This window comes from Nasonia vitripennis, chromosome 5 (assembly GCF_009193385.2).
Source record: "Nasonia vitripennis strain AsymCx chromosome 5, Nvit_psr_1.1, whole genome shotgun sequence".
Lineage (NCBI taxonomy): Eukaryota > Metazoa > Arthropoda > Insecta > Hymenoptera > Pteromalidae > Nasonia > Nasonia vitripennis.
In genome coordinates, this window is record NC_045761.1 from 20192737 (window position 1) to 20746295 (window position 553559).

Sequence of the window (553559 nt, forward strand, 5' to 3'; positions counted from 1 at the left end):
AAAATATTTTACAATTCCAGTACATAGTGTAAAAGGGGCTTTATCGTTTTATTACATTTATACTGTTGTTTAAATATTCTAATAATGTCTACATCATTTATACTGTTGTTTAAACATTCTAATGATGTCTACATAATTCATACTTTTCATATAGTTTATTATTCAACTGTTTTCAACTGCCTGTAATGCCGATATTAAAATTTTTACGATTTCAATAATGCGATTCGGGTAAAAGTACGTAAAATGTTCAATGAATGTTTATAACTGTTATTAAAGTTAAAAAATTATTTTTTTACAGTAACTAATATTCTTTTAGTAACTAATTAGTTGCCCGATATTCAAATAGTATATTAGGATACGTGTGACTTAAATGGTTCTTTTTTACACGGCGTAGTTAGTACGCGAGCGTAGCGAGGGCGCTAAGTGCCGTGTAAAACTGAACCATTTAAGTCAAGAGTATCGTATAAAATTTTATACCACAGACTGCTAAAATCCGCAAGTCTCGCCAATTCGTGACTAAAGTAGTCCTTATTTGCACCGTGAGGTTAGCCCACGAGCGTAGCGAGTGTGATAAACACGGTGCAAAAAAGGACTACTTTAGTCACAGATAGGCGTCACTTAACAGCGGATTTTAGCCACACTGTGCTATAAATTTAATTACAACAATTTTTAAACTATTCAAGTTTACCGCTTTCTATTCTGCCACTTTTGGGAACGCTGTGTGACTTCCTGTCTTAGACGCATGCGCACTGCATGAGCCAATCACATAACGTCAAATGAACTTGATGTGCGAGGTGAAGGGGGGAAGGAGAGGGGATGCTTCAGTAGGTATCACAAGTTGGCAGAGAGCTGCGTTAGTTCAGCCGAGTTCTTCGTCCTGATCAGTACCTTGCAAACCATACGAAGATGGACCATCCAGGTTACATGCTTTTCCAGAGCATTGGGGGCTCGACAGATTTTGTCCGTCCCGCGCACTCGGACCCATACGAGGATTCACGCGTCAGAGCCAATGACCAGAAGTTATACCGAGTACTTCGCAGGATCTTCCGTTCTCGCACAAGCATCCAGGTGAAAGAACTTCTTTGCGCCTCCGTCAAGCGGACCGACAAGAAGTCTATTTTCAAGAAAATTCTGAGGGAGGAACCTGCCTTGGGCCAGCTCTTCGAAAAAAGTAAAAAGCTCTCGCTTCTATGGTTCACTGTTTTAAATTATTGGCAAGAATCAGCCGAGTTGCTTGTCCGCTCTGGAGCGGACGTAAACGAGATCTGCGGAGTGGACCAAGAGGACGTGCTTACTAAGAGATCGTCAATTCTGCAAGCACTGCTCCGCATGTACCCAAACTCGTGGAGCGAGAGGTTCTTCCAACTGATTCTGGACCACGGAGCCAACTTGCGAGCATGAGAACCCGACAGGAGCACCATTATGCAAGCGGCAGTACGTTCAGGTAGACTCAAGGAGACCGAAATGCTTCTCAAAAAAGGAGCGAGTCCCTATTCCACCAATGGCCCGAGCAGAGTTATACACGAGGTGGGCCTCTCTGCACAAGTGAACGAAATGGTGCCATTATTAATGAAGTACGGTGTAGATTGCCAAACTAGGGACGCATTTGGCTGGAACCTAATGTTTTACTTGGCAGTGAACTCCGGGACCGAGGACGTGGCCATCGACCTGGCCAAAGAATTGATCGAGAAAGGCGTCTCGCCTTGCGAAATAAGAAACGATGTTTCTCAGCCAATACACATGTGTATATGGAACAACAAACCTCGATTGGTAAGTAAAAGTACACTAATTACTATAATTTGCCAGATTTCGATTAAAATCTCGAAATGATGTTCGAATATCCGATATGTTGTTCATTTTCCAGCTCAGTCTCTACTTAGACCATGGAGCCGACGTCAACGCACGCGAAGGTTTTAATGTATTCCCATTGTACACCGCGGTAAACCATTGTGATGACCCGGCACTGATGCTAACTCTGCTCAAACGGGGCGCCAACATTGATCTCAAAACTGATGGTGGCCTTACAGCGTTGCACGGTCTCATCGTGAACCGATCCATTGGCGAGTTGAGTGAAGAAAACTCACTTAAAAAATTAAAAATACTTCTGACCCTGGGCGCGGACATGTTCGCCGTATCCAACAGTGGCTTAACGCCTTTCGAGTCCATCCGAAGCCGAGATATGGACAATCCAAGCATCAAACTGATACTTAAAACGCTGGCGCTGAAAAGGGCTCGCCTCGAGCCGTCGAAGACGTTGGAAGAAGAAAAGTTCTTCATCGAGTACCCAGAGCTCTCGACTTACTACAATAACTGCGTCGAGGAGATAAACAAGATGAAATCAACCAAGTTCATCTGTATTGGTACACTTTACGAAATCTTGACGAAGTGTCCGTGTCAGATGTTAGGGTCGATGCGATACTGCATATTCAGGAGCAGATTCAGTACTTATGGTATCAGCGAATTTCCCCTGTTCGCGGAAGACTTGAGGGAGTCTTTTAATAAAGCAACAAATCATTATAATTCTGTGCTGGATCAGGAAGATTTGTTGAATGAGGTTTATTATTATCGTTTATCTCACTTGATTGTAAGAAAACTTGCCGTTTATAATTTAGACTGCGAAATATGTGAAATTAAAAAAAATTGTGAACGAGGCTAGACGAGCAAAGGAAAAGACGACTGCACTGTGAATAGTTTTAAATGTTAAATACTCATTAAGTATTAATTAAATACCGATATGTTATTTAATTTTGTACACTTGTAAGACATAATTACAATTGTAAAAAATAAAATCTTGTACATTGACATAAATAATATGTTTTTTAACCTTTATTATTTATACCCAACAACGAACGGTTTTCATTTTTTATGTGTTGCCAAATCACTTTGTTCGAGTCTCTGCAGAATCATACGTGTATGGATATTATTTTTATTTAGGCATATAATACAATACGACGTTGAAAATATTTACATTTAATACGATGATCAATATGATAGTTACTTTAACGTTAATACATAATTATTTGGTCTTCAGAACATAATATAATGGTTTTATTTACAGCATTTATTTATTATTATTATTTACAGCTTTTTATTTTCGATGCACCATTTTTACATTGTACGATGACGTGTAGCTAAGCATTTGGCTGCTTTTAAACTGTAAACAAGTATAATTAATGCATTGTGACGTGATCTTGATTAAATTGAATTATTATTTGCTTGCATTTAAAGTAACTTACGTAGAAAACTCTTTCAACAATCTCAGACTACAGTCGGACCAAAAAATTTCGCTGCCATTCGTCGGAGATGACATAACCGTCGTTTTCAAAGAACCAAAAAGATAAGAGATTCCGTTGCATTCGTCAGCGAAATCGTGTGAAAGGTTTAATCTAAAATCAAAAATATCTGATTATTTCATTCGAGAAAAGGTTTAGGCATCTACTGTATATATTTTTGATACTGAACTACTTACAAATGTCCTAATTCGTGTATCGCTATTAAAGTGTTGCGATATGCGCCGCTATCCGTTACAATAGCAACGTTGTATTGTCGGCTGCATATTCCCCCCAATTTAGCAGCTAATCCGGAAATCTCAAAGAAGCCTTTAAATAATGGATAATTTATTAACAAAAAACATAGCGATGCTAGATATTCTCGCTTGATTTCATTAAGTAATCTCAGTTACAATTCAGCTTACCTTCAATTAGGTTCATTTTGAGCCTGAAAAATACAACATTTATTTTCATAATTAATCATTTTTATCTAGTTTGTATATTTATAAGTTTGCTTATGTAAACGGATATATACCCAGTCATAAGAATCGCAGCATCATAATTTTTAAAGCTGGTATCGTTAACAAAGTCTTGAGAAAAATACAAACGACTGTATTCCATTAGCTGATCGATATCAGCTTTTTCAGTCTCATTACGGCTGCGATAAATAAAATTCAAAGCCTTTTCGTCCTATAAAAAATGTGTAAATCGTTAATTTGAATTTCAAACATGTAATAGGATCGTATAACACTTGATTAGACGACGCGTACTTCGACGATGACTATACCCGTTACTATAACTTGCACTTTCGGAGTTTCAAGCCTCTCATATTTTTGATCCACTATATTCCAAAATGTAGCAACATATCTGACAGTGCGCGTAACGTCCTTTCCTAAAAGCCTAATTTTGTTTTATACGAATGTACACTTACAAAAATAGTAATACTTTTTGCACACAGATAATTAAGGTGACTAACTTGAAGAGATGATAATCTACGACAACCAAAAGTTTGGGATACAAAGTATCAAGAGGAACGTCCAGTTTGTCCAATAAAACTCCGTTGCGCTCTATAACTATCTGCTGTGTGTCAAACACAGAATCGGCAAGTTCGTCGACTTCGAGCAAGGCATAAACTATGTGATTATAATTCAGATCATTAGCGCGTTTTGATCGAACCTTGGAGTTTTCAGAAAGCGAGTGTATAATACGTCTTGCACTTCCTTCGCCGAAAACGCCATCCTGTTTACGAGTATAATGTAATTAAGAAACTTGTGAATCTATTTTTAGACTACTCATTTTTTTTCAAAACACTAGGTATACTCACATACAGCATCGTGTTCTTCTCATGATCGTAACGGACTAAAATGACAGCTTTATTTTTATTATCTACGTAAAAGTCGCCGTCTAATATATCTTTTCTCTGAAATAATAGAATAAAACGTATGATAAATTGACATTGATAATGAAGATTATAATAAATAAATAAGGTAATGTCAATAGTTACATTTTTTAACAACTCGTAGGTATAATTCGGCGTGTGTCCTTGATGAGATCTTACAAGCCAAATCGGAGCACTCGGAGAAAAGACTTTTCGTTTAGAGAGAACCAGATTCAGCTTAGCTTTTTCTCCGTTAATGTCAAACTCAACAGGGCGTAAATTGCGCCTGTATCTATTTTCTTGCGAAGTTTTGACTTCGGTAACTATAAATCATACTTATAGTTAAACAAATTTTGTTTAGCATTATCATTACAAAAGTTCTGAACATTGCATACCTGCCCCTTCATCTTGATAAAGCGTGCTTTCGATTTCATTTGTTTTAAGTAAGGCAGTACTGGCGGAAAAAAAGCACAGTGACAGAAAAGCTACTCTGTAAGGCATCATCTGAAAAATGAAAAACTTTTTTTTTTAAGGAAATTATGAGAGACTTGGAAGAAAACTATGAAATAAATATAGGCGCCGGTCTATTTTAAACTGCTATCGATCCATTGAGAATAGCTGTGAAAAGAAAGAAACTTTTCCTCAGTTACTCATTTTTGCACTAAGAAAAATATTTGACTAAAACTATCATTCATTAATAAACGAGCTGCTTAAAATTCATAATCATTCATGCGTCTGGCATAATTTTGCGCGCAGGCTTTGTCGTGAAAGAATCGGTAATTATGAATCTTTTGTAGATAACTCGGCATACGCCTGTCAGTGACACTTGTGCAAACTGTGCAATTTCAAAGAATAAAACAAAATTCTTCTTCATTGTTGCTACCGATTACGTGTTCGGAGTACATTATCTATTTACTTATAATGTAACATTTCAGTTTCATAAGATCAGTACGTGATCTAGGTAGAACAAAAGAACGCATTTTAAAATTGCAATGACAAATTATGGATTGATTTACTGTATGTAATAAAGCAGCTATAACGACGAAAAATTTTTGATTACACAATACTTACAATTTATATAATTTTGTACTATTTTTCTTTTACGCAACTTCAATTAATTTACGACATTATTTCGCTGTAATAAACAGCGCCATCGGCTCTGTACAAATTTGGCAACACTTTCATACATGCACTGTTGGCAGAATCCGAATCTATGACACTCATCGTTCTCTAAAAACGTTCCACCTATTTTACACTAGGTATCATACACAAAGGGTACGAGTAAATAAACAATTAAAATTTCGCATACGATAGCTTTGACCTTCTATCTCACTCGCTCGTTGCTCTGTATACTGATAGGAGACCGAGAAAAATACGGCCCTGCGTGAGTGACGTGTAAATTCGCGCGTGCGTACTGCGCGGGAAGACGAGCGGATATATCCGCTGCGGCAGAAACGGAAGCTGAGCCAGTGAGGGACATGCGAAAAGCGACCGAGAGCCGTTTGATAAAGTCATACGCTCGATAAGCGAAAGCGAGAGATCAGTAAGTTCGCGAAAACGAAAGGAAAAAGGAGCGTTAAGCATGTATGTGTTACGGTCGTCGCTCTACATTCGAAAAGCGTTTTCTTCGAAAGCGGATTTTTTAATTGCGCTGCACTTGTAACTGTTTCTTTTCAATAGAAAGTCCTGTTAAAAAATAAATATATCATATATAAAAATTCATCGCATTTGCATTATTTACAACGAATCCATCATTCGAAACATAACATAGAGAGAAGTGCATTAAAGAAATTTTGGTTGCAAACTCGAGACATCTCGACCCAAGCTTCCGATGGGCGTCGAGACGAAGTTTATTGTAGAGGCGGAGCCGAGCGCGTTGAAGAGATGGACACTATAGATAGCTTAGATCTGACCATACGAGACATCTCGACCCAAGCTTTTGTCAGACGTCAAGACTTAGCTTACTATAGAGGCAGAGCCGAGCGCGTCAGAAAGCTTAAATCCGACCTGCGTAAAAGTAAGTCGTTAATGACATATAGCGTCACCAAGTCGGAGCGGGGAATCCCTGCGGCTTTATACCTGCGTTCGACTGCTAATTTAGGCGCGCAAATTTACATTCGATTTATTTTCTGACTTGGTATCCTTCCGATTTAGTCTGCACTTCTAACGGTTGTACGGACTATTTAGGCGGTGAGCTACACGCGCACACGGCCGGCAATAGGACTCGTGCGTTTATTGCGAAAAAATTTCGTACGGCTGGAACGGAAGATATAGTATAGTGCTTTTCGAGCAATTTCTCCGATCGCATCAAGGGGGACGGCAGCGTCCCGATGGCAAGTATACAAAGGACTTATAGAACGTCTTCGGGTCGGCAGCCAGCCCCGCCCTTATTTATATATATATATATATATATATATATATATATATATATATATATATATATATATATACTTTAAAACTTTATAGTACGCACAGAATGTGTACGTGTAGCGGCGTACTGCCTATGCCAAAACTGGGTCTAAATTTCCTAGTATACCGCGAAATTGATGAATGATTCACATTTTTCATGGATATTGTAAGATATTCAAGAGTTATTTCGTAAAAGATGAATTTTCAAGTCATTTGAATATTTCAATTAAAATCCAAGGTATACTCGCGAATGAAAATACCACAACAGTGATTCAGCAAGGTCTTGGAAAAGGAACTTAAAAAATAGTAAACAGTTGGATTATGAAAATAAGATTAATGTTCATGGGTTTTCACGTGGAAATAAGGAAAACTTTTTGATCGCTTAACAAGTCGAATACGTTCAAGGTATTATATTTACGAATTATCAAATTTACTCGTACTAATTATTTTTACATACTACTTAATGTGTAATATATAAACAAACATATTGTTATAAATATTCTTAATAATAACAGTACATAATTTGTTATTTTCTATTAGAATAAACTTTGTATGGCTTTTTTTCGAGTTTTAAGCTAAAGAAATTTACGTGTAAATTTTAATTCTGCCCATGAAAAAAATCTTTAACGGATTTCCCATGCGCGTAAGTCGTAATAGCAAATCCACGAAAAGCAAATCAAAACATCTTCCCAATTGGATTCGGAAGTAAAGTGCGCACGAGATTAAATGACCCGGCGGTTAGGACAGCCTCACGTAGAAGACGGTTTTAGACGCACTGACGTCATATCGGGCCCCCAAGGCTCATCGCGCGTATTATAATTACGCGTGCCCGAAAGCGAAATCAAACGAGAAAAAGGTGCCTGATTATTGCTGTTATTTCTATTCTACGCGGGCTATACATTTTTTGCACTAAAGATTACATTTAATTTATGGTTTTTGTTATTTACAACGAATTGCAAAATTGTATTTTATTAAATCAGTCAATTAATTAGTTTGATAACATTATGTATATTTTTGGAATCGCCTTATTGGTTCTTTGAAATTCATATAGTCCGGATCCATAGAAAAAGTAGTCCAGAATACACAAAATTAACTATTCGAGTTATATGTAGAAAAAACTTTGAAAGCCTACTTCAGAGCTAAGATTTAAATATTTGCCTAGGCCCAAATATACCTTTAAAACAAAGAACGTTGTCAGCTCTTCTGCGTCATGCTCTTTAATTATGAATTATTTAAAATAAATAATCAAAATACATAGCACTAACTATTTCTTATTACAAATTGTATAAAAGTATATTACCCATAAGAAATATATAAGGTTGTAAATGCGAGAAGGAAAGATTTGTTTTAAGATTACATCAACAAAATAAAATATTTCTATTATTTACTGTCTAAATCATCAAAACGCGTATTCTCCGCTAAAAATTAGTACACGATCGTCGATCTCAGTCGAAAATCCCGTTAAGCAACGACGATAATACACTTGCCCCTCGAAAAAAAAACAAATCCACAAAACCGGGCGTCCGGCTATCAAACTTCTATATCCATCAGGTAAAGTCCCGCCAACTCGTATACATATATAAATATCGCCTGTTTTCACGGCATAATCGTATAAATGTGCGTGAACTGCCGTGAACTGACGCTAATGGTCTTTTTACAAGAAGCCGAAGTGAGCAGCTCTTTCCTTTTTACGATTTAACACGCTCGGATCTGCGCGCGAAGACGCGATCGTCCCGAGGGGATTCCCAAACTCCGATGACCGCTTGCCGAGGTTTTTCTCCGTTGACACGCGCAGCTTCTGTACCCACAAGGTGTACCTGGAAATTGATTGTAAAAATTAGTAAATTACGGGAAACCGGAGGCAAACAAGACGGTCATCAGTTACGACGATTCATACGAGGATGCTGATGCGAGTGAGCTGAAATATGAAGATTGAACGTTTATTCTACGTGCGCGGTAAAAACTGCGATGAGTTGTAGTTGATTGACGCGCTTTGAAATGCGAAAATATGAGGATTTTCATGCAAACGAATAAAGTTATGATCGAAAATAAATAAAAATAGAGCGGTGAATCGCGTTTGAAAATATCCTCTTATGCAACTGCTCTCAGCCGACGATTAAAATGCTCTTATAACAAAATAGAGGATATTTTGAAAATAAGTCTTATTTTTAGGTGACAGGTTTCGCGTGTGGGACCGCACGCAGAAGGATATAGTTCCCACGTGTCTTATAGGAAGTTTACCGAAATCTTGCACAAGCATGCGCGCGAATCGGTAGAACGCTGACTAATAAGCTACGTACGTTTGAATCAATTTATCAAAAAAACATATTATCTATGATTAAACATCCTTTGTCATCGTACACACACATTGTTAAATTAAATAACTTTGTAAGTCTTTCTTTTATTGTATGCACGCATGCAGAGAACAAAGTTCGCCGGTTGGTTTACATAAACTTACCGGTCTCTCGTTGACATTGCAAAAATTAACGGTCTTTCATATTAACAAACACCTTTGTTTCTCGCTCGCGACAATAGCTTTGTATGTATATTTACTATGCTATATAAAAACGCCTGCGAAAATGGCATAAATTAGCGAAGATCAAAAAAACACTCGGATCCTCGTTTCCTTCTTTTGCTCATCTTCGGCCATCAATTAGCATAAGTGGCTTTAATGTAACGCGGAAACACGGCTAAGGGAATTCCACGGTCATCCTGTGGTTGAAGGAAGGAGAGGAAACCGAGCACAGGCGACGACCAATGGCAGCAAAAGCAGACGGATCCTAGTCGCGTCACACTCGGCCGGCCCATAGCGCTAATCTGGCCGCGAGTATATAAAACCGGCCTCGTCACTTCCTCGACATCAGTTCTTCGCTCTCGCTATTCCGAGGAAGTCGAGGAGCATTGTCTAATAGTTGAAGTTTTTAGTGAAACATGGCCAAGTACACGGTTGCCCTTCTGCTCGCCCTCGTTGGCGCAGCTGTCGCTTTTCCTACCGTTGACGAAGGTGAGTTTTGTTTACTGCAATTGTGCAACGTTGTTTGAACAATAGTTAGAGTTTGCTTGACCTTCGAGTTCGTGTACGAGAAATTTTAGTGCAAATTCGCCACCTATATAAAAAATAAACGTTTCTTCTGATTTTGCTTCACGATCGTGGAATTTTTCAAACGCAGTGCAAGCGTCCGTTCAAAACAAAGTTTTTTTTTTGTATAACAGCGCGATTAGCATTCTGACGGACAGTCGAATCGAATCGTTCAATTTTTTATCCAAACGGAAGATTCCCTTTCCTCGTTCTTCTATAAGCAAACATTTAAAAAAAAAACTGACGACTTATATAACAAAATATTTTTGTTCTTCACAGAATACATCCGAGTAGCCCGTGAGGCATCCGCAGACCCACACCACCACCATCACCACGGTAGCTTCGATGGCGGCTACGGAGGCTACGGTGGTCACCACGGCGGCGGTGGATTCGGTGGACACCACGGCGGCGGAGGTTTCGGTGGACACCACGGCGGCGGTGGTTACTACCCCGGTGGTCAACAAGGCGGTGGTTACTACCCCGGTGGTGGCTTCGGTAACCAAGGAGGATTCGGAGGAAGCAACGCTCAGGCCCAGGCGTCAGCTGGTTCCCTCGGCGGCGGTTTCGGCGGTGGCGGCTCCTTCGCCCAGGCCCAGGCCCAGGCTAGCTCTGGGTAAGATATCTTTTTGGATCTATGTAAATTATTTTTATGCTGTTTGGCAATTGAAAATCGTAAAAATCATATTTACATAATAACATCAGTGTATGACGTAATTGGATTCTGGTAAACAGATGTATTTACTTTTGAACCGTATGCTAATTTATTCAAATGTTTGGTTTCTTTCATCCAAAGGTTTTTTATTCAGGATTGTATGTAATGGAATAATTTATAAGCGCAATGACATAGGTATAGAACTGTAATTTCGATGACTAACGATTTATTTTTTTTTCTGTTACAGTGGCTTCGGCAAAAAATAAAGGAGAGCAATAAACTGGACTGACTCGTGAACGATTTTCTTGGATTCGATTCTCGAATTCAGAAATGATTCATCGTTCTAATTACGCTTACAATATAAATATATACTTAGTTTTTTAATTATTGAATAAAGTTAATGATAAGTAAAAACAACACTATACTGTTTATTATTACTGTACTTGAATATCCTATCGATCCCTATTGAATAAAGAATATATATTTGTATATTTATTGTAATTTTAGAGTTTTTTCAATTTTATTTATAATGGAGCTATCTCAAATTTTTTATAAAACATACAGTTTTACCTCATGTTTCATTACAAACAAATAAAATTCCGTTGATAACTAAATACTTTTCTAAATTCTTTCATATGAGCGATATACATGCTGGGTACGGATGAGCTGGTTTACGATTTGTCAAAAGAATAGCTCTCATAGTACATTACGATACGTGTGATCTAAGTGGCATTTTATTACACGGCACGTAGTTAGCGCCCGAGCGTATAGCGAAAAATAAAAATTATTTTAGAGTTTTTTCAATTTTATTTATAATGGAGCTATCTCAAATTTTTTATAAAATATACAGTTTTACCTCATGTTTCATTACAAACAAATAAAATTCCGTTGATAAGTAAATACTTTTCTAAATTCTTTCATATGAGCGATATACATGCTGGGTACGGATGAGCTGGTTTACGATTTGTCAAAAGAATAGCTCTCATAGTACATTACGATACGTGTGACCTAAGTGGCACTTTATTACACGGCACGTAGTTAGCGCCCGAGCGTATAGCGAAAAATAAAAATTATTTTTTGCTATAGAAGAAAAAAACCGAACGAGAACCGCCAAGTGTGCAGCATTGTATCTTTATAGTTTATAGTAGCACTAATCTTTTTCAGCAAATATTTTTATATGTGTTTTACATATATAATGGCATGCCTATCCGTGGCATAAGCCGTCCTTTTTTTGCACCGTGCGGTTAGCGCCCGAGCATAGCGAGTAGTTCTTCATGGCACGCACTTGCTACGCTTGCTATACACGCCGTGCCGTAAAGTACGAGTTCTGCCACTAGTATCGTAATGTACTAGTGTGCAATTTTCCAGAAATGAATATAATTTGTTCAGATTGTAACTCTAATGTGATAAACGTGTATCGTGTAATTTTTCAAGCATACCTTATAGATGAAATTTTAAAATAATAAAAACCATGTACAGCAACCTAATAACTGCGTTTATTTATTTTTACATTCGATTTATTTTCTGACTTGGCATCCTTCCGATTTAGCTTTTTCGAGCGATTTCTCCGATCGCATCAAGGGTCGCGGCAGGGTCACGATGGCAAATATATAAGGGACTTATAGAATGTCTTCGGGTCGGCAGCCAGCTCCGCCCTTATTTATGAGTCATTCTATGAAACGTCGGACCCTGTGCGGTCGAAAAATCGAGCTCTTGCAATATTGAAAGTACCTGACTTTTCGTAGGATGACTCATATACTTCGAAATTTTATAGTACCCGCAGAATGTGTACGCGTAGCGGTCTGTACCCCCTATGCCAAAACTGGGTCTGAATCTCCTAGTACACCGTATTATGGATATTGTAAGACGTTCAAAAGGTATCCGGATTAGTCTTCACTTCTAACGGTTGTACAGACTATTTGGGCGGTGAGCTACCTGCGCACACGGCCGGTATTAGGACAAATGCGTTTATTGCTCGAAAATTTCGTACGGCTGTACGAAGGATAAGGGATTTATACAACGTCTTTGGGTCGACAGCCAGCCCCGCCCTTATTTAAATATACTTTAAAACTTTATAGTACGCAGAGAATGTGTACGCGTAGCGTCGTACTGCCTACGCCAAAACTGGGTCTAAATTTCCTAGTATACCGCAAAATTGAGGAATGATTCACATTTTTCATGGATATTGTAAGATATTCAAGAGATATTTTGTAAAAGATAAATTTTCAAGTCATTTAAATATTTCAATTAAAATACCACAACAGTGATTCAGCAAGGTCTTGGAAAAAGAACTTAGAAAATAGTAACTAGTCTAGCGTGCGTGAAATGAGCGACGATATAATCATCGAACAAACAGAATTATCTATATTGATAAAACGTGGAAAATTATTTACTTGTTTCCACAGACTCATAAAAATCCTGAATTTCCCTGTATAATATAGAAACACTTAAGGTGCATTGTAGCCTCAGGACGTGATAACACTAATAGCTTCTTGTCACTATAAAAATGCAGATCGGCTAGTAACTTGTCATCAGTTTCCGTTGAAAATCCAACACAAGACGTAGCCTGCTTTTTCTGATTTTTTCTTCAAGATTGAAAATGACGAAAATCGCTCTTTGCATTTTACTCGCTATCGTAGGCGTTGCGATGGGTTATCCAAGCGGTAAGCATACAACTATATCTAAATTTAGATCATCTCTTTTTTAAACTGCAGATGTCTAAATTTTTTTTCTTCTAAAATAATGATTCAATTTTAAGGCTTTGCACCAGGATATTATCCAACTTATAACACCGGCTTGAACAACCTGTACAATCAATACCCGAATCAATATAACAATCCTCACTACAACAATTATCCTTACGCACAACAGTACCCTGGATATAGACAGCCGACTTTCAACAAAGCATCGGCAAATGCTCAAGCCTCCTCCAGCACTGGGCTTTTTGGTGGACAAAGCTCAGCTCAAGCCTCCGCCCATGCAGGGTACGTACTTTTTTTATAAATCATTCTAATTTTTGTAATCTACTTAACTTTTAATTGATGCATTATTATTAATATATATTTCATTGTATAATTAGAATATGTTGTATAATAAGTTTTGTTTCGCTTCGTTTGTTGCAGATCGTCATTTGGGCTGTTTTAAATCAGTTTGACATGATGCAAAGACATTCTCAACGTCAAGGAAGCTACTCTGCTGGTTTACGATTCTTTGATTTTTGAAAATAGCTTATACATTTTACAATTAATAAAGGGCTACTTTTCAAATTATTTTCTCTTAATTTATTTTCTTCTTTTACCTTCCGTACCTTATGAAAGCGATGATTTTTAAATTTCTTATAAGAATTTTAAAATCACCTGATATTCTGAAATCGGCTGAATAAATCATGTTTTACTATTTTAGTAGATTTATCTTGCTCTCTAACGCTAATTATCAACAACACAACGATTGTAATTTATATCAATAATAACGTTATTTTTAATAATTTTAGTAAATATAACGAAAGTCAGTATTTGAATCATGCCACGTATGATTATATGGATTACAGTCACAAGATGACCGTTTTAAAAATTAATCAATCAAATCTTGCTGCAAACATTATACAAACTACTTTGCAAATGCACTACTACAAAATAATGTGCTTGCAAAAAATAATTTTTGAATTTGTTTTTTGTATACATATCACGGCGCGTATACACATAAAAATATTATAGAAGTTCAAAAAAGTTTGTAGGAGAAGCGTAAACGATAACCATAACAGTATATCTAAATATTTTTTACGCTCGTATTAGTAAACATTTAAAATGCAAAAGTAAATTCAAGTGAATAAAGCTATGATAGCTGCAACTCTGTTTCAAAAAGTTAGCCGCTGGATGCATTTTCTGCACATCCGAGTTCTGGGCGCCGATGCTGTCTACAGGTCACAGACGGCGTTACGATCGAGGAAAGATCAGTTCAACCACAAATCATAGATGTAGGTATGGGATCGAGAGGGCGGACCCTCCCCCCCTCTGGCCTCGGGGGTTGCTTACCCCTCCTCCCCTTAAATAGAGCGTTCCTGCAGCAGACAGTCAGTCAGTTTGCAAAAGTGCATCGCATCGCACCGTTGCAAGGTTTGCAAAAGCATCAGCTACTCTTCAGCATATTCTCCAAGTTTTCGTCCCCAGAGACACACAAGTTCGTGCATTTTACGTTGAAGAAAAAAATCAAAGTGGTGCAATGTCTACTGTTCCAAAATTCAAGATCAAGAAGAGTCTTAACTTCAAGCGCAGGAGTTACCGCACGCAGCTGGTGTTCCGAGCCATCAAACAAGGCGACCTAACTATGGTGAAACAGCTAGTCAAGGAAGGCGGTTTACGGATCAACGCACGCACAGAAAATCGAACATTACTTCATTTCGTCGTTGACAGTGATTTTTCGACCGTCGCTGTCGTCCGGCACCTGGTTCAAGCCGGCTGTCGCATCAATTCCGTGAACACTAGAGGCAACACCGCCTTGCACATCGCTTTACAGTATCACAAATTAGGTATCGCTCGATACCTGATAAAAGCCGGCGCCAATGTCCGCGCCAAAAATGTTGAGCGTGAAACTCCTCTGCAGTTGGCTGTGGCCAACAAGAGCCACGTTGACCTAGTAACAGAGATGCTGCCGAACGGAGACCTGCACGCGAAGTGTAAATTCTATGGCTTGATGTCGCTCCAGCTAGCGATCGTCGGAGTGAGATATCGTCATTGGATTCGAAAACTCGTCGAGAGTTATGGTGGCAAATCTATATACGGGTCGGAACTCCGTAAAGTCGTGAAGATGCTGCTTGATGCTGGCGCGGACGTGAATGCCAGGGACATCAGCAACTCGTCGCCACTTCACTGCGCGGTCTACACGGGCGATGTCGAGTTGGTGAAGATTCTCATCGATGCCGGTGCAGACCTTAACCACCTGACTGAGACCGGATTCGCCGTCTTACACGATGCCGTTTTGTGCGGTAATGAAGCAATGGTTCGATTGCTTCTAAGTCGCGGGTCCAGAGTTGACATACAGGTCGAAGATATAGGCGACACGGCGCTGCACTGGGCCATACGCCTCAACACCGAAGGCAGCCATGAGAAAATTATAAAACACCTTATGAAGTTTGGAAGCAACATGTACAAATTAAACTTGAATGCCGAGTCGCCGTTCAATTACGTCCTCCAATATGGCGACCCCAAGCTACTGAACTTCTTCATCGACGAGTACAAGGCGGACATCAAGATGGTGAACGTGCCAGGCGGAAAACACCCATTAATGTTCGCCGCGCAAAACAAACACCAAGAAGTCATGGACCGGGTGCTGGATTGCGGATTCGACGTAAACACCTGGTGCAAAAAATTCAATGCTTCGGCATTGCACCTTGCATGCTCCTTGTGTTTGCCGAAGAACGTTCGCCGACTGATATCCAAGGGTGCGAACGTCAATGTCAAGAATGGCATACAGAGAACGCCCATCTTCAACGCCATATTCGATATCTACGGGTCCGAGGAAGATACGGTACCGGCTCTCTTATTCCGCCAGGACTTCGCGGAGGAGAGAAAAGAAGTTATGCGAATACTGCTCCATAACGGAGCAGATATTAACTATCCTATCAAAGTGGAATCGTTAAACACCGATAAAACCATTCTCGAGATCGCCTATGACTTTAAAGACATTGCGGCATGTAAAGTGATCATCCAGTACGCGGCCATGGTCGAGGTGAAAACGCGCGTGCCGCTGCTCAGTGAATATAATATACGGTTTATCGAAAAATATGTTGAGATGAATATGTATTACCAAAGGTGCCTAGCCGAAGCGACGCACATGGGAGCCACAAAAATAGCCGAGGGTAGCTGTGTGACGTTTTTGTCAGTGCTGATGGAGAAGCTGGACAAGGTAGCTCGTTACACCAAAAATGACGCAATATTTGCTAATTGGTTTGACGCAGTCGAACACGATGTTTATCCCATTTATGGGGACCAGCTGGACGAAAGACTTGTACATGCTGTCGATAGGCAGTACCGTTTTGAAGATATTTACGGGACATTATGCACGATGCAGCGATTCAAAGATCTGGACGACGTGCCTTTGGAAATAATTTCCAAGTACCTAATCGACGAAGACGTTAAATTCATTCCAAGTTGAACTGCACAGCGAAAAAGTATGCTTTTTTTGTATTGTATGATCGCGCGCATGTACAGGTATATCGTTAAGCTATACCTCCTAACGTATTAAATGTTATAGCTTATTGCAAAATATAATATGTATCCGTTTAATAATAATGAATGTATATAAACAAGACACTATGTTTGCGAATTCAGTGATAAAATAAAAATCGAAATAGAAAATAAATATGTTATTTTAATTTCATTTTATTCTTATATATAGTCAACACAAAATCCTCCATCCTCACTTCGAATCCTACGCTATACAGAATCTTTATTTGCATGTATGATGGTTTCAATTTGATGAAAACGATGAATTATAATTTTATACAATAATTTTATTCAAATCAGATATATTCTTAAATACATTTTTCATAATGTTCGTTTAAATTAATTATTTAAATAATGATGACATTCAATTATAAATAGACTATTTATAATACTTCATATTCATCATTCGCGCAACGATTCTCCGAAACTATATACTCTAAAATTTTTAAATACTTCAAGTAAAACGCTAAGTGATTTTAACGTAATGTATCTTGATTGATGTATGCAATGCATGGTTTCCTATGATTCACTGAAGTCTCTGTTTAGTGGGCTGGCGACTGGGACGGGCGCCTTGGCTTCTTCCTGAAAATGAAAAAAACGCATGAGATCCATAATCTTATAATATTTCTAACATAAAAGTGTCGAGAATTTTACCAGTCGCGGAAAAGCCATAACAGTTATTGCCGTTAGTTAAAACAGTACACGTCAGAGAAAAATCGCGAGAAAGAGCTGAGAGAAAGAAATTCAGTGTGTCACATACGTAGACGAGCCACCATAAGCAGTGGCTACGGAACTGGCAATGCCACCTTTTCCAGTCGAGAAGCTGTTGGCGATGGCAGTGATCATCCCGGGAATGGAGTCGACGGAGCCGCTCGAGGAGCCACGTCGTCCACCGGTACCTCTCGGGAAGCTGAAGACCATAGGGAAGAAATTGTTGAGGCTCGGGTACTGCTTGTTGGGCTTGCCTTTGCCAGGTCTGAAGGGCGACACCGGCTCGTCGTCCTCGTCGGCGTCGTACTCGTCGCTCTCGTCTTCGGAAGGGGTTGGAATTTGCTTGCCTTTCTTGGATTTCGACGGCTGCTTCTGGACTGGCTTCTGAGGCTTGGAAGAGTCGTGAAAGATCGGGTTCTCGGCCTCGGTGTCCGGATTTTCCTGAAATTCATCGTTTTGCTAAAAATTTGAAACTTAATTCGTTCAATCGTTTCGAAACGTCGAGTCACCTGCGGTTGCTGTTCGCCGCTCTCGTGTTCCTGCGCCTGTGGCTCCTCTTGCCCGTCGTCCTCCGGCGCAGCAGGTGAAGCCTCGGCGTCGGCGCTGGCGATTTCAGGCTCATCGGCAGGTTGTGGTCCGTCGTGCTGGTTCAAATACTGGGGCTGTTTGCCAAAATAGGCGCCGCCGCCGACGGAACCGCCTTGAGCGTAAACTCCGCTGGCTTGATCATCCTCGGAGTGACGAGTGGGCCGGTAGAAACCGGTGAACATCATCGTACGCTGCGGGTAGGTCCGGTAGGCTGATGCCCGCTTGTCACGGGCGAAGAGGAGAGGAGAGCCAAAGACGTCCACCACCATTGGCATTGGTTCTGTATTTTTGCGTAAAATTTTTTTAAGTGTATAATTATTTTAGTGTCGCAAGGAAAATATTTCATACCTAAGAATTTTTCAATTTTACGTACTTGATAAAATTTTGAAAATTAATAAAGAAAAGTATTTAAAAATTATAGGCTAACTTCGCAGCGCCAGACAGTTCAATGTCAAAAACTCACCAGCAGCCGGAACCGGGACAGCTCTAGCCTCGGTCTCCAGCACAGCCAGAGTCGCCACCGCCAAAGCGATTATCGCAAACTTGGAAACCATCTTCAAAAGCTGCAACAAAGCCTCGAAACGAAAAACACGAACAATAATCACACTCCTATAGCGTTCACCCCGTACGAGAGTCGCGATGAGACTTGTTCTGCCGGTCGGATCGGCAATTGCTTTTATACGCTAAGGACGGCGAAAAATCGGATGCACAGAGAGCCGTGTGTACACACATCCCTTCCTCGAGCGTCCATCAGACGCGGCGTGCGCGCGTATAACGCACGAGCGCACGTGAGTCGAATGGACGATCGGTATACGGCTGAATTCAATGAATCTCATTTTCGAGACTATGCAGTCGTATACCTGCACGAGGATTCGGCTCCTGAGTCGGCGGCTGCACTGACGATCTGATAAGTGTGCAACACTGTAGTCTGGCTTCGAAGGCTGAGAGAGGGCTTTATGAGTGCTAAAATTGGAATTATAACGTGACGGGAGTGTGCGATGCTTGCGGGAGGAGCGTGACGTTATCGTATCGAGACTCGATCTTGTGATAATGGCGAATTGCTTTATGGAGACGTTGGGAGGTTCTGAATTTGATGCGGTTGTCTTTTTAATTAACTTATCTCTTTACTGATCCAAAATCGATACGAAAATTTGTTGCATTATTTTATAAAAAAAAAAAAAAACGTAATCGTAAGCAATTGTAAATCAGGAGAGTATTTTTCAAAACTATTCTGTCATCCAATGTAGCCTCCGAAAGGATTGTGCTTGATACCCTCTGATATATTTTCAGGATCAGGTGGCACCTCAGCTATGGGCTTCATTTTTATGTAGTCGTTTTTATCAGTAGGTGGAAAGCATACATCCATTTTCTGAAATATAAGTATTTGAAAATTTTAATTTCTGCGATAAAGGGATCTTACATTATTTTATTATATTAAAAATTATAATTTTTTAAGTCATACCTCACATTTCTTTGCATTACTCTCCGACGAACACCAGTAGTTTTCTCCCAGAGTGCAATCGTCTATCACGTGACTGCATACTTGCTATAATTTAAAAAATAGAAGTTTTCTCTATTACAAAATCAATTTATTAGAAAGTGAAAAAAAGATGTATTTTTGTTAAATCGACACAAAACTATATTATTTACACAATATAAATTCACTCAAATATAAGCAATTCAAGCACAGTTTATAATTTTACCTCGAAATAATTCAATAAAATAACACCAAACACGCACAACAATAACGTTCTCATGTCTCTACTTATATGAGCCTGACTTTCGTGTATGCCGGACGTTGCGAATAAAGTGCGAGCTACTGTTTCTGCTTTTATTCGGCCAATTGCGAATTAAAATTGCTGCACGCGTCATTGATAATTCCAGCGTGCGCTAAGCCAAATTTATGCATATCGACGTGCTCTCTTCGACGTGTTCATGTACACATTTAGTTTTAAAGAGGCATCTCACTCCTCGCTATACTTATACCAGATGACTCAATATAAATTAAATATTATATTTATACAAGTAAGCATTGTGGATATAAATATTCTTGAGTGTCCACCGACACGTGCCTGTAGCATAAAAATTCCAGCAGTATAATTTTCGTAATCTATATACAGCTAAAAATAATATACACTACAATGAAGCTCTAAAAATATTCCTCATTGAAAATTCGAGACGTTTTCAGTAGTTTCCATGAATGAAAAAGAAGCAACCGATCTTACGCAAGAAATTCCGCCTTCGTCGTCGTCGTCTCGATCGCGCGCGATTTTCCTCGTTCGTAATTACTTCCTCCCCCGTCACTGCAGCGTATGTCAGTGCCCTTATACCCGTCGAACAACGACGAAAACCCAAAGAAAAAAAGCCGACAACTCCGTGCGCGAAATTTAAAAAGCTCGCGCGCGGCTCTGTGGAATTTCATTGAGTCTGGAAAAGGTGCGCGACTCGCTCGTGGGAATGAGTGAATGAATGCGTATATGGCGAGAAAGCTTACAGGAGGTGTCAAGCGCGCAGAGACCAACAGGAAGCGAGCGATCGATCGTAAATCGATTGATCAATTCGACGCGACGTACGAAAGAATGCGAATTATCCGGCTGATTTTCCTCCTCTTTTCGTGCAGCTTTTCGTTTTGTTGAGACTTGGTATCTCGGACGTGCCTCTCGAGCTAATGACATATCTCGTGAAAAATAATTGATTATACGAGAGTTGTAATTAATATTGCACGAATAGCATGCGGGTATCGGAGTAATTTCCAAATGAGTCACTAAAGAAATATGCCTCTAATTTATTGTAACTAATGTTAATATAAAAAAATTACTTCTCAGTATTTTTATGTGCAATTTTACCCATCAGATACGTAACCGGTGACTCACCGCCACTTTGTTCTCGACTCATCTCATTTTCACCCTCGTTGATTAAATTAGCATCGCAAAACTGTACTCGATTTTTTTCCTATCAGTAGCAGCCGCAAGAGCGAAAAATCCTCAATCAAGCTGAGAGACGTTGAAGGAAGGGGCTCACTGACGTTAAACAAGGAGGACCTCTTAAAATTCAAAATGCACGTCCGCAGTCGCTGCTGGACTCGCTGACGGACTCGCTGATCGTGCGCCGAAGAATTATTATCGTCGCGCGTTGAATCGCGCCGGTTCATATAGCTGTTGCGCTCGCGGCTGACATAATATTTAATACCGAGATTGTTGCGTCAGAAGGACGTGTTTACGGAAGCTGAGGCTATTTCACGGGGAGGATTGACGAATTGCTGCGTTTTCCATGAGGTTTCTATATATTTGCATGAACCAAGCATTTTTTTTTCATTTCAGTAATCGGGAAGTCGACGGTCTGCGGTCCGATCGACGACTGACGAGCAATTATACGAAACGGTGAGACCACGCGTGTACTTGAGGTGTCCGAATTGTCGTGGAGGTAAGTTTTGGTTATACTTATTCGCGGATAGGAAGCGTGACTCACGAATCCGAACGAGAAATTACGATAAAGTCAGATTTCTCGACTCCTATTGCTTCCGTCAAGGTTCCGAACGTTGGAAATATCGAGAGCCTTATCAGAACGAACCCGATATCGGCTCGTAAACATCGTTCTAACCGTGCTATGTTCGCTCGAAAAAAATCGCATATTTTCTTTGGCTCTTTGACCCAATAACGCTCTCCCCGAGCGCATAAAACGTGAGCTGTCCACCTGCGGTCAATGTCTTGACTCCGAACACGTGTCTGGATCTGAGACAGAAAAACTTCTCTTCCGCGATCAACTATTTCCCTCACAGCCGTTTTCTTCTTTTCGAGGAAGATTAATGGCTTGGGTAATGCACATAAGCTCGTGCTGCACCGGGAAATCGGATTTTCGCTGTTCGCCTGAGTGAGAGGCTTATCAAGGCGAGTCAGCCAACTTTAACTAGGAGTTTGCACGAAAAAGAACCGTTTTATAGAAACAGTTCTTGAATTTTCATATCAGACAGTAAATATATTTCCGATTTAAACACAACGCGTTTCCCCGAAAGGTCTTAACTGCTCGCGCTCCACACGCGTGACTTAACAACTTTCCTCGTACACTCGCTCACTGCGCGAGCACCGCACCGCTACACACACTCTTTATTTATATTTATAAGCTAATATTTTTTTCTCCCTCGGTATAGTTCCAGCGATCGTGGCTGTGTTGCACTTGAAATTCAATAGATACCCGCGACGCTGAATGTCAAAGAAGCGCGCGCCGTTACGGACACCACCCAAGCGCACTTGGTAGTCCGGCGAAAGCATCGCAGTGGCCGATGTTTTCCCGAGAAGAGGCGAAAAGCCTGTATTTGCGCATGTCCTTTGCATATGGCTGTACAGCCGACGACGCCGGATGTTAACTAAGAGCCGTCGTTCGGTGGAAGTGCGATTATGTGGAGCTTTCGATTCCGAGACTGCGAGTGACGCGTATAGGTACATGCTTTTTATTTTTTGACTTTTGGTGAAAATTGTGTCAGATCTGTTGCCGTAATTAGCTGACGTAATCGTATAAGCGCGTTGCTATTTTAAGAAGAGATGATTCTCAGGAGGTGGATTATGCGCGCTTCTTCGTTTCTCCCTTGTTACGAATTCAGAATGACAATGATGAAGGGGAGTAAAGAGTGTCCCATCGAGATTACCAGCTTTGACTCATACTTTCCTAGGACGGGTGATGAGTCTTGAAAATTAACTGGAATATGAGGGTGATGAACTGTAAAATAAGACACAAAACTTTATTCTTTTATAGTTTGTGAATTAGGGAAGAATCATGACACTTTGTACAATGTTTCCAAAAAAGTTCAGACGAATATGTGAAGAAGACATACCCAGACAGTGCAGCTTGTGCCCTGAGAACAAAACCTATAAAATAGTGCTTATAACAAGTAACGACGATGTAAAGCCACTTTTATAGCTGCAACAATGCAAGAATCGAAGTTGGTGTTCTTGTCTCGTTTCATCTTGTCGGAAGAAAATCGCTTCGAAGTCAGCTCTTTTACGAGATATTCAGAGGATTGCTATTTTGCCTCGTTTTGCATTAAACCTCGGTGACCTGCGTAAGGGGAGGAATAACAAATTGACGAATCTCTATTTCACTGACGTAGTCGATATTTCAAACGGACTTGATGACGCGATCATTGGCTTGGTCAGTCATTGTACAAGAAGGATTAAAGCTAGAAGTGAAATTTGACTATGCTCCAAGGTCAAAGTAATTAACTTTCAATATTTATAACCACCTGTTCTTTTTTTATACTTTTGCTCTAATTTATGATCGCTATATTTGACGTGGCAAGACTGTACGCGTCAAATCCGAACATCAATTACGTCAATTGAACTCTTAATAATTCTTCCAACTTCCTTTTCAATGGTAATGAGGCATTCTAAAGTAATAATTAAAATTATAATAATTTACATTTGCATTTGATAGAGACTATACCTTCATACAAGTAGCCTAAGCTGTTATAAAAATAGTCTCGTTTGAATATCTGTAAAATTTTCCGAATTAATTTATCATTTCCACGTGGGCTATTAATAAGTTACCGGTTTTTCTGACTAATCATTAGCATTAGTATTTTATACTGTAAAGAAAAATAATAACTGTACGAGTCAGTAAAAATAGGTGAAATACGATGACAACAGATGTGGCCGCTTTTTTCAAGTATAACAGTTTACCGCTTTAAGTCGTGCAGTTTATTCTGCTTCTTCTATATACATATACTTGCGAAACCAAACGCAGAGTGCCTGGCAAGTGGCGGTCGACTTAAAGGTGCACATAAAAACATCGAGTATGCGTGGACTGATTATATATAAATATATTTTTTCTAAAATACCAAGTAATTTACCTGGATTCTAATGACAAATTTATTCAGTATAAAATGCATAACAATAAACTAATTACTATTCATAATCAGCAAATATAATAATTACACTAAATATCACAGATAATCTCATGGAAATATGTAGGCTTATCTTCGAATAACAGTACAGATAGGTTTTTACTATTTTATTTAATTAAGTTGACGTATTCTGTAGTAGATTGTAAACGGCATAAGAAGTTTTTACTATCTGAAAAATTAATAATTATTATGAAATATTTATATGTATAAAAAATTTAACAGCATCACAATTCAGCACAATCAAACACTATACCCAAACGTATGTTTTAATTGAAAGACTGCATTGTCCATGAAAAGAAATCGTAAATCCATTTTGACTCATAAACATACTGAAGATATAATCTTTTCTCTTACAAGGCGTTAGATCGGGCCAATTACTTTCATAAATTGCATCAGATATTGTTTTACTCTGTCAAACATATTGAAACGTTAATGGCTTTTTAGTGATGTCTCTTAATACCATTATTGAGCTTATACCTTCAATTGAAGTTGATTTCCAAACCAACAATACACATATACTTGAAATAATATACCAACTAGGTACACAAACAAAGTAAAGAATTCAAGGGTCATAATATTTTTCTGTAACAAAGAATACGTCTCTTCAAATTGTCAATCAAGATTTTAATGACGTGAAAAACTTTGATCACAAAAAACACAATATATATATATAATAAAATAATAGTATGATACCGCTAACCTGAGGTATTTGAAATAAACTTGTACATAAAACAATCAAATTAAAAATGAATAGAAGTACGATGATCACGATGAAAAAAGATTGCACTCTGTTGACAGCATGTCCGATAAGAACGTGATGTACTACATGGTCGTTTGTCGATGTATCCTTTTTATTAAGACTAATTCTGTAACAGCATAAGTCTAATTGACAACATGCTAAAATTATAAATCCACACACCAACATATCCATAGAAACGTTTATAAAAATGCCAAAAAAGATGCTCAATATTTGATGAAAATACGTAATCAAATAAAGAGTTGAATCTTGAGTATTGTACGGTTGATAAGACTTTGCAGGAAACTGAGTCTCATTGCTCGCGGAGCTTATGATAGGTATAAGACTTAAGCATATACCGGACAACAATGCCATAATTAAGTACACCATAAAAAACTTCGATATTAGATTCTGATACTGCGTTGTCATCTGCTTCTCCTCTGTTGTTTTCGGTTGAAAAACATCTGCTCGATAGGCATTCAATATCCGGTTTAAACCCTCTTGTCGGCACAGGAAATTGATCATTTTGAAACAACAAGTTAAAAAGGTTAACGACAAAAATAGACACTCTGTCAAATCATGCACATTGTTCCTGTTTAGCACAAGCTCGGTGAGCTCCGACAGCGTGAAGCAGAAAAGCATGACAACTATTAACGTTTTGTACACCATTTTGACTAGCCATAAGTTCTCCGGATATTCGTACCAGATGCCGCAGTATTGCAGGACTCTAAAATTCAGATGTAAAACGTCCATTGTTTCTCTCTGACAATGAGGTATTCTGACTGCTTAGGAAATATCAGTAGAACTACTGTCGTATCAATGAGAGAAACTATGTACGCCCATAGCAATCACGCAATTATTGTCAAAACGATGGGTGTACGGAGAAACGAATGAGTTTCCGTATCTGTGATATTAGCGGTAGTTTGCATATTTTAAATGTAAATGGCACTGATGCTCTGCTTCTACGTACTACTGTCGTATAATGTTGTTACGTATCGCATGAAGAGAATTTCTAGATATTGCATATCGAGTAACTAGTATACATTGATTTTGTCATTGCATTCCATTTCATTGGAAACGTCAGAAGGATACTTTATTACTTTTATATTCTCTTTACATCAATAAAAGTACGTTGTTAAAAAAATACGAATGATCAAATGTTTTCAAATTGGAGTTTTAATAATTTTCTGACAGATGCAAACACGAAAAGGTAATCTGTGCACAATGTTTGTAGCTTTTTAGAATTTATAGATATCCTTTTTCAATTATTCGTTTTTATATTTTCTTACATATTTATAAAACAAATTAAAGTATACTAAAAGTTTTTTACTATCCTCCAAGTTTGGTTAAATTAATATTTAATTTATTTTGTGCGCATACTTTTTGTACTTGTGAAGAAAGTTTGATCACGAAAATTCGTATAGTGTTTGGTGCTCTGCATATACGCTGACGAGACTTGGACAGAAAATGTGTTGATAGTGCTAATGACATTAAATTTGTGCTTCAAACTATTTTATTCTTTCAGTGCTTTATTATTCTTAATACATAGCCTTAAATATATTTTGTGATACGGTAGAAAGCTAGCTGTACTTCTGTTATTTTGGCTACGACATTTACTTAAATTAAGCTGAAGTCTTTTGCAGTAGATTATAAGCTCCGTAAGAAGTTTTTACGATCTGAAAAAAGTAATCATCATGGATTATTACATATTGCTAATTAAAACCATCAATTTTCTATGCTCTAGACCTTAACCCAGATAGCATACCCAAACGTATGTTTGAATTGAAATGCTGCATTGTCCATGAAAAGAAATGGTAAATCCATTTTGGCTCATAAACATACTGAAGAGGTAATCTTTTCTTTTGTGAGGCGTTAGATCAGCCCAGTTACTGTCATATATTGCATCAGATATTGATTTACTCTGAAAAGAAATATCGATACGTTTCGTTTAGATACTTACAAAAAATTTCCAATTTATTATGTGACACATTTACCTTCAATTGAAGTTGATTTCCAAACCAACAGTATACAAATATTTGATATAAAACGCTCATTAGGTACATGAACAAAGTAAAAAATTCAAGGGTCATAATATTTTGCTATAAAAAATAATAGGCCTATTTAATCAGTAAATTACAACTTTTCCAATTATTTAAAAACGCGTTAATTATAAAGAACCGAAATACACTAACCTGAGGCATTTGAAATAAACTAGTACACAAAATAATCAGACTACAAGAAAATAGGAGTACTACAACAACGATGAAAAAAGATTGCACTTTTTTAACTACATCTCCAATTAATATATGATGCGTTATATGATCTTTGGCAGGTATATCCATTTGATTCTGGCCGATTCTGTGACCACATAAATCCAATTGACAACACGCTAGAATTACAAATCCGCAAACCAACATGTCCATACAAACGTTTATTAAGATGCCAAAAAGAAAGCTTAAGATTTGATGAAAATACGTAATCGAATAAAGCATTAAATCTTGAGTATTATACGGTTGATAAGTCTTTATGGGAAGCTCAGTGTCATTGCTCGTCGAGCTTATGATAGGCACGAGAATCATACATGTACCTGCCATCAAAGCCATAGTCAAATATATCACAAAGAATGTTGATATTACGTTCTGATAATTCACGATTATCTGCTTCTCCTCCGCTGTTTTCGGTCGAAAAATATCCACCCGGTAGGCGTCCAAGATCTCCTTCAAACTATCTTGTCGGCACATGAAATTGATAATTTTGAAGCAAATAGTTAAAAAAGTCAACGATAAAAAAAGACACTCCGTCGATTCATGGACATTATTACTAATCAGTCCAAGCTCAATGAGTTCCGACAACGTGAGAGAGAACAGCACAACTACAACGAACGTCTTGTAGACCGTTTTTACCATCCACAAGTGCTCTGGATATTCGTACCAAATGCCACAGTATTGCAAGATTCTGAAATTCAGTGGTAATACGTCCATTGTTTCTACGTATCAAGGGGTATGTTGGCGTCTTCGGAACGTCAGTAGAACTGTTTATACCAGCAAGAGAAATTACGTATGTGCGCAGCAATCACGCGCAATTATTTGGAAATCATCGGTACTGAGAAACGGAAGAGTTTCTGTCTCCGCGATATCAGTGGTGGTTTGCATATTTTAAATATCAATTGCGTCGATGCTATACTGCTACATTACTACTGTCTTTTAATATCATTGCATTGTATGAAGAGAGTGTGCAGATCGCATATCGAGTGACGTACATTGATTTTGTCATTGTATTCTGTTACGTGCAAATGTCAAAAGAGAACTCTTATACTATACTTTTTCTATCAAAATTTCCAACTGGTATAAACAACAAAGGCAATCGAAAGTTGTAGTAGATCCATAGAGTTTTCCATAAATCATAATTTAAATTTAAAGTATTTAGGTATAATGCAGGTATGACCATTCAGCACATACACAAATTAATTTAAACGATTACATTTGATATAAAGATGAGCAATCAAGCAAATAATAAATATGAGTTTACTCGTTGAAATCTGTATGAACTGATTTTCAATTATTTATTTCTATATTTTCTCGAAAACGTTGAATGTGTCGTTATAAAAATATATTATTTAAAAAAAAAAAATAGATTTCACATAAATATAGGAAAATATCTTGTTATATGAATCTTATGATTCGAATATATAAGTTACTATAAATTATATCTTTCAGATATTCGATGTCTTTTGCAGCAAATTGAAAACACCATACGAAGTTTTCAGTATCTGAAACAAATGACAATAAAATAAATGCAATAATGAATAAATTGGAAATGAAAAAAGAAGAATCATACTGAAACATATGTATTTATGGAAAGGCTGCATTGTCCGTGAAACGATATCGTCAATCCATTTTGACTTATAAACATAGTGAATAGAAGATGTCTCCTCAGCTTTGGCGTTAAATCCGTCCAGTCGCTTTGGTAAACTGCGTCGACTATTGTTTTACTCTGAAATAAACAAATCTATACTGTATTTTCTTATCATTATAATTCTAGTAATTGAGGACAGAAGATTATGAAATACCTTCAGTTGCAATTCATTTCCAAACCAGCAATATATAAAAATTTGAAACAACATGCACGATAAGTACATGAACAATGAGAAGAATTCGAGACTCAAAACTTCTTTCTGTAAAATGTGTAAGTTATTTAAAACTTTGTATCAATGTGTATACGTGGATATGCTATGCATGGTTGAACAAGTTACCTCAGGCATTTGAAATAAACTAGTGCAAAGCGTTATTAAACTAAAAATAAAAAGAGGCACGATGACGACTATAAAAAACGACTTCACTCTTCTGACAACTTCTGCTATTACTGCATGATGTCTTACATTATTATCGTGAAACATTTTTGTTTTTGTGCAAAGTATTCTATAACAACAAAGATCCAATTGACCACAAATCAAAATAATAAAACCACAGACCATTAAATCCAAACTGACATTTATGATAATACCAATCCACGTACTAAATACTTGATAAAAATACGTTATGTTTAATAAAATTGTATCTTCAACATCGTACGGTTGATACGCTTTCATTGGAAGTGTGCTAATCCTACTGTTTTCCATACTTACAAGCGGTACGATTAGAAGCGAAGAACCGGACATTAGTCCTAAACTCATATAAAATATAAAAACTTTTTTTAGTATATTCTGATACTTGGCGAGGATACCTTTTTCTTCCAACGTCTTCGGCTGACAAATTTCATCTCGAAAAGTATTCAGAAGCGCTTTCAAACTCTCTTGTCGACACATGAAATTGATCATTTTAAAACACAGCGCCAAAAAGGTCAGGGCCAAGAAGAGACACTCTGTTAAGTTTTGCAAGTCGTCGTAAGTCAGAGCCAGTTCTATGAGTTCCGAGAGAGTAAAGGAAAAAATCACAACAACGATGAACGTCCTATAAACTGTCTTGATGAGCCATAAGTGCTCCGGAAATTCATACCAGATGCCGCAGTACTGTAGACTTCGAAAATTCAACGGTAATACGTCCATTATTATCTAAGTTTAGCATATGCGTATAGGGGAATCGAGGGACACGTGGACGTTTGCTGTTCTCGGGAAGTACGCGAAGACTTGCCATAAATGCGGCAACTGCAGCGAGCCCTGCTATTACGCAAATTGGTCGAAATGCGGCGTACGACAAGTTCCGATACATTTTCCGTCTATGCGACATCGTCGACGATTTGCATACTTTAGAATGCAATTATATTTCACTGCGATGCGTATTCCTGTCTTCTAATAACGCTGCATTGTATGGGACAAATTATTCTATATCGCATATGCATTGATTTTGCTACTCGGTAATGACGCGTTGTAAGATAAGTGCCTCACATGCGCCAAGCGTTAGATTTTTCAGGAAAGTTGTGAAATTTTATTTTACATTCATAGGAAAATAGTTTAAAATCATGAAAATTTGTATTATTGCAGTGCGTACTTTAGATAATAAGCAAAGACAAACAGTGAAAATAAGTTTTAATAATTACTTACTAGTGAACTAACAATATTATAAAAAAAAGGATATCAAGGTAACGTATAGATGATGGAACTTTATAAATATCAAATTACATTATCAACCAAAATTATGCAAGAATAATTTATATATTTATAATCTGTGATCAAGGGGGCGCGATAGCGCCGCTTTGACAAGAAAAAGTACGAAGTACGATTTGTCGACGGCGCGACCCTATATACTTTGAAATTAGGTTTTCCTAACCTTAAAAAAAATCTCGATTGCATTTAAATCATTATTATTGCGCGTATGCGCAATCTGTTGGTATCGACTTAAATATATTATCCTAATTTTTCATGTATAAAAGGTTCATTCAAGAATATTAAGTCATTAACTTATTAGATCAAGATTTAATGAAGTGCAATAGCAAGAAGAATATGCTTTGTAAAAGATGTAAAATCTCTCTCAAAAAAAAACTTTTTTCAAAAGAAAAAGGCTAATAAATGTAGTGAAATCTCTAAATATAAAAATGTCAAGTAAATGTTTTTTTGCTATACGCGTTAAGATATAAAATTAAAGTAAAATTATGTTTTCCCAAAAAATGATATTTTAATGCGTAAAGCAAAAAAACATTTACTTGACATTTTTATATTTAGAGATTTCACTACATTTATTAGCCTTGTACATGCCAAGATTTTCACTTTTGAAAAAAGCTTTTTTTTGAGAGTACAATTTACGAGCAAAAAAATAGTCTATTTATCCGAAGCACGTTGCAATAAATTGAATGCTGTATACGACGTTTTCATTATCTGCGAAAAAGTACATGTATATATATATATATATATATATATATATATATATATATATATACGTATCTATGATTACTGTTATAAATTATCGTAAAAATAAACGCTTCTTACCCACACGAAAGTTTCCAAAGACAGAGTACATTGTCCTCGCCAAGATATATCGCAGGGTCTCTGAGCGGACAACATTAGCAGGTACAGAGTCTTCTTTTCTGTATATTCCAACACGGTCCAGTCACTTCCAAAAACTTCATTGACAAGATCTGCACTCTAAAATTCAAAATACAAAATTAAGTAATAGTTTATCATTAGAATTATTGTTTCCTTAAACACCTTCAGCTTGAGTTCGTTTCCATACCAACAGTAGAGAAAAACTTGACAGAGCATGCACGAGAGATACATGGCAAAACCCAAAAATTCAAGACTTATTATATCGTTCTGCAAAGTACACAAATTTAATCGATAGTTAGTTTAAATGAATGCGTTAACGAGTGCCGTTATCTTTGAGAGATTTAAAAGAATATGCTTTTTGACAGATTGCACAAACTCTAGTGCGCTCGGCGGAAGTCGAAAATTGAAGAATGTGCAGTGTGCAGGCATTAATTGCATAAAAAATGATATTAAGTATGATAAACCTGGGACATTTGAAAAATGCTGGCACACAAAGTAAGCAAGCTGAAGAAGAAGAGCGGAGCAATCACAGTCATAAAAAGGTTTGTCGTCTTTTTTACTAAATTATTCATACAATTATGATGCATAATACACTGTTTCAGTAACGCTCTGTCATTTTCTTTCGAAGACTTATTTATCCTGTAGCTTATCAATTCGAACTGACCAGTGGATAATATGATAAAACCGTATATCATCGTGTCCATGGACACATTGATGAAAATGCCGAATATTAGTGCTATGAACTGAATAACACAGGTTATGGTAAAACCCATAGCAGTCGTATCGTCGTAAAATTGGTAAGTTTTATAAGGTATCTCGTAATCAGCTGGTTCCAGAGTTATGAACGGTAGGACGCAGAAAAAGATACCGGTTGCCTGCGATAGTACCAAAATATTTTGAAATATATTCAAAATTTTCGTGGTATACTTGTTCAAAATATTTTCCTCTTCCGGTGATCTAGCTTTGCATACATCCATGCGAAAATCCGTGAGCAAGTTCAATAAGCCCTTGTGGCGAAAATTGAAGTTGAGGATCTTCAAGCACAGCATAGCGAAAGTCACAGTCAAAAACATCACGTCCACGAGTTCCTCGATATTGTTCCGCAACAAGTACAGCTCTATTACTTCCGTTAGAGTGAAATAAAATATCGTATTTGACAAGAACAATCCGCACAATCTCCGCAAAAATACGAAACTAGAACCTTCTTCTATCCAAATTCCAAGGTACGCGAGGACACGAAAAGACGGCAACATATCCATCGTGGATTTCACTGATTGTTTTGAAATTCATTCGCATGACGACAAAGGCTGTGTCGCGAGCTGAATTTAGTTTTCTGTAAAAGCGACATTTAACGTCCCGCTCCACAATAATGACGTGTAATTGTTCGGAATGAGAAATTCACAGTAGTTTGCATATCTAAGGGATAATTGTTCAGATCCAATGTAATAGACGCTTTATGTTGCAAGGGTTAGAGCAAAGCATTTCGACTACTACACGTTGGAGCTATAGCTTATGAGTATAAGAGTTTCATATTGTACGTATACTAATTTAAATGCAAGTATAGTTGCAAGACTAAAATATTTTATACATAATAACTGATTGAAATAAATTAAAAATCTAAAATGAAACTACAAATGTATGTTATAATAAAAAAAATAAGCATGTCTTAACTCAGAGAATTCTATTTACTTGTAAAAATAATCAAGTTTACTATACTTGTCATTGATATATTGATGTGATTTAGAAGAGGTATTTTTAACGTTTTTGATACACAGCATTTCAGAAGCCAAATTATTGTTCGAGGTTGTCATTATGATTTTTAGGAATTTAGATAGTCCAGGAAACTTTGTAGGTAGATGTGTTCAGATTTATATAGCATTAAATAGCATTATTATAGCACCTGAGTATTAAAATAGGTAACAATGGATGATAAAGTTATGTGAATGTTCGCATTTTCAATACCCTGTAGTCTCCAATTGCGACGAATAAAAGAGAGACAGTATCATAATTTTCAGAACAGAATAGGTTCTTTTTCGATGACCTTCAAATCCAAGGTTCAATAGCCTACAATAGATACGCTTCAGTACATTGTAATCGAGGATACGATTTTTACTACGAAAAGTTAATTATGCAATCTATTTCCTTGAATTTATTTCTAATGAATATTTATCGATTCACGTGAATATTCACGTGAATGTTCAAACACTATAATCGCTATACACCTAAGGTATTTGAAGTCTTTCTCAATAAATTGAAGGCCGCATAAGAAGTTTTCAGTATCTAAAATAAATAGAAAAAAAGAGATATTCCATGTATGCAACAATTAATAAGTTAAAAATTCGAGAATAAATCAAGCATACCGAAACATATGTATTTATGGAAAGACTACATTGACCATGAAACGAAATCATCAGTCCATTCTGACTTATGAACATAGTGAAAAGAAGATTTCTCCTTAGCTTGGGTGTCAAACGAGTCCAATTGCTGTGGTAAACTGCATCGGATATAGTTTTGCTCTAATATAATAAAAAAGTAAAATACGTATGAGTAAAATAGTATCAAATATGATGACGAATATGTTAAAAATTTGGACATTTTGTCACAGACCATTGTAAACTTTATTTCTTGACATGACAAAACTCGATTTCATCATGTCAGTTATTACGTGCTATAGCAAATTTCCGTACCTTCAATTGCAATTCATTTCCAAACCAGCAGTATAAAAATATTTGAGTTAACATGCACGTGAGATATATAAACAATGTGATGAATTCGAAGCTCATGATTTCTTTCTGCAAACACGTGAGTGATTTTCAAACTTTGAATAAGTAAGTACATATGAAATTTTACAATAATTGAAATAATATAATTGTATTACCTCTGGCATTAAAAATAAGCTAGTGCAGAGCGTTATCAAACTAAAAATGAAAAGAGGCACAACAACGACTATAGAAAAGGATTGCATTTTTTTGACAATATCTTTTGTTACTGCATGATGCCTTATATTATTATTCATGGTATACATATTACTAGAAACTATTCTATAATAACAAAGATCCAATTGCCCACATGTCAGAAATATAAATCCACATACTAGCATATCCAAAGAAACGTTAATCAAAACACCTAAATACATACTCAAAATCTGATGGAAATATGTTAGCGAAAACAGCACGAAATCTTCGACATCGTACGGCTGATACGTTTTTATAGGAAGCTCAATCTTGCTGCTTTTGAAACTTGCAAAAGGTACGAAGACAAGCGTCGAACCTGATAATATTCCTAAACTGAAATATGATATACAGAACAATCTCAACATACTCCTATTTTTTTCGATGATGTCTTTTTCTTCCAACGTCTTCGGCTGACAAATTTCATCTCGAAAAGTATTCAGAAGCGCTTTCAAACTCTCTTGTCGACACATGAAATTGATCATTTTAAAACACAGCGCCAAAAAGGTCAGCGTCAAGAAAAGACATTCCGTTAAGTTTTGCAAGTCGTCGTAAGTCAGAGCCAGTTCTATGAGTTCCGAGAGAGTAAAGGAAAAAATCACAACAACAACGAATATCTTGTAAACTATCTTGACGAGCCATAAGTGCTCCGGCAATTCATACCAAATGCCACAGTATCGTAGAATTCGAAAATTCAACGGAAGTATGTCCATTGTTACATCTAACTTTAGCACATACAAAGGGGAACCAAGAGATATGCATGTACGTTTCCTTCTTAAGAAATATGCGTCGATTCGTCATAAATGCGGAAACTGCATCAGCGAACCCTGCAATTATCTACAGCAACCAGATGGATTTCCGTCTCTGCGGCATCGGTGACAGTTTGCATACTTTAGAATGTGATTAAATTTTACTTTGACGTACACTCGGTGTTTAATTACACCGCGCTCTATGGCGAGAATACATAAGTTTCGTCTATAGGGTACTTTGATTCCGCTGCGTGACAATGCAGTATTGTAAAATAAGTGTCTGGTGAACGACAAATTCTTGTGAAATTGCAAATTCATAAAGATTTTTTATTTTCGATTTGCGTATTATACAGGATAATTTTACATGAATCACAATCGCTCAATGTGGCAATCTTTTAAATTTTTATATAGTGCAGATATTATAATAAGCAAGAGAACAGGTACACAGGAGTAAAGAAACAATATTATTATTTCTATTCACTTAGATTAAAAATAGTAACTAATCCCTTGTACTTTATTTAAAAATAAGATGAAACAAGAGAAATGCTAAAACGCGTAATACTCACGATTTCATTTATTTTAAATTGCCTAATTTTGAACAATACAAACAACTTTTTATGCTTCATATACTTAATACGCTGTATCGTCATTATTAAAAATACAAATATATAATATTAGTAATAATAACGCAGAAGTATACTCGTGCCCGACTACCTATTCATGAATTCACTTGTTGCAGGACGCTTACATTGCATACGACGTCTTCACAATCTGAATGTATAAAATCAAAAGTAAAATTAGAAAATGATTAAGGAAATATAAAATCATATGAAAGAAATATTCCTTTCATTGTATTTACCCATACAAAGGTATCTAAAGTAAGAGAGCACTGTCCGCTATAAGATACAGTACGACCATTTTGATTGCAAAGCATTATGATGTACAAACTTCTCCGTGTTTTAGGATCCAGCGTTATCCAATCACAATTGTAAGCCGCCGATAATATCGCTGTACTCTTGAAACATAAAAATAAATTTTGGTACGTATATTCTGCTGACAGCTCGCTTCGATTTGTAAAGAATAGCATACAAATTTTACCTTAATTTTCATTTTGTTGCCAAACCAGCAGTACAGAAAAACTTGTAATAATACGCACGTGGCAAACGTTATGAGCCCCAAGAATTTAAAACTGAATATACTGTGCTGTACAAAATACGAAACTTTGCTACGTACATAAAACAAAAACTAAATTGAAGATATACTCTTATTTAATTAATTATTTCCCAACCTGTGAAACTTGAAAGGTGGTGGAACAAATACTGATAAGACTAAACAAGAAAAATGGAATTACCGCTCTGATGAAGAAGGATTGTATTTTTGTCACAATCCCGTTGATCAGTCGATTATGGGCTATATACTGGTTCAATAAGTGAATATTATTCTGATCTAGTTGCGCCAGCCTGTAAGCGTTTAATTTGAACTGTCCAGCAGTAAACATGAGAACTCCTGCTGTGTCATTGTATCGTAAGACATGTTTATACTCAGCTAATAGCACATCGTTCCAATTTGGATGAAGTTCGTTATAAAAAAAACGTATTTATTCGAAATATTGTTCAGCACTTTGATTATGTTTACAACGACGAAAAATAGCGTATCTATTATTGCCATCGACATCATGACTTTGTATATTTTCTTCGCCTTTTTTGAGTATACGTCTAAAATATCAGCTTCATCGGATTTAAGAGGTTTACACCGTTCATTACGAAAGTCTCTTAGAAACGAGTTAATTTCGGAACGGCCATAAATCATGTTAATTATTTTAAAGCACAAAGTTACAAAAGTTAAAGTAAGAAAAAGGGCATCAGTGAATTCGTTCACGTCGAGTTGCGCCTCGAATATAACGGCTCCTTGGATAAAAGTAAAATAGAATATTGTTAGAGTTACAAAATACTGATACAGCAGCTTTGGAAAAGTCATGACTTCGTCTTTTTCGTGCCAAATGCCGCAGTAATATAACGTTCGAAAGCTTAATGGAACTATGTCCATGATATCTAGTAAAAAATTTTTCACCGTATACTTTATCAAATGTAAAATACAAATTTAATTTGACTGAGTAAAGCTGCAGCCTTGAAAGCAGTTCGTCTACTTGCTACCATTTACAAACACATGACAAAGGGTTGAAACTGAAACTAAAGTCGTCGCGATGCATAGCTGTCTATACCCACAAGGAATTTTAAAAATTTACTCTACACCTTTGCATTCGCAATGCTGTTGACAATTATACAAGAGCCACGTTGCTCTGCAAATACACCTGCACAGACATCGTGCATCCGGGCATCATTTGCATACTCAAAAAGGACAATTAAACTCAAAATTGAATGCGAACAACTCTGCGTTGCCATGACTCTGGAATTCAAGTTACAATAACAAACATGCGCGAATTCATCTGAAGAGAAACTTCAGCTGCGAGCACAGAGTGTTTTACTATGTGGGCAAGTCTGTTGTGTTGGAGCACAGATTATTACAGTGAATAAAAAGGAAAAAAGGCTTTTTGACTTTTCAAATGACACTCAAACTACTAAGTATTGTAAAATATAACGAATAAGGGTTACAAACTTAAATTTTTAATGCATGCAAAGCCATCAAGAATGTATGCATTGACGTAGTATGGCACTGTGCAAAAATCACTTTTCGTATTTTAATATGTAAACAATTTACTATTCATTCATAATTTTATATTCGTCAAACTCATACAATTTAATTCAAACTCTCGTTACTCACCAAAATAATTTGATGAAGAAACTTCTTCTTACGCGCTCACTCGATTTAGCAAACTTATTGTTGCATATGAAGTCTTCAGTATCTAAAATGTCAAAGTGCTTTCCGTTATATTATTTATCAAAGTTAATTATCGATCTATCTGTATTAACATATCCTTACCCAAACGAAAGTTTCCAGTGTAAGGGAGCATTGACCGCCAAAAGACACAGTTCGCCCATCTTTGTTGCATATCATCATAACTTGCAAGCTTTTCCTGTTCTGAGGACTCAACATGGTCCAATCACTTCTGTAAATTGCATCCGTTACAGCTTCACTCTGAATCGATTTCACAAAATATTTTTAGCTTTCTGTTTATGAAAATTTGTCATACGTATTTTACCTTCAGCATCAGTTCATTACCGAACCAACAATAGACGAGAACTTGGAGCAATATGCATATTGCGAATGAAAAAAGCCCTAAAAATTCCAAACTAAACACGCTGTACTGTAACAAATAAAATAATGTATTATAGCCTGCTAATAATACTTTATAGTACTGCTAACTGCTCACCTCCGACAATTGAAAAACGCTAGCACATATACTGAGAAGACTGAAAAACAAAAATGGTATGACGACTGTCTTAATAAACGACTCTATTTTGTCCACAGTTCCATTGATCAGCACATTATGAGCGATGTAACCGTTCATCGAATCGACGTTATGCTCTCCCAACTTCGACAATCTATGCGCGTTCAATTCCAGCTGTCCAGTGGTCAAGATAAGCAATCCAGCAGTCATCGTATCGAATGAAATATTGATGGAAACCGAATACAGTACAGAAGTCGCTTGAAGAGCCGCGGTTGAAAAGAGTATCGCTTTGCTTGACATGTTGTAAAACTGGTAAGTATGATAAGGCAGTTCCATGATGTTTTTACTCACTTTGAACGCGAACGTAGACCAAAAGTACGCTACATCTGACATGACAAAAGCCATTAGATAGATGTACATCTTCCTGGCCTGCTTCGAATATCCTTTTAAAATCTCACTTTCTTCCGAATGCTCAGCTTTGCAGTAAGGATGTCTGAAATCGTGAAGTATCTCGATCATCTCCGCTCGTCTGAACGCGAAGTTGACGATCTTTAGGCAGAGGGTGATGTAGGTTACAGCCAGAAAAATCGCTTCCGTCAGTTCACTGACGTTGGAGTTCTCCACGAAAACCACAGCCGAAAGAGTGAACGTGAAGTAAAACATCAGACAAATGACCAAAAACCTGTAGGCGATCCTCGGCACTGTAAGCTTTTCATTCTCCTCGTGCCAGATGCCGCAGAGCCAAAGGGTACGGAAGTTCAACGGCAACACATCCATTTCGCCTGTTTCACTTTGGAACACGTCAGTTTTGCAGATTGAAACATAGGCTGACAGAAGAGGTAATGTTTAATTATAGCGCACGCTTCTCGACTATGCACCGCGATTTTGAAGTTTTCCAGGAAACGATGCATTCTTCATGCGGTTGCATAGACGTCGAGCTTTGTTTGAGACCACTATACTGCGAGGGACAAGGCGTATATGGCGTATTCATGTGTGGATATAGGCGACAATTTGAATAGTCGAGAAGTGACAATTAAATCTAAGTTTGACGCTTACGTAAAACGTTGCCATGGTTGTGTGGCATGCTTCCGTTCGGCAAACAAATGGTGAGATTAATTGTTCAAGATGTTCGCAGAGTATGTGTTTTGCGATTTTAGTGATCGGAGTTGAGTTGGAGCTTTAAAGCTACCTAAATTTAATAACTATTTGAGATCTAAATTAACGTTAATTTTGACAGCAGTCTTCTTTTAACACGATTTTCGTTAACACGATCGGTTTCTTTTTTTAATAAAAATCATGAAGTATGAACATAAAAAATACTACGTAACAAAAATCATTTCGTGTAGTCTACAATAAAAATATATTATTCGATTTCATAGACCAAGACATCTTTTTCTGAACATACAATAATTCACTTATCTGACGAGGCTTGTTGTAATAGATTTAAAGAAGCATAGGACGTTTTCACAATCTATTATAGATTAAAATTTGATTATTTGTTTTTAATTCGAAAGATTCAGCGCAACATCTAAAAGAGACTATGATCGATTTACCCATGCGAATGTGCTTATTGATAAGCTGCACTGCCCGTGATAAGAAATTTTTGAACCACTTTTTGCAGATAGCATGATAAACGATATGTTCCTCTTTTCTCGTCTGGTGAAATCTGTCCATGCACTGCAGTAAATGGCATTTGCGACAGCATTGCTCTGAAAATGTCATTTAATTATGAGTTTATTTTCATTTAGCTTCATTAAAAAGTTATATGCTTTATATAGTTACCTTCAATTCCAATTCATTTCCGAACCAGCAATAAAGAAATACTTGGCACAGCATGCAAGCAAGATACATGGTAAGAGACAGAAATTCAAAACTAGCAACCTGTTTCTGTTAATTAACATGAATAATTACTATCATTATAGAAATATAAATTTTGAAATCGTATAGAACAAAATTTAAAAAATTACCTGGGACATTTGGAAGATGCTAGTGCACAGCGTCACAAGACTGAAAAGGAAAAGCGGTACTACGACATAAATGAAGAAATGTTGAATTTTGTAGACGATGTCTTGTATCAACACATGATGTTCAATGCAGTCCCTCATCGAACACGTGGAATTCTCAAGTCTGTAACAATTGATTTCAAACTGACCAGTGGCCATAATGATGAATCCGTAAACCAGCGTATCCATGGACACATTCAACAAAACTCCATAAATGGCCGCAAAAATTTGCAGAGCATAGGTGATCCAAAAATTAGTTGCACTGCTTATTTCGTAGGGCTGATAGGACTTGAAAGGTAAAGGAATTTCTCTAGTTTCAGAAGTCAAAAATGGTATGACGAGGAGCACGAGGCCGGTTGACTGCGACAGACTCATGATGGACAAGAAAATCTTCTTGGTGGTTTTCGAACACTTTTGAATTATGTCCTTCTCCTCGGGTGACTTGGCTAAGCAAATAGGTGTCCGAAAGTCGTCGAGCATGTCGACCATTTCGTTGCGTCAAGTCGTGAAATTCAGGACTTTCAAACAAAGAGCGACGAAGGTGAGCGTCAGGAAGAGCACCTCCGTGAAATCGTCCACACTGCCGTGCATCGTTAGCAATTCGATGATTTGACTCAGTGTGAATTGAAAGATGATTAGGAATACCAGAAGTCGATAGATCATTTTTGGTAGGTAGTAGCTGTTGCTTTCGAACCACATACCGCACATTCGGCAAGTTTGAAAATTCAAGGGTAATATATCCATTGTTTTATGTATCAAATTTGCTTATCTGAACAACTGATAAATCTCACTTTATACTCAATATTCATATTTATACAATGAAAATAAACACTTATCAAAATTAATAATTTTAAATCATAAATATTTTTACAAATATCTTCGTTGATGTAATAAAGTTAATATTGCTAGCATTAAGTCTAACTATTCACGTACATTAAAAATCAAAAAATGTATTAGAAAGATAGGAGTGATTCCGAGTCTGCGAAACTTATTGAGAAGTCGATAGCAGTATACTGTGTCTTATTGTATATATCTCCTGAATAATGCAAAGTCATATCCATCTCGTCGCTGTATTATACATGCGTAATTGCTTCAAATGACGAGACGATTCACGACAGATACGTTTAGCTATGTATTCACGAGCAACAAGGTACAATTTTCCCTCATAGGGTTCATTGTCGAAAGCGACTCTTTATGGCGGGGGCTGTTTCGCTTCGCTAACTGCGCCGGGACAGTCGCTACATCTGTTAGTAAGCCTTTGCAAATTATGTATCATTACAATATATTGAGAAAATTAATATAGAGAGAGAGAGAGACAATGTATCAGAGTAAGTTGGTGAGCAGTAGTATCTTTGCAGTTGAGCCAGTTCTATGCGGCCGATGAGAAGGATTATGCATTTAGGTGCATTTGAAAACTACTTGGATTAATGAAAATGTAAGTTCTAAGCTAAGGAACTCGCATTATCTCTGCATTATATATTTTATAATGTCTTTATTTTATAATTCTTGCGTGCATTAGTATAACATAAGAATCAAATACTACACTATAGCTGGCTTTAATATTAATTAATTAATTATTCGTATCACATCAGTTCTATATTATTCACAAAAATACATTTACATAGAATATGATTTCTTATACAGATTTAATATGAACAATTTAAACTCTTCTATCATTTTGAAAGTTCTATGGCCTAAGTAATGGCCCTGAGACGATCGAGTAGAAAGGGTTGGCCTGTCATGTTTTGATATAGTCTTTTGATATAACACTTCTGTTTCCATCCAATAGTATTGTTCTTTGCTTGACCACTGAATCTTTTCGCAATATCCAATAGATTTTCACAATAGCCAATAGATGTAGATAGTGAATACGACCACTTTGACATTGACTATATTATAAATTTTATAAGGCATTTAGCAAAAAGTACATAATTAAATCAAAATGTAATGTTATATAAAAACTATTAAAGAACGTATAGTACATGCTAAGTGTCTTCCACGTAATAATCCTTCCACTTTTGATTTATTCTTAACGAAATTTTTATTAGTGTTTTATGAGTAGTTTTTAATGTGCAAGCTTGCTGTTTTATTATTGATATTAATTTTGGTATTATTGAGCGATTGAAATACATGCTGCAGAAGTGCATTCCAAGGTTTTACATTTTTTTTAACTCCAATAAATGGCATATCATTCCTAATTCCTAGAGACAATGGCTTACTGTTATATTTATCAAAATCATTTTTAAGAGCATCTACTATGTCGGTAACATTTACTTTGTCTCTATTTTTATTACTAGGTTTACGTATTGATTGTATTGTATTTTTAGATGAATACATTTTTCTATGAGCGAAATTTTTCTTCTTATAAGCACTGGTTTTTACATTATAAAGCCTGAAATTTGTTTCAGTCGTAGACGTTTCCAACATCAAATCTTTTTCTTTACGCGTAGTATGCATATTGTCAATTTTCGAGCTTGGATGCCGACGAGGACTGAACATGCTTTTCATTATTTCGCCGAGATTATACATGTTGTTTGCATCATCATTATGAATTTCAGATCGATTAATCGTTTTGTACTGGTTACCTTCAGACTTCAGCGACGCAACTTTTTTAGATGAACTAACAGGTAACTTAGATGGTTGTAGAATACGTAACTTTTTGTCTGTCTGTAATGTATTATTTAAAAACTTTTTCTTAGACAAGTTTTTAGGAATTGGTGTTGTAAATGTACTACTTGGCACAGAATTAGATTTATTTAAATTTTTGTTTATGCTAGATTGTACTATTTTTGAAATACTGTCGTTGAGAAGTATTTGCAATTGCTTATCAATTTTATCATATGATTCCATATCAATATTTTCTAATGAATTTTGTATGGACTCATTTCCTTCAGTATTTGACAATAGAATATTTGATAAATTTTTATTTTCACCTACGTTTTTTGCCATAAGCTCAATTATGTCTTTGAACCCAAGAATCGATATGGTAGTAGTTTCTCGATTAATATTGGCGTGATTTGATTGTTTTCTTTTGATGAAATCATCTAGTAAAAATCTGGCAGATATACTCAAATCATTTTCAGTATAATTATCTGATAAAGTGCTATTCTCAATATCTAATTCATGCTTAAAATTTTGTTCTGTCACAGTACTGAAATTTGTTGATGTAAGAAAATCGTAAACTGTTTTATTTGTAGGGTTATTGTTTAAAAGATTATCGGTCTTTGACTTCACATTTTCAGGTTGTATATTTGAATTATCTGAAAAGGATAATTGATGATATAAATTTTAAATTTAATATTATTTAAACTGTGCTACACTCACCTTTCAAATTCAACAAAAATTTTTCATTCGGATTTTCAGTACTTCCATACGAAGAGTTAAAGACATTCTTGGTCTTAATTTGATTGCAACTAACCGTACCTAAAAAATATCCAAAATGTATTCAATTTAATATTCTAAAACTGCATTAAGAAGATAATTACAACTTACTTTTTTGACAAATATATGTTTGTTCGATGTTACAGTCAAGGCCATAAACAATAGGGACATCAAAATTTTCTCTGTCCATGTTCAAGCAATCGGTATTATTCTCTCGAAGTCGAGGGTCTTCATACCACGGTATGAAACTTTCCTTTAAATTTGGAATTCTTACTCCAGAACTATTCCAATACCATATGCCATCGCTGACTCTATCTTCTGTGACTTCGTATCGTCTCCTTCCATCGATCCAAATATGTTGCAGGTCTGTTATTATAATCTGCATTTATCAATCGGAACTTTTTAGCAACTATTAAAAATTAAATATCAAGAACAGGTAAAATAAGTTATGTACTTCCTCTATTATCGATCATTATATTGGTGATGTGATTCAGCGTTGTTAACGAATCTATAACTGCAAGCGTTGCATTGAGCTTTGTGCAAGATTGGCTTGCGTCAAGCCATTTTTGTGGTTTGAAGCTGATCCAATATTGGCACATGTCGACAAAAACTGCTACTGGTTCAAATCGCACTAGTTTTTCTACAGCTGAAATCAGATAAATTACTACTATTGAAAAATCGTAATAGTCTTGATTTGAAATAATATATCGAGTTGTTTACGTGTTTGGCACAAAAAATTCCGCTTTCGATTGCACTTAGTGCTCACGTACATTGGAAATTTGCAAACGTGCCTATCCAATAACAAACATTCACCAGAAATCATATTTTCATCATACCACATTTGATTGCGGGCTATATCACTCCCGGTTGGTAACCATTTCCAAAGCCGATCTTTCACGTAACCGCCGATCCAAGCATTTTCGATTGATCCTGTTGAATACATAAAATTTCGCTTATGTAATGATATACTTATACTTTTCATCATTCATAATACTAATGGTATCATGACAATTACTTGGTCTAGCTTTAATCATTTTGATCGCCAGTAGCTGGGCTTCGGCTGTGGATGAAACTTCTGCTATCTGAAGTCCTCGCTGCCGACACTGTACGACAGATTCCAGCCACGTAAGTTTTGCCGAAAAGAGCGTAAAATCTTTATTCTCTATTTTTACGGTGAATAAATCTTCGATCTGTGATTCGAACGGAAGTTCATCTACGCTTATATTGAATTGTAAGACAATTTGTTTCATTTCAGGCAATACTTAAGAAGAAATGTTTAAAACACATCAAAAGCTACATGCCTCGTTGACAGATGAAAGGTCGTTGTTCCCGACAACGCAGTGGACTAAACAATGGAATACTATGATTTCTGCGGAATATTGTAAGACAGCGAAAGTCAGATTCTGAAGATGTATTTGTATAACTAGGTGACATAATTATTTGTCGGAAAAATTCATTAGGCATCAGCTTCTTATTGTTTGAAATCCAAATCCAAAAACCCTTCGAATGCATTTTTGAACCTATCCAAAATTCTTCATCAGCTATAAAATAAAACTCTTTTTAATAAACCTATTGTCATTATTCTAAGAAAGTATGAAAGTATTTATATGTCCAGTTTACCTAAGCTACTCTCTGACGTTTGCTTTGTAATAGAAAGTGCTTGCTCTACAGTATCTAGAGTTGCAAGTTGGGATTCATATCCTGAGCAGATTAGCCTAGCTTCTTCCCATGTAACTTCATAGTTGTAAAACAAATACTGTATCTTATTCAATGTGATGACTTCCGTAGGACTTTGATTAAACGTTTTATCTAACTTTGTGTGTGAACATGCAAACTTAAGTACAAAAAAGTAAACTAATGTATGCAAATGTGGCATTTATTTGAAAGATAAAAAATATATTATAATATAGTAATGATACAGCAAAGTAACTGAACTTCACATGAGTAATTTATTTTTTTACTTGCTTCTGTTATAACGTATGCCAAAAATATTTTATTCGAAATAAAAAACATAAATGCTACGATCATAATTACGAAAGTAAAATTTTAATTTCTGCATTGTTTGCAGCTAACCGCACCGTAGTTACACAAATCACTCACTGAATCTACGACTACGAACTTATCGCTGGCTGAACACGTAAGACCATTTAGAGTTTCGCATTCCTGAAGTTTTGCTATAAAAAGAATCTGTGCGAAATCATTTCAGTATTTCGAATATTTCCAAACTTTAAAAAATCAAACAATTATATAAAATAATTCACTACACGATTGTACCAATTAAACTAAATGAAATCTGTCTTATATCTATGATATTATATCATTATTGTCAAAGAATTAAACACAAGCAACTGAAACAAAATAATGGTGAGAAAGAGGATCTTCATGTACTCGTTAATGCTTTGTTTTACAGATAATGATGCGATTAAGTGAAAGAGAGTGAGGTGCACGACCACCAGCACTATTAACAATCTATAGAGCGACTTTATAAATCGGCAGTTATATGGATGTTTGTACCAGAAGCCGAAGAACTAGAGAGTGCGAAATTGTATCAGGAACACGTCCATTTCGGAGTGTTAGATGACTTTGAAAGAGGAGGGACTGAATAGGTAAGGAATAAATTACGTAATCGGATGTTATCCAATTTCACCCAGACCAAGATATTGGGCGGTATTTTATTAAGCGTGCATACAATTAAACTAATTTGAACATCAAAATCTAATTTGCACAGATAGACGATTTCAATATATAGTTGAGGTATTTCGGTATAGTCGAAATTATGTTTACTATCTCTACGGACACAAAAAGTTTTTAGTGCCTTCGTGTATACAACCAACTATACTGATGGATGTTAAGAACCAAGTAATCATCTATATCTTCACTAAATTACTCTGATGTATCTGTTATAAATTAGCTGTTGTACCCATTGTTACAAAAACAATAATGCGTTGCCCAGCACAACCTTTTTTAATTATAAGCTTCACTTATAAGACGAAAAATTTACGAAGCTATATCTTTAGAAACATCAATCTCAACATTGCGGTGCATTACGATAAGATCACTTTTGAAGTTAGCGCAAGAAGCTCTGAAAAATAGCTGTCCGATGCTCCACAAATTAAGATTTAAGACACATTTAAGTCATACACTTATTTATTATATATGTTTCTATTATCAGTTTCCATTAGCACATCCGCCTATATCATATTTTACAATATCAAGTCTTTATATAAATTATATAGATCTCGCTGGATGGATATATCTATAAATAATATCGTTAACATATCACATACTTTCACAAAATATTATGAAATTGAAAACTCGCGTGATTGATGCGTTCAAACTCTGGCGAGCTGTTATTCTGAATCCGAAACTTGCTTCAACAAATTAAAAGCGCCATATGATGTTTTTATCATCTGTAATAAATGTAAAAATCGATGTAAATGATGTAAAATAAGTCGTTTTTAATTCAATTAATAGTAGTTATGAATACCCAAATGAATGTTTGCAAAGTCAAAGCGCATTGTCCATGAAAAGATATCACCAATTTATTTCTACCCATAAACATAATGTACCAAAAAATTTTTCTCGTGCTCGGTTTTATTGTAGTCCAGTCAGTTTGACATATGGCATCGGACACTAGTTCACCCTTTTAGACAGATCATTCAGATATAAATCGATGAATTGATGTTTATATTTTTATTATAGTCCTACCTTCAATTGCACTTCATTTCCGTACCAGCAAAAACAATAAATTTGAAATAGTAAGCAGCATAGATATATTGTGATAAAGCAGTATTCTACAACGCTATGATTTTTCGGAAAAGTTCCGAAACATGATAACGATGCTTTTGTGAGTAATTATTCCATTCACAATTAATAGGCTTCTATAACGGTATATTATATTAATAATTTCTTAAGTATTTAAAAGATACTGGTGCAAAGGGTCAGCAAAGCCGAACAGAAAATTGGCAAAACGATCGGTATAAAAGCAGACTGTATTCTCTGGACTATCTTCTGTATCGTAATGTGATGTCTCGCATATTCTTTGAAACAATTTTCATCTTTATCCTTTCTGATAAACACCTCAGCAATATCAGAATCGGCATCGACAGCCTTATTCGAATTATCACACCTTATCCTGTGACAACAAATTTCAAGCTGTGCACAAGTCAAGATCATACAGGTGCAAGTCGTTGAGTCTAAACAAACGTCAGTGACTACAGCCGCGACTACCGCGAGTGTCTGCAGAACGTAGGCCAAAGTGAACTGTAGCGAATCGGAAATGTTGAAAAAGTACGTGCCGAAGGGTAGCTCGCCTATCTCTCCGGTAGAAAGTCCTATCAAGATCGGTAAGACACAACGTATTGAACCACACAACAGAGTGAGAATCATCCTGGCTCCGTAGATCCAGTTAGCCCTCCGCACATATTTGGCCAAGATATTTTCCTCCTCCGGACCTCGCGTTCGACAGATATCCGAGCGAAACTCGTCCAGCATCTCTTTGACGCTACGATTCTTAGCCAAGAAGACGAGCATCTTGTAGATGTGGACGAAAAAAGTCATGGCAAAGAAGAGAGTGTTGGTGTACTCGTCGACGCTGCGCTTCACAGAGAACAACGCGATCATCTGAAAGAGACTGAAGTGGATGATCAGCAGTACCACCAGAGATCTGTGGACTAGCTTGGCGGGTCGGTAGGTTCGCGGGTCATCGTACCACAAGCCGAACAACTGAAAAGTGTACAGGTAGCAAATCCATTTCTGAATTTAGAATCGCGAGGGTGAAAGACAGCCGAGGAGCAAAACGCGCGCGGTTGGCTATTCTGAGATTACAGTACGCAGAGCGGATGCGTCGCAGTGATCATAAAATGCCAAATTGCATAAATGCGTGGCTTAGCAGAATTATTGCTGTAATGGAAATTCGTCAAAAGTCTTGATCTCAGATTAAATAAAACTCTACCGCTACGTAATGTGTTGATAATATGGATGGTTTCAAATATTTTTATATACGAAAAATCCATGCACTGAACAAAGGTGTATTTTTATGTAAAAGAGGTACTCATTTTATAATTTACTTGTAAAGTAAGATTTGAATTACTAGATATTTAAATTATTATTATTTTTTGTTTTTATTTGTGTGTGAGTGTTTGGGTGTATTTTAGACGAAGAAATGTTTTCACCAGTAAATATTTTTAAAACTAGTTACATTCTAAGAGCACCGTACGAAGATAGACCAAAATATTATAATGTGTATACGTAACAATACAGATCAATATTTTATAGTTAGCTAATTAGTCAAGGATGTACGACATCCTGACAGACATGTACGAGATTATTTCAATCTGTAACACGTTTGTACGTTAAGTTAGAGCGAGCCGTTAACAATTTGGATGGTTTAATTGGTATCCATATAATTAAAATACTTTTTGGAAAAATTTTTACTATTAAAAACTGTTATCGATTTAATAAAAAACAATTTGATTTAAATTATTAGAATCAATTGTATTTCTTATGATTCAAGTACATTTAATTATCTACGCGTGAAATGATAAAATAAAGGCTCGTATATATTATATATTAAACTATTACGTACTTATTATTATTATATTAAATAAATAAAATAAATAAATAAAATAAATAAATATAGCGTAACGGTAAGTTGTACCGTTTGTTTCTGCATATAAAATTCACTGCAAGACCATTGCGATCCAAGTTTGCATTACGGTAACATTTTTTAATGGCTATAAAAGGCTTCTTGTTGAAAGGAAGTCTATAATTATTACGTATCTGCAACTTGCGTCAATAAATTAAAAGCACCATAAGAAGTCTTTATCATCTGAAATCATAAAACAAGTAAGTTAGCATGTGAATACGACTCACTTTGTACAAAATAAGATTAATTACATCAAAACAAGTTAGTATGAAAAACAAATACCCAGATAAATGTTTGCAATGTTAAAGTACATTGGCCATGAAAAGATATGATGAATTTATTTTGACCCATGAACATCAAATACCAGTAATCTCTTTTTGTACATGGTTTCATCACTGTCCAGTCAGTTTCGTATATTGCATTAGATACTATTTCGCCCTTTCAAAAAGTATATTATTATAATAATAAACTTAGAGTTCATAAAAACTAAATATCCATATAGTTTTCGATATTGATACCTTCAATTGTAATTCATTTCCAAACCAACAGAGGCAGAAAATTTGAACTAGTAAACAACAAAGATATGACATGATGAAGCAATATTCGCCTGTTGTGTGATAATTCTGAAAATGTTCAAATCATTCTGATTAATCCACTTTCTACATTCCAAGGATGGAATAAAATATACAAATAAATCCATTATAAATCAAACATTTAAAATTTAAAAACAAAATAATAGTATGCACAAAATTATATGCAAAGCGAAAGAAAACACTTACAAATAAGAATACAATTACCTGAGCTAGTTCAAATATACTGGTGCAAAGCGTCAATAAAGCTGAGCAGAAAATTGGCAAAATGATCGATATAAAAACGGATTGTATTTGATAAACTACCTCCCTTATCAAAACGTAATGTTTCACGTATTCTTTTAATGCCATTTCCTCCTTATATCCTTTTCTAGGCACATCTTTACCAATCTCGTGTGAGGCCATATTATCATGCTTTATCCTGTGACGACAAATTTCCAGCTGTGCACAGGCCAGTATCATAAAGGCACAGGGAGTCGAGTCCAAGCAGACATCGGTCACGACAACAGTAATTACCGTAAGTGATTGAAGAACGTACGCCAAAGTCCACTGTTTCAGATCGTTGACGTTAAAAAAGTACGTGTCCAGAGGAAGCAGTTCCAGCTTACCCGTAAATATCCCAACCAGAATCGGCACGACGATACTTATCGAACCGCAGAACAGAGTGAGAATCATCCTTGCACTGTAGGTCCAGTTGGCTTTGTGCAGATACTTCGCCAAGATTTGCTCCTCTTCTCGACCTCGTGCTCGACAGATGTCCAAGCGGAACTTGTCCAGCATCTCGTTGATGCTCTGGTTCTTAACCATGAAGACGACCGTCTTGTAGATATTGGCGAAATGAGTCAAGCCGATGAAGAGGCTGTTGGTGTACTCTTCGACGCTGTGCTTCACGGAGAACAGCGCGATTATCTGTAAAAGGCAGACGTGCACTATCAGGAGCAATTCTAACGATCTGTGGACCAGCTTGAAGAATCGGTAGCTCCGCCAGTCGCTGTACCACAAGCCGAAGAATTGAAAGGTGCGGAAGTGCATGGGTAGCAAGTCCATTTCTGAATTTAGAACTGCCGCGAGGGTGAGCGAGCCGAGCAGAAGGCAGGGCACCTGCGGTCGGATATGCCGAGATTACAGGTATCGGAGCTCTGATAGTCTTTCATTACGGCTGTGCATATAGTTGAACAAAATTGTCCGGGACTTTGAGGCTATTTACATAATAAATTACTATGGCTTGTACCTACCACGCCCTTCTACGGCGCTCGATAGCGGAGCTATTCTCGGTTAAATTTTTGTTGTGCAGCCTATGTCGCCAGGGGAAATCTGCCAGTTAGTATAGGTGCGTACGTTGAAAAGTTGTAAGATTACAAGATGCATCGATGCACGTCTGATACTCAAAATTGTTCGAGTATGGTTTGTGGAGATAAAGGTTGTTTTATTTTCATGGAAGATGTAATGCTATCATTATGTGCTTTCATATTCATTCATTGAGTGTATTGTATCTAATGTAACACATTATTCGTTAAACTACACCATGCTTAAGTCGTATACTTTAATATATAGCATTACGCTCTGTAATATTGTAAATTTGATGTAAATAAACAAAAAGAGTGCGCATGGCTCAAAATTTTGGAACGAAATACTGTCACTTTAAAATAAAACATGAATCACGCGACTATTTTATTTGGGATGGGCTACTTTAGCTAAAGAGTAGAGACGAAATTTAAATTAGAAAAATATATTAATTTATATGCGGTGCAACATTGAATACAGATAAATTTACACAGATATACCGTCATTATAAAGTTGCATTTAAAATAAGTTGATAATTAAAACTTTATTAATCGTTCTTTTTTGCTTGAGTTTAATTATACTTCTTTAATTATTTTTAAATAAAAACCCTTCGATGAATAAAAGACTGAGACCTTATCAACGTTTATCAGTGAGTATAATATGGCACAATTCACCGCATCGAAGTAAGCTGAAATCTTTGCATAAAGATACTCACACGCATGTATACTTATATACACAATAATACACGCTTAGGCATATTTCCACAGACTTTTTACAAAAAGTTGTAATTTTGAAATCTAAACACCTACACGAAATACATTTTCAATTTTGATTGTTCAAAAACGTATGTTTATACTATTGATGGAGGGAAGTATTTATCGATTACTGTTAGTATTTAGTATCTGCCACTTGATTCAATAAATTAAAAGCACCATACGAAGCTTTTATCATCTGAAATTAGCAAATAAAAGAAGTTTTCTACAAAACAATTGCTTACTTGAATTAGAATCATAAATCAAATTATATTATTATGAAATACACATACCCAAATAAATGTTTGCAATGTTAGAGTACATTGACCATGAAAAGATATGATAAATTTATTTTGACCCATGAACATTAAATACCAATAACTTTTTTTTATACGTGGCTTCATTACTGTCCAGTCAGTTTCGTATACAGCATTAGACACTATTTCGCCCTGCTTTCAAAAAGATTATCAGGATTGACTAATGATGTACAATTTACTAAAAATAAGGTTAGTTACATAATATAACTTACGATTTTCGTACCTTGAACTGTAATTCATTTCCAAACCAACATAGGCAAAAAATTTGAACTAGTAAACAACAAAGATACGTTATAATGAAACAATATTCACCAGTCGTTTGATTTTTCTGAAAAATTTGTAATTATTTTCATCAATATGATTCGTAAGGGGGTGTTAACAATAATGTGCATTATTATATTATGTAAAAGAAGTATCGATAGTATCGAATCACAGATATAAAACTTTCTTTTGTAAAAAAAGAAATGTATAAGTAAAACGTAAAAACAAAAAAAAAGGAAAAAAGCAAGTGATGAAGAGATAATGCGTCACCTATTTTTATAATATCAGAATCCCAAATAATACAAAAAACATTAATATGCTGTATATACTGAAAAAAATCGTGCGCAAGCAAATTAAAATAAAAAAGGTATACAAACATGAAAGATTCACCTGAGCAAGTTGAAACGTACTAAAGCAAAGCGTCAACAAAGCTGAACAGAAAATCGGCAAAACGATCGATATAAAAACTGACTGTATCCTATCAACAATCTCTCTCATCAAAACGTAATGTTTAACATATTTCTTCAAGGCCATTTTCTCTCTCAGTTCTTTTCCAGGCTTGCATTCACTATTCATCTCGCCGTCACCCGTTACCTCGTTCGCAATCACGTTGTTATCGTGCTTTATCCTGTAGCGACAAATTTCCAGCTGTGCACATGCTAGTATCATACAGGCGCAGGGCGTCGAGTCCAGAGTAACGTCGGTTATGACAACCGTGACTATCGCGACTGCTTGAAGCGCGTACACCAGAGCATACTGCGCCAGATCTTCGACGTTGAAAAAGAAGGTATCGAACGGCAGCAGCCCCACCTTCCCGGTAAAATATCCGATGAGGAACGGCACAACGATCTGTATCACACCGGTGCACAGAGTCAGAATCATTCTCGCACTGTAGGTCCAGTTGGCCGTGTGAAGATACTGGGCCAAGATTCTCTCCTCCTCCGCATCTCGCGTTCGACATACATCCAAGCGAAATTTGTCCAGCATCTCGTTGACGCTTCGATTCTTGGCCATAAAAGCGAGGATTTTGTAGATGTTGACGAAGTAAGTCAGGGCGATGAAGAGGGTGTTGGTGTACTCGTCGACGCTGTGCTTCACGGAGAACAGTGCTATCATCTGGAAGAGGCTCATGTGAACGATCAGTATCACCACCAGCGATCTGTGGACTAGCTTGGCGAGTCCGTAGCTTCGAGGGTCATCGTACCAGAGGCCGAAGAATCGAAACGTGCGGAAGTGCATAGGTAACAAGTCCATATTTCTGAATTTAGAACTATGGGAGGGTGAACGATCGCCGTGAGAGCGGGAGAGCAAGAGACCACCCGCACGCGATCAGCTATTCCGAAATTACAGGTCGCGAAGCTTCGGCGCGGTCTCTCATTAGATGCGTATTATGCGACATGTAACTGTACTAAATTGTCATTGCCGAGAGTTCGAGCGCAATTTACATAGTAAACGTTTCGTACGGCGCTGTTCTATTGCATTGGGCGGCTGGTGTTTGCTACGTAGTTTCTATGTTGTGCTGCTGTAATGTCGCCAGGGAAGATCTAATCGTTCGAATACAGTTGCATTGCAATTTTTTTTTATAATGCTGAATCAATTAATGTAAGCACCTGCGTTTTATACACTGATGCACTATCTGTTATGTATTCAAAATCAATGTACACTATCCACGATGATATAGCAACAGCGGATTCAATGACCATGTGATGGTCAATAGCTACAATTAGACTACGATTTTATTACCGTTATTTTTTAATAATTTTTTTTAATATTTCATACAAACGGTATCGGGTAAAAAATGTTAAAACGCATTCATTGTAAATAAAAGTACATCAATACACGAACATGCACATACAACATATACATCCGATTGCGCGCACACATTTTGTAAAAAATATTCTAAACACGTAAAAAATCTAACATGGTTTTACAAGAATTTTGTTCAGAAGTACAAAGTTTTCTGCTTGAAGAATGTAATTATAAATTATTGCCACTACGTATCTGCAACTTGCTTCAATAGATTAAAAGCACCATACGAAGTTTTTATCATCTGAAATTAAGTATCAGAAAAAAAAAAGTTTTTATAAAGCCGACTTGTATACTTAAAGATTTAAAATTAAATTATATTGATTCAACAAATACATACCCAAATAAACGTTTGCAAAGTTAAAGTACATTGACCATGAAAAGATATAATAAATTTATTTTGGCCCATGAACATTAAATACCGATAACTCTTTTTTAAACATGGTTTCAATACTGTCCAGTCAGTTTCGTATACTGCACTAGTCACGATTTCGCCCTTGCAGAAAGATTATCGCATGGCTCAGTAAATCATTATAGAATTGATAAATATATAAATTTTAATTTCCATACCTTCGATTGTAATTCATTTCCAAACCAACAAAGAGAAAAAGTTTGAACCAGTAAACAACAAAGATATAATATGATGAAACAATATTCGCCAGTCGTATGATTTTTCTGAAAAAGTTCAATCTTTGTTATTTATATAAAAAGAATCAAAATGTGACAAACAACAAATATAAAGTAAATATTTTTTCTATGCACTAAACGATTCTTCTCTAAGCTGTCATATTGCTCAGGACGAGGATCAGCATTGAAACATTTATTAATTGTAAAAATAAATGTAAATTACAAATGATCCATAGTAACACGTTATAATAGTAGTTAAACACAATAAAAAGTGAATTACCTGAGCAAGTTGAAATATACTAGTGCAAAGCGTCAACAAAGCTGAGGAGAAAATCGGCAAAACGATCGCTATAAAAACCGACTGTATTCGATGAACAGCCTCCTGTATCAAAACATAATGTTTCACGTATTCTTTCAATGCCATTTCCTCATTAAATCCTCTTCCAGGCCCATCTTCGCTATTCTCGTACAGAACCATATTATCATGCTTAATTCTGTGACGACAAATTTCCAGCTGTGCGCAGGCCAGTATCATGCAGGCGCAGGGCGTCGAGTCCAGGCAAACGTCGGTGACGATAACCGTGATTATCGCGAGGGTCTGCAGAACGTACACCAGAGCATACTGCACCAAATGTTTGACGTTGAAAAAGTACGTGTCGAACGGCAGCAGCTCGAGCTTTCCCGTGGAAAATCCGATCAAGATGGGCAAAACGACGCGTATCGATCCAGCGAACAGAGTCAAAATCATTCTTCCACTATACGCCCAGTTGGCTCTCTGTACATGTTTGGCTAAAATATGTTCTTCCTCTGGTCCTCGCGTTCGACAAATATCCGAGCGAAACTCATCCAGCATCTCGTTGACGCTCCGGTTCTTGGCCATGAAGACGAGCGTCTTGTAGATGTGAACGAAGTAAGTGAGGGCGAGAAAAAGGGTGTTGGTGTACTCGTCGACGTTGCGCTTCGCGGAGAACAACGCGATCATCTGAAAGAGACTGAGGTGGACTATCAGCAGCACAATCAGTGATCTGTGGACTAGCTTGATGAGACGGTAGCTACACGGGTCATTGTACCAGAGGCCGAAGAACTGAAACGTGCGGAAGTGTACAGGTAATAAGTCCATTTCTGAATTTAGAACTACGGGAGGGCGATGAACGAGCCGAGAGCGGAGAGAACAAGACGCGCCGCTCTGATCAGCCATTCCGAAATTATAGGTAGCGCAGCTTTGGCTGTCTTTCATTACGCGTGTAATTTGTAGTAATTAAATCGCAACTAGCGAGACTTCGAGAACGCAATTTGCATAGTAAATCGTGACGGTTTCGTCCCGGGCTGTTCGATGCATTAAGTGGCCGAGCTATGAGCGTGTAGTTTCTGTGTTGTGCTGCTAATGTCGACAGGGGGAATTTGCTTGCTCGAAAACTGTAGTATTGAAAATTTTTCGTGTACTATACTTAAAATTTATGTATACATTTCATGCATACTTTTAATCTACGTGATCGTAAAAACTACTTCAATCAGTAAATTCAGTGACCACAAAATGATAAATTAAAAAGAAATGCAAACTCACTTGAAAAAAATTATTCCGTCTATTTTCATTTTTAATTGTACAATGAAAAACTGTTTATAATTTTTAAACACATTTGGAAAGAAATACCAAAATGTCTTGGTGTACTATAAAAACCAAAGCGGTTTTTTTTATAAAACAAATGATCAACAGAAAATTTAACTTATTTACAACATAGAAATGCATCGCTTACTGTTTGAGCACAACATTTAATTGATGTTTTCGTCGTTATTAGACGCAATTATTATTTTTGGTCACCTGTCCTTTAGCATGATACTAAGAGTTATGCGTGAGAATGAAGATCACACAGTCCTTTTAATTACTGGATGAAGTATATAAAACAATCTCACTTCACTTAAATAGAAAGCATACTTATATTTTAAAACATATGTGTGCATATCAACTGTAAAATACAGATTAACACATCTTACAAACTAAACGAAAATGAAAAATCAATGTTAGCCGCACTTATTTACACAACTCGCCTCTGATCTTCTGTTTTTCCGAAAGTGAATTTGAGTGACCGACGTATCGAGAATCAAAAATAAATAAACGAAATTTAGATAAAAAATTTCGCACATTCTTTGCTCTACAAACCGAGCGTTTTCAACTTCACTCATTCTCACTCCAAGACCCTCAGAGTAGTCAGCCTATACTTATTTCAACGCGTTTTCGCTTAAAACTATCGCACATATAAAAATTCCATCCGTTACAATCGACGTCGATGACATAAGTACGAGCCTTATAGAATCATATCTCCAACTTTACAAGTTTTCGTCGCAATAAAGAATCGTACTCCGGTGCGTCATTTGCTACAGCATACAAATTCACAAAGCTCTGCGCGACCGTAAATCAAACCATTTTACTTCTTGTTAGGCTTACGGAAGATACCGGCGAAGAGAACAGTGCGCGAGGGTCTGTCGTAGATGAAGTAAGCGAACGGATGATTAGCAGTGAAGAAAGCCGGTTCGGTGGGTCTGCTGGATCTGAAGCTGAACAGAGCAGTGGCAGCGGCTGCGGTGGTTCCCTCCTCGGTGACCTCGATCTTGGCCCGGTGGACGGCGTCGCCGAGATGGATACCCTTTTCTCCATCAGCGACGAAGCCAGTGAAGTCCGAGCTGGTGTCGAAGACGACTCCGGCGTCCATGGCGACGAGCAGATCCTTCACGGGCAGCTCTCGTTCGAGACTGAACTTGGGGATGGCGAGCTCGACATCGCGCGCAGGCATCCCGTTGTCCAGGATGTCCCGAAGCTCTTTGGCGCTGTCGCTGTTGTCGGAGAGACGCTGGAGGAGTTGACGGACACCGTCGGACTTGGGCTGGCTGGCGGAACGCTGGGCGACCTGCTGGGTGGACACGAAGGGAGGCAGGAGGATGTACATCGAGACGTCGTCGCCCTTGTAGGGGAGCTGGAGAATGTGCACGCCGAGCTCTTCGGAGACCACTGGAACGAAGATGGTGAGTTGTTGGTTAGAATAGCACACAGATGTTCGATGATAAAATAAATAGGCGTTACTCACTGTGATTGAACGATCCCTTCTGCTTCATGAACTGAGCGATGGTCATGTTGTCCTGGCCCAAGTAGAAGACGTCCCTCTTGGTGTTCTCGGGCAGGAACTTGCTCTGCCAGAGTCCCTTGAAGTAGACGGCGTTGGCGAGGACAGCGTCGGTGCTCTCGTCAACGGCACTCGCTGGCAGAAGATCACGGATGTTTCCACGAGTCTGGTCGCTAACCCAGTCGTTGATCTGCTTGCGCACCGCCTCGGGGTTGGACTTGAAGTCGACGCGCTGAAGCTCCTGACCGAAGAAATCCAGCATGCATTCGCGAAGCTTCTTCGCGCCGCTGAGCCACAGCCTGTTGGCTACTCTGTAGTCGTAGTTCGCCGATGAGTTTGCCTGGAAGATGGAGATTGTTATTTTATACTATTTTATTTTTCTGTTTTCACAGGAAGTTGCAACACGATCGTCTCCAGCTGTTATACAAGAATGCCAGGTCGTTGCAAAAATTTACGAAACTTCAATTCTGTATAGATCAACCGTCCCCATCAACTTCATGAATATTCGCACGTCAAACCTCGTAATCATCGTCAAACTTGACCCCCAAACTCTCACCTTTCTCGCAGCCTCGAACGACTTCTCGAACGCGTAGAACCTCTGCACGTCGACCTTGGAGAAGTCCTGTGGCACGTGAAGAGCCTTCCTCAGGGCAGCTTCGGTCGTGCCTCTGGCACCGAAGTAAGCGAGTCCCAGAGCCTCGTGTAAGCTGTGCGGACTGAAGAAGATGTTGTCCTGGGTCTCGATTTCTGCGATCTTTTTCAGAGACTCGAGGGCAAAGTCGAAGCGCGCGTCGCTCAGAAGCTGAGCGGCGTCTTGGCGCATCGTCGAAGGATTGTCGTTGCCGGTGAGACATTGGGAATGGGTCTGGGAGACGAGGCTGACTATGAGCAGCAGCGCTGCTGACATCGTCGATATCTGCAAGTTAATGGAATGAAATTATTATTCGATAATTATTAAAATAATGAATAAATATGGTATTCGCAGATCTCAACAACACAAAAACGACGATTCTTTGGATATTACGCAAAACTGTAACGACAATGTGTACATACGAAAGTCCGCGTACTTTCCCTTAACGACGTTTACGCGTTATTACAACACGCGCGCGTAATATCGCGTAATTTACGTGGACGGCATTCGCGACAGTTAGCATTACATCCCGGTGTTGCCAAACGCACTGATGACACTCGGGTCCTTCATTTCCACCGTCGCAATCGCGTCTGGTTCGAATAATCCTTCGACTTTCATTCGAAGAGCCATACGTCGCTTTGTCCGTCGGGTCTAATATAAAATTATGGTGTTTCCTCGACGATACTCGACTGTACTGTATAATGACCTGGATAAAATTCGTGTCAAGTTGACGATTACTAATAAAGCTTGTAACTGTTGTAATTCAAACGGTATATGTGTTTACTGAAAGCAACGCGATAACGTGTGCGTCAACGTTTCCATTAACGATGATTTGTAAATATTGTCGGCGCGCAGTTGACATGTGGGCTTGAAACCCGGAAAAGCTGTAACAACGGTGTATTATACTCGAAATGGGTTTTGCATCCGTGTCTATCTGTTGTCGCCGAACGGCTACTCTTTTATGGACGACGCGCATAAGATGTTTATTTATCAGTGGTTTGCGAGCAAGAAAAATAAAGCATGAACGACTGCTTGAGATATGCAAAGCGGGGAGAAGGTACCGTAACCTTCGGACGCTATGCGCAAACAATGCACAATGTCGGCTCTATATGCTCAGTGCATAGCAATGTAGCTTTATCGAAATTCAATTTCACGGACGCTAAATTTCATTTCGCGCTATCGGGTCGTAAATCGAAATAAGAAAAGCATGTTTATAGCTTGTCAACTCTTAGAATATTATGCTACGCATTATAGAATCGCTATACGCAGTAGGGTCCTGCAGTTAGATAACGGGAAACTAAAATAATAGCTGCACACTCGCGAAAGTCCTTAATCTATCACCCGACGTCGCTTGATAATCGCGCACGGAAACCTGCGTATGTATACCGATTACTTCCTCGCAAAATTAATTGTACACTTAAAAAGTAATGGAAGAACCACAAGAGGAAGAAATCAAATTTATTTTTCCTCAAAATCAAACACAAAAACTAGGCTCCTTTCCTGCACAAACTCAGCGATGCTACACTTATCGCTTTAAAAGCACTTTCTCGTCGTCTCTCGGGGAGAAAGCGAGAACGTCGCGTTTTGGCCGGTCGCCAGAGTCTGAAGCTACACACACACACACACACACACATACACACACATACATATAGCTTCACACTCCCCCGACGTCACGTACACATCCTTTTTCCAAGAACGAGTACAAGAGCGATCGAGAGAAAAAGTCCGCGGGAAAAACTGCCGTAACGAGCTTTGAGAAACACCGTTAAAAGCGCACGAGGTTTTTAGGTCGACTCCTCTCGGTGCAAGGCCGTGTACCAGATACATCTTCGATCGTCGTTTGCACTTTTTACTGCGGAATAAACGCTCCACGCGCGAGAGTCTTTAAAATCTCTAAAATTAGATTCTAAATTTTATCGTTTGAAATCAAAAGTATGCGCGCTTGTATGTGGATACATCGCTAGCGCCGCTAACGTAGCAGCGTTTGCTTCATACACGTTCCAGGAAATAATGCTAATATTTTTCCAGTCGCTTACGCAGTGCGTATTAGTAGTTACAAAAGGATGCGGACGTTGAATTTTTTTCACATATTAGCCCGACGAGCGCCGATGTCGCGCTCGCGCGCGTTCGAAGAACAGTGAAAGCGGCACGGCCTGCACGAGGCGGTACGTGACGTCACCCGATGGCTCCGGCTTTCCTGTGTGCCAGTCTCAAAACCGAGATACAGCTGCGAACCGCGACCTGACTTTTTTTGGCTTTTTAAAGTTTCGAGATGTTTCGAAGGAAATAGCAATTTTTTAATGAAAATCCGCTTCTATGTGATAATTAAGGCACTGAATAATGTTCATAAATGATTATATTACAATGACAGTTGATCCCTTGTATGATTCAACTTTGTAAACTATACGGGTAAAGAATACTCGTGTTAATTCATTCTACACTAACATAAAGGCGCGAAAAGTTGCATTGATTAACGGCCCTCATGCGTATCAGCGAGCGTGCATACTATTAAAAAGCAAAGTCTGAAACGAATGCTAAAAAAACACAGCGTCGGATACAATCGTGACTCGAAACTGAATATGAGCTGATCTGACGTGAGGGAATCTTGTCAGAGTATACAATAAAGATCGTTCGTTTTTTTTTTCAATCTCAAATCGTTGACGCGACATTGTGCAGTAGTAAAAAAAAAATTTTTTTCAAAGTTAGATTGAATCGCACGTAGACGATGTGACGGTAAACTGACTCGGAGTCACCGCTTGTCAATATTGAATAATGCAGATATCGGTTCCGCGTGTAAATCCTGAAAGAACATCGTGGAACGAGAAGTGATTCACACGGACTGTTTGAATAAAAGCTACATGATCGACATTATAATAAACTTTTTTCATATTCGCCAACGCACTATTGCATAATAATATAATACATCGCGAAGCAAACAAAACGTATAATCAAAGCCGACAAAAAAAAATAATAGAAACTATACGAGAAGGAATTTAACGACGTCCCATAACGCAAGGCTGCGTCTGTTGTTATCTGTGAGCGAGATCGGCAAAAAAAGCCTTGAAATTAGTCGGGAAAACGATGACGTAAACGGAATTCCGGAAACGAATAGCTTAATTGTCAGATGCGACTCGATGGTCCCGAAGAAAGTGAAATTGCGAGAGAGACGAAGATTATCAGCGTATAATGAAGTGGTTTTGCTTTTTCGATACAGCTTATCGGATGTATAGTCGAGGTTGTGTGCAGACTGACGGCAAAGGTCGTAGCTTCCGCCCGATAGGCGTTGCGGATTGAATTTAATTCTTCCGTTTTTTTATCGGTTTAAACGTCGCTGTTTTTACTCGCTAGAGACTCTTTAAATTCTAAAAGGATTGATGATACCAACGACGTTTGTAACACACAAGTTCGACGTTAAAATTATGAAATATTGTGATCAGTCCGAGTGTATTTATTTCTCTGCATGAAAAAACTTATCTTCCCCTGATAAACCGGTTTCGTTGAACAAACTCACACGAATCAAAAACCTCTTTCGGGGAACTCGGATAAAAAAGAGCTATCACTTCTCTAGCACTGCGGATGAAATTAAACAATTGCTACACACCCGCGCTGTATTTATTGAAATTATATTGTTTTTCGCGAGTTACCCAATGCGAGCCATTGCGCCGAGCGCGTATAATCGGTCGTAAACTTTATACATTTTCCCTTGTAACATAAAAACAAGAAAGTATACAAGTTGCCATTGCCCGATGGTAAATTGACACGATTTTAGAATCCATTATATTCTCTTCATTTTACTACATAGTGAAGTGAACCAACTGCATAAATAGTGCGCAGCTGTCTCGAGCGACATTTTTCTCGTGAATTTATGTCAATTAAACAAGACCGAGTTGACATTCTTCATGTAGGATTTCGTTTGATCTTGTAACCCAAGAATATTATGTATGATTTGATTTATAATATATGTCATATTCGTTTTCGGTAAATTTTCATAAGATGTATAAACTAGAAAGTGCCTCATGTCTATTTTAAGATTCGACGCGTAAACAGAATCATCTGCTATGGACATGTGGCTCGCTCGATTTTTTGTCCTCGAGTTATTAGTCATAGAATTCCGCTTAATTAACGCCCCCCTTATTTTCATCCAAGTAAATAAATCGTGTAGTGTATCTTCAGACGTCACAACAATCGTAAGAGAAATCATTCCAGTTGGAAAACTTACGTACATCAAGTATACACAACATGAGGATAACTTTCATTTTTCGTGCAGTACCTTTTCCAACCGATTTCCTCAACGTTCGGTAGTAATGAGCCACTGAAAATCCCACGACTCACATATCCATCTTCGATCAAGCTAAACCCTCCCAAGTCAAAACCATCCGATCGACAACTCATCCCTGATAATAACACGACGTATCAGTCGCATAACAATTTCCTGGGCTATAATACCGATATTCCCGTAACACACACGAACTTTCACCGAAGCAACAAAGCCACGCATATACCCACGAATACATACGCACGGAAAGGTACATGTACTTCAAAACCAACACTCACCGAACTGGCCATAACGAATCGCTCGTTATATACTCTCCACTCGAGAAAATGCCTCTTCCAGCAGGCGGAGAAAGAAGAAAGAAAGTTGAAGCGGCCGTAAGTAGACGGTGAAATGCGACGCGTCTGACGCGCGTCCCGGCGAAAACTGATTCAAGAAAGCAGCCGAGCCTTCCTTTTATGCCTCTCCCCACTATATTCGCTTCTGTATACGTATACCGGCGACCGGCGGCATATAGCGCTTTCCAGTGTATAAACGATGCTGTGATGCAGTATATAGGAGTATGAGCGCAGATGGACTTTTTTTCGCGGTTTTACGAGCAGGTTTAAGTGCCGCGTGCTCTCGGCAAGATTCTTGTTTGCCAGCGAGGATGCGATGGATGCTGGGTGTTGTAATGGACAAAGGAAGCCCTTCGGTCGGCTGTGTTATTATTGTTGGGCTTTTTGCGCGACCCTGTGTTGTGGACACCAGTGTGAAATTTTTCTTTAGGATATAATAGAGATGCGTTCATAAGTAGATAATGTCGAGACTAATGAGCAGGTCTGACTTTGTTCGGTACTGGTTTACTTGTTTATAATGTTAAGTATTTTCTCCAAACTTAGTTGAATTTTATTTTCAGCTCCAAAATCGCTTTACGTTTAATTCGTTTATTTGTTATTACAAATTAGTACGTGTAACACGAAAATAGATTAGTCATATCGTATAGCTTCTTCTAGACGTTTGAATTATAAATCTTTTATCATTGAAAACTTACGTCAGTCCTTTCAGAGAATTTTCAGTTTTTATTTCTGTGTACCTCGTAAAAAACTACTTTACCTAGTTCGTTCGCACATCTTCGACATTAATAAAAAATACCGATAATTTACGTTGGGTTTACTGTACACACGCTTATATATGGAAACATCAAAGATGAATATTACCAGTTATCGATATTCAATTTCTAAATAAACTTCACCATAGGTTTAACGCATAGCATAAAAAACTACATAATCTTCGCTACATAAACTACATAATATGTTCGCCAAATAAATCAATTCCGCGAAATCACCTCTCAATCCCGATTCATTCACAATATAACCATTCACACGTAAATGAAGACCGATTTGCCGCTCTTCAACAAGTTTTCTCGGTTTTTCCCACTTCGCGCACTATACCTCATTCACTTTTTTTCTCTCTCGAGTGCAGCTCTACCTACGTCATCGGCATCGACCGGCCGCTCCCGAGTCATTCAGAAAGGGAACAACTCGCCGCGCGAGTTCACTCGAGTACGTCCGAAAACATCGAAAGCCACTTCGCCGAAAGGGTCCAAGGCTTCGGGAATTCCGCGAGTGCATGTGCGCGCGCTCGCGGTTTTTGAGAATGTGTGCAAGGATGTGGGCGAATGCTCGGGATGTGGAGCTACACAGTTAGCTCGGGGTTATATGCGTTGACGTAATTGAGAGGATGGTCAAGGTGGATGTGGAACGATGTTTGAAGAAAACGAAATGATAGTATAGGGTCTCTGGCAATAGCTTATATAGAGCATAAAAACTATTGCGGCGAATACAGAGAAAGTTTAAATGAAATTTTAGATAGTATTATAGAAAAATTCCAAATTAAATTATAAGTAAATGCAAGATGAGTTTGGTTTAACTGCATCATTATTGTGCATCATTCTATATATTTAGCTTTGTTTTTCGGTAAAGTTCCAGAATGCGTATATAATACGATATGCTTCTCATCTTACAACTTTTATCGTACACGATTTCAAGTAATGAGCAAATACATGTCTAAAGCATTTGTGTACTATATGTTTGCTTCTGTGACGTGTTTTAATAATCTCTTACACAATGGGTGTGATGCTTTTAATGACTAAGGCACATGATTGTGGTTTTAAATCACATTTAATCGCCTTCTAACCAGTTTTAGTCTAATCTAAAATTAAATAATAAAGGTCACTGCGAATATTGTGTTTCATCAATGTAACATGGAGTTGTACACTAATTCATCTAACGAAAATTTTAACAGAACAGTCATGCGGTATAAATAATATAAGCTATAGAGTTAATATTTTTACTCTTTTGCAAAACTTTCAAATATTCTTACATTTGCTAAAAAATACTAAAAGTCACAATTTCATTTCCTGATATATTATTAGAAAACAAAAGAATTTCAACAACAGCTTTGTAACTATGCGTCAAGCCTCTTAAAAAATATTTCACTTTAAATCACCACATGTTTATTTAACCTTAGTCACCAATCTCAAGTACATCAGTATATTTTTCCAAACGAAAAAAAATCTGCAACATTATAGTTTTAGCTTAAGAAATATTCCTTGTAGATTTTTTTACGTATCGAAACAAATAACTATTCTCATTCAAAATACATGACTAATTTGAGAAGCTAGAGAAATGAAAATTCTCGTACAAACCAAAATATTATAAAAAGCTAGATAATCCTAGGCCATAATTACAGACTCTTTGGCTGCATTATCCACATTCAATGACCTTCCACTTCCTTTCCGGAAACAAACTATTTTTAAAATGGTTTTTCCAAACGATTGCATAAAAGAGTCGCTTCGGCAGTGTAATGCGTGTGATCACGAGCGTCACTCTTTACATCAAGATTCAATAAATTCAAAATCAATTAACCACATAACTGTAAACGCAGTAAACATCGTATATTACATACATATTTCGTAATACAGTAGATTCTCGTAAAGATACTCGAGTACAATAAAAATATTGTACAGCCAATTCGAACACCAAAAATAATCGCAGCATCGAACAATGATGAAAAACAACATCAAAGAGTTTTCCCGATCCATTAGCAAACAATGCGCGAAGATGAATTAGAAGCAGGAAAACCCAACTCCAAACAAGACTCGCTTCGCTAATAGTACAAGCCTCGCATCTGGAATTCCCCAGATAGCTCCTATTAATTCAGGTACGAACACAAGCATACGTACGACATGGGTCATGTTTATGGCCTTCGCAAAGATTGTCTGTACTTTTTTGTGTAGCAGTTATGGAAGTTTGAGTTATCATCTCGGAGATTTAGATCTTCAAAGTCTATGATACAATACGCAGATAATTAGATACAGGCACAGAAGCAGACTCGCTTATTCATAGAGTTTATAAATAGAGACGGAGATACGAATTGGACGCCTTTGTAAAGTTTTGATAAAGGACAGGAGACAATACACAAGTAAAACGCGTCGAACTATCTTTAGATGGTTATCGATTCTATAATCCAATTTATATGCGGAAAAGAAGTTTAAATATAATTTTAATTTAGATATAATTATTACGAACGATTTTTACAGAACAAATTAAAAAAAAATCAACCAGAAAAAATTGATCCATAAGATACAGCAGCTACTATTGTCTCCCTGGAATTTTTTTTGTAATTTATCTACTGCAATCCTGTTTATAAAAATGTAACTTGATAAAAATTGTAACTTATCCCGCGATACAACCGACTGATCACTTACATCTTAAAACCACTTGTCATTGCAAACCAGCACAATATAAAAATAAAACACGCAAAAAATTCAAACTTTCCAATGGCTCGCCAAATCGCAATACAGCTACTCAAGTAAATAAGGATTCGAGATCTTCAGATTCTTGAAACTAGGCATATTCACAAGAGAAGCAATATTGTTCCTTATGAAATTCTTGGCGCAGTTCTTTAATCCTGAATCTGATAAAGATCCGCAAGTGTGAATGACTCCACCGCGTTGTCCACATTGATACCCTCCTTCATTGGTTGGACATACATATCCATTAGACCGTCTAACATGTACTTGCGGGCGACGGCCATAAGCGGTGTCCTTATCTCTTTGAGATTCTCCACTTTACCAGAATAGATGTACCTCAGAGTCTCGGCCAAAACAGTTCCATCAGCGTCCTCTATTCGGACGATTCTGTCTCGCTTTTCGCGCAGGTCAAGCCTGAGTATTATTGCTTTGAAAACCACACTTCCGGCTGCTAGTATTGCCGGGTGGATTCGAAATTCACGGTCGTCGTTGGATATGAGAGTCGCGTCGCAGAATTCGTCTGTGCCCAGGAGATTGGCGAAGTCTTCCGACGCGAATTTTTTGGAGTCGGTTGAGGCTGGTTCCGAGGCTGCTGCACCCATGTTTTCAGTTGTTCTATGCTGAAAATTGTAAAATAAAATGAAAAAGACTTAATTTTTTTTAGATGAATTTCAACGGTAAGATACGCGTGATTCAAAGTCCTGGTATTTTCGTGGAAGGTATTAAGTACGCGTTTGCATTCCATCCCCGTGATACTTTTAAATTACATCGAAAGCAGAAACCGTAAGCGAGTGATATGATCGTAAACTATAAGAAATCGAGTGGAACATTTTGAGATTCGATTTCCGCTTCAATTTTATAGATAAAAATCGTACTTTCAATAATTTGGTTATGTTACAGTATACGAATCGTCCACTTACTCGAATCTACGAACTACTTATTTAAACTTGAAGAAATTTTTTTAATTAGGCAATGAAAATATGGCTGTAAATATTATTTCTTTGGTGTCTCAATCAAGAGCATATTATACGATAATTTTATCTCTGAACAACTGAGCTGTGTATTGTGTATATGAACACAGAATACGTAATACACAAGATAACTTATACTTCTGAATACAAGAATAATAATAATAATGTCTTTCGCATACCGACAAGTTAAATGATTGGCGGATTCAAAACTTCGATATTTTAACATTTTATTTTTCAAACAGTTTTTATACATCCCATAAAATAGTTTATCACAATATAACCATGTATAATATATACGCCTTTTTTAAATTATAGTTGTTTTGTGGCCTTTTTGTTCTAAACATGTATATCACATCTATAAAACAAGTAACAAATATACAATCTTTTTCTCTACTATAACTAATATAATTCTAATATCAGGAACAGTCAATTCGTCTATCACGTAATATTTCAACCTTTAACGTTTAAAACAGTTCACAAAAGTAATGTACGAATAAAGATGACTTTTACGGATCTTATAAATTTCGATCAAGTTTAGAATTATAAAATTCAAATTGAATATTAACTAGCTAAAATATGGCACTTAATAATTATAAACTCTAAAGGCCATTATATTATTGTTACATGGAAAACATCTTTGTACCTTTTATTTAAATTTGACAATTCTAAACTTGAGTTTTCAACAACAATCCTGAAAATCCCTGAATTATTATTTATGGAAGTATGATTTATTTATAAATTGTGCAACAATTTATAGACACTCATACATATAAACCGGCAACTAACGACCTCAAAAATAAAAATCGTAAAGTATAAAAAAATATAAAATCTGATGATTTTTTTTATTTTTGTGGTCGCTGTAAAAAAAACTATAAAAAAATCAAAATATTCTGTTCGAACGTTAGCAGGTCGAGACAAACATATAATGTTCTCCTAACATTCACGTTACATTATTAGCACAATACAACAACGCATATATTCCTCTACGACATCCAACGATGCTAGCGCTTTGCTGCGTTTCCTTTGAGACAATGTAGTGCTTCAGTCAGAGTCATTGACTTTATCTTGAGACTCAGAATTGGAATCACCATTTTTCAACCATATTTTCAATGGTTTTCCATTCTTACAGTAGTAGATGAGTGTAAAAGCATTCATTATCATAAAAACAATGCCCAGCACTATAAAATACCCACCATAAACCAGGTACTGAAATATAAAAAACAAAATTCACTTATTACTTACGAAATCTTATAAAATTGAAAACGATATATTTATGTTGAATATTTTACCTGATTTCTTATATCTAAATTAAGTGTATTTTTGTCTATAACAATGAATGTCAGTAAAGACTGTAACAACAATGCTAAAAATGTGTTTACTCCAAATATGAGGCCATAACTGTCTTCTGATAAATGTTTAGCAACTTCAAAACTGTCAAAATTAAAATGTAATTAAAAAGTTTTTTAATTTAAAAATTTAGTAGTTAAATAATATTAATGCATACCTAGCTATTGTGATGATTGAATGGTAAATGACTCCAAAGGCCATATAGGCAACATACAAAACCCATATGTTATAACTGATGTATGATAAAAGTAATAAAAAACCTTCAAAAATTGAAAATATGGACAATATGGCTTCGCCAACTAACGGCCAATTAAAATGCAAATTGCCAACAAAAAATACAACTATGGCACCTAGAAAAATAATTTTTGTTAAAAAGGTCGAATGCTAAGTATTTTAAATTTTAATATTCAACACTTACTTATTATTGTATATGCAGCTTCAACAGCACCGTTATAAATTGTATAACTATATTCATCACTTCCATCTTTTCTTCCAGATTTTGAGGCATCTTCCCACAACAATTGTATGTAACTTATAACTTGCAAATAACCACAAGTCGCAAATGCCCACCAAAGAGACCATTTAACAACATGTTTGTTGGTGTATGCTTTTTTAAAATCTTCCCAAAGAAGATAGTACGCATGTCTCACTTTGACAAAAAAACCAATTGTTCCTGCATTGGATAGTTTGCGCGATGAGGTAGATAATGTATTATTGCTTCCTTGACTTTCTAGTGAAGTGGAGATATCAGTAGTGATAGGTTCCAATCGATTAAAGTATATTGACTGTTTGACTGGTGGCAAAAAACATGCCCAAATAGCAGCTATTCCAAGTGCTACAATAACAAATATTTCATTAAAGACAAACATTTCAAATCGCAGTTGCAAAAAATAGTCTTACATGCAATTGTTAAGTAATTCAACTGCTCGTAGTCCAGAACATTAAAAGATGTTGTAAGTTGGGCTACTAAGCCGGCGCTGAATCGACCGAGAAGAAATGCCCCCCTAGTGTGACTTGTTACCTTTTGATAATGCTGCTTATCAACTTTGGCATAGATATAGGTGTAATATGCCACTTCAGTGGATAGCAGCAGCCCATAAAGAAATTCAACAATTTGCATGTGAGCGATCGTTGTTCCGAACCTTATTGTTAAAAATGTGGCTGCTCCTGATAGGCCACATAGTATTATGGCAGGTTTATAACGAATAAAATCTGTTACCAAAAATACTATTATCAATGCTGAAAAATAGGAATATGTACCAACAGGATAAATTTCTTGGTTTACCTGAAACAAAATTAAGTTTATATTATCATCAATGGTGAAATATTTTAATAGATGTATAAAATTTATTCCTAAGTCAAAGTAAAGATCTTTGAGATCAGTTAAAGAAGGTCATCAATGATAAAACCTATTTCAAGCACACAATTTAAATTTAACATAGCTTAAAAATTTACCAGGACTAAGATACACGTGCAGATAAGGTAAATCATTAAAATTTTAAATGAAATGAAAAGTTCACAAACTATTTTTTGTTTTTATCAATATAACAATCACACTTTTCATACAATATTTAATATTTTTATAAATAATAATAAAAACTAAGTATAATAATGCCCTTACTTCAGCTTCTGTGAAATTTTTCCATGGTCCTCTCAAATAGTTTGTAACAAATGGCTCATTAGGTCTGAATTCCTTCAAAAACCCAAAAATGCAAAGGATCAGTGAAATAGTTGACCATTTCATAATTGCTCTCCTTTGGTAACGACTGTCTGCTGTCAACTATGTCTTGATAACAGTCGAAGCAAATGATGATGGAGACCTTTTATACTGAGAACAATAATCACTTCGAGCACCATTTACGTAATTGATTTACAAAATCACCTGTGTGAGCATTTTATCAAGGTATTAAAACGACTGCCTGCCAGGATTTCATGGAAAAGAAGACGTCGTTCTAAACCCAATCTCAGCTGCAGAAGCGACGATCAGGAAATTTAGCAATCGCGATATAATCAATAACTTCCAATCTTCTATCGATTCATTCATGAACGATAAAACGGCCAAATTAATCGTGGATTCATCATCAGAAGTATAAGTAGTTCAGGCACGTTGAGAAGCACTGACAAGACTGATTTCAACAAACGACGTCTCGTGTTGCATCTTCACATACTGATGCAGTCATAGCAATCCTCGTGTTTTTCGATCTCGTCGGTGTATATGCCGCGCGTCGATTGAAGGATTCTTAGTAAGAATTTCTTACGCAATGGATGGCACATGCGCAATTTTGCGTATTATATATTGAGGACAAGCGCACGGGGTTAACTCACTTTTTTCTGCAGATGATCTTCAACTTTTATAAGCTATAATAATGTTATATCTTACCTCTCCGTTAATAAATTGTGGTAATAAATTCGGTTTATCTTTGCGAAACCAACGATTGGTATTTACTTAGTTTGATTAAATATTGTCTTCGTATAGATGAGCATTACTCTTATTTTTATATTTCCATTATTATTTTATTTTTATGTTATAAATGTCAAGGGGTATATCGCTTTGTTTATCATAACCTTCTGATCTTGATGGACCGTTCCATTTTGAGATCAAATTAAATAGGTATACCTAACCTACTTTATTCACATGTATATATGGGTATATACGTAATTTATGGCAACAGTAGTTCATTTTTAATTTACCGAAGCGATTGGCGATAATAATAATTGTAACGAATTTATTAGTATATAAAATCACAAGTGATATCAATAAATTAATTTTTTTATTTATTGATAAACAAAATATCGTTTCTACGCATCCCGCTACAAAAATAAAGTTTATGCAAGTGTCTAAATTCCAATAATTAATTTCTTATATTTTACCTCAATATTAAAGAATTCAAATTTTTATCTTATTTCTGCCATATCTTCAATACTTGGCGCATGCGCATATCAATTCGTTGTATTTTGCACGTGATGTTCTCATTTCTCTAGAATATCTATAGGTACACAATCATTGGATAATACTGTTCTTCGACAACCAATACGATCAACGAATTTTGGCACACATTTCTCCCGCGCTTTGGAATTTGGAGCGCATAGGCAATCGTCATAATAGAGGCATGGGACTATAGAGGTGACCTTACATACGCAACTATAACAAAAGAAATTCAGAGATATTGTTTACGCTAAGGAAAAATGTGAATTACGCTTCGAAAAATTTAATCTGCCGTTTTCAACATGAGACGAGCGTCAGAACTTGTTTAAACAAAAGTAAGAGCCTGTGTGTTCAGCGCAAGAACCATCAGGTCTTAACCTCTGCCGCTTGGAATAGACGCTCTCGTATACACAAGTTATTTTTTTTTAGTTTTAAAAAATAATCGCAAAATGTCAAAAGATATAAGATCCTTTTTCATTACTTCCAAGGGGAGCTCGCAAACGAAGAGTGTCAAAGAAGATAAGTCGCGAAAGAAGCATGTCATATCTTCCGACGAAGACGAGGAAAAAAATTCTAGTCCATCAAAAAGTAGAAAAACGAAAACTGCAGGTAATAAAAATGCGGATGTCAATGGTAAAAAAGGGCATTCAAAAAAGCGTACTATTGTATCTTCCGATGAGGAAGACAATGTTGACTCCCATGTTAAAACCAAGAAAGCAAAAGTTTTGAATGGTAGTAAAATTGAAACCGTTGAGAAGAAATTAGAAGTTGTTGAAGATGTAGGATCGATGTTTAGTAAAAAGCCCGCAAAAAGGATAAATGCTCCTAAAATTACTAAAAAGAATAATGTCGAAAAACCAGTGAAATCCGATAATAAGGTAATATCAAGTTTTATTGAGGATGATGATTTTGATGCAACTTTAAATCAGCTGGATACGTCTCATATTGAGGATGAATATTTGGCAACTGTTACCACTGAAACATCATCTCCATTTTTTAAGAACAAAAAGGAGAACGATACTGAGTTAAGGAATTCAAAGAAAGAAGAAAAGAATGATTGTAAGGCTGAAGGAAGTGTCAAAGAAGAGAAAAGCAAAGATAAGGATGCATCTAATAAGAACAAACATAGTACAGATAGAAAGACTTCTCCAGGAGACAAAAATAAAACTAAAGAAAAGAATAATTCTGAGACCAAGCATAACAAAGAAAAGTCAAGCAACAGCGATTCTGAGACCAAACATAAGAATGATAAAGATAAATCAAGTAAGAGTGATTCTGAAAACAAGCATAAAAATGAAAAAGATAAATCTGAAGAAGTTAATTACAATGATATTATTGAAGAAAAAATAGAGAAAAAGAAACAGCATGTCATGCTGTACCAGAATTATCTCAATCGAGGTGGAGCCAGAAATCCAGGTTCAAAGGAAATCCCAGAAGGAGCTGAACAATGCCTAGCCAATTTAAGCTTTTTGATAACAGGTGTTCTGGATTCATTGGAACGTGGTGAAGCTGAAGAACTCATAACAAAATATGGTGGAAGGATGCTTCATTCTGTGTCTAAGAAACTTAATTACATTATCATTGGAGAAGAAGCAGGCCCTTCAAAATTAGCCAAAGCAGAGAGCTTAAATATTAAAAAAATAAGTGAAGATGGCCTGCTAGAGCTGATTCGTACTAGACCAGCAGGAGCAAGTGCAAGCAAGAAACCAGTAAATGATGCTGATGGATCTCACAAACGCAAAAGGGATGACTCATCAAATCGTGAGGCCAATGAAAACTCTGACAAAGCTAAAAAGAATAAACATGAATCCCCACCAAAAGATAATCACCGGAATCCAGAAGAGGCAAATAAAAACAAGGATCATCCCTCACCTAAAGAAGAACACAAGAGTCTTGAAAAAACAGAGAAGAAGAAAGATTCGTCATCACCAAAGAAAGACCGTAATAGTCCTGAAAAAAGTATTGAGAAAAATTTACCACCTAAAGTTGAAAAAGTTGAATCTAAAAGTGACATTCCACAGGCAAAAAATTCTAAGTCTGATTTAAAGAAGATAGATATTACTGGAGATGCTTTGGTAGAAAAGTACAGGCCTAAAGAATTGAAACAGATCATTGGCCAAACTGGAGACAAAAGTAATGCAAAAAAGTTACACTTTTGGCTTACCAATTGGCACAAAAATCATGGCAAAGATGCCAAAGGTGCCAAACCCAAATTTTCTTACAAAGATGACACAGGTACTATTTACAAGGCAGCCCTTCTGTCCGGACCACCTGGTATTGGCAAAACAACAACAGCCTACGTTGTCTGTGCTCAGTTGGGATATGAAGTTCTGGAATTCAATGCATCTGATACAAGAAGTAAAAAGCTTTTACAAGAAGAAATTGCAGGTATTTTATCAAACAAGACGGTGAAGTCATTTTTAACAAATGGACAAGAGAAGAAGAAAAATCCACCAAAGCATGTATTACTTATGGATGAAGTTGATGGAATGGCAGGAAATGAAGATCGTGGAGGGATGCAAGAACTGATTGCTTTTATTAAATCTACAGAAGTTCCTATAATTTGTATTTGTAATGATCGAATGAGCCAAAAAATTAAAACTTTGGCAAACTACACATTTGATTTAAGGTTCCAAAAACCAAGGTTAGAACAGATAAGAGCAGCAATGATGAGTATGTGTTACAAAGAAGGCATAACAGTCACTGCACCAGAATTAACAGCGATAATTCAATCTACAAATCAAGACATTAGACAAGTGATAAATCATGTAGCTATGCTATCAGCAAAGTCCCAAACTGAAAAAGAAAGCCATGAAAAAACCAAGTACAAAAATTTGAAACTCGGTCCTTGGGATGTAGTTCGTAAAGTATTCAGCGCTGATGAACACAAAAATATGAGCATACATGATAAAAGTGATTTGTTCTTCCACGATTACAACATAGCAGGTCTTTTTGTTGAAGAAAATTATCTCAGTGTTACGCCATCAGGCCCAAGAAATGAATTGTTTGATAAATTGGCTAAATGCAGTGACAGCTTGGCTATTGGCGATACAATCGAAAATGCTATTCGAGGAAAACAAGCTTGGGGACTTCTCCCTGTTCAAGCATGTTTCTCATCTGTCATACCAGGATCAGTAATGTCAGGTTTCATAAACTCACAAATAAACTTTCCCAGCTGGCTTGGAAGAAATTCAAAGAGGAGCAAATGTGACAGGCTTCTGCAGGACATTACTGTTCATGCTCGTATAACAACAGGGGCAAGTAAAGAAGCAATAAACCTTGATTATCTGAAAATGTTGGTTGATTCTATTGTCAGGCCTCTAGCTGTTGAAGGAACAGAAGGTGTTGAAAAAGCTGTTGAAATTATGAATAAATACCATTTATCAAGAGAAGATTTGGATTCCCTGATAGAACTTACGAAGTGGCCACACACAAGAGACCCAATGCAGTCGGTTGATAGTAAAACAAAGGCTGCTTTTACAAAAGCATACAACAAGAGTGCTTCATTCCATAGTGCAACGACGATGAAAAAGAAATCTTCTCAGGCTGCAGAGGATGACGAATTTATGGGAAGTGACGAAGAACCACCATCAGATGCCGATGCAGACAATGATAAAATTGAAAATGATAAGCTTATCAAGGCTAAAACATCGAAAGCAAAAACCTCCAAACCTGCACCATCAGATAGTAAAGGCAAAGGCAAGGCTAAAGGAGCTGCTAAAAGTAGTTCCACTCGTGGTAAAAAGAAATGATTGTATTAAGTGAATTGTAAATTATTATGTACTGAATGTTATGTGTATGTGCCGAACGTTCTCAAGATTTTTTTGCACTATTTTAAAGTGTTGTGTATAATAGCATATTTTTTTATTTAGTATGTCTCTACATTAAACACCATATTTTATACAATAATCAATAGTCATTAGTGTCTCCCTTCCCAAAACCTATTTCAAAGCAATGCCTTCTTCATTGAAGTTCTTTATTAAAAATTATTACATACATATGTACTTATAGCTTTTAAACCGTTTTAGTTTTGCATTACAGAATTTTTAAATAATGAGCGCGAAGCTTTTCTACGGGCATGCGCACTTTGACCGAAAAAAAAGTTGAAAAAACCCTCGAAGTTGCTGTTCCTGACCAACTCAATAAATATTTATTTCGATATAATCAATGACGATTTGCTATAAAATACGAAATCACGTAATGAAATTCAAATGTCTTGATCAACAATGAGAAATTTAACAATTAAAAAGTTCATATTCGATTAAATACTACAAAAAAAAGAGAGAACAGTCACCGTCTTCTGACGTCAAATTCCCGCATCGCTGACCAGTATTACCAACGAATATAGACTTCATATAGAAGAACGGTTCGTATAGCGGCGAGGGGACGGAAAGCGATAGTTCGGTACGCTCCGCGAGATGGCGGCAGCCATCAATTTCTATCGTGCTGTCTCTCTCACTCTCACGGCGCCATTCAAATTTTAAGCTTGCAGTCGTCAAGTCAGCCGAATGTCAATCTCCTTGCTACATGAATGTTATAAAATTAAATAATAGCAGCGTAGATGTAAATAATAAATAAATATTATATGTGACGCACTATGAAAATTGTAATAGTGTATAATAGTTTAATTATTACGTGATACTTAAAATTTAATTTTCGCTACAGTGTGCGTAAAAACAATAAATCGGGATACTTGCTCTTAGTTAATATTAGTTTGTTTATAATTAAAAACAGCCATCAAAATAAAAACAATCAAACTAATATTATTCGATGGAAACCAATCGGGAAGGTGGCTAAGTTTTCTTCCATCAGGAAAAGGATAGGATAAAAGGAAAGCATAGGTGTAGGAATGGCGATGATGATACACATAAATTATTTACATTTCATGCAACTATCGATCAACACTCATGCAACTGCTGTTAATGAAGGTATTTACAAATATTTAATTAATTAAAGAAAAGAAAAGAATATGAAAAATCAAAACAAACTATGATTTAATTAATGAGTTAAAATATTTATTATGCGCATGCAATTAAATACAAATGATTTTATATTGATGAGTGATTAAAAGTTGTAAACAAAAATAATTTTAAATAAAAAGCAGTGCTTATTCTATTTAAAAAAATTAATACCGTTTATCGACAATTTATAAGAATTCCTCTGTGAACAAAATAAAATATAAAGTATGAAGTAATAATTGGCTGAGACGACACAATAAGCAAATAAGCACTTTGATTATCTTCGAGACATAAAATGGGAAACTGACAGGAGCTGCGTTTTCGCGGTTTTTTCCTAGTCAGAAAAATATGGTTGTCGCAACCAATACTTTTGTAAAACCTCCTTACACACTCATTATTCATTTTCTTGTCATTTATTTACTTTCATTATTGTTAAAAAGTATATTTTACATAATATACTGCATGAATGATGAATCGTCTGCTTGTGCGTGCTCATATGCGCGCCAAGCTGTAGGAAACTCATAGGTGGCGCCGCCGAGCGGTTGGGTAACAGAACTAACGGCCTGTTACCCAAGCTTTCGTCCCCCCATTTTAACCCAGAACCGTTCTTCTATAGGAAGTCTATATTCGTTGGTATTACCGAACGCCCCGAAATTTTTTAATTCCTCATCGAACACGTCAGAGGCCACTCCGGCGAATAATCGCAGAATAGCATTATCGGTGCGTGGTATGCGTCGCGGCGCCGCCAGACTCCAGAGTAGTTCGTTCATTGCTTGCAGGTAGCTCGGCTTTTCCGCCCCGACTTCTTTCGCGTATAGATTTTTGTTTATAAAAAATTAGACGAGAATGATTAGAAGCGGAAAATGCAGCTGGCTGCTAATGGCCGGGCTCCTCGTCGCCGTCGGCGCCGAGTGGAATACCAACGACTACATGAAACGAGAACATTCGCTAATCCGACCATATCAAGGTACGCCAAGAATCGTTTAGCTTATTTTGGATTTTTTTATGTTTTTCGGGGGTGGATTTTGTAAAAATTGTAGTCTGGGAAGCTGTGGATCGATTGCAAGAAAGGTGGAATGTTGATTTCTTTTCAAAAGATTAGATTATCCGTTCAAGGTTATGCGAGTAATTGGGAGAATTGCGATAACTATTTTGACGCGTCATCATTTTTGAATAACATGACTTACAAATTAATTATTCGCGACATGTTGGGGTTTGATGTGACTTTTACGAGTCAATGGTTTGTTTAGTCACCGATGGGCTTGTGCAAAGATGCATTCCATTGGCTCAAGTTAGGTTTTTTTAATATTTTTACTTTTAATTGTTCATTGGTGATGTTGCAGGATCCGGAATGACAATACCCTACTGGGATTTCATGGGAAGTACAATGGTTACTAATAATTACATAAGATTAACGCCTGATGCTCAGAGTCAACAGGGTGCTATTTGGAATACAGTGGTGAGTACTTTTTTTCTCAATATAATGTTTTTATTATTATCCTTATGCAATTTTGAATATATTGCAAAGTATCTTATAACAGTATTTTAATTATGCATTTTATGAACATGTTCCTATTGATAAACTTATATGTACTACCTGTGTATGTACCCCAAAATTTTGTCTTAACTCAACCTCTTTTCATGTTGAGAAATATCCCACTATCACAAAATTCAATCGATAACAACCTGATAAGCTGTTTCAAAATAATTTGACTTGCCTGTTGTATGCTTTTTTTTATTTAATTTAGAATTTCTTGAATAACATGAGAAGTAACAAAAAAATTTACCTCAAGGTAAAATAAATTCGATGATCATAAATGACTCATAAATTTTAATGGTCACAAGTTTCAAAGTACAGTTATTGCTGTGCTCAGAATACTAAAAACTTCCTGCACATTTACAAGAAGTTGCACGTTATACAGTATATTAATATATTTTTATAAGAAAATTAAAAAAAAATAAATTATCCTCAGCCATGCAATGTAAGGAATTGGGAATTACAAGTACATTTCAAAGTCCACGGCAAAGGCAGAGACTTATTTGGTGATGGTCTAGCTATTTGGTACTCTAAAGAAAGAATGCAGCCAGGTCCTGTATTTGGAAGCAAAGATTACTTTAATGGTTTGGCTGTGATACTTGACACTTACAGTAATCACAATGGACCCCATAATGTAAGTGCATTTAACTAAGAAAGTTTCAATACATTTCGAAAATTAATTTTGATATCTTATGGGATTATTTATTGTTAGCATCAACATCCGTACATCTCAGCTATGATAAACAATGGTTCTCTTCATTACGATCATGACCGTGATGGCACTCATACCCAACTTGCAGGCTGTGAAGCTAAATTCAGAAATTTGGAACATGATACACACATTACAATAAGATACGAAAGGGACACATTGACAGGTACTGATCTCGCAAATTTAAATCCAATTTGTATCAACAAAATAATAAATTATTTAAAATAGTGTTGATATAAAGTTATCTTTTATCGAATCTCAACTTTACTGTTTATAGCACATATTATGGATTCCTAATTGATATTCTATTAAAACAAATTTTATTCTATTTTAGTCTCTACTAATATTGCAAACAAAGGTGCTTGGAAAGAATGCTTCTCTGTAAAAGAAATCAAACTGCCAACTGGATACTACTTTGGTATAACTGCCACAACAGGAGATCTGTCTGATAATCATGAAATCTTATCTGTAAGATTGTTTGAATTGGATCTACCAGATGATGTAAGTATAGGATTTGACAAGCATGCATTACGGAACTATGAGTGGTAATTAATTAATTAATTTTTTTATAGCCCAAAGATCAAGAAGACAGATCAAAGATTATTCCATCCGCGGCATACTTTGAATCTCCAAGAGGTACGTTATCATTTTTTATTAGAATAATTTTTTACCCATGTTATACAAGATTATTAGCAATTTTTCTCCCCATAGATCATGTTGAGGATCCAAAACCATCATCCCTGAGTGGTGTGAAAATTTTCCTACTGATGCTTGTCGGTGCTTTAGCGCTCATTGCTTGTGTTGTGATTGGAATAATGTTCTATCAAAAACACCAGGAAAATAGCAGAAAGCGGTTCTACTAAAGTTACTTGTGCCTCAGTGAGTTTTTTAAATACTGAGAGACATTCCTTATACTTGGAAATAGATGCATTATAAAAATACCAATTTTATATTGGTCTCTGGAAGAAAGGCGCCGACAAGTTGTGAACTAGTTTTTGAAGTAAATAAGTTAATCTGTGTGCCAGTGCATGTAAAGAAATGTTTGTGGTTTTAGTGATTTAAAATTTTAGCCCTAAGTTAATCTATACAAGTTTTGCAATTACGTCTTTTAATTTATATCGCAAGGGATAATGCGCGAATGATAATTATCAACGTAATATTTACGTTTTTATATATACTTTTAATCGGGAATCCATTACTTGATTGGACATTCGTTTTTTAATCTGTAAGCAATTTTTGTTTTAACAATTGTGCATTGAAACGTAAATGGACTTGAAATCAGCAATACTCAAGTAGAGATGCTCATTTGCTCAGCATATACAATTGTAAATGCAACAGATGCTTTCCTACTTTCAATTGCTTGGAACGTCAATGGGAAATGAAAAAGACTAACAAACTAGATTATATATTTGTATATAAATAAACGATACAATAATGTCTATAGCAAGTAATCTTAAGATAACTTCCTGCTGTGACATTACTGATTTTATACGGAAAGCATGAATGTTCAATAAAACAAATAGTCATATGTAATAAAGAATCACTGTTTTGAGATAAAATTACGACGTTATTGCTATCTTTTCAAATTGTTGCCAAATGAAATAAATATATACCAACAAGTGAATACAATATTTTTATTTATTTATATTTAAAAAGAATTAAATAGAAGATAAAAGACATTAATAAACCACTTGATAAATAGTATGGAAACATAATTATTGATACATAATATCAATATTTTTTCACCTTAATACAATTGCGCAACTAAATTGCTCCATTAAGCTAAAAAAAACCTGTACAGAAATTTTAATATCGGTGGCCTACTTAAAAGAAGCAATGATTTTTGTTATTAAAAAAAATTTCAAGTATTTTCATAACAGTTCAATAAAGTACAAGGCACATCCATTTTTATAATCCAACAAATTGTATACAATTAATTTTGGGCAACGTATCATTTTATATTTTTATACCATAAACTACACAACTTTATTTTAAACAATTCGACATCAATAAAGATGAAGATTAATACATTATAGTTTGTACGTAATACTAAATTTTAGGCACAATTAAAATGATATAATTTGATATATTCTTGAAAAAGAAGAAGCAACTGCTTTCTTTACTTGCTACTCATACATTTTGTTAAATGCCTAAGAGGATTTTAAGTTTTGACACAAGTAATAATCACTACTTATAGACCCCTAGAGTGAACAAGAATAATTATTATTTATAGGATGGAAGTAACGATTTATAGATTAACGATTAGTAAATGAAGTCTTCATAATATAAATCACTATTACTTACATTTATTATTTAACGTAATAAAAAAATATTTTAATCCTTTATCTTTACATTTTTATGGCTGTAAAGCCTCTAGAGGATATATTTATATATGCGATTATTAAAATTTAAGGATGGCTCCTAGAAAATACATTTATACCATGCTTTGAACGAAGTCTCAACTTATCTACAGACTCAAGATATGATGTACGATTCATTCAACTAAACAGATGCATTCTTTCATATACTTAAAAATACAGCTGCAAGTGTTTTCGTAAATACCTGAGTCGAAGGTAACGCAAAATAGGTGATCATTTGTATTCTAAACACCATTTAGTAGATTTTATCAAGCTAACTTACATATTCTCTAGTTAGTTGAACCTTACTCATCAATACTATTTTTCACTGGTGACACTGGTAATACATTAAAATCAAGAATCATTAACAATAAAATTATCAATGCCTCTTAATATTTAAAAAAGATAAAAAAAGAATTGAATAATTTCATGTGAAAATACTGAATACTTATACAACTGAAGCATTAACAAATACACAAAATTATTAATTTCATTTTGGTGAAGGCGTTGATTGAAAAGAACACTAACATAAAAAAGTTTTAAAAATCAATTTCTTATCGTCATGTTCTTTCTAAAGGTAGTAAAAAAATCCATTTCGCAAAATATATCATTAGCAAATGATCATACTTTACATTGGCAACGCTTGTGACCTCTGAAGATTAACTAAATTACTTTAGAAAAATGTGATCATACCATCCTTTAAAGAGTTGTAAAGCTCTACTTAAAAATTACGATGGGATTAAGAAGGAAATTCAGGACAGTCTTGCCACCTAGATAAACAGCTTTGGCGACATCGTGCAAACCTATTCCAAGCCTCTGTCTCTTGTACGACTTGAGGTCTATTGTATGGCAAACGTGACAACCTACCTCATCGAGTATGACATGGGGCAAAGTGCCTCCCAAAAGTGATTCACTCTCGAATCCTACATTGGACAACGTTCCACTGAACCAGATTTTGTCTCCTGGATAGATACTTAAACTGAAGTTGGAAAAAGACCTGTCACCCATTAAGACAACTTGAGCTGCGCTACCCCAAATACCGTTTTTCATCTTCACGGCTATCTCGAATTCGTACCAGTTCCAAGCCGACAGGTGACACTTGCTTTTCTTCCTGCGCACATTCAGGTAAGCCTTGCAATTGAGCTTGCGAAGCTCGTTGGTATGTCTGAAAAATTAAATAAGTTATTGTTTAATATAAGAATCTTTTAATAATCAATTTAGATTATGACAGAAAAGTATGACTCACTTGTCACAATCATCTACATGAGGTTCACCAAATGCACAACGCAGAGGATTAGCGATTAAATCGGGCAAGTAATCCAAAGCAAGCGCCAGATTATTTTTCACAGATTTGACGCGAGTGTTGGTGACGTATCCTTCCCAGGAGATAGAGACACCTTCGAGTTGAGCACACTGCACCTGAATCTGAGCCTTGGATGAAGACTCTTCCCAGGCAGGCTGATGACAGTAGTTTTGATACTGTTCCCAACTGAGTTCGGACGGCATCTCGAAAGGACTGGATTCAATACCCGATGAATGGTCTTTATAGCCGGTTATCATTGGCCAGGTGAGAAATGCGCCAGCAGTAAATCCAAGGATTAGCTATAATGGGAACAATATTGAGTAAATTTTGGTTTCAAAATCCAAATCTTTTATTGAGAAATTTATACCGTTTTGATATTAAACTTACTTGAACACATGTAATAAGCCAGTTGAGTCTTCTAGTAGCCCTGGTTTTCCTTAGATACCATGAAGCCAGGAACGGCATACCACCAAGAACGGTCGTAATGCCGATCCTCATGAACAAATCGCTCTCAGACATATACTTTGCAGTAGCAACAATCGGCAATACGATTGAAGCCAATCCAACGATGGGCAAAAACAACACCATGCCAACAAGTGCTAAAGCTCCTCTGATCAGTCCGTACCACGTAGCGCTTTGCGAGCTCAATACAGCAAGTTGCCACCAGCTGAGAGTGACGCAGTGTGGGATCAAAGTCTTGTAGGTACCTCGCCAGTTGTCCCTAGCAGCCATCTTCAGGAAGACTGCAGGAATTAGTAGATAGAAAACCAAGCGAAAGTTCAAGCAGAACTCGATGCCATTTCCCACGACGTATGAAGCAAAGGTTGGCACTTTGATGTCAAGGAAACGCCAAGTTTGTGCAACCACGACGTCCATCTCGTAGGGGTACTTGGCCAGGACATTCACGCTGAAGCTGAACAACGCCAGGAAATCCGGGTAGCGCGACGTCGTTTCGCTCCAAACGAAATTCAGTAGAGTGACCAATGTCAGTGCAAATGCTATGACAGTAAACTCCGATTGAGGCGTCCATTGAGTCGCCACTATAGGAAAGAGCATAAGGTTAAGCAGCAAAGCCAAAAAGAAGTGAGCGTAGGGCTTGAGGTTGTTGCGGCAAAACTGGTATTCAGCCTCTTCCGGATTCAAGCTTCCACCCGAATAGCTAAGGAATAAGCGCGACCAAACCCTAAGGTTACTTAGCTCACGCTTCCTCTGCAGAATTTGAAAAGTGGCGATGGTCATCACAACGAAAGACAAGTAATAGAGAGCCAGAGGTACAAACAATACAACACTTTCAGCTCCCAAAAGAGCGTGAAGGAGTATAAGGATCACAGCGTGCAGATGGGTAGTAAAGAAAAATTTGCGGAGGGGTAGACCTCGACGGCCTAGACTTTCGACAAGCCAGATGTAGAGGCGCTTGAGAGAGGCCAGTGGATGGACAAAAGGTCGTTGAAGTAGAGGTACAGCATCCAAGTCCATTTGCGTTGGTTCAACGAGGCACACGACGCGCGAGACAACTGGTAGACAGCCTCGGGCGTAAGATGCCGCGGCAGAAACCAACGCTGCTTCTGTTATTTTTTCTCCTTGTGGTGCTGACCAGTCCGCTGTAAGAAGAAATACTATTATTACATACACTTTTTTCAGTTGTAAAAACGTTTATTGTATTATTATTAGAGTATTACCTTGAGAGACATCTTGAATCCTGTCTTTATCTTTTGATGATTGATCTGGACTTGAATCATCATCCGAAGATAATTCCTGATCACCACTGTCTCCAGTCAAAGATTTTTGCAGATGGTTTGTTCCATTTACATAACGAGTTCTACTTAATTTGTCACTGGTAGAAGGAAACACCAAGTCTCTCATGCACCTTTGTAGCTGCTCAGTTGTTATAAACTCTTCTCCATTGGACAGACTATTAACAAAATGTTGATTACAAAAATGGTTTACAACTGATTGCATTGCATTCTTTAAGTAAAAGCTTTGCATACCTTGTAAACATTTCTCTAGCAGCACGCCTAGCAAGCTTCTCATCTTGAGACATGTCAAGGCAGCTCTTCACATCATAGTAATTGTGTTCAGTAATTCCTCTTCCACTTGCCAAGCACTTATGTAAAATATCTGTAGCTTCCAAATTACCCTGTTCCGATGCTTTGGTCAACCAATATACACCCAGTTTAGCATTCTCCTCTTTATCAACATCCAGTTCTGAAAAGAAGATTTAATTTTCAGTCGAACAGGGTCATTTTATGCATTTTTGTTTATTAATAAATCTTACCACAGCATTCGTCCAAGAGTTGTTTAGCCAAAACAACTTGGGATTCCGGACAACCATCTTCTGCCAGCTGAGAGCGCAGTCTTCTGAGAGAGCCTTTTGGTCCATCTACTCAAAGATTATAAGTTTTTTAATTTCACAAACATATAATCAACCCATGCAGTAACAACTTGTATATTTTATGAGGCATTACTCTACTGATAAGTTCTTATCAGAATAAGTTGATTATTTCTAGTTGCAAACAGTTTTTAAGTACATGGCTCTTTTTTTAGAATAAATAATAATAGGACAACTATAAAAGTAACTAATTACTGAAGAATAAGTAACAACAATTTAAGTCAATAACGTTCAATTCTCTATAACAATGAAAAATTGGCTAAAATAAAAGTGACCAAAAGAACCTGATCAGTATGTCTAAAGAAGCAATGTGTCTTGGTAGCCAAAACAATGACTTAAAGTATTAATACTTGGCATTAGAAGCAGAGTGTGCAATTAGAAACCAGCCAGGCCAATGCCTATATCATTTAGATGCTATTGCAGCAATTATAATACAACCAATACATCCACACAGCTGCTGTGGAGCTATTGGCATTGAAAATAAAAAATAAAACATCCACATTGCAATGTAAATGATAAATAAAAAACACCAATCAAAGTCAAAGAGAGTAAAAAATTATTTGTGCACAACAGATTAAAATCTAACATTTAAAATATAAATATCATGATATATTACAGCAACTTTGCTTTAGCATGACTGATTCCATTCGCATAAAACAAATTTTAAAAAATAAATAAATCGCATCGACATCGATCCGAAGCCCGCACCGAATAAACAAACCCCCGCAACCATGCATCCGCAAAAAACAGCAGCAGCAGCGAATCGATCACACTCGCACCTCCCTCACACATCGACAGTCTCGTCAAAACAAAACTCCCCGGCAAAAAAGAGCCTACATCATTCGATAGTATACACACGCATCAGAACGCGTCGCGCTAAGACAACTCTCAGGAAGAAGAAGAAGAGCCGACTCACCGTGAAGCGTCCACTGTCTCCTGCCGGACTTCCCGGAGCTGAGCGGCACAACGCCGGCCATGTCCTCCGCTGCACGTGCCGGCGATCTTCCTCGTCGGTAAGAGTATTACAGTATTATATCAGAGGCAACTCGGCCGTGAAAAATCTCCCCGCGATCTATATACTCTTGATCTGCCGCGTGCGAGTGTGACGCTATACTCTACCTGCACCGAAGCGTCAAGATTGCGTGGGAAGACGAACCGTTCACTCTTAGCTCTTTCTCTATCCCTCTCTTTCCTTCCTCTTATTCTCGCTTTCGCTGTTGCTCGTCCTATATAACGCGATCACTCGCCGTCTTTGGGTTTGTAGGTTAGCGGGTAGTGCGCATGCGCCGGATGAAAAGCGCGCGCAACGAAAGTGCGAGTTTTTTTTTAGAGCGAATTATTAGCTCCGAGAGTTGGCGTCGGGTGTTTTTTCTTTTTGAGATGCGGCGTAGGCGGTTCTGAGAGTGAGACTGAACTGCGGATGTTTTGTAACGGCTTCGGAGAGTCGAGAGGGACGAGTATGCGGAGATATTATGTATAGTGGACGAGCGTGGGGGATTTGAAAGTTGATTTTTGCGGGAAATCGCAATTGCAGTCGGCGTTGCTATGTTGGGATGTGTGCTTTATGTGAGTTTTATCAAACTAATGTGTGTATGATATTTTTAGTTCCTCGCGTGATTTGAATTATAATTAACATGATAAAATTTGACCGCAGGTATTCTTGGAAAATAGAAGCGCGAAGTTTATCTCATCTAGCATTATCACTAGATATCCTTTTAATCTTATCACGCTAATTTTGGTAAATGATTTTGGTGAAATTTTCCACATGCATTACACATAACGTCTACATACAAGAGGATTTTGCAAGTAAGCATATAGGTACCATGAAAAGAATTTAAACTCGAAAATTTTTATAAACTGCAGTATATTTCATCAAAGTATAATTGTCATCATGTACATTATTGACAAATATATTTCAATAATATAATTTAATAAATTAAGTGTTTTAATAAATACAATGCAGACCTCAACGTAATAATATAATATTTTCCCTATACAATAGCTATAATAATTATAACAAAAACTCTGCGACAAACGGAACAATTTTACCGCTTATATTATTATCTCTACAAATCTACACCTTTTTATAAATATGATATAACGCCCACGTTTGTGCATATCACAACATATTATAGTCTACTACACAATCGATTATTTATAACTCGTCGCATACAACGATATCATAATATGAAAATCGACCTTTTACAATTGTACGTAACATACAAAATTCCACTCAAAGTGACACCTACAGCTTATACAATATAATAATGGCCTTGTGCGAAGAAGCATTTATTGTTCGGTTGAGCGTTTCGTGGTACAATATAAGTCTACGTATTGTTTTTTCGGAGCCAGTCTCAATATCCAAAGATGATACTTAAACGTCGTTTTGCAAGTCTAATAATCCGATAGCGATCGAGGCAGTAAGATGCGAAAACCATATAACGGCGAACGCAAAATATAGTCTTCGTTATTAGAACTCGTTAACGTCGATGCTTTCTTCCCCGAAGCCTATACCTCAGGGAATAATCACCTCGACGATCTTCAGCAAAACCACGTCTGAGCCGGCTCCTCGTTTAGTCAAAAATCGGCTCGCATACCTGTCCCACCGCTGCAAATGATGAAAAAAAATTTTAACGATTTTTAAGGAATAATTCAAGCTCCTCTTTTTCAAATTCTAATCTTCGAAGTAGAAACCCAGTCAGAGCTTGGAAAAGAAGCGTATCAACGGAAGCATTGACACGGAACTGACGATCGATATGCGCATGTATACGTTTTTTATCAGCTGGCTTTCCGTCCGGGCAGTTCCACAATAGAAACCTACAGCAGCGATCTTTATTTCCGTGTCAACGCTTGCATGATGCATCGTGTTCCTTTACACGGGATACTTACAAGTTATTGGGGCTGATGTAGGGCGGCGGATTCGGTCGGACGTAAGAGTTGCTGCTGTGGTCTTTGGCGACTCTGGAAAAAGAATTTGGTTTTAGTGGAATGTTTTTTATTGTACTTCCCCGAGCTGTCTCTTATTGAATTATTTAGTGTGTATAATGTCCGTTTATTCAAGCGGAACTGAAAGTTCACTTTATTTCTGAAAAAGCCGATTTCCAATCTAGTCCTTGCGGTACAGTAAGACGTGCGACTATTACTCTTAGATAACTTCGTGTACAGCTATTATATACTCTGTATGAGATGCCGCTATACGTAACGATTACAACTTGAGAAACTAGTTAGAAATTTGCCATTATTTTCTCGTTGGTTGTTCATTACGCAACATAACATTGTTGAATATCTATAATATTATCCTAATAAATTCATCAACGAAAATTAAAAAAAAAATGTATACTTAGGACTGCGATTGATCGATTGCGAGTCGCTGAGGGTAGGGCTACAGGAGGGTTGAGTCTGCGAGAGCGATCGAAGTGTTCCTCTGCTGCTGGAGGTGGCCGCGTACTGGATCATCTGTACGCCGTTGGTTCCGCCGTTGTCCATCAGTAAGGGGGTGCCCCTCTTTCCGCTCGATATCCTGGAACAGATGAGAATTTCCGAAGCTTATATGGCTGCACCGCGATAGGAGAGTTTATTTAGCGGAATATCTATATATTGCCCTCCGAGGGTAGACTGAAGAATGTGAAGAAATTTCCAAAAAATTTGAAGCATTTGAAATCAACATCATCGGAAATTATAATTAAAATACATTTGCATGCAATTTAATGCTATTCCATTCGCGCAGGTTCACGTAATCTGCACGCAAAATTTCATTTACATCGGCCTGGAATAATAATTCAAAATTATATAACAAGCTATAATATTGATTTGCACGCGAAATGGGATTCAAGCCGCTGATAGAACAAAAAACGGTTTTAATAATTATTCCGCTATTGTTATAATATCAACTCGAATATAATAATCGAAATTTGACAACAACGTTACATGAGCACACAATACCAGACCACATCAGCAGTATCGCGATCAAATCGAGACAAATTCGAGTAATGCGTCACAAAAGGTATTGCAATATAACGCGACAGCGGCGGCGTCGGCGCAGGAAATCGGATTAAACGATCCGGCCGCCGCCGTTCCGCGGAATGTTCAGCTCCGAGCGATCTATTCACTTAGTTTCCCAACACGTACACCCACATATAAACGTACACGTATAGGTATATACCACGGCAAAGGCCCCGAAGAGATGCAGCGATGCATCAGGTCATCATCAGATTGTCGTTAGAGCCGACTAAACTAACTGCCGCGTTTTCAGAATCAAAGTCCCCTTCAACTGCGTTTTCCGGCAGCCCGAGCAATTAGTCTATGTACAGAGAGAGAGAGAGAGAGAGAGAGAGAGAGAGAGAGAGAGAGAGAGAGAGAGAGAGAGAGAGAGCGACAAGTTCGGAGCTGCTCGTTAACGTCCCGTCTGTTTCGGATTAACCTTTTCGTCTCCGTGTTTTTCGGCAAAAGTGCGTCGCATCCGCCTTTCATTTGTCAGTGCGAAATCGCTTAAAGCTTTTTTCAACAACAGTATAATATTCGTGTACGCGCACTCGAAAAACAGTTAATGCCAGAGAGAGTCTTTGCACAATCGGCAAAACGTCATGTATACATATGCGCGTAGCAAAGCTCCCGAGTACGCGAATTGCATTTCAAAGTCGGCGGCGGCGCGTTATGTGTATACATAATACACTCGATCCTCTTATCGCTCGCGATAATCGCACCGCTCGCGACCGGGCATAAATGCAACAGATGACGCTTACATGCCTCTGCGTGACGGTTACAGCGAACTTTCCTTTTCGTCTCTGACGTTTTTTATTTAATTTGAATTTTTAAGCTTACGAAAGGGCTTTATATTATTCTCTGTGTAAAACGGTTATTTAAGTTGATTTGACGTATACTCTTCGGTTTCGTTAAAAATGTCTAATCTGGGTGTAAGTTTGGACAAGGGAAACTGAAAAGTGACTAGAAACAATGGAAAAGTTGAAGATTTGGGAAAAAGGCCAGTGCGTTTAACGCTGGTACTATTGGCATATAAGAGTAATTCCGTAAGATCACGTATACTATTCAATTTTATTCGAAGGATGTCTTTCTAAAATCCGACAAATTCGTGCGATTCCGATCAACCAAATCGATTTAAAAACATAAATATATTCCTCTTGCATAACACCAAGACGTACTTTCCTCGATCCGCTCTTCCTTCCCAACCTCCAGAATACGTCGTTTCTTTTTTCGTTCTCTCTCTCTCTCTCTCTCTCTCTCTCTCTCTCTATATATATATATATATATATATATATATATATATATATATATATATATATACACAACGCCGATTATAATACGATCGCAAATTAAGAATAATTAAATATTAATGACGTCGCGTGCGCGATCGTTCACTTCTCCTCCGACTGAATCTTTGCGGCTCGAAAAAAAAGTCAACTTGTTTACGATCGCAAGCATCACATGGGCGCGCGCGTGCACACGTGGTGCTTCTTTTTTGCCGCTTCCCAACAAGCGGAATCCGCGATAATTTAATTTCACGTTAGTATAAGACACTGCGCGTGACGTCATCGTCCTCGTGCGTCATGTGAGCTATGCGGCGGCGTCAAAAAAGAAGGCTGATTTAACTGCGTTTGGCGAAAATCGGAGCGGGAAAGATATAGAGCTTGTTGGGTGTGTGGATGGATGATTGAACGTGACGGACGCGATAGTTTGGTGCAGCGTTTCGATCATTTGATATAATAGAACTGACGCGAGCGTTAGAGCCTTTTTTGCTTTATTAATAGCGAATTGCGTTCTTACACTTGCGGTGTATGCGCGCGAAATTCTTTTCACGAGTCGAGGTGTGTATGGTAATTTTCTATTGTTCGGTGCGTTTTTTCGAAAACAATGTCGGCTATTGCAGATCCTTCGCGAAGATCGTAGTAATGACGCCTGAATTCATTCATACTCGCAGCCGATGAGTAATTTACACGAGGCTCTCGAAATAGACTGATACATTATGTGACGTTCTTTTTTCACGTCGTTTATTAGATTACATACCAACTGTATGAATAAAATTTATTTGTTACCAAACAGGCGGGAAATCGAAAAGACGAACAAGGTATTGCGGATTTCTCTCGAATCGCCTCATCAATATTGCATTATACCCACCGCCGAGAGAGAGAGAGAGAGAGAGAGAGAGAGAGAGAGAGAGAGAGAGAGAGAGAGAGAGAGAGAGAGCCCCGTGGAAGGTACACACAAGAAAAAAAAGAGTGTGTATAAAGAATCAGTTCGAGTCGAAACCCCATTACCATATAAGCGGAATCAGAGTATAGTCCGCTCGCGGCTTTGTATAAAACTTGCAAATACACTTATCGCAACGACTTAATCGAGACAAGTTCGTCTTTACTAGCGCCCGAACCATAAATCCTCTCGCCCAGCGATACGTACAGGCCTCATCTGTGCGCGTATCTCCGCTTGAAAAAAAAATCCGAAAAAAATAAAGGATAGAGAGAAAAGCGAGTATACGGTACGGCATTAGAATTCTCGAAAAAGCGGCGTGTCGTAAGGCGAGATACTGGCTTTTATAGCCAAATTCGGACTCGCTGCTCGCGTAAGAACCTCGAGAGCACGTGTATGCTCGCCCATAAATTACGTGGACGTGTGTAAGTACGTAAAAGCGTCTATGTGTGTGTGTGTGTGTGTACGATTGAATTTAACACTATAGTTTACAATCGCATGAAATAAATAATTAAATTCATTGTTGATGTCACCATCAGAAGCTAGAAAATTATCAAGTGCTTATACTCCACTTTCCAAGTGCGCGGGGATGTCCGCTGAGTAGATACGCACGAGCGTCGTACACATTACATTGCGTCAGCGCGTATAAGTACACCGCGTGTGTCATGTGGCCGCTGAACCGTTCTCTGCACTGTGTGTACTCGCGATCTTAATTATACGAGCCGCCGCTGCTAAGTCCCTCGTCGCGCGCTCGCGGGTAAGTGACCGCCGCGCGACTCGCTTATCTTCTCTCCTATATATAGTTAAGTGGCTTTTATGCGCTTGTTTTGTCACTCTTTGATCGCTATAGTGAATTTTTCGATCGAACTTTCGTCGCGAGAAATATGACTTGAATAGCGGATGTGTACACTGCGGCAGCTGCGATGTACCGTAGCTTCGGTGTGTTTCGAGCAATGTTGCAGTAGGGTGTGCTTTGAATTGTTAAAGTTCGCGAGCTTTTTGCCCGGGTTTATTTGTATACGCGCAGGAATACAAGACGCCGGGGAAATAGAGCGCGAGATTTGAATGTTTATTGGGGTGAGTATATACTGGTAACCATATTAATTCTTATATGTAGCACAAGCTGGACTCTCACACCAAGTCTCCAGCCAGCCAATGTATAGATGGCGCCTAGGCGCTTTCCCACTTCCCGCATCAGAATCTGCGCAGCGAGTGCATATAATACACAGCGTTATGTCGCCTACTGTCAAAACTACCTTTTTTGTCTCTATACTTGGGCCGCTCATGCTGTAACTGCTCAAGATATGTGGAATATCTTTCAATGGTTGGCAAATTGTTGGAAGGCACAGACGCACACGTCTGCAACGCCAGCAGCAAAGACGTCCATTACAGTATACATATACATAATTGCTTACACATAACGATCTATACCGAGTAGCAGTATAGCGCAGTAGTAATGTGCGGTATACAGTCATCGCTATAAAAGTTATCACAGAGAAGGATACGAACGCACGAGTATATAGCACCGCGTCGAATCAAACACCCCGCGGCGTTAAAATTGAATCGTCGCGGGCGTCATCTCCGGGCGATTACTATGTACCGATGATGCTCCTTTGATAAAGAGGCTTCTAAGAATAGGCTGATATGTAGGTCGCGCTTTTTATAGGCGACGCGTTTATTGGGTATACTCCATTTTTTTAATCGTTTTACTCCAGCTTCGAACCGACCACTATTTATCAAAAGCCTAGAATAAAGTTATAACGGAGAAACGTATCATGCATTATCTCAAGGTGTGCACAGTTCGCTTGCATAAATACACGCGTTATAAGCTACAGGCCCGGGAGAGAGAGAGAGAGAGAGAGAGAGAGAGAGAGAGAGAGAGAGAGAGACTACCGTATACGCGTTACGCAACTGCGACATGCACGACACGTTCATCGCGCGCCGTATAGATATAGGTCAGTCCTGCAGCGCGACGGTGCAGCCTTATCGGCGCATAGCATTTCCATCGGCGGCTCGACGTCATAATACACTCTGTGCTCAAGTGTATACTGCACAGCCTTATTGCGCTCGCTCTTTGCGGTCGGCAGATCTTTGATACGGTCGTGTCGATATGGGCTGTCGGTGATGGGTATATGCTAGGGCTGATTTTCAAGGATGAGCTGCTCAGATGCTCAGAGTTGGTTCGTTGAGAACGCTATTCTTTCGTAATGTGCATACACGACCGCGTACGCGAAGTAGCGGCTATAGTGCACTTGCGCAAATGTAAATATAGACTCGCGACAGAGACGGGGACCGTTATCTCGACAGGCGCGGCGCGACGTCAAAATTTCGCGTATTGGGCTCGTATCTTACGATTATTATAATAATAACGCATGTACTGAGAAAACGCCGTGTTTACCTTACAGCGAATGCGTAATATTTTATAATATAACCGGCTGTAAATTCACGCGTTAAATACTCGTCGGCGTGGCACGTGTTCTGGCCGCGTATACGACCGGTCGTGTACATGCATACATATGCAGGAGATTAACTCGATGCTTGCGATGGGCTCTTGGGTTTACGGTTTACGCTTATGCGGAGTGACTGGCTGATTGCGCGTAGACACACGACTGTAGTACGCCTACAGCTAATTGCATTGCACACACTCGAATCGATTGCTCTCGAGGATTTTTCTCCTTACGATATAAGACACTCGCGATATTATCAGACGCTTCCACTCGAGATGAAGCTCTCGATATCGATGGCAAAAAATACTCACAGATCCTCGGCGTGGTGGAGGCAAAGCGCGGCGCTTAAAAAACCGACGAGCAGAAGCAGCAGAAGGGCGGGTACGAAGACGCTGGTGAAGATCTCCTTGCGGTAACTGCGCGTGGGAAGGGCTGCTTTTCGCGGTTGGGACCAGCGCCACTCGGAGCGTTCCGGGACCGGACCAGCGCCGGATATTATGCTCGCACTCATGTCGCGCCTCGCGCTTTCTTGCTGCAGGCCGTAGCTCTCTTCGATCTGAAAATCGTCGTCCGTTTAGAATTTTCGGGGATTTTGAGTAACAATTCGAACTCACCAGTCTGAAGTAGCACCAATCGAACTGGAATCCGGGGAAGAACCGATCGAAAGAGGCCTGCTTGAAAGGACAGGTCGTGTACTTCTTCATCACCGGCTCCAATTCCTTCTCCAGTCCCTGCAGGTCGTTGGAGAAGGGCGTGGAACTGCCCAGTCTCAGAATCGAGCTGAAAAAAGGCGAATGGTTTTTATATTTCATCTATATATATATATATATATATATACATATATATATATACATGCATACACACACACACACACACACACGCACGCGCCTATCTATTCTCTGAGAATAGACAAGTGCAGCAGAATCGTACGATAAGACTGTACGCGCGCGCGAGTGCGCATACGTCAAATGTTTACATTATTCGCGTACGTAAATGCGCATAGGAAGCGCTTGCGGCTGATTAGAAAACTATCACTCCAGGTTTGCTCGCGAGGCGATAGCGCAGTGACAAGTATTTTCACAACAAACGAGCGCGCGCGAGCTTTATCTTCCTACGTGGAGGATGTTTTTTCGCTGTGTGGAAACTAACGCGATTCTGACGACCGAAATAGAGTCGATTCATCGTATACTATTTTTTTTTAATTTGAAAATATTCGAGATAATCGATTTCTGATCGGCTGCTCGTTTTCGAGGCCGATATCTGCGATAAGGCATTAGTCCAAAACAAAGCAGCTTTGGACTAGCCTATATCAGCCATCGCTTGAACTTTCTAACGTACTATAATTACAGCGAGTTGCAACATAAGTGGCGCGTAAACGCATTTCTGTTTCCCTCATCAGAATTCGCGCTTCGAGTCTATATAGATACATCCATGTGTCACCTATATAACAAAACTGCGTAATAGGACTTTAATTAGAAAATGAATGTTTGCGTAGAAAACAATTATTAAACTCGTATATAATAACACGAACTATAGCTGCATAGCCGTGACCGGTGATGGCCGCCGCTCGTGTTCTTATGTTCTCACGCTATACTACACGAGAAAAGGAACATCAGCAGAGAGCAACATCGCGCCGACGATGACGTCGGGAGAGAATCCGACGCCTGGCGGCCGGACCTCTTTCTCGGCCGCTTGTGCGTCATAGGCCCAAGGAGAGGAGCGAAACGAGATCGCGAATCGCGTAGCGGTACATCGCGAGAGATGCACGCGCGTAAGTATGTGTGTGTACTCGGGGGGCAACGATGGGAGGAATGCGTTTTATACACTTAGGAAAGAAGCTTTTAAGGAAGCAATTTGGGCGGTTTCAAGGCTCGGAAATTACCGGTGTGTATAATTAGGTGGGCGGATACGTCGAGATGATTGTCTTATTCGACCGCTCGACTGTGTTTTAAAAATCAGCGTCAATATAACGCGAGTGGTTATAATTTTATTCGGCGTTTATTATCTCGAGCCTTGCGTCAGCTGAGACTGCGCATACAAATTCAGCCGGCGAATAGCTGATACGCGCGAGAAGAAGAAAAATCGCGCGGAATAACAATCTCCGTGGACTAATAAAGCCGTATCTATTTATCCGCGCCTTCGCGCGGCTCTATATATCCATGTGAGAAGGCATTTCCGCGCTTCCCGAGATCACGGGCGAAGCGACGCTTCACCTCCCCCGCACAGCCGAAGTGCGTCACGGGGAAAACCAAAGCCCCTAGTCCCATCGGAGCGTTCCGAAGCCCTTCGAGCGAGCAGCGGTGGCAGTTTCAGGGGTGCAGAGAGGAAGGAACGCCGTCGGCCGAGAGCGTGAGCCTGTAAAATGACTACGAATGTAAGCTTCAGTGTAAACCCTAGACAACTAAGCATTCTTTTAATATACGAACTACAAACTACTGAGTGTTTCGATTCTCTATGGAAAACCTGTCCAAGCAATCCTTCATTTCCACATCTATATGCACTTTTGCATCGTCACATGCGGACGTAAGTGCGGCGCTGGCCATTCACGCGCGGAAGTGATAATAGCGTATGGATTGTTGCAAGCGCTGATTTGGTCAAATTGAAATTATTTACGTTTGGGATAAAAAAAGAAGGCTAGCGACGCTAGGTGGCGCACAGGCGCTTGTCTATTTCCCTCGTCACAACTTGCGCGTGAGATCTACGCATAGCGGTGTAGCATCTACACCAAAACTACCTTGCTGAGAGCCTGCTGCTTAGGTCTTTCCTGCTATAACTGCTGTGCTTAAATACATTTATACAAAATTCATGCAGATTTTGTATGAGAATGGTGCACTGCTTCGGCTAAAAAGTGAAACTAGACTACAGGCTCCATTATCGCACGCCCTCCGCTCTTATCGCCAACTCCACTGTTTCAAAAGCTCGGCGATCTACATCCAATAGAAGAAAAAGTGCATCGTCGTATATACAACAAAAAAATTAAGCAAACTTATACACTTAGCCTCTCGCGCCTGTAAACTCGCTCCCGCTCGTCATCGCGCGCGTATAACACATACACTCTCGCGACTCTCCCGCGGCCCGAACGAACGACCAGAAGCGAGACAGACAGATAAAAAAAGTCCAGCACGGCAGAAGTCACACACACACAAACTCAGAGCGATGGTGGGGAAGAGCCGGTGCGTGGATATAGCAGTATACTCGCCGGAGCCGCTGCGCCGGCCAGTCAGTTGGCACTTAGCCGCCGGCGCGTCGCGTACCAGCGTGTATTATGCCTATCTATATGCACACATGCCTCGCGTTTAAATGATTACACCGTGTGGAGTGCTTTCGACCGAGATCACCCGCGAGTGCTTATCATCGGTACCATGAGTGCGATGGAGTTGTAGGAGTGAGATTTGTTGCTCGTATTGTATCTTCGTGTAGAATAACGACGAGAAAGGCGAGTGCGAGGTTTATAATATATACAGTTCTACTTTTTGGGGAGAACAAGTGTGTAGAAGCGCAGCTCTCGGATGTGCCCGGAGAACTGGATGGACGGGACTACGGCGCGCAGCCTGGGTATGTAAGAAGAACTCTCTCTCTCTCTCTCTCTCTCTCTCTCTCTCTCTCTCTCTCTCTCTCTCTCTCTCTCTCTCTCTCTCTTTCTGGCGAGATAATACGTGACTCGACTGGGCAATGAGCCTCTTTCTCCCGCGGCGATTGATTTTTTCTTTCGCGCCGCCACGAGCGCGCACTTGTTGCGCTCCTCGCGATTTCATTTTTATGTATTATACATACGTACACAGCGGACTTGAGGAGCTATAGGATTGCCTTTCTATAGTAAGTCTAGTAGCTGTCTTAGTTCAGGCGTGCGAAAATATAGCTCTTTTGATGTAGACCCAAACTTCAGTTCTTCGAGGAACCTGCCACTATACTCGCTCTCGGCGTAACGAACCGCTAACCGCGAATTTTATTCATAATGCTCGAGAGATGTCCCCGCGGGTTGGGAGCGAGAGGAGACATTTTTATTGAGGAGATTTTCATTTTAAGTAGCTCCGTGATTTACGACTCTGCGGCGCGAAAAGAGCGAGCGGCTGAAAATTGCCTCCGCGCCGTGCGAGAGCGCAGCTTTTGATCAGCTGATGCCAGTGCAGTAGTGGCTTATTATAAATAACGTACTTTACACCTGCGCCGAGCTCGTTACGTCTGTGTCGCGCGCACGAGCGATTATTGTACGCTCGTTTATAACTGTACAATATATATATAGTTATAAGTATACGCGAACGAGCTCTTACGGCACACGCTCGATTCTACTCGTGAGAGAATTGTGTATACGCTTTTCTATTTTTTATCCTACGTACACGCGTACTTTTTTCTCCATACTCATATAAAGCGCAAAAAGTTTGTTAATAATTCTTCCACAAATCACTCGTTCCGCACTGCGCACTCAATCAACTCGCGATTCGCGTCATTCGTCCAAGAGAATCGTCGTTGTGTAAATCGAAGATTAAATAAAATATTGCTAACCGGCCCCTCGCAAAAAACAACAGCAACAACAACGAGAGTATAAGATGTGTTATTGAAAAATCCTGGCAGGAAAATTATAAAAGCCGCTCGGGGCTATAGTATTAGAGACTCGGCGATAAGAAAGCTCACGTGCGTACGCGTGAAAGCATCAGCGGCATGTGTGTGTGTATACATACAAGTGTGCGGCTAGCTTGGAATGCAATTAATAGCGCAAACGCGCGTCATGGCGTTTTTTTCCGCTAGTCGGACGATCGCGCCTCGTTCGTCACACGCACTGATAGCGGAAGGACGCGTCGAGCGTGCGTCCGACTCTTTTATATATACATATACAAGTATACAGGCCTATTATGCGCCGAGGACGCGATGCCTCTCGTGGGACGGATCGAACGTCTAATATGTACTGTTATGTTGTTATAGGAGGTTATAGAGTTTAGAGTGGGAATGAGATTTGTAAAAGTCCAGTGTGCGATGGAAGTGTGAGTGTATGGGTTCTTTGTTCTTTGGCTTTGGGATGTTGCGAGATATAAGTCGGAGAAATGCTGGATTGTTAGTTTTTAATGGGCGTGTAATGGATACCTATTACGCGCGCGATAGAGATCTTTTACTTTTCGTAATTAAATCTTTGGAAACCCCCGATTTTTTAAATGCTAAATTATGTAATCGAGACGTTAATCGTGCAAAGTACATTGTATTATCCGAAAGTGCATTGTACTTAACAAATTCATCTATCGAAGCCATCTATAATAATTCAATTGACCAGCCTAACAATTCCAACGTTAAAATTCATAGAAGCTGCATTCGATGCAAGCCCGCGAATAAAATCCAAAATTAACCGCGGCCAAAATTTATTTTGGCAAATAAATGGCACATTTCCACACACCACCTACTGACCTCCTTCCCCTAATCCTCTCGAGTATATCACTCGCTCCTAAATCATCTCTAACTCAAAGCCAATCCCACCTACACGCGAAGCGAAACCAAACGACTCATAAACAATCGTTTGTTTTGTTCTTACGTATTTTTACAATGACCGTGTGTACACACGGCCGATGAATTTGCAAACAAAAAAGACTCGCCGTGATTCACGCAGTGGAGATCGAGAGCATCGTTCTGAACGACTGCATCGCGACAATGTGCTCTTTCGGAGTCACTTCGGATAAAAGAGTTCGCGCAGAAAAGGAAGAAGACAAAATGTGTACAAGTCAGAAGTGCTTACCCTACTTCCTCGCCGGGTTTCAAAGGATATCTCGCGCCCAATTCCACGGCTGGTGCCAGAAAAGTCAGCTGGAGATCTGTTGCGTTCTTCCAGATTTGTTTTCTGAAACGGAGGGAATAAAGAAGTTGGTTTATCGGCGACGCGTAAGCACGCGAGGTTGCGCTTGATTTGGGCCAAGAGCTCGTTTGGCGACGCCACGACGACGGTGTATTGTGAATATTTTGAGCTTTTTTTCTCTCTCAAAATTATGCATGACTTTTGGTGCCGAATATACCGAACAAGAGTTATCGTATAATCGATTTCAGCAGCTGAATGGATTTAATGAGTGTAGTTGAACCAAGCAACACATGTTCGATAACAAATTTTTCCGAGAAGCAAATATAACCCCTAGTGATTTCCGAGAAATTTCAATTTACAATAGTAAGCAGAAAATTCCGTCAATCAGAAGGCTCAAACTCTACAGCCGAAAGAACACTTGTCCAAACAAGACAATCGCGCGAAGGGTCCGTTTTATTATGTAATTAGCATTTCCGCTGTTTATCGCTACATGCGTCAAAGGATTGAATGAACTGTATTGTAATTCATTGAATGTCATGATTTACGTAATTGAAACGAACGTCGAATCGACTTGACACACGAGGTAATTAGCCCCGAGTTTTCTCAAATCAACACCAACCTGAATATTTCGTCGAGTGTCTCCGTCCTATTGTGATCGAACATGTCTTCGACATTCCAATTGACTTTCAGCTGAACTTGGTATTTCGAAATGCTCTCGTTCTCCGAGACGACGACCTCTAGAACTTTCGTCCTTGTTTCGTAGGTTTTCTTATTCAGTGCGACGATTTCCAGCTGGAAAAAACAGCAAGGAAAACTTTCAAATCCAGAACTCTCCTATATACTTTCAAATTCAAATAAAAGCCTCGAACCGTGAAGTTTTTTTGATCTTTCGGAGCTACTCCATAGAGATACCCTCGATGAGTCCGTTTGCTGTAAGTGTAGTGAATCCACGGCGGCAGATCCGGCGAGTTTACCAAGGACGCCTCGTAGTCGTAATCGTTTCTTCCTTCTGTGGACGATTCGAAAAAGTGTTTGAACAAATATCAATCCCGAGAATAATCCTCTCGATCCAACTCACCATCGGAAGTCCAGTTGAAGTACTTGGGAACGACCGATATCGCGAAGAGTTGCAACGAGTTGATGGGTATGTCGTTGGCGGTACCAACTGCCGCGAGGCAGAGAACCGATAGCGCAGCGATCGGAATCATCCTTCACGTGTGGCCGAATATCAACCTGAAACTAATTCGCAGAATCGTAAACCTTCGATCCAGCCATCAGCGGAATCTTCCCGATCCATAAAAAATGACATCACCCCACAAACTTCGTCTCTCGCACCGAATCGTACAATAATGCAAAAGCAACATTGTATAAATCTCTCGGCCATGCGCTAATCTGGCAATTAAAAACTCCTTCCTCTCTCCGAAAACAAAAGTTCCATCAGTACCCCGTATACATTTTTCAGCCGTGATGGCGTCTCGTAAAAGAAGAAATCTTTCGGTATCCGAAGAAAAATATAACGAGGCCGCGTTTGTGTTTTCGGGACAATCGAGCGCAGCGATTCGAGGATAATAATAATATATAAAGAAAAGAAACGAGGGCAGAGCCGCGCGTGGATCTCTTTATGTTATACACACTGGTGCATCGAGCTCACACGCGGAGACGTATATGGAAAAGGAGAAGATTTTCGCGGCGTAAGCTGACAGATGAGACGGCGCGATCGCGGAAACGGTACACTCGCGGCCGGTGCACGCGTTTCTATCGATTGCAAATTTTCATCTGAACCACTTAAATTACGAGTAGATACCTTATTGGTTATGATAAAAAGCGAGTGTGAGGAAAAAATGCCGACGTTCCCGACGAGAAAAAGAGCGTTTTACGTCCCCTTTTTTGCAATAGTCGTTAGAGAGCGCTATATCGTCTTACGATAATATCTCACTAAACTTACGCGACGAGCAATCAAAATCAACTTTCTATGCACGCCGAAAGCTCTCCGTGCACACATACGCGCGGCGACGATAAATTTCAACAATGCGATTAATGAATTTTTACTCTCGCGTGACGCGCGTGCAATCACCGAGAAATGTTCATCTATATCGCCGCTGTGTATATAAATTTGTTTTTATTAAACACGCAATGTACGACATTTGCCTCTACGCGACGAGTGACATAAGCGCGGATTACGTTATCTGCGCCGAGTTTATTCAATATTTAGAAGATGTACATAATTTTTTTTTATCCGCGGCCTTGAAGTACGTGTTTGTGTGTAATTCGAAAAGGAGATAATTGCAATTTATGGCGCCGTCGTGAGCTTCTTTCACGCGGTAAAAGCCGTGCATCAGGATTAATCCGTATTTAAACATTCGAGGCGAAAAAAATTGTATTACTCCTATACGTAGTCACGTGCGCGCGCGCACGAAGAATTGTCCGTGTGGAGCAAATTTATGTGGGTTTACTTGCGTCATTACCGAGCAATGAACCAATTTACTCGCGGCCTACGATTTGAGAGGCGAGTTTAGTTTTTTGATCGTTCTTCGCACCAAAGTGTTTCCTCCATTATGTCGCCTCTCCACTGAGAAAAGCTCCAGTTTATCAGAGACGATTATACCACGCTTTTACGGAGCACTTTCCAACCCCTTTTCTCGTCATCTAGACGCTGCACGAGGCTAAACTGTACCTATCCGATAAATCGATTCCGCCATCCATCCACATTAAACAATTCTCTCCTGCACATGAGCTTCTATGCAAAATTACAGTCGCGCGCCAGTATATCAATTCCTTGTACAGACCGGAGCTCTCGCGGCCTATAAATAGTCACAAATCGAGCGCAGAACCGTAACACACACACGCACAACATCATTTCCTGCCGCATGAGAAACGAGCGCGTCACACACACTACGACGTCGCATTCATCGTAACGCGTTATTTTTTCTCGCAGGAGAATTCCAGGTCGTTTCCTTTGTCACCCCGACGGTTTGCACTTTCTTTGCATCGCGATTTCGGAGAAAAAAGCCGACGACAGTCGCGCTGCGCGCAGAGAAAGAAACTAAGCGCTTTTACGCGTTCGCCTGTCACGGTTTGATTGGTTTTTTTTTTGAGATGCAGTTGAGGGCTTCTTTGAATTCTGTTCAGGAACTTTTGTCTCTTGAAGACATTAATTCGAGTGTGTACGAGCTGTCTGGTTGATTTTTAACGTTGTTCGTGATGAAGCTTTAGGCTTGATTATAAGATCATCCTTTTTTCTCCCTTGCTATATACACTGGCGTCTTTGTATTGCATTGTACATGCCGCGGTGTATCGCTTTTTTTTATTTATAAACGTGGAAACGTGCGGATGCCATAGCGTGACCGACTTTCAGATCACGATAACGCGAGTTGATAACTTCGTTAGTTGTAATGCGTCGAGCTTATACCTGTTTATCGGAAAACAAACTTTTTCTGTTCAGGGCGTTGTTTTGCTTTTTTAATTAAATTTTTCCCTTATCTGTTCTTTTCGTATATGGCGTTATTTTTTCAAGTTTAAAAATAGAATATTAATACATTCAATTATAGCGAAAATAGTAACGGTATCTATATTGAACTATCTCAGTAAAGTATATAAGGCATAATATGTTTAATTTGTTATCTTTATAAGTGTAGTGAGAAAGAACGTCAGTAGGAAAAAAATTTGCCTCGTTAAAGAAAAACTTTGTCAATTAAAAGGGCAAGAGTCACCCCCACTGATATCAGCGTCATTATCGCCTTACCCGCATTTACCTTTAATTATAACTTTCAAACATTTACTGCATAGATTAGAAAATATTGCGTACGTAATTAAACAACCTTTTTTACATATTTACACATTTACTTATTACAGTATTAAAAATTTACTCACCCCACTAAATAAAGGCTTCTGTGTAATTGCAGTGAAAAGGCTCTCGGAGAGGATAACGGCCCTAATAATGTAGCTTTGGTAAATGAACAGCTAGAATTCTGAAGTAGCAAACTTACATCTCTACACATGGAACTCGGAATGAAAATGTAACTTGTAACTCTACGTGGCATTGTTTTAATGAACAATTTTCGAACTTGCATTAGAGCGTATAATTCAAAAGTTTAAACAGAGTGCAGTTCTAAAAGCTCTTACCACATGCCCAGTCTCCCATATATTCGACAACCTTACACATGTACACATGCACACAGTAACCACTAAGCAGGGCGCTGATGCTCAACAGGAGAAAAAACGAGAGAGAGAGAGAGAGAGAGAGAGAGAGAGAGAGAGAGAGAGAGCACAGCTCCGACCCCCAGGCATCTCACCCAGAATCCCTCGAGCTTGAGCTTGCGCATGACACCCCAACCCTTTCTCAAAGCGCTCTATACTCTTTTAACAACACGAAAAAACGACTCACCTCTCAAAAAAGCTCCGTCGCAACCATCACCGAAAAAGCTTCCTCCCGAAAACGCCCTCGACACCGCAAACTCTTCCTCGACCACGACGACGACGCTGCTTTCTCTCGTCGTCCTGCGTCCGCGCGCGCAGCCGCGCCGACGTACTAGCAAGCCCTCTCTCTCTATCAGCGGCGGCACAACCGGCGGGCGTTCAGCGCCCCGGCGACGCGCGCCTCCTCAGTTCCGACGGAGTCGTCGCTCCGGATGCACCACGCGCGCGATCCCCAACGTCGTGGGCGTGTTTCGTATCTGCGCCAAGTTTAGAGTTTGTTGTCGCCGCGATGTGTGAGTCCAGCTTAGCGAGAATCGCCCTGACGAAGGCGAGAGGACAGCGACTGTGAAGGGCTGGGAGCTTCCACGGGAAGACAGTTGCAGAGAGCTTGCGGTAGGTTGTCATTGTGTTTGACGGAGCTTTTTCGGAGCTTTTTTGTTTGGACTGCGAGAGTCGAGAGGGGGACTGGTGTAGAAGGTCTCGAGACTTCGGAGCTTTTGTTATGGTGAGAGCTTTTGCGTTCAAGCTTGCAGTGCGCTGGGTATTTTTGAGGTTAGACGTGGGAAATAGTTGTCGTACTTTATTTGTAAATACACTTGCGCTCTTGCGGGTGAGGAAACTTTATTTTTACTTTACGAGTACGAGGAAACGTGTGTATTTTGTCAAGTGTGAGCTTGCGGTAAACAAAAACACTCGGGTAGATCCGACTCTGTGTTGATGCACTTTGTTAATAAAAAATGAGCGTATAAATAATTAGCAACTGTTGCTCGCGCTCGAGGTATAGATATACGCAAAAATAGTTGGAATAGTTGGAATTCTCGGGCGAATAGCTGGAAAACTATAGCGGTTTTATAGAAAACTTTTGAAGGTTAGCTACGAGCTTAGGCGAGAAAAGTTTGCGTAGCCTAAATTGATAAGCGCATAGACTACTTGGACTGAAACTCGATCGCGCCATACGCATTTTTCGAGCAAAAATATAAGGAGAACAGGAAAATCGAAATTTCAACTGTCGAAATACATTTTTCATTGAGAAATTCACGTAGAGCTTTCGAGCAACGGTATATTCCTGTACCTCAGCGTTAATATTTAACAAGCGACGCTATATACCATTACTGGAAGTATACACATCGTATCTCGTTGAAGGAATCAGCCACGCAATCAAGATAAAACCCGAAAATAGTAAAAAAAAAGAAGAAGCTTTACAAGCCCGTGTATACACGCATCGCGCATATCGCTCGAAAAACTCTCGGCTCGCGCTGATAAACCAGATCCGCGATAACGTACATACCTATACAGAGCAACTTTTTCCATTAAAAGCTTGGTGTGACGAATCCACCATGACGCGACTCTTTGATTTATAATTGATAAAAAATCACTCATTCCGCGAAGGTGCAGAGATATCGCGCCGTGTAGATTCGTATCCGAGAGTCTCTTCTCTTTATCGAAGAAAAAATTACACGAATCTCTTATTGTACCGACACCTACTCAAGGACTGGGTATATTTAGCCGATACACCACTGCGTTATAGGGTAAACGCCGCTGCAGCCACGACGATTTATGATACAATTCGCAGCGGCGCTCAGTCGTGCGGAGAATTGCCGTGAGTGTGTGAGTGTGTGTGTGTGTGTGTGTGTGTGTGTGTGTGTGTGTGTGTGTGAGTAACAATGCGAGAAACTCTTCTCGGCTGTAATTGGAATTCTTTCACCGTCGATTAGCGAAACATTGTGCGCGCGATCGGGGCGAGAATTATTCGTTGGCGATCGCGTGGATTCGGAGAAATCTTTGTGTGTTTTAGTTTTGTACGTCTGCGAGAGGTGTGCGCTGGGATTAGCTCGTGGGACAATTTTATTGATTGTCGAAGCGAATGTAGTGCGTTGTTCTCAGTACTGGTACTTCGAAGTAATATTGATCGATAGAGCTCAGGTTTGTAGGTGTACGTGTGCGTCAGACTTTATATATTTATATTATAGGATTTTCATTCACAGAAAAATGTAAAATTTCATCGGGTATGATCGATATAGCCGAGCTGATTGTATCGGCTTTAGAGTAAACATTATGCGTTTTCTCATATTTTAATGCATAATGGAATACGATAGAATATTCACGAGCTGCATTATATCGTACCTCGTCGACACATTCAAATTTCAGGCTCGCACTGCGATACTCGCGCGCTATCGCTCGGTGAGATAACCGAACGCTGTTATAAAAATTTGACAAAGTATAGAGTATAGATACGAAAATTTTAGAACTCTCGGGACAGATAATTAAGTGTCAATTTTATAATTGCCGGATGCGCGCGCACGCGCGCGTATAATCTGTTTTAGGATAGAGTTTCTAGTCGAACGGCTCCTGCTCTCGGTATACATAGCGGGTGTCTAACTTTAATTAAACTTGTTGCTGCAAAAAAAAAAGTAAGCGAGCGGGCGGCTACGGTAAAAATTTTAATTTGCCTGTCCGATAAAAACGCACGATTCGCCTGCGTCTGTGGAGGATGAATTAAAACTCGCTCTAGCTCTCTCGGGTAAATTCATTTCGGCCTTGTTTTTTTTTCTGGCAACGATGAATTTTTTAAACACAAAATGGTCGTGGAAAATCATTCTCGACCCTCTTGGTATTTTACGACTTTCGGAAAAATAGAGGCCAATCTGTCGAATGTGAATTGAACATAACACGGAGATATTGATCTGTCTCGCTACTTGATATACACAGCGAGTGTACGTCTCGGTGTTTTTAATTAGATTAGTCGACGTCGCTTTTGTACTTTTTTTTTATTTCAAGGTATATAGATTATACATTGTTTTTTTAATACACAGCAGCTGCAGCTATATGCAGAGACTGCAGGCAAAAAGTGGTACAAGCTGTATGTTTGTCTTTATGGAGGATAAAAAAATATTGATTGTAAAAGCACATGCAAATTGGATTTTCTTATCTCTCACTCTGAAGATATTTGATTTAAAAACTGTTTGCTTTATGCAAATTGAATACGCGGAATCATAGAAATCCCTTATATATCTATACATGGCCCACATAAAACTTTCGTCGCGTCGTATTTTCCCCTAACTTTTCCGAGTAGAGAAATGCAAACGAATTCCGTCAAGACATGTTTGCAAAAAAAAAAATGCTTCACCTCGCTCTAGAAAAAAAAAATCAAGACACACAAACGCGTAGTGACTCTTCCAACATCAGTTTCGCGCTGTCAAAGCATCAATTGCGCTCCAGGCAATACACTTTACACTGCTGCAGCGGCTCAAGAAAAAAGTCCCTTTTTAGCCGACGATTGTCATGCAGCAGCTGGCCGACTAAGTCTCTCGCGCCAATGTCAATTGAATGAAAATAAAATGTAAATCCAGCCAAGGACGAGCGAGATACCCTTTCTTGCGTTTGTGTATATAAATACAGCTATACATACACAGACATATGAGCGCGAAGTAATCAGGCGGTCAATCTTATCGCAGTGTGTAAATAGTAGCTTCCTGTGTCAGCTTCCGAAAATTCGATATACGTGAAGCGAGTCACGCGAGTTTCTCGTTTAAAATAGAAAATTAAGTGGTCATCGTCACGATTGCGACCTCTCTCTGTAGCTCTCTCGAATAATAAGCCCAACGCGACGATATCCCGCATATCTAATGATATTTACCTTCGATCGGATCCGCGTGCGCGAACGCACGAGGTTTCGCTTGGACAAATAAATTCGACGGTCTAAAAATAAATCTCGAGAGAGAGAGAGAGAGAGAGAGAGAGAGATCCGTGTGCTACAACTCCATAAAATAGTTGGTACTCTTATGGAGCTTTCTTTCGTTGCGCGTCGAGATTTTATTTTTTTTAAATGACGTTTGTGAAATCGCGCTGTTCTGGAGCCAATTCTTATGATTTTGTGTAGGTGCACACGAATAGTGACGACAATGGAGAACGTTGTATATAATAATAATAATAATAATAATAATAATAATAATAATAATAATACACGCGACTATCAGGTCGAAACAGCTTTTGCTGACATCACAGACATAATGGCTACAATAGACCATCAAGCACAATTCACACACAGCTCGCGTTCACGTGTGTGTATATATATATATATATATATATATATATATATATATATATATATATATATATATAACACACACAACACTGGTCTTTTATAAGCGCGAGAGTTTCATTTAAAATATTTTTGCGCGCTATTTCCACGCGAAGGTGCAGTACAAGATCGATATTTCATTTTTCGAAAAATGTGTCTGTCGAGTTTCGATCAAGAAATATCGAAGATGCCGAAGCACGTCGTATTTGCTTTCTCATTGATTTTCGATATTATAGCGGCAGCGACACACGCAGTCAAACCTGGCGGCTGATTAATAGCTCGAGATTTGCGTAATTCGCTGTATGTACTGTGTACATTTTATCTATAGAACATTGTGATTCATACGCGCGAAAACACGAATTATCGGACGTGCGCACGTGCTGGTTTTTTTTTTACTCGGCCAAAAAACACCGATGCAGTAGTATTATGTATAGTTTGCATCACGTTTTGTCAGCTGAGATTTAATCGAGGTTTCTCTCGAAATGTGGATATAATCGTCGCGCGGTATTTCGAAAGCAGGTATATATCTGTTTGATTAAATTCTGACGTCGATGACACCAATGCCACGCTATGTATTATTTTAATTGATATGTAGAATCCTAATGACTTTCGTTCGCGTCAGATAGACCCAGATTCACTTATACGAGCTTATATATTCCTCAGTCTAGTAAAGCCTCAAGGTAACACCAAAATTTACGCCGTCTATCTCTGTTTCCCAACGAGTGTCGCGCATCATCGCTCAAACGCGTTGTAATTAAAATCGAGAACCCGGTATTACGTCAGGCGTATACATAAGCTTCCACGCGAACAAGGTTCGTTACAGCAAAGCTCGTCGCACCTACGCATTAGCGAAAAATCGAGCTCCCGTTTTCGATATTACGCGATCATTACAATAAAACGCTAGAGAGGCAATTACACGCTATCCTCGGGTAAAATTCTCTCCCATAATCGTCTTCTCTCTCGTGAAAAGCTCCCGCAAGCTCGAATTTGAAACAAAATTGATTCCTCCGGTAATCCACCGAAGAGGAGCAATACATGGGGTATACATGTACAACAACAGAGAACTCGTGCACGTGGCACCTCCGGCACTGGTCTACAGCACTGCCTATTGACGTCCGCTGTAGGCGTGGCCACTACTCACTCACTCGCTCGACGCCGATATACACACAGAGTAGACGCAGAGAGAGAGAAAGAGAGAGAGAGAGAGAGAGAAAGAGAGAGAGAGAGAGAGAGAGAGAAAGAGCGCGCGCAGGGATATATTTACACCGCGCACGCAAGCGGAGCACTCGGATCGCGCCGGAAAGTCTCTCTCTCTCTCTCTCTCTCTCTCTCTCTCTCTCTCTCTCTCTCTCTCTCTCTCTCTCTCTTTCTCTCTCTCTCTCTCTCTCTCTCTGATCGGTATACACATACACATATACATCGGATGTGTGCGTGTGCGTGTAATTCGATTCGGAGCTTGCTGTGCGGAAGTCGCGCGAGCTTATTAATTTTTCGGAGTGATCGCAAGTCACTCGACACTTGGATTTATTTTTTTGAAAAAGAAGAAGAAGAGGAAGTTTTTAAATTCTGAAATCGCGACGGTGCCGTAGCAGACGGCGCGTTAATATTATATTAATAAGCGTCGGCTCTTCGGAGGGAATGAGAGATAAGATCCTCCTCTCTCTCTCTCTCTCTCTCTCTCTCTCTCTCTCTCTCTCTCTCTCTCTCTCTCTCTCTCTCTCTCTCTCTCTCTCTCTCTCTCTCTCTCTCTCTCTCTCTCTCTCTCTCTCTCTCTCTCTCTCTGGCTCTCGGTGTGTATACATGTGCGCCACGCGATGCGCGCGCGCAGCCGCGTGCGTGCATGCGCACACGTCGTCGGCTGCAGCTGCTGCTGCTGTTGCTACTTCTGCTTTATTCATGTAACGAAGAGCAGTTGTACTCGGATGTAAGAGGAGCGGCGGCTTCTTCTCTGGAAAGAAGCTTTTCGGGAGAGGCCGAGATTGCGTGGGTGTGAATACGGAGCAGTCTTCCCGTGGAGGTGATTTTTTGATTCTGCTTTTTTCTTTCCTTCGAGCAAGTGAGCTACGGATGTAAGTGAGTGATGATGATGGTTATTTTTAAATTTTCGTGATGGGCCGTGGGCCAGTGGTTATAGCGTGTTTGGAAGATTGTCAGAGGTATTGACAGAGTGCGAGGCTGTGAATCATTTTTGGGGAGGGGATTAGGCTGTTATCGTCCGAGTGTACGAGTGAGACTGTTTTGGGAAGGATTTTCTGAATCACTGTTTCGACGATAGTATAGTGACGTTGAACAATTGTTTTTGATAATGTTGTAAACATCGGATTTCGTGTGATAAAGAGAGTCGATTGTTCAGGGATGTGGGACTAGGTTGTTTTTAAAATAAAAATAGAGTGAATAAATCAATATTCAAACATTGTTCCGAGGCTGCGTTACACACGCTTCATAAGCATTCTGGGGTTAAGAACGATTTTCCGCTCTCGTTGAGTGCATTAGTTCTATTTTTTGCTCCTTTGCAGGACTTGGATTAGTTTTGCGAATTAATTTTGCGACAGAAACAACGCAATTGAGTTTGATCACTTTTCGGTACAAGGCTGTACCGATGAAGGGATATAAAACCGAAAGAAAAGCCGATTACCTCGTCTATCGAAAGCTCGAAAATCTTTTATTTCCTCGTATAACTGTTACGGACGAGAATCGTCGTCATGAAAATTTCACGAAAATTTTCAGATTGTGCTTACGTTTTCCAATTATACTATATTAAGACATTCGGTTTATCGACACCTGATTAAAATATTTTCGCTTCAAACTTGGCAGCCGATAACATTGTTTTTTTTCCTCGTACGAAAATGAGTAAAATTTCATCAAAATAATTGCGCTTAAAGTGGAAATTAATCGTTCGCATTATTTTAACAGTCGTGTAACGATCTTTTGCCAGTGTAATCACAATTTTCCCTCTGCATAAAAAATATACACAAATGCTCATTCAAGCTCGTGTTTTCTAATCTGAAAATTTGACAAAAACACGACGTGCGAGAGCTTGCAGCTTCGAGAGCATTAGAACGCCTCCCACACGATAATCCAATTCGCCACCACAACAAATCCCTGCAAACGCTGTGCACACGCTGGAATACGTATGTACATAATATATTTTCCAAACAGTCGCTCGCAAAAAAGAACCGGCGAAAAGTGCATGCACCTTTTAAATGTTGCAATCATTATCTCCGGCTCTTCATCCGCGAGCTGGGAGCTCCTCCACACTCCAGAGGGCATCGTGTATATGTGTCTGTGTGTATACGCTACTCGAGGTCCGGAGCTTTTAGCCTGTCAGTTTTAAAGAGCCGCACTGTTTCTCTTTTTTTTCCTCCGGCGAGCTTTAAGGGCTGCTGCCAAGGTTTTCTGCTTTATTGAGGCTCGTTGTTTGTTGGTTGCACGTGTTCCTCGAAAATTTAGTGGATTACGCCTCGAGGCTGCATTATCGAGGATGTCGAATTTTTTTCCTCTCGAGAAACTTTTTTCTCGAGTTTAATAATGCGTATGCATAACCTCGGAACTTTCGCGTATAATACAGTGTACGTAATTTTACACCGATATTGCATTCCTATAGCGATAAACATGCATTACTGGCTCGGGCTTTCATATTTTATTCCTTCTCTCGAGGATGTCTGATACACCGAAATAGCTTTTCTCTCTCTTTGACCAGTGGCCGGGAAGTTTTCTCCGAGTCCGGATGGAGAAGACTCGAGTAAGTTGCAAAAAGTTCCTGTAGCGTCAGAGATGCCAGGAGGAGCATGTCGGACGGAATGACGTGTACATCGAGTATCTGCTGTTTTTTCTCTGACTTTTATGCACGGGTGCAATGATCGAGATTGATGGATGCAATTTCGAAGTTTTTGGGCCACGATATCGACTGGTTCACTATACGTATATGGGTGGAAAAAGAGGGCATGTCTGACTGAAAACTGGTGTAGCACTACTGCTTTTTATTTGTAATATGTTCTTTTTATACTTTTACACGTTTGTAATTAGAGCTTTATAGAGAAAAGGAATTTTACTCTAATAAGCTTCAATTTTGAATGAATTATATTTTATAATTTATACCGGTCGACGAGCATCGATCAGCTTGAATTTTAAGCCCAACATATTTATTAATTTATGCACCGCTCGCTTCAATTACGAGATATATATATTATCTTAATTTGTTCAAAGCGACTTTTATCTGTTATAAAGGTTTTTGAATATAATGCAGTTCAGTTATAAAAATCACAACACACGAGTTTCCCGCGAGTATCATTGAGTAACTATTTGTTGTGACGGTTCTTTTTTAGCTTCGACGCAGCTCTTTCGTATTTCGTTACATTTAAAACGCCGTCAATCATTCGGCTGTTATTATTTTTTCCATCGTTCGTTTAAAATATCAATCAGTACATCGAATGGTTCGTTATAATAATTTGCTTCAAAAATATATTTCCTTCCAACCCTCTCATAACAATACATATACAATATTATTACTATTCCCCCTAAATCGTAATCGAATAATATACACAAACAATAATCAAATACACACGATGCATCAAAAATCACACCAGCAACTTTTTTTTTAATTTCAGACCGGTTGCGTTTGGCTACGTGAGCGGAAACGCGCCTGCAAAGGAGCGTCGCCGCGAAAATGTCATCAGATGGCGTTCCCTTTCTGCTCATCACCGCCAACGTCGGCAGCATCTTCGAGGAGGTGAGTTTTCGCCTTGATTGCCTCTTATTCCTACCTTTTTGGTCAGCCGCGTTGAAAATGCCCTTTTAACGCGCCCTATACGCGAGCTTTACGCCGGGGAACGTTTTACACGAATTCTCCGGAGAGAAATGAGATTTTCAACGGTGAAAAAGTCGGGGATATAAAATTTGATGTGAATAACTTTCGTGACTGCCGTCGTAAAAAAGCAGAGGAAGGAGCTTCGCTATAGGTTTGAGTTACACTGTATTTTTTTCCTGTCGTGAAAACTGAGCTGTGGAGAAAATCGGAGATTTTAGTTTTTGAAGCGAGCCGAAACTGCCTGATTGCGGAATCGGCTGCTGAATAGATTTACAATTTTGCGCATATGCGGTGAACCGCGAACCTGCAGTGGATTGCGGTTTATCGATGAATCGGTTAATATTGAGTTTGTACGAGCTTTCAATTGTCTTCGGGTTGGTTTCGAAATTATTTCTGGATCTGTCGGATGAAATAATATTTAAACATGTGATTAAACGGAAAGCTGCAGAGATAAAAGTGCTGCCGTAACAATACACATTTAAGGAAGTGCGTTAGAGCGTAGAACATAAAAGGTTTCTTCGCGAATTGTTTTTCGCAAAGTGAAGAGCTTTTCTGCAACTTTACAGCCCGTGAAAGGAGTATGTAAAAACGTGGATCGTTATAGGCTTGCAAGTCACTTCTTTTTATCATTTTCTTCGTATTTTTTAAAATTAATGACTATACTTTTCCCCGTTTAGCTGGATTTCGATTTTTTACGTAAAAACAATTTTATAATCTATTTTTTGAAAGCGTAAAATTAGAATCACTTTATTCATCACGACTTATTTTTACAGAGCTAATGGAAAAAGCGCATAATCCTTTTCCGGCCTTCAAATCTCATGACTGTGAGCTCTAAAAGCAATTTTACTGAAAAAGCTGCATGATATTGCGGACAAATTTCACTTTATTCAAATTACACTAACATTTTCGCATTACGTACTTCGTTCGTAATGCGATTATTTTATGAAACTGTTACGCTAACTTTTACACTCGAAGACAACCGTTTGCTCGTATATAGAAGACGGAATAGCCGCGCCCGTAAAAGTAGATCGAATTGCTCGTAAATCGGGAGTTTAATTTAAAACTAAACTTTACGACCTGAATTCTCGAGAGATTCCCATTAAATATTAGACAAATCGCGTATTGAGTAGTCCGACGTAAAACAGTCATTGAGACTTCAGAGCATTTTACCTCTGATAATAATTAACGCATAAATATTTTACGGCTCAAATCGCAGAGCTCACAATTAAACGCTTTCAAATCTTTTTCGTTTCAGCCGAGTGTCATGCTGAAAATATGGACGGAAGAGTTCTTATCGGTGGGTAGTGATATTATTACAGATACACAACAGAAGACTGTCCATCAAGTGTGATTAGTTCTCTCTAATTAATTATTAACTTTTATCGGCGTTATTTCCCAGACCATATCGCGCCTCGATCCGAAGTTCATCGCCCTACATTGCCAGGAGGTAGGAGGAAAAAATTATGCCGAGAGTATGAGGCACGTCGAGGACTTCGTGAGGTACGTTGAGGCACTTTTTTCAAAGTAGAAATTCTGATGAACTGCAGTCAAAATCGAGCGAAAATAAAATACTGTTCTTGTATGGATTTCGTGATCAAAACAAGAAAATTGTTTTTCAAATCTGCTATTATCCTCGTACAACGTTACTTACAAATTTTACGTCAAAACACATTAAACATTGACGTCAATGCAATTTAATTTTACGAGTTTGTCGTGAAGAATAGCCATAAACGTCGTCATTTCGAAATCCATATCTACAACCAATCTTCGTGTCAAAACCTCTCAATCCTCCCAAAGCGGCCGTTACAGCTACAAAGATACCTATCTGTACTAACTATCCCAAACGAGCCAAAGCTGCAGCTCACTTCGCGCAAAGTTAAAGAATACTCGTGCAGTCGCGCGTCCTTTAATTAACAAATTTCCGCGACTGCGCCTTATTTTCCTTGAACTAATTCAATTAGACACGCTCGGGCCGGGGCGTAGAAACAAAAGCAAATATAACTTTCTCTATATGTATACGATGATAACAGCGCATTGCGCTGTCGCAGCGATTACGTGAATACGCGCCTTCGGGGTGTCCAAATTGATTTAACAGCCGCCGTCACTGTCACACACCGTAGATTAGGCCGTCGTGGTTGTCCGTCAAACTGACGTTTTCTTATCGCTTATCTTGTTGCTCAGAGATTGCGTCTGCGTGCGTGTGTAGGTAAATTTTCAAGGATATTTAAATTTTTCAAACGTTTACGCGCTTAATCACTTTTTTTCCCTTTCCACAGCAGAAAAAACGTAATTTTCTCCGGGACCCACTCGTCGTTCATTTTCGAGCTACGCAAATACGCTCGGCGTAATAAAGAGCTGCGCGTCGCCTGGAATTTTTCCTCGCCGCGCGTAATAATGTATACGGAGCAGCTCACTCGCATTGTTCCACGCGCCCTTTGTATAGCTCTCTCTCTCAGTATTTCTGAAAAGGTTTTCCGTATATAACAGTGTGTTGGCTGTGGCAAAAATGTACCGAACTTCAAAGTCCTTTGCGATGTGTAGGAAAAACAATTAAAAAAGAAGCTAAGAGGGAAAGAGTAACTCGAGAGTGGGTATGTATAGGGATCCTGCTTGTTCCTTTTTTTTTGAAAAATTTTTTAATACTTTGAGTCCAAAGAGATGCGCCTCTGCGAACTAATTCGTTGTGTTGACCGTCGGATTCAAGAAACATCCTACTCGCGCGTCTGACTCGAGCTATATTTCCGACTTGCGGAAACTTGCAATTATCGTCCTTTGAGGAGCTTTAGAGCTGAGAAAGAAATATGCAACTACAGAAGCTAGCTTGTGTATTTTTAATCGTAAGCGTGAACTTTCAGAGTGAGATTCATGCCCGATTGATCCTAGCGGGCAAATATGTTCTTGGGCTGTATCTCGAGAGAGCTCACTCGTGGCGAATTGATTTGTGGCCGAGTTTTTATTTCAGCTCCGAATAAACTGGCTCACCGCGGCGTGTATCGACGTATTACCGGCAAATTATTTATTTATTGAAAACCGATCGGCTGAAAAATGGGACTTTGCTCTTATGACGCGGTAATTAATTAATCGCCTTAATTTCAACGTATATAAAAACACCGACGAGGAATATTTCAACGATTCGACTCGAGGCTCCCCCATTGTGATCATCCTATACATCCGAGAATAGCTCACCTCACGCACAAAACGGCATCTAATTTTATTCCGCGAGAAATTCCAAGCGTATAGCTCTCGAGACGAGTTCATAATCGAAACCGCGTATCAATTATAATCAAAAAAACGAATCGATTCATCTCTCCCAACACGCATCACACGCACACGCCGGTTTTAATAAAGTACACACACAAACGCGGTGAGAAAATAGTCGAGGGGCTCTCGCGATTAAAAATAGATATATAACATCGCACGCGTGCAGCGCAGTATCAGCCGCCGTGTATTACTTCGGCCTCGCGCAAAGAGCCGTTGTATATACCTATATATAGGATAAAAAGTAGGCGCGGGAATATACATAATCCGCTCGAGGTCGCGAATATATGCATCAAGGGTTGCAAGCGCGCGCGAGGATTAACGAGGCGCGGCTGGATATGGACGTCGGCTTTTGTTCATCGGGACGAGAGCTATGATGTACTTCCTTCGAGAGGTGCGGCTGCGATGACATTGAGGATTAAGGGCGGATCGTGTACGTTGGGGATGATGATGATGATGTTTGGGTTTTTGGTTTGGAGATAATTTCGCCTCTTTTCAGACTGCTGATGTCCTCGGAGGAACTGCGGCTTTTCGACAAGGTCAGAGTCTTCCTGGACGAGGATTTCTCCTCGGCGGAACATTTCACGGTGAGGAGATAAGGCTTTTCAGATTTTTCGACATTCATATATTTGCACGTTTCAGTCGGCTGAATTACGTTTCGGCGTTGTATGAATCAATACGGTGTAAAACATATCGAGTAATACATACTATTAGCATTAACAGATACATGCTGATTACATTAACGCGTTGTATTCGCTCGCGAACGATGTTATAAGAGCTCGCGCATGCATAATGAACTAAGTAAAATTGTAATTTCGACGCGCGCGCGTGTTCATGATTTAATAATATAGCGTGACGTATAATTAAATTGCATACTTTTTATCTTTCAGGCACTTGGGAATTTGTATTTCGCTCACGAAACTTTAAAGGATGTGCTGCTCTGGGATTTTAAAGGTACGTCCCATTCGTGATTCGCTTTCGTAATTCGAACTGTGATTTGGCGAAAATAATGATATTGTTTATCATAAAGTGGACTACTTGTATACAAAGCAGTGTCTGATTTAAAAAGTAAGCTAAAAGCTCGCAATACAAAAGAAAACCGATGATTGTTGCAGAAGGAAATTTCGTGCCGGTGAACGGTCGCGAGGTCCACTCGGGCAACATCGAGGCCGTAACGACCAAAGAGAAGGCCAAATTCCCCCAGGACTTCTTCCCCGAGTGCAAGTGGTCGAGGAAAGGATTCCTCAGGACTAGGTGGAGCGTAGGCGGCACAGTATTTGATCTCATTAACATACACTTATTCCACGATGCCAGTAATTTCGTTGCCATGGAAACGGTGAGCACCTAATTTGAAAAATCTAAAAGCGACTGTAGAGCTTTCGCAGTTTTAAGCGTGTTATTGATTGTTAATTTTTGAACGCATAATTAATATCGCGCCAAAACGAAATTTCATTAAATTAGACTGAAAATAGGTGCAAAAGTAATTTAAAGTAGCCTTTCTGGCTTTTCAACGCTTGAGAGAAGACCGTTGGAACCGAGAGGAGTTAATCTTCTTAAAGTGAATTCTCTTCTGCTAGAAAAATGAGAAACGTGTCAGTCTTTCAAATGACTCCTGAATCTCATGTTCTTAAAACGCTGAATTTTTTATGTATACCGTCCTCGTGATGAAGCTCGTTATTGTTTCCCGCATAATAACGCAAAACAATATCGAGTATGCGTAACGAGGAGCTTAAAAAAAGACTTTGCGCGTCGCAGTTCAGCCTAATTCAGAGACCATTATCGCAAATTTCACGTATAGGGTAACGACGGGCCATTCAAAATTAAAGCTCTATTTTCGCTCTCAACTATACGTGGTTGTATAACTCCGTAGGTCTACTGCTCATTCGCATGAGAATTCACGCGTACAGCCGTAGACGTAGTGCTAGTTCACTATAGCGAACGGCAACTCCATGAGATTTTGAAAATAAATACAAGTTTAAGTGAATCACCGCAGAAGCTACTAAATGTGCAATTGCCGCCGTTGCGTAATAACATCAGAAGCTGTTAACTTTGTCCGCGAATACTCGGCGAAATTAAAATTCGTATTTTCAAAACTAACTTTTACCATTCCTGAAAGTTCCGTTATCGCAAGCTATTATTTTAAAATTATTAGCAGCTTTAACTTCTAAGTAATCGCGGTACAGAAGTAGAGTAAGAAAATATCCAATTAAGATCAACGACGAAATCTCGACTCTCTGTTTCAGTTCCCATCGGTGTACAGTAAAACGCGCCGGAGAGCACTGGAGCACACTTTAGACAGGTTTCACAACGACCATTACCCGAACGCGCCCTACTTCCTTTTCGGGGACTTTAACTTCAGGACGGACACGGCCGGTGTCATTAAGGTGAGTCTTGCGCAAACGATCGATTATCCCCCTTAAGGGGCTTCCTGCCGTTATCTTTGAAACTGCTTTACCGACCGTTTTCATTTACGAGTCATGGCTTGAGTGTTCATATTCTGAATATATAATTGCTCGTCATCGGTTTCTTGGTCGGTAACGGTTCGAATATCAGACTGACCTCCAAGACCCCCTTAACCTAAACGAAATCCGACATGATTGTAATCCGACAGAAACTAACGGCGGACACGACCGAGAGCAAGCAGTCGAACAAGGGAAGCCTCTCGAAGCTTCAGTTCCGGAACGAGAGCGACGATCTCATTCTGACCCTCGGCAAGAAGGAGTTTTCTCACCACGAGCACCAGCAGGTCTTCGTCGAGAACAGCGGCCAGTGGGTAAGCTCAAGTTCAGCTTTTCATTCGAAATACAATTACACGGGCTATTTTCATTTCTCGGATAAAAACTCTACTGACTTTGCGGGGATTCCATCCGCGCTCTATACGTGGAATTTCAATGTCTCTGGCTATAATTTCCCTCGAGTGTCGCGCGCGGCGGTATAGCCTCTGGAGATACTCTCCGCACAATGGCGTGAAAACGAGAGTTAATTGCGAGGAGATTCTTTTTTGTAAAATAAATTCAAAGGACTGCAGCCTTCGCTTTAAAAATAAAGTTATCTTACTTAACGGCGCCGATCGATAACAGCACTTTGTAACGCAGGCGAGTATCCCGAGAAGAGATAATGCGCGCGCGGCTCTCTGATATGCGTATAGCGATGTTTACAATACGTGATATGACCGATAATGCACCGAGGCGTAAATACGCGAGGTGCTGCTATCGACAGCTACACAACATCGGCTGAAACATTTACGCGCTTGATGCGCGCACGGAATCGTTTATACCTATCGAATTACAATTAAAGTATCGTCGATTAATTAACGAAGCTTAATTCGCCGCGAGTGAAAACATCCGCGTGCAGTCAGACGAAGTTAAATAGAACTTTTCATAACTGATCGACACTCGGCAACTTTACGCCGACTCCCGCTCGCGTCGGTGCATTATCGCGAGACTCCCACAGGCGTAAAAGTAACGAGCTTTTGCGTTGGGAGTAATTGCCCCGGAGCTTTAAGAGCGTAAAAGACGTTTACGACTATTTACCGAGACCGCCGCGACTTTAGCGCACCTGTCGTTAAAAATAATGAAACTTCCCTTCGAAGAATAACTACATCACAGCTCCTCTTTTCTCTTCTTTACCACCAACAGCTGCGGGAGTACGACAAGGAGATGGGTGACTTCGAGGGTCGACTGTTCGAGTTCCCGATCGGGTTCGTGCCGAGCTATCCCTTCGAGGAGGACGTCAAGGAGGGAACGAACTACATGCAGACTCGAGTGCCCGCATGGTGCGATCGGGTCTTGCTGAGTCCCACCGCAAAGTCGCTAGTCGAAGACGTGAGTCCGCTGCTGCAGCATCGATTTTTTTTCTCTCTACCCCCAGAGCATAATCGCCCTGTGACCTACATTTCTGTATTATACTCTCGACTGTATAATGTCGCATATTTTTTTCTGTGTGAAAATGAATTTCATATTTACGAACGGGAGCTTTGCGTGAAAAAAGCTCGCCGAACTTTTCGAACGTCGTCAAACTGCGATAATGAAGATGTTTATGAGTATTATTGCATAATTGGAGAAAAAATAACGTAAGACGCGTGACGTGCGATTCTGTGATATATGTAACGCTGTTAGCTAATGTTTATCTGCAAATAATGAAAGTGCATGTTCTCGCCGTGAGAAACACAACATTTATTTAAATTATAGTTTAGAGACCTGTCTTATCGGGCTTGACTAATGGTTATAAGGGTATTAGCTTATCGTTGCTATTATTATAGTGTGCCTTATCGATTCGCCTTATATTCTATCTGGCAGAACAAAGTGATTAATAACTTATTGTGCTTGTATACTTATTTTCTGCGCGCGCTTTTTATTTTTCGAATTGCAAGCTCGGTTGTTTTAGGGTTTCTCCCTCGAAGCGTTATACTTTCGCTGCACGCTACGAATTGATAGCCGTATTCAGGGCAAATTGAAACTGGCACTTTGGTCCCAATTAATATCACATAAAGCCGCACCGCCGCGGCGCTGGAAAAGATCAATAAACGGCTCTCGTTATAACAATCTCGAACACGGTGTGTACGGAATTGGAGGAGACAAAAGAGCTTTCGCTCATTTTCTGCGTCATACCAATTAATTTAATACACATTTGTATACGCGTATAATATTTTTTTTAAAAACACCGCGTTGCGCTTTCTCTGTGCAGATATCATCGCCCGAAGCCATAGAGTACGGTATCATCGGACCGACTACCTGCATGGGTGATCACAAGGTACGTAATTGAACTTGCACAGACGAAGCCTCTGTAGAGTAACTAAAACCGCGAGAGAGAAAAAAGAATTACTAACGTGATACAAATTAGCGAAAATAATGTAGACCTACATATAAGACGAAAAAAAATAGTACACGCAAAATAGACCTTCGAAATTCCTATTATTCTGATGGTGACAATTTTCATGATTGTACATGGGTGCAGCCTGTTTTTCTGCAGTTTCGAATGAATATCTAAAGCGCCGTTAAGGTATCTATCTATCTCCATCTCTCTCTCTCTCTCTCTCTCTCTCTCTCTCTCTCTCTCTCTCTCTCTCTCTCTCTCTCTCTCTCTCTCTCTCTCTCTCTCTCTCTATCTCTATCTATCTCTTTTTTTTAACTGTACCTGTTATATACGATACTCTTAGTTGAATTTTTCGTTATTCTGTTTGTATACTATTTTATCTTGGATATACCTTTACAATCCACCCCCCCCCCTGTATACCCCCTCGATTTTACGTATTTTTATATTTAACATACATGTACCGCCAAAAGTGTACTATACAACCCTTTCTTATTATAAATACTTTCCCCCTCACCCCCTATGACAGTTTCGCTCATTGTTTTATATACTATGTTTTCTCGCTGTACACCACCTCATAATGTACCAGTCCTTCTCTGATCTATATATCTATACACATGCATCCGTACGTGTATAAACTTGAAAGCTCTCGCCTTTCTCGTCGATTTTATCGACCCACTATCCTGTCGTCGTCCTTTCGCCCCTTTCCACCCGATCGTCGTGCATTCTCTCGTTCATTCCAGGAATGCCTGCCTCGTTCGCTCCCCCGCGTCGTTATCGTGAAACTCTCGGGACTAGCTGTGTATATGTGGCTGTATACCCAGTGGTTCGAGCTTTACTTTTTATTGCGGGCACGTCTTCGCCTTTGTGCGAGGCGAATTTGAATTTCTATTTGGATTCGAATTCGATAGCGCGCAGCTCTGAATTGCTATGCTTTTATTTTATTTTTCCTTTCGCTTGGAAATGGAGACGCTGCACTGGATCGCGACGACTGTATTTTAACGTGTGTGTATAACGATTTTCCGATATTTTTCGAGTTTTTAATATAACGCGCGCGTGCAAGTCGGACGTCGATATCGATGTAGACGCGTATTCGAGGAATGTAGGTCGCAGCTGCTGTACGAGGAAATTATTCAGTTAATTTTCTTTGATGCATTTCATAAAAATTCGCTGCACCGGATTAAATCCTCGATTACGAGCCCGATTCGCGGTGCTGTTCTCGAGAGAGCTCAGAATTAATAGAATCGCGTTAATCGTATAGCTACACAATCACGATAACGATGGGGATGCACATAATATGCATACATAATTCCCAGACAAATCGATTCATTCAGCCACGTATCGTAAGGACGACGTTCAATTATATAGCCGTGTATATACCATCGCTAGAGCTGTTGCTGTGTCGAATTATACAATATAGTTCAGACTCGCTTTTGTCCATATCATCACCTTATTCAGTAGTTTGCATTTGTTATTATTATATCGCGCAATCATGTACCAGCTCCAGTATAGATAATTATACGTTATTAAGCAATCAATCGTATAAAAAAACTCAAGTACATACTATAGTTTCGCTCACACACGCGCGCGCACACATAATGACTATCCGAATCTCGATTCCCGAAACACAAGTCTCCAAGCAGACATTCAGACACGTACCGATCGACATGAATTCAAGCAGACAGCCTCGCCATTGAAAAGTCCTCCATCAGAGCTTGCACAGCTGGCGCTTTGTTCCATCTCTCCAACGTATAAGCACATGACGCAGAGCTGATAGCGGACTTTCGATAAGTAGGTGTCGATAATTTAGTCATTCCCCTTCGTATCTCATTTTCGCGCTCACACACACACGCGCGCGCGCGAGATGAGGGACGAGCGATTGATTAATCGCTCTCTCGACGTCATCATCATTATCATCATCACATCAGAAAAGCAAAGATAGACAAGTCGCATCAGCCATATATCCTTCTTTTCCAGCCGGTCTACCTGAGGCTTAATCTCGCCCGTGACGCAGGTATGATAAACTGCTGCAGCAGCGCAAGCCCGGAGCAGCTCTGCTTCCGCGTCCCGGAGAGCTACTCTCCAGCGCCTCCGTCCTCGCTCCTGCTCCTGCCCGACTGTCGTAGCTGCGCACGTCTCATTTTGCCTTCCTCAAACCTCCTGCACGCAGTTCCCCTCAAGCATGATCCTTACACCCCGGACAGCATGGACAGTCCGAGTCCCAACGCGATAGCCAGCGCCCCGGAGACGAGCGTCGACGTGCCGCTACCCGCGAGATCGGCCCTACCGCATCAGGAGGCCGGCAACAACAACAAGCTGCCCGAGCGAGCCGTCTCCCCGGCGCTGCTCAAGTCCAGGCTCGAGCTCATCGCGAAGAACCGACGCAAGGACGGCTCCGCCTCGAACTCCAACTCCGACGTCGAGGAGGACGCCGAGGAGCAGTGGGCCGGCAGGAAGAGCAGGAGCAACAGCGACGTCTCCTGGCAGCGATCGCACCTGCTCACGCGCGCCTGGCTCCAGGGCAAGGGCCAGCAGGCCTACCACTCGTTCTCCAGCAGTCTGCACAGGACCGAGGCCAAGCAGCCCGGGTTGGCTTCTATAATCTACCAGCAGCAGCAGCAGCAGCAGCAGGGCATCAACAACGAGCTGGTCATCCCGAGGATAGCCATCATCAACGCCAGCAACTTCGAGAGCAACGCCAGCTCGGTGCACCTCTACGGCGAGGAGGCGAAGAAGGAGCAGTACCTGGACACCTGGTACACCAGCACCAGGACCAGGAGCCTCAGCGAGGCCGGCTCCAGTCAGGGCAGGTCGGCCACCGTCGAGGAGGAGAAGGAGGAGGAGCAAGCCGAGAAAGAGGTCGCGAGCGAGGAGAAGGTCGCCGACTCCAAGAACACCACCAGGAGCAACTCCATCCAGAGCCAGGAGGCGAACGTCAGCCTGAAACTCAAGGCCTACAACAAGGTCACCGAGAGGTGCAAGAAGAACATCGTCGGCAAGAAGAGCCGCTGCGAGAAGTGCTGCGTTATCTCTTGATATACGCGCGTGTGAGAGTTATACACTTAGGAGAGACGATTTTTCTACTTCTTCGACGACCGCTACGTAAGTATGCGACGAAACGTTTCAATGCAAATTAAGCCTCGTTTGCCCTGTACGTCGATCTTGATTATTCAATATAATGGACAAATTGACGGATCGGAAAAACGAACGAACGACGTATACGTATTAAGTCGAAGTGTCGATGCTTGCTTGATAACAGATCGATTATTATATACCGTACGCGGGACATTTATTGCAAAAATATTAAAAAAAAACATCGTTATCACGGCAACGACACACACACACACACGCGCGCAGATGCTGCGCGATTTTAGGTTCCTGTACGAGTGGGACACAACTGTTCCTCTGTTCAAGTATTACATATTAGGGCATTTGTTGTAGCAATATATTTTTCGAATGAATGCGTCGAATCAAACTTTTGTAGCTGAGATTTAAGGAGTAAATTTGTATAAGTTGAAAGGACGACTCGAAGAAGGCTGTAGAGATATTTTTCGAAAAGAATTGAGATGAAATTTTATTAATACACTCGTTAGTCCTTCGGTTTAATTTTAAAACCTCACGATCAAGCTCGACGCGTGAAAGGACGACGAAAATTAATAATATAACATAAATAGCCTTTGTAAGCGTACGCGCTATATACTGGTTGATTTTTTATATAGAGAAAAAAAATTATTTTAGATTCATGAATTTGCCAAGTGCCTGATGTACAGCAAAGTATTTTTACGGAGCAAGTTACGCGAGAACAATTTCACGAAACGATGATAGACGCACGTAAAGATTGTCTGTGTTAATTGGACCAAACTGCCAAAGTTTTAATCTTTAGAGAGTGCAATGCAGTGTTGAATGCGTTTAATATATTCTCTTTTTATAAAAGTGTTTGTACAAATATATTATATATTCGTTATAGATTATATTAATCATAGGTTTTTAAGACGTGAGAGCATAAGTAAATATATTCATGTTGTTTGTGTAAAAGTTGAAGAAGATAGAAGGCTTATGTCAAATTTTATCGTGTAGATCTTAGTAGTATGCGACGTGTGAAATAAATTTTATAATTGAGTTCACTATCTACCTCTTGAATAATTGTGTCATTGAATATCGATCGATGAATAATTCGTTTTTATATGTTATAGACTACACAATAATGCAATATTGTTCGATTTAAATTTACAGATTGTAGCCACACGGTATAGTGTTTCAGCGTGATTGACTTATTATAAATATATTAAATCATCAAAGCCCATGTCGCTTAATGAGACCAGGGTTATTTTTGTAGGTGTAAAGCTGCAATTTTCGCGTATTATATGTTAATATTATTATTAATTTTACTGTCTTTACATGTACGACTGATCAAGTATCTGTGAAAAAAGCCAATATGCTTCCTTGTCGAGAGTTAATCATATACGAATGTAAGAAAGCAAGTTTAATTCCACAAGTGTTGAAAAATTTATGCTCGACGAACTATTTTAATTGAAAAATCGAATATAAGTATATACTCGACACTGGGCGCATTTTCCTTGCTTTCCAGCATCGACAAGCCAACGATTCAATAATAAGTCTCGATAAAAATAAGACGAATGAACTTTCTAGCTTTAAGAGCATAAAAACGTCGAATAAGGGTCCCCATGCACACACCCGCAAACTTGTAACACACTCGTCCACGTAATCCTCCCAGTCGAATATTCTCAGGCTGTACACATTTTTATGCGTAGTAGTCACGAATGTAATATTGCGAAGCTGTAAATAAACCATATAAGCCACACACATATCATACCAATAGAGAGAAACACACGCGAAGTTATTATATTGTGCTGCATGGGACACGCGTGCATTGCCACGATTGTTGTATATATGCATCGAACTACCTTATACCGAATTTATAATATACATATACGTAATGCAATCCTTAAATGTTTACAAATATAACCGCATATTTTTTCATAAAACTTTATGATTTACTCTTTTATTTCGTTATTACTATCTTTCTTTGCCTCCTTATATACTCGTATATATTCTTGCCATGGCCTTTTTTTATTTTACTATGTTTATCATATTTTCAATCATTTGGTTTTTTATTATTATAGACTAATCAGATTTATACAGTGTTTTTCGTTTCACGATTTGATTTATTAGCCAAAAATGATTTTGCACACTTTTTTTCTGCTATATATATATATACATACATATAGTTTTATTTGAGCCGTGTGTTTAATATGTATAATCCGTTTGACGTTTGTGTATCCATGTATTAATTGTTGCCTGGTATCCTCGTAGCCAAACATTGTTGTTTGAAGTAAACGTTGACGTTTTTGCTTTGAAGAGCAGCTCGGCATGCTTCTCCTGTGAATTATTACATAAATACAATATAAGTAATGTAGCAGATTAAAGTATCGCAATCACTATACAAACTGTCAAAAAAGATCCAAACAAAGCACAAAAATATATAAAATCAATAAATCACGACATACTTTAATCTGCACGACTGCAAGCTCCACCACCGTCTCAAAGAAAAGAAATCTCGATGAAAAAGAAGCTTATTTCCGGTGTATAGCAATAGCAACGACATCGTCTTCGGCAATGATCGACCCGTGGGAGTCAGTGGAGGCACACGAGGAGAGCCAAAGGATGTTGGAATTCGCGGAGCAGCTGTCCAAGACGGAGATCTGCGAGGACGGCGTCGAGGCCGAGAACGGCAGCATCACCCGCTACATCCACATCAAACACGCCGACTCCACCGTCAAGATCTTCCGCGAGACGACTGTCTGAAGAATTGTACGTCTCACATTCACACACAAACACAATTGTTCTTATACACAGTTCGTTCGTATATGTATATGTACTTAAAAAAAGTAGGTATGTAATTGTGATGATCGTCGTTTAGAGATGAGAGATGATGACGCTGATGATGAAAGAGGGAGTTTCGTCAACATTCCGCGGTATACTTATATTGTGTGTGACGGTCGCACTGGTCTTGCCATTTTCCCGTGTGGTGAGTTAATTCTCGATTTCTCTGATGACATACATTGTTTCGCTCTTTCATCGGCAAGCGTTGATAAAGTCGCGAATCGCCGATAAGATTGAGACATTGAAGCGATGGCTTTATGTTTTGTTTTTCAAGGTCTTATAAGTTGCCTCGATGTATCACATCGTCGTGATTTAGCGACGTTTACTAGAAAATTTTACGATGAATGAAGAGCTGACGATTGTTAAAGTTCTTCGACGTGCTTCAATTGTCTTCTCTTATCTTTTGAAGCGGTCGCGAGATAACTTGAAATTTTGTTGAGTTGTAGTTACGTGGAAAAGGTAAGTGCAATCCAGTCGAACAATAGCTAGAAGTACCTATAGATAAGTACTGAATGTTATTCAACGTCCGTACGTGAATTAGTGAAAGAGTTTTTAGTTGGACTGCGTTGATGAGAACGTCTTGAAATATTCCATTTAACTGTAAATGTTGAAATGAGTTTTAGAATTTAACTCGGGTGCGCAGTTTGTTCCGCGATAGTTAATATTGAAGAAAAATCAATTGACGAGCTTTTATTCCTTTTTATCTATTGTTTCACAACTGCGAGATGGTTATTAGGGTATTTTTTTACAAAGTGACACTGCCTCGAAAAGCTCAACGTACATACATACATACTTCGCTCTTATTGCGTAAAAAAATCCGTTCAAATAAAGCTTTGGTATAATTGAAGTAATGTACACTTTTTGACGAACAAACTGTACATATACAAGTCTCACTTGAAACATACCCTTTATGTTTTTATTATTATAATGAGATGAACTATATTCATTTTTCTATATTTTATTTGGCGGGACTTTAAAAGAGTTGCGCGTTGCCGAGAAACACAAAACGCAATAAATTAAACGTTTAATCCAATTAAACTTTGGCTGTTGAAAAAATTGCTGTATACTTGTGCCTCAAATTATTCTAAACTACATTTTTCATCAAGTTTACTACGAATCACGATTAAATTCATTACGCCATCATTGTCTCAGTTTTTACTGTTGGAGTTTTTTAAATGGTCATTGTTAAGATTATACAGCGTTAGTCCAGAGAAATATCATATTAAATAACAGCCTATAAAGTACAAACAAAGCATTGTTATTATTTCTATAAATTTACACGCTAAGTCTATACTGTCCAGTTAATACATGTTTTCAATTGAAAGAACGAACTTTTGCAATAAGCAAACGTTTCTTTTGAGTGAAAAATGCCAATTTTTGCAGGGTGATATTTTAATATGATATTTTTATGGATAAAATATGCGAATTCAACTCTGCTTATTACATATAGTTGAAAACGTCGAATGAAACAAAGATTTCAAAGTGTCTCGTTCTGGCACTTAATCAATTTCATTTTAAACAACTCGTTTCAAATTCCCCGTCCAAAAACAAAATACTGATGTTTTAAATTTATTCAACTAAAGATCTAAGAAATCAATATAGAATCATATAGATATAAATGTATCAAATATACCTGAAGAATAGAATATTCGTACCTACGCATTAATACATGTATACATCTTATATAAAAATGACCGCAACTGTACGATTATCAAATTTAAATTAACCGCAGTTGAAAAAATCAATGAGGATGTTCATGTAGCATAGAGACATGATTTTCGTAGCGCTAAAAAGTGTTGAAATTGTGTGTAGCGCAAAACACGTAGTCTTCATTCACAATAAATGAAAATATACACTCGCTAAAATAATTAAATCTTATGAAATACATATTTGAAAGATTATGGAAAGTGTTACTGTGTTGATTAGTAATTTACATAAATGTTTTATGACGAATCTCTATACAACACAATTTTATTTGATCTCGACTAAATTAAATATGGTATTCTTTCAAATCGTAATTTCTAGTTATATCTTAAGTAACTCAAAGATAAACATTGCTAAATTAATTAAATTATTCTTAAGTATACAAACGCAAAGACACATCCAAAAAGATATTGTTTGGGTGTATAAAATTGATCACTGAAACAATTTAAGCTTATTATTTAATGAAGCTTTTAATATAAACGTATATTATTAATTTATTTATTCTAGTTTTGAAACGATCTAATTATAGAGTGCACGATTAAAGTTGAAAAACAAACTTGCCAGCAAAGGTGAACAATCTCTTCCGTAAAGACACATAATGGAAAGAATTATGAGAAAAGAGTCTTGAATATTATTTTTATTAACTTTAATAGTTTTAGTACAAAAGTAAACCTCGATACAATTACAATAAGCAAAAGATTTGTTTGATTATTTTCTAGTAATAATTTTCTTTTTGTATATTTTGTAGATTAAACAGCTATTGGTAATTATTGGTAATAGATTGTAAAACAACTGTTCTTTCCATACACTAAGAATTGAATTCTTTGAAAACCGTCTTTTTACTGTCAGTTGAAGTGACTGTAAAAGTAAATTTATATATTTTATAAAACAAAAAAAATGATAATACTCTGCGGTTAATCACAGAATGAAATCTTCCGTTATGAATATAAAGATATATAAAGCGTAAGTAAAAATTCACGAAAAACACATCTCTGATTTTTTACAGGTGTGTAATCGGTATCAAAATGACAATATACCAATCAACATGCATACGATTATACTTCATTTTAACTTATAAAATATTTTTAGCGTGTTCATGTGGTATTTTGTTGATAAAGTCATTCCTTGTCATAATATTATTACAAAGTATAAGTGCACTTTACAGATACGTTTAACAAAAGTTTACAATAGTCTATAGTTCTATAGCTATTGTTGTCTAAATTTCATCGAATTTCTATTTACAATACGTATGTACGCAGTCGGTCGTGAAAAAAGAATGTAGAATAATTACCTGTTTTATAGTGAATTGAACCTTATAATTTAATTATTTATTTATTTATGAAAATATCAAACACGTTAGCAAATTCTGTAGTTAATTTAAAAATAAAAGAAAATAATGAAATAAATACGCAATATTATAGGCGCGAATATGTCCCATATTGTTGTCTTACATATATAAAAATGCGTGTTAGAAAAATATATTAAATATTAACAAAGAAAGAGATTATATATGTATCAATAAAATAAATAATGAAAATCTGAATAACGAGCGATCTGTTAAACGTGCTGTTATGTAGCTACACGCATCGTTGGATGCTCTTTCTTACAAAATCGCAGTCGAGCATCCCCACAGTCTATCAATAAAATACAAGTATGTATAACGAGCTAAAATGGTTGATATAAAAATGTTGTTTGAGAACAATTTCTCTGTTTATAGATTTCGATGTTATTATACATGTACTTTTGTATGCGTTTTAACGTACTTAAAGACGACGTATTTTGTAATTCAAGTACCTTTGAAACAACATTGAGTTGTAAAATCGTCGATAACCGAAGAAATTCCTCGAATTTTAAAAGGATGCAAAAATTGTGATGTATACTTATTATATACATGTACTAGTCGATAGGATGATAGATATGAAATAAATTTATTACCCCGCACCATTATAATTCATTATTTACTTTCCTCTGATGATCCAATGCGATATTTTTATTTCTTTATTATTAAAAAAAAAGAGAGAAGATAAGATTAATAGTTAAGTATTAAGGAAAATCCGTTTATTTGTCAATTTATACATTCGCAGATATACATAGTGCTTTAACATTTTATTTGCATTATATTATTTATACAAAAAAATAATACCCTTCTTTACATTTTCTTCGGTGTAACATTTGGTTCTTCATATATATTTTTGCAATCTTTATATTCATGCAGTTTGAAAATACTTAACATCAAGCAGTAAGTATCGCTTACTTTATAAACTAAGGTAACAAAATTACAAAGCTACAGTATCATATCGTTAAACGATTTTATTTTTCTTTAAAGATAATTTGCGCTTTGTATAATAAATCAGGCTTTTTTTAAATTTACTATCTAACGTGTTGAAACATGAGATTCATTCATTCAACTTCTTACTTTATAATATGAAAACGATTTATAATAATATATCTCTAATTTGTTTCTATCTTCTTATAATAATACGTTGTTTTTTATAATTATTGTTTAATTTATGCTATTTACGATGACAACTCTTATTATAATAGTACATTACGATACGTGTGACTTAAATGGTTCTTTTTTACACGTCGCAGTTAGCACCCAAGCGTAGCGAGGGCGCTAGGCGCCGTGTAAAAATGAACCATTTGTCAAGAGTATCGTATAAAATTTTATATCGCAGATTGCTAAAGTTCGCAAATCTTGCCTATTCGTAATTAAAGTAGTCCTTATTTGCACCGTGAGGTTAGCGCACGAGCGTAGCGAGTGTGATAAAAACGGTGCAAAAAAGGACTCCTTTAGTCACAGATAGGCGTGACTTAATAGCGGATTTTAGCCACACTGTGCTATAAAACTAATATTTTCATGCCATAAATATTTTTCAATGGATGAATAAATTATTTGTCATAAAAAACTGACTTACTTTCTAATTTTGTCAATACATGAAACTTAAACTGATGACAAATTGTCTAGCATACATCACATAGAATTAAACTATTAAATAACCATTATGAAAGTAAATTGAGTAAAAATCAATTATAATTCACGTAACCTACTTCATTCGCTTTTATAAGGTTGTCTAAATCAGCATTACTTAGGTATTTAAATATGCTTTCACTACAAGAATCAGGCAATGGTATTTTTGGGATAAGCTCAGCTAAAGCTTCCTTAGCAAAATTTAAATAATTTCTTCTCTTAATCCCTGAGCGATACTGAACTTTCAGTAAAAATCCATAAATAGGAAAATCCGTGTCAATTGCACTCGAAAGTATTTTTTTGAAAATAGTATTTTTTACTCGATTTGCCATCTCATCGGTGTTTTTTAGCAAAAGATCATACAAAGTGCAGGACTTATCTATTCGGATGCTCTTTAACTTCTTGATCTCAGCGCGACAATCATTTGTGTGATTTTTATTTTTAATTTCCACTAATGACACCCCGTTAATAAATATATTTGTCCCGTTTATCCAATCATCTAGAAAAAAAAACATTTTTATGTATATTTAAATCATACTTTCGCGTTAAAAAGAAGTATTATTATGAAAACTACTTACTAATTTTCTGAAAAGCCTTCGTTGTTGCTTCATTAAAACGAAAGTCAATTGCTTTTAAAGTCATTGCAAACTCAGTTAACTCGAAGGAAATAGGGTAAGCACTAAGAAGAGGAGGAAATAGTGTATCATTGCTATACCAATTTGCAAACAGAGTAATAGGAGTATCACTGTTTAAATCCATAGCATTAATATTTGCACCTCGTCTCAAAAGCTTTCGGACAACGTTAATCGATGGCTGTTTTTGATTCAAGGCGATGTGCAGAGCAGTCTTGCCAGCATATTCTACATCAAGAACATTTGGCAATCAGTAAAATTTTAACGCAATATGTATCTATTGAAGTTTTACAAAAATAATAATAAATAGAGAAATCTGACCAGAGCTTTTCCTGACAGCGTGATTTACGTCTGCCTCGGCTTTCAATAGCTTGGAGATCGTTTCTTCGTCGTTGTGCAAGCAGGCTATGTGTAGAGGCGTAAGACCGCGGGCGTCCTCCACGTTCGGATCCGCATCGCAGAGCAGCAAACTGTCGATGACCTTGTGCCTCCGGAAGATAGCAGCGAGATGTAGGGGTGTACAGCCAGGCCAGATCGGCGAGTCGTCATCTATAGTTGCTTCGATATTTTCCATGTCGTCCAAATCTTCATCGTCTACTTTGCCGTCTTTCTGCATGCAAGTAACATGCAACATGGTCATACCCCGATTTTTATTGGGAAATTCGCAGTCCGCGATATCTTTGTACAGAGTGTCCAGCAGCTCTTCCAATATATACTCTTTCCTCTGGTTATCTAGTTATAAATACATATAAATTTACTTTTTACGTCGAACTCTGAGAAAAAAAAATAAAATGTTCATTACCAATAAGCTGATCGGCCAAATGAATAGGAGTCATCCCCTTGGCATTGACAGCCCTCACATCTGCCTTATACTCCAACAGCACCTTCACAACATCAAGCTTTCCGTTCTCAACGGCAAAATGCAGTGCGGTGTACCCTGGCCAAACGGGAGAATCTTCGCTCACCTTATCGTTAATCCCATCTTTGACTCTGGCATTCTTCTGTAGGTAGCCCAAAACTTTGTCCTTTCCCAGGCACATACAGACAATATGAAAGTGCGAAAGTCCTCGACTATCCACCGGGTTTGCATCAAACAAATCGGTGGCCGACAACAGAAGCTCAAAGACATAGCTCGTTTGGGGTGTCACTTGTGACTCGTTCATGACTTCATCGTGCATAAACATAAACGGCAAATCCAAGAGCGTGCTATGCATAGTCTTACGCTCCCTTTCGTACTTCCAGGAGGCGGCGATAAGCAGCGGAGTCAAGCCATCCCTCTGCTGTGCGCTTACTTTTGCACCTCGCTTCACCAGCGTTCGGATTATGCCTAACTGCTTGTTCAGCGTCGCCAAGTGCAGAGGTGTTGTATTATTTTCATGCTCAACACAGTTGACTTCCACCCCGTAACTCAACAGTTCATTGACCACGTCGATTGCGTTTTCTTTTAAGGCTATATGGAGAGGCGTTAAGCCGGTTTTGCTCTTTGTGTCGGCATTGGGTTTATAACGCATAAGCAGGTTGAAAATCGACATCCAGTTAAGATCAATGGCAAAGTGAAGAAGGGAGTAGCCGGGATACTCCTCGGTATCAACATCGATTTGGGCATTTATATCAAGGTTGATGTTGGAACTGTGTCTCAGCAACATTTTTACATACTTGAGGACGCCGTATTTAACAGCTAGATGAAGAGGAGTCACGCCGTTCTTGGCTTTCACGCTGATGCTGGCTTTGTGGCTTAGAAGCAGCTGAATCGCGTCCAAATTGTAAAACTCAATGGCACAGTGAAGAGCAGTATAGCCTGGTAGTTCCGGTGAGTCAAAATTGATACAATGATTGATTTCGCAGTGATTTTGCAGTAATCGTTCTATAAGAGTCAAATTGTCTCTCATGCAAGCGATATGCAAATACGTAAGGCCACTTGAGTCCACGTAATTCATGTCTGTTGTGTTGCTTAATGACGTCAACAGGAGATCTGTAAAGACGTTGTTCCTCATTTTTGCTGATAGATGCAGAGGGGTTTCTCCTTCAGAGTTCCTTGCTTCGATCGAGGCTCCTTTTCTCAATAGTAGTTCAACGATTTCAATGCTGCCAAACTTGATAGCATGATGAAGAGGTGTATCCGCTGGCAGTGCAAAATCTCTGTTATTTACTCTGCATCCTCTTTCAATGAGCATCATAGCAGCTTCCTTTTGACCCTTGGCTAGGGCATAGTTTAGTAGATCGTAGTCTTTCCATTTGTCATTTATGGGTAATCCTTCCGCATCTATGAGCTCCTGTAATTTCTCTGTGCTGCCAGTCTCTATTACTTCCACAAAACCCATTATGAAATCTGTGAAAAAAAGCAAGTTTACTTCAATCGTTTTAGTTACGTCACTATACTTCAAAAAGTGTGAATTAAAAAATGTTATTGATTCTTGTCGTTATTATTACTATGATTGCGTAAGCATTTTCCATACATGTATTATAGTTATGTATGTATGTATGTACATACCTTCACTGTTGACATAGGTCAATTGTCGTAATGAAAACAAAAAAAGAACGCGACTTATATCTCACGTTTTTCTTATTACATTAAGTCGAAAATCTATTCGCTTTGTGCACCATAATATTTCTGATGATCATTTAATCGATAGAAAACTTGGTTAGCGCAATGATCATCCATAAAGTTCAGTATATACAAGGATTATTCTAGTCGATACTCGATTCACCTATATAGTCTGTATATACAAAGAATGACTTGTTGACTTTTCTGAAAGCCGGCATTGGCAGTTATGCGAGTGCAGCGCAAAGCTTTTCTGATAAAAAATTTGAAGAGGAGCTCTGTTTTACCATCCGAAATGCGCATCTGCCGCCACACCGTGCGTTGATGCATTTTATTATGTATCGTTTCGAAGAAAAAGAGTGTCCAACGCTTTCCGCTGTTTTGTTTTGAAAATATAACTGTTGCCTCGTATTATGTACTGAAATTTTGTGAAAAAAATTAAAAAAGAATAGATTGCTTAGTTCCTAAAATTGAGAATTTATTCTATATTAGTTTTTCAATTCTTACAAGTCTTGCGTATACGAAAATATAAGACAGCTGATAATAGTGATAATATAGTATACAACTTTTATTCTTTTGTCAGCGACCTTCTGTGCAAGTTTTAATATCACATTTTTAACCTATTTACAGAGTTTCGCAAGGATGAGTAAAAGACCTCTTCCTTCCACATCAGGGACAAAGAAGGCGAAATTGTCGTAAGCTGTTTAAATATCATAACTATGAATTTTATTGTCACTTCTGCGTTCACTCAATTATTTTTAAAAAATTAATAATTTTCATCTTTAACCTTAAAATTAGTACACACTGACATGCATTATCATTACATTAATCTGAATTACTTTAGAAACGATGACGATGAACCTTCAGCATTCGAGTCAGATCTGGCTGCAATGGAAGAGGAGTTTTCACATGAATATAACAGTGAAGAATCCCAAGTATTTGGAGATGTACGTATACAAAATACACAGAAATGGAGTAATAAAATAATGCTTGAATTACTGGAATTCTTAACAGGGACCTGAGCAAGAAAATACATCCATCAAATGGAGCAGGCCTCCACCACCTGCACTGGATCCATCAAAAGATTCGCTATTCTTTCAACAAATTGAAGTTGATCACTATACAGGTTTAGTTGAAAGCTTACACTATCTTACTAAAGTATTGCTGCATGTGACGAATCATTTTTATTTTTGTCTTTATATTTAGATAAGCCAATACCAGGTATGCCAGGAAATAGAGTTGGATCAGTACCAGTAATAAGAATGTACGGCGTAACAGAGCAAGGAAATTCAGTTTGCTGTCATGTTCATGGCTTCAGTCCTTATTTCTTTGTTTCTGCACCTTCAAATTTTACTGATGCACATTGTAGACCATTTAAGGTATGAATTTATACATAAAAATTATTAGTAAAAAGAAAAAAATAAGTAATAGATAATTGTGAATTTTTAGACAGCTTTAAACAATGCAGTAAAGAATGATATTAAATCAAATTCTGAAAATATTCAAGAATTCATTTTAGCTGTAGATATAGTTAAACGACAAACAGTCTATGGCTATACAGGAGATAAGAAGTCTCTTTTTCTCAAAATAACAGTTGCTCTACCAAGATTAATTGCACCATCTAAAAGGCTGCTAGAGACTAACGTTATTTATGATGTGCTTCCACACACTTATACTGCTTTTGAAAGTAATATTGATTTTGACATTAGGTTGGTGTAAAATCATTGTCTAAAATTGTTGAAAATATCTTATCTTTGATACAATTATTAACAATTACATTTCCACATAGGTTCATGGCTGACACACACATGGTTGGATGTTCTTGGATAGAATTAAAACCAAATCACTGGAAGCTAAGAGGAAAATACAATCACAATTTACCACTCATTTCAAGATGTCAATTAGAAGTAGACGTAGCTTGGGATGAATTCATTGCACATGCTCCAGAAGGAGAATGGTCTAAAGTAGCTCCTTTCCGAATTCTCAGCTTTGATATAGAATGTGCTGGGCGCAAAGGTTTGTTTTGTTGCCAAGAAAATAATTTTGGTTCTTGTAATATTTTTACTAACGTTTAACATCTTGATAGGCATTTTTCCTGAACCAAACAAGGATCCTGTTATTCAAATAGCTAACATGGTTATTTTACAAGGTGAAAGTGAACCTTTTTTACGAAATATTTTCACCTTAGATACTTGTGCTCCAATTGTTGGATGTCAAGTACTCAGTCATAACAAGGAGAGTACTATGTTAGAGGTAATTAGAAAACTTTCTTGATTTGTATAACTTTTTTGATAATATTGATCTAAAAGTATATATTTTTAATTTAAAGAAATGGGCAGACTTTATTCGTCAGTTGGATCCTGACATATTCACAGGTTACAACATAAACAATTTCGATTTTCCATATCTGATAAATCGAGCTCAACACCTCAACGTCCGGGATTTCAGTTATTTGGGCAGGATAAAGAATATAAAATCAGTTATTAAAAATACAGTATTACAAAGCAAGCAAATGGGTCGGAGAGAGAATAAGTCCGTTAATTTCGAAGGGCGAGTGCCTTTTGATTTATTGCTGGTGATGAAAAATTTCTTTAAGTATGAAAATAAAATATCTAGATTATAAATTCAATAACTTATTATTTATGTATAGGTGCTGGTTAGAGATTACAAATTGCGATCATATACTCTGAATGCTGTCAGTTATCATTTTCTACAAGAACAGAAAGAGGATGTCCATCATAGTATTATTACTGATTTACAAAATGGGGATTCTCAAACTAGAAGGCGTTTAGCTGTGTATTGCTTGAAAGATGCTTATTTACCTTTGAGATTATTGGACAAGCTTATGTGCATTATTATATACATGGAGATGGCAAGAGTTACAGGAGTATCTCTCTCTAGTTTGCTAACAAGAGGTCAACAAATAAAAGTTGTATCACAACTTTTACGAAAGGTAATATATAGATGATGTAACAATCAAGATATTGAACCCCTTATACAATTTATTTAGAATTCTTCTTTTTGCTCAGACTATAGAAAGGGGGTATTTGATACCTGTACATCAAGGACAAGGCTCAGATGAACAATTTGAAGGTGCTACTGTTATTGAACCAAAGCGTGGTTACTACAATGATCCAATAGCTACTTTGGATTTTAGTTCATTGTACCCAAGTATAATTATGGCACACAATATTTGCTATACAACACTTTTAAGTCCTGCTGCACAAAAAGCATATGAAGTGCCAGAAAATGATGTAACGAAAACACCTGTTAATTCTAACTTTGTCAAAAGCAATGTAAGAAAAGGAATATTACCAGAAATTTTGGAAAGTTTACTATCAGCTAGAAAAGTTGCAAAAGCTGAGTTAAAAAAAGAAACAGATCCTTTGAAACAGAAAGTACTTGATGGTCGTCAATATGCTTTGAAAGTTTCAGCTAATTCTGTATATGGTTTTACTGGGGCTCAGCAAGGAAAGTTACCTTGTTTAGAAATATCAGGAGTACGTAAAATCGATTACGTCAACTAATAAAAAAAGCCTTTTTTTATAATTCTTTACTATTTTTCCAGAGTGTTACTGCTTATGGACGTACTATGATAGACAAAACAAAACACGAGGTTGAACAACAATATCGTAAGGAAAATGGCTATGAACATGACGCTGAAGTTATTTATGGAGATACTGATTCAGTAATGGTAAAATTTGGTGTTAAATCTATTGAAGATGCAATGAAACTCGGTAAAGAAGCCGCCGAATATGTTACCTCGAAATTCATAAAGCCTATAAAATTAGAATTTGAAAAAGTTTATTTTCCCTACTTGCTTATTAACAAAAAACGTTATGCTGGTCTATATTTTACCAGACCAGATAAGTATGATAAAATGGACTGTAAAGGTTTAGAAACTGTAAGAAGAGATAACTGTCCATTAGTTGCTAATATGATGAACACATGTCTTCAAAAATTATTAATAGACAGGTATTTATTTTTTATTTGGATTCAAATAATTAATAATTCATGTAAATTAATTTATTAAATAATTAACAATATTTACAGAAATCCTGAAGATGCAATTGACTATGCTAAACAAGTTATTAGTGATCTTCTATGTAATCGCATTGATATTTCACAATTAGTCATTACCAAAGAACTGACAAAAACTGATTATACTGCTAAACAAGCACATGTAGAATTAGCTGCTAAGATGAAGAAACGGGATGCTGGTACAGCTCCGAAATTGGGTGATAGAATACCATACGTATTTATAAGTGGACCAAAAGGAACACCGGCCTACCAAAAGGCCGAAGATCCTATTTACGTTTTAGAAAATAATATACCTATTGATACGAACTATTATCTTGAGAACCAGTTGTCAAAGCCTTTAGTTCGTATTTTTGAGCCTATACTTGGTGACAAAGCTGAATCTTTATTATTGAAAGGTGAACACACAAGAACAAAATCTGTAGCAACATCAAAAGTTGGTGCTCTGGTAGCTTTTACACGTAAAAAAGAAGCGTGTTTGGGTTGTAAAGCTGTACTGCCAAATGGTCAAGAAGAAAAAGCGCTTTGCCAATATTGTGAAAAAAAAGAAGATGAAATCATACAAACTGAAATATACAATGGAAGAAAGTTAGAAGAAAAGTTCTGCAGATTGTGGGCAGAGTGTCAAAGATGTCAAGGTAGTCTTCATCAGGAAGTAATTTGCACTAGGTAAAAGATTTAAAAACAATTGTTGATAAAGTGCCTCTCAAATAGAAATTTATATATTGAATATTTTATGTTACAGTCGCGATTGTCCAATCTTTTATATGAGAAAGAAGGTTCAAATAGATTTGGACACACAAGCAAAGAGAATAGAGAAGTTTGGACTGCCACAGTGGTAGTAAAAAAACTTGCAAAGCCGAGTTATGAAAATTTTTATCCGTCATGACTTTTGTATGCCATTAAAAACACAAGTACAAATGTGATATCTAATATATATATATATATATATATATATATATAAACTTAGCAGGAGGTATTATGAACAGAAATAACAGTTATATTTATATTTTACATAATGTGTTATGTATATGTCTACAATCATAAATATAATCAAGTGCTCAAAAACAAAATTGGCAAATCTTCATATTTGAATATAGAAAGCATTACATTACCTTCATTAAACATGGTTGGTTAACTTACAGTATAAAATAACTGGTTTACAGGACAATACTTGCAGCAAGTTTTTATTTGCCAAATCCTCGTTTATTTCATTCTTCCAAATCTTTCTGAATAATTTTTACTTTTTCATCAAGACAAAATACTGTGTGTAAAATATTAACTTACATTAGAAAATCTTTGGTGAAGTCAAATTCAATCAGCTGTTAGATACAATTGAAATATATGTTAGCTGCCAAAAATACATTTTCGTCTGACGTCTCCAACACTTGACCGTATTATTACTTCAATCTGGTAGCATGACCATTAGCTTTGAACATCTGAACTTCAAATTTATTATGAAAACTCTAAAATCATTATTCATCGTTTATCAACTAGCCTTAGAAAACATTGTTTGAACTTATTTCATTATAGGGTAGACCAATAGGCATTTATTGTTACTATCTTTACAAAACTCTAATGCTAGACTGATTGAATTGTTATAATAAACGTTTCTGATTTTCATACTCGCGCTGCATGTAGAGCCAACTATTGAACACAAAACGTATGAATCAAATTTACCGACTGAGAATATGAGGAACACACCTAATTTTAACCGGCGTCGAGTTTTGCCACTTGCGCGTCACTTCCACGTTTTTCCTATAAAAAGAAGTTTTCTTTATAATATTAAAATTAACCAACTCCAAAGATGAGTAAAGCACATCCTCCTGAGTTAAAAAAGTAAGTCATATCACTTTATTACACGTAAATGAGTTGAAAAGACCCATGATTTGTTTGGGTATAAGTTAGAGGTTATATTTGAATGACAATATTAATAAATTTTTGTTTGTTTACAGGTTCATGGACAAAAAACTATCATGTATGTATTAACATTCCTATAAATTGTTTAGATTTAAACAAATAAATATTCTAAAAGTTTACTATTATTACAGTGAAACTCAATGGTGGTCGTCATGTTATTGGCATCCTACGAGGATTCGATCCTTTCATGAACATGGTTATTGATGAAAGCATAGAAGAATGTAAAGATGGTACCAAAAACAATATTGGCATGGTGGTAAGTTTATTGAATCCAAATTAAATTGAAAATAAAAAATGATTCTTATAGATCTAAGTAAAATTTTTTTTCTAGGTGATTCGAGGCAACAGTGTCATAATGTTAGAAGCACTGGATCGAATTTGATTAATATTAAATTTAGTAAGTAAGGTATTTTTAAGGCAATGCATCATCTTTGGATAACAACAAATTAAATTCCACATTTCCCGTTACCAGTTGTAATAAGTAATAAAAAAACCTTTTTGGAAAAACATCCTTGTTCTGAATTTATTTTTTGTATACTTAGTTACATTTATTAATTTAGAAAAATTCCACCTATTTTGTGCCTATTTTATTGTATATAAAGTGATGCAATAATAATCACCATCCAAGTTATTTACAAAAATCACGTGAAAAATTGTTAAGGTTGTACATAAATAGATATGTTTACCTAGATATCACGTTTTTTGGTTTTTCAATCATTCACATGGAAAAAATAACAATGAAACTTTAAACATACATAGTTATTCGAGGCAATTTGAAGATTGTGCAAATGTTAGTAAGAAAGATGTAATAATGCATGCCTGTTTGCAAAGCGAAAAATTAACGTTTACATTAACGAGGAACGTTATAATTTACAAGGCACTCCATTAGTTATCAGGATATCTGATAAAAGGAAAAACTGTTCAAGTTAAAAACGGACTTTTTTTAATAGATTACCAATTGATACAATTAAAATATATTTCTTCTTGATAATTCTTATTTATGTTAATAATGAGCACATGCCATGTATTAAAATAATGTTACAGTAGAAAAGAATCTTCGTTTTTTGCAGAATCTTCATTGCTGTTATATATTTATGTATTAAATATATGTTCTATAAATTAAAGAGTATAAAACGATCTATTCCGCTTTTAACTTAAATATTTGCTTCACAATAAAAAAAAATACAAATTAAATGAACGTTTTAACATTACCAGCGAATGTCTGACTCTATCACAGAGAATATATCATTTTCACGTCGTGCAATCGAGTTCACATAGATTCACATAAGAGATGTAATATGTTTCTAATAAAACTTTAAAAATAAAATTTGCACACTTTATCTCACTTTTAAAAAACATGCACAGTGTCGTATGCATTGTTAAAAAAAAAAAACATAATATTAAATAAAGATACTGTTTAAAATAATTGCATTGCAAAAAATTAAAAGCTAACGTTTATACACATCATTGTACTGCTTGATAATTGTGATCTTGATGGATGCTTGACACAGCCATCGAATTGTCAAATTCTGCGAATCCATTAGAATTTGTTTGCAACGACTCACTTGAGCTCAACAGTAAATCTTCTTTATCATCACAATCAATAACATCATAGACTTCATTCTTTTGACTATTACTATCTACTTCTATAATTTTTAATTTATCCAAACAATCATTAGAATTTGGTTTTAAACCATTCGTAATTTTATCTTCAACAGCAGTCTTCAAGATGCGTTTGACTTGAATTTTCTGTACAATTACTTTATTCGATTTAATTTTTATACAATTAATAGAATCTAATTTTTCGTTTCGTTTTTGGTCAATACTGTTCCTAGATTTATTATCATTGTCGCTCTTCAAGTTGATTTCTTCATTTGCAGCACTTGACTTTCTTCCTTTAGGAGTTGTATTAACTAAAATACGTATCATTAATAAAATTATTTGTCGTTAATAGAAATTATTTATTTTTCAGCAACTCACCTGGTACTAAAGTATTCCGAGGGCAAGTTTTACTATGCTCTGTATAGTCAGTTTTTTTATGAAATTTTCTACCGCAATTCGGACAGAGCGTGAATTTCATCGGGTTAGTAGCTAAATGTATACTGTACTGCCTTTCATACTCGAAACGTCGTTCACATACAGTACATACGAAAAATTCTTTAGAACTTCTTCTTCTGACTGACCGATTTTTAGCTATGCAGTCCATCTCGGCCTTATTTTCGTTAACGGGCTCGGTCTTTGAGACACTTTTTGCCACGACTGTGGATTCGCTAATTAAATTTACTTCACGGACGTCTTCATTCCCGTCAGGAGGACAGCTTAGTTTTTGGATCGAATTTTCTAACCGATTTTTCGAAATACTGTGCTCCAGCATCAAGTGCCGTTTGAATTTGCTCTCAGCGACCTGACGCTTGCACAATCCGCAAATAACGAAACCATGCTCCTTTTTTATGTGAAAATCTAAGCTACTACACGTATCAAAAGATTTCGGACAATCGGAGCACTTACGGTTAACTTTGGACTCTGGAGACTTCATGTGTTTGAGGAGCTCCTGCAGAGATGGTAAGACCTCATCGCACATCTCGCATCGCACTTGTCCGGGCTTGTGGTCGCCGACTATGTGTTTATTCATAATAAGTTTCGATGGAAAGCCCTTGTCGCATATTTTACAGAAAAAGGATAGTTGAAGATCACTATTACTGTGACTTTTCTCATGCTGTTCGCAGTATTTTGACGAGCTAAATTTCTTCGAGCAAACTGAGCAACTGAACTTGCCTTTCTTTGAATTTTTCTTGCGTCGTCGTCGTTTTTGAGCCTTGTTTAACAATGGGTCGGTCAGTTTCTCTTCTACGTTGCGCACGTTACCAGCCAAAGCTGGCTGCAGCGGACGGAATTTGCCGGAGTTCAGAATCGGAGCTTGTTCCGATATGACCTTTGGTGCTGTCTTCGGTAACTTTGGCGCCAGTTTTGATTCCGATTTTTTCATCTGCTGTGGTACTAGTCGTGCTGTCGATTTCGGCGGGGTATCACTATCCGGTACGACACAGAACTTTGGCAACCCTTGGGTATGGTGAAGCATCGATGGTTCAGACTTTAATTCCGCGATGGGCACGACTTTGTAGGGCGTCGCGAATGACTGACTGGACATTACCCAATTGTTAACGCTTAACTGCTTCAAAGATTCGACGCCTACGGTTTTGTCAGGCTCTGTTTCTGCAAAAAAATATATTTTTAATTCATCATTACAGTTTTTTGTAGATAGAATTTCAATAAAAATCACTTTATTCGTACCTGGGACATTGGCTACTGGTTCTTGTTCTGTTGCATTAAGATTATTGATTATCAAATCTGTATTGACGATTTGCGGTTTTTGCTGCTGATTTTTCATTAAAACAGAATCAACACTACTTGTTGACATTTCAGTCAATTTAATGCATGGCTGATTTGGTATATTTGGGGTATCTCTAATGTTAACAGTAGCTCCATTTAAGTGATCAGCTAATTTAATTTGCTTTAGTGGTGTTGAACCAAGCTTTTCATTTTGTTTTTGGGAATCAATTGTTTTTTTACATGTTAAAATAATTTCAGATATCTTTTCAGAAGTTAATTTCATATCAATTTCTTCAACATGCTTTCTCTTATTTCCAAGAACTTCTTTAATGCTATTATTATTGTTGTTAATATTACTGTTATTATTGTTTGCAGGGATGAAATTTAGCAATGAAGTTTTAGGAGGTAAGATAGGTGTGATTATAAGTTCATCATTTCCTTTGAGGATTGACAATTGATTTATGCAAGTGGGCGTAATTTTCATCATACTACGTCTTTTTAATTCTAGTTCTTTTGACATTTGTAATTCCCGTTCGCGCATTCGAATCTTTTTTACATCGTTAGGATTGACATTAATATGCTGGTAATCTACAACTCTTTTCCTTCTGCATTTTTTATGATTCAAGCGAGCTTTACAAGTTTTAAACGTAATTTCACACGTATCACATATCATAAATTTATCACAATGGTGTAATCGAATTGAAGCTCTACGACATCGGTCATGATCTATACTAAGGGCATCACATTTTTTATTCTGACAGTGTCTTGTGACTTTAGCATCTATCTCATCTTCAGTAATATTAATGGAGATAAGCGGAGTGATAACTAAGCTCTCACAGGGCTCAAAATGACCACATGCTTTTCTTTTCCTAACTATAGGAACTAATAAAATCTCAGACTTTCCATTGTTTTTAGATGGTAAGAGGTACTCTTCCTCATCATCTTTTTCGTTGCTCGGATTAATTACTTGAATGGATACACCAGGTTTGTCTGGTAATTGATACTCTCCATTAATCTCACTTTTGTTGTGTGGATAAGAGCTTGAGCTGACCATTTTAAAAGCTGTGGGTGAATTGTTACGAGGAATAGCGTGGATGACAATATTTGGCTGATTGAAGAGTCTGCGAACTGAGCCTGTTAACAGGACCTGCAATGAAGAATTTTAATATCAGAATATATTTTTGAGATTGCCTTCTCTTATGAATTCAATAGATATACTCAAACATTGATATATGGGTGAAAAAATGGTCACTAATATATCATTAACTTTCAAAAATAGCTACTTTACTTTAGATTTGCGTTTGTAACTTCTTTGTATCATTGAGGCAGTATAAATGATTTCAAATATAATACACATACACCATGATAGCAAGTGATTCCAGATTCAGATATATAAAATAGTGTTACGAAACACCATTGGCCAAAATAAAAATCTAGCAAGAGTTTCTAACTGCAGTTTTATCAATGCAGTTGTTTATGTAACAATGTAATATAAGTAAATTAAATGTCCATTACAAGAGATTATTGATATCTTTATTTTCTTGGATCATATTTTATATTACATAAAAAGCTGCAAGTTTATGTCAAGTTTAATTTGTAAACAATAATCACACATTATGCACTAGGAGTAAGATAACAAAAAACAAATTCTGATAATGTTTGAACCACTTGAGCTCAGAGAGAACTAGAAATAACCAATCTGAGCATTGGAGAGAGACTTAATTATGTAAATAGACCCTTCACTTTAGTGTGTGCTATATACAAGAACCAAAATTCTGGTGAAAGGAGATGAATCTGAACAACTGCACAGTAGTTTAAAAATCTGATCATCATAGACGCATCAGCGCCGGTTTTTCAATTTGCCTCATCGCGAAAAAAACGAACTCCAAAAATCGAAAATTTAAAATAATAAATTCACGTGGTGCGCGGATCGATCGAAGTTTGCAACTAAATTGCAAAAGTTAAAATACTCATATAGAAAACCAACGGTATAAACAAAAAACGCCGCCGTACATTCGAAGCGAATCGACAACAATATAAGTAGGTACATGCGTTAACCCGTCTCACCTGTCAGCAAAGCGCGCACAAATCAAATGATCCCGATACCAGTAATATCGCCCCAATAAATACACAAAAATGTATACCAGCGCGTGACCTCTCTTCGCCGGAGCACATAATAAACAAACCGCGAGATAGACAGAAGAAATGTATTTTTCTCACCTTGCTGATACCCGCGCTGCTGGGCACAGCTTTGGTGCTTTGCAGTGGCACGCTGCTCATGGTCGCGGAGGCCATAATAACACCTTCGACCATTTAAATGCCTGTCGTCTAAGTCGGCTGCAGCGGAGAACAAATAGCGAAGCCAGCCATGCAGCTGATGCGAAAGCACGAAGCTGTTCCTGTGATATCAGCACTGCAACACTTTCGGAACCGCGGATAGGTGATCCTATCGGACGGGAATTGTTTATAAAATTGATGATAAACAGTCGAGATAGAAAGAGAGAGACGGAGAAAGAGATAGAGGTTAGGTCATGGCTGGTGGTGCAGCAGCAGCAGCTACAGCACCGGAGAAGAGGAAGCTCCGCCCTGGGCGCAGCTGCGAGTACTCGTAGTCCCGGTCGATGCTGCCACTCGAGCCCTCGCCCAGCAGCTCGCAACTACCATTCTGCCCTCACTCGGCCCTTTTACACATCCCTTCCTTACAAGTATATATGTATACATATACACTCTACTGTGTATATTCTTTACCTCCCCTCGCGCGCCTCTTCTCTTTTTTCGCTCTCCTTCGTCCCTTTTCGACTATATCTATTATATATACACGGCTATACGCCGTACTGGTGCACACGCACTGCGCTACTTGCGACACACACCTGTCACACGACGAAAATACACGCGCCAGCTTCGTCCGGGCAAACGCGACGAAAGTGAAAGAAACGTCGGAGGAAGGAGTAGGGAGAGCAGTGTGTGCTATAATGTGTACTCCTATCTCGCTCTTTCTCTCGCGGGTTTTTAGCTACGAATTTTCATTCTCCTCTCTCCCTCCCCCCTCTCCGCGCTCTCTAACACTATGACTGCTGCAGTAATATTACTATATTACAGCGAAGGGTTCGCTCCGCGCGCGCGGCGGCGCCGCGGCCGCGCGTGATATTCTACGTGCGCGCGAGAGCTCCGCTTTTCGAGTTGCACCGCGCAGATGTTTCTTTATGCATATATATATATATATATATATATATATATATATATATATATATATATATATATATATATATAATACATATATATATTGTATTACAGTGTGCTATATACAGTTCTGTTGGCAGGCGACGAAACCGAGCGGCTTTTGAAATATCGCAGCGAGTCGCGCGCGATAACGGGAACTTACTGCTGTACTTATCTTGCGCTGCATGTGTGATATACATGCACAAAATGTGTGCTTACCGCGATAGCCTGCGCAAGTTGAGAAATAAAAGAGTATTGTAATTTTTGGCGGTTCATCTGGTTTTCTCTCGTTGGCTTGATCGATAGTATATACTTTTTATTTATACGTTTAAATATAACGGTTAGTAAGAGCTTGAATTCTTGAGCGGTTCGAAATCGATTTTGCGCTATTTTTGAGAGTGAACTATCGAACGCTTCGTTCAAGAAATTTTGCCTTTGATTGGCTCCAAGCTTACTGCGCAACGAAAAATCTTTTTATATCCACGGGAAAAAATCTGTCAAATACTTGCCTTAATTTATCTTTTATAAGAGATAAGAAATTGTTGCCATGGATGCTACAAAGTAGTTAGTTGCTGAGAAATTTTATTTCTTGAAATAATGCCTCGTTTTTTTTCGCGAAAGTTAATGTTAATTAACTTCTGGATAAAAACAATGTTAATAAACGTAGATCTTGGAGAACAAAATGCAGAAATAATTTTGCCTTTATTAATTGAAAAAGACATCCAAGTTTTTAAAGCGCGATAATGCCTTCAAGAATACTCCGCTTTCAAACTTCATGACAGTTTTTCCTAAAGTAATTTATTGATCTACTCACGTTTCGAAGAGAAAGGCCTCATTCTATTATAAGATGATGGAGTAATCTTGGAAAATTATTATCTCATTCATTACGAACACTAATACATTAAGAATAAATTATTATTTATGAATAAGGATAAGACAGTAGGAATTTATCATAAGAAATTTTTTAGTAATCAGTAATTGAATTTGCAATATTTACTTAAAAATCTTTATTTTGTAATTTTTACAACAGCTGCATATAGCACTCGGTTTGCTAATTTAATTCCTTTATAGTACATACATGAATGAAAGCTTTTTTCAATTAGCGTGAATTTTTTGATTGTCTCGATGAATAATATTGTATGCTAGTAAAAAAACTTAAGCAACTTACAATTAACATTATGCCTAATACATACATAAGTAAAGTTTGAACAAAAAAGTTTTGTCAGATGCACATTTTGATACAGAATTCGGTAGGAACTTGGACGTATTAAAAGTCAATCGATAAAACGTCAATGTCTGCTTTTCGGGTCGCAGCAGTTAATTCAAACATAAATGCTCAAACACTCACAAATAACAATGACAAAACTTTTTTTCCACATATGCAACAAGAAATTGTTATGTTAATTTCGTTTAATAAAAAGTCATACTAAAAACGTTAAGAACGCGAGATAAAAACCTAAAGTATATTACCTATGTACATTTACATACATCAGTCAAATAAATATATCGAGTTTTACCTTAAACTAAGTAGCGATGTAACTTGCGACTCAAAAACTCGCGGAAAAAAGTACGCGCATCTAACGGTACACGACAATTTTTTCCTAGGCAGTCAATCAGCAATGTCAAATAACCATATAATATAATAAATCAGATCTACAATTGATCAGCTGCACTTACAAGTCTCTCCCTTTTACACATACATAATATTTATATCACAGAATGTTTAGTTTTCTCGTTACGTAGCATAAAAATATTTCATCTTATCGAATAACTATATTTTTTTTTCTCGTTACAAAAAGCCTTGCTAGTTTGTAATTGTTTTTTGTTGTCCCTAGAACTTGCTGTTTTCGCATCATGACGAACATGATGATAATTCATCGGTTTCACGGAAATACTGCGTTTACTGCTATGTACATGCACCATTTCTGTTATCTTGTATTGTATTTACACAGTATCTTTGTCTATATCGAACAACACGGAAATCGTGTTGGGCCATCAGTCGATTGAGCACCGAACGATCGAACGCTGCATTTGGTATTTGTAATTTCTGCTTTGAAAATAATTTCTTAAGCATTCACTTAGATTTGCCAAAGACTAGAATTTTCTTACATTAATTCGTGAAAGTGGTCCTATCTCGTTAAAACTGTACATTCGGGCGGGTGAAAACAATATCACGGTATCGCGTACAAAATTAATTTTCTCTTGGTTCTCGTGTTTCGCGTTTCGCCGGGGGTCTAAGCTTCAAATCTGATTCCTTCCTTAAAAAAGATTGTTTCTTTGTACAAAGCACTTATCATAGAAAAATACAAACCTTTTTAATGACAAAATACGAAGTATTTCGCCGATTTTCCGCGTAGACGAACGAAAAGCTCTCGAAGCAACGCTGCGCGGATCCGTCGCACAAAAATATTGTATCGCAAAAATAGTCGTATGTCCTTCAAAAAAATTACGCGTCTGTTTTATTCGTCAAAAAATATATTAGCCTCTTTTATCATCCAAAAACTGTTCCCTAAGATTTCGCAAAACGGATCCACGAGCAGCAGCATCCAAGAACTTTTCCACCACGATCGAAACCACTTACCGAGAACTAAAGCTAGTCACTTCTAGTCTCTTGGAAAAGTGCTCGCCTCTAACATCTCTAAAGCTGCTTAAATAAATAAAAAAAATACGTATACACTACAATCTACGTATAATCGCACACAAACGTCACCAGAACGTCGGACATGGTCACGTTAAAAATTACGTTTAACTATCCCTCGAAGTAGTCGTCGTCGTCGTCGCCGCAGTTTTAGCCGCTCCGGGTTTCTTCCTCGTGAGCGTATTCGTCGCGCCCTTCTCGCTCTGCTCAAATTTTTGCTGCAGTGAGGCAACATTAGATTTACTTCCCGCGGCCTTCTGCAACCCGCTGCCTGGAGTCTTAGTCTCCGCCTTGCTCGGGCTTGTCGGCGATTTTGTTGTCTTAGCCGCAGCTGTCGTCTTGCTCTTATCGGAGAAGTTTGCAGCCTTGGTCAGTAGGTTCGAGGGCTTGGGTGGCATGGAAACGTTCTTCTGCCTGGTCTGCGCCACGCTCTTGGCTGCTGCAGGCTTGGCCTTGTTGGCGTTGTCCCTGCCAAGGACATCGGGGGACTTGTTGGCGTTAGCGCTGCAGCTGGACACGAGGTCTGGACTGTTATCGCTCTTTGCTCCCTTTAGACTCGAGTCCGAGTTCTGTCTGCTCGCCGGTTTATTGGAACTAGCATCCGAGCCCTGTCGCGCGGGCTTCTGGAGCTTCGTCAACCCTGGCGGCGTCTTGGTTCTGTTGAAACCTGGCTTCGTCGCAGGCTTCGTTTCCTTGGGCTCCTCCTTCTTCTTCGAATCCAGTGTCTTGGCCGTCACCGAACTCGGCTTGGAAGGCACTGGGCTACTGGCAGTGCTGCTGATTTTGGCTGGCTCCTCGGGCTTGGGCACGTTGAGCGCGGACGGATGCAGGTAGCCCGAACTCGTCGTCGAGTTCGAGTACAGGCTGCTCGGCGACTTGTAATGGGAGGCATTGACGTAGGTCTCCGGCGTCTTGGGATGCTCCGGGCTGAGGGTCTTGGTCGAGTAGATCGAGTCGAAGTTGCGGCTCGAGATCTCGGACACGATCTCCGACAGCAGGCCCATCGAGTCGGTTTTGTCCTGACCAGCGGCCAGATCCACGCTCTTGGGCGTCTTGTACTCGCTGTCCACGAGGGTCACAGGTGGAGCGGGTCGCTTGGGTTTGAGCTTCTCGGGCAGAGACTCCTCGATGACGGCGTAGATGTTGTCGCTGGAGGGCGACTCTTCGACGATCTTACCAAGGTTGGCGTCGGACACGAGGTTCATGCAGTCGTCGTAGGCGTTGTCGGTGGGTTGAACGGCTTTAAGCACTGCGGGGCTTTGATAGCCGGGCAGTCCGGGAATCTTCTTGGCGTCTGCTGGCGCTTCGGCGGGTTTGACTGGAGGGCCGGGTGGCGGCGAGGTGGGCCTGACGCTTGCGGGGATACTGGTGGGCCTCTTGTTCGGGTTGGACTGGCGCATGGAGCCGAAGGTGTGTATGGTAGGTCGAGGCGTGACCTTACTGTCCCTCATGGACTGGGCACGCATGACAACGTTGCGCTGCTTCTCCGAGTCGGTGGGGCTACTGGCGTCCGGTTTCACTGGTATCGTGGCGGTGGGTATCTCGATCTCCTTCTGAGGTATGGGCGCTGAAATCTCGAGGCTGCGCAGAATCTCTTTGTCGAGGACTTTGGAGGCTTTGTGATGCTGACTACGTGGCAGCGAATTGGTGTGGTAGCGCTGAGGAACCGGGGCGTCGTTGGATTTACCGCCCATCGGATAGAGCATGGAGGCGATTCTCGTGAGAGTGCTGCTGCTGCCGATGGACTTCTCGGCGGAACCGCGACGCTTCTCCTCCCTGGGCTCGAGGTCGAGGGAGGTGCTGGGTGGTCTGCTGGGCTGCTTCTCAGGCTCTGGCTGCTGGGCCTTGACGGGGATGCTAGGCGCAGGTCTGGTGGGCATCTTGGGCCCTACCAGCTCGACGGAGGTGCAGGTGGTGGCGGCGAGGACGGGGCTGCTGATGAGCGGCCTTGCGGTGCTGCCGGCGTTCGGAGGTGGCAGAGCTGGTGGCACGACGGGTTTCGACAAGAGCTCGGCACTGGGAGCTTCGATGCTGGGCGTCTGCCTGAGCGTACTGCTGCGCTGTATGGGCTTGAGGTTGGTTTTGATGGGCACAGTGGTGGCCACGCTATTGACGTTCCAGCCGGCGGCTGGCGGAGGTGCTGAAACTTGAGCCGGTGGTGGTGGTGCGCTGGCTTCGTTAGTGTTTTTCAAGGGGCTGATGCTAAAGCCCTTGAACTGTCCAAAGAAGTTGTTGTTAAAACGCTCGTCGGGGTCGGTCTTGGGCAGAAGGCTGGCGCAGGCTGGATCCTGGGGCACACCGCCGTCGATGCTGTCGATGCCCAGAGGTCCGGAACGCTCGATGATCTTGATGCCGCCGTTGCTGACGATTGAACGCGCCTGGCTGCCAGAGTGAGGGGGTTGGTGGTGGTGATGGTGGTGGTCGAAGCCGAAGCCCCGCGTCAGCCTGGAAGTAGAGAGAAGAGGTTCGTGGGTTATTTGAAAGCGATTCGGGAGGCGGGATCGGGTGCAAGCTATACACATTCACACACGCACACGTTTCGAGTATTTACATACAATATATGTTTGATTCGCTGAGATGAAATTCTTAAAATTATACGTTTATGATTTTGGGTGTGAATGTTCGCAGGTGTACCCTAACTGTTCAAGACATGCAACGATTGTTTATGATGGTCTTATCGAAAATTTCGAAAGCGTTGTTAGCAATGGATTTTTTTTTCTGTCTTAATAGAATGAGCCGAGTATGATCAGACAATGTAATGATTGATAAACAAATACACTACGCCATTATGTTTTGTATTATTAATCGCCTTATAAATACTAAACTACAAAGTACCATGCACCAAAACAACAACACACTACCCCACTCAGCATGCAAGACAAGCATCAACTAGCATTTCAGAAGTGCGCATTGTTAGCCAGTTGTCGAAAGGTTAGTAGCAAGCCATATGGAAAGAGGAAAGTGTATATATATACTTGCATATGTACAGCAATATTTACAAGAGGTTTGTTTTTCATAGGATAGAACGAGACTAGACGCAAATCCATTATTTTTATGAATTTGTTTTTATTGCATATCATGGATAAAAAAAGATATGTTACAATGAGACATTCAGCGTGTATATATGCCAAGATGCGCGAGTGCTTGTAATACGCAACAATTTCTTATTTCGCGCGTTCGTAGCTTGGCCGACGTTTCTCTTCAGGCGACTGACTCTGCGCCCGATTCAAACGTCATTTTTAAGTATACTCGTCATGCATATAACGACTCCAAAACAACAAACGTATTCCTGGCAAGTGTATTATTTGTAAAATAAAAGAGGAAAAAAACAATCACGGCAAGAGTTGACGCTAGAGATTAATAGAGAAGAACAACATAAACAGTTATGGTAATACTACTGGAGGAATCGATCATGCAAAGTAGAATTTGCATTTCGATTCGTTTTGACAGTACACAAATTATCTACTCATGCACTTAGGTCTAATAAATAATCATGCTAGCACACTCTTATCGACTAATGTTTAGTTTATCGCTCCGTTGTACCGATTCTATCGAATAACCAACGAGATTGTATACTGAATTTTAACGCAAAGACGATCGAGGGGTTTGAATTATCTACTTTATCAGTTTGATCAATTCGATAATTGCAAGCGTTTTGATAATTGTATTGTTAAATATTAGTAAAGGTGTAGGTAGTTATCTGGATAAGTTAGTCTTTAAAAAGTTAAAATTTTAAGGTTGATAAAATAGATTATTGATTTCCCTCTTATTCCGCAGTTTGTTTTTCCGTAAAAAAATAACTTAGAGCTAAGTGTCACAATGATGACTTATGCTTTGTATTCTTTTTTGAGTTGAAAGTACGTACAAGTACTTTTATTAACATGAGTTAAAACTTGACTATTAAGTAATTTGGATCACAGGTTGTGAGCACATTTGGCAATGTCAAGACATGGTTTACCATATAAGTACATTATTGATACTGTATTATAAAACTAATTTTCATATATTATGCTTATTCAGAGTATCTTTAATTGTTCTAAAAATTTATGGTAAAGAAAATGAAGGCAGTGTTTTTTCCAAATTAAATCACTAAAATCAAAACCTTAAAACTCGAGGTTTTTGTATAAAATGTTTGTTAAACTTAGTCAGAATTTAGTTCTCTAATGATGCTATTATCAATACATTATTCAATAATAATAATGTAATTTAGAAAAATAAAATAATTTAAAATACCTTCTTTCTGATAATAATTACACATCTTTCACAATTGAATAAACTAATTATTCTTTGTTTTTTGAGTAATTTTCGGATCAAGTAACATTTTTAAGAGGAATATGAACTATTTTAAGAGGAAATATCGTAATGCTAAGTATTCCAAAAAACATTTCGCTATCTATAAATATTTACATAATTATAACATAATAATATCAGTAATATTGCATAGTTAAATAAATTAATCAGTAATAACATTTTTGTCTTTTGTGTGCTGGTGACAAAATAACGCATGAATGCATTACGTTTAATTTCTGTCAATAAATATCACTAGTATTGAATCAATACATTTAAAAATCAGAGTCCCGTATCAAATCAATACGAAGAAGTCTATATTTACAACAATTATATATTAAAATTAATATTAAGATCTGTTGATTAATCGTTTACTTTTTTAACAAGGTAACAAAACACAATATTTCCTCTTTACTCGATGAAAAGAGCACGAAATTATGATACTTTGATGTCAATACTTTCGTACTCTCTTCACTTTCTGAACAACGAGATTGACTGTTCTCCTTTCGTTTCGCGGTTCCTAAAACTTCGGTTTCGCACTTTGCGGTGGCGCGGGTGGCTTTTTGTCGTAGAAGGCAACAGGCGGTGGTGGCGGTTTTTTGTCGTAAAACGCGGGCGCTTTGCTCGGCACCGCAACCAGCTGCTGTTGCCGGGACAACAGAGCCTCGCTACTCCCGGCCGCGATTTGCGGCGTGACGTTGGACGAGCTGTTCGGACTCTCGCGCAGTTGCTCGAACTTGAGATCCGTCTTGAGCGTCAGCCCCTTGAAGTTCTTGGGCTGCATGTGGCCTCGTTGCAGCTGTTGTATGTGCTCGGCCAGTTTGATGCCCAGCTCAGTCTTCAAGGGGCTCGCGCGCTTTGCCGGATCTCGCGAATCTCGAGCGTCGTTCGTTACCGCCAGCACTGCCGGTAAACTAGCCGTTGCAGCTGCCGTTGCCTCCTCGTCTGCAACAGCTATGGATCGCCGGTACTCGATCTCGCTGCTGCAGCTTATAGCCTCGGGATTCGTCGTGGAGACGAGATCGCGCTTGACTATGCGGATTTTATCCCTTGGCAGTGTGCCGATCCGCTCACTTATAGTTAAAACTTTGCCGCTGTTCGGCTCTACGCTGGCTGATTTCGCCTTGTCCGCAAAGACGCGCTCGACCAAGCTCTTTTTAGGCATTTTCGGGATCGACGAGGCTTTAGAGCGTCGCGACTTGAAGCAATCTACGCTGCATACGTACGTTGACATTGCGCCCGACGAGCTCGCCTTCTTCCACTGCTTGACGGCGCCGCCATTGTTGCGCGTGTACCATATGCCAAAGGATATCAGACCGATAGTCGGTACGATGCCCAAGAAGATTATGTACAGGCTCATTATGTATTCGCTTCTCGCTGCAAAATGGAAAAATATATTATAGTACCAATTCTTCAAGAGTCAATGGAATAAAAAATGAAAAGTATCGTACCGTTCGGATCTTCGGCTGGTCCACTGTCCTGGGAGCCACCAACTCCAGGGATCGTGCAATCGGGCGGCTGGAAGCCCCGATTACAGTGACAGTGTCCTAAGCTATTGCACACTCCATTACCGCTACAATTGTTCGGACAGGCTTTACCGCCGGGAAACGATGCCCGCAGATCAGCAACCGCCATACACTTCTGGTTTACGCACATCTGAAAAATAATTTTCGTCATTTCGTCATTTCGTTAGTTGCGGAAATTGAAAATTTTTTATGTTTTTAGAAATTGAGGAATAAGGAATTTACCTTTCCAGAGGCACACTTAGCACCATCGGGAGCAAGTCCAGGATCAACCTGGTTCAGTCCCAAATCCACAATAGCCGATCGGCAAGCTATAATGTTGCCTTCGCTATTGATAAACGAATGACTTAGCGTTGCCACCGACTCCATACCAAATTCCAGTCTTTCATTCAAATGCTTGCAGTGGAGCATACCGCAGAGTATATTCCTTTAAAAATGAAATTATTAATACACAGCCTATTATTTGGTTAAATCGAATATCGCAAAAATTAAACTCACTGTTCGTGGCACTTAATGTAATTATTCCCTGTTCGATTGTAGCCGCAATTGCCGTTCTTTGTGCCCTTATTATTCATCTCGTAACACAGCGTGTCCGAAGACGAACCGGTAGGTCCCCACAGCAGTTTGCACTGATCGTTGTGGGTCCTGCAGCTGCCTTGATAGCAGTATGCCTTACCCATACTGCACGTCTCTCCGTCTATCTTAAAAACGTCCGAGGGACAGTACTCGCTCTGTCCGGTGCAGTATTCAGGTAAATCGCACTCTTGATCAGCGCTACGACACTCGGTGCCGGCCTGTTTGGGTTTGCAGGTCTGTAGGTCGCAACACTTTCCGGTGGCGCAGCTAGCGTTCGCGTGGAGCATACACGTCAGGGCGTCACAGCAGGGGTTGTCGCAGTTCATGGTGAGGCCGCAGTCGCACTGCTCGCCTGGTTCGACGAAACCGTTGCCGCAGATCGGACTGTCGAAAAGCTGCTTCGGTTTGTTGCGCAGACAGTAGTCCATGCCGTGCTCGAAAGCGAGGGCCAGGTACTCCAGAGAACAGGACGACCAGTGCGTAGGGCCAGAGGAGCCGCTCGATGGCGCCATTATACATCTGTGGGTGGAAGCAGAATGGGTTGGATTTGATTTTGTTATCGCAAACGCGATGATAATAAATATTCAATCAAACTGGATGGAGTGATCAAAGTGAACAATTCCATTAGAACTAATCCAGGTTCGTCAATCCTCTCTAAAAGCAAACACAGTGTTCATCAAGACTAAAATAACATCGACAACCCGCAATAGCAGCACTCATTAGCAAGCTCGAATATCCAATCTCTCGCATGTCCAAATCAAACCGAATTACATATCGAATGGATTTAGCAAAATCTAATCGAGCTCACATAAACGCCGAGCAAACGAAACGAAGCGGTGGGTAATCAGATACACTGTGATATTGATTAGAGAGCGAACGAAGGGGGATGTACACACAGAGATATGATTATACCTCTCCTCTGGGCAGATACAGTCGCTGGAGTCGTGTTCCATTCCGAAATTGTGGCCCATCTCGTGAGCCACCGTCGCGGCCACCAGTCCAACGACGTTCGAGTGGTCGACCGATACACCGCCCGAGAACTCGTACGTGCAGATCGGACCCTTCAGAGCCTTGCCTACTACTCCTTCGTCGAATTGCATCTTCCTGCGGATAAACCGTATAAAAATCAATCGATGCACGAATCGTTCCATCTCGACGTGCTTTCTTCGGAAACTATATAACTTACGTGAGAAGCTGTGCGTTGTCGTTGGGAATCGTCTTGACGAGTCTCTCCCGTCGGTAGGTTAGAAAGTTGTTCAGCGTCGTGTCCCCGTTGCTCTGCAGGTGAATCTCGTCGGCGTCCGTCCAGACCTCGACTCCTATCAGCGCGATGAATATGTTCAGCGGCGTGTACAGCTGAAACGCGATCCAGAAGTAAACGATAAGTAACGATTCCACGTAAACGCGCGTAGAGAGCAAAAAGCAGTCTTGCCCATAAACGCAAAACTCACCGCATTGATGATATTGACGATATCCTTGCAGTGATGGTGAACTCTGGTAAGATTTTCCCCTAAGGCTGTGTACTCGTGCTTGTCTATCACGAGGACCAGCTCGACGTAGCGCGACTGTCGATTCGCGTTGTAGGGACCTCGCACCTCACTGGCCGCTCGCTTGTGCTGTGAAAATCAACGGGAATGGCAAGGTTATCGCTTGGGAATTTCGAGCTATGAAAATTTTACCCAACGAGTAGACGATAAATGCAAATACACGCCGAGAGTCTTAAAGTTCGCAGGAACGCCTCTCTCGTGGATTATTTAAACTCACCCTCGAAGTTCTGCCGCTGCTGGCTTTATGCGCCGCCGCGAACTCCTCGGCGATGTGGTGCGGGGTACCCTTGTAACCTGTAATAATAAAATGAAAATTTTCAATAAAACGCTCAGCTACGAGAGTATTACCGTAAATTGCCGGCTCGTTAAGTTTTATCGCAAGCGCGGCGAATGTGAATATTCGAAGAAATCTTCGCGAAGAATTACGCGAGTTTCGAGTTAGCTCGACGTGGTCGGGTTTCCTTAAAAGGACGACGCAGCGGCGGGATCATCTTTCATAACGCGAATCGAATGTACTGCCGAATGACAGCGCAAAAACGTTCTTACGCAATTTAAATCAGGTCAATCATTCACTTACACAGCCTCGAAGTTTGAAGGGGGAAAAAGCTCGCAAGCTCTCCTGCGTAAAATAAAGCTCAATTAGAAACTTTCGCCTCTGCTATATAAGAACCGCTATAAGTTTCCCTCGCGGCTCGTCGAGAAGCAAAATTTTCTCCCCCAAGCGATGTATATAGTCACATCTCGAGAGAAGAGAAGAGCATCGGCGAAGGCACGCGACGAGCCATTAAGGCGCGGAGGACCGGTCTCATACCAGAAGGCCTTGCTCTTTTAAAAGGCGAACGCAACGGACGTACCGGCGCAGTCGTCGCGGCCACAAGTTCAGGATCGGCTTCGCGGAATACTTTGACGTTCTTGTGAGAGTCGTGGCTCGCTTGAGTTTGTGTGAGTGTCTTTTTGTGGTGTTATGGCACTTTACGTCGATATTATTTTTCTTTTGCAAAAAGTCGCGCGAATATTCTCGCAAAAAGTAACGTGAGTCTTCTTTAAATAGACGTATACCCACGTAATCATCGCAATCAATCGAAGCTCACATCTTGGTATGGGCGTACAAAGAGGAGCTTCTCTGAATCGCGAGCGTCGCGCATGAATTTCCCGTCGGCAAAGTTTAATCGAAAAGACTCGTCGCTCGCCAGGGAGTAATTAAACATAAATATTGCATCAGCGGAGCACCGAGACGGAAGAACAGAGTAAAGAGAATGTCTGACCCGATAACTCGCGTGTACTTTTCTGCTTACATTATATCATTCTCCCGTTTATAAAGTCTCATCCTTCGGCTTTGTTGAAAAGCTCGATATCGCAAAAGTTGTGCAACAACAACATCGTACTGCGGTACACGTCAACGGGGCGCATAATCGATCGTGTGTAGAGACTGTGTGCGCTACTCACCACATGTATTATTAGCCACGAGATCCGAGTGCTTGTAGAGGTAGTGAGCCGACTGGAGTGTCTCCTCCTCGGGCTGTATGTGGTGGAGGGATTCCCCGTCGAAGATCACACCCTTGAGACCTCGACAGGTCGAAACTGCCGCCCACGAGCCTGGCATGTCCCTTATGCTGCCCTGGTAGTGACATAGTTCCTGAAACATACACAGTGTTGGATGAGAATGTTCAATTCAAAATGATCGAATGTTTTTTTATCTCTATAGTCGATAACGCGAGGTGTAATTCGCCCGGCGCGCGTTGAATAATTGATGAATTGCGTCGACGCGATAAGCCTTTGGCGAATTATCGAATATAAAACTCGCGGATTTAATTTTCCTTTTGTTTGCAGTGACTGAGAGCCGTATCTATAATGAGCTACACGGCAATATTTTTCATTTCATTACGATTTTAGTGCTCGATTATAAGCCTGTATCCGAGCATATTTTAAACGCTTCGCTGAAAGGAGACGGCCTCAGTTGCTTGTTCGACGCTCGCATCAACATGACGACGGCAGTTAAATTGTCCGGCGTTTTGGTGAGTACATCGCAATGGTACGAAGACAATATTATGATTTTTATATTGTAAATTTGAAATGCAGGTGTTATTGCTGGCGGTGCAATGCCAGAGTCAAAAACGCCTGTCACTGAAGGAGTACCTGCCGACTCAGCTTCGGCTACTGGAGACCATAGCCGAGCGTTTGGACAGCATCGACACGGCACTGCAGAAGGTCCAAGCCGCGGTGGAAGTGAGCGAGAACGAGGTGAGCGTGTAGCCCTTTAAATTTAGAATAATATCATAATCACGTGACACGAAGTCGATTAATCTGGAACAGACACCCGAAGAACCGTCTGTCGAGTCGAGAAGAGACCTGGACAGTGAGAATATTCAGTCCAGAAAGGGACTTCCACCTGTTTGGATGCCGTCGGTTACAGACGTTCCATCTGCTGGAGACAGCGTGGAGAAACAACCGAGTCATGATATTAGCAGTCCTTCGAGGAGGGGACAGAACACGATCGATAACAATATACTGAACTGGGCTCAGAGGAAGCGTCAGCTCGATTACGACCAGCCATGGCTCAACGGGACTAACCCAGAGGACGATCAAGGTATTACATAAGATGAGTTTGTCGTGACCTAATTACCAGGTATTATTATTGAACCGTTTATGTTTCACTTCGATTGCAGTCACGACCGATTAAAGCTCAACCCGTCAGCGAGAGGTCGCATCGATACACCAATTTCCACAGCAGAATAACCAATACACATCAAATATTCAATGCTCTGTCGCGGGCAGGTCGAAATGATAATACACAGAAAAATCCTCTCATTCGAGTAGCGATTTTCATGCAAATTAATTCTTCCCCCATACTCCATCGAGTTTCCCAACCAAAAATCAACGACAATACACAGCAGCAACAGCGTCCACCTCTCTCGTGTACTACGTATACATTATAATGACTGGCGCACGATGCTTTCGAAATTTCCGGGCTGCCGGCTTGCAATTACACGGGCAAGTAGTCGCGCGCGTATACGTGATCCAATTGACCATCAGGCGCACACCGCACAGGAAGAAAAAGAGTAGCCGCCAAGAGACAGAGTGTAACGACCTCGTCGTCGTCTCTGTCGCGCGATATCGTTTTTCCTTTCTTTTATCAAACGCGAATAATACGACGTGAGAAAAAAATCCGGCGTTTCAAAGCGTGCAGTTCATTGTTCGGGACTTTAGAGTAACTGGGCGGGCGCCAAAACAAAAAGAGTTTCTTGCTTTGTTCTCGGCGCGGTGCAGTTTTGACGTTTGAATTACCCGCGCGCGTGCGTGTGTGGTTGAAATTTAATTATGTATGCCTACACGCGCAACAGCACAGGTTTATTTTTCGGGAGGTATATTTCCGGCCCTTTGAGAGTGAAGGAGGAGTTTGAGAGGTTGGGTTCGACGTTGAGTGACGCGTGGTCGATACGTTAGAGTCAAGTCAATCAAGAGTCGAGTCTGATGGAAATTCCACGAGAATAATCCCGCATATAGGTGCACATTGTGGTGTATTTTCCCGAAAGAAAGAGAGTCGAGAGTTGTGGCCCTTTTCTATAGAAGCCGTAAAACTCACCACTTTCGAGGGTAGGTTGGTTTTGTAGGAGCCTTGATGCTGGTATCGTTCCTTGTAACCGGCTGGTATGAGATCCGTGTTGAGTCTCAAGTCGAGGATGCGACTCTCGCCGTTGAGCTCGAGGCCAACGCTCAGCACGTCCGTGTGATCGGTGTCCTGCAATCAAAAAGAGAGAAGGAAACGTTTTATTTATTTTTTATTACTACGCCGCTGCAGTCGTATCGGGGTAATTGGAGGCTTGTCAGGGTACATCGAGATGTGTTCTGTTCCGCTTGATTGTATACGCCCTATGATTTAATTGATTTATGAATATTATACGCAAGAGCTCGAATTATTCGAACCGTTGAGGGGCTATACACTGGATAAAAAGCCTCACACCCACTTGTGTGTAAAGAAAAAGGTTAAACGTCATGGCGTCGTAATTACGTACCTCACCCCCATAAATCACATCCCAACCGCGAGACAATGTCCTCGTCGTAATCAGATTAGACCTATGAGCGCACGTCAGAGAGTACGGCCGATCCCCTTCATTAATCATCCCTCGTATATACCGTAGACACACACACACACACAGAGAGACGGAGAAGAAAAAAGAAATCAGCGCAAACTAAAACACGTACACGCGGGGCGCGCTGATATAACAGCCGCGTAAACTAGCGCTCCGAGAGCGAGTAAAAGACAATTAACAAGCATCGCCCTCGTAAATCAGCGCTGCAAACTCCACGTGCACGCATACATAGGTATATGTATAATACACGCGAAGCGTATAGAGACTCACGGAAGTATTAAGGCACTGCAGCGACGACAACTTATGAATTTCGCCGTTTACGGCTGCGCAGCGAGCGCTGTAGCTCTGATACATAATGCATGACGACGTATAGTCTATAGCCTGGAGGCTCCTTACTTTTCGGGGAACGGCGGGTGCATGCGAATTGCCGGATTCGTGCGTCTACACACACACACACACATATATACACACACGCACAGGCTCGTGAGTGTTTTGCGGGTATGTGGGGGTGTAGTATGTTTTCCGGGGCTGAGCGGATGCGAGAGGAAGGATGAAGCCGGGCTTAGGCTTGTTGCAGAAGAGCTGCTGTACTGTTTGAGTTTGGGAGTTTGTGTGTGGCTTATTTGCGAGTTCTCTTTTATGTTTAATTGCAGGATCGAGGAGTGCGTAATCGGTGCATTTCACACAAACGAGCTTATTGTGATTTACGGAGACGAATTAATTCGAAGATTAAAGCAGAGCCGAGGGTAAATCTCCGTTCTACGCCCGTGACTTTCAGGCGCAAGAATAATAGATGTGAAATATGAATGCATTAATTCACCTCGGCACACGCACAACAACACAGAAAGAGAGAGAGAGAGAGAGAGAGAGAGAGAGAGAGAGAGAGAGAGAGAGAGGGAGAGAGAGAGAACTCTCTCCGCGAATGCAATAAAACTAGTATTAGACCGGTACATAACTTACGCCCCCTCTGAGCTTAACCTAATTACACTTGCACTACTGCAATTTCCTCCAAAATCCAGTGTAATTAATTCAGAAGCTCGTAACACCAGCAGCAGCCACGCTGTGTATATATACAACTATAAACGTGTCTCAAGATTCTCCTCCGATGCAGCGCTACAGCGAAATCGGCAAGAGACAAATGGAAACACAATAGTAGAGAGAAACAGGAAGTACGAGGAAGAACAAGGATATCGAAGCTGCTACGCGGAGTATGAAAACAAATGGTATTCGCGAAAATCATCAAGGGAGCTGTTCGCGAGCGCCCTGCGGGAATTGCAGCGCGTTGCAGGGAGTAGGCGGCCGTAATAGGATTTTGGATGTGCTGCGGGCGTGCGGGGAATCCTGCGCCGAAGAAGATGAAGTTGGTAAGTTAAGGAGGTCTGTCGCGGCTGATGCGAAATTTATATAATCGAGATAAAAGAATCGAATGGAATTTTTTTGTTTATTTATACATCGGAATAACGAAAAAATGTATACTCTAATTCCGAAAAGCGGAAGAGTGCACGCATATTCGATTTCAGCCGAATGCACTCTCGCGCATAACAATTTACTCTCCGGCGGTGCGGCGACTCGTTCAAGGCCGGCGAAAGGAGAGTAGACTGCAGCTCGCAATTTGAATTTCGGATCTCGGTCGTCGTCGTCGTCGTCGTCGTCGAGCGCGTGGCTCTGTGTGTGACCGTAAAATACGAGGAAAGGAATTTTTTATTTTACGGAGGGTCAACCCGCATGGGCTCTCGCGTGAGAATTCAATTGCCAGAGCTTTTTACGGACGAAAATGCGCGCGAGTTTCAAATTTGTTTTGTTTTACGGCCGAAACGTATACTGTGAGTATGTGGATATAGAGAGAGGAATTTAATTGATGGAAATTTAATGTCGAGGAGAGTTTATAAATAGGTGCGTCGGGGTGACTGAAATTTATTGTGAATTTCGGCGGAAATATAAAGGGGATGAAAGGAGGCGCAGCGCGTCATATACTGATGAGCGATGGATCCAGTGGGCGGCTTTTTGCTATTTTAATGCAGTATTGATGAATACTGCCATATATACCACCACACCGTCGAGTATAAATTCACAGTCTCTCTCTCCAAATAAAGCACCACAGGTGGCCCAATCCATCACACCCTTCCAAAAAAAAAAAAAAAATCGCACGCAAACCTCCACTCCTTTTTCTCGCTGACCTCTGCCTTATTCCTGGTAATTTCCGCAGAGGAAGAAGCCTCCGAAAGGGTACATCCTATATACACCCATACACGCGCGACTGGCGTTCGATTTCCCGTCGCTCTCTCATCCCCGCCGCCGCCGGCGATTGATAAATTCCGCGCGCGGCGCTGCGAGTGCACTTTCGTGTATCTCGCGATTCCGGATTCCGAGACGGATAGCTAACGTGTTGCGTACAGGCGACATCGGCGCCACAGACGGGCTTTGTCGTCGGGCCAATCGGCTGCGATAGGTATGTGAGTGTGTGAGTATGTGTGTGTGTGTGTGTGCGAGGACGAGAGATTGATGAAGTCGCGACGACTGAAAGGGACTCCGCAGGGAGTTGGAAGAGTTCTTTTATTGCCGGTGATCGATGCGTCGAATTATCGGCGGATGTGTGATGGTTCGCGGATAATTTAACGGTGCTTTACAGTATTTTAGCGTTTGAGATTCGAGAAAATAAAGATGCCTTTTCTCTCTATTATTCGCGAGTGAAATTCGCAGGCATTCCTTTTCCGCGCGGTGCCAGAGAAATCAATAAGGAATTTCCCGCCGGCGAACGAAGTGTATAAGACCGAGTTCTCAGCCCCTTCTAGCCGCAAAACTTTAAAGGAGAGTGTATAAATCATACGCCTGGTCCTCCGAGAGGAAAACACAAGAAGAGCATCGTAGCTCTATATACTGGAAGCCAATCAACGATAAAATCCACACAGCGAGAAAAATAAGCCGTAAGGTTAAGTGAAACCTCGAGCTTTCGAACACCAGTAGCCGTGATCTCTCTCTCTCTCTCTCTCTCTCTCTCTCTCTCTCTCTCTCTCTCTCTCTCTCTCTCTCTCTCTCTCTCTCTCTCTCTCTCTCTCTCTCGTGAAAAACGCTGACCACGAGAGAGAAAAATCGACGCCTTGAGCGATTTATCTATACACTTTGCTCTCAGCAGTAGCAGTGCGTACACAGAGCCTGGAGGCACAGCTTCGCGGGAAAACAATTGATACGCCACGCACACAACCGGTTGTGCGCGTGCGATAATGCCAAGGTTACCACGGCTGCGACCGGTTGGTGCATCGCGTTTCCTTTTTCGACGCGAGTCGAGCTGCGGCTTTTGATTAACGAGCTCTCCCGACGTCTTTTGTGAAAGTCGATCGCATTGACGTCACATCGAGTTTTCGATGATTTTCATCGTGTCAATTTGGATTGTTTTAATTACGGCGTTAAAGCGAAAAGCTTTGAGAGCTTTTCATAGAGAGAGAGAAAATTACGGCTCCGAAGGATTGCTCGAACAGCCGCTGCGAGAGAGCGGAATTGAAGTTTTCAAGCGCGGCTGCTATGGCTACTCCAAATAGCAATAAAGCCTTATTATACCCACTTCGTTTAACCGGGGGCAGTGCTCTCGTTTCTGAAATAACGCGCGATTCGCTCTGCACTATAATATGGCTGCGCCGCGCAGAAACTAGCGCTGCTCACTCTCTCTCTCTCTCTCTCTCTCTCTCTCTCTCTCTCTCTCTCTCTCTCTCTCTCTCTCTCTATGTGATTAGTCCAATGAATCCGTTAAAGGAGCTTGTTACGCTAAATATAGCTCCGCAAGCGCACGTACTCGAGAGGAATCTCATGTTACTTTTCGTCTGATTTTCTCGCTTGGTATATATCGTTGTGTTTATGGGTAAACGTTAACTGGAAGATGAATACAAACATGACTTATTCCGAGAACAGTAGTAGCTGCAGTAGCGTCTCTTTGAAATTATTGTATAATCGTGTGCGCGATTACTTAATCAGCCGTCTCTATACGGCTGAAGCCGACTCGATGAAAGTTGGCGATTGTAGTAATGTCCGAACGTATACGCAAGAGTAATACATAATAATTTGCTTGTTTACAGCTAGCGTCTCGTCCTCTTTTTTTGCACAGTGTTATTGTCGTTTTTAATTTCCGCTATTCAACACTGGGCTCGCTTCACTGTAAACATCTCGTAAACAATCGTTAAAGCGTACTTCGCAATAATCTACATTTCAGCGCTACGGCTCGGCGATAAATTCAAAAATGTTACATAAAGTGTCACACTTTGTTTGCGGCCTCGGCTTATATTGGCTGTCAAACTTTTCGGCATAAACGTCGCGGCGAACTTCGAAACTACAGTAGTTCGGCCTTTTATCGTCGCCTTATTCCGAAACGAAGAAGAGCTCGCTCTCTACTTTGAAAGTATAATTTATCACAGGTGCTGTTTGTAACGTCTGCATTAACGAGAGACCCTAAATTGCCTCTTCGAACCTCGTTTATATTCACATCCGAATAAAGAGATAGACCACTTCTCCCAGACAAAAAAATAACACAGTCCTTCCAGAATTCCCTCAGAGCCTATATCAAAAAGAGAGAAAATACGAAGAGACAGCGCGTGCCGTCTCGAGAGTTGCCTTTGTGCTGCAGCAGCAGCAGCAGCAACGGAACGCAAAACGCACGCGCGTGTTATACATACATATATATGTGTGCCATACCGCCCTCACAATAGCCGAAAAATCGACAAAAGCCAGCTGGCGCACGCGCCCTATTGTCGCGGAGGGGCCGTTTCGAGCTGCACAAAAGGACAGCAGAGAGAGAACGCAGAGCTATGCACGCGATGGCGGGGGCGGGATATGATGATTATTCGGGAGAGAGAGAGAGAGAGAGAGAGAGAGAGAGAGAGAGAGAGAGAGAGAGAAAGAGAGCGAGGGAGGACGACTTGTTTGGGAGGAGAGAAAGAGAAAGACTGGTCGTGTTTTGGTCTGATTTTGCTGGGGCGAATTTCTGCGAATTTTATATCGTTGTTGCTATTGTTTTGAGAGGCGAGCTTTCGCGTGAAATGAAGCTTTGTGTAGAGAACGGAATCACATCGGAAAATTCATCGAATGTATTTGTAATTGAAATTTCGCTTTTGCAAAGTTTATTTTGCATGAAACTGTATTACTACGTAAAATTACCGAAAAATTCTTCGAACGCATTTGAAATTATTTCAGAAATTCGCAATGAAAACGAATTCTACGTGCTTTTACAAACTCGATTAAACGATTCATCGTCGGCCTTCCGATGCAGATCGAATAAAACTCACGTAAGAATCGCACTCGAGTCGCAGCAGGCCGTCTTTGTGCACGTGTCAATCGGGTAACTAGGTATACGCAGCATAAAGAACCGCCAGCGGCTGCAGCAACGTATACACTCGTTGCCGATAAGCCACAACAGTACACACGTATACCTACAGCAGCCGACGCGTCTACTAGGGGAAGGTGGGCACAGCAAGCTTGGCGGGTGAAACGGGCACTCGTTTTTCTATAAATTAAAACAGTAAAAAATAAAAAATCCTTTTAATAATAGTTCATATATATGTCTAGATTTTCCCCCTTATAATATCCCTTATAATTATCCAAAAAAGTTGTTTTAAAAATTATGCTGCAAGTGGAAAAAAGTTAGGAAATCGTAGGTTTTTTCATTTTTCAATAAGCGAGTACATTGCGAAAAAGAGTGTTTAATGAGATTTAAATAATCCTAGTACATATTTTAAAGCTTATTCTACAACCCTGTATTTTTATTTTTGTTTAAAGCAGCCTTAAATATTAATTTTAAAAAAATTATAAATATGGGGCACGGAGAGCACCATAGCGGGGCACGCAGGGCACACGGAAGCACTGCTCAGCTCCGATCTGCGGAATCAGCTGACTGATTCCTAACCTCTATACTCAATCGGAGTTCGACGAGCTGAGTACGGAGCAGCTCGATGCTTGTAGTTTTTTTAGTTAATTGCTTGTAGTTATAAGATTTTTAGTGTAGTGATGGTGCGGCATTACGTCAAGAAAACTAATGAGTCGTGGAATGATGGGCAGATGCATTTAGCTATTAGTGCAGTTCTCGACGGTCCAACATACAAAGCTGCTGCTCAAAAGTTTGGCATTCCAAGAACCACTTTACAAAAAAAAATTATAAGTGCTCGTAATAATGACAACATTATCCAATACGAGAGATCTCACAGTGGCTTCAAGTGCATTTCTTCAGACGAGCAAGAAGAAGCTTTCGTTAGACAGATCTATCTCATGGAGAACTGTCTCATGCTGATGTGAGAAAACTAGCCCTAGATTTTGCTAAGAAGTTGAATATTCCTCATCATTTCAACGAAGCCACTGGTCTAGCTGGTAAAGACTGGCTCAGAAATTTTATGAATCGCCACAAGTTTTCTCTTAGAAAAGCAGAGCATACATCCGCTGCAAGAGCATATGGCTTCAACGAGAAATCAGTAAATGATTTTTTTACATTGTTGCAGTCTCTGATGGATAAATTCAACTTCAAAGCTGAAAATATTTACAATGTTGATGAGACTGGCATATCCATAGTACTAAATCATGCTCTAGAGTAGTGGCACGTACAGGACGCAAACAAGTTAGGGGCAAAACTGCTGCTGAAAGAGGTGAAACCGTCACTGCAGAAATTTGCATGTCAGCCGCAGGAGCTTCCATGCCACCTATGTTGATTTTTCCTAGAATGAAAGAAAATAAAGAACTACTAAAGGAAGGACCGCCAGCTGGAGCATGGGCTGAATTTCACAAAAGTGGATGGATACAAGTTGACATTTTTACAAGATGGTTTAGAAGATTCATTAATTATTATCATGCTTCAAAAGACAACCCAGTACTTCTGATATTAGATGGGCATGTCAGTCATGTAAAGAACCTAAAAGTAATTAAGTTGGCGATGGAGCATGGAGTTGAAATCATCTCACTGTTTTCCACCTCATTGCACGCATATAATGCAACCACTTGATGTCGGCTTCATGAAACCTCTAAGTCATTATTATACAGAAGAAGTAAATGCATTTCAATGAACAGGTGAACGAGTCACTTTAAAAAATTTGTTTCTGTTGTTTGGAAAGGCATTCATGAAAGCTGGAAAAATAGATATAGCTGTCAACGCATTTAAAAAGTGTGGAATTTTTCCACTCAATCCAAAAGTATTTTCTAAATCAGATTTTGCGTGCTCCAATACTGATGCATCAACTTTAAGTCAATCTACTCCAAGGACTCCAGGTAAACATAACTTTCTTAAAAATCTTTTATGTAGAAAAATGTAATTTAATATTTCTAAAGCTAAAAATAATATATTTTTCAATTTTATATTTCAGAACTTGAAGCCGAAGTGAAAAACTACAGTGAAATGATTGATGAGTCATGAAATCATGAGTCCGATCCAACCAAAACCAAAAAATAAGAGTGAAATGTCAGTTACTGACTCATCAAATCAACCATTCCTCAATGTGATATTTACGGCTGAGCCTGAAGTAAGGATTCCATTATCATACATAGTTAACGCTAAGCCATTGATATATTTACTTGTGAGCTATATTTTTATATTTATCTAACAAATATTTAAAAACTTGTTTGTATTACCACTAATTTTACTGTTCATTTTCACATTAGCATCAGTTCCAACGTCTCCATCACTTCAGGATAGTGTTTCCGTATCACTAGGGACATGTTCGACAATAGCATCCACTGCATCGTCAACTACTTTCCAGACATTGGACACCAATGATTCGATTGGTTCAATGTTTACTACAACAACGCAACAATACACTGGCCCACCACTAACACCAACTGCAGAGACACATAAAGAGGTTCTTTTAAATACAAGTAAGAACGCTGGCAAAGCATCTATTATCACAGACGTTGCCTACAAAGAGAACTTCTAACAGGGCAGCAAAGAAACGTAAAGCACTTGCAATCTTCCTATAAACAATAGTAATTGTAGTGTCAGTGAGAATTTAAGTGCAAATTTTGCGAACAATGAAATTAAAGTAATTCAATTAAGTGAAATTGATGCAGTTCAATTAGAAAACTGTGAGTTTGTTTATATTTAATATTCCACCCACCTTCCCCTACTTTATTCGGAGCTACTTTGTAAGTTTACCGATCTGCGCACCGTCGACGCATTGTGTTTAGTGATGTATGGGCTCGTGCGATGTGTAGGAGCTTTTTTAAAACTCGATAATTTTCATGTTACGTATACGCATATAGCCGCGCAGCAGCGGCAATAATAGTACACCCGCTAAATCAGCGCATCGGCAGCGGTGAGAGAGAGAGAGAGAGAGAGAGAGAGCTCGGTCGCGCTTTCGTGCGTGTTTACGCAGAGGGTCACTGACTCGCTGGGTCAATGTTTTGGCATCGGTCGCTCGATTACATTAGCTCCGGCTTTCGACAAACAAAGCGCGCTCGCATTGACGACGGCTCCCGCGGCGATCGCTTTATGCAATCAATCCGTCCCTCTCTCTCTCTCTCTCTCTCTCTCTCTCTCTCTCTCTCTCTCTCTCACTCCCGGAAGTGCACCAGCTATATAATCGATCTTTTTTTACTCTGCATATGATCGTTATTACTTCTGTCAGCGCGTCGTCGCGTTTCTTCTAATACCCGCGATAGAAAGCTCTCTCGAGGCCAATTTTATTTTCCAAGGCGACGTTTTATTTCAAGGATGAGATAAAAGCAAGCCTCCGCGTATAAATCATAGCGCACTCGCGCGGACGTCCCCTCTCAAGCGCGCCAAATCAGGAAAAATAATTTTTCACGCTCCTCGAGCGTAAATCAAGCGAGCGCCGCATTAACCTCTCCCCTCGCCGCACCGAAAAAGTTGGCCGACTTTAAGAAAAGCGCATCCTTCCGTTTTTCCCTCTCTCCATTCGAGTGTCATCGCCTCGATTCAAATGTGCATTTTACCACTGTGCGCGGCCCTTAGCCCCCGAGCGCGCGCACACTTCGTATGCAATCGAGGCGCGGAATTTGCATTGAAATTGTTGCGCCGTTGAGCAAACGAGAAAAAAGTGCATCTTCGCGCAAAGGCTGCCGACTATATACGACGTAATACCCCGGGGTTAGCTGTGGGAGTCGAGCTATAGTTATATAGAGTCGCTCTACCCTCGAGGCTCTCTGCACTTTAACTTTTTATTTGCCAGTTGCGCGGCGATGATGATATGCTTGAGGAACAGAGCTTTTTGAAATTTTGAATAAGGACGGTTTTATATCGGGAGATGTACGGCGGCTTGACGCGCTGAATGGATGCGTGTGCGTGGACACGGTGATGAGTGTGCGAAGTTCTGAATGGTTTAGTTTTTGAAGGAAAAAGTTGGAAGCTTTGAATTTACCGCAAGCGCGAGTTAGGGGAAAGTTGATTTTGGAAAATGAAGACGTGAAATATGACGACGGCTGCGTGTACGCGTGATTTGTGTGTTTCTTTTAGCCGTGCAAAATGGTTAAATGGAAAATTACGCTCTTTCTCCCTATTGTAAAAAATATACTCCTGCATACAAATACCATATAATAAAGACTGTCCATATACTCACGCTTTCTCTGGTCGACGTGATCTCGCGTTTGCTCCTGCCGTGATAGACACGCGGTCGCACGATCCTGTGAGCGCTGAAGTCCGCTGATGGACCTGTAATCAGAGAGGAAAAATGCCTTCAGTTTTATCCATCTGCCGCTGCTGCGAAGCTCTACAGTAAGTATAACGTCACGGGAATAAAGTAGGGGTTTCGCTAAAAGCTCGGCGCGTTATTTCATCCTGCGACGATGCAACCCCAGCTTTGAGCTTTTTGTTCGCGGAATAAGAGCTTTCATACGGATAGATTTCAGTTAATTACCGGTGTGTACATCAGCTCTTATTATACTTTTCTCCTTTTATTATAAAGAAAATGCCCAGCATGGGAACGACTGTATATCATACCCGCGTATATAAAAAGTGTGGAAAAGTAATTACGGACACGAGAGTAAAACATTATGCGATGGGCTGGTTGATTAGCCCGAGAAAGTCTGCGAAGATTATAGGAGCTCTAAATGTTCGCTTTGTTGCGAGTTTCCACGGCGTATCGCGAGGAAGTAACGTCAGCGTTTCAGAGCCGCAGCTGTGTGTACATACAATTTTTCTGTAAAAACATCGCGCGCGGCGGATTGAGATACACGCGAACATGCGATATATAGGACGTGAACGACGGCCCGTATGTAAATATTAAAAGCGAAAGAATCGCGAAAATATCCGCTGCTGAAATAGCAAGCCGTTGATTGATAGTGAATATTATGATTGATGGCCGCTGTCAGATACGGCGCCTCGCTGGATATTTGAAAAATCAATATAGGTCGCGCCTGTAGATATTTTATACTCTCCGCAGTATAACCTCTCACGCCGCTGCACTTCGTGTAAAAATATAGCTAAGCATTTCGGTATTTTAATTTCGATTTTATGCGGATTTGGCAATAAAAGCTTTTACGCTTATACGCTGACATAAAAGCCGAATCGTTTCGATATATAACGTATAGCGCATAGAAACTCGCACGTACATTTTACCTTTCAAATTAAATTTCACGCATCGCTGGTAATCGCTGGTAATAATCTTTAAAAAACAACAACAAAGTTTGCAAGCTCGAGGCAAGCTCGCGCGGTGCCAACTTCATTATGAAGCCCTCGTCACGAGACACCGCGTAAAACTGCTCGCGGCCCTCAAAAACACCCGCATAATCAAGAGGGCGTTTCTTTGTGTGCGCGGAAAAAGCTGTATGCGGCAAAGTCGTAGAAAAAAGCGCCCCCGCGAGATAGCGATAATTAAGCTTTCGAGCGTCTTTAAATTATGCGGGACTAGGAGGCGTGGGAAAGACCGCGCTTGAATTTAATTTGAATTTCAAAGAGGCTTTTCCTTGGACGAATAGTGTCTCTTTTCAATTTTCCGATTTTTATACTTTTGTGCTGTACCTATATACATACGGTGGATCCTTGTATAATATACAGACACTCGACTACGTTTTTTTTTTTGGAAGATGGCTCGCTCGTTTTTATCGATAGCACATAATTGAAGGGGAATTCCAGCGTCTCATGAATAAATATCTACTCTCTTCGGTGCGCGTGTGACGTCGATTTTTTCGGCGCATTTTACATTAAATATTTGTGCGACAACGACGAGCTGCTGGTGGTGAATCATTTCGCCATCGATTATTCATATAGAAAGCTTTCTATAAAAGCGCGTCGCATTAATAACGTATTAAAAACGTCATCCGCACAGAGAGATAGCGTATAATATCGCATTTCATACAAATTGAAAGTTACCCAACGCGAAAATCCCGAATACGAGATTAACCGCAGCGGCAGCAGTATATATAGTAGTCGGTCGGGGCGAAATTGAACAATTCGTTCTCATTACCGCATAATCGCTGCAGCCGCGGCCGCTGAAACTTATACCATCTCGCGCACGACACAGCAGCAGCGGGGAGAAATTATACCGCGACAAAAAGCTCGATTTACATAGATTACCGACGCGAATATAATGCAAATTTAGTAGCAGCGTACATCCTCTGCCTGTGCAGTGTATATGTATACGGATCGTGTCGTCGTTGCCCCAACGCGAAGAAGAAATGTACAAAGAAGAGCCGCTGATATTAGTGTTTTAGGTGTGCGAGGGAGAATCTTTCGACTGCTCGGCTTCGTGAATATTGATGAGTCGAGCCGGGAGAGAGAGAGAGAGAGAGAGAGAGAGAGAGAGAGAGAGAGAGAAGCTCGAAATGCTGATGGTTCGAGTTTCTCGCTCGAGGAGATTAAAGCTGCGTTGAGTGTTTGAGTGGATCTTTGTTTTACCTTCGTTGATTGGAGTTGGGAAAGAGGGGACGTTGGACCAGTTGATATTTTTTTGTATTAAAAACTTTTAGTAGTAATTGTAATTGTTGATGGGATGTTATTCGCAAAATAGTATATGATATTCCAGTGAGTAAGTGAGTAATGAATTTTTCAGTAAACACTCCACGGGGTAATAAAAAGCCGATTTTATTGAACCAACAGAAAATATATCCGGCTTCGATATCTCGACTATTATGCACTCTATCTATATCCCAACGCAAATCATCATCGAAAGCTGCGCGAATATACTCTTCCATCTCTGGGTATGGAAAAAACGCTGACATTATTCCTCTCTTCCTCGAAGAAAAATAAAATGCATCGCTTCTCTCCATCTCCCTGTAAAAGTGGATTTTCGGGAGAGAGAGAGAGCCGTAGTAGCAGCTCCGAGCCACGAATCGATAATCCCACCACGCGCGCGGATGAATCATCCGACGTATAGTGAACTACTGCGTCTGCTCGTAACGCTGGTCACCGTCGCGACGACGACGACGAAAAAGAAGGAGTACACGCGCGTATCGACTATGGCTTAGTCATCCTGGGGCTGATTAAGCCTAATACGAGTGACAGGATTCATTTTTTTTTTACACATACGTGCTTGACGTCGAATTACTTATGTAAGTTTGGCAGAAATCGCGAATGCAACCGGTCTCTCTCCGCGCTGCATTAATTTGATTATGGCGTGTTGCGAGATTGTATTTCGCTGGCTTTTAGTGCGGTCGTTACCACACCGACCTGGACTCGAATTCCTTAAGGAGAACGTGAATTCAGCACAGGCTGTAATGTGACTGGTATAGTGTCGCGTGAATTTTAGCTGTAAACGAGAATGAATCACTGCACCTGTAAGCGTGTACAACCGCGATGGGATTTTTCGTCGATGTTTCTGAGTAACGACCCTCTCGCATATCGTACAGAGAGAAAAGGGCGATCAAACAGAAGTTCCACGGGATTGCAGAGTAGTGATATCGAACTGTTTAAACTTCCGAGTGTGCTAACAAGCCCAGCTCTCGCAAATCAAATCAACGGAGTTTTAATTCCGAAACTTGCGCATAAAGAGACGGGTATTACACGGCACATAATCACTCAGAAATTCCTGAATAAAGCATCATGCGCACCAGCGAGAGAGAGAGAGAGAGAGAGAGAGAGAGAGAGAGAGAGAGAGAGAGAGAGGCGGGCAGTAAACGGTTAAAAGGTCCTGCAAATACCATTATCATTAATTACTCCACGACTTTCCACCTTAATATTTGCATTCCACCGAGTATGCCATATACCTGTACACGAGAGAAGCTGCTGATGCCGTTGGAGGATGAATTTATGCGCGCAGGGACTTTGCGGTGGATATCTCTCTGGCCGGATTCTGAATTCCCATAGGCGACGACGAGGGACCCGGAACTACTGGTCGAGAGGAGAGAGAGAGAGAGTCCGTTAACGATGTTATAACGTGAGTCGGAAATGACGCGCGGAAAAACAACCGGTGTGAGATAGATAGGCGATCAGTTTGGACGGTAATGAGTTTGCTCGGGAGCATAGTTCATTTTGGGGGATAAGGTGGCGGATTTAATTGGTCGACAGCTGAAGAGTTTTTCTTTTTGATTACGGAGTCAGTATTTTTGCTGTATCGATGATGCAAACGGTGACACCGTCGTCACCCAGTAGTTCTTTTGTCAGTTTTTTTTACAAATCCATTGTTTGAGTGCTAATGTAAACCGAGGAAGTTACGTTATAAATGGTTGTTACATTCGTCAAGTACCGCTAAAAAAACAATTGAATTATCACAATTTTTTTCTCTGCTAAAATAGCACGTAGACTCCTGATTTATCTTTTTTTAATAAAACGCTAATTCCACCACAGTTCCGTTCATTCGATCGCAAAATCGAATAAAGCTCGCAAGCTGTTAAAATAAAACTGAAAGCATTCGAAGCATTCGAAACGTTTATTTCCCTTTGTTCGTGCCAAATACAACATCCTGGAACCGAGAAAACACACGCGCACACACTAGCTGCGAGTGACGTCCCTGCTGCTGCATGGCTGTACATTCGCCTGCCATTTTTTGCGCTCGTACTCAACTTTTTATCCGAGCTGAAGATATACACGAAACGGCAATTAATAGCCCTTCATGCCGTACAGGAACATTCGACCGGAAACGGAATTTCTTGTCGCTTCTGATGGCGTAAATGGCCTCGAATGACGATGGACGATTAAGAAAAATGCTCTGAAGAGCTGTTGAGTTTTTTGCGAGATTTGTAATGTCGAGAGTTTGAAAAATAGTACGATATGATTATTTAAAGCAATATTTTTTAATATTATTTTATAATTATGATAAAATTTGCATTGACTGGAAATAAACTAATGAAATAAAGTTGTAATTCGGATGACAAACATGCATAAGAATGAATTCACGCTACTGTTAGTCATTCGACTTATGACATAACAGATTCCTTGTCACTTCCTCGTGCCTTCATAGTAAAAAATTTAACGAAGAAAATTAGCTTTAAGTGCTCCCATGAAAGCTCGGATTTAATAATTTCAAGAGCCTCACTTTTTCTGACTCACAAGCTTCTGCTTTGTGACTCTTTGTAAGAACAATGTCTATTTAGAATAACATTTTCTGCTAGCAAATAATCGTAATCGTTAAGTCAATGCGCGATAGATAGAGTCAACATAGAGTGAAGTATAGCAAATGCTGATGATCATTTTATATTCAAACCCAAACATCGCGTTTCCTTAATACATCATCATCATGTTAATTGCCTTTGATAATTTTTTGTGAGCATCGTGATATCGAGCGTGATTCATGTAATGTTTTTTCTTACTAGCAAAAAATTACGAAACTGGACAAGATGTTTATATGAGTTTACAGCAAGCAAAATGTAGAACATTTGTTATATTTTAAACTAACTTTTACTAAATAACTAATAAATAACGTTGATGAGTTTCAGTATTGAATGCAATAACCATAGAGTAAAAGTGACCTCGTATAAATTTAATTCCATTTCTGGAATCTCCAGAACTATTTTCGGTATAGACGGGAGAGGTTATATCTACGTGTATACCTATATATATACGTGTATATAAATGGCTCCCCTCCGCTACAGCTGCGAATTCTCGTCGATAATTTCACCGTCTGCGCCGCAAGAGCAGAGTGGCGCAGTGGAAGCGTGCTGGGCCCATAACCCAGAGGTCCGTGGATCGAAACCACGCTCTGCTAAGTGGACAATTTTTTTTTGTTTTTATTTTCTTATAAAGTCATCAGGTCGGCGATTTACTACAATTTTATTCATGATTTCGATATTTTTTCTGCTTTTTTAAAAAGTTTTCGAAGACAAAATATGCACATACAATCCCTAATACTTTTATGATGCATTTTTTATTTATAAAAAAAATAGAAGCTTCCAGTATTATTTTTTTTAACTTTATATCTTAATTTGACAACAACAATTAAAGAATAGGCTGTGATCAATCTCGCTCAGAGTGCCCACACCCCTATGGAAAAAGTCATTGCTTGATCCATCATTCCCACACGAGGAATCAGCCAACCCCAGCATCATCAAATCTGACAATCTCTTACATAATGCCTGCAAGTCCAATTAATTCAGCACGACAATAACGATGGCCGTTGCAAACGGCAACATCTCTCCCGTGCGTTACGACAGTCAATGACGAGCAAGCGAATTTCATTAGGGTCGCTAATTCAGGGCATAATTAACGGCGAAGAGGAAGGGAGGTCGGTGAAAATAAGTGCAGTAGATAGAGAGCCAAAGAGGAGACAAGGGCTGATGCTAACAAGTTGCTGGTGCTGTTCGATCTACTAATTTCGGAAGTGGCGTCGCGTACAGAGAGAGAGAGAGAGAGAGAGAGAGAGAGAGAGAGAGAGAGAGAGAGCCGACAGACGACGAAGATAACGCGGCGTGGAGGGAAGCTTTGAGGATAGTCAGGAAACAGGGCCGAGACACTAATGACGGATAAACAAAGGACGCTGTTGAACCAGGAAAAGTTTGGCGGAATGTTGACTATTTGCTGGAGTGATAAAGTGGAAAGTGGAAAGTGTACGTTATATTTGGTATTTTTGCGTGAAGAAACAAAATAAACAGTATTATATGGATAGGGACTTATTATGCAAACGATATGCGAAACTGAATCAAATCGTAAAAATCGCATGATTTATCACCAATTCATTTCCACGCACTACCTTAATCCATCACTGAAGCAGATACCCGTATATAAGTGAAAGATTCAACCACGACTATCGCACTAATCTCTTGTGGCAGGTCACAAATTGCAGGACAGAAAACCGAAATTAATAACTTTGTTATGATATTAAAATTAGAACCAGCAGCGAGCCACAGGTCAAAGCAGCTCAGAAGAAGACGAAGAAGAAGCGGGCAGAGAGCGAGTTAATAGGAGGCCGAGACGAGAAGGTAAAAGGATATGGAGAGGAGAACTGCTGCTGAGGGGACCGGGGAGTAAAACAAGCAGGGGCAAATTGCCGGGCACTGAATAGACGAATCAAGGGACGCGAGACTCCTACGAGGCTTTCGCGTTGGCTTTTGTCAAAGGCTCTTCCAAGCTCGTTAGCCAATTAAGCTCGATCATCATCGCCGCAAAGTTTCTCCGATGCGATCAGGCTCTCTCCCCTCTCTCTCTCTCTCTCACTCTCTCTCTCTCTCTCTCTCTATCTCTCTCTCTCTCTCTCTCTCTCTCTCTCTCTCTCTCTCTCTCTCTTTCTCTCTCTCTCTCTCTCTCTCTCTCTCTCTCTCTCTCTCAGCGGGAGGTGAAGAACGGAATAAAATGTACTGCAAGCAAGTAAATTAATTTTCACGGCTCGAATCACGACTGCGGACTCGGCTTTGATGTAGAGGGAGAGAGTGAGAGAATCGATTTTCGCTTAATCGCGTCAGGCCTCTTTGATCGGCTTAATTAGTTGGTGAATCGAAGTGGCTCACGAGGTGTCTGATGGCACTAATAATTGTTCAGTTACACAATTTATCGATGCCGATTCTGAAAAGGATATTTTAATAACAAATTCTAAATACGTCCGGCCAGAAATATCCTCTCTTGGAGCACGAAAGAGAAAAAAGTCTACGGGGAAAAGAGAGGAAGATGAAGGGGTCGAGGGAAGCGAGAGCGTTTAAAAGCAGATCGCTGACGTGAATCACTCGGCTGCTGCGAGCTTCTCGTACTGTGTGCCTTTTTTTATTTCTCTCTCTCTCTCTCTCTATTCGGCTCCTTGGCGAAACGGGAAAGACGAGCGTTTCTCATACGCGCGCGGTTACTCACGCAGGCGAGTGCGTAGTGACGCCTCGGCCTGCGCATATATAAGAACGTCATTGTCGATGGCGCTGCGCTGTGATATTGATGACACATGTGATGTCTCTCGGCGCCGCCGGCTCCTGGGAAAAACTGCTTTTATTTATTGTATCTGCGCGCAGAGTCTGGCTATCTTTCACACCGGATGTGAACGTCGTATTTTATATCGACGATTGTTCAGCATAGACGTGTTTGTTACAAGTGGTATATATGTGTTATAAAAGCAGTAGTCGTGCATTGAAGGTGGCTATAGCTTAACTAGCTCACACTATACTAATTGAGTCATTTAATTATTCAAGACACGAGGATGAGTGTTTCATTGTCGCCGCGCGGGCGGTTTTAAAATTCATAAGCTGGAACTGTGCATCAGCAGGGCGAAATTGAATTACTCTTTTTCCGTACACGCGCAATTAGACTCTGGCGTATACATCACAAAGTATAATTTCAACCTGTTCGTCGTGTAGATCTCTTCAGTGTGTATACGAAACAATAACGATATACGGTTGAAAGAAATGTTTAACTTCGGCTTAATGAATGCACAGGAGAGTGGCACTGAAGCACACGTGCACTCGACTTACATATAGCTTTTATTTAAATCCAAGCAGGCCTTGCTTGACATCAAGAAGCTTTTCGTTTCAATACAAGCAGACTTTAGCTAACCAATTTCGCATATTGTGCAGCTCCAATTTTTAATCAGCTCGAGTGTACTCATAAATTATCGTTTAAACGTCGCAGCGACGTGCGCAAAAAAACAACATTTAATCTCATTAGGTTAACCAGTCGCGTGCGCGACACACTTGGCGGACATTCCAAAATGAAAAATATCGCTCTCCAATACCGCGCGCGTCCGGCTCACGCAGCGTTATTTTTAATTAACAACCGGGAGCGAAAGAGCACGAACCGCAATTTTCAACAGCGCAAAATTAAACCCCCACGCGGAAAGAACGTCGTCGCGCAAAGCAGAACTAATTGCATCCCAGTGTAAAAACGAAAGGACAGATGTACAGTACTATATGGTATACCGTATCGTCGAACTAATAAGCCGTAATGCGCTGAATTATAAGCACAAAATCGATAATACGAGCCAGCTGGTGGTGCACAGTCGGTAATCCGGCTGTGCGGCACGTCTGAAAATTTAATCGTCAAACACGATCAATAACGGAGTCACGTTATCACTAGAGTCTCGTCGGCTGCCGACGCGCGGTGTGTACTGCGTATATAGCGATATGCATCTATATAGGATTCGCGACCTCGCATATACAGCAGCTTTTTGCCATTCATCGATCGACCTGCTACTAAACTTCCTTCGTGACTACGGACGGCCCACGCGAGCTTCGACTTATCCTCGCGTTATAATCTTTGACTAACGCCTACTGTATAGTCCGAGTGTGAGGCACCACTTGAGGTGCATGTCTAGCGATGATTTTTAAGCGACAGCGACTTGACTATTATCGACCTAACAAGATAAGGGTGACTGGCTTCCAATGACGTTTGGCTACGCTGAAATCTAATATTTCCTGGTAATTTTATTAAAAATTCTTCCCTCATATTAAATTTCTCAAATTATAATTAAATAACATTAAGACGCCGTAAATAACGAGAGAGAGATAAAGAGAGAGAGAGAGAGAGAGAGAGAGAGAGAGAGAGAGAGAGAGAGAGAGAGAGATGGAAGGAACAAGAGTTTATCCGAATTGCTTCGGATAAAACGTTAAGTGATGCACGCGGCGGCGGCGCATCAGTGTGTCAGGCGGCTTTAAATTTTGTGCTCGCAGCTCACGAAGAGGCGCCTCGACTCTTGCGCCTCTAATACATTCCGAAGAAGAAGCTCGAGCGCGGCGGCGTCCTTATGATTATTTTCACGGCTCGCGTGTTCCGACGCTAGAACAGCGGAAATCGGCCTCGCGCCTTTTTCAAATTAGACGGCGGCGCTGTGGATGGATTGCTAATGGGAACGACTATAAGCATAGCTTCTTTAATTTTCACGAGGTTTATTGAAACGTTTGTTGTTTCCGACGTGGAAAAACTCGTTTCCTGCGTTCAACCATCTATTTGCGCATTTTTCAGTCGTCGTTGCTATTCACGTTTCTTACCTCTCCCTCTGTACGCACGAGCTTTTTGCTCCACTGCATAACAAGTTTTCAAGCACATTAAATAATTGATTTCAGTTTCGCATGTAAACGAGCGGATCAAAGCAAACGCAGAACGGGAATTTAATTAGTACTTCGCTCGCGGCCCTTTTGCTTGCGGCGTAAGAAAAACTCCTCATACTCCCCGCGCACGCGCGTTATTCCAATTTAAAGGGGGACGTAATTTTATTTCCGAGAATTACGTAAAAATAATATCGGCGAAAGTTTACTTCGAGAGCGGAAAGTACATCGACGCGTTTTCGAGTCAGTCCGAGAAAATACTCGGCTGATTGCTACTTCGCTTGATTGTTTTTATACTTTGCAACAACTGCGAACTCGCGCGCGCAACAACTTGCATTACCGCTTGTGATAGCAGCTCGAGCGCGATAATGATTGGAAAACTTGCGGCCGCGAAGTATACGTGCGCTTTTTCTTCTTCTTCGGCGTTTCATTTTGTTTTTTAGGCGAGAGGTAAAAGGAAAACGTGATACGTCGTTTATTAGTTCCTGCCACGTGTTAGTCACGGGAATAATCCCGTAATTTCGTTACTGGTGTTATTTCTGCGCTCAAATGGCGCTGCAAGTGTTATTGTAGCTTTTGCGACGATATCGTGACTTACATGCGAGATATGCAGGTTTATTATCATTGAGTCAATGATACGAGCTGAAGGTGCTGCGAATGACGAATTATAATTTCCTCGTGTTAGCTTGTACAAGGATTCAAAGTTATACATTATTACAAGACGGAGTAACGCAATCGAGCGTAAAATCTAGGGTGAGCAACTAACGGTCCAGTGATTCCGACTCGCATTACAACATGACGTTGCAGAATTTCCGGTTAATTACACATCCTAATTATCCGAGTCTACATCGAACCTTCAAACTTATTCTCCAACACTTTAAAAACAAATATAATCTCATCCTATACCAAGTTCGAAGCTTCGATCTTCGAGTGAACCTGTCTCTCTCGGTTTCCCAAGAGCCCATCAACGTCCTCGTCTCTTTCCTCAAATTGAATCATCCAAACCCGCAGCAGACATGGTCTCACCGCGAGTCTCTCTTCCCGAGCAGCTTATAATCAAGATAGATCCCGAAACGTCGCTAAATAACCCAACCACCAAACAGCGACATCGAGACACCGAGAAGATCCTAACGAAGGTTGAAACTCATCTCGGAAACTTTTGACTCTCTCTCACCTACGTCGGGATCAAGAGTCATCAGCTGATGTTGATGATGACGAAGTGAGTCACATACTGCGCGTGACGTCGAAACGGATTTTCTTCCGCGTCGCGCTGCGACGATGACAATTAGATCGGGTTAATCTCATTAGAGGTGAGCTGCTGCTGATGACGCGTTTTGTCGGTCATTGGTTAGCTCGATTGTTTGGACTAATGGGCCGTTGAGATGATGCAAATATAAGGCTTGTTTATTTTTTTTAGACCCGTGGTTTGGGCAACTGTTGCTTGAACGTTTCTAGGTAGATGATGAGGCGTTTATTGGGAAATTAGAGTTGAATTGTTTTTTTAATTTTAAACAGAAAGGGGAAGTCAATGTCGTTTCGTAAGACACCTGTTACCCAACCGACACAAAAGTGTTGCGTTTATAGGAAATACTGAAAGTAGAATTCGTGTCACTTGCAATTTAAATTTTCTGCGCTATTATAAATTTTTATGACGATAATTTCTCCCAACGCTCCTTAATGGCTCGTGAAAGTATTATTTTACTGCACAAACTGTCAAATGACTTTCTCGCGCCATATTTCAGCGTAATCCGCAACAACGACTCGAACTTTTATATTTTCTCTAATGCGACCCTCTTTCTCCTCCCTCTCTTTCAATTAAATAAAAAGCTACCTATACGAGCTTCTGCGCTTCAATTTTTTTTACGCCTCCGCACGTATAGAACGTCGCCGTAAAAATTATAAAGACTTACACAGAGCAATGAAAACTAAAGCAATTACTTTCGAGAGAAGTGCAGTACACTTTGTGAAAAACTAAAGTAATTTCGCCGTAAAGAAGCGAATCCGTGTTTCTAATTAAAACAGGACGTTTTTAATTAATTTTTTGTCCCCCGCACCAGGCGCCGTAAAGCGTTATACTTCTATGCGGCGAGAGCGAAAAAATTCCGGCCGTATAACAAAGGAACTCGTTAAGATCTAAATCCTTTAATATCCGCCAACAGGCGCAAGAAATATTAACTCCCGTCTTTCTGAAAATTCACGCTGATAAGCGCATCTCGAGCAAACAGACATCCCGCCGGATTATCCCCCCGACATCATCCCTAAACAAACAAAGCACTCGTCATTAGCGGAGACGAAGCTGCAGAGAGAAAGAGAGAGGGAAAAAAGAGGAGCGCCTGTCATCCAGAAAAATTAAATGGCACACCGCGCTGTGGGCTTCGCCGAGCGTAAATTTCAGCCTTCTTTTTTCGAGCGGGACAAATCTTCGGTTCGACCCTCCAAATCACGCATGCGTATACAGCGACGACTCGTGCGCATATAGGTATGCACGCGGGAAAGGTTTATAATTAAAAAAACAGCAAAGGGGAGTTTTCCAAACGCCCGACGAGAGCCGGTAGTTCAAGGAAATCGACGATTGTTTTCGATGCGTTGCTTTCGTTTACTCAACTCGGCTCCAAGTTAAGCAAACGAAGCGGTGTATCTATGTTTGAACGAGAACGTAAAGCGATTAATGGATTCGGACAATTTTCTATTGTTTCAACCGAGAATCAATCCTATTGTGTTTGCTGGTATACGAGAGAATTCGGACACTGTTTGTGGAAAAGAGAAGCATTTTTTATTTCTCGCCTCTTTGAAGCACCGAAACGCTCGCGATCGAGTTCAAGTTCGAGCTCCGCTCGACCCGCGGTAATTGCCCTAACAGACGTTAAGTGGTGCAACTTTCGCGGTTGAGCGAGATGGAACGTCATCGCGTCGCTCGGAGCGACATGTGAACCACGTGCGAGCGCGACGTTTTTTGTAGGTCGTGTTCTGTACCGAGCGCCAGAGAGATTTTCGAGAATACTCCTCGCGAACTGTTTTTTTTTTTAGTGCTTCCACTTACTAATTTCCTGTTGTTTATGAAGCTCAGACTTTTTATCGAGAGCTGGGTACGTACCTGAAACAGAAACGATGCAAATGAATTAGTTTTATAAGAACAATTAATTCATAGTCAATTTATATAACATAATCAACCGTGACATTCTAGAGTCATTGCGAGAAACGCGGAGCTCTGCGAGCTAAATCGTTAACAGCTCGCGGAAAAATACAGCCCTCATTAACGCGCGAGAAAGAAAAAACCAATAAGAAAACACGAGGAAAGCCGCGCGCTCGTAAAAGAAGTCTGTGCATTCAGTCGCGGAGCTTTGAATGACTCGCTATACAGCCGCATTTTCTCAGGTATCAAGGATATAGTCGCTCGTTTTCGCATCGCGAAGCAATTAAAAGTCGTTTTATTGTCCCACGGATATAGTCAACACTTCTTCATTCATATACTTTTACGAAGAAAGTCCAACATCGGGATTCCTTCACGTTTGCAGTATATAAATCACTACAGCAAAACTTTTTCAATCAACTTTTTCATTTCATAACAATAATAATAATAATAATAACGATCCCTAAAAGCGTCTGCATAATTTTCTCAAAATCCCCGGTGCGATTAACTCTCGACTCTTATACACGTCGTGTGTATGAACGTGTGCGTCGTCGTAGCCGCCCCTAAAGGACGCGCTTGTATAAAACTTTCCTGGCAGCGAGTAGAAAAGACGAGGCGAGGCTGCTACTTGTCGACTCGTCCTCTGTGTGCGGCGGAGCCGTTTACCTCTTATATGACTCGCGTAATCCCATAGAGGGATAACGAAGCGGACGAGGCGGAGGGCGAAGCCCTCGAGAGTCGAGAGAGTAAAAGAGAGAATCGCTGTTAAAGCAGAGGAGAGGAGAGAGGGGGGAGATGGATGGCGGAGAGAGGGGAAATTGCGAGGAAGTAATGAGGGGGACTTTTTTTGTTTTCTAGTTTTAGGGGGAAACGCCGGCGGATCGCTTTGTGGAAATGATTTTTGCGGTGAAATTTACTTTTAATTGTATTTAGCGGAAATGGAAAGGTTGGCTTGGGAAATGATTGTTGGTATGAATAAAAAATAATACTATCCTGAGATCACTTCAAAACCCGAATCGGTGCAGATGTGTCCGATAAAAATACGCGAAACTACACGTGCACGACTCAAACTAGATTCCATATACCCATAATACTTGCAAGTTATATTCGCTAAGCTCGCTTTTATTTACGCAATATCGAAAAAGTTAAATGACTGTTGCGAGATTTCAATTCCAGTCCAGCCACTGGCAGCCCAGAGCGTCATGAAAGCTCCGAACGAAAGCAGGAGAAAAAAAATAAGGAAACAGCGCGGCGGAGAAAGTTAGTGGGCGAAGGAAGCGAAATGGAAAAAGATTCGAGTAAACTCGCGAGAATAGAAAACAGCGGAAGGAATAAAGGAGCCAAGGCAGGACCGGCAAACAAGAAACTAAGAGGTATACACACGGGGGATAGGGAGAGAGAGAAAATGGGACAGAAGTAGCCGAGTGAAAGAAACGGGAGCACCGAGAGGACAACGGTTATTTGTTATCCCTCGCGTCGGCTCTCCTCGATTGTCTCGTCTCGTTTTTCCTCCCCGGCGTCGTACCTCTCGCGAGATCAAATTTATGCAGCAGCGCATACTGCGCATGCACCAGCAGGAGACGCAATAATTAAATCAAACGTGGCCGCCGTCGTCGTCGTCCTATATCGATTTTGCTCTTCTCTCCCCCTCTGCAGTGCGAGAAGAAGCAGAGGAAACTTTTTCCGATCGACGGCGAATGCATCACAGTGTAGTAATTCAACTGTGATTGAAAATCCCTTTCGACGCGGTCCCCTCTTTTTTCCAATTATTCCACAGGCCGCCTTCGAATTGTTTTCTCAGATCGGCTTACTCTACTCTCTACTGTAAATTTTTTCGCAGAAGTCGCACAGCATTTAGCGCCTTTTGCTCTTTTCTCGTGCGCAGCTCGATCGGTATACCCTATAGAGTGAGCTTCGGTTGCTTCATTTCTTTAATCAAAAAATTCGAAGCACGAATTTTGCCGCGAATCACGTATAAAATGGAAATGTGAATTTTTCGCGCGGCGTATACTTTTAATTGCGCAATTGTCGCGGAATCCGCGGGAGAGTTAAATTTAAAATCGCGAGAGATATAAACTTCGCGGGGTTGCTCTCCAGTTTTCCGCGAGCGAGAGGCGACTTTAATTGAGCGCTTAAAAAAGATCGTTGATATAAATTAAACTTTTGTCGGTTATTCGCGCCCCGGGAATTTCTGTATATCGAGGCTTTATGGATAATGCGGATCGAGGGAGATTTACAAATATCGGTCGGTCGCGATGATGCATGAATATCTTCGCGGGTATTTTCGCATTTTAGATGCAGCCGCCGCCTGTGCTTCATCATTTTGATGGCTTATGTATATTCCATGCTTGAAAAATTCTCCAGAGAAATGCGAGGGCTTCGAGCTTGTTTATCCGCGCTTTTGTCAAGCTGTCGCGTTGTAATAACTTAAACAATCCGTCCTCGAAACCTGCGCGTATCTTTGCCACCTTGTAGCTCTAATCAACAATCGATAAAAAAAAACATACACAACCACTTCAAGCTACACGCTGCAACTCCTGAATAGCCAGCAAAGTATATGTATACTGCAGTATATACGCGCACATCTCGCCATAGGCTTCTTCCTGGCAAAGATCCGGTGCGTTAGCCTTATCTTCGCGCAGCTTGCCTCCAAGTTGGAGATAACGTATCTTAGTCCTCTCTCCTCCACCTCCTCCTGCTGTGCGGAGAGTCGACTTCCTTCATACGACCCTCAACGACGTGCGAGACGACGCACAAAGCGCTTTTTCGTGCTGCTGCTTATTTTCACCATCACCGTAGCGGCGCCTTTTCCTCGGCGAGGAAATTAAACTCGATAGGATAAAGCTTAATTCGGTCAGAGATGCGCCGGAGAGCAGCTTCGGAATCATAATGAACGATCGCTAATTTTCTCTTTGCTCCCGGATTAATTCGATTACGGGTGTTCGCCTTTTACGTGTATTATATACATGCAAGGAAGCTCAATACTTGCGGGTTTAATTATACACCGCTGATTACACGCCTCATTAGACAGCGCGACGACTTTTCCGCTTATACAGCTCGAAATAGACGAATTAAATTTCCGAGCTCTCAGCTCCTCGGGGCGAGTATATCTATAGAATATCACGTGCGCATTTTGCAAAGCGTTTCTCGGCCATGCATCTCTCGGTGTAACCCGTTAGCTCACACCACAGCGTAATTGCCCCCCAACATCGATCGGCCGGAGCAGCTCTAAGCGCCGCTGAAACAATGCGGCCGACGCCTAACCTCAGAGCGCGAGCGAGAGATATAATGCTGAACTGCTGTGTGTTGGAAAGAAATTTCAGAGGAGTCGCCGATAAAAATACCATAAATCGTTTGGAAATTCCCCGAGCGTATATCGGTCAGTTTTGCCTGCGATTGATTGTTGTATATATAGCTATACGTGAGTAAGCCGAGTCACGTTGGCTCGATTCTCACGATTCGCACACGCAAATATGTGAGCGACTGTGAATCTCTGGCGCTTTTTTCCGTGGAGTTAGGTGTAATTTGATTTCCTGACGTAATTTTGAAGAGCGCAGTTTTACTCCTCGCGCGCGCGCGAAAGCTTGAATTTCTCATAGGATGTGCTAGAAGGTTCGCTCTTTTTACTCAGCGAGAGAGAATTTACGATATGGAACGGGATATACGGCGTAAGAAGAGACTCGCTTCTTCCTGAAGGTATATACGGAGCTATGTGCGTCTGTTAATTAACGCCTGAGGAATTTCGTCGTTCGTCGGTATAAGCTTTATACTTTTCATTTTACACCGGACGCTTTTAAAAAAGCTTCTCCGGTTGTATAATAATTTCAGCGAATGATTTGTTTTCATACACACCTCTGTTTAAACGATGGTATTTTGTTTAGCCGGTGTATATCGGATAAACATTTTGGCTGTGCGAGTCGATACCGCGTTGATTCGATTTTTTCGCAATTTACTTTTCTCTCATTTTTCGCGGTTTATTTTCCCCGTGTAAAGTACACCGAGCGTGAACCGCGCATTGTTGTTTAAACAGACGAAAATTTTATGGATATTTTCTTTCAGCCTGTACTTTTCCTGTAGACCGTAAAATACAGAAATAACCGAAGGCACTTCTCGGCAATGTTTACACACACACAAAAGGATAACATCGAACGATGATTAAACTCAAACAAGATCTTTTATGTCCCGCGGACTATATTTATATCTTGTTTGCGTTTGTCACCTGCTCCGCGTGTTCTCTCCCGCTGAAATAATAACCACAAAAAAAAGTTCATTAAATACACGCTGTATATTAAAAGTCGAATTAAAGTCATCCGCAAAATTCAACCTCGTGTTTATAAATTTCAAAGGCCGCAATGCAACTCCAGCCCCTCCAATCGATGACCCCCCAATAATAATTCCCCGTGAAAAGAAAGTCAAGGGGGCAACGCCTGCAGCGTATGGCATACACAGTCGGCTCTCCTCCTCGCGTGTATTTATAGTAGCAGAGGTTCGAGTGCAGCAGCAGCAGTAGTCGTCAGTCAGTTCCTCGATAAAGCCCACACGTTCTCTCTCTCTCTCTCTCTCTCTCTCTCTCTCGCCCTTTGCCGTGTCATCGGCCGGAGCTACTACGCATTCCGCAGACATGCGAGCAGCTGCTTTCGAGCTTTCATAACAAGACGTTTGCACACATGCGAGAGAGTCCACGGGCGTAGACTTAAACAATAAAGGAAGGAACAAAAGGCTCGCGAGTCGTTGAGCTGCAATAAACGCTGGAATTGATTTTCCATGCGCTCGTTTGGCTCTGAGTCGAGAGAGAGAAAGAGGGACGAAGACTTTAACGATGCAAAAGTTTGGATGATGGCTGTGCGCGGTTTATTACACGCGGACATTTTTACAGGATGTGTCAGGCGGTCGGAGTGGCAAGTTATGGGCGCTTTGTTGGACAAAGAAGCTGCTTACCATTACTATATTTTTGAGGAAGACAAAAAGCGCGTAGCTTATACTATATTATACAGTTACGACTTGCGTCCCATGATCTAAAGACTGTCATGCTTCCGTCGTCACGTTCTAAATACCACACGCGGACGACTCTGTGCGCGCAGCGGAAGGAAAAAAAAGCCAGCTTACTTGCGCAATGTGTCAAGATAAACAGATCGTAGAAGGTCCACTTTTTCGCGTCCTACTTATACATCTGTATAACTGTCACCCATGAGAAAAATCAAACCTACAAGCGCAGCATTGCCCCTCGCATCATCAGGTGACACTCGCTCGCGAGAGAAACATATCCCGAGTGTACACGTATACACATTTCCGTGCAGTCGAAGAGACGCCTTCTCCGTGTACATGCGCGCTTGCGCCCACGCGAGCACACAGCTCTCTGTACAGCAGCGCATGATTCACCGACGAGAGAGAGCGAGCGATTAAATTATTTATACGCGCGCCGCTTTCGGAGAGCATTGTACGAATTTATCGGGGGCCGAGCGTTGTGTGCTTGTGTTTAATGAATTTTTAACGGATGACGACAAATGTGGAAAACCCCGTTAATATGCAGAGACAGCGACGAGGGAAATATAAAAGTGACTGTGCACCACCTGTCGAGTGATTATTCTACTCGTATTCTTTTATCTGAGTGCATAATAAATGCGTCTCTGAATATCACGCTAACCCTTGAAAAAAATGCGAAACACGCGAGCAGGGCGTAGCCAGCTATATATAAAAGCCCCTTCGCGCGCAACACTCCTCCGACCCAAAAAGCGCGCAAAGTAAGACACCGTATACACCACTCGCCACATCACGAGCAAAGAGACTACTCCGACGTCGGACACGGCTGTTTTATTTGCGAAAAGGAGGAGGAGAGGGACTTGGAAAATCCACTCGAGGTTCTATTTAAACGCTAGCCAGGGAAAACAATCATGCGGGTCGGGGCATAACAGCGAAGGAGGTGTGTGAGCGAAAAGTGCCAGACGACGGCTGCGCGAAAAAGTGATCGACGCGTGGGTGTAACGCGCTTTTAGGCATAGCTGTTGGTCTTGCGAAGCGGGTCTCGGTTACGCTGACGTTTATTCCGATGATCCGTGTATTTTTAGCAGGAATAAGCTGTTATATGGATTGGTGTATGGGTGTCTTCAATAGAGAGATCGCTTTGCGCGATATTTTCCGGCGATGTCTATTCATCGTCGCCGGGGCACGACTGATGTATATCGCGCAAGGGACCTCGAGTGTCGTACGGGACATAACTTCGCCCCGAAGTGGGCTTATTTTTATCGCTCGTTGAGATCGCGATCGCGCGTGATTGGCTTGAAAAGGCTTTTGACTTTATGAAAGGGACTTCTGATTTTCCAGCTCTGCAGCCTGGAAAAATGTGCTGCGCAATATTGGAGGTTTATTAGCTGGTATAAATCATCATACGTCACGTACACTTTGTCCCATTGTTCCAAGTCCGGTGTAAAAAAAGCTCTCCTGGTTTGAATTTGTCTTCCCGAAGCAAAGGCTTTATTGTGTAACAAAAATGTACAGATCAACGAGTGTGATGCAAGTGATTATCTATATAATCAATTGAGATAGTTGGTCTGACGACCATTCCGACCCTGACCCCGTCTCTGTTTCTGAAGGTAGCGTCGTTTGGGTTGTTCCTCTTCCTCGTAGTCCTCGTCGTCCTCTGGTTCGGTAGGGGGGTTGGACGATTTCTTCAGCTTCCGGCTCATGATTCCAGTCTTCTGATTCTGCGTCAGTACGTCGTCGGTCTCTTGGGACACGACGCCTCTCTCTTTAACCTGTTCCTCCACCTTTTGTTGCTGCGGAAGTTCCCTATCTTCAACCGCAACGATAGACACCTGGTCATCCTGAGGTGGAATGTTGTCTTGTGGATTGACCTTGGACTTTTTACCAGGTCTGGGCAACGCTCGGGAAAAGTCCCAGGTGGGATGTTCCTTCATCCAATTGGGATCAGAAGTGGGCAAGTCTCTAGGCTGCGGCTGTGGCTCCGGCTGTGGTACCTTTTCCGGTACAGTCATTTGACGTCTCTGATTGTCATCGCTGGCACTTGGCTGATAAAGTTGGAATTCGGACGTTTAGAGAAATTTGGAAGACACATTCGGTTTGGGTTCGATTAGAATATTTTTAAAATTTTACAAACCAAGGCTCCTCTCAAATAGGGAACGATTTCCAGAGGTGAGTTCAGCCTCTTTTCAACCTTTTGCAACGTTTGCAGAATGTTACGCAGCAACTGGGGTATCGATTTCGCTTTGGAATCTTGACATTGCACCAGCACAACTAAGCTCTTGAAAAGCAAGAGTTATTAGTGGTAATTAGAATGATTGATCGTGCTCTTATTAATGGATACGATTTATCTTGTTTCATTTAACTTGACAATAAAAAATTGCATGATTGTGCGAATAAGAAAACAAAATATTGAGAGGATACAATAGAAATTGCAAGTTGTTATATGTGTCTTTACTCACGAGAGCTAGGTAAACTTTAGCAAATTTTCCGAAGCTCGACATGTTTACCACGAAAACAGTGCTGACAGACTGAATTCTCAGAGCCTGCAAAGACTTCATATACTCGGCTGGCTTTATTGCTAGGCATTAAAATTTAATGAAAACACGGATCGAACATACCACTTTTCCGATACGCAAGATTATTAAATTGGTCAATCGTAAAAGGAAAATTAAATAGGTCTCTCCATTTATTTTCGGCTTAAGCGCTTAATCTTATCACGGCGCATTTCTTTGACGTTCGACATAATTATTTCCATTTTTATTCCTACTTTTTACGGGCGATTAATTATTCCTATCGCTTTTATATTTACTTACACATGTAATGCGCAATTCATTACATCTCCCGTTATTTATTGCCATGATATTTATTATTGAGCATCATCAAATGGCGATAATTAATATTGGAAATGTTCCAGATGCGCGAATGGGAGAGTAAATAATTAAATTTTATATTAACTGAAATGTCAGTATTTGTTTAAATAACGAATACCACTTGTATATTTTACATCCAACAATGATTTTTATTTTGTATCACAGTTAATATAATTAAAGGGGTATATAATAGGCGTTGGCGAGCACAGAATAAAAGGAGCAGTCGACGCAGGAAAACGGAAATTGACGCAGATGGAGATCAAATCTGTTCGGTGGCGCGTAGCAGTAACCGAGAAAAAGACGCGTGGAATATTAATGAGACGACGAGGAGAGAGAGAGAGAGAGAGAGAGAGATTTGATCCTGAGCCGCCAGAAGACTCGCAACAAAAATTTTTCGGGGGCAGATAATTTGGAGCTGTGCCTCGAATTAGATCTAAAATTCGTAATTACGCGCCCCATAATTAGTGCCTAGACCCCAAGGTAAGTTTTGATGATGCGCAAATTGATTTTTCGAAATTATTAAGTTACACCGCGTCGCGCGCGGCCTATACGCAATGTGTAATTTTCCATCGTAAACATCGCTATACGCGCTGAGAATATTACCCGTTGTTTACAAAATACGAAGCCTCTTACTTACCCTCTCAAAACAACTTGTATAAATAAGAGCGTATACGGCATATTTGAGATATGCGGAGACAAAAGTTGACTTTGTTCGAGCTTAAAAGTATTCCCTCTGTGCATTCGGGAGTACACGCCAGTGGATGCCTCCGGGGAGATAGGAAAAAAGAAGATAAAAAAAATTCAAAACGGAGTCATCCTAAAAAAGAGCTTTCCCGCTTGTGAGAACAAGTGTTCATAAAAGACTCCGTAGCACGAAAGCCCTTGACGAGATGACACGTGTATTGGACTTGCCTTCGTACAACGTCGAGTGCAGCAGCATAGCAGTCGAAGCGGCTCACGTTTTTCCCCGTTGCGCTAGTTCGAAACGCTTTGAATTTTTCAAAGCCAAACTCTTCGGTAAAAAAACATAACAACACAGAAGAAGCCCCGAAGGTATCGATCGCCGCTTGGCTCTTAATTAAACCATCGCAAAAATGAGAACCCGCACAGCGCATAAATCAGCACTTCGCGGGCGGCAATTGTTAACCCGATTAAGCTCGGCCCCCAGCGTGTAACAGACGTCCCTTGTCACTTTTCCTTTCGGCCGTGCCTGACTCTCGAGGAGATCGATATAACGCGCCGTGTATACCCCACGTCTGTCAGATTGGTATCTGGAGCTAGAGGCTCCCTCGTATACGTAACACACGAAAGTGTGCGCTTGTGGAAGGTACACACACGCGCGCGGCAGCGGAGGGTTGGCAACAACGAAACTAATTCCGACGCCATTATCGAAACGAGGAGATCCAGTCCGTTGGCTTGTCATAAATATTTGATTCGGCTGACTCATCGAGGTTTATACGTACGTTTGTCCCGCTGGAAGAGTCTATGAGGCTGAGGTGGTGATGTAAGAAGGGTTTGAAGAGAGAGAATATTACTTATATCCCTCGATTGTGCAATATGCATACGTTGCGTCATGTGCAGGAAATTAACGTGGAATGTACTGAACAATTGCACTAGCGCAAAAGTTATAATTGAACGGAGGAGAAGAGTGTGTGTGTATGTTAAATGGGCTGCTATTAGCATGGCGAAGTTGGCAGTTTGAATTAAAACTTCATTAAAGTAATTGCATTGAACTGAATATGTAAGACGAGGGACTAATTAGAAGGCATTATCTCAGCTTCGCGCAACAACAAAAAAAAAAGAGAAGAAGAAAAGCGCGCGTGACCCGAGATCGATCCAATTATCTCGCTTCGATCTACCGGTGTTTAATGTCATCCAGGTAGGTCAAACGTATTTACATGCTCGCATCACTTTTTATTTATAAAACTAATGTTATACAAACCGACTTTCTTCCATCGAATATTTTTATCTCTCCAAATGGATTCTATAACCTAATCCCGCTTTTCTCGAAACATTCATATAATCCAAGTTACGAAGCGTACCGTAACGCCACGTTCCAACTAAGAGCCCAAAAAGAAGAGTCGCATACGTATATGAGAAAAAAGCCGCCTCCTCGGTGATAAATAAAGACGCAGCAGCAGCAACGCACAAAGGCTCGGCTAATTTTTGGACGGTCCCGAACAAGAAAAATAGAAAAGAAGAGAAAGAGAGAGTCTCTCCTCGAGGCGTGTGCCACCCCTCTCCATAACTCATTTGGATAAACACACCCTCGCCTCATCGAGACTCGCGCTTGGCGCAGTGGTTCTCAACCTGGGGAGACTACAAACTCGAAGTTAAAGTCTGCAGTTGATTAGAGGACCAGAGGCTGACGCTGATGCGGCGCTTTGTTATTAGAGGACGGGACTGATTTTCAATGGGAGTATTTGGAATTTTATAGGAGGGAGACTCGAGCTTCGATGACGTGACAAATCACTGCGGCTGATGGGTTTGATTTTTCAATCGGTGTGAACGAACGCGCGTTTAAAATTTAGACTTACGTAACAACGAAGGAAACCGCAGCTGAATTGCATTGCTTTGACTCACCTGGAACAAAAAGGAAAGTTTCAATTAGATAAGCGAAATCCTCCCTAGTACATGTGTATAGAATATGAATGCAAAGCTCTATCGATTCCCGATCTAACCTTCCATATATATATATTAGCCAGAAGAGCAGAACGTGAAAGCATTGTGTATACGACAGTGAGAGGCACATAACCTTCTGGTTCGTACTCTTGCGGTGTCCCGTTCGCCTGTCCTTGAGGCTAACCGCAGATTCGCGATAGAAACACACGTACAAACTGCTCCGAACAAGTTACGTACATGCATTTTTAACGAAACTAAAACAGGTGCAGCAGCAAACTGCTTACACGCGAAACTTTTCCTCCGACCTCATCAGCATTGAATACAATGTCGCTCGTATCATTGACCTTATACGAGATCTGCTGCACTATAAACGCCTCTTTCACACACGGAGATCGAGCACAATACTTTTCCTTGTCACGGGTCTTATCGCTCTGCACCACACGCCTCTCTGCTCTATTATGCATTATCCTATACATATTTTCTTCCGCCAGAGGACGGCTGCAAGTTTGCAAATATGCCGCTAATCTGCTTGCGATTTCCGGAACAAGGAAGCCCATTGAGTCTGTGTGTCTATTGTCGTAGCGCTGGCTGCTACTCCAGTTTACGACATGCGGATTATACGGTATACACATACGCTTGCAGCAGCGGATGTGTGCTCGCGTTGGCTTCCCTAAAATTATTACACGAGAGCTGCGCGGACTTCTTTCTCCTCGGCTGCGTTGGCCTAGAAACCATTGAGGCTGACACCGAAATTAACTTTTTTTTTCTCTCTTCTTTATGACGAGAGGTGAGTCACACCGCGTACTATGTGCTCTGTTTCACGCGGTGTGTTTGGTGGGTTCGTAATTGTGGGAAGGGTATTGACAGTGGGATAACGCGTTGTACTTTCGTTTTTCCAATGTATATCGTAGTAATTGATCCGACGATGAATCGAAATTCGCGCTTTTTCAGGTCGTTCAAATATTGGCTCGTGATCCCGTCGTTTACGGAACAACGAGTATAATTCAAAAGCGTTATTTACTCGCGCGCATAAATCCATATCTCTCCGCCGCGTGTGATCTCTCTGACTTTTAATTCTGTGCTCAGAGAGAGAGAGAGAGAGAGAGAGAGAGAGAGAGAGAGAGAGCGAGAGAGAGAGAGAGAGAGAGAGAGAGAGAGAGAGAGAGAGAGCATAATTTATATCAGTTCGTATTTATAACGCTGCGCTAATAATCGCCCCGTCGAAAAAAGCTCCGACTCTCGGGCAAACGTATCGCGAAACATTATTAAACTCACTGACCTGGAGAATCATATTTCCCCGGCACTTGGCAGGTCATTTTTAAAATCGAGCACGACAGCAGCGGCTGCGGCTTTTGAATAAATACCGCGCGCTTTCTTATCAGAGCTGACCTAAAATCAGTAGCAGACACACATATACATCCGACTCTGCTGCAACGGTTTTCATTTTTCATCCTGAATATTCTAATGAGTTTTGTAACTATATACGAAAGCATCTCGTGTTTTTCTTTTTCCCTCTCAAGGTCGCTCTCTCTCTCTCTCTCTCTCTCTCTCTCTCTCTCTCTCTCTCTCTCTCTCTCTCTCTCTCTCTCTATTGGCGAAATTTTCACACGTACGAAACTTATCGATCCCCTTCATCCTCGCTCCAGTTACCGCACTTACTCACTTCCAGAGAGACCGGCTATATTAAAAGCTCTCGTGGATGCAGTACTGTGTATTGTGCCGCTGCAGACGATTCGTGACGTAACACCGTCCGGTTCCAGTTCGCTCTCGTGTATATTTTTAGAAATCTACGAGCGCGATCTGCGCGGAATGAGCGAAATTCAAGCTTTCATTCGGGCTAATTGCTGCACGTGTTCCCTTCAATGAATTCGGTGATTCGAGCTGCGAGAATTGTTTTTCAGGAATAACCTCCGGCTGGGATTAATTCGATCGAGGGAAGATTTTTTTTTTTCGGCGTTATTGTTTCGAGAGTGGGCGAGCTTTGTTAAACCGGATTGACGGAATTGTTTTAAATTATATTACTTCGTTTGAAAGCATTGAGGTGAATTCATTTTATTTTTGCAGTCAGTAACTTCCAGCCATCGTGATCCGACACATATTTCATTTTTGTACGAATTCGCGTTATTTTCGAGGATTCGAATCCCGAGTGAACTCCGATATAAATTCATACTTCGATGAATCGCGTTGGCGCACACGGGCATCACTCTTTCGACATGCATAACCTCTCTCTGACACTTTTATGAAATCCGGAATGAACTCGCGCTGGCATTTTTCATTTATTGTGAATCGTCCTAACGTTAAAAATCGCAATAAATTATACTCCGTCGCGCAGATCGAATCCTGATTTAATTCACCGAATTTGTAATATATTCAAGCTTTTTCCGATACCCTCGCGAGAGAGGGAAAACCGGGCTATAAATAACCCCGTAAAAAATACACCACCGGTAACTTTTCAGCCTTGAAAAAGAAAATTCGGGGTAGGTATACTAGACACATGCAGCACTCGAAAATTCGTAAGTCGAGAGGGAAAGGGAGTACATAAATTTTCCGAAGGCAGCGGCAAGCGCCGTCGTGTCCGTGTAACGCATATACACTCGTGCGCGCGCGTCTCGGTCGTCGACGTCGTCGCGCGCAGGCGGCGAGTCGAGTTAAAACTGTGGGCCATTGTTGGTGCTCGCGCGCCCGGGAATAGATTTGGATCTCTGGCTGCGACGCGCGCGGCTTCACTCGCAGCGGTTCTCATAATTCGTAGGGCTCGTTATGCTGCATGAACCTCGGGGAGAAAAGAGGCCCAAGAGAGAGCCGCTTTGGTTACTATTTTAGGAGGAGAGCGAGTATGGAGGCTGTGAGTTTTTATTTAGAACGCCCGCGCGCGCAGTGGATTACGAGTCGTTAGAGAGCGAAATTGTTGTGATTAATCTTGGACTTTTTTACGGGGATAATTGCGCGGCAGAGATGAGTTTTTCGGATGATTTAAGTGCGGTGCGGGGTGAGTGGAAGATAAATAAAAGCTTGAGAGTTGATGAAAATATGAGAGAATAGAGTAGAATTTTATGATGAGTTTAATTATTATCAAGCGCGAGTTATACCACTCGAGGTACCTATCACCGGAAATTCTTTATCTTTGCTCCATATACCAAATTTTATTTTTTGGGTTAGTTTTAATATCGCACCTTCGGTTGAAACTGGGTGAGATTCAGTCTAATAAAAGAATATACTTTGATGCTGGCATACTAATTTTGTAATTGCCAGCTTCTGTTCAAGCTCTGGTTAGTTCCCCATAATTACACAAAAGAACTCTTTATCAGAAGCGTTGTGAAAGCGATTAGCCAACGCGTCATTAAAATATCTCCACAAAAACTAATAATCCATTCCGAGAACAAATATTGCGCACTATCGCATCTTCCACGATGATAAACCTTCATGTCTTCATAAATCTCATGTCTTGCATACAACGTACAAATACTTCGTTGGGCATTTTTCCACTATATTTTCGTTAGTCCACATCGAGAAGTAGTAATATACTTTCAAAACACAAACCAAACGCACGATTTAGAAGAGACATACGGCAAAAGCACGTTCACTGACAAAATAAACCTTAAATATATAGTTCAAGTCGTCGGCGCGCGCGGCCAAGCACCGGACGTAATTCAACCGTAATTCGCCGATTTACATAATTGACGTAGATTGTCGATCTGTGCAGTTTCCTTCTCGCGAATCGTCAACTATGGTCTGCAGTCGAACGCTGCACACGCGCTCGAACAATTCTCGTTTCGACTTTCCGTCACGCCCATAATCCGTTATGTAAAAATATTTCAGCCGACATTCCGCTCAGAAATGTTGAATCGAGGCTCGTGGTTTTTAGCGCGAGCTGCGAAGAAGATAAAAGCTCTGGATTTTCAGGAAGCGAGGAAAAGCGTAAATTAGCAAAATGCAAGATCCCTTTCATGTACACGAGGAAAAAACCGCACGTGAGAAAAAACTTGGACTTGAAAGGGGACTAGAGAGAGTATGAAAGGTTTTTCATCGGATTACCGAGTGCAAAGTTCAAAGCTTCGTTTAATTGAACTACTAGAATTTTCTTTCCCGGTGTATACTATTACTGCACTTCAACTTTCAATGCTTCGCGAGATTGATGGAAAATTTTAGCTCGTTTCTTTCGAGGTTCACGTCCCATTAACCATCGTCAAACATTATGAGCCTCTAGTTCAGATCGAACAAGTGTACCTAATACACTTCGCTCTGTAAATCGTAAACTCCGCAACTACTCCAACGTCGACCTTATTTACCTCTTCTCTCTCTCTCTCTCTCTCTCTCTCTCTCTCTCTCTCTCTCTCTCTCTCTCTCTCTCTCTCTCTCTCTCTCGCTCGACTACTACGGGGTCGTCGTGTGCTGTACCAGCAAGTAGCAGCGCACTTCAATCTAACTTGGGTCCTTAACCCCTGTAAATTTTTTTTCGATAAAGTATATACTCCCCGGGCTCTTATCGGCCTCTCGTTCCTCTCCTTTCGACGATAAATTAACTTCGATCGATAATCGACGCTGTGTGCATCCGCCGGCTGCATCATCATCATCATCGGCCACGACCCTTTTCTAAGCGACCAGATCACCCCTACGTACGAGCGATTTCGAATACAGGCCATATGGCGATCGGAAAGCCTTTATAGCTATATATAGGAAAAGAGAGTGTGAACGATGAGGAAACGAAGAGCGAAGAAGCCGTTCGGCCGTTTTTGCCTCGATGACGATTATTACGCCTCTAATGATGATGGCTTCCCTGACAGATCGTTGGTCAGCTGCGCGCGTGAGTTTTTCTTTCTAAATTCGGCCGACGACGCACGCGGAGAAAGTCAATTAGGTTTTTTACCGTTACGCGCGCGGAGGATGGATTCCTTCGTTGTGATAGAAAACTCGACGACATAATAGAATCGTAAACGCACAAGCTACGTTACACAAAGCCGCACACGCATCGTCAAACGGAAGTTCTCTTCTTATTGTCTCAGTGTACTGCTCTCTCTCTCTCTCTCTCTCTCTCTCTCTCTCTCTCTCTCTCTCTCTCTCTCTCTCTCGCACAAAAAGCTATCCCCGAAGCAATGTACATCCTTGCTTACAATAATCCCCCTTTCTGTGGAAGCAATAAAATCGAAATCGCTCAAAAAACTTCCGCGCGTTTTCCCACTCTCTGCGTACGCGTACAACAGGTATACGCATCGGGAGAGGCCAAAAAAGGCTTGGCTTTTAACCGCATTAATGAGCGCTTTCGCAATAATGGATCAAATATCCCGTTCTCTGTGTTTGACTTTGCCGACGCCGCCTATTGTTCGGCTATTACGGGCCGATGCAGCAGCAGCCGGAACTGCGAGAGTGAGTGGGATTTCTGAGGAGGGGACTTTTTTGTGTGCACCACCGCTATTGCTGCTGCGGGTCCTTTTCTCGGATTGTATTGTAATTTGAAAGCCGCGTGTGTATAATGATACACGCGTGTGTTTGGGCACGGGACTGTTGGCAAATTTCTGGGGTCGACGCGTGCGCGACGATTTTTTTTTTCTCGTGTCGGGATGAAATATGGACGTCGGCGGTACACCGGTGGGCTGAGTAATGGCACCGTTGTTTCGCGCGTCGATCTTTTGATCGACATGGTTCGCCTGTTATTGCTCCCGCTACAGTTCAAAAATTGAAAGGAAAGTATATTTCATTCGGAATCGATATACGATAACGCACATATCAAAGAAAGAAGAACAATACACGAAGCGTAAGCTCAGGCTTACACAGGATTTTCCGCGAACACGTTCTCTTCTCTCTCGGCACACAGGAGCCGCTCAGAGAATCACCGCGCGCGGCGGCATAATGATCTGCGCTTTCGGAAAAGTACAAAAGGTATTCGTACACATACACACACGCACGAGCGCATAGCAGTCGGACCCTAATATTTCAGGCTAAATCACCGTGCAACAGGATCCTCGTGCCATTGTATTCGCGCGACGACGACGATGGAGCGAGCGGAATTTATTTCTATCGAAGCGGCATAGCCGCGCGCGCAATTTCCCAACTTTACGCTTGGACGAAGCTGCCGATATTCCATTGTTCAAAATATGCGCCTGCCATTTTTTCACCGAGGAAAATGCGTGCGTGAATTTTCTGATCTGGTGTGGTATATATTATGCGGAGTTATATAAATATACGTTAGACGCTGTGTGTATGAATCCCGTAGGGAGAATACATCGATTTAACGATCGACACTGTGAAAGTTTTATCGCATTCATCGCGGAAATAAACAACGGAACAGTTAACCCCTCGTTGAATCGAGCCGCTTCACTATATTCGGTAAATTTTCCACAATTAGCCCTGCAACTTCACCAAAGTGTGTGCATATAATCACCGAACAAACGGGCCGCAGCTTTTTTGCAAAAGCTCGAAACTTTTAATCACGCCGCAGCTCGCGTTCGCGAATTTTCAAGCACGCCTCGCGTCGGAAAGTTTTGCATACGATGTGATATGCAAAGAGCTCGGCGAAAGTCTCGTGCGAGGAGTGAAAAGTCGCGGAGGATTTATCGGACGAGAATTAATGGCTCGTAACCAAATGCCCTCGAATGTGTATACAGGAAGGCCTCGTTTATTAAAGTACACCAGACGCGCGAGCGCCAAAAGGAGCCGATGCGCAGACAGTCGACCTTTTTACGCTCGATTGTGAATGGATACGTTTTATATTGGAATATAGTATGATTGTAATGAAATAGTATAAATATAATGCTTAACGGGTGTTGTTCGGATTGAATTTTAACGGCGAACAGGAGAGCTGAAAATCTAAACTTTGCTCGCTCGGTTAAATTAATGCAACGTTACACGTTTTCTCTGTGATAAAGTAGAGGAAATAATTAGCCGACAAAGTTTCTGTGTACATATAATTTCGTAACTCCTGACTCATATTCTCTTTCTCTCGCGCGAATTCCTTATTCGCAGATTTTACGCTAAAACTAGAGCCGAGTTTACGCAATTCTCACAACCATTATACTGCACTGAATGAATTGCACAATTGCAATAAGCTCGTTTAATAATATATATCTGCGCGCTCTTTGGTCCAAAAAGCGATACACGTATCCAGAAAGGGCTAGAGAAAGAATCGCGTAATGAGCCGAGAGGGGAGAAGGATATTTTTGAAGGCGAAGGCCGTCGTGTCAACAGCCGGCTCTACACTGCATCTGTTGCTGCTGATGTCGAGCTGTTCTTGATGCCATAGCGGAGAGGAAAAACCGTCGAGGGGTTATGCTCTCGCCGGCTGCTCTGTCTCTCTCTCTCTCTCTCTCTCTCTCTCTCTCTCTCTCTCTCTCTCTCTCTCTCTCTCTCTCTCTCTCTCTCTCTCTCTCTCTCTCTCTCTCTCTCTGTGTATACGATAATTCATCGCGAGCACAGTCGTGTTTTCTTTAGGCAGAAGCTTCTCCGCTCCGTAGTATGAATCATGTCCGCTGATATATTCAATTTGTGATTTTCATCTGCGCAAATATATATATATATCTTATTTCGTTTCTATAATAACATCGCAGCGATTCGACTAATTTGACTTCTACCCGTGTGTAACGGTCACTCGCGCGCGAATACAAACAAACAGAAAGCGAAACTCGCGCCGAGTTGGCTAAAAAGGAGAATAAAGCGCATAAGTGTGCAATATTTAGGTCGCGTACGTATACGGAGCATCTCGGCAGTGCCAGATGGACCGAGACATTCATCGCGGCAGCAAAAACAGACGGGGAGGATAAATCCCGCCGCGGCGGCGGCTCGTTGCTGCCGCTTCTCTCTCGATGGGAGAGAGAAAAGAAGAGAAAAAGGCGCTTTATATCCTTGGAAAAATCTCGCTCTCGGTTTTTGTAGTCGTATAAACGCCAAGCGCGCGAGCGTTTTACGGTGTTTTCAAAACGGTACAACAACTTTTTGCTTTGTTTTTCAACGCGTGCGTGCGTGTAAAAAAAGCGTTTCGTAATTTACGACGAGCGGGCGATAAAGTTCAATTTTCGGGCGTCGAAAGTCTCTGGAAGCGAACAAATCGTCTCGAGGGTGTAACATCCGTGAAAAAGCAAAACCGGCTTAATTCACGTGCGTAGCATTGAGGGAGGGGGAGATCTACTTTCCCATTCGAACAGCAGCGGCGCGGCAATTCCATTCGAATCGTCGTTCGAATTTTTCACGATGATCGATATATTGTAACGGCAGAGCCGGTTTTTATTATCTGCAGCTGGGGATCTGTGTATACTCTCTTTACAAAGCTGGGCTCGATCGACGAGAGAGAGGGACGAGACACGCATTGTTATACGCTACTCGTATGTGGAATCGACGAGAGCACGGGGCATTACGACTGACACGGGAAGTAATCTTAATCCAATTTACATGGAAAAATGTTCTCCGATCGAACGGTCGTTATACGCAGCACACATAGGGGAGGAGGTGCTTTATGTTTGTTTTTATGAAGCGTTGCTTTCTACGTGATTACGTTGTCGCGCGCGACTGTAAAGAGCGAAAGAGGCGCCGGTACGTGTAATCGCGTCGTTACAGTCGAGAGATTTTGATGCGCTGCTGTTTGGGTGCAGTAGTTTGGACGCGTGTATTCGAAACGAATTCGTTTCTTTTTTTACGGAAATTAAAGATTTAAAACTATTTCCAATTCTAAAAGCCCTCAAGTTCAGAAGTCTGCTCAGCGCAATCTAAAACCAGCCTGTGTCATTACGCATTCATACAATGCGCTGCTTCTTAGCATTATATATATATATATATATATATATATATATAATATATATATATATATATATATATATATATATATATATATATATATATATATATATATAAAAGTTATCGCCGGCTCATCCCGTCGTCGCCGTCTAGTCGCTGCCCGAGTCATCATTCATGCAAACCACCTCCTCTCCTCAAGGGAAGAGCAGAGGCTCGGCTATACATACACGAAGAGAGAGAGAGAGAGAGAGAGAGAGAGAGAGAGAGAGAGAGAGAGAGAACTAGACGAAGCATAGAGAGAAATTATAATAGCACTACCGTAGCATCGTAAGCTCGAAAGATATATACATGGGCTGCATCCCGTAATAACGTAGCAAATTGTGCTCGTTTTCCATCCAGGAGCGCGACTGTCCGCCCACGAGTTTCTTTCGCGCTCTTGACCCCGCACACACAGAGAGACGAGTGATTGCAGTCACTGCAACAACAGTATCCGCGCGCGCGAATGTGGGAGTAGTGTATAGTGGTCTCTAAAGTGAGATTTCCGTCGACGTAATCGCGTGCGGTAAGCGCGCCGATGATTTTTTCTCTCTATCTCCCTCAATTGGACGGGCTGATATGATCGATCGGGACTACGATGATTATGGATGATACGGTTAAGTAGGTTGAGCGCATCTGCCATAGCGGTGATGATATGAGTGTCAGAATTTTATTTTTGTATCGAAGATCGTCGATATTTTCAATAGCAGAGTAAAAAGAAAGAAGCACAGAGCACTGCAGAGACAGGCTTTCAAAAAACGCGGCTCGCCGAAGGCATATCCCTCTCTGTTTATATTTACCGAGAGCTACTACCCCGAGATCAAAGCTTTCGGGCATCGAGATCACACACGAGCGCGCTATTTATTTTCCGCAAGCTCTACGAAAAAAGCGAGCCCGTATCTGTATATACACCCGAGTAGGGGGCCGTTTGTTCGTTAAACCGAACGAAAATTGAATGCCGATAAAAAGTACAAGCGCGAGAGCAAAAAACTTAGCCGTAAAGTCTCGTTGTTTCGCGCGAGGGAATACGAACGAGCGAACGAATATTCTCGCTCGGTTTTAAATTTTCATCGATATTCCGAGAACAAATCTCTCTCTTGCCTCCGCGAGAGAGACTTTCGAAACAATCGGCGCGAAGGTCGACCGATGAGTGAAAGAAGGGGACCTATAGAGAGTAGAAGCGGGGGGAGAGGGGCAAGAGGCCGTAGCAAATTGACGGTAATTTGCCGCGAAGTAGTCGCCGCCGCCGAGGCTAATCATTGCCGAGACGCTTTTTTCGGGCTTCGCGCGTGGGCGGACTTTTTGAATTTGGAGAGCTGTAATTTCACTCGATATTATGTATAGGTATAGGAGCTTTTTATAGTGCGTACACGCAGGATGAATAATTAACGTGCGAGGCGTTGAAATAAAATATAACAAAAAATATCTCGCGGATTTCCTAAGGTCGTTTTGTAACGATATAAATACCTGCAGCGACTGCTTAGCATATACATGCTCTAATAAACTGAAAATTTACATGCCGCAAGAACCTTCTTACACACAACGCGTGCTTACGCCTTCTTCTTCCTCTCTGTGTGTAATGCAAGAGTTAACATACCTGAAACAGAGAAAAAAGGAAGCTCGTTAATAAACCAAGCATAACTTATATTATGCAAATATAGTTTTAAAAAATAAAATACACCATTCGCGATCGTAAACCTAAAGCAAACACATCAGAGAGAGAGAGCCTACCACACGCGACTTTTAACCTCCGTACACACTTATTTACAGTCGAAATATAAAATCCCCTCATTAAAGCTCGCTCCACTCGCGCGTAAAATCCTTTGATTGTCGCATAAGCGCACGAAGATAAACCCTCTCGGCGCACTGCTGAGCTCGCAATCTGCGCACGCGCTGCTCGGCGCTCTAAAAGCCAAAGAGAGACGGAATAACGATAGCCAGCTCTACTCCGCTGTGTGTGTATGTGTTTAAGTACACAAACGGCAGAGCGAACGAGAAAGAGAATCCGAGATGACGAGAGAAACTAACGCGACTATGTGGGGTATAAATATGCTTCCGTGGAGGGAGAGAATATACGGGTGGTGAGAGTGCAGGACTGCGGGAGTATCGGTACTTTGTGCGCGCGAGGATTGAAATAAGTGGCTTTCGCCGATATGGAATAGAGTTTTCGCTCTTGAAGTATCGAGGTGTAAATAAATTCGAAGCTTCGGTTCATGAAATATTTTCTCTTTTAGTGCAGTACAGTGTAAGGGAGCTGAGAACGTTCGAGAAAATTCGGAAGAAACTGCGAGCATTTCCTCCCGGCCGCCATGGGGGATTTCCAGGTCAGGCACATGACGAGCCGCAACCGCAGAGGCGGAAAACTCTTGAGAGCGAACAGCCGAGAGAGAGAGAGAGAGAGAGAGAGAGAGAGAGAGAGAGAGAGAGAGAGAGAGAGAGAGAGAGAGAGAGACGGGCATCGGCGCAGAGCCGCTTTATGACCGTGGAAAGTCAAACCCTAGGAATTTTCTACCTGCTCTCTCGCTCTCTATGCTATACCGCTACGCACTTCGGGGGCCACCTGCCACGAACACCGACCTTCTGCATCAATAGACTCTCTTTCTCTCGTCGGGCACCTGCTCTTTGCGAATTTATCCACCGCGGCCGTTTTCGCTCGCAAGTTGGTTCAGCTTTACTTCTGTATTATATACTGGAGCGTATTTGAAATTTCATTCTCGCCGTTAAATCTGATCGATGTTTATTGGATAATAGTCCCGCGTGTATTTATTGTTTCTCAAGAAAACGAGAATCATCGCTTAATGAATTCCGGGGATTTGAGTCTGAGCTGTCGGATGGGCAATCGTTTTATATTATAACGCGCACGAGGCGCTGCTCCGAGGAGTTTTCGAGATGGGTTTATTTTTAAGAGCCGAGACGTGTTGAATTTATCAATCGACGGGCCGTTATGATCGATCAAGGCTTTGACGTCCGATATTATATACTGAAAGCTTTTTTTCGGTTCCTCATTTTAATAGATGCCGATGAATGTCAAAATTTACCTAATTCAATAAAGCCTCGTTGCTATAGCGAAAAACCCGACGACCGTGTGAATCTGCATATTTCTTTGGCTCCGTTCATCAGAGCGTGAACCCCGACACTTTCGTTCAACTCATCAAGTTGCAATCGAGTCCACTCTTCAGACGCGACACATCGCACATAGCCCACTTTCCAAGCCACGCATACTCCAAAAGGAAATTTCGCGCCACTTTCGCGCACAACAATCGTCATAAGTGAAAAGCTGCAAAAATAAGTACACCTATATTGTCGATCCAACTTTCCATACGCGACAACGCACTTACTTACCCATCAGAGAAAGAGCAATTAGCGCGATTAATGTTCCAGCGCTGTATCCGCACATTCGCCGCCTAATACGACTGCCGCTCGCGCGAGAGCTATGGCTAATTCACGTGTTCGGTGTAGGTACATATACGAAGGTATGCATTGTGCGATGGAGCCTCCCGCGCTGTATTTAATTTCGCATACTGCGGTGGCGGCGACGGCTGCAGCTTTGCACTGCGTTATATGCATGTATGCGACGTAACGTGTAATTTGCCGCTGTCGGTTGGAATTTAGTTGGGAGCTCTTTTCGGAGGGTGGGTTGGATTTTGAAGAAGTTTTATTTACTGTATATATACGTCTCCCTTCTCGAGGGGGTTGCTGCGCTCGACGGGTCGGAATTTTCAAAACGGATTTTTCACTCTGTAATATAAGTATAAGCGCTTTGAGTGTATTTACGTATTCCCCGAAGTAAAATCGCGTTTCGGCTCGGCGGTTTCTTTATAAAATACAATGCAATTTCCATTTCTTCGCGGTGCGTTTGTATATATCCACGAGAGAGAGAGAGACCCGCAAGTCTAATTGAAATAATAGCTCGGTAATCAAAGTATACCGGGATTCTTGCATGCGCAGAAATTGTACAAAGTTATATTTCGGAGCGTTATTATCGCAACGCATCGTATAGCATTTTCCCGTTGAAAAAAAACTCGGAACCCTTTGTTCCCCTCCCGAAACACCGCAAATCCGTGCTAAGCTTCGTTTTCTCGATACACACCAGCTAGACCTACACCACACAGAAAAGTCCTGGTCTCGCGCGCGTGCCGATGGCTCCGAACGTGTCCCCCTTTCATCGGCGAATTCTATACACCAGCCCTACGGCCGCAGGATTTTCGGCAACGGCTACGCTGCTTTTTATTTTTAGAAACGGAACTACGCGCGCGCGTGTGTGTGTGTGAACGTGCAAAGCTCGAAGGGAGCGAATAAGACGTCATTGTTGCTGCGGCGAGATTGAGTTCGCTGGACTCTGTCAAAGGAAGTTTTGTCCCGTGATTACAGTCGGTGAACGAGGGAGAAAGAGAGAAAGAGTTATATTGGACTTTCGGTCGAGATTGAAGAGAAGAGGAGATGGAGGAGGAGGACAAAGAAGTTCGTAATGGGAGAGATCTTAATTAATATTTGCTGCAAACCGTCGCCTTCTCTGCGTCAATCGCGTTTGAAAATTATTCCGAGCAGTATAACGAGAGCCAATGAACAGGTCATAAATATCCCCCGAGGAGAGAGAGACGACTTCGATAAGCCGATGTGTGTGCTCGGTGGATATTATAATTTTTCCTCTCCCTCGGCGATCAATTTGACGCTCGTAAAAAGCAATGAAAAGCCGAGCATAAAGTCGTAATGGTCTCACTTCGATTCTCGCGGTTCATTTCGTTTTATACAGTAGCGCCGCTGCGCGATAATCCGACTTTTAAATCAATGTCGTTTCGCGCGCGCACGCTCTGATCGAGCGTATTATAAGGCCTTGAAAATCTCCGGACTTTTTTTGTGTGTCCGGTAATGCTCCAAGAGACAGACGTTCGTTGAATTTGTAATGTCAGATGCGAGAGAGGAGAGCTGAGGCATTATACGGACGTTAGTCACGGGGATTTGTTGTGTTGAATAAACTATTATGGTTTGTATGTGGATATGCAGGACTGGAACTGGAATACGAAAGAGAGAGACGCGCCGGAGGAGATAAGGATGTGGGTTTCGTATTGGAAAGTCGAACGGGATAACGTAATTAGTTGCAGGCGCGTTTTGCTTGTTTATTTAAAAATGACGGGCAGCGAGTAATGCGAGGCTTGGCATGTAATTGTAGATCATTTTCCAGGAAAGTACATCACTGTAGGATGTAATTTATCCTCTCTCTCTTGTTGCTCAAGTAATTATTTACTTGTACACTTTTGTAGTCGTTACATTCCTCACAATTTATAACATCCCCTTTTTTCCAAGAACCAATACAACATTTTCAAAAAAAAAGCGACGTTCAATCTCGCGACGCAATATAACAAAATATCAAACGCCGTTCGCGAGAGAGAGAGAGAGAGAGAGAGAGAGAGAGAGAGAGAGAGCAGATGTCAACTCTCGCAAACTCCCGTATCAAACTACTCCCGCCAACGATCCGAAACTCTCCCTCAAGAGTCTCTCCCAACGTCTATAACACACAGCGAATCGAGACCAAGTCGTCCGAAGAGACAAAAGGACGACTTCGCTCCAAAGACACAAGAGAGAGAGAGAGAGAGAGAGAGAGAGAGAGAGAGAGAGAGAGAGAGAGAGAGAGAGAGATCCTTCGAGCGAATATAACGCAGCTGAGAAAGAGGAGTTTTTATGCGCTGTACAGTTATATTCGCGCACAGGCATCAGCGACACGCCAGCGGAGCCGTTAACGGAGCTGTCGACCCCGAGAGTCGGAGAGAGAAAGAGAGAGAGAAGAAGCTCGTCTCTCGTCGGAGGAACGAACGCAATCGCGCAATTACGTGGGCACACACACTGTGCGGACGCCCATGCGCAGTTTATCTCGCGACGAGCGCGCGCGACCCACATCCATAAATTAGCCGGGAAACTGAGCGCGAGATAGCGCAGGGATGGCTTTGAGAAAAGATCCCGCCAGTTATAGGGAGAAAGAGAGGAAATTCCTGTGTAATGTAAATAAAGCTGAAAAAAAAATATCGTTACTGTGCACTGCGATATATAAGCTTAAATTTTATTCCCGCGAGAGCTGCTGGTTGTTTATCCTTATATATCCTTCGCTCGGGTCTACGTTATTGCTGAAATTTTAGAGATAGCCGAGAGCGAGAGAACGTTTTCAATGTCGGAGTCGTTCCGTTTAAGTAGCTACTAACTGCGCCAGCTGTTAGCTCCAGAGCTACATCGACGAATTTTACGCGGCACTGCTGCAGCGTTTAAAGTAGAGGGAAAACGGACCTCGACTCGAGAAGCGCGCGCATTCAATTTTACGGAGATGTAGGATATACTGCCTTGATATTCCAGAAGTTTTCTCGCAGGCGCAGCTTTTGAAACAAGCTCGCAGTATGGAAGGCTTTACGGTTAAGCCCAGATTTCGAATGTTTAATGCATACCCGCGGCTTACGTCGAGCTTCGCTGTAACGTATCGGCGACGACGTATAGTGTGGGTGTAACGATATCATCATCTAAATCCGAAAGAAGCCAGAGTTCCGATATATTCTCGAATCGCTCTATACCTGGCGTGTAAAACAGCCGTAATAAAAGGCGTTTAAAGTGACTTAATTTTCCCCGTCGTCCATATAAGGGCAGTGTCCGCGTGTAAATTCTAAATGGCCCTCGGATTCTGCGCTGCGAAACTGTGTCGCATAAAACATGTATTTTACTGCGAAGAAGCAGCAGGGAGAGAGAGAGAGAGAGAGAGAGAGAGAGAGAGAGAGAGAGAGAGAGAGAGAGAGAGCGGTTTCTGCGTTATTATGTAAAGTAACGCGCGAATTTGGGTTAAAACGACTGTAAACAAGTTTTGCGCTGCGCTAAATTCTGTTTTTGGCTTTTCGGTGTGCACCCACGCCTGCGTGAATAACGTTCGGTAATCGAATTCTGCTTTTAGTTTTTAAACTCTGCAAAGTCCGAATATAAGCTGCAGGTCGAAGAAATAATTTAATCACGAAATTCCGCAGCTGCTCGATATAAAATATACAAGTTATTCAAGACATTCTCGCTTTATGAGCTCGCTTTTTACCCGGCGCATCAATAAACTTCGCGCTGAATAACATCAGAGAGGGACGCTCCTATATGTGCAGCAGTCGATCACAAAAACCTGTCGACAAAGCATAGGAAGCTCGTACACCTTCGCTCCGATTACCAGAATCACTTTAACCGTCGAGGCGTGTCTAATATAATACGAAAACGTAATTTTTCGCGGCCGAGCGAACAGGCCAACTTCCGGACCACGTATGTGTGTGTGTCCACACGTCGTCGTGAAATTCCCCGTATAGACACCGGAAATTTTGTCTGTGTCTCATCGTGCACAGGATGAATCACCAGCGCGAGTATTTGCTTGGAAATATAAATTGTCGATCTTGACGATGTGCTGGCAAGTGTGTTGTAACGATGTCTCGTGAGACGTCAATGGTCGATAACGAATTTTTAATTCCGACCGGACGCTCGCGAGTGTGTGACACTTTTCACTGATTGGATTTTATCTATCGATAGAGCTATAATGTTGGCGGATAGATTCGAATGTGTATATTGTATCGTGATAAAGCAGGCTATCATTTTATATCTGAAAATTCATGTCGAGTGATTTTACGAAAGTGGGTACTATTAACTCGAAACTATTATGAATTAGAAAGAAGAGACTTAATTTGTTTCGTAAACATGTAATTAAGACGCAGATAATAAATCATCGTCGATTTTTAATCGTCATTGTGTCGCAGTAGAGATGAGCGGCTTTCCTTTGTGTTGAAGCGCATGCAGCGCAAAAATCACAATTGACGAGACGCATAATGCGAGAACTATTGCACAAAAGCGCGCGCGCGCGTGAGTGGAAAAGCCTGGCGATTCTTCACGCGCAAGGTCGAGAGGTAGATTCTCTCATTGCGAAAATTATTACAATGAGATTTCTCGCAAACGAGGTTTATTTTTACTTTATTCTAATGAGGAGACTCGGGTCATATTATTATTATTATTATTCTTTTCAAACGTAGATCATTAAAAATTTCGCCGGAAAATTCCCGAAGCTGCAAGAGCGAGTGCATTTCCCAGAATAATCTAATTTTCGCGCGCGCGCGCGCGCGAGAGAGAGAGAGAGAGAGAGGGAGAGAGAGAGAGAGAACTTGTCGAAAAAAGTCATAAAAGGAAATCTCGGCTTCGGGGAATGTGCATGTTCATCAACTCCAAAACAGGAAAGTTTTCTATTTTAATAAAATAGCAAAGTTTTTCGGTACATTGAAATCCCGGGGATTAAAAAAGTTCCGGTAAACCCGTGCGCGCGCGGTGTGCTACTGCAGGCTCACACACAACAATGCAATAAAGCCTCGCGGTATGGTATAGAACAGACGTCACACATTTTTTCATTTTTCTTTTCAGCCGGAAAAAAGAGCTGTTGTCGAGCTCGTGTTTTACGCAACGTGTGCGCGATTTTTCTTTTTAGTCGTTCGCGCGTTTCGTAATTAATTACCAGGCTTCGGGAATCCAGTTTTCCCGATGATTATCGTTTTGATACGCACTGGTTTTTTTTTATTGCTATTACATAAAGTGGGTATAATAGTGCTGAGTTTTAGCTTGTTTCGTTGGCGATACGTTTTAAAGCGAATTTTTCGAATCGAAACACAAAGAGTTTACTGTCCGCAAATTTATTAAGGAGATATGATGAGCTTGACAGGTGGATTAGTCTCTTTGTTCCAAGAAATTCTTGTCTCGAAGCCAAAACCGAAACACGATACCGACGGCGCTTCGTGATTTATTTATTCAAGACTTTAACAAAGACTCTTACATTAGCCTACTACTTTTCACTAATATGTTCTAAATGGAGAGACATTTTTTTGTAATGATAACTCATGGATTCGTAAACTGCAAATTGAATCATAAATATTTGATCTTTAATCAAAAATGTGATAGTTGCGTCTTCATCGATGAACATGAAACAAAAAAGAGGGGATTTCCCAAGCGACTTTCTAATTTTTTTCATCGATAATTTCTTTCAGTTAAAATTATCAATGAGAACAAAGAGTTCATTGTTCCTTCCTCGGAGTACACTGAACCTATACCTAATAATAGCGAGAGAAGAGCTCACTTAAGAGCAAACGACTATATTATATTCATTTACCACCATAATTAACCCGACACTCTCAACAAACCCTTAGCAACATCGACTACCAGTACTCGACTCTCACCTCAAAGCCCGAAGCTAATTTATTTCAACTTTTAATCCATCGAAATTCCATTTACTTCACCGTATAGTTCACAAAATTAACGCATTACTGCTCTAAAACAATTGTCCCCCAGCACATAACGCTCTCTACGGAAACTCCAGTGTGTGTGTGTGTGCAGTTTACGCGCAAATTCCCTCGCGGCGCACGCACTTCCGGCCTTTACACTCGCTGTGCAGCTGAAAAGCCATTGCACCTGGTGATGCGGTGAGTCGTCGGCTTGACTCACGGCGTGATTTTCGAGGCGCCTTTTGTGACCCGCAGTCGTCACGGACTTTGGAGACTGGCATCGCGATTAACACGTGCGCGTGAATGCAATTTTTTTTCTTAGCGTAATTACTGTCGGGCTAGTTTAAACGAAGCTTCATCCTTTTATCTTCTAAATTTAGAACCTCAACGTTGCGTATCCAAAAAATTCAGCGACGATCTCTAAAACAATCAATCAGCGCCCGGAGTCGGTCAAACCTCAGACGCCACCACCCGTAGAGCTATCGCTTTCGGCACCTTTTTCCCTTCTCGCACATTTTACCGAATGCTGCTCCTCTATCTCTCGCATTACCTCACTCCCCCCTCTGACTTTCTGGCCTCTTTCACGCCGCCTCTGTCGACCTCCGCGTAGGCACTAATGCACACCGAGAGCAGCACTGCAGACACCAGAGAGAGAGAGAGAGAGAGAGAGAGAGAGAGAGAGAGAGAGAGAGAGAGAGAGAGAGAGAGAGAGAGAGAGAAATGTATACGGGCGCCTGTTTACGTTGTAGCGGCGGCGTAAATTTTCCCTCCACACACACATGGGTCCATTGGGACGAGACACACGCAGCCTCTCCCTCTTTCGGGGATCAGCCGCCGGCGGCGCGACAATGCACGTAAATTCTCCGACCTTATGCGCCGCCTTTGTATCTTTCTATCGCTTTTTTCCCCTCTGCGGAGGTGGACCGGAGTTTATATACGTCTCTCTGTGTGTGCGTGTGTGACCTCCGAGTTGGCTCTGTGCCCATTGATGTGTAGTGCGTTCAAGACGGGAATTATGGCGCGGAGAGACAGTTTCGAAAGTGCGTATGTTCGCTCGAGCGAGAGATGTTTGGCACACACGTAAAATCGAGAGTTAAAACCGATCTCAGCTGTTTAGAGCACTATGCGAGGGAAAAAAAATTTCAAAGCTCCAGTCAATTACACCTTTCGTTTTACCGGCGGTGATCGATTGGCCATTTGTCCTGCCGACCCGTAGTAGCGGGGGGCACCACAGCAGCAGCGCACTTTTTCCCGTTTCGGCCGTCGCTCATTGTCCGCGTCTATAATGCTCTTTCGTAATGGCCTATTTCACGCGCTGCACACTCGGTTTTTCTCTTCGAGTGAGAGAGGGAATATATCCACGAGCTGTGTACTCGAGAAACAACAACACACTCGACGTCGAAAATTAGAGAAAAGAGGAAAGGTGTATGGCGAGAGGATCGAAGGGGTGAGAAACTTGAATTTCGAGATCCCGAAGGTGAAATAACAATTGCCTATATCGGTGATGAGTGAGCTGGCTTTTTGGGAGAGTGTAGAAGTCAGCTTTTGTAGGAGTTATTGTCGAGGATACGGTTATCTTCGAGTGGACTGTTTTTTTCCCGGTTTCCAGGGCTTTGGGTATAATCAAAAAATATTTTACTCCGTTCTATTGTGTATAAGTGAAAAATGCAATAAAAATCAAAGCTCTACCACCCAGATGCCTAATGGCCCCATAACGACACTCGACCAAATAAAAACACCTTAAATCCTCGTATAAACGTCTCACTAAGGTCCTAATCGTGTGTCGTATAAAACACAAGAGTCGCTCCTAAAATATCCTCGACCGCTCGGATGCCCTCACTACGTGCTGATGCAGCGATGATAAGTATCTTATCTCCGCGACGTAATCAAAGCGCGTATTTTTATCTAAACGACACACGGAGCTTCAAGTCTGTAAATCATAAGACGATACGCCCCTCGGAGATATCTGCAAAACGTTAAACGAAGTTTATCGTTACAGACTGAAGTGTTGCATTACACAGTTTGGCAGGTGTTGTCTTTTCTCGGTATTGTCTTCTTGGCTCTGCGAGAGACTTTTTCTATATGTGTCGTCGTGATACTCGCGCATTGTCTTCTTCGAGAAACAAAACGAGAGACTGCGTTTTCGTAAGGGATTCTTCGTAGAGACGAGATTAAAATTAATGTACACGCATTCGTTGACTTTGTTTTTATTATAGAGAAATGGGTCAGGCGCCGTCGCGATGCTCAATTTCAGTTTTTAAGCGAACATCAATGAAGCTTTATTATCATTCGTATATCAACGACGATGATTAACGACGTGGGTTTTTCTCAACGCAATAAAACGTTAATTATTCCTCGCACACTGGGTAAACAAGTTATCAATGCTGCGGTTTGTTGTCGTGCCGTGACATCCGGTAAAAGCCCGTAACGAAATCGACTGTCACTAGTAATTAGTTTCTCAATGAAAAGCAGACGTTTGTACTAATATCGACGGAATTCTTCTTTTCCTCAATGTATTCCGACACTAAATTTAAAGAGCTCTGTTCAACGTCGAAAATGCAAGCGCGCGCGCTGATAAGCGTATATTTTGAATATTATCAAGAAAGGCACTTGTGTTTGAAATGACATACCATTAAGACTCCGGTTTCATAAATTAATCATTTATGGAGCAACGCAGATATATAGTCAAAGTATAATATTATAGACGATCTGGTCGAAGTTCCATGCAGTATACAAATTGTCTAGAATTAACTGTCAATAAAAGATTCACTGAATAATTTATCGAACGAACGAACGAAAGAAAAATTCAATAGCTCTCCGTCTCCATTGTTTATCAACTGCACCGCGAAGCGAAATTAATAATTCAGACACCGCCAAACAAATCGAAACTCTGCGTGGCGATAAATAATCTTTTTATTAACAAAGCACGCACCCGAGAAATTCAAGGCCCGATATATAGTATGTATAACAATCGTAAAACAGCGGCGAGAGCTATAACCAAACTAATCAAGCAACTTCGCGCTTCTGGTAATTAAAAAAACATTCCTCCGCCTTTTCCAAGCGTATTATATCAGGAAGTCGAGCTACTGGAATTAAAATTCTCTCAAAGTCCCTCTCTTTCGGCGAAAAATTTCCAAAAGCGCGAGGGTCAGCTGTGCAGCGCGTGCCGAAGAAGAAAAAGGAAAAATCGTGCAGCAGCAGTAAAAAAGAGCTCGATATAAGTATAACTGTGTGTACGATGACTCACCTTGGATACGCGCGTTGCTCGCCACGACGACGCTGAGAAGCAGCAGGACGACGACCGTCAGGAGCCGTCGCATCCTCTCGGCCATCATCTCTCGCGAGAGGACACAAGATCTTGCGTTCTCTTCTTTTTTTTCACCTCTTCTCGCCGATGCTCTCGGGTACAAACCGCTCACGCCGAGCGACGCATGCTTTGTCCGCCTCCAGCTGCACCGCGCACTCGTGCGTACATCCAACTCCTTCCTATATATTATAATTCCTCTCGTTTCGAATGCACCGATATATGCCCGATATTACAACTCTCGCTCGCCTCTTTTTTTTCGGGAAAAGAGGGGAGGAACTGTCACTGAGAACACTGCGCGTATACTTTGTTGTTGTTGCTGACTGGGAGGTTAGGTTGCGCTGGTTAATAAAAGCACACACTGCTGTTGTAATGTAATTATCGTCTCGCGAAAAAACTGAGCTACGGAACGGGACTCGGTGCTTCGCTCGGCTCTCGACGCATCGTCCTTTGTTTACCTCCTGGTGCAGGTGTGCGGGATGTGGTGTATTGTGTATAGGCAGAGGGACGACGCGCAGAAAGACACTCGCGCGCGCGCGAACACACTACTGCACCGCTCGACGATCCGTGCCAGACTGAGACTACTTTACTTCGCGCTCGCTATGCTGCTGGCTGGTGGCCTGCAGCACAGTAGCCGGCTGAGCGAGCGATCGCGAGCGAGTGGAGGGAAGGAGGTCGGGTTTTGTGTGTGTGCTATTACTGTATATATCGCGGGAGAGGTCTGTTCAGTTGGTGCGTATAGGGATTCGGGTGGAGTGACGGTCGGTTACGGTTTCCGAAGGGATTTCGAAGGGCGGGAGTTTAGGGCGAGGTTTAAATTTTTATTAGGTATTTCTTAAGTAAAGGGGTTGAATTTTTTAATCTCGTGTGTGTGAATGTTTTAATCGAAAAAGTTCATGGTTTAAAAATGTGATACAGATATTTCACGAGATGCGTCACGCTTTTACTACGAGTAGAAAAAATCGCATTTTTCTTACACGAATCGTCCAGACAACTGGTTGTTTTTATCGCTCGATGATAATGCGATATTATTTATTTCTGTCAGCTCGCAGTGAGTCACTAATCTGTGAAATATGTAGTGCAGTTCGTTGAACCGAAAGAAGGCCATCGTTTACACGAAAAGCGACGGAGTAAAAGTAATATTTTGTTTAAAATTTTACAAATATCAAACTTGCATATAACACCGCGTGAAAGCAAGTCATCAGTAGAAACAAAAAAATTCAAACAGTAATTGCACCTGCTACTCCTCCGCGCTCACAGCTCCCAATAACAATATCGATCAAACTTACATTGTCTAGCTGCATCGGCTTTGACTTTCAAACCAAAGGCTCCTCCTTATTCGCCAAGTGGATCACTACCAGTTGAGAACATGGACACCTCCTTCGCTGATTTGATTCAGGAAATCACCAGAGAGTGCAAGAATAGGTGCATCGAAGCGTCTTCGGATTTCGTCGCTTTTCTGGTACGCGTTTATTAACATCAATCATTTCGGTTTGACCCAGTCAAAACAGCCACTAATCGATACGAATAATAATTCATACTGCCTCTGTTAAGGTGTCCCTCGTATCACTGAGTTCGACTTATCGAGCCGACGATGGCGAAGACGAGACGAGCAACGAAACGAAAATACTCGCGAGCGTAATAGAAAAATTGCTCGATCAATCTGGCCCGAGTCTCGCCACGCTCAAGCTCCAGTTCCATTTCGCCAAGCACTATCGCGACCGAGGTTCCCCTTATTTTTCATTTCAGTGCGATTAATCGCTCCTATTGCGAAATTATACGTTTCCCCGATTTGTAAGGATCGTTACTTCCCAGAGTCGATCATCAAGAAGCATCGGACGAAGCTCGCGAGCAAAACCTCGCCTCTGGTCAAGGAAATCTGCGAAGTCAACAAGCTCGAGAACGCCCGGGAAATCGAGAGGCTCTACCAGAAGATGCTCGTCGTGATCACCCTTCTGAGTGGACTAGGAAACCCCACTATCCCTACGATTTTGAGGTATATTATAAAATCTTCACACGAGACAGCCACACGGTCGAGTATATAAAATCCGACGTTCCACGTTTCTGTGTACACAGGGAAGTCGCTATCGCCCTGCAAAGCGTTCTTCAGCCTTCGGAGCTTCCGCGCTACGTTACTCTATCAAAGCGAGAAAAGGAAGAGCAACTGACGGAGCTGGTTTTTATCGTCGCGGGCATTCGTCTCTTCAACCGCGATTGTCAGCGCGGCGGCGAGGGCATCGACGATCGTAAGAAATACACACATACGCGTTTCCTTTTTTTTACTTTCCCGCAAGAGTGCAATGTACTCTGAAAGAATATTGCTCGGCTTCTTTTTCTCTTCATCGTCGAGCTGGAAGTCAATTTTTATTTTATCGAGCAAACACACACTGTATATAATGTGTGTAAAAGAAAAAAAATTCCGCGGCGCGCGCGAAAGTGCCGAGTATTTTGCAGGCGGGTATGAATAGAACGCGCTTGTCAATCATTCAATTACTGGAGCTGCTCATGGAAAAAGTGTACAAATTCACCGCCGGCGTCGAGGCGGCTATACAGAGCCACTTTTACAACGACTGCGAGGACGGGCCCGAGTTCAAAGACATTCTGTGGTCTATCGAAATGCTCGTTGCGACGCGACAGCAGGAGATTTATGTGAGGTGTGTATTATTTTTTGGCGTTAACGTGTGTCCTGTAATGTTTGGTAGAATTTTTTTCGTTTTGACGCAGGAAACTGTTGTCAGATTTGGAGATCTGCGAGGAGGAAATCAGATCGTTGATAAATCGGTTGCAAAATCGGCTGATTCAGCTTCACGAAACTGTGAAGTACAGGACTGCTATTCCCACTACTCAAGTTTACGTGAGCGTCGTTTTTCACGTCTATTCTGTTATTTTACAAGTAAAACTTATCTAATCTTGTTTTGTTTAGCCACAATTCATAGAAATCGCCGAAATCTGGCTGAAGCTTCAGGACGAAGTCATAGTTTTGAGCTACATAAACGACATGCTCTGGCAGCTGCAAAGTTTATTTCCGAAGGTACTACAAGTCTCATAATATTCGAGATACTTATACCTAAATAAATAATCGTTGAATAACGAAATAAAAATAATTTCCAGTCGCTATCGCCTCACCACCAAAGTGTCCTCGAGCGAATGCTACAAGAAGTCGAAGTGCTAACCGATGCCGAACGACTGGAGCAAACTATGGGAAAATTAATAGGTATAACAACTCGTTACATGATACAATGGAAACTTAGAAAGTATGCGTTGCTCAATCGAACGTCAATTATCAAGAAACTGCACGAATTACATATATATTCTCGAATTCTGTATCAATTGCATTCAATTTCAATATTTCGCAACGCTATACAGCACGTCCATTATCTTTATTCACAGTCGAGTGCGGAGAATGTTCTCTCGCCTACCCGAGCAACGACACGAATTTCGACAAAATCAATTTGCAGGTAACGAGCCTGTACATTCTCGTAGCGATTAAAAGTAATTTTCACACCGTATTATAACAGTAAATTTAACCCTACAGTTTCTGGGCTTTTGCGCTTGGAGCTTCGTCGTTGGAAAAGGTGCATTGATCCCGGGAAATCCAAATATTGGCGTTGCGGAATGGGCCGGCAAGTGTTTCGCTTTTAGCTCTGTTGATGCTGCTCGACAATTTGGAAAGTGCCCAGACAGGTTCGTTGAACCGTAGTAAAACACGACACAAAAAAAGCTAAAGGATTCGAGGAAATTCTAGTCACAATATACACACCTATAAACGATTGGAATAAAAGAGTCGAACATTTTCTGTACTATAGCTTTTTATGGAGTATTTTAGTTCATCGCCCGGAGGTTTTCAATAAATTGAATTTGTTTTAGATTTTTGTACGCGGCTTTGGATATTGTGAGAGAACGTCAGGAATACATTCATTTGTTCCAACTCTACAATGACATTCAAATTATGAATCGGCAAGAAAGGCGAGTATGCAATTTTTGTTTGATAAATGAATTGTAAAAATTCCAACGGCATATTATGTTACTTCAGACTATCTGGAGAATATATGCCTCTGAAAATTCGCCAAGACCAAGAAGTCCAGACGGAGATGCACGTTTTTCCCACATTTGTCGACAAGAATTATGCGTCGAGTCTTTGGCTACACCGACAACGAGCTCTGCACTTGGTAAGCTAGGCTATCTCGACATTTATTGATTTTCTTTGTAATGCTAATAAATTAGCGCTAAATATTTATCAACAAAATATCAATGTATAGGCCAGTATCTGTCAATGCGTTACTAAAAGCACGCAAACGTCCAAGTCTCATTTTCGAACTGGTATTTGTTTGCAAACATCGATGCCAAAGGAGAAAGAAGTTCAAACAAGGAAAGACGGCAGTACAAATACAAAAAAGATGAAGAAATACATCTTTGGTTTGCGCGGCCGCGATAACAATGTTGAATTAATCGATTGTGCTTATAACAAATAAAGATGATTTTTTTCTATAATGTTTACTTATAAAAGTTATAGATTTAATTGGTATTCAACTCTCACAATTAATGGTTTTGTATTTAATTTTAAAACTAACGTTATTATAAAATACTTATATAGTAACGAGGCAAAACTATGTATCTTGATTACTTTTTACAGCCATCTGGGAACCTGAAAAATGAAATATTTTTAATCGCGTTATCACAATGAAAGCAATATTGAAAATGTTTTGTTTTTTAATATGGATATCAGTATACTCACAAGAATTAACTTCTTAGGATGAGAGTTGTTGGGATCGTAATATTTCCCCGATTTGTTGTGCCTTATTATGTCTGAAAATTTTGAATAAATTTAAAGAATTACAACGTCAACAAAAATAAGGCCAAACATTGACAACGGGACTCACTACAATTAATACACGGACAGTCGTATGCGTGAACTTCGCGGTAGTTCTTTTTGTCCTTTTCGAAATCGACGTCGGCTTCAGAGTTGCCACTGTCCTCGCTGCTCGATGGCTCGAAATCCGATCCAAAAGCCTGCTTGTTATAATTGCTTTCCAGATTTTTCGCAGCTTCCAGTAATTCGTCCATAGAGCCGGTAATCTCCTGCACACCGTCGTGAATCGGTCCAGCTTTCAAGCCCTTTAAAACGTAAGAGTATTAATTAATTTTTGTTTTACAGGTGCTAATACTGAATTATGGCCCAATACTACTGTAACGATTTTATTCTGGCCCTCTGATTGGCAGTTTAATTTCGCACGCGTTTTTATGAATTTGATAACCTCAAAAAGTAAATAAATCGAATAAATGGCAATAAAACGCGTATGCCAACGTAGCTCAAGGAAAATCTCATTACGTTTAAAATATATAACAATGATTCGAGATTCAGATAAAAAGTGCGATGGACTTGCCTTGATAAACTTGTCCTTCATCTTATCTTCCAAATCGACCCCCAAACTTGCACAGAGACGCAATTATGTTCCTTGATCTTGTCGTGCCTGCACTTGGTCACCGACTCGCTGTCACCTTGCTTCATTACTGTAAACGTCTTTCGTTTCTTCGCCAGGCTGCTGATGGTAGTTTGCTGGCTCCTTTTCCCGAGGAAACTTTTCCTTTGGCCTTCATGGGGATAGTGAGTTTTTTCACTTTTGCAAGCGACATCGAGCAGAGATGGTCCTCCGGTCTCAACCAGCGCACTCTTGGAGCCATTGTACTATAAAGGTGAGATTAATACTTGTTTATTTATGGTTTAACAATCTTTTCTCGGAGTATACTTCAGCAAGATTGGAAGAAAATGCGGCTGACTATATGATACGACTAACCGGGCGTTCAATCTTGCACTCGCACAGTCTTTGGTTACACTTTTGTTTTTGATACGCATTTGTCAGTTCATTCTTATTAACTATACTTATATATTATAACACACACGTAACTATACGTAATAATTTTCTTTATAAAATCCAAGATAAAATTTCAATTAAAATACTCACAATTGTAATATTAATGTTAAATATGTAATCACCAAACAGTTTCCTCAAAATGCACACAACGAATACCTTATACTCCTTTCCACAACGACGTTTTCCGCGGCGCAGCTCAGACCAAACTGACCCTTCCTAGTTTCCGGCCTCTCGAGCCTCGCCGCTCGCGACTCGAGCCAGTCAAGTCCTAAATATAAGCCTCCAGGTGCCTTTATAGTCCTCGCGGGGGCTGCAGTCGCTGCAGACCAGATGCTCCTCCGAATGAGCCCTTTTCCTGTCCCCGCAATAAAACCCTCCGCTTCCTAAGACAATGCGAAATCGTTTCTGCGCCTTGTTTTATTGGTTTATTGCGGTAGTTCGGTAGTCGCAGCTGCAGCTCTCGCGTTAATCCTCACAAAAAATGGGGAAAACCCGCTATACCCGGACGATCACGCTCGGCATGGAATGCGTCGTTTGGACAATCGCTGCACGATCTTCTGATTTTGTGAAACAAATATATCATTTTTTACTTAGATGTGCTTCAACTTACCTGTGAGGCAATAAGAATTGCCTTAGGTTACAGGAGGACCACTCCAACTAATATATTATTAGCTGAATCTAAGCTACCATTGATCCAAGAACGAGCGAAGTTTTTAGGTAATAAATACATCGGTAAAGCTACGTCTAATAAGAGTAGCTTAATCTATAATAAACTGGCATATGCGACTGTAGCAGCAAAAAAAGGGATCGGAAAAGTATACTAAACTAATGCATAGCGAACATGAACACGCTTGCTGACTCAATTGACTCCCAGTGTAATTACAATATCTTCCTCCATGACTACAATACCGCCATCACTTCAATTCCAATCAACACAAGTTTCGGACAGAAGCTACAAAAAAATCAAACACCCAAATCTAGCGCTCAAATCATTCTTAGAAAACCAAGATACTTTAGATATATATACCGATGGAAGTAAAATACCTGGTAACAGAAACGTTGGCTCAGCATGCGTGATTCCAAAGCTTAATTTAGAAGTAAATAAGAGTATAAACTGTAAGGCATCGATCTATACAGCCGAATGCATCGCTCTGTACGAAGCTACCGAACTTGCATTGCATTATAATATCCGCGACGTCATGATTTTTCCAGACTCACTAAGTGCGCTGCTAAGTCTCCAAAGCTCAAAAACTGATATACACACTAATGCATATATCTTAAAAATCAAATTCAACTACAAACTATTTAACAAGAATAACCCACAAAACAATCTCCATTTCTATTGGATCCCGGCGCACTTAGGAATCGAGGGAAATGAATTGGCTGATCAGGCAGCCAAAAGAACTACCGAAAAGAAATTTGTAAACTACGCTCGAGTGCCATACACTGACCTTCTAGAAGCAGCTAAAAGAGCAGCTTTCTACAATACCGACTGCATAATTAAAGAACAAGGTCAGAAAAAAGGAAAAGAATATTTCAAAATTTACAAAACTGAAACTGTTAAACCGTGGTTCTACAAGTTAAGTTTTTCCAGAGAAAATATTGTTATGATCAACAGATCTAGCATCTAGAGCAGACCACTATAATCTTGCGGCTTCTCTTTTCCGTGTACATATAATTTTTGATCCAAAGTGCGAATGCGGCTACGAAGAACAAGACCTTAACCATATCTTGTGGAATTGCTCTAAATACGAATCTCAAAGAGAAAAATTAATGCGACAACTAAAAAAAAAGAAACAGTTTCCACCGTTCACCATAAAATCCTTCCTGTCCTCAATCGATCCAAGTATATTACATATTATATGCGAATTCCTAAAAAACTGTGAATTACAAATTTAATGTATAGACTGTACCTCGAACAATATTATGTTATGTATCTCTTAAGAAAAGAATACGATTTTTTTTCCTCACTCTCCCTCAAGGAGAGTATATGTATAAATATTTTTCTGTAGAAATATCTGTATTGCTGTATAGGACCCCTAAGGGTCTTGGGTAAGCTTAATAAAAAAAAAACTTACCTGTGAGATCTTTTGCCAATCTTATATGTTGTTATTGTAGTGCGTCCGACGATTCCTTATTGTGCCAGAACATAAGTATAATCTGACTGATGTATATTGAAACAAATAAGTATTATACCTATAAGTATATAAGTATGTAAGTTCAGCTGTATAAAAAACATCTGAAGTTCGACAAGCGCAGTTTTAGTTTATAGCAGGCCCTTTTCCGTAGATATTGCCAATTCCTGTTTTGCACGCGACCCGCGAGCAGAGAGTCGTGATTTTTGCGTTTATGTAATTTGCAAATAGATAGTGCGCTTTTGCAGTTTGCAATTAGCATGCGAATTTCGTTTTAGTTCATGTCGAGTTATAGACTAAATCATGAATTCAGACCAAACCATATTGTAAAAAGAATACTTCAACAAGTAACAACAATGATACAGACTAAAACTTGTTGCACGTGTGTTGGAACAAAATATCCATAAGTTTTAAAACTATTATGATGTAATGATAATATTGAGAAAATTATATTGACAATAACATATTCATTCTAATTCGGAGGTAAATAAAAAGACGAATTGTGTAAAATGTAAATAATTAGAATGTATTATAAGATAATTACAATGATTAAAACATACATATATTGTATTTAGGAAGACCGGAAACATATTGCACGAAAAACATGCACATTATAAATTATATACAGAATGAACTTTCATAGAGCGACGTTATATTTTAATCGATACAACGCACAACGTAAATAATTCTATTTTTTGGCAATCACAAAATTCATCTCGGTATTCACACAGCTGCACAACTTGATTGAATTTAATTGACAAGTGCTAAGAATCAGATTTTCATATAAAAAAAATTAAAGTCACGCAATTGATTATTTTATATACAAAATCATTTTTTAACAAGACCATAAATTGAAATAATCTTTAAATTTTCACCCTCAAAGTACTATATATATCATATAAAACGACGTGACATTTTTAGATTACAATTTATTGCTATTATTTTATAATGAAATAAAGTCATAAAAATGTACGTCAAAGTAAAAAAATATAATTTGAAATAGTATCTCGCAGTAAACTGAAATACTTCATTACGCGTTGATTTTACGTATACGAAGATGAATGTATAAGTATACTGATATATAATAAAAAATGAAAAATCGTATTCTTGCACTTTTGGAAAATAACAGTAACATTATTCTTGTTAAAACCGAGAATATGTCACACAACCTATGTACAAATTATTAATAATTCTTATGTTCATTAACATCACCACAATATGTACACATTTACCAAAAAATTGTAAAACAGTGTACCAGTCACACTTCACTCCACTCCAAGGCCATGTCATCACAATACATTTAAAAGTTCAATTTTAACTTTACATTCTCTACTCACGCTATACCTAGCAAATTTTGAAACGATACTTTCTTTTTGTAAGTTCTTTTGAATGCAAACTTTATGCATACCAATGTGAGTATCGCAGCTGACATAACATACAACACAACGCAAATACTTATGTCAAATATTGTAAAGTCCCATCCAAGCTTTCTCTGGCTTGCACCTGAGCTTAACGCACTGCTATCTAATTCGCGCCGTAATATTTCATCATTAATGCCTTGAAAATCAATATTTCTTCTACTGTATTTTCGTTTCAAAAATTTCAAAACTTCATTTTCATCCCATACGCCGTTTGGCCGCTTACATTCAGGACAATGTTGAGCTGAAGGATACTGTATCTTCTTGTGCTCTGGATCTTCAGTATCGTCACCAGCTAATCTTTCATTGACTTCATTGTGAGCTCTCCACAACCATAAAATACTTTCCTTCCCATCATGAGTGTCAAACAATTTTCTCCTTTCGGCCATTTTTTGAAAATGGTCTGAGCACTCAGCACAACCAAAGAAATATTTTATGTAACCATGCATGGCTGCTAATACTGGTGGAACATTGTCATTGAGCCCATTGGACTCTTCAACAGCTGCTACCGTTAATGTGTGGAACAAGGTCCACAAACCACAGGGGTATCCTCGGTAAGTTGGTGAACTACCTTTGCATCCAATCCACGTTTTTGGACCAGAATAGACAGGCATAAATTTCTCCTCCTTATCTCTTACGTGACCCTTGAATTCTTTACCTGTGATGTTTTTCTTGCCTTCAACTATTTCTTGTAAAACTTGCAAATACATCTTTCCTTTTGGCATGTGCACAGGAAAGTATTCTGCAAGCACTTTTAAATATGATTTTAAAGCTTTGAATTTTTCTCCGGTTATGGCAGAAGAAAGGGGAATTTCATTATTCAATGAATAACGAAGAGTGGCTTCCAAGTCTAACTGATAAAGTTTATCTGATGAATTATTAGAATCTTCTGGTTCATTTTCATCTTTTGAAATCGTTTTATGTGGGTGCCTCTCATGAGTTTCTTCAATGTCATCTTTGATATCAGCAGATATTCCCTTAGATATTAAAAATTCTGTGATTACATTTCTGATACCTTCTCTTGTAATAGTATCAATCTTCAAAAATGTTTGCGAATTATCTCGATCAATAACTATTAAACTAGGAAATTTGGTAACTTTACTTGTGACTGAAAGGAACACATTTTCTGATGTCACCCTTCGAATTCTAATTGTATCTAATTTATGCAGCTCTAATATAACTTCAGCCCCCAAGTATGATTTTGGTTCTTCAAAAATCAAAAACTCGTATTGAACACTTTGTGGTACTCCATGCCATAGAGTTTCTATTTCAGTACCCCTGGAAAAGAAAAAAAATATATTACAATTGATCTCAATCACAAAATTAAATTAATAATTTGTAATTTTAACATACCGAAATGGTACAAGATTTGGCCATGAAGTTGCTCCCCTTTGCTCCTGTTGCTCTTTAACTAATTGGTCTATAACTGCTTGTATTATTTGTGCTTCATCATTACCTTTCTGTACTTCTAGTCCCAAAAAATCTTTTTTTGAATTAACAGGGAAGAATTTCAAGGTTGGATATCTCATAACCTCGTATTCTCTGCAGAGAGGATTATTATCATCATTGGCACAATCAATAGCTGCTATCACAACGATATTTTTCCAACCTGAAATTAATTTAAAATCATCAAAATTGTACTAATATTATTGTTAAATTAACAGGCAAGTTATTGCAAGTGATTATTATTAAGTATTTAATTTATTCAGTCCTGCTGCTCTAACATAGAGAATTGCTCATTGTGTACTAATTATGATAACGAATGGTACTCAATAAACAGTTAATTGAAAGATTAGTGAAAAACTATTATTCTTCATACGTCTATCAACACATTCAAAAAAGCTCATAAGTTTCAATATATCAAATTTATGTTTTTGTCGCTACTATAAAATTAAGATACAATTGATAAGTCAAACAATCGACAATGTTCCAATTTTTATTAGCCATAAAGTTAGAATGGTGGCAGGGCATGTACGAATTAATAACCTGCCACCTTATCACCATATACAGCCACAAGTTTTAGCATAAAAGCAGTAGATAAAGCTGAGCATATTTCAATGTTAATAACTATAAACTTTGCTAAATTATTAGTATTTGCAAAATTGCATAGCACATCCATTTGCACAAATACAGCATTATGCTATCAGTTTAAAAATCTACCTGTTCCACAAAGATAAGTTATAAGCTTACACTATTTATTATTGAAAACTTTAGCAATGAAATAACTAACTTAAAAATACCCATGACCCAGACAAGCCATCAAGAACTTAATTACCCAAACAAATAGTTCTTATGGAAATTATAAAACGCATACTACAGCAATATGTCGTATCAGCTAAAGTGGCACACAATGCAATGAAGGATGCAAAAAACCATGAATAACGTCATTGTCCAACAATTTTATGTGATGTCCATTCAAGCATGATAAGAACTTTCGTTCCAGCCTCTCGCAACATTGTGCAAGAAGCATCTCTAGCAACGATTTAATCATTTTGCAAGGAAAAAACGCAAACGACACAGAGGGCATATTCTCAGCATGGCTTACCGTGAATACTCTTGGCTACGTCCTTCCAGATGGGTGCAAACCGATGGCAGAAGCCACACCAGCTGTTGTAGAACTCGACGAGCCATGTCTTCCTGCTGTTGTAAACACTGGACTTGAAATTCTTAACATCCAGTATCGTGACAAAGTCACTGGAGTTGTAGAGGCCTTGGTTGCCCTCATCCTGCTCCTTTTGCGGGATGACGTTGGCGAAGCCTCCCACGAGGAAGAGTCCGAAGACGATCAGCACTAGCTCCAGAAGTAGCTGCCTGCCCATGACTGCCGCATAAGTGTCGCGACTGTACCGAACCGAGTTCTGTAGTTCGGATATGTGTATCACTTGCGCTCAGCTGTTGTTGTGGTGAACTGCAGTCCGCGGCGTTTAATATAATGACCGCACTTGCTCTCAGCTCTCGCGACGTTGCGCGTCTGCGGCGCGTGGTGGGAGCTAAGCTGCGTGTGCTGATGATGTGTGCGTCAGGTGTACCTATATAGATATAAGTATCAAAGTAGAATATAGCGGAGGCGTCCGGTGTCGGTGTGTCGGATTTTTTAGCTTTGTCGCATTGTGTTTGTGAATTGCGTCAAGAAGCGGATGTTTAATGTGACTTGAAAGGTTATTAGAGATTGTGGAGGAGCAGTATAGTTGTTTGAGAAGAATTGGAGGGAATATTCGATAATTTTCGTAACGGAGCTTTGACCGCTTGTCATGTTATTCTTCTTTATCGTTTGTTGCATTTCTTAATGCGTACGTGTATTTTTGTCGGAAACATAAAGTTTACGTTTTGTTTAATCTCCGAAGCGAACTCGTATTTCATTAGTGGAGTGATAAGCTCTTTTACTATTTATGCAGTGCGGTCATTGAGCTCGTGCAACTTTAAAATAACAAATGCGGGTATATTTTAGAAATGAAACGTTTCAATGTATGTGTTTTATTATATTATCGATATTGAGTGCATGATTATTTTATGCCACAATAAATACATTCTTTAATGATGAATTATCCATTTCGCAATTCTATATTGTGATTGTTGCTATTTTTTGTTTCTTTCATCACAAATATACGTATAATCTACGAGAGCAATTTCATTAATTAACTCCGAAATTATAAGATATCTATGAGTAAAAGTTTTAAGCAAAAAAATAGATAACTTTTTAATTGTATCTTTGATGCACCAATAATATGTTCTTGTTTTCCCAAGATTGAGCTCGTTTTTGCAGTTGTACAAACACAAAATTTATAAATAATTTATTAAAAGCGTGTTGCGCTTTATTACAAATAAAATAAATAATATTTCTTGTTATATACAAGCGTCCAATTTGAAACGATCCAACTCCGTGTACCTATTCGTGATAACAATTACATTCAACAATTGAAACACAGCACGGGATAGTAATAAATGCCATAGCGTTGATTGATTGCACGAATAGCTATATAGTCAATGTAGTATGAGTAACGTCTTTACATAATCGCAGAAATTGACGACTGTACTATTGGTTAAAACCTCTCTGGTTTTTTGGATTTTTAAATGTCTTGAAGAAAAAAATCGCTTACTGTTGGGACGAACACTTTATTGCAGTGATAAAATGCTATAGGTCTCGATTAATAAAATTTTAATTGCAATTATAGTGGTAGCTGGATGGTGAAAAATGCGATTTTTCAGCTTCAAGCGAGACCAGTTGTTCGTCCCAACAATATGAGCAATTTTTTTTCTTCAAGATGTTCAACAAAAAAAGCCAGGGGACTATCATTTTTTAACTGGTATGGTAAAATTGCGTACATATATAAGTGGGTACGAAAATTGTGCAAAAAGGAATATTTTTAAACTCCCTCACGATGAAACTCATCGATATAGATACAAGGTGTAGCTCTAAAGGACACTCAATTATTCTTACACGTCGTTATTATTATTTAAGAAGTCGCGTGAGTTGGAGAGAACTTTTAGTTATAATAGCGTTGTGCAAGTGAAAATATCTTCGATACAGGTATAACAACGACGATTAAATGCAAGGCCAATGCCAAGGAAAATGTTGCATGTTTTTTTTTAATATACGAATCCCAATTTCGTATAAGGATTTTGCATTATTACGCGTACCTATATAGGTATTATTAATTAAACAGACCATCGAACTCTTATGAGCGAATAAACAAATAAACCAACGTATTGTGCGAAATATGTCTTGAAGAGAAAAAATGGTTTGATTTAATTTAGAATATTTATTTGGAAGCTTTCAAAAACGTTTAAAATATCATTGAACTTCTTAAAGCTTTATAAATATAAATACAATAGTAGTTTTTAAAAAAATTACAAATGGTATTAATTATTAATGATAACACTGAAATAAAAATCTTTAAAAAATACTATAAACTATTTAAAATCTATGTATGTACATATTTAAAATTTTACAATTTGTGCACGTTTTTATCAAAATTATAAAATATCCTTAACTCAAATCTATAGTCATCCATCTGATCCTATTCCTGCATTTGTAAAAATTTGAAATTCTTCTTTCTTCAATAAAGCTATACGTTGTCAGATTCAATGATGTATATGAATATATGAAGATCTTATCTATAGGATCAGATCAGTCTGTTGTTCCAAGTGCATGAATCGATGTTTCCGGCTTTATTGGAGGCATCGCCTTCAAAACGCGATCTAACCACTCTCTCGGCGAATGTAATTTAATTTGCACCCAACAGGGTGCTTGCAAACCGGACAGTCCTCTATCATAGGTGAAATCGTTCTTAAAACTTACTTTGATGTAACAGTAGTCTGATATTTTTTGAACTGCTTCTGTGCCGTAATTAACATTGTGTCCCAACACCTTTGTAAAGTTAACATAGTCGAAAACTGAGATCTGTTCACCTTAACATGCATTATACGTTTATAAACGAATTACAGAATATTTATTGTATTTAGTAAAAAAAAAAAAATTAAGGAAAGGAAAAAACGGTATACCTGTTGCTAATTTTCGCACTAGGACGTGAGCTATAGGGATCGCGTTAACCATTTTTGCATCCATGGCAGCAACGTAAATGTCATTTGTTGATAAATTTGTAACTATTACTTCTGATCCAATTAAATTTAATTGAAGCCCATTGTTTATTTGTTTTGTTACTTCTGAGGATCTTGGTTTATCGTGCAGCGATCTTACAATGGATCCAAGTCTGAATACATTTGGATCATAATTTGGATTTGTGTAGCCATTAATGCGAAAAATTTTATGTGGAGTTCTATATTCGCTTCCGTAACGAATACCATCTTCGCAATAAATCACGTCACACCTGAAAATAATTGCGAAAATAAAATGAGACCCTCAAATATTCTAATAAAGAATAGCAATATCAACAAAGGCTTACCATTCTGACGTATTTGAATTGTAAAATGACATCGTGGCTTAGTCTAATAAATACAAGTGAATAATTTAGAAGGAGATAGACTTCAAAGAATAATAACAAAACCGCACATTCATCAAACTTCAATTCTTCAACTTCAACCGCTGTGCTTACAGTATTATATTAAACGTTTGCTCCAACGAGCAAGGACCCAAACTGAGACCCAAACATATGCCTAATATATACATAGTAAATATGGTTTAAAGATTTTCCCACTTCCTACTGCTATATTTCTCCTCCTTCCAAACCTGCGCATCGGGAATCAACACAACTTAACAATACGAATTTGACCCAAACGAGCAAATCCACGAGCGAGTTGAAACAACTCGGGTGCTGGAAGTTGCAAATTTCAAATTGAGGGCACACCTACAAGACCGACTTTTTTTGGTTCTTTGGGTTATCTGAACCGAGCAAATGTCCACGTGCATCGCCGATGGCTTGCCAAACTTTTGCGGGGCAGTTGAAATTCTCTTATGGGAATTTAACATGGGGAAAATTAACGAAAATTAGCCATGGTTCAACTTTACCCACTCGCAGTGTCTAAAGACGTAATCGAAAAATGTTTATTACTATTAGGATGAGAAAGAGCTTTAATTTAAAGGCTAGTGAGTTAAAAGTTACCTAGATCAAAAGTTGTCTAGATGGCTTAAAAATATCAAAAAAATGCGAACAGTAAGAGTTTTTACGAGAATCAGCAAATTAAAGCTCCTTTCTTCTACTTTCGTTTTGAAAATTTAGATTGACATTTAAATTTTACAATTAGCCATATATGCCTATTAATTATGGCTGTTCTATAACCTTTTTCGTTGCCCTTACTCGTATTGCAAACTCCACACTCGGACTAAAAAAAGCCCACTTCACGCCCTTGGCACACAATATAGGTACTATTTTCTAATACTTCGATCCTATTATAACACATTTTTTTAACAAACCAACTTGAACAATTATAGAATCGGCTTTCAAAAATAGGGCGTGTCGCTTAAGGTAGTTCACTCTGCAGTCAAAAGAGTAGTTTTAGAATTTAGAATTTTCAAATACTATTTTATTCACGACTGAACTGTAATAGCCACTTTATTCCCTGAAAAGCGGGACTAAAGTAGCATTTTATTCCCTCATATTTTTTTCCATTTATTCCCTCGGGTGATTTAAACTCTCAGCCGCGGGAATAAACATCAACTTTACTCCCTTGTTATACATAATGTGTACTATTATTATAGAATAGTAATGTAAGAGCAAGAATATTTAAAAGTTAACACAAACCATATTTTCTCAAACAAATGCAAGCATTAATTGCTCGGATATTAATTAAAAAAGAAAGCATCAATAATTACTCTTATTTTTTTAATTTTTTGTCTAATCTTAACGAAACAAGGCTCATTTTGTTTGTTGAGAAATTTCAGGGGGAGTAACGGTAGAAAGAACGGCGCTAAATCAGTTTGTTTTAAAAAATCACTCAAATTTTAATAATAAAATACCTCGGCAGATCGGAGGAAGGCGAGCGAAAGAGAGTGACAAATCGAAAATCAAAATGCATAAACCCACCTGCCCCACGCGTAGAGACATAAATAATAAAATACCTTGGCACATCGGAGGAAAGTGAGCGAAAAAGCCTTGATTTTTAATTTGTATTTTTTAACTTTTATTTTTTATTTTTCACTTAAAATAAAACCGAAAAAGAATCGATCCTTGATTCCCAGTTTCAAAATAATTGAGAATCAAGAATCGACGGAAGAATCGATTCTTCAGAAAAAGAATCGGTCGATTCTTTCAGAATCGAAAGGAATCGCCCATCGACTAATAAGCGTCGCCAAATCTGCAGTCACAGTCAGTATAGCATAGACTTGGTATATATAGAAGGACGGTCAGTATTGGCGCCGGGGTCCCATTTAGAAATACACGTAGAGCTTATACTACACTATAGCTGTGCCCCGGCCCCAAGACTGCATAGGGAAGACCTATAACGCACTATACCTGTCCCCCAAGTTTTCGTCCCTTCAATTTGACCGGCGACCGTATACCAATTACCAAGTCTATATTCGTTGAGACAACGCTTGAGACAACGCTTGAGACGCTTGAGCTTAGGTGGCTGGAAAAAGTGTCTTCCGGAGTCGAGGTGCGAGTACTATCGGATTCCGTACACAAAGCGTGTCTAGTATTTTACTGTGTGACCACTGTTCCCCACGTGTAGTTATTACCTATGAATCTGAATATCTGATACACACTAATCATACAGTTTCCCTGCAGTACGGAAAGACGCTTGAAACCACATCTATACTGCCCCTTGGGATACAATCTACATAAGGCGGTTCAGCTTGGTGAGGGTCTGCGGGTGGCCGACTGCTGCTGCTTCTGATAAGACACGGAGGAAATCTCTTTGCCAAAGACAACTTGGATCGGAACGTCTTGCATTATTTGACCGAAGCGGCTCCTTCAACGAACGACGCTTACCTAGCTCTAGCTCTGATATGGATGGGCGTCCCGTTGGATGCGAAATCCTCGATCGGGTTCCAGCCGATACACTTGGCCGCCGCTAGGCCATCCGACACTTTGGTATTTATTGAAACTTTTTATGTACCCTATATCATAACATCATAATAGTTATATTGAACTAAAACTGGATTTTCGTACCCATTCGCGTTGTGTTTACTCTCCAGTTGAAGCTTTACCTGGACATGGGCGCAGACGCGAACGCGCTAGCAGAAGACGGACTATCTCCGCTGCACATGGCGGCTAGGAGTCAGGTGCCAGCAACGACGCTGTCTACTCTGCTGAAGCGCGGCGCGAACATTCACCTGAAAACGACACAGGGTCGCACGGCGTTGCACGAGGCGTGCGCCAACTCTCGAGAGGACAATATCAGACTACTTCTGTCCGCCGGTGCGGACATGCTCGCCGAGGACTGCGACGGCAAGACGCCCTTCACAGCTCTCTGGCGCAGCATCGAGCCGCCTTATATAGAAAGTCCAAGCGTCAGGTTGATGATCAAGGCGCTGGCGTTGAAGAAAGATCGCCTGCAGCCGTCGGTCAAACTGAAGGACGAGAGACTCGTGAGGAGCAACCCGGGGATGCGGGAATATTACCGGGACTGCCGGGCGCAGATCGCTAGGCTGAAACTCACGAGGCTTACCGAGGACTGCACGTTTCTCCAACTGCTGACGAAGAGCTGCGAGCAGATTGCTGGGCTCATGATGCGCAATGGCAATTTCAAGGCGAATTTTCGGCTCTACGATTTTAGCGGATTCGCCATGTACGCCGAAGACGCACTCGCGGCTTTCAAGCGCGCGCAACGCCGCCGTCGCTGTGTGCGTGAACGGGAGGGCCTGGTGAGCGAGGCTTTTGATCGCCCTTTGCCTGCGATGCCATCGTCAGAAAGGTAGTTCGTTACTTGCGGGCCTATTTCGAAGATGATGAATATCGATTTTTTAAACAATCTAATGTTGACAAAAATAAGCCCATTATTACTTGTATGATTCAACATTTATTTTTATTATTACTGTTGAATTTTAGATAAAATTATACTTTGGAATATAGCTGTAATTTTATAATATTAGTGCGGATAAAACCCATAAGCTGCCGAGTTCGTCGTTCGAATTATTAGACGCCGTGTAATAACGGGCCGTTTAAAAAAATTTTTTATTTTAATTTTAGAAACTTTTGAAAATTTTATTTGTAATGACGTAAGTCTCACTTTTCAAGCAAACAAAGTGGCTACACAGTTAAGTCGTGAATATAAATACGTTATCTTTCACGTGAGTTGGAGCAGAGTTGTGAGCTTTCAGTTATAATAGCGTTGTGCAAGTAAATATATATATATATATATATATATATATATATATATATATATATATATATATATATATATATATATATATATACCTACTGTTACTTGATTATCTTCGGTACATACAGGTATAATAACGACGATTAAATGCAAGGCCAATGTCAAGGAAAATGTTACATGTTTTTTTTGTTGTAAAATATACGATTCTCAGTTTCATAGAATTTTACATCATTACGCATACCTATAGGTATTTAATAATAAGAACTATAGGTAATTAATATTAAGAACCAACCACAGACCATCAAACTTTTATGAGCAAATAAACCAACGTATTGTGTGAAATATGTCTGAAAGAGAAAAAAATGGTTTGATTTCATTTAGAATATTTATTTGGAAGCTTCCAAAAACGTTTACAATTTTATTGAATTTCTTAAAGCTTTATAAATATAAATACAATAGTAATTTATTTAAAAATTACAAATGGTATTCATTTATGATAACACTGAAATAAAAATCTTAAAAAAATACTAAAAACTATTTAAAATCTGTCTATGTATGTACATATTTAAAATTTTACAATTTGTGCATGTTTTTATCAAAATTATAAAAATACCCTTAACTAAAATTTAGTTATCCATCTGATCCTAGTCCTGCATTTGTAAAAATTTGAAATTCTTCTTTCTTCAACAAAGCCATACGAACGTCGTCAGATTCAATCGAAATAGCATCTTCTGTCTTGCATTTATCCAAAGAACACGCAAAAGCTACTCTGGCTAATTCATCTATCAAACACTCAACAGCTTTGGTTATGAGGACACTAGCTGAAGAGTGCAGAACACCTGGTACAATTTCCTCATTTGTTAATTTTATTCCTATTTTTTGCGCTGTTCTACAGACAAATTCGTTTAGACTATTTTTGTTTTCAGGATAATCTACGAAGGTTAATGGATTATTTTTTACATTTGAATTTTGTTTCATTGACAAAGTATTAGATGTACTTGATGAAATATTTACAATGTCTATCTGATCGTCATCTTTTTTGTCATGATTTTTAATGCTTGGACTTACATTTTGGCACTCAGTTAACCAATTTTTTATTTCGTCTGAAACTGTTGAGGAGTACCTGTACTTTTCTTCATTATCTGTCAGTTTTACTGTTTGAGTTGATGTGCACATTTTGTGAATATTTTTGAAATCTAAATATGGAGTGTAACAGTATCTTCTAGCCCATGTTATAAATTCTTTAACTGTACAAGGATAATTATAACACTTTGTATTGTTCATAATTTCAAGAGCAGACATAGCACGATATCTCTCTAAAGATCTTTGTTTTGCACTTGAGCAATTACTAAATATTTCATAACTTTCACTAGCGTAAGGATATAATATTTTATAGTGTGGATCTGTAGATTTTTCTGTAATAAGAGGCATTCTTCGGCATACAAATTTCAGCATATTATCCAAACTGCTTGGTTTTGCATGATTTATTAAGTTTTCCAATGATCTTGCATTTTCTTCGCTAGTAATATGATTGGATATTTTGAGGTACATTCTTTTTTCATCAATATCTGACAACTTTGACAAAACAGACTCATTATTTAAGTAATCGAGCATATGTTTATCGTTTATTGATGAATTTTCATTTGATTCTGCTTTTGCTAATCCACTGTGTGTGGATATATAAACAGTTTTATTATTTAGTAATACTTTTTTATGATTTATTTTCAGCAATGTTCTTGGATTTTCTTTCAGATTTTGTCCTAAGTTTATTTTCTTAAAATCATGTGATGAACATGTTTCTGTTCCAATAATACTATTCTGAGGATTATGAACTATATGATTTTGAAATACTTGTGCTTTCTGTGAATGACAAGATGGTTCTGGATCATACTTTACATTTGTAACTATATAATCATGGTCTGTATAGAATTTTTTACTTTGATAACTAGTCTTATTTTTGGGTGTTGTTTTTGGTTCTTCTTGTTTATCTGAAGATTTTTCTTCTTTGATATTATTCAAGACAATATTCTGTTTCTTTGCCTCTTTTTGAATTGATATAACAGAGGTATCCTTCATACTAATCCATATATCAGCCACTGTTTCTGACCCAATAGTTTGCAAACCAGTGAATGTTCTATCTAATTTTAGGTGATGAATGATATCAACTGGCTTATCAATACCATTGGAAAAATGTAATTGAACTCTTATTGGAAATTCACCCCATCCAAGTCTAGCTAAGTGAAATGGAGGTGATATCAATTCCACAACATCGTTAGGTTTATAACTGGGATGAAGAAAGAAACGAACTTTTGATATAATTTGACCTAAATCACTTTTTTCACTATCCCTAATATAAACAGTCCATTTGTGACTTGCATTATTTCCTCTTAAATCAGGTGGGATCCATTTTGAAATATTTCCAACAATTATTCTCTGTTTTGTCTTGTAATTCGCATATGTCGTAGGTGCCGTTATGGTAGTATTGGATTTGCTTGCTTCGATTTTCCTATCAACAGATTGTAAACATTTCTTCTTACACTCCTCAGCTTCTGTTTTAATTTTTCTTTTCCTTTTATTTTCCTGCTCCAATTCTTGTAAGCAATTATTTGCAAAATTGATGTCAACAACTGGTACACTTTTTGTAGGAGCATTAACAGTAGGATGCAGGCGTGATTGTTTTGATGTTTGTGGATCAATCAATGTATTCTCTTGATTATAAAAGTCTGTGACTATTGCATATCGTAAATAATTTAACGTCTTGCAAGCCTTTGACAGCTCTTTGAAAATTTTATGAATTTCATCTTTTTTGTTGTTGATTTCTTTCATAAACTCAGCCTCAATAATTTTGGATATTTTCTTAGCTGCAGTAGATCGTGCATTTTTCTCAAATATATTCTGATGACTTTCACGGGAATTAAATAGCTGGTAATCAGGATCTTGATTGTCACTGCACATGCCATTACTTGTTGCATTTTCCATTTTACAGAACGTCTACTTATATGATTATATGCCAAACACAAGCATTAATATTTTTTCGCCGTTTACTGATTTTTTTTAGATTGAAATTCTAAACTAATAAACGTTGAAAAGCCTACATTGTGTACAATTCGAATTGCGCTGCAGCGCGTGTCTCTTTATATTTTGCGTGTTTTCTTGAGGTTATGTTTAACATATATACAGTGCATTACAGTGCGCATGATGTATATATGTATATATCTAGATCTTATATCTATATACATATTCCTATATATAGTATATATGTATAAAAATAAGATCAGCACATGTATATGTATATATGTAGATATATGTCCGTTTTGAATGTTATTCGTAGAATTAAACACTTATATTGATAGATTAGAAAGATGAAAAAATTTTCAAATATTCTTCTTAAGCCTCACTTGTTATTTAGCACAAAATCTTCACAGCAAACATGATTTAATATTTTTCATATTTTTGGGTCTCATAACTTTTAAAGACGTGGCTTGATACACCTAAAATATTTAAATAATTTTTGAATAAAAATATCATCAAGAATTATTTATATTATTTAGCTCTTGCTCTCACCTATAATAATCAATTATTCGGTCAGCTTCTCTAAATCCAGTTTCAATTGCACCATGCACAGTTGAATAGTAATGTTCATGCGTGGCTTCTCCAGCAAACAAAATAAGCTATTATGCAAAAAGTTTAATGTAAATCATATAACTAACTGTAGAGAAGGAAATGATTATTAGTAGAAATTGATCGATTTACCGGTTTTTCAGTAGATCCCTTTATTGGGTCATATAAATCCTTAGTTCTAACATTTAATCTTTCAGTTTCCAAAGTTTGGTTGCTGTAAGATCCTCTTGTATGTTTGTCACTGTACCATTTCGATCTATGCAATAATTAAAAAAAAATTAATATTATTAATGCAATGTCAATATTTTTAGTAAATTTTTATAATCTAAAGTTACCTTATTATGGCGTTTGGTTTTGGAATATCATAAATATGGCTTAAAAATTTTTGCAATAAAAAGTATAAATCGTTTAATACTTTTTCATCAGATAATCCTTCTATATATTTTGCATTAGGTCCCACAACCCAACCATTTAATAAACGTGGTTGATTATCAACAGTGAAGAATTTAAATACATCACATAGCCAATGTTGATCCTGGAAATAGTATTGATGATTTAATAATCTAAAATGATTTATTAGTGAAATAAACTTTTAATTGATATTGCTACCAACTTTTGTATGTGTTTCTTTAAATTTCTTCTTTTCTGCTTGGGACCACATAAAGCATAAGCCACCAGAATGTTGAGGCCACCATCTATAAGGAAATTCAAGGAAGATCTTGTTTGCTACACCTATGTTAAATCCCTTTAAAAATTATTTTATGCTATTTAGATTATGCATTTATATTAATACAGATAAATCATTGCTGATAAAAAATACAATTTTTTATGTCATAAAAACCTTGATAGCTCGTATTTTGAGTGGTGGTAAAGAAGGTGTGAACAATCTTGAATATTGCTCCTTTAGTACACCAAGGGAAGCGGTGAAAATTAAATTGGAAGCTTTGTATATTGAACCATCAGTTGTTACCACTTTGATCTCTTTTCCAGAACTATAATCTATGTGCAAAACTTCTTTGTTCAACAGTATTTTTTCATAGACTGGCAATCGTGCTGTAGGATCAGGATAATTTTTCTAAAAAATAATAATTATTGAAAAACTAATTTGAAATCGACTGTACATAAATAAATCTATATACATACTGTTAATAGATCAAAAACTTTAGAATACCCATTGGTTTTCCAATTGAGTAATAAATCTCCTTCACATTCGTGATAATCTTGTTGTCTTACAGCAGATAGATCATACCATGTATCAGTACAGTCAATGCTATTGTGATAACTATGTATCCAATATATTATTTGATCTAGTTTATCTTTACTTATTGATGGATTCTCATTTGCTTCTCTGTAGAATCTAATATTTAACAATTCAATCAAGTTGATGATTTTCACTTTTTCGTCATATCTGAAAGATACTTAATATCTTACCGTTCTGTGAAATAATCTCCAAAACTAGTTCCAGGTTTGTGTACTACAGTATCTGCATCATTTAGAATTTTATAGTAAATATTTAATAATTCTGCAGTTTCTCGTTCTGAGATTACTTCTCCAATTGAATTAACAAAAATATGTGAAGGTAGATTATTGATATATTTTGAAGATTCTAATAAATTGTGAGGTGCAGCAAGACTGTAAACGATGTTGTCCTTTTCGCCATGACACCACTGAGCTCCTAATTCAATGAGATTATCCGCTGAAGTGAAAGAATTTGAATCATTAAAAATAACCTAATAAAATTGACTATAGCAAAGATTAATTCTTTGTATCCTTACAAAATGGTACAGTATGAATTCTCCCTCCTATACGATTTTTAGCCTCAAGAACCAGTATATTCTGTAAGCCTTTTTCTACGAGGCGTGATGCTGCAGCAATTCCTGCAGCTCCAGCTCCAACAATTATTACTCTAGGATCTCCAGACATTTTCAAAAAACTAGTCAATTTGCGATGTGCACGCCTATAAGTATTGAAAGATAACATGTTTTATATTGATCTTACATAGTATTACTTTCATAATAGGATTTGCTGCAGTACATAAGATAAAGCAAAGATCATAATTTGATAAAGAGAAAGTATTGCAGATATCAATGCAAATAATTATTTGAATGGGATTCAAAAAGATGTCTTGTAAAAGCTGTACTTACAACAGTTTGAAAACAGTTTTTTCGTTATTTTAAAATGCCTTCTTGTTTTAATCGTCACACTTTTTGTTGCAACAATGAAGCAGTAACTTATAAAAATTAATACTCTGACAAATTCCTAACGTACTGATTAATCATACATCGACATTCTATACGGAAAAATGTGTCCTCGTTTCATTTTTATCCTCTCTCTCTCTTTCTCTCTGTCTTCGTCTGCTTGTTTTCATTATAGGTAACGTTAGGTTAGTGCATGTTAAAACTTGATTAGTCGCCGCACGTCACCGGCCCCGCACGTTAAAAGCTGTAAATAACTATAGTTAAAGTAACAATTGACTGTTAAGTACTTCAGTGTTTGAACAAAACATTTGACACAATTGTAAATAAACTAAAGTGTTTATACGTTTTTTAGAAGGTATCTCAGAGAAATTATTTCAATTACAATCGCATATAACCTTTATCAAAAATACAACTCTTATTTCTCTTATTCCTGTTTAGAAAATAAAGTAGGAGATTTTGATAAGTATCTATAGATTTTTATTGTAATTTATAAACATGGAAGATCAGGCTTGTCCAAGATGTAAAACAACGAAATATAGAAATCCATCATTAAAATTGATGGTTAATGTTTGCGGTCACACTTTGTGTGAGAGTTGTGTGGATTTACTGTTTTTGAAAGGTTTGTAGGACAAAAAGATACTGCTTGTAAATTTTATAAATTTTCTCCTTAAAATCAATTAACTTACAGGTTCTGGTTCCTGTCCCGAGTGTCAGACACCTTTGAGAAGAGCAAACTTTAGGGTTCAATTGTATGAAGATGCAATGGTAGAAAAAGAAGTAGATATTCGAAAGAGAATATTACGTGACTTTAATAAGAAGGAAGAAGACTTTGCGACTCAACGTGAATATGATGATTATTTGGAGGAAGTAGAAAATATTATTTATAATTTAGCTAATAATATTGATGTTATTGAAACCAATAAGAAAATAGAACAGTACAAAAGAGAAAATAGAGAACTCATACTTAAAAATAAAACAAAGTTAGGGAAGAAAGAAAGTGAACTGGAAGAACTTCTTGAGTTGGAGAAAATGGAGCAAGAAGAGAGAAGATTGGAACTAGAGAAACAAGAACAAGAGATAAAGAAGCGAAAGATTAGAGAGAAAGAAGCCCTGATTGATGAGTTAATGTTTTCTGAAGGTGATGCTAGTAAGATAGTACAGACATTTGCTTCATCTATTCAATCTTCTAAAGAAGAAGTAAAACTAGCACCTAAGGCAACAGGCTTCAGTACAGGCATTAAGTTTGGACAACAGAATAGTACAGGTTTTGTTCCATTGCCTAAAATGGATGAGGGTCCCACTTATCAGTATGTTCCTATCACTCAAGAAATCGAAGGACCAAGTCCTCCAGGATTAAGAGAGGTGCAGGTACGGGGCTACATTTCTAATGTTAGAAAAGAGACTGAAGCAGAAAAGGCAGGTGGATTTGGAGCCAATATTGCTTGTTTGAGAGCATTACAAGAGGCCATGGCTAGTCTGTATCATAATCCTTCAAAACCGTCACAAGAAGTTCCAGCTACATGATGTTAAATGTTCACTAGAATATTAAATAAGGACAGTGATAAGACAATATCAGCAAAATATTTGTTTTGCATCTTGGGGTATTATCATTCATATCCAAAGCTATCCATATATTGGTTCAATTGAAGTAAGATTACTATTTGTATTAACATTATTTATTACTAAAATATATCTGGTGATAAGTTCACAATTTTTTGTACAAGAAAATTTTCAATTACTGCTTTAGCTGAAACAAAAACGAAACATGAGTATTTATGTGTAGATTATTTTTATCATCAGTGTATAATAATTTAATAATATAATACCTGTTGATGCATTTTTGAGTATAGCTGCTTTGTAAGCATTAAGTCCATTGGCATTAGTCACTGTTATATCTGCACCTCTTGTCAAAAGTTCATAACAAACGTGTGGATGATCACCTTGTGCTCCATAAATCAAAGGTGTGTTTCCCTCCTGCATAAAATCAACAATGTATCATACTATTTTTTATTAACTTTTTCATAAATGTACAATTAAATTGAATATGAAAATATGTATATATTAAGCATTTATAAAATAGAAAAACTATTTCTCTAATAAAATTTATAAAAAAAGATACAACTTACATCTTCACTTGCATTAGGATCAGCACCATAATTCAAGAGCAATTTTACAACATCATGATGTCCATAAGCTGCAGCTAGATGCAAAGGTGATTGACCATGAGATCCTTTGTAGTTTTTATCTGCCCCATTCTCTAGTAGAAGTGTTGCACTATTTAATTGGCCATAACCAGCTGCCCACATAAGTCCAGTAAGACCATTTTCATCTGGTGTATCTACAGTTGCTAAAATTGATAATCATTGCAGGATTATCTTTTAAAATCATGCCATAAATATTTATTTATTGATGTACAAAACAGAATTTGAAATATCTTACCTGCATGAATATTGTCAGCTGTAAGTTCACCCTGACCTGCTAATGTATAAAAAGTCACATCTCCACCTCCATAAGCTAAAGGAATTTCAGTTTGTGTGTTACCTCTTTGTAAATTTGTCAACAGTGTAGGAGGCTATAGATAAATCAAAATAATAATATCAACGAGAAGTTTATTAGACAATCAAATAGTGCCAGAATCAATAAAATATACCTTATAAGGCTGAAATGCACTAGTTCGAGTGGCATCCTGCCAAGCTCCTGGTGCCCAGGGTCTTTTAGTTTCGATGGGCTCCGATTTGCAGGTAACATTTACATTACCAGGTTTGCAAATAACAGGACGAGGTCGGATGCCTATAGGCAAGTCCGAGCTACTAGACAAAATTCCGCTTTTGCTTTCCTTAGGACTTTGAGGAAACTCATCAGTAAACTCGTATTCCTCCTTCATGCTGACAAGGGATGATTCAACTTATGTTTTGGAGTGCATTGATTAAGGTTACAATTCAAGATTTCTTTTTGTCCGCACTCAATGTTCCACATTTGCACTAAATTTCAAAACTCGAAGCACGATACGGATCTAGAATTCGAATTTTTCGGCTCATGATGCAGTTGCGTAAAATTTGCGATGCCGAACAACTGCAGCAACAGCGACAGGCGTAGGTGGGGTGTTTACGAACGTGTCAGAAGGTGCGGGTCATGTGTTTTCCAACAACAAACATGGCGTCCGTCATAAAAGGTGCGAGCATCAGTAGAGTAGCTCTTAGATTAGTTTCGATGTTTAATTGAATCCTAAGCGCAAAGTTGACTATTTAATTGCATTCACGATTATCTTCTTTTTTTTGTTGTAATAATCATTTTGTTTTTTCCCGTCGCTTGCGGTTACGCAGACACTGGTGAGATTTGGACTAGGCTATTTGATCACCGACCATTCGTTCAGGGCGAAGTTACTTTTTTTCTACGCGAATTCCAGGTAATAAATGAATTTTTCGAAATATTCTTTCGTTTGTTTATTGAACTTTAAAATAAACTGGCTAATAATTTAGAAGAAAATCGGGAACTAACGTTACTGTTGTCGTATAAACATGATTCTTATTGCACTTTTTTTAGAACTTTAAGAAACCTTGTTTAATGTTTTCATAGTAAAATTAATTCAATGAATGTTCAGGACAAGAGAGAAGACAGAGAAGTATTGAGACTTTTCAAAATCCTTGAATATTCAACAGAACTTGGACAGAATCAATTGGATCGAGCTGAGCAGCTTGGTGATTGCCATTTGCCAAGTTTGAAAGCAAATGTTGATGTTGCACTGAGTATGTGTGAATGTGTTCTTCAAAAAGAAGACGAATTTGACAGTGTATGCATTATCAAAATTCTATATTTACAAATTTGCTTATAGGCTTATTTACACTTCTTAATGTTTATGATTTTAGGATAGCAAGTTACAAGAAAACAGAGAGGTGCGCAAAGCTGAGTGGGAAAGGTTCATAAATGATATGAGTGACAAGTGTTCAAGAGTTGACCAAGAATTTCAAGACAAAGAGAAGGAACTGAGAGAATTTTATGCTGACCTGGAAAGAAAGCTTCATATAACGTCTTAATTTCTGTTACTGCCTAATAATGCCATTAGAAACTATCGAGGATCATCACATTAAAATAAAACCAACTTCTAAGCTGATAGATTTCATTGTTAAAGACATCAAGAGTGCAAAGGATTTACCAGAAAACATTGGACTGTTGAAAAATAGTCACCAGAACAAACGTCATAGTTGTCTTCTAACATTAAATGACATCAAGTGGCTTAAATCATATGTATTAGAGCAACGAGATACATCTAACAGTAAAGTTTATATTCACCAACTATTAGAAGGTGTAGATATAATATTACCTGAGCCAAAAGTTACACCAAGAAATCCAGAACTAGAAGCAAGAATTAAGAAACTTCAAGCCCAGCAAGATGCTAGGGATTACCAGGCAATGACCAAAGGTGTTGATAATTTTCGTAAACATATACCAGAGGATACCATTGCTTTCCAAAGTAAGTTACACATAATTATATAAAACTTATCAAATTTGAAATCCAAAATTATTAATTTCAATACTTATTGTTGTGTTTTAGTGAAGCTCATGAATAAACAGCTGATTGCTGTTGCACAATTTGTGTTTTCTGTGATGGCTGGTTTTGCATTTGGTTTCATTGGTGTGGAATTAATAGTTGGCAATTTAGACTTTGGCTTCAGATTGCTACTGGGGGTAATATGCTCTATAGTTATAGCCCTAGCAGAAATTTACTTCTTAGCGAAGAAACTTAGTGAAGATTATGAGGATACGCCTACAAGATCTGTACCCAAGAAATTACATCAAGAATAATCAAGTTACAATAATTCTAATATGCAGTGCATGTATAATACATTTTCTTTATACTTAATGTACATTGGTTTATAAAATTGATAACTTCTGAATATGCATTTTTTAAAACATGCGTTTCAAACTTATAGTTTGGTGACCTAATCAAGTATCAAATATATGAGATAGATGAACTTTTCATCAAATATATTTCCCCAGAATTGTATATATAATATAATCATGTTAATAATAAATTCTGGAAATTTTTAATGAAATAGAAAACTTTTTTTCAATTGAAAAGATTTTTGTTATTTTATTACATATTCAGTCATGCAAGATGGAATAGATATCTGTATACATTTTGACACATTCCACTCTACACAAAAATTTGTTCTATAAACCGTATAAAATTGTAGTACTTAAAGTTTATTGTATACTTTGTACATTAGAAGTTTAGCTTCCCTAAATTGTTAATTATTTCATTGAATATCTTGATACTTAAAATTAATTACGTTTTAGTTTCTTCTTCACTTTCACTTCTACTGCTTTCATCAGAAGACTCGTCATTACCATTCTTTTTATCATTGCTCTCATGTGTACTATCAGATGAATTACCATTTTCTACTTTGTCACTCTCTGAATTAGAGTCACTGTCTGACTGACTATCACTGTCAGAATCTGATGAACTTTCTTTCTCCGCCATCATTTCTTTGAATTGCCTGACAGTTATTTTTCTTGGCATTATCTCTCGTAAGAACTCTAAAGTGTCAGTAGTCTGAACTACTTCTGCTAAATGTTTGTACTCCAAATTATTAGCTTTATTGGACTTTTGATGGGCTTCTTGAGACAAATAATGCACAAACAATTCCTATAATAAAAGAATAATTAAAGATTAAACATAATATCAAGCCAATAAATTGTGCGTATTCACTTCTTAGTGAACGTATTGAACGTATTTATAAAAGAATCTTACAGTTGCTTTTGCTACTAAAAACAGACAATCTTGACCAATAGCTTCTACTTGTGGAGAACTTTTCATAATAGTTTTTACCCTAGATATGGGCAATTGAAGATCTTTTATGGCTTTCGGAGGAGATTGTTGATTACTCATTTTGAGTGGTTTTTCGACGTAAACAGCCTTTCCTTCAACCTAACCTTTCTGAGATGTTTGGTCCCTGCAATAAAAATAATTTGACATGTGAGAGCACTATACTCGTAAGTTTATATATCTAGATTCCAGGGTTTTTACGTAGATATAGAGTAGAAAATAAATTAATTAATGTGTTTATTATATTCAGAAAAATAGTCATCCAAACAAACTTTGTATACCTTATTGGATTGGAAGATGCACTATAGAGACGCGGGGAATTATTCAAGAGCTAATTACGTTTTTAAGCAGTGTAATGACGACATATGACAATTGACTGTTTATTTATAGTTTCACAAACTAAAGGAAGGTGCAAATTAAAAACACGGGTATAAACAACAATGGCTCCGAAGAAAAAACCGCCTGCTTTCGAAGCGTTTTCGAATAATATGAAACAACCAACATGTCGCTCGTCGACTTCCGGCACAGTAATTTCTCTATAGTTATATCTTTATATAAATGTTAGATACACGCTTGATAAATTGTGTACGAATAGAAAATTTTAAACAATAAAAACTCAATGAATATTAAAAATTTTGTTTAAATTTGCAATATTTTTAATAATACTACTGGACCGGAAAATGCTTGACGCCATATTTGAAAAAATATCAAACTAAATAGGTGTGTTCCTTTTATTTAATTATTATAATTTAATAAAATTAATCTTCAATTTATTAGGTGTTTGACTAATCAGTTTGTATAAAGGTGTGTATTTAATACTCTTATATCAAGTAAATGCAATTAAAATGTTTTGTTCGGATGAAATCGTAGATATAGGATTCGCTACATATCCTGGATCAAACGAACAATGCCAATTCCTTTCGGAGCAAAATTTTGGCGGGACAAGTACTGCAACACTCAGCAGAGGCGTCCATGTGCACGGACGAACACTTAGCGTATTCGCAAATATTTTGCGGTTTGTCCAAAGCATTACCTGCTTTTAGCCTGAACTGTAAATATATTTTTTTTTAATTGTTGCTTGGGCTTTAATATTTAATTTGAAAAGATGAGTGACACCGAGGATTACGAGGCGCTGAGACTGAAAAACATTGCTGAACGAAATGCATTTGTGAGTATATACTTAGTACTTATCTACTTGTTTGCTGTTTCTGTTTACGTTACAAGTACTTATTATGTATGTATGTAAAACCGTTGTGATTTTTACAAACTTTCTACTTTTAATTGAAAAGTATGAACACATTATCTTTAAAAAGTGCAGAAAATAGTTTTGATTTTTATTTATCCATCTTATGATATTTTATTAATAGACAATTTCTTTTTATTAGTTGCAAGATTTTTTAAAAGATATCAAAGAAGACACAGAAGAAATAAAACAGTTGGAAAACACCAGATTAAGCATTGTGCAAAAAGAAAACCGGCCTCCAAGAACCCCAAGGTCTGTGACGAGAAGACGAAGATCTTCTGCCAATAAGTCTCCAACATTTACAGGCCCAGTACGTTTGGAATTTCGCAAAAAGTATAACACTAGAAGTAAGAAGAGAAAATTAGAGGAGGGTGAAAATGATGAAGAGGATGACGAATTGAAAAGTGACCAGGATATCATTGTGCCTAAAAGTCGTTCAAACTTAAAAGTTATGTTCCCTTGGTCTAGACCTCTTCAAAGGGATCTTGATTTGATGAAATTTGACTTTAGTGAAGAAGAGGACAATGACAGTGAAGAGTCTGATGAAGAATTGTATGCCCCTACCAAAAAGAAGCGAATGCAAAGAGTGACTAAATCTGCTTATGATCCAAGTGCAATTCCTTCACCTGATGAAATTACTCCAAAGATGTTAAATAATATTGCACAAAAAGCTAGTGGCAAAGTATATGATGCTGTAAATGGTTCATCTTGTCATCAGTGCAGACAGAAAACAAAAGATACTAAAACTGTATGCAGATCTGGCGAATGCATTGGAGTTAGAGGACAATTTTGCGGACCTTGCTTGAGGGGAAGATATGGAGAATCTGCTCTGGAAGCTTTACAAAATCCTGTAAGTTGTTTTTGCGATTATACCATCAATTTTTTTATAATTATTTTTTATAATTTTTTATATTTTACTATGGCATTACTATTGTCATTCCAGCATTGGGCTTGTCCACCATGTCGAGGTTTGTGCAACTGTAGTATTTGTAGAACAAGAAATGGTCAAAGACCCACTGGAATATTGGCACCGCTTGCAAAAGAAGAAGGATTTGAGTCAGTTAAAGATTATCTGCAAGCTAATGATGATGATTGACAAGGTGCTAAATTTATTATTTATTTATGTTATGACAAAACGTATATTCAGGTTTATAATTTTGTTGATGTCCAAGCAACTTTCTACTTACGAAATTCAATTTTAATTGCATTTTAGCCTTTTTTAATGAAATCATTGTAAATATACGTGCTAGGTGAAATCGACATACCAGAATGTGATATATATATATAGTTGTTAGTAGTTAAGTATTCAAGTGTTAACATGTTTGACATTTTTCTTCTTTTTATTACGCTCTTTAATAATGAGTTATTGTAAAGTGAATTCTTGAGTAGCACTCCATTGTTACATATGAAATATGAAATGTTTGTATTGCAAAGACTATATTTAAGTAATTTTACGTTTTTATACTCCTTGACAAGCAGGTATTGTAATAAAATAGTATTATTCTAATTGAGTTTTACAGTTATTATTTCTAATGTAATACCCTATTATAATATACTATATATGGAAGATTTTTATCAATCTCGAAAGTAAATGTTCCAATTAAAATTTTTAAGGACTATCAATGCTACCAACTTAACCGTCAATTTCTGATTATCAACGTTACGTTTCCCCTCCTGGCTCTCCCGCACAAAAGCTCTCTCCCGGGGCCGGCTGTCGAGCAACGATCGAACGGTTCGTTCTTTTACATCTGATATTCCATCCCAAGTCCAGACAGTAGCCGCGTGTCAACCGTCAATCCATAAATAAAGGTATAATTACGCTATATTTTAATGCAATTTTGGTTAGATTGTGCTCTGTTTATCGTAAGAAAGCTAAAGTAGCTGTCAAATGAAGGCAGACGTAGTATTGCGAATTCTGAGAACTGATCAATAAAGCACATGGTATATATAGATTGTAGCTATAATAAAGGACTTTCTTAGTTAAATTGATGAGCGATTTGATGAGTAAAGGCCTCAAAATGTCTTTGATTTGATTTCGTGAGTGAGTTTTGTTTTGAGGTGACGAAACATGTCATTAGACAGGCATTGTACTTAACCTAACCTATACTTCGAATTGCAAATGAAATTTGCAAACCATCTGGAAATTCAGTATGATTCATTCTTGTGTGATAATGTTGTGTAATAGCTAGTTAAAGTATTCTATCGTTTACTGTAAGAAAATAATGCTACCTCATAAAGTTGCTAGATGTTTCATTTTTCTATTGTAGGGCTCTTATGAATATAAATCATGTCTACATTTCTTGGACTCATTGAAGAGATTCCCGGCATCTCCATTGATCGTTTTGATGGAGACAATTTGAATTCTTCTGCATTTTTCTTGTCTCATGGTCACACTGATCATATGAAAGGATTGAATTATGATTTTTTTCATTTTTTAAAAAGAAAAGATAGTTTTCTTTATTGCAGTCACATAACTAAATTAATTGTAGAGAATAAATTTCCTAAGTTTGATCGCTGTATTATTGAAAAACATTTGATTCAAATAAACATAGATGAGTTAAACGTTATAAACTATGTACATTGTGGTACTCAAGTATCAATTACTGTAACTTGTGTTCCATCTGGACATTGTCCGGGATCTGTTATGTTTTTATTAAATTTTGGAGATAAGCGAATTTTGTATACTGGTGATTTTAGAATAAGCATAGAAGATATTTCTAAATTAAAATCTTTACATTATACTACTAATTCACAAAGACTACCATTGCAAATAGATAAGATTTATTTAGACACTACTTTTTTGGATGTGGACTTTCAAATACTTCCTAGTAGATTAGATAGTTTAAAAAAGCTAGCAGCTGTTGTAAAAGAATGGGTGGAAAAAGATCCAAAGAATGTTGTGCTAATAGAATTTTCAGCCAAATATGGCAGCGAATTTCTGTATATGGAATTATCAAAGATGTTAAATAAAAGGATTCATGTTAAAGATGATCTTTATAGAGTCTACAGTAGATTAGATATCCTTGCCAATCATGTTACTGACATAGCTGAAAGTACATCCATTCATGCTTGTATGGACAAAAATGCAAGTAAAAAAAAAAAAGGTTTACAATGTAGGCCAGATGTTGTTCAAAATAATATCTTAACAATAATACCATCAGTTATGAAATGGGCTGGTAAAGATACATCCTGTATTATTGAACATGATAGTATTGAAGCACAAACTATAAATGTCTGTTATTCTACACACGCATCTTATAGAGAAATTGAGGCCTTTATTCAATATTTCAAACCAACAGAAGTATTTGCTTGCGTTGATAAAGATGGAATTGATGACCTTTTAAGAAATATAATGCAAAATAAAAAACGTGATAAATTCCCTGCAGGTGTTAAAAAATTGAAATTTTCAAATTATAAAACTTTTAACAATGTTAGTAATTTTAAGCCTACACTTATAAGTGATGATGAAGACGAATAAGATTTGTAAATATGTTTTAATCTTGATTAATTTTATATATGTGATTTTTATGCATTTACAAGTTTTCAAATAATGAAATAAAATGCTACTATATGTTATTTTATAGGTGTTATAGAAATTTTGTACTTTTTTACAATAAAATGAATTATTTTCAAATGAATTGGATAAGATTATTGCTTAAAACCTAATTTTCATTTTTTTAGCTACACAAACATAATTCAAAAAATGGCAACCACAGCATTAGCACAAGAAAAAGTCTGGCTTGACAAATCCTCTTACGACAAAGCTGAATGCCTGCATCACGAAAAGCTTGCCAAGGTAAAAATCATAAATTACAATATTCAATTTGTTTTTATACACAAACCAATTAACTTCATTATTTAAAAATATTACTTTGTATTACGTATATAACTTTCTTGAATTTCAAGAAATAGAAACACAAACTTTAGACTTTATTACTTGCCCCTTTCTTGTCCTAAAAAATCCATAGCTGTTTTAACTCAAACTATTTTACTTATGCATTCATTTTCTAATCAAATTACTAACAAATGCTTCAGGGAATATCTGGTGATTGGAATTAGTGTGTAATTTTGTGCTGTGTATTGTTGATTATAACAATTTACTAATCTTTAAGAATTTAACACAATTTAACAGATATTATTTATGTGTTAAAATTAGAATGTAAATTTTTAAGATACACCTTAATCATGCATCAACGAATAAGTATATTATCACAAGAACTGCAAAAAGACTTTTATTTCATGCCGAATTCATACATTTACACAATTTTATACACAATTGTAGTATATGATCATAGTTGGATATTTCTAATTAATTACATTATTTTTAAGACTAATTTCTTAAAAGATGGTATTTAGTTTCACAGAAATTGTAAAGAATAATTAAGTTTACGCTATACATTCAGAACTGTTGTATATAATCCTACCAAACTACTTTTTTCACAACAACAATTAAAAACAAACAATTTATTAATTTGTTGTACAACATTGTACAATTAGTTAGGGTTCTTCTATTCTTAAGTTAAAACTTTGTAAAGGTGCTGCCTCAGAAGATTATGGATCACAATAACATTACAGTAAATTCTAAGGAAGAAGTAGACCCATTAAAATCATCATTAAAGGCTTCTAAAAACTCTAAAAAGAACAAGAAACTTTCTTTTCAAGAAGAAGCGATACCTGAAATATTGTCGCAAAATATAGTAGATAATAATTCTATATCTGTCAAATCAGCATCCAAAGCCTCAAAAAATTCTAAAAAAAATAATAAGACAAAAGAAGAGGCGATGCCTGAAGCAAAAAAAATTGTTGAGTCTGTCAATAACAATGGCTTGAAAAATGAAGACTCTAATAACATGCCCAATGTTAATACAAATACCAAAAAGAACAAGGCTAAAGAAGCCAAAGAGAAAAAAAATAAGGCTGATAAAAAGACTAGAAATTTAGAGGAAGATAAAAACAATCAAGAAAACAAAGAACAGTTATCTAGCCAGGTACAAATTGTCAATGATTTGATCTTGTAATGCTTCCCAAACAAAATTGTTTGATACATCTGTATTATAGATTTTTTGTTAATAGATTCAGAACAGATTATATTGATTTTATATTTTTTATCAAATGTGTACAAATTTCTGCTCCTATTGTTTGAAAGATTGTTGACTTACTCTAAAAGAATTGTTTTAGAATTTTAATGAATTAACATATATATTATTATTTAATTTTCCTTGTTTTGTACAGACTTACTTTACGTTATACATTTTTTGTTCAGTTTTTGTGATGATAAAATTTCTTTTTATGATTATACCTAGAAGTATGTATAAAGGTTGTGATTGTGCATGATTGTGAATTACCAACACACTAATATCTACGTACACCTTACACTCTTATATTATTTGCATGCTACACCAAATAGAATTCATTATATTTTAGTATTTTAGTAAAAAAGCTTTGGGAAAAAATACGAATTTTCTATTTATAAAATAATATTCAACATCAATAATTACTTCGTTTCTGTTGATATTAAAAACTCATGGCTATGTGGTATAAATACAGAATCATTAATGTAAATTCTCAGATAAGAATACTTGTACAATGGAGAAACTGTTGTCTGAGGATTAACTTTGTTTTCATTTTACACAAAATTCATTTTTTGTGTTTGGTTCATGTTTTATCTACTCATATATCTTCTCTATAACGATCTAATCAAACGGAATCCATATTATTTGAGTATCAATAATTTTTTCACAAAGTGAAAGTTTGCTTAAATTTGATATCACATTGCTTTTTATCAGTAAAAGGTTTAAAGTTGTGGTTTTATAAGTGCAATTGTTATAGATAGTAGGATACCTGTTTATAGCATTGAGTGTAGCTTTAGATATTAATAAATATAGCTTAAATTAATTGTCACATTTCTCGCATAATTTGCTGCTTATCTCCACTATGTATTCAAAAGTTTTTTATATACTTTAGAAAATGTATAAATGTATATAGTATACATCATACAAATTTTAGTTCTTTAAATTTATATTAACAAAGGCAATAATATTAGTGGAGATATGTCAATAAGCAATTGCGGTATTTGTCCTGGTGTGAGTTAAACTTCAATATCGGTGGATACAGGGAAGTCAACCGTCCGTTTGCTCAATCTCTCCTGCTGGTGGAAGTTTAGCCAACGAGGTCGCCAAGGCTCGCCAACATATTAAACAGTCTTTACAGTGTGTGAGTACTGCTCTCCTTGCTCGCCTTCTTGATTTAACAAACATTTTCGCCAGCTTATTAACTTTTAATAAGTGTTTTTCTGCCCATCATTTTGAAAATTTCTTTTTTAAGATTTTTGAAAGCCTTCTCCCCTTGTTACTCCTGTTGTATAGATTTTTTTATTTTATAATCACTTTTAGCAACAAATTTTTTTCACTCTCTACTTTGTCTAAGATGCAATTTTTGATATAGTCAAACATAATCACATTTAGAGTAACTGGGAAGGGCAAAAACAGTAATTTATACTTTTTACAGATGGATGGTATCGCAGCTCTTGCTGGAATTTCTGATAAAGACGTTGCATCTCGATTAGTCAGTCTTGAAAAGGAAAACCAGGATCTTCGTAACAGTATGTATCTTGCTGAAAAGTTAAAAAAATCACATATTGGCATGGCATATCCCAAGCAAGATAATATTTGTAATGGTGTAAATCAATTGTATATCAGTGACTAATTTCATGGCTACAGATTTTTAAAATATTCATTCGTTTTTTTATTTACTTCATTTTTCATTTCAGTATTATTTGTATAATTTTAATTTATATTGCATAATTATTTGAAGTAGCAGTTTTCTATTTTATTCATAAACCTGTTTGATTTAAGTGTATTGACTGAAAATAACATATTATCGTTTTTTTTTTTTTTTATAACTGCTAATGATGTTTGTGTTTTATCAGTTCTTGCAAAATCGACTTCCTTGATACATTAATCTTTATTGCTAAATATAACTCAAAATTTTTCTAAAGTAATGCATTAATCTCAGAATTTTTTTATTGCTTTGTACGTAATTTAATAATAATGATCGTTTTTTCTACTATGTATGCTTTTAAATAAATAAATAAAAAATACCATTTAATCATTACTATTCTTTTTTTTATGGAGTTTAATACTTATTAATAAATAAAATTATGATTAGTCGTCCAGGAACTCAAGAACGTTGTCACGAAGTTGGATAGCCGTGTAAAAGACTTAGAGATTAAAGCAGCACCATACTTAGGTCAAGTTCCTAATCTTCAGATTTGCCCTCAAAAACCAGAGTCACCGAAAGAAAAAGCTGCTCCAAAAGAAGAGGAAGATGATGATGTAGATCTGTTTGGGTCAGATTCTGAGGCAAGTGGCGTGTACACACTAACATTACATAAAAACAGACATAAAATTTAATATTTTATTTCACAAAGCAAAGTTCATTTGTTAAGTAAAAATACAAAGTTTCGTTATATGGTTAAAATGAAAAATTAAGTTAAATTTTTTACACCAGATATTCCCAAATATTAATGTTAAATCTTTAATTCATATGTAAATTTATCATTCGCATTTATGTATTTAGAATTCAAAGAAATATAGTTTGCACATTTTATTTTGTCATCACATAACAGGATCAACAAAATTACTAATTTATCTTATCACCAGGTGAATGGCATTAACATACTTTTACACTTTCATTAGTAAACTTCATTAAAATTGTTATTTAAATTGTATGCCACTATTTTATAACAAAAAATTTTATAATTAACAAATCATCATATTTCTTACTTATAAAATAATAGGGTGAGGATGCTGAAGCAGCAAAAGTCAGAGAGGAAAGACTGGCAGCTTATGCAGCTAAAAAATCCAAGAGTAAGTTTCTTTTTCAGGGATCTTTTCTTTTATATAAATATTCAACTATAATAGATGTTGTTATCTTTATTGATTAATCCAATAATTTTAGAACCTGCTCTTATTGCCAAATCCAACATTATCTTGGACATCAAGCCATGGGATGATGAGACAGACATGAAAGCAATGGAAGCTGAAGTACGAAAAATCACAGCAGATGGTCTTTTGTGGGGAGCAGGTATAATATAAATTTGTAATTGTATTTTTAATTTATTTGTTACTAGTTACTAATAATATATAATTCAACATTTTTTTAGCTAAATTGGCACCGGTTGCTTACAATATTAAGAAGCTCCAAATCTCTTCTGTGGTAGAGGATGATAAAGTATCCGTTGACTGGCTGGTCGAGCAAATTCAGGAAATTGAAGATTACGTTCAGAGTGTTGACATCGCGGCTTTCAACAAAATTTAAGAAAAATCTGATTATTTTAACTGATTAAATTTTATTTTCTAAAAAAAGAGTTTAAAACAACAGTCTTGTTCAAAGGTGGACATGTGATGCCATTATTTTGTTATTTCATTCCACTAGCAATACCAAAACTAATAAATAACTCTTGCAATACATATAAAGCCATTTTGACAGCAATCTCATAGCTTACAATTTTAAAATATCGTTTTCAAAACATAGATGTATATCCTAGCTTTGAAAGCACATACTATGTACATGAAAGCTCCGCCGCTTAGAAATTCATATGATGTTGTTTTTATTTAAACGTATCACTACTTTTTTATTTTTAATGGTATAAAGATTGTGTTTTTATAAATGTATAATAGACAATTTTTTAAAATTATTTTTTCAACATATAGATAATGTTCATGCACAAATCGTTTCAAACTCATTGAATTATAGTTTAATATGTAAAAAACTGAAGATTTGTACGTACTAAATTGCTTTAATAAAAAAAAATAAATAAATAAGAACGAATTTAATTAAAAATTAAAAAAAAACTGTTAACTATTTTGATCGATATTGACAACCAATGTTTAATAATATAAATCTAAAAAATTTATTTAAAGTACTAGGTAATATTTTTATAAAAAGCAAAGCTCATTTATTGATAGCTGCATTTTAATATTCAAACATTTTAATGTCGATGTAGATTTTATTGCTCTCTGTTAATTTGACATTGCATTCATCATATTTTGTTCATCAAAAACATAATTGAATTATGATAAATTATAGTGATTAAAAATGAATTTTGTTGTTGTAAATATTTTATACGATCCTTTTAATTACTATCTCTATATTTTTACTCAGTCAATAATGTTGTTTTTCTATCATTTTATGTGTTTCTAATATCGTTTCATAGTATTATGTGCAATATTAAAAATTTGGTTTTGCTAACCTTTTTTATTTATAGTTTACTTGAAGATCTATTTATTTAATTTAATTTTAATTTTACACTTAAAGTTAGGAGATTATCCAAAGCAATTATTTTTTCAATCTAAAATTCTGTGTACTTTGTTTATTAAGCCTGTTCGAATAAGGCAGGCATGAAGGTCTCTACGGATAGCGGATCACACAACGAACACACTTGATTATACCATGTTGGTAGTAATGACGAACACTGTATGCGTATCTAGTATATATATATATATATATATATCTACCGTGCTTGTTCTTCTGCGCGTTGTGTATATATCCTACATAAAGCAATTACAGAATATTCAAATTGTTGATAAATTTTCTTGCGTTAGTAAATAATTAAACTCTTCAAGATGGCGATGGCAATGTTACAAAGGCGTGCAAATGTAAGTCTGGTTTAAATGTATAAGATAGAATTGGCAAAACACTTATAACCTCAAAATCCAAACTTCATCAATTTAAATTATTTTAACATTTATTAATTTATGTTCTTTTTCTAGGTCCGTCTGCCGCCGGAAGTAAATAGAGTGTTGTATATCCGCAATTTACCATACAAGATTACTGCGGAAGAAATGTACGATATCTTTGGAAAATACGGTGCTATTAGGCAAATACGAGTGTAGGTTTTTACTTAATATATTATTTATTTTCAAAGGTTTAAAGTAATATGTGAACTCAATAATAAAAAAATATTCATGTTTTCAGAGGAAACACGGCAGAAACACGAGGAACAGCGTTTGTTGTGTACGAGGATATCTTTGATGCAAAAAATGCTTGTGACCATCTCTCTGGATTCAATGTTTGTAATAGGTACTTAGTTGTGCTGTATTATCAGAGTAACAAAGCATTTAAACGAGTGGACGTTGATAAGAAGTTAGAAGAAATTGACAAATTAAAAACTCAGTTCAACCTTAATGATGATACTAAGAAGTAGTAATGCCTATGGACTGAATTTTATATACCTATAAAATATGCATTTAGGCTATTGTGTAAATATATTCAAACCAAGTGTTTGAATTGAATCAAGTGACAGCAACATATATAAGTATTGCAAACAATCCATCTTTTACATGGTTTATAGCGTACATTTTAAAGGGATAATTCATAATTTTGTAAATAATTAAAACTTAAGTATGTCAGTTTAGTTGTGCTAGGATAATAAGTAAACATTGTAAATTTAATAAAGAAATTTCGACCATAAATTGTTCCCGTATTATTTTATTTTTTTGTTTTTTTTAATAATTTTTCATTTCAACAATCACTTTGAGTGTTATTTTCAAAGAAAAAATACTGTGAAATTCACAGAAATAGTATAGTGTTAGAGAATGTTTCTCAAGTTAAAAGGCTGTACAATTAAAATGACTTGTAGATGGTCTGTCAAGCGAGATTCCAATGCGACGAAGAATGCTAAATTGCTATTACATGGAACTATGTATACACAAGAAACGTGTTTTTTGTGATCTTAGTACACAGGATCAACTTGCTCTTTCTTCATTCCAACTAATCTTTACCTTTTACATCAAATCTACAAGTCTTAAGTACAAAGAACATGTACACTTTTTTCTTTTTAAATGAATTGCTTTGCATTTTAATGGCAAACTAAATTTTCTCAATAATTTTTTTTTCAATAAATCAACCATTTACTCATACCAGAAAAAAGTAAGTACAAGCAAAAAACATTCGCCGATTCGCCCTTCAATTTCCCGCATCTGCGCCGTAGCGCAACCAAGTCCATATATCTATATACAAGCACACCCGCAATATATACATAACACAGAGGTGTATAGCGGCGACGAGTACGCACAATCTACCCGTTTACGTTTACACAACTACTCGCTCGCGTAGTTTATATACGCACACAAAGTAGTCGGCGGAGTGTAGCGCACTCAGCGTCAAATGTCGTACGAGTGTTGCGGCGACGGCCGCCTAACCGGCGAGACATTCGGCGACGCCCTGAGCGTTGCGTTCGATCAGCTGCGGGAACATCATCATCTCCTCGTCGCCGGGCTCGTCATCCTCGTCTCAGCCTTCATCTCAATCAGAGCTTTTCGAGGTTAGGACGGCGACCTTGGCGTGTGTGCGCTTTCGGTTTCGTGGAAGCTTAGCAGAAGAAGACTATGCGTGGAGGGATATTCAGTGCAGTGTGTCTCGATTCGTGCGTGCCGTAGTTTTGTGCGTCCGGAGGAAAAAACGCGACTACTCATACAAGTATATCGAGTGGAGAAGATGAGGAGACGTTGGGGAAAGGAGAAGCTTCACGGCGCCTACGACAAGGCCTGCGCTCCGGTGCGTTAGATTTGTAAACAATCGCGTCCGGCCGCGCGTGTGTGTGTGGATAGGTATGTCAATTATTGTAACTTGCGCAAAGTGCAATCTTAAATTTTCTACGATATATAACTCGCTCTTTGTAATACAACGTCCGTGATCTTGGAAAAGCGAGAGCTTGCAAGCTCGCGGTGTGAGGGTAAAATGTGCGACGCAGTTGTATTCTCAACCCTTCGCTGCGTCCCCCGGCGGCAAACCGGCCCGACGAAGAACGTCGATACGCGGCGGATCAAAACACACAGAGCGTCTCTTTCTGCAACGAAGTCAAGTACATCAGATTAAACGATATGTAGATCATAAGAAGAATAGTGATAATCAAGCGTGTAAAATGGTTATTTTTATCAGCAACAATCGGCCCTCTCATAACCTCCCGATATTCGTTTCGACTTAAACAAAGACGATCATTGAAAGCATTGCGATTTTCATGAGCAAGCAGCGTATGAAGCTGTATATACAGAGAGCAGTACTCGTGTATGTAACATACATACACAGAGTGAATGACAGTGCAGTGGTGCAGTCGAGTGTGGTAGAGTAGTGGGGGCCGCGAGCCGGGAGCATAGTAGCGTGTGCGTCTACTCCGTCGCCGGCGCTGCAACTGTCTGCGCCCACTGCATTGTTGTTGTTGTTGTTGTTATTGTTGTTGTGACGGCGTGCAGCCGCCGTTGCCGCAAGTGCAAGAGCCGGTGGGTGTTGCTTGTATGTATACACTAAACTTATATATCTCTTCCTGCTGTGTGTCTGTATATACTTAATACGCGAGTAGTTCAGTAGTTTTTTCTCTCGAACGCGAAAGCTGTGCGCGCGACGGTTGGGGCTCTTTGCGCGCGCGGCGATGTGTTTTTTGCGCGAGTGCGACCTTCTTTTTTGAGGTTATTTTTTCGTGCGCGCTTTTTTTCGCGACGAGCTATTTTGAGAGCTGGTGTGTTAATGTATGCGGGCGATGTATGCTCTGTGATCGATATATTGAGATTGAGCGTTTTGTTTGTTTTATATTTTTGCGAGATCCATTATTGTGCATGTCTTGTTATTTACGAAATTATAATATGATAATACAATTTCTTTTCATTTGGAAAATTGGAAAGTTGAATAAAACGCCATGATTTAGCCAAAATTGTTTGTCTCAACAAGGATTGTCTCTTTGATTCTTTTCGTGTTCGTAAGTGTGATACGGGTACGAAAAAATTTCGCGAATCTCTTCCATCGAAAAAAGAGAGAATTTCCGTTTCTAAAAAAAGCCGAAAACACGTGGACGAACGAAAAGTCGAGTGAACTCTCCGGTGCGCAGCCAAAGCACCCAGACGCGCGGTGGGATCATCGACACGCAGCACGGAAATACATAAGCGCGCCTGGTTTACCTCCTTCGTTTCATTTTCTTTTCATCATCGATACAGTCCTGCACAGAGCGAATCGTTGTTTTCAAACATGCCCTCGTCGATCCTCCTCCCCCACACATCTAAGCGTCGTCGAATCAAACGTCAAACGCAAACGAGCCTCTGCGCAGCGATTAGCCCATAGCAGCATAGCAGCCGCGGCCGCGTCATGTCGTCGTCCTTTCCTCTCTCGCATATATGCATATATTACACGCATATACCGCGAGAGGCTATTTTCGCGGCGCATGTACGCGGGGCATAAGTACATACATTCATTCGCGAGTATAACTTCCTCGCGTTCTCTCTCTGCCCAGCGCTGCGCTGCTATACACGGCGGAACGAGATGGAGAGTGAGAGAGAGAGAGAGAGAGAGAGAGACGCGTTCTTCTGGCCTTGAAAGCCCCAGGCTCTCTTTCGCGCGAGAGTGTACTATATAGGTGCGTATGTACCATACTCGACTAGCCCGTTTAGAGTAGCGAGAAGAGAAACAAGCCCTGGTGCGCAGCGGCTACTTAGCTTAGCTTCTGGAGTGGATCTGTGCTTCTGGCCCTTCGTTCGGACGTGAGAACGCTGCTGCGTGTATACTTGCAGCTCGTTGCAGCCTTTGGGATCTAGAAACGGCTATTTTCTTACGATTTAATTCATAATCGCATCTCGTCTACTCTCGTTAAATGTTTCACTCGTACGAAAATAGCCGAGTGACACGGATATACAATGTATACAAGAACATGTGTAAAGCATAATCATCCGGTTCGAGTTGCCGCACGCAGTGTCAAAAGTAACCCGAGACGAAACTCGTTCTCGCGCGCTATCTGTCTGTCCCGATAAGACGCGCGCGCCGTCGATCCTCGAAACTAAGTATACTCCGTAATGCGTATACCTGCTCCTCTATATCGCGGCAAACAATAAATCAATATAAACACAGACGCACTCAATTTTTATCAAAACCGCGCGATTAATCCGCGTTAAAACGGCAGCTGCGCGAGAAACAATGCATCTCTCGCGTTCGATGTATGCAGTGCATTAATATAAACGCTCGGCTCTCGTTCGAGCGATAAACCGGCCGTTGTGAGAGAGAAGAAAAAAATCGCTGCTGCTGCACCGAGAGTTCACTTGCGGTTCGCGAGCGCTCGCGTTGATACCGCGTGTTACTTGCACACAGTAGACCTTGGCGCGCAATTCATTTCACTTGCGCTCAAGCGCGCTATATACTTATCTGTCGTTCTCATCTGAACGATTGCGCCTATTTGCCGATTCTCGTTTTATTGAATCGCCCCGCGCGCTCGGAGAGAAAACGCGCGCGTGTGTCTGTCTGTCTGCCCCTTTTCCTTTGTCTCTTTATTTGCCGAACGAAAATGCGCATGATTAGCTCCGGGGGTTATTCCGCGAGAAGGGAATATTTCAGGTTAATTTTTTTTTTTGTTTTGCAACGTGTTTGTGCATGTGTAGATCGAGTGTGCTTTTTACTATTTTAGCGTTATTTTACAGCGATGACAATTTATTCGAAATAATTAATTATTTTCTCTTCGATCTGAATGCCAACTTCACGTATTGAGGACATGTCGTTGAATCGTTAAATTATAAATGATATTCATACGTTATAACTTTTCCACAACGAAGTAGAAGAGCGCGAAGAAAGTTGCGTGAACTTTGGCACGTAGGCAATCCGAAGCTTCGGGGATTTCGAAATTTATGGGCCTGAAAGGGAATCCATTATACCGTGTAGAGAAGTAGAAGGAAACTTTCGGTCCGATCTCAGTTTCTAAATTTACCAAACCTGAAACTCCGCAACTTCTCGATCCATATATACATCAAAGACCGAAATATCCATAAAAGAAACTTGAAACTTTTAAAAGCAAACACACCGATAGAGCATGAAACGCGCGTAATAGAAAACAGAGTAATACAGCGTTGGAAAATCCTTCGAAAGTGAAATTGCTCGCTGCAGTTTACAAGCAAACACGACAACTGGACCGAAGCGCTAATTACGCCGTAGGTCGCCGCCACCGTGCCCCGACCACGTCCGGCTTTTTTTCAGAAAAAATAGAACGCAGTTAACGAGCTAATTATAACGTTGACAATCGCTTCGTCTGTCTTATAATTTCGCGTTATTGTCGGGAAAACTTTATCGACGCGAAAGTCATTTTCGAACTGCCAATCATCCAGATGATCGAAAGTATTCTTTCTTAAGAAACTGAGATTCGTTTCAACAAACGCAGAAAAGCGCGTCGTTCGGCTCAGTAGAAGCGAGACGTTGTCGAAGCAACTCGGCACGAAGACGAGAGACACACGGGGCTGCGAACAAACGCTACTTTGTGCACGCACGCATAGCCCTTATTATAAGCGCGCGCGACGCGCACTGGACCGAAATGCGCCTGATGAGTAGCCAGACTCTCCTCTCGTTTTTCCCTTTCGTCCGCAACGTTTATATCTGCGCCGTTAGCGTGCTTCTTTCAATTGTTCTTCCTCGGACAGCGTATACAATGTTTAAACGAATGGAATTTTTTCTGTTCCAGGCTATGCAGAGCTCTCGCAGCCAGCATGCAGGGGTGAGTTTTTATAAATTTGTATACGTCCTGTTTTTCAATCGCAAATTCGTTCTTACGTGAGGATAATGCAAAAAGCGTATCTCGAATCTAACCCAGATTCGCAGAGCAGCTGGGGAAAACAAAGTCAGCGAGAAATGTCCGCAAGTCTGCGTGCTATCGGATCCCGATTGAAAACGCAAAATGCATCGCGTTTTCTACAGCGAACTCGTCGCTTCGTCTCCTGCGCCGGCCGATATCGATCTCTCGCGCGCGTATGCATGTATGCGCGACTCATGCCAGTTTCATCATAATCTTATTATGAAACGCTTTTACAAAGCTTTTACGCATACAGCTCGCTCATTATTCGCGTATTAGTTCTATTTTATTCGAGATTTGGAGATAAGAAGAGAAAAGGAACGTTTATGTGTGCGCGTTCTTACTTTATTCTTGGCCAGGGAATATTTAGCGTTGGGGATAAATTAATTTTTGTCTCTGAGAACTGACTCGATCGGATTGGAATATGTATTGTGGACGAAGGAGTCGGACGGATGAGGTAACGAATGTACGACTATTTAAAGTTTTTAAAAATGCAATATACTTTATTTCGACGATTCAAGTGAGGATTCTTGATCGTCTTACTGTAATGTATACTTATAAATTATATTGATTTTTAAACTTGTTTCATTCAATAATTCAATCGGTTAACGTCGTCTGGAATATATAGAGAGACAATGCTAAGATATTTACAGCGGAATGTATAATAATTAAACGTGTCACAAAGTTGTAAACCGACCTTTCAATTCAACTATGCAAATATTGACTCTTCAATTAGTTATACAATCGCCTGGAATACAGCGTCAGTACGACATGTATAACATATTTACAACCGGATATGAAAAGTTCATCTCGTGCCACAAATTTGTGAACTGGCCTTTCAAACACTTCTAGAATTCACATAAAACGCGCGCAGTCGCAACATTAGCAACACCGATAACCAATTCATCGTTTACATAGCACCAAACCTCACTAACTTCTCAGGTCGCATGACGACTAGTCTCCTACCCATCAGGTCGTATTGATCAAACTCTCGTTCGACCAACTGTGCCTCCTTGTCACTCCTGAAGTAAACGTGACAGTATCTTGCATTGGCTCTGGGAACAGATTGCAAGTAACTAATCGCTATGGGATGATGCCTGTCGAATAGGTGCAGCAGGAATGCTCCCCCCAACCTGGTAGGTATGTTGCCAACCACGACTTCCCCGGCCGTCAGCACGACCATATGTTTCTCCGGGTCCTTGGTACTCACAAGATCTGGCACACATTCACTATCACTGGGTGTCACAACCTGCTGTTTGGGGTTCTCCAGCTCGTAGTACCGTTGGTTCATCCTCTCCATGCTGACGGTTGATCTCAGCTGGTCACTGTTTTCCAAGCCCGGCGAGCTATTCGTGCTCGGAGATTTTTTAACGAAGTACAACGTTTTGTCCTTCAACTCGTTGGAGGAGCAGCTGCCAGAGTCCGAGTGGTTCTCCTGCACCTCGTACTCCCATACGGGAACACTAGGTCGCTTGAACTCTTCGACTGATTCGTCTCTCTGGCCCTCGATGCTCTTCAGGTATTTCTTGTAGCTTTTGGACTGTCTCTCAAGTTGGTTCTTGGGTTTGTGACTTTTGAGATGGATGTCGTAATCGTTGGTCACGTTTTCCACTGCTCTTTGAGCTTCTTCCCGACTTGGGTAGCGTACGAAGCGGTAACCCCTTTCGTTACCAGCGGCGGTTACGCTGATAACTCGGCCGTAGTTGGAAAAAATGTCCTCGATAGTGGAAAGATCGAGTTTCTTGTAGTTTGGAAATAGTATACAGTAGCAGTTCTTGCTATCCATTTGGATCAGGTTTTCAGTGCTCTCGTTGGTGCTAAAATTTCGCGAGACGTGAGAAATTAAGGTATTAATGAAAAGTGATTTTTTCACGGTTAACGAAGCTCTAGCTTACTTTTGATTCATGATTGCCAGTCCGTTGATTATGAAGACCGATACTTGTCAGCAACTGATTCGCTACAGGATTCGATTGACGATGCTTACTGTTCTGTAGTCGATCACTGTCTGGCGACTTTCAGCGAATGAAAGTGTACACAAGCCTCTCGCACACTCGTGGATTTCCGAGTGTTTTTGCTGCGCTAGTCCACGACTCGAACATATCATTCGATATACCCCTTCAAAACATTACCTCACATAGTAAAGGGGAACCGAAATCGACTCTGAATACCAACATATTATGAATGATACAGTGAGAAACGGAAAACTCAATTGAATAAAGGCCCTTAGAGGTGTGTAAAACCATCGACGAAATTAAAATAAGCCTAGTGCTCTCGGCGACGTAAGTATTTTCGCGACAGCCGCATCAGCAAAGTAAGCTCGGCGTCGCACCGGCGCATCGGCGAGAGTCTCTAATAGAGCGAGACTAGCCACTGGCCTCGTTTCGCAGTGATATATCAAATGGAAAAATGCGGTTAGGTGATGAAGACAAACGATCGAGACGACTCGTGGAGTCTCGTGCTCGTCTGTGTAGAGATGTGTACGCACTGCGACGAGGATTTTATACGTGACTTTTGACATTCGATTTGCAGGCGTTTTGTTTACTTTGCATTTGATTAGAACTGCGATGCTTTGTACATCAGATTTAGCTGGGGCTTGGATTAGGAAGAATATGTGGTATACACTGTTGTGTTTTTCTTAATAACTTGTTTACCTGTAGCATCAAGGACGTTTTTGAAATGGATAATTCTGGGCTAATATCGTGCGTAACTGTACAGTGCGAATTTGTATAATAATACTTTCGTAGTCTAAAAGAGTTTATCATTGTGACTAACAAACAATAGGATTGAATATAGCGTAATAAAAATACAACGAAACTGATAATATGATATTTCTCGTTGATATTGCAGAATTATGCACATTGAATGCAGCTCTGAGTACATATATTTATCGATCTTCGAAGCAGTCTTTTTGCGGTAGAATAAATATCTCATCAAGTTAGGTCTACAATAAAATTTGGTCGATGACCTACTCCAGCCGTCCGCAAGCTCGCTGCCTCAAAGTGTGCATGCGCGAGGGGCTCAGGCGCAGCACCACAAGCCCTCGTCGGAATAATTCTTCTGTTTTCCATTTTGCACCCTGCGGAGAGGAGTAACCCCCTCGAGGACGAGACGTATACATAGTTGCACGGCTAATCCGCGAGCTAGCTCCCCGTCACAACAAACAGGTTCGACCCTTTCTTTTTACGCGCGAATTGCGCAGACGAGTCCGAGACGGGGCTGCATGCGTATACGTCAGCCAGACGACAACAACGCGTGTGAACGAAGCTGCGCCGACGTGTAGCAACGTAACGACAGAGTCGAGGAATTTATCGGCGGAGACATTTAAATGCAAGGTTGCAACCCTGAAATCGTTGTGTTATACTTTATACAGTGGAGGATTTCGTATTGTTGTGTCGAGGAGGTCGCTTTTTATTTGGGACCCGATTCTTCTAGCTCGGACGAGTGGAAAGGGATTTGCATGAGCGCGCTTGTATTTTTTCGGTAGAGAAATTTATACGTTAATGTTTTTTCTCTCAATATAATGAAAATTAAAAATTGATTCACAATTTTTTTTGTCAGCTTCTATCATAAACGTATGGATGAGTAATATGGGACACTTTCTTGTATAAAATATCCAGAAAGCCGCGCGCGCAACATGTGAAAATTTGCATAACAATTAGCGGTCGCATCACCTTGATATAAATTTTAAAAGTAGGGAGACCTTGGTACGTTGCGTCGTCGTAGTCAGGGCAAGGCTCATTATATTCTTTTCAGATAAAATTGAAATGAGCTCATCTCGCTCTTCAAAGACTGGACTTTTCTTTAGATGCGGTTTTAGTCTTGGGCGTCTGGTCGCGGTCGCACCTGTTAAGATAGAAAACTGCATGTAAAGTCGCGACTGAGCTAAGACGAGCTTTCAGAAGCTGGATTAAGGGGGAGTAGGAGCTAAAGCTTCGCAAATGCGCCACAGGGTATTTCGTATTTCAAATGCCAAAAAAAACTAAAAGTCGGATTGATCTTTTCTTTCGGTAGAATGATTCATTAAACTTAACACTATGGCGCTCTGGTCTTGGTTTTTCGTGGCAAGCTTTATTTAAAAAGTTACATGAAGTAAAAAAACAGGGTTTTTAGCTCCCACACCCCCTTAAGAAAATCGAAAGAAAATTGTCTGCACTAACTCTCCCTAGTGTTTTTTTCGAGACCGACTTTATCGATCTACACTTGGTTCGTTGACCCCAAACTTAATGGGTTCAAACACACGCGTATATTCGTGAATCGACCTCAACTAATTTCAGTATCCCTTATCTCGAATTGATCGCGATCGTAACGATAGCAGAACGAGTATAGTGTACATTCGGAATTAATTAATTTCACCTTAGCCCTTAACACGCCACTTGTCGGAAGCCAAGCAAATTCGCCCCCCAAAAGAAGCTTCAAATGTACATTCCAAAGGTTAAAAAATTGCTTCGATTTCAATTCACATCGAACATTACTAAAAATCATCTAAACACACATACTTATCCGTGGGAGACACAAGCTCTGCATCTGCGCACACGAACGAAAACGGCCCGCATCGCGGAAATAGACGACCTCGGGCAACTCGAGTCTTCATCTCCCCTCGCTCTCTCTCTCTCTCTTTCTCTCTCTCTCTCTCTCTCTCTCTCTCTCTCTCTCTCTCTCTCTTTCTCTCTCTCTCTCTCTCTCTCTCTCTCTCTCTCTCTCTCTCTCTCTCTCTCTCTCTCTCTCTCTCTCTCTCTCTCTCTCTGGCACACACGCGTGAAAACGGGGATGGATGCAGTTGTCCCGGATAAAGGTCAGTGGCCGACCTAGCCGGCTTACACTAGCCCCCAGCTGCCGCGACACACACACACACATACGTCGACTGCTGTCTGTCTCGGAGCGTTGGCTTGCGGAGGCGTATACGTATTATACACGCAGCTTGCAGCCAATGCTCTCAGGGGGAAAAGAGACTTGGCCGGGGGAGAGGAAAAGCCCCGGAAGCGAACAGTGTGCGAGCCTTCGGATGGTTTATCCGAAGGCTTTGCGATGGAATATTCTTACGTGCTTTTGGGTCTGGTGATGCTTATTTTTTTACCGGGCTACTGGTGATGAAATGTTTGTTGTTGGCTTTAGTTGAGGATGCAATCAGTCGAGGAAAAGTTATTACAGATGGTAAAAACAGTACTTGGAAAATCCTGTTAACAAAAAATCATCAATGTTAGACGTAAAAAAATCACGGGAGAGAAAGAAATTCAGTGCTATTGATTTTTTTAACCTTCTCTCTTCGCGATATTGCTCGCCTATTCTCTCTGTCGCTTTCCACTTTCTTCGGCTGGATATTTTTTTCGATCATTCATAAATATACGCCTCGAATCGTCTCTATATTCTGATGACTTTGTAGAGAAGAATAAATCGTTTCTTTATCCAGCGATAAAATAAGCATATGCTTCGGAAGCCTACAGTTATACAACGTTGCTACACAAAAAACATATATTAAAAAAAATTCACTACTCCTGTGTACAAGCCCGCAGCTTTCTTTTCTACTTATCTCTCATTAAAAATTCAAAGCCGAATAAATTAAGGGTCGAAGTCGTCGCCGCTCGCTAAACCAGCAATCATCTCTTGCATAAAACGTAGAACCAAGTAGCACACGATGTTATAATTCCTATACACTCGAAAAAGGCGTGCAGGGTTCAACGACCCCAGAGCGAAACCTTCAATTTCTAAACTTCAAAGCACAAAAAAGCGCTTTCGGTTATATGTCGCCCCTCATTACAGATCGGAACGATTAGGCACTGCTGCTGCACACGTTAATGCGTATACTTTCAGCGTTTGCCACGAAAAGGCGCATATGCGGGTGAGGTACGCGTGCATCACAGCTGACGTGGATAATATTACAGGCCGATGAGTAGGAGTAGACTTGGGATTTTGACGTATATCTATATTGTAATATTGAAAGGTAAGATGTTGGCAATTATATAAGTTTTGACTTTATTATCCACTATATTGTATTTGTTAATCACATCCAAATATTGTAATAAAAAATAACCGACTTATCGACCTAACCTAAGCTAAGCTGGATTGTCAAACATTTATTTCAAATTCTAATACGGCAACGCACTCGCCGCGCGACTGATAAAGGTGTCCCGGATTTCGCGAGTGTACGTGCTTGCGAGGATCTCGCTGTCCTCGAATCTTTGCGTCGCCACGTCTGCATCTAAAGTTTATAGATATACATGCACGTATGGCATGAATACATAAGGCATAAAACAACGCAAATCTGATTTAGAAATTCAGAAATAAATTAAAACATAAAACAGTGATTGCTTCAACTTGCGCATATCCCATTTATACAATCCCCTATTTATAGAAACTAAATGATCACACAGATAAGTGACCGTTCAATAAATAATAAATCGAACCCCAGGCTAGGCATAGCCAATGATCCTAGACAAGAGTTAAAGATAGACGGTCGTCACGTGTGGGAAGACGACAATGCACCGACGACCTCGCGCCCGATATGCCTCTCTCGCGAGAGCCTCGTTCACGTGCGTGAGCGAGCATTCGCGATGGATTTGAATTTCGTGACGGCGGGTCTTTATTGACATTCTAAAGAGCAACAAGACTCGACGATACAGCTGGCGGTTACCCAAATAACGCTGGGGTTTCCCAGGCGTCGATTTGAATTATTGGCGCTTGGGATGTATACCTACGTGTGTAAGCTGTATAATAAGTTTGAATTTTTATCACTGAATTTTATTCGATTTTCAAGTATATTTTATTGCGTTGTGTATTTATTTATAGTTGATACTTATTGCTAAAATGTAGATGTGGCGATTTTCAAGGATTAGATGCTATTATTTTTAGTATTGCCAAATAGACTTCTTCGTAGGCATCGTTAGCCCACACGAAATCCATGTGATTGTAGCCTTTGGGAGCAGCTTCAAAAGCTACTACATTTTTTAACTTTTTCTTCAGTCTCGTTGCCGCCTAAAAATTTGATTCATTGAATTAAAAAACTTTATCGTATTAGATCTCAACAATTTCAAAGTGGTAGATTTCGTACCTTTATGCTGCTAAATATATCGATTTCTGAATAAAACATAGCTTGCGGCGACGTTATTTTGGACAGGTCATAATTGGGAGGCTTAGCTGAGCCGTATTTTGCTTCGTTGGATGATGCTCCAAAATCAAATTTTTTGAACTCTCCTGTAAAACGTTTAACCCGAATAAAAGATTTTAAAATTATTATACTTGACGTAGAAAAATTGCATTACGCATCACAAAATGTAATTACCAGTTGTTACTATTTGATAGTAATGGACCCATGTATTGAGAGATGAACCCGCAGGGGTATGAGCAAGTAAATCTGGCAGTGCTGTCTGAAAATAAATTAATAATAACTATTAAATCTATTTAGATTAATATTATGCTTTAAGAAATCAGACTTACAAGATTTAATCTTTCAGGACTCGCGATCGTCTTTATCATGTTTTTACAAAGTATTCTTCCGAGTATGCCAGAGCAAATTTTTTTACTCAACATGTGTAATATATTTGATTGTGGATAAAGTTGATTAATTTGAGTCTCACTTGAGAGAGCCTATAATCAAATGTAATTAATTCTTCTCTTTGACATTTCTTATGCATCGAATAGTTCATTATCTGATTACTGGTATGTGTATGTTTGCTCACCAGTATAGCTTCTGTTGCTACTAAAATTGCGTAAGCTGGTAGTTTGAGTGGATGTATAAAGTAGGCAATCGGTGCCATGCTGACAACTAATTTCATTTTGTCATTGTACTCAGGTTTTTCCGATAAAAGTATGTAACTCAGTGTCGTTCCCATTGAAAATCCAATATACGTAAGTTTCTTTTGACCAGTTTTCTCTAGAACCACATCGATGAACTTTGGAACATCGATAACTGCCATTTCATCCATACTATAATCAAATACCACATGCCATCACTATTTATTACATTTGCCATAAGTGTATAGGATTTTTTCAAAAATGAACAATTTTCAGTTCTTACCTGAAGTTCCAGAATTCTGAATCTCGGTCGGCTGTATATTTTACATGTCGCTTTGAGTAAGTATTACCTCGAACGTTTCCTAGCCATACGTCGTAACCAGCATCCGCCAGTAAAAATGCTATTAGGCAAATTAATTTTTGAATTCAAACAACTGATTCTGCATTTTTTTAAATTAGAATAAAATTGCACGACTTACCCAAGGAGTGTTTTCGCCCCAAGGCAACATAAACATCTGTGGATCCAGCAAGACAGTGCTGCAAATAAATTACAGGCTTCCCAGCACGCTTTGGACTCAGTGGACTACCACTTATTCTGTGCAGCTTTAAAATGTATCCATCTTCAGTTTGTACATCATACTCCTCTGCTGTGTATCCGTCGTATTGTTGAACAAGACCAATCTAACATAGATACAAAAATTAATACAAATAAGATTTTTTTAGAGTAATTCGCTATTTAAATCTTGAAAAAAAATTAATGCGAAATTTTACTTACAAAATCGAGTACTGCGGATCCATCAGACAGAACTTTGAATTGCTGTTGCGACTGTACTTGCGTAATATTTGTATAGGTGAACTGTAATACCAGATCTTTCAAGATGGCAAACTGTGCCGAAATTTCTGTTAAAGTAAAAAGTAGAAAAAATAAACCTGATATGGTCTTAATCATGGTACAAATCTAAAGTACTAGAGTTCAGTGGCTTTCGAATGAGCAGAAAGTACGAAATAAAATTTGTTTGCATGTGAGGTCTTATAAAAGAACCCAAATGACATTGTACGGCAAATATTTGATAGAAATATACATTTCCAAATAAAATTTTGAATTTCTGCGAATATGTGAACGAGATGACGGCATATGGTCATAAATTCTCACGCATAGCGCATAAATATAATGCTGATAAATTTGAAATTACAATATTTGGTTCTCAGTCAGGAAAAGCTATCTGAGAATTTCTAAACGGGTGAAAAAAAATTGTTATTACATAGTTAATGGAAAACGGTACATTACGGTAAGTGAGACCTTAAAGAATCAAATTATAAGTAAGATAATCTAATAATATTATAAAACACGTTTTAAGTGGCAAAAGTTTCTGTAGATATCATATAATTTTCGATACAGTGTGCGTAAAATGCACTTTTACGCACGCTCCGCGTGCGTTCAAGCACATTTTCCGCCCCTGTATCAAAAAATAACGTTCGATACACGTGCGAAAAGTTGATTCTACACGAGTGGGAGGTTTGTCGCCCAAGCGAAGCGAGGGTGACAATCTCACGAATCAACTTTTGCGCACTTGTATCGAAATATACTATTTTTGGTTTTTGCCGCGTTTTATCTTTCTGATAAGGTTCGTAGGGAAATTCGTGCTCGCTGATTTATAATTAGCATAATATGAAATGATTTGAATAGCAAGCAATCGATGAATTAATTATAAACGGTTATTACCATATCGATTAAATCTTAAAGTGTAATGTCATGCGACGTACGTTTTCACTTACATAAATCATTACAACAAGTTTTCTTTTTTTTTTTGTTTATTTAATAATTTCAGCCTGTCAGCCAAGAAACGGATTCATTTTACTAAATAAGTTTTATAAATTAATCACTCGCTCCAGGGATTTTATCAAGTCGAGTGGACATTTGTTTTAAAAGAATATCTACATCTTAATTTCTACTTTTTCTTGTAAGAGACGAATTTACAGCTGTACCGTTTTTTGTAGAAACCTCTATAAGCTTTAAAAAATAGTATGCTAAGATATAAGATATAATCATTTCTAGTGTTATATCGATACTACTCATCAACGATGAGAATCTATCACTTTGAGTATTGAGAAATAGAGTTCTTCGTAGGCATCAGTAGCCCACATGTAATCCAAGTGGTTGTATCCGTCAGGGGCAGTCTCGAAGGCAACGACATTTTTCAATTTTTTTTTCAGCGTATTTGCGTCCTTAAAATATAAATCATTCAATTAAAAAATTTGATGCTGTTATACTCTTATCTGTTTTTACTTTTAATGATGTAGACTTCGTACTTTTACGCTGACGTACAAATCGGATTGTGAATAAAATATTGCTTGTGGCGATGTTATTTTGGACAGATCGTAACTAGGTGGTGTAGCTGAACCGTATTTTTCTTTGTTGGACAATATTCCTAAATCATATTTTCTGAAGTCTCCTACGAATCGCATGAATTAAAAAAATGAGGAAAAAAGGTTATATAAAATTTCTTAAATTATGTTAATTCATCAATATATAAGAGAATTGTATGTGTATAATGCATCAAAAAATGATCTCACTAGTTTTAATCATTTGATAGTAGTGGATCACTGTATTGCGAGACGTGCCCGCAGGGGTATAAGCAGGTATTTCCGGAAGTGCAGTCTGAATACAAATTAAAAATAATCGAATTATATTGAACTGAGCCAATCGGGATCAGTTTTTATGCGTTTATATATAAATCAAACTTACAAAATTAAATTTCTCGGGGCTCACAATCGTTGTCAGAAAGCTCCCACAAAATATTTTTCCGAGTTCACTTGTGCAAATTTCTTTACCCAATACGCGTATAATTTTTGATTGAGGAAGGATTTGGTCAATCTGATTCAGAGCTGCAAAGGCCTATAAGAAAGTCGGATTAATTTGATTACGAATAAAAAGTTATAGATATACATCAAGTGATTCTCGATGCTATACTGTTGTGAGATATTTGCTCACCCGCAGTACTGGCGCTGCTGCTAAAACCGCGTAAACTGGTAGTTTGAACGGCAGTGTAAAGTAAGCAACTGGTGCTATGCTGACAACTAATTTCATTTTGTCATTGTACTCGGGTTTTTCAGACAAAAGTATGTAACTCAGTGTCGTTCCCATTGAATATCCAATATACGTCAGTTTGTCTTGACCAGTTTTCTCTAGAACTACATCAATGAACTTTGGAACATCGATAACTGCCATTTCATCCATATTATAATCAAATACCACATGCCATCAGTATTTATTACATTTGCCATAAGTGTATAGGATTTTTTCAAAAATGAACAATTTTCAGTTCTTACCTGAAGTTCCAAAATTCGGAATCTCTATCAGCTGTATAATTTACATGTCGCTTTGAGTAGGCATTACCCCTAACATTTCCCATCCAAATATCGTAACCAGCATCTGCTAATAAGAATGCTATTGGGCGAATCAATTTTCAAATAAAAAACGGATTCTATTTGGATTTATATAAATAATAGAAGAAAAATTAATAGCTTAGTCAAGGCGTGTTTTGGTCCCAAGGCAACTTGAAAGTCTGAGGAACCAAAGAGACCATGCTGCAAATAAATTATGGGCTTTCCAGCATGCTTCGGACTCAGTGGACTACCACTTATTCTGTGCAGCTTTAAAATGTATCCATCTTCAGTTTGTACATCATACTCCTCCGCTGTGTATCCATCGTATTGTTCTACAAGACCAATCTATAAAATAAATGCACCATTTTAACGCAATTCAGCCCTTTAAAAATATTTAAAAAACTACAGATGCACATTTTCACTTACAAAATCAAGAACTGCAAATTCGTTGGACAGTGCTTCGCGTTCTTCTTGCGTTCGTACTCGCGTAATATTTGAATCGGCGTACTGTAGTAGTTCTTTCAAGATAACAAACTCCGCGAAAATTTCTGTTAAGGTCAAAAGTAGGCAAAATAAAGATACATTAATTCTAATCATGATACAAATGTACAAATTCTCAGGAACTATGGCTTACAAACTTGCAGAAAATGCACGAAATGAAAATTTGGTTCACGCGTAGAATCTTATAAACGGATCTAAATTGATTGCATAAAGCAAATATTTGACAAAAATTTACATTGCATACTGTCAAAAAAAATTTTCTTTGCATAAAAGCGTTCTATAAACAACAAGTTAAGATTAAGTGAGTATTATCTGACTGCATTCATGAATCTCATTTTTCCGTGATATTTTTTAGGTATTTTACAGACTCGTCTTTGTCAACATTAAATTATGCATTTATTATTTTAACTTTTGCATGTCTCCTGATAAAACTACAGTCATCAGAGAGCAAAATAATAAACATTAAGAGAGACTGGTGAATAGAAAACATTTTTGAATTCAATTAACCGGTGACGCATATTCTAACCCTTAATTTTATTATTACAGTAAAATAAATAGCAAAACTGATAAATTTATATAAAAAGGTTTCTTTGCTTATTTTTCAAACATTGGTTTGTGCAATATATTTGTCATGAGGGTCACGAAGCAGATGTCTTTGTCTGTTGCCAACTGACGGAATGGAAAATAGGAATCGTTGTTGCGCAATGGATCGAGTAACATCGAAAAACGTACGGGGTGTTGTTCAAGTGTCAACGCACGTAGAAATTGGTGTCAAACTCAAATCGATAAATACGTATCTCTCAGGTCTTTCTTTTAAACGTTGTTTTTCTATTAGTAACTCGGTTGCACTGAATGCATGATTGAATTACATAATATTCTCATCATTTAGGTATTTAAGGAGAAAAATGATTGATGAAAATCTTCCATTTATTATCATAATAAAAAAGAATCCCACCAGCAGTATAAAAACTATGACTCATCGAATTCCCCATTAATGTCAGGCCGTGTGCCTGCATATGGGCTGAACTTTTCGTCGACTTCTAGCCGCTCTATCTGCTACACAAACACTATATAGCTATCAGCGCAGGCCGGCCTAATTACAATGCTCGGCTCGGCGGCGCGCTCGCGACAATTTTTCCCGCTTGTCTCCGAGCGGTCGCCTAGCGATTTATCGCTCGCCGCAAGTGCAACTCGTGCGCGCGCGCCAGCTCGATAAATTGCGCGACGTATATGTACTGTCAATGCTCGTTTAGTCTATTCAGCGCACTATGATTCCCGAGCCGAGGCTCGAGAATCGTTATTTTGCATTAAGCTTCAGCCAGCCGATGGATTTTGTTGTAGACTCGTGACACTTTTAATTGAAACAATTAGACGCGATTTATTGGCCTGTCCCCGATGTGTTGGACTTTTTGTAGCTAGTTCATAGCATTGTCGACGTGTACTTTTTTCCCTGACGTGTCGACCGAGACTCGGATTTTGAAAGAGCAATGATTCAAAGAACTTTATCACCCCAGTTTTCACAAGTGAACAAAATTCTGATTGCACGTCACAAGTAGACGGCGAACGTAATAAACGTGAACAAAATTCAAAAAATTGCCATTTCAACTGGTTGTAAAAATCTGAGCGCGCGAGAACAGAGATGCCGTGCAGGGGGGTAAATGAAAAAGGCGTAAAAATTACCATACGTCGCGTGCGAGGCGAACGCGGAGGGAAAAGGCAAGACGGAAGAAGGTTTACAATAGCACACACGACTCTGGAATGAGGAAGACTCGGGACGAGGCGTCGCACCGAAGGAATACTAAAGTCTGGGTTACTAGTTGGTTACTTACTACTACTCGTATTCCAGACCCATACGCCCGCGCCGCTTCTTGGGAATGTATTTCCGTCCGTCCGAGACCGAGCTGAGAGTTGAGTTCTAGCTTTGCGCTGCGGGCTTTTACCAGGGAATACGATCTCAAAGTGGAGACGGGCCGATTCTCACTAAACAGCTGAAATGTCGGTGAAGCATTTGGGATTATGTAATCTTTGCACTTTTTTTGAAGTTTAAGTGACAAAACACAATTTTCCACTATTTTCATCTGTTGATTTTGAAATAGCTTCACGATTCTGGAAAAATTCCCTTTGGTCAAGCCGTTTAAGATCGTCGAGGGATCGACATTATTACAATTAATGATTTCTCTGCAAGTTCGCGTTTGTGATGACACTTGGGGCGTGTAATGTACGGGGAAAATCGTCTTCCACGAATTTCACTATTGCAGTCGGCTGCCCGGCAATTACCGTCGATTGTTGAGTCGTTTGTAATAATCACTGATCGTTAGCAGCTGTATGTACTTCGCGCTGTCCCCTTTTTGCCCGTGTTATATATTAGTGGTTGTCTTAAGTCTGTCTGGTGTCTGATAGGAGGAAATCCAGGGGGGATACGAAGAAAGTGAGTTGGTATTGCTTGAAAAAAAGAATGTCAATGTGAATCATCTGGTGTACTCTTGATCGAGATAGAATTGCCATTTATTGCCTTAATTGGTTATACGTATGTAATTTGGGAATTCAGAAAATATCTGTCTTGATATTCGCCGAGGGTATTATTTTGTTGATTTTCTTTTAATTTGCGATCTGATCGTTCACTTGTGCATGGCCGGAACGGTTATGTATCTTTGCTATAAATAAACAACAAGAAGGAACATGGAGTGGAGGACTTTTCAATTATAGCCTGTAATGGCTGCAGTGAGTTTTATTTATTCAGCTAGTAGAGCAAAATGCCCCCTGAAAGAGGTTTAGTCGACAAACTGAGTTATGCTGGTCAGACCAGGTGGACTGTCTTTAATAAATCTGCCCTTGGTGCTCTCCGCTCCCCCTTTCTCTTTCGTCGGGTATTTACAAGGTCTGCAAGATTGAACCCTCTCTCTATCTTGTTAAATAGATTTTGCTTCAATCGGCGCGCTAAAGCTGTCTTCTTATCTTCCTCTTCTACGCTCCTCTTCCTCTGATCCTCTGGTGGGCTTTACATTTGTCAGCGTGACACGGTAGGGGAACTGATGCATCGGTTCAGAAAGCTTGTGTAATTTGGTTGGACGTTTATGACAATGATGATATAAATTTGACGATAACTTTACACTTCACAAGGTGATTCCAAAAAAGAAGCTTTACTATTGGTAGTTCACAGGACTCCATTTAGGGTCAGTTCGCTAACATCTTCAATATTATGTCATATTATGCAATCTCTTCATTTCCTTTTCATTTGTCACTCAAGCACTTAGATCAATGTAGTGCAAACAATAAAAAGAAACGTGGCAAATCTGTCAAGCCCAATCAAAGATATTTTTTCTCATTCACATCAGAGCTCATCTCCTTTCTTATTTTTTTTCCTTCCCCACCATCATCATCTCTCCGTCTCTTCGCCTCTTATGTAGCGGCGGCGTACGTATGTGTACGTGTGTTCGCGCAACATTTCGGCCTGTCTGGCTCACTTCGAGAGAGTGACCTACGATGTCCCTCGAAAATAACCACCGCCGAGCCTTCGCTTGACATTGACCGCGAAAATTGAATTGCCCCTGGAATGAGATTGATGTCGCACTTGTATACAACTTACTTCCACGAGGCTCTGACGAACGTCGAAAAGCCGACCGGCAGATTATCGCTTGCCCCATCCTCTTATTCTCCTTTTGGCTGTGATGATTGTCCCACTGGGGCTCGTGTGTTCTGGATTTAATTGGATGTCTTGATTTTATATGGAAATCATCGATTTTAGAGTAAATGGAACAGTTTTCCTCGATCAGAGTATTCATGGAGAAACTGCGTTGGATAAATGCAGGTTAGCTCACGATGTTAATAGAAAGGTACCATTACATCATTATGATCTTTGGTGCTCTAGAACGGTAAGTACTTTTCTTATCAATTCTTCAATGAGACTTTCTTCTCATAAAAACAAGGGTTATCTCCCATTACGCTATGAAGCGATTTGTAAACACTCGGTATACGCACGTGTGTCCCCCTCGAGCTTTTTCAATCGTCAAATTTAATTCTCGATAGTAAGAGCGACGCTGTTCAGTCGCAGTTTGAGATCTCTCGTCTAGACGTTGGCATGACGTCAGGGACAAGGTCGATCACCATTTCGGCCTATGCCACGCGTATACACAGCGGATACAATTGTGCGCCACGTGGGGACACCTAACTGACTCTGTCTTTTTCTTTTTGGATCCGATACTTTACGCTGTTTCGGGCATCGATTTGTGCGCGAGAATTTTATCTGATTCCCGAATATGGAGCTTCATGATTCTTCATTTCACTATGGGATTTTCCAAATGAATATTTTATTGTTAGGTTATTTCAAGCCCAGACTGAAGTATCGTTAGATCGTACAGATGCAAAAGAGATAAAGGAGCGTCGAGTTCTTTTTACATCCAGCTGTAAATATTCGAATGTCTCAGCGAAGATGTAGCAGCTTTTTTATAGTCCTTGTTATATGCATATTGCAAGGGATGAAGTTTCTATATAATTCAACGCTTTTATGCTTGCCCTGCTTCTCAGTGAATCTTGTTGCACATCCAAAATGAATCGATATAGTATTCTTAGAAAAGTCGAAGTTGTCAACTCTGAGGAGCCAAAAGTGGACAAAAACGAAGTCAAATCAAAGGACTTAATCGAGTGCCTTGAGAGAAGAAGCCAGAAAAGTGCGGATCTAATCCAGTTTGGACAGAGTTCGACTGCGTTTAATTTGAGTATAATTTAGCGGTAATTGCCTTCTGAGAAAGCTCGTCCAAATGCATCGATAGTAGCTTCTCACTCTTTCTCCCGAGTAAAACCACAAAAGTGAAGAGGCGCATGGAAACTCTAATTGCACTTTGCTCACTTCTTGAGCGAACATTTAGATGCCCCGGCGATAGCAGCGGAATCGTCTCGGTAACGCCGACTCACGTTAACGAGTCGACTTATACGTCTTCAATGGTCTAAAGTTCAAGTGCTCCAGTCGCAATAAATATAGCGCTATAGCGCAGTAAAACAACTCGAGATTACATAGACACCGACTGCAAACTAGGTTGCTCGCAAATTCGGGTCTTCCTGTGTCTGCCCCTGTCATTACTATTCAAGTGTCTATCCTATAGATCTTTTGCTTAATTTGACCTTCGCGTCTGCTTCTCCGTGACTCTAATACTCCTGAAGATAGAAAATCCAATTCGTCGTACAAAAAGGCCGTTTCCTTCAGTATCTCCACATCCATCAGAGCTAACCGAGAGAGACTATATTCAGCTTCCATAATGAATCCCTGCTGGGGTTAATGCGCTTGATTGCTTGAGCGGATGCGAAACCGATCTCTCTCCCTTTGCATGCATCTAGGCTGCATCAGCCCGGACAGGGAGCTTATATACTTGAATTGAAATGGCTGGTCTGCTGCGCATTTGCATCGGACGATAGATCTGGGCCAGGTCGTCTGCTCGTTGCATAATGACTCGTCAAGAGAGGGGCCACAGTTTTCCTCGTATTGTGATCCTGGCGCTTCGTCTTGTGTAACGTGCTGTATAAAATTCAGATCATTGTTGCGAAATATATAACACGTGTTCGGTCTTATTGATCCCTAATCATAGTGTAGCGGGTAGCGGCTCTTCCCTTTGTGTCATAAGGATCTATTGAAACGTTACTTTTCGTTTTTCTCGCGACGCACATCTAACGGCGCCAAATAGAAGTGTTTCTCGTCTCTAGGAACTGATTGTCCGCTTTTTATTTTCTTCGCTGGAACCTTTTAACCCCGGCGATCTAACTGAGAAATTGTCGGCACATCAAGCGCGTCGTTCGCGTTTCGATAAACAGATTAATCCGATTCACCGCGTCGATCGATGCATCTAGGCAATCGGAGGATAAAAGACGGATAAAAGGGGAGTGACACCGTTTTGCGGCACAACGTGACGCACGTGTTTTAGCGGAGACGTTTAACGGAAACTTTCTTTATTGAGGATAAATTCGATGTCGCGCGCATTCGTTGACGAAAATCCTAGATTATCGAATTCTAATTTCGTCACGCACGTGTGATCGAGAAAAGAGTGTTTTATAATATTCCACGAGGAAAATTGATCCTCCTCTTATTTTCCCGTATGCGCTTTTTATCTTTCCACTTGGTATATTTACGGCAACGACTCAATTCGTCGTCTTAAATCATAAATCTGCCAAACGATCGGCCGATTTGCTATTCAAATTTCTCACCCGAAACACCCGAATTTATAAAAACTCTGTCAATCAAACGATCGATAAAAGTCGACGTTTTTTACGGAGATTATGTTAGGCAAAGACGTCACAAAGCTCAGCGAAATAAATTAGGATTTGTCTCGTTCCCAGAGGACCGGTTCTCTAATCCAAGAGACAAAACTTTCTAAGCCGTGCGTCGTCCTCTGAAAAAGACCATAATCGCGCTCTCTATTACATTGACAAATAAATTGATTTCCGAGAATCTCGAATCCCCGACACACGACGATTGGTCTACATATTAGTATTACAAGCGATGCGTGCGCGTAGACGAGAGATCAGCCGAGGGCGTAAGACTTGCACAATTTTTCTCCGAGAACGCGCGCATAGGCTTTTATTCGTATACGTATAATATACTGTGTATTATATTGAGGCGCAGTGCATTGACACTTGAAAGTGCAGCAGCAGATAGAGCTTATCTGCTCGAGAGAATCGTCATCGTTCACTAAATAAGAGCTATATATACTCTTTTTCCTCAATCTCGCTTGTTCTCCTTTTCGTTTTACCTCCTATGCGCTTATACTCGATATTATCGTTGCGCAACGCTGTGTATTTTTAATAACGTTATATATACATAGAAAAAAAGTCGATGTAAAATCACTTCTCACGCGTACAGCAATCCAATTGAATGAATCCCGCAGCCGAGTGAATATACCCGGAGAACTGCATCCACATTTCAGTCGCGCTCAACAATTATGCTACTGCTGTATCTTTCTCTCTCACGCCTCTCGTCGAGATGCTGCTGCAGCGCCTGCGTCGTCGCATAGAGAAGAAGAAGAAGCAGAAAAGTAGACTCAATGAAGCCCAATGAGAAAGAGACAGAAAGATGTAGGCCAGACGACAATAATCGTTCGGCATTTCCTGGTACGTTACGTGTACACACTGCGCGCGAGCTTTAATTGGTTCAAGAGTACCGCCCCGACTCTCGATCTCTCATTATTGCGCTTCTGCTGCCGCCGACGATGCTGCTACTACACACTCTACTCTGCGATGATGTGCGAGAGAACCCACCGCGCGGCTATCTTTAGGAGAGATAGCCTGCAGGTCGAGTTTTGCGGTCTCTTTCTCTCTGCATACAGCGCTTCGGAGTAGCTTTTGAAATCGCGGCTCTCGGTTTGCCCCAGTTAGTGTGTGTAGTCTGATTAGTGCGGTCGGCTCTCGGTAGTTTTTTTCTGGGGACTTTACGGCTACGCGTCTCGGGTTGCGAGATAAAAGTTGCACACATTACTTTCCTAGTCTTTTTTACCATACGATTACGCTGCGTTAACTCTTATTGCCGTGTCGCGTAATGCGTCGAATTTTTATTCGAAACGTTTGAAAAAAGAAAAGAAAATTCCTTGGCGACGGAACGCGCTGGAGATAATATGCACACGCGAGATCTCCCATATACAGGCATCTCGCTCTCTCTCTCTCTCTCTCTCTCTCTCTCTTATACACCGGCGCATACATAATACTTTCACCGCGGCGGCCTAGGATAACGCGGCATTGCCGCCGTGACCTTGGCAAAGGTCCTCTCCCCTCTCCTCGCGCGTTTCTCCCCTCGTCCTTGCTCGTCTCAAGGTCACACACCGCCTCACGTCCTCCTCCTCCTCCTCCTCCTCTTCGTCTCCTCCGCCTTTTCTCTCTCTATCTATCTCTCTCTCTCTCTCTTTCTATAGATATATAGATATACCTACACCTACATTCTTATCGCGCCTCCCCCACAGGGCAGCTGGCACACGGGAAACCGATACTTTCCCCGTTTCGAGGGGGAGTCTGCCGCTCGTTTTTCCTGTGTACACTCGCGTGCGCCGAGAGAAAAAGCGTCTTCCTTCTCTCTGCTTGGCGACGAGGGGGAGAAAAGCCGTCTGCGGCTACTGGGATTCTGCTATGCTTTTCATTGCCGGAAGAAAAAACGTCCTTACGGCGAGGATAGCCGCTTTTTTGTGTGCACGTCGGGCGATTTTCATGGGTTATCGCTGCCATTCTGTGTGCTCTGCTTCTCTTATGGTATCGACGTTTTGCTTCTACGCACTTATTTCGATTTAATCCGTGATTAATTCGAAATCAACGCGTGAGAAAACGACAACGAATGCATCATGAATCGTACGACGCGACGCCGACCATATTCCGTATTCCATCCGAAAACCCCGTATTCTTCTCGTTTCCACCCACGCTTTCCCGCGGCCGATGCCTGATAAAAGATTCCGGCGACGAAGCTCGCGGCTAACGGCGTTTCGTCGCGCCGCATATCGCGGAAACCATTAAGAGTGCTCCACACCTCGATCGACGCGCCACTCCGAACTATCAGACCGGAAGTGGTTTTGGTCAAATTTGCTTGACAAAATACAGGTTTATAATATGATTGAGATAAACCAAAAAGTTTGAAAACAAAAGTTTAAGCCGTTGTTCACGTGGAGAAACTCTCCTTATAGTGTTCATCAATTTACAGGTTTGTTAAAAAATAGAAAAAAAATGAGACCTCAATCGTCGTCTGCTCGGCATAAAATCAGCTGTTTGTGAGTTACTCAGAGAAAACGATTTATTAGGACTAGTTATGTAAAAATTCAAGCTAAAACGAAGTTTCCCCACGTGTAGTATGAAATAATGAATCGATTAAAACTCAATTCCGATTTGAATAATTATTCTAAAAACTACAATCTGTCAAGCAAAATCAGAAAGAATTTTTTCGGCTTTTAATTTTAGTATACGCCAGTAGAGCGCGCTTATTTTCACTCAGCGTTAGGGGACCCTTGTCCCATAGTTATCCGGCTCAATGTAACTCATTTTTCAATATTTTGCACATTTTGTCCGCAAAGCGCTGCACTCGATTCTGACTTTCGAAATAATCGTGGAGCACTCTTAAATACTTTATAAGTACACGGACTGTCGCGTTATTTATTTGGATGAGACGTGGAAAGCTTGCGTTCGTGATTTTCGAATGTTTTACTAAGGATAAGGCACGGCGCTAGAAGATTCTGATTTTTATTTTAATATTTAAAGAACAGTGATTTACCCACATTTCATTGCAAACAATGCCTATCACCCCCGGAAATCTCGAAAAGTCGATAAACGAAGGTCGACACCGTGTTATAGGTTCCAGGCCACGTAGTGTACCCCTAGACACGAGCCTCTATACGTGCTCGCGATGCCGTAGACTTGGGAATTCGTCGACGCGTTCCCGAATGCACGTCGCGCGTTGGGAGAAAGAGGAAGAAACCGGAGCACTTCGCCGAATCAGCGAAACACTTGCCAATTTTCACGGCGTTAACTTCCGCGAGCGCGTTCCATCGATCTATCCCCATGAAAACCGTTCATTCCGCTTATCGCCTCTCTCGGATTTGTATGTGAGAGGAATTGCACGAGTTCGAATGCTTTATTTTTGTAGATTTAAAAGTAGTGGTTGATGAGATTTTAGGGAGGAACAGGTCAGTGGCGGAGAGTATTTTTATTTCAAATTTTGTCCAACAAAGCCGAATAATTATCTTCCAATATTATAGGTGTATCGATTTTGACGGCACACAATAATGACTCACCTCATCTCTCTCTTTCGAGTCAGCGAACTCGCGCCTGGCGTAAGTATAACGCAGCTTTTGCGTGTGCGCCGCGCGTGAAAGTTTTTGCGCCGAGAGCTTATTACATAAGGCCGTAATGGCACGACAAAGTCGCGGAAATGTCGCCCCGAGATCGTCGAATCGCCGTCGTGCGCGACACATTTTGCGGTCGAAGATTGTCTCTCTTATTCCCTTGGAAAAATGCGGAGATAACAGTAGTTTTGTTTCACTACGAGGAGGAGGAGGAGGAGGAGGAGGAGGCATTGTCAGTCGATTTGTTGCGCAACCGAAGATGATCGACTCGACTGACCAACTGGAATTTGTCGCCGAGTTATGTGTTTGCGGTTGGTGCTTGTATTGCTGTTAATTTATTCGTGTCTAATACGGTTGCAGCGAAAAGTTTCACTCCTCATAGACTGCACGTGGATGGAATGATTGTTTCGTGGAATAACGCGTATTGAAATATTTTTCGTCGTCAATAAAGCGTATAAGGCTATTTCTCAAAATTATAAATTTTTATTTTTCAGGCGATCCGTCGAATTCAGGAAGGATGATCACGTGAAGATCACGCAAAGTCATCGAGGTATGTACATCAAAATATTACATTCTATTGAAAAAAATTGCTCCTAAAATTACGCTACACTCAAACAGGTTTCCGTTTCTAAGCTAAACAAGCCTGTCACGCTCCACCTACCCCCTTTGCATAAAATTTCAATGTTAGAAGGTAGAAAGTATGCATTTTCGTGATAACACAATGCTACCCATTTTACTCGTCAAAAATTTACTTCCTCACACACTCACGGCATATGGCAGCGTCATATGGTCGCACACATAGTCAATTTCATCGTTGTGACTACCAACATACCACTGCGCCGAAGTAGCGCACATGTGTTCTAAGACTATTCGAAATGTCAAAGCAAGTGGTTTATTATGGACAGTGTGTTTGCTTCGAATTATTTCATTGCATAAGTCCACGGAGAAAAAAGACTCGCCCCATACACTCTGAAGGTGCGTGCGAGCATACGGAATCAGCTGTCGAGTCATACCTATAGTAATAGCCGTATAGATCGAAACCGTTTTGGACTGGCCTTTTCCCTACCGTTTGAACTTTTCAGATCTCTCGAGTCTCTGGCTAGCGACGATAGGTGGCGTAGAGGCACTTTCTCGTTACCTTCATCGGAATCAGCGAGCGGAGTCTAGATATAGCTGTGTGCTAGCTATTTGCCAGGACTATCGTCCATGGTTTCTGCTTTGGCCGCTCATGCTATGTAACTAGCAAATATGAGTCTATAATATTTCAATGAAGGATGAACTGATGATTATTGTATACTATACCAAATGAACCATATCTTTTTCTTAGGAAGTTACTTTACAAGCATGCGCGATAGCGTTCCTGAATTCCGCAAGTGCCTCATTACGAACAGCCCCGATATGCTCTTACCGACCCTTTTTTCCCGTCCGATATAGTTCATGCACGATTTAGAGCAGCTCGCGCAACGCAACTGGTTTACGCGGACTACTTATCGTCGATCGTCAGATGCTTCTTGCTTTGCGTATGGTATATTATAACCCGTTGAGTAGATCCTTGTTTTGCTCTGCAAGCTCGAAAGCACAGACTATTAACGCGTTTATTTATTTTCTGGTAATGTTAGGTAGACGATTCCTTTTACACTGTGTATTACTAAGCAATAACTTCAGTGACGTTATACGCATAATCGAAACGTCCTTATAAATCAATTACACCTGTCGCTCGAAACTCCAAGCTCGTAAAAAGGTAAAAGTTAATACCTGGGCGCATAAGCACACCCCTCACACATCCGCTTCTATGCGATGCAATTTTATTCGACGCGCTTTTCCCCCTCTCGCCGTTCGTCCCAAGCCCCATAAACGTAATTTACTACAGCGCAGGCTTATCTACGAATCTTAATTAGGGTCAAAAATGAGCTTCTACTTGACGCCGACGCGCCACGTGCGCGCGCCTCGATGGAAATAGTCGCTCGGGCTGTACTCTTCTTATCGTCCACAGCCCATTACCTGCAGCGAGAGTCACTGCGACTGCATATTACGAAGTGGTTTTACGTCTCGTTTGTGTGTGTAAGTATAGGATACTTCTGTTATGTTTTTTTCTTCGTCGCTGGCGCTCTGGTATGTTGCGGTTTTCAATGGAATGAATTATCGCGCGGGTGGCTGTTACGCGCACTGCTTTTGGTATGAGCTTTTTATCACCGCAGATATAGACGCGGTGAAAGTTTTCTCTGAAACAATTTAGTACACCTATATTTAAAGAAAGTGATTCAAAAAGTGACGTAACACCGCACAACAGCTGAAAAAATTTTCGGAAAAGCATCTCTCGTCTCCCACTAGCCAACCATCTCATGCAGCAGAGCAGCAGCAGCAGTAGCACAGTTCGTCCACACGTTCGAGCGAGACGGAGAGTGTTTCGTTTTCGTTTTCGCCCGCCATCGCCGAGACTCTACACACATACAGACAGAGCCGCTCACTCTCGCCGCCGTGTAGCCGCCGCGCGCGCATACACGCGTTCTCTCTCTCTCTCTCTCTCTCTCTCTCTCTCTCTCGGTTCTCGGCTCGTCTGGTCTGTCGAACGGGGCGGTGAGCCAGTCGCGCGCGAACCGCGGTGTCGCGCGCATCTCCTTCTCCGTCGGTCGTCACGAGCAGCAGCAACGCCTACGCACTTTCCCTCCCCGTGTTATATTCCACGCTCTGCACACAAGCTTCCGAGTTGATCTCGCTTTGCGTTGCTTAGTTATTGTCGCTAGATTACAATAGCAAGACAACGAGTCCGACGGGGAGGCAGAGCTGCTCTGTGCATTTCGTCGCCGTTTTGTGTGTACACGGAGAGAGAGAGAGAGAGAGAGAGAGAGAGAGAGAGAGAGAGAGAGAGAGAGAGAGAGAGAGATAAGAGCGAGCGAGGGAGAGATAAGGAAGTGGAGTAGTAAAAGAAGATGCTGGCGCTGGACCGGACGAGGCTACGTCCTTTCGTTCTCGGCTGACATAATTCGACGGCTGGTACCGTCGTGGATCTCTCACTCGGCATTTCCAAAAAAAGCATCGCTGCAGACCGATGAGTTCTACTCGGCTCGCGCGCAATCTTCCGCAAACATTTCGAAAGCCGCGCGCCTGCCTGTGTTTCTAGATAAGATAGCGCGTGTACATAGCACCCCGCCTTTGAAAAAGAGCCGCGCTAGTCGAAGGAGAAGACGTCGCACGAGTGTTATTCGAAAAGCCAAGATCCAGCTGATCCGGCCGAGTCCATCGAGCTTTCCCGCGCGTGTACAGCGAGAGGAGAGAGCTTTGACCTAGTCCGGAAAATTCGCGCTGCGAGCAGGTCCGCCAGGACACGGACGGAGGAGGGAGAGAGAAATTTAGGAAAGGGAAACGGGATCACGAGAGGAAGAGAAGAAGAAGAGGAGGAGGGGGAGAGATCTGCAGAGAGCCGGTGCTCTGTCTCTCTCTCTCTCTCTCGAAACGAGTGAAGTAGTGCGCGTGTATAGCTGTGCGCGGGTTGTACCTATTTTCGAGAGAGGAGAGAAGAAGAGAGAGTATTTTCGAGAGGAGGAAACGCGTGGCGGCAGATGACGCAGCCCCATCCGAAGAGGCGACATTGCAGCTTGCGGAGAGCTTGAGCGGGAGCGTTTGAAAGGTACTTGGAGCTTGTATTTTTTCTTTTATTCCGGCTCGTTGGCCTTTTTCTCTAGATGAAGTATGCGAGGGTAGCGAAGCGTCTAGTTTTATCAGTAGTATAAACTAGTAGTACAAACTTTAGCGCATACGTGTAGGCGAAGCTCAAAGTGACTCACATTTCATGGTATATACAATTCCATGGTTCGTTAAATTTATAAATAGACGACAACATTCTTTTCCAAAAAATAAAATTCGGAGCCGCTGCACCGCTTATATCATATCTTGATCTACGCGTCGAACACGTCAAACTTTCTTTTGCCCTTGCTGATAAGGCCTAAAGATGGCCCGAGATATTTTGTTTTCCAATGTCGCTGCTGCTGCAGTCGAACGATAAGCCGTGTGTAATCAGCGAATGCCGTGTATGCGAGAGAGTCGAAAAATTCAGCACAAATTTCGCGTTATTTTTAATATCAGGCTAACAAAGATCGAGCTGTTGAAAAAAGTCAGATGGCGTTTATGAAAAATAAGCTGAGAACGTGGCCAGGATTAAGAACATTTTTAAACGATGAAGAATGTTCTCTTTTTGTTTTCGTCGTATTTTTCAATTGACATTCTCTTATACTCCGGATCGGATATTACGGCGTCTGCAAAGTCAAAAAGTTAAAACAATATTATCCTTTTAAAACACAAAAATAGCAGCAGGCCATCTTCCCTACGTGAAAATAGTATACCTTCACCGCATTTGCATTTCTCCCCAAAAAGCGCAAGCTAGAACTGCAGGAGGTCAAAAAACACCTGCTCTCACTTTCCCACTCCCCAAATAGCATCGAGAGACCCGTCGAGTCATCGCCGAAAACTTCCCTAGGCGATCGTATACATATCGACTCTCGCCGTCTGTACCGTTAGCGCGCGTAAATTCCCGGGCCACAAATCGACAAATTCGAGAGACGTCTCGCGCGCCCGATAAATATTCATGCGCGCTTCCGTCCGCGGAGAAATGAAAGGGGCCCACCCGAAAAGTCATCCGCTTCTCCTTTTTGCTCTCAAGCTTCATGTACGCGCGTCTTTTCGACCTCGTTCCCGCGGGACAGAGAGAGAGAGAGAGAGAGAGAGAGAGAGAGAGAGAGAGACAGACAGAGAGAGAGAGAGATAGAAGTAATGAGATTCGGCTTCTTGAACGGCGGCACGAGAGACTTTTTAGCGTTTTGTTGCAAGATGCTGCGCGCTCGTGTGTTTGTTTTTACTTGATAATTGCCTTTTGATGCCGACTTCTTTTTTGTTCGTGGACTCTTTGAGTTGGAGAGGTCTAAGCTGTGCTAGAGAGACGGTTTCTTTTTTCCTTCGTATTTTGCGTTTGAAAGGGATTATGCGTGGGAATGTGTGTCTTTTTTGGTATAAAAGATAGGATTGATGGGTTTCACTGTGTGTCCGCATTGTTGGAAATTTCTATTGAATTTCGACTGAAATTCAGAATAAAGTTTAATGAGTTAAAAAAAACTACTATTTTTTCCATCTCATAAGCGACAATCTCTCGCAAACATCGTTACTTCGAGACCCACAACCTGCTATTTCGCCGACGAGACCAATACTGCGAGAAAACATTTCTCTGGAATTACAGTTGGCGGCAGCGCTCGGCAATTCCATTCATATGCAGCAAAGCGAGAGTGAGATCCGCGGCGATATTTTTATTTTCTCTTTCCGGGTACACACGATCACACCATCGATCTTGCAAGCTTCCAATTACAATTTCCGAGATACGAATCTATACCAGCTCTCTTTCGACTCGTATAATACATGCTACAATGCGCTTTGACGCCACGTAACTTTCTATAAAAAATAAAATCTTTTGCGCCTATCTCAATCACACGCCTTGCGGGTGTGTATAAATTGTGTTTCCTTGCGCCGCGGGGATCATAGTGCGCATGCGCGCGACGAAAGGAAAAGGCGTTTTGAGGCGTGATTGACGAAAAAAGTGGCTTTTCTTCGATTTATTCAACCAACGAATATTCTCTTATCGGCAGCTGCGAACACCTCTGACAATCCAATTCAACCGGCAGCTATACAACAACGCTTATAGACGACAAAGCCCGTTCTCGAGAGCTTCGCCGAACGTCGTCGGCGTTTCTTCGCCGTCGCCTTGGCCTACATGCATCCGCTACAGCGTAATTATGCACGTGTATGCGTGTACGTGAGAGAGAAAGACTGTGTACAGCTGGCCGATGGTATAAACCTATCATCGCTTCGCTCGTGTGTGTACGTATGGACACACATACGCGTAATACGCGTTCGCGGCTTACGTAATGGAAATTCATCGATATATGCACTCGCGGCTTCGTAATGTGATTGACCGAGAGACGATGCGGCTGCTTTACGAGCGACAGCTGTTCGGAGAAAGTTTGGAAATTGTCGGAGTCGATGCGGTTTGAAAACAAAAAAATACAATAATTGAAGTTTATAAGGTCTGATGCGATAACGAGGAGAAGAGCTTGTGAAGTTCCATGGGGGGCTCGACTTCATTGCATAAATTATGATGGATTACGCTGGAGGTTATACAAGGTATTAAATTTAATAGACGCCGATCCGCAGTAGCTCTCGCATCAGCTCGGGAGATCTATTACGGTGCATTATATTTTAACAGTTTCATTTTGTTAACTCCGAGTATAAGCCTCGCGGAATGTGATTCAGATACATAGTACTCAACGCGTAATTGATGAAATTCGATTCGAACGAAAACAAAGTCTCATTAAAAATAGAAAGTACCGACGCAACGCTGCCGGGGCATCCTTTTAACGGGAGAGTCATGAAGAGCAACCGATGATTACTAGTCGTGGGCCGAGCATCGCGCCTCGAATGTGCGCGTCAGAAGAAGCAATAAAGAATTAATTAAGCAACGCGCGTTATCGCGAAAATGTATTTATCGAAAGTGAAAGCACACCGCCGTGTAATGCAACGTTTTAGCGAGGATTTTAATGGAGAAGACTGTGCAGTGTACGAGTAATAGCGGCTTGTTTTATAAATGACGATCTTCATGAAGATTGACGATCTTCGATGTAAACGAAGTTCGTTATATTAAAACATTATATACTGCCGTCGCAAGGCTGGAAGTGAATTACTCGCACTAAACTGCTTTTAATGGCTTTTTAAATCAGAGTCCAAAAACGACAAGCTTTTCCATTAACTTCTCCATTTTTTTTCTTTGCATCGCATAATAAGGTCTACTTCTTCGCGTGTTTTTAATGTGGTTCGATTATACGACCGAAATAACCTATACAGCTTTTAGCGTAATCTCTGCAAGCTTTATGTTTGCGTATATGTAGTTTTAATGACGTCGGCGCGTTAAATGACGTAACTCTAAGGTGCATCGACTTCTTCGACATTTTTCAAATTGTAGAAGCTTGTATGTTGACCTGAATAATCAGCCCTTGGAATCGAATAAGGCATAAAATTTCCAAAAAAAAAAAGAAAACACATTTCTGCCCGAGAATAGAGATGCGTCATGTTCGTCGATGCACGACGGAATATTTCCACCGATTTCGCGAGAGCACAGGAGTTTTTCGCTACAATACTATACTTAAATTTTCCTACATACGTATCAAATCTCTGAATCGAACTAACAAAAACAAACACGCCATATACCAGCCATCAAAAATAGAAAATGCATAAAGCTCCGTTTAAAACACGTCCCTTCCTCCCAAGCGACTAATACACAGTACACAATACACACACACACACACACAAGCGAAACTATACATGCGCACGTGTCCATCGTCGCAAAGCATCCGCCCGCGCCAGTAGTCTCTCTTTCTCTCTCAGCCCGCATAATTAAGAGCGTTTCCATACTCTCGCACACATACACATACAGTGGCTCACAAACGCATAGCTCTGCAGACGCAAGGGGCTTTTGCCTCTCCGAGAGAGAAAGACACTGTAGAGGCTGCTGCAGTGCAGCCCAGTAGTCGAAAATCCATAATAGGCGACGAAGCTGCTCTCTGCAACGGGTTTATATTCGATTCGTTCCCGATTAAAAATAGATTTTAGAAGGTTAGTGTACCGAGGGAATTCAAAATAAAATCGCAGCGAGCGCTGCACTTTGCCGCTGCTCTCGCGACGGGTATTTTTATCGGAACGATGTATTGAATGAGGTTATCCCCGCTCGATGCGTGTGTCTTCCCTCTCTCTCAGTTCTCTCGTGTTATTTTCTTCCCTCGCTGGAATAAAGTCGCGCGTTTTTAAGCTCTCGCACGAGAGGTTTTGCGTCTGTTTTGGGAAAAACTTTTTTTTTCTTCTCGGAAAATAAAAGAGCTGCACGTGTGTAGGTGAAAAAGCCTTCAGCGAAGGAGTATCATGTTACACAGCGGGCCAGTATTTGCGATAGAAAAAGGGAATATCTGTAGCGATACGCTCGTGAAAGGGACTTTTTGAAATTCAAATATTTTTTACGAGCTACTCTTTTTGGAACGTTTGCGTATCTTTTCTGTTTCAGGTGAGGAGAAGCTTCTTCTCTTTTGGTTCGTCTTTCGAGCTCACGCGTGTGTGAAGGTAAAATATTCTCGGGTTAATTTATAATGAGCAATTCATATCGCACTCTGCAGAAGGTACACAGAATTTCTGCCGAGAAACAGAGATTTCAAGTGTGTTTAACGCCGTCGTGTATTTCGCTCGCGCTGATAACCTTGCGTTGGTTATTATTATTATTTTTTTTTTTCGTGATACACCCATATCGCCGAGACGATGTTTGCACTGCGAAGTGCATCAGCGTATTGCTGCACGTTTTCTTGGAACGCGTTATTTTGTTGTTCCGCGCGCGGATCTGACACGGATTTACCAGAAAAATACTTTTTTTCGTTATCTTATTGTAATTACACTGCGTTTGTAACTGTAATAATGCATTTACTTCACTAATCTTTTGTGTGCTTTATACATTCTTAATTACGGGATTTCTCTACTATCAGCCGGACGATAAGCGACTGTCCAAACTTTCGCTGTAAAACTTTTTTCCGACTCCAAAATTTTTATCGAACCATTAAACATAACTCAGTGTCACTCTCGCAACGATAAATACTCGCAGACAGCATCACGCGAGCATAACCCTTTGAAATTACCCACAATCTCAAAAGTGCACGTGACCTCGTCTCTCTCCCCTCGCAAAAAGTCCAAGAGCACCGGAGCCCTGCAAAAAAGGTCGCACACCGGCGCTACGCCCCCGCCACTTACCGATAAAAAGTATATCAGCCGAGGCCGAATCAATCGCGATCTATCCGCGTTTCTCGCTTTTTCAGCTGCGCCGACGTTTTCAAGCGCGAAGATCAAGGCCGCACTCTCGAGAGTATTGTATAAAAGCAGCGGTAGCTATAGACTCCGAAAAGCAAAGGAGGATATGTATAAACACTTGCGTGGCGATGATTGTTGGGATACGGACGGATTCGTTTGGACGATAAGGAGTTTATTGCTGTATCGACACGTTCGCGCTTGGCTTATCGCTGATATTATTGCGTTGTCTATACAGGGGCATTTTTTGAGATGAGCATTTGTAAAGAGGAAACGATTTCGTTCTATTTTCGGGCCGATGCACTGTTGGATAATAGCGTTTGGAAACTTAAAAAGTTTTTTTTTCCTGAAACTTTTCTTTAAATAAGTCGAGATAAAGAAACATATACGCTTTTGAATATATGCATGTTATTGACAGATTGATTTATCTCTTCGATACGCGGTTATCGTTGAAAAATTAGCCACGAATATAATCGCTATGCGAATAATTGCATTCCTTCGCTCCAGCTTCGGCTCCAAAATCAGCCTTCTCGAATCTCAAATTCCCTCGTTACTCCAATAACTGCAGCGAACAATTCAATTTTCTCGGCGGTCAATTTTCAGGCGCGCGCGAAAACAAAGCTGTATAAGTGTTCGAGATTCCGGCCTCCGCGCTTTCGTAACTCACAGGCGCGTGAATGTCACTTTTGCTCGGCGAAACCGCACGATTCGCTCCAGGGTATAACGCATAGATCTAGACACGGCAAACCTCGAGTACTTACGTACGTAAAATCATGTCTTTGAACCTTTTTATTGGTGTATACGGAGGAGCAAAAAATCACCAAAAATTTTCAAACGAAAGCGCAGCAGAGAGCGCATCAGTGGCAGCTCTCCCAAAATTTCTCCTCTCCTTGCAAAACTGCCTGCATCATCCCCTCTCCCGCACAACGATTCTGCATTTCTGCACGCGGGCCTGTCCCGGAGGCTACCGGACTAGTCTCTCTCTCTCTCTCTCTCTCTCTCTCTCTCTCTCTCTCTCTCTCTCTCTCTCTCTCTCGCTCGCTCGCTCGCCGGGCTGCCGCGCTGTCCGGGGAAAAATAGACGAGTACAAAGCGAGAGAGAGAGAGAGAGAGAGGAGGGCCATTACGGGTTCGCACAGAGGGGGATGCGCGAAAGGAGCTCGTCGCTCTCGGCTAGGAATGCAGCACCAAGGATGCGCCAAGAGATGAGACTCGTGCGGCCAGACACACGCGTGCACGCACTTTTCGAGTGAGAGCGACTATATTATACCTGCGCTGCGTTATTTACTCCGATTCGTTTTTTCATTTCGTCGCCGCTTCACTTATATTTGCTTATAGTTACGAGAATTTTTCATCGTTCATTCAATCGTCGGACGTCGATCACTTATAGATCGTTGAAAAACTCAGACTATATACCAATCGGATTAAAACAAAAGCCATCGTCATCCTCGTCGAGCGGCTATAGCGCTGCAAACGGGTTTCTGCAACCCCGATGACGCCGTTCTAGCCCCCTTCTCGTTCTCCCGTTCTGCGTATCCGCTCTTCTCGTTTTCGCGGCACAAAAAAAGTCGTCTCGAGTCCTGCGCTCGCATATCGGCAAGGAAATAATAAAGGGACGTGGGCGGATGCGTCGGGCATTTTTGACGGATTTGTCACACACACGAGCGCACGGTCCGGTCGTCTTGGGAGTTTCTCGGAACACGTTGTCGCCGATCGGTTTAGACGACGACTGCCGATGTCTTTGTGGGGAGCATATGGGCGTAAATCGTTTCTGCGAAGAAGGTGTCGGAATGCGTCAGCTGATTCGGGCGATCGAGAGCCGGAGATACGTGCGGGAAATGTGCTTGGGGCTTTTGGGGGAAAAGGACGACTAATTACATCCTGCGCTCAGCTGCGGTGGGAAATTCGTGGGAGTTTTCAGTGCGATTGTATATGATTAAAATTAATGAGCGCGTTATGGGTTCGATCGTTTTTTTTCAATTTTAATTTTTAAAACGATTAAGCATATACTGACGCAGATCTATATTTGCATCGATAAACGACACTGTCATAGACCTGCGTCGTAAAGACATTTGATGGGTTCGATCAGGCATCAATGACTGGTCTGAAATCATCCAAACTATATATGCAGTTGAATCTATTTGTAGCACTTACATGGATTCCCAGCGTTTATACACAACCTTCGCATACCTTTAGTGTGTAAGCTACGCTGTCCACAAGCTGTAAATATAGATTCAACCACATATACGAGTGGTTGATTACGGACCAATAACTGATAATCGAAATCAGGTGTACCCCTTACATAAAGATTCTGAGGCGCTAGTTCGCTTTCGGGTTAGCGTTTTAGTTCGATACATCCGTACGCCATCTGGCGGCGTCTTTAAACGAGACAATCTCCAAACACACAAACACATTTTGCCAGACGTGCTCTTCTCTCTGACTCTCTCTTTCACTCGCCCTCCTTCCTACACACGTCTCCTTCCATTAGATCCTCGGATCAAACGGCTGAACGACGGCGGCGCATCGATAATACCGGACGACAAAACGCACGTCGCAGCAGCAGTAGCAGCAGCTGCACACGTGCGCCGGCAAACAAACGCGAAGAAATAAACAACAGCTGCGCGAGAGGAAAGCTGCGTGGAAAACATTGTATACGGACGTTGACTCGCGCAGAGTCACGTTTTCGCGCAACGTGGCTTATATTATGCAAAACTCCGAGTGTGCGGAGAGGTGAGCACGCAGGCGCCGGGAAAAATGAGGTTAATCAAACGCGGAAAATATGTCCACCTTTATTGTGGCATAAGTATATACGAGCGTCTGCGTAGCTGCGTGAAATTTTCACGTTTAGCTACATTTCTGATGAAGAAAATATCCGAACCTCGGCTTCGAAACGCAAAAGTAGCCGTAGTGTGTCGGCTGGTCTTTAATCATAACGTCGACGCACGCGATTCAGTCGACACTGTACGCTCGAGAGCGACGACGAGCTCTGGGCTAAATATATGTGCATACACCTACATTACGCACGCGAATCCGCTGCGACGCTTGATTATGCGCTGTGTTCCGCTCTCTCGGAGGGAGAACGTTATATACTTGTAGCTCGGCGAAATTTCGCTCTAGGAAGTGGATCGTTAAAGTTCTATGCTGTATTTCAGTAATTAACCGAGTGGAAGTCGCTTTTTATATTTTTAGTACATCACCGGATAAGCGTGCTTGTAGAGATTTTTTTTTTAATTTTGCGTTTATAGAGCAGAGGAAAATTATGTAATACGACGACGAAGTGAGCCGTTATCAACCTTTTTTTTAAATACTCGAGCAAATTTTTGCTTTCCTTCCGAAACAGCGCCACCGGCAGCCTCAAGCGCATCAGCCGGCAATCCCAAAACAAAACGCACATACCAACGTAATCTCCGGCAAACATCGTCAGAAACTCACGAAAGTATGCGTATAAGGAAGCGTCGACTCCCCCGCGCTCTTTCGCTCGCGTTAATCAACGGCCTATCTCGCTCGATATCTCGTCGGTGGCAGACCTCATATTTACAAGAAGATAAGAGGGCCGCACGTACGGCTCTACCCTGTATAATCCCATGCGTATAGCTATATATACGGCAGCCGCGAAGGTGCACCGCTGCATTTGCATACGTACGCTCGCGGCAAGCAGTGTGTGTGTGCGTGTATAGAACGAAGCTTGATTTATCAGAGCATACACGAATTTCTGGCTGCCGTTATACACATAGAGGTGATTCGCTTGTATACGAGAGGGGAATTATGACGACGGTGTAACTTCATTTTCCGGCTGCTGCAGGGATTTATCGGCTTGTCTAGCTGTGGCAGGTGATTCGAGCCTACTGTTGCACGGTATTTATACTGAATTTACATATATTTTCATTCGATGCTGTAAAATATCGCTATACGTTGTTACGAAGATTCGAAGATCTTAGAATTGGACATTTTCATATACTGTTGAAGCTTAAGACATATTATTAAAAAATTATAATTTTGATCACGCAAAAGTTACTCAATTCTCTCAAAATATAAATACATCGAAAGCTCACCCACCCCTCTCTCTCTCTCTCTCTCTCTCTCTCTCTCTCTCACCGAATTAACTCTCTCGCTCTCCCAAACACAGCCCGTTAAAGCAATAAGTCGCTCGCGCGAGCCTCCGCGGTCACTAAACTTGGCCGCGCGGCTGCAGCTCGTGTACACACTGCGCACTTACAGACTTGAACTATCGGCGCAGCGGCGACGACCCTCATGTACACACACACACAGACACGCGAGAGCGACGTCGCGGCATAAAGTGCACTCGCGCACACGTGCAGCGCGAAAAATGCACACGCGCGCGAGCCTCCTTATGAATGAGAATACACACAAGAGAGGCGAAGTTGGGTGAGGTCAGGGCGTGAGCGCGCTCAGCAGACTACTCGGTGAAATTACGACGGCGGCGGCGCTGTGACGCCGATGTAATAACGTATAACTCTATTTGGCTGCGTTATTGTGCTGATGCTTAGTTGTGCTGTATTTTGTTGAGGAAATTGCGCGGTGAATTAAATTAAGAAAGCCTTATCTCTGGGAGATCGAAGCCTTCCAAAAATAATTCCTCCCAGCCAATTAGCGATCGCACAAAGAGGTCGCAATGATACCGTTCAAAAATATCAACTTTCATGTGGGCCATATGTCTCGATTTTTATTTCGCGCTCTTACATATCCAAATGCAGTCACGTGCTTGCGTATACGATTTCGATCGCAGCGTCTCTCTCAGAGAAAGTGGAGGCATCGGTCTGACTCGCGCTGTCCTTTTACGGGGCGATTCTTCGGCAATTTTTCACCGACTCGCGAAGTAGTCGCGTCTCTTTCGCGATTCCATTGAATTCGTCGGTGCGCGGTTAAAATTATACCGATTTTTAATCGGATTCGAGTCGCGAAATCGTTATTCTGCAGTAGCTTCTCTAAACTTAGCGCTGAAGATTCGCAGAAATGCACAGAGACAGCGAGCTGGTCTTCTGTAATTAGGGCACGGAACTGGTCGAATATCTTGTGTACGAATTTAATACGTGGCTTACCACTATAACAAAAATTCATATCAAACAACGAACAATTCACCGCACATCTTATTGATATCCGCCGAACTATTTTCAAAAAAAAAAAAAAAACGAAAATGACGTTTCAAAAATTGAAAACAAAACAACCATTATCAGCACAACGCGTCGGTCGCCTGGCATTGAGAAGCACTGCGCCGTAGCAGCAGCTTCTAGAGCAGCGCGCGTTCTCGTTTCTCCTTTTGAACGTGCCTTCGTGTTTATATGTATATATACAAGTCTCGTGCCCCGGGGCTGTTGTATAACAGCAGCAATGAAAGTACTCTCTCGGACTCTCGCTACCGCGACACATTTCCCTATCTTCCGGACGGGGGCGGCTGCACCGCCGCTGCACCTTTCCTTTTCTTCCTCGCTCTCCCCCCCCCTCCCCCTCCCTCTCGTCCTTTTCACTCTCGCGCGCGAGCTGTGCACTGGATTTTAATATTACGAGTGTACAGCGTGTCTGTACGTTGAATCGAGGACTCGCGAAGGCGTGTGTGACACTTTTTCAATTTTGCGGTGTATCCGACCTTTTTTTCGAGCTCGACTGCTTTTTCCCTCGTTGAATGGTTGTTACGGTTTTTTTTTGTTCTGTGAGGATTTATCACAGTTAACGATATACTAGAGTCAACACTCGAATCACAGATACGAATATACTGATAGTACGAAAACGCTTCGATAGACAACAAAAATAATGAATTAGTCGCAGTGAACTCCTAAATAAGCACCCTCGACTCTCCTAGCAATCGATAAAAAATCCCCTCCCTCCTCTCCCCTCGTCGATAATTCCATTCTCTAGTCTCGCGGCAACGACGAGGCGGTAATAAAATAATGAAGCTGCAGTAGCAGCAGCCTAGTAAACGAGCTCTCTCGCGCGAGTAGCGTCGTGACCGAGATGCAGTGCTGCCGCTAAAAGTGCAGCAGCCGGTCGATTTTTGTACTTTCCTTCTTATCGATCGCCTCGACGTTGCTCTGCTCTCTGCGCGCGCGACCTCGCAGGACGATGACTCTTTGCCGCGACTCTCTGTATTACACACACACACACACACACACACACGTGTGTGTATACTTTAATATGAGGTCCAGTGCTCTCTTGGCGCTTGTGCTCGCCTTTTTTTTACTTCGTCTTCTTTCGTATAGACGCGGCTTTTATACATTGCGGGGGTGACATTTTTAATGAAAACGCGGCGGGGCTGTATGTGAGTGTAGTATACGTTGAGTTGAAATTTGTAATTATAAGCGACGTGTTGATTGTTGCTGAGCTTTGCGGTGTTTAAACGTGTAGCTAATGGAATCTTTTTTTATAGTAGGCATACCAACCTACTCTCTTAAGCCAACACTAGATATAGATTCTACACATCATCGTAAGTTTTCTCGCATAACGGAAAAAGCTCCGAAAAGCTTTCGCATAGAAAATCCACACACAGTCCAAACTTTCCTCGCATTCTGAAAGTCCGGCGTTCACGCTGCACTGCACGTGAAAAATGTTAATTCCGTCTCTCCTCGTCGCGGTGTCGTTGGCCGCTCTCTCACGTATGCATCGCGCGCGCGCGCGCATCAGCTCTTCCGAAAAGGCCGGTTCCTAAGGCTGCTGCTGCGCTGCCACCGCGTCGTCGCTGTTGTTTTTTTCTTTCCTCTTTCGGCCACTCCTAATTCCGTGATGCCTGCGTATACGTATGTATATATGTATATACAGAATACACGCCAGATGGACGCGCTTCTTTTCTTCTCCTCGCGGACCTTTTCAGGCCTTTGTTTAGGTGCTGCACGACTGATGTGCAAATCTTCTCTTTTTTTGCCTTCGTCTCTCTCTCCCTCTCTCTCTCTCTCTCTCTCTCTTGTTTCGTCTATTATTGAAGCCGGTGCACGTGCAGGAGAAAGGAGAAATTTCGGGGAGGGGCTTTCTATGCGTGTGTATACCTGCACGATGATGCCGGTGCGTTTCAGTGGTGTGTACTGCGCCGATGGCCGTTGGAGCTTTCGGCGATGTTTGCGACGCGACGTGACGTTTTCGATTGTCGTGTTTATTGGAGTGTATTGTACGATGCGGCGAAAGAGGATTAACGCGTGCTATTGAATTTTTATAGTCGGGAGGTAAGCTGAATTTCAAGCGTGCTGTATACGCGGTATTTTAATTATTTTTATTATAATTTTTTGATAAATGTACGAAGTATATCACGGGATATTTCGTTTGAAACGCATGGTAGCTTAATGTTGAATTCCACAGTTAAAATTCTTGTAAAAGAGCGAAAATTGTAAAATCTGATGAACTCACATCCATACGCTTCTTCTAACAAAATTAAATCAATCTGCACACTCGAGTATAACATTAAATCATCTTCACCTAATTGTTCTACAAACTAAGAGAAAAGATAAAATTCTGTACATTACAGTATAGACACCCGCAACTTTTTCGTGTTCGATATAAACTCCCGAGATTCGCGGCTGCGCGCGAGGGAGCCAAATAACTTCGGAGAGGTAAACGACTCTCTCGACTTGGCTTAGTGCTTGCCGCGAGGTGTTGCCCGGCTTCAAGGACAGAACTGCATTTAATGTTGACGCCGATGCACCCGCGCGCGCCAGCGCACGGATGTTTTACGATTTTCTGATTTGCGGCAGCAGCCGGTCTGTTTGCTCGTTGTTTCGAAAAAAAATCAACTGGATAATGACTGTATTTATTTGTTGCTACGCAGTTATAGAAAATATTGATTTTTCGAAACTTATTTTATTTTTCTGTTTTAAACGCGATAGTATACTCCAAAAGCGTTGTATAGAAACTGAAAGTATCTCTATTACAAAGCTCGTCCTCTATCAGGAGACAAAAGCCCTTGCGGGCTGCCTCTTCAAGGAATTAAAGCTCGCATCGGACTCAAGCTCACGCGAATCACTCATAAATACAACCTACTTAAAAGTAAATAGTATCCATAAAAAAAACAGTTTTTGGCAGTTCCCCCACTACTTGAACTCTCCGGTAGCTTCTTTTAGTTCCCGGATAGCGAGTATAGGTGGCGCGTGGGCACATTTCTCTTTCCCTCATCAGAATACGCTCGTTGAGTGCAGATATAACAGTTTGCCACCCGTGTCAAAATTGTCTCGTTGGGCCTGCGGCTTATAGACTGCTTATGCTATAACAGTCTGCGAGCTTGGCTATTGCAGTGATTCTATTTTTTGCTCTTTGTTATTACATTATATTTTCTGATCCATATTTCGTACATATCCACCAACACTGTACATCGCATGGGGTTCCGTTCGCCAATACCGCATATAGACCGCATTTAGGCAAAGTGTCGAAAGCCAAACAGTCCAGAGTACATCATTGTATATATAGCGAATCAGCCGACTATATGTCAACACGAAAACATCGCCGTTCACGCGGAATAATAAGAACCCACATGCGCCTCGATAAAAGCTCGCCCACGCGCGTCGTTGAGCGGCCGATGCGCAAAAAGCGCCGGGGACACGTGTACGCGTTCGGTGATGGTCATACGGGTCTTCTCTCTCTTTCTCTTTCTCTCTCTCTCTCTCTCTCTCTCTCTCTCTCTCTCTCTCTTTCTGCGCTTCATCGCGTTGAATCATTGTTTCGAGAGGAAATTAATTTTTCTCATTGTTTGCTAATTTCTTATTTTCGCGTTACACATCATGGGGGCGTTGATATCGCGTTGTCTGTTACATAACAAGTTTTTTTTTCGACGATTCGAGAGTATACAGCCGCAATACGAATAAAAAGAAACTTTTTGCGAGTCGCAATAAAGCTCGAATGTGAAAGTGGAGCGTGTCTGTGTTTGGAAGTCGAGCCTTCTTTTTCGGAAATTTTTCGTATGCCAATCTGGAAAGTTGTAAACATATCGACACCCCCGCACTGGCTCGATGCGCACAAATAATCAATCTCGAAATTTTTCCACGTTTTACAGACTGCGCAGGAAGATTTCATCACTGCCGGTTTCTATACACTTGCTCTTTATTTAAAAAGACTTTTCATGCTCGAACACGTCCTATACTATACACTCGTCGCTCGCATCCCACCTCTTCAACGAATTTCTTTTCAATCCGAAAAAAGCCATCTCGAGAAAACAAATCGGCGAAACGTCAAAAAGTAGCAGGTCTGCATGTATATCCTTCAAAACTCGAACAATCACACAGTATAGTACATACGTATACAGAGCTACTCGTCGGCGCATGAATGGGGAGAATCCTCTCTCGAGGCGGGCGGAAGGAAAACCGCGGTCGATTCGAAGTAGGTCGCGTGCCGCCAGCATGATCGCCGCGCGCGACGAATAACAAATACACGGGGTATTTTTGCCCTCTTCTCCCTCTCTCCCTCTCTCTCTCTCTCTCTCTCTCTCTCTCTCTCTCTTTCTCTCTGGTGCATGCAAAAGATGCGAACAATGCCGCTTTTTCACGGATTTTGCAAGCTCTTTCTCCCTCTGTGTTTGCTCGTAAATAAGAGAGAATATACCGGTCTGAATACGTATGTGCTTTTGTTGAGCAATGAGTTTCTCTGTGGAAAAATCCTTGTTTTTCTTTGGACTCGCCGCGTACGGCTAAAATATTCCGAATCCTATTTATAAAAAAAGAGACGATCCCGATTTCACCTCTCTCTCGGTATCTCAAAGCCATAAATAAAAGCAAGTTCATCCATATCCTATAAATCGCAGCCTATATAATACACACAGCCGAAGCCATCGTGAATCACACGTCGCTCGGTCAATCGAGTTTAAAGATCTCGCTTCCGTCGCTTCTTCTGCTGCTGCTGCTTCTTCCTCTTACTCGCCGCAACGAAATCTTTAAAAGTCGATTCCTCGGATTTTTGACGTCACAACCTCAAACATTTGCCGAGACGATTCTCATACATTTGCGAGGTGCTTGCTTTTCCTTGGGCCATCTCTCGCGTGTGTGTACGTGTGTGCCGGAGAGACGAGTTCCTTAACCTTTTACAGCTCTCGAGCGAGCTCGACAATCGCGGTCGAAATAAATGTGACGGCAGAGCTTTTGCTGGGCCGCTTCCTCGATTCCGAATTCAATCGTATTCACAGATATAAAACTTCTCTCTCTCTCTCTCTCTCCCTCTCTCTCTCTCTCTCTCTCACTTTCTAAATGTCGAGCCTGATACGCTCGCTCGAATGCTTTATCCGATTTTATCGCTGGCAGGTTGTACTTGGGTGTGATTCTTTACATATTCGGAAAAGTTTTTACGAAAATAAATTCCGATCACACAGAGACACTATCAGATCGCCTCAATCTCGTCGCGCGGCTTGAACAAACCGCAGCGATGAATTTTTCAACGGCCCAGATAAAACCCCTGATGCTCAGTGGAGAAGAGTAAGGGCCGAGGAATCCATACGCGCGAAGAAAAACTAGGCTACGTCTCTCTCTCTCTCTCTCTCTCTCTCTCTCTCTCTCTCTCTCTCTCTCTCTCTCTCGCGATTAAAAATAGCACGCCATCGTCATTATGAATTTGCAACTAGACATCGCGTTTATTTGATAACGCGCGGCGAGAGAGCGAACGGGGTCAATTGCAGCGTGTGCCGCCAGCAAGAATAATGGATCAATTTGCAATTAGGTTCACCGAGCTCGTAGAACGTTAGATTGCGAGGATGACGACCGTCACGCGGATCGGATGAGAGAGACACTGCAGGCGCGAATTACACGCCGGTGATGGAAAAAATGGAGAGTCTTTGCGATGAATCGCCGTGGAGAGATGCGAAGGTCGTAGTGAAATGGGTAAAAAGTAGAATGTATGAAGCTTGAAATCGTACTCGCTTTTTTGCAAGCGTTATCGTCTCAAAAAGTGTCGTACACTTGCGCAACGTGAAGAAACGGTAAAGTTCTCGAACGGACTTCTTCCCCCCAATAAATAAGTCATTAAATTGAATGCACAGTAGATACGAGCCACCGATAAAGCACACCTATACACCGCAAGTTCGCCGCAGTGCGAAGAGGTCAGCGCCACCTCTTACTCCCAATTTCCACCGGAGAAAAAAAAAGAAAGAACTCGAGAACGACTTTCTCCTCACCAAAAATCCCACTCCAAAAATCCATTTTCGTCGGTATCAGCCTCTCGGAGAGAGAAATCGCTTTTACACACACGAATTGGCGTGTGTGTGTGTGTTTGTGTGTCGACGACGAGAAGATCTCCTCCCACCCATGTAACGTATACACAGCACACCGAATACAGGTCCCAACATCGCAGAAAAACCAGTTTTCATCTTTATTGGCTGATGCTGGCGCGCGCGCGCGTTTACGCGACTCCTAAAAGACGTTGCCGTCGCAGTGTTGGCCGGTGCGTCGTCCGGTATAATCCTGTACACTACTGCGCGACGGCTGGATTATAATGCGCGAGTTATTGTCGTAAATCGAGCTGACAGACTGACGCCTCTATTGTTTGCAGTGCATTTATACGTACGTGTAGTTGGAGTTGTAGTGGCTGCTGTGAAGGGCTCAGGTGCAGACGTGTGCTCTCCGGAATTTCGTGATATCTCTCGACGGTTCGGGGGATTAATGTTGTCGGAGTAGTGTGTGCGGAAATTGGATTGTGTTGTCCGTTATTGTTCGGGGTTTTTGGCGACGATAATGCCGAATTGTCGGTGGTGATGGAGTAGCTTGTTCGACGATGGTTGATTGGCGTTAAGTAGAAAAATCCAGGTATGACGAGACGAAGCTCTTTATTAATGGTAGTTTTGGGTGTTCCGCGTGTTCTGGCTGAAATCTAGTGCTGCCGTTAATGCCTCACTTATAATAACGACGTTTACGCGCTAAAAGCTTCGCTGCGTAGTTTCACGCATTTGGGGATTCAAGTCGAGTATTTACCTCATATACTATATATAATAGAAGCGATTTAGGCATAAATTCGTAGACTCCATTTTCCATTATACAAATCGAAGCGATAAAGCAAGATATCATTACAACTCCGACACTCGAAATAACACTCGCGCGTATACACTCATTATATATTCACGCTCGAAGCCACATTCGATATGAGTATCCGACGCCCACGCTGTCATCTGTTACGAACTGCACAAGCAAGCGTTAAATCTATACGACGCGATATTTTTCAAATTGACAACAATTTACCTTCGACGATCAAACGTTTAAATTTACGTACACAACTAACAGTTGCTCATCTCTTTCTGTTCCAGGTATAATCCATCTTGCGGAATGCAGACCTCTAGCGGTGAGTTCACATGCAAACACGCGTCGATAAATCCAAAAAGCTTTCATCCCCGGTGCGATTATCTGAATAACGCTAAAAGTTCAGATCGTTTGAAAATTTTCATCTCAGCCAGCCCGAAAGCTCCCTCTCGGGAGGTCAGAGAATCGCGCGCAGTGGTGTGCGTACAGTATCGAGGGTCAACGGCGCAGCTGCGAGAGAGTCGCTGAACCGCTCGGTGGCTCTCTGATGCTCGTCTCTCTTGAACCAGGTCAGGTCTCAATGAACACTGCAGCGCCGCGTTTACGTGTCGCGTTGTACGCGCGCGTCGACAGGGAGAAGAATAAATTGACCGAGTGCACAAGTCATTAGCTTTTTATTTTGCTTCTTCTCGGAAGGTGTTGATGGTCCATTGTCTACTTTTTTCTGCTTCGATGTAAAGAAACGTCCTGTAATACCAATGCGCATAATTGAAATCGCGGTCACGCATTATACGTTTTCGCGAGTTTGGCACGTGTGCCGGGCGCTCGTTCATCGGCTTTTTGGCGAGTGAAATTTGCAGTCTAGCAGGTTCGCGAGTGTTTTTGGCGAGATTGATCGAAGTGGGTCGTTCGTATGGCGTAGGCGCGCGGGCGCACACGTGCTGCGAGCGGCCCAGAAAGGGAAACTATAACTGTACGCGCTGTTGCATGATCGATATGCTCGCTGTAATAGATACACTTGCGAGTTCGGATACTTTGTTATCTCTCCGAGCGTTTTGTTGCTTTGTGCCGCTGTGCTTTTGATTTGCTGATTTTCGCCGAGAGGTGAGACCGCGGAGGAAATTCCGATAAGAAAATTCGTGTCAAGGCGGTTTACATAGTTGATCTCTTTGTCCGCACGCATCGGAATATTTTTAAATAGTTTTAAATTTCGCTGCAGCATTTACGCGTCAGTCTCAAGCTCGTCCTCTTCTAATTCAAGCTGAGCTTTTCAGCCTGCATATCCGCTCGAAATACTTGCAAATTCTCCGTCTCACACGTGGCCCCCGCAGCCATACGAGCGAATACTTAAACTCTCTCACGTGTGCGCGCAAATTTGCACTTATCCGTGCATAGTTACACGTCGTGTATGTGCAGCAGCTTTTGATACTCAAGGCTTCTCTCCGTGTAACACGCTGTATACGATGAGCTGTCTCTTATCGGATAACGCGTCGCCTTTTTCGCGCTGATGCGAATTTTCAGCTCGATATAATGCATTGGAATTATAGTTTCATGAAATCCGCGTATACGGTATGATATCCTCGTTCGTTTTTTATATTTTGTTTATAACTCGCGCGCTTTTGCGAGTCTCTTTTTGTCTAGCGTCGAAAGCGTGTCAGCGATAAGCCGCCTGTGGCCGTGGTTTATTGCAATGTTTTTTTATCTCCTCTCGTTAGTTCGTTCCTTTTTTTTCACGTGTACAGCACATATGGGGCTTGACGCTGAAGAAACACAAGTTGCGCTGATTAACAAGGGCATCTGCGGTGTTTTAATTGATAAAGCATAGCGGGATTGTCTATGCTCTCTCGTGACAGGATGAATAATCGCGAGAAATTATGTTTCGTATATGATCTCGATGAGTTTGTTTTTTTTTTTAGTTGCGATGATTTATATTCGCATCGCATTAGTGGAAATAATGTATTTTCGTGTCAGAAAAATAAATGGCTTACACGATTACAATTACAAAAGAATAATCGCTTGTAATATAACTGAAACGTCAATCGCACTTGTAAGCCAAACAAAGTTCATCGATCCGAGTGACACAATTTTAAAACGACGCTTTATTTTAAAATTATCTAAACAACCCACGTGCATTTCAACAACCCCGCGACCCAGAAATCCCTTCGACCCGTGTCCAACCCTTCGGCCGACCCAGTTTCCAGCGCAGCAGCTCAACCCAACGTTCGCATATCGCACACACGACGGGAAAATTGATTCGGCGCACGCGGCTGCCCGGATTTACCCGCAGCCGAGTTTTCCCGCGCAGGCGTGCACCGCTCGGCTATATCGAACGCGCACGTGGTGCGCTGCACCTGCTCTCTGCAGCTATGCAAGAGTCGATCTGACTGAGCTTCTGGTTAAATGGTCTGGAGGTCATCCGGGCGGAGAGGCTTTGTACAGGATTTTTATGGGGGTGTAAGGGTTTTTTAGGAATCTTTTCGTATCAGGGATGAGGATGCAGGTCTACGTTATGGCGATCGATGCTATTTTTCAAATGTAGGTCAATGAAAACTCGGCTGACCTTTGCACTTTGCCCTCTGGCAGTTAAGTTCATATTCTTTGCGTACTTAACCGCATTTATCGACAGCTCGCTCGCAATTTTTTCAAAGCCAGTAGCCGATTGGAAATGAAGCCAGCACGATTTTCGAAATTATATCCCTCTTCGATTCTCGCGCGCGGGAACAACATACTTTGTGTCTCGTTTGCGAAACAGAAAACAACTCGTACTTTCTCGATTTGTTGCGTCACGCGCGCACGACGTCGATTATAATTGGAGCTCACCGGTACAAAATACAGCTCTCGTTATAACAACGATCACTCGTCGAAACGATATGATACAGTATACAGTCGGGAGATCACTGCGAGTAAAAGCATTACGGATGCAAATTGCAGCCCGAAAATAATTCTACGTCGCGCGCGCGCAAAAGAGCTTATTTTTGCGTATACGCGTGTGGCGCAACAATTCGATCCGCCGCGATATAATCCCCCTCGCGAAAGAAAAACAAAGCTATATTTAGTTTATCTCAGCGAGAGAGTTGCGCCCGTGGTAACGGAAATTGCTGATGCATCGTCCTAAAATTACTCTCTGGGCATATTACGTCGCTCCTAACAGTTTTCAAAATCTCCCCAGCACACATACACACACACTCGCTAAATCATATCCGCACGCGGTTAATTAAAACGGTCGCACAGGCGGCAGCTGCGTTCGCTTCATTAATAAACAATCAAAATTCGCTTCGTCCTGTAATTACACCTATATATACAGCACTGAGAGCGGGGCGCCTTCAGGCACACAGACACACACACACGGCCGTGTTATTTGCCGAAAAAGATGAGCCAGAGATACGCGCCGCGTGATTGTCCATAATTTGCGGTGGGCGTCCGGGCATATGCGCAATCTGTTATTACGCGAGCGAGCGAGAGAGGACCTCCTCGCGTGTATGCACACACGGCGCTTCCCTACTGTATCTCTCTCTGCAGTCCGATCATGTACACGATTCGCTGAGGTAATTTTTGATCCAGCTTCCTCTCTCTCTCTTGAGCTGCGCGTTTTGCTTATGGGAGAGCTTTTAATGAGACTCTCTGCGCGAAGGGGAGTTGTACACGTGCACGGCGTTTATTGATCCGTTCGGTTGTACCGACTCTGCAGCAGTGGGCTGATTCGATATTCGGGTCGACGCTCTCGACGATCATGCTGGATGTGTGTATGGGAAAGGGCTGCAGGATATATTCGATTTAAGGAGCTTGTACAGCGCGCGCAGAGCGTCTCCGCTGGGAATTGGAAAATTTGATTGATGTACATTGCTTGTCGCGCGGGGAAATTAGTTTAGGGGATTGATTGGTTTGATCCGTTTTTTTTTTGTTGATGAACATTCTAGAGAAGAACATTGTACAACTATATTGCAGAATTCAAAACTTCATCCCTCGTACTGCTGAATACGGGAGCTGATTGGAATTGGGGCGTAACGATCGATCGCCCTAATTCCCGGTGACTGCACCGTGTCGTATACCGTCTGACTTCCCACTGTTTTGTCCTACACTCGTGCATCAACCCCAGAAGACACATTTTTTTTTAAATAAAACACATTCCAATAAAAACAGACTCGAGAGGCTGAATATACAACGAACGCGAATAAAACGCGAGATTAGATTAAGCCTTATATGCCTGCACTGTATATAAAGTTTAATTCGATTTACGCTTTACTAGCAGCGAACTCAACAATATACCGATCTGTATCAAAACACGCGCGCACGCGTGCGCGCTGCCAATCGAATTCTTTTATACCCGACTTTTAACGCTCTCTCGGCAATAAAAAGCGCCGATATATGAAGCGGACTCTCCCGGTGAGCGTCATTTCAGCCTGTGAAGCAATAGTCGGCAACACGATGGTCTCAGACCAAACCAAAGTTCTCCTCACCGTTGTAAGTACATACAAAAGTAGTGAGGACGATGTGATTCGAGTTTGCGGTATAAAAAACGAATAATTTGTGATCAGGGCATCGCGATGCTGATGGGATGTCCGAGTGCGGAATCGGTAAGTGTTACCGATCTGCTGAGCTCGATCTTGGAGACGCTGAAGAGCATCGAGGGTCTGATGAAGTACGAGTCGTCGGTGGTTCCCCAATTCCTCCCCAAGATGCTCGGCGACGAGTCGGGCAACTCGGAGGCTACGGTATCGCTTCTATTTCTATTTTGCATTAAACTTCTTCTCGTATTTTCACTAATCTCGAGCGGTCGATCACGACAGAAAGCCCTTCTCAAGAAGCTCCAGGAGAAGTACATAAAGAACGCGGTGAAATCCGACCAAGAGATCGTGAGCGATCATAAGGCTCGTCGAAGCTTCAAAAAAGCCGAAGCTTCAAACGACGACGACGACGACGACGACGATGACAAACCAGCCGAGCCCATAGACATCCAGCTGCCCTCCAGACGAGAACTCGACGCCGAGAGGAGGAAGAAGAAGCTAAAGGACTCCGACTCGTCCAAAGAAGATGGGGACGAGGAAGAGGCTGACGAGGCGTCCGAAGAGAAGAAGATAAACTATCGGACCCATAGTCGGGACGACAAGTCACCCGAGGTCACTAACGCCAGAAGAACCATGAGTAGCAAGACCTCGAGCGGCGAAGACGACGACAACGACGACGCCTCGGAGTTGGACAACAACGACGCGGCCGACGCCAGAAGAAGCTTCTCCGCCCCGTCGAAACCCAACGAAACCTCGTCCGAGCTGGAATTGGACTCGGACGAGTAGAGCTATAAGCTGTAGATACTGTAATTGTGATTCGATGAAACGTTTATACGATGTAGGGAAAATTTTGGAAATAAATTTGTCGATAGTGGCTTGAATTACGGATCCAGTATATTTTTAACCGATTATTCATTTTAATACACACACATACATAGTTTGTCAACAAACGCGTTATTATTATACTCCAGCAGCTCGAGAGAATCGAAATTTTTATTCGCGATGTTGATTTACGATTCCAGATTATTTTTCGGCTCGTTAAGTCAACATTCATTTTTCATACATGCCCGCACACATATATTTCGCTTTTACGAGACTGCCGCGGCCGACGGGTATATTTTGATTAAAGCACGAGATTGCCTTTTTTATTTTATATTGTTTAATTAAAATTCTTTTTACACACATAACGTTGATTGTGCTCCGTCTCGTTTGTTGTCATTCTGATTCGGTGATTTAGACACTTTCGCGATAGCGACGAGTCGTATTGGTGGTTATTGATTGATACTTAGAAGTCGCGTTTAGATAACGCGCAAAGAGTCATCGATCATCTCTGCAGCCGATTTTTTCCTCTCATTTGACAAAAAAAAAAAAAAATCATCAGCCATACGCATTTTTAAAAATGACAGCGTCCGGATAAGGCTTCTCCGAGTACAGCGCTATGGAATAAAAAAAACGTCGACCGCACCCAACATCAGTGCATATGCGAGGGTGATAACGAAGACTCCGCAAACACAAACACTTCTCTCTCGATAGATAACGAGAGAAAAAGCTCACCTTGGAAGCCCGTTGGGTTATTAAATTTCTCAACGCTCACGATTGCATTTTATACGAACTATGCACGATAAATCAAGTTTTTAAAAAGGCACAGTAGTGTCAATATACAGCGGAGAGGGAAATCGGCAAAGCAGACAATTTATGTCGCTCTTCGCACACCGGCACACATATTTACCAAACGCCCCGGCTCGTATCAGTCGATAATCTCAATAAAGGCCGATCTTAATGGACTCTATTCCGCAAAACTTTTAGCGAGCTGAGAGCGATAAATCAAGCGCACCGCCGCGCGGCACTCTCTCAATCATTGAATAAATCCCAAAGCAGTATAGTATGTATAGAATACTGGCACGTCGTATGGATAGAACAGCGCATTGTCAATATTATGCCGCGAAATAGGCCAGCGGAGACGTAATTTACGGCGGCGAGTGTCAACTCCGAGTATAGCGGCGATGGAATAAGAAACTGTATAATATACTGTATATCGTTGCGATCTATCGAAGATTTTTTGTCTATCGGTATCCGAGCGTTAGTGCAGATTTTTTTTCATTTAGAAATGGTTTTTATAGTCGCGGAATCAATTAAACCATTTCATTGCTGGTTTTATGGATTGACACGCGCGTATTTTATTATTTCCTTTGCAATGCTTTTCACACGGTGGTACACTGATATATTTTCACGGCTAACAGTGTGTAATGTACCTCGTTATGAAAAAATATACTTATCGGTTGAAAAAAGCCGCGTCGCGAGAAACGAGACGCTTAGAGACGGAGTAGAGGGGACAAGCCGGATGAAAAAGAAAAAAAAATAATAATAAAAGAGGGAGATAGGTAGACTGCAGCGGCTGAATTACATTCATCGCGACGAGGGACGGTTAACTGCCTAATCCAAAGAGCTGCGCGCGAGAGAGTAAATTCGGCTGAGAGAGAGAGAGAGAGAGAGAGAGAGAGAGAGAGAGAGAGAGAGAGAGAGAGAGAGAGAGAAGGACAACGGAGGGCGAAAGGGGAGCTGCGCGCGCTTGGATGAAAGGTGTCTTCTATTCCTTCCTTTTTTCTTCTCCTCTCGCTCCCGGTGCAGCTTGAATGAGAAATTATAATTCGCGAAGGAGCGAATAAAACTGGACAGTTTTAATTACGCACTTTTTCTGCGCCGTGATTTATCGTAACGACTGCCAGCGCGCGTCTCTTCTTTTACATTCTCTTCCCCCCTCTCCCTCTCTCTTCTCGCTCTATTAATTCGGGGGTATTTTTTTGGTCACAGCGTTTAATAGTCGGCTGTTTTTTCGCTTATACTTTTTTAAAAATAGTAATAACAATCCTTCAGTTCGATTGCTCAAAGAAATTTTTCGCTCTCTTAGCACAACGCACAGCTATACAATTAGCGGCGCAGCGAACGCTGGCGATATAGGACAGCATCGGCTTTTGCGCTGGCATTGAGCCGCTGCTGCTGGGCGTTTGCTCGAGAGCCGCGAGCCACGTGCATACAAGCCGGGGCTTGGAGTAGGACAGTGAAAGGCGACCTAGACCAAGCCGGCGGCGACGCCGAACTTAACACGCTCTCTATCTCTCTCCCTCTTGCTCACTTAGTCTTTGCGCGTATATATACTGCGCTTCTAATGCTTATCTCGAGAGCGAAGTCGTTATACTTGGATGAACCTCTGATTTATATTTTTTTTATTCACGGTCAGTTCCGATCCTGGATAATTTTAAAAATGCGCTATCTCGAAAAAAATACGGGTTTAAAAAAAAAACTCCCGAGAGTCACAAGCCCATGCGTTGCTCATAGACGAAAAAGAAAGAATTCAATCGAGGCTTACGGTTCCTCGTCTTACTTTTTTTTCGAGAAAATTGAGGCGAGGGCACGGATAGGAAACAACGGAAGTTTTACGACTATCGGAAACCATTCGGCTTTCGAAATAATCGAATATATGTCCACGACAAAAAAATTATACAATGGCTCGACTCGACCTCCCGTGACTTCCTTTCCTTTTCGTTCGACGCTCGAGCACACGTTATATATGTGAATTTCGAGCCATAAAATTCTATAAATATGCGTTAGAAGTATTCATTAGACGAGCAGAGGATCGTTTTTTGATTTAGAGCCGGATGTCTCTATTGAATAAATTTCCATCCGATACGCGTCAAATTATTTTGACGTAACGGTCTACAGATAGATTTATTTCCGAACACTGACCGCGTCATCCCTTCGAACTATAATTCGAATCCAAATACAAAGCGCAACTTTCAATTTTCCGCGTGAAAACCGTATTCCAACTCGAGCCTTCCTTCGTCCGTCTCTATAATATAACGGCGCACCGGTGAGAAGGAAAGTCGGCCGTCTATCCGCGCACAGACAGACACACACACACACACACACACACACAGCAAATAACTGCATCGACGAAAGTGAAAAGAGCTCGCGAGGCTCGGACGATCGACTTTCCGCATCGCCTCAGGGGGACGACTGCACTTTTCCCATCTAATACTCCTCTCTCTCACTCGTCGTAATTCCATCCCGTCGACGTCGTCCTTTTCGCTTTCCTCGCACTTACACACACACACATACGAGCAATTATACCGTTATGTTCCTGCGTGGCTTTTGTTTTTCCGATAAAGTACACGCTCGGCTGAGCGGCCAACTCTAATTGCCCGTGACGACGATTCGTCGGGATATTACGCAAAGCCGATAAATTCGATTTTCAAGCAACGATTTATCTCGTACGATGTCTCTATTAGCTTCTATACCTGTATACTATTATACCTATACATTGTTTTCGTAATGTACGCCACGGAGCCGTGTAATCGACGTCGCGACTCTCTGACGCCTTGATAAGGAGCAAAGTGGCCATTAGGCGCAGCTTTTATTGCTCCGGTAGACTTTCGCCGATTGAATTGTTAATTCCTATACGTTTGCATCGAACCCACACCCAGTCACGCGATTGTCGCAATCGATCTGTCCGGCTTGTCTCTGACGCGAAATTTATTTCTTTTCCAGATTGAACTAGAGATACGCTGCTGAAGAGGAAGAAAAAAGCTTGATTCAAACGTCGAATCTCAGAGAGAGAAAAAATGGCAGGCGAGGACACGCTGACGCTGTCCAACGGTACCGTGGAGACGATGACGATAATCCCGGCGAACGGGAAAATCCAAGCCAACGGCAACGGGCTGCACAAGCAGCCGACGCAGCAGACGAACAACAACGGCTCGTTGGTGTCAAACGGCAAAGAGCTGGAGATCGTCGCGGTGGAGAACGACAAGCTGGTCTCTTCGCTGGACGAGAAGTCCATCTGCTTCCAGAACGACTTCGACGACGGGGACACGTGCTGCGGATGGGGACCTCTCAGGCCGAGGTGGCTCCAGAGGTTTGCCACCAAGCAGATGTTCCTCTTTACCTTCTGCATCACTTGGGTGGGTTTGAAGAACCTTATTCATAATACGCAATTTTGACGATCAATTAAAACGTTCTAAAACAAAAATTTGAATTGCAGGTGCTGCAGGGCATGTACTACACGTACTTCGTCTCGGTGATAACGACGATCGAGAAGCTCTTTCAAATCCAGTCGAAGACAACGGGCATGATAATGTCGGCGACGGAGGTCGGTCAGATCGGTTCGTCGTTACTACTGACCTACTACGGTGGACAGGGTCATAGGCCACGGTGGATAGCCTCGGGTATGGTCCTCTTCGCCGTGAGCTCGTTCACCTGCTCGATGCCGCACTTCATCTACGGGCAGCAGCTCATTCGACAGAACGAATTGCTGTTCAACGGCGGAACCGTCAGCGGCCAGCTCAATGGGACCAACGTCACCAGTCCTGTACCGGCCAATCTGTGCAAGTTCCTCGATAAGGTGGAAAACTCGTCCAGTAATGGGTGAGTCGACGTTGTCATTGTATACAAGAAATTATACCCGACACGTCATCGTTTTTGGATCGCAAGAAACGTTTGTTCTCGAAGGCGCGACCTTAATCTTGAAAAATAAACCACCGCGCACGAAATCATACAGTCATCGAACTGAGAAAAAGCTCGCTTGTACCAAGTCGAGCGGTATTATGTAAGTAGCTATATGTATCTATTCGTACGGCGCAGAGATCCGCAAACAAAACGTTTTCGCAAGAGCGAATAGCGCGTCACGTACGAGGCACTTTTTGCGCGAACCGCGTGACCTAGAGGTCGGAGAAATACACGGCGTGTAATGAAGAAAAAAAGGAACGAGTTGAATGAATCGCGGCTTCATTAAGGCCAAGATCAAAGTGATTTCTGTCGGCGCCGATTAGCCGCCGGTGTATACATTTCACGGTCGTTCCACTGAACGCGCACTGTTTTCTCGATTGTGATCGCGCCGTTGTAATAATGGGAAAGTGCGATCCGTTTGAAAAAAAATCGAGATGTGTGTAATTTTTTGACACGATTGCAGGTGGTCGATGGCGACGGCGTCGGAGATTCTGCGGACCGACACAGCCGAGTACTGCGAGGGCGACGACTTCCGAACGGAGCAGCGGATCCACAGCAAGATCAACACCGTCGTCTTCGCGATATTCTTCGTGTCGCTGCTCGGCGTTGGAATGGGTCAGACAGCTGTGAATACGCTCGGTATACCGTATATCGACGACAACGTGACCAGTCGCGAGAGTCCTTTATATTTTTGTGAGTTGAATGTTTTTAGATAGTTTTATATGTATAGTAAGAAAAGTATGTGGAGCAAATATGTGTCAATTTCAAAAAAGAGTGAGGAATCCTTTTAGTGTATTAGAGTCGCGCGAGCGTCTGGAATTTCGACTGAGAATTTTTTATTTTTTTTTCTTCAACGAACCCTCGTCGCGTCGCTCCTGAGTTTTTTCTCTCTTTCTCATATCCTTAGGCAAAAATAAGCGTTCGCTTGACGGCTATACGTGTGCCGTGGAGAACTTTATTCCGGCTATTTATATATTTACGCTTTCCGAGCACTGACCAATTTTCGTTTGAAAATAGTTGCATTTCGCGCGTTCCTGCCTATCTCTCCGATCTATCTCCGCAAGACGAGAAGTTATTCGCGTTTCTGGATTTTTTCGAATCTTCTCCGAGCTTTTAGCCAACTATGATGGGAATCTCGATAAGAAAGACTGTTTATCCTCTCGGAACATCTTTTCACTTTTGAAAGCCGCCGCGACTGTATAATAATAAATTTGAAAATACAACGTGCAGCAGCGGGAAAGAGAAACTGTATAATAGCATTTTGATAATTTTGAATAAAAAAAATTGACTAATGATTGACATTTCTTTGCAGCAATTACGATAGGCGTTAAGATCCTCGGACCAGCGATGGGTTTCATGCTGGGATCTCTGTGTACAAGAATCTACGCGGATCTGTCGGTGGATCCCCCCATTACTCCGTCAGATCCACGATGGGTCGGTGCCTGGTGGCTTGGTGAGTGAATGAAGGAATGCGATTGCTTTAAGTGAAAAATCTCGTAGCGCGCTTATTCGTTCGGGAAGAAATTCTGAAAAAAAATATCGCAGAGTGCACAAACAACGTGATCTCCTGGCGTTTATAATACGACTTCCGCGAATCCTCTTGCAAAAACATTGAGACCTTGGCACGAAACGCTTTCGTGTCCCCCTCGAAAAAGCCGAGAGATATTATAAGAGTGCAGCAGCTCAAACGATCAAAAAAACGCAGCCCCGTCGCGAATTAAAAATAATTTTCGCGGGGAGAGAGAGAGAGAGAGAGAGAGAGAGAGTAACTTTGCGCTCGCGAAACCGAAAGCGCATCGGGCTAAAGTATAACACGGACCTTGTTAGGAGGGAATTTCGACGAAAGCGTGTCGGCTGATGTGTGCTCTTATCTTCTGACTCGTGAAAAAGATCAGTATCTTGGTAGAAGTTCTCTACGAGAATATAGCGTATATTGTGGATCAAAAGTGATGATCGGCGATCCCGCGTCTCGGAATAGGTGCAGAAAAGAAGCCTTTATTGGAAGACATAACAGAATATCGAAACTTTTTACGTGCTCCTACAATAAACCGATGTAAATTTTACCGCACTTAGTAAACTCGAGTTTGTGAGCGGAAACATCGTTAAAAAGTGAAGGAACAACAGTACGAGTATACTTTACCGGCGTGTTGTTATGCCGATGCAAATGATCGTAATATTTATGTACTACGATATCGGTATGCTGCTGAAAGTCTAATAATAACCGCGAACTTTGAGTTTTATGCAATAAAAACAATTCTGAACTTATCTAACTTTGGCGCGCAGTAGTACAACTTACAAGTACAAACATTGCAATTACGTACATACTGTACTGCACTCATCGATAAAATTCATGCATTATACACTATTTATCTGTTTACGACGCATTTCGTTATACTATACATCCACCGCGCGAATCAGACGTAAACACGGCGCGAAAACAAGACCGACACCTCGGGAAAAAAAGAAGAAGCCGCCCCAAAGAATTTATGCACGTCTCGAGCTCGCGATTTCATGCGGTGCCAGATTTCATTAATATCAGTCCGACAGCTAATTCGGAGAAAAATGCGCATCGGATATGCGCCGGAATTTGGGCCAGTTATTTTCGCGAGCTTGACCTGCTTGCAATCATCGTCACCAGACAAAATATCCTCTCCTCCTCCTCCACGTCGTGTTTATTGTGAGTTGGAAGGAGATATTAATGGACGATAATAAAGGCGCGAGCGTATATCGGACCGACATTCGAAATGCTTGTCCTCTGACGAATTGATGCTACGTGGCCGGCTTCGTCGGTGATAAGGAAATGCATTCGACGCTGGAGATTATGGATTTAGGTTTCGGGACAAGGGAGCTGAGAAGTTGATTGCGAATTTGAATCAATGTAAAAACATATTAATCAATGTATTTTTTTATCCACAGGTTTGGTATTCATATCCACGATGCTGCTGATAGTCTCCATCGGCATGTTCGCATTCCCCATGCGTCTGCCGACCAGCAGAACACCACCGAAAGTAGCCGACGCCAAGAAGCCAAGTCTCAAAGGTGAGCGAGTCTTATCACTCACAGCTGTACAATACCACACAGGATCTATTTTTAAACAATTATATCAATCCCACCGCACATTATTCTCTCAGTTAAGTAACGCACACGACCATCATACGACGCGACATGCGGGCGCATACTCGGGGAAAAACGCGTCACGCCGATTCGCCAAGAGAAGAGCAGAAAGAGCGAGGAGACACGCGCTCGACTCGAGCATAATCTGTGCAGCAAACTGCAACGTCAAGGCCGTCCGGCACTTTTGGCAATTCCGAGAATTCGAGCCGACAACGCTGTGCGCGCGCACGTCGGAGATTAGGATGCGATACTGCACGCGCCATTATACGCGAGTTTTTGATAGCTCGTTTCTTTCTTCTTTTTTTTTCATTCCGTCGCGCGGCTGCAGGAAAGATTCTAACGCGGCTCTGGAGACGGGTCTGAGAATTGTTATTTTGAATTTTTAAATGCTTTTATTACATGAAATGTATAATTTATTGAAAATAGCTTTCATTGCGCAAATTGCTGCAGCTGGTTTTGACCGTATTAAAAAAGTTTATTGCGCTGTAAAGCTAAACAATTTATAACGCTGTGTGATTGTGTGAAATGTGCGCATATCCAGCGAATATATACTCGACTCAATTTACATTATTTTGCTTATTCAATCCGACGAGAAGTTTCAGCGTTTCGACTTCTTTTCGATCTTTTGCGCGAGAACTCGATACTCGACTATCAAGTATGTAAACCTAATTTGCGAAAATATTTCATTTAATCGTTATAAATACACTTACTCGTATCAAATTCAAACTATATTTCACAGTACATAATAGTCTAATACAGACGGATGACCCACTTGTCGTGGAAACTGTAACAACCCGCATTCCAATTGCTCAAACCGACTATCTCTGAAAAAGCGGCGATAACAAGCCCGCGAGAGTGATGAAACCGCAAAAATTTCGCTAATAAGCATGACAATCCGGTCCTCCACCCAAATTAGCTCTCGTATCCAGGCAGCCATGCGAGAGATGACGTCGCGCTTTCGTGTCCTTGCGAAGGGCCCTTCAACCGGCCCCAACTCCGCGCATAGCCAACTTCCATCTATATATATATATATATATATATATATATACGTATACACACATACGCAGAAGAGAAGCGCGAAGCCGAAAAGACACGCGCGGCATCGATAATAACGATCATCACACGAGCGCTATATGGAGGGGCAAGTTCACGGTCACGTCGAAAAGAGAGTCTGACTCTCTCGCTCACTCGGGTCTATATAAGCTCGAACGGAAACTCATGTCAGTCAGCTGTCGGAGCGTTTAAAGGCCCAGTTATGGGATACACACGCGGCTCTGCGCGACTTTGCGCTCACGGCGTGTATTTTTGCGCTTTGTTTCTCGCAGCCTCTAATTTTTCTTCTGGAACGAGGTGCGATGCGGAGTTTTTAAATCTCCCGCGCCGCGCACCGGATCTGCTTTTTATATACAGGATGTCGGAAGTTATTTTAGATTTCTTCAAATTCAGACCGATGCGTGGACGGATTTATCCTACTGCGTGGCATAATTAGAAACAAAAAATCTCAAAGCCATCATCAACGAGGCCAAAGAGAAAAACTATCTCGAACCATAGATTTTTTTTTCAAACGCACACGATTCGCGACCTCGACTCCTCACGTGAGTGTATTATTCACGGGCGTGTGCCGAAGATGAAATCATCGCACGCGTGCGCGCGATTTTTTTTTCACGAATTCGGCGGTTACGCAAATCATCCTCTATGTAAACACTGACTTTTTGTCGTCGATCTCAGGAGAATCAACGCTGAGTCGCAGGAGAATCATACTGTGTGTGTGTGTGCGTGTGTGTAGACGTAATTAATGAAATATTGATGAACGTATGAATATTGATCCGTCGCCTTTTTTCTTCTTCAAATCGAGGAATTTCAATAATTTATTCGAAAACACAAATCGTTGCTCTTTCGCGTGCGTGCGCACGAGCATTAGCATTTAGAAAGTATCCGCGTTTAAAAGGCCTTACACTTCGCCGGCTGCAGCTAGCGCGCAGGTTGATATCGATATGTAGCGTAGAAAAAGTGTCGCGCGTTGAATAAGCATAATGATTTTTTCGAGCGAGCGATTAATTTATTGGAATTCGAGCGTAATTTACAACTCCTGGATCGAGCGCGCTCTGCAGCCGGCTATTTTTAGGTCCTATAAATCACGTACCGTACGTTATATAGTTTATTTTATTACGTTGTTTACCAGGCGATTACGGTTTCTCGTAATGGTTATTCTCGAGATGCGAAAACGTAGCTCCAGAGCTGATCGTGATAGTAATGTGCTTCTGTTTGTTTTGCTTCAGATTTTCCAAAGGCGGTGAAGAGGCTGCTGAAGAACGACATCCTGATATTCCGAACGGCCAGCAGCGTCCTGCACATTTTGCCCATCGCGGGCTTGTACACATTTTTACCGAAATACCTCGAAAGCCAATTCCGATTGGCTGCTCATGATGCTAACTTTATCGCAGGTTTGTAATAGACCGACATGCTCGTGTAATTTTTAATCGAACGAATTTCTAAAACAAAGTACGACATTTTTTCAGGTGTCGGAGGCATACTGGTCATGGGTGTGGGAATAATACTCAGCGGTTTCTTCATCCTGAAGGCGAATCTGAACGCGAGGTTCGTTGCCGGATGGATCGCCTTTACCGCGATAGCTTACGCCATTGGAATGGGCATACTGATGTTCGTCGGCTGTCCGATGAACGACTTTACCGGTCTCGTAACCAACGAGCAGGGGTGAGGATAAAATATCATTCTTTTAAAAATCGATTCGATTGTATGCGGTACAAAACGAGTATCAATAACCGTATGACTCTATTTTTATTTCAGACTGTCGCATTTCGAGCCGATTTGCGAGGCGACCTGCGATTGCGACAAGAACAAGTTCAGCCCGATCTGCGGTGCCGACGGCAGAACGTACTTTTCAGCCTGCCATGCGGGCTGCTCGAATTACACAGTTTTCGAGGGAAAAGTCGCGAATGTGAGTCAGCTCTGCGCATAATTTATATTTATTATAGGTGTATGGAAAAATAAATAAATTCCGAAAAGCGCGCGCTGTAATTTTGATCGCGCTAGTGAAAGGCGAGGAATTCGAATGCAATTCGATTGTGTCAATTTTTTTTCACGATTGCGATCGTGCGTATACAGAGGAGCTTGTCTAATTTGGCAACTTTTTTTGCCGGCCTTGGATGATTCACGCACCGAGTCCCCTATGACTAAAGCAAGGTCGTAGACGCACGATCAAATTCGATAGGAGTATAGATAAGAATACAAAGAGAAGAAACGTCTGTTTCAAAAGTGTAACCCGGGGATAACTTATTTTTCTTTTTTCAGTTCACCGACTGCCAGTGCATTCCGAGGAACTTCTCAATGCCGGAAATGCCGGCGCAGACCGGCTACTGCCCCCTCGACTGCAATAACTTTTACGCGTATGTGATCCTGTTCTCGGTCTTTGTTTTCATCCACTCGACGAGCGAGGTCGGCTCGATGCTGCTCATATTGCGATGCGTCGATCCACGCGACAAGGCGATGGCCCTGGGCCTCATACAATTTTCCATCGGTCTTTTTGGTAAGTGTCTTTTTTTAGTCTTCTCGCTTTCTTTTTGTAATAGTATAATAATGCGATCTCTATGCTTATATAAACAATATACTAATGCACTTTTCGATGTTCGCAGGTAATGTTCCGTGTCCCATAGTGTACGGTGCAGTCGTCGACTCGGCGTGTCTCGTTTGGGAGTATGCGTGTGGCGAACGGGGTGCTTGCTGGCTCTACGACTCCAACGTCTTCAGGATGTTTTTCCACGGTAGGTGACCCGCTTGTGCGATGCAAATCGTATCGTATAGTCGGTCACGCATGATTTCGCAATTGCTTCCTGCTGTGAACGACTGATTGTTTTTTTAATGCGATTCCTTGATACTATTGGACTATGAAGAGACTGATTTTGCAATCTTCTTCAACAGGCACAACCGGTGGCATAATGGCGCTGGCCTTTATATTCGATCTGATAGTCTGGTACAAGGCTGGCAGCATAAAGTTCCCAGACGAGCAGGAGAACGAGACAGGCACCGTCGAGGAGATGGCGAATCTCAAGACGCAAGATGCTCAGGTTGTGGAGAATGACTACTTGTGAGTGGCCTGAGGTCTCGTCATCACGCTGTAAATAAACGCGGCGACGACGCTGAATCGTCGGCCGGCTGGGCCGTGTCATGCACCGCTGATCGTCTCCAGGATGGAGTGCGTTTCAATCTATGGCGCAGCGAACGCAGTCTCACTGACCAAGACGCGCGAAGACAGGATTAACAGAGTATTTTTGAACGGGTTGACTAATAGTTCGGACGAGCGCGACGAGTTCCAGTTGACCTCGACATCGTTGATTATAAAGCGAGATTCAATCAGCGAGTCTATAACTGCGTCTTGTTGTTGGAAAATAACTCGGTGATTCGGCCGGGCGATCGAGAATTCAATCGGATAATATACATAACGGGACTGAGTTTCGTCGGTAGACGAGCAGAGCATAGAACGGAGCATGAAAAACGTCTAATTTGTCGTATATAACAGGTGCTTTTGCTGAATTATTTTTCTGACAATGAAAGTAAGCGGAGGTGCGAAACATCTGCATGTGTGTAAAATATGTAAATAGATAGACGGAAGCGCGGAAAAGCTCTTACTCTATTATATATTGGCGGCGAGAGGGAAATACATATATATTTAACTTTTTAGCCGAAACATGTCCAGCAGCGTGCGGGGAACGACGCTTGTAAGATTTTCCAAGCCTCGCGGCGGCGGCTCTATAGGCCGTGAGATTGCTTTCAGAATCGAGACTTGCGCGATCACAAATCATCGATTTTCGATATTTATCCTACTGCAACGGTCTTTCTTTTCTCCATACAATCGATCGGGACGTTGATAGTTGATTGAGACTAAATTTTAATTAACCGTCGATAATCGATCGTTTATAATCGCATACAGTCCCCAGTTTCGACGCGTTACAAGGTTCAAACAAAACAAATATACAAACATACATTGATGAAAATATAGCGTCGACACAAAGATGATCCGATGCGATGCTGTGTGATACCTCAGAAATAACATAAAGCAAGTAGTTTATCATAAAGAGAGAAAGTGAGAAAGAGAGCATGCAATCGTGTATATATAAATCCATTGGGGAAATGTATTTTCTCGTGAATAAGCAAGTGTAAACGTATACATAGGTGTAGTATTATATTTAGGTGTACCGCGCGTATAGAGGCATGCGTGATACGATTTATTCAGGATTTTCTCGGTCAATTTTGAAGAATGTCTCTGCACTACTGCTGAAAATTCTCGCTTTCGACTTTTCAAAAATTCCGAAGATCGACATACCTACTGCGAAGAATCATATCAGAGAAATTGAAAAAATACGCATATAAAAGTACAAATTTAAATGTATGTGTAAAATACCTACTGCCGTTAATTCTTTTTTGTTTTGCATTTGATGATGAATTTTCGAGAATTTTCAAGCGGCAGTGCATTCGTTCGATCGCGTATAAGAATTCAATAGAGAGTTATCGCTATAAAGACATCTAAATTTTCATTCAAATCTATATGACTGTTACATTTAAGTTTTACATCTCAAACAACGACCTATCATTTTTTTAACGTCTTGCATTTTTCGGTATATTTCGTTCGTTTTATTACTCGCGACCGTCCGTGTAAACTAAACTACTAAAGGTACGGATACGTTCCGTGACAGGTAACAAGGGTTACTTACTGATATATGAAAAGATTCTTTGAAATTAAAAAGTTAAAATTCAGGATTTGACGTTCAATAACTGTACTATAAATTTCATTAAATTAAATCGACAAACATTAAATAGTACAAACGATATAACGTAAATATCAAATTTACTTTCAACATATAACAAATTGTTAATTGCTACTGAATTTTGGTTTCTTAGTTTTATCAAACTTTGTTAAAATAATGTCGAAAAAGAAATCACTCTTGTTATAACAAAATACCTTACCTAATTTAGTGTATCGCATGAGATAGATACTTCATTATCAGTCTTTCTAAGGAAGAAAGCAGTGATGATGATGAAGGTCAATAAGACATATTTTTAGACGATTTGATGAAACAAAATGAATAGAAAATAGCTTAAAAAATGAAGATCACGACTAAATATTTAAATAATTGCTGACGACGAGAACATCGATGAATTAACATCCGAGCACGGTGTTCTGAAAGAGTCTAGATTAATGGTATAAGGTTATAAAAAGTGGGAACTAAAGAATTGTATTTTAATATTGCATACTTTATATGCGACACGAATTCGTCGATGTAACAACGGCAACAAAGTTTTATCATTATGCTTCTAACGCAGTTTTTATTTCATATTTTATTTTGGATAATTTTTTAAGGTATTATAAAAGGATAGAAACGGATACTCGCATACGGTTTTTAATATTCTCATTTGCGTTGTTGTATCGGCGAATGTGCAAAAGGTATATGGTTTTTATTTAATGATTAATGTTTTGTCGAAAGAATGTCTTTGAAAATTGTGTGCTATATTGCTGTAACAGATTTCTACTTTGAAATTTCAAAAAATTTGCAATATCGAGATGAAAATTGTTTTTAAAATTGTAATATTCGTCTGTGAAATTGTACATATGTTAAAATTGATACACGTAGCCATGTTGTTTAGAAATTTTTGTTCAGCCATATACCTTCAAAAAAATTTTTTTTCTAAAATTGTAGGTAACATTAGAATCGAGTAAATGATAAATCATTGGTATCGTCAGCCTGATTGTGGAAAAATAAAAAAGATTGCATGTTGCTAATCGTACAAAAAAAGCGTTGCATGTGATTGACAAATTTCTTTCTTAATTAATCAGTTTACAATGAATAATAAAACATAGCGATAATTTTCACTTTTAAATAAAAGTTACGGCTATCAAATTATAAATATAAATCTTATAACGTCGTATAATATACAGGCTGCAAAAATCATTAACGAAGTAAATATAATGAAAAGAACAATATTTTTACAAATTCAATCTAGATTATTACTTCTTTAATCATCGATCCGTAGTAAAAATTAAAACGATCTAGAGATCAGCACTGTGGAGTGTTATTTTTCTCACTGCACGAGGTATACTTAGAAGGCATTTGTTCAAATATTAAATCTAAAGAAAAAATATTTAACTCGAAATTTGTCGTTTATTCTCCAGTGTAAAATTATGTTTTAAAAAATAATAATCGATCGTTAATCGTATGCATTTAGGATAAGGTAACGTTAATTTTTTAGAAATGATTTCGATGCGTTCAAAAGTGCTTGTGAAGAATATATCGTTAAAACTAACACTAATCTACTCTGAACTTAATGAATTTAAATTCGGGAAAAGAAAGCCAAGGTTAATTCAACATTCTTTCATTTCAAATTATTGCAATACAATTGGTATGATATACAATGAAACTAGATTTTGTTGGTTTTAATGCGATACATTTTTAGGCACTTTTATGAATCGTATTTTTGTATCGTAACTAAGAATTAGGAAGTGTATCTAAATGCTTCGACGATTGAAGATAAACGACAGCTATACAAAAACATATATTCAGATTTTGATGCGCGATATGACGAATAGAAAAGAAAAGGAAAAATTCAATGGTATTTTTTCGAATGAAATATAAATCCAAAACATTCTCGTGATTCTCAGTAGTTTATAGAGGTCGAAAGTATATATTTTTCTTGCTGATACATGTATTGACGATCCTTTGAATTGTTCAATTGTGACGCGATTGCAAGGATGAAGATAATATAATAAATATAAGATGGATTTCACGAACTAATAGAATTAATTGTAGATAGGAAATACACAAATGTACAATAGACGAAATATTTTTTGTTGTTGACCGTTTTCAACGAAATTCCAATGCAAATTTTCCTAAGGTATTTGAGCACTTCTAAGAGTTGAATATAAAAACAGATGTTAACTTACAAGCACGACAGCTAAATAGATTATTTATAAATAACGATAACAATAATATTAAATATAATAGAAAATAAAATATGAATAATAACACTAAATGAAATAAATTTTTAAATGTTGAAAGTTATGGCAAATACCTTAGGAAATATTGAAAAAATAAATGAAAATAATAAATTATAATAGTAAAAGATTAATATTTTCAAGACACGCGTCACATGAATCTCGAAAACTAACAGATATATAAGCATTTTTTAAGTGGATTTCCAAGCTCAATACCCTGAGTCAACTTTCCGTTTTAAATATATTAATCTCACCACATTTACATCACTTTATTTGTGAATTAATAAGTCAAGTGCTTGTTAGATATCACTTGACAAGTATATTTTGTTTTAATTTATGGGACAGTCGTCGAACGAACGATAAATGCTAGTCTACGAACTTGGATGTAATTGCATACGATTTAAAAGTGAGCCCAAGAAAGAAAGAGAGAATAGCGGCGTGTGAATGCTGATGTGTGGAATAAAATGGAGTGATCATACGTTTGCCATCTTATAAGTAAATACAAAGCTGTATTTGTAATTTATTATAAAATATTACGTTACATTATCTTAATTTAAGACCTATTGTTATTATTTTATTATTATCTTATTACGGTACTTTTAATCATCATCAATACTATTATTGGTTATGTTTATACAGCGTAGTGACGTTGGTAATTTTCGTTGCTTCATATGTCGAGAAAAAAAATTGAAACCACCCCTTTTAAAGTAACTTTACAAATGTATAAAGGGGTCTTTGAATAAGACTAATCTTCGACGTCTATTTATAGAATCGAAGCTTATTGAAAGGAAGGCTCAGGATTTTTACGCTCCGTAAAGGTTAATTAACTATTTCCGGTAATTGTTATTCGTGCCCAACAAATGCCATCACATTTTAAATATTAAATAAGGTATGTTTTATTTGTATATGCAAATAATGAAATCCTTGATTTTTATCTGTTATAAAGGTATAGATATACGTAAATTGTAAAGTATGTCATCTGTCGTGCTTGTATGCGTCTTTTTATGTGTAAATGTAGCGTCGAATTCTCGAGAACCTCGTGATAAGATTATTCAAGCGAATATAACGAAAAAAATTACACACAGTGCAAAAGCGACAAGATAATTTTTATTTGTAGGAAAAACCTAGCTTTTTAATTTTTAGCCCTATACGTTTGTACATTACGTTATATACAAGGCGGTACTAAGTGCATTGAAAACTCTAAAACATTTGCAATTGTACGATTTAACATCGAGGTTTGTCTTGCCGCATTTATTTCTTCATGAAAAAAAAACGATAACTCGAAGAGTAGCTTTTTGCGCCAAAAGCTGTAATTTGCGAGAAAAAAGATTCTAAAAGCTCGAGGGCAGATACGATTATTTGTGAAATTTCTTAAATTAGAAACTACATTTACTGTAATGTAATACCTCGAATACGTTTTATACTAATGTTTAATTAACCCTCGGATTATCGATATAATAGTAGTTATGTACATAATATATTCACTGTTTTTAACGGCCTACACAAAAAAGCGTCTTTTTACAAGCTAATGAGCTTTTGACACTATATATGCGTTTTATATATGCATTTTTCTAACAAACAAGACGAAACGACAGCTTGTTTGTTTTTAAAGAATTTTTGTATTTCAAAATACTGCCATGAGAACCTACAAAGTTTTCAGAATTTCTTACTGTAGATTTCCGTATGTGATTTACATTGACACGATACTACCGTAATGACATTTCCTTTTGATAATCAGAGGGTTAAGACTGATTTCTGCAAAGCGCATAAAGCCGACCAGTGTATTTTGTAATTACATCCTTGATATTGTTTATAATTTTTATGATTAACAAACGCAAATTTGTTTTTAATAAAAGGCAAGTGCCATAATTTCAAAATATATGTTGTTTTTGAAGATTTTTTAATTCGATAACCTGTGTATATTATGATCTCAAAACTTGATCTTAGAATAATCAAAGGAATTGACAATGAATTACATTTTTTTCGTAATAACAGTTACATTTATTAGCAAATATTACAGTATATTATTCAATCATAGGATTTATATGTTTCGAATCTTATTTACGTATTCCAAAGATGTTCTAAAAACGTTGCTGCTAAAAGTTTGCATAAAATCATAAAAATTGTCATTTTTGTTCAAAATTTTCTCTCTCAACTTCTCAATACTGTTATCAATTTGAACATTTACTTTTTCTTGATTTGGTAAAATATTTATTTTTGTCATTTGCTCTTTTGATTTGGACAGCGCATTTAGTTGTTCTGATTTTTTCATCTTCAAGGGAACGTCATCTTTTTCTACTGTACCTGAACGTTCATTAATTTTATCAATTGCTTTTATGATTACGGATTTAGAAGATTTTTGTCCACTTATTTTATCAAAGCTGTTATATTGCGGGTCACTCAAACTATTAAAAATATTCATCAAACGATTTAAGTCCTGCATAATCGGGACATGCATTTCTTCTTCAAATGGAGTGATCGTTATATTTAGCTCTGTACCCAGATTCAAGGTCTGCTTATTTTTCGCTGAATCAAGATTGCTGTTTTGCTGCTTTTCTGAAGCGATTTTTACTCGATCTGGATTTTTCGATGGTATATTTATTATTTTAGCCAGAAAGTTACATTTGGGAGAGGTTTTCTCAAAATTACAACTGGATAAAGTGATTTTTTTCTGATTTCCGTTTTTCGTGGAACTTTCATCTATAGACTCATTTTCAGAAGTATTTTCATTTTTCTCGGTGAATTTTTTAGGTTTGAGAATTGCGTTATATAGAGGTGCTGTAAAATAAGGGTAGCGCATGTTTTTAGTTAAATAAACAGGTTTGATAATACCCAAGGTTTTGCTGTTCTTTAACAATTTCGGATTACTGTATGATGATTTTTGTGCTACTTTTCTTTCTTGATTTCCACTATAATTGCTAATTTAAAATAATAAAAATTTATCGATTTTCAACAGAAAAATGTAATTATAGATACTCACAAATCAAATGGTCGACTTGGAAATTGTTCTATTTCATCTGATACTTCATCGCTAAATGAGATTACTTCATTTTCTGAAGAATCTTCGTCCATTTCATGAGACTCAGCCAGAACCTACGATTAGTTGAAAGTTATTTATCGCTTTATAATTTGGTTAAATCTAAAGTGCTTGAAATTTCATCAATTTGTAGGATATTGATAAAATAACACACTTACCCCTAATGTCCCAGCAAATAAAATAACAAAAGTCAGATATAACATTTTATATTTTTTATCGTTACTTGAGATGAAGTACGTTAAAACGTTCCCGAAGTTAGCGTCGATGTGAACTGCATCTTACTCACGTGGAAATCAATTTTGTTTGGGTAATTATGAGCGATTAAAGTCGCGTATCGCATAACTCGGATTTACAAAGCTCTCGAGGTGTTTTTACGATGAGTGTTTCAGTTGTATTTTCGCATAAACATACAAAAGTCTTATAAATATAATCTTCATTGTAAAAATACAATACTATTTTTTTTTATTTAAAACGTTTTATTTATATTTCTGATTAAGTCTATAATTTTTTAATCAATATTTTAATCCATTAATTTAGCCGACTTTCTTCTTTTTGTACAGATTCCGCTTTTTTCCTTTGGTTTTTGAAGGCAATTTACGACGTGCCATAATAGTATTAACATTATAATTATAGTTTGTATTTGCATCACTGGAAACTTCATCGGAGTCATCATCTTCATCGGAATCCCAAAAACTGTCATCCAATTCTTCATCGTCATACTCTTCCTAAAAAATATTAAGTTTTATTTATGTTTTATTTTTATTATTTATGTTTTTCTAAAGTAAATCAAAATTGGGTTCTTACTTCTTTAGATTCCATTTCAATAGGTTTTTCTGCTTCAGCTGAAATTTGATAAATATTAATATGCTACTATTTATAAGCAATTATATGAATCTTATATATATATATATATATAAAAGTTTTAAATGTACATTTTTTCTTTTTTTTACTTATTTTATCTTTTATAAAATGCATTTTATTCGTGTACATGTCCTTCACTTTGTCTGTAATTTTGCTTGTGTATTTTTCTTCTGTTGGTGGTTTAATAATTCCCTCCTTCTGCAAGCCGTACAGTATTTTCATTATAAATTTTTTCGTTTAAAAAAATATGCGTCTATACTTCACCATTAAAAGTTCGGCAATCGTCATTTTCTTTTTTTGTGTTTGATATGCTCTTCTTGCTCTACTTTGTTCCCTAAGCCATTTTGGTATTTGTCGAGGAAAATTCAAGGCCGTAGTTGGTTTGTGTTTAAAATTTATCATCGAATGAAATTGCTGCTGTTATTTTTTAAAAAATTGGATAATTTTTATAGGTTGAGCAATTTTTGTATGTATATCTGATTCACTTACCGAATATAAAGGGGAACAATGCCAGTACGGATGTGACTGAGAAAGAAATGCCGGTGAATACATATACTCTTCTAATATATCCATCGGAAGTGGAAGTTCCTCTCTTGGATCGATTAGGATAGGTTTTGGCCGGATACCAATCGGAGGTGGAAGTTCCTCGTCTGTATCGATTCGAGGATGTTTTGGTAAACGTACAACTTCCTCTTCTAGATCGAATCGGGGACGTTTAAGTGGCAGGGGTTCTTCTTGTGATTCATATTTGGATTTTATCTGAAATAAATAGAGTAACTCGTGTTTACAAAGGCGTAAATATATAATCTGATGAATGTTCTTTTGTATTTGGACAATAATGACGTACCCCTTTCACAAGATTTAGTAGAAAGATGAGAACAAAAAATGACGAATATAAATGCATTGTTGGTTGAGCTAAAAATGATTACAGATTTTGCAGTTTTAACAAGTGCTGACGCTTGTTATATGTGAATTTTTATCGCATTTTTCAATTTTGGAGATTACACTAATGGATTCGCTACACCTATCAGTTGAATTCGAAGTAACTTATTGCAAACAGTATGTAAAATCTCCATACGTTATTTTGAGTTATTTATTACGATATATTGTCGATTGTTTGCACTAGCTTCATTAATTTAATGTATTATTATGAATACTTTTATTTTCAATTTGACATCTTTATTATGAATTGCAGATTATTAATGAAATGTCAATATTACTATTACGCCGCAGATTTGTTTTCAAATTATACTTTGATATTTTAATACATTATACTTTGGAGAGTCTAATATGAAACTTATTGTTTAGTTTTGAAAATTTTAAAGTTGCTGAAAGGAATTTCAATTCCGGTTTTGCAATATTTACTCATTATAATAATATTCCAAACGATCAAGATTCATGACTTATATTTTGCAGCTTTTCAATGAAAGGATCAAACGAAGATTGATTGTAAAACACGTTGAGATATTTTATTCGTTATTTTTTATTATAATAAATTTTCGGCGCATTTACATATTCCCGTAATGAAATCTTGATAAATTACGCATAAAGCGTTTAATTATGTCTCATCCGACGACGAGCGTTTGTTTTAGTCTCCGGTTTAGGCATCGCAGTCGTGGCATCATCGGTCTCTTCGCTGGTAGCAACCTCGTTCCTGTTTGAATCGTCTTTGCGGAAGCTCAAAATATTAGTGTTCGTATTTACGTTGACATTTTTATTCTTATTCTTTGACCTGATTGGTGGTCTTGGCCTCCTCACCTGAAAATCATTCGTTTGTTTGAACATTTTATCGAGTTGGGTCATTTGGCGTCATGCACTTACAAGAGATTTTGATTTCAGTTTTGCAAGTAGATCTTTTGGTAACTTGATATCGCGTTGTTCATCCTCCATACTTGGTTCTTCTATAGTGTCGGAGTCATCTTCCTCTTCGCTTTCCTCTGATACTACAAAAAGCATTATTGTTTTCTTTTGGTTCGTTTTAAATTAGTGTACACTGAAAAAAAACACAGTCGTTTCTGCTGTAAAGTCCGGTAGTTTTAACCGTTCTGCCACCGTAACGACTGTTCAGTAAGAACAACGGTGTGCCACTGGTAGTTTTGGCGAGTCGGGGTTCGTAAAATTGGTCGCTTACACCAGCAAAAACGACCGAACTGATTCTTTAAAACTGCTGAACTCTACGGTAATTTTGGCGAGTCTTCGCACAATGACGGATTACTGGTGCGAGTTCAGTTAAAATGGCTGTGTTTTTTTTTCAGTGTAGTTAATTCATTTAAGTTTCAAGTATACATGCATATGGATTTGTATCCGTACCACAGACCTCGTATTTACCAAATCATTGCATGTTCGCTGCATCGCATGCTAACTTTTCTGCGCCATCATTCCAACGTCCTAGTTAAAAATCCACCCAACTTACCTTGTGCCTCGATCGAGTCTTCTTCTTCCGAAATCTCGTCGTCCACCTGTTCCTGCTCTTCAGGAGGCGGTGCAACCGGTGCCGGTGGTGAAACTGGTTTCATAAGACCTCTGTAGTTGGCGTTGGTATTGGTGTTGTAGTTGTAGTTCTGATTAACGTTGCTATTGTAGTTACGGCGACGGAACAGGGCCGTACAAGCCGTTAACTTGGTAGGTTCGTCCTCGACGACCTGAGCCACGGCCTCGGCTACCGCGATCGTCAGCATCTCGCTGAGTTTCCGGGCCAAGGACTTGGAGATCGGTAGTCGAGACTCGTTGATGGCTTTTGGCGAGTTCTGGATATCGGGAGGGATTTGGGCGTCTGACTCCACTGATTCTTCTAACTCACGGCGGGCCACCTGTGGAAAGTGTCGAAAGATATTTTAGAAGGTTCATTAGTATCGATAATTAATCATGATTTGGAATACTAACTGATTTCTTTTGCTTGGCTGGTCCCCTGTAGCGGGAATCGGCTGGAATTATCTAACAAAAGATCGACAAAAGGTGTTATAAAAGTTAACATTTGTCAATATCTATAAATAATTCGACGCAAAGTAAAACTTACACCACTGGCAATGATGCCTAAAGTCAAGAGGAAGATTAACGCGGACGAAGTCATCGTGTTTTCTCAGACGCTCTGCAACAAATTAAAAGTACCGCGATCGTCTGTAAAGTTTGTGTTTTATTTTATACTTACCTTGCGGAGTTGGCATGTGAATGCAGAGCGATGAAGGATCGGAAATTAGCCAATTTCAAGCCCGTCGCTCATTTAGCGAAATCTCGTTCCGCAGTGCAAATCCGGAGTGGTTTCTTTGTTTGATATTTCTGTTCTTTGGATGTATCACATTTTGGGAAAATTTACAGAGTCTATGACGAATATGCCCTTACTGTATTTTAACGCGTCATTTGTCAATTTAATGCCGTTTCTATATATTGATATCCGTTTTATTATTATTTATAAGAGAAAAAGATGATTAACTGCAGTAATTAGTTATTCGTAAAATACGTCTAATAGCGTAGGTAAAATTTGTATTATTTAATACAATAGTTTTTAACTATATACTGTTTTAATCATTAATCAGATGTGATTAATAGCTCGATAAATGAAAGCCAAGGGTATAACGACGAATTCAAATCGTAATCCGCAATCAAAATTGATATCAAAGCATAAAATTACCTGTCGTGCGAGGTGCCAATTCTTTTCATCGCACTATTTGCTAATGCGAAACGTTCCCCTATAGTACGTTCAAATAATGACGATTAATGTAATCAAAATTACACTTGATTCTGTACAAATTTGCACAGAGTCTTGATAAATATGTGAAATTCTTTCTGAAAACATTTCAGGAGTGATAAATAATTTATAAAAATAACAATTTCCACCTGCAGAGCACTTTATAGACATAGCCAAATGTATTGTATAATTTTACATTTTCAACTCATCGGACTCTTCAAACAGACGTGCAGCTACTTCATCATTGTCATTATCACTTTCGCTTTCATTTTCGTGATTATCGGTGGTACTGTCGCCTTCAGGCAAGTTATTATTCTCTTCATCATTGCTTGTATTATGTTCCACAGAATCGTCCATTTCTTCTTCATCACTTTCTTTTTGTATTTTGGTTCGCATTTTTGAGGTTTTGTGTCGATCGCCACTTTTATCTCCCTTTCCAGCAAAGCTTCTTCTGGACAAACCGCCTTCAACATAGATGGTATCGGTAGAATTTTCTTTTTTATCTTCATCAGGTTTTACTAGCAATGAGGTATCGTTGATAATTATATTAATTTTTTCATTTGTCGATGAAATATCGTTTTGACCCGATTGACTTTGATCAATTCTGGAATCATACTGTTCGAAAAACATTGTACTTCAACGGGATATGGATTATATTGTACACAAATAATTGTTAGAATACTATACCTTGGATTTGCTATCAAGTGATATGGAATCATCTTTTAACAGACCTTCGATGCTTTTCAATACGTCCAAAATCGATCGCATTATGTCAGACAGCGAACCTGCATCTGTTTTATTGCATTGTGTCAGAAGTATCAGGGCCTTCAATTCAATTAATGTTAAGAATGTTAATATTTTATTAAGTTGAGTTAACAAATACAAGACTTTCTTACAAAAGGAATAATTAATTTCGACGCTGTTAAGCACGTCATGTTTTTGACGAATGTTTCAACTAAAGGTTTGATGCTATGCAGTCGAGTAGTTAATATAGTAAAGTCTTTTATTGTCAAAAATAAGTGGATTATTCCAACGAACATAAAAATTTGATGGAAAAATGCTTTGCACGTACTTCATTTTCAGCATGCGGAAAATTATTGAGTTTCCTACTAGTAAAACGAAAATTGAATCGGAGTTAATTCTGCTGACGTCAGATAATCAATTTTTTATGTCACGGTATTATGATTCGTATACGGATTATAAAAATCAGTTTATAGCGCATTTCTTTATTAAGTAATGGATGACGTAGTTTGCTATTTACTTTCACATTTTTATTTGCTTTACCTAAAATCATGATATTATTATGTAATTTATACTCCATTGAAAGTACTTGATTGGTAATAAACTGTATAAAAATAAACATCTAACCAGGTGGTTTGAAGATAAGTGTCATGTATATATATATATATATATATATATATATATATATATATATATATATATATATATATATATATATATATATATATATATATATATATATATATATATATATATATATATATATATATATATATATATATATATATATATATATATATAAACTACTCAGAAGTTTTTATTTTGGCCTTTTCTGTATATCATTAATTAAATAAAATTTAGAAAAGAGCTTGCTTGCATAAACGACTCATCGAAAGTCTAAAGTTCTTGTAATATAGTTGTTAGAGTTGAATGATAAGTTAGAAGGAATCGCTGATAAAAATAAAATATTTCATATAAATCATGTTGTTATCTTTAGTCGTATATAGAGTTATAAAAACTTTATAATACAATGCGGTCTTTCATTGTGGATATCTTTATTAATATTAATAAAAAAGAGCTAGTGTTTATATTAAACGAATATTTTTCATTCGTGTTTTAAATACTAATTATAGAGACGAAGTATAGTATATAGGCTATTATAGGCTACTTCGTTATATTAAAGAGAGTCTGTGCGCTGTTGAGGTATAACAAATATTTGATGGTTTGATAAATTATAGATTCAATCGTAATTTATCAAACATGTCGTGCATTTAGGAAAAATTTGATCAAATTATCTAAATTATGAAAATTATGTTTAACAAGTAAACTATTCAAGCTTTTTAAAAGTATATTATTAAAATTGGTCGTTTGCACATCTTTTTGAAAACTTTATTATGCAACAGTTACATCAATTGACCTTGGAATACAAAGAAATCTAAAGTTTCGATCTTGGCAGCACCTTCTACAAATCCAAAACGATTTCAGCCAGATCGCTCTTCTTGACCTTCACCCGCAGGTCCGCGTACTCGTCTTTGCCGTTATCATCTTTCTCATCGCCGTCATTTGTGTCGATGCTTCTTTTGAAACTTTGTACCCCGGTATCGACTCCGTTCCAGATGCTTTGCAACGATGATAACAGATCCGTGGAGACTTCCTTAATGAGGACCTCCATTCTGATAGGATCGATATTGGGGTTTTCGTGGAGAACCAGTCGTCGAGTGATGCTTTCAAGGTCGTCAGCGACCTGGGCTGCTGGAATAGTTCCACCTCGACGACTGGGCATCATCACAGGGCTGATCGCGGCCTCGATTTCGCGCATCGTCATAGCAGCTTCTTGTGGATTTGTCGAGCCTAGATGTTCTCTGATAACGTTCCATAGCTCAGCCGCCACTTGCTTGGGGTCCATGTTCACGATGATGTTGACGTTCTTGTTGCGGATGTCTGTCTGCAGTGCAATACGTTTATTTTACTATAGATATTTCTCATGCTATGGGTCTTTCGTATAATTTTTTTTAACTATAATTACCTGCTTATTACTCCTTGGCTGTGGTTGCAAGTCGTCGTACATGTAGGGCTGAGCTTGCGATATCTAGAAATGATAAATTTTATTACACACATTTTATCTCGCAATACTACCGACAAGCTATAAATCGACGCTGTAAAATATTTAAAAAATAATATTATACTTCTTCTTACTTGCAAACGCGCCATAACGAATAGTGTAAAAAGAGTGAAAAACGGCTTCATGATCGCAACTAAAACTACGCCACTACGTCTTCGTTTACCAAGTGCAACCTAGCGGAACAGCTATAAGGACTCATATTATAAAAGCGGCCTCTTATATGCGGCCGAATATCACTCGAGCATAAAATGAACGATGCAATTAATTCATCTTTACAAGCTTAACGCCCGTTTCTTGGGGGGAGAGGAAAAGAATAAACGGACACGAGCCATGAAAGCCAAAGTGAGAGAGAGAAAACGAATTATCAGCAAAGTTTTCGGCTCTGTTTTGTATGGCACATTATTCGGCGATAGCGCGACAGGCCTATAAAAGAGCCGTTTCATTTGCGAGCTTCGATAATAGAATTTTTTTAAGAGACGAATGCTGAGCTGCTTTTTAATGCTCAAGCGCTCGCAAGTTTACGAGGTTGGAATATATACTATGGGAGAATTGTGCGCGCTGGAATCGCCGTTTTTCGTTTCATCATTATCTACTTAATAAAATGTGCGTAATTTTTTTAACGGTTGTTCACTTTATCGCAAATAACGTCGGCAATGGGACTGTAAGGCGTTCGTAAATGTCAAATTTTACGATAAATTAATTGGAGTTCGCGTGTTGTTATATTCCGATATCGAAGAGGAAAATAAAAAGGAAAGATCCGTTCTGGATTTGATGTAAGCCATTTAATCGTTTTAATTTCGAGTTGATATCAGCATGTTTATTGATATTATTGTACTTAAATTCTCTCATACGACTCTTTATTTGATTTTAATTTATGACGAAAGAATTTAGATAAGCAATAAACTAAATTAGGAAGAATCAAAGTTTGGAAACACGGGGATAGGTTTAATTACACAAACATATTTTCGTTCGTTAGACATTTAAAATATTTATTTACAAACAGATTACAAATAAAATTGCATAACTTAAAATATTATTGTTCTTAAAATAGTCTACATCGGCTTGAGCGTCAATAAAAATGCCGCCGCATTTTCCGAAGTCGGCAGAACTTGACCAAAAGCCTCTAACAATAATGGCTCTTTTTGTACAGTAGCTTCATAATCGAAAAACGAAACCTTTCCATCGTGATCAACGTCGAGTTTTTTCAGAGCCATTTCCGATAAATCTCTAACACCTTCTTCGGGATCCTCTTCTCCGGGTTGCTTCATCAAACAGTTTCTGTAAAATCAGAATGCATGACTATAAATCTTAGCTATACATTTCATATATAATTATTTTGTGGAAAAACAATAAAAAGTTCCGTTAAATCGAATGAAAAAACTTTTGATGTGTAGACCGTTGTAAACGTAAAGGCTAACTAGAGGCTATTACCGCGATGCATGTGAAAGGAGATAAGGGACGAGTTTAGCAAGACATTTGTTTTGGGCCAACATTGATCGACCTTTTCCAACTTTTCTCATTAGCACACAAGGCCGGCTTTAAATTTCAAAAGTCACTACTTCGTTATACATTACAAAGGGATCTTTTTTTCAAACGGAATTCGGCGCACTCACTTGAACAATATGAATATTTCATCTTTGGTAATGTAACCGTCGCCATTCAGATCGTACACTCTGAAGCAGAATTCCATTTTCTCGCGCAAATTTCCACGCAAGAAAACATCCAGTCCCAGTATCCATGGCTCCAATCTTATCGCGCCTTCGCTGTCCTTGTCCCAGCAAGAGAACATGCGTTCGATCAACGCGTCTTCCGTGAGGATGTCGAAGGTGTTGTGCAACAATTCTCTAAATATGGTTCTGTCGATCCCCTGGAAAACGTTTTTTGTTTTAATAATTTATTCCCGGAAATGTTGTAAGAAACGTTTAAATATTCACTTCGATAGTCTGCAGAGAGGCTGGTCCACCGTTGCTCGTAACAGGACCAGACCTCGATCCTGGACTAGTCGTCAACTTGCTGTATATTTTGCATAAGGCCTCCAGCTCTTGCCTAGAGATCAATAGGAAAGCTTTTCAAAATATTTTCCAATCTACACTAACTGGCTGAAACAATTGACTTGAAATTACTTGGAGAACTTGGTCTTCTTCTTCATGGACTCGACGACGGCGGCGTGATGGGCAGCCTTGAGAGCATCGGGCATCCTCCTCCTGCGCCTCCTGGCAGCGGAGTCAGCGCGTCTCTGGCCCGTGGCTGCGCCTCCAGGGCCGGCACCGCTCGAGCTCGAGTGTTGTCTGCGCGACGCCACGGACACCTTGCGTCCGCTCGCCAGGAAGATCGAGACGCTTCTCATGACTATCGCTCCAGCGCGTCCTGTGATGGGAATACGCGAGTCGGCGGCTTCGGCCTCGCCGCCGCCACCCCCATCCCCGCCACGAGTGCCGCCCATTCTGCTGCTTTGCTTCTGCCCTGGGGGATTGTTGAAGATTCATTTAGTTCGAGGGAGGGATTCTCAGAGCGAAGAGGTTGCGAGAGACGAGAGGGTGAGTTGGGATTGTTTGCGAATGAGTGTATAATTTATTGTTTTGTCATTTTTTTTTTGTTGTGATAAGCTTTGCACGATTTTTGATTTAGCATGTCCCACATTATTTCGATTAAGTAGCTTAAAGAAGTAATGCATTCGAAGATAATTTATAATAATTACATAATTAAGTGCTGATCGCATTTAATCATGTAAAAACTTCATATCATAGATGGCCTTTGGCTGTCTGAATTTTTCAAACACTCTGATACGGCCTCTTGGTTTTTTCAATAAAACTCACGTTTTATTTTGATTGATCGATATATGGTAATTTTTTTTTCTAACTCTCTTTATTACCAGTAGTAGAAATTTATAGCATCACATAAAGTCAACGCGCTTTTATTGTACGCTGCCATGCTTTCACCGTAAAATGGAAAGTGATGTCCCGGCTCTGTTCCTTCTTTCGTGAGAATCGTAAATAACCCTATGAAAATCCAATCCCCCCTCATTTTTGTGTACATCCTTTAAGTCATAAATATCGAAATGACATAATTGCGCACATTTGGCATCGATAATGAGACACGCGATCGTTCTCAACCGAAAATCTAGTCTTCTTTTATTCACTAGTCGACGTTTCTGCTTTTCGAAGCTAACTTGCGTAATTTTGAGAGCACAATTTTTTCAAGACAAAATAGTCTGATTATTATGCAGTGATCAACATATTTATTAAAAATATCATCGTTTATAATGTTGCATACGAATATCAAGCAATGCTGTTTCGGTTATTTTCCTGTAAGCTATTTCGTTCATGAGATGGCTCGGGAGATAGCATTTACATCGTTGGTGCATGTCGAGCGCTCATCACAACTAAACACAGATTCGTACAACTTTTCTCATCAGATAACATGTGTTTACGTACTTCATAAAATAAAACTTCGGAAGCGTATTGATCCTTTGAGCAGAAGCATCTTTATTTATCAACACGAAGACATCATAGCCTTCGTTAGCTTAAATAACTTTTAGAGATTCGGGTAATTTATAAAAGATAATAATAATAATAATAATAGTCGAATTGCCAAAGTTGAATACACTTTAATTAGAAAATACTTGCAAACAGATCGCAATGTAAGATAATTGTCTGCGATTTTCGATATTTGCCCATTTCGCACACCTGTATGTATGCAACCGGCTCGACACGCAAGCTTTACTTCATCTATAAATTCAGGCGTATTATGAACTGTTAAAATTTTTCTTGTTTTTTGCAGAAGTAGGTAAAATAAGATAAAAAAAGTTGTACGAAAAAATTCATTGTTTAAGGAGATTTTTCTAAGAGTACATTGAGCGATTATTATCATGAATTCAAAATTAGCTTTATATCTACGAATTTTATTTGATCCACGTGTGTAGACATATGTACATATCTTTGTTTTAATTTGTTTTGCAAATATGCTTAATCCGGTGATATCTGAGTTCTGCAAAAGGAATGTCTACTTGTGATATTTTTTCATAGAAATTTTCCAAAATTACTTATAAGGTGGCGTTACCCCATCACCGAAATTAGAAAATTCAATTAATTTTTTTGCATACGTACTAAGCTACATTAACAAATTGAGTGACATAGTTCTTGTAAAAAGACGCATCGCAGACAATTAAATCTACAAAGTGAGAGAATCGATGTAAACGGCATCCACCGAGCAAAAAACACAGAAAATCACACTGTCGCGTGACAAGGATTGGCGACCGCATGTTGCTCGTGCGATCCGCTAGCATTTAAATTAAGGCCGCGAAGCTCACCTTATCCATACGGAATTTTTCTACTTTTTTTCTATAAATTTTGTGTCAAAAATAAGTCTCGTTAATTCCCCACAAAAAATAAATTAACTCTTACTGAAATGTGCCATCTAAATAAAAATCGAGCCTATACTTCTCGAAATCCATCCAATCACACCGTGAACTGCATGACCTATCGAAAGGGCCTATCGAACGCTTTGAACTTCCAAACTGTACTCAAAGAAGCACATAACCCAAGGTATCAGATCCAAAGTTACATAAGGCTATCCCAACTACTATAGCGCAAACGCGAGTCTGACGCGTGTAAGGTACACCAAGGGTATGTATAGAAACTGTCAGCCTCAACCGCTCGCACATACTCTCTCATCAGACGTACACACATACGGTCGCGTTTTCGCAAACGAGATAAAGGCGCAGGGGCAGAGAATTCGTGGCAATTAAATTAACGAGAGACTTACCGATTCGCCGAGGGGCCGCTTTTCTCTCTCTTTTTCCTCGTCGGCCGCTCGAAAAACGGCCGATCCTTGGAGACGCGCCGGCGACTCGCGCACACCCGCCCCCACGTATCGATCAAACTTGTCAAAGATGTCCGCTGCTATATACCTCAGCGGGGGTGGGGGAAAGCTTCAGAAAAGCTCTCTCTCTCTCTCGGCAATTACGAGAGCTTGCAGCAGCGTAGACTCGAGGAGCGATTAAGGACTTGCTGGCCGCGATCGTCTGACATTGAGCAAACACGACTCTATCGTGATTCGGAAAATAAAGGTTTGTAATGCACGGGCTCGGGATTTTCGAGGATATGGAGAGATTTGGTCGTGCTACGCGATCATCGAAGGAGTCGTCGATCGGATGGTATTTGGAATGAATGGGATATCGATTTATTTTTTAAGGAACTATTAGGACGAATTGGTTTATTGATTGGGTATGACTGCTTCGTTTCCGGGTATAGCAGTTCCGCATTTTGTGCATTTTATTGAAAAGTCGGGGCTGCGATAGTGATTTTGCGGACATTTTTAACGTGCGAGTGAAGGTTGTGATGATATATTATTGAGACGTAAACGCAGTGTTGAACTTTTTTATAAGTCATGATTTTTCGAAGGAAGACTAGTAGTTTTTACTGGAATTTTACCGAACAGTCATTCAAAAAGTATTGTATTTTATTTTGTATGACAGTTTTTCCGACAGTGTCATTCGAGGAAAGTAAATATAAACGTAAAAATATCTACTATTATTTTACATCACGGTGATTACATTTCGAGATCGATGTTGCATCAATGCCGCGTTACAATTGCAATTGGTATGAATATTAATTGTAAAACCAATTACATCAATAGTAATTGGTTTTACATGTGATGCGCGAAATTGTAGTGGAGTAATTGTATACCCAAAAATCCACCTGAATGTTTCCTTCCTTTGTGGTACAGCCCTGCTCCAGCCAGAGGCATAGGAGGGTTCGTAACGATCTCCTGTGTGTCAATGAACGGAACAATAGTCTGTCCTAAATCTTTACGCAAGTTTGTCATCCTAAACGATACATATCGATTGTTGTGTGTAATCTTATTGTGTTCTGGCATTATAATTGGCACATCGGGGTTTACGAGTTTGAGTCTTTCCCTGTAAATATAAAATTATGATAAAAACTTATAACATTTCACCTGATTCTCTGGCGAGAAAGAATTTACCTTGTCTCGAGTCCGTTCGGATTGGAAAGCCAAGAATTTGTAAGCCTCAGGTTCCCAGTTTCGTAGTTGAAATTTGTTATTTGAGCTTCTAGCCGCAGGCTATTTTCTGCCTTTTGGAATCTTAATCCTGTGAGAGCGTAAGCTGGCTGCGATTTTAAGACGTCGAGGAAAACGGTGTTCTGATCATAATTGACTTGATAGACATTTTTATTATTATGAAGATTTCTTGGAGATTCTTCCTTAACAGGTTGCCATTGAGGTACATCTACAATGCTTCCATTAGCCCCTAAAGTTCCCTGCTGTATTTGAATATACAATACATTCCCTTTCTTGACAAGTCGAGCTCCAGTTATTACTCTGAAAATACGATCGATATAACAATTCTTGATAAATAATTCAAAATCCTTGCATGATTTGAGTTATAATTTTAAGCTCACTTATTATTATCAGAGTCTGATACGACGTTTCGCAGACAGAAGTAACGATCTTTCTGGACATATGCGCTTTCACAAGTGCAAAGACATACATCGTAAGTTAATACACCATAGGTATTTTGCAATTTCACAGGACATTCACTATTTTTATGTCCATACACGTCATTTGATTTAGTCACTGCCCAGGAGTAAATACGATCATCTGTGGTCTGCAATAATAGTATGTGGATTAGAACTTACAACACGTAATTTGCGCTCAAAAACCTACCGAGGGACATATATCTATAGAGCTATCAATATATCGACAATCTCTAAGTACTCCTGCGCAACTCTTATGATCTGGTACTTTTAATCTCGTAGACTTGAGAGATTCACACTGATGCCAAAATGTATACCAGCCTCCGGCTGTTGTGTCAGGTTCGTAAATGAAAACTCCTTGGAGCACTGGATACAATCTCGAGTACGTAATGTCTAAAATATACAAATGTCACTTTAATCGTTATAAGAATTATTATATTAGGCATACAAATAATGATTACCCTTTTGGTGTGAGTCAGGATCTGCTCGCAAAAGTTTTCGATCAGTGACATGCATGGCCCTTTTTAATTTTTGAAACGTGCTCCAAACCATCGCATTGTAATGAACTATAAGTCTATTCTTCCGGTACTCATAACTTTCTGGAAGAAATTATAAGAATACTTTGATTAAAAATACATTCGCAAAGATTCATTGTTATATAACTTACGATTTTCAAAGGATTCTCTCAAGTTGTAACAGTAGGCCGTAGTCACGAATGCTTTGGTATTCATATCCGTCACCGTTTCGTACAATGCGTATACTACTTGCTGAACTGATTTTTGTAAATGCATTGCATCTGAAAGCTAATAATTAATTTTAACAAACCGTCGATCATCAACACTAATTATTATTTTTCTATTATACACATATTTACTGTCGTTTCATCCGCAATAATGCTGATTATACTTTCTCCAGCTGCATCTCTATCATCAAAGACTTCGTGCATTTTCTCTACCGTTGCTTGTAATTCAACTAAACTGTAACTAGTTGTACTTTCGACAAATTTCAAAATTTCTTTGGAGACGTTATAGTTGTGATAGTTGGTGAATATATCTACAAACATCTTGTAAGCGTAATCAATTTGATGAAAGTATTGATAGAGTTCCTTTATTTTTCTTGCGAAATTCGGACGGGTATCGCTCGAAATTTTTTTGATCTGATTGTACACTCCCACTTCATCGGAATGAATGCTTAAAAATGTCTTATTTATTGTAGAGGCTATAAGGAACTTTTGGCCATCCAGTTCTCTTAATAAATTTTCCATATTTTGGAATGTGTCATTTGCAGTTAAATATGGGTTTGCTTCTGACTTTGAAGCAACGATTATAAGCAATGTAAAACAGGCAAACACGCGAAGATTTGCCATAGCTCCGATTTTAACACTCAGCGGTAGCTGAAATAAAATATTATATAAAATTATATTGTTTTAAACATTTTTTGCAGAAACATTTGCTTTGGTAAAAAAGAGACTCACCTAACACAGTCTACCAACATCTAACGCATACGTTTATAATTTATGGACTTAAATATACTGCGGTTACCTATACCATTGGAGTAAATCACGAATTTTTAACTGTCTAACATAAAATATTGTTCGCGGCAAACAGATTTTTTTGTAGACTGCAGATCTCGTACTGAAATAAAATATATGTACATTGTGAAAGTGTGAATTTTATTTTTGTAGATAAATACCCTTTATGATATAATTTATATTTAAATATGATGATCAATGTAAAGTTGCTTAGCCATATTCTAATTTAAACAAAGGAGAAAAATATTTCTCTTTTTGCAGTTTCAGTTTAATAGAAGTGCAGGAAGTAATGAAATATTAATTATCAGTCATGTTTTCAACGTTTAGCGTATTTGTATACATATACAAATACAATATGGGTTAAAATGACTCATTTGCAAATTTCCAGCGTTTTTTGCCCGTGGATTATAAAGGTAAGTTCATTACAATTTTTAAGTTCCACAATCCCTTCGAGGTCAATTTAGTATTAAAACGGTAATAAAATTTTATTAAACCAGATTTGTTTTTTTTTATTGCTTGAAAAATCCGAAATCCACCCGAATATTTTTTTCTTCCTTGGTGATACAGCCCTGCTCCAGCCAGAGGCATCAGTGGATTCGTAACAATTTCCTGTGTATCAATAAAAGGGACGAAAATCTGTCCCAAATCTTCTCGTCGTTTAAAAAAATGCAGAATGATACTTACATCGATAATGTCAAGGTAAAAAGCACACGCGTGTGCAGCAAAGTATGCTTTTCCAAAGGAGATGGTGACCACCACTCGCAATCAAATATTTGTCGCGACATGTACCTTATTTGCTTGACTGATTCAGCACGTTATTCCTATTTATAATATAGTTAAAGTTATATAATATTATGTTATCTGTGATTTAATTATCATGAATTAGCGTTATCTATGGAAATAGAAATAGTACTTGGAATAAAGATGAAAAGTTTTAATCTTAACTAATCATTCTCTAGAATATTCTTAGCTAAAATCTACAATGCTTCCATCCTAATTGTAATATAAATTGGAATCTTACATAAGGCTTATGCCCATAATTTATTGTAAAATGTATTAAATGCACAGAAAACGTATCTTTCAGTCAAATCACAGCAATTTTTGTTTCATAAAACGTATTAAACATTTGAAAGATGAGGCGTGAAATCGTAGTGTATCAGCTTAAATCCTAAGAATCCACCAGAGTGAAGTCTGCCTCTGTGGAAGAGTCCTGCACCGGAAATAGGCAGAGCTGGAGTGGTGACGGCGTCCTGTAAGTCCAAGAAAGGCACGGTATATTGTCCCAAATCGTGGCGCAGGTCAGTCATCCTGAAGCGAACGAATTGCTTGTTCTTCGAGAAATTGTCGGATTCCTTTGTCCTAGTTGGGTCATCGGGATCCGTGAGGAATACCTCATGCCTATGGCATAACACGAGATTAAAGCTAAACTATAATTCATGCTGTGAAGTAATACAATAACGAAGAAATTTGCCTATCTACCTTGTGGGCCTGGTATTAGTATTAGCCGTCCACGAGCTTTGATCTGTTTTGAGCTTTCCAGTTGTGTAATCAAATGGCGTTGATTGTATCTCCAGTCTCAAATCGTCGTTGACCTGTTGGAATCTCAATCCTGTAAGAAGGGCATTCGGACCTGAGTCCAAATCGTCAAGGTACACGGTATTCTGATCGTACGTGACTGCGTATACAAGATCGTTCTTGTAAAACTCTGTCCAGTCATCGTACTTAAATTCTTTGTCGAAGTTCTCGTGCGGGTTGGCTATAACTTTATAGAAATGCTTGGAAACCTTATCTGAAAGTAAATCGGAAGAGGATATTTCTTTGATCTCTTTCCATTCGAGTGTACCGCTGATGGTTCCGTTGGCTTCCAAAGTTCCTTGTTGGATCTGGATGTGGAATACGTGATTGTGCTTTCTTAGCCTTACTCCCGTAACGACTCTGCGGAAAAGTAATTCATTATTACAAAAATTAACATTCGGAAATGTGCCTGTATGTTGCTTAAACGGGTTTTACAGAATAAACTTACTTGTTCTGATCAACATCTGACGTCACATCCAGAAGACTGAAGTAACGGTCCGCATCTCTTTGTTCACTCTCGCAATTACACAGGCAATTTTCGATCAGGTACGGAGGAATATCCCAAATACCTTGGGTGTTAGCGCATGGTCCATCACGACCATACAAAGTTCCAGCACCAGTTTTCATCCAATCGTATCTGCGATCGCTGCCAGGAGGCTGTCACGTGATAACACGTGCAGTTAGAAGAAGGTTTAAAGACATCATATCACGGTGACTGTTCGGATGTGAGTATACTTACAGAGTGACAAAGTTGCATGTTATGAGCAATGGATTGACAGTCTCTTAGATGTCCTGTACATCTTCTCTCTTCTGGCTGGGCCTTGCAAGGAGCTGACTTGCATCTCAATCGATCGTCTTTCAAGGCCGAACATCTGAAGACTGCTGCGTGCCAGTTGCTGCGAGTTGTGTCGGGTTCGTACACGAAGAATCCTTGGAAAACTTCTTGAAGCTTCGAGTAGGTAACATCTTGAAAATTGATTTTGAAATCAGGTAAGAATTGTTTTGAAAACTCTTATAGTATACCGTTTAGAGGATTTTGTCAATTCAATGAATGTAGTACCTTTTTCATGCTTTTCCGTATCGCATCTCCATACTTCTCGAGAGGCATCAGCCATGGCGTCCCTAACTTTGGAAAACGTATTTACCGTTCTTTCATAGAAATCAGCTATTTCCTTGTTTTTTCTAAATTCGTAAGTTCCTGAGAAGTACAAACGGACACTTATCAGATTCCGATAGAATGAAAAGGAGTGTAAAATTAAACTTATTTCCTTACTGTTTTCGAATGTCTCTTTCAATCCATAAGAGTAAAGAGTGACTAGAAGCCCTTTAGCATCGGTTAAAACTACAGTTTTGTATAGGGTGTGTATGAGTTGTTGTGAAGACTCTCCGCGAATGCACATGGTATCAGCAGCCTAAAGAAGACAACGTGTGAAAGTTAGAAACTGGTACAGTACAAATCACAAGCATATTTTAAAGGAAGAAAAAAAAATACTCACACTACTTTCTCGAGAAAGGATAGTTATGATACTGTCCCTTCGTACATCGAGATCGACTAAAGCTTCGTGCAACCTTTCGATAGTCGCTTTCAACTCAACTAAACTGAAAGTCGTGGCAACATTTGCAAAATCCTTCAATTCCGTGGATTCATAATTCTGAGCGTTTGCGAAGAAATCCAAAAATGTTTTGTACAGACGCTGCACATCTTTGACATGCTTAAAAAGCTCGTCAGTTTTTTCGGTCAGCTTATCCTTCAGACCGTTGGACATTTTGTCCAGTATTCGGTCTCTCAAGTCTTGAAAATCCGTAGACAGTTGATCCATCTTTTTGTAGATTTCCAATTCAACTATACTTTTTTCGTCTGTTTCCGTCTTGCTGTCTTCGTTGAGTTCAGTTGAAAGAAATTTTTGAAGCTTGTCTACTTTTTGGTAAAGATTGACCGCGTAGTCTAAAACCTTTTTGGCCGTCAAAAATGGGTTGGCATTGACGTTTGGTTGTTGACAAACTAATGCCAAAAGTAACAGGCACAACAGCGATGTAGAACGTGCCATGTTGCTGTATGGTATTTATGTGGCGTAGAATTTCAAGAGGTGTATATTATTGTTCCTATGATAGTAAAAAAATTCAGAATGATGAAGTGAATTTAAAAAAATGTAGGTAATATCATACTAACCAGTAAGCTAAAAGTTTGAAATGACTCCTCACGGGGGAGCTAACAAAAGTGGAAATAATGTCACACATTCTCTGTATATATACTTTTGTAAAACGCTTTAATTAAACTCATTGCGCAATATTGATAAATGATTGAATGAACAGTTGTTCAAATGAGTTTTAAGTAACTAATTAATTCAATTTTGCTTCATCCTACAAATTTTAAATGACTATTATGGGTAGAGAACACGCCAAAAATAAAAAAAAAACGCTAAATTCATTTTTTTGAACAATTTGTTTTATTACCATGATTTTGTAATAGAAATAGAAAGGAATAGAATAATAAAATAAAGCTTAGTATTGTAATCATCACAGAATTTTTTAGATTGAAAGCTTTTTTAAATTATTTTTAAAAATGATGGCCTATCATTTTATAAGCATTTACAAGAAACTAGTACGCCCTTGAATTATTTTTATGCTATACATCTTATTTATATACGTAATTTGAAACAATTGGCTATAAATTGTTCAATATAAGCATAATATACTATATACTTATCAGAACTTTCAATCGACTCTTGTTAATTTGACATACATGCAAGATTTATTTATATTAATAAAACATATAAATTAGACGTGAATCAAGACATCATACATTCAATAATCATTTTTTATCAGTATTCTTATCTATATGGGTTGCTATTACGGGGGGCACATATAAGATATATGTGTAGACTTTTTTCGTCAAATCTCACCATTTACCATTTTCAAAATTCTTTACTTTGTCTGTGGCTATACAATTTAATTCTATTAAAATCGATTCAATTCTTTGAAAACTCAAGTTTCTAGTAACGATAAATCTAGAGGTGATGATGACTGATAGACGCTCTGTTGTTTAACGTAATTTCGTTATTGTGTTAATTTAAATTAATAAACAGCGAGTGATATAATTCATATTTATTTTAAAATAGACTACATTATTTATATACAAAAACTACAACAGATGTAGCTTTTATTTTTATTAAGCAATGTATGTTACACTCTGGATAGGTATAACTATATGTATAATTTCGAGCTAATGCATTCAAGAAAGCCATATGGTATATAGTGTCATCAAATATGATAGCAATATTGCATCGATTAAGACACTGATCGTATCTCACATGTTCATTCAAATATTCTCAAAAACAAAAATTGCACGTTTCAGTACGTTAATGTTTGTTTACTTAGCATTCGAAAAATGTGGCAAAAGCGTTCATTTTGCGCTTTTATAACGCAGAGATAAAAAGTGTAAGTTGATATCATAAAGTCAATGATATATACGAATCTGAATGACGCATTCTCTTAATGTCTACAAAAAGATATAAGAAGAACATTTGGTAAGCTAACTATTATTTTTGGGAACGAATTTCAATTCCGACAGCACAAAGTGATAAGTTAAATACCTAACGTAGCTGAAAATATAACAATAGTGCGTTTTTTATAATATTATTTGTATAAAAATATGTTTATAACATATCCATATGTGCATTCCATGTTATTTCGTGTTCATTTTATAGAAAGTACCTTTAAGACTTTCAAGTGGGGCGGTTACCTTGCAGCTTCGCGCAAGTCGAGCTTTATCTTCTTCGCCACACCCCTGAGCTTGCAGCAGCCGTATATGGATCTCTCTCGAGGGTTTTTCTTAGTTTGCTCCGCCTCTGCACACTACTGGAGGAGCTAAGACGCAAATGTGGATGCTGACACTTGTTACATTTCGCATGCGCTCTCTGGAATTTTCTGAAGACTTATTTTCATTACATATTTTTGAGTTACTTTATCTTTAAAACGTCGGTTTATTTTATAAAAGAGCATGTGATTGATAAGAAAAAAATAGAAACTACTGTTTACTTTTTTCAATGACGAAATGTACATAAGTATGTAGTACGTATAAAGCAAAGATTGTATGAATTTTATCAACAGGACTTAGAACTATCGGAAAAATCTAATGTTCTCTAATATAGGTGATTGAATAACTCTATTTGCTGTAGAACAACAAAAAATCTCAAACGATTATACAATACACGATTAAATATTCGATGTATTTGGAATGTCTGTTTTTGATTCTATTTCATGTAATCAGCTGATGGAACATTTTGAATAGTATCACAACTAATGGCATTTGTATTGCACGGTAATTTAATTCATACGCTGGCTGGAGGAAAGGAAACATAACTTTTTACATAAAAACGATGTTTAGAATTAAAACGCAACTATTCAACAGTGCGATATCCACGCTGTATTTTGTGTACTTTTCCACGGATAATACCAGATTTAATTTTACCTGATATTTCCACACATCGAAAAACCGTCGGCAATTGATCGACCTGAATCCAGAGCCACATGGTAAATCACAAAATCATTTAGCTTCGGTTGGTAAGTTAGCATCGATCAGGTCAAAGCGTCCTACTGGCCACCGCACAAAGTAGGTGTTGTAGTTTCGAGAGTTTCCCGTCGGAAGAGCCAGTAGCGTTTCCCTCGACACCGGTACGACCCTTGTAGCTGCATTACGTTTTTCGTATACCTGCATGGCTGCATTCGAACCAAAGATTAATTGCATTTAAATATGGATAGGCGATTATCAGTTTGTTAAAATTCATCATTTAATAAGCATAATTATCACGAATCTCGGGTAACTTTTTAAAATTATTTTATTTAAAAAATTTAGTATAAAGTTTTATAACGATGAAATAGCAAACATTGAAGGCACACTATAAGCTTTGCGTCGAAAGACAATGGGCATAATACCGCTCGCACAAAACCTTCAATTAGAATTCAAGCGCTACTCTTATAAACCGTATACTCGTAATCTCGACTTTTGTTTACACACATGTGCGTCCCTGCGCTCTCGGAGCATTGTACACACTCGATCAAGATTATCCGACGCACTACCTATATATACGTCGCGTACACGCTTTGTAATCGAAAACTCGATCGCCATATCCAGCCCAATTTTTCAAAATCCAAAACGCCCGCCGGCTATTTACCTATTATGTACACCCAACCCAACGAGCCCAAAAAAAGTAGACGAAGAGAACGCCGGACGAAAAATCGCCAGCGATTAAAAGTCGCAGATCCCAAATTACAAGCTTCGGTATCAGCGTATATAACAGAGCTCTCTCTACTCGCATAACACGCGCTCGCGATAAAAATCTCCAGTGCCGCTGATGCTATCGCGCCTCGACGGGGTAACGCGATCCTCCGGGGCACCGCGACACAATGGCGCTCCGGCCAAAATGGTCCCCGCTCGCGGGTGCATTGTGAGCCGCTGCGCTCTATATATGTATACACTCTGAAATTTTCCGGTACTATTATGACCTGGCTTACGCGCGGCTCGCGCATTGTGTACTTTCTCTTTTTTATACGCGGGGATTTCGGGAGGACTTTTTTAAGGAGCTTTCTTTCGCGCGCTGCGGATGACACTTGAGCCACTGTGCCGGTGCGCGGAGAGAGCGGTGTGTTTTGGGCGGGAGCGGAGTTTCTTTTCTTTGATCTTTATTGAATGGTAATTGCATTAGGATGTGCCGCGCGTTTCGGTAATCGTATGCCGGCTTCGCTTTGTTCGTTTGGGGTAAGTATGCTGAGTAGCTCACGTTAACTTTTTATACTACGTGTCTTTTAATTACATCAGTAGCCCACAAAAAAATTTTCCAACAAACCGATCCCTCGCGAGCAAAATAAAATCGGATTAAGGAAAACGAGAAATCGAGAAACTCTCGTATAAAAAGAAAAAAAGTCGTTTCGCGGCGCGCGGCAGTATGGCGGTGAACCGTCGTCGTCTTTTCCCTCTTTCTCTCTCTCTCTCTCTCTCTCTCTCTCTCTTGTACGCAAACGCGCGTGCGTCTGGCCTCGGACAGGAAAGCGATATCCTATACTTTTCAGGTCCGGCTTTTCTTCGCTCGCTTGATCTCCTCCTTCTTTTCGCTGCGGCGCACAGTAGCCGCGCGCTCGGTTACACGCGCGCGCACAAATGGGTGTGTCTCTACTGTTATACGGTATGTGGATGTATGTGTGTGGAGGAAAAAGATCCGCGTGTGTTATATACAGCGCGAGTGTCTCGCCCTTTCCGGCCGTATACTGGCTGTATTAAGCGCGTATAGGGATGTTACGTGGATATTCTTTGGATGCAGCGAGAGGAAGCGATGGGAATACGATCGAGATCGAGAGAGGGATGCAGCCGGTTTTGGGGGAGGACAATGATGCGCTGGGCGGTATGGGAAGAAATCCATTTTGGTGTGAGGTCTCTATATTGGGTTATCAATCTGGGCTCGCACAATATAGCCAGGAGTTGTAATGAGTGTGGGAGCCGAGATCTCGTGATTTTTTTTTTTTTTTGTTTAAAATCACCTGTTGCAAGTACACAGTTCCACGAAATTATTGCGGCTCCACAAATATTTCTGCTTCTTTCCTTCTCTCCCAAAAAAAACGAGCAAAAAAGCGTCCCAACGAATAACGAACTTGCACACCTCCTCTTTATCCCGTAAAACAAACTTCCCTCGGCATTTTTCCGCAGCGAAGCAGCGAAAAAACAAGGGTATAAGCGCGAAAAAAATCTCCCACCGCAAAAATATAAAACACGCTCGCAGCCCAAATAACCCCATTTTCGTCCACAATAAAATCCATGATCACCTCTACCGTCCAAGTCAAGCCCCTAAACAACGGCCACTAATCCCGAGCCGATTATGCATCGCTTTTTCCGCGATTTTTTCGTCAATTTTTTGCTATCGCGTTCCCGCCGATGATCTCCACCGACGGCCCAAACGCGGCTTGAAAAACTAACGAAGACGCGCTTGAACGAAAAGCAGCAGGCCTGGACTTTATGGAGGCTGTAAAAGGACGCGTCGTCCGGTAGCCGCTTATACCGCCGCACGCCAGAAGTGAGGAAGTCGAAAAGAGGGCCTCTGTGCGCGCTCTTCCTTCCCTTTTTAACCCAAGAGAGCTAGCTAGCGAGCGAGAGAGATCCATAAAAATTAAGACCCCCTCGCGCGGCGCACCGCCGGCCCATTGTGCGCGACTTCGCTGGCTACTTGCCGCGTGTGTTTTTCTTTCTCTCCTCCTCCTCCTCCTACTCTCGACGCCCTCGCGTCGGAGGCGAAAAAAAAATTAAAACCTCAACCCTGCGCTGCTGCGGTCTCGTGCGAAGGGGAGAAAAAATCGAGCAAAAAAATGATGGTTTTACGCCTGGCTTTGTCTTGCTGTTTTTTTTGTCTTCCACGCGCTCGTAAAAAGTACGACTATGCTCCTCAGAGCTCGGTCGAATCTTTGTGAAAATTGGCTGCCCGATCGTATATCATCCGAGAGCGAGAGGAAAAAAATTGACGCGGGGTATGCACGGGTTGGAATAGCTGGCCCACGATGCAGGGGGTGAGATGATGCGATTTTTCGAGAAACGCACGACGGCCGTAAGATCACGAGATACTTCGTGCTCGGGCTGAGGAGATTCTTTATGTTTTATTTTTTTTGGAGCGAGTTAAAGACGCGCCGGTGTTTTGGTCCGAAAAGGTGTGTATATTATGCGAGAGGGTTTTTTTCGGGTCGGGGAAAGTTGCTTCATAGTTTACGATGTGTGCATTGTTGATGCGTTTTTAGCTGCGAGGGAATTTTTTCTGCGGAAGACGGAGGCGCTGAAGCGATTTTTTCTACGAATTATATTAAAAAGGAGGTTATTAGCTACTGCAGGGTTGATATTTATGGTCTGATAACACAAGCGCTATTCTCGTGTTTTTTTTTAACGTAGTCGTAAAAGGAAATCATCGACGGAAAATTTTTACTACCAAAGAAGCCTTTTCCCCGAACTTAATTCTTAAACGAATAACATTATTGTAGTATTTGTGATCATAAGGCTACGCATAAACACAAACTGCATCGAAATCGAATTAAATCACGTCGGCTCCACAGGCGACTAAAACACACGCCGTCATCTATCCTCTTCCTCTCTTCCAACTCGAAAAAATAAACGAACGGAAAAAAAATGAAAATCCAGAAGACAAACTATCCTATTTCCATCCACACGCCCGAATCGATCAAGTCTCTCCAGCGCGTGCCATCGCTCGTAAACTATCTCCTCCGAGTTATTTAATCAGCCTCTTGTACGGCCGAAGGGGTTGACACGCGCGCGAGGACAGCTGCATCTGTAGAGCTTTTCTTCATAGATCAAGAGGTCGAGTCAAACACGCGCTCGTGCGTAGCACACGTATATATAAATCTTGGAACGAGGGGCCACGACGACGACGTGTATCTTCTCTCTCGAGTTTGGAACGTTTTATTTTTCTTCTTGTCTTTTGAGACGCGTCGACGCGGGGTAAGTATTTTCATCGTTACGGTATTTTTATTGGCCTGTTTATTTCCGAGCGCGCGAGGCGGATGATCGATGTTTGATTTTTTGGGGATTACGCGGATTTGGGAGGATAGAAAGAGAGTTTTCGAAGATTGAGTAGCTCCGAGATGCAAATATTTGAAATTAAATGAACATCGCAGCTTGTTTATGTCGATTTGTTGAAAAAGTAGTAATCGCGAATTTTCGGTTAGCGACGCGGTGCGCAGGCGATGAAAGACCTGGCGTGGCTGAAAGAAGCGCGCGAGATACGAAATAAAGATCCGTCCGACCCTTTTTTTTCTTCAGCTGCGAGATTTCAGAAGCTTTGTACGCGAGATTCTACGCCCTCTTTTTATTGCATTATCCTCGTTGATCGCGCAGTGCAGCATCCACCCGTTGGCCCATTCACACCTCTTTTTGTGACTTTTCCAATGCACCGCCGCGAGATTTCTTTGTCGTGCATAGGTATACGCGCGTATATATAGCTGACGAACATTTTTTATGGGCTGTTAGTGTGAGTGAATAAGGAGCTGAATTATGTGGAGTCACTTGAGTCGGATACTTATTTTCTCCGCAGTTGTATATAAACAGGGTGTATAAAGTTTATAAGGTGTCTTTTTATCGAGGTATATGGCGGTAGTAAAATAGCTATGTTGAGAGGACCCTGCGTAAATGTAAAGAGCATTATCACAATTACATGTCTATAAAAAATTTGTAAAAAAGTTATTTTCAAAATAGAAATGACAAAAAGTATGATTTTTTTTATATGAAAATTTTTAAAAACATTTCACTAAAAGCCGCAACTAAAAAACGACGAGTATCCAAACCAACCCTCCGCACATGCATATACAAATCACACGTTTACGACTGCCGATCACAAGTGTGTCTCCACCCCCGCCAACGTACCATACACACGCGGCCAATTTCAAAACCGTACGACACTCAAGGAGGAACTTCAAAAGCCTTGCGCTCTCTCTCGTCGCGCGCTCGTACCGGAAGTCCTCGCGCGCCTCCCGATTCCTATATCGATACTACAGAGCAGCAGATGAATGCTGGCCAACTGTCGGTCCTGTCCTGGCAGTTGCAACAACAACCGCGGCACGCGCGCCGCCACTTATATGTGACGGGTATACCTATACACGTTGCGCAAGGCGGACTTAAAGGACCCCCTGTGACCTTTATTATCCTCTAGAGGCGATCTTCCTAATTGGGCTACAGCGAAATGCCATTAGGCGGAGCAGTGGCTTGCCGACAACATCCTCCTGGATTTCGGGGAATTTTTGGTTTTACGGATTTTTTCTTTCCTTCGACGAGCGCGATGTTATATACTTCCGCGCTTTTGGGATTTACTTGTTGCGTGTTTATGCGCGATGCTTTGGTTAGCGTCAATGCGGCGATTTTTTTAGAAGAAAATATCGCGTACGTGAGACGTATCATTTATACAGACTTCTGAATGGGTTTTATATCCTTTGATACGAAGTACACCCAGGGACATACAATCGGAGGAACTTTCTCAGAGTAAAAGTATGTACATTGTCGTGAAATTTCACAGAAATTTTCGGTGTACGAAGTCCTGACAAATTTTACGACTCCGAAAACGTTCTCACCCATCCCCCAAAGTGTATCAAAAAGAAAGAACGTTAGCTGCACTAAAGAAGCAAACTGCTTTCTTTGCAATGAGGTTCGATAGCGTGGAAATAATTGCCCCCATTCCTGTCTGGGAAACAGGTATGCCGAGTAAAAACTGGTTACGCTCATATAGAGGCTCCATTTTTTGAACAATGATTTATATTTTCAAATTTAAAAAAAATTAATTTAACACTATTAAAAGTAACTTTTTTCTTTCCCAATTCATTTTTTAATAACAAACCACCCAGAATGAAAATTCCGTCTCTCTCTGTCTCTCTCTCGCGCTCTTTCTCTCTCTCTCTCTCTCTCTCTCTCTCTCTCTCTCTCTCTCTCTGTGCTCTCTCCCAGAAATCACCCCGCAGAGTCGAAAAAAATCATGCAATCCATTAAAAAGTCCACATCCTCGCTCTTGAATAGGCATCTCTCCATCGAGAGACGCACGCACGTCCGTCATCCGGACAAATTTTACGCTCCCATACAAGACTTGAAAATGCGTCCCTTTCATCGCACGATTCGATCCGATGGTTTTTGGCAAGGCGACAGGTAGTACCGGGGCTCCCCAGAACGCTGCATTGTGACGCCGTTATTGGGGGGGAAGATAGTCGCATCTCTCGGTATATCGAGAAATTCCATAGCCCATAGCATCGCGGCGCACGGTAGCTCGCTCGTCTTTTCTTCCTCACGGTCGGAGCTCGGGGTGACAACATAAATATATATGTCACGATTCGACGATCGCCAATGGGGGTTCGATGCTTTTTCTCGAGCTGCGCGTGTGTCTGTGAAGCAGAGTTGACTATATACTGTAGTCTCCTCGTGCAGTGGCTTTTGGTATGCGTAACTGACTTACTATACTTTTTCTTGACTTTGGCTTGACTTTGATTTTGAAAATTTTTTGTTTGGTGTGTTATCGAAGTTTGTGGTTTATTAGGAAATCATTATCGAAATCGTTTGTACATTCGTTTACTCGTACTACTTATTTATAAGGTACGTTGTTCGTTTAACAGTCGTCGTGATACTAGCTAGTATGGCTTGTAGAATTTTCACACCCATTTCCTAAAATTTGTTTGAAAGAAAAGAACGTTGTCTGAACAAATGTTACAAGAAATTAAAGTTGATTACAAAATTGAATCAGGTTATAGCATGAATGGCGAAAGTAGTCTTATAGCAATGCAAATATTATACTACGACTGATTCAACATAGTTTTGCTGCGCTTATATTTTTGAGTGGTAATTAAGCTTTGTTCGAAACCACAGTTAACTAACATGAAAAATTTACATTTAACTTTTGCAGTTATAGCACTAGCAGCTCAAATATAGCGGACCTAAAAACACCAGTTCGATCATCATTATATAAATGCTGCGTACACATATAGTATAAGGGAAACAAGGGAATATGCATGCGCCACCTATCTTCGATAGCCAGAAACTGTAGAGAGCCGAAAAGTTCAAGCTGATAAAGGCCAAAATATAATAATTCACAGGCATGTCCGTTTAATGCAGACGGTAAAAACAAGCTGAAATTCATCCGAACCTATTACAATAAAACAGTTCTCGTTCAAATCTCTACCATGAAAAAAAGCTCGCACTCACGAAGTTCAACGGAACACATCCATTACCATAATTGAAACATATCAATACACGCTTTCTCTCTCTCTCTCTCATCTCCCATAAATCGCCAGCGAAGCAATAGCCTCTGCGACTACCTATAAACCTACACGGGTGTCAAAACTCGCCAGAAAAGACCGAAACTATACACGAAGAGGGGGTCTCTTTCTCTCTCACTCTCTCTCCCCTGAAACCTATGAAAAATGAGTTCGTCGAGTTCGGGCGCGCGCGCGCGCGCCGCGGGGCCCAATATTTTGCCACTCGATGCGTCCCTCCGCCCATTTTTTCTCCGTATTATATATAGGTGCGAGTGTCCAGATTGAATTCTACTCCCCTCATGCGTGTGTGCGTGTGCGCTACTTTGTGCCGCGTTTTTATTGTGTCTAATACCGAGTAGTTCTTCACTCGCGCGCTCCGTGTGATATCTCTGTTCGTGATCTAGCTGGAAATCTTCTCGATTTCGTGAGACTAAGTATAGGATTTAGTGCCGAGGATAAAGGGATTGTATCGAGGGAGGTGTCGAGAGTTTATTGAGACACGCTTTTTATGGCGTTTTTTTGGGAGGTATTTACATTTTTGGAGTTTTTTTTTGGGGACAATATGCTCGGCGAGACGATGAACTGGAATCGATGGGTGGGTTTCAGTGCAGTTTCGTGGTAAGAGGAGAGGCTTTTATGTGGAGCGTGTTGTAAAAATTATTTTTTATTAATTTATGGCTATACTTTGATTCATTTTACAGAATTTCACTTTTTTTCTAAAATTCAACTAGCGGAAGATACGTTCGAAATACAATTCTGAATATCACTTCAATCTTTGCATGAGTCATCAAAATTTCGAGATCTACATCAGCGCCACACAAAATTAGGAAACGCGCGGGTCACAACAAATACACAGCCATCCACATTCACAAAAATAAGAATAGCCTTACCTCAAAATATTCGCGCAGCGAGATGACTCTCAAAATCTCCTCGAGCTAGCCAACGAGCTAAATACTCTATACCCCAAACCGTCACAAGGCACAATGCTCATAATAAAGATTTTCAAAATTTCTCCCCACAATTGACGCTTCCTCTCTCGCCATAACGCATACACAATGCGCATCTCTCGCCCAGTGCGACGACCGCCAAATATTTGTCAGCGAGGGACAATAACCGCGGCTAATATTCCACCGAAGCGTGTGCACACGCCAGGAGGAATAGAAAATTCTTCGAGTCACACACAGCCACACGCAATTTCGCCGTATCTCCTGCCGCACAATAACGACGACGGTGGCAGAGACCAATGCGCCGTGTGTCCCCGAAGACGCGCGATAGACCACCCCGCGCATTCTCGACCCCGTATACGCACCATTTAATAAGCTGTCGCTTCGCGCGTCAGCGCTCGTGAAAGGCAGTTTTTGGGTTGGCGGCTATGAGGACCAGGACGATTTTGACGTCTGAATTTCGGCTATTGTTGCGCTGCTCTGAAATTGAACGATCGCTTAATTCCTAAAATCGCCTGCGTCTTTTAAAAAATGACGGATGAAAAAATAATTGAAACAAGGCAGCCTCCACTTATCATCATCGCGAGCGCGCAACGAACTGCATCAGCGCATCCACAATATATAATGCAGCCGCACTACTCGCGCACACACTATCGCATCGAAATTTTCTCGACTGGTTGACTCGCTTTTCAATCTTCCTGCCGCTAGCTCTCGAAAAAGTAATCGGCCCGCGCGCGCAGTGGCGTTCCACTCTCCGAACCCGATTTCCTTTCAATGCTGCATCACACACGCGCGCGTTTGTGTGTGCAACATACCTGCGAACGCGCTACTTCCATTCATCGAGCATTCGAGTGCGTGCGGCAGCTGCTGCGTGCAAAAGTGCATCTGTTTGTTACGCGCGCGCTCGCGTGTGTGTGTGTGTTCGGCCGAACAGTTGCGTGAGCGCTTTATTGGAAGAAGGAAAGAGAGAGAGAGAGAGAGAGAGAGAGAGAGAGAGGGAGGGAGCGCGAATCGATCGTTTTCCGATGATGCGCGCGGGAACAACGGAAAGCTCGGAGGAATGGACGCGCGCGATCTGGATTGAATACTGAAAAGAGAGGCTGTTGGAAAATGGGAGAAGGATCAGGAGAGGGTGTATTGGGGGGATGATATGGGGGTCAGGGGGTTTTGAGTCGGGACAGGCACGCGACCGATGAGAACGGCAGATTTGACGGAGAGTTATAATCGATGGGGATCGGCGAGTTGTGTGATTTTTCAAGTGTAGGATTTTTTTGTTTTCTGTGAGTAAGACGGCTGAGACAAAGTGCAAAAATAAAAATAGATAACATTGCCATTACCTACATCTCTTCAGCAGCAAACGAGAACTCTCGAGGCACACGCGGAATTATGAATCATTACCGAACAAAGCTCTGCCGACGCAAGAGAGAGAGAGAGAGAGAGAGGCGAAAATCCATTTCCCCGGAGGCACCAATATAGCCATACACAAAACGGGCCGCATCCCTGCCGACAATAGGCCGAATACCGCCAGCCGTGGCCCATTTCAAAGGACGTGTGTACACGAGGCGAACCAAAAGAATCGTTGGCACACGATGTCAGGCGCATCCGAAGAAGCAGCCCCTGGCGGATGAGACATATAGAAAAAAGCGCAGAGGCACGACGCAACAAAGCCGAAGCCGTGACATCGTTTACGCGTGCCCCCCGTGGTCCGCATTGTCCCCTATAGTATAGCCCGCGTGCGGGACACCCGTGACGTCTTCATTACCCGGTGCTCGTTGCCGCTTGGGACCGTCTGGCGTATATAGGGCCCGAGATTGATTCATCGGGCTGTTTTACTCTTACATTCTTGCGAAATCCGCTGCTTGCGAATGTGGCGCTGATGAGCTGGGATTTCGTGGGCGTTTGTGTGAACTTTTGCGGAAGATTTTTGTATACCCAGTGGGTGTACCCTCGCGGTTGAAGAGAAGCCCGAGAGACCAAGCTTCGCTTAATGATAGTTTGACTGCTTAACTTACGGTGCTATTCTGTTCAGGCAAAAGTAATTTTAATTATTATTCCTGATTAAATGCTTCGCAGCAAAGGCAAAAAATAATCGATTGTCCAAAACATATCGAGCGTCAGAAATCTCAATCTCTCTTCCTCCCTCATAAATTTCTCTCCTGACTTATAGCCGTATACATTCGCGCATTCAATGAGCGACTTTGCGTCCAGACAACCCCTACACACGATTTTCCGTCCATTTGGTCCAAAATTGCTAAACACGTATTATGTATGCAGGGAAAATCCTACGTCAATATAGCCGAGGAAACAAAGTCCGATAAGTCGGTAAGCTGTTGGATTTGAGAGCTTTGATTTGGGAGAAAGGAGGATGAGAGATAAGATGTCGTTTGGCTATCGTGATTTGGTTACATTTCGCTGCTTTTTTTAGGATAGAAGATTTAGGGCACGAGGCAAAGGGACGCCTATAAGGGGCTACAAAAGGTGATCGCTTTACGCTTTTGAAGCATAATTCCTATATACATTTTTCTGTTTCAAGTACGTCAAGTACTGCAACGAAAAGTCCGCGTCACTTATCTCCACAAGACGAAACTCGCGAAAAAAAACGTCCTCCCGCAAACAAAATGACTTTGCCCCCCAAGCGCTTATCAGCATTCGGTCAAACTCCGACCATATAATAAAAAGAAAAAAGTCTTTCTCTTCTCCCCTCCTTCACCCCCAGCAATCCGCCGAATCGAATTTCCGCAGCGAAACTTCAAAAAGCTCGGACTTGCAGTCCCGGTTTTATATCGGTCCACTCTCTCCCTCCAACTTTTTCTTCGCCTCTCGCGTGAGAAAACGAGCTCCGGCGCAAAGAGAGCAATATAGCTATAGACGAGAGAAAGAGAGTTTCGGACCTTCTCTCTCCTCTCTCTTTATATAAACCTCGGCAGCCGCGCGCGCGATAAAGCCATAGGGGTAGGGGGGAGAGTACGGCCGGTGTGCGGTGCCTTGGTGGCCACGGCTCGCGGCCGGTAACAAGGGCCGGCCTTTATGGCCCGTAAAGATACGCGCCGTCCAGTTTACGAACGCGAACGCGCTTATAAAGAGGGAAGGGTGCAGCAGGTACCTAGTGTGCGCGCGCGTGTAAGCGTCTGGAGAGGGAGAGTAGCTGACGTTTATGCCGCTCTCTAACCGGACCGGTCTTTGAGATCCCTCCCTTTTCGCGTCAGTGGTAGCCGAGCTGCTACTGTCGCTCTTGCTCTTTGCGTGTGATCCGAGGGTATAAGGTGTGTACCGCGTTTTCGGCTGGTATAGCTTCTTTGCCACTGGACGATTGGCTCGATTATGAAAGGGGAGATATCGAATGCTACGTTCAACCGGCACGAATGTTTATTCGGATCGCGATCGGTCATTAATCGCCTGCGATGTAAAATCGTCATGTTTTTAAAAGCCGTGTTGTTTAGCAAAAATAGTTGGTATAAAAATCAATACGTTTAAATATAGAGATCCCCGCTGACTCGAAACGATCACACACGTCTCTTCCTTCGAATGTGCGATCGCGCGCATCACGCCCAGGGATAAGTCAGATGCAGATGAAGCGATCGCGCGGAATAGAGACATAAAAAAGGAGATAAGCCGAATAAATACAAGCTCTCGAGAGCAGCTATAGAAGGGAGGCTTTATCTCTCCCGCTGGGGTAGTTTTATAATGCGTGACCGTGATTGCACGTGATTGCCCGCCTCGTCGTTTCGGAGTGTATACGTATACGTGTTCAAGGGAGACCGATGTGCCGAGCGGAGATGTGGGGAGACAGAGGGAACGGTGTAAACGCAGTAACGTGAGAATGTCGGGTGAAGTGAAAAGAAAAAAGAACTGGACTGCGACTAGATCTTTTTCTAACAGTTTGATTAAAAGTCAATAAGCTAAATGCAAGACTCTTTTTTTAAATGAGCAAGGCTAGAAATTACCTCCGCGACGACGAAGGCAAAGTCAGACAGAAAAGGCAGATGGCCGGAACCGCGAGTGAAACCACGATGGAGGATATAAAAGGGTTGCCAGCCCTCTCGCGCGCTTGCGTTGGAGGATCGCGCAAAGAATTTTCTTTGAGGGGTTGATTATTGCCCCTTCTTTTTAATGGCCGACCGACAGAGGAAGTGGTCCTTTTAACGCTCGGTTTATCCGAGACAGACTGCTTTTTAATTGTTTTATACTCGCTCGAGCTCTTTTTTTCAACTACAATAAAAACAAGAGAAATTTTAGCATTACACAGCGTCGAAAATGGCTCTTATCTCCGCTTCCGCTTCCTTCTGTAAAACGTCGGGCGAAATTACTCGTCGGGACTTCCGTCGAGCGAACGAGCGGCTAAAGAGGGAGATGAAGAGACTCGCGACTCTAATTAAGAAGTGATATATTTCGCGCTGCGCCGCACCGGCGACCGCGTGAAATATGCGGAATTGCTGGGATAGCCGAGGCTTTTTAACCTCGGGAGAGCGCGCTCGCATTAAATGTTGTATTAAAGCACGCTGCGATTATATTCGTTCGGAGTTTATTGGCCGCTGGTTCTCGGTTTATCGATTGTTTATCGTTGCGGAGAACGTTTTGGATAAAAAAGTAGTATATTATAGTCGCCGCGACGCAGATTTGTGTAATTCTAACGATACACATACACAAGGTACCTACATGAAATAATCCTTCGAGCGACAAATCGAAACTTGTCGATCCTCAGTCGTCGAACAGCGAGAGCCGCGCGACACCGTACACCTGTTCCGCGAACGCGCGCGTATCGCATTATTATTTTATGTGTAACGAAGATAATTGAAACTGGTCTAAAGTTACACCCAAACAGAAAGGAAAAGCCTAATCAAACAGTGTATGTGCGCGCGGCGTCAGCTGATGCTACACACATACTGCACTGCAGCCGGTGGTAGGTTTCCCTAACTGCATATGATGCGGCGCCGGCGAAGCTTAAGGCTCGTACACGAGGATCGAATTCCACTCAACGTGTGTTGTCACATCGCGAAATATAATTGACGAGTATATGTATATATCGGGGGGGGGGGGGGGGGTATAACGCTATCCCACTTTCCTGCCTGTTTATCCACCCTCGGCTCTCTCTCTCTCTCTCTCTCTCTCTCTCTCTCTCACTGTATACGCGGGTTGTCCGTGTGTATAGACACACAGCAGCGGTGCTAAACCGGTAGCGCGAGTTGTCGCCGCGCGTCTCTCTTTTTCAGCCTCTGTGTTGTGTGCATCTATATACCCAACGAGAGCTATTCGTGTAGCTATTGGCGCTGTGGGTATGTTTGCCCGGCTGGACGCCGGTCTATAGCGCGGAACACGTTTCATCGACTTTTTTCGGCCCACGTGGAAAGAGATAGAGAGATAGAGAGAGAGAGAGAGAGAGAGAGAGAGAGAGAGAGAGAGAGAGAGAGAGAGAGAGAGAGAGAGAGAGAGAGAGAGAGTTTCGCGAACTGCGGACCCCTAGATGCTCGCGATTCGAAAATAGAGGCGTGGACGGTTTTTTATTTCAATTTTGCGTGTATATTGAAATAAGAACGTTTGAATTTCCCGCTCAAACTTTCAACCTACAATCTTCATTCGCTTATTACATAATAGAATGCTTCGAATTAACAACCAAACAAAAAACAATCCATCAAATATATTCCATGTTAAAAAGCTCGCAAACACGCACAAACGCGCGGGAAAATTCGAAACCAATGGATCGAGCTTCTATATACTGTCCCGGTCGCTATTCGATCGGACGCGCGCGGCCCCGCACACACTGCGCGAGGCGGAAACTTTCGCGGGCTTTCTAGCTGATATCCATATATAAACTGGCTCACACGCGAACAAGTGCCCGTTGATGAACGCACACGCGGCGGCGGCGTTACCGGGGAGAGAGAGAGAGAGAGAGCGGACTAACGCGGGGGTATTGAAATTAGCCGCGGCTATCGAAATTTCGCCCGTACGAGACTCTGGTTTAGGTCCATTCTGCAATAGCGCGTATAGAAATACGTGCGCTTGTGTGCATGTGTGTGTGCGCGACCTGAGCTTGTCGAGTTTCCAATTTATGCGCGCGCGAAATCCGACGCGAATTCGCCTGTCGACGCGGCGGCTTTCAGAGAAAATTTACTTTTTTCTACTGCAAGCCTGTTCGATCGGGGAAAAATTTGGGGGAAGCTTTTCTGTGTCATTGGGTTTTTAGCTTGTTTTTTTTTCCATTTGCGTATGCGTCTACGTGTATTTATTTTTTAACTTTATTTTAGGAATGACGGACTATGCCTGTACATAAAGAAGAAAAATTGTACATGTGTCGGGGCATCGAGCGAACGCGTGTTTTTCTATATATTTCTCGATGCAATTTGCGCGTCGCGTTTGTCGCGAGCTGGTTCAGCGGCGTATACGCAATCGACGGCTTTTCGGAGCCGCGTATGTATTACACGCTTGCATATGCATGGGGATATGCGCGTGTAGTATATCGGTGACGCCTTTGTTTCGGAGATGCGGTTAACCGAATTTATTGAAAAAAAAGCAGTAAACGTAGACTCGAAGTGCAGATTCTGGTGAAGGAATTAGTGGGAAAACGCTTATACGCAGCTTACTTTAAGTTTACATAAGTGCGACACGTTAAGAAAATATATCTGCCGCTCGGAGTACTGAATGACTGAATATAATTTTTGTTATATTTTATACGCGAGTCAAGTTATAGCAGCAATAATTGCTATGCTGGTAAGAAAAATAACGGAAAAGAGTGTTATGTGTTAACGGCAATTACAATTCGGCTGATGATTTGCAGAGTGTCTGGATTTCACTCTCGCTAATGAAATAAATCGCATTGCCAAAATAATGATTAACATTTTGAACATACGAGGCAAGTTAAAGATTCAATTGTAATGACCAACGCGGAATTTGTTTACTTTACAAATTTTTCCTATGAAACCTATTCGTGGCTATATAAACGTCATAATAATATAAACAAACATAACAATAAAAAATTTCTCGTCGTAGGATGATTAATCGTCGACGTAAAAATCGGCCACGTTCTATTCTATTGCTAATTTCATATAAGGCATAATAATGAGATGATTGGAGCTGCCCTTATTGACTTAAGAAAAGCTTTCGATTCAGTCTGGTTAGACGGATTGATATACAAACTACTTAAATACAATACTCTTAGCCACTTAGTTAAACTAATAAATAACACGATAAGAGAAAGAAAGTTCGTAGTCGCTCTAAATAATATCTCAAAAAAGGCATACGAAATTACCAGAGGACTTCAACAAGGCATGGTCAATTCCCCAATATTGTTTAACATCTTTACGGCGAAATTACTGAAACTCTTTGATATAAACAAGGAACATGGAACCTACGGACTGGCATTTGCGGATAATCTAATCATCTACATAGCAAATAAAGACGCTACGATCATTCAAGACAAATTGCAAAAACTATACGATAAAATAAAGTCTATTACAGAAACTGGGGCTTAAGTATAAACGCAAAAAATGCGAAACGATTCTATTCCGCAATACATTAAGGAACCAATCCAGGAAAAATAAAAGACATTGGAAAGTATTTCAATTAATAGATACTGAAGCTGACCAAATAACACAAATACCACACTCTAATAAAGTAAAATATTTAGGTATTACGCTCGACGGAAGATTAAAATTCAACTTACATATTAAAAATCAATTAGAAAAAGCCGCAAATACATTCAAAAAAATTCATAGACTTTTTTATTCCCCTCACCTAAACGCAAAAACAAAAATAATAGCATATCAAACGTTAATCAGACCCATTCTCACATACGGTTGCAACATCTGGTTTAATATCAGTGCTAGTTACATGGAAAAGCTAAGACTTTTTGAAAGAAAATGCCTCCGTGTATGTCTTAACTGGTATCGCTATGATTATAATAATTATAAAAAAAGAGTGAGTAATTATAATTTATATAATAGAGCAGGAATCGTAAGAATAGACTGTTTCATTATTAAACTGAAATAATATATAAATCATAGAAATCATATAAAAAATTCGATAAAAAACAAAACTAACAATTTGATCTCAGCTCCATTCATGGAAAGACCTATGTACTACGAAAGATGCTTACCTGTTGGCTTAATCCCTCCGGAAGCATTTAAATATCTCGACGAGAATAACTACCTAATAAATAACCATCAAATCCCAATAATATACCATATCCCGAGAAACATCCATAACAAATCTATTTAATACACACCAGACAGAATACACAATGTACATCTAGTTTACAACTACTCAATAACCGAATTGGACAAAAAAGAATTACAAGACTTCTATTACTACTCACAAAAATGTAATAAATAAAAGTGTGAAACCAGTGACAATAGTCATATTTGTTTGTAATTAATGTATATAGCGTTAATTAGTTAGTAAGGAACTTCAACGACAAAAATTCAGCTAGTTTTGTACCCGCATATTTTCTAGCATAAGAACAAGATACGAGAAACTTAAAAAATTGAATTACAAAACGATACTTAAGTAAACACAAACATTGTATATCTTATCACAGCGAGAATCCTACGGGATCATTCTGCGTAACACTTATTATGTCATTGGTTTTCTGTATGTATTTTTTTACCAATGTATCTAGCAACCTCTTTTGTTAATAAAGAATCACTTGGAAAAAAAAAATTTCATATAAGGCATTCGAGGTACATATACTTATATAACCGTGCTCGCAATAAAAGCGGCCTCGTTGCACGGAGAGAAATGTATCAGTAAAAATTACTATACTGTATACTAATCGAGGCACAAACTCGGACCTATGCAGAAAATTTAGTATGTTTGTGTGAAAATTTACTATACATTTATCAAAAATTGCTATACCAGTATAGTAAAAATTGCACTTCGCTCTGACTCGCTGTGTTCCGTCGGTAAAAAATTATCGACAGAGCTCAGAAATTCGTCGTAAATTAACCCGACGACAGAAATTCGCCTGCTCACTTACTGCCGCTAGGGGGTGTCTTGTAAACTCCACTCGCAAGTGACGAAAAACTGTTCGGTTAGTATTGACAATATAACTCTCGGTCGTGACGTCATCAACATGGACGCCCAGGCCATGAAAAATACATTAGTAGTATACAAAGCAAAGTAGTTTTTACTAATTTTTGACAGAAAAATAACGTGACAGCTCTTAAATTTTATATATGTGATAACGCATATAATTTACTATAAGATGATGGTACTTTTCCCTCCCTGAAATTGTTAATATGTTTTATTTAGGATGATCAAAGCATTGTATAGGTTATAGAGGTAAGTCCACAATCAAGTATTTGTAGCTAGAAATAGTAGAAATTGATAAATATTAATAAAAAATGATTGTATATTCAAGCAACATGGAATGTAATAACCAAAAAGAGGCAGGCATGCAATTTTCACAAAAAAAAACAGTAGTAGAACATATTGTTGCGTTTCTGGTTGCACTAGTAATGCTATAAAAAATCCTGTGTTACGTTTTCACTTTGCCCTGCTTTACATGAGCAATTAAAACTAATAATTGAGCCATTTATTCCAATAACTCGACTAATTTCATGAGGTGGTCCTCTCAAATTGGATATTTGTAAACAGTATGCGCGTATATTTAAATTCTCTGCAGATTCTAATTTACCACATTTCAATATGTGCTTAGAATTAAGCACTCTTTCTCCTTCAATGAAATTTCTACTTGAGCTTGTACACTCAACAAATTGAAAAATTTCTTGAAGTGTTACTATCATTGTTTATCGTGAGAGGTTATGCTCCAAAACGAGTTTTTCTATTATTAAAGAAAATACAATACTGTCACGCAAAAAAAATTAATCTACGTATTTTCTGATGTTATATTAATGCACCAAAAAAACTATTACTCTATAGTTCACTTTTTTACGTAAAAAATTAGAAAATACTGCTCTACTCCGTATACTGACAATGTATTCTGCATGACCTGGGTGTCCATGTTGATGACGTCACGATCGAGAGTTATATTGCCAATATAAGGAACTTCCAAATCGAAACATTACATATCAATATAAATGAGATTAGTCTAGCGATGCGTTGTTAAGTTGCGACATGTGAAATGTGTAATAATTAGCTTGCGATATATGTAAATTTAGGTTATCATACAAGAAATTCTATGCGATGCGACTTTCGTTCTTAAACTGCGAGATTGAATGTGACAAATAGATAATGAAAGTTTTTCCCTCCAACACGCTATAAACATAAATAAAAGAACAAACATTTACAGACGACAAAATGAAAGCGACAAAAATATATTTTTAAAAAGATTTAGTATCCACAAAATTTGGTATGCGGTATAGTAAAAATTGCTATGTAGTATAGTAAAATTTGATGATTGAAATTTTACTATACTGTATACTAAAATTTACTATAAGTCGAGTTTGTGACCTCTTTACTATATTGGTATAGTAATTTTTGATGAAAATTGTAGGAATATTTAGTGATACATTTCTCTCCGTGTGTGCGCAACAATGAAGCGGCTCATTGTATTAAGGACATCTGAGTACCTGGATAGCTCAGGTAGTTTTCTAATACACGCTTCGTATACTTTGGCCACGAACCATACCGACTTGGCGCATAATTGAGGTCCTCACCGCACCGAATACGCGTAACTGTACTTACATTTACGGCTCTCTCGAGTCCACACTGTATACGCGTACAGTCCAGATCGGCAAAGCTTTGATTTACTGTCAAAAACGGGACTATCCGCAAAAAGTCGGCGCACTTCGTAAAAAATCCACGCAAAAATTACATAATCCAGCCTCAAAAAAGCCACGGCTCTCGTAAATCAATCGTTAAAAAAAAATAAAATTTCAAGAAGCAATACGCGAGCGTCTATGGCAAAGAGGAAAATAAAAAAATAAATCCGAGTCGAAAACAATAACCTCTCGCCGGTGTCATTATAATCCGGCGCTGCCGCGCTGGCAACTGTCCGGCCGTGTCGCACAAAATACCGGGCGCGCACATCTGCCGCGCGTCTATGCGGTCGGCTGCGCGTACGCTGAATCCTAAAGCGTGCATTAGAAATGATTTGTCGGGCCGGCGCGTGATCGATGTCCCAGCTCGCGCCTCGACTTTTTTAATCCGACGAGCTGCGCCGCTGTATGTACCAGGCGTTATATACGGGTATCTCCGCTGTGTATGGGATTTGGCTTTCTTTGTCAGGGTGAGGGAGAGGGAGAGGACACGCGCGTACTTGAGGATGGTAATAGGATTAGATATGATGGCTTTTTTTTTCGAGAGCTGGTACTCGATGCTGTAGGGTTTTGGTGAGCATTCGAGTGGCTTGCGTTGTGTAGTTTATGACTTCGATGGATGTGTGGATTTGTTGAATTTTTTTTCACTTGTCACGTTTGTAACTTTATTCGGCTCTCAAGACTCTGATTAGCGACGACGGGTGGTGCATAGGCACTTCATACACAAGAAATGTAATTTCTCTCAGCAGAATCTCCGACCGAGTGTAGATATAAAGGCGAGCCACCTATGCAAAAACAGCCTTCTCAGGCCTGCTATACATTTGCGAGCCGCTCATGCTGGATTAGCTATGTGCACATTTCATTATATATATTGGAAACAAAAATACCGATAAATACATCAATAAGGAGTTTTCCGAATTTTCTCGTTCATTTCAAAACCAGTTCGCTGAAGCACTCAGTAGCAATTAAACCTATCGTTTCATTTCAGTCGAAATGTACACGAATTACGATCGAGCCGCGCCAAAAAGCGCGTGAAGCGCATTTTCCGCGAATTGATAAACCGACAAAAAAATCCCTCGAAAATCATTATTAATTACTCAAAAATGCAAGATAATCGCAGAGAAAGCAAGCGCGCGGGTCGACGAGGGGGAGCGAAAAAATTCGAGCGTCGATCCTCTCTCTCTCTCTCTCGTTCAACGAAGCGCATCAATGCAGCGCAATAATTTTCCCGGGAAACAGTAAATCAGTTGCGCGCAGGGCCTCTCAACACGCTTTAATATATATATATATATATATATATATATATATATATATATATATATATATATATATATATATATATATATATATATATATATATATATATATATATATATATATATATATACACATCCTCCTCACGCAAAAAGCGCTCGCTCTCCCGTCAAAATCTGCCGGCACGCAGCTTCGGAGAGCATAAAACACTAGGGCCCCCTGTACACAGATAATTATGCGAGCTGGCCAAGGCGAAATTTTCTCGGACGGTAAAAACCGCCCCGTAAAAACGATGTGCGTCTTTACATCACTAGCCTTGTTAAAACAAGCTCGAAACATCCTCCCATAGCTCCTGCTGTATATCTATATATACACGTAAAAATGCGGGCGCGCGCGCAAAAAAGAGGATCGCGCGCGCGTCGGAGAAAAGAACCGCCGCCCATAAATCAGGTCGCGGAAAAACGACGAGAGCGGGCCAAAAAGCGAGAGGAAGAAAAAGTCAAACTGTCTCTCGTTGCGCTGTTTTATTTTTTTATTGGCGGCCGAAAAAAACCGTTCCAGATTCTACGAGCTCCCCTAAAAAAAGCGTCCTGTTTTGCTTAGGAATTAGTGCAGCCACGAAGACGTCCGGCTTATAAACGCGTAAAACTCGGGCCCGTCTTGACTTTGCGAGAAAAAAAAACGTACAATAAAAGTTATACGATGTACGCACCGTTATTTAAAATAGTCCGACCACCGTTAGGTCAATCCGTGCGGCTAAGCGGGGGAGGAAGGTGGCGAAACGGGATCCCAAAAAGTGGGATCCCGTTTCTCGTGATTTTGACCGACTTTTACGAGTCTTGCGCCAGCTTTTTGCGCGTTGCACACCGTAAAAGCATAAAAATCGAGAGTAGGCCCTCCCTCGAAGACGCAAAAATGTAGATTTAGATGCGGAGCTCTACGGGGGAGGGGGACAGACCTGCATCTTTTTTGCGGGACCTTTGGTTTATCTTTTGGTTTCTTTATTGGGGTATACTATAGAGGCAGTTTTTTTTTGGGTCAGCTACGGGCTTTGCGTGAAAGCACTGAATATTTATGAGAAAAAAATTGTTCAATTTTTTCTTTTGCATGAATGTTAATTAAATTTGTAGTTATATTAAAAACCAATCGCGCAATATCGCGTCTTTCGTGAACCGAGCCGCATAATATTTTTTGCGAAACTCCCGCTATTCCCGGAAATTTCAGTTTCACTCTGTACGTTATCCTCGGCGATCAAACTTCATCAGACTTTGAAAAATACATATACTGTAGCCGAAAAATGAAAAAATCAACTCCATATATCTGACGCATGTCTTTTTACATCTTTTCGATATTGGTACTCTAAAAACTCGTTCGCAACAGCTCACCATACGATCCATCATCAAAGTTCGTTTATACGATTATGAAAAATACTGTAAAATCTTCATAAATCGTCGATCACCCGACGGACATTTCAACCGAAAATTCCTCACCAATAAAAAGGCAAATATATTTCGCGCACACAAAGCCAATAATAAACCGAATGCACCCTTTGCGTGAATAACCCGAAACCGTGAAAGCCGCGCGCAGATTATAAAAGTGAAATTTTTACGGTTCTCCTCGCTGCGTGACTCAGTCAAGAAGTCGAGATTATTGCACGCACTAACGCACACCCCTCTCCCTCAGCAGTCCCGCATAAAAAGCGGGTTAAGAAACGGTAAAAACCTTCCGCGAGGAAAAATCCTCTGTACCCCTCATAACCTCATAAACCCCATCCTCCTGCGACTTCTGACCTACATCTGCTGCGCGCTAAGCTCCCCCGCTATACGGCACTTTTTAAAGGCAGCGGTAAAACCCCTTGCCAGACAACCGCTACGCCTTTTTCGCTTCTTTACTCTCTCTCTCTCTCTCTCTCTCTCTCTCTCTCTCTCTCTCTCTCTCTCTCTCTCTCTCTCTCTCTCTCTTTCTCTCCTTTCCCCTCGGATTTTTACGGTCCGAATCTTGACCCTTTATACAAGCCTTGCCGCGTCGCGCGCGCGCGGGAAAAGCGCGTCGTAAAAACTAGCCCCTAAGCTAAAGTCGGGGGGAAAGGGACCCCGTCGAAGGAGGTAAGGAAAGAGAGAGTTGACTTAATACCGCTAAGCCTTTTCCGCAGGCGCAGTAAAGTTAATTCGGAGGGTCCTCTCGTTGGGAGAGTTTTTTCCCCTTCGTACCCTCCGCCCGCGCGACTATACGGCGGCGTGTCCCGAGATTTGCGGGCTGTAAAAACTCTCGGGGACTGCTGAGGAAAAACGGGAAACGGGTTGTTGCGCGCCGCGGAGAAAGGGCTGGCATAAATTCATAAACAACGCTGCCTAGCGCTAGCGGCCCTCTCTCTGCCGTGGATCGTAAAACGGCAACTTTTTCCCAAAGCTCGCACACGATCGACTGCTAATGAACCGCCAGGCGCATATTTGGGACGAGCAACGGTAAAATTGTGCGTAAGCCGATGGAAAAAGCGCGTGAAAAACACGGACCGACAACGACGACGGCGAAGAAGACGTGTACCGATGAGGAAAAAAGGGGTTGCGCTTAGCCTCCGGCTGTTTTGGATTTTTGAACGGCTGTGACTCGTTTTTGAGAAGCTTCGCTGCTCCGGCTTATGCAAAAAAAGTCTACCGCTGTAAATTGTCGACTTAGCCGCGCAGAAAAAGTGCGGCCCGGAAAAACGTGTCACGCAGCTATACAGGGAAGAAAGTAACGGAGGTAAAAGATGAACGGAATTCTCGTGGAGCTGAATTGTTTCCGGCGGGTGTACGTGCGGACAAAAAAAATTACGTATAGCTGCGCATTATTTATGAGCCCAGAGAGCGCGGGCCTGAAGAGTTATATTTTTCGAGCTCGATTTATGAAGTATGTGAAAAACGACGGGTTAAACCGAAGATTTCCGCTTGTTTTCCACGAGCTTTTTTTTCTCTGAGGCTACTATGCTTCGACTCTTCGGCCGCTCGGATGTGTACATGTGTACTTTATTGCCGAAGCGAAGGAGGAGTGGATGACGAGCACATGCGCGACGCACTGGTGCTTCAGTGATTTATTGCACGGTTATATGCATGAAATTAGGAGACGTAACGCGAACATTGAAATTAGGAGTTTCTGAGAATTGTGCTTGATTTTCGTGAAAATTAACTGAAGGCTGGTTCTGCGAATTAGCGTTTAATTTGCTTTCGCGATTTTCATGATAATTATGCGCTTGTATTATGATATTTGTTCACGGAATTTTCTCATAGCGCGATTTAATTTATTTGATGCGTAAACGCATACTCGTCTCTCAACAGAACTGGAAGCGAAGTTCATCAATTGTGCGGCTCGAAAAATAATGCAATTCTATCGAAGCAGTCGATTTATCAAACCGATTTCGCCGTTAAGCCTCTACCGATTTCAAATCACAAGGCCGTCATAACTGACCGCGTAGTGCCTAAATCGTCGAATATAAGAGTCAACCCGATCGTCAAAGTCATTGACGCAGCAGGCCGCAAATAGCGACGGCCTATATATACAGCTATACCTACAGACGTACTTTCCTTCATAACTATATGTATAACCGAGCCCTTTCCCCATAAAAGCCATAACGGATCCATATCGTCGCGTCGCTCTCTTCTGCATAATAATTCACGTTTCCTTACCCCATTAGGCGTAAGGTTGCGAACCGCTCGGTCCACGCGCACGAAGGTCAGTGGCTTCCTCTCACTCTCTTATATATTCAGGAGGGAAAACTCGTAAATTTTCGCGAACCCGTTTTCCCGTTATACAATCCTTTCTTACTCTTGCGCGCGCGCGCGCGCCCTGGCTGCCCTTGAAAAGTGTATAACTGGTTCTTCATTCCTCCTCTCTCTCTCGCACTCTCTATGCGTGAAAGGAGAGCCAAGGGGATAATTTACTGCGCTCGCGCGCGCTCCACGATAATTTCTGCAGCAAGCGGGAGGTTAAATCGCTAAGGAAACTAGGCAAGGGTTCGAGGCTGGCCGCACGACGGCTACCATCACTGGCTGCCGCTTTTGCTCTCGATCTACGACAACGATATTTCCCGGCTCTCTCGGCTGCCTTTCTCTTCGTCGGACAACTCTTTATTGGCCTATTATTAGACTTACGGTCGGACCGCGTGCTGCCACACGCCCTCGTTTCTATGGCTCTGCTCGAGCTACTAGAGTTGAGAAACGGAGAGAGTGAGAGAGAGAGAGAGAGAGAGAGAGAGAAAGATGGATGGAGAGAGGAAGTATAGGGTATATAGTGCGCTGGCCTTTTGGGGCTGCATGCAAATTTAAATGCAGCAAGCGTGGGACGCCGGAAAGAGTTCGAGGTGCAGGAAAGTCGTGGGAAAGATCGGGTTGGAGTGAGGCGATTTCTTCTTTTTTTTATGACGGATCGGTCTTTGATAGGGTGGTGTATTTAGGTGATTGAAAACTATTATAATAGTGGAGTACAATTGGTCTACGAGTCTAAAATCTCTATTCTCGATCTATTTCATAGGCGACAAAAAACTTCCTTATACACTTGTTATAAAAAGCACGGTAAACAACAAGGGGGGGGGGGAGCGAAAATGGGCTTTTCCAAGCGAGGATGATGTTTGAGCACGAGTGGTAGTCGAGGGCACCAGGCGCCCGTGCTCAAACATCATCCTCGCTTGGAAAAGCCCATTTTCGCCCCTTGTTGTACAATGTACTATTGTGCAACGGGGGGGGGGGGGAATTGGCTTTTTCTAGCGAGGGTGATGTTTTGAGCACGAGTGGCAGTCAAAGGCGCAGTAGGCGCCCGAGACGGATACGAGTGCTCAAAACATCACCCGAGTCTGAAAAAGCTACTCCCCCCTTGTTGCACACCGTACTTTTTATGATAAGTGCACGAATAGGCCATTCATCATGCATATGAAAGGAATGGAACATTCGAGGATTTTTCAAAGTAAAACAATAGTATATTGAAAATTTACAATATTTCAAAACTTTTGAAAATTTTTTCCCTCGCTAGAAAAAGCCAATTTTCTCTCCTAGTTGCACAATATACTATTTCATTAAAAAAGAGCATACGTTTATAAGCAACAACCTGCGCAAAGATATCGATGCTTTAAATCGGTACTGCATGCAGATGTCCCTAGGCAGGGATTTTGAGAACTAGAATTTAGTAATGCACAACGCAGCTTCTCCTGGTTTCTAGAACTTATATTGGCCCCGCATAAAACTTGAGTTAGGCACACATTGACAGTCTTTCCCACAGCCATTCTCATCTCTACCTTCTCTCCGCAGATAGTGTTAAAATTAATTCGATCGTAACTCGCAGTACCGCGTCGAAAAACAATAGATAACCCTCACCCCGTCGTCTCTCGGAAGCTAGAGACGCAATTGTTCGTCTCTTGCCGGTACACGCCGTGCAATTAGGCCAGTATTCACGCAAGATTGCAAAAGTTCATAAAAACTGACCTCGAAATCAGCCGCCCAATGAATCAATCTCGGGGGGGGGGGGGGGTTCAGGTAACCCTCTCGCAAGAGAGCATATATGTGCAAATCCAGAAAAAACCGGACACTTCAGGGGGTCTGAGTGAACAAATTTGAAATTTGGGAGCACACCTACCCGACCACTTTTTTTTCGTTCTTTAGGTCATATAGAATCCGAAAAACCTTGGGTTCCCAAGATTAAAAAATACCTATTTTTGCCGGGCAGTTTAAATTCTCTTATGGGAATTTAACACGGGGAAAATTATCGAAAACAAGCCACGATTCAACTTTACCCACTCAGTGTATGAAGGTGCAATCCAAAAATGTGTATTACAAGGATCGAAATATCCGAAGAGAGCTTCAATTTGAGGGCTGGTGAGTTAAAAATGGTTGCCTAAGGAAAAAGTTATCTAGGCTTAAAAATAGCGAAAAATCATGAATACTTGGATTTTTTAATCTTGGGAACCCAAGGTTTTTCCGGTTTTGGGTGGCCTAAGGAACCCAAAAAAGTTGGTCTGGTAGGTGTGCCCTCAAATTTCAAATTTGTTCACTCAGACGCCCTGAAGTGTCCGGTTTTTTCTGGATTTGCACATATATATATACATATATATAACCTCCGACATTTGGCGGCAAAACAAAACGAACAAGCAGCGAGAGGAAAGGGGGCAGAGAAAGTAACCCCTTTGGGGCTGTATACCTAGTATACATAGTATAGTAGAGCGAATTCCAAAGCCACGGGACACCGCACTTTATTCGGCTTTTACGAGCTGCTGCTCGACGCGATGGACCCAATCGATGCCTACTATTGTGCGCAATTACCTCTTACAGAGGGTAACGGGGGAAGCCCTTTGGAATATGACGTGTCTGCAGTGCGAATTTGGAGAACGTGGTGCGACGAGAGGCACGCGCCCCGAAAGTTGCGAATTACGAACGGGCTGTTGCAGCGCTGACCGCTCTCGGCTATGCACTATATTTATGATTGCGAAAGGGTATTGTCTTTGGGTTGTACAGTGCAGTAAGCGCGTCGGCGGCTGTGGCTGTAACGGTCGCGTGGGAGGCCAATAAACGCATTATCGCGCGCAGCTTGATTTCTGATAAAGCAGATATGGTGCTTCGGGAAGGGGTTTTTTTTTCTGATAGCTTTCTTGCTCGGGTCTTGTAATTCAGCAATATTTATAATTTTGCAAAAATATTCTAAAAACATAAAATATTCTTGGATCCCAAGCGCGAATCACAGCCCTTTGTAACCCTCCAACTCTCGCATTTTCGTCGTTCAGCGCATACATCCAATATCCAGCCTCGAAAAAAATTTTAATTCAGCAAGCAAGCTCCTCCGAAAAAGCGTCGCCAAACTCTCTCTCTCTCTTTTAAATTTTCAATCGCATTTCGGAAAATGCCCGGCGCTGTTAATACGCATCGCTATAAAGCGCACGGAACAAAAAGTAAAAACTCCCGCCCACGCCCTATACATAAAGCGAAGTGATAATGCAGTCGGCGCAGTTCATCGCACGTCCTCTCTCTCTCTCTCTCTTTCGACGAGAGGTCATACGTACGCGGGTGAGCGGCAGAAGTCGAGTGCGTGTGAAAATCGCGATTGTGTGTGCAGCATGTGCATACGCACATCAGAGAGCGAGTGAGCTCGACGCGACGGTCGTTCATTAGCGACTCTGGCTCGACACTGAATGCCGAAATTCAGCGTAGTATGGAGTGCGTGTTGGATGGCATTTTGGCCGACGGCGAGAGAGCAAGATATGCGGATTCGACGATGGATTTGAGGGTTAATTGTAGACTGCTGGCGAGTTGAAAATTGAGCTTTTTTTGTCGGCACACTTTGTGATTAGATCTTATTGAAAGCTTCTGTGCGTTTACGCTTTTGAGTTAGTGCGTTTTAGGATGGCACGTGTTTTTGTGAAAATATATTAAAAATTGAGCATAATTTTTTCTAACTAAACTAACAACTTTGCAAACTTTGACACCCCCAAAATATCCAAAAATCGATTAATAACCTTTTCAGGAAAATCCCCGGTATAAGGGTAACGGCATAATTGCCGTATGGTCAAATAATTCCTGAATCTCATTTAAAGTTTAAATCCATCTTGATTCACACGCGGTCTCGAAACCGTCTCTAAAATAACCATCGATTCGCGTGCGCACGAGAGGAAAAGAGGTAAAGTTAATTTCGTGTGAAATCCGAGGCGTAGCTATCGCGAGCTTCTCTCTCTCTCTCTCTCTCTCTTTCTCCATTGGCTTCTCTCTTTCCACACCACCTCCCGGCCTTTTATTTTTCCGATCAGCGGCGAACTGGCTCACCGTTCAAAATATGCGCGCCTTTGTCAGACGCGACTTTTTTCGCTTTAGCGTGTTTTACTAGATTGATTTTTTTATTTTTAGAATTTCCCAATAATAATAGAATTGGATCCGGCTGGCTGTTTCGGTAAATTGAGAATTCCGCGTGATTTCAAGTACTGAAGCGTCGAATTCCACATAGCTCTGGACACTCTCCAAGCCCTCGCGTGAGGCTCACCATACCATTACAATATTTTCACCAGCGCATCCCTCAGCTCCGACTCCGCCTCCGATAAACACCTAATCAATCACATCCCTGATCGCCAGATCTTCCTCCCGTCGATCTACACTCGTCCACACCATACGCGCAGAGATCTCTGCGAGTCTTCAAAAAAACGATATACACACGACACAGCGATGTTAGTTTACGAGCGCGCGAGAAACTCGATCCGGCGCGTCGAGCGTCGCGACAAGTAGTAGCGCCAGGGGCTACCGCTTTTCCGGTTCTCCTTTGAATCTTTACGAGCTTTTTCCCGAAAACACGGAGATTTAGGAAGGATACGTGAAGCAGAGCTGGCCATCGTTTGCTAACAAGCGGCGTTTTGTCTCTGCGGCTCGGATTTCGCTGTGATGTGCTAAGTGTTTAAACGTGTTAAAGACGAGCGTGGATGCGCTCTATGGGGATTTCGCTTTCGAGGAATTCGGAGCAGCTTCGTTCTCTCTCCCGTTTCTTTTTTTTCAAAAAATACTAATTGATATTGATGACTTTATACACGCGTTCGTGGGCTATGCAAATTGCTGAGAGACTAACGATCTTTTCAAAATATTTGTAGCCGAAGCCTAATAGCCTTCGATTTCCATAACTCAAAACACAGACATTGTCCCTGCGAATAATCTGCATAAAAGTGAAAGCGAAGAGAGAGAGAGAGAGAGAGAGAGAGAGAGAGAGAGAGAGAGAGACAGAGAGAGACACATCTCGCTGATCACCGCATCCGGCCAAAACACGCGTCGTCCTCTCTCGCGTACTTCTCTCTTCTCAGCAAGACGACTCTGCGCACGTCTCAAGATGTTGCCTACACGGGCCGGTCCAGCTATTTTGATTTGCGATCGGCCGGCGACGTTGCCTTGTGTTCCGCATCATGCGTTTACGGCCGGAAAAGGCCCCCCGTCGATTCGACCGACGAGCCTGGCGTGAAACTGGGCCCTTTGTGGCGGCTTTTGTTGCTCGTAAGTAGTTAGAGAGAGGCCTCCCTCTCTCTCTCTCTCTCTCGCTCTCGGTCACGTGTGCGCGAAAAAAGATTGTGAGAGCTGGCGAGCGCCCGCGACAATCTTATTTGTCGAGAGATGAAAATTGAGATTTTCGTTTTTGGAACCGGCTTTTTCATTTTGGGGAAGTATACCGCGTAACGTCCGCTGTCAGCGAGAGCAACAGAGATCATTTTTACAAAGCACACAAGTCATCTTCGAAGAATCGGTACATAAAAGAAGATATCTCCAAAAAAGTGTTTACACAGCCTGTCAATTACGACGTCGAGAAAAAAGGAGCATCAGTACAGGGCTTCCGTCAACTCGAGAGCGCTACGGAAAAACGTCGGAGATTAAACAAACCGAACAATCGCTCCCGTAGCTTCGGAAAAAAGCGTCCGCGAAACAGAGAAAGAGATATACACTCGCGCGCGCAGCACAAAGAAAATCGAAAAGAATAGTTCAGAGCGCGGAGAGAGATCCCTTAAGAGGGTTTTCGCTCTCTGATCTCGTTTATTCTGCTTTTTGAATCTCAGCGAGCGCGCGGCGGAAATGCCATTGGTAGCCGCGCGGAACAATCGGTTGGGTTATTGGGAAGCCGATATCTCGCCGCAGGGAGGATGAGGCGGGCTTTCGCTCGACGTATATATAGCTATACGTGTGTGTGCGTGTGTGTATTCGTCGAACGAGTGCGCGGAGCTGGAGGAGGAGAGAAACAGAGCGAGACGACGCGCGACGCTTGTGCTGGCTTCTATCTATACCGGTGGATGAGACTTGGGGTATAAAATGCCGATGGTATTCGTTAGTGGCGAACCGATTTTTCCGAAAAATTCGCGGAGAAACGTTGTGCGGCGAGGAATGCGCGGCTATAGCTCTAGTCTGCGATTGTTGATTCGGAGGGGAAAAAGCGCTTTATTGCTACGAAATATCTCAATTTTGACGCCATCATAGAGCTTTTTTAAATTACAATCATTATATCTGTAACGAATAACAAAAAAAGTTCGTACACGTGTATGTGTTTTGTACGCACACACACACACACACAGCGATATCGAGAAAGAAAGAAGACGTTGGCTTCCGCTCGAACGAGCGAGAGAGGAAACGTCGCGAAGTATATAGGGAAGAGCGAAACGATCTGCTCTCGGATATGGGTATTGTATCCGCTTCTTATTCCCGAAGAGGGGGATATCGACGCTCGCGCGCTCTCCTCTCCGATCCATATATTTAAAACCAACGCTTATCTGATGCCCCGCGAAGCTATTGTGGATCGAGTAAGGAGCTTCTTCTCTTCCACTTTCTCTCTCTGTTCATCGCGGCTTCGATTTTATTTAATTTTCCCTTATTCTAATGAAAAATTTCAAGATTACACGCAATGAAAACACACGCGCGCGCGACTCCCACGTATTCGCGCCAAACTCGTCCCCTCCTTCATACATTTACACCCACGCACGTGTCTTTTTTCTCCCGTCCCGCCTCCTATCTCCGCCAGTAAATCCGGCCGTAAGTTAAACTATTGGGGAAAATCGGAGGCAAGCTTGCTGGCGGAAGAAAAAGAGAGCAGATCCCGTGGAATCAACTTTGTGTATATATACATATATATAGCGTGCGGAGCGAGCGCTATCATCTCCATCACCATAGATTGCCCATAAAGTAGACCCGTGCTGCGGAGCGATCCGTGGTTATATGGTATATCGGTGTGTGGGCGAGCCTTCGAAAATATTGATTCTATTATACATATACTATAGCTGTTGCATTTATATCGACGTATTTTAATAAACCTCTTCGATCTCCTCGCGCGAAATCCGCAAATAAAGCGGAAGCAGTATAACGCATTCGAAGTCCCGAGAGCGAAATAAAAAAAATAGACGCCCATAAAAGCGGCTCGCCGGTAAAAAGCCAAGCCATCGACTATCAAAATCCGCCGATCGTTCTCTCGCTCGAGCGCCGAAAGTGTCTTCCACCGCCGCTTGCGTTTTTTCTCCGATGCATTCGGTGCCGTCGCGTGTTTACGAGGATGCGTAAAGTGGATCGGCCGTCTTATCGTTGTTCATCCCCTCTTCGAAATCGAACTCATCGGCGGCTCTTATTTTACGAGGAGATCGAATCTTCTTCTCATCGAAAGTCGAACGTCGGTAGCGTTCGTGGTGACCCTCGGTGGCGAAAAACGGGTTAGCCATGAGGCCCACTACACAGCAGCAGGACTCCCCGAACCCGCAGCAGCAGCGTCGTCGCCTCGAACCGCGTCCTCGGCTTCCACAGTCCTTCAGGAGAACAAAGTGCAGTCTTCATCTCCTAAAGACGGAGACATCGCGAGTCTCGAGCCTGTATAACGCAAAACAGCGACGATCTTTCGCTCGCGCGCGCGTAAGTCACACGCTGAGCTGCGGCCATAAACGCATTACAGCCAAGACGAATGGGCCCAGTGTGTTGGGAAACGAGGGAGAAAAGTCCGGCGCGAGGATAAATAGCGAAAATTGCGAGGTCGACGTCCCGGCGCGCGCCGCAGAGCGCAGGAGCGGCGGCAGCCCACGCAGCCCGGGTAAATATATGGACGGGACTGATGCAGGGGGTCGAGTAGTGCAGTGTACATGGGAGGGAGAGAGGAAGGAAGGAAGGACTTTTTGACGAGAGAGGGATGAGGAGTCGTTGGGGAATTTCGCAGGTGATTCGCTGGAAAGTGTCGGTGGTGGAACACGATTTTTTGGAAATTAAATCTGATCGCACAATCCAATAGCTTTACTCCTCTAATATACCTGGGACGATAAAAAAATCACCTCACGTCTAAAACATAACAAAAAAAGGACAGGCGCCACTCCCTCCCCGAAATCAGGGCAAAAAAGCCTCAAAACGACTCGAAAAAGGCAAAAAAAGTTGGAAGAAGGCGGATCCCTCACATGTACACGCGCACGTTCGTCGATTAGCATCAGGTCCGATCGTCGTCGCGACGGCCGACGGCGACGACCGGTCGCCGGCGGCGAACCCCCGCGAGGCGAACAGCCTCTGTGCCAGCCATAATGAGCCCATCTCGTTTTTCACTAGAGACTTTTCGCCTTTTAAGACACACGTTGGTATTTTTGTTTGCGACAGCAAGCGGTGGACTTTTTTTGGTTTTGGGGCTGGACCAGAGCTGACGCATCTCGGATCTTCGTCCTACGTGTCTCGAGGAATTTAAATGGAGTGGAGATGCTTGATGAGATCGGATGTTTCAATGTGGTTTTACGGAGGCTGCAGTCTGGACACGTGTAGTTTTCGATCTTCGATTCTGGCTTCTTTGCTCTATTTCTTTAGCTTTAGTTCAGAAACGCTCACACAAAAAAAATGATAAAAATGTATACTACTACGCAACTGAAATCCACGTTTCCTCGCTAACATCCAAACAACCCTAAAAAAATTTTCCAAAAAAAAGACAGCATCGCAGCATCAGCACAGCCGACTCTCAGTTTTTTCTTCGTCTCTTCTCTTCGCATCAGCTCGGTTCGAAGCTCTCGGTCGCCGTAGGGCACCGGACACCCCGCGGCGGCCGATAACGTTCCCGGCATTGTTCGTCGAATTTGTTATTTTAAACGCCGCCGCGTCGCGGCATCTTCAGCAGTACATTGGCGACCCGGTGTGCCACGTCCTTGTTGATGGCCTTTTCCGAGTCGTGTCCGCTGCTGCGCGCGAGGCTTCTTTTTGTTCGCCCGCAGATACACACGGTCGGAAGTAAGAAGTCCTTTGGGCCCATTAGTACAGCCGGAGAAAGAGAGAGATTTTTCGCGTGTGCGGAGAACATTAGGACTGCTTTTTGTTGGCCGTCCAGATGGTGTACACCGGGTTTTCGCTATTATTATGGACTGGCTGTGTTTGTTTGTTTGAAAAAGGCGTTATAACCTTGTGATATTCGAATCAATTTCAGAGGCAAATTAGCTCGATATCCCCGGTAACGTAGTTAACTAGAAATAATTACTGTAGCCGGCTTTAGCCGGTTACGTACACATCCTATCCCAAATTTATCGAGGATGCTTTTGAGATAATAATTAACTTGAATATATATATATATATATATATATATATATCGGCTTATACTGGCAAAGCTACGCTGTATTCACATCGCTATAATCCTCTCTTTATAATACCGTGTAATAGGAAAACACAATTAAACAATAATGCGGATATAATATAATTTTTGAAATTCGCTTCCATCAGCAGCAGCATAGCACCGCAAATACTCCCGAAACGCTGAGCAAGCCAAACTCTCTCTCCAGCCGCTAATCAAGTGCATTCGATACATACACACCCACGCAGGCATACATATACAGATAGTCTGCAGCTGTATACAGCCGAGGTGTTTATCCTCCGACATTCCAACACAATGTCTTGATCCCTTGCATATCCGTCCTCTCATCCCATCAGGCCATTCCGACTGGCTGCGGCAGCTCGTTAATGAAGACTTGAGCTGTACACTACAGCCTCTCTCTCTCTCTCTCTCTCTCTCTCTTAAGTCTGCGCATCTGTCAGCGCGATTTTCACGCTTTCTATTTTCCGGTCTTCTTTACTATCTTCGCTACGCATCTCGTTGTCGCCTGCTTTTTTATCTGCCTCTCTCTCTCTCTCTCTTTCTCTCTCTCTCTCTCTCTCTCTCTCTCTCTCTCTCTCTCTCTCTCTCTCTCTCTCTCTCTCTCTCTCTCTCTCTCTCTCTCTCTCTCTCTCTCTCTCTTCTCTCTCTCTCTCTCTCTCTCTCTCTCTCTCTCTCTCTCTCTCTCTCTTTCTCTCTCTCTCTCTCTTTCTCTCTCTCTCTCTCTCTCTCTCTGTGTTATGGATACATCCTCGTGTATTTTTAATCGACTTTCACCGTGAAGACGTTTTCGGTATTCCGGAGGCGCGTGCGGGGCTGAGCTGAAAAAAGTGAAAGTTTCCGCACCCTTGGCGCCTTTGCTTTCGACACTGCAGCAGCCCTGAGTATATAGGTATATTAGAGGACACGCGGCTCTCGCAAAACGCTGCACGCGCCGACGGTGATTACGAGGCGCACGTGGACGTTTTTTTCTCTCCTCGGAGAGTTTCCGTTGACGGCGATGAGAATTCATTATTCCGATGCTTTCGACGCGAGCTTCTTCGGTTGGTGATTATCGTTAGCTTCTACGTATGGTTTTTGGAAGGATTAGTTTTGGATTTGGGCATTTTCAAGTGGTGACATTGATTTATTTACTTCTTTAAATAATGTAAAATTTTACGATAAAACACCTTCATAAATTACATCAACGACTCGCCATTCGAAACCTTAATCATTCAATCTTACAATATTTCAAATCAACATCTCAGAAAAACGCTACACAGAAATAGCAATCAACGATCAATCTCAAAAGCCAGTACACAGCCCGCTCGAAAAGCCTCGAGAAAAGAGTTCACCCCACCACCCACCCATCCAGCCACATCGCGGCGCTCGTCTTTGTGCTCGGCTCGGCTCGCTGGGCGAATGTAAAACCGAAAGTCCTAAAAATAATATACACACAGCACACCCACCAAGCAGGCGTGCGCACATATACCAGCGGCACGCAAAGCTCGCGTCTTTTGGCTGCGCCGAAATAGCTCTGCGGCCTCGTCACCGCGGCGTTTATAACGTTTTTCTTGCGCCTCGTTAAACCGGCACTTTGCTTACACACATACGCTCGCCGCCCGCGAGCTTGCAAGCGCGCGTATACATCGCGGCTCGCTTCTTTAATCGCTGTCAAAAGTGCCGCGGCGATACAAACAGCCCCGCGCCGACGATGTATAGGAGCGAAAAATTCATGATCGTTTGCTTTTGCTCCCGCGCGCGAGCGCGCTACGATATAAAAACGACGCGTATAAACCTATACGCTCAGCGGCTCTATAACGTCTATTTTCGAGGTGTCGAATGCTCTCCTCTACACCGCGCGTTTATGGATAGGAGAAACTAAATCGGATAGCCGAGTATGTTTAACTGCGTAATAACGTGCGAGATGCGCGCGTGATATAGAAGCGTTTGACGTCGTTTCAGATCGCTTTTAACGCCGACGGTTATACCTTTTAATCTAAATCCGGACGAGCACTTATTTTCTCTAAAGATTCTTCTCCGAAGAGCCAAAATATTGAGCGTACTCGATACGCACACACATACAATGGGCTGACAAATCGTCTACTAAAAAACACGGAAACTCCAAAAGAAACACGTTTCCGTGAAGCGTATTCCTATTTTTTTACACCGGCGCATTCACATATTCCTCGACCTCAAAGAGGGCTCGAATTTTCCGCCCCGTACACGCGCACCGCAATACACGTTGTACATGAATCAAGCCCAAGTATAAAAAAATCGTCGTGAATGAGACGTGTTCGAGGAAGAAGAAGCGCGAGCGCGAAATTCCAGCGATAAAAAAGAATCAAAAGACAGGGCCGGCAAAAGGCAAAGAGACCCCCGTGGTCAAGCCAACGTATAATGGAGCCGGCTTTCCTTTGCGCGTTGCATAAACAGCCTCGGTCAGCGACTGCACAATATTTTCACGCGCGCGGAAAAGTCAAGAGCGCCGGATGAATAGCTTGAGGAGAGATTCTCGGATCCTCGACAGGAAACAACGTCGTCGAGCCAAGCGGGACGTCTTCTTTCACGGGGCTAAGCGTATGGTTCTCATTGCAGTGTGTATATGCGATTTCTTTGCGTCGCAGGTTTTTATTGTGCCGCCGGGGATATAGTCGACTGTAAATGAATTTTTCTTCGCGAGAATTGCTCTTTGGCTTTTTGTGCGAAGTTTGCAGAGGGAGAGGATTTCTTAAATGGAAACGAATTGCCTCGTGAGTGAGGAGAGCTGTGTGTGTGTGTGTGTGTGTGTGTGTGTGTGTATATTGTGAGGAAGATGCATGCGATTGCATTATTGCTTGCGCGATTCTTTTTCTTTAGCGTGTCGTGCGGTACTGCAGATGTTTACTTTTTTTTTTGGTTAGGAGGAAAGTGTCGCTGTTAGTAAGCTTGAGAAAATTTGAATTATTATTCCAATTATATATGTTGAGTTTTTTGTGTAATACAAGAAATGTCTTTTTAAATTTTTGAATTGAAAAATTGCACTTATTCGCCATTGTAGCACGAGTGGCTTAAGCAGGTCTTACAAGGTTGCTTTGGCTTAAATTACACATCGCTATATCTATACTCGATGTGTTGATTAAGATGAGGGAGCCAGAAAAGCGCCTATCCAATTTAGTACACTTTTGCCCCCTTCTTGACATTTCCGTGTAATAATAGCGATTCTTTAATTTCAAAAATTCGTAGAAAATACTTGTTTTAATGAAATCTCGAATTTTGAATTCTATGAATCCTTCGATATTTTTGTTCTATTCAGAATAAAATTTTCATAACGAATTTTTTTTTTTAAAATCCCTCTTCCTCAAAATATAAAATTCGTTGAAATCTTCATTCCATCCGCAGCAGCACCTGACAACACATACACATACACCCACCGAACAATATCACTGCACGCACGATGCACCGGCTTCTCGCAATAATTTCTCCCCCTCAACAATAAACCCCATCCAGCGAATCTCAGCGCGATTCCAGTAGTAGGACAGCTCTCGGCACTCATTCATCCTCTCCAATTTGTTCTCGAGCTCATCCCAAGGCAGCAGGTTACGAGAATAGAATCATCACCCGCGGCGTGCGCCGCCTCTTTTCCCGCTTCCTTTTTCCCATGATTCTCTTTTCCTCGAGTCGACTCGAGTCACACGCTACCACTGCTGTGCAGCACAAGGTGCAAGAGTCGCGACGGGAAAATTCGCTCGTATTGAAACTGGACCACTGCCGGACACTGGCCACTGCGGGCTTCCTCGAGTTGCAGGCTTTGAAAGCTTGTGTGTGCCGACGAATTGCTGTGGGAGAATCGGATGTGTGACTTTTATTGTAGCACTTTTTTTTCGCTCGCTTTTCACTCTCTGTACTGCGCAGGTATATGTATAGGGCTGGCTGAATGCAGGTTGATGGCTGCTGAACAATCGACTGTGGAGTGCGGCTGATGGGTATTATTTATGGCGCACTTGGATGATTTTTTTTCTAATACTCTTGAGATTAATTTTAATCGTAGCAAAAATGATCAATTAAAAAATTAATTCTATGCAAGTAAACTATCTTAGTTTTTCTAGAGCACACGCGCCGGTGGAAAATATTTTCCGAAATCAAATTTACCGCTCTAACGTACCGCTGCCTACATCTTTTATTGGCCTCGAGCCCCGTGAAGAATCGATTTCCGCCCGCAGCAGCAGCTCACACAATACCCCCAAATACACACACGCCAGCCTCTCTCATCCGATTTCCCAAAAATTCGCTAATCCCTTCCTAATTCCATCGATTTTCCTCCGCCTCACAATAAAAAGTAACCGCGCTACTCACACACAGCCGAAAATCGGATCGAGCTCTACTGTAGCATAGAATGCGACCAATCCGTCAGCTTTGTCAGCGCGATTGGCTAAACCGTCGTCCAAATATTCAAAACATTGACCCGGAGTAGAGCTCGGTAAAAGTCAGAGAGCCGCCGCGAGAGGAATTGAGACGTCCGGCGGGTATTTTCCCAAGCCTCGCTCGGATGAATGGACGAGCCGAAAAGCCGCGTCCATTGAAGAAACGAGAGCTGCTGCGTCTCACGTGTGCATCGGTCTCGGCTTCTCTCTCTCTCTCTCTCTCTCTCTCCCTCTCTCTCGCTCTTCTTTGGACATAAATCACGGGGAGGCTTTATGCAAAGGGCAAACATCGGCGGAACCCGCCTTCCCGCATCGGCCGACAATAATGTGACACCTTTCGGCCGTCTGTGTGTGTGTGTGTTTGCATGCGCTCGCGCGAGCCTCTTTTTTTATTTTCCTGACGAAGCCAAGTGGAAGCGGGAAATGGTACGGTTATGCCGTACACATACAGCGGGTGAAATGGAGTGTGATGCGCTGTGTCTTCGGAGGGTGAGCTCGCGCGTGCAGGATGGACCAGAGTCCGGCCCATTTTTGGGTTTTATTCGGACTTTTTTGTCGCGCGCCGTTCTCGGAAAGCCGGGAGGAAATTATTAGTGTCGATACTTATTTTTTCCTCCGCTCGGCTGCTTTCTTCTTCTTCTTCTCGTTTGGCTCGAGGGGCTCGGACGCGACTTTGTTTGTTCCTGAGGCTCCAGGTGATGTCGTCGTTTTATTTATCATCGCCGCGACTATACTGTGTCTTGGGCTGTGTATACAAATATCGCTGAGGTGGACTCGTATATGGGCGTGTTGTGTACTCGCGAGGGAGTGATCCGAAGCGGAAATCTCTTGTCAAGCTGGCTAAGATTCTATTGTTGGGTAACGTAGGTTGCGCTAATTTTTTTTCTGTTTGCTTTTTGACTTGTAACGGTGCTCAAAGCCTGTTGTTGAATCGAACTTTGATTTATAGAATTTAGGACGTTTATTTATGCTGCTGGAAATTTCTTATGGCTAAATGCAAACTGTATACCGTGCTTATTATTATAAAAATTGAATCGTTTTATCATTGATGATACGCTTTCCGTATAATAATTACATTCTTCAATCAAAATATCTGTCGTTCGAGATTGCCGTTGTTTTAACCTCGTTCAAAGTGCTTTCTGAGCATTTTGATCGTTGAGCTTATACGGCTCAACGATCAAAATATTAAAAAAATTTAGTTTCTTGTTTTTTAAAGTTTAAATAACATATATTACTTATAATGATGTTGATAAATGAAGCACTACATAGTGTATGCTGCGAGCCAATGAGTTAGCAGTGTTTTGCTCTATCGCAAAAATGTTATATTTGCCATAACTATAAAGTTTCAAACATAAATCATCATTATTATTAATTCGAAATAAGCACAAAACTGCTTTAACAGCAGACTATACTTTTACAGTAAAAACTCCAAGCTTTGAAGCTTACCCAAAAAAATTTACCCATACTAATTTCGTCCTTTCAAAACTACAATAATATATTCCGCTCCGAGAAAAAAAAGCAATAAATATCGCGCAATGCAGGAACGAGCGATGAAAAATTTCCCCGAAAGTTCGTCGATCCCAGAGCGATCGATCCGTCTCGATCAGCCGTGGGATCTTCCCGTGCACTTTGCGGTCCGCGCCCAGTGTTATATCGATGAATGATGGCCCCCGGAAGAAGAGGACGTCACCGAAGAATATACAGCACATAAGAAGAAGAAAAAAAGGAGAAGAAAAAGATGCAGCGCGGTGCTGCAGCCTCCCCGCGATTGTCCCCGAGAAGAAGGAAGGATCGAGCGCGTGTAGGATTTCCGATATTGTCCTGCCGATTTTTCGCGTCTCCCCCTCGCACACTCCCTCATTCATCCCCCGCTTCTTTTTCCAAAGAGCTGTGTCGTGCCGACATCTCAATTACTCGCGCGACTGTTATGTATACCTGCACCGCTATACGTATAGCTTCTCCGCCTATGGCTTTTAACGTGGGAGAATATCCTCGATGACGTCTCTCCTGTCTTCTTACTCTCGAATTTCCACGGCTTTCTTCTTCTTTTTTCCTCGGGCGCTCCGGTCGGCCAACGATGCTTTCAGGACGCAATTTTCTTGTGTGAAGCTGCTCTCTCTCTCTCTCTCTCTCTCTCTCTCTCTCTCTCTCTCTCTCTGCTCGAGTTTTGGATCGTCACTTTCTTCACTCGTATCTTAAACTCTCGGGGTTTCCAACTAGCAAATATAGGAGGCGCACAGGCGTTTTTTCATTTCCCTTATCCTGTCTGCGCGACGAGTGCAGATATATGCATAGCGATGTGATAGCACTGTCTCGTTGGGCTTCTGCCTGGACTACTCAAGCTATATGGTAAACAAGAAATTATATTGTAGGTGAGCAATATCCCGACCTGTATATGATAAGTGATGAATTCATCGTCTTGGCTTGCTTGTGACTGCTGATGGTTAGACCGCTCAAGCTATAACTCCTCATAGTATAAATAATTAATTATAAGTAGTAAGATTCTTCACTGTATGACTGAAATAATAAAAAGCGAAATTCAAGATTGTCCTTCAATTGCAACATTTGTTGAATGAAAATTTAAAAAAATCTTTTTGCATACTCTCAAAATATATGCAGCAAAATCGAATGTATATTGATTTAAAAAATATTATCCGGCTATTTCATTTTATACAAAATCACACTTGCAATTCATACAATTAATAACTCTGCAAAGCTCCTTTTGCAATTAGCCCAAAAAGCATAGCGGCCAACAAAATAAAAGTATAGCACAATAAATTTGTCCAATAAATAACTCCCCCCGCAAAATCCTCGTCGACGAAACATATTTACGCGCAACTACCTTTTACCATCGTATCAGGTAAAGCAAAATATAATATATTCATAAAGAGTTCGAAAACAAGATTTACTATACGCGCCGCAGTCGCTTCTATATTTTCACATCCGCATCCCTGGCAGCAGCAAGTCGGCCGTAAAAGCATGATGCCGAGACAAAAAAAGCCGCAAAACTCGGCCAAAAATACACCCGGGGCAAATTTTTATTTTACTCCTACTAAGCACCCAATTAGAAAAAGAGATCTGGAGCATCGTTTTCCCGGCTCCTAAAAGCCCTGGCATTGCGCAATCTTTTGTTGAGCTCGACGTGACAATAAAGTCTCGGTTTAGCCTCCGGCAGATGTATATTGCGCGAAGAAAAAATATACAGCCAGCTCTAAAAGCGCGAAAGTAGAGACAGTAAATCAAGCAAAACCAGAGTAGAACAAAGAAAACTGTAACACTCCGGGGGAAAAACTAGAGCGGCTGGCTCGTCGGTGATGCTCCAATTATGCTTTAGGGCCTCGGACTGACTTTGGCCGCACGACTAATGTTCAATTTTACAGCCGTCTCCCTCCTGTTGAAAAGTCCCTTCGCCTCAACCCTCGGAATTTTTAACTCTAGGCCGGTCGTTGCGCAAAATTTTACGACCTAGAGAGAGAGCGCGCAGGGCACAGCTCTTTCGATTTTTATTCAGGTCGAAAAAGGTTGCGCCCTCTCGGGTCACGCTTATATATTATGCAATTGAGGCGCAACGCAGTCTTAAGGACACGACGGCCTGAGGATATTGCTGCGGGTGAAGCGTATTATTGCGCAACCGTTGCCGCAGGCCTTCAGCGCGTTGCATAATAACACCCCCAACACGAATTTGACTCCGTTATGCAATCCCAGCGCTGTATATCCTCGGGGACCGGCTCCATAAATCCATCCTCCTTGTCTTTGCCGGATATATTCCGATGGTCAAAGGTTAGCGTCGCAACGCGAAAAACTCTGATTATGGCACGCGTGATTTTTCACTGAGAAAAATTTGACAGTAAAAATTACTATCTCTGATAATAATTTGATAACAAACTCAGAAGCTAGTAATTTTTACTATCTAAATTGTTACGGCTTTCAAAAAACTTAATTTTTACTACCTGAGATGGTAAAATATATTATAAAATGTGGGGAAAATTATAATATTCTCAGTTGGTAAGGTTTGAAGTTAATTTTTTTTCTGCGGTAATCAGTATTTCAGTTGACATTTTACGTTAATTTTATTATAATGAGTGTCTGTGTATATTGATTTAACTTTATTATTTATTAATCGTCATTATTTTTACTAACTTTAGTTCGTACGTCAATTAATACATCAGCTAGATCTGAAATTTTGTACGTAACAGATCTGTTTAGGTAAATGGTCAGCGCACTCGACTGTCATGCCGGAGCTCCCAGGTTCGATTCCCTAGATTAGCACCATTGGCGGATTTGTCAGCGCTTACCACTTTTTTTTTATTTAACGCTTATAACTAGCTATCACCCATAATATATAAGTACGAGATGCCCCTCAGAGGACCATGTAACTTAATTTATTACCGATAAGCACCAGGTTTTTGTTGATGCTTTATTTGCATCTGTAAATTTGTATTTTACTGTATAATCTAAGCAAATAAAAGTCTTTATAAAAAAAAGGTTCGATTCCCGTCGCCGCAAAAAAATTCCATCTCTTTCTTTCTTCCAAACAGCATAATAATAATCAATAAAATTAATACATAATAAAGTAATAACAGCGCGAAGTACCTAAGAGGTGTAAAATATAGAACTAAGCGAAATTGAAATTAAATTTTTAAAAATTCGATTTCATCAAAAATTACTTTGGATAGTAAAATCTAATATCTTAAAAGTCTGTTACCAATTTATTATAAAAAGCAGTAAAAATTACTATCACAAATAGTAATTTCTACTATCAAATTTTTCTCAGTGTAGACACGCGTCGAAGGTAGGAAAGTTTTCAGCTCTCGGTTGCCCCGTTTGCCGCTCGTTTTTACGATTCTCCAAGGGAGAGAGAGAGAAGTGCGCGGGGGGCAGGGAATCCGGGCTTTTAGGTCACTGGGCTAGTAGAGAAGAAGCCGTAGAAGAAGGCAAAAGACAATCGCTCCTCTCGTTCTCTCCTTTTTCGAAAGTACAGAGAGCCGTCTCGGGGCCCGCAGTCGGATATTTATGTGCCCCGAAGAAGCAGCCCTCGCGGGCTGCATTATGCAGCAGCAGCAGCAGCAGAAGCTCCCACTACTACCACCACCACCACCGATATTTACGTAGCGTCAGGCCCATAACCTGCTTACCGTTCGTCCACCGCATGCGCTTTCCCTTGGACATCTCTCTCCTTAGCTAGAAAGCTTCGCTTTACGAGCCGGATAGTCGCAAGCAAGGACACGTTGGCGGCTGCTGCTGGCGCGCGACAGAGATGAAGATGCGAGATTCAAGAAGAAGAAGCGCGAGCTGATTTACGACGGCCCGGTCTCGTCGTACGCCAAGAGTAACAGATAGAAAAGAGCTATACGCTCCCGCTGGGCCCCGTTTACGAGCCACCCCCCTTTTTGATTTTTCGCTCGTCCGGCGAAATTATATGGCGCGTGCTGCCACCGGTATACGCTACGCAGTCGAAAGAGGGGGGAGGAAATTGCACGTTGCGTAGTCGCCGGGGCAATAATTCAGTGATGAAAATATCGGGGAAAGCTGCGCTGGCTCGTGCCGACGACTCTTTATTTTCCGCAGGGAGTTTCGCTGCGCTGCTTTTTGGAGATGGCCTTGCGCGCGAGGTAGTGCGCGGGGCGCGTGCCCCGTGTTTTTCTCTCTCTCTAGCTCTCTCTCTCTCTCTCTCTCTCTCTCTCTCTCTCTCTCTCTGTTATATTGGGCATGAGAGCCGGGATATTGTGAAAGTTGCGTCGGACACGCGTCGGGTAATAGCGAGTATAAATATGACGGGGGAGAGGGAGGCTTTTTTTTTCTTCTTCATCTTCTTGTTCTTTGGCTCGTGACCGGAATGCGCCCGCGCGTGCTGGCTTGGAGTACCGATTGTCGTGAGATCGGCTGACGATTTTTCAGGGATCGTTATCGGTGCAGGGTAGGTGTGTTGGGGTGAATATCGGTCGCGATTGTGGAGATGGTTTTGTAGGTGCAACGGTTTTTTTTTTTGTGTAAAGGTGTGTGGAGATTGTGGGATGAGGTGACGACGTGGGCGCGTGATTTTGGAGAATTTTAAATGGACCTGTACAGGTCAGATAATGCATTGTAATTCTTTGTCACAAAAAATTTGATATTTAAGTTAATTGTACAAAAATCGAAATAAATCGACTTGGCGCAAATTTTACGTCTCATCTCGCGATGTAATTTATGTGCATTCAACACTTTGTCACATTGGAATCAAGAAACGCCGTGGGACCAAAGAGGAGCTCCGAATGAAAAACAAATTATGCTCGACTACGTCCCGATCCTCGATTCAACCCCAAGCAATCGTGATAACTCATCGCCATCCCGCATTTATCAATGCATTTGAATCAAAACCACGAGCCATAAATTCATCTCGCCTTCTCCCCATGAACGCCAGCGATTCAACGCAAACACTTCAAAGGCTTACGACGGGCCCAAAGAGCCCCAGCACCTCTTCTCCGAAACGTGCCTCTCTGTCTACAAAAAAGGGCTGCAGAGCACTCACAGTCGCTCAAAATCTCCTTAAGTCTTCATCACGCAATTCCCTCGAAAAAAGCGCAGTAGCCGGCCTTAAACGTCTCAACAAAGCCATCACGCGTCGTCGTCGTCGTTCTCCAGCGTGTCACCCACTTTTTTTTCACGCTCGTTTCGTCGGCGGACCTCCGCGATTCCAAGGTGAGATGAACACAAAGCGACAGCTTTGGGCAAACATTAAAATTTGCCTCGCACACAAGGGAGCAGCTCTCCGCGCAGTCTCAGAGAGAAGAAGAGAAAAACATCACGGGCATGTATAGCCGCGAAGGCGCGGCGGCACGCTTCGTCTTTCCCGGATAATTGAGCGTTTAGGAGCTCAAGGTCTCGCCGCATTATTCGGGAAGCTACTTGCCGACATCGAGTCAAGCCGTGAAGCCGTTTCTTTCTCGATGAGAGACAGACGTCTCACTACACCGAACTCGTGCGGATGTGAAGACTGTAGTAGGCACTTTTGGAATTTCACGCAGAGAGCTAGTTACTACTACGCGCAGGCAGCCCTGACCTTGGCTTGGATATTCGGTCGGAAGGACGTCGGGCCCCGTTTTGGTTTCTGGGAAGGAGCGAGCTTTCTAAATTTTTAATTAGGTCAAGCCCGCTTCGGAGCTCTCGGGAGCCTGTGGAGACTGCGAGCGCTGCTGCTGTGTGCAGCGGGGATGGACGCTGCGGCAGGTTGCGACTTGAGAGTCTCGGCTATGTTGGAGCGCGAGAAGGATGGATGTCGTGCGGAGGAATATTTATTGAGGCGGATGCTTGGCGAAAGTTTGCAGTTGAAAACTAATCGATTTTTGAAAAAATAAAAGATAAGCTTTAGAGCACGGCTCACATAATTTCATAATTAATTTATGTAAACAAAATTTTGTTATTGTGAGGAATACATCATATTTTAAAAATTAGCCAGCAACAATTCAATAGTTACCCCTTCCTCAACCTTTAACGCCAACGGAGCCCTATCACCATTACACGCCCTGTCCGTCACGTGCGCTTATACGCAGGTATAATACCCGTAATAGACACAAGAACAAAGGCTTAAGACGAGCAAAGCCTCTCTCCGGTCGGCTATTCCTGTGGAATTAAGCGAACCTTTTGAGGACCGATTATTAGACCGGCTAGTGGCCGGCGTTGTATACCTCTCGTAAATAAACGCGAACAGTCCCCACTAAAACAAAGCCCCGAAGGAGATATTTATAATCGGAAATGCGCCCGCGGACCCGTACATTTTTATTGGGTCTGCGCACCTGTTTCCGAAAAACACCCAGGTATAATAACTTGCCCTCCTTCAATAATCGCCCTATTGTTGTTGCGCCCTCGGAGGTGCAATAAAAAGTGTGACGGGGCTGCGTAGGAGCCAACAGAACGTCAGAGAAAAACCAGAGCATAATACAAAGTGCGGATATAGCGTAGCTAGAGGTGTTCGAATATAAGGGGACAGGATAGAGTGTCCAGTCATTAGCGGATGGGCTGCTATCGATTACTAATCGGCCTTGCTCGAGATAATCCGTAAGGAGGACCCGTATTAGGGGCGTGTCAGCGGAGTCTCATCATACGGCTATTGTTCGGGGGCTATGGAAACTGGCTAAATATTTATGCTGACTATGATTATGATCTTTCGCTCGGCTTGGATTCTGGGCTCGAACTTTTCGATTTATGAAAGTGTGATCGTAGATAATTATTACGATAATTATCGTGTGTTGGGGTAGCTTCTGGATCATAAATTATTATTATTATTCGTTGTAAATTTGAAATAGAAGGGTCGGATTTGTTTATAACACTTCAAATTCAGAAGCTTTCGTTCAACAAGATCGCTGTAAGCGAGCATTCAACTCTAATCTCGAAGAATCCACGACAAACTTCCAGCAAAATTCAAAAGTTTATCGTTCCCAAGATAACATCATCAAAAGAGGCCGCATCATGCACTTACATAACGAACCGGACTAAACCAAAAGCCCTAATCTCGGCCACCAAAGTATCATTAGTCATCGATAAAGACCAAACAATCAGCAGCGCCGACACGCGTTTATCTCTCTCTCTCTCTCTCTCTCTCTCTCTCTCTCTCTCACCGTCGGCCTCAACTGGAAGCGCGCGCTCTACCCTCTCGTGGGCAGTAGAGCCGCTAAACGCGCGACACGACAAGCCGCTGTATATATGCGCGGCCCCGCGCGTGTCTTCGGCTGCGGCTATACACACAGAGAGATCAGCGAGTAGTCACACCTGTGGTCTACTAAACGTCACTATCGCGGTCACTGCCTTTGTAGCGATTCACAGGAATGTCCTCCCCCGAGAGAGAGAGAGAGAGAGAGAGAGAGAGAGAGAGAGAGAGAGAGAGTGAGAACTACAGAGCCACGTCCTCTACATACGTATCCACTGCATATAGTGGGCCGTTGGTCATTTTCGTGCGAGAGCAATTGATACGACGCCCCGTTCTGAAGATTTTAATAAACTCAGATTGCGTCGTACAGTATTTGTTCGTTACCTTGAAGTTAGCTGATTTGAAGTTGGACTCTTATTAACGTTGCGTCGCAGATGCGTTCTTTTGTCGTCAGGGCGAGGCTTAGACTGTCGTTGGTTCTGCTCGGGAGATTTTACTGGCGCCGTCATCTAGAATTTAAAGAATTTTCAATCCATATTTTCAGTTTGCACAATTAAAAACACCCCCCGAAACCCACCCCCTCTGTCTCTCCAACGTTCCTTACAACACCGCCGAGCACAAAAGCAAGCGTCGTCAGAAAAAAAGCAAAAATCATCACCCTAGCTCTCTCTCTCTCTCTCTCTCTCTCTCTCTCTCTCTCTCTCTCTTCCAGCATTTTTCATCTCCCCCGATCAATTAGCGTAGGGCAGATAATCGTCGCGCCCCCGAGAGTCCAAACGAAAAAAGGTCCCGCTGCCTGTGTGCGTATTATATAGCTGCAGAAAAATCGATACCCTGTACGCACACGGGCCGTCGCTGCAACGCGTCTACAACACACATCAGATGCAAGGGGTAGAAAGAGAGCAGATATAGTAGTGGGCGCGTGCAATATAGAAAGCATCGGCAGCCGATGTATTTGACGTCCGCACGATAAATAAGGCCGTTAAGGAGGCCTCGGGAAAATAAATAATAGGGCGCAAGAGAGACAGAGAGAGAGAGAGAGAGAGAGAGAGAGAGAGAGAGAGAGAGAGAGAGAGAGAGAGAGAGAGAGCTGGAATAATAGATCTCGAAGCGGCAGAGCGAGACGAGATCTGCGCGAGCAGGGGATGCGTGTGTGTTATACTTCGTGTGTATATAAGGGAGAGAGATCCGCGAGGGGTGCGTACGTGAGCATAGCGCAGAGACGGGACACACTGATGCCAAGTGTGCGGGGAAAGAGAGAGATTTGATTTCTTTATTTAATGCGTCCTCGGCGTGAGCTGAAAGAGGCAATTATCGTGCTTAAGGTTCCCGTGTATAAGTATAAGCGCGGTGTGGTTTTAATTATTCGTTTCTAGGTCGGATGCGTCTTTGTATTTTTTAAGAGCGCCGCGAGTTTTTTTATTTCGAGCTCGAAACTACCGAATTTTTACGTCACGGAGTACTTATATGTAAAAACGAGCAACTACAGCAGCAGCTTCGCACAAACGTCGCAGACGTGCGGATCCGCGCGAGCATCAATGTTTTACAAAGGGGAGAGTCCGCGCGCACCACATATGGCCGAGCTCCGGAGTATTAGATAATGGTGTTAGGTCTACCCCCTCTTCTCTCCTCTCTCTCTCTCTCTCTCTCTCTCTCCCTCTCTCTCTCTCTCTCTCTCTCTCTCTCTCTCTCGCCCCCAGCATCATCCGCGCGCGCACAAAGAAAAACGAGAGAGAGTTTGTTACAAACACATATGTCACGACTGCAATGATGATTATACCGAGTTCGGCCATTATCCAGACTTCAAAGCCCTTTGACTCGCTCTTTCTCTATACCGCTGCGCTGCTCGGCGTTTGGTTAAATTACGGCCAAGGCTATATAAGTATAAATCCGTCGCGCTTTTAATCATTCCGACTTTTTTCTTTTCTCGAAAAACAAAAGACGCCGCGATGGATCGCCGACGAGAGCTATATAGCGGACTTACCTTGTTTTTCGTTTCCGAGCTCACGAATAGAGCGTGACGTGCAATTTCGCTTTAGGGTGCGTCCACAATTGAACGTATACGTTCGGGTTTACAAGGGGTTTAAGTAGAACATAACGTTTTGGGCAGTACTGCCAATCCACTGTAGCAGACTGCAGTTGAAACGAAGGAACACACCTGCTCAAAATTTAACCTATCAAAATGTTTAAATTTAAATTGTATGGTAATAAATTGTAAAATTCTTTTTTCAAATAAAATTATAAAATGTTGTAAGAGAATGTATTATAATAAATTAGTTTCTGATTAAAAAAAAGGTCTACCACTGTCTCAAAAAAGGAAAGGAGAATAAATAACGCATATTTCCAAATGAAAATTTTATTATTATAATTAGTTAAATAGCATAGGCAATTATTGTATGATTATGTTCTTCATTGTATAAGTAAGCGATTAATAGCTTCAAACTGAAAGACGAATCATAGGTATTTTATTTTAAAATAACTTGAAATTTTGCTCATGCTAAAATTTTGTCCAGCATATAGTTTATAATTAATTGAACATAGTTTTGACATTAAATTTGGTTTACAATATATTGCTTCAATCTTCAGAATAGCCATTTTGCAATTTTAGAAATTATTACCATACAATTTAAATTTAAACATTTTTATAGGTTAAATTTTGAGCAGGTATGTTCCTTAGTTTAAATTGCAGTCTGCTACAGTGGATTGGCAGTATTGCCCAAAACGTTATGTTCTACGTAAACCCCTTGTAAACCCTAACGTATACGTTCAATTGTGGACGCACCCTTATAAAACTCATGAATGCGCACGGGATAGCATTGATGCTTGGTGTCATGCTATTTACGCGCTGTTCCGATTAGCCGAATATTAGTGTACGTGCGATTCTAAGCGTGAGAAATGGAAAGTCACGAGTATACTCATGATAAAATTTATATTACCGAGTACTTCTTGCTGTCACTTAAACTTGTATGTATACAATGGACCGAACTACTTACTGTAGACTCGTATAATAGCGCAATAAAGTGGGGTGACAAATTTTTATCATATAACTGTATCTGTATTAGAAAGAGAGAGAGAGAGAGAGAGAGAGAGAGAGCCATTAAGATATCATATCCTAAGCGTAAAACTCCCGAACTTCGCTTATATGCAAGTTTCCATCCTGAGCAAGCAGTACACGACCCAAAAACGTCATTTGTTTGTCACACTCACAGCCACTAAGCCAAAGTACATCGACTCCTCCAAAAAATCCTCCGGCAAACATCCCGCGCTAATCTCGCCTGACGATCCGCGCATAATATCAAAATTATACTCGGCAAACAGCGCTTATACACGGCTATAATAAAGCCCTGCCTCGTGTAAAACATCCGGAATTAAATTCAACGCGGCTCTTTTTTCGACGCTTGAGCCGCGGCATTAATTAAAGCTACGTTACACTGGGCCGAGAGGAAGAGACGAAGACGACACGTATATAACACGTAGAGGGTGGAAAGCTCGTGCGCGATGATATCGAGTGTCCGTTGCAGTAGCGGCGGGAAAAAAGTACCGGAGAGTAGAGAGAACTTTGAAACTTAAACGCGCGTATAATCGGACGGTGTATGTGCGGAGCGGCTGTGAGCGGTTCGTTGTAACTCGACGAGGAAATGACGGGGGAGAAGTGGCCGCGATTCCGATTACGCCGAGCGTTAATCTCTATGTAATTTTTTTCGAGATTTATATATTTAAAAAAAAATAAAAATGCTTATATCGACGGTAATCAGAGGAGCCCTGAATGCTGGCAATTTATCTCCAGCGAGGAGAAAAAAAACTCTCCATATAATATAGAAAAGAAAAATAAAGCATATCGTAGTCGAAGAATGGACCGTAGTTAGGAGCCGTATACGTCGTCGCATACGATCATCCCCTTACACGTACACACACATACACGCAATGTACACGTACGTAGAGTATATACGAGCGAGCGGCGGTAAGTCGCCCAATAAGGAAGGGAGAGTCGGTTGATTTTGAGGGGTTGCTACGGGGGTTGTCGCGGCGTACCCCTGCGGACTGCCGCCGGTCTCTCTGTTCTCGAGGCCGAGTCCGAGGCCAGGGTGGTTTACCCCCGTACGACCGTAATACCCCTAGAGAGAGAGAGAGAGCTGGAGGAGGGGGGGGGTGCGTATATACTGCAAAGTCGAGGGGTGAGTTTACGCAGCAGTAGCGGCGGCGGCGGTACTGGCAGCCCTTATGGCGCGGCGCGCGCGCGGCTAGCCGCGTGCGAGCTCGACGAGTACCATGTCGTGGCCGACGGGAGAGAAACTGAGAGTGAGATGATGGGGAGAGAGAGAGAGAGAGAGAGAGAGAGAACACTGTGTGACGGAGTTGCGCGTTGCACGAGCTTGATTGCTGCTGCGTTTGGATTTTTGAGAGTTTCTTTTTTTATTTATTTAGTTGGTCTTTTGAGAATCGTGATTGGAAGATTTTTTTATCAGGAGACAAAAATTCAAATCAACCTTTATTTCTTGTCAATTCTGAATTAATAAATAGTTTATCTTCAAAAAAATCAATATCAACGGCTAATCAAGAATTACACAAACAATTTTCTCGTTCGCTGCTCCCGCACGTCCCCAACAATGCTGATTAGCCCTTTCAATCGCAGATTCGATACACAAAGCAGACTCTCAACTCTCTTTCTCTGGGCCGAAATTTCCCTAAAATTTCTCTCAATGAAAGAGCGCTCGCCATCGAAACTACACACAGTCGCCCTGCGCGTATAGAGCAGCACCCTTCAAAAGGGGGAAAATCAGCTCCACACGCCCCGTAGAAGACGAAGAAGAAGCAGCAGCATAGCTGAAACGAAAGGGGGGAACACCGGGAACAATCGATAAATCGCGCGATGAGGCGCATCACACGACTCTTCTCTCTGTGCGCGTATATATATATATATATATATATATATATATATATATATATATATATAACGCGCTGCAAGAATACGCATAGTGGATTTTGCGGCCTCCTGACTCGCCGCACCGGATCACCAGGGATTTTTCCACTGGCTCCGATTTCACAAGACTCGTCATCGGATATGACGTTTCAGCGATGGCTCGTTTGCATGTTTTATGTATAACGTTAACGGCACGAATCGATCCCGAAGAATCCGGCGGGCAAAAACTCGGCCCGATAATGCATATTCAAGGCGATTTCCTCCAAGTATACGCGCACGAGTGTGACGTTTATAGCACACGACAGAGGCTCACTATATTGCTCGGTTAAGAACGGACAAGGAGCGCGCGCGTCAAAGTTCGCTTTCACATGGAAATCTTATTGGGAGCCGGCTACGCTCTTCTGCATCGGCGATTCATCAGCGGATAATTATGCGCGTCTTCAAAAGACGCTCACCCCTATATTGGCCGGCGCTCGCGTGTTTTCTTTTGCATTCGCGCTCTCTTATACGCAAAGGGTTGTCGTTATCTCGCATGCGCGGAATAGGGTGATTTTCGGCCGAAACTAGCTGCATAATGCATGAGCCCTCTCTCACTCGCTGGCGCTCGATATTAGTTTTGCGCAAAAAACATCACAACGCAGCGGCCGAAAGCGCTGCACTTTTGTCGCTATATTATTAGGCTCGGCGCAGCAGCGACAAGAATAAAATAGGAGCTGCTTCGAAAGAAGGCCACTAGACAGAGAGCGAGAGCAGCGGCGTGAGAGATCGCGAGCACAGGCGATGGTAATCTACGTGAGAACCTCTGCGGGCTAAGTCTCACCCCATCCAGTCATGTGTGATGGACCTAAATGGATGAGACGCACCCCAGTAGTGCAAAAGAAGGGCGAGCTGCAGAAGCCCATATTACGCACGGCCTCTGATGCCGCGTCCATAATTTTTTAGCCCTGATAGGGCACACGCACACACACGCGCAGCAGCAGCAGCAGCAATGGAATCGTGTGCCTCGAAGTGCACTTTTTTACAAAGTGTCTGGAGAGAGGATCAGAGAGAGAGAGAGACGAGCGGCTATAGGCGCAATTCGATTAATCGCGAATTTTTGCGAGTAGCGCCTAATCGTCAGAGAGACGCTTCTCCTCCGAGAGCTTTTCAAGCTTGAGCTTGCAGTGTACAGTGTAGCGCAGAGTGTATGCGTTCTCGACTCTTTTTTTTTTATTCAAAATCGAAAATTTTTCGTACTCCGTGTATAACCTGTATAATACGTGAAAATTATCTGTTTTTTTCGACGACGGGCTCATCGCGGCGTGTGTTTTTTAAATTTCGGATCCATCGAGTTACACCGCATCACTGAAAGCATTTCGGACACACGCTATATAGCGCATACGGGGGAATATATGATGCGAAAATCAGCTTACGCGCGAAAAGGCTTTTTTCACGGCACAATCGCTTTATGCTCATCGGCCCGGTGTCATTTTTCCCCTGTACGTGCGCGCGCGCGCGCGATACAACGGCGTATTTTTGCCGAATTCGAGACGATTTTTTCCTCCCAGGCGTCAAAGGTAAACCAATTTTTCGAAAAACAGCTGTCCACATCATATACGCTTTTTAAGATTCTCTCGCACCGATATATCGTTATATACGATTCGATTTCGTAACACATTTTTCACGATTCCAATCGTATGGCAACTTCATTATACGTGTTACATTGATCGAATTGCCGCTGAAAATTTTCGAAAAGTGCCCCTTTTACCGACGAATTACACGCAAAATCGACTCGCTCTCGAAGGAGAAAAAAGGCATAAGCGATGTGAAAAATACGGTGAATCTAATCACCGCCGCAATACGCGGCCAATATTCTCTCTGGCTCTCGCAAAAGAAAGCTCGCATATGCGCTAACGAGAGTGTCGAGGGACTCGATTCGAGGGCAAATTGGTCAATCGAAGGGAGTAGACACGACGACGGAGACTCGGCCTAAGGAAATTGTTCCGACGTGTCCACTTCCTCCCCGACTGATGAGTTCCGCTCGCGCCGGAACCTGCAGGACGCTACTGCTGTGAAAAGGGTTGACAAGAGCTTCTGCTGCGAGATATGGAAAATATACTTAAAGCTTGTGTGCGCGATTTTAACATTTTTCATCCGAAAATTTCCGATCGACCTCTGAAAAATTGATTAAGCTTCAAAAAGGCTCAAGCGTCTCTTACACGACGGCAAAACGTCAACGAAATTAAACTACTGCGTGCTACGCGCTTCTTCTCAATTTTTTTTTGTTCCTTTGCTAGAGAGGGGCTGCGAAAAATAAAATGCAAAGCTGGCCAGCGCGTATAGTAGTAGGTCGACTGCAGAGAAGTCCATTCGAGAGTACATGTCGAGGCTCATATCCGAGAGGCGCAATTTCCGCGCGGAAAACTCGATTTCTGGAAATGCAAAAATCCGGCTTCGCGGAAGTGTCGCGGCTAATTATACGCACGGCCGTGTACGCGCACGCGAGTGAAATTTATTATTCGCTCGGCGGCGGTCGCGCGAGGCAGGAAAAGAATTTAATCGAGAGCGGACCATGTAAAAAGGCTATCCTCGAGATAGTCGCGCGCCAATTTCTTTCGCATAAGAGTTCAATTATATTCATTCGCTTGTGCTATATGGTGGGCCTATCGAAATACGAGCTATTTTCGTAACGAAAAATATATATATATATAGAGAGAGAGAGAGAGAGAGAGCGAACGCTTGGATTTTTATTTATTCTGCGGTCGAAAGAGTTCCAATCACCCGCGCGCTTTTTTTCCGTCATACGATGCACTGCAGTCGTCCGTACAGCGGCGTCAAAAGTCGCGTTATAAACACCGCTGTGCAGTGTATATGACTGGAAAAATCGAGGGAAACAAATAAAAAGCCATATCAGCTACTTCTATTTCAGGAGCAGCTCGTATTATACATACACACACGTATCCACCGGACAAAAACAAACAGTATGGGCAGCAGTGCCCTGATGCCTCTCTCTCTCTCTCTCTCTCGTTATAAAACAATATCGTAAAAGTTTATTCGGCCGCGGCGGACGACCGCAACTTTTACCTCGCAAGAATACAGCAGCGGCGGCGGCGGCGGCGGTGGCATGACCGGAAAATTTCGAACTTTTCTCCCGAGCCCAGTCCACAGGCACACAGTGCAGCAGTGCGGGGAAACCCTATCGTAAAATTGATGCCTCTGAAATCAAATTGTCCCCATAAAAGGCCTCTGAGGACTGTTGCAAAACTGCATTTCTGTCGTCTACCTGCGCGCGACGCGTTTTAGCTTCGAGAGGGAGAGAGAGAGAGAGAGAGAGAGAGAGAGAGAGAGAGAGAGAGAGAGAGAGAGAGAGAGAGAGAGAGAGAGAGAGAGAGAGAGAGAGAGAGAGAGCTGTTCCGAAGCTTTGGTGCGGTTTTATTAACACGCCGCGGGAATTTTTGCGGTTTATTGCCTTTTACGACCCGTCATTGGCCCGCCGGGACGAAAAAATCTTCGCCGCTTTTTTTCAGCCGGGCAAGGGAGAATCATTCTCTCCTGTGGTCGAGGGAGTTTGGCTACTGCGCTTTTTTACCAATGAGGACTCGGAAGAGAAAGTTTTTTCCTCTTTATGATATGCTCTCGCGGCGAAAGTTATTTTTTTTTAGTGTCTCTCTGCTGCGATATGCAGTTCCGAGTACACACTCTGGGAAGGCAATCTGGGAGCGAGAAATAATCGAAGTTTCGCCGCCCCAACTGCCTGGTTTGCACTTCGGCGAAAAGAAAAACGGTGGAGTTTTCGCTCTCCACGCGCAATATCGCCGTTCTTGGAAAGTTCGTGTGCGCGGCCCTCGAGTGTACTAGAAATAAGCGCTGATTTTTCGCAAATATTTTGTTAGTTACACTATACGAACGAATTTTTGATAAATACGAACTATTGCGTAGGCGTATACGTATCCGGAGTCCCGCAGGGCGAAAAGAAATCGATTCGCGTGCAAATCGCTTGATTTTTTCCTTCCTAGAAGAAACGCAATCGATAACCAATATAACGAGGTCGCTTCCCCCCTCTCTCCACCTCCTTATTACATGGTTTCGCGCTCGCCCGCATACAATGCAAAGCAGCTCGTTAAGTCACTCAAGTCGCGTGCGAGCTTTCGCCCGGGGAAAAAGCTCCTTTATACTCACACACATACACACATACCACTGCAGTCGAGATTCTCTCGCGTAATAGTACTTTCCTCTCCTTATTATCCTGTGTATACTTCCTTTTTCTTCGAGTTTCGAGCCGCGGTCTGCTGTTGTTTTTCTCCTTCTTTTGTGCGTCGGGTATTATTTCTTTCGGGAGCTTTGGGGCAGGGTATACGTATAAGAGGCTTATTATTTTTCCCAACGACGACGGCGGCGACGGTTCGGGTGATCTTGGAATAATTACACGCGCGCAGGAATGTATAAAAGCTCCGCGTTTTCCGAACGATTTTTCCGCATAATACAATCGAGTTATTTTCACGCGTATCGTTCGCCACTCGATTATGCGCGGAAGCTCTCGTATAAATGAATTACCGCGGAATACTTTCGCGGTATCGGCGCGGAATATTATGTGCAAAATATATACAATATTGCCGAGGAGGAATGAAATTTTTGTTCGCGAATTGCACCGCATCAAACAGACAGGCGAAAATTCGATCCTCGCGCGCATAGGTAATAATACTCGGACCTCGCGTCGACACCCGTATATATTCCGGGGAGAGAGAACCAGCCGTCAACAATATGCACGCGCGTGACGTATACTCTCGCTCCGCGGGCGAAAATTCCGAGCGGAAAAGCTCCTGTGGACAAGCGAGGGTAAATACGTTGCTAATCGAGCTTTTCGGGGAGCTTTCTCTCTCTGCGCAGGGAAAAGAGTGCGGGCTGCTCGTTCGAACTCGAAATTCAAAATCAGTCCCTTCGTGACATGACACACTTATGGCATCCACCCCGTGTGTCTCTCTCTCCTCTAAATACATACTCGGAGAGAGAGAGAGAAAGCACACGTGCGGAGTAAAGCTCGCGTCAGCGAGGGTTCACTAATTGTCCGAGCTCGCGGCTCAGCTCTCTCTCTCTCTCTCTCTCTCTCTCTCTCTCTCTCTCTCGTAGTGCGCTGGCTGCTACTCCCTCATCAGCGCTGATTGCCTAACTCTAGGACCCTCGAGTCGCCGCTTCTGTACTGTGCACTACCACTGCTCCGATGTTTCGAACCGCGGATAATAATTGAGCGCCAGATATCCTCCTTATATTTTCAAGTCGAGCTTATTTTTCGACTAACGCTGATCTCTATGAAAACAAATCCGTAAAAGGCTCGTCTCTACTACGGCGAGCAAACAGCGCGCAACAATCAAGAGAAACTATATAGGCGAACGCGATCGTACGAGCTAATAAAAAAGCTAAATAAAATATATATCTGCGCGATATAACCGCATCAGCGCGCCGAAAAAGACAATCTCTCCCATATATGCACACGCATATATATATATATACACATATATGTACACCCGTGAAAAAAAGCGAAGCGAACGTTCGATTCAGCGCGGGGCACACGTGCAGAGCTCGTAAAAGCTCATCGCGCTCGGATAAAAGTCGCGCGCTCGGCTGTTTTCTGAATACACAAACCGTCCGCTCATCACACGCACACACGACGCCGGCGACTGCAGAGAACGAATAATTCGGATTTTTTTTTCAGTCTCGCCGTCCGTATAATCCAGTGCCGGCCGGCTATAACTTAATTATACGCGTCGCGATTCTTTGGGCAAACATTAGTTAGTGAGCTGCAGTCGATTGCGACGAACCTTTACGCTTCCTCGACTCCGTTGTCTGCGAGCGATGTGTGTGCCAACACGGGGCGTCCAAGCGGTTCTCATTTTTCAAGGGCCGAGGGTGTGGAGTGTATGTTGGGCTCGACCCCTGGAGGCTTATGGTTTTCTGTACGGCTGATGCTCGGTTGGGCTGATTGGAGAATTTTTTTAATGAAGCTTGTGCCAACGAAAGATGCAAATATTGACGTATAAAGATATAGTTGGAAAAATGGAAAATCATAACATAGTTGATTAATTGTTTCACATAGATCGTTTTTATTACGCCTCCTTCACTCTCTCGTTGCATCTCGATATATGCGTCGTGTATAATAATAATACCACCTCTTTGTACGGCATCTCATAGTCGCTCGTTTTTTAATCTAATTAATCTCTTTCGGCTTATAAATAACTAATTACAATAATACATCTCGTCTTTCTCTCTCCCTCTCGCTTTCATATACACATATATCTTCTCTATCTATAGATAGACAATAAAACTTTCTCTTCCTTCCACGCTCGCTTATTGTCCACGAAGTTGCTATCTCACTCGTATGTACAAAAGAGTCGTCGTCCTCCCCTTTTTCCTAGATTACATATATATATACATCGTCTATTTACAAGAGCACAAAACTATAAAGGAAGAACACAAGTATCAATATACATATCCTAATACCTATGAGTATACATTATCCACAACTCAACGCTCGCGGAGACGTCGCGCGCGTAATATATAGCTCGTATATAAGATCACTAGCCTTTGGCATCCCGGGTAGCTGCACGTTCGTCGGTTTTCACTTCAATCTCAACAGGGATACGGCCTCCAGACCGTCTTCACCGCGGGCGTCGTGGGCTGGATCTTCGTCGGTGAGGGGCTCCTCTTGCCCAGCGTCTTCGTTCTGTGCGAGATGAGAGCTTTCGGCGCTTTAAGCTCGCAGCGCGTGCCTTCGATCGGCCTCTTGCTGTTATTGTTGTTGCTTAGCCTGTCCGGCGACGAGGAGGACGTCGGGACATGGATGTTGTTGTTGTTACTGTTAGGTCTGATCGGCGCGAAGGCACTGCGCACCACCTCCTCGGGGGCGGACTCGCTGCCGCTGTCGCTGGGACTGCGAGGAGGTGTCCTCGAGGGGCTGTTCGGCAGGAGGAGACTCGTCGGCGGCGCCGTGGGCGTCGTCGTGGGCGGCGGCGTCATCGAGTGGATGGACGAGGACTTGTGGGACATCGAACTGGCAAAGTCCGCTGCCGTCGTGCTGTTGTACTTGACGTTGTGGTCCGTGAGGGGATAGCCCGTCGGCAGAACCGTCGGCGGGAAGCTCGGCCCGAAGAGATCGGTATGCGGCATGCCGATTGATCCTGGAAGCAGAGAAGCAGAGCAAACGTTTAGCGAATCGTTGTTGTTTTTTTTATACGAATACGTGTGTGCGCAATGGGAGTGGGTCGTGCAAACAGACAATGGCGGGAGTTTTGAATTATAAATGCGCAAGGGGCTTTTGTTCGGCTGCGAGGGGCGCTAAGTCGCATTGTGCGCGCTCTATGGATGCGGGGATGATTCGAGGGAGAGCAGAACCGGTTGAGGGTCCAGAGCGTATGAATCATCGCGGAGCGCGAATCGATACGGGCTGTCTGAGCGTGATTTTTTTTTAAAAACTGAAGAATCGATGCTTACCTTTTGCGAGCGCCGGATGCGGCAGGTGCCAGGCGTGACTGAAGTAGGCTGCGTCCAACCAGGGGTTGAGCAGTCCCAGAGCCGGGAATCCAGGTCCGTATTGGTAATCTGCAAGAAGAAACACGTAGCGATTTAGCACACCGAATTCATTTTTACAAGCAGGAAACTGACTCATCTCAAGCGAGAGCGAAGAAGACGATGACGGTTTGTTTAATCGCGCGGCGGCTCGTTAACTCGCGCGCGCACACATGCCAGTGCCACATGCGTCGCTCGTAAACCGCTCGCGGCGTCCCTTCATCTCTCCCGCTTGAGAAAATAATCAGCAGCGGATTTTTCATCGTCTCGTCGTCGCGGATACGAATGAAAAATACTCACTCGACTTGGATCTGGGCTCGCGCGGTCCGTCGACGGTGACCTTGATGGCCTTTGTGTAGGTGGCCACCTGGAACGGCACCGAGCTGATCTGTATCGTGAGGGAGAACGACTTTCCGCGGCCGCTCCTACCGACAAATCTGAGATCGTTAAACTTGGCCACTTGGTTCTTCATCACCGCGGTGCAGTTCCTTAGCTCACCGCAGAAGTTCTCGTCGTTGCCGGCGCTTATGGTGACGAGGGTGCCGTCGCTCACCTCGTCGAGAGCGACTACTTTGAAGGCCACGGGCAGCGACTTGTTCGACCGCCAGTGGGAGGGCAGTGGACTGCAGAGGATGGCTGGGCTACCAGTCTGCACCAGCTCGCCGTGACAGGCGCGCAGGGCGTCGTGGATCGCGCTGAAGTGGTTCTCCATACCGATCGGTCCTTCCGGCAGATGCATTGTATTTTTCCTTCGATCAGCACTTTTTTTCTCGTAGTATCACAATTATTCCTCTCTCTCTCTCTCTGTCTCTGCGAATTTTCGCGAGTTCACGAAAACCGAGAGAAGAAGAAGTAGAATAGTCGGAGCACTTTGCATACACTGTGAGCTGCGCACGCACGAGGTCGCTTTCTCTCTCTCTCACTCTCACTTTACGGGGGCTGCTGCGCGCATACGAACGAAGCGTGGAGCTGCAGGAAGCCGAGAGGAGAGGCCGACGCGCACTCGATGCCGGCTGAGCGGATTCTAGTTTTTCGCGGGCACTGGCGCATCTATTTAGAGGGGGGCTCTGCAGCGATTTTTATCCCCACCCAAGCGTCACTTTTTCCAAGCCCCCGCCCAGCCCGAGGCCGGCCGACCAATGAGGACCGGCGGTCGTGTTGTGGCCTCAGCGGCGAGCCGCCTTCGGAGCCTCTCGCTCTCGCTCGCTTGCAGTGTATGCCGCGCTGCCGCTGCTCCCCTCTCCGTAACCGCACCGCCGCCGCCGTCGTCGTCTCGAGTCGGGGGTTGCTTCCCCCGTAGGCTTTTCGAGCCGCTGTCTATGTATGTTTGTGAGCGCGTGCGAGTTGGATCATCGCGGAATGATGAGGCAGAGCGTGCGCTCAGCCTTGAGGACACGCGACAGGGATGAGGCCTGCCGCGTATATATACTTGTTTCGCTCTGCGCTCGTTGAAGTTTCTTGAGATTATATACGAGGTGTCTCGGGATCGCTGTGTGAAGTCCTTCTCGTAACATCGATTTTGAAACGATTCACTCTGCATAATTTTCAGCTCTTTAAGGGGATTATGTCATCCCAAAAAACACTGTTTTTCTGTTATATAAAACTTTTTGAATACAGCTTGCAAATGGAAAACCGAATCTGTAGCGCCGTAGTGTTAGGTTTAATGAATCGCTTTAACTTAAAGAATTCGATCGGACTTTCTGTTTTTTTAGAAGTTTGGAAATACAAATTACCCCGTGGCGGATTTGCGAAGCTTTTGCACCGACATCCCCTGAAAAGTTTAAAAAATTGCGCGGTCATAACGCAACATCTAAACCTCCGAAATGATCTCTGGTACCGGACTTAACCCTTTCCCTCTCACGCTTCCCGGAGTCGATGAGTATGAACCCTGCTAGAATAGCCGGATTATGCACGCGCACATGCACCTCCCATAGCCAATAGAAAGGGTTATAATCCCTCATCATCGATGTATCCCGCTCTCTCAGTTTTGCAGAAATTCCCTCTCTCTCTCTCTCTTTCTCACTGCCTCGCATATGGATAGAAAATATTTGGACACCGCAGCCTGTCGGGGGGTCTTATAACACCTCTTTCTCTCTCTTTCCGTCCCCGGCGCGTGCAGCTCCTCAAGGTAAGACCGTTTCCAGAATTTATTGCGTCCCTCGGCGCACTTTCACGTAAAAGAGGCTAACCCTTTTTGCGGAGGGTTATATGAGTTGGGGGCTTTAGTTATACACAGCACAGTTATACAGCCACGCGGCGAATCTTATGCGCACGCCCCATACTGCAGGGGGTAAATTATACAATCGATCTTCGGCCGATCGTCTACCTGCAAGCCGGACCTCGTCGCCGCAGCAGCGCTATATAGGTATATATATATATATATATATATATATATATATATATATATATATATATATATATATATATATAGCCAACCCTTTGCAAGGGAGAGATCACATAAGACTGTGTCACATAGAAACTAACAAATAGAGAATATAAAAATATAATTACAGCATATTAGAAGGTCAAATTGTTTGTCCTACGCAGATTAAAATAATACTTCGGTAAAAATACCGCCACATAAATCACATTCAGTCATATTCATTATCACAATATTATCACAATAAACCTTTCTAACTCGCGCTGTACACGTGAGGTTTGGTCATAGACCTATCTGTATTCCACCTTTGGTATCAGGGTACATAATACTGAAAAATTATTACGGCCGATAGGCCGAGTCAGACTAGATTAAAAACGCTGCGCCAGAGGGTTCAGAGTCGTAACGATTCGGCGGCCAACAGGTACCGTCGCAGTGCCCCCTTGAAGGAGGCGAGAGATGGTAGATTTCGCAGGGTAGAAGGGAGAGAGTTCCAGAAACGAGCACCCTAGACCTGGAAGGCTCTAGCCTCGGTCTCGGTGTTCACAGTAGGTATGCTTAGTTCCGGAGGAACTCCCTTGCCGGAGGGTCTCGGCTTGTACTTATTGAACAATGAGGCCAAGTACCCAGGTTCACCGATCCGAATCACCTTGTATAATAAAATGACCTCAAAGTAGAGCCTTCTGAAATCGGTGCGTAGCCATTCTACACTCTAAATTTCCAAGAGTGGTTTTTTCACTCTAAAAAGAAGTGATCAGTAAGATCACTCTAGTTTGAGTCATAATATGATCCAAATCACTCTTATAGAGTGATTTCTATGACTCTAGGTATAGAGTCATAAAAATGACTCGAAAGTAATCGAGTCATAATATTTTCCTGCCCGGAATCACTCGATGTTGGAGTGAAGTCGCACGGAGAATAATACAAATTTAGAGCACGCGCCTTGAGATCTCAGGGACGTGGGGTCGTCGAATCCTCATCGTCGCTTTACTTTTGTGCGAATTAGTTCCCGGAAACCCCGTTACAGTTCATATATTATTAACTTTAGTTAATATGTAAAGTAGTTGATATATTCGATCCGAAAGTCTGTGTACACATGAGTCCTGTTTGGATGAGTGGTTAGTGTACTCGACTGTCAAGCTGGGAGATCCAGGTTCAAATCCCGTCGCCGTGCAAAAATTTTAATTTCCTTAATTCTCTATACTAAATCATACATTAGGTAATAATAATATAAATACATGAATAATAAATTACTAATAATACGAACAATAAATTAAATAATGAGTCAATAAATAATGAATCTAAAATATAATAGTAAAAAAAATTAAATTTTTGAAAATTTATCTTTTCTAAAAGTTACTCGCAGCGTGATCATAAACATACCTTTTTAATTATGTTTAGGTTAGGTTTGTAGTATTAGTAGAAATATCATATATATCACTCATCGATTTGAGTGACATGAATAACTCTTGAAGAACGTTACTTTTCACTCTATTCCGACTGGCTCTGTTTTTTTTCCAAAAGAGTGATATTTGACTCTATTAGAGTGATTTTTCACTCTTGTACATTTAGAGAGTACACAACCAACCCTTTGCAAGAGAGAGCAAGTCTTTCTGGGTCAGCGTGTCGCTTCGTCCCTTGCGCGCAGGTTAGACAGAGATTAAGCTTATTCTTGCACGGTCACTTTCTCACGCTCGCTTTTTTTCGCGCCTCGATCTCGATTCGTACTACTGCTTTGAGTAATTGCAGCTTGTTAACGTATAACAGGTGATTTTTGTTTTCAATTCAACGCGTCCGATCCACACACCGCTAAAGGCTTTTATTTATTCGCGATGTTGCTTTTTTCAGAGAAACGATCACGGGCAGTATTTATTTTTGCACGCGAGCTTTTCGGCGATTGCTCCGCGTGCGAGTATAGGTGCTGGTAAATGATTTAATAAAAGGCCGTTTGGCTTTTGCCGTATTTACGCGCGCTTTTTCTGGCCGCCCCGCGCCGCGCGCGTCTGTATTTATAGAATTACGCGGTGTGCAGCGAATCGGGGCCGTGCGAAGTTTTCGAAATCATCACAGCGCTAAAAAAGCGACTACAGGCATTTTTCCGCACAGGTATGGAATATTTTTCAGCGGGGCAATAAAAAAGCGTGTAAAAATTTCTCCACCGTCAATATAATATTCGCGTCGCCGTCTGTACACTCTAAAACTCTCCGATCCTTGCGCGCAGCTTTCTTTACCTCTCTCTCTCTCTCGCTGTCGGGGCAGCCCGTCCGTGCGACTCTATGAGCGAAAGGCCTCTGCGTAGTGCGAAAGGGAGCTGCTGCTGCAGCCCCGGCGGACACAAGGCTCGAGCCGAGAGAGCTGAATGAGTAAACGACGGTAGTAAAAGTTCCCAAACTGGGCCTTTATGGGTCGTGGCCTCTATATTCCTCTGACGGGGCTACCGGGGAGTATGTACAGATTTTTATTGTCGCCTGGCGACGAACCGTTTTCGGCCTCTGCCATGCACTACTGCAGCGCGCATATACTGTATATATACAGCCTGCGCGCGCGATAATATACGGCGCGTGCAATTTTCGCAATAAACTTTTCCTGCTGCTGTTGGCCTGACTTCTTTAATTGCACCCGAGAAGGTAGAGAGACTTGTTGTGGAGAGAGGAGGTCGTTGGGGATTTTATAACGATGAGGGAAGCGAAGGAGGATATGGACGTTGCGCCCACAGAACAAGGCGGTGCGGTCGTGACTTTTGGCTGTCGGGTGTATAATGTTATATTGGGCCTGGGCAGATGGCTTGCTCGAAGCAGAGTGATTTTATGCGATGGCTGATTTATATTGTGGGTGGGTTGATTGGGGGATTTTTTTTATTGGGGATGGGGATTAATTAATAGGGTTTGGATTAGTGGCAGGTAACTCACCCGATTAGCATTGGGAAATTTTATAAAAATTATAATGAATTCTTATAGTGAGTGCTTTTGTCCAATAAGTATTTTCATAGAGTTCTTAATGATAGCTTCAGGTTTTAACGAATCTCCGCTTCAGAAGCATTCATAAAGAATTATTATTTTTTAAATGAAATTTTGCAGCAGATGCTCTGGTGCCAAAACAGAAGTCATACAGTAATCATTAAGTATTACTTAGTATTTAGCATGGATTAGTTGTTACCATTAAAGAAATCATAAAGCATCCATAAGGTAATCATAAATAATTCTTGAAAGAATTTAATTTTCGTCAAAATATCGCACACGCGTTGTATAGGTATTATTATTGTTATTATTATTATTAATGTTATTTATATATTAGAAGAAATATAATTAAGAAATTAACAGTTTTTTTGACAGTGGCGGGAATCGAACCTGGAACTTCAGCACGGTAGTTGAGTGCGCTGACCACTTACCTAAATCGAATTCTTATACACCGGATTTCAGATCTGATATATTAATTACATTTACTTATGGGATAATTAATAACAAATAAATAAATGACAACAAATGAATAATTGCAGAGAAAAATATATAATTATTCAGTAATAAAGTAGAGTGGAGTTTTTAAGGCCGAGTGTTGAGTTTGTAGTCCATTAGTTTTTGATATTCATGATATAAATATTCATTCATAAAGAATACTTTATAAATACTTTTCATACAACTATGAAATACTTTACTTTCAGTTGATAACATTTTACATTTTAGAAATTTGTTGAAAAATTTTTTTATTTACATTTCAGTACATGTTAGGGATATATTTACATAAAATAAGTTTTGAGAGTGGTGAAAATTGCCTTTATTTATAACGTACTCATAAAAGTTGGAGCAAACTTTTATTCATTAGCGTATTATAGTAAACTACGATTCCATAGTTTGATACTAAAAATTGCTAAATAATCAGTTCTAAATTTTTTCCATACACTTTAATCTTCTGCCCTCTATTTATTGTAGACAATTCAACAATAAAAATGTAGCAATGCAAACACTACGAATATGCAACACCAAGCCAACCGATTAGGTCCCATAAATAAAAAACGATGCTTGAGAATGCCGATATTTATTCGATTATTTATCTGAGATGGTGCATATTGAAATTACTAAAAAATTTCGCAAAATCAAACGCACAATTACACCCTATCTCACCAAGCAACAGCAAACAGATCGATACAGATCGAAGCTCGTCGAGTCGACCATCAGGTACACGTGCATCGAGAGCAATGCAAAAAATCATCGAGAGAAAGGGCGGTGCTGAGCAAGAAGTATGCTTTCACGAGACCAAGAGCCTCTCCAGCCTCTACTTCGCTTCCGCACAGTGTTTACCTTAGTCGTCCGGCTTCGGTGGGATTAGCACGAGATTAACCCCATTTTCTCTCTCTCTCTCTCTCTCTCTCTCTCTCTCTCTCTCTCTCTCTTTCTCTCTCGATCCCTCGTAGATCCAGTCTGACGGTGCGTTGCGTCACCCTTTTTTTTCGCGGTCCTTGCCCTTGCCCTGTGCGTGAAAGTAGCGGTGGCAATAATAACGAGGCCCCGAGAGCTCTCCTTTCTTGCGCATTAAGGCGCCCTGGATACAGCCGAGAAAGTGCAGGTGTCGACGACGGGGGAAAGGATAGAGTTGTCCGGTGCGTTGCGCGAAGGAAAGGGATGAGAGCTTTTTTTTCTCTCACTCTCTGGTCTGCGGGAAATTGCCCCGATATAATCTCTTATGCAAGGACACACTCAGTGTAAATACTTTCCGGGACCCAAAAATTTTTTTTCCCTTTAGCCGTGCACTTTCTTGTGTGTATCGGAGACACGTCTACGGCACAGGAGTTCACCGTTACGGCGAGGATTATGGATTTCTATGTTGATAGAAATTCGACTTTTTTCATGCGCTAAGGCGAGCTTAGTGGCTGCGCAGCTTTCTGCTCGCGCCGAGATCTATATGCTACAAATCACGCTTGAAGCGAGCGGTCGAAAGTTTACGCAAAGTGAAAGCTTAAGGAGATTCGTATAATTTATTGTGTTTGCGTTGAGGAGGATTTGCGCTGCAGTAGCGCTGAGTTTCGCTTTAACGGCGGTGAAGATTGCGCGATTTTTCAATTTAAGATTATGAATAGTTTTGGAAAGTGCAAGTTAGTATACGCGAGACTGATGAATTGGGTATTTTAGAAGCGACTAATGCCATCTATGCTCAAAGTGAAGAAGTTTCTAATACCTATGCATCTATTCTGAGCGACTTCGTGAAGAGAGGGGCGGGGGACGGACGGCCAAGATTGAGCTGTATAGACCTACAGAGCTATTATATTTTATAGTGCTCCGACTTAGCTCGGTTTGAAAATTATTATTTTTATGGTCCGGGATGTCGTGGTATTTGAATTTCTTCTATTTATGGAATTTAATTTATGTATTTTTAGTATTTCGTACTTGGCTAACGTATTGTAGTCAAGACTAACATAGCTAGAAATAAATTTTGTATTTGAATTTTATTTTAAATTTTCACTTAAACAGATGTATTACTGTTTAGGCTACTCTCCTTATATAGAATTTTCTTCAGAGACGTAATGCCCTTGAAATATTCTAGAGACAAAAATTTTATAGTATAAGCAATTGTTATATTTCATTGTTGACTAACGTATTGTAGTCAAGGCTAATATACCTGAAAAGAGAATTATGTTTTCATTCGTTTAAGAAAGATTTTCACTCAAACAGCTGTATGTTTAAGCTACTCGTCTTAATCGGAGCTCTCTCCTGAGACGTAATGTCCCTAGAGTGTTCCGTTTGACAAAAATTTCGTATAGTTGACCATCAGAGGACGTATTGCCTTTGAAGTAGTACTACACAGATATTGAAATAAAGAAATTTTAAAATATATATGTATTTATAAGAGGTATATAATTTTATTGTTCGCTACGTTTGTGTTACATTTAAAAATTTAATTTAATTTAAAACCGCAAGTATTGGGACCTGACACACTTGCCCCGACCTCTCGCGGTGAGCAGCAGAACTAGACGATCCCAGGTGAAAGCATTGCTTAGCATAGCAATTTAAGCTAAATTTGTTATTTTTATTAATAATATAAGTGTAGTGGACGTCAGAAAGTTCACACAATGTAGAAAAAATACTAATTATCACTGTTAACAATTCTTGTGCAGAGGGAAATTGTAGGAGCAGAGAAAACAAGAATTGAAATCTTAGTTTGCATCGTTCCTCTGTGTAAACAAGTAGAAGTAGTATTTGGCGATCCCGAAAAAATCTCTGATTAATGCATGTAAAATTGCTTTGAACATTACCAACGGAGAATAATTAATAAATGCCCTCATAGGAAATTGAGGCTAATATTTAACTCCACACTCAACACTCACACTGACATGTATATTTTTTATGTGGATTTGGATATTAAAAACATCAGGTGAAATCTGTGTGTTCAAGATTATCAATGATGAAGTGTAAATGTAATGATCTTGACAGATATTCCCAACTCAGTGACGGGAGCCAGTTGCAGGCAGTATCTATAATGCCTTATATTCATTGTATTTATGCAAAATGTTTAATTAATAGAGAGCAAAACTAAATTCTCAATGATTGTACGATTACTTTTTTCAATTTTTCGTTTTGCTCTCAATTAAAAACTATCATACTTAGAGGGCTGAAATTTTGCATTGTTGTTTGTTTCAAGCTGTTAAAACAATATATCCATTTATCTTTATCTCAAGTGCTATAGTTTAGGTTTTCATATAAACACCCATCTATAAATTTTGCCCTCGGAGTCATGGGGTTCGGTGTGGATCAGCTAGCAAAGACAGTCAACTAAAAATTGTTACGCTAGCCTGTTTCTACATAATAAAATAAGCATTTACACCACAAATTAAACATTTTGCATGAATACAATGCATATAAGGCATTATACTGATAGATACTGCCTGCAACTGGCTCGAACACTAAGTTGGGAATATCTGTCAAAATCATCATATTTACACTTTATCGTTGATAATCTTGAACACACAGATTTCCCAAACCCACATAAAAAGTGTACATGTCGGTGTAAGTGTTGAGTGTAATCATGTTTGTGTACATGCATGAATATGTGTAAGGTTAGGTATTTTAGACGAAATAAGTGAGGTTATCTCTGGCGTTTTAGTACATTTTCAAACATTTTCCACCTAGACCAGATTTACACGCGATCAATATAGCATATAATATTGCTGCCATTTATGATATCTTACTATTAATCGTAAATACTTGGCATAGAAAATATTTTTTTGTCAGAAAACTAAGTCCGCTCCATTTAACTCTGTGTTAATCGCTGGAATGGTGATGCCGGCTTGGTTAGCTATATCGTTGGACTCCTCCCTGGTGTCAGGTCCCAATAAGGAACTGGCGGTATTACCAGTGCCTCAACTCGCGCACAAAAATGCTTCTCTGGCCGAATTCTACTAGAAGAGGGAGCCGTAGTGCTCCATCCCGTTCGAGCTCGGTCGAGCGAATGAGGCCGAGGAGCTGGATAAGGCGCCTTTTATCCCCTGAGGAGCTACTGCGCCAAGCCACTGCTGTGCCCTTCCCCCTCCAGTGCGCCGGCGCTACTGCTGCTGCCGTTTCCCCTTCCAGGTGGCCGCCGCTGCTGCTCACTGATTGGTTCTGCGCTACGCTCGGACGCTAACCGCACGGTGTAGTACAGGACTGTTTATGTCACGGATGGTTATGAGATAGCGGACTTAGAGCAGGCAGATGCTATAAAATGGTATACGATACTTGTGACTTAAATCGACCTATTATTACACGCCGTGTAATAATGAGTCATTTAAGTCACATGTATCGTAATATACTATTCCAAGATTGAAATTTGAAACACGAGCTTTTAAAGAAATTCTCTGACCTTAGAATTTTGTATAGTTGCATGCATTTTTACATAAATTATGCAAACGAATTTTCTAGAAAAATTATTTAAATTCACAAAAAAATCATTCTGTGCATCACACGAATATCAAAATCACACTCGCGCTTTCTTCCGAGCTTTCTCATCTCGAAACAGCTCCGCTCGACACATCTGAAGGAACGACTCGCGAGTTCGCAGCTATGCACAGCGTCGAAAGGCGGCCGGAGATGTGAAGAGCCGGACAAAAAAAGTCGTAGGACAAAAAATAGAAGAGAGAAAAAGAGAGGCATAAAGGAGTGAAAGACACTACGGCGTCATTTGACGCGAGATGCAAATGGGGAGGACTAATTTCTCAAAATGCGCGCACAGACCGACGGCTTCCGTTTCCGCGTCAGTGCGCCGGAAGAACGAGAGCTTTACCCCTTGCTGAGCTTCTTCTTCTTTTTTAATATCGCCTAGTGCCGTCGCCTCCGAGAAAGAGTGCATTTCATCGAGATGAGCGTGAAGCTTCCTTTTTTTCAAAAATAGAACTTTTAATAAAAAAAAAAAATAAATAAATAACACTCGTCTCTACAAAAAATCGAAATCTCACAGATAGATTACATCTCAGTCCTTAAACCGCAGATAGGGTTGCATATAACATGCATATTAAAAGGTTTGTCCATCAAAACGCCGTGTGCGTCAGTGCCGCGTGCACAAAGGCGCGGGAACGTGCTTCGATTTCCATTAAAGACACGCGACGTTGATTTCTGCAGGTGAAGCCGGTAGGCGAGGAGAAGGTTTCGCTCTGTTCGCGAATACGACGTGTCCGACGTCCCTGTACACAGTGTCTGACAAGCGTTTCGACTGTTGCTGGCGCTCACTATTATCGATGTGTCTGTGTGTGAGAAACTAAACATCCGCGACTATTTTGTACGCACGTTTTGCGCTTGTCCCGTAATTACACGTGGGAAGCGAGAAAGAGGTAATTTTATTTTAATAATACACTCGGGCGTGATTTTTAAGATGCGTGGGTGTTATTCGAGGCGGAAAGTTTATCAAGGTCGCGAAGCCATGTGGTCAAACTTTCGGGCGGTGAGTCTCGATCGACTCGCTGGCATAGCTTCAAGATTAAATTTAGGATTCTGGATTAGAGCAGGAGTTAAAGTGCTAAGTGCAACATGAAACATCGATTTACGTATGCCGAGGAGCACTTTTGAACGTATAGAAGGACTTTTCATCAAAATGGGATTTCGAGTCGATAGAAAATGTGTGTAATAGTTGGCTAAAGCGTGGGTGGAACGGTTCGGATCTGATATTTATACAGAAAAATACGCTCACAAATAATGAAGTATCATACATACATCAGTATAGTTCCTCTGGTAAGCAGAAGGTGTCGCACGGCCTTTTATTTCATTTCTTTCATTAGAATCTGTGCGTAGAAGGTATAGATATAGAGGTGAGCTACGATGCCGAAAATGCCTTCTTGGCCTGCTTGAACCGCTCATACTATATTCATTATTTGGAAAATCTACTGGACAGAATACTATGTCGACTCGTTCCTCCAAACTATACATTATAAATATAATTAGTTGATTGTATAAGATTTCTTATAGTATTGAATTATCTCAAATAGATATAACGTACAATAACCAACGAACAACGATTCTCAAAATCCATCATCATTAACTCTTATAAAGTTAAATTTTGAAACGTTTAAAAATTAACCAGTCAATAATTGCCAAGCCAGTCCCGCATAGGACATAGCGTGCAGGTGTCGGCCCTCGCGCGCGAGTAAGACAGTCTCTCCCGGCGTCACGAGCTCTCCTACACACACACGTACTAACAGACACTCACGCAGCAGAGGAAGCGTCGAAAAAAGGAAGAGAAAGGGGTGAGAGAGAGAGAGAGAGAGAGAGAGAGAGAGAGAGAGAGAGAGCCGACGCACCATATACAGTTACACCCGTACACGTACAGCTCGCTGCAGCACACGAGTTAACACGAGGTAGTGCATTGTGTGCGGTGAGCGGTCCGGAAGCAGCGCCATACTGCGTATCGCTTGGCGCTTTTGTTTCCTTCGCTCTTTTTTTCGCCAGCAGCAGCGGTGGTGGCTCGTGTCTTCCCCTCTCGATATAGCGCTTTATTTCTGGCGCTTCTGCGCTGCACATGCGTCTCCTTCTCTCGATTTTTACCCTCCTTTTATATGCGCGTACGCGAAGCTCCTTTTTTAACACGGCTTTATGCGCTCCTTTTTTGCAGTCTCTCGCGCGGATTATGAAGCGCCTGTATGTCTTCCTTCTTTTTTTTTGTTCTCCCGTGTTTGTCCTCGCTGTTTCGTGCATGTGTATCTCTAGCGAGCTTTCCTTCTTCGAGAAATTTCAATTTTACATTCCAAAACGTACAGTCGCGGGGTTGCGCGTAACCCCTCGGTTAAATAAACGAACGTCACCAAGGCATCCCAAACGCCCCCGATTATAATGCAAATGACGAAAGATATTTCCGAGGCGTGTGCTGTCGACGCTTGCGCGCATTGTTCAATTAAAGATTTGTCACGTAGGCAGGCCATTTGCGCGCCTTGCGGGGGGTTGACTTTGCTCCGGGCGATATAGTGCTGGGGTGTCTGCTGCAGTATAGTGTTATAAACAGGCATCGATCATGTGCGAAAAATTTCATGGCTCTGTGCTGTGTCGATGTTGTTAGAGAGAATTTTTTCGGGATAATTTTCAAAGGGGTGGGATGTGGGCTTGTCTTTCAGGGGGTTTGTACGCACGTGGTCAGCAGGACGTGCGAAGCTCGTAAAGGGGTTGCGCGGATTTTAGGGTCAACGACGCTACGAAATTTTTAATAAGACCGACGTGATTTATGTTTCTGCGGATGTGATGTACGCTTTTTTGATGAGGTTAGATTAAATTCAGAATTTCATAGCGAAATTATAACTATATACCATACCAAAACTACGCGATCCGATCACGTCTCGCGACTCCATCCCTCATCGAGCCGGCGGCACACTATACCTCTCGCAAACCTATAGTCCAGGTCTATACTCTCTTCTCTCCGTTCGCGCCGCGATACGGCATGTATATATATCGGAAACTGCGCGCGCGAGTTCAGCTTTTCCGAGGGGTGCGTCCCGAACACGTGACGCCTGATTCATACACAGACTGCGCGCGGCTATACGGAATCAATTTGTAATCTTGACTCGAATTAAGGAAGAGGGAGTACAGCCTGCTGCTACTGCTGCGATTGTCGGGAGGAAGAACGGATACGCGTTTATTGGGAAGCGCGACTATACTACTCGATTATGCGCTATGCCGTTTGTCTCGTTTCGTTCTGTTTATTCTTGAAAATATACACGGAGCAGTGAAATCCGAGATCCAGCGAGCCTACATATACGTTTCATACTCGAGTCCCATGAACGCGGGAAGCCTCCGCCTGATTTGCCGAATTAACGCGCGTGTTCAACTCCTCCGCGTGTAACAGCTTCTCTAGTCGAGTAGGGTCCACTCGTCCACCCTCCGCAACTACGTCTCTCTCTATCTCATCCTATACGGTATAATCGGCCCAGCGCCGCTCTCGCGCACTGTCATTTCGGACGGCTCATCGACTCTCGGAGATGGTAATGCTCCAGCTTCTCTCTCTCTCTCGGCGCTATTATCTCATTACTGTCCCGATCTCAACGGCTTCCCTCATCTTGGCTGCTCAAGTAAGGTCAGCCAGCAATTTCCGGTGGCCATCTTGCCAGAATCGCGTCTTTACTTCTATAGGGCTGACGACCGTAGCTATATGTCTGCAGTAGCGTCGAGGAATGACCCGAGGAGACAGGAGACTGGATGGTTGATGGGGTTGGATTTAAGTGGCGCGTTTGGGCAAGATGGCCGGGCGCGAATCACGATAACTGAGCTAGGACGGGCAGTTTCATCGGGGCTTTATTTTTTTTTCTAGCTTTGAATTAGCCGGATTTGGATAGCGACTTCGGATTACCCTCACCCCTGCGTAGGAAGCATTAAAAACAATCAAACTCGCCGAAAACTCCCGAAGAACTGCGTCCGCACCCCCTGGAAGATAGTTATAGTCGTCGAATCGTCCGAGAGACAAAGCGAGAGGGAGGGCATCATCGCACTGCAGAAGGGGTGTGACATCCCGAGGAACAGGCTACGAGTCTAGTAGTGTTAATTCCATTTGAGCCAAGCAGATAGTCGGCCCCTCTTCGAAACTACCCTCTTAGACCGCTGCATATTTCATGTCTCTCCGCGCGCCGAAATCGTGTCTGCTCTCGAAGACTTGCTCGCTCTATAATTCATCGCGCCTCGTCCGTGTGCTAATACTGCCCTCCAGACTGGGCTTCTCTCTGTGTGTGCGCTCTGTGAAGGGATGATGGGGCCGCGACTATATCGATTCGGGTTGAGAACGAGTTCGGGGGAGGCATCGATTAAGATTCTTTGACGGCGGTGAAATTTGGGTTTGCCGAGTTTGCTAATCAACGAGTCGAGGGGCTGACCTGGCCTTGTTTTGAAATCGTTGATGGTGCTATTTTTGTAACCTATAAAAAAGTTTACATTTTTCGTTTCGATTCCCTCAGCTCGAAAGAGCCTAAGAAACGAAGCAAATATTTGCAAAGTATACAGTCGCCGTCCCATCTAATTCTCCCATTGGAAGCGCGGGCCGTAACAATTGATTTCTCTCGGAATCATCAAAATTTCTCCCATCCGACTATACAGAAGCGCGCTCGCCTCGGGGTTTTCCGATCCAAGGGATTCCCTCCTTAATCCGGTTACGATTAGGTCCGTAATTGAAAAAAGCCAAATCCTTTGAGTTTACAGTGTGACATTTAAAGACTCCTCGTTCAAGCCTTTTGTGGCGCCACTCGAAAGGAATGGATTCGGGGGCTGATCCCGGCTCGAGCATAAAAAGCGAACAACGCTTATTCTCTTTCTCTTTCTCTTTCTCTCTCTCTCTCTCTCTCTCTCTCTCTCTCTCTCTCTCTCTCTCTCTCTCGCTGAATAGCCTACTATACACCCTCCGAGCGAGTCCTCGAGAAAAGAGGTAAATATTTGGAGGATTCCGCTACATTTGTACTTTCCGACACTCGGAGAGCAAGCGAGGTTTAGTCGAATGAAAACGGCGTAAAAGCAGAAAAAGAGTTGCCGTTGCTTATTCCTTATACGAGAGCTTTAGAGAGCAGTGACGAGGGAAAATCGTATGGTAACTGATACGCTTATAATATTACCTCACGAGCCTAGCAAATTTACAATAAAAGTTTATACACATCAACGCAACCGCCTCTAAGAAAGCCTTCGCATGTCCCCTCGGTTTCAATGACACTTCTCTCCAGAAAAAAACGTCATTCCCATGCCGCTTTGTCGCGATCGCGTTAATCGGATGATGACGCTCGTGCCCCCGGGGGACGTATTTTCTGACAAAAAAAGCGTGCAAGCAACGACCAGATGCTTTCCCTCTGCGGGATGCGCTTTTATATTACTCGAGAGTATAAGTCTTCTTCGTTTTTTTTTAGGTCAGCAAGGCACGCTTGGATGACGGGGAGATTTCGTTTGGCGCGGGGTTTTGTATTTTTTTTTCTCGTCGGTAAAGTGTTTATACTGAAAGTGATACTAATCGACCTGCTTCGAATACCTATGCGAGAGTGTTGGAGCTGGGAGAGATCGTTGAGATAAGCTTGGGCTGATTTTGTAAAATTTTCGTGGACTATAGGGAAAAAAATTATCAGTAAAAATTTAAACAAACAGTAGAATTACTTTTATAGCGATCCTCAAAAATAAAGATATAAAAACGCGAGAAATTCATATTTGTACAAGCTGTCTGTATACACTCGAGATCAGCAGTAACATCAAGATAAACGCGCACAAAGTGTATAATATGCTTCACGGCTCGCTTTAACGCTAATCCCTCCGGCTCTCTTTCATTGGATTCCTCGTCTTTGGCTCTTCTTCCCTCCTCAGCCTCGCTCATTGTGTCAGTTTTCTGCAAACAAACCGGTAGCTTCGCGCTCCTTGTTGTCTCAGTGGCTTAAAAGAGAGAGAAAGCGCGCGCGCGACATCGATACCCTCATCGTTTGAAATCGGATTTTCGAAGACGGCATCGGAGAGAAAGATCCTCGGCTACTGATATACCTTCGGGCTGAGGCTCGCCGACGTTTTAGCGCCCGGTATAATCTGTTTTCTCAGTCCTCTACGCCAATCCCTTCATTATCTTCTTCTTCTTCTTCTTCTTTTTCATCGTCTTTGGAGGTTGAGGCGCCGCCTGTATTTACACGCTGTTGCGCAAGTGTAGGCCACGCGGCTCTGAGATTCTTGAGCTGTTGGTCTCGTTGATTTTTTTCGTGTTTAAAATATGAAGGAAATTTTCATGTTAAATTATTCATGTTGAAATATGTAAGCAATTTTCTTGGTTTAGTAAATAAATAAATAAACTACATTTAATTTGAGTGAATCATAGATTTGCAAAAAATGATGTAGATTTTATTTAAAAATTCTACTGATCCTTTTTGTACGTTCAAGAACTGGTAAAAGCGATCGCAAGACTGCCAAGCTACTGTTTTGGACTGTACTTCGCCCCACCGCTTAAACTTACCGGCACTCTAGTGTCAGGCTAGCGACGATAGGTGGCGCGTGGAAACTTTTCCATTTCCCTCATCGCTTTAAGGCACACTTGGTGCTTATATAGCTGTTTGACATCTATGCCAAAGCTATCCTTTCGGGTCTGTGCTTTGACTGCTCTCGCTATAACTGCCTAAGTTTCTTGATAATGTAAAAGTCCACGTTTCTTCTCTAGTTCATATAAACGTAAGGATTAAAATATCACTACGAGCAAGTTTATACACTACACTATTTATTTGCCAACGTTGCCAAGGATTGATCCTTCCTCATCAAGGCAGTAATAAAAACACACGAGAGAACTTCGTTGTCACATAAAATATAAGTACATTTGCCCAAGGAAATAGATAATAAGACTGTTGAACAGAGATATTTATTGTTGCTCGCATAGACGTTTCGCGTATACAACTTCAATAATATTACAAATTATATATAGATTATAGAGACAAGTATTCTGAAATATTAACGTTCGCAAATTTAAAAAGCAAATAATATTTGTAAACAGAAAATCGTAAATATAGAGATTAACGAACAATGTACGTTTAAACTACAGTATAATCGTACGCTAAAATAGTCAAAGCACAAAAAAAGAACAGAAATAATAAAATGACACCCGGATAACACGCACAGTCTTGAAAGCGATCTCTCTTGTATCCCGACTACGAAGCATGTCTCCAAGCCTAATTATTCCATTCTCGCACTGTCCGTAATACATCAACCGCCTCTCCATGCATCCACTCACTCGCAATAAACACCACAGCACCATAATTCATTGTCCCCGCACACACCCCTCTAAAAAGTTACTCTTACCGACGCTGTTTGCTTCGCAGAACTTTCCCAAATATTTACGCGCACAGCCCCCTCAGAAGCTCACCTTTCCAGAAAAAATCGCATCGAACGTCTCCATATAAACACACACATTGTCCTCGTCCTCTGGGCTCTCCACTCACTCATTATATAGATCACCGGCAAAACTAGCTCGCAGACCGACAAAAGCGAGGGATGTCCGCTAGGGAGGGCGCGCGCCTATTGTCCGGATCTCTCGTCCACCTGATTTAACGCGGACAGTAGCGGCTCACGACGCGGGAGGGAGCATCGCTTTCTAGACAGATGTTGCGAGTTGCGCAAAAAAAGTGTGTAGGTATAGAGGAAGCGATTTTTTTCGGTTTTCCACCGCGGATACGGATTTTTGGATTAGCGTGAGAATTAAGGGGATTCGGAGAGAAGCTTGGTCGGTTAATGGCCGGGAATGAAATTGTGCGTGGAAATTCGGGGATTACCAATAAGACGCACGCGTGTATGGGTTTGATCGATCGGTAAATTTTTTCGGGGAGAATATATCTCGGCCGTTACATCCGATTATACATGTGTGTATCGAAGTGTGTATTAATTCGGACGTCGTAGAAAAAAATCCGAATAAAACTTTATACGAGACCGGCCGGAAAACTGGATTTTCGGAGCCAGTCATGCGCGCGATGCACGAATTTCCGCGCGCGCATATTAAGAATCCGAATACCTCGCGCTCTGCCTTTAATAATAATCACGCTCGCAATGAAGCTCGTTCGAACAAAACAATACTCCAACGCACAGCCGCCCTTCTATCTCACGACAGCAGCAGCAGCAGCAGCAGCAGCGCAGCAAAAAAGTGATTTAATAATCAGCTTCTCTCTCTCTCTCTCTCTTTCTCTCTCTCTCTCTCTCTCTCTCTCTCTCTCTCTCTGTCTCTCTCTCCAGCGTTGTGCGCGAGAGCCCAATTACGCTGAAATTCTTCCCGTCCGAACTTTCATTAATTTTTCTCCCTACTCGAGCTCTCGAAATCCGAGAGTTAATCAACCGCCCACGCGCGCACATATGAAGGCCCGCGAATTTGAGGCCCATAGAATCCTTTCTCCTTTTTTTCCTCTCTCCTCCTGTATACTAGCGTGTAGGTGATAATTCGATCGAGGCTTCAATGCAGCGGAATTCGTGTATCGGCGACGCGAAACCATACAGCCCACGCGCGGAAAGCTACGAGTCAATGGAAGAGCTGCAGCTTCGCGAGTAATCAGCCGAGTATTGTTTTGCGATTCGGTGAATCGGAACGGCGATTGATGCGCGCCAGCTTTATATCGATTAATTTGCGTAGGATATGAAGGGCTTACCGGGTAGCATATCAGGGGTAGGTTTTTTCAAGCGTGACGTGCAAGCTCTCCAGGAATCGAGCTTTAAATCAAGGCCGCGGAATTCGAATGTAGGTCTGAGAATTTTTCTCCTTTTGTCCGATTTTTCGGAATAACGCACCGGTGTGAAAGTTGCTTCCGCGAAATATCCAACGCCCGTGTACTTACACGGATCCAGGCACGATTCCATCGGCGAAGAGCGAAACTCACAATCGCGAGCGCGTCAAACGGGGCTACAAAGCAGGCTGGAGTTTTCATTAAAACCTTCGTCAGCATTTACCGGAGGTCTACCAAATCGAATTCCGTCGCGCAGATTGGACTCATTAGTCCGCAGCCAAGAATCGATTTCTCTCTCTCTCTCTCTCTCTCTCTCTCTCTCTCTCTCTTTCTCTCTGGTGGCACACACGAGTGCGCGGCGCAGCTGACTGTAATTTTGAATCCGAAAGGACGCGAAAAGGACTACGATGGTCGCGTCTAGCTCTCTGTGTGTTGACGTGCGCGCAGAGCTCTCGTCAAAAGGCTCGGCGTTAACGAGAGAACCGCTGGAGTGTATAGACGATGGTGCAGCGCGGAGTCTCAATGATTAGCGGTCGAGTCGCTGCTACGGTAATTGCCGCTAACCGAGATAGGATTATAATCGATCCGGCCTTTGAATCGCAGAGAGAGAGAGAGAGAGAGAGAGAGAGAGAGAGAGAGAGAGAGAGAGAGAGGGAGAGAGAAAGAGAGACGAAGTTGGCGAGAGGCTGATGATCGGGGAAGATTGACTATAGGAGGGCGATGGGTTTAATCGGTGTGCGTGAGTTCGTACTTTCGCGTATACGGCTGATGGAAGAGATGAGGTGATTAATTTTATCGGTGCTTGGTAGTATTCTCGTTTGAGTGAAGAAAATTAGGGAATATCACTCGTGATCTATACACTGAAAAAAACACAGACATTTTTGCTGTAAAGTCCGGTAGTTTTAACCGTTCTGCCACTGTAACGACTGTTCAGAAGAACAACGGTGTGCTAGTGTAGATTTGGCGAGTTGAGACTCGTAAAATTGGTCGCTTACGCGGGACACCAGCAAAAACGACCGAACTGATTCTTTAAAACTACTGAACTCTACGGTAATTTTGGCGAATCTTCGTACAATGACGGATTACTGGTGCGATTTCAGTTAAAATGGCTGAGTTTTTTTCAGTGTACTATGTTTCAGTGCTGCACGCTGGGATGGTTGCAGCTCGCAGGCGTCACGTTGTATAACAAAGTTTGTTTTTCTGGGCCGTTCTAAAGTTTTAGGCGGTCTTCTCGCTTTATTTTGTATACATCAGCTGTTATAAATAAAATAAATTATGGCAGTTTATGGTCAACACGAAAAAGCTCCCACACATTATCCCTGCAATTATTCAAATCACAAAGCTCGTCCCTTAAAAATAAAAACTATCACCCCGCAAGGACATCTCCCTCTCGGCAAACAAAAACAAGCCTCCAATCCATCAGAACGCCGCAACGACAACAACCCTCTCAGTATCACCCCTTCCCTCTTTCAAAAAGAATCGCGCCCTCTAAAAAACAGTTACAATTAGTGGAGACTTTATAATCACCCGGTTATACAGCGGCCAGCTCTCGTCCGCGATCAAGCTCCAAAGGGTCGCGCACGTACAAAACCGACACGTAGCGAAACGAACGAACTCGCCCACTCGTCCAGGCTATACTATATACATATACGCGTATAGTGGAGGGGGTCAGGACACACATACGTATAGCCGTGTTAGCAACCCCATTGATCTGCCGGCGGAGCAGCAAAAACGAGCTGCGCGCGGGGGAGCTTGAAAATTTGCGGACTGCCGAGCTACCGCACCGCGCACGAGCTTTGAGGAAAAGAGAGAGAGAGAGAGAGAAAAAGCTTGTGTACTGCAAGCTCTCGCTGTGCGCGGCCCGTAGTATGTTAGATATTTTATATATACAAGTTGGAACGAATCGGCCGTAAGATTATTGGGAATTCGCTCAAAGGCCGAAGTGGTCCGATTGTTTTCTACTGGCTGTATAATTGAAATCATTCCTGCCGCTACGGTTCATATCGACGTTGATTATTCACTCCATATAGAGCAATTGACGTGTGCAGTTTATTTATTCCTGTATATATACTTTATGATAGTTTATTCATCAAACAAAATTATGCTTGAATTTCACTTTAAAATTCAGCGCGCGTGCCGGCCTGCTTCGTTCGGTCTGCTTCGAAGCGAATTGGCCGGTTCAAAACTATTTGAACATGCCGGGTTAATTATTTACTCTGCGTAGCTCTGCCGGTTCATTTGTTTTCAACATTTTAAAGGATTTTTGCGAGCCGCTTTAATGGCCCTTGTAATGCTCCCGAGTTACATTATTAAATTTAAGCATTTTCGTTACTTCATGCCATGCGCGCCTCGCTGCGCTATTTAACGTGTACATAGTTGTTCGTTTATAATTGACGCATTGTATACGCTTTCGTAAAAATACGTACGATAATTATTGCGAGCTTCATTATCGTTACGTATTTTTGGAATTCCGTAATGATATTTTTCTCGTTAATAGCACTTCTGTTTTAAACTCCAAGCTCTCGAGCTTTTCACACTAATTTTTTTCGTATGATCATTCCCGTTTCGACGTATACTGTGAAAATATTCCTACGCCCTATCATAAGCCCCGCTACGCGCACAACAAGCCTATATTCACAGGCCCGAACATATAATACCCGGGGCGAACGAACGCGTAGACCGCTGAAAACGCGGCCTACCCATCCGTCCTGTCGAGATTTGGTCGGTTTGTTGGCGCCGCGATATATGTATGCATCGCGTTGCAAGCTCTCTCCCTCTACGCCTACGCTCTTTGCGCGCGCGAATATCGAAGCTATATCTATTTCACTGGGTTAGCGTTACGGCGCTGCACATCCGTCGCTTTTCGCAAAATCACCTTTGACGGCCGCTCGGCGAAGATAACCCGATACGTTATATATCGCTCTCGTAAAACTGCAGACTTTGATTTTCCCCAAGCTATACGCCACTGCAGCTACCCGGCGGGCATGATGGGCTTTTTATGGGTTTTTCGACCGATGCAGGCTCGTCTTTTTCGGCAGAGAGAGAGAGAGTCTTCTTTTTTGCTTTCAGCTCGCCCCGGGGAGAGTTGGCTTGATGGAGAGAGTGTTTTTTGCCGAGCTTGCGTCGTCCTCGTCGTTATTTTTTTTGGAGGATACGCGCTCGCGAAGCTTTGAAAGCTCAGATGATACGGTTTTGAGGAATTTTCGTAAATTTTTCGGGCTCCACGCTTCATTAGTTAATGAAGTTTACGGCGGGCTTCGCGGCGGATGTTTGGAAATTTCTTTGATGCACGCACCGGCGGTGTGGCTTTCGGCGGACTTTTGTTTTTGCTACAGCGAAAGAGAGAGCGTATCAGCCCTGTGGAGTTTCCCGGAAAATTTGATACGCTCTCGCGGAGGGTTTGATTTTTTTCATATGCGTCGACGCGCTTGAACTGGCGAACAAAGGGATTTTTAATTTACAACATTTAGTTCGAAAAATAATAGCTGCGCTTTTTAGCATTCGAAAATGTCAGATATAAATCCGACATACGAATGAGGAGAATATCCTGGCAAACAAAAATGACGATGATAATGAGCGCGGAGGGGTATAAAAGCAGGCGGGCGGGCGAGTCGTATAATTCCCGGAATTAAACTTTTGTTCCGAAATCAACGGTCGGTTTACCCAGGAATGTGGGCTACATGCATATGCATCAGCGGTCACGTATGCAGCCGCACATATCGCGCGTGCGAAATACTTTTAAACGATTTTAGAGCGACGAGCGCAGAGAGATAGAGAGAGAGAGAGAGAGAGAGAGAGAGAGAGAGAGAGAGATTTTCATTTGTCCGTTAAGCGTTGATTTTTTAAATCGTTCGATGACGTTCAATCGAGACGATCTATATCTCTTTTAGCCTATACTCGCAAACGACAACCGCCCCGCATCTATAGTACACACTGAAGCGCGAATTCCGTACACAGATGAGGAAAGAAATCATCGAGTTCCGAATAACAATAATAATATTCTCGAAACGCTCATTGCCGTAAGCGCGCAGTAGCAAAAAGACACGGCCGCACGCTATATACGAAATTAGTCGTCGCACGGTGACAAAGAACATCGCGCTTAAAAAGAGCATCGCAGGACACGAGAGGAAAGAAAGAAAGAGCGAGAGAACACACATAATACATATCAGCGACAGCAGTAGCGGCAGCAGCTAACGCCGAGCGAATATAAGCCCCGGCCGTCGAATGCAGCGGGAAAAAGAGCCGCTTCCGCGATAGAGAAGCGCGCTCGCATTCGTCCTCTCTTCGCCTGTGTCCGCGGACGAATAATCAGTGGGACAGTAGAGAGAGAGAGAGGGGGGGGGGGGGGAATGAAATAAAGCTCGAGCGCGCGGGCGTATTATAAAAATCCACAAAATAACCGAGCAGGGCCATTAGCAATGCTCTTTTAACCCTCGGCCATTCAGCCCCTCTCTACGTGTGCGTTGACTTCTCTCTCGCTCTCTCACGCGCGCGCGCGTGTGTGTGTGTGATGCGTGTGAATTTTGCAGCGGCGGTCGCCGAGCGAGACACCGCGAGTTTTTCGTTAGTGTGTGTGTGTGTGGGTACAGTAGCAAACAGAAATTCACGGCTGATGCCGAGGATCGGGAAATTAAATCGATTTATCGAGAGGCTTCGCTCGTTTCGGGCTCGGTGATTATTGCGCGAATTGAGAGTATACTCAAGCTCTATAATCGATCTCCAAAACGGAGCTAACCGAGTTGATAATAGAAGAAGCCTAACGAATTAATCACACAATTGTATCACGGTCAACCTCGCTGTTTACTCCGAGCGGTTTCATCGAATTTTTCCTCAACACACACAGAGCCGCACATACAGACGCGCGGGCGAGCGCAGTCGCTCGGTGCAGATCCGAAATTTATGAACGCTACTGTATCGCGCGGAGCCATCCACCCACGCACACAGCCCGGCTCTCTCTCTCTCGCTCGCGCTATATACAATACTTTCCCGCTGGCCGTTCCGTCCTCTCTTTATCGCTCCCCCTCTCTCTCTCTCTCTTGCTGTACTGTACACACTCACCCCCGTCCCCCTCCCCCGGAGCAGAGCACAGCGTGTCCAGGCGAGGTGCGCGCACACTTCCACCACCTCCACCCCCTTTCCAGTGGTAATCCGACTGGCTAGCCGCTCGCGCCAACAAATACCCTCACCGTCAGCCACTACGCGGTTCCACAGTGAGAGAGAGAGAGAGAGAGAGAGAGAGAGAGAAAGAGAGGGTAGGGGATGGCGGAGCTTTTTCGCCCTCTTCCATGGAAATGGCAGACCAGGAGTGGCCGCCACCGCCCGACCGCTCTTTCACACTGTCGAAAGTAATTTTGGGCTTTAAACAATAATATCGCGGCTGCTGTTACTGCGCTGCCCGTGTGTCGCGAGCGTCGACTCGCGGTTATTTATTTTTCTCTTCTGTTTTCGTTGCACCGATTTATTCGCCGATATGATAGTTTGACTAATTTTCTCTCTCTCTCTCTCGCGCGCGCGCGTTTCAGGCAGAAAACTTCCCTTATCGCTTGCGAGCCGCGAACCGGAGCAAAATCGCTGCCGCTGCAAGCCGAATAAAAGAGATGGAGAGAGATGAATAGCGCGTGCGAGAGAGGGATACATACAGCTATATATATATATATATATGTATGCAGTGGCCGCGCGGTGGTACACTCTGGTGAACCGCGCCCCCGACACCCCGCGAGCGAACTCGCCGCACCGCAGCACGTCGACGGGAAAATTTTTTCCAGAGCAGCAGCCGCTGATTTTCGATCGGACCTGCTGCTATACTGGCTGTACTGTACTCTCTCGCTGGCCTATACTGCGATCGATCACGGATCCGAGAAAGAGAGAGAGAGAGAGAGAGAGAGAGAGAGAGAGAGAGAGAGAGAGAGAGAGAGCAACATTTCGTTGGTCGGATGAATCGTTTTCGAGTCTTTTTTGCAGTGTGGCTTGTATGCGGGTCGACGCGCGAGCGTATTTCTATGGATTCGTGCGGGACCGAGAGGGAGAGCGCGAGGAGGTACGATGAAAATGAGTGATAGATTGGCCGTGCGAGTGGGAGTGAGAGAGAAAGAGCTGGGATGTATAGGTATAGGATTGAGAGTGCTCTAGTCGCGCGTGTATGGGAATAAAGGCTGGATGTTATTTCTTCCAGGTGATCACGTTGGAAGAGTACTGTGGTAGTATAAGAGCTTTTTTTATCATGTTTACCCTTTCTACCAATTTCCTAAACTTAACAAAAATCATTATTTAAAATCATTATCAAATACCATTAATCACTGAGTTCTCTGACCGAAAACCACTATTCGAACACAATGTTCCCTCTTTCCTTAATCTCTTCAACGCAGCATCGCTTCATCATATAAATCGATGCGCCTTATCACCTGTTCTCCAGTACAAAGTCCAGATACACACACACACACATGCCTCTCACTATCTCTCTCCGGTCGAGCCATTACATCGAAAGAGAGAGATGTGTGTCTAGAAAATTTTGGTATTACGCTATGTGAGCACGCGGCCGCGCAAAGTTAACGGGATTACGTGTAATTTAGTTGACGCTGCTGCTGCAGCAGCACTGCCGAGCGACGCTTTTCCGGGCGTCGCTATATAGGTTGTAACGACAGCGAGACAATTAACGTCAGAAGCACCGCTGCTGCTGCCGCACCACCGCCGCCGCCGGAAATTCTTCATTGTATTTTTTCGTCCCTTTGTGCAGAGCCGAGCTTGCGCGCAACCGCGCCGCCTTATACGAGCGAGCTTTTTGACGCCGTGGCGCTGGGAAGCTCCACTCGCTGCTCGAGCTTGTATGTACGAGCTTTTGCTTGTTATTGAAGAGTTTGGACGAGCGGTTTCGCGCAAGTTTTTTCCGCGGATCGTTGGATTTCGATATTGATGCCTCTTCAATCATCTAAACGCATAACGCTGTGTGTAAACTATCCAATGATACGTTCCCTTCGTCGATGTCAAATTCTATAACCTTTTAAATCATCAAAATTCATTTCCGAAAAACCGCACAACTTCAACCAACAAACAAAAAAAAAAAGAGAGAGAGAGAGAGAGAGAGAGAGAGAGAGAGAGAGAGAGAGAGAGAAAGAAAAATCGTTATATCGACCACGCGCAAGCCCTCATCCCACGTTGTACACACGACCTACGCGTAGATTCGAAATGAGTGATCGATGCGCGCGGCTCGGACGAGCAAACCCGCGAATAAACCAGATGCAGCAGCACTAGCAGCGCCAGGGGTTGAATCAAGCTGACGGACGCTCGTAGAGAGAGAGAGAGAGAGAGAGAGAGAGAGAGAGAGAGAGAGAGAGAGAGAGAGAGAGAGAGAGAGAGAGAGAGGAGGGCGAACGCATTTTCCAGGCCTCGCACACACACACGCTGTTTGCTCGGCGTCGCACACTGTACCGGCTCACCCTTTTTCGTGCAGCGCGAATTGGCTCGACGTGGACGCTTGACCGAGGATACGGGAGAGAGCGAGTAGGGCGCGTTTTTGGTTTTTAGTTAATGCCGCGGCTGGCCGGAGCCGATCGACGCTCTGTATCGAACTTGTTTTTTAGATCGGTTTTGTCGAGCGAGGCAGCGATGCTGCGAACGCTTTTTTCGCCTGGTCGGCGGTAATTTCGCCGGTGGTTTCGCGTAAGTGTTTCGGCTCGGAGCTTCAATGGTTTCCTTGTATTCAATTTTTGCTCGCGGAGATTTTTCGAAAAAAAGCTTTCTTTTCTGTTTGGAGATGGACGTGGCTGTTGAACTTGCGATTTGGTTATTATTCCTGATTACAATTCCGAAAAACTCAAGCAAACGATGTCTCATCGATCGAGCGTATCGATCGGGTGCAGGAGCATAATTCCGCCAAACAGATTTTCCCGCGTACGCGCATTAATTAGGCTCGTTAAGTCCGGCTAACGACATAAGGTAGAATTCCAGCGAAGCTCGCGCACACCCGCCCACACATACATACAGAGAAAGAGAGATAGAAGCAGAACGAGAGAGAGAGAGAGAGAGAGAGAGAGAGAGAGAGAGAGAGAGAGAGAGAGAGAGAGAGAGAGAGAGCGAGTACATTTCAGCCCCGGCGGCAGCGGCTCTCTGACGTACGCACGACAGTTGCCAGTCGCGGCTGCACAGTGTAAAGGCTGCAGTAACTGCCTCGGCGCAGCCGCACGAGCTCGGCCAACCGGTTAACCGGCAATTAGCCGATCTAGGCTGCCGCTGCGCTCTGCACATGTAAATTAGCCCGAGCCGATCCGAGCGGAAACCGAAAAGAGTAAATTATCAACGAGCTAAGGTCCTAACACCTGAACGGCTACGCTTTTATGTCTGCCAGCTCGTATACCTATACATACTGCAGTCTCTCGCGCTACTCTCGTGTTGTGGACTGCTCGTACGGACACTTCCGACAAGCGTTTATAGCCGGGGCTGAGACGTCTTACATGTGTTTGACGAGGAGCTAGCTGTTTGGTGATGTGTGTACGCATACATGCACACCTGTTTAAAGACTTGCGACGTCTTGGCAAAGGTCGGCTCTCAAAGAAACGCCGTTAGCTAATTCGAGGAGAAAAAATTGATAAATTTAATGTATGATTTATCGATTCCGTTATATACTTACGCTCGCATTATGATTATGACTAATATGTAAAACAAATATAGAACACTTATCATCAAGACTATGTGAAATTCTGAAGCTAGCGCGCGTTTGAAAGAGTTCCATACGCCGAATAGATTATCTTCGCGATAGAACAAGACAGGTCATTGCGCACCTCCGATACGCATACGATTTATAGCGTTTGCATAATATTAATACAGCTGTATTTACCAAAGATGGGAAATACCCAAAATAAAAATGTCAAATGTTGATAAGTTATTTGAATTATCTTTACAGCACAGTGTGGCTAAAATCCGCTGTTAAGTCACGCCTACCTGTGACTAAAGTAGTGTTTTTTTGCACCGTGTTTATCACACAATAAGGACTACTTTAGTCACGAATAGGCGAGACTTGCGGACTTTAGCAGTCTGTGCTATAAAATTTTATACGATACTCTTGACTTAGATGGTTGTTTTACATGGCGCTTAACGATCTCGCTACGCTCGGGTGCTAACTGCGCCGTGTAAAAAAGAACCATTTAAGTCACACGTATCGTAATGTACTATTTTATTGCTGTACAAATTAACACGTCTGAAAAATGCAAAAAATATTTACCCACGTTAGTTTTATTTTTAGGATTACCGAGCTGTCTTGATTTTTAAACATCTTAAGTCTTAATCTATCTCCTAAACAATTTTTTATTTATAGAACTGTTTTCCTTTTTCATAGAGTGAATACATAAAATTGACAAAAAGTTTGATTTTTATAATCATTCTATAAGAGAGCGGCCTTTTACCATCTGGTACCTACTCAATGTCCAGGTGGCATTGCGTTGGTAAAAATTCGTTTCAGAGTATTTCCAGTAATTTGAGATAAACCTTATTTTAACATACCTTGGCCAGAATATTCTGCCCAGAAATAGGGTCAATTTTCTATCAATTTTACAAAGCAACATTTCACTGTAGTAAGTTGATACGTGTACTCAGTCGAGCGATTAATTTACGAGTACTTTCCTCCATCGATAAATATTTCTTTTGAGAATCCCCTTATCGCTAACGTGACATTGAAAAATGTAAGCAGAATCACAATAATACTGACTGCAATGTCCTCTGGCTGCACAAAAGTTCATCTTATAATTTTAGTGATTTTCTTATCTCGTTCGTTCTCCTGATGGTCTTTATGGTGTTATGCATATGGTAACACATATAGATGATAGAATGGGAATGAAGCGCACTGCCAATCACGATGTGTAGCGTGCTGATAAGCAGTTAACATCATGACCAAACGTATAGCGAATAGCATGGTGACGCGGGAAAATGTGCTTTCGAATTGAAAAAGTCAGTTTATAGCACGCTAACCTCAAAATGACAACTTTATTGTCGATTTTGAGGTTGTCGTGCTATGAAATATCGTATGAGACTGTTGTGGGAGGTGTTTTTCTACCTTGCTCGAGGTTTTTCGCACGAGCGAAGCGAAAACCATCTCCCACAACAGTGTCATAATATACTATTTTTACATAAAAACTGAACATCGTGTTACGGACGGAAAGGCGACGGACGCCAAAGCGAAAAAGAGTAGACGCGACAGGATTTAAACTTACTTTTTTTACAAGTGATTCTTTATTGCCTTTTCAAATAATACATACATTGATCAAAGAATGCGTACAGAAAACCAATTAGGTAATATTTCTTTACACTCAAAATAATGCTTTTAGGACACTCGTTGTGTTACATTATTAATATAGGTAGGATTTATTATTACTCTTTCGGATAGAATTAATATGAATTTCATCTTATTTAACGAGCTTAATTTAAGTCTCTTGACTTAGGCCACAAAGCTTTATGTAGAGTCTACGATGCCAGCGTATGCCCTACTGAAAAAAACAAGTGATTAGTCGCGTAATTAATTGCGGGAATAATCTCGCGTTAATTTATCGAACTTTTTTCGACGCGATTAGTCGTACGATTAATTATGCACCACAGACGTCTGTGACATCACGAACAATAATTTGACATTTTATTAATTGGTAAAATTAAGAAAACGGACGTCTTTATTTCAAATGAATATTCATGATGTGAAGCAAGAGCAAAGTATGTTTGTAAACGATTATCATTCATGAAAATTTCACATATTTCATCTGCAGGTACTCTATAAAACCAAGCCTCAATATCGGTAGTCGAACTCAATCATTGTTTGTCGCGATTTTCGGCTTGCTGTGCATTGCCTAATATATTTATATAGACACGCTCCGCAGCAATTCGTCGAAGTCGAAATGGATACTTGGACTTGGTCGCTACTCGTCGCAAGTTTAGGCTTGCTGTACTACTATTTCAAGAAAAAGCTTAACTACTTTGAAGAATTGGGAATACCATACGTACCGGGATGGCCTCTGTTCGGAAACATGGCAAGTGTCTTTTTCCGCAAAAGTCACCTAAACGATACAGTGAAGCACATCTATAACGCACATCCAGAGGCAAAGTACGTTGGCTTTTTCGATTTTGGATCGAGACCGGTGATAATGCTGCGAGATTTGGATCTCATAAAATCTGTCGCCATAACGAACGCTGATAAGTTTCCGGATCATTTACCCTTCGTTCACGGATCCATAGATCCGCTATTCGGAACTGATCTCTTCAATACTCTAGGAGACCAATGGCGAGAATTGAGAAGTCTACTCACTCCAGCATTGACGCCAAGTAAGCTGAAGGGGATGTTTCCCTCAATGATCGAGTGCGCTCAAAATTTGGTTAGCTATATCGAAGACTTGCCACCTAATTCTAGAAAATTAATCAACACGAAAGAGTTGTTCACCAAATCTACCAACGACATCATAACCACTTGTGCCTATGGAATAAGTGTCGATTCTCTCAAGGATCCCAATAACGCGTTTTACGTTTTCGGTAATAAAGCAGCTAATCTGGACGGGCACGTAGGTCTCAAAATTTTTATCATGCGATCTCTCTCAACAGCATCGAGACTTTTGAGACTTAAGTTTGTGAGCGACGAGAATTGCAAGCGCTTCACGGATCTCATAAGAACCGCAGTGAAAACTAGAGACGACAATGGCATCAGCCGACCAGATATGCTTCAACTCATGATGGACGCACGTAAGGACACGAAGACAGTAGATCTCGATCCATCACTAATGGCAGCCCAGGCATTTTCTTTCTTCTTGAGTAATTTCGACTCGTCCGCGACACACATGTGCCTGATGGCTCACGAACTGGCCATAAACCCGGACATCCAGGATAAGCTGCAGAACGAAATAGACGACGTCTTGAAGGAAACGCAAGGAAATCTAACCTACGAGGTAATCAATGGCATGCAGTATTTCGACGCTGTTTTCAACGAGACCCTTCGAAAACATGCTCAAGGCACGGGAGCCATCGATCGAGTTTGCAAAGCGAGTTTTGAATTTCCTCCGGCATTGTCAGGCGGTAAACCCGTTACATTGAAACCTGGTGCCAATGTATGGATTCCGTCGGTGGCGATACACGCCGATCCGCAGTATTACGAAGAGCCTGATAGATTCGATCCTGACAGGTATTACAAGAAAAAAGTTAATGCCAAGAATGCGCCCAATCTCGGTTTTGGAATAGGACCACGAGGATGCTTGGGGGTGCGGTTTGCTGTAATCGAAGTGAAAATTTTATTCTTCTATCTGCTATCGAAGTTTACCCTGAAACGAACTGAGAAAACTTGTTCACCATTGGTATACGATAAGAGGAATTTGTTCTTGGTGGCAGAAGGAGGATATTTCTTGGACATCGAGCCTCGAAATTGAGTTACAACCACGATAACGAGTCACATAGTAGTCAAAATGATGTATATTTTTATGAAGTGTATTGAATAAATTTTTATATTTAAATGTTCCTAATTGTTGATTACTCCTTTGTGAGAGCAAAATACGTCATAGATTTTTTGAGAACAGCATTTTGAACTCATTGTACATTATCAGAAATGCGGAAACAATTTAAAAAAAATATTTTTATTTGTGTATAATAATGCTGTACTCTTCGAGCTTGCGCAGCTCACAATTCTTATCGCAGCTCAGTCGAGACATAAAATCGGTACTCAGGAATGCAAACATAGTAAAAAATTTACTTAGTTAAGGATTTCAAAAGCCTGCACAGTGATCATGACAAGAAATAGCATACTTTTTGTCTTCTTTTTCTTTCTTTACATATAGCTTTTACACTGAGAGAACTATATATTAAAATTTACTACATATGTAGGAAAAATTACTATATTAGATAGTAACAGCGCTCCATGACGATTTTTACTATATTCATAGTAAAAATTGTTAGACTTATATTAAAATTTGTTATGCGTTTACTAGAAATTACTACATTATATAGTAAAAATTATTTTAAGAATTTCTCCGTGTGCCAGAATTTGAGGTTATCAAGTTGATTTATGCAGTAATCAGAGACCAAAATCTATAATTTTTTGTTTATCTGGTATTATTAAGTGATCAAATATCATTCGCTGCTATTATTTATTAATTTTGGTCAATTTATTATTAATATTAACTCACGAGTAAATGTGATTAATATATCAGATTTGAAATTTTGTACATAACAGTAATGTTTGGGTAAGTGGTTAGCGCGCTCGACTCCCATTCCACAGGTCCAGGTTCGATTCCCGTCGCCGCAAAAAAATTCTTTCTTGCATTTATTTCTTTCACTCAACAACATTATCAATAATAATAATAATCGAATACGCGCGTAAAATCGGCCAGCAAAAAAAATTAAATTTTAAAAAATTTCATTTCAGTATAGAAATTACTATCTGAGATAGTAAAATTTAATACAAAGCAAGTATAACCGTCCGTTACTATAAAATATAGTAATTTTTCCTGCATATGCAGTAAATTTTAATATCTAGTTTTCTCAGTGTATATACGCGGCAATGCATATGGATTGGGGATTGTATAATCATCGCAAGGTGAATTTAGGTCGTTATATAGCCATGGATATTTATACGAACTAGGAATGAAGCCGGGCTTCGCGCTTGGTAGAAAATCTACCATAAGTGTTGGGCGGCATACTAACATCTGCTAATATTTTATAAGCATGTAACATGTTACTAAATCCCTCAAAACTATTTTTTAATAAATATATTAATAATGCTCAATGTCGTCATCATTGGTTTGAATAGTGAATTTGAAGAAAAGTTCAGTATAAGAGTCAGTGGGTTTGTCTATCATTACAATGCCATTTATTTGCATTATAAAACAGCTATAAAACTGAAATTTTACACAGATACTTACTATGCTATCTAGAAAACATGTAACCTACATGATTATGTTTTAACTGTTTTCATTTATATTTTCACATCGAGGCCCATCTGAATTTATAAATTTAGCGTATCAAATTTTACTTGTAGACAGTTACACAGAAACTACCATCTTTAGCACATCGTATTTCTGCTTTCAGTGTATTTTTACATGAAAAAAGTGATAAGTATTTTAGCTTTTTTTCAAGGCATTAATTAGAATTTTGACTTTTAACAGTTGTGAGCTGTTACAATGCCGCTACCCTAAGCGGGTCTTGGGCGTTGTCGTCCAGATCGGACGGGTGGGTGCCTATCACCACTACACAGCGCGTCCTTAGGTTGCGGATAGAGGAACAGCCCCTGAGAAAGAGGTTAGCTGCGAATAAATTGAATAAGCAGCCGCGGACAGCCGATAGGAACAGGCGTGGGTGTGATGAGCCCACACTGTCGAACGCATTCATCTAGAAACACTACGCAAGCACCACAACAACAAAAACACTTCACATTATCTCTTATCTCTCAATCTATCTCTTTCATCACACATTACAAAAATGGGCCAAAATCCTGCTGCCGAGGAGGATGCGGGAGCGATGACAACTGCCCGAAAGGGTATGTGTAGAATAATTCGTCACCTGGTCTTACGCGGTAACGATGCCAGCGAAGGCGCGCTGCCTTGCAGGGGGGCGTTAGGATGCGAGAATGAAACCGTAGTGTGTCTGACGACGAATTGACACTGTCCTCGTCAGAGTCGGAAAGCTCTCATACTTAGTTCTAGAGAGGTATGGGGGTTATCACCTCTAGAACGGTGGACTCACCTGCGATCGGAACAGGATCCGAAGCGCGCGGGTTTAACATAACATCATGGCTCAAAAAAATCAAATCCGAACCAAAAGGGACTTAAGGGTCGGAACTTGGAATGTTCGCAGTCTATACAGAGCAGGTGCGTTTAAAGAACTCGTAAAGGAAGCTGATAGGTACAATCTAGATTTGGTAGCAATACAGGAATCGCGGTGGCCAGATGGCGGAGTACTAGCATCGGGTAACTTCACGTACCTGTATGGGGCCGGGAGTGGGGGATCTCTAGGCACCGGATTTCTCGTAAGCAAAAGCATCATACATTCGGTTAAAAGTTTCAAATCCGTCAATGATAGGCTCTCGTACATCATTATCGAAGGTGAATGGTATAGATATGTATTTATTAATGTACACTGTCCTACGGAGGACAAAGAAGAAGAAGCTAAGGATCTCTATTACGAAACTTTAGAGCAGGTAATCGACCAGTTCGCGTCTTACGACACAAGAATAGTATTAGGCGATTTCAATGCTAAAATAGGTAGGGAGGAAATGTTTAGGCCTACTATAGGTAAGGAAAGCCTGCACGAAGCCAGCAATGATAACGGTATTAGGGTCATACATTTCGCGGCGGCAAAAAATCTTATAATCAAAACTACGTGTTTTAAGCACAAGAACATACACAAGGCAACGTGGACATCGCCGGACGGGGCCACACAGAACCAAATTGATCATTTCCTCATTGAAAAAAGACGTCATACTAATGTTCTTGACGTAAGGGCTTACAGAGGGGCAGATAGCGACTCGGACCACTTCCTAGTAGTAGCCAAATTAAGAGCTAGACTAGTAGCGAATCAAAATAGTAAGCGAGCAAACAAGGTAGAAAGCTTCGATATTGAGAAACTACGAGATAGAACAGAGCGAATTAGGTACCAGATAGAAATTAATAACAGGTTTCAGGCACTTGAAGCAAACACATCGCCGGAGGGGAATGACGAACCGAATAGCTTATGGGGGGACATCGAAAAAACGATAAAAGAGGCCGCGAACAAAGTACTGGGTAAAAAGAAAAAGCCAAAGAGCAAACCATGGTTTGACGAAGAGTGCGAACTCTGGTTTGAAAGGCGCAAAAAGGCTAAATTAGATAGCTTACAAAATAGAAGCGATAGGACCGTAGAAGAGTATTCTAACGTAAGGAAACGGACGAGCGCGATCTACAGAAATAAGAAGCGGGAGTATCAAAAGAATCTTATTAGGAGAATAGAAACTAACAGTAAGGAAAATAACCCCCGCGAAATGTACAGAGGGATTAACGCCATCAGAAAGGGTTTTAGGAGTAGAGCGCAATTGATGAAGGACGAAAACGGGGACCTCGTAACAAATGACAACGAATTACTGTCGCTGTGGAAAAATTATTTCGATAAATTATTAAACGTGCACGAAAATAGCGAAGAATTAGGGGACGAAATTCACACTGCTGAACCCCAGGTGGAGGAACCGAGCTACCAAGAAGTAGAGGCCGCGATTAAAAAACTAAAAAACAACAAAGCCGCGGGAAATGACTCTATACCAGCTGAGTTATTCAAATATGGGGGCGTCGAGCTCACTTTCAAAATCTATAAACTAGTATGTGCCATCTGGAAAAATGAAACAATACCCGAAAATTGGAAGGAATCTATCATTATACCGATTTTTAAAAAGGGGGATAAGACAGACTGCAATAACTATAGGGGTATTTCACTTTTAGCAACGTGCTACAAAGTTCTGTCAAACGTAATACAAGCTAGACTCACTCCATTCGCGGAAGATATAGTAGGAGATTATCAGTGCGGATTTCGGCGCAACAGATCGACGAGCGATCAAATGTTTACCATAAGACAGTTGTTAGAGAAAAAGTGGGAATTTTGCGAAACCATACACCAACTATTTATAGATTTTAAAAAAGCGTACGACTCTATTAAGCGAAGCAAAATGTATCAAATTCTAGTACTTCTCGGTGTACCGAAAAAACTCGTGAGATTAATTCAAATATGTCTGAACGGAAGCACGGGAAAGGTCCGAGTAGGCGGTAATGTATCAGAACCCTTCATGATACGCGATGGTTTAAAACAAGGGGATGGACTCTCTACGGTGCTGTTCAACTTAACGTTAGAATATGCCGTTAGAAAAATGCAGGTTAGCCAGATGGGCGCAACGCTTAATGGAACAACGCAGATACTAGGCTACGCAGATGATTTGGATATACTGGGGGATTGTAGGGAAACGGTAGCAAGAAACGCGGAAATCCTCATAAAATCGGTGGAGTATACAGGGTTAGAAGTGAGTGAATCAAAAACAAAGTACATGATTGTGGATAAGCTAGGGATCTGCAGAGGGGAGGAAGATCTCAGAGTTGGGAATTTTACTTTTGAAAAGGTTAGCGAATTCAGGTATCTGGGTACGACCATAAATGATAGAAACGAGATTAATGTCGAAATAAATAAGAGACTCCATTCGGGTAATGCTTGCTTCTACGCCGTGAGTAATTTACTTAAGTCGAGGCTGTTGTCTAAAAACGTTAAAATAAGAATATACAGGACAATAATACTGCCGGTGGTTCTGTACGGGTGCGAAACGTGGGCCCTCACTAAGCAGGCGGACAACCGTTTTAGGGTATTTGAAAATAAAGTCTTGCGAAAAATATACGGGCCGCAGAAAGATGAGGAAACCGGGGAATGGAGGAGACTACACAATGATGAGCTACACAATCTGTACGCGTCACCAAATATTATCAGAATAATAAAATCGCGCAGATTGGGATGGGCAGGGCACGTAGCGAGAATGGGAGACGACCGTACGGTAGTACGTGTAATGAAGGGCAGGCCGATGGTAACGCGACCTCTAGGTAGACCTAGACGTAGATGGGAGGACAACGTAAAAGCGGATCTAGTAGAAATAGGACGGGTGGGTGTCGATCGGAGAGGTGCATCTTGGGTGGGGTTGACACAAGATAGGGCAGCGTGGAAGGCTTGCGTAGATGAGGCGATGAACTTTCGAGTTCCAAATGCCATGTAAAAAAAAAAAAAAAAAAACAGTTGTGAGAGATTTTGAGACCGATACTTGTTTCTACATTTTTGTATTTTTTCTCATTCGAAAACTAACAGGTCTATAAAGCTCATATTTTGCATATAAATTTCTTTTGTGACTGTAGAAAGATATTTAAAGTTGAATCGACCTTAACTGAAAAACTTTTGTGTTCGACTCCGACACTGATGTAAATAATTATCATGGGTGTTGTAGTCGAACACAAAAGTATTTCAGTTAACGTTGATTCAACTTTAAATATCTTTTCACAATCACAAAAGAAATCTATATGCAAAATATGAGCTTTATAGACCTGTTAGTTTTCGAATGAGAAAAAATGCAAAAATGCAGATACAGGTATCGGTCTCAAAATCTCTCACAACTGTTAAAAGTAAAAATTCTAATTACCTAAATGCTTGACAAAAAAGCCAAAACATTTATCACTTTCTCCATGTAAAAATATGCTAGAAACCAGAAATACAATGTGCTAGAGATATTAGTTTCGGCGTAACTGGCTATAAGTAAAATTTGACCTGCTCAATTAAAAAATTCGCATGAGCCTGGATGTGAAAATATGAACGAAAACAGTTAAATCAGAGTCATCTAGGTTACATATTTCTAGGTAACATGTCTAGTAGCCTTTTTAAAATTCAAAGAGCATTGTATAATGATAGACTTAAACTTACTGACTCGGATACTGAACTTTTCTTTAAATTCAACTCTCAAACCTCACCAAGGGCGACTTTGGGCACAGAGACACAGTATATCTTCAAACTCTTTATTCTTTTAATTGAACTTCTAACTGACATTAAAAAAAAAACTAAATAATATTCACACACTTTATTACTACTTCAAATAGGGTTAGGGTGCCACTTTTCAATACACATGTTGTAATACTACACACTCTTGGTAATGATTAATTTTTACTAAAATTTCTTGCTAGTTATATTACATACATTTCATCTGTTATCAAGGTTTCCACATTTCATTTTAAACACCTCAAACATTTATACCAGGGTTATGAGTTATGACTGTTTTGAGGGTTATGAATTTAAAGCGCGGTTCTGATCTCGTTGCCTAGGCAACCAACCAGCAACCAATCAGAATTACGTATTAAATGCTTCACAACAAAGGCCATCATTTTTTAAAGAGAGGATTCGCGTACGTACATTTAGGAACATCTGTATAATCGTGAAAATTTCCTTAAAAGATAGAATTAAGTGTTCTTCTTTGTTACAGTCGGAGATAACGAGTATAAGGCCGGCAAATCAGGCGATAATAGAAATCCCAAAGTTTGATGCGAACGGAGGGGTATAATGTTCCAAATAAGTATAGATGGATGCAGAACTATTTTGTGCAAAAGCAGAGAAAACTGTCACAGAATTGTGCAAGAACGCAATTTACAAAATCTATGCGCTATGGCATTTTTCTACTTTGATAGAGGTATAAGAGGTAAACAGGTTTTCATAAATTCAGTTTCCTCACTCAAGCACCAATCGCCTTATAAAGATATAGTAATAATAGATGATATAGTTTTTGCGTCAGACTGTAAATGTGATTCATCAAATCAGCATAATGAGATGTTTCCACACTACCGAGAAACCTGTGCCGTTGGGCTTACGTGCACAGCAAGGCTCAGCACAACAGAAAGGATGTCTTAATAAGAGAAAAAAACGCAACAACAGATAGATTTATGACAGCAAGACAAATTTTGGTTAGGAGATGGTGAAACTAAAGTGCAATGACTTTAAATTATTAAATTATAGATATAAAAAAAAATTAAGTGACAATACAAAATATAGAATCTCAAATCGTGCAATATAATATATCGAAAAAAGAAGTATAAGTAACATTAAGTTAAGAGTACAACATATAGAATCAATAACGTAAAACTTTAGTAAATTTTTAGTAAATTTAAATAATAAATATAAATAATAAATAATATAAATTATTTTTCTTAAGTAAAATAGACAGATTATATAAAATTTGTATGTTTCTTTTCCAATGATTATATTCTTGTTAAAAAATTGGGCATAGGAGTCAAATAGACCCTTATACCCAATTTGAGTGTGAATGAGTAAGTATGATGGTATAACCATTGTCTGAAAGTCCGACATGGAAAGTACGGTCATACAGAGTGAATGTTTTGAAGTAGAGTATGCTACTTAGTATGGCTGGAAATTTTTGGCTGTAGTGTATACAGCTAAGCTAACCAGCATTTTGTTACTATTTTGTTATTTTTATTAATCCGGACCTGCGAACAGGGAACATTGTTTTCCTCTGCAGGATCGCGGCGTTATGATGGGTTATTCTATTAATAATTGCTGTATTATGACAGCCTGCGAATTTTATATGTAATTTATGTAACACTATGTAAATTATGTATTTTCTGGAATTCTAAATAAATAAATAAATAAATAAATATGCCTTCGTCCTATTGGGTCTTATATAGGTCAGATATATTAAGTTTCAATTTTTATTTTAGCATTTTCTTCCGCTATGGATCTGCTAACCTCTATATTAACTAAAAATTTTCTTTTGAGTACCAATGACTGTGCGAGCATGAGTAAGCAGTATACTTTTTGATTAAATCATCCTTTTTTTTAATATTGCATTGCATTTACTTTGGAGAGTTAAATTGGCAACATAATCAGTTATATTCATGGAAAACTGTTATTCATTAATTATAATATTAGCGTATCCCAACACTCTGTATACCTATACTCTTTTTTATTAAATCATCCATTTTTTAAATTGCTCATTAATTATAAGTGCGTTTAATTTCTGATCACACAGATGTAACGTCTTGTACAAATTCAAAATAAAAATGCAAAGTTTAATGTGTATATAAGGTACGTTAATTACGCGCAATGACTTTCGAGAAATCACAATTTTTGATTTATCGAGATAAGTATTGTAGTAATTCGATTGCAGATCTTATCGTGAAAATGTTTGCTGTCTCACACTTATGATTGAACTATAAAAGATATTTTTCGATGACAAATAGAAGTAAAATATTCAACTTAAAAAACAAAGCAATTGCGCTTTATTCATTTATTGGTATGGAAAAATACTCTATACTTTTATTATAAGTTTACATAGTTTTAAGTCACTGACGAGTATCTGATTCCAAAATAAGATTTAAGTCTCAGTTTATCAGCCTACCACCAAGCGAATCCTGTGAAATACGAATGGTACTGCTCAATCGAATGGTATCTGTAAACCGATTTTTACATAGTTATCTTTTTTTTCACTGATGTATAATATATAGTGTAAAATTTCTTCGATTTCGAATGTAGTAAAAGCTTCTACTGTATATAATACTAGTAGTATTATATTCAACTTAATATACCATATGCATTGTATATTTAGTGCAGTTTATAGTTGAATATTTATGTCATGCGAGACACTATAAAGCGAGTGTGCTTATTGATTTTACGTGTATGAAAACAACAACAGTCGATATGATGCAGAATACGTCAAATGGAGTGAAGTAAACTCACATATGGACAAAGCTGTCAAAACATGAGGTTTGACAAAGGTTGATTATTTGATCGCTAAAAGCAATGGTAACGACGACATGCCATTTATATGCACTATGCATTAACGGCAAATCATAAACCGATACTCCATTTGGAATCAATAAGACTCGTGCATCGATGAACACTGAAATTCTAATATAACAGAGAAGTATAACGATATAATCGCCGTGTAAATCTTTGTAAAAAGGGTTCTAAAATGCATTACACGTTTTTCTCGTGTAGCGCGTAAATTACTCTTATAATTTCACGCTCAGGCGCGTGCACCTTAAACGATTTTTCTCTTTCGATTTCCGCCAGAGCTAATACTCCGAGGGGTAGCTTTAATTTCTCAGCCACATGGTAGCTCACCGCGCAGACCGTCGGAAGTCTTGCGAGCCTGTAATTATTTCAGTTGAAAATCTTTCTCATTTTTTTCGCTCAAAGCTCTCACTTCAATAAACATTCTTGCCAATCGCAAACCAAACAAGTCCAAACAGCTACAAATTACGAGCTATAGCGAGTTTTCCTTCTTCGAAAAAAGAGCTACTCGCGGAGGCTGCGCTATCTCTATGGTGGATGGGTCGGAGAGGGCCGGAAACTCTAGGAGCCGCTTATCGGCCGCTCGGAATCTGTACAGTCAGCGCGTCGGCGTTCGTCGCTCCTTTTTTGCGGGCGCCGAAGCGTGCAGCAGCGGGGATATATGTCGGGAGGGCAGATATAGAGCCACGTAAGAAAACACAAAGATGAGCAGACGAGCGACAAAAGGAGGCTACGAGGGATTATCTCTCGGAGAGATACGCGGTTCTCTGGGTTGGCTAGCCAACTGGAAGGATGAGAAGAAGCGGAGGAATCGAGACGTTGAGTAAGTGGTTACGCAAATCGCTGCTGGTTTGCTCGAGACAAATAAATTTTTTCATATTTTAACTACTGCATAATGAATGATTAGTAATTCTTTGATTGAATAATGACACGGCTCCTTGCTACGTAAACGTAGACAAATTAATTGACTGGAAATAATTTATATAATCTATTGCTTTGCGATCAATCATGTTACGCTATAAATCTAAATTTAAAATTTTTAGACACGCAGCTGTCATACTGTTTGGGCATACAATTAAATAATTGCACTCGACTGATTAATATGTGATAATATCAACTCGCATTGACTTGGTACATTTTCGGTCTCAGTTCGAGTAAATACATCACTCAATTACTCATGCACACTCACATAGACCGCTTACGCTACGGTACAGCGAGCAATAATTCTTAATTTCTTCATTTCCTAGACATAACGAGAGCATCAATTAGCAGCGGGCTAATTTTCTTTCCGCAAGGCATTACCAAACAAGCGGCTGCGGTGCGCGCATCAATTCGACTGTCGCTCGAATACCATCTGCGCGGCATCGTTTTCCATAATTACGGGCTACGCGAGGATAAAACGCGAAGCGAAGAACAAAAGGGGCCAGTCGCGCGCATCAGGCGGTACACGTCGCAGCGGGTAAAGGGTAACGTAGAAAATCCCGCAGGTTAACCTCGGAATTCTTAAAACAGACGTAAAGCGTCCTCGCGACGAGCCAAGTAGCGTGTCCGCAAAACACACCTCCTTCATTGCAGCGTCGCGGAAGGTTAACGAACACTAAATTAGGCCGAATCGACGAGCGCTGCAGCATAGTATATAATCAGCCGACGTCTAAATTTCTTCGCGGGACATTTGTTTGATCTCGGTTTTTCGGAAGCAGAAACAGAAAAAAAGAATTTACCATAGAAATCGAAAACGACACACGTTGCGCCTCAAATTAGTGAACTCGCGTTGCAAGTGTCGAGGTCTCAAGTGCTCGCGTGGGTGAAAAAGCGAGCGCGCCTCTCTTTCCACTATCGAAAAATCACAGCCACTCTTTTTCATTCCCTCTCCTCCTCTGTCCTTTATCTTCCGTCCTATATACGCTCTCGCGCCCGGTGCTGCGGTGCAGCGGCGGCGACTCGTGAAAAATCGCCCGATGTCAAACTGGTAACGGCGCTTTATCGAACTCTCATTAGCACGCGCGCGACGCCCGCGTCTCTCTCTCTCTCTCGCATGTATTACGAGTCGGTGTAGGTATATGCGTTCACCCTCCCCCTACCACGATACAGTACGCTCGCGGGGGTGGCGAATGTGTTTTTCGGCCTCGTGTGGTCGGCCGCGCCGCCACTCCCTCACCCCTCTCTCTCTCTCTCTCTCTCTCTGCCTCTGTCCCGTTCCGTCGATCTAATATCCATCTCTCTCTCTCTCGCACTCTACTTTTACACCCCCTACCGATCCCACCCCCTCTCTCCACCTCTATTACCGATCCGCCGGCCGTCTCTCTCGTCTTTTTATGCTCTCCTCTCTCTTTCGCGCAAGCACCCACACACGAGTCCGGCACACGTGTAGCCTGCTGGGGCTATGATGCCGCGGCTATCATGTTTGGAAACTCGCGTGCGCGCGCGTATGAGTACACACGGATGTACGCGCGCTCTTTTTGCGCGTGTATGCAGCCCTCTCTCTCTCTCTCTCTCTTGCTCGCTGTTGTTGGAGCTCTAGCAAGCCAAACTCACCTAACCCTTTTGACCGGCGCCTCCTCCTCCCAGCTCTACATACATAGAGAGAGAGAGAAAGAGAGAGAGAGAGAGAGAGAGAGAGAGAGAGAGAGAGAGAGAGAGAGAGAGCCCGTCGCTGCACACTTTGCACCCTCGCTCTCATCCCTGCAGAGCGCCGGCGTCGACACACCCCCGCCGCCGCCGCCACCGCTGGACGCAATAATAAACAACCGCCGGTCGCTATGGCGACGCGTCCATCGCGCGCGCGAACAAAACACCGCTGCTTGCTACTGCTCTCTCTCTCTCTCTCTCTCTCTCTCTCTCGTATACTCTAGTCGGCGAGCTTGTATATACGTGTAGTCTTTCTCTCGTGCGCTTTCTCTATGCTTCTACTGCCGCCGCTGATGGTATAGGTGTACCTAAGCGTGTATAGAGGTGCGGGAGAGAGAGTCGCTTGACGCTATATGGGCAGCGCGCGAGCTCTGACAAATTGCACGATTTTCGAACTTGCGGCCCCCTGCAGCTGTAGAACGCTCTGCTCTGTTATCTGCATCGCATGCATTTATAGATGTTGAGGGGTGGAGGGGGTAGAGGACTTGGGCTTGTTTACATTTATTTGATTATTTGTCGGAGGGATTTTTTTTTTTTGGTTTGGTTAAGATGTGGATCGAATCTGGGGAAAATTGTGGAGGGATTTGGGTTCGTTGCGAGCTTTTTAGGAGATTCTGGAAAATCTTTTATGATGGTCGTAAGCGGTTTAGGGGTGATACTCTTTGGATTTTCCTTTGAGTTTTTTTATGGTTACTGTTTCGGCTGATGGTTTGCACGAAAATAATAGTAGAAGTGGATTGAAGCTATACGCGTTTTTCAATGTTTATCGCTATAAAGTCTCAGATCTTCTTTCAATATTTGACTCAGATTGTACCTCACGATGTTGCGTAGTTTTTTATCATTACAGTATCGTATTCTAAAAATTATTCATCAAAATTATAATAAATAATGGATAATGAATACTCTACTGTTAAAATGACGTTTTTGATAAAATATAACATTTTAAAATAAATTTTAAGTTGTTCAACAATCACGGTTTAATAATTAGTCTATGCAATTTTGGCCTGCAACATGGTCTAGGGTGAAGGTGCGCTTAGATGATTTGACAGCGAAACGAGGCGGAGAATAAAAAGTTCAAAAATACGTTGGTGCTGCCACCTCTTAGTAAAGCGTTGAACATCCATGTCGTTTCCCCTCGACGGCCTCGATCGCACAAAAACTGCGAGAGGGGAAATGAAGCGCCGCCGGTGCACGGGTTTACAGATTTCGAAAGCAGAACTATGATGTTAATTTTTCAAAATGAATAATAATTAGATTTTTGTTTAAATACTATATTTGCACCATACTATGTCATTCATATCCGATGTTTTTATCAATGCTTAAAAGACAAAAAAAAATAATAATTATCTTTAAAAATATCGAGAATTAGTTAATCGAATCGGTTGCCTAATCAGCAGAATAGAATTTTACATTACTTTCCACAAGACTTCACAAAATTCCGGAACTTTGTACTTTTCTTTCAAAATTGAAAATTCCACTGGGTCTGCTTAAACGCTGCTATCTCCGTTGCAAGCCAGCGCTTTCAATTCAGTGAAACCGCAAGCTCTCTTTCCCTCATCTCTCCGCACGGCGTATCCTTTATCCCGGTATTAACCTTTCAGGAAATATTTATTCTGGCCTTTTGCGCAGACTTCGGAAGAATTTTTGGATTTTCTCCTGACTTAGCCTCTAATCCTCTCTGGGGCGTTTCTCTATTTAAGGATCGGCACAGTTGCGTAATATAACCGTTCAATTCCGAAATACGAATTTTAAAGTAGCGCCAAGCAATAGAACCCGTGAAACAGGGCAGTTTTGGACTGGACTTTCCCAACGCTTAAATTTTACACTCTTTAGTCTTTGGTTAGCGAAGGTAGATGGCGCATAGGTAATTTCACGCTTCCCATTACCATAATGTGCTGAAAATGTGCATATAACAGCGTGCCTTCATAACTGTCTTTTTGGGCCTGCATTTTGGGCCGCTCATGCTATAACTGCCTAAATATGACCTAATGTTGGCAATGTTACTGATTCCTTTTTATACATTTACTATAAATAAACAACAAGATAAAATTCGACATATTTGAGAATATTAAGGAAAATCGCCAAGGTATACACCGCCAATTTCTAAGGAAATTCACTGTAATATCTAGTTATAATTATAGACACAACTATGAAGTGGATATTAACTATATCCGTTTCGTAATATATCGTTAAACATTTAAAACAAATGCTACCCACGTAGAAGAGCAAAATAAAAAAAAATTATAAACATCAAATTTTACCCTTCCCATCTTTTTCCCCTTCTACCTAAAATCTCAACAGGGCAACACACGTTCATCCACCTCTTTCACAGTGAAAGAAGAAGCTCCTATACGCATACAGCCAGAAACGAAGCATCGTACAAGAAGAAGAAGAAGAGGAGACGACGAGAAGGACGGGCAGCTTGCAGGTGGTGGCGGTGGGCAGGCCAGGCCGCAGCGCCGCCTCCGAAGACTTACTTTCGCCTTGCCTTATACTACTACTACCACCAGCAGCAGCGGCAGAGCTTCCACCCCCAGCTTGCAGGGAGTGAGCTCGTGCGCGCGCGATTCTGCGGTCAGCCCCACTTCGACCAGAAGCCGACCAAGTCGCGGCCCCCCGCGAGAGGCGCATCGGCGCGCCGCACGTAAACACCGTCCTCGTCGTCGTGGCGTCTTTATGCTATGCTTTTGTTGTTCTGGGGCTGGATTTTGTCGTTTGTAAGGTGTATCTACTATTTTTCTAATTTTCGTATTATTTTAAAATAAGTTTTAATTTTTGTTTCAAAAAACTTGTAAGGATTATTAGAAGGTTGTCTTTTTATGCAGAGGAAATTTTTATTAACAAAAATATTATATATATATAAATCGAATAAAACACTTGTATGAGATATAACATTCATTTCTAAACAATTTATTCTTTTTATACTCTACAGCACTTGTCAAACATAATATTAAAAAAAAAGAAAATAACCACGCGCATAATGATCACCCACCGCACATCAATCTAATTAAAACGATTTCAAGTATTCCTCCAGCAGCGTTGCATCAGGCGCGCGGTTAAAAGGACCAAAAGCTACAGGCCGAATTTCAGCTTGGCTTTCTCTCTCTCTCTCTCTCTCTCTCTCTCTCTCTCATTGTCGAACAGCGTCAAGCGCAAACGGTCAGCGAGGCGTCCGATCAATGATACATTTCCACTATTCGCTTCATTCGTTTCGGACTCATCCAATCGCGCCCCCGCGCTCGCGCGCGTTTACGTATTCGCCACTCCAACGAGTGTCACCGCGCGCAGCCGCTGTGACCACTCTTCTCTCTCTCTCTCCCTCTCTCTCTCTCTCTCTCTCTCTCTCTCTCTCTCTCTCTCTCTCTCTTCCTGCCATCGGCCGTTATACCTCTTTTCTCGTCCTTTTGTGCCTGAAATCAGAGTCAAAAAGCTCCTGCGATCCGAATCGCTTGTGTTCGAGATTAATTCAAATGCGCGATATTTAACTGTGAAAAATTTATGATATATAATTCGACATAGTTCAAAAAATTCTCAAACGTTTTGAAAAACCGTACCAAATCCGATTCCATCGGCACTGGGTAGTAAAGCAATTCCGCGAACCAATCGCCCTTTTTTCAAGCGCACGGACATCCGCACAGCTTAGCATCCAGCGAGACACTAGCAAACGAGTTCGCGAGTAGCCGGCGCTCGTAATAATAATTTTTACAAGCCCTTGTACGAGCCGACCCCCGCTGTATACACATGTTCGCTGCTCCCCACCTGTGCACGGGCATCCCTACCAGTGTCGCTCTCGTTCACCCCACACTTTTGCAGTTTCACCCCTGCGAGCCTCCCCCACATGTGTGCACGAGTATATCGAGAGGAGGGATGTGGAGAGTCTTTATCTCTCTCTCTTTTGTGTTATACGCGTGGTAGTATCGTTTTGCTTCGTTGTACTCGTTACCGGTAGTCGCGTGTCTCTGACTTATAAAGAAAATTTTATTCATCTTTTGCTCGCGATCGGTATATTTTTATACCGATTTATATCATCGTTCGGTTTCAGAATGGCACTGCTCTAACGATGTTAATACCCTGTACAATGTTACAAATTAATTTACACGCGCATAATTATTACATTCATCATTTCGAAACTCCAATTTCGGCTGAATTTCGAATCGCAAATTATGTAAGCTGCAGCGAGTACCGTCGAATTCCAAATGGCGTGACACACTAATTTAGCGGTACTTCTAAAGCGTCGGGCTGCGACACTTAGCGCGCGTATAAATGCATCTAATTTTCCGCAGCTGCCGATGCAAATGAGCAATTATTTTCGTAAAAATCTCGCCGCCGCTGCCGCGGGAAATTCGAATTTCCCGCCCTTTTTCGAAAATAATTGGCAAAAAGCCGAGTGCGTCCTCCTACGCAATTACTCCCTCCGTCGCCAGGAGAGTTGATTTTTCTCGCGTGGTAGGGATGAAGTTTTCGCGGTTCGCGGAGTGGGGCGAGCGAGCGCGTGCATAGGGGGGCAATAACCATCGGTGGAAATGAGTAGCGCACAAAGTAGTAAAAGAGGAGAGGATGCGGGCGGAAAATAGAGGAGCAGGAGAAACGCGGCCGCCAGTGCGGCTTCTGTCTTTCGCGCTGCGGATATGTGCTGCGAATTACGGCTGTTTTGCTGCGATTTGGATCTATGATGTGTGCAGTAGTTATTCTGTGCGTCAAACTGTGATTAGAAATGAAACTGAAAAACAAGTGCTATTGAAAACAATAACAAAAACTGTATGAAGTAATGTGCGATTGAATAGGTCCATAGTACATGCTTGAAAAATTGTAAGTATATTATTTTATACAATAAACTATTAACCAAATCATCAACAGTGACACTACTCCCTAATACTTAATAAATCACACTAAACTTCCAACGATCCTCCCAAAGCTCTAAAAAAAGCTCTCTATTGTTTTCCAAAAACTCCCTCTGCCAAATCATCAACCCAATGAAAGAGCGATCGAGACTCGTCCCGATGCAGCATAATCGTCCGCACATAATTCGATATTGTCGGGCTCCGCATACAACACGGTTCAAAAAGCCAGTGTCCGCTCGTTCCTCCTCTCCTCTATTACTTTGCAGTGCGCGCGCCGCAGCACGTGCTGCAGAGCGCGCGCGCGCGTAAACGAATAAAAGAGAAAAGCGGAAGTGGATGTTAACGCGCTCTCGTGGGGGGGAAAGAGCGAAAGAGAAAGAGGTAGCGTGCGTTGTGTGTACGAGGGGGAGAGGGACCCACTACTCTCTGCTCTGACACGTGGCCCGTCACACACAGTGTACTCGCCGCGTGCGAGGATGGAAAAACTCGCTCGCGCACTTTTACGCCGATGCCTGTGAATGAAAGCTCCCTCCCTCTCCCTCTCGCTTTCGTGTGTGTCGCCGCTCTTTTTCTCTTTCTATCGTGCGCGGCCGAGCTCCCTATATAACTGCAGCTTTTTTACGAGTGCGTCGACCGGCGCACCACGTGGTGAAAGAGAGACGCGACGCGCGACGATGTGTGTATATGCTTCATATAGTGCGCTTGTGCAGGACGGGGAATTAGTTTAGATTCTGAGCGCTTTATGGTGGGCCGAAAATAGATTTTTGTCGTCGGTTTTATAAACTGATTTTTTTATGAAGTTGAGTTTGATCGGATAGTTGCGCTAGGGAAATATTATTTGTTTTGCTTGAATAGTATGAGGCGAAGCTTTTTTATCATTTTAGAATAATTCGAAGCAAAAAACTGTTTGAATAAAAGTAATGTTCAATTTCGAAAAAATCGAAAGCTTTTAACCATCAGCAGCACAAAAGCTCTAAAACCGACCTCTCCTCAATTTCCTCAAAAACGATAAAGCTCGACACTAAACGCAAGCCCATCTCCAAAACAAACCACTTAAAATCAACGAAAGACCAGCCGGGGAGCTTTCTCGGCAAAGTGCGTGCGCGCGAGCTTGCGGAACGTGCATAGGCAAGCGTTCGCCGTTGGGGCGCGTGACGAGCGGTAATTGAACGTAGCTACGGCATTTGCATTGACAAGCTCCAACGGAGATAATTCAAATCTCGTCGAATTCGAGTGTCCGCTGCATCACACACACATACTGCTCGCGCTCGCGTCATGCCGGCTCGTTTGTCAATACGCGCGAGGAGAGAGAGACTATATGCGGCTTCCCCTACTCGATTCTTGTTCATCCGTCGAATATCGCACCGATACGTAGTGTCTTATGTTTTTCTATGCACTGCAGCGAGTTTATTCTTTCTTTCGACTCTGACTATGCGTCGATTGAATTACATCGAGTTTGTTTGACTCAAACTGAATATATAACATTGGCTAGTATTGTGTTGGAGCTTTATTTCTAAATCAATAGACGCTTTTACACCGACGCCGAAACTCAATAGTCTACGGCCACTGCGAGCGATCGTCATTGCAATAATAAAATCAGCCTGTATAAACCTGTTATATACCCGGCGATCGCCCCTGTCAAACATCCCCCGTGAGCAAAAATCCCCCATGGCTGCGCGATCAAAAGACCGACGCACGAGGTGTAAACGAATCAATCGAAAGATGAAACGATATCTACGTACGTATAGAGAGTCGTAGAATCGAGGGATACACACGCGCAGGGGGAGAGTTGGCGGCGGCGACTTCGCTTTTGAAAATCAAACAGAGAGAGAGAGAGAGAGAGAGAGAGAGAGAGAGAGAGAGAGAGAGAGAGAGAGAGAGAGAGTCTACTGCAGTCCACGTGTGCAGCTCTCTGTACAGGGCTGTACGGCGGCAACCCTCGCCTATGCTAGTGTTTGTCCGGCTCTGCAAATATCGGATCCGCCGTCAGACGGCTTCCACCTGGCCGAATATATATCCTCGATGCGCCGCGACATATACATATACATGCGGTGTATATGGATATACAGCGACGCCACCTCCTTCCACTGTATTCCGCGCTTGTATCGGCGGAAATGATTCGATGTCTTCTATATGTGTTTGTACGAGGCGAGTTTTATGGAGTTATATTTCGGTGTCATTTCGCCATTTTTTGTGATTATAAATGTAAGAATATCCGATCGAATCAATTGGTCACACGATAAAAATCGTCAAATAACGCTCCAACGAAAGCTCCAGCATTTTCCGACTCTGAGACAAAAAGCACTTTCCCCACTTCCGTCTCTTCCTCCTCTCGCGAAGAAAAAAGCCTTTTCCTCGCAAGGTATCCACACGCCGTGGACCGCAGAGTTTGCAGGGGGATAAAAGCGCTAGTCGGAGAAAAAGACCCACACCCACACACACTCGTCCGTCAGAGAGGGAGAGGAGAGACCACCAACGAAGAGCAGTAGGAGAGAGGATAGCACTGACCATAGCAGTAGCAGCACTGGTCGCAGAGAAGCTATATAGGTATACACAGCCGGTGCGAAAAAGCGAGAAGGATATAGCTAGAGCGAGTGAGAGAGAGAGAGAGAGAGAGAGAGAGAGAGAGAGAGAGAGAGAGAGAGAGAGAGAGCAAAGCGGGGGCGAAAAAGCCAGCCAGCCAGCGCGGTATATAGTGTACAGAGAAGCTTTCGCGGAAGGGGTACAACGACGAGGCCTGGAGGGGAAAACGGAACTACCGGGAGGAGAGACAGCAGCGCGCGAGCAGGCTATCGGGGGAAAGGGATGCCGCTCTGCGTGTGTAGGCATGGACCAGTGCGTCAACGGCTGTTGCCTCACACGTACCGCTCTCTCTCCTCTCCAAATTGTAGTCAACCAGCTATACCGGGCTGAGGCTATCTTCCGACGATCTAAGTGTATCGCCGCTGCTTCTGCTGAACGCCCGGCGATCTCGCAGAGCTGCGGTTGTCGCGGGAGTGAGTTTTTGGACGGTTTTTCGTTGTTTTTGCCCGAAGAGTCTGTGGAAGGAAGAGGTGCGACGAGAGTAAGTGATAACACGATGCGGTTTTGGATTGATGGGAGATCGTGTGGTTCACGCGCAGTGATATCGTGTGTGGTTATTGTGACGGATAAGCGAGGGGGATTGATGGATGAAGAGCTGGTCGGCCGATGGGATCTGTGAATATTTTTGAACGTTTTCTTTTGAAGTATGTGCAGGAAATGGCAGTTTTTATAGGGGATTAATTAGCAATTTCGCGATTGAAATCAGTTCTTTGATCCGTAAGTTCGTTAGCAAAAGAAATCTTGGAAAAGTGTCCCGTAGCTGAGTAATCTTGCTGATTTTCTTACGAGTAAGAAGCGAGGGCTGGAAGAGATTTGAATGCAAAGTTAAGCGGGTATCTTAAAACGGCCTGGAATGTCGCGAAGTTGGGGAAACGAGCCGCGCGTTTGGTTTATCGAATTTTCGGATACTTTTCGTGCTTGAAAGTTCGATTTGTGCTTGATATCCGAAGAGACACGAGAAATCGCACTATAATGTCGAGTTAAATCGAGTGAAAGTTTCTCAAAATCGAGTGCTTTTTCCGTTCCTGAGCTTGCGCGAAGTACAACGATAACGTTCTTACGAGGGTGACAAAATGTGCTCAAGTGAAATTGTTTTAATCGCGCGAATGCATACGACAGATAGTTTTCGGAAAATCCTTTATTTCTTGAATATTTCAAACTGAAAGCTCAACCGCCCGAATTCGCGCAGAATAGAATACGAGTCAACTGGCCAAATTTGTGATACAAGGAAAAAGCTATCTTAAATAGCATCTCACACACCCTCCAAGACAAAACCCTCAGCCCAGCAATATCTCCGTCGGATCGCCGATCAACTGCCTCGTACACTTGCAGTATTACATCGAGCAACGCCGCCGCTCGCAGCCACGTGCATCGCGTTTGACACGCGGTAGTCCCCCATCGGGTGCGTAAGCGGCGCGTTCGGGGGTGGGAGTTAACGCGCCAGTTCGCTCTCGTTCTTTCACCCCTGTTTTTCCCCTATTTTTTCCTCCCACCCTTCGCGCCGTTTTCACCCCGCGCGCGCGGCGACACACACTTCCTCTCTCTCTCTCTCTCTCTCTCGTCGTTCTTTCTCCCTTCGCTGCCACCGCTGCAGGTACACACTCTGACGCGCGCAAAAATTACTGAATGAACGCTGACGTCACGGGAGACAGGGTAGAGGATGGAAAAAATACACGCAGACAACGGGGGACGTACGCGTGTAGCGACGGCTGTTGGCGAGTAGACGAATGTGTAAGGCCTCGTGGGATGTGCGTAGGATTGTGGGTGGTAAGAGGAGGTCGCGACGAAGTGGCGGTTGAGGAGTGGAAAAATCGGTTGGTTATGAGCCAGTTATGTGAGGGGAAATCGGTAATGGGATGAATGAGGTGGATGAGCGAAAACGAAGGGCTGGTACTGTCGGTTCAAAACATTCTTCTAGGCATCAGATGTTGAATCACGCAAAAATCTGTAGGAACAAGAAAAAGCGATCCCTTGCACATCCCTCGAAACACGTGTAAGCAAAAGCTAACAAAAATGTAGCGCACATCCCTCGAAAAAAGCTCGCGTATCAAGCGCGTCAAGCTCCCACGGAAAAAGGAACGTTTTAAACGACACTTTATCCCTGTCGGGTTAGAGGGGCATTATGTACAATAAGTGTACGGCCGGGCGCAAAGCAGATAGCGGCGGTTAATACGGCAAGTCTTTCGCGACGAGGCTGAAGGCTTTTCGGCGAAAAGCTTCGTTAAATGAATCGAATTACAGGGGGCTGAAAGAGCCTCCGCGCCGACGGAGCGCGACGATGACGAGGGATTGCTCTTTGCCTTCTTTAGCTTGCGGGCGATGCGCGCGCGTTTAATTGTTTAGTTTAATTATTTTAGGAGTTAACTGACTTTCTTCTCGGATTATGCACGGGGAGAGAGTGGGCTGCGTGAAAGAAGCCACGTTTGAAGTGCGCAAGCAACGTTTTTCGAGCTAACGGCCAGGTGCATTTTATCGCGAACGTGTTGTTGTAAGCTTTTTGGGTAACTGGAAGTATTCGTTTGATAATTTTGTCAATAAAATAATAGCCACTGTTGGATGTCACTGTATGAAAACGACGAAGCGACAATCGTATTATGCTACAAAGCAGGAACTAAAATTATTGATTTTCGTCTGTTGCAGATTCAAACATGAGACAAGCCTGGCGCTCTCCAAAGAAGTCACCGAAAAATCCCGCACGATGAGGAGCATCATTTCCAAGAACTTCGAATACCACCTGCCCATCATCGAGCAGGAATCGCGATTTTCATGCAGAAGAGAGAACCTCATGCCGTGAATACGCAGTGACTGTAGTCTAATCAAACCCAGTGGCAACGATCACTCAAACGACACCACAAAATCTCAAAAACCAACCGTGACAAATCCCCCCTATAAAAAACTCAACAGTGCTTAAAAAAACTAACGGAAGCCTCACACAGCCAAGCATCATAATGAGCCTCTGACCGAGCGGCTCTTAGGCCGTCTATGGATATATTCGGCCGGTGCAACGGCGGCGCCGGCCTCGGTGTTAACTCGGTGCCGGCCACCGCGGCAGTAGTAGCCCAGAGCGCGACGACAAGATCGGCGAACAACCTGGCCGGGCCAGTGGTCGGTCCCGAGCACGCCTCGACGGTGGGCAACACCGGAGGCGGCGGCAACGGCAACAACAACGGCCCAGCAGCTCCTGCCGAAGCTGCGACCAGCCAGTCCAGGATGCAGTTGACCGGAGCATCGGCACCGGGTAACGCCGCTTCGCCCGAAAGCGGCGTTTCGCCTCTCGCTGATGCTTACACCAAGATGACCAGTGATATCTTCGCCGAGAGGACGCTCGGCGATTACATGAGCGAGCATCCTGGGGAACTTGTCAGGACGGGTGAGTTCGTTACTGCAAGCTCTCTATCGGAATCATTGAAAGATGAAAGATAAAAAATGACATCTCGTTGCAGGTTCTCCACACCTCGTGTGCACGGTACTACCAGCCCACTGGAGGTCGAACAAGACCCTCCCGGTGGCGTTCAAAGTCGTGGCCTTGGGCGAAGTGGGTGACGGCACGGTGGTCACCGTGCGAGCGGGCAACGACGAGAACTGCTGCGCGGAATTGCGAAACTCCACGGCTCTCATGAAGAACCAGGTGGCCAAATTCAACGACCTGAGGTTTGTTGGCAGAAGCGGCAGAGGTAAGACAATAATAAAGCGTCTCATCGTTAAGTAGCCGCACGGAGATCGAGCGAGCTTCGCGCCCACAAAATCGTGCTCGACTTTTACGCTACATCCCTCTTCGAGCTAATTGACCGAAAATAATAACATCCTCTGTAAGGTCTGAAAGCAGCCGTTAAACGCCTTAACAGCCTCCGCGACACGGATTCATTCACAAAACTTCCCCCGGCGTGGATAACTTGTAAAGGGACCGGAAGAAGAAGCGGTGCGTCTTAGGGTCGTAGCCGAGAAAGTGTCATGGGGTAGGTCGCGGCCGAGTCTTGAGGTCTCGGTTCCTCATTTTTCCGTCGGCGCGCGGGGAAAAGTCGCCGCGTCGACTTTCAAGAGGGAAGACGGCTGTACGGATATACTAAAGAGACGCTCGAGGGTGAAACCGAGAGGGAGTGTCTCCTTCTTCGCGGGGAACCTCGAGGGAGTTTGGGTAATGGCTTTTATTTGTCCGCGTACAGCCGGAAAACTCCTTCGGTCTCGATTTCATCGGGTGTCAAGCGATGCTTAATTGCTTTCGTTATCCCGAAAATTTCTAAACCTCGATACATCACAAAAAGCAATCGATCCCCCCGAAATTCTCCCGACATCATATACTATAAATTCAAATGAATTCTCTGCTCACGACTCGCTTATCGCTATATTTAACACACACAAACACACACACACACACACACACACACAGGGCGAAGAAACCGAGGGAGCCGGAAGAAAAGACGGAGTCGGGCCGTCGTCTGCTGCAGTAGCTTCACCTTATTCCGAGGCGGCTCGGCGCGCAAGGCGATGATATTAATTGAGGTTTCCGCCGGTTTAATTAACGTTATTAGAGCGGGAATTTCGACGGCGGCGGCAGCCTCGGCTCCTCCTATCTCGGCTGATGAATCCTCGTACCTTTAAACAAGCTTCCCCGTTTATCTGAATTATTTTGAACGGAGAGAGAAACGGACTGGAAGCTGAGCAGAATAACGCTCGCGAAATGAGCTCGACGTCTTTTGATACGATAGATTTTACCGATTCCAAAAATCCTAAATACGTGAAAAAATCATTAACATCTCGACGTTGAATAATCAAGTCCTTACCTCCCTCGTCTCTTTCCGCCCCGCCCGCCCGTACATCCTTCATCCGAGCTTATGTTAATTCCGCGAGCTCCGGCGAAAACAATTGAGAGCTAATCCCAGACAAATGAGTGACGCGCCCCGAAAGGGTAAAGAGGGACTTAAGATTCTACCGCTCGCGCGTCTTGGGGCTTTGGAATTTCCCGGGCGCGCCAGATAGGCCGATTTCGCTTGCGCGCACTTCAGCCTTTCACGGGATCTGATTATCCTAATTTGAGAAAAGAATCGCTGGGGGAGCTTGCGCGCATTGATTCGAGGGAGCTTGATTTCGAGGGCGATAAAATGCGCCTTTGAAACGACGATGTTCGATTATAAACTGAAGTAAGGACCATCAAGCTCGGCAATATCCATGATAAACCACATCCTCCAGTCCTCATCTACGGCGTCTTCATCTTCTTAGCCGTGTACACGATACGCCGAGACCATCAACGCGATATCTTCTTGGAAGGGACGCAGTGTATTCTCTCAACCCTGTACCTAAGCCCGTTAACGGGATCCTTCGTTTATGCGCTTAGGCATCTATGGCGATCGCTTCAACGACACGTACAACCAATTCAAAATAAATTTAATCGCCATAGAAACAAACAACTATACACATTTTTCGCGACAAACGAGCAACAACAACAGCAAACAAAAGCGAACGACCGCGAAAAAGCAGCGAGCGTCGAATTTCCATAAAGCTCTCCCATGCGGGGCAAAAAGCTCGCGCGCGTTAAAAACATCCACATCTGCTCCCCCTAACAGCCATGCTTAACATAATTTTCTAGGCTGACTGCAGTAGAGCCAGCGCAACACACAGATACGCATACACGTGACTCGAATTTCCATTTGGAGCGGCAACAATTCTCATGCGTAATGAGCTTAACGCGCCGCTACCGCCGTTAAAAGCGGACTTTGCCCATATACCGTGCATACACACATACAGCGCGTCCCCAAGCGCATACGCGAACTCGTTGGAAATCGATTTCACGCTAGAGAGCGCGATCCAAGAAAAATCTAACATCGAAACGGCACAGCTTCGGATAATCCAATATATCGCATTCGACGCGATCGCCAGCTCATAATCGCGCTTGGCTCTCTCTCTCTCTCTCTCTCTCTCTCTCTCTCTCTCTCTCTCTCGCTCGCGTCGTTTCCCTCTCTGCGGAGCTGCTGCTACAGCTCGGCCGAAATTGAAATTGATCAATAGGCGCGATGCGGCGCACGCGGGCGTCATTAGCGGCTCTCTTTTGTCCCGCGTGTGTAGCAGCGGAGACCGGTGAATTTCCAACGGCGAATTCGTGATGATACGCTGCGCGGCCATTGTTTGATCGGCGATGTGTTAAGGAGCGACGCGTCGATACGTGAACCGACGCTCTGTTGCGTGCGGAGTGTTCGAAATAATTAGATAAGAAATTACAGCGAATCGGTTTGAAAAGAGCTGTAAAAATATTCCTTCCCACACAGGCCTTTACCCTTCTTCCTTCCTCTTTTCTCTCCCTTGGTCTGCCGCACGTCCTTCGCTCGTCCCGTTTTCCCTTTCAGCCTTGCCTGTACTGTCTGGTTCGCACTTCTGTTCTCGGAGGCAGTTGGTATGGTATATCCCGTGCTTATACACACGCATTCGACGAGCCCTACGTGTGTACACACGGCGATAGTTACCGCCGCGGAAGTATCAGCCTCGGCGGTACCAGTCGCCGAAGTCGTGAACGCGCGTTTGCCTTTTTAAAAGCTTTCGCTCTGCTCTACTTTGTTTGTTTGAGCTTTTGAGTGTTATTTTTAGAATTCATTACTACTAATAGTTCTTTCGCTATTTTACAAGATGAAAATCAATGAGCTTCACACTCGTTCCGAGCAGAAAGACGAATCATTCCGTCAATTATTTTACAGACCCATACAGCATATTACCTTATAGCAGTAGACGCTTGCATGCCTCGTCTATACATAGCGTGACTGCAACACCAGCGCAGCAGCGAAATACAAAAGAGCAGCCGCGGCGGCGGCGGCTAGGAATCTCGCGTGGCGAACCGCCGTGTGGCCACCACCTCGACACTCGCGCCGTTATTATTTCTGATATGGCCCTCGCGCGCTGCTGCAAGCGCGTGCAAGCTCACCGGTACTTTCCACTTTCTCGAGTATTTATCGCCTTCAATTTCCCCTGCTTTTTACGTCCCTATCGATTTCGCGCGAAACTCTGTGGGCTGGAGCCAGGCTTTCGGTCGGTTTCGAGCTTGCGGAGAGCTTTTTCGTGTGGTTTGTGCGTTTTTTATTAAGAATTTCGCTTTTTAAAAGGTCGGAAGCATATTTGTGGAATCGATTAAAAATTTCTCATGAACAACTGTTAGAGTAGTAAATAGCCAAATGACTATACAGCGCGTGTGCGAGTAATGATGCAGCAGTGCGGCTGGACAACGAGAATCGCGAGCAACGGTAAGGCTTGTACCAAAACTGCCTGAGACAAAATTAAATTCAACATTAACTTTTTCATCAAAATCTTTCCGTCAAATCGAAATTTACTTTTGAAGATTTTGAATACTCACAACATTCCGTATACATATAGTACACATACTTACGTTTCCGCCATTGGCCGCTAGGTGGCTGACGTGAATCCACAAGTGAACGTGCGTTCCAATATATTAACAACCAAACGCAGGCGATGCGAAATAGGACTTGTATGAAAGCTTTTCTTCTGTTAACGCCCTCAGACAGTTATCGAAAGATTCTATGCGATTCCTATCGCACGGAGAAATTATCGGTACGGATGTCCACATGGGCTATTATAGGAGAAAGGACTTTCATATAAATCCTATCGTGGCACCCGCAAATAAATTAAAAACAAAAAAAACTCACCAACAAAAGCAGGTATTGCTGTTCCTTTTAGCGCTGTATGAGTTCATACAATCTCCTGCTTTCTCAGCGTACATGTGTACCTAACGCTGGTACGTAATCGGCGTAAATAGACAACTTGATTATGACAAACAAACTTTAATACCAACTCGATAACGATTAAGTACTTCAAAACTCGCTCTGTTCACTATCAAGCAATCTCTTCTCAAAAAAATCCAAAGATAAATCACCTTCCACCTCAAAAACTACCCCGACGCCAGTCAGCCTTGAATTATAACACTAACCCAACTTTCCTCAGCTCGGCGAAAGAAAATTCTCCAAATTCAGCGATTCGTCGTGCCCGCATCAGCCTCTCGCGCGCGCGCTTGCAGCGAAAGTTTCGCAAACGCGGTTATCTGCGCGCCGCGACGAAACTCCGTTAAACGGGTTAGCCCGGACGGTAATGTATCGAGAGCGAGTGCGAGAGCGAGTGGGGGGGGGGGGGGGGTCAGAGCCAGCTGCGTTCGCGAGCGGCCATCTGTCCGGCGGCTGGTCCTTTTATTATGATAAAAAGCCACCGGCGCAACGTTGTTTGCCGAAAATTCGGTGGCCGGTATGGCGAGGCTTTATCATACACGTATAGGCTGCGAGCTTTTTGTATGCGGCTGCCGCTTTCGTTTTGTTCTTGGCGATTTATGGCGGGAATTATCGGCGTCCGGTGTACACGCTTTCGAGATTAATTTTGGGGGGAGGCTGCGCGCGTTTTGAGATATTAGAATTTTGTTTTCGCTAAGGTTGCGGTGGGGTTGAGGGAAAAATTAAATATTTTTGTGGCGAGTGATGTTATTGTATGGAAATGTAACGATTTGTGCGCAGGCAAAAGCTTTACGCTGACGATAACGGTGTCGACGACGCCGCCTCAGGTCGCCACCTACGCCAAAGCCATCAAGGTAACGGTTGACGGGCCGCGCGAGCCCCGATCCAAGACCAGTGAGTATCACTGTAAGCATTGTTACTTTTACTCAATTTTACTTAGTGTTAATTTTTTGTACTTTTGCATCACTAGAGGGAGAACGATTTTTCTCATAATTTTTTTTTACTTTCATCAATCGATACGCAGTGGAAAAATCGCTCTTCTTCATAGATATGTATGTATACTTATTTATATTTTATTTTATCGATAGAAATAGATGATAGTTTTAACAGCATGACTTTTAGTTATAAAAACAAAGACATCACTGCAAATAACAAACCGACGTTACCGTGTCGAAAAGTATACCTTTCTCTATCGACCGCTAGGTGGCTGATGTGAATCCCAAAGTGAAAGAGCGTTCCAAAGTGTTATTACCAAGCAAAAGTGACGTGAAAAGTTTTGCATTGAAAAGCACATATTCGGAATTATATTGTCCGTTTTGACATAAGCATTTCGTGAATATTTGCATACCATATCGGTATAGTTCTGAATGAGTGCATTCTCGTGCAAGGATCTCATATAAATTCTGACACATCCGTCAGGTGTTTCTGTTCTGGAACGGATTTTTTCAACGAGTAAAAAGAAGCTTGCAAGCACACAGATTAGGGAATTTTCTAAAAAGATAAAATAAACAAAAATTTGTTATATTATAAAAGCAAATACAAAATAGAAAACTAATCATGACTAATTCCACAGAAAGCTTCAACTCCAAACACACCAGTTTCTCACCCTTCCCTCGCAAAGCATCCCAAACTCTGAGAAGCTTCCTCGCGGCAATGTCTCATATGCGGTTCTCGGCCCGTGCCGGTGTCGCCGCCGTTATAAGCCTCGAGAGCTTTCCCGAAGTCGCTCTCTGCAGAGATCGCCATTATTTATAAAGTGCGGTAGAGTCGGCACATTGATAAAGGGTCGGCCAAGGAGATATCGCTTCGCCGTGGCAAGTTTGCCTCAGCTCTCTCGGAAGACGTCTGCTGTGCAATTACGCTGGCCCGAATTGCGGGCTCCGCGACCTAAACGCCATTTCTGCATAATGCACGGCTTGTTATAACTCGGGAGATTCTCCGGTGCTGCTGAGTATGTGTGCGTGTGCGAGGGCATTAGTTTCCTCGGGGCTTGATTACGGCGAGCTTTGCGCTGAGGAATGAGCTTTTGAATATTTTTTTTCTTATTTTGAGGTTTGGTGTATATTGTTGGGGTATTATGTTTTTTGTTGAGGCGAATGAAATAAAAAAAGAATAATTTTGCATGCAATTTTTTGATAGTGCCAGTCAGTCATGGTTTTAGATTTAGCAAGATGAATTACGACTTTCAGACGTCGTTCGTTAAACATAGCTTCATAACAGTGCTGCATCCTAAATATAGTTCAACCTCTATTCGGACTGCGGTGGATCGGTAATAATTTCGTAAATATTTGTTTTGAACATTCCATAATTTTATTTTCGCCTTATTTAAATCCAATAATTTAAAACTATAAATAATAAGACTGTAGAAAACTATATTGCTATCTATATTTAGTACATCATAAATATGAACCAAGTTCTATTACAAAAAAATAAATCAGCCAACACTGTACAGTCACAATAATGAAATTGATAATTCGAGAAAAGTAAGTTTTGCACAGAACATGCAAGAGCGCATATAGTATATAGATACACGTCTAACCACATCCGCCGTCTTGGCCGCATCTGGGGACCACCCACTGCTCGTAACTCTCCCTTATGACACTCTCGGTTTATCGAGAAAGCTCCCGGCCGAAAATTTTCCAGTTCCCAAACGTCGGCTCTCTCTCATGAATAACAACGCCTCGCACGCGCTTACTACCGCGACTGCTGCGTATAAATTATTACGGCTAGTGCTGCGCCCGACTGCAGACGTGGTATAACTTCTCGTGCAATCAGCTTAATGATTCAGTGGGAAGACAGTTTTTTTGCGCTCTTTTGCGCACAGATTTTACATTTGAAAATTTGAAGATTGACAAAAACTGCTTTTTGACGACTGGCGTGTAATCAGTGTAAATAGAATTAATATAAATTAAAAAATTAAACCATCAATAAAATATTCAATAGAGTATAGTACATAAACTCATTAAGCAAATCCAAGCAATAGCGCCTTTGTTTCCTCGAGTAATACTCAGTATACACAGGAAAGGTGATATAGCCCCATCAAAAGAGCCGAAACTGCTCCAACTGAAAAATGTCGGATCTTTCATCTCGTTCAGTTTTTATGGTGTACCCTTTCCAAAAGCCGGCTTGCGCACCGTGGGCTACTCCATTTCAGGCAAATGGTTTATTTAAACCGAGAGAATTTCGGAGTTGGCCGCCTGTTTATTTCCCGACGCGACCTAGTTTTACGAACTATTTTATCTACTATTAGGCTTTGAAGTAATCTTTATAAACATCTTTATGAAGCCGAATGGATGAATAGAGAGCTTTGCATATTATCAAATGTTTGACGCAAAGAGTAAAGCGCACTCGTGCGTTGGTTTTGAATGTTAATTAACAAAAATGCGAATATTTCGTCTGCAAACTTGCACAACTTCTCTTTCAAGTATAGAATTTCAAAATATTTCAACTTTAAATCACGCTGTAACTACATTTAAAATAGTTCGTTTGATTGTACTCTTCTACACAGCCTCATTCAACCTACAACAACAATAATCCAACCCACACCTCACATAAACAGCCTGACCATCTCTGTACTCCACCAAAAGAGCAAAGAAGCTACCCGCACCGCTTTTATCGCACGAAATTTCTCTCCCTGCAGGCACACAAGATGCGCGGCTCTCGCTTGCGTAATTAATTAAACAAGCAATTCATTACACTAGAGAAGCCCTTAACTCTCTCTCTCTCTCTCTCTCTCTCTCTCTCTCTCTCTCTCTCTCTCTCTCTCTCTCTCTCTCTCTCTCTCTAGCTCTCTCCACCTCTTTGCTCCCGGCCCAAGGAAATTGATTGAGGAGGGTCGAGTCTTCTATACCGCCAAGTCCGAATGCCGGGCTGCTGCAGCAGTAGCAGCGGCATTTGCCGATCCGCTTATATCCCTGGACCTCGATGCCATCGATTCGAAAATTCGAACCGAACTTTGCACAGAGAGATAGAACGCTGGCTATAGCTTTGCTGGCCTGAGATAGTGTACGTGTGTGTGCTGTGCGGTTCGTTCGACGGAACTTAGAGTTTCAGACAGTTTAGAGGGAGTGTAGAATTACTTTTAAAGGGAAATGTTTGGCGAGTAGTTTAAAACGCGTGTTTTTCCGGCGGGAAGAGCTTTTTTCATTCAAAATGGTTTCTTGAGAGCTTTATGTACTTTTCAATGATTAAATGATTAATTTTTTAAATTAAAGAAATAGCTGGAGACAAGATTAGTTAGAAGTAATTAAAAAAATAAAACTTACGGAGTAATTGAGGAAAGTTGTACCACAGAAGGAAGTCTCAGTCGAGCGACGGAATCGAAATGAGAAGCTGTCGCTACCATCTGGTTATCTGCCAGAAATTTCCTGACAACCATTGCCGGCAGCTTTCCTCTCCGAGATCCGATAAAATCGATAAGATACTTAGAGAGAGCTTGTCGAACTTTCGATGTTTTTCCGAAGTGCATCCCTCCGAACTAGAAACGACTCCCTCTTTCTTGGCCAACACGAGAAGTTACTTTTTAAAGCTTCAACTCTGTTTATTTATTTATCACGCGTTATCAACAATCAATCCCGAAGACACAGCGTCCCACAAATCAAACGCAGAGGAGCAGCTAACAAGGCGCGTTAATTTCGCCTCCGTATGTACGAAACGAGTACACACGCGCAGAGAGAAAGATCCGATCGCTTCGCATCCACGTGACTCGTCGAGGCATGTGCAGTATATATATATATATATATATATATATATATATATAGAGAGAGAGAGAGAGAGAGACATGTACACGTACGTACACGATAGGGGGGGCTTCCCGCGCGTGATAAATTCGAGGGCTCGGGAGGCTCTAATTTATTAAATTCATCAAGTTCCGGGGGAGCAGTACTGCGGGGCGGTAATTCATTCGCAGACGCGAGCCGCAATCGCGGCCGGGATATAGCTCGATTTTCAACGCTACTTTGACCCCGTAATCTTTTCGCGGCAGCAACGGCCTGTTTACGATATGTCCGCCTGTGCGCGGCTGTATAAATAGCGTATGCATGGACGCGGACGATCGAAGCGACGTGGCGGAATCGCGCGGAGCGATTGTTCTCTGCGTGAATTATAGGGCAGTTTAACGAGGAATTCGAGGTTGAAAATTCGAACGAGAGAAAAAATCTAGTTAGCCTATCCCTCTCTCTCCCTCTTCATCGTCGGGCGATCAAGAAGTTAAGCCGGAAATTCGGCATTATACACGTGGCCTGCGAGGGAGTGAGAGAGAGAGAGAGCGCCGATCAAGCCGCCCGGTAGTATCGAATCTACGATCGTTTAACCGGATCTCGTTAGTCAAAAGCGAGACAGAGAGAGAGAGAGAGAGAGAGAGAGAGAGAGAGAGAGAGAGAGAGAGCCAAGCTGACGCCGCGTCATCCTCCTCATCCTCCTGCAAACGTATTCCTCATGCATGGCGATGGCCATTGTGTCGGCGGCGATCGACCGTTCGTCCCTATTCAGCAAACCGGCGGGAATTTCGGGCTCTGCCGGGTTAGAATTAGGGGCTGCGATTGAATTATCGAGGACGTAGAGAGAGAGAGAGAGAGAGAGAGCGAGAGAGAGAGAGAGAGAGAGAGAGAGAGAGAGAGAGAGAGAGAGAGAGAGAGATAGTGTGCGTAGCGCCGCTCATCGCCGCTGGCGGTTTAGGCGACGGAGCTGCTGCCGTTGGTGAATCTCCCCGGTGACTTGACACTGGCGTTAACGCGATGCTTGGATGCGTGTGTGCCGCTGCTCTGTGCGCGACGAGGAGCTGATGTGTGACGATCAAGACGATGATGTATTTGTTAAGGAATTGCGCGGTGCGGTTCGAGGAGGTTTGGTGAATTGGTTAATTGAAATTTTTAATTTAGTATTATGAAAAAACTTCGAACTGCAATTAATACACATCTCGAATCCCCGGCAATATAAACGCTCCGATCAATCTCTCGCTCCTCCTCCTCTTTGTCTGCTTCTCTATATCTTCCTCCTGCGCCGCTGTCAATTCAGTCGCGCGCGATGAAACTGTATAGGTGTGAGCCTTGCCACTGGGACGTCTTTAATTGAGTTGCCGACACCGTCGAAAGGGAAATAAAACGTGTCATCCCTTCCCATATATACCCCTATATATATAACGCTATCACTGTCCCTAGCGCGATATTTTTTGTTCGTCTCGCTCCATCTTTTTTCGCTTTCTGATTCCTCAGACTCTCTCTCCATTGGCTTTGACCAGCTATACAAAAGGTCGATTTTCTTGGAATGTCCGTTTTTTGCATTTTAATTAGCGCAATTAATCCACTACAGTACCTTCGTTCACCCTTTTTTGCAATAAAGAATATACATTATATTAGATGTCTATAGAAGGCAGCGTTTCACTTTGAAGCAAACTTTTCACGAGCTCATATGTGTAAATATCGAAAGCAGACGCGCGTGTGTGTAGCTAAAAAGTTATTTGCAGCTATGTCAATAAGGTTCGTATATATCGACAAGGTGTACACAGGAATCCGTGTGTAACAGAATGGCTGAACTTGTTACATAGGAAACTTTGTTATCTCAAAGCGATTTCAATTATGTACAGCACGGCGTATTGACTTGCACCGATTAATATCATCGCGATCGATTTTCGTAACTTCATAACAGCGAAATTCTAAAGGTTAATCAATTTTTCTCGACCAATAATTTTACCAGTAATAATAAAATGTTTGCTCTGAGCAAACAAAGTGCGCAACGTAAGCGCTGACTCGTGCACGCAAAGAAAATCCGCGGTCCGGCGGACAGGCGCACGGTTGATCGCAGTGCTGACTTTTCTAGGGCAGCAGCAGCCGTTCCATCCGTTCGCCTTTGCGTCGCAACGTGGCGGTCCGTTCTTCGCCTCGCCGCTTGTGGACCCTCTGCAACCGCTGCCCAATCCTCTCCAGTCGCTGCCCAACCCTTTACAGCCGAGGGACCCGCTGTCGTCGTTTCGTCATGCTATGCCTGGAAACTGTCAGAGTGAGTTCTGCTCTTTTTTTATTATTATTAAATTTTATTATTTATTTAAAGGACGTCACCTACGTAAATCTGGATATCACTTCGAAAATAATTTAAATAAAATCAAGAATACGTATATAATAAAGCAAAATACCTTTATAATTGACGTACGCATAATAGCGACAAAAAAAAAGCCCTCGCATCACATACTCCACCAGCGCTTTATTAGAAAGTATTGATGAATCGCGCGGCGCATAAAGGAGCGGCAAAATAAGCTGAAGAAAAATGCATTGCATTTTCATACGGCCAATCAACGCAGCTGTATACGCGATATTGAAAAAGGAAAATAGGTGCTTCGCCGTCCCTCGATTTTTCAATAATCAATCGACCAACGTACAACATCAGCAGCAATATCCGTGTAGACCAACCGCAAGATTTCAATAAAATCGGCCGGTGCGAGCCGTTGAAAAACGAAAAGGAGGAAAATTCCGCGCCGATCTACTTAGAGCCTGGCGAGAGGGGAGAAAGTCGCCCTCGATCCCACTTGTGCTTCAATTATCGACCTTCCCGAGTCCATCGAACAACACTCGCGCTGCATATTTACATCTCGCTGATATTATGGGCGTGTACAGCGCACAGTCGAGGCCGAGACAGAAAAAGACGGCGCATGGCGAAAAGCAGCTTTTCGGCGAGATAGCGAACGAAAAGTCCGGAATACCTCCGGGCAGCGAGGCCCTTTCAGGCACTGCTAGAGGGATACGCCTCGGAGTAGTATATACATGCTCGCGAGGCTTTCGCAGAGGCGGAAACCGCAAGTCTGTTCAAAGCTAGATTAAATATTATATTACAGGGGCTGCGCCAGAGAGAGAGAGAGAGAGAGAGAGAGAGAGAGAGAGAGAGAGAGAGAGATGCTGCGGCAATAGACATCAGCGTCGAAAAGCCGGCTCCTGCTATTTCTGCGCTCGCTATACTGAGAAACTCGCGTCGAGCAGTCTTTCGCTGTGGAAGAGGGAATAGTGGGCGCATAATTTCCTTGAATTTTGTGCCGAGTCTTGATAAGGTGCCATCAGATGAGAATTTTTAAATAATATTGGTTTACCAAATTTAATGAAGACTATAGTACTGTGCGATGATCAAATTAATAATTTATAGTTTATAGACAGTGCAAATGACTTTGGGATGTAAGGTTGCCAGTCTTTGTTATATATTTGTAGCAGAATTTGATACGAACATTTTCTATAGAATTCAAAATATTTTTTATAGCACTGTGTGGCTAAAATCCGCTGTTAAGTTACGCCTATCTGTGACTAAAGTAGTCCTTTTTTGCACCGTGTTTATCACACTCGCTACGCTCGTGCCCTAACCTCACGGTGTAAATAAGGATTACTTTAGTCACGAATAGGCGAGACTTGCGGATTTTAGCAGTCCGTGCTATAAAATTTTATACGATACTCTTGACTTAAATGGTTCAGTTTTACACGGCGCTTAGCGCCCTCGCTACGCTCGGGTGCTAACTGCGCCGTGTAAATAAGAACCATTTAAGTAACACGTATCATAATGTACTCATTATCGAAGTTTATTCAGCATTCTCATTATTTGATACGCTGCTGTTCGTAGAAAAACAGGTCAAATAACAGGCTACACGGTTCACACAATTCAAAAAGCGACATTACTGCATCGACACATAGATATTTCTGCTGTCGACCGCTAGGTGGACGATGGTTTACGAGGATCCAAAAGTAAAAGAGGGTTCCAAAAGTATAATAATGAAGGGCAAGCGATAAAATGGCATGGATGGGCGTGATAACTATTGCATGAAAGTGGATTTCGTTTTATTGAAGCTTTTAGTAGGGTCATACAGTAATTCTCGTAAAATCGGAGTCCACTCTCATGCAGCAGTCATCACAACCGTCCTTCGCCACAAGGCGAATTTTATAATCTAAAATAATATTAGTTGAGGCTTAAAAATTCCATGCGGATGCATAGGTCCATGATGTCCATGTCGGATAGGGATGTTAAATAATTTTTGGTATTAGTCAGATTGAAAACTCGCGAGCGACGGTCTTAGAGGCTAATTCTTTTGTAGCCTCGATGCTGCAATAGTTCGCATGTGGGAGTCGTAGTGTCGAATACTATCGTAACAGTGTCGTTGATATTGTTGGATTGAACCGGTTTGTAATTGGAACTTTTTGGGAGTGAAGAAAGTTTCGGGATTAAAGGTTTTAATTGCTGCTGCTTTTTTTGTATTTTTCTTGCGGGATTTTGAAGATTCTGGCAGCTTTACGTCGTTAAATAAGCAGTCGCATAGAACAACTTTTCGTCCAGCCATGTTGAGGCAGTAACTAAACGTTGTTGCTGCTGTGACTACTTAGTCGATAAAAATAAAGCTCGCTACGTTCCGGTGCTAACAGCGCCGTGTAAAAAAGAACCATTTAAGTCACACCTATCATAATGTACTAATTATCGAAGTTTATTCAGCATTCTCATTTTTTGATACGTTACTGTTAGTGGAAAAACACGTCAAATAACAGGCTACACGGTTTACACATTTCAAAAAGCGACATTACTGCATCGACACATAGATATTTCTGCTGTCGGCCGCTAGGTGGACGATGGTTCACGAGGATCCAAAAGTAAAAGAGGGTTCCAAAAGTATAATAATGAAGGGCAAGCGATAAAATGGCATGGACGGGCGTGATAACTATTGCATGAAAGTGGATTTCGTTTTATTGAAGCTTTTAGTAGAGTCATACCGGAATTCTCTTAAAATCGGATCCACTCTCATGCAGCAGTCATCGCAACCGTCCTTCGCCACAAGGCGAATTTTATAATCTAAAATATTATTAGTTGAGGCTTAAAAATTCCATGCGGATGCATAGGTCCATGATGTCCATGTCGGATAGGGATGTTAAATAATTTTTGGTATTAGTCAGATTGAAAACTCGCGAGCGACGGTCTTAGAGGCTAATTCTTTTGTAGCCTCGATGCTGCAATAGTTCGCAGAAATTGAGGAAATAAATAAACACAGAATCTAACTCAACAAAAACTTTTAGCTATCCACGAACTAAATAGTTCTAAAACCGGTAAATTCCAGACTCTCCAGCCTATACTCATACGTAGTGTCTGGACAATCGAAAAACAGCCGCAACAAAAATAAACTTACGTGTCCAAGCGCGGACCAATGCCGACATTCCTCAATACTCTATCTGACGAAAGAGCGAAAGCGCTGCAGGAATGTCCCTTATGTATTATTATGAATTTTTCTCGCCGAAGAATTCCCGGATACATTCATCGACGTACGCGCGTGTACACACGCCGCGCGTCAACTCGCGATCCGATAAAAATTCCGCTTCAAAGCTGCCGGAAAGACACAGGAGCTATATGGAAAGCAAAATAAAAATGATCAACTCAACCGGGGAATGGACGACCGCGTATAAAGGAGCGGGAGCAGTATTTAGGGTCGCCGGACCTTTTACCTCGCTTATTTGAATTGGCCGAAAGAGAGATTACCCTTGCCCCCTTTGATCTTTCATCGTTAGCTCTCTATCTCGCTTGGCTCGCTCTTCTCTTTCTGCGCCGTGGCGGCTCCTTGTTATGCGCCTACTCGTGTACATTGATATGTGCATGTGTGTACGTCGGAGTAAACAAGTGGAACTACTGCGCGCGGAGAGCCCTGAAACGAAAGTTGCTAGAACTATTATACGTTGAGCGAAGTCTCTTTTTTTTAACGTATAAGTATTCAGCGCTGGTGAATAAGTGTTTTTCGGGATATGTATATGGGAGAACTTGGTTTTGAAAAACTTTTCAGATTTATAATTAGTTGATAGCGATTTGAATTTTATTCGTTGGCTTTTACTCACATGATAATGAGACCTTTATTAAAAGGGGGTCTCAAAGTCGACTGGGAAATTCCTGCAAAAATCGTATCCATGGTCGGTAAAACAGTTTCGAAAATGATACAAGTATTTTGAGACCCCCTTAATTTCACTTTACCATCGCAACGATCAAATCAAAACTTAAACACATTTCAGACATGTCACAGTTCGGTCTGACGGCTGGCAACTCCTGGAGCTACGGAAGCACGGCAGGTTACGCGGGTTACCTTCCAGGTCCGTTGTCCTCATGCGCGGCTCAGACGCCGTTCGCAGCGCCACCACCACCACCGCCGCCACCACCGACCGGTATCTCGTCCACGGGGTCGGCTCTGACGAGCTTCACCGGCGGTACAGCGATGAACAACACACCCGCAGCGCCCGACTCCACGGCGGGTAATAATGGCCCGGCTACTGTTCCTGTTCCAGTGGCTAACGCTGCTACTGCTAATGCGAATAATCCGGCAGCTCAGCAGGACGCTTTCTCCAGTGTCTCCTCGCGTGAGTATTTGAAATTTTTAAATTCGCTTTCAATTGATCATCGGTCAAGCTGCAATAGAGGAGTAGTATAAAAAAAGTTAGAAACTTTAATAATAATTTAATAATAATACGTTACCACGAACATTCTTTTCTCCCAACTCAGTTCCAGACACTACAACGCCAGGCGTTCAGCCCGACCCCCTGGACCACCTGAGCAGTCTGATGTCCAGCACAGGATCGGCCCAGAGGTACCAGGATTACGTGTCTCCTCGTTCCCTCTCGACAGACTCCAGCGCCACGGAGAGTCCAGTCCACGAGCAGGATCAGTCCTTCGGTCAGAATTGCTCGGCGGGTAACTACTTCCCGGCGCCGAGCGTCTTCCCGACGATCCTCTACTCGCAGCTCTACAACAACCAGTTCCAAAGCACCGAAGCCCAGGAACAGCAGCATCGAGCCCTCGCCGACGTCAGTTGCAGCGTCCGCGTCCAGGAGGAGGTCAGGCCTGATAATAACGTCTGGAGGCCATACTGAGGCCTGGCACCGACTGACCTGGGCATTAGCGGGGACGACAGCGCTCAATTTCCAGACGACGAGTTCGACGAGGACAAGGCCTCGTGGATTGGAAGACTCTACGATCGATGAGGCGACGAGGTGGTAAACGTGCGCGGTTTTCGGGAATCCGGTACGTTTGGGTACTTCTGTCTTCATTTTTGCTCTTCTTTTCTATTTCAAACATCGATACTATGCGTTCCTGTGATTTTCTCGTTATCGGTTTCGTTTGAAAAGAAAAATTACGACTATGCCAAACTTGTTTGGTTTCATCGATCGGCGCCAAGGTTCGATTTTCAAAGTACCACGTTCGGGATGACGAAGCTTGCGCGGGAGATCGACTCGCGCATTTCCGAGAGAGAAAGACTAAATGATGATATAAAGTGTTTGTGCATCGACTTTATGGTGAGTGATGTATACATAATTATTACATGAAAAATGATTTATGAAAGTAGACGAAAGACACTTGTACATAATTGTATATAGCTATTGGGTTGCATATAGGTATACTGTGTGTAACGATAGAGCGCAATGTCACATCCCGTCGAACCGAATGATTTTTTTTTCGACGAGAGGCGAAAAACGAAATGGTGGGCTGAAAGTCAGTTTTGAAAAATTATTCTCGTTCGGTAGTTCGAAATCACGCGAAAGGATGATATTCGAGAAAAATAAAACGTCGAATATTTTTTCAAAACGAGCTTGCATTCGAGCGTAGCCAAAGCGTCGACGGCACGTCACAAGTTATTACTTTATATCTCATTATGTTTTCATAGTATATGTAATTGCTTCCTATTATTGCATAATTATAAAAGTGCATACGTTGCTGTCGCGGGAATCGTGCAATACGACGAATGTGAGGAGGAAAAAAAATAAATGAAAAATCAAAAGACGACGATATGATGAATACTTTGTAAATTCAAAGAAGCGATAACCAAAAGAATGTATAGTCTGTATAAGATACGAATAATCAAAAGGAAAAAAGGTTAAGATTATATAAGTGACGAAATCAACGCAAAAAAGAAATCAAATTCATTTTCTCTAGGTAAATATCATATAAATAGCGATGAGACGCCGCTCAGAGTTTTACATCGAAATTCATTTGGTGCCAGGAGTATTGATGGAATACACGGCGTACTTTGGTCGGTACATGTATACTACTCTATTGTCCAATTGGATTCTTCCTAAGCTTGCGTTTCTTTTTTCTCAGCCTCGAGAGGCTGAGACGGTAATGAACAATGCGTATACACATACACACACACACGTCATATCGGTTGCCGATTATTTCCGATAAAACATATCTACCGACTATTGTTATCGTAGTTTTTGACCGAAGTCGAATAAAGTGTATTTCAAAGTAAACCACGCAGTCTCACGTCACTCATTTCCCCTGACCATCCCATATTCCATTTTATTTTTTTGTTTACACTTTGATTCCCAAAACGAAAGCTATCTTCATTTCTTTCAAAAGCGCAAACGAAGAGCGCAGAATGGCCGTCTTAATTAATTAAAATTAATCAAGCAGACACGAGAGAGAGAGAGAGAGAGAGAGAGAGAGAGAGAGAGAGAGAGAGAGAGAGAGAGAGATGGTCGGATTATACAGCAAAGGTAATTATTCGTAATTTTTGGCACCGCACAGTTCATCCGCTGGAAGAATGCGCTGTTTACACGAGTAGAACAGTAGACCGCGCTTGAATCTCCACAAAAGCTTTCTTCGGGCTGAAGCATTCCCGGAGTCGTATATGCAAATTCGCGAAGGGATTTAATTAATCTCCGTGCTTTAATCCTCGGCCGCCCCGCCGAGTGATAAAAACAGTCTTCGGAGCGCACTGCGCGGAAATTCGTTCAGATTTGCAGCCCTTAATAATTTCCGACTTCTCGGAAGCGTTAATTTTCACGCTTATAAACGCAGTCAAAATTGATAAAGAAAATTCACGCGCGCCAACTTGTTGACAAAGGTAACCGCTCTCGGCTGCTAACAAGCAAAGAATCCAGCGCGTTTTTACGCGCTCGGTCAGCCACCGCGAACAAACCGCCTCTCGTACGCGACGACGTTTATCACGGGAGCTGATGTTCCGCGAGCCGAAAGATAGAGCGCGAGCTCATCCTGATGGACGTTTGTATGTGCAACGAGTAGCCGCAGAGTGAGAGAGAGAGAGAGAGGGAGAGATAGCGGCTACATCTATATATGTATAGTATGCGTGGGAGGCAGAGGCGCGTGGATTTACGCGGTATAATGGAGTAGAGTGGAGTCGAGTACTGCCGCGCGGATAATGGAGTGTGGAGAATGACGACAAGAGAGAGAGGGGGAGAAAGAGGGAATGCGTTTTGGACAAATGAAGCCGCTAGAGGACCTGCGGAAGATTATGAAAAGAGGGGGATGATGATTTTCGAAATGTGCTATTGTTCGCAGGGCTTGGCCGCTTTGGAAATGGATTTGGGGAGGGAGGGCTTTGTCTGTGAATTGTTATTATTATGACGGAGTTGGTGTGAAAATCGACTTTTTTTAAAATTTTTCTAATTAAATACATGATACAATTATTCACTTAATGATTCACTTTTATATTCGAAAAACATCCGAGCAATTCCCTTCTTTGTTAATAAGCGGCGGATGGATTTCAGCCGACGGATTTTGCAAATGAACGATAAAATTTGCCAGCGGGAGAAACAGAGGTAGACGAAGTGAATTAGCGAACAAGAGAGAAGGCGACAAAGCGCCATAGAGAAAGTTTAACGCGAAGGGGCGACCGAACTGGACACGGCTCGTTGGCTCGAGCAGTTGGCCATACCGATTTATCGTCGAGCGTCTGCACTGGCCAGTCCTCTACATTTCCTCTGTTTCTCCGAATGATTTTTCTCTGCGCCGATTACGCGCGTGCAGATGTCAAAACTTTTTTTTTTATTCGAAGCGTGTTTTCTTAGCTGTGCATTCAATAACCAATTTTACGGTGCAGAAGAGAAAAATACGTCGGCACTAGAGAAAATCGTATTAACTTGACACTCGACCGGAAACGAGATTACAGGCCTCGGTCGATTCCGGGGCGCGAAAATTTTTATCGGGTTACAACAATTTTTCAGAGAAAAAAAGCCAAAGAGTTTTTTATTTCGCTTCGCTTTTCAAGAGAGCTTGGAATTTCATTGCCTATACCGGCATAGTAGTGCTGTTGACACCGGTCTTTTGTTTCTTGTTGTTGTGTTTGCTTTTTGTCGCGAAATTCAAAACGAAATTATTCGATAACGCGAGTGCAAAGAATAAATGTAAGAACGAATCGGTCGAGAAGCTGAACATTTTTGTCAAGAAAATCCGAGTAAAAAGCGAATTGAAATACGCCCCAGAGCCCTACAGGCACAACAAAGTCGCACATGAAAAAAACAGCGCTCGACTCGTTGCGGCGGTAGCGTTAACACGATCCTCAAATTTTACGCCGTGCACGCATGCGGTGGTGTCGGTGTCTCTCGTCCTCTCGATGCCGCGCCGAACAATACGCAATGAATGTGAGGCAAATGGAGAGTAAAAAAGTCAGAGAATCGAGAGGGAAAGCGAGCGCGCGTGAGAGAGAGGTGAATCAAGAATCAGATGGAATAATAGAGTAAATATTATTCAAACGGTTTGAAATTTTCGAACGACGCTTCGATTTCCAAAAAGTTGTAACTCATTTCTTCAAAAGCGAAACTATTCCGTGTGCAAAAAGCAATCGGGCATCGCCAAAATTGAAAAAAAAATACATCAGAGAAATAGAAACAGAAAGCTGTAGGGAGAGTTCAGCAGCGGTCGTTACGCGCACCGGACACAACATCCCGTATACTATACACACTCTTGCGCACACAGACAATCGCCGAACGAACAAACGAATGAACCCCCGGCCGACTCCTTCGGGCTATCGAGTCCCGCGCACACGCCTCGCGCGCGACCCCATGCAAAATCACCCTTTGTCCCGCTCTCGATGGGAAATTACTTTTTGTCCGTCGATTACGGGGTGAATTTTCGAGCGATGGGACCTGATCGCTACGCGTATATGTATAAAGAGAGAGAGAGAGAGAGAGAGAGAGAGAGAGAGAGAGAAGGAGAAATTATCGAAAGGGTTGGCTGATACCCCTCTCCCGACGCGTGACGGCTTGATATTCTCCCTCGTTCGAGCGAGTATGTACCCAGAGGTTGAAAAGTGCCCAAAATTTACGAATTTTCGGCGTGTAATTTTCCGTCTCGTTATTTCCAGGAGTAGGCGAGAGTTTTTTATTTCGTAGAGAAGAGGGCATCGTCGATTCAGAATCGTCCCAATACACTTCCGTTAGGACCTCATTAGGGTAACTCGAGACGCGTATTAGTGGTCCCGAAAGCGATGAAATTTTTACGCATTATTGTTGTGTTTGCTGAAACTTTGCATACAGTACATTACGACTTACCATTTTTTGAAGTGTAGAGTCTCTCAAACCGCTGCGGAGTCAGTAGAAACTGTCCAAAGCTCGGTAAATAATGTAGAGTCGCGCCGTCGCTTTTCTCTCTCTCTTTCTCTACCGACGGGGCCTCACGTTTCCACTTCAGTCTTTATACGATTGCGCCCTAATAGAGGACACTTCTTGTGATATGGTTTTATAAAAAAAGACCAAAGGAGGATGTGACGTCACACGTGACTACACAAACTTATTCCTATACGAAATTATTCTACACAGATACTTTCTGCACAAATATTCTCCATACCGATTTTTTATTATTAGACTGCGAAACTCTGCGCAATTACATAACCTATTGTTACAACAAATCATTGTTACAACAACAGGTTATGTCTGCGTACAGTAATTTCGTAGTGTAAAAAAATAATAAAAAGTCGATGTAGAGTTTTTTCATGTAGGAAAATATGTTAGCGTAGGGTATTTATGTGTACAGTTTATAGAAAATGTAACATGAAGTAAACTGCGGTTGTAAACCAAATTCATGTCAGCGGTGTTCAAAATGTATTTCAGCGAGTTGATATGTTGATTGTAAAATGAATTATTCAAAATCGTTAGCGATATAATTGTGTTAATATTTTGTCAAAATATATTTCTATAAATGTCAAATTTGAAATTTATAATTCGTTTATTTTTAATGTATTTTATTTTTGAAATATCAAATACTAAATTTAATACCAGTAATGTTACAAGTATAATATTTTGTTGTTCTATACTTAAATTAAAATCGGAGGCGATTAGTCTTTTTTATTATAAGTAAATTAAATATTTAATATTATAATTAAATAAAATAGGTAAAAAAGTCAAAATAGATAGTTGAAAAAATTATCATGCAATTTTAGATTTATAGCCATATTATTTTATTAATATTTTGGCGGCGTTGACTAGGAGTTTGTTGGGAAACGCTTGGGGTGGATGAAGTTGGATTTGTGTCTTTGGAGATAGAAGAGTCGTCGAAGATGACGATGCTTCGGTTCGAGTGATTTGCTGGTAGTCGCTGGGGGGGGGGGGGGGGGCATTGGACGGTATGAGGGTCGGTTGGTGTGATGGTCAGGCTGGTGGATGCTTTGGTTGGAGGTACTCGGAGCGTTGATTATGAATCGATTAATAATGCGAACATTTTCCTTGGATCGGATGTGTAAGCGGACTTTTCGGCGCAGGGATCGGCTGGATTTTTAGATGGACAGCCATTTGCGGGAGACTAGGGCACAATTAAGTAGAGAGTCCGAGTCTAATTTGGACAGAATCATTTGGGAAATTTCTAGGGGAAGATTTTTGAGGATGAGAATGTGACATCCCACTCACAAAGGTTGACACCCCACTCGCCAAATTTGACACCTTATCCGAGAAACTCAGAAAAATAATTAAAACGCAGTCGGTTCCCCGAATCGAAATAAAAATCGCGAATCAGCACTCCGTCGAAATTTCCATCCGCGAGAGGAATCCTCTCAGCGAGTCTGCGTAATGATGGCCGCTCTCGCGCTTCTCTATACGTATACCCTGCAGTTCTCTCTCTCTCTCTCTCTCTCTCTCTCTCTCTCTCTCTCTCTCTCTCTCAGAAATAAGTAAGACTTGACGAAGCATGCCCGCGGGGCCTTATATACAGCAGCGGGAGCCCCTTGATTACCCAGATCTTCATCTACATGCTAAACACTCTCCCTCGTAGAGAGTGTATAGCGTCTTGAATACTCGTGTACTTACGTATGTATCTAGAGATCTGTTCTCTCCCCTCTTCCGCGCGTTTCTTCTTCTTCCGCGCTCCAGACACTCCCAGTGGCATAAGGCTACCCCCTGCTACTATATATATATATATATATATATACGTATAACTATCTATATGTGATGTTTGCTTAGATTAAATTAACCGAGCGCGCGCCCCCGCGATACGCCTTTGTTCGCGGGCTGGTGATGGTGTAGTGAAGCGGCTCGACTTTGAGTGGCGACGCGAACGACTTGTATGGGTTGGAAGATAGGAATGCGTTTTTATGTCAGAGGAGAGGAGAATGAGGTGGTGGATTTGGTTTTTTGCGCAGTGTGATTGATGGATTGCGATCGTCGATGGGGTAGAGATTTATTGAAGATTTTTCTAATAAAACGATGATCTTTACGCCTAGAAAACATCAATTTTAACAATTTTATATGTAGAAATTGGATTACACAACTCTTAGTCAAGCACATTATTACTTTTTCGACTCATATTTGTCTTTTTGTACACCGAAGCGCCATCTTTCTTATTGGCCGAGCTACGTACTAGGACTTTTCTTCAAGAAAGGGCTCATGCCGGCGGCCAACGTCTTAAAGAAACTCGTTTCTTTTCCGTTCTTACCGACGCGCCGGTCAAGGTGACGAAAATATTTTAACTTGTTTAAAAATTTGCTTAAAAATTTGCTTCATCACAAGCTCATAACTAATTGAATCGAGCTATTTATTTAATACAGAATAAAGATTATAGAAAAATAAAAATAAGTACATTGATTACCAAAAGAAGTAGGACGCCTTGGCGAGAGAAAGGTAAAGCAAAAAGACTCTTACCGACCTCGCGAACGTCTTGGCGCGCTACGTTACCACCGCGGGGGTGGAACTTCTTAGCGCTAAAAGAGGGTGCGAGAAAGAGGGGTGTAAGGAGACTTTCTTAAAGATCTTTGCCGACTCAACCGAAGGAGGGCGACACTGGTACGACTGGTAAAAAAGATTGTTCATTTTTTAGAAGCTGAATCTTCCGATTAGAATAAGCCTTTAAGTTTACTTGTAGAATATGATTCGTGTTTATTATAAGAATAAATACGGGCTGCGTATTGAGATAATAGTTTTCTGAAATTCTAGTTTTGCTAGTTTCGCGGCGAAACCAATCGCATTTGTAGCAGTGAGCTGAAACAGAACAAATTTGAATTGGCCTTTCTCCCACCGCTTAAAATTTCTGATCCTCTGGCTAACAAAGGTAGATGGCGCATAGACACTTTTTCTATAGGAAATATATTTCCCTCATCACTATTAGACGCACACACAGCATAATTAGAGGTGTGTCAACTGCCTTTGCTAGACCTGCGTGGGCCGCTCGTACTATAACTGTCTGAACCTGTCTATTTTATTTAATGCAAACATTTGACAAAAGAGTAACTTTAAACTTGGAAACTAAAAATATGACCACAGTAAGATCTTCTAAAACTGTGCTGCGTATCTTATTTAAAGAAATTACTGTGCTCCACGAATGTATTCATGAATGGTTGAAAATTAATATTGACATGAATTTTTTTGAATATTCATCAATCGTGCTGAACTTGTTTAAATTGTCATCTTAAATTTTGGTTTACCCAAAATTTTAGTAAACTACACTCTGGCATGGCTCATTAAGTATCGTTACCACAATTTTTTATTTATTTTTTTTATTTTTCAATAAATATCAGTAACGTGCGAGCTTTCGATTTAATTGAACGTACAAAGCCTACACCAACATTTGAAGAGCTTTCAATAGTACAACATTAATTCGCACAGTAAATTATGAAATTTCAAAAGATCCTAGACTAATATCGCGCAACGTACAATAAATTACTCCTCTACAACAAAACCAACCTCCAATCCCAAAAAGAACGGCAAAAAGCTCCATTAAATAACCAACCCCCGCGAGAAAGCCAACGAAATTCATTCCGATAACGGTCTCTCCTCGCGCGCGCACCTGTCGATGCGGAAGCTCGAGCAGCGCAGCTCCCCTTATACACACCGAAAGAGAGAATAAGTAAAGCTCCGCTACACACGTATACAGCCGTATACGCGAGCCAGAGCGAGAGAGAGAGAGAGAGAGAGTGAGAGAGAGAGAGGCGACGAAGCTCGTCGGCAGATCTCGACGGCGAGTATCTTGGCCGGGTCTCTCGCTGGTAGCCTAGGCAACCCAAACTCCCAGTAGCATCGGAGCAACCTCTCCTCTCTCTCACCTTTTCCTCTCCCTCTTACCTCGGCGCAAGCTCTCTTTCGACGCCGCACCCCCGCCAACGCCGCAGCGGCAAGCCATAGCGGGCCACCTCAGATACCCCAGCCGACTGCTGCCGCTGCAACCCTCCTCCTCCTCCGCACCTTTCTCTCTACTGCTATACTACTGCCACGGGGAGGGAGAGACGCTCGCTATCGAACTCTTTGCTCCGCAGGTGCAGGGGCTTCTGGAGAGAGAGAGAGAGAGAGAGAGAGAGAGAGAGAGAGAGAGAGAGAGAGAAAGGACGACTGGCACTGGGAGGTGGCTTGATGCGACCGAGCTGCTGGTGGTGGTGGCGGCGGCGGTGGTGGTGCGGTACCGCTGATGTTGGTGGTGGTGGAGGTGAGGAGAATCGGTTTGCGTTTTGGGGATTTTGGGTGAGGTTGCGTCTTGGTAACGCTCTACTAAATGATATGTTCTTTGCGAGAGCGAGAGCACGAAAGCTCGGGAATAATTAAGGACTTTATCTGTGCGTTCTCTCTTCTGCGTGCGGATGCAGTTTTTAGCGTTAATGATGCACGCGATTTTCGTTTTAATTGTTGCTTTTACGAAGATGGTTACAGATTGCGAAGAATGATGGTTTGGCACTTTGTTGCGAGGCGCGATTTTGGTGTTTTATACTGAAAAATTGTAAGGGGATTTTCGAGTACTTAGTAACAGTGACCTTTTCGAAAAGCACATTCGAATTCCCGTCGCCACAGTAAACCAATTTGATAAGAGGCCTCACATATCGCATTTCTTCTACTAGCAGTCACCTTCAATGTTTTATCACCACAACACCACCATTCACTAGATCAACGAAACACCAAACTTCACAAAATTTCTTCCACCATCAACAGCGGCCCTCGCCACCGCTCGCCACACCACAGCATTTCCAGTCACTGCACTCGCCATGATCTCGCTCTCCAGTATAGCAGTGAGATAGGTCGGAGACTGCTGCACCCAGAGCGGGTTATTCTTCTTCGCGTTGTGGCCTAAGAGAGAGAGAGAGAGAGAGAGAGAGAGAGAGAGAGAGAGAGAGAGCCTGCACGCGTCACCATTTTGTTTTGCGGTCGAAGCGTGCGCCGGCTCGTTCTGCGCATCGTCTTGCGGTTGGTTTGCGGTTTGGGGACGGCTAGGCGCCGATCATTGGCCGGGCGGCAGGCGGGGGTGTCAAGGGGTGGCGGACGGGGGTGTGGTGGCACCTTGCGGTTTGCGGGCTGATCTGCACTGCTCTCTCTCTCTCTCTCTCTCTCTCTCTCTCTCTCTCTCTATCTACCCCCACTATAGTTAGTATATGCTCCTTCGCCACCGCGAGAGACAGACAGAGGCCGAGCCCTTCCGTCGACTAAGTATTCCATTGGCTGCGCGACGTCGCTCGATGTCGATGTGTGCGTGTGTATACGTAATACGTATGTGTAGATCGCAGAGCCGAAAAGTCGCGGAGCTGTGGGCTGTTGCATGGGTGTACTGGTGAACGATTGGTACCGGAGACAATGACGATTGGTTGCAGTGGTGGGATGATTCTTAGCTTGTTGAGGCGTGTTGTGCTGATGAATATTATTTGGATCGATTTTAGGTACTGTACAAGTAATCAAGAAAGTGCTATTTTGAAAAATCTACAGTACAAAAGTTTTGACGACTCAAAAATCTAAAGATACTTTCCTCTCCTCTTGGCTGTCTTTGCACATATATCAGTCTCTTTTCAAAATAGAACTGGATCGGACGAATTACAAATATTTATTAAAATAAATTATATTATATCCCAAAGTTTAATAATTAATATCGCGTCAAACAAGGCCGAATATATCTCTCACAATACACCCAACATCAGAGACGCGCATCTCGCGATATCTCTTTCTCGCGCTTGTCTGCAGAAGTGTGCACATTACACACAGAGAGACGTACTCGCCGCCGCCGCGAAACTCTGGCTCAGCGCCCTTCTATACCTATACCTACTCAGCGAGAAATTCTCCCCGGCGTTTAATTACGCGTCCCTCGGCCCCGCGTCTCTGTCTCTCTCTCTCTCTCTCTCTCTCTCTCTCTCTCTCTCTCTCTCTCTCTCTCTCTCTCTCTCTCTCTCTCTCTCTCTCTCTCTCTCGAGCTTCCTTTCATTAAGGCAATAATTTTAATAATTTTTATCTATCCGTATAATTCGCCTAATTAAAATTATGCTTTGATCGTGCGGCGCGACCCTCTTTACGCAAACGCCGCCGCTGCCGCCCTCATCTCTTCACCCTCTCTGCGCACTTCTTCTTATCCGCCGCTGGTTCTCACAATAGCGGCACAATCGAGCAGCCGGAGCCTCTTGTGAGATAATTTAGTACAACGTGTGGATTAGTTCACGGGGAAGAGCTAAATTTCTCCGATATAAATCATTTTTATTATCGCGCATATAATCGTCATGTATACGTTATGAAGTCGAAGGTCGTTCGAAATGCGCGGATTATAACCGTATATCAAATGTTCCCGAATCGAAAGTCCAAATGAAAATATGATTTAGACATACGCGCGCAAAGCGGGTAAATCGATTTTCGGAGAAATTGCAATCTGAAATTGCCAGCTGCTCCTGACGTGTGTGTGTGTGTGTGTGTGTGTGTGTGTTATGCGCAGTTGAGTTAAACGCAATGAACGTTGTACCCCCTACTATCGCGAAACAAATGTGCAAAAATACACCCCACAAAAGAGTCGCTTCGAAATATTAATCTCATCGAATCACTCCCGATAGACGAGAAAAACATCCTAGAAAAGTCTAGCTCGCGTATACGCAGCCTTGGAAAAATAAACAAACTCGTAAAAGCTCCAGCGAATCCACGGCGCCCGCTTCTTATTCAAGCGTCACTTTTAAAAAGTTCTCCTGAATTATCCCTCCCCCCACACTCCTCTCTGCTTCGTGCTCTCATTTCACTCGGCTATGCTGCTTTTCGCGCGCTGCTCTTTTCGCCGAAGAGTAGGAGCTTCGCGCGCTCGTGGCAGAGACAAAAAGAGCGAGAGAGAGAGAGAGAGAGAGAGAGAGAGAGAGAGAGAGAGAGAGAGAGAGAGAGAGAGAGCGATATAGAAAGTTGGAGATAGAAAGAGAGGAAGACGCAAAGAGGAGCCGAGCTTGGGTAAAAAGGGAAAATTCAAGGGGATGGAGATTCGAGGATGTAAAAGTATAAGAGAGGCGTGTGCGTGTGGGAGAGAGTGAGAGAACCGGGGAAAGGCTCGTATTCAAATGTTGATGAAATTGACCAGACGAGCTTTGATCTGACCTCTTCAAATATTCGCCAAGAGATTGAAGTGAACATCTGAGGAGTGAGAGAGAGAGGGAATTATCTTGCTTCGTCAAGTCGAGCGAGAGCTTTTGCGGAAAAGCTCAGACTGATGGACTAGGAGCTTTCTCTTTTTATTTCGCGTATGAAAAAAGCTTCGGTCATACGAGCGAAAATACAGCTGCGAGTCTGTTTATTACGTACATCGACTCAGTAATTGAGACGGGAAGTGGAATCACTGCGGAGAATGGGTCTTCCTCGAGCTTCCGCCACTTGAGCGTAAATATTTAAAAGCGCATCTGAAATATGTCGATTCTTAAGCATAAATACAGGGGAGAGCTTGCGCCTCCCTCGAAGCTATACACCTCGCATTTTCACCCTCCTTTATCTTACGAAGAAGCCGGGAGAGCGTACGAGTATGATTTATTTACGGAATGATGACGTGGCTTCCGCACAATACACAAACAGATATCTAAAACAAACGGATTCGGTATCTGGGTACACAGCAACATTACTCGTCAAAAAATTTCAAATTTTAAGCGATGTTAACATTCGAAATCAGTTACACCCACTTCTTAGCTCAACCGTGAATATCGCCTCGTTCCAACACTCCTCAAGCCCTCTTAGCTCATAAACACCCACGTACGTACATACAACCGAGTTACAAGCATCGCTAGACAGCAGTACGAATCCTCTCTCCCTACATACACCAGAGCCAGAGTCCACACATCCTGCTGCAAGCCTCCTCCATCTGCACATTCCGCTCCCTCTTGACCTATAGCGCCGAGGGCTTGGGAGCCCTTAAACGCGCATTTGATATTCGTAAATCTGTCGGAGGCTTTTCATAAATCAAAACTACCCCATAGAGCGGTCCCGCGGCAGCGGCTGCGTCGCCCCTCCGCGTAAGCCGGGACAGATGAGTCGTGGACAGTCGGCTCCTTTTTTAATAGTTCGAAGCTTCTTACGCTCGCGTGATTGATAGGCTCGAAGAAGAAAAGTTATTTCTTGACGCTGTTAATAATTCGCAACCAAAGCGCTGTATACGTATGTGTATAGAACGCAACGAGAGCAGACACACTGTACAAGCTAGTGTATAGGGGGGAGTGAAAGAACGCGAGCGCGCGTCGGTGGGCGAGAGCGATGCCGGGAATTCTTGGCTGGAGTCATGGCGGCCTTAATTAAAAATCCAACAAACCCCGTCCCACCACACCCCTCCTCCTACCTCCCGAAAAACGAGCGCTACTGCGGAGCTTTAAGGGGGCATAACCGGACCATCTCTCTCTATCTCTCTCGCTCTCTAGCACCACACCGCATTCTTTCGTTTAATTCCCGCGAATTTATAGGGGCCACACCGTCTGTTTCGCGCGTGTACAGTCGTGCTTGCACACTTGGTCTCTCTCAGTGCGGCGCAAGAGCGTAGGTGGATAAAGGAGGAGCTGCTGCTGTACAATTGGACGGGTTCTATACTGAGGTATGACGATTAATTTTCGTCCATAAATTAATAAAGCTATATATACTTACAGCTCCGTTGTACTAATCACTCGGGCGTTGAAAAATTCACCGCGATAACTGCGCCCGAGGCGCGTTTCCTCGAGACAAGGGTCGAAGAAAGAACCCTCCTTACGGCCACACGGGCACACCTCTCAGCCGGAATAATTAAAGCAGGCCAAGTTTTTACGACAAGGTGTTCATTACCGCGGGTAATTAAGACGCCCCTTAACTAGATCTCCGCAGAGCTATCCGTGCGGAGGCGGTAAACCAAGTTCGCGCGAGTCGAGAAGTTTTTATAAGCCGAGGCGGAGACGCCTTGGCTGTTATCGACGATTATGAGGCGATATCCCCCCGGGCCCCTGAGGTGGCGTATTTTTACGGCATTTTTAATTACGACTGCTCGGGGATGGCTGGGGAAATTTACGCAAGCGCTTGGATTGTTTGATTTTTTTTTTTTTTTTTGCTTGAGAGGTTTCGACTTGCGAACTCAGCCATCTAAGCATAGGCATTCCGATGATCGAAATAACTATAAGGTGTTAGTACAAGACCAAAGACAAAAGCGCCTAATATGCAAAGCTGCTACAGCATCGTATCTCGAACGTCAACAAGATTCTAAAGTAAAGCTCTAAATAACGACTAAGCTCCTCGTAAGCCTGGAGGAAATCTTCCTCGAAGCGAAGGTACACTACGCTATAGCTCGCCTCCTGTCCGCGCATTAATATAGGTGACCCTTCGCAAGCGATGTCAATCCTCCCCGATCACTTTGGGATAATCACAGCTCCTCTCCCTCCTTTGTGTAATCAATCGATCGCGAGCACGTAAAAGGCTTAAAAAACGAGAGAGCTTTCATTGTACCGATCCAAGAGATACACAATTGCGAAAAGCTCCAGAAAGACAGTTTCGGCGAAGGAAAAAAGAGCGGCGGGAATTTTCGCGCTGCAGAGAAAGAGAGCCATGAAGAATGGCGACACTCAATCACGCCAAGACAAGCGCCTGGGAGTCGGCGAAGAGAGAGAGAGAGAGAGAGAGAGAGAGAGAGAGAGAGAGTCCGAAACAATACGAAACAAACGGCCTCCGGGTGCGGGCGGGGCGGATATTAGTTTTTTCGATTCCTCGAGTCTCATTTCTTTCTCGAGCATTTTTCTCAGTCATATTTCCAGCCGGCGCATTTATCACTTTTTAAACGAGAGAGAGAAAGAATCGAAGAGAGTCCTGCTCTTTGATTCACGAGCTACGCCGGATGCAAAAAGCCTTGGACTTCCGTATCTTTCTCTCTACGCCCTTTGTCTTCCCTCCACCGAGGTGCGAAAAAAAGGAAGCGTCCCGGGCTTGGAAATTTTCATTAAAAGTAGTAAAGAGGAGGAAGAAGGATTTTTGCGAAATATAAGTTTCTATAGTATAGGACGCACAAATCATCCCCCGAAATCCCGTACACACATCCAATGCGTCGTCGCATATGGTAACGCGCCGAGACGTCTTGTCGACGCGGGAGGGAAGCTCCGGTGTATATACATTTCTGCGGGGGAACATAACTCATTCGTCGTGTGATGTACGACGCTCGCAGACTACTACCACTACTACTCTCTCTCTCTCTCGGCTGGTGGGGGAAAGGCGAAAGCTCCGTCGTCTCTCCCGCTGCAAAGGGATCAGCTTTCGTCCTTAATAAGCCAAAGTGCACTACGCGAGCCGGTTGCAAAGAGTCTCGCACAGTCACCACCGCAAAAGGTAGTGGGAGGAATCAGAAGGAAATGATCAAGCTCTCGACTGCCGTCTTGGGAAATGAGAAAATTTTTTGATAAGACTGTGTGTTGTCCTTAATAAATCACTCACACGCGGTGTAAGCTCAAAGGGATTCCATCGACACACCTCTAATTTCACGCCTTGAGGTACTTTTGCGTCTCGAGTAGCTCTCGACCGGCTATGTACTGGGGTAGAAGCTTGCGAGTGTGGGTACAACCGAGTGTTGATATGAATACAGGCTACAGGACGCCGAGATTAGCGAGAGGGAAACCCGAAGATCCCGCGGAGTGTCCTTAATAATTGCAAACAGCCCGTGCGCGTATACGTCGTCGTCGAGTGATAATTTCATTGGCTGAAGCTGAGCTTAAGCCGTCGTACGGACGCCCTCGATTCGGATGTTGGATTATATGCGACATCTGCGTCATTCGAGTTTTGATAAAATCTGATAATATTCTACTCAAAATTAAGTAGTCGAATGCCAGTACTGTGAGACCACCAAAGAGTATCAAAACCCGAGGCATCAGAATCCAGCAAATTATTGTAATACAAGCCAGCTCATCTCCCAGGCACCTAATTCCCGGCGAAAAATCCGCTCCACCTCCGGAATCTCCTTAATCCTCGAGCTCGTATTTTAAAATCCGTCCAGAGCCATAGCGCACAGAGTCGATTGACCGAACGCTAGCAACGCCTCTCGCCGACGAGGGGAGAGACCTCACGCTAACCGAATTTAGCGATTTTTAATTCCCAGCCTCGTCGTCGTCGTGGGGATCGCTCTACGTCTCCCCTTCGCTAATAAGACTCCGTGCATCGGAAACTCTTGCTCTCGATTCCCTCTCTCTCTCTCTCTCATTTCAATCGGTTTCCCAGGCGACTTTTGCCTCGGCCCGCGAGAGAAGCTTCCGACTTGTCGGATTGTCGGGTCAAAGGGAAAGTTGAGAATGCCTCTGTTGCGGTATTATTGATTATTGAATTTGCGCGTACAGTGATGCTCCTCGATTTCTATTATGTAATATTACGAAAAGAATTAGCGAGAACGCAAAAATAATTACACCCGAAAGCTCGGAGCGCGGGAAATTTAATAAAGAAAGCGCAATCGCAAGCTCTCCGGCGATTTCCACTCGTAATTAATATTGACTATCTCTATCTCGAGGGAGCGAGAGAGAGAGAGAGAAGAGAGAGAGAGCAATCCGAAAAAAGTCGTAAAAAGCTCGCGTAGCGCTCGACGAAAGCCGCACGACGAGATTTTTGTACATAATATCCAGTTTAATAATGAAGCCAGCAAGGAAAACATGCGCTCGGCGAAAAAAAGAAGCCGACTAGAACGAGAGCCGGAGTTGAGAACCGGGACGTATTGATGCCCGATCAGAGCTTTCTCCCCGCCCCCCGAGGGCTTTAATTAAATACGCTCCGCGCGCTCCTCCATCGCGGCCAATATTTTTGCGCCGTCGACGAGCCGGGGCTATTTTGTACGTGTGCGCCTGTATGTGTATATATCCATGTACAGACGGACTTGACTCGATAGCCTCGTCCCGGCTAATGGACTTTGGTTTATATTCGCTTCGGCTCCGTGTGTATTTCGTGTGATTAAAGTCCGGTCTTGCGTGCGCGCCAGAAGTATGGAGAGCTGTTTGTTTTGTTTGATTTTTCGTACGGCGAGCATAAATCAACGGGGAGCGCTCTACTGAAGGACGCTCTCTGGATGAGGTATAAGGAAATGGAGAGGATGCAGCGGAAGATAACCGGCCAATCAGCGGATGAGGAATTTTGTATTTGTTTTTTCATTGGTTATTCTAAACGTTCGTGGATGTTTGAATTTTCAAGATATCTAGATTCAGGGAAGATGATCGCTCTCGAGTTAAGTTTTTGACGGTTAAACATTTTCGGAACATGGCTTGATCACACAATTAAGCTTCTGTCTGTTAGCTGATTAACTGGCGTTAACGAACTCAAAAGCTCGATACAGTCTGGCGTGGCGAACAAAGAACGGCCGACGTATCGTTTCAATTAAAAATATATTTATTAAAAACTCACAGAAGCTCAATCCTGCGATCAAATATCATCATCCCCGCATGGAAAAAACCAACCCCCATATTTACATTTTCAATCACTTTTTCCCCGATCAAGTGGTTTTTAAATCCGGCGAATTAAAGAGCCGAAAAACGGCCCTAACAACTCGCGCACACAGAGAGAGACATCCGAGGACGTCAAAGCTTGATTCGCTGTGATTTACAGGCGAGGAGAGCGAGCGCGTTGTTATGAACGCGATGTTTGAAAAGCTAATTGCGGCGATGCATTGATTGCGCAGGAGTTTGTAAGGGCGAGCAGTTATAATTTCATGACGTGTTCGATTTAAACGCGCGCGCGCGCGTCGTGTTTACGCTCTCGTCACGCGCGTGCTCTCGATGAGTCCACTTGGTGTAAACATTTGCCGTCGAGTGTATTCGCTCTGACTGACTCGACGGAAAAATCTGTCTCGAAATCAATTATGCGTGCGTCATTATGACTTTGTTATCTCTCAACGTGCACAGCGATTGAAGAGAGCGAACGTTATTTTTAATTAAACCGTCAAAATAACAGCGACACCTCGCTCAGACTCTCTCATACCGATCGCACCTGAAATTCCGCAGACTGCACACTATACGCGTGTGCTAACATTCGGTACCTCGCGCGCGTACACACATCCCAAGCTTTACCCATCATCGGGGGGAGGGGGAGTATTCGTAAAGGGGGTCGGTTTCGAATCGATAGGCCGATAGCCGTCGCTAATCACAGCCGACTCTAATCAGCTTCCTCTAATTGCCATGCCAAGAGCACAAAATCCAAATCAAGACGCGCAGCCGCCGCCGGCAGCCGACCAGCGGCATTTCGCGCTCGCGCCAATATTCGCAGCTCCGCAAGTGTTTGCGCCTACAATTAGCCACGTATGCGCCGGGGCTCTATGTCATAAATGGAAGAGGGCCGGCGTGTATCGGTATTCGGTTAATTATGATCTTCTCTCTCACTCTCTCTCTCTCTCTCTCTCTCTCTCTCTCTCTCTCTCTCTCTCGCCCTGCAACGTTTCCGCGCATGAATTCTTGACACCATAGGGGCGTAGGGAGGGCCGTGTGTATGTGTGTGTATAGCTGCCGAGCGCTCCTGTCATAGCATCGCGGCGCGGCCGATATGCCGATCGAAATCGCGCCTCTGTGTGCTGTTGTTGTGTGCAGCGGAGCAGTCCTGAGTGAGGCGCGAGAGATGTGCGCGACGAGCTGTCGATGATGCGCTCGGATATCTGGGGCCCTGCTAAATAGGCTGCGCTGCGCGACTGATTGGATTTATGGATTGCTCCTCGAACGGGGTGAGGATTGTTACGGCTGCTGGATGAGAGGGACGGCGATTGACGGCTGGGTTTGTTCCTTTTCTTTTGGATGATGAAAAATCTCCAAATTTCAATCGCAATGGGACGAAATTAAACGCAGCGGCTGAAAATCTGCACAAAGCGTGACACGTGTGAAGCGTAAAGAGAAGGGAAAAATAAAGCTCAGACGCCTCGTCCTCGTCTCCTCTGAATCGGTATGTAGTCCAGCTGCAGTATAGCTGCGTGTATCTCGCTCTCGCGATTAAAAATTCCGTCTACGCTTTTCTCTTTCTCTCACGTAGGCGACGAGAGAGCTTGCAAGCTCCTCTCTCCGGCGGGTGTAACATCTGCCGTTCCGCAAAAGGAAGACAGCGAGGAAGATTACGACGGGAAGAGGAGGAGAGAAAAATAGAAAGAAAGTGTCTTTTCCCTACAGCGAGGAAGAAGAAGAAGAAGAAGAGGAGAGAAACCCTCTCTCTCTCTCTCGGGTGTTTCCTCAGCCCCTTTTACGGGTCTGCCGCCAGTACCACCGGCGGCGGCTGCAGCGGTGTCGTATCTTGGCCTCCGCGGCGCGCCGCTCTATCGACGTACGGCCGCCGCTGCTGCTGCCACCCCGCCCACTTACTTTACTTCCCCCCTCTCCTCTTCCCCGCTGCCTTAACCCGCTCGCTCGCGAGCTATCTAAAAGCCGTTCCTCCGCTTCCTTCCTTCCTTCCTCTCCCTCTCGTTCTGCCTCTCTTATTGCTCTCCGTCTATCTCCCTCTGCATACGTGCTGCACTACTGCGTGTGGACTCGCGATGCTGTTGGGCGGATGAAAAGACTTTTTTGAAACAGTTCGGAATATTATAAGCTCGATTAATTGTAAATCCTAACATAACACGGCATAGACGAAGGACAGACACAGCGCATAACACCACTACCCGCTTACAGCACATCCCGGCAAGTTTTCGACGCGGGGCCATAGTCCGCCGCTGTACTCGCGCGCATTATTGAGATATCTGCGACAGCGCGAGAATTAGGGTCCTTCCCCACCGCCCCTCGAGATCCTCGAGATCCATAGCATCGAGTTCCCGGATGCTGCGAATTAGCGGGATGTACACCGAACGAGAGCCGCGAGAACCTTTCGCCTGAGCGCGACTTCTCGAGGATGCTTCGGAAGTCTGACGAGAAATCGAACGGTACGTATGAATTTCCAACGATATCGTATACGCTACTGGCCCGCCGGTAAAAGCTAAAAAGGATCAGAGCAAGCGTCCGCGCTCGGGGAATAGCTGCCGCTGCTCCTAAATCAGGGTTGATATCCTCGAAACAATTCGACCCTCCAGGCGCGGCGGCCTGTCCGGCGGCCTCCTCTCTCTCTCGGAAGAAGATTTAATTAAGCCGGAGCCGATTTATCTCCCTGACAGCCAAGGCCGTCCTGTACCCGGCGCGTCGAATCCTCAGACTCTCTCTCTCTCTCTCTCTCTCTCTCTCTCTCTCTCTCTCTCTCTCTCTGCGCAGCGTCGTCGGGAAGAAGAATACAGCGCCTGCGAGGAACACGAGAGAAGGGTTGCCGGCCTCGCGCGAGTGCTAACCCTTTCTCGCCGGACGTCGAGTACACAGAAGGCTGACCCTGCGGTTCGTGCGTCTTGTTCTACTCTTTTGTTCGCGCGGGTCCTTTTTAAAAGTGATTTAGCTCGACTTTCCGAGTGAGAGAGTCGGAGAGCTTTTTTGTGCGTATATATGAAGCTCGTTTTCGGGAGAAGACGGAGCGCTTTTAATTTCGGAGCTTCGCGCTCGCAGAAATTTATCGTTCCTCGAGCTGCTCAAGCGCGTCTCTGGTAAACGATATAATTCGCCCTTTCTCGCTGACTCACACATACAACGCGCACAAAAGCGGCGGCCGCCAGCTCGCTGCAGTGGCGTTACTCACCAGACTTAATCCCGGCATATACGCATAAGACGGGATTAAGAATTAAAGCGGGAGAATATGCGCCAAGGACAAAGTAGATCCTCGGGGTAACAGCAGAGCAGCGGCAGCGGTTACATCACACATGACGCCGCGCATGCCCGCCTACTACGCTCGGAAAAGCGCGCCTTGCAATTATTAATTAACGCTTCGGGCTCTCAAGGCATTAACGCGGCTAAGAGCAGTTCCTCCTCCTTCCTCTCTCGAATCTCCAGCTCAAAGCAGCAGCAGCTCTGCCGTCGTCGTCGGCGTCGGCGAGTAACGATACACCTTGGCGACGACTTGACTTACAAAGGACAGGACCGCAAGCTCGTGGATACATATTTGAAAGTTCGTGTTCTGGACACACCCGGACACCTTATACTTTGCGCAGACAGGTGCTAAGGGCTTTCATTAACGCGAGAGGGATTTTTAATTTGAGATGATTACGTATCAGAGGAGCAAAGTCTGACTATACGCAGGCTGCACTACTGGTGTGTAGTCAACGATTTCAATTATCGATCTCCTCCCAGCGCCGGCAATAACAGCGTATCGTCGTCGTTGTCGGGAATAAGAAAATCCGAGTGGCTATATCGCGGCTATAAAAACTCGTCGAGCGCGTCGCACTAAAAAGCGAAAATAGAGGCTCGAGCTTTATCCCCTACAGGGACGCGAACACGCATACACGAATAGGAGGCAAAGACGCAGCGAAAGAGAAGAGACATCCTCGGCGGCGGCGGCGGTGGTGGTGGTAGCGCGGCTTCCTGGCAGTCCGCAGGCGCAGCCAAGGGATAAGGATTTATAGTTTAATATCTCGACGGCGCGGGGCGTCGTCACATTTTCAAGCCCCGAGAGAAGCCTGCACGCGACGAGACCTTATACCCCCAGTGTGTTTTTCTCTCTATTTGTCTCTTTCGCTTGTTCCTCGCTGTGTCTCTCGCGTGTGCTCTTTTTCAACTTTTTCTTTCTGCGCTCGGGATAGCCGTAGTTTCGAAACTGTAAAACTGAAACTGAGGAATCGAGCTTTAATAAACTCAAGATCACGCACGCATCGACAAGCCGCCGTCCGGCAGCTCGATATTTCTCCCGACGAGCTGCACCGCACACATTTCAAATTCGATAAGCCAATAGAAACACACCGGAGAGTCGCTCCGGCGCCAAATTGAACCGTTTAAATCAGGCTAGTCCTTCCGCGCGGGGTAGGGACCCCCGTTTTCCTCGCGACGGCTTTCTTTGCTTTCTTTGCGCTTACGTACCTCCGCCCCCCCAAGAAGACGGGATCAGCGGGGGATTTCGAGCTCCGAAGATTTGTCTCGGTTTGATGGGGCCGTTTACGCGTGTAGATACGCTCGTTAGATTGGAAAACCATGCTTCTTTCGATGCGGCAGGGAATTTTTATGGCCTGACCCTGTTTACCCGCGACTAATTTCGCTATTGGATTTTATCGTTGCAAAGGAAAATTGATTTGTAAACGCGTATAGAGGATAAAAATTTTTGCAATAAACGGGTTATCGAAAAGACCAGAGGCGCAAGCTCGAAGACTACAGATAGCTGCAGGCGGGAGACTCTTGGTATAGCGAAACGAGCGGGACGCGTTACATTGGCCAAATCGCTCGCGCGGCACACGCACGTCGTTATACGGAGTCCGAGCATAGCGTCGAAACTATCGACGCGAATTTGCGAGGAGAAAAAGCCGGACACCCCTGCAGGCAAATGCGATACGGGGTGTCTTCTCGATCGTATGGCTTTTTGTACGGGCTTATCTCGAGGCGTTCGTTAAAAAAGAAGTTGTATAGATTTTTATACAGAACCTTATATTGGTTGTTAGAGTCGGATCTCGGACGATTTTTCAGACGATCCATACATTTTTCGAATGAATTGAAAAAAAATGAACGCGTGATTTCACGACCTCATTAAGAGAGAGCATGACCGTCGAAGCTTTTCGCCGAAAACTGAACTTTTTATATTCGGCTATCGCGAACGGTCACGTACGCCGAGTGAGAGTGATACCGTCCAAAAAAAAAAAAAATAAATAAAATAAGATAAAATATCACACATATATCGTCGCACCGAAAAGCCGAAAAATCGCTGGCATTTAAAGAATAAAGAAGAAAATTTCCACGCGAAGTAACCCAGTCCCATAATAACGTCTGCCGGCAAAAAGCCTGCCACTGTATAATTCAAGCTCACCCTAATGAAAAATAAAGGCCTCGAGAGCACTTCGTTAGGATCTTGGAGCTCTCTCTCTCTCTCTCTCTCTCTCTCTCTCTCTCTCTCTCTCTCTCTCTCTTTCGCAGCCGCACAGAACCGAGAGAGAGCTACGTATGCAGGCCCGACTTTCTGAAACATTTAGACGTCGAGTGTACAGCATTGGGGCGCTGTATAGCTATACACAGCGTCGACCGCCAGGCCACCTACGGATATTAAAGGAAATGGCGGTATGATTAGTCGGGTACGTGAGCCGATTTCCTTTTCGCGACTGCGGTGTATACGGTGTGACTATATACACGCTTCTATACTGTGTGTGTATATATAGAGTTGGGCGCGACTTTAGCGCGTCTTGCGGGCTTATTGTGTGCGCTCAAGAGGCGTACCGCGCTGTAACCCTGATAGGGTTGTTTGATGAATGAACGCCGAGATGATTGAATTGTTAAGGTGTGCGGATGGGTGTGAATGCTCGGAGTTACCGAGACGCTGCGGTGTATTTCGCTGTCGTCGGGATCTTTAGAGGGATGAGACATTTTCGGTAGATTTATTACTCTCGAGCTCGAAAATGCAAAAAAAGAACGTCACCTTCGGAGCTTGCATTTTCTCTACCCTTCGTATAAGCTTCGAGACCATAAATAACGAGAACAAAGCACGCGCGGCGCGAAATTCAACTGTGCAATGTGTAGCTATACGACGCGTCGGCGGTGGTGGCGGCGTAGACCCAAAAATCAGCGAGCGCGATCATGAACATTTCGGGGACCGCAAATGACTAACCGGCGGCGTAACTGCCTCGAGCTTTCGTGTTTTCGGGGGTTGTTTGCTTGATTTAGAGTCCGCTGCCGCCTCGCGCGCATTTGTACGTGTGCGGATCAGAGGCATATAGCCTCTCTGCTGCGACAACCCTTTCTTCCACCCACGCGTATACGTTTAGAGGTCGTTATATGCGAGAGAGAGAATTCACCCCTGTGAAAGAGAGGGAAAGAGTCTTTCTTTCTTTTAGGAACGAGCGCTTGCTGTATAATGGTCGTGTCCGACATGCGGTACGTGTGGGCCTTTGGATTCTTTTTTCTTTTTAAGGTCTTGGCTCCTGTGAACGAGAAAAAAAATGAATTGGATACGATATAACGTATTTGTTACTTAAGAACTATGATTAATTTTGATAAGTTCATTAAAAATTTTTCGCAGCGCACCTTTCATTAAAATCACACCCTTTGAAAGCTCCGTCGCAATCGCAAAAGACTTCTCCGCACTCGCGCAAGCAACGCAAAATACGCGAATCATCCCCTGCGCGAGCTCAGCATCGCGTGTGTCTCGCCTTGGCAATATTAATAAGGGCAGCTTCCGCGCAGCTCTATACACCGAATCGCGGCACCGAGGAAGGAAGGAAGCTCGGCTCGCGGAAGAGCTATGCTGGCAATGTCCGGCGAGAGTAGCCGCTATATACACACACACCTAAAGCTCAGCGCTGGTATGCTGGACGAGAGAGAGGTGCAGATACGGTGTGCCGTAGTTGCCGCCCGAGGCTGTACTCCTCTCTCTCTCTCTCTCTCTCTCTCTCTCTCTCTCTCTCTCTCTCTCTCTCTCTCTCTCGGCCTGTTTACAGCGCGAGAATGCTAATTTATCGGCCGCGCGCGATATCGCTGACTATAGACGCTTGCAAGCTCTCGGCTCTGGTCAACGGACTTGGAATTCTTCGTCTTTGCTCCCGGTGGATGAGCAGGACTTTTTTTTAATTTCGTGCGTTTTAGCAATAAGCGAAACGGGAAACAGAAGAATCAAAGAAACGGTGTATAATATACCGGAATTCCACTTTTAATTTAAAATTCTTTGCCTTGTCTCGTTTCGTAAATACAAAAAGCCCGGAGACGAGAGCTTTCCTTTAATAAAGCCCAGAGATAAGAAGCTAAGAGGGAAAAAAAGGAGTGTGCGGCTCTTGGCTTCCGGTTACCCTTTTTCTCCTTATTGAAATGCATAATTATTATCGAGGTACGTAACAGAGGATAAGCAGGCCGCAGTACCTGTTTTTAATAAAGAAGCTGCGATAAGAGCTTTCAAAAAAAAATCCGTCATCTCGCGTATGAATTACCATCATCCTAGTAAATACGAGCCTGAAGACACGTGTAAATCAGACACGCCTATGCGGAGCAGCTGACAGGTCGCATCATCGCGCCCTCCGGGAAGACGAACGAGCCTCTCTCAACACATGTCCGTAAATTAATAGAACATAAGTAAATTCGCACGTACGCGCATCAAGGGGATAAGTGAAACTCTCCGGCAAGAAGACGAGGGTTAAAGAGAGAGAGAGAGAGAGAGAGAGAGTAGCTCCGGCACACGTAGACTCCTACACATCGTGTATAGGAGTGTGGAAGGGGCGGAAGTAGCGGCAACCACCCCTCGAGGAGCTAAGGTGCGCAGGAGAGGGGTGTAGAAGCGAAGAGAGCGAGAGATGCCTGCTTGTGCACCACACGTGCTGTCTTGAGGGTGGTAATTACGCGGCATCTGCAGCAGTGGCAACCTCCTCCCCCACTCCGCTGGCCTTAGAAAGGGGAAGCTCTCTCGCACACGCAGCAGACGTAGGAAGGAAGGAAGGGGATCTCTCTCTCTCTCTCTCTTTCTCTCTCTCTCTCTCTCTCTCTCTCTCTCTCTCTCTCTCTCTCTCTCTCTCGCGGAGCCTGGGTGCCCACAGTATTGATTTTGTCCAAGACAGCCGCTGCCGCCGCCGTGGCCAACCAGAGAGCCACCACCACCACCTCACTCCGGCTACACTATTTTCGACCTGTATACAGTCCTTCTCTTTCGCTCTTACCTTACCTTGCAGCGATTTCCCTTTTCGAGCTTTCTCGCCCTGTACCTCTCCCCCCGCTGCGCGTTAACACAAGGAGCTTTCGCGTCTTTGAGTGGGGGGAGGAGAGAGAGAGAGCTTTTCGATGTCCTTTTTTTGGAGGTTGCCGCTGCGCGGGCGCCTTTTGTTTTGTGCGTCGAGGCATTGATTTAATTAGAGCGGCGGCTTTGACTTGGCTCTCTCTCTCCAGTTTCTACTTTGCGCTGGAAATTGCGAATTATCCTTGAGGAGGTGGTTTTCTTTCACTGAGGAATGTTCAAATGGCGTGAGAGAAGAGACGCGGTGTGGAGCTTTGAGTTTCGACGTTTATTTTATTTTTTTTTAATTTTCGCACGCTTAATTCGATTGAAATTTTCAGGAGCAAAGCTCGGCGAACGCACATAAGAGAGCCTGGAAACTCGAGGACGCAAACTTCTTGTCTTTAAGGGTAAGATCAAAACTTTTCCCCGAACCGGAAGGCGAACCCGAGATTACGCTTTATACGGCGGCGCTTTGTAATCATCTTGTATGGTTTAGAAAGTTAACTCTCGCTCTTATCCTCGTATCGAGTTACTTACTTCCAGCCACTGCAGCCTCATCTTTGCGTCATCTTTTTACTTTATCCCTCAAAATTCAAAAACCCCGCCAACCACATAAAGCACGCGATTCCGAAAATCTCCATTCCCCCGCACTCGCACGCATTCCAGGACACATATCCGTAAAGAACTTTTAAAACTCTCTTACTCTCGGCTCCGACTACTCGAGGCGGCCAGCGTAGTCCGACCCAGCCCTCATCCTGCATGCATCTATATCTGTCTCTTAGGAGGAGGTCGTCGGACTTACGCTCCTGGCCGGAGAGAGAGAGAGAGAGAGAGAGAGAGAGAGAGAGAGAGCTTCGTTCCCGCTTTAGCCAAAGTAACGATAGTTGAGAAACTTGGCGATGCCAGACGACAGTATATATATACATACATAGAGCGTGAGAGCCCGAGCATCTGGCCGGTAGTTAAAATGCATGTAGTCTCGCTCACGCGGACAAGAGAGACAAGACAGGGGGGATACTTAAAAGGAGAGAGAGAGAGTCGCGTCCCGTATTCAAATACAGGATCAGTCGCGGGACCTTTTCCTCGCTGATCCCGATCCCAAGAGTATCCGACTGGAGATCTGCATGGAAGCGAAGAAGTTTTCGCCTCGTCACCGCCTGGAGCTTCTACTACTGGCTGTATATAGGCACCGATGGCGACTCGAATTCTCACACACGAGTGTGTAAGGGAGAAAGGACTTTCGAGCGAGGACGATCGGACGCCGCGAGAGAAGAGAGGCTTGTCGTGTTACCCCGAGCTTTTCGACCGACCGTACTCGACACTTTCTACTTAAAATCATCTTTTTTGAAAACGATCTTACTGAAACAATCGTAATCGAATTCCGCAAACGAGAAGCGCCATTCGAAACACGCGCTGCTAACGCGAACGGCTGTTTTTATCGTCGGTCGCGCGCTCGGCTTCATTACGCCCCCCTGTTTTATCCACCTCCGGCCCGTTCGATATTGTATTCATAGTCGGCGCTAAAGCGGCTCTTTTTCCGTCTCCTTTGCCCCGCCGCGCTCTGTGCCATGCGCAGAGACCAGCCGCGTGCGATTCAAAGCGGGGCAAAAAGACCGCGTTCGGATTTGAATTTCTGATGACGGAACTGTGATTGGTTGCGTTTTGATTTTACTTTGATAAATGATTACGTGCGACTTCGAAGGAAAGAAGCCGTGGAGATTGAGAAGCTTCGCGAAGCTAAAGGTAAACCGGGAAAATGGATAAATAATAGACGATCTTAATGGTCGCTAAGACGAGAGCGAGGGTGGATCGATCGGTTTCTTTTCTCCTTCATCCCCGGCGATGCCAGTCTTTTTCGAGCGGCATCTCTCGACTTCATAATTCAGGCGTCTGAAAATGGACGCAATATTTTTCTTCCTCAAACCCACATCGATAAAACTCGTTCCAGGTCGAAAGCTTCTTCTTTCCTCATTTCCCGACTGCTGCAGTAGTAGCAGCTCAGCCGGGCAGTGGCACCAGAGGAAGACCCGGGATTAAACAAAAGCTAAAGCTCCTTAAACTGCGGTCCGGCTTAAGCTGGATACATGCGAGGGTCCGGCGCAGTGTCCGCTCCGGTCTTTTGTCTAGATCAGGTGATCCTCTTAACCCTTTCAAAAAGTCCGGCTCCTCCTATGAGATCTCAGGACGCAGCTTTCAGCTACACAACGCTGTGTCTTATATCTTGGGGCCAAAGCCTACGGTCATTAGCCTAGAGGAAGGTCCGAGGTATCCTCAGCTTGATGCATCGAGCGGTTGGCTTTTTTTCTGGACGAGGGATTACTTATCGCATCCTGATAGATTAAGGCCAAGAGAAATCAGTGCCAAATCGGAGCTTGCGAAATTAGCGCAGTTACTTTCCCCGCCGGTGTGAAGTCGGACATCGCGAAAGAGCAGCGCGGTAGGGAGACAGTAGGGGCCGCTTCGTGTTTTCTCCTCAATTACGTCAATCCACTCACGGCCCCATGACGCGACGCAGTGTAAGAGAGCGGAGCGACCACTCGAATCGAAGCAGCAGCAACTCCCACCATCTCTTTCTCTCTCTCTCTCTGGCCAGTCCTTAATCGGTCAAGTGATCGTGTAGACCCTCTCGCGCGCGCGCACATATACTGTGGAGAAAACGGCGAGTACAGTGAGAGAGCCGGCGCTCTCGAAGAAAGAGAGCAGAGGGAGACAGGAGAAATGGCTAATTCCGGATATTTATGTAGGGGGTAAAGTAGGGGTTGTTACGGCGCGGCCTCGAGATCGCCGTATATACGGCTATCTCTCTCACTCGCTGTATAAGCCAGAAGCGACCAACTGACCAGAAAATTAACCCTCCAGTCGATTCGATGGACTTGCTCCAACGGATTCGCGCTGCTCTCTCTCTCTCTCTCTCTCTCTCTCTCTCTCTCTCTCTCTCAGAAGCCTGACCCAAGTTAGCCTCGGCTAACTTGGGATCGCTCTCTTCCAGAGCGAGAGAGAGAGAGACCGGAAATTTAATTGCCTCGAGATTTAAACTTGCCCGCACTCGCCCCTCCGTCTCGCTTGTGTCCACCGCGCCGAAAAATAAGCTTGCACGGCTACGAGCTAATTTCGACACTCCGAAGCAATCTGCCCTTAAAAAATCACATTTCGAGCTTGTAAGAAAAACACCAGCGCGGTGGACCTCGCCCCGTGTACATTAATCGAACCGTCTCTCGGGCGAGAAGAAGAGAGAGAGATATAGATAAAAAAGCACGTCTCGCTGCGATAGTAAAAAAAAGCACGCAGAGAAAGACGGAACGATAGTACGTCGGCCAGACAGCGGTGGCGGCGGAAGCGCATTCCCCAATAAAAGTCAACAAAAGACTAACGACTCATCCGGCTAATGGAAAAGTCCGAAAACAGAAGCGAGCTCGCTCGCGCTCTCTTTCTCTGCCCTCGGCTTCCTCCGCTACCGCTCATAATTAAGCAGACTTTTAGCAGATTAGATCGCCGAGAGATATCCCGAGGTTGCACGTGGATGTATAGCATACACACCCGCAAGCTCCGTGTAATATACGTGTACACGCTGCAGTGTGGAAAAAGAAGAGCTTCTCAAGTGGCGTCGACCGGCTGGAAAAATTGAAAAATCTGAGAAGTGTCCGAGCGTACGCAGAGCTTTCCACTTGATTCGACGCGTTAATTAATCTCAACGCGTTTTTAATCCAAGGAACAAAAAGCAAATCGGGGCGATATGAGAAAAATTCAAAATTACGATACACACCAGTCGCACTTAATTTCCTTCCGATCCGCGCGCAGCCCCTGGGCGGAAAATAAAGTCGCGGCTGGTGTAGAAAAGAAGCCAAGCGTGTGTGGGAGAGAAAAAAATCATCCCTTGTCCCTTTAATACGCCCTCCTTGCTCGAGCTGCTGCGCCTGGATATAAAACGAAGGAAAAGGGGTGCGCGCGGCAGAAAAAGGCGCGCGGCAACGCGTGTAAGCCCATTGTCGGCATATTGCGCGACGATTCGCGGCTATGAAAGCTCCGGTGGGGGAAAAGCAAGGAGGACGAAATGAAAAAAAAGAAACGAGCGCTGTAAGGAAGGAAAGCGCGCGGATATTGAAAACGAGCTTGCGGATATTGTTTAAAAATATAATAATAATAGTAACGTATCAATGGTGAAAGTGAGATGAGAAGGTCGACGGGTGCTGGAAAAACATTCTGCAAATCAGGGCGTAAAATCGAATAATGAAAAGTAAGAAGGGCGCGAGCGAGCGAGCGAAAACAAAAGTACACAGAGATAAAAAAAAAAGTAGAGTCGAGAGGGTGCGAGTATAGCAGAGAGTCGAATCCGAGGGAGTGAGAGAAGTCGAGAAGCGAAAGGGGTTTTCGCGCGCGGGTGACAAATGGTTCGGAATAATACCAGCCGTTGCAAGAGCTCTCTCTGTATAGCTTCGACTTTCACGACGAGCCAACACTCTCGGCTTCCGTTATTTCGCTACAGGAACGAAAAAGGGTTAGGCACTCCTCCCATCGGAAGAATATCTCCCTCGACTGTTATCTTTTTTTTCTCTCTCTCTCGCTTCTTGTCTGTATAAGCCTGTGTAGAGGCGACAATGCCGCTAAACGGCGCCGGGGAACCGCGGGGAATTGGAGATTGTCCACGACTCGGAATTTTCCTTCGGCTCCCGCTGCACGTGCGCAATCAGCGGAGCTTCTCTTTTCAAAGGGTTATTCTCCGCCCGCTTTTCGATCGCCGAGTTAATCGCTTCTGCTCGACTTCGCCGTGATGCTGTTGTACTTTTGGATGTATAGTGTAAATAGGAAAATAGTCTGGTCTCGATGTCGCCGAATGACAGGACGTATTTTTTTCATTAGCTTCTTCCTCCCCTTCCACGTGAGACGTCGGAATGGCCTGACTGATCCACTTGCCGATCGCGGAGAAAATACGCGCTCGGGAAGGAAGGAGGCTATAGAGAGCTGAGTCAAGCCGGTGTTAAAAAAGGACGGAGCGATGGAGAGAAAGAGAGAGAAGGTACGGAGGACACAATGCTACTTTAAATAAAGGAGAGCTCCATCCATTGAATCCATTGTCGACCTCTGACGTTGACTGAGCGAACGGCAGTTCCACCGAATCCATCATCTCCATAGAAAAGCTTAATTATTTTCTGATGAAAGAAATCTCTCTCTCTCTCTCTCTCTCTCTCTCTCTCTCTCTCTCTCTCTTTTCCGTTCAATCCCTTGCCTATCTTCACCTTCGCCAGAATCACTGCTCAGCTCTTTTTCCCTTCTCTCTCTTTTTTATACCTATACCTTCTTTTTCGCTGAGTTACACTCTCGTCCTTACGAATTCACGCTTTAGACTTCTATCCTCCTGTTGTAATTAAAGCGCTGATAATATATGTAAAATCGATTCCCAAAAAGTTCATCTTTGAATATAGTAAACAAAATCACTGCTAATCGCATCGATTAGCCCACAATCGAGCTCACCCTAAATCCCCCTCCGCGGACGATCGAGTCCGAGAAGCGCGATTCCGTGTCCTCTCGCTCAAGACTTTCCGCCGTAGAATCACGCGAGGGGGTGGGGAATAAAAGGGGGAGACGCACTCGCCAAGGCGCGGGTATGGGGGCAGAGAGGAAAAGGTTACGACAAAGCCGAGATGAAAGAGCGCGCCAGCCCCCATCCGGTGGCATTCAAATGTGGCGCTACCCCACATCTCTCTCCCGCATTCGCGAACCGACGAAGCAGGACACGGAACTCGTTCTTTCTCCTTTTTTTCTGTCTTTTTTTTCAAGCGCCAGTTCTCTCGCTGTCATATTTTTCGAGCCCCGTCTTACGGATACCACACTTTTTCGTCGCGTTTCGGACCTAGCGCGCTGGAAAACGCGGCTTTTTTCTCAAAATTTATCCTTCGCGCCGTGAATTTTGCTATGAATTTCGCGCAGCGAGCGCGAAAAATATTCTCAGCGAGACGTTAAATTTAAAGGGTGTGTGTGTTGAGGATGAACGAAGCGCCGAAAACGTGCACTTTAAGAGCGGCGTTACCCTCCGTTTCCGGCGGCAAGCAAACAAATGACGCTTGAAACAAACGAAAGACGCGCGTGTATACACGGCCGCGCTCTCTTTCTTTTGTTTGTGCCACGCGGGGCGCGAGAACGCGCGGAATTCCGCGTTCCCCTTGGGAGAGTGAGAGAGATTGAGAGGAAGGAAAAATGTCGTCGCCGGATTTTTGTCTCGGTTAGTCAAACGCTTCTGTTTAATGGCGTGCGAAAGAAACAAGAGGGTCGTCGGCTGCCGGGAGAGTTGGAGCAACACCGCGACGCGGATGAAAGGACTTCCGACGCTGACGAGTTTGACGCGAGCGGCGCGCGGACTTTCGGTTTCCTTATCGCGATTGTCAGGCTTGCTCGAGTGGAGATACGCGTGGCTTTGTTTTCGCGATTGTCTGATAAGGTTATACAAAATCATCAGATCAGATATATAAGCTCTTGAAATTCTCCATGTCCACCTTGAACTGATCCGGCTTTTGGAGAAGTACTGACTAAGTTGGGACCTCTATTCCCGGGATTGGTCAACTTCCGATCAAGAGATATCGTTTCGGAGACCATGGCTTGGCCAACGGCGACGGCTACAGCCAAGGGTGACATTGCGGTGATAGTTTGGAATTGGAAAATGAGAAGATTGAAATAGTAGATACGTAGGGGGTTTGTGATGTTTGAAGTTTTTTTTTATCTTGAACTGGACGAACAAGAAATTTCAATGTTACGAATAATGCAATAATTATAATACAAATGACATCGACTTTTACTTTTGTTTTTGAAACTTGCAAATGAAACAAAAGCATCTCCCAAAACTAAAATATTAATTCGGGCCACGCCACATCGGTTAGTAAATAACCGCGGCGCGAAGCCCTAGGCGCAGCCTCAATTCCACCTATAAGCTCTACCAGCAAACGCGAGCGTCGTTTCGGAAGCGTATTTCATCGTCCCGTGGATACCTCATCCCGCTATCAATGCCTCGTTGCGCGACGACGACGACGACAGTCTTTGTCTCGGCTCTCCCTTCTTGCGGCGCGCCACGTGTACCTACTCGCGCAAATACACGAGCCGCGAGGGCTGTACTCGAGGAGAGAAGCATCAGACGAAGCTTTATTTAGCAGATGATATTTACGGCCTCCAATCCATGACCCCCTTTGCGCGACTTCCTTCGACTTGCTGCCTCTGCTGCTGCTGCTACGGCCCCCGACTCCCTCAGTTTTATATTGTCTTTGCTCGGAGTTATGTACTCGCAGGCGGCTCACTCCTTCCGAACAGTTTAGTCGCCGTAAATCACTCGCTTTGGTGGGGATTTTTCTTTTTTGTTTCCTTTCGTTATCCGAAGCGTTCGTGCTGGAAAGTACATGTTTTATTGAAAATAATAATAGCTCCTTGAAGAAGGGAATATAGTCGAGGATGAGAAACATTGAAGATGCATTTAACGAGGCCATCGGGGCCGGAGTATTCTGCAATGCATCCCAGCAACAAAAAAGTCGGGGAACTTTCTTTCTGCGTGACCATTAAATCTTAGTTTTTTCCGGCCAGTAATGAAGTCGCGAAGTCTTTTCCCCGTCGTACGTTTCCTTGTTTTTTCTTCTTCAAATAATGACACGCTCGGTGGATTAAAGGAATGAGACGGTGAAATATAAAAGACGCCGAAGGTGGAAGACCAATAAGACGATTTTATCGCGAAGCTCGTATTCTTCTCTTGTTATGCCGGAGGTCGTTGGTTCTTTTGTGACCATCTGCATTGTTTCGTACCAAGAAACGATTGAAATCGGATTGTAAAAAACCAAGATACTTTTTGCAAGTTTGAAAGTCATTATGACATGTTAGCAAGGCAAGCACAAGCGAGACAAAAAGGCATAGAGCAATAAAAGAGCAATAAACAAACGACAAAGTAGAGCGGGAAAGAGAGAAGCGGCAGATTAGAGCGTGAGGTTCTTGAAATCGACTCAATTCAGAAACGAGCGTCGCTTGATCAAATCATCCCCCGGCTCTGCTACTACTGCTTCAGAGAGAGACGTATACATATATACAAAGAGGAGCAGAGAGAACGTCAGGCGCGAGGGTCCCGAGCTGTAAACAGCAGGAGCAAACATAATATGACGAACGCCTCGAGCGCAGAAGGAGCTAACCCTCTTCCTCGGCGGCTTTCAATTCTGCTCGCGTATAGTTATAATATGCCGTGAGTCGCGGGAGTCTATATGTATACAGCTGTGAAATGATACGCGTATCATGTGTGTGACTTTCGCGATATGTATCTTATACTTTTAGAAAATTCATATAGGCTATTATTGTTCAAGTAACAACTATATACTCCTATATATTTGCGCTTACATGTGCGTATTTTGAGCGACATTTTAATGTAGCATTGGCGTTGTCAAGGTGTCTTCTTTAAAATCCTCTATATTTCCGATGTTCAAATTATATACAAAAGATTATACTAAGTACGAATCGACAGTTATAGCATGAGTGGTCTAATCACCAAAAGTAAGGCAATTTTCTTATAGGTAGCACATCACTATTTATAAGTTCTGACGGCAGATACTGTTGAGGGAAGCAAGAAAGTACCTGTGCGCCACCTATCTACGCTAACCGAAAAGTTCAAGCAGTCTTTGGAAAAGGCCAGTCCAAAACTGCTTAATTCGCTACAAATCGCTCACTATCGAATCTTTTCTTGCTTAAAGTTTCTCTTATTCAGACTTTGAATAAAATCGAAATTATCAATCACCGCTCGACCCAATGAAAAATAATCCCGGCCGAAGAGGCATCACGTAGAAAAAGGGAAAGAACACCGGTATTACCGGCCCATTACAAGTCGATGCTCCGAAACTAATAATAACAAACGACCCGCTAACCCCTGAGGTCTACAGGGCCAGGGGGGCGGGAGTACATAGGCGAGAGAATTCGTAATTCGTATAAATGATAGCTACGACGACGACTATCGGCGCATATCGTGTGCTCGCATAGCTGTATACACGAGGGCGTCCGCTGGAATGGCCCCGAAATTAGATACCCCGGACGACGACTCACCCTCGTCTACTGTACGTGTATGTGTGTGTGCACAGCCGACGATTCGACAAATTCGGTTAGCCCGATGAAAAATGAAGTCGGCTCTTGCTCGCTTGCGATGCGGACCTTCGCGCACTTCCTTTCAGAAAGCTTCACCGGGCTGTAGAGAAGTAGGTGTGAGGAGGATCCTACGTGATTCGAAGCTTCGAGTAGCTTTTTTCCGGGTTTCCGATTGAAAATTTCGAAAGAAATTTATAAAACGTTTTTATCCATCAACGCTTCTGTGAAATTCCTCGTTCTGTCAGGGCTCTCGACACACAAAGCGCTCGTCTACTCCTTTTCCTCCAGCCGTTCTCTCTACAGGTATACACGTGCACAGAGTCGTGAGGCATGCAGATGTTTGCTGACTCCTCGAGAGAGAGGAAGAGCTTGCAGCGAGAAACAAAGGAGCGAGGCGAAAGCTCGAGCGAGGTCGAGACGCAAGGTGTCGAGAGAGCGGCTCGTAGCACGGGCGCGGGTGCAGTTGGTGGGCAATGAGTGGCGCAGGCTTGGTCTCGTTGTTACCACGCAAGATGGCCGCCCCCTTGCCACCTTCTGACGTCACACGGCTTTAATTCCGCGAGCTTCGCAGTGTTCTCGGCTCATACTACTATACATGTATGCGCGACTTGACTTATTCCGAGCTTCTTGCAAGCTCGACGCTTTTGTCCTCTGCATTTTTCATCCGCGACGACTGACGCTCGGACTTTTATGCTATACGGTCTTTCTTTTTTTAGCGCGTGCGCGAGGTCAGCGAGATAGCGCTGGAATTCTGTCGAATGAATTATTTACTATCGGTGTATAGTTATATATCTAGAGGCCCGAGATTATCGAGCGTCTTATCTTTTATTGCTTTATTATACCATTATGTTCGCTGTTTATATCAATGACTGCGGGCCGTTTTCATCATGGAATGTTACGAACAGAGAGGAGACAGAGTCGAAAGCGAAAAAGTAGACGACGGGACTCGAACTCGCGGACCCGAGAGCCAAAGGCCCGTGCTCTAACCACTGAGCTAACGTTTACTATGCTTTCGAAGCGCCTGCATCGCAGTATGACTCAGCTGCTCGTCTCTTATTGCTGACTCGTCTCGCTGCTCGCGTTGCAGACGTGTGCGACTGTGGCAGTTATAATTGAGCTGGAAGCAGGAGCGCAAGATTTTTAGTAAACTAGTTTTCGTTCGCTCCTATGCTTTGACGGTTCAGAAATGGATAATTTTACGAAAGTTCAGGATTTTGAAAATCACGCGCTCAGTATTTTGAAACCCAGTACCAGGGATTATTACGCGTACGGTGCGGGTGAAGGAATCACGTTGAAACAGAACAGAGAAGCATTTAAAAGGTAACATTGTATTTTTAACTACTTTTGATGTTGCTGGAATGTCACGAAACGAAATTTTAGGCTCCGCATACGACCTCGAGTATTGAGAAATGTGTCGAAGCGAGATATCAGCACTACTATACTCGGTGAGAAAATATCGATGCCAGTAGGTGTATCTCCGACAGCTAAACAAAAACTAGCCCATCCAGATGGAGAATCTGCCAATGCCAGAGGTAAGAAAGATGTTATTTTGCGTGTATTTATTGCGATTAATCTTTTAATCAGACAATCGTGCATTTTAGCTGCTGAAGCTGCGAATACGATATTCATTCTCTCCACCTATTCGAATACTACTATCCAAGACGTGGGAAAGGCTGCTCCAAACGCGGTAAAATGGTTTCAGACGACAGTTTTAAAAGATCGCGATTGCATACTTCATTGTATCCGAAGAGCAGAACAAGCAGGCTTCAAGGCGATTGTGATGACGGTTGACAATCCTATAATTTTAAAATCTAAAATCAGTAAATCAAATAATGCTTCGTCAGATGTGAGGTGCTGTCTGTCAAAATAATTTGCATGAGTACAACTAATAAAAATTATTAAATAAATGTACTATTCTTTAAGAAACGCTGTTTACGAAGACTACTTTCTTACCAAAACATCAGGAAAAGGTTTGGATAACTTTGATCAGTGTGTAAGGCAAAGCATCGACGACTCCTTGACTTGGGAAGCTGTGGGATGGATAAAAAGGTTTTTATATAAATTGCATGAACTATTTCCAGTTTTGAAGACATATCTTAATGAGCATGTTTATTTATGTACGTAGCGTTACACATTTGCCGATAGTCTTGAAAGGTATTTTGACAGCAGAAGACGCCGTTTTGGCAGCGAATCACGGAGCGAGTGCCATCATAGTTTCTAATCATGGTGCTCGACAATTAGATGGATCACCTGCAACGGTATGCAAAAGCTTACTGTCATAACCTTTAAGAATGTATTAGTTTATACAAGAACGTATTCTATATTAGATAGAAGCTCTTCCTGACATCGTAAATGCGGTACAAGATAAACTAGAGGTTTATTTGGATGGTGGAATAAGGCAAGGAACAGACGTCTTCAAAGCTTTAGCCCTAGGAGCTAGAATGGTAAAAGACTTGATCAAACAAAAGCATGTTGAACGAAATCTTATAAAATAATTCTACAGGTATTTATTGGCAGACCGATGTTGTGGGGTTTGGCCTGTGGAGGTGAAGAAGGTGTTCGAGCTGTTCTTGAAACCATGCGTCGAGAAGTCTCTGAAACTTTTGCCCTAACTGGTATGTTATAACTTTGAATTACGGTATTAATAATACTCATTATTTTTATATGCTTAATCGATGTCAATTTTAGGTTGTTCAAACGTACAGCAAGTCGGAAAAGATTCAGTAGTTCACGAGTCGTATTACAGTTACAGTCATTTATGATCGAATGCATTTAGTGAATGAATAAAGTTTTTTTATAAAAATATTTGATAAGCATTATCTTTCTCGCGTGTCTTATCTTTGTTTAAATATTTAATCCCACTCGTTAATTTATTGATTCGATTAAAATGTTATCAGTTTGACTTATTGCTATGAACGATTAAAATCTTGGTTAATTTCCAAAATACTTTCCTACCGTAGCACATTTCATGCATCGTTTTGTGTATTTAAATCGCGGTCGCATATAAATAAGTAAATCCAAACATGAATAATTTAACCAGAGTGCACGATTTTGAAAAACGCGCGTTTAATATTTTATCGCCAAGTGCAAGTAATTATTACTCGAAAGGAGCAGGTGATGGATTTACTTTGAATCTGAACAAGGAAGCATTTAAAAGGTATTTATGGCACATAATAATTTCACGTAAGAAATTATTTATACAAATTATTGAATTTATATCTCAATTATTAATCAGAATTCGTATATACGACCTCGGGTGTTGAGAAATATATCTAAAATCGATACAAGTGTCACCATACTAGGAGAAGAAATATCAATGCCACTGGGTGTATCTCCAACCGGACAGCAAACGTTAGCACATCCCGATGGAGAATGTGCAAATGCCAAAGGTAGACAAAGCAATTAATATACACAACCATTTTATATCTTGTATTAAGTTTACGTTTTGTGGCTATAAAAATGTTTCAGCCGTTGAAGCTGCAAAAACTATTTTCATACTTTCAAGTTTTTCTGATACCAGTATTGAAGACGTTGCAAGAGCTACACCGCAAGCAATGAAGTGGCTCCAAATGTCAGTGCAGAAAGATCGGGATTGTACTCTACATTGCATAAGAAAAGCAGAGAAAGCGGGATTCAAAGCGATAGTCATGACGGTTGATTATCCTATAATTCCTAAATACAAAGTTGACAACTCCAGAGCTGCTGCAAAACAGAAGTAAAGTAATTTTTCAAACTAAAAAAAGTTATTTACTATGAAAACAAATATTTTATAATTTATTCAGGAATGCAATTTTTGGCGATTATATACGCTTTAAAAATTTTGATGAAAATTTGGACGATTTAGAGCATATACTGAAACTGATCGATGATTCCTTGACGTGGGAAGTAATTGACTGGATAAAAAGGTTGTCTTCAAAATTTCGTACAACTTTTTGCCGAAAACGAGATCAAAAACGAATCCATAAGTTATTGTTTGCAGCGTGACAAAACTTCCGATTATTCTGAAAGGCATAATGACATCAGAAGACGCTTTATTAGCAGCGAAACATGGAGCAAGTGCGATTCTCGTTTCTAATCATGGTGCACGACAACTTGACGGATTACCTGCGACGGTAAACAAATAATTATGTATCAATACGAATATTTTGAGTATTTTAAAAACTAATAGATAAACACAATTTTTTAAATATCGCAGATAGAAGTTCTTCCAGAAATTGTAAAAGCCGTTGGAAACAAATTGGAAGTGTATCTGGATGGTGGAGTTAGGCAAGGAATAGATGTTTTCTAGGCATTAGCATTAGGTGCTAGAATGGTGAGAACCGAAAATAAAACAGAAATAAACACGGGTAAAACTATCTCGATTGCTTTTACAGGTTTTTGTAGGAAGGCCTATGCTGTGGGGCTTAGCTTGCGGAGGCGAAAAAGGTGCTCGGGCTGTTCTTGAAATAATGCGTCAGGAAATCATTGAAACTTTGGCTTTGACAGGTATATACTTGAGTCAGTAATGAAATCAATACAACTATATATACCTACAAGCTTTTGCAAACATTTTTCAGGCTGCCATAACGTACAACAAGTTACAAAAGATCTTGTGGTGCACGAGTCCTATTACAGCCATCTCTAATTATATAATTACACTTGCAAATGTATACTTTCAATAATTCATCAATAAACTTGATCTCATCACAGACCTCACTAGAGTATTCCTTATAACCAAAATCTGATTTAAAAAAACCCAGATACAGATATTTAGGATCAACAACAAGAAACACTCGTCTAAATGTTGTATATTTCAATCACTCGTCATACATTAAAACGTAATTAAAACGCGAATTTACTATATAACCCGCATTTTCCGTCCAAAAACGCGGAAGCAAACGTGAATTTAGAGGGCTTCCAGCTCTCTCCAGAATCATAAAGAAACACGCTGTATACAAAGTACAAGCAAATTTATACTTTTCATAAATAAAAGCTTCACACAGCCTACTTCACAGTAAACTCCCAAACAATAATCACCCAAAAAAAAGCTCTCATCTCTCATGCAAAGTTAATTTCTCCCAAGAGTTTATCACACGACGACCCTTTGACATCCTCAAAGGGCTTTAAATAACGGACAAAAGCATAGTACGACGACACGCGTTAGCCCACATACACACACACACACACACACACATCCCCGTCTCTCTCAGAAGCAAATTTGGCGTTACACACAACACCCACGCGTCCCTTCTCGGCCGAGCCTTAACTCGCAGCGTCAGCCCTCTCGCGAAAAAGAGCTACAGTAGTAGCTTTCAGCTTTCTCTCTCTCTCTCTCTCTCTCTCTCTCTCTCTCTCACTCTCTCTCTCTCTCTCTCTCTCTCTCTCTCTCTCTTGCGAGCAAGCGAATCGAGAGGAGCTATGGTCCGGCAAAAAGAGAGACGCCGCGACGCTAAAGAAATTAGAGGGATAATTCCTCCGACGAATACCCAATTTACCCTTTTCGCGCTCGCAGAGGAAAGAAGAGAGCGACGTCGGCCTTATTATCTAAAGTGCTCGGCGGCGGCGGCTAGGAGAGAGAGAGAGAGTGAGAGAGAGTGCGGGACGTTGGAAGAAAAAGAGCGAGGAGGAAAAAGTCGAGGTCCCAAGAATCCTGGGAAGGAGGCGATGCAATTTAACAGAGCCGGCCTTTGTCTTTGCGCGCTCTTTCTCTGTGTGTGTGAGTCGGAGGCAGGGTCATAGTAGCGGGCATGTGTAATTTTCTCAGGGACGCACGCGTATAAGAAAGGAGGAAAATCCCAAGGACGATTATTATACTATTTTTTTTACTATTATATACGAATTTTTGCGACTGCGATGCGCAGCTCTCAAAGAGACCGAAACCTCAAAAAGGCCTCTAATAACTCGTCCGCAGGAAATCCATAAAGAGTCAATCTCAATCAGTCAACGCAGAAAGTAGTATCTGCCACATCGGAAGAGTATTGAAAGCTGCCCGTCTCTATCTCTCTCCCTCGCTGCTGCTATGATTTTTTCGCGGTGCATATCAAAAGCGAGCAAACAAACGAAAAAAAGCGCTCCCGCTCTCGGATTGACGATGTCGCGACGACGAGGAGAGATCCGCCTTTTGTCGTACGTGAGGCCGCCGACTTTGACGAGTTGATGGCTCGATGATGCGACATAAAAGAGAACACGCGCTCGCCCAACAGCTCTCTCTCTCTCTCTCTCTCTCTCTCTCTCTCTCTCTCTGTCTATGTGCATGTTCGCTTTTGCCCTATTGATCTCTTCTGCGAGAGGCTATGCTCTGACTCTCTCTCTCTCTCTCTCTCTCTCTCTCTCTCTCTCTCTCTCTCTCTCTCTATGGTACACAGGTGTATCAGGATTTTGACGAGGCTGGTTTTGACGAACGACCCTCAACTGTGAGCTATTGTTACGCGCCGCGTGTACGCGGTTGGATTTATTTTATTTTTATCTTTTCAGAGGAGAATATTTTCTTTTCTTATAGAGATCACCTTACTTTATTGAGGAGAGCGTGCAAGCTCTAAGTAATAAATTTATATAGTATCGAGGAGTTAATGGAAAAACATATCCACACCACTGCACTCGTCAGCCGATGGAATCACTCTAAATTCAAATGCCCGCCAAACCCGATAAAATCGTCCCAAAGACATCTCGGCTCGTTCGACTTCCCTCATCAGCCATCGATCACCCAAGCCAAAAAAGAACCTTTCCCACATTAGGCCAATACCTCGTGACAACAGAGCGTTGCTCGGCGCCACATCTCCGCGGTTAAACTCCCCGATATCAGCCAACGCAACGAGAGAGAGAGAGAGAGAGAGAGAGAGAGAGAGAGAAAGAGAGAGAGAGAGAGAGAGAGAGAGAAAATGACGTGCAGCAACGAGCTGAATCGACTCTTTGTCGGGGGGTTCGCGCAGCCGATCGATTGACGAATCAATCCGTTTTCCCGCTGACGTTGACGAAGCGCGCAGGTGAGGCTGTGTATTAAAAAGCCGGGGGTGACTGCGTTGCGGTCGCCTCTACCAATCGCCAGGTACCGACGCGACTGCAATGTTTCACGTACATGCCGAGCGAGCCCGTATGGGAGGACGACGGCGGGGAAAAGAAAGCGCGTGAAATTTTAATCGCGATTACCTGCGAGTAGGAAGTGATGACGCGAGACGCGTTCAGGTGGCGTTGATGCGGCTATTATCGACTGAGCTTTTTAACGATGTAGTTTGTCTTTTCGTTCAAAGAGTCGAGGGCTGCGGGAGTGAATTTTTGATGAACCGTTCGTTTGTACAGTCGGGCTTTTTGAGGACGTCGCGCGTTATGCGGAAATCGATGGCTGGAATATGTAATACCACGTCGCTCTCGTTAAATAAGTAAAAGCGCGCCTGTGTATACTCGGGTCGTAAAACACTCGAGAGGGCATGTTTATGCAAATACAGATTTTGCGCGATTCACCGTATAGTTCTTCTATAAATTAAAATCGAAATCGCTGGAAAACGCATGAATTATGAAAAACGTTCCTTAGTTAAAGCACGTACGAAAAAAGAGCGACGAGCACATCGGAAAAATAATGCGGAAAATGGTTTGCGGGTTTTTTATCTTGATTTCAGCGACGTGTACAGCATCGAGGGGGCAGCTTTGTGTTTTTCATCAATCACGCGACTCGACCTTTCCCGCCGCGTCGACTCTCGTTTTTAAATGCGGCGCGCGCCCAATTGCAATAGCGGCGGATAATTGAATCTCTGAAATTGGGAGGGAGAGGTCGACGACGATTTTTCGTCGATACTGATCGTCTTGTATACTGGTTTGGATGTAAAGAAAATCGATCTTACCTGGTATACTCAGAGGTGATAAGAATTAAAGTATATGTGCTTCTTGATAACATTCAATTTATTCATTTGATAAAATAATATAATAACGAAAAATACAATCGAGAGTTAAAATAAAATAAATAAGTGTCAACGAACTCGAGTGATGAAAGATAACAGAATGTATAGGAACAAAAATAACAATAAGGAAAATCAGACTAATAATTAGGGAAAGTTCAAGGGCAGCACTTGGAACGAACGATATTTATTCGATGTGTCGGTAGCTAAACAATTTCGATCAATCAATCTTACAGTCGAACATCGCCGTAAAGGGACAAAATTCAAAAGGCTCAGACGCCGGCTCGTTATCGAGCCTCGAACTTCGATATACATTATATTGCACTGACAATAGTGTTGAGTAGATTTTTTTTGTTTCCTTATACAATAGAAATTCGACGCAAAAAGTACATGTCACATCACCGAACTCGCGTTCGACAAACTCAAACCTAAACAAGTGACATACTCGGAAAGAGGTTTTCATCTTTATACTATATTCTCGGACTTAGGCGCTAAGAAATCTCGTACATTTATCTTTATTTACAACAGTTTTAGTTGAAGAATTTCACAATAGAACGATCTCGTCGTGGCTCTTTCTTCTCGCGGTAATAGCGATAATGTGTAACCACGATCGAGACACGAGTCTAGCGATTATACAAGTACAATGTGTTGTGTGTTTGTTTTTTACGTTTCCAAAAACATTATTTTATAATTTTCTATGGCACGTCATCCTGCTACAGAATCGCGCCGTGTTATGTATTTACAAACTATACTCGATCGTAAACCCTGGTTAGTCCTCGAGTGAGTCCTTATCGAGTGATATCGTGTGTGGCGAGAAAACGACGCTTGAACTAATCATCGAAAAAAAACAAATGATTCGTAAATGAAACACACTGTTGAGATTACATTCATATAGCTACAATCGAAAGTACGCAAACTGCAAAATTCCGTTATACAACCGGTCAAACTTAACGAATCTAGCATCACATTCAACTTTTCCTCCCTAACTCCCTTGATCGAAAACCCATACTCGTATATTTACACGGTAATCATACGATTATCTCGAAAGGAAATGAGGATGAGGTGCGAGGATCAGAACACCTACGAAGTACAATCAACAAATCGACGTGGACGACTCAACGGCAGTCTTCAATACGGCCTCCAGACCTGCCTGGGTTTGGGGCTTCTTTCTCTCCTGGGCCTGATGGCCTCCCTCTCGCTGATCTCGACGTCGTCGTCCTTCCGCCTGGTCGTCGTCGTCAAGTCCTGGCCGACGTTCTCCTTGTCCTGGTGATGGGTTCGAGTCTTGGTACTGAGGTCCACTGTACCCTCGACTCGGATTTTAACAGTCAGACCACGACTGGCCGGTTGTTGGTCCAGCTGATGGTCCAACTGCGTCGTTGAGTTGTCCAGCTCGTTGACGTTCTCCAGACTAGGTCGGAGTCGGCTGGACGTCTCCTCCTGGGTCAGCTCGGTGTCCGTCCTGGTAGAAACGTTACGTTTAGAATTTTTTAAAATTTCCGAAAATCCATCGATTTTATTCCAATACTCACCTAACAGGTGAGGTCCTCGGGCTACTGTCCTGCTCTAGCGACTCCTCGCTCTGGGACCTCCGCTCGATCTTGGGCCTGGGCTCTTCGCTGTCGTCGACCTCGATGCTGCCGTCTGGACTGTCAAGATCACGGGAAGCTTCTTCCTTGTCCTTGGAGACATCCTCGGGACTCGCACTGCTGCCTCGCAATTTCCGAAGATCCTCGAGCCGAGCTTGATCCGGCCTTTGCAGTCGCTGCTGGGCCATACGAAGCGCCAGCGCGTGCCACTCGGGCTCCAGGATGTACTGCTGCGTGTGGTACAGCGGATTATACAGCCATGAGGATTGCGGTAAAAGTGGAGCGAATATCGAGCCGAACAGGGAGTTCGTGGCGCCAAGGAGGTGGAGACCTGATTGGTATGATAAATTAAAAAAATTCAATTAACGATGCTGATGTAAAATCAGACTTGAAGTAAGGCATCAGAAAGCATGCCACAATTCAGATTCAACAACATTCCAATTTTATTGAATTCATTCGAGCTTGATGAGGATGGAAAATTCACCTTGAAAATGTGGATGATGACCGGACGGACTGGAGTTAGTCGGTGAGGTGGTGCTCGTCGTCGTGGAAGTCGGTTCGACCGTGGGTGGCGTCGGCTCGGTCACGGCCGCCGCCGTCGCCGCCACGGCCGACGTCAACAAGCTCGGGCCGACGCTTCCGGGAGACGCAGCCGCCGGTTCCCGTACGGAAACGCTAATCGACCCGTGATCGGCTCCCCTCGATGATTCTGTAATTGGTCAAAGTAGAGGACGATCCGGTTAGGCGTCTCGGAAATTCAGGTTTTCGTGGTGGGATCGGGTGACAAAGTTAAGTTTTTTTGAAAGTGATATCTTCCAAAGAAGGAATAGGATGATTACTCAAGTATTTTACCAAAAGCAATTTTGTGACCAAGAGATCTAACAAGCATCCTATCCAACCAGTCCTAAAAAGCCACCAATAACAGCCGCATCGCACCCGCAAAACCAAGCCCCAACGACCCAAAATCAAAACCCCAGAATCACAAGAGGAAGATAAAGCACACGCAAAAACAAGTAGTATAACATCAACCGACCATTCTCACCGTTAGCGGTAGCGGGAAGCCTCGGCGACCTCTGCTCGATAGCGGCTGCTGCCGCCACGTGGTGGAACGGGTTGAAGGCCGAGGCGGCGACGGCAGCCGCGGCGGCAGTGGCCGCAGTCGCGGTTCCGTCGGCCGCCGCCGCCGCCGTCGTCGGCTGAGGTACCGCTGCTGCTGCTGCCGCTGCCGCTGGATGAGCGTGCGAATGATGACCCGGAGGTGGCGGAAGACAGTGCGGGGGTAAACCACCCCGCGACAGGCCACCCCAGCCCTGCGCTGCTGCTGCCGCCGCGGCACCTTGATCTAGGCCGAGATGCTGGAGACCTGCAAGTTGAGGATGATATATTTTTTTTTATTAGTTCATTTTATTTACTTGGATTTTGTTGTTGAATTAAGTGATGATAAGAACAACGAGAATCTAAAAATCACGTTGAATATTTTCAATCTCATTTATTTATTAATCAAAATTCACGTTGAATAAAATGCTACTTTTTGATGGTAAAAAATTAATTTTGTGAACAATTATCATGAAATTTATAGTTAATTCACTGAATTAACGCGGTATATTATATGGTATACGCAAATTACTGCGTCGCATCGCTACCCCCATTCGTATTGCGAATTATTAATGCAAAATTCCTGATTTAACGATCATACATACGTCGTCAGTGCTTCAAACCTGCCTTGTCTAGGTGATATATCTTTAATAAATTGTACATCGATTCCACAAATTATCGTCAAACTATTCGACTCCAACATGCCATTCCAATCAACCTTCAGCTCGCTGTCACATGCGAGCTTTCGATAATAATCGATCATTACCACAACGATATCACATTGCACTTTCACAATACACGCAAAGATTAAAACCTCATCCCAAAACCACCTCAAGTGGCACCGACAAACGAAGGGACAACGACACCGCGTTCTAACAAGAAGTGTAAAATTAGCCAAAAGAGAAGATAGCCTCCAAAAGGAAGCGGCGAGAAGGAGAAAAAAAGCGAAAAGCCGAGTACAGCGATGGGGAGAGTGAATCGGAGCGGCGAGAGATACCGGAGAGTAGAGCGCGATAGAAGCGGGGAGAAAAAAGCTCCGGTTAATCGAGGCAATATCGGTTTTCAGAAAACCATGATCAATAGCAGATTATACCGTCGTCTGTGCGGGGCAGTTTAAAAAATTCCCTGAAAGCTCTGCGAGAGAAAGAGAGAAAGAAAGGAGTGTAGAAAGCGAGGAATAAGCACTTGCCACTTGTGTCCTTCGAGATATCAAACTCGGATTTTGAATTGAATTATGTAAATTTTTTTTAATTTCACTCGTAGATCGTATGAAAAAGCTCGGTTATTGACAAGCGCCGAGACGACGTACGATGTAGGAAAGGAAAAACAGCCTCATGGTGTGAGCGCAAAGAACCGCGTAAAAACGCAGGTAAGAAGCGACAGAAGAGGGAAATGAACGAGAACCGTCGGCAAAAAGAGAGCCAGAACTGCAGACGTACATCTAGCTCCCTTCGAAGCAGAAGAAGAAGAAGAAGAAGAAAAGCTGGCTACAGTGGAGCTCGCGCCGGGTGCATGCGAATGCGGAAAAGCTCCGGAGCGCAAGTTCGCCCGCAGCACAGGTGGGGAGGCGATAGCGGGAGAGGGAGTAGTCGGAGGTTTTCGAGGGGTAAAAAGCTGCCGGGGAAAGGAGAGGCTCGCGGGGGTGGGGACGGCGACGGAGTCACTGGCGCGTGGGCGTGGCGGGCGGAGATTGTGGCCTGCCGGATTGGTTGGCCGCAAAGCCCTTTTCGCGGGGCTGGCGGTGGCACGCGACAGAAAAAAGCTCCGCCGCTGTAGGGGAAATTTTTAAGCTCGATGGCAGGGGTGGGGGTGCACACTAGTGCGCCGTTAGTTTTCTTCGCTGCCGCGCGGCGCTGCTGCTGCAGCGGACGATCGTAGTTATACGGCTGCCGCTGCTGCTACTTCACGAGAGGATTAAGAAAACGATAAGAGAGGGAGCGAGAGTGAGAGAGAGAGGACAGGCGTGACTTGAAAAGCTTCCCAGGCTTAAAGGGTGGGGGGGGTTTCAGCCGACTTTTCGCTTGCAGCAGTAGCGAGGAAGGTAGTTGATAAGGGGATAAATGGAGACGGGCTTTTCGTTTACTCAGGTACCGGCGGCAGAGAAAAGAGAGGGATATAGGATGCAGCAGCTTTCTTTTTGCATGGACGATGCCGGAGCTTTCGCGCGGCGAGAGCACTTGATGCGTTTTGCAGAAATGCGATGATTCGCGGTGATAGAAAGTTTTGAGTAATTTTGGAAATTTTGGTTTAAACTGTTTATTTTAAACGATAAATATAATTAAAATTTTTAGAGACATTTTTTATAAAAAATTGGTATAGGTGAATAACGAAACGAATCAAAAACAAGTTGATCACGAAACACCACCTCAACCTCATTCAAACGCAAACTACACCATCCCCACATCCACCACCAAAAACAACACTACTCTATACCAACTTTTCCCCGCCAAAAATATTCCCAGCCATTGTTGTCCCGACACCGGCAAACTACTTCCGCTCTATTTTCCTGGACCAAGCCCAGGCACTACAAGCGCGCACTACACACCCCCTCGTACGCTCTCTTCCGTTGACACTTCGGCCGTATTTATCGATCGAGCCTGCTGCTCTTAATGATAGGCATGCTTTCGAAAGGGTCGAACTATGCGGCACTCGGTACACACTTCCCGCGCCGGTACACACAGCCGTGTACAGCGGAAAGTATACGCGCAGGAGCGGTAACATATTTTCAATTTAATAAACCCTCGCGCGCGAGCGCGAATAGCGCACGCGCCCCTCGCGTGCCTCTGTAGCTTCGGACAGGGGCGATAATTCCGAAAACAAATGAAGACTAATGAGGGGAGGGCTGCTGCTGCTACTGCTGCAAGTAAAGGGTTTTCGGGGTTACCCTCTTAAGGAGCCTGAGAAATGCCGGGCTTAAATGCTCGCGCGTAAGAGAGAGAGGGTGTCTTGGAAGAGAGAGAGAGAGAGAGAGAGCGAGAGAAGAAGAAACGCGGTGTGGGAGAGGCAAGTTACGTCGAGTTTAAGGGATGATGTATTATCGCGGCTTGATCGCTCCTTTGTGGCCTTTGTCGCTGCTATAGGGTGTTATCGCGAATGATGCGCAGCGCGATGCTGACGGGGCGATAATTGCGCGTCGTGTGTGTGCGCGCGCGCGCGTGTGTGTGTGTGTGTGTGTTATACGTGGATAGTGAAAAGAACGATCTTCGAGATTATATTATAAAAGAGCTTCGAAGGAAATCCGAAGAGCTTGAACTTAAAGAGGCATTAGGAAGCAAAGCCCAGTAAACCCGAGGAAAAGTAAAGAGTAGAGCTGCTCGTCCGGTTAGCGTGAGATACATAATAAATTAATTCGCCCATCTCTCTCTCGCTCTCTCTCTCTCTCTCTCTCTCTCTCTCTCTCTCTCGCTTTCTCGCTAGCGGCGTCGGCGGTGTAGGCGCCTTTTATCTATTCAGATCTATGCAAAGCAGGCGTTAAAAAGGCTCTTCCAGCCGCTCTCTCGAAGACTTAACCCTTACCCAGCCAGTCGACTCTCTCTCTCTCTCTCATTCCTTCGAAGCTAAATCTGTCCTTCAGCAGCGACTGTTAAGTTTATTCCGCTCCTCGCGCGAGCTTTTTTTTACACTTACTATTTTCCTCCTTGTTTTCCTAAAAATTCCTAAAATTCACGATTCCAACGTTTTCAATTTCCCCGACACTCGCGGCGTCGCCTTTAATACCCTCGCTCTCTCCTTTACACGTCGCTTCTCAAAGAGTGTACACGCAGAAGGCGCCCAGTCGCCAGATGCCGTGCCTTTAACTCGGTCGAGTTTCCCTCGCACAGCGGCAGCCGCTACTGTACGCGCGCACACCCGTTCTCATTATCGCGACGCCGAGCTTGCGAGAGAGAGAGGAGCTTCGCTTTATATACAGGTATAGCGAGTCGGGGGAAGGAGCTCGTCGATATGACGCGAGTTTCGCGCGCGCGAGGATTGCCTTCTGGAAGTCTCCTCGTCGTCACCTTGCCGACGGATCAAAGCGAGAGAGAGGCTATTTAACCGAGCGTGTACTCGATTATGAGGGGAGGAGGTGAAGCTTTCGAGACTGGAACACTGCGCGAGGTGATGTTATACGAGAGTCGAGTGGTCGTTGAAAGAGAGACGTTTTTGGATATATTTTTTTAACAATAAAAAAGGAAGCAGAATAATCGAGCAGAATTCACGCCGATTCATCCTCGGCCACCCACGTATACATCAGAGATACTTTCGAAGAGATAGACCGTCCGCTGGAGATGAATAGAAGTTAGAAAGCGGGCGTATACGGGGTCGAAGCTCGCCGCGCGTTCACGCGGTGACGAGCCGTCATTAGTTACCGTCGCCCAGTCTGTGGACCTGATTAAAAGACGGAGAGAGAGAGAGAGAGTGAGAGGGGGGGGGAATCCGGGCGGCGGCGCCCTTCCGTCCTGCGGAAAATCGCCACCGTCGTCTGAAATGTGACGCGAATTTAAAGGATCCTTCGGCCCTGTGACGCACACTTTGGCTCGACTTGTTATATACAGCGACGTGCCTTTGAGTCGGAAGATGACGCTCGGAGATCGTGTGTGGGCGTTTGGGGAATATTCGTTTGTGCTGGTGAGTAGGAATAGGGATTTTTAGGTCAGACTGTGAAAAAGCGTCGAATGATTTTCTACGAGTCTCTCTCGTTTACATCGGGAGACAGGTCTCGAAGGGTTACTCGCCCTGACCTTTCACGTCGCGACGTCTGCGATTTACGGAATCCCATTGACGATCGCCCCGACATCAAAGGCTAATCAGTATTCCGCTCGCGCGATCTCGAGGGGCTACGCGAAAAGCTCGCTTATTAGCTGATAAATAAAGGCACAGCGAATTGAAAAAAAATAAACAAATTATTCGACACCAGCCCAGGATGTACGACAGTTCAAAAGTCGTCGTGTTCGTTTGAAAACGAGGGTAAAAATAAAGGAGTACAGACACAGAGCCGGAGAAAATGAAAGACTAGCTGCAGAACGAAGGGCGAAGTAAAAAGTCGCGAATTCAGTGCAAAGCGATCCGAAGCGACAGTTTTAAACTGCTCGGAAGAGAGAGAGAGAGAGAGAGAGAGAGAGAGAGCTCCTAACAATCTCTCCCCCCAAATGAGGTAAAGGCCACCTTATTGAAACAGGGGTCGCGATTTTTCCAGGCCCCCGGAGGCGGTTAATTGACACGGGGACGGCGGAGGAAAGAGCAGAGAGAGAGAGAGAGAGAGAGAGAGAGAGAGAGAGAGAGAGAGAGAGAGAGAGAGAGAGAGAGCGTTTCTTGTTAACTCGAATCTCGTAGCGTGCGCAATTTTTCATCCCCTTAGACGAGAGCCTACGCTCTGCGTGTACGTGTATAAAAGGAGATGAAGGTCGGGCTGGATGTGGGAGGGGGGACCTCGGCGGTGAAAGTAGAAGCGATAATTATCGGAGGGGGAGGAGTAGTGACAGTGAAAAACTTTGTTTTTTCGGTGTTGTTCGAAACTATATTGCCAAGTTTAGGAGAAGGAGGAGAATAAAAAGAAGAAGGTATACTGGTACAGGGTAAAGGGGTGGGAAGGGAAAAGTTCGGCGAGAGAAGGAGTAGATTATTAGGGTGAGAGGACGGGGGATGTTTGCTTTTCTTCGGACGATCTTTGCTCGCCGAAGTCGCACCGCAAGCTCTCACCCCTCGGCTATAGTAATTAATTTTCGAAATGAGAAATCACGTCGCTTCATTATCCAAAGTGGCCACTCCGGAACACCTTTGGGATTCATTTCCCTGAGAAACTTACTTACTTATACATTCTTTAAACAATACGGGATCTGAGCGTCGTATACATCCAAAGCAGAAGATAAAGAATACCGATCGACAAAGAAACTCCGTCCTCCAATAAACTTCAGCCGAACTCAGAGACTCGCGAAAAATTCCGCCGGACACTGGCATCCAAGGTGGTCAATAACACGTGCACGTACTCCCAAGGCGTCTTTTCAAGTCCCACACGAGAAAAGGCGAACACCTACACACACAGACAGGGCAGCTCGGGACTACAGTAGTGGAGTGTGGGAGTAGAGCCGTGAAATTCGACTCCACCGGGAGAGAGACTCTATACATTCGCCGAGGTGGGACGAGCGAAATTTAATAACATCCCCCTAGTTACACCTCAATGGGCACCTTAACAACCCCTGGCGCTAGAGAGAGAGAGAGAAAGTGCCAGTATCCCCGGCAGAGCTTCTCCTACTCCTTCGCAGCTACTGCTGTCGTCTATTCATCTGCACTTCTCGCCGGGCTTCTGTCCCTTCGTTCGGCTCTGCTTCTTATACGGATATACCTATATACGCTTTGAAAGGCCTCGACGTGGTGTACAGTTCGAGTTCGTGTGCTTCTTAATCTTAAGTTTCTCGAGATTAGCGATCAGTATACTTTTTTACGACAGGGAGCTTATGAATAGTTTACATAGCAGCGCCAAACTAATCGATGAAATTATCAACTCTTCTGAGAAAACCTTACCACGTCAAAAGAATGTAAGCGCCATATACCGTTCGAGAATTAGCATACGAGTTAGCGGCCAGTATACAGTAAAAGCGCGCGTATGGAAAATCCTCGGAACGACTGACCGACGCGGCAGATGGACAAGGGCGCAACCTATGCGTTGCGGCGCGAACTACCTCGACGAAAGGGTTGAAAGCGCGCGCGCGCTAATGCCAGGCAGGTAGGTGCTGCCCCGCGGGCAACTTGTCGATACGCGCTGCCGTCGCTGCTGACCAGCGAGTGGGTGGTGTCGCTGCAGTTTTGCGTTTTCTGAATTACTGGTAATTCTCATATTGTGCTATTTTTAATTGAGGATATTACAATAAATTAAAAATAATTTTCATCAAACCGTATCATTAAAAAAAATCAAAATCAGAAAGCTCCCTCGCAAAACTGAAAAATTCCAAGTAAAAAACAATCGCCCCAACCTACATTCACCTCGCAAGGGTCACCCGCAATCAGAGCTCGAATAAAATAGAAAAACAAATCCCTCGAAGCCTCGAGGCCGGAAATCGTGAAAAATCGAGCTCTCCCTCAAGCCGAACAAAAAGCAGCAGCATCAGTAGCAAACCCTCGCTCTTCGGAAAATAAAAGCAAAACTCGAGGCATCAGCAGAGCCGAATAAATTACATTCCGCAAGGCTCACTCTCGCAGCTCGAGATATCGAGGGCATTCGCGTTCCTTGATTAAAAAAGACGAGCGTTAAAAGGAATCGACTCGACATAAAACAGCGTATCTGCCGATTGCCGAAGGAGGTATCAGCACTGCCAGCAGCGGAGAGAGGTCAAAAGGGGGGAGCGACTGACAGAGAGAGAGAGAGGGGGAGAGGGGTTAGAGAGAGAATAGCTCGAACGAAGCTCCGTTAAGCCGCTTATCATGCCGAAACAATACACTGTTGGTGCACCAGTATCAGTACCGCGCCATCCTCCGATGAATATATAGCGCTCTCTACCTCTGCGTGGGAGAGAGAGAGAGAGAGACAGAGTTATATAGCTCTTCGTAGCTGCCTCGGGCTAGTTCGATCAAATTTGGTGCCTCGAACGAGTTTCAATCGCATTCGCTGTGTGTATACGTGTATAGAGAGAGACTCCGCGGAATCATCCCGCCAACGAATTTTTCCATGATGCCTGCGTGTTTTCACCCACCGGAGTAAGGAGTAGTAGGCGAGCCGAGAATGGGCAATAATCACTTTGCCTCCCATGACAGACGACGAAAAAGTCCTACAGCTCCAAAATCGAAACTTAATTTCGTCCCGTGTTCCACTATCGCACAAATACACGTCGTTCGAATACGTACAAAAATAAATAATCGAAGCTCTCGAGCCGCGAAAAGTTATATCTCGAGTCTCTCTCTCTCTCTCTCTCTCTCTCTCTCTCTCTCTCTCTCTCTCTCTCTCTCTCTCTCTTCGGTAACTACCAAGGCTGACGTCGTCGACGTCAGAAGGTGGTGCGGCGGCTTTGACTCGGCCGCCTCTACTATACTCGGTACAGCAGAGCTGGGATATTCGGAAGGAGAGGAAAAGGCAGAGTTCGCTGCAGCAGCAGCTTCGGGATTAATCAGAGTCTCCGCTCCACTTAGGCGCCCGGGGAAAACTCAATTTTGAACGGCGCCTCTGTGTCGTCGCTCAATTTTGACGCCCCTCGAGTCGGCGCAAGTAGCGCGCGCCTGTTACACGCAGCCTAGCCACCTTAAGTGCCGGAGAAGAGGGTAGTAGTGGTAGGAAGATCGATGCACGCGTTCTATATCTATATATATATATATATATATATATATATAGTGCATCGCGCGTTGCAACGTATAAGTATTGCGCGCACTTCGACAGCCCTTTGAAGGATCGAATTTCCCGCGTGTATTACTCGCCGACTGGGGCTAATGAGAAACGCTTCTTTTTTTGGAGGAACGTGTGGTCGGTGAGTCAATTAGAAAGAAGATTAAGAAAGCGAGAGAAACGGGGCATATCTACACGTGCAGCTACTATATCTAATCACGATCGCTTACCAGATAGCTTGAATCCCAGCGGGTCCTGCGGGTGTCCGAAGGGAAACGGCCGTGGCCCGAAGTGGAACGGATGAAACGCCTGATGACCTAAAAACAAGTCTAATGTTTACGTAATTTTCGGGCTGCTTCGTTCATCGTCGTATTCTGGCTATATGTTTTTATAAACCGAAGAAAGCAATTATATCTGGGCTTTTGAACTCACGTGTCTTTGAACGGGGCTCCCGAGGTCCGTCCACCGTCACCTTGATCGCCTTGGACAGCGTCGCTATTTGAGGTGGCGACGTCTGCAGCATTATCGTCAGTGTGAAGCTTTTTCCTGCAACGAGATGAAAATCGAAAATTCGAAATTAAATAAAAGTATATCAGCAAATAGAATATTTTTTTAACTCCGAAATGTATTGTCACAAAGCTTTCTTAAGAAGGAAGCGATAGCCCTTTTCCAATATCGACCGCTAGATGGCGAACGTGAATCCAAAAGTGAAGTAGCGTATCAAGAGTGTAATAACATCAAGCGAAAGCTATGAAACAGCATCGACGAATGTGACAAAGCGTATAGAATAGTTCCACCCATTTGAACGTATATGTGCTTTTAAGTCGGTGGTGCGTATCTATATACTTTGTCCCATTTATCGTACGAACTACTTAAAAAAAAAAAAAATGCGCATCAAGATTAAAAAATTGATTTTTTTCGTTACTTATGTTGCACACGCAGGCCTTATCAATATCTAATTCCCAAATATAGTACGTAAGCATCTAAATAAAAAATTCCACCCCAACGCACTCTCCTGACTAATTCATCCCTCCGAAACCTCACCCACGCAAATCCCGCCAAAAGAGGCGTTAAACTAGTCCCGCGAATAATTGACAAGACTGCGCTCGCTCTCTACCTTTGTCCGTATTCGCGTTCGCTTCCATAATACAGAGATTAGATCGGCATAAAGGATCCCGACCTAGGATATATCCCGCGAGGCCGATGCTTCACTCGCGCGCGTGAAACAAATTAAAAAGCATCGCGCGCGCGCGCTTTGGTTTCTCGGTTTGCCGGGCTCCATTATTCAGATCCAATCCCGCCGACCGCGAGCCGAGCATTATTTATACCTGACGACTCCTCGAATTTCTCTCTTTCGACCGAAGACCGACGTTTTTCTGGAAGGGAGAGAAGGATGATTTTTTTTGTTTTGTTGGAAGGGAGAGTGTGGGTGGAAATTGAAATTAGGGTGTGATGAATAAGTTAGGGCTTGAATAATGGAAAATGGTGATCGAACGGTTAGATTTGGTTGTTTGGAGATTTTATTGGGTCGGGATCGGGCGGGTTTAAGGTCAGAATTTTTTGTGTGATTCTCGGCTATGCAAGCTTTGTACAACGATTAGTAATATTTTTAGTGCCAAGAACATTGAATTGCTAGAAAAACTTTTAATTATCCTTCAAATTCGATGTGAAGTGGATGCTCCAGTAAAATTCTGTCTGCACTTCAAAACAGCGAAAAATCTCAAATTTCCCGCTTTGTCCAAAAGCTCTTAAAATTTTATACAAGCACTCATTTTTGACAAACCAGATCCCAAATTTAAGCTCTTTAATTGTACTTTAAGTCTATATTAGTTTGCATTAAAAATTCCATCCCTTCCCGAATTTTCGCCAGGATATTTTTGACTTTTTCACGAACGTCAAACAAAACGCGTATAGATTTTTTTTTTTTTTTTGCATGGCATTTGGAACTCGAAAGTTCATCGCCTCATCTACGCAAGCCTTCCACGCTGAAACGCGTATAGATACATAAAAAAAAGCGAAATTCGACCAAACTCGCCAAAATAAAAGCGAATATTTCCTCAACTCCGCGACACTCGTCACACACACATATCTACACAGACATAAAAAAGACGCGAAGCGCGGCGCTTAAACTCGTCCGTCGACATCCTGAGCACGTCAGAGCCGGTACTAGCTTATATAACGGGGGCTGCAGAGAGCTTCTCCGGATAGCACAGTCATACGGCATGCAAAATACTCGCCGGTGAATGTGTGTACGCAAGAGCGAGAAATAAGGGCTCGGTTTTATTTCACCCAGCGGTGTTGGCCTTGGTTTTTACGGTGAACCGCGGCGTTAAACACTCTCTCGCGTCGAAAGTTTGCCCAGAGCGAATTCGCCTCTGTCGGTTTGTATTGTTGGCTTTTCCCGCCCGTGCGTGTGGCTGTCCGGGTAATGGTATTGCGAGCTATCGAGTTTGCGAACGGGCGACGAAAAAAAAGCGCTGGATTTCGCGAGGGTATAATTGTTTTAATTGAGGAGGAATACTCTGGCGAAAAATTGGGAGGGAATGATTAATGGGCTCGATTTTTCGACTTAATTAGGAGGCTGCGCTCGCTTCGTTCGTTCGGGCGAATCGTCGGAAAAAAAGCGTGTGAAAGAGTCATTTATTTCGAACTGACCCTCGTTCCCCAATAAAAATAATCCCAACGCGCGACTCATCCACCGACGTCTATCCCCGACAAACGAGAAGTTACACGCTTTCAATGGATAAAAAAGCTCGAAAGTGCCGAAACGGCGGTGAATTTAATTAAATCACACGCGACGGCTCTCGCCCACTAAAAGAAAAGCGTATACAAGCCGATTTGCATAAGAAGAATTCGAGGTTAAAGTCGAAGCAGAAGAAGACACCCCACTACGCTCAGTTTCTCCCTAACGAGCCAGTGAGTTTATTGCCGGCAACGTGTCGCCGCCGCGGGGGCGTTTATGAGGCATTATGTGTAACTCGGCGGAAGAACGACGTATACATAGACGCGCAGGGACACGACCCCCCGAGCTTGTATATATAGATGTATACGTGCTTCTTCGCTCGCGTGCGAGAAATTATACACACGCAAGCCCCTTTTTGTCTAGTCGCTTGTCTTTGGTTAGTTATGTCGTCGGGGATGGATTCAATGAGAGGGACATGCTCGCGCGAGTGTCGTGTTTATCACTGCTGGACTCGCGCGTAATGGCACGTGGCGTCAGCGAATGTCCGACTATTCCGAGCGAGTTCTACTGATTGTTAAAAAAAAGTATACAGAACGATAATGTAGAATTAATGATCGATTCCTCGTAATAGAACATCGTCGAAAAAAAGCGACCGCGGCTGGCAGGCGGCCGACAATCAACTAAAAATCGAGCGCGTCGCACGTGTGGTGAAAGACCGCGGAATGAAAAATAAAAGGAAAGAGGGAGACTGGGGACTTTTGACACTTTTCGGCCATATTAGGCAAATATTTTGCATCGGAACACGTCGAATTGACGTATGGGCGGCAAGCGGAGCTTCCGTCCGCGCACACATGCCACTGCGGCAGGTGACGAGAGAGAGAGGAGGGTTGAGTTTGCCGAGGGATCATGCATAGCAGTACACAGCGTTAAAAACTCCCCTGTTTGCCCGGCGGAGCGACGGAGGCTAACTCGGATCGTTATTTCAGAGTGTTTGTAGTCTTTTAAGATTCTGACGTTTTGACTGGCCTCCAAGAGCTAGTAGGAGAAAGAGATGTGCCGAGCTCGCTCGCTCACTCTCTCTGGGGTGTGTTTCGCGTGTCAGAATGCCTTGTAAAAATGACGGCTGACGCCCTCTTTGCCACGGATGTCGAGAAAGCAGTCTTCCACCTTTTGTCTCTCCTCTTGTTTCTTCCGAGGGCAAACACGGCTCCGGTACGTATACCTTTTTGGCAAAGCACACACGCGGGTGTAAGCTGCGAACAGTTTTAATTCCGAAAAATTCGTTAAAGAATCAAAGCTCGTCGGGAAGAAAAAGAGAACAGCTCGCGATCGCATAACGAGCCTGCATCGTTATAATATTCAAACAAACGAGCGACAGCCTCACATTATAATTCGCTGCAGCGAAGCGTAACGTCACACGCCGTGAATATATTCATCCTCGCACTTCCTACACGCCGATTCCCGTTAACGAACAATCGAAGCCCCGCACGACGTGTTAGCGCGAAATCTCACGGCGAACAAAAGAAGGGCGTCGGCAAAAAGAAGTTTGTTTATACGGGGCGAGGCGCGCGCTCATCCGAGCGTATGCGGCCAAGTGTATAACGAGAGACGGCGCGAGAATTAGCATATACGTATGTGTGGAGCAGACGACGACGCAGCGAAATGTTTAATCCGCCTGTGGGCCGGGGATTGTTTTAATTTTTAATTGGTAAAAAAGAATCGCGTTGTAGAGAGGAAGACGAGCATCGGCGCGAGAGAGGATTTATACGCGGCGCGACGTCTCGATACGTGTTATACACGCAGAGAGCGGCTCATTATTACTGCGTATTAATTGCAAGCTCGCGCTGTTTTCGCATCGAAATTAGAGGATTTCGTATAACCAGTGTACAGCGACGTCTCTGAAAAATGATAGAATCGATATGATTTTTTTTTCTCTCTTCTCGCGGGAGATTTCGACGAGACCCTTCTCAGGATCTGACTGACCTTTACGACTTATTAAATCATTTCTGCGTGAGCTGCGCGTGAGACCCTCTTCCCTGCTATTCGTCGTCTGACGCACGAGATGATGGAACGTAGTCCGTCGGCCGAAAACAAATAAAACGGAAAGATTTTATTTATTCAAAATTAACGTTATCGCCCTCATAATTAGAACGACGTATACACTCGCGCGTGTAAATCTTCGCAAAGCGCAAACAGCAATAATTCAAGCATCGAGCGATAATCTCAAATTTTTCATCCCTGAGGATCCGGAAAAAAGAAGGGCAAAAATCAGTCGGAAAACAATAAACAAGGTAAATTCCGTCGACAGCTGCCGATAAATCTTATATACACAGGGCAACGCCGTATACGCGCGCGGAGCTTCTCGTATGTACGATTCATCAAAAGGAAGCTTAAAATCCCCATAAATTGACGCCGGCCGACTGTGGAGCCGTCGCGCAGGTGACGACGAGAGAAACAGCGGAGAAGGTATGCGCGAGCTTGACGGACTTCGCGAGGCACATCGATCAGAGGATCTACTCGAGCCTGTCGATAGCTGTATCAGCCCTTGCTCCCTTGCGCGACGGCCGTAAAACACCGGTAACTCCGGTATTTATGCGACGGCGCGGCGCGGGCTTCGTCATTTTTATCCTCTGCGCAGATTCGTTTTTTCTTTCGCCGAGCGAGTTTATCTGTCGAACGAATGTACGTGTGTTTCTTGTGATTATTTTTCATAGAACAGTTTAAATTTTCTGACCAAACTAGACTATACTACTCGTCCCCGCACCTTCTACCAATCGCTCGAGAATCAAAAACTGCAGCAATAACCATTTTTACAACAGGCATAGAGACATAGGAGCATCGATACACTCAAATTCCAACGTTCATTCGAACAATTCGTCCCGCAGTCTTCCTCCTCTCTTTCGCTCCATATTTCCGCAGCGCGTCCGGCCATCTCACTCCATTTGTTTATTCCGCTCTTTCTAGCGCTATATACATGCACTGCACACACACGAGCGAGGGGCATATGGCAGCTTTCGTGCTCGCATCCGAGAGGTTGACGCTAATCCCCGTCGGGAGAGCCGAAAGGGGTGCGGACTTGATATACGGTCCTGCGCCAAAACGATAATATTCACCCCTTCACATCGGCGCAGCAGTTTTCTCTCTCTCTCTCTCTCTCTCTCTCTCTCTCTCTCTCAGTCTCACTCGCGAGAATTCCGCGAACTGTGCAACTTTCCGCTTTTCTCTCTCGGCGAGCTCTTTCCAACTGTTCCCGCTACTCCGACGGGGCTAAATACTCGCCGAGAGCGCCGTAAGGAGGTGTGTGTACAGGTGCTTCGCGCATTTGGGTCATCTTTTTCCGAGCTCTTGGTGTACTGAATTTTCAGCTTCGGCTTTTAGTTCGCGTTTCGCGCTAAGCTTCTTTGAGACTGTATACGTTTTATTTTTCATACGTGCGGTGGGTAATACGTATCTTTTTGAAAATCGTACGCGCGCGCGAGATCAGCACCCATGCAAAGCCTAGACTATGTACAGTAACATAATCATCCGCAGAAGCGCAGATCCTCCTCGAAAGACTCTCGGGCGTATAATAGGCGAGCCGAGAGCACCAATTAAGGGATATATCGGCAAAAAGCAATCCGTCCCGGTGTGCCTCTCTGTCTATACCATAACACACGCAGACACTGCAACGTCGATGCCGCAGCCGATCGACCTTCCATCTCTCTGTCTCTCTCGTCGCGTTATACGGTATATATCCTCGTTAGAAGCCGGCCCCGTAATGCAATAATGAGGGCTTACTGCCATGGAAACCAAAGCCGCTTACGCCCAACCACTCAACTGGGCCTCTCGCGTGTAGCCGCTTTTCCCGCGCTTGATATGCGCTTGCCTCTCTCTATGTGTGTATATATATATATATATATATATATATATATATATATATATAGACCTATATAGAGACACACACGCGCGTGCCTGTGTATTTCTTTGGCCCCTCGTTCGAGCGACGATTTCGGCTGTGTCCCTGTCTGATTTATCGGTGGAAATTGTCGGTTGTCCGGGATTTTTTCGTGCGTGTTTTTTACTGTCGTTTTGCGTGAGAGAGCGAGTGTGTATGTGTGTGCGTGTGTGTCTCTCGGTGCAGCGATTTTTTTTTATTTCCCATTTTCGTTCGACTCGGCCACTGTTGCGATTTTACTTAGAGAGTGTAGAGCTCGCCTGCGGCTCGAGTGGATTCTCTTGTTCCTATGGCCTATCCGGCTGATTCTGACATCGCGCTTTGGGATAACGAACCAGTCCGAGCTTTTTCGAGGCTTCCACCGGTATTTTAAGACTTAATAGCGCTTCTTTTTTATAAATAATCTATTTCGTTTGAGAAAATAAAATCGAGTCGATAGAGCGTGAAAGTGTCGCGAGTAAAACACCCCTGTAGAGCCAATCATCAAAAATCAAGTCGAGCTTTCGCCGAAGCTCCGCGGACCTCTTCATATCCCCGGCCGCGCCCTCTTATAAGATACGGATCAAGACTTTTTCTCTCTCGCCCCATAGTAGCGAATCGTCGACGGCAGGGAAAAGGAGGAGGAAGAGAAGAAAAAAAGGACGACGACGCGATCGCAAACCTCGTAATTTCCTTTTCCAATTTGCCATAAACAAGTCGACCAGCCGCTCGTTAAGCGGCGCGACGCGTCCGTGACTTTTTTCGCGTCTCGGAGAACTTTCCGATCCTCTGCTTTAGTATGAAAAGGAGGGGGTCGCAATAAGGGGATGATCCGTCGAGATGTCGAGAAACAGAGAGAAAGAAAAAATGCACGGGATTGAAGTAGTTAGGAAGTTTTCGTTCGGCAGAATCTTTGTTTTCTCTCGCGAGAGCTTTCGAGTCATTTGCATGATTTGTATACGATTTTTAACGTAGACTCTGTTAAAAATTGACTTCACGGCATGTAACAAGGGCACATTCCCACAAGTGTCCCCCGTGAAAGCGTCGCAAGCTCCGTGGAATTCGGAAAAGTTTACCCACACCACATCCAAAGCGTCGCCCTTAAAAATCAGCGATGGCAGGGGCGATTATTACGGGGAATTATTTAAGAGGCCGCGACTTTTTCAGCCTCGCTCCTGGAAATCTTCCGTCTTCTTATACGCATTCCTCTTCTTATAGCCGAGTCGACTGACGTGAATTATTGACGTCGAGGAGCGGCGAATTAAAAATGTCCCGCCGTTGAAGGAAAAAAGAAGCAGAGAGAGAGAGAGAGAGAGAGAGAGAGAGAGAGAGCGAGAGAGAGAGAGAGAGAGAGAGAGAGAGAGAGAGATGAATGGTAAGAGGGAGAGAGAGCAGCCACGTTTATTTGAGGAGTGAATTAAAAATGAGGCCGAATAAGGGCTCGTTTACCGAGCTGCCTTAATGTCTAGCTCTCTTTCTCGTTCTGTGCTTCGCTTTCCCTTACGTATATAGTAATCTTCCTTGACGTTTCACTTTTTTCGATCGGATTTTCGTTTCAAAAAGCTCGAAAATAAATAAAACCAAACTAGCGGCCAAAATGGCACACGTCCAGCTGTACCACAAATTCAGTAAGAAATGTTCCCTCACCTCGACCACTGCGACCGACGAACCTGAGGTCGTTGAACTTGGCCACCTGGTTCTTCATCAGAGCCGTGGAGTTCCTCAACTCTGCGCAGCAGTTCTCGTCGTTGCCCGCCCGGACGGTGACGAGGGTGCCGTCGCCCACTTCGCCAAGAGCCACGACCTTGAACGCCACCGGCAGAGTCTTGTTGGACCTCCAGTGCGATGGCAGGACTGTGCACACCACGTGCGGAGAACCTGTAAGCAGTTGGGTAATTGTTTTTTTTAATTAAATTTGCTGAAATGTATAGTTAAAGCTACAAATTTTCGAAATCCAAAATTCCCGCATAAATGCACCGATTAAATTCCACGTAATTTATATTCTTCGCGGTTTGTACTACTAAATAATCCGCTTTATTCCGAGTTGAACATCAAACATGCCATCGCGCATATATGCAGCCCTCTCGCAGTTTGGCAACTCCCTCGTATTATATCCGTTCGATCGATGTAAAAAGTAATTATTAGTAATGACGCGCGTGGGCGGGCGAGCTTGTCGAAAAGCTTCAAAATAGCAGCTTAATCGAATTTCGCGAGAACGCGCGCCGCCATATGCGCGAGAGATAGAAAACACGATAGCTGGTAAACGGCGAAACCGCTAATGTCCAATAGTGGCTTTGCGTATTGATTTTTTGTGCTTTGCAGTATATCGGCCGATTGAATAATGTTATTCTCTCATACGTAACGACGGCTTCGTCGCAGCGCATAACTTTAGCTTTTCAAAGCACTATGATTATATAATGTATTTCGAATTTTCGATTGTATAGGGACGTTTGTACGCACGGATAGTAATCGCGCGGAATTCCCGCCGTCGTTCGCGTAGGTATACGAAGGGCGCTTTTGTTCAATTTGGCCTGAATTAATGTCCGTCAAAAAGTGTCAATCTGCGTGTGTAATGCCGGCTTCAATTGCCACGGCTGTATAAAAGTGTATTTAAAATCCAGCTATTCGTCACTTTAAACTGCGCCACGTGTGCGCCGCGATGACGCTCCTCTCTGTATACTTGTTATTTGTAAAAGTATATAGTCCAGTGGCGTAATTTATTCGCTGTAATGGGATATTTTTTTTTAACAAGTGCAAGGATCGCAAATTATCGGGATAAAAAGTTTCATTAACAAATTAAGTCAGTCGTGGGCTGATTTTTTAATCGAAAAATTGAAAAACAAACGACAAATCAAAACCCACCGGTACGAACAAGTTCTCCAGGATGTTCGGCCAGCAGTCCATCCAGAGTCCTCTCAGCCAGTAGATCGGCGGTGAGGGCATAGTCGGGCAGTTGACTAGCCGGCGCAGCGGCTTGCTGCTGAGCTTGCGTCTCCCCCGACAGGTGCATCGTTCTGCTTCCGTTTCTCCGCAGGGACGACGTCCTCGACCTGCGCAACCTGTTACTGCCGCTGCTGCTATGCTGCTGGTCCTGCTGATGTCGATGCTGATGCTGTTGCTGCTGATGGTGATGATGATGGTGATGATGGTGGGACGAGTGATGGGGAAGATGCTGCTGGTGGTGGCTCTGCTGGAGGCGCGAGGAGGGATCGGAGCCTCCGCCGGCGTAGTTTTCCACCGCTACGCCTCCTCGGGCATCTCGCGCGGGATTCGTCATGGGCCTCAGGTCATCGGCGGCCTGCCGTCACCTGCTGATGGAGCATTCTTGCCTTTAACGGACGGATATGGGGGAAAGGTTGAGTTAGTTACTGCTATTGATGCAGGGCGTATAATTGGTTACGTCATTAAAAGATCTTTGTTGTTGTATTGGTTTTTAAAAGATTCAATTAAAATTGCGGACACTTGTAATTGAATGATTCTGTGTACTCTATACGCGCACGGGTGAAATTGCTAGAGATTTATCGGCCGTTGCGTGAGTTTTAATCGAATTTTGTTTATCAATTTTTAATGCTGCTTTTAAAACACAACGGAAAAAGCCGCGAATCGATATTTTATTTTCGAAATTTTCCACTGTTTTGAATAAAACTCTGTCACTACCTTCGCGATCGCAGTACTGTTTTCCCGTCACTCAGAATTGCAAAAAGTTTTTCACAAATTTCACTTCGAACGTCCCGTTCCTCCACAACGAGCTTCACCACCCACCTACCGATCGACGGCTAGTCAGTTGGTTCGAGGCGCTAAGGAGAGATCGCTTAGCAGCTTCAGCTCGCCTACGGTGGTAACAATCGAAGGGAAATCAAAGCCACAGAGACACGAGTCTTAAGAAATTACATTTGTTGTTTTCCCCAACGACGAATTCGTCTGGCTGATCCGACTCCCTTTCAGCGCGGCGCGCCGATCCTTTGATCCTTATTTCATTATCCCGCCGGATAGATCCGTTTGCAGATTCTCCTCCATCCCGGGCTTGCTTTCTTTCTTTCACGAGGGCTCGATTGCCAAGTCGCGAGGAAAATTCGGTTTATTGGAATCGTCCTTGTCTTCGTCGTCGTCTTAGTGACTCATTCCTCCACACACTGTCGTGAGCTTTTCTGCGTTTATGTCTGGCACTGATAACAATTTAACTCTACCGATCAAGTCAGGTTTATTTAAATAACACGTCACACTCCGAAAATTTCGAGTTCTCCCGCACACAAGTATAAAAAATCACAGTGTCACAGCAACCGATCTCCAGCGCGAGTCCAAGTCTTCCTCAAAATCAGCTCGAAGAAGCGAGATCGGCAGAGCAATCGTCGCGAGGAGGCCAAGAACAGTCACGATAATAAGGTTCACCAGTACACGCGATCAACTCCTGGGCACCGCAGAGGCGTTTAACTCTCGGTCGGTCGCGCTCTCGCGGTCTCGATTCGGTGCGCGGCTCCTGCTACTGCTGCTGCTGCTGCCGCTGGTGTTGGCAAGGTGGCTGGCGGCTTCTGCGGTGGAGCCGCGCGCGGTGTGGTTGCGGTGTATTTTTGAGGCCGCCGCCCCCCGGCCGCACACACCACCACCGCCGCTCTGTGCTGCCACGATGTGCAGAGAGAGAGAGAGAGTGAGAGAGAGAGAGAAAGAGAGCGCGAACGAAACGGGAAAACGGAGAGAGCGTTGCCGCCCCCACCAGATTTACCCGCGCGTTGCTGCGCTAGTAGAGCTTCCGCTGGTGGGGGTGAGCTTGAGCTTTTTCCGAGGGTAGGGGAAAAATGGACCCCCTTCTCTCTCTGCTCTGTGAATCGTTGCAGCGGTAATGCGAGGGAGAGAGAGAGAGAGAGAGAGAGAGAGAGAGAGAGCGTTTTGCCTCGCTGTCCGATGCACGCGAGGGGTGCTATACTGGCGTGGCAGACCGACGTTGACGTTTTATTCCGCCACTTTTCACGTCTTCGGACACTGCTGCGTGACACCCTGTGTACCGCATATAGTATACTGCCGATTCTTGAGACTTGGCCTTTTTTAAAATCTCTTCTACTTTTTTTTAATATTTAATTTCTATGATCGTAAAAAGCTACGTTCGACCACATCGAAGCTTTACTACTAATTTTACGTCCTCAAAAGGGATTACTCGAAAAATGAAAAAAAAAACAACCCTCGCCAGCATCGTCGAAAAGGCCTCCTCGGAAGACCGTCTCGCGAGCAGCTGCAAAACGACACTGCGAAGAAGGGAAAACAAAGACGACGGAAGCAGCCCCGGCCCCCGTGTAGTTGCGTTTAGCACAAGAGCGAGAGAAGGAGAGCCCTGTGTGGGGGTGATAGAAAGAGAGACTCGGCAGGAGACGGGGGGTCGAGAAACTCGACAAAGTGTGTAGAGGAAAAGAGAGAGAAGACTCTGCAGAAGTGTATTCCCCGTCTAGCAGTCGGCCAAGACGCTCCGCGCAATTATCGCTATCGTCGCCTTTTCGCCTTAATTACAACGAGTATCATATCATACACATATGAATTTATTTTTTTAATTTCGATTGCGCATTAATTTTCTAATATCCACAAGCGATTAGTACGTGCGCATGACGTCCGCCTAATAAAGCTCACGAGTATTCGTATAGCGCTGCCGTGTGTATCCCGGGGGCAACTAATCTATTCCAACTAAATTCGGCGGTACGCCATACAGAAATTTGCGGTCTCGCATCATTCGCCGAATATAAGCGCTCTCCAATGTACTGCAACATTATATTTACTCCGAAAACTACACGGCACATCCTGTATGTATCGGCAAAGCTCGTACCGCCGGCGCTTGCAGCAGCCGAGGTATTTTCGCGTCGGCTCGCCGCGAGCTCTCCCCGGTGATGAGCAATTAAAAGTCCATCATCGCGAGCCTCGAATTATCGTATACGAAGAAGAGAAAATACTCCAAAGTCGTTCCGAGCGTGGCATCCGGAAGTCGCCCCCCCCCCCCCACCAAGCATCGTCGGATCTCGCATCAGTCGCGAAGAGCAACAATGCAAAGCTCGTGGCAGGCTGCCATACAGTAGTACTGCCTGTATCCGTGCTGGCATTGAGTCTCACCCTCGCGTGTGCCGTCGCGCCGTATAGTCATCCTCGTCGTCGCAGGAGCAGAAAAGCTGCCTCGATCGCTGGAACCCCCTCATAGGCCCGCGACAAGCTCCCGCGAATTTAAGGCCTTGTCATAACACGAACCGCTAAGTATTCACTAATTTGGCCAATCGTCGTTTCTCGCTGCCGCGACTCTGAAGATTGTATTTTAAAAACTGGATTATTCTAGCGAACGTGTAAGCGAAAGCTACGATCGATGATCCTCGAGGTCGGTATAAATCGCTTGTGTCGCCGGCGTTTTTCGACGAGTTAATTGGCCCAATTACCGGAGCCACAGAATCGAGTAGCGAGTTATAGCGTCGACAGCCAATTAGACTCGTGGATTAGTTTCGACGCAGTCGACGCACAACTCACGCGCTCGCGCGGTCCTAACGAGGTGCTAGACCGAGGCCGCGATATTGTCGAACCGCAAGTGACTCGCTGACTCGGGCTCTTTGCTGGTCAGCCTGCGATGTGTGTGGAAAGAGGCTCGAAAAACGATGGGAATTTTGAATGGTGTAAAAATTGCTCGAATTCACGGCTCGATTGTCGTTGCTGTTCTGTCGATTGTTGTGAGATGAACTCAAAGCTTTTTAATTTTTTTTTAATACGTGTAATTTGAGTTTGAGATGAATCGTGTTTATCGGAATGATGCGCGGAAAAGTCATTAATGTAGATTACGTCAATTAAATTTCCGAGTAGGTAAACGAAAATGATCGGTTCGCGTAATGTTAATTATCACGAGTTCCGAAAATACTTAATTGGGTCGACTGTATTCTTCGATTTATCGTACATTTTAAACATTGTTAAGACACAAGTATAACCGATTTTAAATAGAAAAAAAACACACCTCACTATATCCTTTTCCACCAGTGTACTACAAAATCTCCAGCTTGAAAACCGTTGAATTCATCGATAATCTTCCCAAAAAATTACTCCACGATCTCGACCAAACCACCTCCAGTCCCATCGTCACTGATCGTCACTCGAAAAAAAAAACTACTAAACACCACACTGAGACCTCTCGCGAGCAAACCAAAACCAAACCGCGCGCGAACCGAGTCAGCCACATGGTAGCATCTCCGGCTCCCAAGAAGGTCCCACCTGGAGGGGATCACGAGCACCACGTCGCAGCCGCGTGCGAGAAAAAGAGAAGTCCAACACATACAGGTTGAGAGAGAGAGAGAGAGAGAGAGAGAGAGAGAGAGAGAGAGAAGGAGAGATTTCGGTCGGGGGCGGAGTCGCGGGGGCGGGTCGTCGACTTTTTCCGCGGATCGACTGCGCATGCGGCGACTTTTATGCGCGCGCGGAAGACTCCCCCCTTCGCCGTCGCCGTCTTCTTCTTCTTCCAGCTGCGCCTTCTTAAAGGCTTCTTAGGGCTAAGTTTTGTCCCTCTTCGCTCGGGGTGTCAAAGCCTGGAGGGGTTGCAGTGTGGAGGCGAAGTTGGGGCTGACTTCTTGTCGCCGGAGGCAAAGGGTTCGCGAGAGAGGCTCCTTTTACTTTCGAACGGTGCGTGAAATTTCAGGAATTCACACTTGCTCCTCGACTCAATAATGTCTCTATTTTCCGGATGGAAATGAGAGCGAGGATGCGGTCGTTTTTATTTTTTTCAACGAGTTAGAGTGGAATTTAATTGTAGCTTTCGTGCTTATATCACTTCAGTCACATTTGCGATATGCGACACTTGGGAGACTATTAGATTCTATATTGTGTTCAGTGGATATATCTGACGCGATATTAAATTCTCGCGCGTTCTTTGTGAAATCTGCGAAAAATTTCGCCCGTGTCTTTATGAGAAATCCGAGCGTTTTATCAAAGTGCTGCCAAGTGCTGTCTTACACTTTAGAATTTTCGATTTTATGACATTGTATCGAAGATATGATAATCAGATCGAACACGCTTCGCTCGAGATCGTTCGCTGATTAAACCCAAGGTTTCCCTGCGAGAACAAAAAAAAATTACGTAATCTCGTTAGCGATTTCACGCATTGGCGATCCGACATCGTAATAAGATTGTCGAGGGAAACCAAAGGAGTTGAGGAGTTTTGGTCTGGAAGTGGCTGAAGCCTGATTAACCGTCCTCTCTATCTCTCGAGAAAGAGCGAGAATTCTTCGGGGCTTCTTGCTTTGGCAGCAGGTTTTCCCAAGATCCGTTTATAGCGCACACCGAGAAAAAACAAACTCCATACATTCGAAATCCAACAACATTTTTCGTAATCGCAGTCGAATCTTCGTTCACCAAGGGCAGCGATAAAAAGCAACCCCCTCGCAAAGAACAAAAGCAAACACCGAAGAACTCGGCTCCCGATGCGTCGTCCTTCCGCCGTATACACACACACACATACACCCAGAGAATCAGGCTCAGGAATCAACCGACACCGCACAGATTTTCGCCCCAGCATCCACATCGCCGTATATACACAGCAGCAGCAGCAGCGTATAATAACGCGCAGGATACGACGCCTCCGGCGGCGTAACGAAATCGCGCAGCAGCCGTCGACCGAATCTATCTATAACAGCGGCGGCACAAAAGACGAGGCGCGAGCGAGAGAGAAAAGAAGAAGAATATAACAGGCGCACTGCCGAATCGGATGGGGGGAGCTGCGTCGCGAAGAAAATAAAAAAGCAAATTACCCGGCAGTCATCCAGCTCTCGGCCCTTTCTCTCACTCTCTCGGATATATCCTCGGAAGCGAGAGAAGAACCGAGTGAAGTATAAAAAAGAAGAGAAAATATGGAGCGCCGCGAGAGGTGTCGATATGACATGTAGGGTGTGCGTGTACGCGTGAGGGGGTTGAGAGGGAACCCCCGCGCACTGGGGGTTTATTACAAGGGTGGAATCAAATACACCGGGTGTCAAAAAATGAAAGGTCACCCCGACACGACGTGTATGATATAGCTGGAAAAGAAGTGGGGTGGTGTGTGTGTGTGTGTGTGTGTGTGTGACTTTGAGGGGGTTGGAGAAAACATCGGCGCGAGCAAGAGATAATGCTGACTTAAGACGTTTGTACAAGCCTGCCCCGAGGGGTGGGTATGCGTGAGATGGGGTTGGCGTAAATAAGCATCGGTTTCTGCTTCGATTAGAGGATTTCTTCTTTCCTACCTTCACGAAGCTCGATTATCAAAAACTCCTGTAATACACTCCGAAGGAGCCTGCAGAAATGCCGAAATTCCAGCACACGGCGTCCGCGTATTATCGGGATTTAATACGAAGAAAGCCGCGCTAAGCGAGAACCCGCGCGAACGTGAATACGTAATTAATCCGAATAATGGAGCGGCGCGTGAGCCCTACTTAAGTTACGCGGACGGGCGGCTATTGCTTCGCGGCCCCTTTAGTCTTCTCTCTCTCTTACTTTCGTCCGCGTCATTTTCGCCCTCCTCGGGAGGATAATTAAATATTCCTTGATCTTATGGTTTTTTCTCGTGCCGACTTGTGATTTCTGATGGGGTTGTAACGCAACCCCTTTATTAGGGGGATTAAAAATTGAAACCGCGCGCATCGGGAATCAGCTTTATTTCCGGGTGAATTTCAGTCGATAAAAATGGAACTTCCTCGAGCTGTTGAGCCAGCTGAAGGGAATTGAAAGTTCGCTATAATAGTTGCTAATTAATCCAGCAATTTCTTTCGTCCTTCTTAGCGAGACGCTCTCTCCGACTGTGTCGATGCTCTACACACCGAAGCTACCCTCCGCGGCGAGGAGTTGTCGGAAGCCTTAAAGAGTTACGGTTCGCCAGCTCGTCACCCTATTCGCCGACGAGGCTTACCTCTTTCTCTCGCTCTCGTTTGTTTCGTAATCTTTAAGATCGTATAGAAGGGGTTGCAGATAACCCTCTCCCAGGGGCAAATAATTTGTTGTTCGATGCTGCCTCCTGCCTCGAGCAAACGCGTTTGTTTACTGATCGACAATTTTGGAACAATTTATAGTCGAAAGGGTTTTATCCAAAACCCTTCAATCCCGTTCGCCGTAAAGAACGAAAGCGTGTCCCCGAAAAAAAAACAACGAGCGCGAGGCGATGAGCGCAATTTGGCAAATGCACGCGCCGGCGAAATCCGCGCGCGAGATTAAGCGAAAGGGGAAAGTGCGTAAAAACGTGCTATTGATTTACCGAGGCACCATCTTACCCCCTTTAGGAAAGGGAGCTGGAACGAACGAGTAGTGATTAAATATTATGACCGTCTTAGAGATGAAGCAGCCGCCTCTGTATACCTCTTTCTCTTTCCTCCGCGCCCGTAGTCTTAGGGAAACGTTACTTAGCATAATTAAAGGATAGCGCAAGAGAGAGAGAGAGAGAGAGAGAGAGGAAGCGACGAAGTCGCGATTTATTTCGTCGTTCGGGATTTACAGATTTTCTTTTCGAGGACTTCTTGCGTTGGACTCGCTGAGGATTAGCGGCTCCTTTCTTTTCCTCGGACTGGGAGTTGTTTTGCATGTAACTTCTTTTTCACGAACTTTCTTATTTATAGAACCGAAACAAGAGCGTAAATACACAAATCAGAAAATATTCTCGCTTGCGATGCTCAGCGCGCGGCGGAGAAGAAAAATTCCCAAACTCAGAGAATCGGCTCATCAAGCAACTCTGAAGTAGAAGTCGTCCTTCCACCCCCGCGTCGTATAAAGCAGATAAGACACTCGCTCCTCCCTCATAAGAATTCCCATAAATTATTCCAATCAGCCTTGGGAAAGTACCGCTCGAAGTGTATATAACACGAGCAGAAACAGTCCTGCCGGCGTAAAATAAAGGAGCCGTGAAATAAAAAAAGAAGCATCTCCGCGATTCGATCAGTGAAATTGGCCGACTCGAGTGAATCGGCCGCTGGGCTCGTTATTCCTCTAGGTCTTTCTCTCTGGGCGTGTGTATGGCATTGTCGCTGACCAAGTGAAGCAGATCTCTTACTCTCTCTCTCTCTCTCTCTCTCTCTCTCTCTCTCTCTCTCTCTCTCTCTCTCTCTCTCTCCGGAGGCGATTCCGGCGCGCAGTCATTTCCATTCTCGGCCCTTGCAAAGTGGGATCATTTCCCGAGGGAGTAGTCGGTCGCCGATATACGTATATGCGTGTATACGCGGGTTTAGGTGTATGGGAGCACAGCTGTGACGACGACGACGAAGACCTCTGATGACGGACCAAAGACCGTATCCGGGAATAGATTCACTTTTTTTTTATACCGCAATCCGCAATTTTCATGTCGAATAAAAGAATCTCACATGCAGTCATAGCATAAGCGGATCGAGTAACATAAGCCAGACATTAAGCTGTTTTGGCATGGCTGGCACACTGCTATTTATGTGCTGCGCGTGTAGGTACCGATGAAGGGAAAAATGAAAGTGCCTAGGCGCCGCCTAGCGGTGCTGACCAGAGGCTAGTTGAAGCTGTAGGGGAAAGGCTAGTCCAAAATTCTACATAATCTACTTGTTTTAAAATACAATTATTAAAGCATCTCGGGCATAAAGTCCCACACTCCGAAATCTCATCAAAAACGGATGCATAAACTTCTGTTCCCACATACAAACACACACTGTCATGACACACCCCAGCTGTATTATTCACGCCATCATCATAATACACAAAACATAGCCATACAAGCCCAGCATCAGCGAGTATACAAGCGTCAAGGCTCGTATACCTCGGCAAGACCTTAGCCGGGGCATAACTATCTCTCTCCGCATAGCTAATGTAATCGAGAGACACACGCGGAGAGAGTCGAGCGAGTTCATCAGACGTGGTCTTCGGTCTGGAACTAACTACTAATGCCTGTGCGCAATTTTTCCGTGATTTTACGTCCGCGAGTTATGGGTTAGTGCGCATTTGCATGGAAATGGGGTCGCGGGGTCGAACAACAGCAGCAGCAGCAGAGTTAAAAAAGGACAATGTGCAAAATTTGTGTTTAAACAGCGGCGGCTTTTTCCTTCTCTCTCTCTCTCTCTCTCTCTCTCTCTCTCTCTCTCTCTCTCTCTCTCTCTCTCTCTGTCGTGTATACGCTATATATATCGCTACGCGATCCCATGTATACACGGGAAATATTTTCCTTTCTCTCGTCGAGCTTTTTTTTATTGCGCGCTTGGTACGCGCGATGAAATTACGCAGCCCTGCGTGTGTGTGTAGCTCAAGTGGCGCTGTAAACGCGCGCGATTCGGCTGATATTACAATTCAATTGCGCTCGTTTGCCAAGCGGGATTTAAATGAGTATAGTGTAGAGTCTTTTCGTTTCGTTCGAGTGGGGTATTACTGTTTTGCTGGATCGACTATTTTGCCGGTTGGAGGGCTTTCGTATTAAACATCAGTGTCTTCGATTAAAATCGAGGAATAACATTAATCCAGAAAAATTGTTATCAGAAGCGCGTTTCAGCGAGAGTTTAAAACGCATTTCGGCATAGACCCTTCGACGCTAAATCGACAGCCGCTTCGATCAAGCTTCGACTGCATACGCAGTGTATAGAGCTGCCCGGACGTCGGTGAGAATGTCCCGCGGGACTGGTAGCTCCTTACCCAAGAACAGGACCGCGTACAGTCTGATTTTGCAGAAACGCGCGGGAGCCCTGGGGACCGGTTTTAAAATTCAACCCCCATATATGCGAGACTCCAAGGGGATGCCTCTACGACGCGCGGCTCATATCAATATGTACCTCTGTGTATACTGCCTTACACGCGCGTTATATGGAGCCGTGTCGACGAAGTGATTACCCGAGTTGTACGCGGCGGTGTGGATGTAGGTAAGTTGAAACTTTTCAATAAGGGGTGTACTTCGACGTTCTGTTTTATTCGGTTAAGCGTTTTATAGCTTTAGAAAAAAGTCTAAATATCTCGGAATCTATAGACGATCGGAAACGCTTAAATCAAATCGACACTCATCGCACCGAGCCATACACTGAGCGCGCACTCGACTAAAGGGGGATAATTACTTTAAAAAATAAATTCCTCACTTAATCATCCAACACAAAGCATTTTTCAGCGAGCGTGACAGCCAACTAAATTGTTATACTGCGTGAGCTCGATGACGTGAAATAACGAATGCAGCTCTCCCTTTTTGCGACGAGCTTTCGAGAGAGAGAGAGAGAGAGAGAGCGCGCATTTTTGTTCGCGCGTTCCGATCGCGCACGGCATGTGTGTAGCGCTAATCGTATCGATCGAGCACTCTTAATCCATTAATGAACTTTCCCGGCTCGTTT

General features: G+C 41.7%; 58 protein-coding genes, 4 long non-coding RNA genes, 1 other non-coding gene and 4 pseudogenes across 140 annotated transcripts; 29 read left to right on the plus strand and 38 right to left on the minus strand.

Moving 5' to 3' along the window:
* Positions 1-1399: 1399 nt before the first annotated feature.
* Positions 1400-2808, plus strand: LOC107981145 (putative ankyrin repeat protein RF_0381). The gene is made up of 2 exons (XM_016986070.3): positions 1400-1770; positions 1865-2808. The coding sequence occupies exons 1-2, from the start codon at positions 1423-1425 to the stop codon at positions 2654-2656; spliced, it is 1140 nt and encodes a 379-aa protein (XP_016841559.1). The 5' UTR covers positions 1400-1422; the 3' UTR covers positions 2657-2808.
* A 104-nt stretch (positions 2809-2912) lies between these two features.
* LOC100119567 (venom metalloproteinase 3-like) lies at positions 2913-6012 on the minus strand. The gene is made up of 11 exons (XM_016986069.3): positions 5719-6012; positions 5043-5151; positions 4774-4970; positions 4594-4689; positions 4246-4508; positions 4040-4169; positions 3805-3959; positions 3695-3717; positions 3470-3599; positions 3237-3386; positions 2913-3154 (listed from the first exon to the last, which is right to left on the minus strand). Exons 2-11 carry the CDS (start codon positions 5149-5151, stop codon positions 3109-3111), a joined length of 1299 nt encoding a protein of 432 aa, XP_016841558.1. The 5' UTR covers positions 5719-6012; the 3' UTR covers positions 2913-3108.
* Positions 6013-9830: 3818 nt separating this feature from the next.
* On the plus strand, positions 9831-11206 carry LOC100679266 (glycine-rich protein DOT1). The gene is made up of 3 exons (XM_003424770.5): positions 9831-10060; positions 10415-10748; positions 11035-11206. Exons 1-3 carry the CDS (start codon positions 9988-9990, stop codon positions 11051-11053), a joined length of 426 nt encoding a protein of 141 aa, XP_003424818.1. The 5' UTR covers positions 9831-9987; the 3' UTR covers positions 11054-11206.
* Positions 11207-13313: 2107 nt separating this feature from the next.
* LOC116417591 lies at positions 13314-14020 on the plus strand. The gene is made up of 3 exons (XM_031931333.1): positions 13314-13450; positions 13546-13771; positions 13910-14020. Exons 1-3 carry the CDS (start codon positions 13387-13389, stop codon positions 13929-13931), a joined length of 312 nt encoding a protein of 103 aa, XP_031787193.1. The 5' UTR covers positions 13314-13386; the 3' UTR covers positions 13932-14020.
* A 985-nt stretch (positions 14021-15005) lies between these two features.
* On the plus strand, positions 15006-16937 carry LOC103316142 (ankyrin-3-like). The gene has a single exon (XM_008208243.1). It carries the CDS (start codon positions 15006-15008, stop codon positions 16935-16937), a length of 1932 nt encoding a protein of 643 aa, XP_008206465.1.
* Positions 16938-17274: 337 nt separating this feature from the next.
* Positions 17275-22667, minus strand: LOC100119468. Of its 4 annotated transcripts, none has more exons than XM_032600985.1 (6): positions 21181-22667; positions 19770-19853; positions 18771-19676; positions 18229-18587; positions 17815-18160; positions 17275-17590 (listed from the first exon to the last, which is right to left on the minus strand). In XM_032600985.1, exons 3-6 carry the CDS (start codon positions 18859-18861, stop codon positions 17535-17537), a joined length of 852 nt encoding a protein of 283 aa, XP_032456876.1. In that variant the 5' UTR covers positions 18862-19676; positions 19770-19853; positions 21181-22667; the 3' UTR covers positions 17275-17534. The 4 variants fall into 4 exon arrangements, with proteins under 4 accessions (XP_032456876.1, XP_008206155.1, XP_031787000.1 ...); XM_008207933.4 differs by having other exon boundaries at positions 17769-18160; XM_031931140.2 differs by lacking the exon at positions 21181-22667 and adding an exon at positions 20011-20773.
* A 1651-nt stretch (positions 22668-24318) lies between these two features.
* Positions 24319-25692, minus strand: Or128 (odorant receptor 128). Its single transcript, NM_001190607.1, has 4 exons — positions 24904-25692; positions 24681-24785; positions 24457-24612; positions 24319-24372 (listed from the first exon to the last, which is right to left on the minus strand). Exons 1-4 carry the CDS (start codon positions 25690-25692, stop codon positions 24319-24321), a joined length of 1104 nt encoding a protein of 367 aa, NP_001177536.1.
* Positions 25693-26316: 624 nt separating this feature from the next.
* Or125 (odorant receptor 125) lies at positions 26317-33118 on the minus strand. 2 transcript variants are annotated; one of them, XM_031930897.2, is made up of 8 exons: positions 31882-33118; positions 31580-31684; positions 31361-31516; positions 31210-31249; positions 27132-27934; positions 26934-27038; positions 26705-26860; positions 26317-26615 (listed from the first exon to the last, which is right to left on the minus strand). In XM_031930897.2, exons 1-8 carry the CDS (start codon positions 32674-32676, stop codon positions 26562-26564), a joined length of 2214 nt encoding a protein of 737 aa, XP_031786757.1. In that variant the 5' UTR covers positions 32677-33118; the 3' UTR covers positions 26317-26561. The 2 variants fall into 2 exon arrangements, with proteins under 2 accessions (XP_031786757.1, NP_001177534.1); NM_001190605.1 differs by lacking the exons at positions 26317-26615; positions 26705-26860; positions 26934-27038; positions 27132-27934 and having other exon boundaries at positions 31193-31249; positions 31882-32676.
* Or126 (odorant receptor 126) lies at positions 28463-30013 on the minus strand. 2 transcript variants are annotated; one of them, XM_031930898.2, is made up of 5 exons: positions 29662-30013; positions 29192-29601; positions 29009-29113; positions 28777-28932; positions 28463-28708 (listed from the first exon to the last, which is right to left on the minus strand). In XM_031930898.2, exons 1-5 carry the CDS (start codon positions 29981-29983, stop codon positions 28652-28654), a joined length of 1050 nt encoding a protein of 349 aa, XP_031786758.1. In that variant the 5' UTR covers positions 29984-30013; the 3' UTR covers positions 28463-28651. The 2 variants fall into 2 exon arrangements, with proteins under 2 accessions (XP_031786758.1, NP_001177535.1); NM_001190606.1 differs by having other exon boundaries at positions 28652-28708; positions 29192-29983.
* Positions 33119-33631: 513 nt separating the features above from the next.
* Positions 33632-35228, minus strand: Or124 (odorant receptor 124). 2 transcript variants are annotated; one of them, NM_001190604.1, is made up of 4 exons: positions 34296-35081; positions 34105-34209; positions 33778-33933; positions 33632-33697 (listed from the first exon to the last, which is right to left on the minus strand). In NM_001190604.1, exons 1-4 carry the CDS (start codon positions 35079-35081, stop codon positions 33632-33634), a joined length of 1113 nt encoding a protein of 370 aa, NP_001177533.1. The 2 variants fall into 2 exon arrangements, with proteins under 2 accessions (NP_001177533.1, XP_031786756.1); XM_031930896.1 differs by lacking the exon at positions 33632-33697 and having other exon boundaries at positions 33818-33933; positions 34025-34209; positions 34296-35228.
* Or123PSE (odorant receptor 123 pseudogene) lies at positions 35844-37163 on the minus strand (annotated as a pseudogene).
* On the plus strand, positions 36071-36372 carry LOC116738616. The gene is made up of 2 exons (XR_004345072.1): positions 36071-36156; positions 36244-36372. It is a non-coding gene; the product is annotated as an uncharacterized LOC116738616 (long non-coding RNA).
* Positions 36917-39257, minus strand: Or122 (odorant receptor 122). 4 transcript variants are annotated; one of them, XM_031930872.2, is made up of 5 exons: positions 38449-39257; positions 38278-38382; positions 38058-38213; positions 37899-37980; positions 36917-37024 (listed from the first exon to the last, which is right to left on the minus strand). In XM_031930872.2, the coding sequence occupies exons 1-4, from the start codon at positions 39241-39243 to the stop codon at positions 37927-37929; spliced, it is 1110 nt and encodes a 369-aa protein (XP_031786732.1). In that variant the 5' UTR covers positions 39244-39257; the 3' UTR covers positions 36917-37024; positions 37899-37926. The 4 variants fall into 4 exon arrangements, with proteins under 4 accessions (XP_031786732.1, XP_031786733.1, NP_001164459.1 ...); XM_031930873.2 differs by lacking the exon at positions 36917-37024 and having other exon boundaries at positions 37867-37980; positions 38449-38852; positions 38925-39257; NM_001170988.1 differs by lacking the exon at positions 36917-37024 and having other exon boundaries at positions 37927-37980; positions 38449-39243.
* Or121PSE (odorant receptor 121 pseudogene) lies at positions 39878-41213 on the minus strand (annotated as a pseudogene).
* Or120PSE (odorant receptor 120 pseudogene) lies at positions 47201-48603 on the minus strand (annotated as a pseudogene).
* Positions 47767-51231, minus strand: Or119 (odorant receptor 119). 2 transcript variants are annotated; one of them, XM_016985517.3, is made up of 4 exons: positions 50295-51231; positions 50016-50120; positions 49780-49935; positions 47767-49680 (listed from the first exon to the last, which is right to left on the minus strand). In XM_016985517.3, exons 1-4 carry the CDS (start codon positions 51132-51134, stop codon positions 49624-49626), a joined length of 1158 nt encoding a protein of 385 aa, XP_016841006.1. In that variant the 5' UTR covers positions 51135-51231; the 3' UTR covers positions 47767-49623. The 2 variants fall into 2 exon arrangements, with proteins under 2 accessions (XP_016841006.1, NP_001177532.1); NM_001190603.1 differs by having other exon boundaries at positions 49624-49680; positions 50277-51134.
* Positions 51232-52259: 1028 nt separating this feature from the next.
* On the minus strand, positions 52260-53981 carry Or118 (odorant receptor 118). 2 transcript variants are annotated; one of them, NM_001190602.1, is made up of 4 exons: positions 53092-53955; positions 52664-52768; positions 52417-52572; positions 52260-52322 (listed from the first exon to the last, which is right to left on the minus strand). In NM_001190602.1, the coding sequence occupies exons 1-4, from the start codon at positions 53953-53955 to the stop codon at positions 52260-52262; spliced, it is 1188 nt and encodes a 395-aa protein (NP_001177531.1). The 2 variants fall into 2 exon arrangements, with proteins under 2 accessions (NP_001177531.1, XP_031786755.1); XM_031930895.2 differs by lacking the exon at positions 52260-52322 and having other exon boundaries at positions 52437-52572; positions 52653-52768; positions 53092-53981.
* Positions 53982-54694: 713 nt separating this feature from the next.
* Positions 54695-56254, minus strand: Or117 (odorant receptor 117). The gene is made up of 4 exons (NM_001190601.1): positions 55415-56254; positions 55078-55182; positions 54848-55003; positions 54695-54751 (listed from the first exon to the last, which is right to left on the minus strand). Exons 1-4 carry the CDS (start codon positions 56252-56254, stop codon positions 54695-54697), a joined length of 1158 nt encoding a protein of 385 aa, NP_001177530.1.
* Positions 56255-56695: 441 nt separating this feature from the next.
* serpin5 (serine protease inhibitor 5) lies at positions 56696-63580 on the minus strand. Its single transcript, NM_001167711.1, has 4 exons — positions 63436-63580; positions 58807-59166; positions 58215-58590; positions 56696-58138 (listed from the first exon to the last, which is right to left on the minus strand). The coding sequence occupies exons 1-4, from the start codon at positions 63445-63447 to the stop codon at positions 57558-57560; spliced, it is 1329 nt and encodes a 442-aa protein (NP_001161183.1). The 5' UTR covers positions 63448-63580; the 3' UTR covers positions 56696-57557.
* A 1475-nt stretch (positions 63581-65055) lies between these two features.
* On the minus strand, positions 65056-68069 carry LOC103316102 (ARMADILLO BTB ARABIDOPSIS PROTEIN 1). Its single transcript, XM_031931142.1, has 2 exons — positions 67871-68069; positions 65056-67570 (listed from the first exon to the last, which is right to left on the minus strand). Exon 2 carries the CDS (start codon positions 67550-67552, stop codon positions 67103-67105), a length of 450 nt encoding a protein of 149 aa, XP_031787002.1. The 5' UTR covers positions 67553-67570; positions 67871-68069; the 3' UTR covers positions 65056-67102.
* A 62-nt stretch (positions 68070-68131) lies between these two features.
* On the minus strand, positions 68132-72091 carry LOC100119076 (thiamine transporter 2-like). Its single transcript, XM_001602870.6, has 6 exons — positions 70890-72091; positions 70169-70553; positions 69687-70103; positions 69426-69618; positions 69211-69352; positions 68132-69127 (listed from the first exon to the last, which is right to left on the minus strand). Exons 1-6 carry the CDS (start codon positions 71010-71012, stop codon positions 68963-68965), a joined length of 1425 nt encoding a protein of 474 aa, XP_001602920.1. The 5' UTR covers positions 71013-72091; the 3' UTR covers positions 68132-68962.
* A 278-nt stretch (positions 72092-72369) lies between these two features.
* Positions 72370-75946, plus strand: Gnf1 (germ line transcription factor 1). Its single transcript, NM_001141956.1, has one exon. The coding sequence runs from the start codon at positions 72644-72646 to the stop codon at positions 75944-75946; it is 3303 nt and encodes a 1100-aa protein (NP_001135428.1). The 5' UTR covers positions 72370-72643.
* Positions 75947-77770: 1824 nt separating this feature from the next.
* Positions 77771-81022, plus strand: LOC100119012 (vesicular integral-membrane protein VIP36). The gene is made up of 7 exons (XM_008207818.4): positions 77771-78119; positions 78496-78611; positions 79126-79323; positions 79402-79564; positions 79733-79899; positions 79971-80034; positions 80110-81022. The coding sequence occupies exons 1-7, from the start codon at positions 77999-78001 to the stop codon at positions 80259-80261; spliced, it is 981 nt and encodes a 326-aa protein (XP_008206040.1). The 5' UTR covers positions 77771-77998; the 3' UTR covers positions 80262-81022.
* LOC100118973 (wolframin) lies at positions 81020-86853 on the minus strand. Of its 2 annotated transcripts, none has more exons than XM_001602783.6 (7): positions 86364-86853; positions 85334-85438; positions 85047-85263; positions 84738-84970; positions 83446-84659; positions 83002-83357; positions 81020-82920 (listed from the first exon to the last, which is right to left on the minus strand). In XM_001602783.6, the coding sequence occupies exons 1-7, from the start codon at positions 86422-86424 to the stop codon at positions 82473-82475; spliced, it is 2634 nt and encodes an 877-aa protein (XP_001602833.2). In that variant the 5' UTR covers positions 86425-86853; the 3' UTR covers positions 81020-82472. The 2 variants fall into 2 exon arrangements, with proteins under 2 accessions (XP_001602833.2, XP_031786995.1); XM_031931135.1 differs by lacking the exon at positions 86364-86853 and adding an exon at positions 86156-86262 and having other exon boundaries at positions 81023-82920.
* Positions 86358-130797, plus strand: LOC100117462 (inositol polyphosphate-5-phosphatase A). Of its 12 annotated transcripts, XM_016985827.3 has the most exons (14): positions 104464-104680; positions 112976-113097; positions 114431-114472; positions 114575-114675; positions 116933-117020; positions 117324-117387; positions 117549-117769; positions 118677-118817; positions 119045-119206; positions 120072-120257; positions 121120-121185; positions 121390-121434; positions 123223-123259; positions 126857-126936. In XM_016985827.3, the coding sequence occupies exons 2-12, from the start codon at positions 113035-113037 to the stop codon at positions 121420-121422; spliced, it is 1167 nt and encodes a 388-aa protein (XP_016841316.1). In that variant the 5' UTR covers positions 104464-104680; positions 112976-113034; the 3' UTR covers positions 121423-121434; positions 123223-123259; positions 126857-126936. The 12 variants fall into 12 exon arrangements, with proteins under 12 accessions (XP_032456874.1, XP_003424817.2, XP_032456873.1 ...); XM_032600983.1 differs by lacking the exons at positions 104464-104680; positions 121390-121434 and adding an exon at positions 86358-86460 and having other exon boundaries at positions 126857-130797; XM_003424769.5 differs by lacking the exons at positions 104464-104680; positions 121390-121434 and adding an exon at positions 97310-97650 and having other exon boundaries at positions 126857-130797.
* LOC100118931 (alpha-sarcoglycan) lies at positions 87295-104417 on the minus strand. 3 transcript variants are annotated; one of them, XM_016985829.3, is made up of 11 exons: positions 104256-104378; positions 103742-103802; positions 100950-101110; positions 100741-100880; positions 100491-100663; positions 99815-99916; positions 94710-94875; positions 94407-94651; positions 88788-88967; positions 88337-88408; positions 87295-88055 (listed from the first exon to the last, which is right to left on the minus strand). In XM_016985829.3, exons 3-11 carry the CDS (start codon positions 101077-101079, stop codon positions 88025-88027), a joined length of 1239 nt encoding a protein of 412 aa, XP_016841318.1. In that variant the 5' UTR covers positions 101080-101110; positions 103742-103802; positions 104256-104378; the 3' UTR covers positions 87295-88024. The 3 variants fall into 3 exon arrangements, with proteins under 3 accessions (XP_016841318.1, XP_008206068.1, XP_031786999.1); XM_008207846.4 differs by lacking the exon at positions 103742-103802 and having other exon boundaries at positions 104256-104417; XM_031931139.2 differs by lacking the exon at positions 104256-104378 and having other exon boundaries at positions 103742-103811.
* LOC116417567 lies at positions 123266-126251 on the plus strand. Its single transcript, XM_031931141.1, has 2 exons — positions 123266-124347; positions 124984-126251. The coding sequence occupies exon 1, from the start codon at positions 123451-123453 to the stop codon at positions 124279-124281; it is 831 nt and encodes a 276-aa protein (XP_031787001.1). The 5' UTR covers positions 123266-123450; the 3' UTR covers positions 124282-124347; positions 124984-126251.
* A 92-nt stretch (positions 130798-130889) lies between the features above and the next one.
* On the minus strand, positions 130890-140575 carry LOC100679687 (ankyrin-3). Of its 5 annotated transcripts, XM_032600979.1 has the most exons (8): positions 135998-136113; positions 135838-135883; positions 135506-135698; positions 135286-135416; positions 133259-134785; positions 132778-133188; positions 132403-132684; positions 130890-132323 (listed from the first exon to the last, which is right to left on the minus strand). In XM_032600979.1, the coding sequence occupies exons 4-8, from the start codon at positions 135326-135328 to the stop codon at positions 131881-131883; spliced, it is 2706 nt and encodes a 901-aa protein (XP_032456870.1). In that variant the 5' UTR covers positions 135329-135416; positions 135506-135698; positions 135838-135883; positions 135998-136113; the 3' UTR covers positions 130890-131880. The 5 variants fall into 5 exon arrangements, with proteins under 5 accessions (XP_032456870.1, XP_032456871.1, XP_031786993.1 ...); XM_032600980.1 differs by lacking the exons at positions 135286-135416; positions 135506-135698; positions 135838-135883; positions 135998-136113 and adding exons at positions 140152-140265; positions 140324-140575; XM_031931133.2 differs by lacking the exons at positions 135506-135698; positions 135838-135883; positions 135998-136113 and adding an exon at positions 140180-140575.
* On the plus strand, positions 135440-140209 carry LOC100118792 (DNA polymerase delta catalytic subunit). Its single transcript, XM_001602630.6, has 14 exons — positions 135440-135555; positions 135629-135693; positions 135843-135945; positions 136013-136124; positions 136205-136377; positions 136448-136707; positions 136788-137014; positions 137085-137251; positions 137328-137573; positions 137649-137951; positions 138028-138498; positions 138567-138973; positions 139052-139705; positions 139782-140209. Exons 2-14 carry the CDS (start codon positions 135641-135643, stop codon positions 139876-139878), a joined length of 3273 nt encoding a protein of 1090 aa, XP_001602680.2. The 5' UTR covers positions 135440-135555; positions 135629-135640; the 3' UTR covers positions 139879-140209.
* A 107-nt stretch (positions 140576-140682) lies between the features above and the next one.
* Positions 140683-141465, plus strand: LOC100117418 (probable small nuclear ribonucleoprotein G). The gene is made up of 4 exons (XM_001600985.6): positions 140683-140875; positions 140992-141014; positions 141088-141212; positions 141288-141465. Exons 1-4 carry the CDS (start codon positions 140844-140846, stop codon positions 141336-141338), a joined length of 231 nt encoding a protein of 76 aa, XP_001601035.1. The 5' UTR covers positions 140683-140843; the 3' UTR covers positions 141339-141465.
* LOC100679649 lies at positions 141452-147371 on the minus strand. 3 transcript variants are annotated; one of them, XM_003424772.5, is made up of 5 exons: positions 147035-147371; positions 146507-146732; positions 144248-145433; positions 142937-144169; positions 141452-142869 (listed from the first exon to the last, which is right to left on the minus strand). In XM_003424772.5, exons 2-5 carry the CDS (start codon positions 146597-146599, stop codon positions 142421-142423), a joined length of 2961 nt encoding a protein of 986 aa, XP_003424820.1. In that variant the 5' UTR covers positions 146600-146732; positions 147035-147371; the 3' UTR covers positions 141452-142420. The 3 variants fall into 3 exon arrangements, with proteins under 3 accessions (XP_003424820.1, XP_008206027.1, XP_031786991.1); XM_008207805.4 differs by having other exon boundaries at positions 147157-147345; XM_031931131.2 differs by having other exon boundaries at positions 142937-144163; positions 146507-147371.
* A 1117-nt stretch (positions 147372-148488) lies between these two features.
* Positions 148489-217110, minus strand: LOC100118678. Its single transcript, XM_031931242.2, has 13 exons — positions 216333-217110; positions 171704-171795; positions 161660-161815; positions 159523-159712; positions 158294-158370; positions 157981-158145; positions 157716-157885; positions 157442-157633; positions 156452-157048; positions 156179-156380; positions 155882-156086; positions 155657-155807; positions 148489-152588 (listed from the first exon to the last, which is right to left on the minus strand). The coding sequence occupies exons 1-13, from the start codon at positions 216418-216420 to the stop codon at positions 150251-150253; spliced, it is 4623 nt and encodes a 1540-aa protein (XP_031787102.1). The 5' UTR covers positions 216421-217110; the 3' UTR covers positions 148489-150250.
* Positions 159750-160887, plus strand: LOC107981134. Its single transcript, XM_031931258.2, has 4 exons — positions 159750-160091; positions 160156-160317; positions 160390-160663; positions 160743-160887. Exons 1-4 carry the CDS (start codon positions 160059-160061, stop codon positions 160754-160756), a joined length of 483 nt encoding a protein of 160 aa, XP_031787118.1. The 5' UTR covers positions 159750-160058; the 3' UTR covers positions 160757-160887.
* On the plus strand, positions 177152-177223 carry TRNAM-CAU. The gene has a single exon. It is a non-coding gene; the product is annotated as a tRNA-Met (tRNA).
* LOC100678938 (RNA polymerase II degradation factor 1-like) lies at positions 191042-192310 on the minus strand. Its single transcript, XM_003424768.4, has 3 exons — positions 192039-192310; positions 191714-191857; positions 191042-191624 (listed from the first exon to the last, which is right to left on the minus strand). The coding sequence occupies exons 1-3, from the start codon at positions 192135-192137 to the stop codon at positions 191130-191132; spliced, it is 738 nt and encodes a 245-aa protein (XP_003424816.2). The 5' UTR covers positions 192138-192310; the 3' UTR covers positions 191042-191129.
* LOC100118456 (cilia- and flagella-associated protein 206-like) lies at positions 193669-220895 on the plus strand. Of its 7 annotated transcripts, none has more exons than XM_008207727.3 (15): positions 216789-216859; positions 217435-217616; positions 217688-217851; positions 217944-218115; positions 218205-218385; positions 218466-218635; positions 218827-219043; positions 219114-219243; positions 219313-219420; positions 219501-219603; positions 219780-219847; positions 219925-220073; positions 220257-220355; positions 220423-220558; positions 220649-220895. In XM_008207727.3, exons 3-15 carry the CDS (start codon positions 217759-217761, stop codon positions 220859-220861), a joined length of 1839 nt encoding a protein of 612 aa, XP_008205949.1. In that variant the 5' UTR covers positions 216789-216859; positions 217435-217616; positions 217688-217758; the 3' UTR covers positions 220862-220895. The 7 variants fall into 7 exon arrangements, 6 of the variants coding, with proteins under 6 accessions (XP_031787114.1, XP_008205926.1, XP_008205959.1 ...); XM_008207711.3 differs by having other exon boundaries at positions 217435-217525; XM_031931254.2 differs by lacking the exons at positions 216789-216859; positions 217435-217616 and adding an exon at positions 193669-194328.
* A 27-nt stretch (positions 220896-220922) lies between these two features.
* Positions 220923-222075, minus strand: LOC103316059. The gene is made up of 4 exons (XM_032600990.1): positions 221774-222075; positions 221270-221504; positions 221125-221195; positions 220923-221034 (listed from the first exon to the last, which is right to left on the minus strand). The coding sequence occupies exons 1-4, from the start codon at positions 221792-221794 to the stop codon at positions 221017-221019; spliced, it is 345 nt and encodes a 114-aa protein (XP_032456881.1). The 5' UTR covers positions 221795-222075; the 3' UTR covers positions 220923-221016.
* LOC100678803 (receptor-interacting serine/threonine-protein kinase 4-like) lies at positions 221934-236060 on the plus strand. Of its 5 annotated transcripts, none has more exons than XM_032600989.1 (3): positions 221934-222083; positions 233999-234304; positions 234409-236060. In XM_032600989.1, exons 2-3 carry the CDS (start codon positions 234224-234226, stop codon positions 235129-235131), a joined length of 804 nt encoding a protein of 267 aa, XP_032456880.1. In that variant the 5' UTR covers positions 221934-222083; positions 233999-234223; the 3' UTR covers positions 235132-236060. The 5 variants fall into 5 exon arrangements, with proteins under 5 accessions (XP_032456880.1, XP_008205835.1, XP_008205860.1 ...); XM_008207613.4 differs by lacking the exon at positions 221934-222083 and adding an exon at positions 233573-233938 and having other exon boundaries at positions 233988-234304; XM_008207638.4 differs by lacking the exon at positions 221934-222083 and adding an exon at positions 233573-233916.
* Positions 224903-230710, minus strand: LOC100118345 (sulfhydryl oxidase 2). Its single transcript, XM_001602284.6, has 3 exons — positions 228361-230710; positions 227169-227424; positions 224903-227093 (listed from the first exon to the last, which is right to left on the minus strand). The coding sequence occupies exons 1-3, from the start codon at positions 228632-228634 to the stop codon at positions 225731-225733; spliced, it is 1893 nt and encodes a 630-aa protein (XP_001602334.1). The 5' UTR covers positions 228635-230710; the 3' UTR covers positions 224903-225730.
* On the minus strand, positions 230701-231937 carry LOC100678835 (mothers against decapentaplegic homolog 5-like). The gene is made up of 3 exons (XM_003424767.5): positions 231719-231937; positions 231318-231643; positions 230701-231224 (listed from the first exon to the last, which is right to left on the minus strand). Exons 1-3 carry the CDS (start codon positions 231748-231750, stop codon positions 230944-230946), a joined length of 639 nt encoding a protein of 212 aa, XP_003424815.1. The 5' UTR covers positions 231751-231937; the 3' UTR covers positions 230701-230943.
* LOC100118231 (spermine oxidase-like) lies at positions 235906-241491 on the minus strand. 3 transcript variants are annotated; one of them, XM_001602203.6, is made up of 10 exons: positions 241301-241491; positions 240932-241113; positions 240588-240852; positions 240300-240513; positions 239998-240231; positions 239770-239901; positions 239492-239691; positions 239289-239412; positions 239100-239206; positions 237519-239026 (listed from the first exon to the last, which is right to left on the minus strand). In XM_001602203.6, the coding sequence occupies exons 2-10, from the start codon at positions 241077-241079 to the stop codon at positions 239005-239007; spliced, it is 1446 nt and encodes a 481-aa protein (XP_001602253.2). In that variant the 5' UTR covers positions 241080-241113; positions 241301-241491; the 3' UTR covers positions 237519-239004. The 3 variants fall into 3 exon arrangements, with proteins under 3 accessions (XP_032456877.1, XP_032456878.1, XP_001602253.2); XM_032600987.1 differs by lacking the exons at positions 239998-240231; positions 240300-240513; positions 240588-240852; positions 240932-241113; positions 241301-241491 and adding an exon at positions 236211-236467 and having other exon boundaries at positions 236550-239026; XM_032600986.1 differs by lacking the exons at positions 239998-240231; positions 240300-240513; positions 240588-240852; positions 240932-241113; positions 241301-241491 and having other exon boundaries at positions 235906-239026.
* Positions 241492-241539: 48 nt separating this feature from the next.
* Positions 241540-243470, plus strand: LOC100118201 (CDK-activating kinase assembly factor MAT1). The gene is made up of 3 exons (XM_001602185.6): positions 241540-241709; positions 241793-241973; positions 242043-243470. Exons 2-3 carry the CDS (start codon positions 241850-241852, stop codon positions 242876-242878), a joined length of 960 nt encoding a protein of 319 aa, XP_001602235.1. The 5' UTR covers positions 241540-241709; positions 241793-241849; the 3' UTR covers positions 242879-243470.
* On the minus strand, positions 243015-244736 carry LOC100117386 (ankyrin repeat family A protein 2). The gene is made up of 5 exons (XM_001600750.6): positions 244005-244736; positions 243794-243926; positions 243481-243701; positions 243181-243328; positions 243015-243101 (listed from the first exon to the last, which is right to left on the minus strand). The coding sequence occupies exons 1-5, from the start codon at positions 244236-244238 to the stop codon at positions 243037-243039; spliced, it is 801 nt and encodes a 266-aa protein (XP_001600800.1). The 5' UTR covers positions 244239-244736; the 3' UTR covers positions 243015-243036.
* LOC100118166 (transmembrane protein 199) lies at positions 244133-246265 on the plus strand. 4 transcript variants are annotated; one of them, XM_008207558.4, is made up of 5 exons: positions 244133-244526; positions 244678-244760; positions 244956-245144; positions 245221-245825; positions 245907-246265. In XM_008207558.4, exons 4-5 carry the CDS (start codon positions 245408-245410, stop codon positions 246155-246157), a joined length of 669 nt encoding a protein of 222 aa, XP_008205780.1. In that variant the 5' UTR covers positions 244133-244526; positions 244678-244760; positions 244956-245144; positions 245221-245407; the 3' UTR covers positions 246158-246265. The 4 variants fall into 4 exon arrangements, with proteins under 4 accessions (XP_008205780.1, XP_031787117.1, XP_003424813.1 ...); XM_008207561.4 differs by having other exon boundaries at positions 244506-244590; XM_031931257.1 differs by lacking the exon at positions 244956-245144 and having other exon boundaries at positions 244411-244526; positions 245907-246249.
* Positions 246266-246416: 151 nt separating this feature from the next.
* LOC100118128 (chromatin accessibility complex protein 1) lies at positions 246417-247852 on the minus strand. Its single transcript, XM_001602127.6, has 3 exons — positions 247463-247852; positions 247107-247308; positions 246417-247001 (listed from the first exon to the last, which is right to left on the minus strand). Exons 2-3 carry the CDS (start codon positions 247242-247244, stop codon positions 246642-246644), a joined length of 498 nt encoding a protein of 165 aa, XP_001602177.1. The 5' UTR covers positions 247245-247308; positions 247463-247852; the 3' UTR covers positions 246417-246641.
* Positions 247234-247623, plus strand: LOC116417579. Its single transcript, XR_004227831.1, has 2 exons — positions 247234-247348; positions 247432-247623. It is a non-coding gene; the product is annotated as an uncharacterized LOC116417579 (long non-coding RNA).
* A 101-nt stretch (positions 247853-247953) lies between the features above and the next one.
* On the plus strand, positions 247954-249933 carry LOC100118086 (cell division cycle-associated protein 7). Its single transcript, XM_001602101.6, has 3 exons — positions 247954-248349; positions 248567-249274; positions 249368-249933. The coding sequence occupies exons 1-3, from the start codon at positions 248287-248289 to the stop codon at positions 249518-249520; spliced, it is 924 nt and encodes a 307-aa protein (XP_001602151.2). The 5' UTR covers positions 247954-248286; the 3' UTR covers positions 249521-249933.
* A 150-nt stretch (positions 249934-250083) lies between these two features.
* Positions 250084-257528, plus strand: LOC100117276 (probable elongation factor 1-delta). 2 transcript variants are annotated; one of them, XM_001600475.5, is made up of 9 exons: positions 250084-250233; positions 252106-252220; positions 252960-253412; positions 254539-254637; positions 254932-255025; positions 255592-255785; positions 256223-256292; positions 256384-256509; positions 256589-257279. In XM_001600475.5, exons 2-9 carry the CDS (start codon positions 252128-252130, stop codon positions 256741-256743), a joined length of 1284 nt encoding a protein of 427 aa, XP_001600525.1. In that variant the 5' UTR covers positions 250084-250233; positions 252106-252127; the 3' UTR covers positions 256744-257279. The 2 variants fall into 2 exon arrangements, with proteins under 2 accessions (XP_001600525.1, XP_008205725.1); XM_008207503.4 differs by lacking the exon at positions 252960-253412 and having other exon boundaries at positions 256589-257528.
* LOC100678532 (protein artemis) lies at positions 250240-252062 on the plus strand. The gene is made up of 2 exons (XM_003424764.4): positions 250240-250618; positions 250692-252062. Exon 2 carries the CDS (start codon positions 250712-250714, stop codon positions 251900-251902), a length of 1191 nt encoding a protein of 396 aa, XP_003424812.1. The 5' UTR covers positions 250240-250618; positions 250692-250711; the 3' UTR covers positions 251903-252062.
* Positions 257529-257537: 9 nt separating the features above from the next.
* On the plus strand, positions 257538-258899 carry LOC100117318 (splicing factor 3B subunit 6). The gene is made up of 3 exons (XM_001600589.4): positions 257538-258083; positions 258198-258316; positions 258403-258899. The coding sequence occupies exons 1-3, from the start codon at positions 258051-258053 to the stop codon at positions 258629-258631; spliced, it is 381 nt and encodes a 126-aa protein (XP_001600639.1). The 5' UTR covers positions 257538-258050; the 3' UTR covers positions 258632-258899.
* A 4-nt stretch (positions 258900-258903) lies between these two features.
* On the plus strand, positions 258904-329234 carry LOC100117861 (solute carrier organic anion transporter family member 74D). 14 transcript variants are annotated; one of them, XM_031931244.2, is made up of 16 exons: positions 258904-260718; positions 263909-263941; positions 285924-285979; positions 293522-293577; positions 306517-306551; positions 315280-315692; positions 315773-316155; positions 316700-316929; positions 317549-317689; positions 319153-319275; positions 321630-321794; positions 321870-322065; positions 322159-322309; positions 322663-322897; positions 323004-323132; positions 323290-326123. In XM_031931244.2, the coding sequence occupies exons 6-16, from the start codon at positions 315354-315356 to the stop codon at positions 323457-323459; spliced, it is 2262 nt and encodes a 753-aa protein (XP_031787104.1). In that variant the 5' UTR covers positions 258904-260718; positions 263909-263941; positions 285924-285979; positions 293522-293577; positions 306517-306551; positions 315280-315353; the 3' UTR covers positions 323460-326123. The 14 variants fall into 14 exon arrangements, with proteins under 14 accessions (XP_031787104.1, XP_031787106.1, XP_016841479.1 ...); XM_031931246.2 differs by lacking the exon at positions 293522-293577 and having other exon boundaries at positions 258904-260036; positions 260134-260718; XM_016985990.3 differs by lacking the exon at positions 293522-293577 and having other exon boundaries at positions 323290-329234.
* On the minus strand, positions 264492-266072 carry LOC100678440. Its single transcript, XM_003424763.5, has 2 exons — positions 265912-266072; positions 264492-265833 (listed from the first exon to the last, which is right to left on the minus strand). Exons 1-2 carry the CDS (start codon positions 265920-265922, stop codon positions 264927-264929), a joined length of 918 nt encoding a protein of 305 aa, XP_003424811.1. The 5' UTR covers positions 265923-266072; the 3' UTR covers positions 264492-264926.
* On the minus strand, positions 270737-272693 carry LOC103316136 (gastric triacylglycerol lipase-like). The gene is made up of 8 exons (XM_031931417.1): positions 272520-272693; positions 272224-272425; positions 272028-272145; positions 271690-271936; positions 271448-271597; positions 271293-271377; positions 271062-271204; positions 270737-270985 (listed from the first exon to the last, which is right to left on the minus strand). The coding sequence occupies exons 1-8, from the start codon at positions 272691-272693 to the stop codon at positions 270836-270838; spliced, it is 1269 nt and encodes a 422-aa protein (XP_031787277.1). The 3' UTR covers positions 270737-270835.
* Positions 273383-278670, minus strand: LOC103316004 (annotated as a pseudogene).
* Positions 279334-279788, minus strand: LOC116417580. Its single transcript, XR_004227832.2, has 2 exons — positions 279513-279788; positions 279334-279421 (listed from the first exon to the last, which is right to left on the minus strand). It is a non-coding gene; the product is annotated as an uncharacterized LOC116417580 (long non-coding RNA).
* LOC103316012 (nucleolin 2-like) lies at positions 306579-311629 on the plus strand. The gene is made up of 3 exons (XM_008207442.4): positions 306579-310690; positions 310765-310941; positions 311017-311629. Exons 1-3 carry the CDS (start codon positions 310595-310597, stop codon positions 311518-311520), a joined length of 777 nt encoding a protein of 258 aa, XP_008205664.1. The 5' UTR covers positions 306579-310594; the 3' UTR covers positions 311521-311629.
* LOC100678323 (protein TIC 100-like) lies at positions 328858-332595 on the minus strand. Of its 3 annotated transcripts, XM_003424760.4 has the most exons (8): positions 332101-332595; positions 331743-332012; positions 331518-331670; positions 331325-331451; positions 331197-331234; positions 330551-331117; positions 330336-330448; positions 328858-330273 (listed from the first exon to the last, which is right to left on the minus strand). In XM_003424760.4, exons 1-6 carry the CDS (start codon positions 332155-332157, stop codon positions 330926-330928), a joined length of 837 nt encoding a protein of 278 aa, XP_003424808.2. In that variant the 5' UTR covers positions 332158-332595; the 3' UTR covers positions 328858-330273; positions 330336-330448; positions 330551-330925. The 3 variants fall into 3 exon arrangements, with proteins under 3 accessions (XP_003424808.2, XP_003424810.1, XP_008205638.1); XM_003424762.5 differs by lacking the exons at positions 331197-331234; positions 331325-331451; positions 331518-331670; positions 331743-332012; positions 332101-332595 and having other exon boundaries at positions 328858-330264; positions 330551-330926; XM_008207416.4 differs by lacking the exons at positions 331197-331234; positions 331325-331451; positions 331518-331670; positions 331743-332012; positions 332101-332595 and having other exon boundaries at positions 330551-330926.
* Positions 332596-332696: 101 nt separating this feature from the next.
* On the minus strand, positions 332697-336032 carry LOC100117783. Of its 3 annotated transcripts, XM_032600988.1 has the most exons (7): positions 335835-335901; positions 335626-335763; positions 334270-335553; positions 334137-334187; positions 333667-334063; positions 333075-333196; positions 332697-333011 (listed from the first exon to the last, which is right to left on the minus strand). In XM_032600988.1, exons 3-7 carry the CDS (start codon positions 334321-334323, stop codon positions 332808-332810), a joined length of 828 nt encoding a protein of 275 aa, XP_032456879.1. In that variant the 5' UTR covers positions 334324-335553; positions 335626-335763; positions 335835-335901; the 3' UTR covers positions 332697-332807. The 3 variants fall into 3 exon arrangements, with proteins under 3 accessions (XP_032456879.1, XP_001601932.2, XP_031787188.2); XM_001601882.6 differs by having other exon boundaries at positions 335626-335936; XM_031931328.2 differs by lacking the exons at positions 332697-333011; positions 333075-333196; positions 333667-334063; positions 334137-334187 and having other exon boundaries at positions 335081-335553; positions 335835-336032.
* Positions 336033-337700: 1668 nt separating this feature from the next.
* On the minus strand, positions 337701-343102 carry LOC100679582 (EF-hand calcium-binding domain-containing protein 1). 2 transcript variants are annotated; one of them, XM_003424771.5, is made up of 6 exons: positions 342566-343102; positions 339925-340264; positions 339736-339847; positions 339415-339668; positions 337876-339079; positions 337701-337768 (listed from the first exon to the last, which is right to left on the minus strand). In XM_003424771.5, the coding sequence occupies exons 2-5, from the start codon at positions 340242-340244 to the stop codon at positions 338854-338856; spliced, it is 912 nt and encodes a 303-aa protein (XP_003424819.2). In that variant the 5' UTR covers positions 340245-340264; positions 342566-343102; the 3' UTR covers positions 337701-337768; positions 337876-338853. The 2 variants fall into 2 exon arrangements, with proteins under 2 accessions (XP_003424819.2, XP_032456882.1); XM_032600991.1 differs by lacking the exon at positions 342566-343102 and having other exon boundaries at positions 339925-341615.
* A 119-nt stretch (positions 343103-343221) lies between these two features.
* Positions 343222-487378, minus strand: LOC100117668. Of its 4 annotated transcripts, none has more exons than XM_031930988.1 (14): positions 486300-487378; positions 484950-485106; positions 422152-422356; positions 398529-398653; positions 351147-352123; positions 349575-349613; positions 348901-349507; positions 348678-348816; positions 348465-348602; positions 348144-348370; positions 347853-348061; positions 347309-347764; positions 345773-347227; positions 345390-345691 (listed from the first exon to the last, which is right to left on the minus strand). In XM_031930988.1, exons 7-13 carry the CDS (start codon positions 349450-349452, stop codon positions 346948-346950), a joined length of 2001 nt encoding a protein of 666 aa, XP_031786848.1. In that variant the 5' UTR covers positions 349453-349507; positions 349575-349613; positions 351147-352123; positions 398529-398653; positions 422152-422356; positions 484950-485106; positions 486300-487378; the 3' UTR covers positions 345390-345691; positions 345773-346947. The 4 variants fall into 4 exon arrangements, with proteins under 4 accessions (XP_001601835.2, XP_031786848.1, XP_031786850.1 ...); XM_031930990.1 differs by lacking the exon at positions 486300-487378 and having other exon boundaries at positions 351147-351331; positions 351876-352123; positions 484950-485248; XM_031930989.1 differs by lacking the exons at positions 422152-422356; positions 486300-487378 and having other exon boundaries at positions 484950-485248.
* LOC103315979 lies at positions 369163-369522 on the plus strand. The gene is made up of 2 exons (XR_512158.2): positions 369163-369396; positions 369476-369522. It is a non-coding gene; the product is annotated as an uncharacterized LOC103315979 (long non-coding RNA).
* On the minus strand, positions 409119-411650 carry LOC100117583 (segmentation protein Runt). Its single transcript, XM_016986090.3, has 3 exons — positions 410905-411650; positions 410530-410637; positions 409119-410216 (listed from the first exon to the last, which is right to left on the minus strand). The coding sequence occupies exons 1-3, from the start codon at positions 411341-411343 to the stop codon at positions 409669-409671; spliced, it is 1095 nt and encodes a 364-aa protein (XP_016841579.1). The 5' UTR covers positions 411344-411650; the 3' UTR covers positions 409119-409668.
* CYP9AG7 (cytochrome P450 9AG7) lies at positions 440392-442085 on the plus strand. The gene has a single exon (NM_001172541.1). It carries the CDS (start codon positions 440486-440488, stop codon positions 441995-441997), a length of 1512 nt encoding a protein of 503 aa, NP_001166012.1. The 5' UTR covers positions 440392-440485; the 3' UTR covers positions 441998-442085.
* On the plus strand, positions 458200-481907 carry LOC100124156 (runt-related transcription factor 1). Of its 5 annotated transcripts, none has more exons than XM_031930991.1 (7): positions 458200-458342; positions 463598-464327; positions 464401-464631; positions 469453-469578; positions 475474-475668; positions 479679-480020; positions 480163-481907. In XM_031930991.1, exons 2-7 carry the CDS (start codon positions 463940-463942, stop codon positions 480528-480530), a joined length of 1650 nt encoding a protein of 549 aa, XP_031786851.1. In that variant the 5' UTR covers positions 458200-458342; positions 463598-463939; the 3' UTR covers positions 480531-481907. The 5 variants fall into 5 exon arrangements, with proteins under 5 accessions (XP_031786851.1, XP_016841560.1, XP_016841564.1 ...); XM_016986071.3 differs by lacking the exon at positions 458200-458342 and adding an exon at positions 461198-461438; XM_016986075.3 differs by lacking the exon at positions 458200-458342 and adding an exon at positions 461198-461438 and having other exon boundaries at positions 475489-475668.
* A 28358-nt stretch (positions 487379-515736) lies between the features above and the next one.
* LOC100124154 (peroxisomal (S)-2-hydroxy-acid oxidase-like) lies at positions 515737-519534 on the plus strand. Its single transcript, XM_008209372.4, has 14 exons — positions 515737-516164; positions 516225-516376; positions 516446-516695; positions 516768-516893; positions 516970-517102; positions 517172-517288; positions 517348-517459; positions 517533-518001; positions 518080-518233; positions 518313-518559; positions 518627-518956; positions 519040-519156; positions 519218-519329; positions 519401-519534. The coding sequence occupies exons 1-8, from the start codon at positions 516031-516033 to the stop codon at positions 517604-517606; spliced, it is 1098 nt and encodes a 365-aa protein (XP_008207594.1). The 5' UTR covers positions 515737-516030; the 3' UTR covers positions 517607-518001; positions 518080-518233; positions 518313-518559; positions 518627-518956; positions 519040-519156; positions 519218-519329; positions 519401-519534.
* On the plus strand, positions 518161-519468 carry LOC103316313 (hydroxyacid oxidase 1-like). Its single transcript, XM_032600651.1, has 7 exons — positions 518161-518233; positions 518313-518559; positions 518627-518749; positions 518824-518956; positions 519040-519123; positions 519218-519329; positions 519401-519468. Exons 1-7 carry the CDS (start codon positions 518161-518163, stop codon positions 519466-519468), a joined length of 840 nt encoding a protein of 279 aa, XP_032456542.1.
* A 3349-nt stretch (positions 519535-522883) lies between the features above and the next one.
* On the minus strand, positions 522884-547474 carry LOC100124151 (runt-related transcription factor 3). Of its 6 annotated transcripts, none has more exons than XM_016986077.3 (9): positions 547247-547474; positions 543145-543611; positions 541930-542160; positions 534119-534232; positions 533917-534015; positions 525335-525664; positions 524786-525010; positions 524245-524632; positions 522884-524174 (listed from the first exon to the last, which is right to left on the minus strand). In XM_016986077.3, exons 2-9 carry the CDS (start codon positions 543557-543559, stop codon positions 523841-523843), a joined length of 2136 nt encoding a protein of 711 aa, XP_016841566.1. In that variant the 5' UTR covers positions 543560-543611; positions 547247-547474; the 3' UTR covers positions 522884-523840. The 6 variants fall into 6 exon arrangements, with proteins under 6 accessions (XP_016841566.1, XP_031786926.1, XP_016841567.1 ...); XM_031931066.2 differs by lacking the exon at positions 547247-547474 and adding an exon at positions 544174-544928; XM_016986078.3 differs by lacking the exon at positions 547247-547474 and adding an exon at positions 543940-544928.
* Positions 547475-553559: the final 6085 nt, after the last annotated feature.

What these genes read in the sequence shown, in the direction of transcription:
- LOC100117276 (XM_001600475.5), top strand. Translation starts at nt 252,128, where the DNA reads ATGGCAACCACAGCATTAGCACAAGAAAAAGTCTGGCTTGACAAATCC. An exon ending in AAACCAGGATCTTCGTAACA is followed by an intron (nt 255,026 to 255,591) that starts GTATGTATCTTG and finishes AATTATGATTAG; the next exon opens with TCGTCCAGGAACTCAAGAAC. An exon ending in TGCAGCTAAAAAATCCAAGA is followed by an intron (nt 256,293 to 256,383) that starts GTAAGTTTCTTT and finishes CAATAATTTTAG; the next exon opens with AACCTGCTCTTATTGCCAAA.
- LOC100118678 (XM_031931242.2), bottom strand. Translation starts at nt 216,420, where the DNA reads ATGATGGCCGAGAGGATGCGACGGCTCCTGACGGTCGTCGTCCTGCTG. An exon ending in TCGTCAATATCATCAATGCG is followed by an intron (nt 157,886 to 157,980) that starts GTGAGTTTTGCG and finishes ATCGCGTTTCAG; the next exon opens with CTGTACACGCCGCTGAACAT. An exon ending in TGTATCTGCCCAGAGGAGAG is followed by an intron (nt 157,049 to 157,441) that starts GTATAATCATAT and finishes TTCCACCCACAG; the next exon opens with ATGTATAATGGCGCCATCGA.
- Or119 (NM_001190603.1), bottom strand. Translation starts at nt 51,134, where the DNA reads ATGGACTTGCTACCCATGCACTTCCGCACCTTTCAATTCTTCGGCTTG. An exon ending in GAAATGAATTACAATTGAAG is followed by an intron (nt 49,936 to 50,015) that starts GTATCAATATCG and finishes ACTTTTTGAAAG; the next exon opens with GGCGAAATAGTATCTAATGC. An exon ending in CATTGCAAACATTTATCTGG is followed by an intron (nt 49,681 to 49,779) that starts GTATTTGTTTTT and finishes TTATGATTTCAG; the next exon opens with ATGATAAAGACTTCTTATGG.
- LOC100117861 (XM_016985990.3), top strand. Translation starts at nt 315,354, where the DNA reads ATGGCAGGCGAGGACACGCTGACGCTGTCCAACGGTACCGTGGAGACG. An exon ending in GGTCGGTGCCTGGTGGCTTG is followed by an intron (nt 317,690 to 319,152) that starts GTGAGTGAATGA and finishes TTTTATCCACAG; the next exon opens with GTTTGGTATTCATATCCACG. An exon ending in CTCGTAACCAACGAGCAGGG is followed by an intron (nt 322,066 to 322,158) that starts GTGAGGATAAAA and finishes TTTTTATTTCAG; the next exon opens with ACTGTCGCATTTCGAGCCGA.
- LOC107981134 (XM_031931258.2), top strand. Translation starts at nt 160,059, where the DNA reads ATGACGACGGCAGTTAAATTGTCCGGCGTTTTG. An exon ending in TTAAATTGTCCGGCGTTTTG is followed by an intron (nt 160,092 to 160,155) that starts GTGAGTACATCG and finishes TTTGAAATGCAG; the next exon opens with GTGTTATTGCTGGCGGTGCA. An exon ending in TGGAAGTGAGCGAGAACGAG is followed by an intron (nt 160,318 to 160,389) that starts GTGAGCGTGTAG and finishes AATCTGGAACAG; the next exon opens with ACACCCGAAGAACCGTCTGT.
- LOC116417567 (XM_031931141.1), top strand. Translation starts at nt 123,451, where the DNA reads ATGGACAGTCCGAGTCCCAACGCGATAGCCAGCGCCCCGGAGACGAGC.
- Or117 (NM_001190601.1), bottom strand. Translation starts at nt 56,254, where the DNA reads ATGGACTTATTACCTGTACACTTCCGCACGTTTCAGTTCTTCGGCCTC. An exon ending in GAAATGAATTACAATCGAAG is followed by an intron (nt 55,004 to 55,077) that starts GTATGGAAATTA and finishes TCTTTCTGCAAG; the next exon opens with GGCGAAATCGTGACTAGTGC. An exon ending in CTTTGCAAACGTTTATTTGG is followed by an intron (nt 54,752 to 54,847) that starts GTATGTATTTGT and finishes ACTTAATTTCAG; the next exon opens with ATGATAAAAACTTCGTATGG.
- LOC100118973 (XM_001602783.6), bottom strand. Translation starts at nt 86,424, where the DNA reads ATGGCCGGCGTTGTGCCGCTCAGCTCCGGGAAGTCCGGCAGGAGACAG. An exon ending in GATTCAAGATGTCTCTCAAG is followed by an intron (nt 84,660 to 84,737) that starts GTAATACTCTAA and finishes TTCTTCTTACAG; the next exon opens with CGGACTGGTCAGCACCACAA. An exon ending in GGCTTATTACATGTGTTCAA is followed by an intron (nt 83,358 to 83,445) that starts GTAAGTTTAATA and finishes TTCCCATTATAG; the next exon opens with CTAATCCTTGGATTTACTGC.
- LOC100118201 (XM_001602185.6), top strand. Translation starts at nt 241,850, where the DNA reads ATGGAAGATCAGGCTTGTCCAAGATGTAAAACAACGAAATATAGAAAT. An exon ending in GGATTTACTGTTTTTGAAAG is followed by an intron (nt 241,974 to 242,042) that starts GTTTGTAGGACA and finishes ATTAACTTACAG; the next exon opens with GTTCTGGTTCCTGTCCCGAG.
- serpin5 (NM_001167711.1), bottom strand. An exon ending in CGTTCGAGGCTGCGAGAAAG is followed by an intron (nt 58,591 to 58,806) that starts GTGAGAGTTTGG and finishes TCCATCTTCCAG; the next exon opens with GCAAACTCATCGGCGAACTA. An exon ending in GAAGGGATCGTTCAATCACA is followed by an intron (nt 58,139 to 58,214) that starts GTGAGTAACGCC and finishes TCTTCGTTCCAG; the next exon opens with TGGTCTCCGAAGAGCTCGGC.
- LOC100118086 (XM_001602101.6), top strand. Translation starts at nt 248,287, where the DNA reads ATGAGTGACACCGAGGATTACGAGGCGCTGAGACTGAAAAACATTGCT. An exon ending in TTGCTGAACGAAATGCATTT is followed by an intron (nt 248,350 to 248,566) that starts GTGAGTATATAC and finishes TCTTTTTATTAG; the next exon opens with TTGCAAGATTTTTTAAAAGA. An exon ending in TGGAAGCTTTACAAAATCCT is followed by an intron (nt 249,275 to 249,367) that starts GTAAGTTGTTTT and finishes TTGTCATTCCAG; the next exon opens with CATTGGGCTTGTCCACCATG.
- Or124 (NM_001190604.1), bottom strand. Translation starts at nt 35,081, where the DNA reads ATGGACATACTTCCGTTGAATTTTCGAATTCTACGATACTGTGGCATT. An exon ending in GCTTATTTTTAATGCCAGAG is followed by an intron (nt 34,210 to 34,295) that starts GTAATACAATTA and finishes ACGTGTTTGCAG; the next exon opens with AAAGAAATCATGAGCTTCGA. An exon ending in CCATAAATACATATGTTTCG is followed by an intron (nt 33,698 to 33,777) that starts GTATGCTTGATT and finishes TATTTATTTTAG; the next exon opens with ATACTGAAAACTTCTTATGC.
- LOC100118128 (XM_001602127.6), bottom strand. Translation starts at nt 247,244, where the DNA reads ATGAGTAATCAACAATCTCCTCCGAAAGCCATAAAAGATCTTCAATTG. An exon ending in TTTTAGTAGCAAAAGCAACT is followed by an intron (nt 247,002 to 247,106) that starts GTAAGATTCTTT and finishes CTTTTATTATAG; the next exon opens with GAATTGTTTGTGCATTATTT.
- LOC100678938 (XM_003424768.4), bottom strand. Translation starts at nt 192,137, where the DNA reads ATGAAGTCTTTGCAGGCTCTGAGAATTCAGTCTGTCAGCACTGTTTTC. An exon ending in CTAAAGTTTACCTAGCTCTC is followed by an intron (nt 191,858 to 192,038) that starts GTGAGTAAAGAC and finishes TTGCTTTTCAAG; the next exon opens with AGCTTAGTTGTGCTGGTGCA. An exon ending in CCTATTTGAGAGGAGCCTTG is followed by an intron (nt 191,625 to 191,713) that starts GTTTGTAAAATT and finishes CAACTTTATCAG; the next exon opens with CCAAGTGCCAGCGATGACAA.
- LOC116417591 (XM_031931333.1), top strand. Translation starts at nt 13,387, where the DNA reads ATGACGAAAATCGCTCTTTGCATTTTACTCGCTATCGTAGGCGTTGCG. An exon ending in TGCGATGGGTTATCCAAGCG is followed by an intron (nt 13,451 to 13,545) that starts GTAAGCATACAA and finishes TTCAATTTTAAG; the next exon opens with GCTTTGCACCAGGATATTAT. An exon ending in CAAGCCTCCGCCCATGCAGG is followed by an intron (nt 13,772 to 13,909) that starts GTACGTACTTTT and finishes CGTTTGTTGCAG; the next exon opens with ATCGTCATTTGGGCTGTTTT.
- LOC100118345 (XM_001602284.6), bottom strand. Translation starts at nt 228,634, where the DNA reads ATGGGCAGGCAGCTACTTCTGGAGCTAGTGCTGATCGTCTTCGGACTC. An exon ending in CGTAGCCAAGAGTATTCACG is followed by an intron (nt 227,425 to 228,360) that starts GTAAGCCATGCT and finishes AATTAATTTCAG; the next exon opens with GTTGGAAAAATATCGTTGTG. An exon ending in CCAAATCTTGTACCATTTCG is followed by an intron (nt 227,094 to 227,168) that starts GTATGTTAAAAT and finishes TTTCTTTTCCAG; the next exon opens with GGGTACTGAAATAGAAACTC.
- LOC100679266 (XM_003424770.5), top strand. Translation starts at nt 9,988, where the DNA reads ATGGCCAAGTACACGGTTGCCCTTCTGCTCGCCCTCGTTGGCGCAGCT. An exon ending in TTTTCCTACCGTTGACGAAG is followed by an intron (nt 10,061 to 10,414) that starts GTGAGTTTTGTT and finishes TGTTCTTCACAG; the next exon opens with AATACATCCGAGTAGCCCGT.
- LOC100117318 (XM_001600589.4), top strand. Translation starts at nt 258,051, where the DNA reads ATGGCGATGGCAATGTTACAAAGGCGTGCAAAT. An exon ending in TGTTACAAAGGCGTGCAAAT is followed by an intron (nt 258,084 to 258,197) that starts GTAAGTCTGGTT and finishes TTCTTTTTCTAG; the next exon opens with GTCCGTCTGCCGCCGGAAGT. An exon ending in GCTATTAGGCAAATACGAGT is followed by an intron (nt 258,317 to 258,402) that starts GTAGGTTTTTAC and finishes TCATGTTTTCAG; the next exon opens with AGGAAACACGGCAGAAACAC.
- LOC100119468 (XM_008207933.4), bottom strand. Translation starts at nt 18,861, where the DNA reads ATGGTTTCCAAGTTTGCGATAATCGCTTTGGCGGTGGCGACTCTGGCT. An exon ending in TGTCCCGGTTCCGGCTGCTG is followed by an intron (nt 18,588 to 18,770) that starts GTGAGTTTTTGA and finishes GCAAAAATACAG; the next exon opens with AACCAATGCCAATGGTGGTG. An exon ending in GCTTATGGTGGCTCGTCTAC is followed by an intron (nt 17,591 to 17,768) that starts GTATGTGACACA and finishes TTTCATTTTCAG; the next exon opens with GAAGAAGCCAAGGCGCCCGT.
- LOC100119076 (XM_001602870.6), bottom strand. Translation starts at nt 71,012, where the DNA reads ATGAAATGGTCAACTATTTCACTGATCCTTTGCATTTTTGGGTTTTTG. An exon ending in AAAATTTCACAGAAGCTGAA is followed by an intron (nt 70,554 to 70,889) that starts GTAAGGGCATTA and finishes ATTTTGTTTCAG; the next exon opens with GTAAACCAAGAAATTTATCC. An exon ending in GAATTACTTAACAATTGCAT is followed by an intron (nt 70,104 to 70,168) that starts GTAAGACTATTT and finishes TTGTTATTGTAG; the next exon opens with CACTTGGAATAGCTGCTATT.
- LOC103316059 (XM_032600990.1), bottom strand. Translation starts at nt 221,794, where the DNA reads ATGAAGGACAAGTTTATCAAG. An exon ending in TGAAGGACAAGTTTATCAAG is followed by an intron (nt 221,505 to 221,773) that starts GCAAGTCCATCG and finishes TACGTTTTAAAG; the next exon opens with GGCTTGAAAGCTGGACCGAT. An exon ending in CTGTCCGTGTATTAATTGTA is followed by an intron (nt 221,196 to 221,269) that starts GTGAGTCCCGTT and finishes CAAAATTTTCAG; the next exon opens with ACATAATAAGGCACAACAAA.
- Gnf1 (NM_001141956.1), top strand. Translation starts at nt 72,644, where the DNA reads ATGTCAAAAGATATAAGATCCTTTTTCATTACTTCCAAGGGGAGCTCG.
- LOC100124154 (XM_008209372.4), top strand. Translation starts at nt 516,031, where the DNA reads ATGGATAATTTTACGAAAGTTCAGGATTTTGAAAATCACGCGCTCAGT. An exon ending in GCTGTGGGATGGATAAAAAG is followed by an intron (nt 516,894 to 516,969) that starts GTTTTTATATAA and finishes TTATGTACGTAG; the next exon opens with CGTTACACATTTGCCGATAG. An exon ending in TAGATGGATCACCTGCAACG is followed by an intron (nt 517,103 to 517,171) that starts GTATGCAAAAGC and finishes ATTCTATATTAG; the next exon opens with ATAGAAGCTCTTCCTGACAT.
- LOC107981145 (XM_016986070.3), top strand. Translation starts at nt 1,423, where the DNA reads ATGCAAGCGGCAGTACGTTCAGGTAGACTCAAGGAGACCGAAATGCTT. An exon ending in GGAACAACAAACCTCGATTG is followed by an intron (nt 1,771 to 1,864) that starts GTAAGTAAAAGT and finishes TTCATTTTCCAG; the next exon opens with CTCAGTCTCTACTTAGACCA.
- CYP9AG7 (NM_001172541.1), top strand. Translation starts at nt 440,486, where the DNA reads ATGGATACTTGGACTTGGTCGCTACTCGTCGCAAGTTTAGGCTTGCTG.
- LOC100678803 (XM_032600989.1), top strand. Translation starts at nt 234,224, where the DNA reads ATGGGCGTCCCGTTGGATGCGAAATCCTCGATCGGGTTCCAGCCGATA. An exon ending in CTAGGCCATCCGACACTTTG is followed by an intron (nt 234,305 to 234,408) that starts GTATTTATTGAA and finishes TTTACTCTCCAG; the next exon opens with TTGAAGCTTTACCTGGACAT.
- LOC103316012 (XM_008207442.4), top strand. Translation starts at nt 310,595, where the DNA reads ATGAAGCGGACTCTCCCGGTGAGCGTCATTTCAGCCTGTGAAGCAATA. An exon ending in CCAAAGTTCTCCTCACCGTT is followed by an intron (nt 310,691 to 310,764) that starts GTAAGTACATAC and finishes ATTTGTGATCAG; the next exon opens with GGCATCGCGATGCTGATGGG. An exon ending in CGGGCAACTCGGAGGCTACG is followed by an intron (nt 310,942 to 311,016) that starts GTATCGCTTCTA and finishes CGATCACGACAG; the next exon opens with AAAGCCCTTCTCAAGAAGCT.
- LOC100117386 (XM_001600750.6), bottom strand. Translation starts at nt 244,238, where the DNA reads ATGAAGGAGGAATACGAGTTTACTGATGAGTTTCCTCAAAGTCCTAAG. An exon ending in GTGCATTTCAGCCTTATAAG is followed by an intron (nt 243,927 to 244,004) that starts GTATATTTTATT and finishes ATTTATCTATAG; the next exon opens with CCTCCTACACTGTTGACAAA. An exon ending in ACTCAAAAATGCATCAACAG is followed by an intron (nt 243,102 to 243,180) that starts GTATTATATTAT and finishes TTTTTGTTTCAG; the next exon opens with CTAAAGCAGTAATTGAAAAT.
- LOC100679687 (XM_031931133.2), bottom strand. Translation starts at nt 135,328, where the DNA reads ATGCATCAACGCACGGTGTGGCGGCAGATGCGCATTTCGGATG. An exon ending in CGCTGTCAGGAAAAGCTCTG is followed by an intron (nt 132,685 to 132,777) that starts GTCAGATTTCTC and finishes TTCTTGATGTAG; the next exon opens with AATATGCTGGCAAGACTGCT. An exon ending in GAAGGCTTTTCAGAAAATTA is followed by an intron (nt 132,324 to 132,402) that starts GTAAGTAGTTTT and finishes TTTTTTTTCTAG; the next exon opens with ATGATTGGATAAACGGGACA.
- Or122 (XM_031930872.2), bottom strand. Translation starts at nt 39,243, where the DNA reads ATGGATGTGTTGCCGTTGAACTTCCGTACCCTTTGGCTCTGCGGCATC. An exon ending in GCGTTTTTCAATTGTCGGAG is followed by an intron (nt 38,383 to 38,448) that starts GTGAGCAGTTAG and finishes TATTTGTTACAG; the next exon opens with TACAGCGTGTTTAGTTTGGA. An exon ending in CACTGGAAACTTTCGTTTGG is followed by an intron (nt 37,981 to 38,057) that starts GTAAGGATATGT and finishes TTGACATTTTAG; the next exon opens with ATACTGAAGACTTCATATGC.
- Or128 (NM_001190607.1), bottom strand. Translation starts at nt 25,692, where the DNA reads ATGGACGTTTTACATCTGAATTTTAGAGTCCTGCAATACTGCGGCATC. An exon ending in GAAATCAACTTCAATTGAAG is followed by an intron (nt 24,613 to 24,680) that starts GTATAAGCTCAA and finishes TATGTTTGACAG; the next exon opens with AGTAAAACAATATCTGATGC. An exon ending in CAATTAAAACATACGTTTGG is followed by an intron (nt 24,373 to 24,456) that starts GTATAGTGTTTG and finishes TTAATTTTTCAG; the next exon opens with ATAGTAAAAACTTCTTATGC.
- LOC100124151 (XM_016986077.3), bottom strand. Translation starts at nt 543,559, where the DNA reads ATGACGAATCCCGCGCGAGATGCCCGAGGAGGCGTAGCGGTGGAAAAC. An exon ending in TGGAGAACTTGTTCGTACCG is followed by an intron (nt 542,161 to 543,144) that starts GTGGGTTTTGAT and finishes AACTGCTTACAG; the next exon opens with GTTCTCCGCACGTGGTGTGC. An exon ending in TCATCATCCACATTTTCAAG is followed by an intron (nt 524,633 to 524,785) that starts GTGAATTTTCCA and finishes CATACCAATCAG; the next exon opens with GTCTCCACCTCCTTGGCGCC.
- LOC100679582 (XM_003424771.5), bottom strand. Translation starts at nt 340,244, where the DNA reads ATGGGCGGCACTCGTGGCGGGGATGGGGGTGGCGGCGGCGAGGCCGAA. An exon ending in AAGAAGACCAAGTTCTCCAA is followed by an intron (nt 339,848 to 339,924) that starts GTAATTTCAAGT and finishes ATTGATCTCTAG; the next exon opens with GCAAGAGCTGGAGGCCTTAT. An exon ending in CCTCTCTGCAGACTATCGAA is followed by an intron (nt 339,669 to 339,735) that starts GTGAATATTTAA and finishes AACGTTTTCCAG; the next exon opens with GGGATCGACAGAACCATATT.
- LOC100119012 (XM_008207818.4), top strand. Translation starts at nt 77,999, where the DNA reads ATGATTAGAAGCGGAAAATGCAGCTGGCTGCTAATGGCCGGGCTCCTC. An exon ending in CGAAAGGGACACATTGACAG is followed by an intron (nt 79,565 to 79,732) that starts GTACTGATCTCG and finishes ATTCTATTTTAG; the next exon opens with TCTCTACTAATATTGCAAAC. An exon ending in ATACTTTGAATCTCCAAGAG is followed by an intron (nt 80,035 to 80,109) that starts GTACGTTATCAT and finishes TTCTCCCCATAG; the next exon opens with ATCATGTTGAGGATCCAAAA.
- LOC100118166 (XM_008207558.4), top strand. Translation starts at nt 245,408, where the DNA reads ATGCCATTAGAAACTATCGAGGATCATCACATTAAAATAAAACCAACT. An exon ending in GGATACCATTGCTTTCCAAA is followed by an intron (nt 245,826 to 245,906) that starts GTAAGTTACACA and finishes GTTGTGTTTTAG; the next exon opens with TGAAGCTCATGAATAAACAG.
- Or118 (NM_001190602.1), bottom strand. Translation starts at nt 53,955, where the DNA reads ATGGACTTGTTACCTATGCACTTCCGCACGTTTCGATTCTTCGGCCTC. An exon ending in GAAATGAATTACAGTTCAAG is followed by an intron (nt 52,573 to 52,663) that starts GTACGAAAATCG and finishes TTTTGAAAGCAG; the next exon opens with GGCGAAATAGTGTCTAATGC. An exon ending in CATTGCAAACATTTATTTGG is followed by an intron (nt 52,323 to 52,416) that starts GTATGTGTATTT and finishes TGCTAATTTCAG; the next exon opens with ATGATAAAAGCTTCGTATGG.
- LOC100678323 (XM_008207416.4), bottom strand. Translation starts at nt 330,595, where the DNA reads ATGTTATATCTGACTTTTGTTATTTTATTTGCTGGGACATTAGGG. An exon ending in TATTTGCTGGGACATTAGGG is followed by an intron (nt 330,449 to 330,550) that starts GTAAGTGTGTTA and finishes AACTAATCGTAG; the next exon opens with GTTCTGGCTGAGTCTCATGA. An exon ending in CCAAGTCGACCATTTGATTT is followed by an intron (nt 330,274 to 330,335) that starts GTGAGTATCTAT and finishes ATTTTAAATTAG; the next exon opens with CAATTATAGTGGAAATCAAG.
- LOC100118456 (XM_008207737.3), top strand. Translation starts at nt 216,517, where the DNA reads ATGCTTTGTCCGCCTCCAGCTGCACCGCGCACTC. An exon ending in CAGCAGGAGATTTATGTGAG is followed by an intron (nt 219,044 to 219,113) that starts GTGTGTATTATT and finishes GTTTTGACGCAG; the next exon opens with GAAACTGTTGTCAGATTTGG. An exon ending in AACTATGGGAAAATTAATAG is followed by an intron (nt 219,604 to 219,779) that starts GTATAACAACTC and finishes CTTTATTCACAG; the next exon opens with TCGAGTGCGGAGAATGTTCT.
- LOC103316142 (XM_008208243.1), top strand. Translation starts at nt 15,006, where the DNA reads ATGTCTACTGTTCCAAAATTCAAGATCAAGAAGAGTCTTAACTTCAAG.
- Or125 (XM_031930897.2), bottom strand. Translation starts at nt 32,676, where the DNA reads ATGGATATGTTGCCGTCTTTTCGTGTCCTCGCGTACCTTGGAATTTGG. An exon ending in GAAACGAACTCAAGCTGAAG is followed by an intron (nt 31,517 to 31,579) that starts GTGTTTAAGGAA and finishes TTTGAATTTTAG; the next exon opens with AGTGCAGATCTTGTCAATGA. An exon ending in AGCATTCAATTTATTGCAAC is followed by an intron (nt 27,935 to 31,209) that starts GTGCTTCGGATA and finishes AACATACCCCTT; the next exon opens with GATACGTAGAAACAATGGAC.
- LOC100678835 (XM_003424767.5), bottom strand. Translation starts at nt 231,750, where the DNA reads ATGTCATTTTACAATTCAAATACGTCAGAATG. An exon ending in AATTCAAATACGTCAGAATG is followed by an intron (nt 231,644 to 231,718) that starts GTAAGCCTTTGT and finishes AATTATTTTCAG; the next exon opens with GTGTGACGTGATTTATTGCG. An exon ending in AGTGCGAAAATTAGCAACAG is followed by an intron (nt 231,225 to 231,317) that starts GTATACCGTTTT and finishes ATGCATGTTAAG; the next exon opens with GTGAACAGATCTCAGTTTTC.
- LOC100124156 (XM_031930991.1), top strand. Translation starts at nt 463,940, where the DNA reads ATGGATATATTCGGCCGGTGCAACGGCGGCGCCGGCCTCGGTGTTAAC. An exon ending in TGGGGAACTTGTCAGGACGG is followed by an intron (nt 464,328 to 464,400) that starts GTGAGTTCGTTA and finishes ATCTCGTTGCAG; the next exon opens with GTTCTCCACACCTCGTGTGC. An exon ending in TATGCCTGGAAACTGTCAGA is followed by an intron (nt 475,669 to 479,678) that starts GTGAGTTCTGCT and finishes AACACATTTCAG; the next exon opens with ACATGTCACAGTTCGGTCTG.
- LOC103316313 (XM_032600651.1), top strand. Translation starts at nt 518,161, where the DNA reads ATGCCACTGGGTGTATCTCCAACCGGACAGCAAACGTTAGCACATCCC. An exon ending in AGAGCTGCTGCAAAACAGAA is followed by an intron (nt 518,560 to 518,626) that starts GTAAAGTAATTT and finishes TAATTTATTCAG; the next exon opens with GAATGCAATTTTTGGCGATT. An exon ending in TTGACGGATTACCTGCGACG is followed by an intron (nt 518,957 to 519,039) that starts GTAAACAAATAA and finishes TAAATATCGCAG; the next exon opens with ATAGAAGTTCTTCCAGAAAT.
- LOC100118931 (XM_008207846.4), bottom strand. Translation starts at nt 101,079, where the DNA reads ATGATTCCGATCGCTGCGCTATCGGTTCTCTGCCTCGCGGCAGTTGGT. An exon ending in ACACTCGACGAAATATTCAG is followed by an intron (nt 99,917 to 100,490) that starts GTTGGTGTTGAT and finishes CCTCCGTTTCAG; the next exon opens with AAAACAAATCTGGAAGAACG. An exon ending in ATTGGTGCTACTTCAGACTG is followed by an intron (nt 94,652 to 94,709) that starts GTGAGTTCGAAT and finishes GACGATTTTCAG; the next exon opens with ATCGAAGAGAGCTACGGCCT.
- LOC103316102 (XM_031931142.1), bottom strand. Translation starts at nt 67,552, where the DNA reads ATGGGTGCAGCAGCCTCGGAACCAGCCTCAACCGACTCCAAAAAATTC.
- LOC100117583 (XM_016986090.3), bottom strand. Translation starts at nt 411,343, where the DNA reads ATGCATCTGCCGGAAGGACCGATCGGTATGGAGAACCACTTCAGCGCG. An exon ending in CGAGCCCAGATCCAAGTCGA is followed by an intron (nt 410,638 to 410,904) that starts GTGAGTATTTTT and finishes TTCTTCTTGCAG; the next exon opens with ATTACCAATACGGACCTGGA. An exon ending in GCATCCGGCGCTCGCAAAAG is followed by an intron (nt 410,217 to 410,529) that starts GTAAGCATCGAT and finishes CTCTGCTTCCAG; the next exon opens with GATCAATCGGCATGCCGCAT.
- LOC100118231 (XM_032600986.1), bottom strand. Translation starts at nt 238,514, where the DNA reads ATGGAAAATGCAACAAGTAATGGCATGTGCAGTGACAATCAAGATCCT.
- LOC100679649 (XM_003424772.5), bottom strand. Translation starts at nt 146,599, where the DNA reads ATGGTCGAAGGTGTTATTATGGCCTCCGCGACCATGAGCAGCGTGCCA. An exon ending in GCAGCGCGGGTATCAGCAAG is followed by an intron (nt 145,434 to 146,506) that starts GTGAGAAAAATA and finishes TCTTCATTGCAG; the next exon opens with GTCCTGTTAACAGGCTCAGT. An exon ending in TCGGAATACTTTAGTACCAG is followed by an intron (nt 142,870 to 142,936) that starts GTGAGTTGCTGA and finishes TACGTATTTTAG; the next exon opens with TTAATACAACTCCTAAAGGA.
- LOC100119567 (XM_016986069.3), bottom strand. Translation starts at nt 5,151, where the DNA reads ATGATGCCTTACAGAGTAGCTTTTCTGTCACTGTGCTTTTTTTCCGCC. An exon ending in AGAAGAACACGATGCTGTAT is followed by an intron (nt 4,509 to 4,593) that starts GTGAGTATACCT and finishes ACTCGTAAACAG; the next exon opens with GATGGCGTTTTCGGCGAAGG. An exon ending in GCTGCGATTCTTATGACTGG is followed by an intron (nt 3,718 to 3,804) that starts GTATATATCCGT and finishes TGTATTTTTCAG; the next exon opens with GCTCAAAATGAACCTAATTG.
- LOC100678532 (XM_003424764.4), top strand. Translation starts at nt 250,712, where the DNA reads ATGTCTACATTTCTTGGACTCATTGAAGAGATTCCCGGCATCTCCATT.
- LOC100118792 (XM_001602630.6), top strand. Translation starts at nt 135,641, where the DNA reads ATGAGTAAAAGACCTCTTCCTTCCACATCAGGGACAAAGAAGGCGAAA. An exon ending in AATCCCAAGTATTTGGAGAT is followed by an intron (nt 135,946 to 136,012) that starts GTACGTATACAA and finishes AATTCTTAACAG; the next exon opens with GGACCTGAGCAAGAAAATAC. An exon ending in CTTGTTTAGAAATATCAGGA is followed by an intron (nt 138,499 to 138,566) that starts GTACGTAAAATC and finishes CTATTTTTCCAG; the next exon opens with AGTGTTACTGCTTATGGACG.
- Or126 (NM_001190606.1), bottom strand. Translation starts at nt 29,983, where the DNA reads ATGGACGTATTACCGTTGAATTTTCGAAGTCTACAGTACTGCGGCATC. An exon ending in GTTTATTTCAAATGCCTGAG is followed by an intron (nt 29,114 to 29,191) that starts GTAACTTGTTCA and finishes CACATTTTACAG; the next exon opens with AAAGAAGTTTTGAGTCTCGA. An exon ending in CCATAAATACATATGTTTCA is followed by an intron (nt 28,709 to 28,776) that starts GTATGATTCTTC and finishes CATTTGTTTCAG; the next exon opens with ATACTGAAAACTTCGTATGG.
- LOC100117668 (XM_031930988.1), bottom strand. Translation starts at nt 349,452, where the DNA reads ATGGCACGTTCTACATCGCTGTTGTGCCTGTTACTTTTGGCATTAGTT. An exon ending in GAAAGAGACATTCGAAAACA is followed by an intron (nt 348,603 to 348,677) that starts GTAAGGAAATAA and finishes TGTACTTCTCAG; the next exon opens with GAACTTACGAATTTAGAAAA. An exon ending in TACGGAAAAGCATGAAAAAG is followed by an intron (nt 348,371 to 348,464) that starts GTACTACATTCA and finishes TCAATTTTCAAG; the next exon opens with ATGTTACCTACTCGAAGCTT.
- LOC100117783 (XM_001601882.6), bottom strand. Translation starts at nt 334,323, where the DNA reads ATGACTTCGTCCGCGTTAATCTTCCTCTTGACTTTAGGCATCATTGCC. An exon ending in CAGCCAAGCAAAAGAAATCA is followed by an intron (nt 334,064 to 334,136) that starts GTTAGTATTCCA and finishes CACTTTCCACAG; the next exon opens with GTGGCCCGCCGTGAGTTAGA. An exon ending in AGACTCGATCGAGGCACAAG is followed by an intron (nt 333,197 to 333,666) that starts GTAAGTTGGGTG and finishes TGCTTTTTGTAG; the next exon opens with TATCAGAGGAAAGCGAAGAG.
- LOC100117418 (XM_001600985.6), top strand. Translation starts at nt 140,844, where the DNA reads ATGAGTAAAGCACATCCTCCTGAGTTAAAAAA. An exon ending in CATCCTCCTGAGTTAAAAAA is followed by an intron (nt 140,876 to 140,991) that starts GTAAGTCATATC and finishes GTTTGTTTACAG; the next exon opens with GTTCATGGACAAAAAACTAT. An exon ending in AAAACAATATTGGCATGGTG is followed by an intron (nt 141,213 to 141,287) that starts GTAAGTTTATTG and finishes TTTTTTTTCTAG; the next exon opens with GTGATTCGAGGCAACAGTGT.
- LOC103316136 (XM_031931417.1), bottom strand. Translation starts at nt 272,693, where the DNA reads ATGATTAAGACCATATCAGGTTTATTTTTTCTACTTTTTACTTTAACA. An exon ending in GGGGCGAAAACACTCCTTGG is followed by an intron (nt 272,146 to 272,223) that starts GTAAGTCGTGCA and finishes TTTGCCTAATAG; the next exon opens with CATTTTTACTGGCGGATGCT. An exon ending in CTATCAAATAGTAACAACTG is followed by an intron (nt 271,205 to 271,292) that starts GTAATTACATTT and finishes AACGTTTTACAG; the next exon opens with GAGAGTTCAAAAAATTTGAT.
- LOC100117462 (XM_032600983.1), top strand. Translation starts at nt 113,035, where the DNA reads ATGTCATCAGATGGCGTTCCCTTTCTGCTCATCACCGCCAACGTCGGC. An exon ending in ATTTCGTTGCCATGGAAACG is followed by an intron (nt 117,770 to 118,676) that starts GTGAGCACCTAA and finishes TCTCTGTTTCAG; the next exon opens with TTCCCATCGGTGTACAGTAA. An exon ending in CCTGCATGGGTGATCACAAG is followed by an intron (nt 121,186 to 123,222) that starts GTACGTAATTGA and finishes CTTCTTTTCCAG; the next exon opens with CCGGTCTACCTGAGGCTTAA.